Source organism: Rhinolophus sinicus, linkage group LG09, assembly GCF_036562045.2.
Source record: "Rhinolophus sinicus isolate RSC01 linkage group LG09, ASM3656204v1, whole genome shotgun sequence".
Classification (NCBI taxonomy): domain Eukaryota; kingdom Metazoa; phylum Chordata; class Mammalia; order Chiroptera; family Rhinolophidae; genus Rhinolophus; species Rhinolophus sinicus.
The window spans coordinates 56,667,712-57,244,427 of NC_133758.1; the positions used below are offsets into that span (position 1 = coordinate 56,667,712).

The 576,716-nt window shown below is 45.2% G+C and overlaps 1 protein-coding gene, 1 long non-coding RNA gene and 1 pseudogene across 10 annotated transcripts; 2 read left to right on the forward strand and 1 right to left on the reverse strand.

Moving 5' to 3' along the window:
• The first annotated feature begins 12,584 nt into the window (after window positions 1–12,584).
• Window positions 12,585–445,901, forward strand: PLXNA1 (plexin A1). 6 transcript variants are annotated; one of them, XM_074340466.1, is made up of 37 exons: window positions 12,585–12,760; window positions 58,577–58,697; window positions 62,336–62,405; window positions 64,308–64,452; window positions 230,419–230,502; window positions 316,354–316,424; window positions 390,084–391,347; window positions 393,305–393,487; window positions 404,980–405,120; window positions 406,038–406,138; window positions 406,444–406,567; window positions 406,654–406,807; window positions 407,176–407,275; window positions 408,693–408,807; window positions 412,058–412,258; window positions 413,500–413,596; window positions 413,673–413,866; window positions 413,987–414,138; window positions 414,218–414,338; window positions 414,660–414,796; window positions 416,078–416,245; window positions 416,806–416,899; window positions 417,084–417,323; window positions 417,424–417,567; window positions 417,890–418,124; window positions 420,766–420,908; window positions 422,238–422,494; window positions 422,847–422,913; window positions 436,358–436,504; window positions 436,597–436,756; window positions 437,628–437,731; window positions 438,049–438,145; window positions 438,514–438,704; window positions 438,817–438,986; window positions 440,279–440,491; window positions 440,576–440,726; window positions 442,467–445,901. In XM_074340466.1, the coding sequence occupies exons 1-37, from the start codon at window positions 12,674–12,676 to the stop codon at window positions 442,560–442,562; spliced, it is 6,339 nt and encodes a 2,112-aa protein (XP_074196567.1). In that variant the 5' UTR covers window positions 12,585–12,673; the 3' UTR covers window positions 442,563–445,901. The 6 variants fall into 6 exon arrangements, with proteins under 6 accessions (XP_074196567.1, XP_074196568.1, XP_074196569.1 ...); XM_074340467.1 differs by lacking the exons at window positions 58,577–58,697; window positions 62,336–62,405; window positions 64,308–64,452; XM_019713038.2 differs by lacking the exons at window positions 12,585–12,760; window positions 58,577–58,697; window positions 62,336–62,405; window positions 64,308–64,452; window positions 230,419–230,502 and adding an exon at window positions 314,014–314,298.
• On the forward strand, window positions 169,301–169,489 carry LOC109439162 (cytochrome c oxidase subunit 7C, mitochondrial; annotated as a pseudogene).
• LOC109435280 (uncharacterized) lies at window positions 340,761–384,438 on the reverse strand. 4 transcript variants are annotated; one of them, XR_012498835.1, is made up of 4 exons: window positions 383,612–384,438; window positions 383,244–383,375; window positions 374,673–374,767; window positions 340,761–344,345 (listed from the first exon to the last, which is right to left on the reverse strand). It is a non-coding gene; the product is annotated as an uncharacterized LOC109435280 (long non-coding RNA). The 4 variants fall into 4 exon arrangements; XR_002135949.2 differs by lacking the exon at window positions 340,761–344,345 and having other exon boundaries at window positions 374,111–374,767; window positions 383,612–384,418; XR_002135946.2 differs by lacking the exons at window positions 340,761–344,345; window positions 374,673–374,767 and adding an exon at window positions 381,969–382,192 and having other exon boundaries at window positions 383,240–383,375; window positions 383,612–384,414.
• Window positions 445,902–576,716: the final 130,815 nt, after the last annotated feature.

A 576,716-nucleotide genomic window follows, 5' to 3' on the forward strand; every position in this document is an offset into this window, starting at 1 on the left:
ATCAGCATGGTGGGGAGGAGGGCTCTGGTGGTGAGTGATATGTCCAGTGGATTGAGGAGGGTTCAGCCCCCAGTGCACCCGAAGTGTGGTATGTCCTGCCACACCAAGTGGTGGTCCCTTCTGGCTCCCAGATTATGGCTGTGTGCTGTAGACAGGTTGGTCCCTTCCTGACCAGAGTCGACATCCCTGGGAATAATAGCAATAATACTACATCAGGTTGTTTGAGGATTGAACCAGACCACATCCAAACACGCCTATCTTCTTCCCTGTCTCTGTCAGAAAGACTCAGGCAATGGTCTCTCTGGTCAGGTAGCCTGCTCCTTGGAGATCAATGGGGGTGAGAGGGGAGCTCAAGACAGTTCAGCCTTGTTAGAAAGAGTGGAGAAAACCTCATTAATGCTTCTTATCCTTTGGCGTTCCTATTATCATGACAACTGCAACGATCATCAGGAGTACAGTAGGAGGCCCAGCCTAACTTATGTTTGTAGTCCACACACAAAATAAATCAGATAACCTCCAATTCCTAAGCCTGGCTCACAGGCCTTCCTCGGGCCCCATGGTCACCTGGCCCTCCCCCATGCTCTGCTAGGCATGTCCCTTCTCCATCATCTGGAGGCCTATGTTTCTGAGACCCTTCCTCATGCTCCTTGGGGACCCCGGGTCCTCTGTGGTCCAAGCCCCCCTGCAGTGTCAACACCCTCATGAGATGTGTCTGCAACTCACCTTGTCACTCAGCAAACATGGATCTTCCTGTTGTGTTCTAGTCTCTAACATGTCTTGGCTGTGGAGTTTAATTTCAGGAGTTTGTACTCAAATTTTGGGGAACAGACACAGAAGCAAACAAGCAGAAAACTGTGCTTGCCACAAGGTGGCTTATGGGGAGGAGCTTTGGGAGGCCTGTCTTGAAGCTCTGTTTGCAATGCAAACATAAGGTTTCTACTTAGGGGGTATTTTGTTCAGCTTAGAAGATTATAGGAGGGAGGGTTAAGCATCCTAAGCTACACTTTGGTGTGGCCCCTGCTGTATGCAGGACTCAGGCAATGGCCTTAAATGCAAGGAAACTCTGCAGCCCTCATTCTAGTCATTCTGCAGGCTGTTCAGAGCTCATGGGGACCCATGTGTCGACCCCTCCCTTCCTTGGCTAATAGATGCAAAAGACTACAAAACCATTTTGCCAAGTAGGCAACTAGGATTACCACTGAGCTTTCAAAGTGATCATGTCAGTTTGTAGCTCCCATTACAGTGTAATGTTATTTCCTTAAAGTTTGGGTGCACATTTTAATGAATTCATAAAATTCAAACTGTAAGTCCCATGGTGGGGAGGGGACTGCAATGCTATAACTTTGAATTTGAGCTGAGGGGTGGAAGGAATCTCATGTGGGGCTGGGAGCTGGGGGCAGCTCCTTCCAGGAGAGTGCTGGGACGGTTTCCCCATCAGGGCTTGGAGCCTGGGCTAGCAGGATGACAAGCCCACCTAGCCAGCAGCTCTTCTTTCCCTCCCCCACACCCACACCCACACCCCTCTTGTGAGCCAGATAACCAGGCTGCCTTCATCCCAGCTCCAAAGTCCCACACTCAAGGGCCCAGCAGGCCATGTTCTTCGTGGGTGAGGGGCAAGACCAGTTGAGGCCCTAGAAAGGGTTTCAATTTCTGAGTTGTTTGGACCAGGGTTCAAATCCTGTTTTTGCTACCTTCCAGCTGTGTGACCTTAGGCAAGTCACAGCCCTTATCTGAACCTCAGTTTCCTCATCTGTAAATGGAGATAATTCAACTTGGTATTTTGGGATGACAAATAATGACTACTGATGGAGTGTTTCCTCTTTACCAGGTATTGTCCTAGGCCCATTATGTGCATTAACTCGTGCAATCCCACATCAACTCTATAGGTAAGTGCTGTTCTTATTCCTGTTTTACAGATGGGGAAACTGAGGTGCAGAGAGCTGAAGTAACTTCTTGGAGATCACACAGAAGGCACAGCTGGGATTGAAATGCAAGTCATCTGGCCCCAGAGCATTTACCCTTATTCATTCATTTTCTTGTCTCTCTAAACATGGAGCAACTCTTACATAGTACGGGAGCCCACATTCAGCCATTAGATTATTCATTCAGTCAGTCACTCAACGATTTCCAGAGTACCATACCTACTCTGTCCCTGGCCGGTGCTAAATGCGAGGAATTCAGTGATGAATGAACCAGATGCTGTCCCTCTTCTCTGAAGTTCTATCTTAGGAACTCTGTGTGTGTGTGCATTATGGGTAAGATCGGTTGGAGAGCAACCATAAACAAGTAGCAACAAAAATCCAGAAAGTGATCTTTTTTTTTCCCCTACAAGTGAGGAAGATAAAACGTTAGTGTGAGGTGTGAAGGGGTGGGGAGGTGACATCTGAGCCGAGACCGGGTGATGAGGAGTGGTTCCCTGGGAAGAGCAGGAGGGAAGCAGCAGGAGCAGGTCCAGGTCAGCTGGTCCCTGAAGCCTCTTGCAGCTTTGGTCTGGAGCCAGCTGCTTGCCCAGCACTTGCAAACTCTGGCAGCGCTCAAGGCCACTCAGGAGCACCCCGACTCTATGAGCCTCTGCAGGGCTGTAGTTGCCCATGCTCAACCTTTGCTGGGTGTGCTGGAGAGCCTTAGGGCTTCAATTAGACACTGCCTAGGAGCAGGACTAAAGCCATTCCCTCAAACAGACTGGGAAACCCAGCTTCCACTTAAGTCTGGGTCTCTCTCTCTCTCTCTCTCTCTCTCTCTCTCTCTCTCTCTCTCTCTCTCTCATAATTGGGAAACAATCTCTTAGCCACTTCCATGAGAATTCTGTGGCCTACTTGGCTTTGTTGAGACAACTTCTCTCTCTTCCCACGAAGTCCTTGGCGATCCGTGTTCCCCGCCTCTCCTACTTCCAGCCCTCCCTGCTCAGAACTGTGACAAGGGGGTGAACTTCCTGCTGTGCAGCTGCTGGGATGTAGAGAATCCCGGCTCCAGGGAACCCTCTCCTGCCAGTCTCTGGCTGCCATTCATAGGGCTGAGCAGTTAAATCCATGATAGAAGGTGAAGCTGGAAACTTGGAGAAGCAGAAAAGCAAATTGAGGTTGAGGAAGCTGATCCTGATTTGCTGCTTTAGCCACCTGTGCTTTTCAGCAGATTCATTCCATCTGGAGGCTTTGTTTCATACCAAGAGCTGGCTGGAGTTTGGGAGAGTACCAGTAGGTGGGGACCTGAGCGCAGGCCTGCAACAATGGATGGAGCAGCTTCATTGTCTGGGTTTGCTCTCTCCCATTCCGAGGTAGACACACACACACACACACACACACACACACACACACACACTCATTTATAGTGATGCCCCACACAGCACACACCCTGTGCAGCACACCTGCACTTCACATATGGAAGCGCTGTGACAGTCCATTACTCGCAGAAGACAGAGGGCTGCTGAAATGGGGGACTTTATTTTAATAAAGGGACTATTTACCTCAGTGTGGGTAGGGCTGGTTTTGTTAGGCCTGCAAGCCAGGGAATGATCTTGCTGGTCTAAAGCAGTCCTGGCCGTCCCACCTCACTTTGCCAGGGCCTGGCCTGGTGTGAGTGTGTGTGTGTGTGTGTGTGTGTGTGTGAGAGAGAGAGTGTGTGTGTGTGTCTGTGTTTGTGTATGAGATGACTGGCCAGTGCGATTCCAGGAGATTGCCAGTAGCTTCTGGGAAAGACTTCCTTTGTGCTGAGAGAGAGCCCTTTGTGTAACCTCCTTCTTCCAGCTCAGCAGACTGTGGTGGGCAGACACAGTGCTGGAGCTAAGGCTAACATTCAGATATCATGAGGGGAGACGTCACCAACAGGCTGGGCAGAAAGATGGGAAGAACCCTGATTCTTGGTGGACCCAGACTCTTACCACTAAGTCTATCACATGGAGAATTGCATGCTTCATGCAGGCAGGTAGACCTCAAAGAGTGAAGAGGAGGGAGCCACCAAGTGTCACATGCCAAATTCCTATATGAAATTTTATCCATCATAGGAATGCCAAAAGTGTTATGCTAACGGATCTCTCCATGTGGAAACACAAGACTGGAAAAGGGAGGTTACCATGACCAATGATGTCTTCTAGGGGCCAGGCAGCGAAGAGGGTAGGTGTGTCTGATATGTATCTCCCACAAGTTCAGATGGCAGTGAAGATCAATCAAATAGTGATTTTCGCATTCTGACCAGGTTGTATTTTAGGGATGGCCCTCATTAGCAACTATCTCCAGGGCTACTCCAAAGACCGACCTCCACTCTGAGGTCTGAGACAGCTTCCCAAAATGCAGCTTGGACTAGATCCCTCCCCAGCCCCAACCAAAATCAAGATTTCTCCACTGTCCACAGTCTCAGGGGTCAAGCTACATATTTAGCAATAAAGGCCTCCATCCTCATGATCCAACTAAACTCTCCAGAGTTTTCCCCATCGCACCTCATTATCCTAGTACTCTGGACCTGACACTTCCTTCCCTAGGTCCACCGTTAGCCAACCATTCCATAAGAAAAGTGTTCTAAATGCTGGTTCAAAAATGAATTTGGGGGTGGTCTACCTAGTCTGTTTGGAGCAAAACCCAAACACTTTTGTACGAAACTAATCTTGTTGAAAAGCACTGATAACTGAGGCAAACTTTTTATTGAATATTACAGAGATTAAAGAAAGAATTCTATTACATACCACAGAACAACTTCTATTCATCTGCCACTTTAAACCACAACCTCTTTCCCCAAATTTCATATTCCTACCAGGTTTCTTTTCTCTTTCCTGTACTCCAAAAGTTACTCTCCTTCAACCAAGCTGGCTCTGCCCCTACCCTTCCATCTCCCTCCACCTCTCAAAACCCATTCAGCTTGCAATCTACTCAAGAAAAGCCCCAATAGCTAGCCTGAACAGTCTGAGCAGCACGACTGCTCCTAAATCCAGCTGCTTCTCCTTCTTCAGGCTTATACAAGTGGATACAAGGGACTCAAATCATGGTTGTCATACAGAGAAGGAGCCTGAGGTCCAGAAAGGTGAAGGGAAAGCTAGGAAATGCTCCCCCACCACAGGGACACTGCTCCTTCAATTACTCCTCCCAGTGGCTGCTGGACCTAGGGCTAACCAATCTTCCAGAAAGCGTCACCTGTAGGCCTGCACGTGAGCATTCTTTACTACATCTCCCTTCTAATCAGGACTCCATACCTCACCAGTGGTTTCCAAACTTTAGCTCAGCGCACAGTGAAATGAAAAAAATAAGGGCAAGTGAAGAACAGCAAAAATAAGTATCACTGAGTGACAATTTTAGCACCCAGGAAACACCTTCTTAAGGAGGAAGATCCATGGAATATAGGTATTGTATGCCGGAAGACGTGTATGCTGTTATTACGACACATTTATTCACAAAATGAATTGTGATTTTTGCCTCAGTGTGATACTTCAGCTTCTGAAATTTATCAGTTATTATCAGCATATTTTTCTTATATGGACCTGCTCAGAAAACAATAAGGGATCAATGACTTGTTCATTCATAAATTGTGCATGATAGTTCCAGTGCTTAGATATCAGTTCCCTCCTTCCTTCTACTCAGTGAAGACTGCTCTTTCCAGCCCTTGCATTGGGTGAGGCCATGTGACTGAATGGCCAATGGAAGTGAATGGAAGTGAGGGGTCACTGAGGCATGGAAAAGTTGGGGTTCAGTTCTCTAGTCCAAGGCCCACTCTTTCCATGTTGAGCTGACCGAGGAAGCCACCTATTCCAGATGGTGCTGTCAAAACATGGTGGAGCGTCTGGTAGTCAGGATTGTCAAGACCTGCCCATCCACATTTTGCCTGAGTGAGTAATAAAACATTATGGTGTTAACCCACCAAAATATTTAAAACTTTTATTGAGGTATAATTTACATATCATAAAATACCTAGGTGTTAAGTGTATAGCTTGCTGAATATTCATAAATGTACATGTCATGTAGCCACTACCCCAAGTTTTATTTTCTTGTCATTTTTCATCCCCCTTCCAAGAAAACAATGTTTTGTAGTTTTCAGAGTAAAATTCTTGCACTTCTCTGGTTAGCTATTCCTAAGTGTTCTACTTTTCTTGATGCTATTGCGAAGGGAATTGTTTTCTTAATTTCATTTTTTAAGAGTTCTTTTTCCCCACTTCTTCGGCCTAACCCCCCCTCCCCCCACCCACTCTCATTCAAGCCGTTGTTTCTCAGTCTGGTTGTATAGGACACAGCTCCCTGGCTCGTGCTGGTATCATGAAACTTGCACTCCCCCCTGGCTGAGGCAGTTGGTAGCCGGTCATGGGTCAGCTGCTCACAGCATCTCATGGCAGGTCTCTCACTGGCTGCTCGCTGCTCACGATAGCTGCCAGCCACTCACGATGGCCACCGGCCACTCACGATGGCCACTGGCCACTCATGGCAACACCTGGTAGCCCACAGCAGCGCACCACAGCCCACGGCCACTCACACTGGCTGCCGGCCACTCACGTTGGCTGCTGGCCACTCACGCTGGCCAGCAGCAGCACACAGCAGCCCATGGCAGCACACAGCAGCCTGCGGCAGCCAACGGCAACTCATGCCCACCTCTGGCTGCTTATGGCAGCCCAGCTCCAGGGAGAGCCATTGTTCATAATCTTAGCTGTAGAGAGCACAGCCCATGTGGGAATTGAACTGGCAACCTCGGTGGCAGTGGTGTTAGGAGCACGGCGCTCCAACCACTTGAGCCACCAGGCTGGCACTAATTTCATTTTTTGATTGTTCATTGTGAGTGTATAGAAATAGAACAGAGTTTTGTATATTAATCTTATATTCAGCAACCTTGCTGAACTAGCATATTACCTCTGTTTATTGAGTGTGTTTGTGTGTGTGTGTGTGTGTGTGTGTGTGAATTCCATAGGATTTTTTTATATACAAGACTATGTCATCTGCAAATAATTTTTTCTTCTTCCTTTCTAATCTGGATGACTTTTATTTCATTTTCTTGTCTAATTTCCCTGGCTATAACCTCCAGTGCGATGTGGAATAAAAGTGGTCAAAGCAGACATTCTGATCTTTTTCCCGATTTTCTAGGGAAAGCTTCCTTTTGTCTTTTAACATGGCCAAGCAATTTACTTTTCTTATTTTCTACTTTACCAGCCCTTCTCTTCCTCTTATCTGCTTATTAAGAACCCAACTTAAGAAAACCCACCTCACCCAACTCCATCTCCAACCCACCCTATACTGGTTGCCAAAGTATTATTTACAAAAACAAAATCTTTTGATAATAATAGCTATACCTGAAGGAGTTCACTAAGTGTCTAGTTCTGGGCAAGCACTCCATGTAATGTCAGCACTACTCTTATATCCATCAGAAAACTGAGGTACAAAGATAATCAAGGGAAAAGCTCTAGAAAGAGACAGAGCTCAGCCTGTATCATTCTCGCCTTGCCACATATCACTGCTCTCTTCAGCTCAGCTGTTCTCCAGGTACCACACTGCTCAAAAGCTTGCTTGGCCGGAGCTAGGTCACATGGTCACTTCCAGCGGCAAGGGGACAAGGAAGTCTGGGGAGGGAAGTATTTTTTTCCCCAAGTGCAGAATATTATTTCTCTCCTACTTATCATTCTGAAAAGTTTTCAAAACCACAGAAAGAGTGAAAGAATAATATAATGGACTCCAATATATATTTCACATAGATTCACCTATTGTTGACTTTTATTTTCTGAACCATTTGAGTGCAAGTTGCAGACAGACACTATGACACTCCACTCCCAAATACATCAGCATGCATCTCTCAAGAACAGGAAAATTAACATTAACTTAATAATATCATCTAGAACACTATTCCATATGTAAAACTTTCCCAATTTCCCTGTACCTTTTTATAGCTTTGTTGTTGTTGCTGTTGTCATTTTAATCCAGGATCTAATCAAGATTCACTGTTGCATTTCATTGTTATGCTTTTTTCATCTCTTTCAAACTACCTTTTTATTTTGTTTTTCATAACATTGGACTTTTGGAAGAGTCCAGGACATTCTGGATTTGTCTGATTATTTCCTCATGGTAAGATTCAGGTCATACATTTTTGACAATACTCCACAAGAGATGTGCTCCTTATTGCATCCCACCTGGAGGGACATCATGTCAGGTTGTCCTATTCTACGTGATGCTAAATTTGGCCATTTGGTTAAGGCAGTGACTGCCAGGTCTTTTCATTGTAATACAGTTTTACCTTTGTAGTTACTAAGAAATCTGTAGTGAGACTTGGAGGTTGGGTGAATAGCCTATTCCCCAACCACCTTTTACCCCAGGGCCTTAGTATTCATTGATGATTTTTGCCAGATTCAGTTAATACACTGAGGGTTGCAAAATGGCAATTTTTAAACCTCACATTGATTTACAGGCATTCTTTTGTAAAGAAGAGTTTATCCCTTTTCTTCCAGTCTCTCTCTCTCTCTCTCTCTCTCTCTCTCTCTCTCTCTCTCTCCCCCCCCCCCAATACATGGACCACTGGATTTAAAAAAATTAAATGCTATAAGCTCAAATTGTTATAATGCTCAAATTGTCCCAAATTTGATCAGTGGGAGCATAAGAGGCAAACTTTTCTAGCCAGGCACATTGTTGCACCAAAGAAAATTCTGTTGTGAGGTATTCTGTCGTAAGGAAGGATAAATGGTTATTGGGCATCAGCTAGTGAGCCTGTCACACTTTATTTCCTCAAAGCCTCAGTTTCCTGGGCCTTAGAGTGGAGTAATAACTCTCTCAGGATGATTTCCAGGACTAAATGAATTGGTCATGGATTAAACTGCATGAAAAGCCTGTGTGCCTGTGTCATAGAGCCTGACACAAAGAAGGTGCTAAAAAATATGAGTTTACCTTCTTCTTCTTCCCCATGCCATTGCCTTTATTCAAATCCTTATTCTATTTTGCATTTATGTCAAATTATCTTCATCTGTTTGCAGCTAGGTTTTCTTGTCTGTGAGATAGGGATACAGAACTTGTTGTGTTGTCATGAGGCTTAGCCATGCTGCTGTCAATGTAACTGCCACTCTAAGTTTTGTGGAATTCCAATTTTCTCCCAGAATTTTGTAGATGGGCAGATGATGGTGGAAGAGGGGGAGAAGGAGGGAGATACCACACAGGGTTTCATGGTCAACTGTGGCTCTGACTCTTGTTTTGCTGAATTAGTTTTGTGTTAATTATTTTATTATCTGACACAGCAGTAAAAGCCATAATTTTCTTCAAGTTTTACAACCCTCTTCCACATTTATAGAAGATGTTTGTGTGTTCAGGAGGCCTTGAAAAGTATGGGGAGTGTCATGCGGGGTATCAGGACCCGCTCCCCGCACAAGAACGCAGGATATGGTGAGACCAAAAAGGAACACCCATGGAGCCATAGATAGGGTAGTCATACCACTATAGTTTCACTGGCAGCTGGGTTGGAGACACAGGAAGCAGGAGCTACACGATCTGCAATCCGTTGTCCACTTCTCTGCCAAACAACCAACCCCTTAGTGTAGCCATGGCAGTTATATCAGTGACTAATTGGCTAACTGGTTACAGCTGATGGTCAACTAGTTATAGTTGGTGGCCATCTACTACCCAAGCCAGCACCTTTCCACGTGAGGCTGAGAGCCTGGAAATTGCTCTCCTGGCTTTGTCTCTATAGGGAGCATGTAGTAGGTGCTGAAAGTGCCTATGGGGACAGAGCCCCAGAGAACAGTTTTCAGGCTCTCGGCCTCACATGGGGGAGTGCTGGCTCGGGTGGTGGATGGCCATCAGCTGCGGCTTAGCCAATTGGCCACTGATATAACTGCCATGGCTGCGCTGGTTGGGGAGTCGGTCAGTAGGCAGGCAGAAAAGCAGACAGCAGATTGCAGGTCATGTGGCTCCAGCCTCCAGTGAGACTATAGTGCCACCAGTGAGACTATAGTGGTATGAGTCCCCTATCTATGGCTCCGTGGGTGTTCCTTTTTGGCCTAGCCATATCCTGCATTCTTATGTGGGGAGCAGGACTACAGACCCCGCAAGCCACCTTGCATGACAAATGGCGCAGCAAACAGGGTTCCCCGCATGACAGGGCCCCATCCAGATTTTTTGCTAGCATGTGAAGCCATCCCCCAGCTGCTGTGGGTATGGGATGTTGGCAACTCACAGATGCCCCCGTCACTGGGGAATTGTCTTGGGCTGCCAATGACTGGCTGATGTGGGCACAGAAGGCCAGTCCCCTTGCCTCACAGTGGAACTATTTCTGGCTGTAATTTGTGCTCCAGAGCCCCCTATAAGATCAGGCTGAAGGCAGTCTCCAGCTTTGACCACATCCTTACTTAACTTTTTCCCATTTTATCCTGTTTTCTCACTTCTTTTTTCCTGAGGCACTGCCCCCCTAAACTACTTGCCCCAGAATCCCCTACTTAGGCTCTGCTTATAGGGAAGTAATGGAGGACAGAAGGGAAGGAGGTAGATTTGCAAATCAAAGTATTTTGAATAAAATTAGCATATGTCCTTGTTCATAAAAACCCTCTAGCTGGTCCACTTCTGGAATGTTCACTGGCTTCTTCATCCAAGCTGTTCTCATCTGAGAGCATTTCACTGATCTCTGTCATTCATTCACTCTTTCCGCTTCATCCCTTCCTTTACAGGTTGCCAAGTGGAGCTCCAAATTACTCTTGCTATTTCATGTAGCAATCCAGTGCTCCCCAGTTCCAGATTCGAAACTCAGCTCCATTTAGCAACTCAGACAAACAAGAGGAGGCTTTATTCAAGGTCACTTTGGCTGTGAATAGTGTGGGGATAGAGCCCCAGAGAGCAGCTTCCAGGCTCTCGGCCTCATGGGGAAATGTGCTGGCTCCGGTAGTAGTGGCCATCAGCTGTGACTAGTTGGCCATCAGCTGTTACTGGTTAGCCTTTAGCCACTGATATAACTGCCATGGCTATGTTAGTTGGTTGGTTGGCAGAGAAGCAGAAGGCAGATTGCAGATCCTGTGGCTCCTGTTTCCTGTGTCTCCAACCTAGCCGCCAGCAAGAATGTAGTGGTATGAACCCCCTATCCACGGCTCCACTGGTGTACCTTTTTGGCCTCTCCATAGCCTGCATTCTTGTGTGGGGAGTGGGACCAGAGACCCCCAGGACAAATGGCAATCATTTGTGTTCTTCTATTATACATGTAATCCTGTGTGGGATTACATAAACACAGTGCTTTGCACACTGCCCTTAATGCATAGTATGTATGCTTCTTCGACAATGTCTCCTAAATGCTTAGGACCATTCACTGTCCTCCCAAGAATAAAACTCTGACCATGGACTATAAGAACTTTACATGATTTGGGCCTTCCTACTCCGACCTCCTTGCCTCTGGCTCTCCTTTGCTCTCTTCTCTCTTTCCATCCAGCTGGCTGGATCCTCTTTCTTTTTTGAATGTGGCAACATCATTGTCATGCAGGGTGTCATGCGGGGTCTCAGCTCCCGCTCTTCACATAAGAATGCAGGGTATGGTCAGGCCAAAAAGTAACACCCACGGAGCAATAGATAGGGGAGTCATACCACTATATTCTCACTGGCGCTGAGTTGGAGATACAAAAGCAAATATCCGCCAGTACCCCAATAAGATGTCTTCCTGCACCCCAGTCTCTCTGGTGGCTGGGTGAGACACACGAAGTAGGAGTGACACGATTTGCAATCTGCCATCCACTTTTCTGCCTGCTAACCAACCAACCAACCAACCAACCAACCAACCAACCAACACAGCGCGGCAGTTACATCAGTGGCTGATCGGCTAACTGCTTACAGCTGATGGCCAACCAGTTACAGCTGATGGCCTTCTACTACCTGCGCCTACCCGCGCCGGCACCTTTCCACATGAGCTGAGAGCCTGGAAACAGCTCTCTGGGACTCTGTACCCACAGCCTTTCTGCCTCAGGGCTTTTGTATTGGTTGGTCCCCAGCATAGTTCTTCCTCTATCTTCTCCTGGCTAACTCCTACTAGTCCTTAGGTTTCAATTCAAATGCTTCTTCCTCAGAGAAGTTTCTCTGGCCTCTCAAATTAAAGGAGGTGACCTCCTATTAATTTCTCTCATGGCACTCATCACACTGGTTCCCAAGTTTATTTACATGCTTGCTTGTGTTTTCATTTGTTTCCAGCATTATATCTAAACATCATGAAGGCAGGGCATGTCTTGTTAGTCATTGTATTCCCCATGGCTAGGTCCATGCCTTCCGGGTGCTTAGCGAGTACAGCTCAATAGTAGTTTGCTGAAAGAACCCAGCCCAGAATCATCTCAACTTTGCCTTCACATGGTTGGCTCAGCCCCCTCGATGTCCTCCTGACCTCAGAACATCACCCTTGGCTCAGCTTCAAGGGTGATCTTTCCAAAAGCGAGCACTGACCATCTCTTCCCTGCTTTTTGGCCTGCCATTCCAGGCTTCCTGCGCGTATGCACTCGCTGCTTCACTTTCAACACGTTTTCCACGACTTCCACACCACGCCTCCCCGCGCACTCCCTCTTTGCAGGGTAGCCTGGGCTTGCGAGACTACAGCCCCCACAATGCCCCGCGGGACCATGCCACCTGACTGATTGAGTATCCAGCGGCGACCAATAAAACGTGGTTTTGTTGGGTTGTGCCTCTGCAGCCCGAGTCCCGGAAGCCACAGCTTGGCGTCAGCCTCGTTGCTGTGGAGCCGAGTCGCGTGGACTCCTCCCCGCCTGCTTCCTGCGATGGGGAGCATTGAGAGCAGCGAGAGCCGCAGGGTGTCCTTCGGAATGGACGAAGAGGAGCGGGTCCGGGTGCTGCAGGGCATCCGGGTGAGCGTGCCGCAGGCGGGCGCTAGGAGCGAGCGTGGTCGGGGCCGGGCGGGCTTGGAGGGTGCTCGAGGGCGCGGATGCTGCGGTCCGGCCTAAGGGGAGGTGCAGGCCAAGAGCGGGCTGGCGCGTGGTTTTCATTGAGACCTCCCTAATTCTTGGTGGAGTGCGTCTCTCTGCCCAGTAAATGAGGGAGGTGAGGCTCGAGAAATGCCCGGCGTTTCCGGTGCAGAGAGTGGCCACCTTCAGGTTTCACCACTACACTGGCATCAGGGGAGAAAGAGTGGAGAGCGGGAGAGGTAGGGAGGCCACATTCTAGCCCCAGTTGACTTGTTACCTGAATTTGTTCCCCCTCACCCCAGTGCGCGCGTCTTGTTATATATCCATGAGATGCTTCCAATCCTGGACAACTGCAACAGCTTCTTAACCTGGGGCTCTCCACTTTTCAACACTGCAGCCAAAGGGGCACTTTATAAGTTGTGAATCAAATCATATACCCTTCCCCTTACTTAAAAACCTAAGCAAGGATTTTAATGGATACCTAGCACATTTAAGATGAAGGAGAACCACCTTTCCTTGTTTGCAAAGCTGTGCTGTTGACCTATCTGTTCACCTCTCATGCCAGTTCCCTCACCTCCCGCTCCCCGTCCCCCTTGCCCCCCCCCTTTCATTGGCCTCAGGACCTCCTAGTCCCAGCAAGATGTTGGCTTGCTCCAATCACAGGACCTCATTTACTGTTTTCTCTTCCCCAGCTTTTCTTGTATCTGGCTCTGACCATTCTTGTTTTATTTCAAATGTCATCTGAGTATACTTCCTTGACCACTTTATCTGAATTATCTTCCCACCCACACTGTCACACATTTACTTTTTTTCACAGTGCTCATCACCATTTGACACTTGTATTGATAATTTACTTGTTTATTATGTTTCTTGCTACAGGGTAAGTTCTTTGAGGCTGAGGCTCTTGTTTGATTTGAGACTCTCCCCTCAGAACATAGAAGAATAATAAAAGCAGTTAACATTTGATGCTTAATGGGGCCATGGGGTACCCTTGATAGATATTCTCTCATTTAATTTTCAACAGCCCTGAGAGACGTAGAATTTTATTTGCCCATTTTATAGATTAAGGACAACTGAGGCATTGACAGATGAAGTAACTTATTCCAAGTTCAACTAAGTGACAAGTGGTAGAGCTGGTATTGAAGTAGGCAACTCCAGGGCCTGTTCATTGAATGCTACACTTCCTCCTATACATTTTCCTGCACATAGTAGGTGCATTGTAAATAATTGAGTGATGAAATGGATGGACGCACCGCAGTAAGAGTCCAAGTTTAAATGGAATCCAAAGCTGGGTGTAGGTGAATTAATTAGGGAGGTGGCTCAGAAAAAGACATCAAGAGGTCTAACTTCTGGATGGATGCTCATTAGCTATGTGACCTTGGGTGAACAACATACCTTTTGAGCCCCAATCACATTTTAAAAAGATGGGGGTGAGTGATAATACTGTGTACTGCCTGGGATAAGATGAAGATGTGTGTGGAAGTACAGAGAAAGTACAGAGTGCTTTATAATAGAGTGAAGGTCTCTATTCTTCACTTGGCACAGTACTTAGCACAGTACCTAGCACATTGCTAGGTGTTATCTAGTGCTGACTTTATTCATGCAATGACAAAAAGGGGAGGAGACGGCTGATATTGGAAGGTTGAGAATTAGAATTTAGAAAGATACCCTTGACTCTGTTTGGGTGCTTTCCCACCTTTGTCACCTGGTATCCTGCTTTTGGGAATGTTGCAAAATTAGGTCAGTGGGAGCCTTCTAAGGTTCAGGGTTTTCCTTTAAGTTGACAGAGGAGCATCATCTTTTTGGGTATTATCAGACAGTCACATTTTATTTCTAGTTCTCTCAATTCTGCAAAGTATAAATTCTCTTTAAAAATGGAGAATCAGGCTTAGAGAGGTTAAGGAATGTGTTACCTGAGTAACTTCTGGGACTTTAATCCAGATCTTTTTTTTTTTTTTTTTAATTTTATTGGGTAACAGTGTATTTTTTTCCAGGCTCCAAGTCAAGTCATTGTCCTTTAGTCTAGTAGTGGAGGTTGCAGCTCATCTCCAAGTCCAGTCGCTGTTTTCAATCTAGTTGGGGGGGGGCGCAGCCCACCATCCCATGCAGGAATGGAACCAGCAACCTTGTTGTTAAGAGCACGTGCTCTAACCAATTGAGCCATCTGGCCACCCACCTGCAGCTTAGCGGCAGCTCAGCGGCAGCTCAGCTCAAGTTGTCTTCAATCTAGTTGTGGAGAGCGCAGCTCACTGGCCCATGTGGGAATCGAACTGGCAACCTTGTTAAGGGCACGTGCTCTAACCAACTGAACTAACGGGCTGCCCCCTAACCGAGATCTTTTGGGTGCAAAAAACAGCCTTTTCTCACTACTCCAGGTCCCTCCCCACCACTGATATGCAAGATAGCATGAAAATTCTGTGACAAAGCTTCTACCAGTCGGGAGTGCTGGTGTCCCAGTTAGTTCTACCAGACGTTATTAAAATGAAAGGGAGCTTTGGTGACTGGTTGACTGCTGGGCAAACTCATTAGAGAAAATAAATGACTTGTCCTGAGGCATACTATGGGGTGCATGTCCCCATGCTATGAGAGCCCCTTTGTCCCTCCTTCTCTCCCTCCCTTGCTCCTTCCTTCCCCTTGTATGCCAGGTTTAATAGAGGGAGATTAGAGAAAAAGAAGTGACAGCAATGAAGTGTTTTGGTGTAGAAACTTTTTTGTTAGCAGTTACTTGAGGGTTGGGGAGTCCACCTTGTCTTTAGGCGGATGAATAAAAATCAGTAGAAAAGATCATTGAATGAACAAAATGAGAAGTGAATTTAATAGAAAGGAGATGCTAAAAAAGAATATCTGCCCCAGCTCCTTCAGAGAAAATTAAATATTCTTAAAGAACACTTGTGTTTAATCCCCTACGCCTGGTCCTGGAAAGTACTCTAGTTCCCTTAAAATTAAATGCTAGGGCCTTACTAGTTTGCACACTTATTTGCATAAATTTACATACTGAAGTCAAGCCCTAATTCCATGGAAGCTAAAAAAAATTTAATTAATGCAAAATTCTGCACTTATACTCAACTCTAGTTTTCAGAGCAAGCATGTGTGAAATACATAAAGATTCCATTTTAACTAGTATGTTTAACCTCATCCTCCAATAAGAGAAAGCACACACGGCAATAATGTCCTGTATATGAGGTCGGACAATTAAGTTCACAAACTCATCCTAGAAAAAGTGCTATATACCTCATCGCTGAATATCACTACAGTCACCTTCGAAGTACTCCCCTTGGGAAGCTGTGCACCGACTCCAGTGCCTAGTCCACCCTTCAAAACAATTTTGGAACTCTTTACTGGATTGGCCAGCAGAGCTCTCATTGTATTAATCTTAATGTCCTGAATGTCATCCAAATGCCTTCCTTTTAATATTTCCTTTATCTTCGTGTAAAGAAAGAAGTCACTGGGGGCCAGATCAGGTGAGTAGGGAGGGTGTTCCACTACAGTTGTTTCCTGGCTAAAAACTCCCTTATAGACAGTGCTGTGTGAGCTGGTGCATTGTTACAATGCAAGAGCCATGAATTGTTGGTGAAAAGTTCAGGTTGTCTAACTTTTTCATGTAGCCTTTTCAGCACTTCCAAATAGTAAACTTGTTCAGTTTGTTAAGTTGGTACAAATTCATAATGAATAATCCTTCTGATATCAAAAAAGAGTAGCAACATCGTTGCAACGAGTTCGTGAACTTAATTGTCAGACTTGTATATCTGCATTACCTCTTCTCTGCCCCATGTGAGCAGCTGTCTTTGGTGATTCAGATGAAGATGGTTGTTCTTCAGCATTCAGACTCCTTACTGTGTCCATCCTTTTCCCTTCCAACCACGGCTCTTCCCTGGTGGTTTCCCCAGCATGCTGCTTCAGGTGTGCTCCTAGGCTCATTACACCCTCCTGGCTATATCACCTTTACCATCATTTATTGTTCTTGTGAGGCAAGTCTGGGCCACTGCCGAAGGGAAGACCAAGGAAGATGCAGTAAGACACTCAAGAAACCATCCCCAAACATGCCAGTACCACCGAAGCCACATGCTGAGCACCTAACCCATAGCTACTGTTTATTCATCACCTCTGCAAATACTTACTGTGAATGTGTTACTGGCCAGGCATGGGGCCTGGCCTTGCAGAGATGATAAGGGATAAAGCACAAGGTCCCTGCCTTCGTGGAGACCTCAGCCCAGGAGCAAGGACAGGACAAAAGAAACAAAAAAAGGGAAGGGAATAAAAGAACTACAGGGCTGTGAACGAAACACAAAGTGTCCATAGAGTAATGGGGCTACCTGCTTAAGGGATGATGGTCGGCTAATGCCGCTCTGTGGAAGTGAATTTGAAGATGTTCCTGAGACAGCCAGGAGAAGTGTGCCATATTTACCCTTTGCTGAGTGTTTTAAGAGCACAATCTCAAATATCCCCCATGTGCTAACCTTGTGAGATATCATCATGCCCATTTCAGAGGAGAGGAAACAGGTTCAAGTAGGTAAAGTAACCCAAGGTTACAGCGAGTTACTGGTAGAGCTGGAAGCTCAGATATTCCAAGTCCATAGCTTATGCGCTTGGCAGCCACATGGGCTAGGATACTGGAGAAAGTAGGCTAGGTGATGAGACCAGACCTGTGATGAGCACTGAATGCCAGGCAAGACTGTTTACATGTTACCCTGGACGCAACACTGCAGTTGTTTAATCAGGAGTGGAGCTTTGTAAAGACTGTATCTGATGATAGTGATTTTTCTTTTTTTGAATTAAAGTTTATTGGGGTGATAATTATTAGTAAAGTTACATAGATTTCAGGTGTACAATTCTGTATTACATCATCTGTATATCACATTGTGTGTTCACCACCCAGAGTCAGTCTCCTTCCATCATCATATATCTGATCACCTTTACCCTCATTTACCAACCCCCTCCCTTACCCTCTGGTAATCACTAAACTATTGTCTGTGTCTATGAGTTTTGTTTCTTCATTTGTTTGTCTTGTTCTTTGTTCTCAGTTTTATATACCACATATCAGTGAAAACATGGTTCTCAACTTTTTGTTTGACTTATTTCACTCAGCATTATAATCTCAAGATCCGTCCATGTTGCAAATGGTACTATTTCGTCTTTTCTTATGGCAGAATAGTATTCCATTGTGTATATATAGCACAACTTCTTTATCCATTCATCTATCAAAGGACACTTTGGTTGTTTCCATGTCTTGGCCACCGTAAATAAAGCTGCAATGAACATTGGAGCACATATGTCTTTATGGGTAAATGTTTTCAAATTTTTTGGGTAGAAACCCAAGAGAGGGATTGCTGGGTCATATGGTAATTCTATTCGTAATTTTTTGAGGAACCTCCACACTGCCTTCCATAGCGGCTGCACCAGTCTGCATTCCCACCAACAGTGCATGAGGTTTCCCTTTGCTCCACAGCCTCTCCAACACTTGTTACTATTTGTCTTGCTGATGATAGCCATTCTGACTGGGGTGAGGTGATATCTCATTGTGGTTTTGATTTGCATTTCTCTGATGATTAGTGATGTTGAGCATTTTTCATATGTCTATTGGCCATTTGTATGTCCTCTTTAGAGATAAATGTCTCCTCAGGTCTTCTGCCCATTTTTTAATTGGACTGTTTGTTTTGTTGTTGTTGTATGAGTTCCTTATATATTTTGGCTATTAGCCGCTTATCGGAGACATTGTTTGCAAAAATCTCCCATTCAGTTGGTTGCCTCTTTATTTTGTTGATGGTTTCTTTTGCTGTGCAGAAGCTTTTTAGTTTGATAGGGTCCCATTCATTTATTTCAGCTTTTACTTCCATTGCCTTTGGAGTCAAATTCATAAAATGCTCTTTGAACCCCCCCAGGGTCCATACATTTAGTACCTATGTTTTCTTCTATGCAGTTTATTGTCTCATGTCTTGTGTTTAGGTCCTTGATCCATTTTGAGTTAATTTTGGTACATGGTGACAGATAGCAGTCTAGTTTCATTCTTTGGCCCGTGGCTTTCCAATTCTCCCAGCACCATTTATTGAAGAGGCTGTCTTTTCTTCATTATATGTTTTTGGCATTTTCGTCAAAAATCATCTGTCCATATTTATGTGGATTTATTTCTGGGTTCTCAATTCTATTGCATTGTTCTGTGTGTCTTTTTTTCTGCCGATACCATGCTGTTTGATTATTGTTGCCCTGTAGTACAAGCTGAAGTCAGGGAGTGTGATACCTCCAGCATTGTTCTTTTTTCTTAAGATTGCTTTGGCTATTCAGGGTCTTTTGTGGTTCCAAACAATCTGATGATTTTTTGTTTTATTTCTTTAAAAAATGACATTGCGATTTTGATGGGGATTGGATTAAATCTGTATATTGCTTTCGGCAATATGGCCATTTTAATTATGTTGATTCTTCCAATCCATGAACATGGAACCTTTCTATTTCTTTGTGTCTTCAATTTCTTTTAAAAATGTCTTACAGTTTTCAGCATATAGATCTTTCACATCCTTGGTTAAGTTTATGCTTAGGTATTTTATTCTTTGTGTTGCAATTACCAAAGGATTGTGTTTATAATTTCTTTTTCTGAGATTTTATTGTTAGTATTTAGGAATGCAGTGGACTTTTTTACAATGATTTTGTAGCCAGCAACTTTACTATATTAGTTCATTGTTTCTAATAGCTTTTTGGTAGAGTCTCTAGGGTTTTCTACATACAGCACCATGTCATCTGAAAAACAAAACAAAACAAGAAAACGTGACAATTTAACTTCTTCATTCCCAATTAGGATGCCTTTTATTTCTTTCTCTTGCCTGATTGCTCTGGCTAGGACTTTCAATACTGTGTTGAAAAGCAGAGGTGATAGGGGACAGCCCTCTTGTGTTCCTGAATGTAGAACAAAGGGCTTCAGTTTTTCACCATTAATTATGATAATTAGATGAGGGTTTGTTATATGTGGTCTGTAGTATGTTAAGGTATTTTCCTTCTATACCTATTTTATTAAATGTTTTAATCATAAATGATGTTGTATCTTGTCAAACGCTTTTTCTGCACCTATTCATATAATCATATTATTTTTGTCCTTTATTTTGTTTATGTGGTATGTCACATTGATTGATTTGGGTATGTTGAATTATCCTTGTGCCCCTGGGATGAACCCCACTTGGTTGTGGTGTATAATCTTTTTAATGCATTGTTGTATTCGATTTGCTAGAATTTTGTTTAGGATTTTTGCATCTGTATTCATCAGAGATATTGTTCTGTAATTTTCTTTTTTTGTTATCTTTACCAGGTTTTGGCATCAGGGTAATGTTGGCCTCATAAAATAAGTCAACAAGGAATATTGTGTCTTCTTTAATATTTTTTTGGAAGCGTTTGAGTAGGATAGGTATTAGATTCCCTTTGAATGTTTGGTAGAATTCACTAGTGAAGCCATCTGGTCCTGGACTTTTGCTTTTGGGAAGGAATCAGGTTACTGATTCAATATCCTTGCTGGTGATGGGTCTATTTAGATTTTCCAGTTCTTTGTGATTTAGCCTAGGGAGGCTATATGTTTCTAAGAACTTGTCCATTTCTTCTAGGTTATTGAATTTGGTGACATATAGTCCTTCATAGTATTCTTGGATGATCCTTTGTATTTCTGTGGCATCTGTGATAACTTCCCCTCTTTCATTTCTAATTTTGTTTATTTGTATCTTTTTTGTTTTCATCTTAGTGAGTCTAGCCAAGTGTTTGTCAATTTTATTAATCTTTTCAAAGAACCAGCTCTTTGTCGCATTAGTTTTTTCTATTGTCTTTTTGTTCTGTATTTCATTTAGTTCTGTTCTGATTTTTATTATTTGCTTCCTTTTGCTGACTTTGGGTTTAATTTGTTCTTTTTCTAGTTCTTTAAGGTGTAACATGAGGTTATTTATCTGGGATTTTTCTTGTTTCTGGAGACAGGCCTGTAATGATATAAATTTCCCTTTAAAATTACTTTTGCTGTATCCCCAAAATTTTGGTAGGATGTATTTTCATTTTCATTTGTTTCTGTGTATCTTTTGATATCTCCTCTTATTTCTTCTTTGACCCAGTTGTTCTTTAAAAGTATGTTGTTTAATCTCTACATATATGTTGTTTTTTCATTCTTTCTTTTTGCAGTTGATATCCAAATTTACAGCCTTGCAATAGAGAGTATGCTGGAGATGATTTCAATCTTCTTAAATTTGTTGAGGCTAGTTCTATGTCCCAATATATGGTCTCTACTTGAGAATGTACCATGTACACCAGAAAAGAATGTGTAGTCTGATGTTCTCGGGTGAATTGCTCTATAAATGTCAATTATGTCCATTTCATTTAATATGTCATTTAGTGCTGATATTTATACATTTTCAGTTTGGATGATCTATCCATAGCTCGATGTGTTTAGGTTCCCTGTATAATTGTGTTTTCTCCATTTAGTTCTGTTACTACTGCTTGGTATGTTTTGATGCTTCCTGGGTTGGTGGCATAAATATTAATGACTGTTATGTATCTTTTTTTATCATTATGAAATGTCCATCTGTGTCTCTTGTTACCTTTTTCATCCTGAAGTCTGTTTCATCTGATGTCAGTATAGCTACACCTGATTTTCTCTGGATACCATTTGATTGGAGTGTCAATTTCCACCCTTTCACTTTGAGTCTATATTTGTCCTTGTAGGTGAGATGTGTCTCTTGGAGGCAGCATATGGTTGGGTTTAGTTCTTTGGTCCAATCTGATACGCTGTGCCTTTTTTTTTGTGAGATCAGTCCATTTACATTTAGGGTCATTATTGATATGTGAGGATTTCCTATCATTCTATTTTTGGTTTTCTGGTAAGACTGTGTCTCCATTGTTTCTTTGCCTTTTTGTTGCTGTTTATTATTTCAGTGTGGTGGTATTCTATCATTTTTTCCTCTTTTTCTTTCATTATGCTATATATTTCAGTTCTTGGTTTTTTGGGTTTTCTTGAGTGGTTACCATTAAGTTTATGTAAAAGAAGTTTCATATTTCGAGTATTCCATTTTCTTTAGCATGCTAATTTTCTCCACTCCCGTATTCTGGTTCAGGACTTTATTCTCCCCCTTTTTATGTTTTTGTTGTCACATATTATCCCTATTTATGCTGCTCGAATACCCTCGTTCAGTATTTCTTGTAGTGCATGTTGTGCTTAGAAGATCCCGTCAGCTTCTATATGTCTGGAAAGGTCTTTATTCCTCCCTCCCATCTAAAGGATATCTTTGCTGGATATATTATTGTTGGCTCCTAATGTCTCTCAATAGTTTGAATATTTGATCCCACTCCCTCCTGGCTTGTTGAGTTTCTGTTGAAAAAAATCTGCTGATAACCTAATGGGCTTTCCTTTGTAGTCGTCTTTTCCCTGGCTGCCCTGAGGATTCTTTCTTTGTCATTAATTTTTTACAACTTCAGTACAATGTGCCTTGGAGAAGGCCTTTTGAGGTTGAGGTAATTAGGTGTTCTATGTGTTTCCTGGATTCGAGCATCCAGTTCTTTCCACAAGTTTGGGAAGTTCTCGTTGACTATTGTTTGAATATACTCTCTGTTCCCTTCTCCCTTTCTTTTCCTTCTGTATCCCCATTATTCTTATATTGCTCTTTCTGATGGAGTCAGAAAGTTCTTGTAGAGTTCTTTCATCTCTTTGAGCTCTCAAGTCTCTTTCTTCTTCCATTTGTGTAATTTGCAGGTTTCTATCCTTGATGTCACTGATTGTTCCTCCATCTGGTCAACTCTACTACCTAAGCTGGCTATTTTATTCTTCATTTCTTTTATTTAGTTCTTAATCTCCAGTTATTTTATTTGGTTCTTTTTAAAAAATTTCAGTCTCTTTGGTAAAATGTTCATTTTATTCTTTGATTGTGTTTCTGAGTTCATTAAACTGCCTGTCTGTTTTCTCGCATTTCATTGAGTTTTTTCAGAATTGCAATCTTGAATTCTCTGTCATTTAAGTCACATATTTATATGTCTTTAAGTTTATTTTCTGGATATTTTTCATTTTCTTTCCGAGCTGCCTTGTTACCTTTGTTATACATGGCAATTAATCACTTATTATTTCTCTTCCTAGGCATCTACAGGAGTGGGTTCTGCAACAGGTTTGTAGCAAGAGGTGTTTTTTTTTTTTTTGCTTTCCAGTAGGTGTTGGTAGAAGACTCTATTTTCTTTCCAACTGCAGCCTTTACTTCTCTCTCATGCTCTAGTGTTACATTTTCTCTGCACTGTTCCGGCTTCTCACACAATGGTGGGATTCCTTGGAAGGTGGGCTTCTCCTCTGTGAGCAGGTTGCCTCTGTCTCAGGGCACCACCTCCGTTGGGGGATGATGGAAGCTTCTGAAGTTCTGAAGCTCTTTCTTTAGATGATTTCAGTTGCGCGTCTTTTAGTCTTGACTATCTCCTGTGTCGGGAGTCCTTTTTTGAATTACAGTTGTTCAATTTGTTGTAATTTCAAGAGGAGATTTCAAGAAGCTCACTTCATGCTGCCATTTCTATGATGTTATCTTTGAGAAGTCTTTTTTTTAAAACAACTTTATTGAGGTGTATTTTACACATATAATTCACCCAATTTCAATGACTTTTTAGCAAATTTACAGTTGTTAGCAACTCTCATCACAGTTGGGTTTCAGAACGTTTGCAAGACCTAAAAAGATCCTTTGTGCCTATTTGTAGTCACTCTGTACTCCCGGCCTTGGTCACCACCACGAATCCTTCTGCCTCCATATGTTTACCTTTTCTGGATACTTCAGGTAAATGTACTCATGTATCTTTTACATCTGGCTTCTTTCACCTAGCATAATGTTTTTGGTGATGGTTCATTGATGTTGTAGCATGTATCAGTAGTTGTTTGTTTTGTTTTGTTTTTTTTATTGCTGCTCAGTATCTCATTGTATGGAATACTGCATTTTGTTTATCCAGTTACCAGTTGATAGACATTTGAATTGTTTCCAGTTCTCGACTATGAGGAATGATGCTGCTGTGAACATTTGTATATGCATATTTTAGTGGGCATATGTTTTCATTTCTCTTGGATCTATACCTAAGAGTAGAATTGCTGGGTCATATTGTTCATGAATTTGGCGAGTTCAGTTTAACTTTTTAAGAAACTGCTAAACTATTTTCTAAAGTGGCTGTGCCATTTTATGTCATTTCCACCAGCAATATATGAGGGTTCCAATTTCTCCATATCCTCAGGAACACTTCTTGTTTGTCTTTAATTATACCAATTCTAGTGGGTGTGAAATGGTTTATCATTGTGGTTTGAATTTTCATTTCCCTAATAACTAATCATATTAGACATCTTTCCATGGGCTTACTTGCCATCTGTTTGTTCTCTTTGGTGAAATGTGTATTCACATCTTTTGCCCACTCTTAATTGGGTTTTGTCTTTTTATGATTGAGTTACAGGATTTCCTTATGCTGACAAAGCCTTTTTCATATTATGATTTACAAATGTTTTCTCCCAATGCATGATTTGTCTTTTCATACTCTTTGGGTGTCTTTGAATTGCCGACATTTGTAATTTTTATGAAGTTTAATAATTTTCTTTTATTGATTGAACTTTTGGTTTCATATCCTGTAAATCTCTGCCTAAGCTAAGGTTATGGAAATTCTCTCCTATGTTTTCTTCTAAGAGTTTTATAGTTTTGGCTTTTATATTTAGATCTATGATCTGTTTTCAGTTAAATTTTGTGTATGTTGTGAGGTAAGGTTCTAAATCAGAGGTTGGCAAAGTTTTTCTGTAAATGACCAGATAATAAATACTTTGGCTTTGCTGACCACAAGGTGTGTATCATTATTACTCAACTCTGCCATTGTAGGGTGAAAGCAGCCATAGGCAATATGTAAATGAATGGGTGTGGTTATATTCCAATAAAACTGCAAAAATCAAGTGTTGGGTTGGGTTTACCTCCAGCAGTAGAGTTTGTTGAACCCTGATTTAAATCCATCTTTTTGGGGAGACTTTTGGTCAGTTGGCACCATAGGTAAATGTTGTGCTCACCTTCTCCCACGACCACATCAAAATTTCAGTTAAATTATGGAACAACCACCCTTGAGAACCTGAAGACTAGGTGAATAGAATGCCTATAACTAAGGATATAAAGAAGTCAAGACTGGTAGGAGGGGTGGATATAGAATGGGCTGGTCCCACCCACATAAAAAATTAAAAATGTGAATAAGGAAATACCACGAAGAAAAAAAATCTCAGGCAAAAGCATCATAGCAGTGGATCTAACAACACTAAAGTTAAAAGGCAAAATTAGGAATTTCATGTGCAGTTGCAATAGTAAATTAAGGGACACACACCCCCACACACATAGCCACACACACACACCCATATACACACAAAAGAAGAACCGAAAAATAATGACAAAAACATAAACATGGAGGGTGTTATTAAAAATCGTAGTGATTTTAGAATGTGTTTGAACTTAAGTGACCAAGAACTTAAAATAGACTGCTATAAATGTAGCTTGGTATATATGAAACATGTGGTAACTGCAAGGAAAAAAATCTACAAGAAATACACAAGAAAGAAAAAGGAATCCAAACCGAACACTACAGAAAGTCATCAATATTCAAGAGAAGAGAGTAAGATAAGAAAGGAACAGAGAAGTACAAAAACAACCAGAAAACAATGAAATGGCAATAACTACTACCAATCAATAATCATTTTAAATGTAAATGATTCAATGCTCCAATCAAAAGTCAAATGGTTACAGAAGTGATACACACGCGCGCATGCACAGTGGAATATTACTTGGGCATGAAAAAGAATGAAATCTTACCATTTGTGACAACATGGATGGACTTAGTGGGTATTTTGTAAGTGAAATAAGAGAGAGACAAATACGATATGATTTCAGTTTTATGTGGAATCAAAAACAAACAAACAAAAGTAAACACATAGATAAAGAGAACAAATTGATGATTGCAGATGGAAGGCGGGTTGGAGGCCTGGGGTGAAAAGGTGAAGGGATTAAGGATTACAAATTGGCAGTTACAAAATAGTCATGGGAATATAAAGTACAGCTTAGGGAATACAGTCAATAATATCATAATAACTACATATGGTGTCAGATAGGTTCAAGACTTATTGTGGGGCTCACTTTGTAAGTTATATAAATGTCTAACTATGCTGTACATTTGAAACTAACAATATTGAATGTCAACTGTAATTGAAAAATTAAATAAATCCTTTTTTTTTTTGCATGAAATATCTAATTTTTCTAAACTCCATTTGTTGAAAAGACTGTCTTTTCCCTATTTAATTACCTTGGGACTTTTGTGAACATCAGTTGACCATAAACATAGGGATTTACTCCTGGACTCTCAATTCTATTGAGAGTTCCATAGATCTATATTCTTTGTAGTAATTTTCAAAATTGGGAAGTACAAACTGTCAAATTTTGTTCTTTTACTTCAGGATTGCTTTGGCTGTTCTGAATCCTTTGCACTTCCTTACACATTTTAGGATCAATTTGTCAACTTCTGTACAAAAGCATATTGGGATTTTGATGGGGTTTGTGTTGAATGTATATATTACTTTGGGAGAATTGTCATTTTAACAATATGGGATCTTTCAATAAGTGAATATGAAATCTCTCTTCATTTATTTAGATCTTTTAAATTTCTTTCTCAGCAGTGTTTGGTACTTTCAGTGTACAAGTCTTGCATTTCTTTTCTTAAATTTATTCTAAGTATTTTGCTCTTTTTGATGCTCTTGTGAATGGAATTGTTTTCTTAATCTTATTTTTGGATTCTTTATTGCTAGTATTTAGAAATACAATTTATTTTTGTATATTGATCTTGTGTTCTGCAACCATGCTGAACACATTCTAGTAAGATTTTTTTTTTTTTAATTCCTTTGGATTTTATATAGGTAGGGTCATGTTGTCTCCAAATAAAGACAATGTTACTTCTTCCTTTCTAATTTGAATGGCTCCTCCTCCCCCTTTTTTGTTGCCTTATTGCATTGTCTAGAACCTCCAGTATAATATTGAACAGAAGTGCTGCAAGTGAGTATCTTTGCCTTGTTCCTCTACTTAGGGAGAAAACATTCAGTCTTCCACCATTAGGTACATTAATTGTAGGTTTTTTTGTAGTTGCTCTTTATCATTTTGATGATTTGTAATATTCTCAGTCACCCCCTCCTCTCTGTCCTTAGATCCTGTTTTTTTTTTTTTGTAAGCTCCTGTAGGGTAAAGACTGTCTTATTTATTATAGTGGCTGGCTCATTGGTAAATGTATAGTGATCGCACGTTTGTATTAATGAATTGATGACCCTTTTTTCTCACTTAAGATCTGGTGGCAGCTGTGCATGAGATTCCTACTCTTCTACTTATAATTCCAAGGCTTTAATATAAACTTGTTCAATTTGCATGCAGCAGACTTCCTTTGCCATCTTGCTGTTGCCTAATGATAAGCTTCTTGAATGTCTCAGCATGACTGTTATTGCTCCTTATCACATTGTTTTACATTTCATCATTTGTTGACTGCGTAAAGGCAGTGTAGTGAACAAAAGATCACAGAAGACCTGGCCTTGAGCCCTGACACTTAGAATGATAAATTTCTCTTATGTGCAAGATGGTGGTACAATGCAGGATCTTCATATGCCTGTTACCTAGGTCCCTCAAAGGGGTTGGGTCACAAATCCTCTCCATTCTGCCCGAGATTTAATGTTGTGACTATTTGGGTAATCACCGTTGATGGGGCCACAACAGAAAATGCCATCTTGGAAAGCCAGGAAATGGATGGACAAGTTTTCTACAGCTTTCCAGTGAACAGTGTCTAGATCTGGATGTCAAATCCAGCAAACATTGCTCGAGTACACACGTATGCCAGCCCTGGGCTGCTTTCCCAAGTGTTATGTATTATCTTTGTGTTCCCAAACATCAGAAGACAAAGTAGAGCTGAATCCGTGGGGTAGCAGAGCACTTTTGGTCCCTCCACCTTCAGTTGCTGAGGAGTGGAGAATCATTTTAAATACAGAATGGCACAGAGGCCTGGACGCAGTACTTTCTCTTCCTTTCACTGGCTAAATTCCTCTTCATCTTCAGGACCAATTCATGTGTTAACCTCTGAAGGATGCCTTTTGTGATATCACTGCCCACCTCTTGATGGTCACCATCCTGGGTCCTGCAGACTCTGTGCTCCCCACCCTCTGTGTGCTTACTGCTCTGGGCAGAGATGACCTCTTCCTCACTTAACTCCTTTACTGCCCCATGAGCAGGAGCCACCTCTGTTCACCTCTCTGCCCCAGCACCTAGTCCATAGCTGGACACAAGTCAGCAAAATACTTGTTGGACAGAATTTTAAGCCACTGGCTTGGTTGTTTTGCTCCAAACCGTGAGTCCAGAACTTTGTGGTAGTAATTGATTTGAATTAATTGCCAACAATTAAAAAATTAGAGCCTTTACATTGTGGGGGCAGAGCCCCAGAAAGTAGTTTCCAGGCTCTCGGCCTCACATAGAAAGGTGTTGGCTCAGGTAGTAAATGGCCAACTGTGATTGCATGGCCATCAGCTGTGGCTAGTTGGCCGTCAGCTGTAACCAGTGAGCCATTGGCCACTAATATAACTGCTGTGGCTATGCTAGCGGAGAGAGGAGAGGAAGATGGGGGCTAGCAAGAAGATGGTGGCTGGGCTGGCAAGTGTGGATGGCGGTTTGCGGACAGTGTGGATCCAGCCTCCAGTGAGAGTATAGTGCCGCCAGAGAGAATATAGTGGTATGACTCCCCTACCTATGGCTCCGTGGGTGTTCCTTTTTGGCCTCACCATATCCTGCGTTCTTGTATGGGGAGCGGGAGCAGAGACCCTGCCGGACGCCCTGCACGACAAATGGCGCAGCGAGCAGGGTCCCCTGCATAACAAATGGCGCAGCGAGCAGGGTCCCCCGCATGACAAATGGCGCAGCGAGCAGGGTACGGTGCTGGCCAAAGCTCTCCGAAGTGCGGTGGAGCAGTTTCTGCGTGAGTCTGAGGAAGACCAGGAGGAGCAGCTGCCGGAGAGCTGGACCCCCGTGGAGGGGTGGGAGGACGTGGACGGTTCTCCCACCAGCACAGGAAAAGCCATGCAGCTGCTGGAGAGATGGAGCCCCGTGGAGAGGTGGAAAGATGTGGACGGTTCCCCAACCAGCACAGGCCGGAGAAAGCGAAGGTCGTTGCAGCCCTGTGGGCCGGGGAAGTTCCTGCTCAGGCAGCCCGGATGCAGGACTTATAGTCCCAGGAGGTAACGCTTGCTGAGTCCTCCGTGGGAGATGAGGGTGAGGTCAAGGTCGTCCCTCACCCCAGGACAGCCCTGGTGAATGACTATGGACTATGGGGAATTGCCTTCCATCCCTAATTTAATGGACCGCTTGACTGTTTGTTTGGGAACTGTTGTTAGTGGAACTGGGGGATATTTGCTTTTGTCTCTTGACTGGCCGCCATTGAGAATATGTAAGCACCTTGATTGTGAGTCGCTGTTGTTCCAGCAGGGTACCCTGAGAGGCACAGAGAGAGTGGCAGTGCCCTGAGAGCCCTGGCTGAGTCCAGGAAGTCTGGCTGAGCCCTGAAGATACCCTGGCTGTGCCCAGGAAGTCGGGCTGTTCCCAGAGAGAGTGGCAGTGCCCTGAGAGCCCTGGCTGAGTCCAGGAAGTCTGGCTGAGCCCTGAAGATACCCTGGCTGTGCCCAGGAAGTCGGGCTGTTCCCAGAGAGAGTGGCAGTGCCCTGAGGGCCCTGGCTGTGTCCAGGAAGTGTGGCTGTGCCCACAGAGAGTGGCAGTGCCCTGAGAAATCCTAGCTGTGCCCGGGGAAACTAGTGGTACCCTAAGAAGTCCAGGAAGTCTGGCCGTGCCCAGAAGTACTGGTGGTGCCCTGAGAAACCCTGGCTGTGTCCGGGAAGACAGGTGGTACCCTAAGAAGTCCAGGAAGTCTGGCTGTGCCCAGAAGTACTGGTGGTGCCCTGAGAAACCCTGGCTGTGCCCAGAGAGCCTGGCTATGTCCAGGATATTGCATTCACCCCCAGGCTCCTCGCACAGGTCCCCTCGCGGAAGGCGCTTGTCGCGTAGATTGTGAGGCGAGAGCCTGTAGGGGTGGAGTGTGGGGGCAGAGCCCCAGAAAGTAGTTTCCAGGCTCTCGGCCTCACATAGAAAGGTGTTGGCTCAGGTAGTAAATGGCCAACTGTGATTGCATGGCCATCAGCTGTGGCTAGTTGGCCGTCAGCTGTAACCAGTGAGCCATTGGCCACTAATATAACTGCTGTGGCTATGCTAGCGGAGAGAGGAGAGGAAGATGGGGGCTAGCAAGAAGATGGTGGCTGGGCTGGCAAGTGTGGATGGCGGTTTGCGGACAGTGTGGATCCAGCCTCCAGTGAGAGTATAGTGCCGCCAGAGAGAATATAGTGGTATGACTCCCCTACCTATGGCTCCGTGGGTGTTCCTTTTTGGCCTCACCATATCCTGCGTTCTTGTATGGGGAGCGGGAGCAGAGACCCCGCCGGACGCCCTGCACGACAAATGGCGCAGCGAGCAGGGTCCCCTGCATGACATACATAAATTTAGTTTTTAGCTTTTTTGGGAAGAAAATCGAAAGTCTGGTCCACATTTCCACATGGCGAAACTCCCATATGGAGTTACGAGGTAGCTGCCTTCTTTGGGGGGGCATATGCTCTCACTACTGTCCTCACTACATTGTCCTTGCACTTTTTTCCCTACCAGGCTGTGGGGACAGAGCCCCAGAGAGCAGTTTCCAGGCTCTCGGCCTCACATAGAAAAGTGCTGGCTCAGGTAGTAAATGACCATCAACTGTGATTGGATGGCCATCAGCTGTGGCTAGTTGGCTGTCAGCTGTAACCAGTGAGCCATTGACCACTAATATAACTGCCATGGCTACGCTAGCAGAAAAAATGGGGGCTAGCAAGAAGATGGTGGCTGAGCTAGCAAGCGCGGGTTGCAGAGAGGCGGATGCCGCCAGCGAGAATATAGTGGTATGACTCCCCCATCTATGGCTCCGTGGGTGTTCCTTTTTGGCCTCACAATGTCCTGTGTTCTTACGTGGGGAGCGGGACCAGAGACCCCGCCTGTCACCCTGCACGACACAGGCCCATTTTGTATTTCTCCCACTTGCCTGACCCCTGTGTGCATTTGTGTTTGCCACACCTGGTGTTGGAGGTCTCCAAGAGTTCTTCTTGGCCTGACATTCTGGGATTTGAATCTGTGGTGAACAGCTGGTGGATCCAATTTCAGCTCATCAAAAACTGAAGGACTAGTGAACAAAATCTCCAAGGCAACAAGCCTGATGCAAGGAGAAGAATTTTTTTAGGCTCATAGGATTGGGCAGCACCTCTATGGGGATTGGGTTGTCCGGGCACCTGGAGCCACTGACAGACCTGACTCCCTGCAAGCTCCTTCTGGAAACTGCCCTGGTGCTCAGCCTAATGGGAGAGCAGTGAGCTACATACAATTGATCTTATGGTACCTGGTGAGTCCTCAGAAAACAATGCCCTGAGTGGCTGCAGCTGTGGTCATGCAGGCCTGGCTTGCTGCTTCTCTGCACCACACCTTTTCCATCCTTGCATGAGGAGGAGGACACGTCTTTTGCCCACGAGTGAGCTGATGCCATGGACTCATTTGGTGAACGTCAGAGCATTTATTAATGCAAAACAATGCTTGGGAAGCGGCCTCCACATGGCTACTTCTCAACTGTGTATAGATTAGTAACATATTATGACTAAAAAGTGCTAATTTTCATGTTGACATTCTCCTTATTTAGGCTGTTTTAAACAGTAGGCTGTTTCAGGAGTACATACATGCTCCCCCTTACCACCCCTACCCTGGGGCTCATTGAAGCACCATACATAAATGGGGGGAAATATGACTTGCACATATTTTTCTTTTTCTTGAATTGGCTCTTTTATGAACATGGTTACTTGTCACCTCAGAGTGGCTCTGTGTTACTGCCTTCACTTGTGTAAGTATCACTCTTGGTGCCCAGGCTTTGGATGGGAGGCTTGGCTCTGCATTTTGGACTTTCTGTAATCTTGGGTGCATTGTTCCACTTCCCCGACTCCAATTTCTTTAAAATGGGAGTGCACCTAGCCTGGGGTCTGGCATGTGGAGCTTGCTCAATGAATATTAGGTACTGACTGGTTTATCTTTAAGTAAGCCCCTGCCATCTCGCTCAAGTTGAGTACGTCTGCCGCAGCTCTGAGCTTTGTCGCCCCCTTCTGGAGTGTCGCAATATTACATCCTCTGGTGTACCCCTCAGCAGCTTGATGCCAGGGATTCCCTAATTTCTTTCTCCACATGCAGCTGCTTACAGTTTCCTATGTAATCTTTTTGCCTGTGGAACAGAGCTGCTCGAATGGACAGAGATCCTGCATACATACTTAGAGAACCGTTCTTGGCTCAGTGTTGACACCTCCGTCTTCAGTTGGCCAGGCTTGGGCCTTGCTCTCATCTTTCCCTCGTTTATTCCTCTTAAGACTTTTTCTTGCAAAATGCATCTTATTTGTAAATGCCAACTGTTCATAATTTCTCACGAATCCTTTCAGGCTTTTCTAAGCCTCCATATAAAAGCATACTCTCCCTGTTTATAGTACAAATGAGATCATACTGTATATACCTCTCTGTAAATTGCTTCTTTCACTTGCTCTGTGCATCAGGTGAGCTGCCAGGTCTTCAGTCATTTCTCTTCCGTGGTGTCTCTTGCATCCATCATCTCCCCTCATTCCTGCGGCAATTACACTTCAGTTCTCTTACTCCTGATGTGCACTGTTGTGGCAGCAACCCTGCCTCCAGCCCTGCACGACCTCAGCCCCTCTTCCTGCTTTCCCTGACTAGTTTGCGCAAGACAAAGATCTGGCTGAGTTCCTGTTCAGAAACCGTTGACGGCTCCCAGTTGACGGCAGAATAAGTTACAGCCTCCTTACCTTGTCATTCAAGGCCCTTACCGAGGGGAACCACCAGCCCTCCACATCTGATTTTCTTCATGGATCTGTGCTCTGTCAGGCTGAACCTCGGACTTCTCTGAGTGCTCTCCCTCTGTACCTTTGGACCTGCCGTTCCCCTCTGCTCTTATCCCTTTCTTGCAGTCATCTCTTTAGGCCCAACTCAGGTCACATCCTTTCCAGCTGGAACTTACGGTTCTTTTATTAGAACTTCTGGGCATGTTAGTTGAGCTGCTCATACCTGACAGCCTAGCAGCTTGTGTTCTCTGTGAGTTTGTCTTACCCATCCTATTGGAACATAAGCTCTTTGAGTGTAAAGCTCTTAGCTCTTACATCTTTACATGCTGCATGGCATGGGTGTGGTGGTATGGACTTGGGCCTTTAATAAATATTTATTTAGTTCCTGTATTTAACAAATATTTGAGCATCTCCAGTGTGCTGGATACTTTCTAGGCACTGAAGATAACAGCAAGAGCAAAACAATACTTGCTCCCATAGAGTTTATATTCCGGTGGAAGTCACAATAAGCAAGTGCTGTGAAGCAAAATGGAACAGAGGAAGGGAGAGAAAGAGTGATGGCAGGGTCTTGACTTAGGGTCATCTATGAAATGCAGGAAGTGGTTTTTGTGTCCAAGCCTACTTATGACACAACTGGTATTCCCTGGCTTCTCTTAGCAAACCTGACTCCTCTGCCTTTCGTTGCTTTAGCCTTTGCAGTAGTTGTCCCTTCTAGGTGCCCCTCCTGCCTGTAAGTGCTGCTTTGCAAGTACATCTCCCCTTGCTCTTTTCCCTGGAGTCAGCATCCTTTTGCCCCACATCAGACAGTGGTTGAGGAGTCAGACAGCCTGGCATGTAGTCTATGATCTTTTATCCTTTCTGTGCCTTGGTTTCTTTAACTGGAAGGTGGATGTTGCATTGTGAGGATTAATGTGGTGGTCTGTGCATCGTGAGTGCTGAGTGTATATAACTAGTGTATTAGTAGGGTGTTTCAGCTTGTAGTTATTATAACTCTGACCTTCTCTATTATACTGGGTCAGCGGGACATTACTCACTCCTATCATAGGTCTTCCGTTCAGTACTGGATGATACCCACTTGTGGTTTTTTTTTTTTTTTTTTTAAAGCTTTTTATTGAGGAAGGGGAAGAGGACTTTATTAGGGGAACAGTGTGTGTTTCCAGGACTTTCTATTTATTTATTTATTTATTTATTTATTTATTTATTTATTTTTATTGGGGAACAGTGGTGTGTTTTTCTCAGGACTCTTATCAGCTCCATCAAGGTCAAGTTGTTGTCCTTTCAATCTTAGTTGTGGAGGGCGCAGCTCAGCTCCAGGTCCAGTTGCCATTGTTAGTTGCAGGGGGTGCAGCCCACCATCCCTTGTGGGAATCGAACCGGCAACCTTGTGGTTGAGAGCATGCATTCCAACCAACTGAGCCATCTGGCCACCTAGGAGCTCAGCGGCAGCTCATTGACTTCATTCTAGTTGTGGAGGGCGCAGCTCGCTGGCCCATGTGGGAATCGAACTGGCAGCCCCGTTGCCCAGAGCCTGCGCTCTAACCAACTGAGCCACTCGTCTGCCCCCCCCCACCCCACTTGTGTTTTTTATGGCAGCACTCTTTTCCCCCAGCCTTTTAGACATGGGGTGGCCATATGACTTACTTTTAGACCTATATGGTTTAATAAGGAAACCTCTATCCCCTCTTTGAGAACTTGCCTCTAAAGTCAGTTGCTTCTGTGTGAGGGAAGCATTTGGTTGCAGTCATGGAGGAAGTGGGGTCTGGGTTCCCAGCTGCATTTGTTAGGAGGGAAGTGGTGAAGTCTTTGCATGTGTGTGACTTTGATTGAGTTTGTGGCCTGCCCACCAGTGACCAGTGGCACTCATGGGCTAGGGCTGTGGGCTAGAGAGGGGAGGAGAAGAGAGTCTTCTTGGGCTCCATGTTGTCACTGGAGACCTGTGGAGGTGTCAGCCAAGTGCGCCATGATGGTGGCAGGGAAAGGCCCCTATTTTTGGGTGCCATGTTACTACACGCTGATGGCAGGAGGTCAGAACTGGAGGGCACTTTAAAAACAATCTTCCCAATTTAATTTTGGACAGATTATTCACGTAGAACACTAAGAACAGTACTCAAATTATAGTATGTATTGAATGCTACCTGTTGTTGTTACAGTAATCCCCCTTATCCATGGTTTTGTGTTCCTTGGTTTCAGTTGCCCACGGTTAACCGTGGCCCGAAAATGTTAAATGGAAAACTCCAGAAATAAACAATTCCTAAGTTTTAAATTGCACACTGTTCTGAGTAGTGTGATGAAATCTCATGCTCTTCCACCCAGGATGTGAATGATCTCTTTGTCCATTGTGTCTATGCTGTACATACAGTACGATAAGATAATTTGAGAGAGAGACCACATTCACATACCTTTTATTACAGTATATTGTTATAATTGTTCTATTTTATTATTATTGTTATTAATTTCTTACTGTGCCTAATTTATAGTTGAAACTTTATCATAGGCATGTACGTATAGGAAAAACATATATAGGGTTCAGTACTATCCATGGCTTCAGGCATCCACTGGGGGTCTTGGCATGTATCCCCTGCAGATAAGGGGGGGACTACTGTATTATTGATTAGTTTATATATTTTTATGTAGCCAGTGTGTTGTGCCTGGTATGGATTATAATTAGTATTTGTATAGTGCTTTGCTGTTTCACATAATAACTAATATTGGTTTTCTGTAGATTGCTTCATTTAATCCTTACAACAGCCCTACAGTTTATACTATTACTTATTTCTATCTCACAGAAGACATGGACTTAGAGATAAGAAGTCTCTTACCCAAGGGCATACAGCTAGTAAACAGCTTAGTTGGGATTCAAACTCAGGCCTCTCTGACCCCAAAGCACTTAATTCCTGAGCTGTATCACAGGGGTCCCCATTTCATAGGTGAGAAAGGTAATGCTCAGAGAAGCTAAAGAACTGGGTCAAGGCCACACAGCTGGAACATAGATAGTGCTCCTCTTTCCTTGCACTGCTCTGGATTTGACCCTCCATATTCTGACCACATAGGGCGGTGTCTGCTCAGCTCTGATGGCACAATGACCATTGGACCTCTGGCACTGAGTTCCCAGGCCTATCTGGCTCGGGAGGCCTCCATTCTCGTTCTGTTGGTACAGGGAGCATTGCCCAGATGGTGTTTATTCTCACACGACTACTGGTGTATGTATATTTGTTGATTAAAAATACTTGCTGTATTTTGTAGCAACATTAAAGATGTTACAAATCTCTTACTGCCAAAAAGAAGCCTGCCAATGTTTTCCTTAACCCCTCACTCACCAAGTAGTGTGGTTCAGATCATGCCACATGGGCTGGGACCAGGAAATCAGAGCCTGTGACGTGTGTGTAGAACCCCACCAGAGCTGTCTTTATCCTTGGATCTTCTTTCTTTCGTCTCCCAAGGTGTACGGTCTTGCTTTTGCCTGCCTCTGTGGCCTGATCATCTGGTCCCATTCTCCTTCTCATACACTGGCCTTCTGTCAGACCCTTGGATACTTTAGTTCTTTAGTTCTTCTCCAAGACTCTGACTTATCCTCTCCTCTGCTTGGAACGAGATCATTTTCTCTTGGACCTCAAGATGTAAACATGGAGGTGGGAGTCTTAACGTCAGTGTCATCTCCTCTAACAGTTCTTCCCCAGCACCTGCACTACACCCACATGCTCCCAATATTGTATTCTTTTCTAGCACTTACACTTCACTGATTTTTAAGGTACATGTTTTAACATCTCTGAAATAGGGGTGTCATATTATAGGTGGAATGTTAATTTCATTGGTGTTTTCTGTCTTTTTTCAATTTATATAAAGATAATGGTATGATTTATAACTATTTTAGATAGTCAGGTTGGATGAAATAGGATTTGTGAAATTGTTTGCTTGTTTATTGTCTCTAAGTGAGAAACAATAAACAAGTAAACCTTTAGAATATAAGCTTCATGAAAGCAGGGTCCATATCTCTTTCAATGAAACTGCTGTTTCATTGCTGTTTCTACTTTCTAGAACATTGCTACCACACAGTGGGTGCTTAATAAGCAAATACTTGCTGAGGGAAAATGGGTTGAAGTTATGGTGTCCTTGGCCAGTCTATTTCCTCTGGTCCCCAAGTGGCTGCACTACTAGGACATCCTCTTTATGTGTGCCAGCACCCACTCTTGTCATGTGGCTCTTTACCACAGCGTGCATTGGGACATCACCAGCTGTGACTGTCTGATTCATGCAGATTCATGCACATCGTACATCATTGATCACCCACACCTACATGGATTCTGGGACCATTCAGTGCTCTCCTCCTTCCGGACACATACCTCAGAGGACGGGTGCATGTCACAGAGTCCACTCAGAGATGTGGGGAAGAAGGGAGCAATGCCCCATGGTGTGCTGGTAAATGTTTAGCAACTGGCTTTCTTCCTCAGTAAGGGCCCTGATTTATAGCATTTGTTGACTTCGGTGGCTTTTTAAGCCAAGTCTCTGATATGATATGTATATATTTGATCTTTAATTTATGCTATGCTGTAGAACACTTACTGTAGTCAATTGTATTTGAATTAAAAAAATTATTAGGTTTCAAAAACAATGGTCGTCACCAATTTCAAGCTGCTGTCATGAAGTTAACCAGCTTGCAAATTCCTGAAAATTTAAAAATTAGCTCTTGTGGGACAATTCCAGCACATCGTTGGGACACCCAAATCTTCTTTCCATGCAAATTCACTCTTGAGTGCCAGCTCCATGTCCCTGTGTGCCTGGAAGAACATTCTGCCTCAGCCTTGTTACCACCTTATACCCAATCACATGTCCCACCAGGACCCCCTGTGCCAGTAATTTGAGGAAGAAGCAGGCACTTGGCTGTGCTGTGGAGTTTTCTCTTGACTTTCCAATACATTGATTCATTACAGGTCTTAGTTGCTATGTCTGTAAAAAAGGAGTGAGCCAGTGAACTTTAAGGGCTCTTTCCCTTTTATAATCTGGGGTTTTATATCTACAATCATACTAATTTGTAACTCTCTCAAAATGGTCTCTCTCTTCTTGATTTCCTTTTTTCTGTCATTCTCACTCTAGTTCTTCCACTGACTTGAGATCAGAACTCTTTTTTCTTTTTTAACTCTGTTCTCTCCTTTTTTCCGCACTGCCAAGGCAGCATCAGACAAAGCTTGTTATTCCATGTCACTGCTGCTGCTGCAGGCCATTGTCACTTCATGACCCAGGGCATGCTTCCCACTCTATTGTGCTCCCTGTGACACTGCTGATTCACCTTCCAAAAACACCGCTTAGGTTCTTTCCTGGCTCAGAAACTTTCATCAGTTCCCACGTTTGTTTGAGCCCTCTGCCTGACTTCGAAGCTCCTTTCAGTACCAGCTCCATCCAAGTCCACCTTTCCAAGCCACACCTTCCAAAATGAGTTTAGGGCTGTTGACACAGTGGTCTCTCTATGTGCCTCTTTTTCCCATGCCCAGCACAGCGCTGTGCGAGATTACTGCACCCCCCTGCCCACCCCACAGGCGTACCTTCTATAGGACATCTTGCTTTTGCTGAGTGATATCCTGTTTGGATTGCTCATTTTTGTCTTTGATTCTCTCTCTCTCTCTCACATATTTATTGAGATGTGATTCTTATACCATATAATTCACCCATTTAAAGTACAATTCAATGGATTTTAGAATAGTCACAGATATGAGTATATACAAACATCATCACGATCATTTTTAGAACATTTTTATCATCCCACCCCCAAATCCTTTTACCCTTTAGTTATCATTCCCTGGTCTCTCCATTTCCCCAAGTCCAAGGCAGCCACAAATTCCTTTTGTTGTTGTCTGTGGAGATTTGCTTATTCTGGACATCTCAAAAAGTAGAATCATACAGTGTATGGCCTTTTTTGTCTGGCTTATTTCACTTAGTTTAATAGTTACAGGATAATCCATTTTGTAGCATGTGTCAGTACTTCATTTTCTTTATGGTCAAATAATATTCCATTGTATAGATATATCACATTTTATTTATCCATTCATTAGTTGATGAACATTTGGGTTGTTTCCACTTATGGGCTATTATGAAAAATGCTGATAGTAACATTCATGTACAAATTTTGTATGGATATATATTTTCTTTTTTTCCTTCTCTTAATATGATTCTTTGTTTTCTTTTATTAGTTTCAGGTATACAAAATAATATAGTGTTTAGACATTTATATACCTCACAAAGTGATAACCCCAGTAAGTCTATTACCCATCTGACACTGTACATAGTTATTACAATATTATTGACTATATTCCCTATGTTGTACTTTATATCCCTGCCCCGACCAGCGGGGCATTCAACAGGGACCGAAGGGAGACACCCTGAAAAGAGAAAATAGGAGGCGCGAAGAAATGGAGGCAAGACAAAGTTCTGATCAAGCCTCAAATTTTTTATTGCAGCTACAAGATTATATGGGTTAGGGTAAACTGGGCGGGGAGTGAATGAGGAAGGAGAGAGCGGAATGAGGAAGGAGCTTTACTTATCAGAGACGTGACCTTTTAAGGGCAAACTGACGGTTCCAGGAATTAGGTCATGTGCTGCCGGATAGCATAGTTTCTCTGAGTCAGGCTCCTACATCTCCTCTCTCTTTATCTTTTTAAGAGAGTGAGCCTTAACCAAGACAGGAACTCAGGGGTCTCAGACGGCCCGAGTAACGCGCAAGGCGTAGCTTCTGGTGTCTTTTTTGGACCAGGGGTGAGGCAATTGTTTTGACTTAGGCACCAACCCCTATGTAGTCTGGACATGAGTTCAGGGAGAGCTGAAATTGGGTCAATCGGGACCCTCCCTTGCAGTACCCAGTCGCTGCAGCCGTCTGGTGCTCAAGCCCTTTAGATCGGGCCGACACGTTTTCAGCCACCGTGTCTGCTATATGTTTATATAGCTGGAGCCTGTTTGTAACTGGTTGTAATCACCTTCTGGATGGTCCATCGTGGCCAGGCGTTGATAATGAATATGGATAGGTTTGGCCAGAATGTTATCTATTTGTTGTTTGATGAATCCTGTCAGTTTATTAAATGCCCAAGGTCCGAGGGAGACAAGTAGGAGTAATCCTAGAATGGGGCCAAGGATGGGGAGGAGGACAGGCAAGAGACCATTAAAACTGGTTAGAAAGGGGTTGTCAAGAAGTTGTTTTTTGCGTTGAAGAAGATCTTCTTGGAGTCTCTTGACCTTGTCTCGCACTATGCCGGATTTGTTGGCATAGAAGCAGCATCGTTCCTGTAAAGCTAAACAGATCCCCCCTTGTTCCGCTGTTAGAAGATCAAGCCCTCGTCTGTTTTGGAGTACTACTTCTGCTAAGGAATCGACCTGGTCTTGAAGGTCATTAATAGTATCTGATAGTGTGGTAACATCATCAATAAGTTGGAGAGAGAGCCGTTGATAAGTGTCTACGGACACTCCTACCCCGGCAGCACCTGTGGCCATAGCGGCGGTTATACCTAGTCCTGCCATAAGGGGAATGAACGCGAGGGCCCGTTTCTGTCGTCCAGGGAAAAGATCAAGGGCTGGTATAGGAAGTGACTGATCTCCGGGTAGAATATCTATATCTGGTAAGAGAAAAGCCAGCGCACAGAGGCCAGTCCAATTGGTGGGGAGGGCCGTGAAGGCCAGGCCGTTGCCGCAGATGAAAACATGATTAGGAGCGGGGCAGGTAGGAGCAGTGGAATTAACAATAGCCAGCCAAAATGCAAGAAGTTACCAGGAGTAGATATCCAACGAGAATGGTTGGGTGTAACATCTGTGGAAAAAAAGGAAATATCTCAGGGATTAAGTCCCTGGTGGTGGTGGATTAGTGATAGGGGGGTTAATGGGTTTGACCAGACGAGCGGGTAGCCAACGGGGATTATTTTCCTGGGTATCATATATGCAGGCAGATCCTCGTGCCCAGATGAGAACTGGGTCGGGCCCGTTCCATTTTGCCGTGAGGGGATCTCTCCACATGACCTTGGCGTATTGATGTTTTGTTTTTTGACGCCAAAGGCGGTCTGCAGCGGAGTTACCCTGGTCATCTAGTTGTAGAAAATTGAGGACGAACAGGGCGTGATTTAGAATATTACGAGGAGAACCTTTAGTGGGGTAGGAAGTGGATGTTTTGAGTTTATTTAAGGTGTTTTTTAAGGTTTGATGAGCTCGTTCAACAATTCCTTGTCCCTGGGGATTGTACGGGATACCAGTGACATGTTGAATCTGAAATTGGCATAAAACTGTTTAAAGGCCTGGGAAGTGTACCCAGGGCCATTATCAGTTTTTATCTTTTGGGGCTTTCCGAGTACAGTTAGACACTGGAGGACATGGGCAATAACATTTTTTGTAGCTTCTCCTGTATGGAGGCTGGAGAAGATAAACCCACTGTAAGTATCGATGGTGACATGAGCATATTTGAGGGACTCGAACTCTGGGATATAGGTAACATCCATTTGCCAGATTTCATTGGCGAGAATTTCCCGAGGATTGACCCCTAAGTGGGGTGTTGGGAGAAGGGTAACACATCCAGGGCAGCTCTTGACTATTTCCCTGGCCTGATCCCTAGTAATTTTGAACATGAGGCGGAGTGTGCGGGCATTTAAATGATGGAGGGCGTGACACTGTTGAGCTTTGGTTAGGGGGTCGGTGAGAACGGGGAGGACGAGTCTGGTGCCGGCGTCTGCAAGGGCGTTACCCTGAGTCAGTGGGCCAGGAAGGTCGGAATGGGCCCGTAAATGGCCGACAAAGAAGGGGTGATGTTTTGAGGTAATGAGCCGTTGAAGACGGCAGAAAAGAGGGACTGCGTTACTGGAGGGTTTGATGTAGGGTACAGTTTCTAGAAGGGGAAGGGAGAAGGCGATATAAGCACTATCTGTATATAGGTTGAATGGAGTATCTGGGAGTTGGATAAAAACCTGTAGGATAGCAAACAGTTCAACTAGCTGTGCAGATTGATAGGGTGAGGGGACTGTAAAGGTGTGGCCATTGATAACATAGGCAGCCTGACCGTTGGAGGAGCCGTCAGTGAAGACTAAGGCAGCCGCTAATAGGGGCTTGGCACTGGTAATTTTTGGAAAAATAAATGGGTGAACTCGTGTAAATTGGAGCAACCTATTGGCAGGATAGTGGTTGTCTATAGTACCCGGAAAGGAAGAAAGTACTACTGTCCAGTTATCGTTTTGCATGAGCCAATTAATTTGATTTTTAGTATAAGGGAGGATGATCCGGTTAGGGTCCTTCCCAAAATGTAGTCGACTTTTTTCTCTCCCTATTTGGATGATGTTGGCTGTTAATGTGGGATAGGGAGTAAGAACCTTGGCGGGCGAGGAGGGTAAATGAATCCACAATAGGGGGGCCTCTTGCCATAGTACCGCCGTTGGAGAGTGAGGGGTGGCACATATGATAAGAGAAAAGGGTTGGTGGTAAGATATATGTTTAATCTGTTGTTGTTCAATGGCTAATTGTGTTATTTGAAGGGACTGGTGAACTTCCGGAGTAAGCGAACGCAGAAAGAGAGGATTAGGATCTCCCTGTAAGATATCAAATAATGGTTTTAACTGTCCTGTAGTGAGCCTGAGATATGGCCGGAGCCAGTTAATGTCCCCCAAGAATTTTTGAAAATCATTGAGCATACGGAGATGGGATGTTTTTAGCACAATCTTTTGAGTGGTAATAAGTTTGGAATTGAGCTCGAAGCCAAGATAATAGTAGGGATCTTGTATTTGAATCTTGTTAGGAGCGATTTGGAGACCAAATTGGGCAAGATTTTTGGTAAGTTCCAGGCAGCATTGGAGAGCCTTTTTGGAGGATGGCCCGGCCAAAAGGATATCGTCCATGTAATGGACGATGTAAATAGAGGGCCACTGGGTGCGAAGAGGGTCAACTGCTTGGGCCACAAATTTTTGGCATAGTGTAGGGCTATTGGCCATGCCTTGTGGAAGGACCTTCCATTGATAGCGAGGCATGGGTCCTTTGAAATTAATGACTGGGAGACTAAAGGCAAATCTCTCTTTGTCTTGGGGATGGAGGGGAATGGTGAAAAAGCAGTCTTTTAGATCAATAATAATTTTGGCGTGATTGGCTGGTATGGCAACAGGGGAGGGGAGGCCAGGTTGAAGGGCCCCCATGGCAAACATAGTTTTATTAATTTCACGGAGGTCTTGGAGAAGTCTCCAGGCTCCACTCTTTTTTTTAATAACAAATATAGGAGTGTTCCACGGGGAGGTGGTAGGCTCAAGATGGCCGGCCGCCAGTTGTTCCTGCACTAACTGTGTGGCGGCTGTGAGTTTTTCTGAATTAAGTGGCCATTGGTCTACCCATACAGGCTCATCCGATTTCCATCTTATTTTGTCTGCATGGGGTACAGGGAAGTCAATGGCCGCTAGGAGAAATTTTGGTCGGGATGTCCCAGACCTGTCCGATTATTGTTGGTTATAACAGTTATGGGATGTTTGATGCCTTGTCCCGACTTTCCAAGCCCCTGTCCTGGGACAAAGCCTTGGTTGAGCATTTGTTGTGTGACTACTTCATTGGGGCTACACATGATAAGCTTTAACTGGGAAAGTATATCGCGTCCCCAGAGGTTAACGGGCAGCCCTGGGATGATATAAGGTTGGACGTGGCTGGTATTACCTTCACTGTCTGTCCAAGTGAGAAGTTTTGTACTCTGTCTAGGGTTAGTAGACTGACCGATGCCCTTTAGATGGGTGGAGGCAACAGTGGTAGGCCACGAGGCAGGCCAGAAGTGAGAGGGGATGACCGTAGCGTCAGCCCCAGTGTCAATGAGTCCTTCAAAGGGTTTATTGTCTAATTTTAGGGTGAGTAGGGGTCTGTCAGGGGTAATTTGTTGTATCCAGTAGGTATCCGAGGCCCCAAAGGCAGAGTGTAGTCTGGGGTGAGGGAGGTTAGACTTAGTGGAGGAATCTAAGGGAAGTAAAATAAGTTGAGCTATTCTTTGGCCTTGTTGAATAGTAACCGACCCGTTAGGCACTGAGGCCAGGAGAGTAATGATCCCGTGTAATCTTGGTCAATTACTCCCGGGATAATATTAATCCCGCTAGAGCTGAACTACATGCCAAGGACTAACCCGAAGGTATTGGGTGGTAGAGGCCCATGGGCATTGGTAGGGAGGAGTTGTATGCCTTGATCAGGGGTTAATAATGTTGGGGTGGGGGACAAGAGGTCCAATCCTGCACTGCCTGGGGTGGCTCTGCAAAGGGAGGTAATGGAGACTGGGACTGAGGAACAAACCGTATTGCCCCTGGTTTGTTCTGGGGACTTGGGGCCAGGGGCTGGCCCCGTTGGGGGTTTCCCTACCTGGGGGGAATTGGGTTACCCATAGCATCTACCTTGGAGTGACAGTCTCTAGCCCAATGTTTGCCGTGTTTACAGCGAGGACAGATAGTGGAAGGTGGCTGACGGGGCTGTTTGTCTATAGGGCATTCCCGGACAAAATGACCAGGCTGTTTACAATTGTAACAGGATTTTTGATTGTCCTGTGTGAAGCTTTTTAGTGCGGCTCCAATGGCTAGACCGATGGCGTGAGACGCCCCGACACCAGAACAAAGTTTAATATAGTCTGAGAGGGAGCCATTGCGATGGGGGCGGATGGCGTTTTGGCATGTGGCATTGGCATTTTCAAATGCAAGATGTTTAATAAAGGCGCTATCTGACTCTTCTTTTCCAGTTAAACGCTCGGCAGCCTCAGTTAGGCGGCTGATGAAATTGCAATAGGATTCGTCAGGCCCTTGATGGATTTTGGCCAAGGAGGTGCTGGCGGGCCCTTTGGGTGGGAGTTTACGCCAGGCCTTGAGGCCGGCATTTTGGACCTGAGCTAACAAGCCTGGGGGGAAGGCGGCCTGAGTCTCATTGGTGTTATAGGGCGGTCGGCCGAGAAGGCGATCTCTAGTCCAGGAGCGGGAGGACTGGCTCTGAGTATTTCGTTCAGCCATTTTTCGTGCGTTCTCCGCATACTCTGTGCGCCATAAAACAAAATCACCGCCAGACAGGGCGGCGTGAGCTAAAGTGAACCAATCATTTGGCGTTAGCCAACGGTCGGTGAGGCTTTCCAGCAAGGCTACCGTGAAGGGAGCCACAGGGCCATAAGCGTGGACCGCAGCCTTTAAGTCTTTTAAATACTTAATGTTTAAAGGGCGGTAGCGCTGTCTGTCTCTTAGGGGCCCCGCCTCTTCCTCTGAGGGGGGGTTATCCTGTTCCTCAGCTTCATTATCGGACTCCTCCGCGGTATCCTCCTCTTGGGGGTCCTCAGGGGCCTGAGTGTCGGGACCTACCTCTGCAGCCTGTCTGCGAGTGACCGGAAAGGCGAGGACAGGTTTTTGTTTAGGAGCTCGTTTTAGGGGTAGACGGGGGGAAAAGGGCAGCCCAGAGAGTACAGCGAGTTCAGCCTCAAGGGCACGGAGTTCTTTGAGAAGACTAATGTGTTGGCGTTTTTCCTGGAGGGCCTCTCGAAGAGAGGCAATCTGTTGTGTTAGGGAAGCGGCTGTTTGAGTAGGGGGATTGGAGTGAGGAATAGTAGAAGGGGGACCGTGGACGATGGGAGCGAGGAATGGAGGGTGTTGAGGGATGATATAAGGAGGTGGCCGGAAGGGTGGAGGAGACGATACAGAGGGGTCCTCCTGATGGTAATGAGCGGCCGCATCCTCAAGGGTAGCCTGGTCCTCGGGAGGGAGGGTTGTGTCCGAATCTTGGGGAAGGTTTTTAAGGCAGGGATAAAGTCTTAATGAGGGATGACTAGGGGGTTTAGCCGAATTTTGGGTAGGGCCTTCCTCGAGACAGGGCTTGGGCTTAGTGTCAGTAATAGGGATATCTATAGACACGGAGTCATTTTCAGACGGGGGACGGGACGATTCCTTTAAGAGGCTTTCCCCCTTTTTAATAACTTCTATAACATCCGGGTCATGGGAGTGAACCCTGAGGACGTCATTTATGAGATTCCAGTAAGTAAAAGTAGAAACGGGGACCTTTTCAGGCCCAAAGGCTTTATAAAAGTCTTGGAACGCATCGCCGACGCGCTTCCAAATTCTAATATCAATCGTTCCTTCTTGGGGGAACCAGGGGCAAATATCTGTCAGAAACTCGAAAAAATCACGGAGATCCTTTTTTCTAGACTTAATTCCTCGCACCTTGAGGGAACTCTTTAACCCAGAAATGAACAGTTCATGAGAACTTAATGTCTGACCCATGGTCCCCTTTTCGGCCCTTCAATCAACAAGCGAAACAGTCAGATGTCCGTCTGGCCGTGCCCCTCGCGGGACTAAATCTGTCTTGGCTAAGGCGCTTCGGTATAAGTCCCCGAACTGGTGGACCGGAGTCCAGTCGCCGTTATGCCGTATGACAGTACCGGAACCGCAGATTAGGGCCCAAGCAAGCTCCGTGACGAGAAGTCGTGGAACTATCACTCATTCACACATTCATTCGACCGAGGGGTAATATTAAATCTAAAATCATCCCAAAACATCTATTTTCGTATGTCTGCTTACCTCTATTAGATCAGGCTCGCGGATTGGCTTGTATCCGTGGAGATCAGGAAACGAGTCAGGCTCACACGGTAAAATCGCGCGGAGACTCAGCAACGCGTCCCGCCGGACTTAAGGCAGACAGTTTTTCAAGGGGCCTGGGATCTTCGGGCCCCACGTTGGGCGCCAGAAATGCCCCGACCAGCGGGGCATTCAACAGGGACCGAAGGGAGACACCCTGAAAAGAGAAAATAGGAGGCGCGAAGAAATGGAGGCAAGACAAAGTTCTGATCAAGCCTCAAATTTTTTATTGCAGCTACAAGATTATATGGGTTAGGGTAAACTGGGCAGGGAGTGAATGAGGAAGGAGAGAGCGGAATGAGGAAGGAGCTTTACTTATCAGAGACGTGACCTTTTAAGGGCAAACTGACGGTTCCAGGAATTAGGTCATGTGCTGCCGGATAGCATAGTTTCTCTGAGTCAGGCTCCTACATATCCCTGTGACTATTTTTTTAAATTATAGTTGACATTCAGTATTATTTTATATTACTTTCATGTGTACTGTGTAGTGGTTAGACATTTATATATTTTATGAAGTGATCCTCCCAATAAATCTAGTACCCACCTGACACTATACATAGTTTTTACAATACTCATATTATTGACTATATTCCCCATACTGTCCTTTATATTCCCATGACTGTTTTGTAACTACCAATTTGTACTTCTTAATCCCTTGACATTTCACACATGACCCTCTAACCCTACTTATATCTAGTAACCTTGAATTTATTTTCTGTATCTATGAGTCTGTTTCTGTTATTATTATTTTTCTTTTAAGTTTATTGGGATGATAATTGTTAGTAAAATTACATTAATTTCAGGTATACAATTCTGTATTACATCCTCTGTAAATCACATTGTGTGTTCACCACCCAGAATCAGTTCCCCTTCCATCACCATATATTTAATCCCTTTTACCCTCATCTATCACCCCCTTCCCCCCTTCCCCTCTGGTAACCACTAAAGTATTGTCTGTGTCTATGAGTTTTTGTTTCTCATTTGTTTGTCTTGTTCCTTTGTTGTTTTTGGTTTATACACCACATGTCAGTGAAATCATATGGCTCTCCTTATTTCAATTAGCATTATAATCTCAACATCCATCCATGTTGTCAGAAATGGTCCTATTTCATCTTTTCTCACCACCGAATAGTAGTCCATTGTGTGTATATACCACAACTTCTTTATCCATTCATCTATCGAAGGACATTTTGGTTGTTTCTGTGTCTTAGCCACCATAAATAAAGCTGCAATGAACATTGGAGCACACGTGTCTTTATGGATAAATATTTTCAGATTTTTTGGGTAGATACCCAGGAGAGGGATTGCTGCGTCCTGTTTCTGTTTTGTTTGATCATTTATTTTGTTTTTTAGATTCCACATATAATTGAAATCACATGTATTTGTCTTTCTCAGTTGGACTTATTTTATTTAGCATAATACCCTCTAAGTCCATCCATGTTGTCGCAAATGGTAAGAGTTCATTCTTTTTTATGGCAGAGTAATTAATGCTCCTTTGTATAAATGTACAATTTCTTTATCCAATTGTCTGTTGATGGGCATTTTGGTTATTTCCGCATCTTGGCTATTGTAAATAGCGCTGCAATGAACATAGAGGTGCATATGTCTTTTTGAATTAATGTTTTGGATTCCTTTGGATAAATATGCAGTAGAATTGCTGGGCCATAAAGTAATTCTATGTTTAATTTTTTGAGGAACCTCCATACTGTTTTCAGTAGTGGCTGCACCAATTTGTAATCCCATCAACAGTACACGAGGGTTCCCTTTTCTCTACATCCTTGCCAACAGTTATTGTTTGTTGATTTATTTATACTGGACTTTTTGACAGGTGTAAAGTGATTATGGTTTTTATTTGCATTTCTCTGATGATTAGTGATGTTGAGCATCTTTTCATATGTCTATTGGCCATCTGTATGTCCTCTTTGGAGAAATATCTTTTCAGGTCCTCTGCTCATTTTTTAATTGAATTGTTTGTTTGGTTTTGAGTTGCATGAGGTTTTTTTATGAATTTTTTGTATTAACCTCTTATCAGATGTATCATTGGCAAATGTCTTCTGCCATTCAGTAGGATGTCTTTTTGTTTTGTCAATGGTTTCCTTTACTGTGCAAAAACTTTTTATTTTGATGTTGTCCCATTTGTTTATTTTTCTTTTGTTTCCCTTGCCTAAGGAGATATATCTGTAAGCATATTACTAAAGAAACATATCTGAGAGTTTCTTTGTTAAGTTTTCTTCTAGGAGTTTTATGGTTTCTTACATTTAAGCCTTTAATCCATTTTTATTTTCTTCTTCTATATGGTCTGAGAAGGTCCAGTTTTATTTTTTTGCGTGTATTTGTCTAGTTTTTCCAGCACCATTTAATGAATAGACTGTCTTTACCTCGATGTATATTCTTGCTTCCTGTGTCATAGACTAAATGACCATAGAAGCATGGATTTATTTCTGGGCTCTCTATTTTGTTCCACTGACCTATTTGTCTGTTTTTATGCCAATACCATGCTGTTTTGATTACTGTCGCATTGTAGTATAGTTCAATATCAGGTAGTGTGATACCTTTAGCTTTGTTCTTCTTTCTCAAGATTGCTATGGCTGGTCAGGATCTTTTGTGGTTCCATATAAATTTTAGGATTATTCTAGTTCTCTGAAAAATGCCATTGGTATTTTTGTAGGGATTGCGTTGAATCTATATATTGCTTTGGGTAGTATGGACATTTTAACTACATTAATTCTTGTTATCCATGAGCATGGTATATGTTTCCATTGATTTGTATCTTCTTTAATTTGTCTCTTCAATGTCATAATTTCTGAGTACAGGTCTTTTACTTCCTTTGTTAAATTTATTCCTAAGGTATTTTATTTTTTTGATGCAATTGTAAATGGGATTGTTTTCTTGTTTCTGTTTCTGATAGTTTGTTATTGGTGTATAAAAATGAAACTGATTTCTGATTATTAATTTTGTATCCTGCTACTTTACTAAATTCGTTTATCAGTTCTAATAGCTTTTTTGGTGGGATCTTTGGGGTTCTCTATGTATTGTATCATGTTCTCTGCAAATAATGAGTTTCATTTTTTCCTTTCTAATTTGGATGCCTTTGATTCCTTATTCTTGTCTGATTGCTGTTGCTAGGACTCCCAGTACCATGTTGAGTAAAAGTGGTGAAAACGGACGTCCTTGTCTTGTTCCTGATCTTAAGGAAGATATTTTTAGCTTTTCCTCTTTGAGTATGATGTTAGCTGTGGGTTTGTCATATATGGCCTTCATTATGTTGAGATAAATTCCCTCTATTCCCACTTTGCTGAGTTTTTATTATAAATGGATGCTGGATTCTGTCAGTCACTTTTTCTGCATCTATTGATATGATCATATGATTTTTATCTTTCATTTCATGTCTCATGTTAATTAATTTGTAGATATTGAATCAACCTTTCATACCAGGAATAAATCCCCCTTGATTGTGGTGTATGATCCTATTAATATATTGCTGAGTTTGGATTGCTAATATTTTGTTGAGGATTTTTGCATCTGCGTTTATCAGGGATATTGTCCCATAGTTTTTCTTTTGTAATGTCTTTATCTGATTTTGGAATCAGGGTAATGGTAGCCTTGTAGAGTGAGCTTGGGAGCTTTCCCTCCTTTCCCTCCTCTTCAATTTTTTGGGAATAGTTTGAAAAGAATTAATTCTTCGAGTGTTTGGTAAAAGTCACCTGTGAAGCCACCTAGTCCAGGACTTTTGTTTGTTGGTACCTTATTGATTACTGATTTGATTTCATTAGTAGTTATCAGTCTTTTCAGACTTTCTGTTTCTTCTTGATTCAGCCTTGGAAGATTATATGCTTCTAGGAATTGATCCATTTCTTCCAGATTGTCCAATTTGTTGGTGTGTAATTGCTCATAGTATTTTCTTAAATGATTTGTATTCTGTGGTATCAGTTGTCGCTTCTTCATTTCTCATTTTATTTATTTGGGTCCTTTCCTTTTCTGTTTCCTTGATGAGTCTGGCTAAATATTTATCAAGTTTGTTTATCTTTTCAAAGAAGCAGCTCTTGGTTTCATTGATCTTTTGTATTGTGCTTTTTTTTTAAGCCTCTATTTCATTTATTTCCATTCTGATCTTTATTATTTCCTTCCTTCTACTTACTTTGGGCTTTCTTTGATTTTTTTTTTTTTTTTTTTTTACAGTTCCCTAAGGTGTGAAGTTAGATTGTTTATTTGAGATTTTTCTTGTTTCTGGAGATAGGCCTGCATTGCTATGAATTTCCCTCTTATGACTACTTTGGCTGTGTCCCATAGATTTGGGGTCTTTGTGTTTTCATTTTAATTTATTTCAAGGTATCTTTTGATTTCTTCCTTGATCTCATTGTTAACCCATTCATTCATTGTTTAGTAGCATGTTATTAAGCCTCCCTGTGTTTGTGTGTTTTTCAGTGTTTTTTTGGTAAGTGATTTCTAGTTTCATATCATTGTGTTCATAGAAGACACTTGATATGATTTCTGTCTTCTTAAATTTACTGAGATTTGTTTTTTGGCCTAACATGTGGACTATTTTGGCAAATTTTCCATGTGCACCTCACAAGAATGTATATTCTGCTGGTTTGGGGTGAAATGCTCTGAAAATATCAATTAAGGCATCAGGTCTAATGTGTCATTTAAACAGCAGTTCCCCTTTTGGCTTTCAGTCTGCAAGATCTGTCCATTGTTGTCAGTGGGGTGTTAAAGCCCCCTACTGTGATTGTGTTCCTGTGATCTCTCTTTATGTCAGTCAATGTTTGTTGTATATATTTAGGTGCTTCTATTTTGGGTGCATAGGCGCTTACTAGGGTTATATCCTCTTGTTGGATCGATCCCTTTATTGTTATGTAATGTCCTTCTTTGTTTTTTATTACAATCTTCATTTTAAAGTCTGTTTTTGTCTGATATAAGTATTTCTACTACAGCTTTATTTTTTGTTTCCAATTGTGTGAATTATCTTTTTCTATCCCTTTACTTTCAGTGTATATGTTTCTTTTGATCTGTAGTGGGTTTCTTGTAGACAGTATATGAGGTCGGACGATTAAGTTGCAGCAATACTGCTAACCATTTTTGATATCAGAGGGATTATTAATTATGAATTTGTACCAACTGGACAAACACTTAACCAAGTTTACTATTTTGAAGGGTTGAAAAGGCTGTGTGAAAAAGTTAGACGACCTGAACTTTTCACCAGTAATTCATGGCTCTTGCATCACGTCAATGCACTAGCCCACATGGCACCGTCTTTGAGGGAGTTTTTAGCCAGTAAACAAATAACTGTATTGGAACACCCTCCCTATTCACCTGATCTATCCACCAATGACTTCTTTCTTTAGCCAAAGATAAAGGAAATATTGAAAGGAAGACATTTTGATGACATTAAGGACATCAAACGTAATACAATGACAGCTCTGATGGCCATTCCAGAAAGAGTTCCAAAATTGCTTTGAAGGGTAGACTAAGCGCTGGCATTGGTGCATAGCTTCCCAAAGGGAGTACTTCAAAGGTGACCATAGTGATATTCAGAAATGAGGTTTGTAGCACTTTTTCTAGGATGAGTTCGCGAACTTAATTGTCAGACCTTGTATGTATGGGTCTTATTTTCTTATCCATTCAGCTGCCTTATGTCTTTAAAATTTTTATCGTTTTAAGATTTTGATTAAAATATAGCTAACATACAATATTACATTAGTTTCAGGTGTACACAATAGTTATTCAACATTTATATACATAAAGAAGTGATCACCATAATAAGTACAGTACCAGCTATCACAATATTATTGACTACATTCTCTATGCTGCACATTATATCCACATGACTTGCTTGTTTTATACCTGGAAACTTGGAAACTTGAACCTCTTATTCTCCACTGTTTTTCCCCATTTAAAAATTTTTTTAATTACAGTTGACATTCAGTATTATTTTATATTAATCTTAGATGTATGGCATAGTGATTAGACATTTATATAATTTAAGAAGTTACCCCCCGACTACCATAGTACGCACTTGGCACTGTACACAGTTATTACCATATTATTGACTATTCTCTTTGCTTTACATCCCCATGAGTATTTTGTAACTACTGATTTGTACTTCTTAATCCCTTTACCTTTTTCACCCTGCCTCCTTAACCTCCTCCCATCTATTACTCTGATAGAGCTATTAGCCATCTGACATGATACATAGTTATTACAACATTATTAACTGTCTTCCTTATGCTATACCCTACATCCCCATGACTACTTTGTAATAACAAATTTGTGCTTCTTAATCCCTTCCCCTTTTTATCCTCCACTAACTCCTTTCCATCTGGCAACCATCAAAATGTTCTCTGTATCTATGAGTGTTTCTGCTTTGTTTGTTTGTTTATTTTGTTCTTCAGATTCCATATATAAGTGAAATTACATTGCATCTCTTTGTCTCTTTCTGACATAGTCCACGGAGCACAACACTGTTCAGGTCTAACAGTGCCACCACAGATAGCGAGAACCCATTATCTTCCCTGGCCAAACAACATTCCATTGTACACATACTTGTATATGTACCACCTACTCTTTATCTACTTATCCATTGATAGACATGCAGGCTGCCTCCCCATCTTGGCCATTGTAAACAGTGCTGACATATTGATGCACATGTCCCATTGAAGTAGTGTTTTGGTTTTCTTCGGATAAACACCCTGAAGTGGGATTACTGGGTCCTACCCGTCTCTTGTTATAGCCTTTGTTTTAAGTCTGTTTTGTGTGGTATAAATATTACTATGCCAGCTTTTGTTTTTTTTTGGTTTTGTTTCCATTTTCGTGAAATATCTTTTCCCCATACCTTTACTTTCAGGCTGTGTGTGTCTTTTGATCTGAAGTAAGTCTTTAGTAGGCAGTGTATGTAAGGGTCTTATTTTCTTATCCATTCAGCCACCTTATGTCTTTTGATTGGAGCATTTAGTCCATTTATATTGAAAGTAATTGTTGATAGATATGTAGTTAGTGCCATTTTATTAATATTTTTGATTTTTTTTTTTTTTTTTTTGTCTTGAGGAAGTCCCTCTAAGATTCCTTATAATTCTGGTTTGGTGTTGATGAACTTCTTTAGCTTTTTCTTGTCTGGGAAACTCTTTATCTGTCCTTTGATTATAAATGATAGCTTTGCTGGGTAGAATAATCTTAGTTGTAGGTCCTTGCTTTTCATCACTTTGATTGTTTCCTACTACTGCCTTTTGGCCTGCAAAGTTTCAGTTGAGAAATCAGCTGATAGTCTTATGGGAGCTCTCTTGTAGGAAACTAGCTGCTTTTCTCTTGCTGCTTTTAAATTTTTTTTCTTTGTCTTTAACCTTTGCCATTTTAATTACGTGTCTTGGTGTGGGCCTCTTTGGGTTCATCTTGTTTGGAACTCTCTGTGCTTCCTAGGCTTGTGTATCTATTTCCTTTGCAGGTTAGGGAAGTTTCCTGTCATTATTTTTTCAAATAAGTTTTCAATTCCTTGCTCTCTCTCTTCTCCTTCTGGTACCTCTATGATGTGAATGAATGTTAGTATGCTTGGTGTTGTGCCAGAAGTCCCTTAAACTATCTGCATTGTTTCTTTTTTTTTTTTTGATTCTTTTTTCGTTTTGCTGTTCTTTGGGAGTTTTCTGCTACCTTATCTTCTAAATCGCTGACGTGATCCTCTGCTTCCTCTAATCTGTTGATTCCCTCTAATGTATTCTTCATTTCAATTATTGTATTCTTTATTGCTGGCTGGTTCTTCATTTCAATTATTGTATTCTTTATTGCTGGCTGGTTCTTTTTATGCTTTTCTATCTCCATTTTAAGTTTCCTATCTCTCTGTTGAAGTTCTCCCTGAGATCATTGAACATCCTTATAACCAGTGTTTTTTTTTTTTTTTTTTTAATTTTATTTTATTAAATTTATTGGGGTGACAATTGTTAGTAAAATTACATAGATTTCAGGTGTACAATTCTGTATTACATCATCTATAAATCCCATTGTGTGTTCACCACCCAGAGTCAGTTCTCCTTCCATCACCATATATTCGATCCCCCTTACCCTCCTCTCCCACCCCCCACCCCCCTTACCCTCTGGCAACCACTAAACTATTGTCTGTGTCTATGAGTTTCTGTTTCTCATTTGTTTGTCTTGTTCTTTTGTTGTTTTTGGTTTATATATCACATATCAGTGAAATCACATGGTTCTCTGCTTTTTCTGTCTGACTTATTTCGCTCAGCATTACTCTCTCAAGATCCATCCATGTTGTCACAAATGTTCCTATATCATCTTTTCTTACCGCTGAATAGTATTCCATTGTGTATATATACCACAACTTCTTTATCCATTCATCTATCAAAGGACATTTTGGTTGTTTCCATGTCTTGGCCACTGTAAACAAAGCTGCAATGAACATTGGAGCACACGTGTCTTTATCTCTAAATGTTTTCAGATTTTTTGGGTAGATACCCAGGAGAGGAATTGCTGGGTCATATGGCAATTCTATTCGTAATTTTTTGAGGAACCTCCACACTGCCTTCCATAACGGCTGCACCAGTCTGCATTCCCACCAACAGTGTATGAGGGTTCCTTTTTCTCCACAGCCTCTCCAACATTTGTTACTATTTGTCTTGATGATAGCCATTCTGACTGGGGTGAGGTGATATCTCATTGTGGTTTTGATTTGCATTTCTCTGATGATTAGTGATGTTGAGCATTTTTTCATATGTCTATTTGCCATTTGTATGTCCTCTTTATAACCAGTGTTTTGAACTTTGCATCTAGTAGGTTGTTTATCTCCATTTTGTTTTTCTGGAGCTTTGTTCTATTCTTTCATTTGAGACATGTTTCTTTGTCTCCCCATTTTAGCTGCCTCCCTATGTTTGTTTCTATGTGTTAGGTAAAGGTGCTATGTCACTCCGTCTTCGTAGAGTGGCTTTATGAAGTAGGTGTGCTGTGGGGCTCAGTTACAGTCTTCCTGGTTACCTGAGTCGAGTACTCCAGGTGTGTCCTTTCTATGGGCTGTGAGTGCTTTCCCGTTGCAGTTGAGCCTTGGTTGCTGTTTGCACATCAAGGGGAGGGAATTGGTTCTCAGGCTGATTGGTTGTGAGGACTGGCTGTGACTACAGTGGAGGAGCTGTTGTGCAGTGACTGATCCTACGGAGCTGGAGTCACTTTAACAGGGCACTGGTGCCTCTCTAGTCTGCCCTTTGCATGTGTCATCCTCGGAGTCAGCCGGTGATTCTGTGGCGGGGTCTGAGGCTGACCACCGGGTGTGCCAGTCCCGGGGCCTCCTCCGAGGGGCCCCAGAGCAGGCCAAGTTTAGTCTCAGCCTGTGCCCTGCCAGGGCCACCTGGCATGGGCCACAGCAATCTGCAGTGGTCACTGCCGTGCCTGCTTGGAGATGCCTTGAGAGGCCAATCCTCAACCGAGGCTGCTGTCACTTGTGCCGGGCTTAGGGTTGCTCAGCCAGCAGTATGGGACATGCTGAAGCCAGATGCAGCTTATTTGGGTTTTGTGAACCTTTGAGAGATTTTAGGAAAGTCCACAGCATGAGCCAAGGCAGGCTGTTTATATGTAAAAGCCACTGGAAGTGGCTTGGCTGGGCCTGAAAGTTGGGTGTGCAGGGTCTCAGGGAAACAGGGCAAAGGAACGGGTGTTAGCAAGTTTGATGGAGACTCAGATATGGCTCCCGTCTGAGTTTCACTTTGGGAGTAGGGAGGGTTTAACAAAGAAACAATGGCTTCCGGCAGCTTCTATGTTTGGGAGAAAACTGCACCTCCAGCCCTCACCCTGAAGTTAGACAATTCACTTTCTCCTCTTATGTCCCTGGCACCTTTCCAGTTGCTGCCCCTGTGCTGGAGTTCAGAGCGAGTGAGTCTGTCAGCGAGTAAGTCTTTGGGCGGGTCCTTTAAGAGGAATGCCTGGGACTCCAGCCGCCCTCCATCTCACTCAGTCACAGTCTCCACTGGTTTTCACAGCCAGAAATTATGGAGACCTCTCTCCCTGGTACTTGTCCTATGTCATTAATTACCTGTTGATTTACACCGATCTTAAATACTAGAGGGACACAGTTATTATAAGTTTAGTTGCTAAAAAATGTTCATGGTAAAAAAGTAAAATGCAGAAGTGCCAAGACTGAAAGTCCTGCCCCAGCTGCTCCTGCCCCAACTTGCAGGACTTAACTTTTGTGTTTGTAGCCTTGTAGCTTCCACCTCTGAACAGATACATATATTTGTGTGTATGCATATATGTGAAAATTCAAATGCATATTCACATTTGTGAATGTACGTATGTGTATATTGACGTATTTATATTTGTATGTCTGCATTTTTATAATTGTGTATCTCTTTTTACAAAATTGAGATATGACTTTACAAATCAGCAATGTAAGAGGTCCGACAACTAAGTTTGCAAACTTGTTACAACAATATTGTTAACCTTTTTTGATATCAGAGGGATTATTCATTATGAATTTGTACCAACTGGACAAACAGGTAACCAAGTTTACTGTTTGGAAGTGCTGAAAAGGCTGCGTGAAAAAGTTAGATGAAAACAACCTGAACTTTTTGCCAACAATTCATGGCTCTTGCATCACGACAGTGCACCAGCTCACACGGCACTGTCTGTGAGGGAGTTTTAGCCAGTAAACAAACAACTGTATTGAAACACCCTTCCTACTAACCTGATCTTGCCCCCAATGACTCCTTTCTTTATCCGAAGATAAAGGAAATATTGAAAGGAAGACATTTGGATGACATTCAGGACATCAAGGGTAATATGATGACAGCTTTGATGGCCATTCCAGAAAAAGAGTTCCAAAATTGTTTTGAAGGGTGGACTAGGCGCTGGTGTCAGTGCATAGCTTCCCAAGGGGAGTACTTCGAAGGTGACTGTAGTGATATTCAGTAATGAGGTATGTAGCACTGTTTCTAGGATGAGTTCGCGAACTTAATTGTTAGACCTCGTATCTCATACATCCTTCCATGACAGTTACATGTCTTACCTCATTCTTTCTTAATGGTTCCACAATATTTCATTGGAGGTATATACCATCATTTCTTTAACCAGTTTCCTATTGTTGCGTATTTATGTTTTTTTTGTTTTGTTTTGTTTTTTTTGTTTTGTTTTTGCTATTCCAATGCTGTTATGTACATGTGGGAGCACTTTTCTCAACTACGTCCTGGAAGTGGAGTTTTGGATCATGGCTTTTGTCTTAAAGTCATTTTTAACATTTTCCCCTTAACTGTGCTTTATGATGCCTTGCACATATTAGGCACTTAATGAATATTTATTGAAATGAACACTTAAGGGTTTTCATTCTGGATTTATCCCTAGCTTGGTATTTCATTTCAGTAAACTGTTTTATGATACCCTCATGCCTATTTCACTTCCTCTAAAAGGAATGAAAGTTTTAGTTATCTAGTCTTCGCTAAAGGGAACTAAGGTGAAATGAGTGAAGCAGTGTTGTGATTGTCTGCTATATGTGTGATACTGGGGGGTATACAGAGGTGAGTAAGAGGAAGCCTCCGCCATCAAAGTATTTACAAACCATCAGGATGAGGCAGGTAGGATGTGTGGTACATCCCTAAGAGGCACACATGTGTTCTAATGGGAGCATTAAGGAAGGGGAGAAATGCTACCTAACTTGGGTGCTAATGTGTTTCCCCGAAAATAAGACCTAACCAGAAAATAAGCCCTAGCATGATTTTTCGGGAGGACATCCCCTGAACATAAGCCCTAATGTGTTTTTTGGAGCAAAACTTAATATGAGACCCGGTCTTATTTTTGGGGGAACACGATATCAGGGAATATCCACAGAAGAGGGGACACTGAGATACCCTTAAAGGAAAGGTAAGATTTGGACAGGTGGAGGTGTACCAAGGGAAGGGGGCTGCTGGTGGTTGTTGGTGGAGGAGCAGCATAATGAATTCAGAGAGGGTGAGGAAAATGAGAACTCAAGTTCCACTGGTTGCAGGGTGAGTGCAGGGCGCAGCCATAGATGAAGTTGGAGAGCCAGCAGGGGACCTGCTGTGCTTGGCCCAGATTCCAGGCGGGTTTGATACTAACCTGGTAGGCACTGGACCATCACAAGAGGCTTTTGAGTGAAGTTATATTGTTGGAGTTGGTCTTGAAGAAACGGTGTCAATGGTCAATCTGAGGCATTGATAAAGGAGTCTTTATTTCCAGAGATTTCTGTGATATAAATTTTTGCCTGTTTCTTGTCCCATCCCTCACTTTTTCCCTTAGCTGTCTGAAAATGTGGTTAACCGCATGAAGGATTCCAGCCAGCCTTCCAAAGTGGGCCAGCTGACTTTTCCTCCTGCTCCTGCACCTTCTGCATTTGGCACCTCTAAAGGCCTGGAGAAAGGTATGCGGGTTGCAGTGATGCTGTGGAGAGCGGAAATAGAGTGTCCAAGGAATGACAAATCATGTTCCTATCAAAACATGCTACTGTGGCTCCCGTTTGTTTCTGGGTGATGTAAGCAACTCTTTTCTGATAATTGCTGTTCAGGAGAGTGTGGCTTCTGTGCATGACAGACTCTGTCTAGTATAATGAGAGCAGCACAAGTTAGTCAGAGCTTCTGTGATTGGGGCCAGACTGTTTTCCCTTACTGTTTCAGCTTCTCTGTATGTAAAAAATGAGGTGCAAGGGCTTGGTTTGACAACTCCGGTAAGAAGTTGCTTTTAAGGATCTGTAAGTGAAGCATAACCATTACGTTGGTATGGCTCAAAGAATGATAGGGATTTACGTAAAATGAGCCAATCGGGGGGAATTGAGTCAATGCCTTTGGCTTCAAACTCAGCACCTCGTACCTAGCCATCAGGTCCTGGTCCTGGCCTGGCTCCTGGATAGTTCACTCTGGGCTTCTAGTAGGGCCTGTTACCCTGCACCTCCCAAGAGTTCCTCTTCTTGTACCCATGCTGGGCTCAAAGCTGATTTATTCCCTACTTTTTTGTGCCCATTGCAAATGAAGAAATTTGTCCTTTTCTCTAATAACTACTTTCAGCAAACACAAAGGAACAAAAAAGTTTAAGAAAGGAGGAGTAAGGTACAAAAACATTAGAATATTACAAACTAGAAAAGTCTTGTGGCAACTGCTCTTCTACTCATTGAGTACATGTTTATGAGAATCTGGGTCATAACTATCACCTGTAACTTAATATATATTTTTTTCACTGATTGACTGAAGGAGCCACGGCACTGTGAAGTGTAAACTCTGTCTCACAGTGGATAACCGTTCACTGTATTGTGAGTGGCCTCGCATTAGAGTTGTCTTCTCTGCCGATCTTTCCTATTAGGTGATAAGCTCGAAGGCAGGAGCTATATCCTGTCCACTCAGTATTTACTGAAAGCTTGCCAGGGATCAGGATGAGTGCTTCGTGCTGGGATTCAGCGACAGGTAGACTCGGATGCCTCTCTTATGGCACACACAGCTCTAGTTAAGGAGCCAGATGTATAACCCTGTAGATTACATGTATCATGTGATGTTGCAACAGTAGAAGCATGCCCAAGATCCAAGGTAGCACAGAGGAGAGAGTGACTTATTATTTTAGGGTAAGGCTCCCTAAACTGGACTTCTGAACTGGATTTTGAAAGAGTAGTGGTAGATGGACAGTTTAGGCATGGTGAACAGCATCAGCAAAGGTCTAGAGGTGGCACAACCTGTCTTATTTGGGGACCTTGAAACGGTTTGGTATCTCTGGAGTACAAAGTAGAAGGAACGGGGAGGTGTTAGAGCCATGCTCAGGGGCCAGGTCCTGGAGACCTCCACACAGTGGCCAGAGAGCCGCTGGCTTTGTCCTCATGGCCAGGGTGGCAGCCACGCCTTCAACACCTCTCCCCTTGTATTGTCTGCATCAGGGCTTCCTGAGTGTTAGAGCAAATCAGTAGCTGGATTTGGACTCATCCTGAGATATTTTTGAATATCTGTCAGTGAAGGGGCTGAGTGAGGGTCTCAAAACCCACATAAGATATCCCCCGTCCTTTATCAGAAGGGCTAGCTCCCATGCTCTCTAGCCGACTGATCAGTTGAAGTGAGTCTAACTTAACCTAATGCACTTTAATAAACAGCATTAATTGTTGAGAGGGAGAAGTGGTGAAAACAAAAATTGCCAAATTATATCATACACACATCAGTTTTAGCTTTGGAAGATAAAAGAAACACTTGTTTCAATTTTGGTAAGTTTTGCAGTTTAAGAAGCAAGAGTAGTGGCTCATTTGCCATTTGGTTTTAGTTTTAACAGAGTATTTTGTTGTTTAAATGATGAATGACTTTTCAGTTTCTGAATGCTGAAGAATAGCATAAATGGACTGTCATGAAGTTGACTAATTTTAAATATTTTTGCTTTTAAAATCAGTGTTTGCTTTTATTTTAGGGATGGAACAAATTAGAAAAAGAAGTTGAAATTAGATCCTTATGTTACACCGTACCTCAAAAAAATATCAAAGGAAGTAAAAGATTTAAATGTAAGAATTGAAGCCATAAAAGTATAAGGGTACATAAAATACAATAAGTAGACTTTCTAAGCGCTACATTAATTGAAGAAACCTTAAATTCTGAAGAAAAGTGGGTAATATAACTATAAGAAATTAGAGACAATTCAGAAAAAATAAATGAAACATGAATGATAAACTAGGGAAATACGACACAGCAGTATTAGTAGTCTTCATATATAAAGAGCTTTTAAAGATTCTTAATAGAAAATGTACACAAATGAACATAAATATGTGATGCGATTCTCAACTTTGCTAATGATTAAAGATACATATATTAAATAATGAGCATTACCAAGGAGGCAGAGAAGTGGGCAGGCTTGTACATGGAAGGTAAGAGTGTGGATTAGTGCCATTTTCTCTACAATGTATAGATATATTATTTCTGTAGTGATAAAAAGCAAAATTGTATAAAAAGCAAAAATAATAGGATAAATTATACCTCAATAAAGCTGTCATAAGTAAATAGGAACAGGGAGACTTAATGTCAAAATAAGATTGGGCAGCACTATACGATTTTTTACTCCCAGTGGAGAACCTAGCATGTTACTGTGGAGCATTTAGGTGTGCCCTCCTTGCAGGCCACAGCATCGCCATGCCCATCCCTCTGTGAGAGGGCATCTGGGAGTGCAAATCATAGGATAATTACTTTTGGAAATGACTCCCTGAAAGGTTGAGTGTTTCAACCTCTGAAATTCAGCATGCTTTAAAAAGGCCTTGGGAGTGAAATGGCAAATCCTCATATATTCTTTCACAAAGCCTGGTTCTTCTATAATATTTTGTGCGTCTTAGTCGCTGCCTCTTTAGAAACCTGTGATGGAGGTGTACAACATTTGGCCAAGGCCACAGAAAAGTGTTGAACTTTGGCTGAGAGAGTTTGGGAAGGATAAAAGATGGGGAAGGAGGAGAACAGAACCAAGTGGTGGAGAGAGTACAGTGAATTGGATTTGCCCAGAAAGTTCATGACCATCAAAAGGTAGACATACTGTAACAACTTAAAGGATCCAATAATACTAGAGGTGATACAGGTTAAATGATACATAGAATATCATTAATATGAGGTATTTGCCCCATTCAGGATTATAAATCTGTAGAATGAGGTACTGAGGGAAACAAGATTTAAGGAGCCTCCTCTCCCGTCCCCTCCCCTATGCCGAAACCCAGACCCCAGAGACTGTCTTTCAGCATGAAGCAGTGCAGTGGTCCCTCAGTTCTTCCTGGCCTGTGTTTAGGAGATGACCTAAATTTCAAGTAATTGTAGGGTGAGTAGGGATGGATTTGGAACACTGTACTCAAATGGCTCTGCCTGCTGCCAGCCCCAGGCAGTAAGTGGTCCCAGTGGGTGCAGAATAAGGGAGTGGAAGGCCTTCAGGCTGTCCCTCCTCAGACTGGCTAGATCAAGGATCTGTTCTTTGTCCATCCCTGAGGGTGCACTCCTGAGCCCCTTTCCTAGATGCCTTCGCTTATCCTGGGGTGCTGCTGACAGGACTTTTCTTTTCATCCCTTTGCAGACTGTAAACTGCCCAGGTCAGAGTATGGTGGTAGCCGGCAGCCCTCAGGGGTGGAGGAGGATCTCAAGAGGTGAGCAAGAGTGCCCACTCACCCCTGGCTCTGCACTCCAGCTGAACGCTCTTTCCTCAGTGGGTACCTTTCCCTGGCCTGAAGGCCCGAGAATGTCTCACATATTTTTTCTTATTTAGATTGCCTGTCAACTTAAGTATAGGTGGTACTGGTCTCAGTTAAAAGATGAAGAAACACCAAACGGGGTGTGTGCGGGAGTTTATTGCTCATGTTCTTAAAAATTCACTTGAAAAAGCCAGGACTAAATAGTTGAGTGTCTGGATCTTCTGTGCCTGTGTGTGCGTGCAGGCATTCTTTTAGAGATATGAAGGAAAAAGGAGCCTTCATAATTCTAACTGTAGTAGGCGAGATGGACTGGCTCCAGGATGTTGGTGACTTCCCATCAGCACAGGCCACAGCACCAGAGAGCCAGCCACACCACCAAAATGGGACTTGTTTATCCTGCCCTGCATCTTGTAGAACCATGCTTAAGGCACGGACGCCATCCTGGAGTACAGGTTTGCATCCTCATTCTGCCACTTTCTGGTAATGTGTCCCTGGACAATCACTGTATCTCCCTAGGCCTCTGAGAAGGGCCTAAGTCGAATACCTCTTTTATTGGAATATTGTCGTGCTGAAACGTGTTAATGCACAGAAAGCATGCACAGTGCCTGGCACACAGAGTTCCCAGTGAGTGCTAACAGTAGTTGTTATTGATCAGCTTCTTTAAACCCTTGAGAACACTGGCCTCTGTGGCAAAGGACCCAATGAGTTTATTCAGGGGGTGCCGTGTTAGCCACAGTTGGTTTGCTACTTCCAGTAGGTCAGCCATGTGGATCTATTTCCATAGTCATGAATTAAGTCCCACATCTGAAAATCTAACCTCCTTAATCCTAAGAGGCCTCTCTAAGAATAACAAACTTGAACCCTTTTTTTTGGTACTTTTAAACCGTTGAAAAATGTTCAAGTAATACATACTAACGAAAGACTTAGAAAATATATGAAGTGAAAAAAAATCATCATTTCATGAAAACCACTGTTAGTATTTTGGAGTTTCTGTCAAATATCTCTTTCCCCTAGTTTAGGATTATTTTTTCAAAGTCATATAATTTTATATTTTGCTGTTTTCACTTAATATTATAATTATTTTTCATTTGTTATACCTGCTTTATAAACGTTTTTATTGCTAAAAGTATTATTTATTGGTTCTCAATTTTAGATCCAACCTATAGACAAATTATATAATGAATGTATTTTCTAATTATGATATAATATATACCATTGTGTGATTATACCAGATTTTCTTTAACTTGACCGTGATTGTTGTACATTTCAGTCATTTGCAGTTTTTTTAGCCCTATTATAAATAATACTGCTAAGAGTATCTTAGTACTAATAACTTTTTTCTCTTTAGGGTTATTTTATCGGGGAGAAAGCCCAGAAATAGGTCAAAAGTTAACACACTTAGAATGAAGAGTTACATGTTCAGAACAAAGGGCTGATGTTATCTAAAACCTTCAGGCCCTTAAGAGTAGGTAGGGAAGGCGGGCTTCCCACTCACTTACCCATTTTGAAGGAATGGCTAGTGCACGGTCGAACCCCTGCTCCCAGAATCTCTCATTTGGCTATGGCTACATGTTTCCTCACCTGGTGGTCAGCTCTCCTTCTGTTCCTAATCTGTATTGTCATGGCTGAGAAAGTGTCACTGTATCTTTTTGCCTGGGGGATTGTCACTGTTGCCTGACCTAGGGGTTGGATGAAGTGTGGGCTTTCACAGTATTCTCTCTGGCCAGCCTCAGAATTCCATTGGCCCACAGATCCCAGTTCCCTGGTCAGCTGAAGTGAGTGCACAAACTTCTGCTTGGCTACCTTCTGCCAATCATTCCATCTGTACATGCTTCTCCCATCCCTTTCCTGGCACAGGTATAAACAGGAAAAGGCCACAGTCCAGGATGAGCTGTTCCAGGCCGTGATGAGGGAAAGAGAGGCAGCCATGAAGCATCTGAGTGCATCTCTGCATCCGGGGGAGGGCAGCATTGACCAGGAGAAGCGGAAGTCAGTCCTGCTGGTGAGTGCAGATCTTCCTGAGCTGGCCTTTCGTGCTCTCACAGCACAGGGAAGCAGAGGTCAGGCCTGGGACCTGATCTTTCTGAAGCCCGGGTCTCTGTCTGCCCACCCAATGTCCTCCGAATAACCTCTGTAGAAAGGGTGTCTTTCTAGGGACCAGGAACTTGGGTTCTTCTAACCCTGGATCTGACACTGATATGCTTCGCTGTTTCTGGCTTGTGTTTTAATTCCCTGGGACCTCAGGTCTGTCCCACGTAGGGCTGGATCATTTGATGGCCTGGTCCTGCTCTGAAACTTGACAATTGTAAGTGCTGCTGTGGTATGTGTGCCAGGAGGATGTGAAAGGAGAGGACTGGGGCTTGGAGCCATGCAGTAAATGAGATGGAGAGCATCATTTGTAGAGTTAGGCAGCTTGGTGTAAATCCTGGCTCCCTAGATGCTGCCGTGGGCAAGTCCTCCAGCATCTATGAGCTTTGGTGCAGGATTAGGATGTTTGCATACAGTGCTGTCCAACGGATCAGAGGAGGTAATAAGCAACTGCAGGGATTGCGTGCCATGCCAGATCATGAAAGTGCCACAGGCTGTGTTTCACAACACGAGAACTCTAAAAGTGCCCCAGGCTTGACTAATTCAGCAGCTCACTGGTGTCTTCATGGACCCCAGTTCTTCTTCCACTCCGCAATCCTCAGCATGCCAGTGCATCCTCAGGCCAGTTGTCCCCACAGCTAAGTGGTGGCTGATACGCCCTCCAGGTCTTGTGCAGACAGGACAACTCTCAGCAAAAGAAGAAAGGTTGTGTTTGTTCTGTCAGCAAGGAGAACTTTCCCGGAAGCCTCCAGCAGAAGTCCTGTTAAATCACATTGGCTTAAATTGCACCATGTGTCCATGGCTAAATCACTTGTTGGTAGAGGGAACAGAGATGGCACCACTGACTGGAGCTAGGGTTCTTTTCTTGTCACATTTGAGAGGTGTGTGTATGGGGGTGGGCATCCAGACAGAATTAGGACTGACAGTAATTAATAATTCTCCCAATTCCAGTGTATGGGGGTTTCCCCTTACACATCCAAGGAATTCTTCAATAGTAGCTGGATGTCCTATAATTCAACTGAGTTCTGACACTGTGATTGATGTCAGAAACATCCAAACTTGTAGAGATATTTAATGAGTTTATTTGAGCCAAACTGACGACAATTGCTGGAAAACAAAATCTCAATGAATTAAGAAAATGCTCTGGAGTGTGGCAGTTTTGCAGCTTATCTTATACACTGGAATCAAAGGAGGAGATGCAAAGAGGGTTACATGAAATCCATTGGTGGTAGGTTAAGGGGGTGGGAGAAAGCAAAGTGGGAAATCTCTGGGATTGGATAAAAAGTAAAACAGAAAGATATACACTTCTTTTACACTGGTGGGTAGAAGATAGTTAACATTTACAGCACATAGAGGTGGTATTCTGGGAACAAGAAAACAGTGAGGGGTTCTGTGTTCTCACTCTGGTTTGGTGGGTTGTGCCCTGAGGGGTCCAGAAAACGGATTACTCTGACACTCTAAGGGTTATCTTAGATGTAAAAAGACAGTAGACAGTCTCACTTAAGGTAAAGATTGACCTTTGTCAAGGAAGCTACAGGTCCAGGATGTGACTACCGGCCATGACCCGCTTTTAATTAGGAATTTTTATGTTCAGACCACCCTATGTGGTTAATTTCGGTCTCTGAGTTTGTAGGGCCTGTCATGCTGGCCTCCCCCGAGCTTGTCAGGTTTAGCATGTGGTCCCTTTTTGTGCCACACTTTCTACCTGGAGATAACATCAGATTCCACAGGTTAAGGGCTTAGTCCCACAAAACCTCCTTCCCTCAGATGCCAATTGAAATCTAGTGCTTCTAACTGACTGACTATAAATCAGAAATTCCCATGACCCCATCCTTAGGTTTGACTAATTTGCTGATTAGAGCAAATTAGAAACATGTTACTAGACTACTGGTTGTTTTAAAGGATGTAAATCAGGAACAGCCAGATAGATGGAGGAGATGCATAGGGCAGGATATGGGGAAAGGGCGCAGAGTTTCCATGCTCTCTCCAAACATGTCACCCTAAATCTCCATGTGTACACCAACCCAGAAGCTCTCCAAACCGGCTCCTTTTGGGACTTTATGGGGCTTCATTACATAGGCATGATTGATTAAATCATTGGCCAATGATGATTGAACTTAACCTCCAGCCCAGTCTCCCCTCCTTGGAGGTGGTAGTGGGGATGTGGGACTGAAAGCTTCAACCCTCTAATCACATGGTTGGCTTCACTAGCCCCCAGCCCCAATCCTTGGGTGCTTTCCAAAAGTTACCTAGTTAACATAACAAAAGATACCTTTATTACGCTCATCACTTAGGAAATTCCAAGGGTTTTAGGAGCTCTGTGCCAGTAATAGTGGAAGAAGACCAAACTTTTACTTCTTATAAATTGTGATATTCTGGGAAGAAGGGGGGTGGGGTGGGGAAGGAACGGCTATAGCAGCATATAATAACATCTGCTTCAGGGGCCATGGGCTTTGAGACCAGGAGCAGCCTTGCCCTGCTTCAGGTGGGTGGCTCGGGTGCACTGTGCTCCATAGAAGGAAATTGGAGACAATATGAGATCACTATTCAGGACTGTATCTTCTCGGGAGGGAAAGGCCTCTGCATAGATGTTCAAAGCATGCAGTAAGCACATAAGAAATGCTGATTGAAATAGGCCCTCTGGGAAATAACGAACAATATAGGATCCTTGCTCTTGGGAAATTTAAAAATTCCCCACGTCTAGTGGGGAAGACAGACTTACACCAAAAACTTTGAAAAAGCCCAAATTGGTTATATTAAGTGTGAAATGGAAGTAAAGATAATATGCTTGGGAATGCAAAGGCAGTGGTGTCAACTGCTGGTGGAAGAGATAGCATTTGACCTTGTCAATGAAAGAATGTCCAGCCTAAGAAAGTCATAAAAGTTTATTTGACCCAAACTGATGACAAATGCTGGGAGACAAAATCGAAATGGATTGAAAAAAATGGTTTGGAGAATGTCAGTTTTGCAGTTTATTTTATACATTAGAATCAAAGGAGGAAGGTTACATGAAATCCTGGTGGTAGATTAAGGGGGTGGGAGAAAGCAAAGTGGGAAAATCTCTGGGATTGGATAAAAAGTAAAACGGAGAGACACACACTTCTTTTCATTGGTGGATACAGGATAGTTAACGTTTACAGCACATAGAGGTTGTATTCTGGGAACAAGCTAACAGTGAGGGGTTCTGTGGTCTCGTGTTCTGGTGCATGGGTGAGCCCTGAGGGGTCTGGGAAAGGAGATTACTCTTACATTTCTGTGGATGGAAAAGGGGCCACATGTGAAACCTGGCAAGCTCAGGAGACTGAAAATAACCACATAGGATGGTGTGAACATAAAAATTCCTAACTAAGGTGGGCCATGGCGGAAATCACATCCTTGGCCTGTAGCTTCCTTGACGAAGGTCATTCTTTACCTTAAGTGAGCCTGTCTGTTGTCTTTTTGCATCTAAGATAACATACCCTTGGAATGTCAGAGTAATCCCTTTTTCCTGACCCCTCAGGGGGCACAACCCATCACACCAGAGCAGGAAACCACAAAATCCCTCATTGTTATCTTGTTCCCCAAATACCGTCTCGTCTCTACCTCGTGCTGTAAAATGCTATTAACTCTCCTGTACCCACTAATGTGGAAGAAGTGTGTGTCTCTCCAGTTTGCTTTTTATCCAATCCCAGAGATTTCCCCGCTTTGCTTTCTCCCAACCCCTTAATCTACAACCAATAGATTTCATGTAACCTTCCTCCTTTGATTCTAATGTATGAAATAAGTTGAAAACGGCCATTTTCTGGACCATTTTCTCAATCCGTTGAGACTTTGCTTCCTGGCAATTGTCCTCAGTTTGGCTCAAATAAACTCTTATAAGCTTTCTCTTAGGCTGGATATTTTTTTGTTGACATTTCAAAGGTATGTTATCCTAGATGCAAAAAAAAACAATAGACAGGCTCACTTAAGGTAAGATAGACCTTTGTCAAGGAAGTTGCAGGCCTATCACATGACTACTGGCCATGACCCGCTTTAGGAATTTTTATGTTCAGACCATCCTATGTGGTTACTTTTGGTCTCTGAGTTTATAAGGCCTGCCATGCTGGCCTCCCCTGAGCTTGTTGACTTTAGTATGTGCCCTCTTTTTTGTCTGTAACCTTAGCCTTGAGCGATGTGGAGCCCCAAGGCTGAGGGATAGCTGGGCTGAGACAGGTATGTGTCAGGGAGGTGATGGGACACAGTGAGAGAAGAAGTGAGCAAGGTGTGAAGGGAGAGTAGAAAAGGCCTTGACACCTTGAGGAGTTAATACACAATGTAGCCCACAGCGACTCTGAAACCACAGAGGATTTCCAGAAGTTCATAAGGGTGGAAATAATGTGATTTGACTTGTGGTTTTAGAACCGTGTGGCATCCTGGTGAAGAATCAGTTGATGCAGAGAAACTGGGGTGAGAACATGGTTTTTGAGGGCCTTGTAGTTAGTCTCTGAGGTACAGGCAGGTTTTTATCACCCCTCTGCAGGCAGCAGGACAACCAAGTCAAAAGGACCCTGGTCCTGGAGATGAAGGGTTAATTAACATTGTTGTGGCATGGAATAAACCTCTGGTCATTCACAAAAGGTGAAAGCATTCACAGACTTTATAAAGGAAGTTTTTATTAAAGTTAGGAAGAGAGAAAATGGCAGTGTCCAAAGATGACGGCTGCCTCGGGTAGTAAGGACAGAAACACTGGCAGGGGGTGGAGTGAGGGGGGGGGGGTCGCTGGGGCAGGGTCCAGAGTCTGAGAGTGGACAGCTGCACCTAACTTCAGGTTAGTTTTCTCTCATATAGGAAAGGGGGAGATTTGAGGACTGACATCCATTCTGGGACTTGTTCTGGTTGAAGATGATGTTATGTCCGGACTCCGGACTCGGGCCTAGTGGCCTGGGACTTTAATGTGTCACCAGTAAAAACTGCAAGAAGTTGTAAATTGGATTCCAGTGTCCGGGCGCCTGAGGATTAAGAAATTGCTCTTTCCCAGGTTAGGAAGTTGCTAATTAATGAGGTATGGGTTTACTTGAGAAAGGGAACAAACAGAGTTCTTCAGTCAATCAATGAGTGAGGGGAGAAACAGAGAAAACAGATGAATATCAGGATGGATCGAACTGCAAACTAAGTCTAATACAGGTGGCTAGATAGCAAGCTATGCAGTGAGTTAAACTGCAAACTAGCTAAGTTTAACTGTGTGTGTTTTTTCTTTTAATTTTTTATTGAGGAACAGTGTGTTTCTTCAGGGCCCATTGGCTCCAAGTCGTCCTTCAATGTAGTTGTGGAGGGCTCAGCTCAGCTCCAAGTCAGTTGCCGTTTTCAACCTTTAGTTGCAGGGGGCGCAGCCCACCATTCCATGCGGGAATTGAACCGGAAGCCTTGCTGTTGAGAGCTCGTGTTCTAACCAACTGAGCCATCCGGCAGGCCCTCTGGAACCTCAGCAGCTCATTGTCTTCAATCTAGTTGTCTTCAATCTAGTTGTGGAGGGCCCAGCTCACTGGCCCATGTGGGAATCGAACCGGCAACCCTGTTGTTCAGAGCTCGCGCTTTAACGAACTGAGCCATCTGGCTGCCCTTAGCTGCGTTATTGATTCCTTGAATTTCACCCTTACAAATATAGCATGAGGAAAAAAAATTGGCCACCTGCGATATTCATCTAGCATGGAAAATTTCAGCTTCCAGGCGTGGTATCTCTTTATTTTCACCTGGAATGTATTGATTACAGTAGAAAGGGATTCACAGCTTCCCATCTCCACCAGCAAAGGAGAGGAGGGCCAGGCCCTGCCTTCTCAGGACTGTCCCTGGAAGAGAAGCTTTACAAGTGGGAAGGGAGTTAAATGACCTTCAGTACAGGTATGTAGGTTTTTTTAAAATGAAGGTTAACTTTAGAATACAGGAGGTAGAGCCTTACTTGATTTCTCCCTGCCCCCAAAATCTTTGGGTTGATAACGAATGCCCGTGTGAACCAGAGTTCCTAGGGAATAGTGAAGCAAGTGACTTCCTTCATTTTGAAGATGTTTAGTAAGTGCTTTTATGGGAGTTCCCATTTTTGGACTGTTTAGCATCCATTTCTTTATGCAGTTGGTGCCCCTGCTTCCTTTTGGGAACTTACCTGTTTCCTGTTGTTGTGTCATCTTGCCGGGATTGCAATTCTAATGCCCAACTTCCTTTATGGAAGCTAGATCTCTTCTCTCCTCCTGCCACGGTACAGGGAGGATCTAGGCACAGTGCCCAAAGGCAGCCAGTCAGACCCTCTCTCCAGGGACTTTCAGTTTTGTGTGAGTGGGGAAACCAGTGTGGGGTTGTTCATTGCATGGCTGACTACAACTGTCAACCTGTGAGGCTGCCATTGGTTTTTGTCCGGTCTTCCTGCCTTTTGGAGGATTGGATCATCTGCTGGTAACCTGACGTCAACTTTCCTTTGCTTCAGTGAGCTGCAGTTGGTTTCTGTTGCTTGGTGCTGTAGCAGATGCAGAGAGCCATGTAAGCCTGGTTTTGAAGGCTTACAATCACATGCAGTTCTCAGTGTCCACAGAAGAGAAGGGAAGCGAGTCCCAGGCCCTGTTCTGTAAGTCAATATGGGCATGAAGCACTCAACTACCATGTTTCCCCAAAAATAAGACCTAGCTGGACAGTCAGCTCTAATGCGTCTTTTGGAACAAAAATTAATATAAAATCTGGTCTTATAGAAGACCAGGTCTTACATTATTTTATATAAGACCCAGTATTATAGTATAGTATAGTATAGTATTGTATAGTATATAAGACCTGGTTTTATATGATAGTAAAATAAGACCAGGTCTTTTATTAATTTTTACTCCAAAAGACACGTTAGAGCTGATTGTCTGGCTAGGTCTTATTTTCGGGGAACCCTGGTAGAAGCTGAGCAATGCCATAGCCATCACTTCCACTGGGATTGGTGTGGTTGGCATGTACTTTTAGTGGAGATAATTGTAAAACTGTACTTTGGAGGATTTAAATAAGAGGAGAAAGATGGAGAGAAGAACCTGAACAGAAGTGTGGAAAATTTTCTCTCCTCATCGTGTCTTTCAGATGCAAAGATTCACAGCACATCCTCCTAGCGAAGGGGCCACATTGTGCCCTGAGGCTGACCTGGCATAGTTGCTGGCTCAATGAGCTGGCTGCCCAGTTGTCCTTGGTGTCCCCTCTGACCGGTGTCCTCTAGCGCTGTACCCTTGAACCTGTAGTTTTGTCTGGAGGATTTCCTTTCCAGTGTGTTAAGTGCAGTTTGACATTTAATGTGCATTTCTGCCCTGTCTCTGCCTCTGACTTTCACAATATTGATTTTCTAATCCTTTTCTGCATGTGGGAATGATTCAGCTCATTATTGGGAAAAGTTCATAAGACTAATGACAACGAAAGGTAATGATTTTTATAACCTACTCCTGATGACAGAAGTGTTATCATTTCCCATCTAGTGCAGCAGCGATGAACTGTTTTTGAGTGTGTTTCTGCATGGATCCTGCCACTTGCTGACTGATAGAGCCCCAGTTATAATTAGGGTGAAGGCACTGAGTGTCGATGGAGCCTATGTGAGGTGTGCTTCCCTCTGAATTAGGGGAGGAAGTTTGGAGTTCAAATCAAACAATCTAGAGAGAAATAAGAAAGAACAGAGTGGTTTCTTGGGCTGAGTCTTCTGATAGGCAGAGCCTTAAAAATCCAATGGATGAAGTAATAAAGGCCTGGCAGTAGCTTTACCTTAAGGGAGAATGAGATTTATGACTTTGCCTGATGGATTTCTGACATATGTTATTAGGTATATGAGATGGCATTATACCTGATAGAAAGTAAAAACTTGCATTTCTTTTCTTTTTTGGTGAGCCATTCTTTTATTATTATTATTGCTATTATTATTATATATTATATAATATATAATATAAATACATATGTTAATATCTGTATGTGTACATATATATGTACATGTATAAACGGATATTCTCTGTCCCTGTTATATGTTAGATACTGGCTTAGTTTCTTTTTTTTCCCCTGGGTTAGTTTCTTGATAAATGGAAATAAATAATGGAAATAAATAGATAAAGCCCTGTCCTTGTGAAAATCTGTTCATTAGGAGAGTTAAGTGTTCTCAAAAGTGACCATACAGTGTTATAGTATCATATCAAAGGGACAGGAAGGTACTAAAGGAAGAAGAAGTTGGCAACAATGGTCTCTTCCTGACGTGGTGGGAAAGTCTTCTAAGAGGAGGTTACATGTGAGCTAGATTTTGAAGACTGAAGAGAAGTTTACCGAGTGAGGAAGAGTGAGAAAGTATGGTACAGATGAAGGATACTGCAGGAGCATAGACCAGTGGTTGGGAGAGGACAAGCCATTTGGTTGGAGTCTAGGGGAGTGGTGGGTGTGGCAGCCAGAAAAAGTCAGTTTAGGCCTGGGCCTGGAACAAAATTCTGAAAGACTGACAGGGATCTTCAGGGGAATGTATCCTTCATCCTCAAAAGAGACGCTTAAGAAGAGACAGCCTCTACTGAATGTCAAACACTGGAAAAAGTCCTAAGTGGCAGATGAAAATATTGGGACTAACTCCTAGAGGACAGTAACTGAGTGCCTCTCTGGATGTGCCAGTCTTACCTAAGGACGAGCTCCGGAAGAGTGACTGTCCTGACCCACTCTCCAGTTTGCAGGGGAATTTTGATCTATCGTTGGATTCGTCTCATTACCCAGATGCTCTAAGAAGCTGGCATCTTAGCTATTTAAACTCCATAATCAGAATTTTAAGAAAATGTCAGATTCAAGAGTTTTTGAATGGCAATTTTCTGAAATCATGAGTGAGATGGAAGATTTATTTTGGTTTCACTACAGCTATAGCCTTTTTTCCTAATTCTCCCCTCTTACATCTTTGTAAATCTTGTTCCTTGGATTATAAGCTCCTCAAGGATAGGAACTATACCCTTTCTCTAGGTGAGATCACTTTGGTCTTCTCTGTACTGTTCAGCAAATTATAGATGCATAGCTGATGGGTATGGAATGGCAGATCTGAAGTGGGTCAGGGTGTGGGGGTGGTGTCTCCTGCTTCAGAGACTTTGCACAGAGTCCTTTATCGGCTCTTTGAGGCCTCATTGCAGTGCCCCATTGCAAACAGGTGGAAGCAAGTACCCATTTTAACCTTGCCAAGAATGTTCAGCAACTCACAGATCTAACCTTTTCAAACAATAAAACAAAGCAAAACAAAACAAAACAAAACAAAACAAAACAAAAGCCTTTCAGTGTAATGATATCTTGGAGTCAACTAGAAAGAAGTTTATGCGACTCCTAGTCAGAGACTTAGAGACTTTGGGTTTAATTTGTATGGAACAAGGCAGAGAGTGGGACTTTGGTGACTCAGGCCTGGGGTCAGTACTGTACTGGACATGCAGCAGAGAAGGCCTGATACTTGGGGCAGTATGGCATAGATGTTTGTTTCGGAATGTTAGTGGCCTGGGGATTCTGGTGGCCTTGTCTTTATGCTTCCTGCAGTTTGAGATACAGATAGAGAAGCTGAATTCCCATGGAGAGGGCTGCAAACTTAGAAGGCTGGTAAAAGGCATGTTCTGGAAAAAAACCACAACAAAAAAAATGAGAGCGTGAAATCCATAGCTCCTTTCTTTGCTTCCTTAAGTCTTGCTGGGTTTTTTCCTAGATTAGATCAGGGGTTGACAAACTTTCTCTGTAAATATTTTAGGTTTTGCAGGCCACATATGATCTCTGTTGTTATTGTTTTTAAGCTCTAAAAAATGTACAAATGTAAAAACCATTCTTAGCTCAGAGGCCATACCAAAAGAGGCTGTAGGCTGGACCCGACTGGTGGGCTGTAGTTTGCTGACCCCTGACTAGACAGTGTAGCTCTGGAGATTTAAATTGTTTTAAGTCTCTGAGGAACCAGATGCTTCACGGATGCTTCACGGAGCTGTGGGGCAGGGGCACTGACAGTGGTCCCAATTCCTCAGTGGTTAGCATTCCTGTGAGAAGTTTCATGACGTGGAGGTATCTGACAGACTCAGTCTTCTGTTCTGTAAAATGAGTGTGTTTTTTTTTCTGGAGATATCCCAGTGGACTCTTTGGAAAGAATCATTAACTTCCACTTTAACTCCCAATTCTTTTCACATTTGGCATTTTTTATACTTTCCATTTTTCTGCTGAAATTTATACAGATTGTTCAGCTTTTCCTGTGGATCCTCTAAATACATTTATCATAATTATTCTAAAATCTCTATCTGATAATTCTAACATCTGGGTCATCTCTGGGTTTGGTTCAATAGGCTATTTCCTCTCTTGATAATAGGTAGGGTTTCTGGGCGGGAATTCCCGCCCGTTCTCAGGAATCTTTTTTGCTTTCCCGTTCCTGAATCCCGAGATATAAACTTTTCTGTTCTCCATGATGAATTGTTTCCACAAAGTGATGGCCAATACTACCAACCATCTGGGTTCAAGGAGCCAATTTCCCCCTATTTCCCAACCAACTTTTCTTGCGATTTGGGAACAGAAAAGTGAAAAAAATTCCCGAGAAGGGGTAGGAGTTCCTGCCCCAGAAACCCTAATAATTTTCTCGCAGCTTTATGAGCCTTATAATTTTTGATTGACACTGGAAATCATGTGCAGAAGAATAGTAGAGACTGAGGTAAATAGTGTTTATGCCTCAAAATGGCCACTCTTCTTCTTTTTTTTTAAATCAAAGTTTATTGGGGTGACAATTCACTCTTCTTCTTTTGACAGGCCATTAATATGGGAGGATGAGTCAATCTGGTCTCATCCTTGTAGTTGAGCAAGGTGTGGGCGCTGTTGTTGCTTTGGCGTCAGATCCTGTGAAGGTGGGACCAAAACCTTCTGTTTAGCAGGTTTAGGATCTGAGCACTGCATGGTTTATCTGTGCTTTCCTGCTTTCCCATCAGACTTTGGGAGGACAGACTTACCGATCCAAGGGTGCTTCCTTGCACCTCCTCCAGCTGTAGGCAGCTGCTATGTGGTGCTTGGTGTAGGGCCTTGAGTACCATGGGGCTTCTCTCCATCTCCTGCGTGCTTCTCAGGTGTCAGCAGGCCCTGTGTACCCGTGCCTTGGGGGTGTGCATGGAGGGTACTTATTCAGTTCTGTCCCACACCCAAGTCTTTTAAATAATATAATTAAGGAATAAGATTCTCTAACCAATACCAAATTTATTTCACTCTTCCCTTTTATCACCATCACTTTGAAGCACCCTTTACACCCCAAGGAAAATGAAAAGGGCAAAGTAATATGACTGATCTCACTCCCTTTCTGAATGTCCAAGCCCATGTGGCTACTGATACATAGGGTCAGTCCTTCCACAGGACAGGTGGGGTTTTCCAGAGCCAGGTATAAAGGGATATACCACACAGCTGACCATCTCCATGCTCCATTCGCAGCCACATTTGCTCAAAGAGCAAGGTTGTATGCGTTTTGTGATTTTAGAGGTAGAATAATTAGTTGGAAGGGGCACTGTGAGGCCACCAGGGTTCCTACTTTCTTTATTAAGTCAAAGTTAAAATAATCTGGCCTCGTGGGTATATGATGTGACAGTTTTTGAAGAAAATAAAACTACAGGTAGGCTTGCATGGAAACTGGTTCAACCGCATTTTTAGCTTACACACCAAAAAAAGAACTTTGGTTTTATTTCTCATAGATTTTATACAAACTGGGGGTGTAGGGAGGGTGTAAGAATCAGACGTGGCATCCAGTCATGGGCTGAGTCTGACACTAAGTTTAGGATGGCCTAGTGTGTGAAGACGAGATTGTGATGATCGCCTCTTGGGTACTTGTGAGGATGGACCAGGGCAGCAGGTAACCTAAGTGCTGGCACCCAGGTGCTTGAGGAAGTGGCCACATTGTTCTGGGAGATGAAGCAGACGCGTAGTGCTGCATCCATACACCTGTCACTGGGATCCCTTCACTCTACTGCGTTGTTTCCTTCTCTGGAATGTCGGGGTAGACAGGGTTTCACATTATTGGGAATGTTATAATTTATTCTTCTCTCCACCTCCACTTGTGGATTTAGGACACAAAGTCGATGTGAACTGATTCATAGAGTAAATCAGCCATATCGGCTTTTGACCAGTTGTCTGGAAATAGAGGCAAGGTCTCAAAGAAGCACTTTCCTTATGGCAGGTGCCTGGGCCTTTCCCAATGTGTGGTACGGGTGTCAGATGAGGGTCCTGTGGTAGCTTTGCTGCTGCTGTCTTACCTGCTTCATTTTGGTCTTTGTTTCTGCTCAGCTTCTTAACCTGCTGTGCGTCAGGATCACTTGAAAATTTGGTAAAAATACACACAATTGGATTTCATGCTGGAAACAAGTGGATTAGATTCTTTGTCACCGTGACCCTGGAATCTGTGTTTTTAACAGCCCCCATGTGATGCTGGTCCAGCAGGCTCAGAGCTGGCTCCTGGGCTGACAGTGGGAGCCAGTGACCCCAGAGGGCCTCATTACTGTCTGCACTGCTGAGCGATGTGGAGGGTTCCCCCTGATTCTGTGACTCCCTGTAGTCCTCAAGGGCAGGGATTGTGCTGTTTGAAACGTTCACCAGGTGACCAGTGGCCCTGACCCTGACACAGCTCGCTGACCACCTGGATGCCCTTGTGTAACTTCTCAGCCTCAAAGGAAAGCAGGAGCTCTTTTCTTTGCTGAGGATAGCTAGGGAAGAGAATCAGCTGTTTGCTAGTACCACACCCTGGAGGGGTCCCCATGAGTTGGGTTCAGCATTTTAGGGGGTTGGGGATCAGAAAATGTTACCAGAGCCCAGGTGTTGATGGCTGGGAGCATGGGGGATGCCAAGTGGCACTCATCAGACTTCTAACAATAACCTGGCTTTTGTGAGAACGCAGACTTTCGGTTCCTTGTAGCAGCAGCTCCTGTAACGCTGGAGGCACGTAGCAGGAACAGAAAGAAACCTTTTCAAGGTATGTAGGATTCAGCACCGGTCCAAGCATGGGAGGACTGCTGCGATCTAGTTGCTTCTTTGGTCACAGGAACGTGCTCCCAGGCGGACCCAGCAGACCTGAGGATTGCACTCCCACATTGCCCCTGAAAATCATGTTAAGTTCTTGTTTTCTGTGTACCTCATTAGGTGCATTGTGATGGTTTTCTTGGGGTGGAATATTCCTGCTTTTTCCTCAGCTGTTTTATGTATATGTTTTATGCACCACCAGGAAGATGGTGGTCACCCTGATAGTGAGGAGGAGGACTAGGGTATGGGGCTGTGTGGTGGGATGGGGTTGCGAGGGGCCCAGGGTTCTTCTGGACAGGGTTACTAGGGTGGTGCCAGTGGAGCAAGGAGAAGGTGAATATCGGTCTCCAGCTGTTTGAATCCTTGTAGGAAGTGGAAAGCTTGTGCACTCCTCTTTAAAGAAATCTATTGATCTGTGGACTTCTCAGATTAAAATGCAGAGATTTCAGGATCTGGCTGATCTGGAATGGCCCTGAGGTGGGAAGGGAGAGCCCAACACTTTGGGGTAGTGCAAGATGTGCATTTAGTACTCTTTTAGTTAGGCTGGAATTCCAAGTGGGTGTCACAGCCTGCGTTGATTAGGATTTGTGCAGCTTCCTCCCTTTCGCTGCCTCACAGATCTGCCAATGCCTTTTATTTTCCCTTCGCGGGCTCTGGTGCTAGTTTCAGGTGACCTCTGCTGTGTGCTGACAGAAGCTGGAAATTCTCATTAGCTGCTAACTTTGTTAGGCAAATGGCTGACTGCGGTTCCAGTCCTGGTGTCATTGCTTCTAATTAGCAGATCTCATGTCTAGGACAATGTCTGTGAGCACCGGGGATGAGCTGAAGAGGCTGCCAGCTGGGGCTGGAGTCTGAAGAGAACTGTGAGAGAAGATTTCCTCTTAAGCCTCTTGAGGGACTCAGTTGCTGACCTCAGGCAGGCTCCTTGGCCTCTGTGTGCCTGACGGGGTCCCAAGGGATCTGAGCTGCAAACTTCCTTGCAAAAACCCACCAGCAGACAGGGGTGACCTGAGCCAGCTGACAGAGGCATTGAAGTAGCAGGTGGCACCTTACTGACCTACTGCTTTGTTCCTTGTAAGAAGCCCAGGACCTGGCTGGGAGTTTGGGAATTTTGTGTTTTAAACAGGTCTTGTACAGTTGTAAGTAAGCCTAAAATTGTAGGGCAAGCTGACGTCAGAACTGGGGCCATCCCTCATAGCTGGAATCAGATGTTGTGTGTGCTGGCAGTCTGGCCTCTTGAGAGAATGCAGACCATCCAAGGCAGCACCTGCTGTTTGTGTCTGCTCAGTCCCCATTCCACTCCTCTTGTTCGGGATGGCATTGCCCACCACCCCTGCCACTCTCTCCATACCTGTGGATCAACTCGGGCTGATCCTGTAGCCCTGAATGATCTGAGCAGCAGTACATTTTCCTTTTCTGTCCTGCTTGAGTGAAATTGGGCTGGTGCCCTCCAACTTCCATGTGTGTCTCTAGGATGTTAGCAGGGCTGGGGGCATGGCGTCATGGTTTGTTTTCAGTCTATTTGTGTGGTTTATTCACATACTCCTAAGGGAACTACTACTCTGCCTTTTCCTTTTTGTGAAAATTTTTTTAAATTTGTCAGTTAATCAGACTGTGTTTGTCCTCTTGGGTAGATGACATTGTTGGCTGCTGGCACTATAAAGAATTGAAAAGGGGTTATTTGGCTGGCAAGCCCCAATAAGTGGGATAGAAGAGTCTCAGTTTTTTTCCTTTTACCTCTGTGTCTGCTCAGTGGCTGAGCCAGGTCCTCATCTTCCATGTCTGGGCACCAAGATGAGTGCTCTCAGATAGAGCAACATGTGTGGCAATCGGGAGCAGTGTGGGCTGTGACAGCAGCCCAGGTGGCACTGGCTGATACAGTTGGGGTTATTAATCTCATGAACAAGAGTTCCGGGACAGATAGCCCAGGTAGGTGTTGTAGCTCAGTGAATCAGAGGGATTCACTGTTGTTCTCCTTCTGACCTGCCATCCTCAGTGTGGCTCTCCTCAGGGCTGCAGGGTGGCTCCTATGCCTCCAGGCATCACGTCAGTTTTCTAGTCCGGAAGAAGGAAGGGCCAAAAGCCGTTTCCTAGTGAAGTTTTGTTGTTTTATGTGGAGGGACGCATTCCGCAGGGACTCTAATTAGCAGAACTGTGTCACGGCTGCTTCTGGCTGAAATAATGAATAATTTTAGCTGGGCACTTGACTGTTCCCCCAAATAATCAAGGTTATGTTATTAACGAAGAAGGCACTGGATGTGGTCAGATGACAAGCAGCACTTCTGTAGCATGGCAGCATAGAAGGAGCCCTGCTTTGGGACCTGTTAGACCTAAGCTCAGATTCACCAAGTGCTGTCTCTGTGACCCTGGACACATTACTTAACCTATGCGAACCTCAGTTTTCTCACGTGTCAAGTGGCAAACACCGAATTGTTAGAATGCCTCAATGACTTGATGTAAGCAGAGTATCCAGCGTATTGTCTGGCAGATGGAAGGCAGCCAGTCTATTCTTTGCATTATGCCAACTCTCTCAATATAGGGGAAGAGAAGCTGAATAGGTGACTAATCTGTGTCCAAAGGATAGAAGAGGGGACTGGTTTTTCACCATGGTGGAGAAGGGACATGACACAGAGGGGCAGTGTGGTGACAGTTACTGGTGCTGAGTCCCAGCCCTCCTCCACCTGAGCCTGTGTCATTATCAGCAGCATGTGCACACATCTTTCTCTACCTTGTGTTCCTTTATCCTGAAGCAGACCTTCCAAATCCCCCTGGGCATTCTCTTCTGACTCCCAAGGTTAATTTGATCTGGGAGAGGAATGCCACTGATCTAGTGCCTGTGCTGTCCTGGTCTGTGTCTCCTAGGGGCCCAGATTGTTTTCGTGAGCCCTGGGCTCTTGTGAGGCTGAGGGGAGAGCCCTCTCACACTCATTCTTAGTGGAGTCAGGGCACTCCCTCTTTTGGCAGCAACTCCTCTCTCCTTGCCTTGCCGAGTCCAGCAGGATTTCTCTGGAGAATTCTGATGCTCTGCTTTTTGCTGGGACTGGGGTGGGGGTGGGGGGTGGGGAGAGGCTAAGGGGTGTACTCAGCATAGTAGCTGTGTGTGCAAGGCCTTTGTTTGATGCACGCCAAGCAGCAGTGCTCTGATGCCACTGGGACTAGCTGCATTGGGAAAGCATCTTCCTGGAGCTCCTTGCCCCACCCCTACTCACCCCCACTCTCACTTTACTGTCGCCCAGCTGCAGGGCAGTCACCCATTCTCCTGTTATTTGTGCGGACTCGGCCCTCTCTCGTACCCTTCCCTAAAACACAGCCCCTATTGATTTTTTCTCTTCATGTGTAGCTGTTAGTTTTACCCCCAGCCCTAGCGCTCTGCCCCGCCGTGGCCCCCACTCCTCTCTGCACCTCCACCCTTGCTGGCCACTGTAGTAGGTGTGCGAGTGTGCACAGGGTAGGCTCAGCTGAAGAGCCTTTATTCTTGAGTCTCTCCTGAGTGTCAGACAATGTCGAACATGGGCCCATTCTCTGGTTGACTGGTTGTACACGTGTTGGCACCTTATCTTCATGCTGACACACACTGGACATTAATAGAAATACATCACCAGGGCACATGTGTGGAATTTCAAGTATCCGCAGGGCTGTTGCTTTAGATAGCCTATTGTGTGCTTAACCTCTTCCGAAGAGGTTTTTGATGAGAAATGAGTAAGACTGTTAACTCTAGGAAACTGGATATGTGGCAGGTTTCCTTTCTTCCGTTTTTTTCTCTCTTTTCCCCTTCTTGATTCTCTGCAGTGCTTCTGTAATCTTCGCTCCTGAAGGGTGGGCTTTGCCGCCTCAGGGTTTCTTATTTAATCCACTACTGCTTGAGCAGTGCTCTTCTGGCACTGACAAGGGGACCTGGCTGGCCTTGGTGGGGGTGTGGCTGTGGGGTAACAAGGTGGCCCAGGGGGACCAGGAGAACCTTTACCTCAGTCTTGGTTGTCTGGCCCCGAGTTTCTTATCCTGGTCCGAACTCAAGGGGAAGTCCCTTTATGACTGAATAGCACTGCTGGGACCACTGGCTTCTCTTCTGAGGCACTCTAAGCTTTGGAGCCATATCCTTTTTTCCTCCTCATCTCACCTCCTATTCCTTCTCAGGAGCTGCTAGTGATGCCTCCATTTTTCTGACTGGGGTTTAAAACTCAGGAGAAGAATGAGTCAGAAGATCTGGGTCTTGATGTGGTTAAGAGTGGTCCTATAGGTGCTGAAAGAAAGACGTGTTTGCCGCTCTCTACTGCTTACATCGTGCCATACCTTCATGCATCTTCTGTTTGCTCAGTTGTAAAGTGGAGGTAATAATGCACGTAGGTCATCAGCTTCGTATGGGTCTAAATGAGAATGTTTTAGCATCTAGGAAAATGTCTGCACTGTAGTAGATCCTCAACAGAAATCATTAAATATTTTCTTAGTGAGGCCTAAAACTGAAAAGTGTTCCTTGCCATCAATTTCTGGCTCATGTTTCTTAGTCTTCCTTCTAGTATGACTATTGTTCTGTTGGTACATCTTAAATCAGAATCCTTCCTCACTTCCCCTGAACCCATTCTTGGCTTTCTTCCTGATCCTTATCTTCACTGCCTTTGTGTCTCCTGTCCCCCCAGGTACCTCCTTGCCTTGCAGGAACTGTACTGACAGCTGTCACCCTCCTTCCCTTCTTCCTGTGTCCTTCCTCCACGCCCACTTTGCCAGATTTCAACCATGGGTAAATCCCATCGTCTGCTTTCTCTGATCCTGAGCCTGCGCTCCTGAGGGCCACAGGAAGAAGTTACACACTGGGAGGTCACGGGTCTGCCTTCCTCCCTGCTGCTGGCTTACCCCTCTTGTCACTTTTCCAGCCAGCTCCTGTGGCATTCCCTACTGTATCCATTCCATGCCCTCTCTACATTCACTTCTTTAGCTTCAACTCAGCTTTCTATGCCCGTGCCTTGCCCATCCTCCTTCCTCATCTTCTTAAAAGGTGCCTTATCTACTGGTGGCTTGGATAGAGCCCCTCCTGTGCTCTTGGAGCTTGCACTCTTTCCTTCCCACTCCCCACGATTAGCTTCTCCCTGTCTGAAACCAGTGCCCCTTTCCAGCAGTTTCTTTAGTTGCAGGCTGGATCTTTCCTTTCCTTCATCATAGTATCTTGAAATCATAGTGGTAAAATCATAATCTCGCTTCTCAAACTCATTACAATTTTGCCTTCGCTTCCATTAATACTTGGTTCTCAGAAACCACCACCTTCTTCTTTCCAACAAATCTGACGACTTTTCTTCTTCACGTTTCCTCCATGGGGTATTTAACACTAAGGAGCTACCCTGTCTTTAACCTCTCACTTTTGTTAACCTCTGTGCCTCCTTTTCTGCATGCTCTATCCATCTATTCAACATATGTTTACTGAGGGGTGTGATTGCTGCTACTGAGTCTGGTGCACAGAAGTGATGTGTCCCAGCCCTGCTGGAGTCCATGGTCCAGTTGGAGAGATAGACATTAAGCACTTCATTGAATTACAAACTGAGATAAGTATGATGCCGTTAAAGAACGACGCTGTTTAGAGAGAGAGAAACAGGAGGTAAGCAAAGGCTCCTCTGACAAACAGACATTTGAGCCAAGACCTAGAGGAAGAGTGGGAATTAAATAAAGAATGACAAGGAGGACCCTGTGGTCAGAGGGAAGAGCATGGTCAAGAGCCTTGGGGTAGGAGGGAGCTCAGTGAGTGAGAGGAACTGCAGGCAATGAATGTGTGAATAAAGGGCAGGGGCTGATCATGGAGGGACTTGTAGGCATGGTGGGAAATTTCGGTAAGATGCAGGAAGGAGCCTCTGAACGGTTTTCACAAAGGTTTTAGACAGTAGCTTAGAGTGGATGAGCACAGAGGCAGGGAGATCAACGGGAAGCCACCCAGCAGTCCAGCAGTCCTGGTGAGAGGTCATGGTGACCCAGACAAAGAACAGTGACTAAGTGGCTGGGAAGAACTGCACAGAGAAAGAATGGACAGGTGTGGGTTTGTAGGGTGAGGAGGAAGGAAGGAAATGTTGTGCATGATTCTTGGATTTCTGGCTGGAGCCAAATGCCCTTTGCTGACAAGAGGATGCCTAAGGGAATGAGCCCTCTCTGCTCTCTTGGCCTCTACCCACTTCCAAATGGGTTTGCTGTCCATACATGGTCCTAGTATCAGTTAGGGCAGAGACTGAACAAAGAGCCCCCAGATACATCTATTTCTCTTTCATGTAACAGTGTAGAGGTGGGTGGGTAGTCCAGGGTAGGTGGGGGCTCTGCTAGCCTTAGCACCTATGGGTCCAATTCTTATGGTTCCCAGCCTGTGGGAAAGGGAAGGGCTCAAGTGGGCGCATATTCACTCAGTTATTTAAGGGCAAGACCTAGATGCTGTTTCTGGCCATAGCTTATTGCCAGAAGGCAGTCATATACCTAGCTAGAGGTTGCCTAGGAAATATAATCTAGCTGGGTGCCCTACCAAAACACTATTATACTGGAGGAAGGGAAGAATGGATGTTGGGGGATGATTGGAAATCTGTCACTATTGTCTGTTGCCTCCTTTTCTCCCCTCAAAGACTACCCCTACATCTACCTTTGGCTTGACCTCTGTTCGGGGCTTTGCGTTTCTAGGTGCTACTTGGACATGTCCCTCCCGATGCCTTCAGGTACCTCCAACTGAGAGTGTCCAAAACAGAACTTTGTCTTTTCCCTAAATGTGTGCTTCAGTCATTTACAAACTATAATTGCTCAGTTCTCCACTTTCAGCAGTAAAGGGCCCTAGAGAAAGGTCATATACTGTTGGCTCCACCTATTCATGGGAGGTGGTTCTGAGTAGCAAGGGGGCATGTTCCCACAGAGTTGAGTTGTCTTTGACTTTTCCTTTCTAGTAGTCAGCAAGCCTAGGCATCTGGCCTTGGGGCCTTCCACTGAGACCTCAGACAGGTGTCTCTGTTATTTTGAAGATGATGTGTCAGGATGCTGAATGTGGCAAGGCACATGGCTCTTCCCCGGCCATCTGTCCACAGTTGGGCTGTGGCCAGACGTCACAGAGGGACTATGTTTTCCAGCAGATCAGGTGAACTGAGACAGAAGTGCTCCAGGGCTGGGGATTCCCTCCTGGAAGTTGGCTCAGGCGGGGGGAGGGGGAGGGGGGGAGGAGGGGGAGGGGAGGAGGGGGAGGGGGAGGAGGAGGAGGAGGAGGAGGAGGAGGAGGAGGAGGAGGAGGAGGAGGAGGAGGACTGAGGTCGGGTCCAAAGTGGCCTGGCCACAGGTGCCAGAGGCTCGTTGGAGGGTCTGGCCCTGGTTGAGCATGGCCACCTCTGGAATGTGAAGCCCCTGGGTCAGCTCCCCCAGCTTCCTTCCAAGTCCTCCCCTGAGTGAGCAGACCCACCCAGCTTTAATGCTCATTCCCTTTGCAATGAGCCTTAACTTCCGGAATCTCAGTTAAAGACAACCCATTAGCACTGCCCCATCTGTCACCATAAACGGAAAGTTTTTCTAACAGGTGGGCAGGCAGTTCTCTCATGCTAATGAGGAACCCATGAAATTCCTCCAGGGACTGGCGGCACTGTCAGAAGCCCAGTCTTGCCTTCCATCGGGGGAAGATGCAGCTGACTGAAGACCTGTGGGTAGTGCTCTGTGCTGACCCCAGCACGGCCCTCTTGACCTCTAGAGGCTCTGGAAGCATGGGAGAGAGATTGCACAGAGGAGGGTGTTTTTATCTTTCTTGCCTTCTGGTTTTCCCTAGAGTCCTCACCAGTACTGGAGGAAGGGAATGTGTTTTTTATCTTTTGTGTGGTCTGTCAGGGCCTCTGGTGGCTTCTGTTTTCCTCCTGGCCTCTGATAGCATTTCTTTGACCACAGTTGCTTTTGCTCCCTAAGAAGAATTTGCTTGCATTGCCCTAACTTGATTGTCACTGTCCCTCTAGAGTAGAAGGGTTCAGAGTAGACCTGAAGTAGGCCAGAAAAGACATGGGGTTTTAGAATTTTAGGGTATAGATTTAAAATTTTTTGTATGTCCAGCAGCTGGAATTGGAGGCAGTGGCATAGCCTGGACGCAGGGTCCAGATTGACCAAGATGAAATGCTGCTCCCTAGCTATATTCCTTGGTAATGTCTCTTTACCTGTCAGTTGTTCCTTCTGTTAAACAGGGATGATGGTTGTGCCTGTTTCTTACATTTCCGTGAGGACTTCTCGCGATAATGTACTTAAAGTGGTTAGGGGAGTGGTTGGCACGCAGGAGAACTCAGTAACCATCCTCATGGTCATTCAGTTGAAGGGAGGGGCTACACAAGTCCCATTTGTCTGTGCAATCTGTTGTTTACCAGGCCCTCACCCCAAGGCCCCTTACCCTGCTCAACTCTCATTTGATGGCACATAAAGGATTTTCTGTTCTAAGGACTTCAAATCGGGTTTTGGACCAGAATCTTAAGGTAAATTCCAGAGCTCAGACCTTGTGTTTTTTGGGGCAAGGAGGTCGTCGTGCTGCTGTGTACCTGCCCATTGCATTTCCTGTGCTCACTTGGGGCAGGCTCTGGGGCAGATGCTGCTTGTCTGGGTTTGGGAATGGTGGGGAAGAAGGCCTGGCTCGGAGAAGAGCCCAGCTGACTCCTTCCTACATTTCATCCTGTCAGTAGTCCCCGGGAACTGTGTGGTAACAATTTTGGTTGTTGCTACAGCCAGAAGACCATTGTGCTTTGTGAATGAAGTCTGAGGCCGCGTTGTCCTGGAGCCTCTTCCTGCCCTGCGTGTTGGGCCCTCTAGGTGGCAGTCCTGGGCCAGCTGTTGGCTGGGAGGACGTGAGAGCTGGGAACAAGCCTGGGAACAAGCCTGCGGCAGGCCAGGAGGGGAGACCCCCAGCTCCTGGTGTGCTCCATTTGAGGGGCCAGACCTCACTGAGAAGGCTGGAAAGGCTGATTATCCTGGGCTGGATTTCCCACTGCCCCCTTTACCTTTTGTTGAGAGACCTCAGGTTTTGCCTTTTTCTGTTTCCTGAGGCCTGCCTTCACTGTGGCTCCCCTGGGAGCTGGTGCAGATTACCTGATGGGGCTCCCAGTGGGGAGGCATCCTGCTCTCCAGCCCCTTCAGTGGATTGCCTGAGGGTGTGTGTGTGTGTGTGTGTGTGTGTGTGTGTGTTAGGGGTGGAGGTGGGTAAGCTCCACTCTTCTGTTTCTCATCCAGGAAGTTGCTGATGGCCTGGCTTGGGTACAGAAAATGTAGAGGAGGAACAGTTAGGATTAGATGAGGAATGAGAAATGTTGGGGTTTTATGACAGGCTGGGCTGGGCTGGGGTGAGCTGGGACATTCACTCCTCAACCACAGGTTACTTTCTTCCCAAAGCTGGTAAGTCCCGTTGCTTCTCCTTGACAAATACCTGAGGTTAAGGCCAAATTAAGAGCCGAGCCTGTGGTCTTCCCTGCCTGGCACATGGGAGGAAAGACAGGACGATCCCTTCCATAAGTGCTTCTCGAGGGAGCTGGTAGCCTGCTGCGTGCCATTTCCTTGTTCCCTTTTGCAAAACAGGCAGATTCTGACTTTGCTCTGGGTGGATGGATGCCATGGTTTTGGCAGCCAAAGAGATTTTTCAAGGCCTGGAGACGAGACATGGAGAAATCAGCTAACATAGTGGTGACTTGAACTTCCCATGGTGAGTAGCTGTTGGGTTTAAGGAACCTCAAGTTGGCATCCAAATGTGGACTTTCTTGCTTGTTTCTCCTGAGAAGCCAAGGTCCTGGCAGCAGGAGCCCTGCTGTCCTCCTGCCCTCGTGGAGGCAGAGGAGGAGCGGTGTCCAGAGACTCATGGCCTGGTGCAAGTTATCCTCTGACATTCTGGTGAGTGTGCTACAGCCCACCCACACGCTTGCTGGTAGCTCCGGAGCCCCGTGGCAGAGAGCATTGGCCCACCCCAGCAGGGGTGCTTCCTGGGTAAACACTGGACAGTCTTGTGGAAACAGCTTCTAGGAGAGTTGCTGAGTTGTTTCAGCCTTATCAGGCCCTTGGTATTTGTTGTGCGGGGCGGCCTGCGGGGTCTCAGCTCCCGCTCCCCACATAAGAACATGGTGAGGCCGAAAACGAACATCCACGAAGCCATAGATAGGGGAGTCACACCACTGTAGTCTCGCTGGTGGCTGGGTTGGAGACACAGGAAACAGGAGCCACACTGTTTGTAACCCTCACTGCGCCGCTTGCAGGCTTAGCCACCATCTTCTTGCTTGCCCTCATTTGCTGCTAGCGTAGCCACAGCAGTTATATTAGTGGCCAATGGCTCACTGGTTACAGCTGACAACCAACTAGCCACAGCTGATGGCCATGCAATCACAGTTGATGGCCATTTACTACCTGAGCCAGCACCTTTCCATGTGAGGCTGAGAGCCTGGAAACTGCACTCCTGGCTCTGTCCCCACAGTATTTTACCCAGATAGATCTCAACCTGTTCCTGCCTCTTTTTACTGCCTTCATTTTCTCCCTGCTACCACCACCTCCCCCATCTTCTTTCTGGCCTACAGATGCACAGCCCAGAGCCTTCACAGGCTGCCTTTCTACAGTGGGAGAAGAACGGGCCCACGGCCTTTATTCTTATACTCTGTGGGCTATGACACTCCAGCGTGAGTCTCTGGGTGGCAATGAGCACACACATGCCATGCCCCACGGGAAGCTGGTGCCATCCAAGGAGCTCACTAGGGGCTGCTTTCCCTGAGAGGTTGGGGAGGACAGGGATTGCCCATCTGGAGCTTTTGTTGGGAAAATACTGCTTTGAAGATGGTATACAAATTCCCGGTGGAGTGGGAGGTCCTATTAGAATTATCCACGTGCTTCTTTAAACAGTTCACAGCAGCACAGAAATCCCTGTGGCCTTGGTCTTTAATGTCTGGTTTACAGATAGATAAGAAAGTTACCTATTCTGTTAGTCCATTAAGTAGCAGATAGAGCTCTAGTTCTTCTACTCGTAGTCTGAACTGTCCTGAGTGGGAGGTAGTGAGTAGTAGAAAGAAGAAAAAAAATTTCATCTTTGTTTCTTTGTGGGGACAGAGCCCCAGAAAGTAGTTTACAGGCTCTCGGCCTCACGTGGAGGAGCGCTGGCTCGGGTAGTAGATGGCCGTCAGCTGTGGCTGATTGGCCGTCAGCTGTGGCCAGTTAGCCAATTAGCCGCTAATATAACTGCTGCGGCTACGAAGGAGAGCCAAGGAGAGTGGAGGAGAGTGAAAGAGAGTCGTCGGTGGGTTGCAGACAAAACGGACAGCAGGTCGCACGTCCAGTGAACCCAGCCTCCAGTGAGACCGTAGTGGTATGACTCCCCTACCTATGGCTCCGTGGGTGTTCCTTTTTGGCCTCACCATATCCTGCGTTATGTGGGGAGCGGGACCAGAGACCCTGCAGGCCTCCCCGCACGACAAATGGCGCAGCGAGCAGGGTCTCCCGCACGACAAATGGCGCAGCGAGCAGGGTATGGTACCGGCCAAAACTCACCAAAGGATGGTTGAGCAGTTTATGCGTACAAAAGTCGAGCTTCGGGAGGCCCGCAAAGAGCTACGCCGGGAGCGGGAGGCACGGTCTGCCTGGGAGACTCGAGCCTCCAGATGGCACAGCTTCCTCTTGGCCATGGAGGGCGTTGTCCTCCTTTTCTTGATCTGCTTCGGCTGTTGGGTCCGAGGATTGTGGATATTATACACGGAGGCCTCCACCCACTCAGACACCTGGCACGGTGAGCAAGATTCCGACCAGGTAGGAATGGAGTCTGACTCTGGGCAGGAGGATGTATGGCCCCCACACAGTGTGTGGTGTCCGGTGGCCACTGTTCTCAAGGGTTGGACCCCCAAGGAGGGGTGGGAGGACATGGACGGCTCTCCGGCCAGCGTGGAGAGGGCCCTGCAGGCTCTGGCTGAGCAGTTGCCAGAGGAGGAGAAGGCTACAGCCGGCCGTGTGGGCTGGATGTTCCTCAAGGCCTTGAGTCTCAACACGGAAAATGTGCTTAATGAAGTGGCCCGGGTGCCTGACCAGGTGTCCCGGTTGGAAGCGCTGGAAGCCCGGGTCTGCCTGTTAGAACAGGGGCCCCACAGTGGAGACTCTGAGGCAGAGGCAGAGGAAGCAAGTGGAGACTCTGAGGCAGAGGCAGAGGAAGCAAGTGGAGACAATGTAGCTCTCAACCCCCAAGTCCGGCCAATCTTGAAGCAAAGGGTAAAACGTGAGCAACCTTTGGGCCCCGGGGGCGTTGCTGCCGGCAACCCAGCTGTGACTGAGTTCACTACCTACACCCCTTACACTCCCACTGAGTTGCAGGAGCTGGGGAGGCGGTACACACAACGCCCTGGAGAGCCAGTCTCGGCTTGGCTGTTACGTTTATGGGATGAGGGAGCAGACAGCATTCTCTGCTCCCCAGGCGAGATGGAAAAGCTAGCCTTCGTGACAGTGCATCCATCCCTGCGACAAAGGTTACAAAACTGCCGTAGGTTGGCCAACAACCAGGGCAACCATTCTCTAATGGCATGGCTCACGGCTGCGGTACGCACCGTATGGGAACAGGCTGGCGAGCTGCCAGACACTGTGAGTCAATGGCAGTCATATACGGAACTTACGCAAATAATCCGTGAAATGGGTATGAGACATGCTATTTTTAACCTCAACATGCAGGGCCCAGATGACGAGCTTTTCACTGCCAGCATGAGAGATCTGGTTTTGGATACTGCACCTGCGAGTGCTTTTGGATCCTTGGTTGCCGTTCTTACACCGTATGTAGGGCGACGGATCCATGAAGTTACAACTGCCATAGCCACCCTAGGGGATGTTGAAAGCCGGAGGCGAAGGAAGTTAAGACAGGAGGTCCGCACAGTTGAGACCTGGAAGCCCAAACCAAAGGTAAAGGGGCGAGGTTGCGGGCCTCAGAGAGTAACACGCGCACAGATGTGGTGTGATCTCGTGGCAGCAGGGGTCGATAGGAAGAAAATAGACCAGCAACCCAACGCACTCCTGCTTGAACTTTGGAAACAGTTGCGTCCGGAAGAACAATTCCGGAGAAGCATAAAGGAGGAGTCTGGGAAAGCGCGACCCGTGTCCCTCCAGGACTTCATGCAGCCGCTTGAGGCCGACTCCTTTCAGCTTGATTAGGGGTGGGGCCAAGGTACCCAGTCAGAGGGGACGAGCAGGGACCGGAGGCCCCATGTGGAACTGTCCATACATTGGTCCCCTTCGAATGTACAGAGGGTTTTGGCTCTAGTTGACACTGGTGCTGACTGCAGTCTCGTTTACGGGAACCCAGAACTGTTCCCTGGACCAGCAATCTGCATTGATGGCTACGGGGGAAAAACTGTGACTGTGAAAGCCATTTCCTTACCACTGGGTATAGGAAGGCTCCCTCCTCATACCTACAAGGTTTATGTCTCCCCCGTTCCGGAATATATTCTAGGGGTGGACGTGCTACATGGCCTCAGCTTACAGACGTCGGTAGGAGAGTTCCGTCTCCGGATCCGGGTGGTGAAAGCGGTGACACGCGGGCATGCTCACCACCCTCCTCAAGCGTTGCCACAGCCGTGGCGCGTGGTTACAGTGCGACAGTATCGCCTGCCAGGAGGACAGGAGGAGATCGGTCGTACAATATTGGAATTGGAGAAGGCACATATTGTGAGGCCAACGCACAGTCCCTTTAACTCCCCAGTATGGCCTGTCAAGAAGCCAGATGGGACCTGGCGAATGACTGTGGACTATAGGGAGTTAAATAAGGTGACGCCACCCTTGCACGCTGCAGTGCCTTCAATTCATGATTTAATGGATCGTCTGACTGTCCGCCTGGGGACATATCACTATGTAGTGGACTTGGCCAATGCTTTTTTCTCCATTGACATTGCACCCGAGTGTCAAGAGCAGTTTGCTTTTACGTGGGATGGGCGTCAGTGGACTTTTCAAGTCCTTCCGCAAGGATACTTGCACAGCCCCACTATCTGCCACGGGCTTGTGGCCCAGGATTTGGCACAGTGGGATCACCCATCCTCTGTGGCCTTGTTCCATTATGTTGATGACATTCTGTTAACCTCAGATTCTCTTTCTGATTTAGAGCAAGCAGCTCCCTCTCTTCTCCACCACCTGAAGTCACGCGGCTGGGCGGTGAATGAGGAAAAGGTCCAAGGCCCTGGTTTATCCGTCAAGTTTTTGGGTGTTGTGTGGTCGGGTAAGACAAAGGTTATACCTGAGGCAATCATTGACAAAATACAAGCCTTTCCCCGGCCGACCAAGGTCTCCCAACTGCAGACGTATTTAGGTCTGCTAGGATATTGGCGGGCATTTGTACCCCATTTAGCACAAATGGCAAGGCCCTTGTACAATATGATAAAAAAGGGGGCCTCATGGGATTGGACAGAGGCTATAGAGCAAGACTTCATTGCCACAAAACGGGCAGTGCAGCAGGCACAGGCTCTGCAAGTAGTGGACCCCGGCCGCCCATTTGAACTTGATGTTCATGTAACCCAAGAGGGGTATGGATGGGGCCTCTGGCAACAGCAGGAGCGTCTCCGGTTGCCAGTGGGATTTTGGTCCCAATTATGGAAAAGAGCGGAGGTCCGCTACTCTCTAATAGAGAAACAGCTGGCTGCTGTGTATGTAGCCCTAGTGGCCACAGAAGCCATCACAGGAACGGCACGCGTATTGGTTCGAACAACCTATCCTGTCCAGGGGTGGGTCCGTACATGGACCCAGGGACCCAAAACGGGGGTGGCACAGACCACCACCCTCGCCAAGTGGGGTGCCTACTTGGAGCAACGTAGCACCCTTAGTTCAAGCCCTTTGAGCACAGAGCTACAACAGGTCCTGGGGCCTGTGGAGCTTGTAGCCCAGGCTGAGCCAAGTGCTCTGCCTAGAGGGGAGGACTTGGAGCCCTCGCCCTACAAAGAAGGACAGTCCCCAGTACCTGAGGATGCCTGGTTTACCGATGGTTCTAGCCGAGGGGCTGCAGCTGTTTGGACGGCTATTGGTGTGCAGCCCAAAACAGACACCATTTGGTTTGATACTGGGACGGGCCAGAGTAGCCAGTGGGCTGAATTACGGGCTGTGTGGATGGTGATCAGCCACGAGCCTGGGCCCCTAGTTATTTGCACTGACAGCTGGGCGGTGTTCCGGGGCCTAACGTTGTGGCTTCCTACATGGAAACACCAAAACTGGTTGGTGGGACACCGTCCACTGTGGGGTCAAGCCATGTGGCAGGACCTCTGGGACCTAGGGCAGAGAAAGGAGGTGACCTTAATGCATGTCACAGGTCACTCCCCCTTAGTGTCCCCAGGTAATGATGAAGCAGATGCCCTAGCACGGGTACGATGGTTAGAGCGGGCTCCTGCCACTGATGTGGCCCATTGGCTGCATAGGAAATTACAGCACGCTGGAAGCCGAACCATGTGGCAGGTGAGCAGACGCTGGGGCCTGCCTTTGAAATGGCAGGAGATAGCAGATGCCTGCTATGACTGTGCCGTCTGTGCCCAGGACAGCCCCCAAAGGCGGAGGCTCCCCTGGGAGACACAGCAGATTACGTGAGGGAGGGTGCCCTCCTCGCTGGCAAGTGGATTACATTGGACCCCTGCCTAAGGCCCGCAATGCGATATATGCATTTACAGCAGTGGACACTGCTACGGGGTTGATGTTTGCTTGGCCCTGTCCCCGGCTGCGGATCAGCGGCATACAGTGGTCGCCCTTACACGGCTGTGCGCCCTCTATGGGCGCCCCAAGTCATTGAAAGTGACAGGGGTACCCATTTTACGGGGCAAGAAGTGCAGCGCTGGGCTGCCAGGATGGACATGCAATGGTTGTTTCACACCCCGTACAATCCGCAAGCAGCTGGCATGATTGAACGTTATAATGGTCTTTTGAAGCAAGGTCTCCGGGTGTCAAAACACCCTCCCACGATGCGTGACTGGGCCTCGCGTCTATGGGACGTCCTGAGAGTCCTGAATGAGAGACCACGGAAGGGAGGGCCCGCGCCAGTAGAAGCTCTGCTACATCGAACGGCCGCTCCCATTCAATTACAAGTTACCACCAGTGAGACTCTGTTAAAGCCAGGCTACGGCAGAAATGGGAACATTTTGCTGCCAGCACCCACATGCTTGAAAGCAGGGGAACGGCAGCAATGGACTTGGCCCTGGCAGGTCAAAAGCCCCCACTGTCGGTGGTTGGGTCTGATAGCCCCATGGGGGGCCGGTTTGACTCATGATTTGCAAGTGACGCCAGGGGTGGTGGCTGAGTGGCCACCTCAAGTGACTGTAGTATACAGAGGTCCCGATACCGGGATGATTTTGCGAGGAAACTATGTGCTCTCACTATGGCCTATTATGGGGTCCCCTGTTCTGTTACATGTTGAAACTATGCAAGGGACCCCAAGCACTGCCATAAAGGTCTGGTACCACAAACCGGGAAAGGTGCCAGTGGCAGCAACCCTCCTTTCCCAGGACAAGAAGCTGGCATGTATCCTCCCAGATGGAAGGGATTTGCCATTGTTGGTTCCTAAGACTACCGTTTCTTTTCGTCCGTAGGTGTCAGTAGGCTAATATGGCACAGGGACCCTCGCGGAAGACGCTTGTCACCTAGATTGTGAGGCGAGAACCTGTAGGGGTGGAGTGTGGGGACAGAGCCCCGGAAAGTAGTTTACAGGCTCTCGGCCTCACGTGGAGGAGCGCTGGCTCGGGTAGTAGATGGCCGTCAGCTGTGGCTGATTGGCCGTCAACTGTAGCCAGTTAGCCAATTAGCCGCTAATGTAACTGCTGCAGCTACGGAGGAGAGTGGAGGAGAGTGAAAGAGAGTTGTCGGTGGGTTGCAGACAAAACGGACAGCAGGTCGCACGTCCAGTGAACCCAGCCTCCAGTGAGACCGTAGTGGTATGACTCCCCTACCTATGGCTCCGTGGGTGTTCCTTTTTGGCCTCACCATATCCTGCGTTATGTGGGGAGCGGGACCAGAGACCCTGCAGGCCTCCCCGCACGACATTCTTAAACAATTCGTGTCGTGCGGGGAGGCCTGCAGGGTCTCTGGTCCCACTCCCCACATAAGAACGCAGGACATGGTGAGGCCAAAAAGGAACACCCACGGAGCCATAGATGGGGGAGTCATACCACCATATTCTCGCTGGTAGCTGGGTTGGAGAAACAGGAAACAGGAGCCATACAATTCTCAACCCTCATTGCTCTGCTTGCCGGGTCAGCCACCATCTTCTTGCTAGCCCCCAGTTTCTGCTAGCGTAGCCACGGCAGTTACATTAGTGGCCAATGGCTCACTGGTTACAGCTGACGGCCAACTAGCCACAGCTGATGGCCATGCAATCACAGTTGATGGCTATTTACTACCTGAGCCAGCACCTGTCTATGTGAGGCCGAGAGCCTGGAAACTACTTTCTGGGGCTCTGCCCCCACAATTTGTATGGCCTTTGTTAAGTGTCTCTGGGCATCAGTTTCTCCATGTGTAAAATGGGGATAGTGATACCTACTTTACAGGGTTGTTGCGAGGACAGAGTATAAATGTACTGAAAATGCTTGCCTCAGTGCTTCACACAAAAAGGAACCATTTTGGAGATTTGGAGATGTTGCCAGCACCTGGCTTCTGGTCAGCACATCCTTTCCTCCAGCTCCTAAGCTATATACTCAGCCCATAGGGAATGTTCAAACCTCCCTGTGCACATCTGTGCCAGGACACCCAGTGTCACCCCCCTTGGCTGAGCTCTTTTTAAGGTGCTGGCCATTGGCAGAGGAGGGAGCTAAGGAAAGGACTCCAGTCTGTCTAGGACCATTCTTCCTGACATTTCCTTTGCAAAGCAGGCTGCTTTGAGCAGCTCATCTGCTAAAGTGAAAATCCTGCGTGCTCACTCTAATTGGTTTTCAGGAGAGATTGATTTTTGCTTGTGTAACAGCTGCTAGGAACCCTGCTCTCTCTCTCTCTCTCTCTCTCTCTCCTTGGGGATCACCAGATGAATTTTGTTTTAGGCACCACAGTCCATCCTCCACATTTTCTAGAAGGATGTGTTTAGGAGCCCTGGAAATGCAGGTAGCCACTTTCAGCCTTTTGGCCTTGGAGGCTGTCCCTTTGGAAGGGTGCACAATAAAGCTGGAAGTAGACAAAGAGATGCCACAGGACGAAATGAGGCTGCTGTCAGTCTTCCTGTGCTGACATCTTTCCAGTGGAGGTAATGAGTGGTCATATTCTAAAATCCTGGGGAAAGGGAGACTTCAGAGAGAACCAGAGCACCTCAAGTATATGAAGAATGATAACCCAGAAAAGAGTAAGCCAGCTAGCTGTTCTGGTTCTAGGAGGAGCAGAAGAAGGCACACCAGGCATAAATGGTACCAGGAGAGAATATGAGGAGGGGAGAGGATTAAAAGAAATTAGAGTTGAGTAAACCACTTCTCTCTCTGCAGGATCCGTCCTGGCTGGCATGTAGCAGAACTGTCTTCAGTAGGGAAGGAGATGTGCAATTATAGATGATCAGAGCTGGGAACGTGCTCTGAGCTTGTCTTGCTCAGCCCTGTCACTGTACAGGGGAACTGAGGCCCAGATGAGAGTAGGTGGCCTGTTCAAGGATCTGAGCTAGTGCCCATGTCTGAAAGTTCCTGGGCATCTGTCTTGGGCTCCGGTTGATGGCATTGGCTGGAGGGTCGTCTGTGAGGCTTTGTTGAACAGCATGGTATCAGGAAGTGTCTTTTACACAGTTCCTTAAAAATCTGGTGGTTTCACTAAGCTCCCCAGGGATTCTGCAATATATCTGTATTTGAATCACTGTAGCTCTTTTTTGGCAGCCTGATTTAGGCCTGACAGGTAGGCACAACTATCTCATGAAATGCAGATATATTTGTGTGGCTTGGGGGAGAAATGGAACATTCCATTAGTCTAAAAAAAGGAATACCGGTCATTTATTTGTAAACTCAATATATTAAAACTTGTTGTCATTAAATATATAAAATGGGAACATAGTGTTATTTGTGCCTTATTATTGTGAGATGCTCAGGTGTCCAAGGTGCTGTAGTGTGACTGTGTACATGTTATGCCCACGACTGTGTGTGTGGACACAGACACTCCTGAAGCCTGGTCCTGGGGTAGGTGCTTTGCACACAATTTCTCAGTTACTCTCACAATGACCCTGCTAGGTAGGGACAGTCTCAGCCTGCTTTACAGATGATTGAGGCTCAGGGAATTTCTGTCACTTACCCAAAGCCCTGCAACAGAGCTGGATGTGCACCCAAGTCGTAGTAGCTGGTCTCTAGGTATTGATGCTAGACAGCCAGATGAAAATTGCAGCTGCAACACAGGGGCAGGCCTCTAGGCTTGTGCTGTAGGCAGAGCTTTAGGCTGTGGCCAAGATTCTCAGCCACCTTGTGCCTTATCTCCATCCCCCCTACTCCTCACCTGTCCCCCCCCCCCCCACATTACAATCTGGGGCGGAGGGAGATGGAGAGAGGAGATAGAGATTGCAGAAGCCTCCTGGGTGTTTCTTTTAAATATGCCCACTATTAAGAATTGACGTTTTTGTGAAAGGAGAAGGATGAACATTATAAAAACCCTTCTCCAGAAGGACTGCTGGGAAGCCCTAGTCTGCTGGACAACCTGGCACCCTGAGTGAGGCAGCATCTGCTTTAACCTCTTCCTGACTCTAACTGGGCCTGGGAGGGGTCTCCATTCTGATTCGTATGCCGTAGGTCAGTGGGAGAAAGGAATTTGTGTCTCACCAGTTGTTTTCAGGATTGCATCCTTTTTGTAAACCGTATCCCTCCACTCTGTCACATGCATACCATAGGCTGCAAGGCCTCAGTTCCTCATCTGTAATACCCAGTAGCCTCACAGGATATGAGGACTAAAGGAGAACTTACTCATTTACCTGTTCACTCAACAGGTATTTGTTGAGAGCATGAGTACACCATTTTCTGTTCTTGGCACTGGGATACGACATGAACAGAACAAATTCTTATCCTGTGTGCTTATACCATATTTCCCCGAAAGTAAGACCTAGCCGGACAATTAGCTCTAATGTGTCTTTTGGGGCAAAAATTAGTATGAGACCTGGTATTATTATATTATATTATATTATATTATATTATATTATATTATATTATATTATATTATATTATATTATATTATATTATATTATTATATTATAGACCCAGTCTTATAGTAAAATAAGACTGGGTCTTATATTAATTTTTGCTCCAAAAGACGCATTAGAGCTGATTGTCCCAGATGGCTAGGTCTTATTTTTGGGGAAACACGGTATTTTAGTTTTAGTTTTACACGGTATGTATGTAAGTACAGGGAGACACACAGTAAACAAATAGATAATAAGTGAAATGGTACTATCATGAAGAAAAATAAAGTTTGTTTTAAGAAGGATGGCGAGTGAAGGGTAGGTGTGTTTCTTTACTGAGGTGAAATTAACATGTTACTGTGTTGACGCTGGCATTTTATACATTCACATTTTTGTGCAACCGTTATCTCTACCTAATTACGAAACATTTTCGTCATCCCCAAAGGGGCTACATGTAAAAAGGTGACACTTATGTAGAAAGGTGTGCTCATATAGAGAGGTGATGTTTGAGCAGAGATGTGAAAAAAGTGAGGAAATGACCCATGAGAATATATAGGGCAGGAGCTTCCCAGGTAGAGGGAACAGCAAGGAGTGAGACCTTGAGGTAGAGAGTTGCTTGGGCAATATTGAGGACTAACAAGGAGATCAGAGGCTGCTCAGTGTGAGTGGATGAGAACTGTGGGAGGTGAGGTGGGAGGGCCTGTGGAGGCCACAGCAGTCAGATCCAGGTACTAAGGGGTGACTTGAGGGGCTGGAGAGCCTCAGCGGCATACTGGGCATGCTGCAGGTACTCACTAGGGGCGCATCCTTCCTGTCTACCTTCCTGGTTCTCCACAAATCATAACTTCATGGTTTAATCTTAGTCTGGTTATCTGCATGTATCTTGTTAATGAAGGCAAGAATCATGTTACATGTGTTTGGTTTGTCACCTTTTACATCTGTAAATTGACTAGTGGTATTACAAATTTCTACCTCTTCTGTTTGTTTCTGCTTGGAAAAAAATATTTCAAAAATCAAACAAATATTTATGTGTTCCTTCATAAAATTGCAGGTTTTACTTGGGGACATTGCCTCAAGAAAAAAAGATATAACCTATACGAGAAGGTCCAAGGAAAGATACATGTAAAATTAGTAATGCAAGGATGAGGTGGTAGTAGGGAGCAGGTAAAAGGGAAGTTGGAATGAATTATTCTGGAAAGACACTCTAAAAGATAAAAGGCTTTTTGCACCTTATAAGGCCAGGGCAGTGTTGTTTACCGTGTATTGTAGCTTTTTGAGAAAATAGAGAGTGAACACAGACTCCTTTACCAAACAGAAACCAGAGCCAGGAAGTATTTCTTGAGATCGAATAGGAAATGCTACTTTTATGCAGCACAGAGATACCTCAGGGGGTAAACACCATGAGGTGGCATAGGCTAGAAATCGGAGACAGTTTTAAGTAAGGTTTACATCAGAAGTTACACACGTAAATGCCTTCCATGTCCAAGCAGGCCACAGAAGCAAGTGATAATTGGCAATGGAAGGCAACAGAGAGTGGTGAGGACTAGGTCACTGTGGGGCTCACATGGCCCCTTTACAGGGCAGGCTGCTGCTTGGCTGGAGTGTGGACCCAGCGGTGCCCAGCTGGAGATATGGGGTCTTATGGGAATTTTTAAATGTCAGCAGCTATTCAGGCTTAAACAAAAACAAACAAACAAACAAACAAAAAGAAGAGGAGAGAGTTGGAGGATAAAGAAGAAACTGTTTGGTACAAACAAAACAAATCTAAAGGCTAAATATGGTCCAAAAGCCCACTGAGTTCCAAACTCCAGTTCAGATGAACCTACCCACAGGTCCTTTGGGGAAATGCAGGTTGTTGCTAAGTTTTTGAGTTGGAATTCAGGACTGAGTGAGCTCTCCCGCAAACCCTCTGTGGCCCAGTTGATAACCTTAAGTTTGTCATCTGTAAAACAGGCCACCACCAGCTGTTCCATGTCCATGGGGAGCTTTAAAATCTTGATTAAAAGGCCCCAGCTAAATAGAAAAGACTCCCTTGGCGAATTGACAGTCTTCCCATGGCCATCAGTGCCCATCAGCAGGTGTCTCCCCCAATGTCCCCTCCATCCTGTAGCTGTCTTCTATTTTTAGCTTTTCTGTAACTCCGTTAACCAAATCCACCTCCTCATGCCACTTGTCTGTATGTTTAATTCTATAAGTGGCATTACAAATCACAGTGGTGTTGAACTACATCTCATTTCTCAGAGCAAATCAAAGCATGTTACACTGTGTCTTGTTGACCATCCTTGTCTGAAAGTAGGCACAACAGAGGATGATTGCTTTCTTCTTGTGAGTAAATGAGTTGGGAAAATGGAGGTCTCCATGAAGAGGGTCTCATGGGATGGATGTGGGATTGCTTTAAGCAGTTGGCCTTTTTCTTTTACCTCAAGATGTGGGTTTTGTATCTCTATTAAGCCAGTTCATTGCTGACTCATTTTTAGCAATTGACTTTAATTCTCAAGCCACTACTCAAGTTTGTATTTAAGCAAGGAGGTATGTGCAATTTTTGAAATGTTGGAGGAAGACGCATGGGCCTGCAAGAATCTCCCCTAGTTGCTGCCCTGTAGGAAGGACTGCTTTGCAACTGCCCATAAACTCTCCTTCTGTTAGGCTAGTGACTGAGTGCATTCTTCCAGAAAGTCTTTCCTTCTGTCTAAAACCTGCATCACATAAGTAATTTAAGCTCCTTCTCTTTTGATCTTCAATAAAGAATAAGTGGTGAGCACCCTTCCTGAGTAAACCTTCACTTTTGTGCTTCTGATTCCAGTGTCTTCTTACATGCCCTATTGGATTTTTCATTCCCAGCTCACCAACATGGTGAGGTCTTTCTGTCCTCTGTAGTCCAACTCTGCTGACCCTCCAACATCCCTGTCCTGTCTCTCAACGTCTTTCTACAAATGGCTTGAAGCTCTGATTGTCTGCTCATTTGTGGAGTTTTATAATCTGGTGGTCAACCTTATTGCTCTTCTGCAATGATTTTCTCAGATACCAAATGATTCACCTTGCCTGCCAAATCCTGAGTGTTCTCCAGGTCCCACTTTACCAATGTTACTATTGTTGAGTCATTTGAGTTACTTGCAGGTATTGTCATTTCATCCTTAAATTACTTTAGCTCATATCTCATCTGCTAAGAATAAGAACATTTCTGCCCAACTGCAGTAAAACAATCATGCTCTAGATGTAATATAGTCAGTTTTCCTGGGTGTCCTAATCATGTCCTTGATAGCTGTCTTAAAAATCTAGGATTCAATTATGGATCATGCATTGCATGTACATGTTGTATCCTTCCAGTGTCCTTTAATCTAGTAGAACAGTAACCCAGGCATTGTATGGTCATATGACATTGATATCACTGAAGAGTCCATTGTTGAAGACTTTTGTAAAATGTCCCTGAACTTGTATATATCTGATCATTTCCTCATGATTGCATTCAGATTAATCATTTTGGTCAATATGATTACATAAGTTCTCTTGTGTTCTCAGTGTATTATACCTCTCAGGAGGTACATGATGTCACCTTGTCTCATTATTGGTAATGTTAAACTTGATTACTTGGTAGAGTGGTGTATACCAGATTTCTGTATTTTAAAGAAACGTTCCCCCATTGAAATTAATAAGTAGTCTGTAGGGTAATGTTTTAAGACTGTGTGGACAACCCTGTTTCCAAATAGTCTTTAATCCAATGATTGTTAAAAAATTTATTCATAACATTCTTTACGTTTAAAAATCATTCTTTTACTAGGTGTGATAAAAAAAAATACAGTGAATTTTTAAAAAACATTTATTTTAGTAAAAAACTGATTGCCATTAATCCCTCTCAAAATACGACCCCTTGGTGACATCATAAAAATGGCGGCGTGAGGTGAGTCTCTTGAAATGTCCTCTGCAATTTACAACAAATTGAATAACTATAACTCCACAAAGGATTCCCCACATAGCAGACAAACAAGAGTAAGAGATGCACTACTGAAATCACCTAAAGGTGGGCAAATTGCGGGGGCGGGGAGGGGAGAGGAGGGAAGGGAGAAGTGCGGAGACGAGCCCGAGCGGGAGCAGGATGCAGATCAGCTCGGTGCTCTTAGCTCGCTGCATTGAACTACTGCAGCTGTGGGAGAGGAAAGAACTCTGACTGCTAGGGCTCCACTTATGTCCCACAGGGCTGAGGGCACAGCATATAACACAGCTGAACCCAATGCTCATGGTAGAGACCTCGGAGCAAAGACTGAGAAGAAGGCTGAAAACGGTGGTTTAAACCCTCACTGCCGAGCAGAGAACGGAAGCCTTAGGCACTGAGACTAGCCGCCCCCCTCTCTACCCTCCAGAGCTCGCCCCACCCCCACCTGCCCAGTGCTAGAAGCGGAATAGTAGCAGTGTCAGATCAAAAGAGAGAACTGTGGTCCACAGACATGGACTTGTAGTCCAACTAGCCCTGGCAAAGGGGAGGGAGCCGAGGAAGCAGGACTGGCTGTAGTGGCTGTTGCTGCCATTGCTCTGGGCCACCGCTCACAACGCACCCTGCTCCTGTCTGGGCTGATCCATACAATAGTAAACAAAGCTGCTGAAACACACAGGCTATGAATCTGGTGCAGGAATAGATTCGGAACTTCAAAAGCTCTCCGCATACCCACCGGGACACTGTGCCCTGTGATCCAGGCGAACTATTAACAGAGGAGAAGCCCGTCTCCCAGGGAATCCCCCCATTCTGTGAGAACCTGGAATAGTGCACAGAAAACATAGCGCTACCATGTGAGAGAGAAAAAAAAGGCTGCAGTCAGAGAGAAAATAAAACATTCTACCAACAAGTACTGGAAAACAAAAGAAAGACCTCTTCCTATTAACCTGTTGCAGAAGACTCTCCTGTAGATGTCTAGGAAGAGAATAATAAATCAGTAATTGCCATGAATAACCAAGGCAACAAGATAGCTCAGAAAGAATGTGAAAAGTCTCCAGAAAGGGAATTTAAAGATACAGAAATATGTGACTTAAATGACAGAGAATTCAAGATTGCAGTTCTGAAAAAACTCAACGAGATGCAAGAAAACACAGAAAGGCAGTTTAATGAACTCAGAAACACAATCAAAGAACAACATGAGCATTTTATGAAAGAGATTGAAATTTTAAAAAAGAACCAAATAGAATTTCTGGAGATTAAGAACTCAATAGAAGAAATTAAAAAATGAAATAGCCAGCTTAGGTAGTAGAGTTGACCAGAGGGAGGAAAGAATCAGTGACATCGAAGATAGAAACCTGGAAATGACACAGACAGAAGAAGAAAGAGACTTGAGACTTAAAAGAAATGAAAGAATTCTACAAGAACTTTCTGACTCCATCAGAAAGAGCAATATAAGAATAATGGGCAGACAAGAAGAAGAGAGAGAAAGGAACAGAGAATATATTCAAAAAAATTGTCGATGAGAACTTCCCAAACTTGTGGCCAGAACTGGATCCTCAAATCAAAGAAGCAAATAGAACACCTAATTACCTCAATCCCAACAGGCCTTCTCCAAGGCACATTGTATTGAAGCTGTCTAAAATCAACGACAAAGAAAGAATCCTCAAGGCAGCCAGGTAAAAGAAGATGGTAACCTACAAAGGAAAGCCCATTAGATTATCATCAGATTTTTCAGCAGAAACTCTACAAGCCACGAGGGAGTGGAATCAAATATTCAAACTATTGAAAGAGAAATTATGAGCCAAGAATAATACACCCAGCAAAGATATCCTTTAGATATGAAGGAGGAATAAAGACCTTTCCAGACATACAGAAGCTGATGGAATTTTCTAATACACGACCTGCACTACAAAAAATACTAAAGGAGGCTATTCGACCACCATCAACGGGGACAATTTGTAGCAACCAAAACATAAAAAGGTGGAGAGTAAAGGCCTGAACCAGAATATAGGAATGGAGAAAGTAAGTGTGCTGAAGAAAATGGAATACTCTAAATATCAAACTTTCTTTTACATAAACTTAAGGGTAACCACTCAAAAAAAAAATCGACAACTGAAATATATACTGGAATAAAAGAAGAAACAGAGGGAAACATCATAGAATACCACCACACAGAAATAATAGACAACAACAAAAAGGAAAAGAAACAATGGAGACACAGCCTTACCAGAAAACTAAAGATAGAATGACAGGAAATCCTCACATATCAATAATCACCCTAAATGTAAATGGACTGAACTCACCAATGAAAAGGCACAGAGTAGCAGATTGGATCAAAAAGTAAACCCAAGATATGTTGTCTCCAAGAGACACATCTCAGTTACAAGGACAAGCATAGACTCAAAGTGGAAGGGTGGAAATTGACACTCCAAGCAAATGGTATCCAGAGAAAATCAGGTGTAGCCACAATGATATCAGATGAAACAGAGTTCAAGGTGAAAAAGATAACAAGAGACAAAGATGGACATTTCATAATGGTGAAGGGGACTGTACAACAAGAAGACATAACAGTCATCAATATTTATGCCCCAATCAGGGAGCACCAAAATATACCAAGCAACTACTAACAGAAATAAAGGGAGAAATTGACCAAAACACAATTATACTAGGCGACTTAAATACATCATTGACAGCTAGGGATAGATCTTCCAAACAGAAAATAAATAACAAAATAGCAGCCCTAAATGACACATTAGATGAAATGGACATAATTGACATATATAGAGCACTTCATCCTAAAACATCAGACTATACATTCTTTTCTAGTGTACATGGAACATTCTCAAGGGTAGACCATATATTGGGACAAAAAATCAGCCTTAGCAAATTTAAGAAGATTTAAATCGTACCAAGCATATTCTCTGATCACAAGGCTTTGAAATTGGATATCAACTGCAAAAAGAAAGCAGGGAAAAACACAAATACAGGAAGATTAAACAGCATACTTTTAAAGAACGACGGGGTCAAAGAAGAAATTAGAGGAGAGATCAAAAGATACATAGAAACAAATGACAATGAAAATACATCGTACCAAAATTTTTGGGATGCAGCGAAAGCAGTTTTAAGAGGGAAATTTATATCATTAGACGCCTATCTCAAGAAACAAGAAAAATCCCAAATAAATAGCCTCATGTTACACCTTAAAGAACTAGAAAAAGAAGAACAAGTGAAACCCAAGGTCAGCAGAAGAAAGGAAATAACAAAAGTTAGAGCAGAACTAAATGAAATAGAGAACAAAAAGACAATAGAAAAAATTAATGTGACAAAGAGCTGGTTCTTTGAAAAGATTAACAAAATTGACAAACCCTTGGCTAGACTCACTAAGATAAAAAGAGAGAAGACACTAATTAACAAAATCAGAAATGAAAAGCGGAAGTTATCACGGACACCACAGAAATACAAGGGATTATCCAAGAATACTATGAAGGACTATATGCCACCAAATTCAATAACCTAGACGAAATGGACAAGTTCTTGGAAACATATAGCCTTCCTAGGCTGAACCATGAAGAACTGGAAAATCTAAACAGACCGATCACCAATAACGGAATTGAATCAGTCATCCAAAACCTTCCCAAAAGCAAAAGTCTGGGACCAGAGGGCTTCACTAGTGAATTCTACCAAACCTTCAAAGAGGATCGAATACCAATCCTGCTCAAACTCTTCCAAAAAATTGAAGAAACAGTACTCCCTAACTCATTTTATGAGGCCAACATTACCCTGATACGAAAACCTGGTAAGGACAACCCAAAGAAAGAAACCTACAGACCAGTATCTCTGATGAATGCAGATGCAAAAATCCTAAATAAAATTCTAGCAACTCGAATACAACAATGCATTAAAAAAATTATTCATCACGACCAAATGGGGTTCATCCGCGGGCACAAGGATGGTTCAACATTTGCAAATCCATAAGTGTGATACATCGCATAAACAAAATAAAGGATAAAAATCATATAGTTATATCTATTGATGCAGAAAAAGCATTTGACAAGATACAGCATCCATTTATGATTAAAACACTTAATAAAAGAGGTATAGAAGGAAAATACCTTAACATAATAAAGGCCATATATGACAAGCTCTCTGCTATTCTCATAATTAATGGTGAAAAACTGAAGCCCTTAGCTCTACGTTCAGGAACACGACAGGGCTGTCCCCTATCACCTCTGCTTTTCAACATAGTGTTGGAAGTCCTTGCCAGAGCAATCAGGCAAGAGAAAGAAATAAAAGGCATCCAAATTGGGAATGAAGAAGTTAAATTATCACTCTTTGCAGATGACATGGTGCTATATATAGAAAACCCTAAAGACTCCACCAAAAAGCTATTAGAAACAATCAACGAATACAGTAAAGTTGCTGGCTACAAAATCAACGTACAAAAGTCCATTGCTTTCCTATATACTAACAATGAAATCTCAGAAAAAGAAATAACAAAAAACAATTCGTTTTGCAATTGCAGCAAAAAGAATAAAATACCTAGGAATAAACTTAACCAGGGATGTGAAGGACCTATATGCTGAAAACTATAAGACATTTTTGAAAGAATTTGAAGAAGACACAAAGAAATGGAAAGTCATTCCGTGCTCATGGATTGGAAGAATCAACATAGTTCAGTTAGCCATATTACCCAAAGCAATATACAGATTGAATGCAATCCCCATGAAAATTCCAATGGCATTTTTTAAAGAAATAGAACAAAAAATCATCAGATTTGTTTGGAACTACAAAAGACCCCGAATAGCCAAAGCCATCTTAAGAATAAAGAACAATACTGGAGGTATCACACTCCCTGACTTTAGCTTGTACTACAGGGCTACAATAATCAATACAGCATGGTATTGGCAGAAAAACAGACACATAGAGCAATGGAATAGAATTGAGAACCGAGAAGTAAAAGCACATAAATATGGACAGATAATTTTTGACAAAGAAACTAAAAACATGCAATGGAGGAAAGACAGCCTCTTTAATAAATGGTGCTGGGAGAATTGCAAAACCCCATGCAAAAGAATGAAACTGGACTTCTCTCTGTTACCATGTACCAAAATTAATTCAAAATGGATCAAAGACCTAAGCCAAATGGATCAAAGCTGTGAAACAATAAACTGCATAGAAGAAAACATAGGTACTAAACTTATGGACCTTCAGTTCAAAAAGCATTTTATGAATTTGACTCCAAAGGCAAGGGAAGTAAAAGCTAAAATAAACGAATGGGGCTAAATCAAACTTAAAAGGTTCTGCACAGCAAAAGAAACCATCGACAAAATAAAGAGTCAACCAACTGAATGGGAGAAGATTTTTGCAAAGAGTGCCTTGGATAAGGGGCTACTATCCAAAATATGCAAGGAACTCATATGTCTTAAGAACAAAAGAACCAAACAACTAAATTGAAAAATTGGTGGGGGACCTGAAGAGACATTTCTCCAAAGAGTCCATACAGATGGCAAATAGACATATGAAAAAATGCTCAACATCACTAATCATCAGAGAAATGCAAATAAAAACCACAATGAGGTATCACCTGACCCAAGTCAGAGTGGCTATCGTCATGTAGACAAATAGTAACAAGTGTTGGAGAGGCTGTGGAGAAAAAGGAACCCTCATACACCTTGGTGGGAATGCAGACTGGTGCAGGCATTATGGAAGGCAGTGTGGAGGTTCTTCAAAAAATTACAAATAGAATTACCATATGACCCAGCAATCCCTCTCCTGGGTATCTACCCAAAAATTCTGAAAACATTTATCCCTAAAGACTAGTGTGCTCCAGTGTTCATTGCAGCGTTATTTTCGTTGGCCAAGACAGGGAAACAACCAAAGTGTCCTTCAATAGATGAATGAATAAAGAAGTTGTGGTATATATACACAATGGAATACTATTTGGCAGTAAGAAAAGGTGAAATAGTACCATTTGTGACAACATGGATGCATTTTGAGATTATAATGCTAAGCGAAATGAGTCAGACAGAAAAAATAGAGAACCATATGATTTCAGCTATGTGGTATGTAAACCAAAAACAACAAAAGTACAAGACAAACAACTGAAAGAAGAAAGATTCATAGACATAGACAATATTTTAGGGATTAACAGAGGGTAAGTGGAGAGGCGGGAGTAGGGTTCTAGAAGAGGGTAAACGGGGTCTAATATATGGTGTTGGAAAGAGAACTGACTCTGGGTGGTGAACACACAATGTGAGATATAGATATTGTATTACAGAATTGTACACCTGAAATCTATGTAACCTTACTAACAGTTGTTGCCCCAATAAACTTTAAAGAAAAAAAATGCTCCCCCTTGCTTCAAACAGACTTATGCCATCATCCTTGCCACTTTCTGAAGCAGTCCTGGAAAGACTGTTTCGTGAGTGTCCTTAGTTGTACTGTTGTGGCTGCCTTCATGTCCTGAATCATTTTGACTTTGGGGAAGATTCAGAAGTCGACAGGTGCCAGATCCGGTGAATAAGGTAGATGAAGATACACCATAATGTTTTTGTTTGACAGAAATTGCTGTATACAGAAGTGGTGTTTGACACGGAATGTTGTCATGATGGAAGATGATTTATGGAACACTTTAAAACACACCTTTTGTCAACCATAGCTCACACCCGACTGCACTGAAGTTGAAACATTTCACAGACTGTTAGTAAGGTTCCACGTTCCGTTTCCCATATTGAATATCCCTGCCTTTCCGTTGGATGGTGGCAGCAGCATTCCCCATATTTTGTGATCACAGCAGAAAGGCTCAGCGTCACACATCGCTTCTGTTATGGCAATTTCTGTAAAATAAAAAGATTATGGTGTGTTCTCATGCACCTTATTCGTTGGATCTAACACCATGCAATTTCTGGCTCTCCTCAAAATCAAAATGACCTTGAATCAATTCAGGACATGAGGAAGCCACAACAGCACAACAAGAGACACTCTTGAAGGAGGACTTCCAGGAGGCCTTCAGAAAGTGGGAAGAATGATGGGATAAGTGTGTTCGAAGTCAGGGGTAGTCTTTTGAGGGGGGATTAATGGCAATGTGTCTTTTATTGTAATAGTTTTTTTTTTTAATTTAAACATTCACCATGTGTTTTGATCACACCTCGTATTGTGGTGAAATATATATAGCAAAAATTTACGATTTTAACCCTTTTTAAGCATGCTGTTCAGTGGCATTGAGTATATTCTTGTTGTGCAAATAGTACCTCCATCCATCTCCAGAATTTTTCATCTTCTCCAGCCATTAAACACTAATTTCCCGTCCTCCCCTCCCACAGCCCCTGGCAACCACTATTCTACTTTCTGTCTCCATGAATTTGAGTCCTCTGGGGACTTCATAAGTGGAATCATACAGTATTTGTACTTATGTGAATGGCTTATTGTATTTGAATAATGTCTTTAAGGTTCATCATGTTGTAGCTTATATCAGAATTCTGTTCTTTTTTAAGGTAAATAATATTTCGCTGTATATAAAGACCACATTTTGTTTATCCTTCATTTGTTGGTGGACACTGGATTGCTTCTACCTTTTTGCTACTGCAAATAATGCTGCTGCTGTGTCTTTACTATAACATAAGACTGGGTCTAATATAATAATTGGCCTTATATTAATTTTTGCTTCAAAAGACGCATTAGAGCTGATGGTCCGACTAGGTTTTATTTTCGGGGAACCAGGGTATGAGCATGGGTGTGCACATGTCTCTTCCATACTCTACTTTCAATTTTTTGTGTGTATATAGCCAGGAGTGGAATTGCTGGATCATATGGTAGTTCTATTTTTTATATTTTAAGGAACTGCCATACTGTTTATCATACTATTTTGCTGCTGCACCATTTTACATTCTTACCAGCAATGTATGTGTTCCAGTTTCTCCACTTCCTTGCCAACATTTATTTTTTTCCGTTTTTTTTTTTTCATATAGCCAGCTTAGTAGGTGTGAAGTGGCATCTTATTAGGTCTCGATTTATATTTTTCTAATAGCTAATGTGTTTCTTCGGCATTTACATATGTTGTATGGAAAAAGGTCTATTTAGATCCTTTGGCCATTTAAAAAATTGGATTATTTGTCTTTTTGTTATTCAATTGTGCGAGTGCTTTATATATTCAAGATAGAAGTGCCTTATCAGATGTATGACTTGCAAATATTTTCTTCCATTTTGTATGTTGTCTTACCACTTTTTTGATGTCATTTGATGCAGAAAGTTTTTAATTTTGATGAAGGCCAACTTATCTGTTTTTTTTGTTGTTGTTTGTGCTTTTAGTATCATATCTAAGAATCTATTTCCAATTAAAAGGTCATGAAGCCCTATGTTTTGTTCTAAGAATTTTGTCGTTTTAGCTCTCATATTTAGAACCTTGATCCATTTTGAGTTACTTTTTAAAGTGTGGTCTAAGGGGTCCAGCTTCATCCTTTTGCATATAGACATCCATCTGTTGAAGAGATCTTTCCCCATTGAATGGTTTTAGAATCCTTGTCCAAAGTTAACTCATACATATATGGGTTTATTTCTGGATTCTCAAGTATATTCCATTGGTTTGTAATTATCTTTATGCCAATACCACACTGTTTTGATTACTGTAGCTTTGTAGTAAGTTTTAAAATCATGAAATATGAATCTTTCAACTTTGTTCTTCTTTTTAAAGATTATTTCGGTTAGTCGGCTCTCTTTGCAGTTCCATTTGAATTTGAGGATCAGTTTTTCCATTAGCAGAAAAAAAAGATGTTTGAATTTTGATAGGGGTTGTGTAGAATCTGTAGGTTTCCTTTAATAGTTATTAGTTTCCTAAGGCTGACTCACAAAGTACTATAAGCTGGGATGGCTTAAAAAGGCAGAAATCAAGGTGTTGTAAGGGCCATGCTCTATCTGAAAGATCTAGGGAACAATCTGTTCCATACCTTTCTCTTCCCTTCTGTTGTTTGCTGGAAATCCTTGGTGTTCCTTGGCTTGCAGCTGCATAACTTCAATCTCTGCCTTTATCTTCACGTGGCATTCTTCCCTCTGTATCTGTCTCTATGTTTCTCTTTCCCTCTTCTTGCAAGGATGCCAATTATCCTGGATTTAGGACCCCCCCCCCCCCCCCCCCCAATTCACTATGACTTCATCTAACTAATTACATCTGCAAAGACCCTGTTTCCAAGTAAGGCCACATTCTGAAGTTCTGGTGGACATGAATTTTAGGAGGATGCTATTAAACTTAATACTGTTAATATTGGCATCTTAAATATTAATTCTTCCTATCAATGAACATGAAGTGCTTTTCCATTTTTGAGGTCTTTTTCCTTTCTCTTTGCAATATTTTGTAGTTTTCAGTGAACAGGTCTTTCATATCCTTGTTAAATTTATTCCTAGTTATTTTATTGTTTCAGATGTAAATGAAATTGTTTTCTTAAAATTTTTTTGGATTGTTTATTGCTGGTGTGTAAAAATGCAACTTATATTTGAGTGTTGATCTTGTACCCTGCCTTTTCTAAATTCATTTATTAATTCTAATAGCTTTCCTGTGGTGTCTTTGGGACTTTCTATGTATAACGTCATGTCATCAGCAAATACAGTTTTACTCTTTTCTTTCTTTTTCCATTTTGGATTCCCCCTATTTTTTATTCTTTTTATTCTTATTTTTTAAAAATTTTTTATTGGGGACAGTGTGTTTTTCCAAGACCCATCAGCTCCAAGTCAAGTCGTTTTCAATCTAGTTGTGGAGTCGTTGTTTTCAGTCTAGTTGTGGAGGGAGCAGCTCCTGGCCCATGTGGGAATCTAACCGGCGACCTGGGTATTATGAGCACTGCCCTCTAACCACCTGAGCCAACTGGCCACCCTTATTTCTTATTCTTACCTGGCTAGAACTTCCACTTCAATTTTGAAGAACAGTGGTAAAAGTGGGCACCCTTGGGCGGCCCGGTGGCTCAGGCAGTTAGAGCTCCATGCTCCTAACTCCGAAGGCTGCCGGTTTGATTCCCACATGGGCCAGTGGGCTCTCAACCACAAGGTTGTCAGTTCAATACCTCGACTCCCGCAAGGCATGGTGGGCAGTGCCCCCTGCAACTAAGATTGAACACGGCACCTTGAGCTGAGCTGCCTCCGGGATGGCTCAGTTGGTTGGAACGCAGGCTGTCAACCACAAGGTTGCCAGTTCAATTCCTTGACTCCCGCAAGGGATGGTGGGCTGTGCCCCCTGCAACTAGCAACGGCAACTTGACCTGGAGCTGAGCTGCACCCTCCACAACTAAGATGGAAAGGACAACAACTTGACTTGGAAAAAAAAAAAAGTCCTGGAAGTACACACTGTTCCCCAATAAAGTCCTGTTCCCCTTCCCCCAATAAAAATAAATAAATAAATAAATAAATAAATAAATAAATAAATAAAAATAAAGTGTTAAAAAAAAAAAGTGGGCACCCTTTTTCTTTCTGATCTTAAGGGTAAAGCTTTCAGTCTCACCATTTACCAAGATGTTACTTGTGGGTTTTTTACATACGGTGTTTATCATGATGAGGAAGTGTCCTTCTATTCCTAGTTTCCTGAGAGTTTTTATTATAAAAAGGGGGTAGATTTTGTCAATGCCTTTTCTGCATCCATTGAGATGATTATGAGTTTTTTTCCTTCATTCTATTAATGTGATATATTATATTGATTGATTTTCTCATATTGAAAAAGCATGTCTTCCTGGTTTAAATCTATTTGGTCGTGGTGTATAATCCTGGTGTATGATAATTGGGTTTGCTTTGCTAGTATTTTGTTGAGGATTCTGCCTCTATATTCATAAGAGATACTGGCTTTGGTGTCAGGGTCATGCTGGTCTCATAGAATGAGATAATAAGTATTTCCTCTTCTTCACTTTATTTATTTATTAAGATTGTTTTAATTTTATTAAAAAAATTTTTTTTTTATTGGGGAAGGGGAACAGGACTTTATCACGGAGTGGTGTGTACTTCCAGGACTTTTTCTAAGCCAAGTAGTTGTCCTTTCAATCTTAGTTGTGGAGGGCTCTGTTCAGCTCCAGGTCCAGTTGCCAGTTGTTAGTTGCAGGGGGCGCAGCTCACCATCCCTTGCAGGAATCGGACCAGCAACTTTGTGATTGAGAGCCTGCACTTCAACCAACTGAGCTATTCGGGAGCTCAGAGGCAGCTCAGCTCAAGGTGCCGTATTCAATCTTAGTTGCAGGGGGTGGTGCCCACCATCCCTTGCGGGAGTCGAGGAATCGAACCGGCAGCCTTGTGTTTGAGAGCGCACTGGCCCATGTGGGAATCCAATCGGCAGCCTTTGGAGTTAGGAGCATGGAGCTTTAACCACCTGAGCCACCAGGCCAGCTCCCTTTTCTTCACTTTTTTGGAAGAGTTTGAGAAAAATTAGTGATAATTCTTTAAATGTTTGGTGGAGTTCATCAGAGAAGCCATCTGTTCCTGGACTTTTTTTTTGCTTGGGAGGTTTTTTGATTACTGACTCAATCTCCTTACTTGTGATAGGTCTTTTGAGATTTTCTATTTATCTTTGAGTCAGTTTAAGCAATTTATATTTTTCTAGAAACTTGTCTATTTCTTCTAGGTTATCAAATTTGTTGGTATACAATTATTTATAGTGCTTTCTTTTTTAATCCTTTTTATTTTTGTAGTCAGTTTCCACTTTCTCATTTTAGTTATTTGTGTCTACTTTCTTTAATCTTTGTTAGTCTAGCTAAAGGTTTGTCAATTTTGTTCATCTCAAAGAACCAACTTTTGGTGTAATTGATTATCTGTTACTTTTCTGTTATCTATTTTGTTTACCTCCACTTCTATTCTTTACTATTTCCTTCCTTTTCCTAGCTTTGGGCTTAGTTTGCTCTTTTACTTCTAGTTCCTTAAGATGTAAACGTAAGTTATTGATTTGGGATCTTTCTTTGTTTTGTTTTATTTTAAATTTATTTTTTAAATTTATTGGGGTGACAATTGTTAGTAAAATTACATAGATTTCAGGTGTACAATTCTGTATTACATCATCTATAAATCCCATTGTGTGTTCACCACCCAGAGTCAGTTCTCCTTCCATCACCATATATTTGATCCCCCTCACCCTCATCTCCCACCCCCCACCCCCCTTACCCTCTGGTAACCACTAAACTATTGTCTGTGTCTATGAATTTCTGTTTTTAATGTAAGTATTTATGTTATAAATTTTTCCCTGAACACTACTTTCACTGCATTCCATAATTTTTGGTATGTTGTGTTTTCATTTTCATTCATATCAAAGTATTTTCTAATTTTCCTTCTGTTTTCTTCTTTGACCAATTGGTTAACAGTATGTTGTTTAATTTCCACATATTTGTACATTTTTCATTTTTCCTTTTCTTACTGATTTCTAGCTTTATTGCAGTTGGAGAAAATACTCTCTATGATTTCAGTCTTTTAAAATTTGTTGAGACTTGTTTTGTGGCCTACCATATGTTCTGTGGTGGACTGTTCTATGTAGTAAGTTAGGTGTAATTAGTTTATAGTGTTTTCTGCCCCCCCACCTTTAAATTGATATGCTATCTAAGTGTTCTATTCATTATTGAGAGTGAAGTGTTGAAATCTCCAAATATTATTGTAGATCTGTGTATTTCTTTTATTCTGTCAATGTTTACTTCATATACTTTGGTACTCTGTTGTTTGATGCATATATATTTATAATTGCTATATGTTCTTGATAAATTGACCCTTTTATCAATATATCCTTCATTGTTTTTTACTGAAAGTCTGTTTATTATTGATATTGTTGTAACCATCAAGCGCTTGCTTTTGCATGTAATATCTTTTTCTCATTCTTTCAGTTTCAACCTGTGTGTCTTTGGATTTAAGTAATTCTCATAGATAGCACATACTTACACCATGTTTTTCATCTATTCTGCCAGTCTTTGCCTTTTGATTGAAGTGTATATTTAAAGTAAGTACTGAGAAAGAAGAACTTCATTCTGCCATTTTGCTATATGTCTTCTGTATGATTTGTACTGTTTTTGACTCCCATTTCTTCCATTACTCCCTTCTTTTATATTTAGTTGATATTTTAAGTGGTGAACCAATTTGATTCCCTTCTCATTTCTTTTTGTGTATATTCTTTAGATATTTTCTTTGTGATTACCATGGAGAGTACATTTAACATTTTAAATTTTAAAAACATAATTGAACGATACCAACTTAACTTAAATAGCTTATAAAACTGAGCTCCTAATTCATAGAGATGGAACATATAATAGAGGTTACCAGGGCCTGGGAGAGAGGAAGAGGAGGAATTATTGTTTAATCAATTGAGAGCTTTTTTGGGGGGTGATAAAGAGGTTCCGGAAATTGATAGGGTGATGATTGTACATTTTGAATGTACTTAATGCCACTGAAATTGTACACTTAACACTGGTAAAATTGTAAATTTTACCATCATAAAAAAGTTAAGAAAAACTCTACTTCTATACAGATTTGTCCCTCTCTTTGTTATTTTTTTCACAAATTATATTTTTATATATGGGTGCCTAATAACAGACTTATAATTATTTTTATACAATTGTCTTTTAAATCATGTAGGAAATAAAAAATGGAATTACAAACTAAAATACAATAATACTGGATTCGTTTTTTACCTATTTATTTACCTTTACTGGGGATCTTTATTTCTTTATACAGTTTTAAGTTACTCTCTAGTGTCCCTTCATTTCAATCTGAAGGACTCCCTGTAGCATTTCTTGTAGGGCTAGTCTAATGATGATGCACTTTGTTTCATCATCAGGCTTTGTTTATCTAGGAATGTCTTAATTTCTCCTTAATTTTTGAGGGACAGTTTTGCTGGATGTAGAATTCTTGGTTGAATTTTTTTTCTTTTGCTATTTTAAATGTGTCTTCCCATTGTGTCCTAGCCTCTGTTGTTTCTGATGAGAAATCAGCTGTTAGTCTTTTTGAGGACCCCTTGTATATAACAAGTCACTTCTCTCTTGCTGCTTTCAAGATTGTTTCTTTGTCTGTTGCTTCAGTATTTTGATTATAATGTCTTGGTGTGAATATATTTGAATTAATCCTACTTGAAGGTTGTTGAGCTTTTTAGATTTGTAGATTCATGTCATTCATCAAATTTGGGTAGTTTTAGCCGGTATTTTTTTCAGATATTCTTTCTACCCTTTTCTCTGTGCCTTCTTCTACTGGGACTCCCATAATGCATATGTTAGTGTTCCACAAGCTCTTCAGGTTGTTCACTTTTCTTCCTCCTTTTCTCTTTCTGCTACTCAGACTCAATACTTTCAATTGTTCTATCTTTACAGTCTTTGAGTCTTTCTTCTGTGTGGTCATACCTGCTATTGGACCCTTCTAGTGAATTTTCATTTCAGCTACAGAATTTTTGGTTGGTTCTTTTTATAGTTTTTATAGCTGTATTTATATTCTCATTTTGTTTATGTATAATTTTCCTGGGTTCTTTTTATAGTTTTTATAGCTGTATTTATATTCTCATTTTTTTTATGTATAATTTTCCTGATTTCCTTTGTTATATGCCCATGTTTTCCTTTATTTCTTTGAACATCTTTAAATAATTTTTGACTAGTAAGTCTGATGTCTGGGCTTTCTTGGGGGTTGTTTCTGTCAATTAAGTTTGTTCCATTGAGTAGGCTATACTTTCCTCTTTCTTTGTATGCCTTTTGATTATTTTTGTTGTTGAACACTGGATATTTGAATATGATAATATCATAACTCTGGAAGTCAGATTCTTTCTCTTTCCAAGGTTTGCATATTTTTTCCCCGATTTTTGAAGGCCATAGTAATCCATCTGTTTAATGACTTTTCCAAACTATTTTTGCAAAGAATATTCCTTTTTATGTGTAGTCACTGAAATCTCTATTCCTTTAGCTTGTGTTCAGCTAATGTTTTGAGAGAAATGTCCTTTAATGCAAGGGCGTAAAAGAAAAAAAGATAAAAAGAAAAACAAAACAAAATATGAGCACTTTTCTAGTCTTTGAAGATTGGCTGTTTGCTGGGGAATCCTGTCAACCGTTAGCTAGGCTCGTCTTGAACATAGAAATCAGCCCAAGGTGAAAGGTTAAGGGCTTCTGAAATCTTTTATGAGCATGTGTCTTGCCCTTGGCCTGTGTGTGACTTTCTATATTTTCCTGTATATGGATACTTTTAAATATCCTACTGGTTCAAATAATCTCCCCCAACTTTTCTTCGCAGGTGGTCTGTTGTCTGCCTGAACTGTAATCTTTTACCCCAGCATCACCTGCCCCCTTTCCAGCCAGAGTTCTGAATTAGGCAAAACGGGGCTGTGCCTTGCATCACTTCTTGAGGCAGCCCCAGACAGGTTAGAACAAACATACACAATAATTTACAAATAATATCTGCCAGGGACCAGGGACCCGGGTCCCATATTGGAAATGTGGGCTGCTACTGGGCCATGAAAGGAGTAGGGCAAGGGCAAATAGTAAGAATGCCCCAAAGCTTTCCTACTGTTTTCAGGTTGCTTTTTTCTTGATTCAGCATTTGCTTTGTTGCTATAAACCTTTGGCTGTTTTTCAGAGTTCTGACAAAGTTGGTTCTGACAGTTTCTGCTTGTTTTTCAATGTTTCTGTGGGAAGATGAGACCCTTGAGCTGCTTACTTCACCATTTTCCTCAATTGATGATTCTTTATGCTGGTCATTGCAAAATGGTCCTTTTTGAATTTCCATAATTTCTTATACATTTATTAGGCATTCTTCTATTTAACTAAAAAGAGCATTATTTTCTGTCTCTCCCATTTGTTTGTTTATTTAATTAGTATCGATATGAATGTAGATATTTGAAAATCTTATTATTTTACTTTAGTTTTTAAAAAGATTTTTATTAAAATATAGCTAACATACAACATTGTATTAGTTTCAGGTGTACATCGTTATTCAACAGTACCCAACTAGCACTATACATATTTATTAATATATTATTGATTATATTCCCTATGCTTTACTTTATATCCCCATGATAATTTTGTAACTACCAATTTGTATTTCTTAATCCCTTCACTTTTTTCACCCTGCCCCAACCCTCCTTCCATCTATCACCCTGATAGATCTATTACCCATATGACATCATATGTAGTTATTACAATATTATTGACTATATTCCTCATGCTATGCCCTACATCTCCATGACTACTGAGTAACAACCAGTTTGTACTTCGTAATACCTTCCCCTTTTTCACACACCCCCAATCCTCCTCCCCTCTGGCAACCATCAAAATGTTCTCTGTATCTATGAGTTTGTTCCTGTTTTATTTGTTTGTTTATTTGGAGTAAAGTTCCATTGTGTATATGTACTACCTCTTCTTTATCCATTCATCCATTCAGGGACATCCAAGTTGGCTTCATGTTTTGGCTATTGTAAATAATGCTGCAGTGAACATATGGATGCCCAAGGCCCCTCGTAGTAGCGTTTTGGTTTTCTTTGGATAAATATTCAGAACTGGGATTACTAAGTGGTCCTTCTTTGTCTCTTGTTATAGTTTTTGTTTTAAAGTCTATTTTGTCTGTTATAAGTATTGCTACTGCAGTTTTTTTTGTTCGTTTGTTTGTTTCCATTTTCATGAAATATCTTTTCCCATCTCTTTACTTTCAGTCTATGTGTATATCTTTCAATCTGAAATGAATCTCTTCTAGGCAGCATATGTCAGGGTCTTTTTTTCTTACCTGTTCAGCGCCCCCTATCTTTTGATTGCAGCATTTAATTCATTTACATTGAAGGTAATTATTGATAGGTCTGTAGTTGTTGCCATTTTATTATTCATAGTTTCTATTTTTCTCATCTTAAAGAAATCCTTCTAACATTCCTTGTAATGTTGGTTGGTGGTGATGCACTCCTTTAGCTTTTTTTTGTCTGGGAAGCTCTTTATATTTCCTTCAATTTTAAATGGTTGTTTTGTTGGGTACAGTAGTCTTAGTTGTAGGTCCTTAGTTTACGTCACTTTGAATATTTTGTGCCAGTCCTTCTGGCTTGCAAAGTTTCTGTTGAGAAATCAGCTGATAGTCTTATGGGAGTTTCCTTTTAGGTAACTTACTGCTTTTCTGTTGCTGCTTTTAAGATTCTCTCCTTGTCTTTAAGCTTTGGCATTTTAATTATATGTATTTTGGTGTGGGCCTCTCTGGGTTCATCTTGTTTGGGACTTTGTGCACTTCCTGGGCTTGTATATCTATTTCCTTCACAAGGTTAGGGAAGTTTTCCATCATTATTTCTTCAAATAGATTTCCAATTCACTGTTCTGTCTCTCTTCGCCTTCTGGTACCCTCTATAATGCGAATATTGGTACACATGTTGTTGGCCTAGAGGTCTCTTAAACTATTCTCATTTTTTTAATTCTTTTTTCTTTTTGCTGTTCTGATTAGGTGTTTTCTGCTACCTTATCTTCTAAATCACTGATTTGATCCTCTGCTTCATTGATTCTATCATTGATTCCCTGTAATGTGTTCTTCATTTCCATTACTGTATTGTTTATTTCTGATTTTTTTTTTTTTTTTTTATGTTTCCTATCTCCATTTTTGTTTCCTGTCTCTTTGTTGAAGTTCTCCCTGAGCTCATTGAGCATCCTTATAACCAGTGTTTGGAACTCTTCATCTGGTGGATTGCTTGTCTCCATTTTGTTTAGTTCTTTTTCTGGAGCTTTCTTCTGTTCTTTTATTTGGGACATGTTTCTTTGTCTCCCCATTTTGGCTGCCTCCCTGTATTTGTTTTTGTATATTAGGTAGGGCTGCTATGTCTTCCAGTCTTATTTGAGTGGCCTTATGTAGTAGGTGTGCTGTGGGACTCAGTGGCACAGCCTTCCTGGTCACCTGAGCCGTGCACTCCAGGTGTGTCCCTCGTGTGGATTTTGTGTGTGGACTCTTCTTATAGTCTTGGTTGCTGTTTGCATGTCAGTGGAGGAATTGACCCTTGGACTCATTGGTTGTGAGGACTGGCTGTGACTACAGTGGAGGTGTTGTGGCACAGGGTCTGACCCTACAGAGCAGGATCTGCCTCAGCAGGGGTCTAGTGCCTTGCCCAATCTGCCCCTCGGGTGTGTCGTCCTTGGAGGCGGCTTGGTGATGCCCCAGCATCACCAAGCTGACCACTGGGCATGCTAGCCCCAGGGCCACCTGGGAGGGCACCTGCTGCAGGTCAAGTCCATCTAGAGCCAGTGTTCCACCTGAGGTCATGTGGCAGGAGCCACAAAGCAATCTGTAGATGGCTACCACCTGCGCCGTGCTTGGAGGTGCCTCAAGAGGCAAGCCGCAAACCAAGGCCAGCTGCCACTAGTGCCGGGCTTAGGGCTGCTCAGCCAGAGGTACAGGACATGCTCAAGCCAGATACGCTTGTCTGTGTTCTGTGAATCTTTGAGGGACCCTAGGAAAGTCTGCCACATGAGCTAAGGCAGGCTGTTTTAGGAAAAAGCCACTGGACACTGCTTGGGTGTGCCCAAAAGTTGAGTGGGGTGGGGTCTCAGAATCACCAGGGCATGTCGAATGGTTAGCTAGCTTGATGGAGACTCTCATATGACGGCTGCCAGCGTCTGCATGCTGAGAACGGGGAGGGCTCAACAAAGAACCAATGGCTTCTGCCAACTTCTCCGGTCGGGAGAAAGCTGCCTCTTCACCCCTCATCCTGGAGCCAGATAACTCAGTCTCCCCAGCCCCCTTTCCCTTCCCTGTATGTCTCTGTTGCCTCTCCAGCTACTGCCCGAGCGCTGGAGCTCAGAACCAGTGATTCTGTTAGAGAATAAGTCAGTGTGCGGTTCCTTTAAGAGGAATGCCTGGAACTCCATCTGCCCTCTACTTCACTCAGCCACAATCTCTGCTGGTTTTCACCACCAGAAATTATGGGGACTTCTCTTCCCGGCACTGAAACCCCAGGCTGGGGAGGGCTGGGACCCCTAGCTCCTCAGGGCGCGATCTCTGCAGCCGAGATTCTCTCCCAGTTTTCAATGGTCACACATGGGTGTGGGACCAGCCTGTTTTGTGTGTCTGCCACTCCTACCAGTCTTGAAGTCTTGAGGTGGCTTCTTCTGCATGTCCTTAGTTGTAGGGCTTTGGTTCAGGAGGTTTTAAGTGATTTTCAGTGATGGTTGTTTTGTAGTTTGTTTATAATTTTGACGTGGTCGTGAGAAGAGGGAAGCACAGCGTTTACCTACTGCACCGTCTTTTCCAGAACTCACCTTGAACATCTTATTATTTTAAATAATTTTAGTGAGGTATAATTTATATGCAATAAAGTGTTCAGGTTAACGACCTTGGCAATTGCAACATGAAACAACCATATAACCATCACTTCAATCAAGTTATAGAACATATCCTTCTCCCAAGCTCCTTTGCAATGGCTTTTTTGTTTTTAACTTTTATTTTGAAATAATTATAGATTCACAGAAAGTTGCAAAGATAGTAGAGACATGCCCCATGCACCCATCATGAGTTTCCCCCAAAAGTTATGTCTTGCGTAACTGTAGTATAATATCAAAATATCAGTACAATGTGCAGGTATAGTTTTGTGTCATTGTATCACATGTATGCATTCCTGGAACCAGGAGTTCAGGCTCCCCACTAGGCCTCTTGGGACATCATCCTGCTTGAGGGAATGGGATCCTTGTTACTGTTTCCTAAGTGGTCTCCACTGACACTGCAGGAGGGAGAGGCCTCACTGTTGCTGGATGGTAGTCAAGGATCTGCCTTCTCACCTGTTATTCTCTGATAGCACCCCAGCAGGGAAGGTGGCAGGGCATCTTGTCACAGATTGGTGAGGGTAGATGTCAGGCTCCCTTGTGGCGGTGGGCTGCAGGTTCTTTTTTTTTTTTTTTTTTTTTAAGTGGTGTTAGTCTGTAGTGGGGTAATTATCTAAAAGTTTCTAGCTTTCCCAGCTGCTTCTTTCCTGATTCTTTGGCTAGAAATAGACTTTTCTGGGGGCATTTCATCTACTCCCGTTGACATCCTCTGGAGCCCCCAGTCCAGGTTATGTGCGGCAAAAATAAATCTTAGGAAATTCCCTGCCATGTCATTCTTTGGGTCCCAAGGTCCCTAGCCAGACTGCGTCCTTCTTTCTCTCCACCTTGCCGGATCGTCTTCTGTTTGTTTAGTGTATGTAATGTCCAGAAACTTTAGCTGTATTTCCAGGAGGAATAGGAAGAAGCGTATTTGTTCCTGCAGTGTCTTATTTTTTTAAGATTCAAATTTTAAAGATTTTTGACACACAGTGTCAGACTTCTCTTTTACCAATAGGGTACATGTGGTCAGCACTGTGTATTATTGGCCTTTTTAATCTTTGTTGATCTGATAGGCAGAAATTGATGTCTCATAGTATTAATTTTTGTTTCTTTGATTTCAAGTGGAGGTTGAATATTTTTCATGGTTATCAGCATAAGTTTTTCTTTTCTTGTGAATTACGTCTTCATGTTCTCTGAGAGAGAATTGAAAATTGAAAGACAGTGGTAATTTGCTGCTGTATTAGTTATGGTCCATCCAGGAGACAGAAAGCACAGCAATTATTTGAACAGAGAATTTAATATCAAGAATCGATAACTAGGTATAAGGGAATTGAAAGGGTAAGATGGGAACACTGAGGTATTAGGGAGGTAGCATCTGCAGAAAGCAGCTCCTACCTCTAGGGCTGGGGGATCAAAGGGAAGAGGTCGCAGTTATTAAAACTCAGGCAGTGAGGAAGCGCCACATGGAAACTCAGAGTTTTGGGGAGGGGTACTGCTGGATTGTGGCATTTGTCCTGAGTGGTAGGATATGTGATGAAGTCTGTTCTGTGGGTTTTGGAAAAAACTGGAATCAGCTGGGACAGGGAGGCACTGTGCTTCTGGTGAAGGAGCATTGCTTGAGTGATGCTCTTCAAAACAGGAGGGAGAGAGGAACCACAGGGGAAGAAGGAGCAAGTTTTTTTCTCCTCCTCCATCTTTGCAGTTTCCTTCTGGTGCCCCCTAATGGAGAGATTCTTATGCCCACGTGTGATTTGCAGTACAGAGTCCAAGGCTCAACATCCCAGAGCTCAGTGTGGAAGGGTGGGCTGGGACCTGAGATACAAGAATTCAGTGACTAGCATGGCTACTATTCCCCTAATGGGTGCTTGCCTGTGCTGAGTGTGGGCTAGAAGACATGAATCTGCTGTACCCCACTTGTCTTGATTCTTCTGTACCTTCCATAGTTTGGACATATTGCCATAGTATGACTTTAGCGGTATCATACTATGAGTATCATACTATGAGTATGATTTTAGCGTTAAATTTGTTGTATACTACATGGCCCTTAATTATATTTTGCATACGTATACTGTACTATGTGCTATGTGTGTACTACATATGTGCTGTCACATAGATTCGGGTATAAAAATATATATGTATACTTCATAGGGAATATAAGAGTTTTTCAAGGATAATTTTAATTACATCTGGTTGTCCCTTTACTTTAGAACCTATCTCCTCTTTGCCTCTCAATTCACTAAGATGGTACTTCAGTTTATATTCCTGTCAAACCAGGGACACCCTGTGGTGAGAGCTTGTAGACACACATCTTGCCTCATCTTTACCTGTTTGTTCATCCTATTTGGATAGATTTTAAAATTTTAAGGACTGAATTGTATTTGTCTTATTCCCAGGGCCTGAGGGCACTTCCTCAGTAGATTTTTAAATTAATATTGATAACAACAGCAGCAACAATATTTCCTTTACATATAATTATTTATTTAATTCTCAAATAACTTTGTAAGTAGTTATCATTACCATATTTCAATTCTAGGTAAACATCTTTTTTATATTTTATTTATTTATTTATTTATTTATTTAAAAAACTTTTTAAATTGGGGAATATTGGGGAACAGTGTGTTTCTCCAGGACCCATCAGCTCCCAAGTCATTGTCCTTCAATCTAGTTGTGGAGGGCGCAGCTCAGCTCCAAGTCCAGTCGCCATTTTCAGTCTTAGTTGCAGGTGGCGCAGCCCACTATCCCATGTGGGAATTGAACCAGCAACCTTGTTGTTGAGAGCTTGTGCTCTAACCATCTGAGCTATCCAGCTGCCCCCTGGCAGCTCAGCGGCAGCTCGTTTTCTTCAATCTAGTTGTGGAGGGTGCAGCTCACTGGCCCATATGGGAATTGAACCAGCAACCCAATTGTTAAGAGCTCTCACTCTAACCAACTGAGCCATCCAGCTGTCCTCTTTTTTGCATTTTAATATCTCTGAATTGGAGTGCATTTTGTAATCAGTGACATGTTATTAGGTTGGTGCAAATGTAATTGAGGTTTAAAAGGTTAAAAATAATTGCAAAAACTGCAATTACTTTTGCACCAACCTAATGTGATTCATTTTTTTTCATGGTGGTAAATGAATAATGGTTCACCTCACAGTCCCTGGTGTTTTGGATTCAATTAAATTTGGTGTCATTCCCATTTTATAGCTCAGGAAACTGGAGCATAAAGGGGTTAAGTATCCTGCTCCAGGCCGCCCTGCTAGAAAGCAGCAGAGCTGGATTGACAAGCTTTGCCTCCAGTCTCTGGTCCAGCTCTTCCTCTTTGGCTCCCTTCCTTTCTGAGCCTCTGCAGAGAATGGCCTCTACAACATCCAACCTGTCTCGGTCTCGTCCAGCCTCCAACTCTAGCTCCTGCCATGTCAGCCTTTCTCTTTACATGTTACCCTGATGATAAGCTGCCATTTCTTCTTTCCTCCTTTGAACCCCATAACATTTAGCATTTCCTTATGATATTTATTTCACCTGATCATCTATGTCTTTTTTTTCATGGAGTTTAATTTCCCAAGATATCCAGACTCTAAGTCATCTTGTAAGGTAAAAACCATTCGTGATCAAAATTACCCATGTACACCCTTTAGGAGGGAAAACTGGGTTAGTTTTGGGTCCAGTGCACTCAGTTTTTCTACCACACTAGGCAAATCACTGTTTCTTAACTCAGCACCAGATAAAACAGTTGGCTTGTATTTTGTAACTGTGTTGTAGGAAAAATACTAATCTTCAACACTAGGCTTGTACTTGTGAGTATAATGAGACATTCACACTGTAAAGGGTACATAGGAACTGAGGTGGACTGTGCTCTCACAGTATGTCTTCTGCTTACACACGGCCACCCCACAGCCTACTTTCCATTGCAGGGCTCAGCCCGTGTGGCCAGATGTGGCAGCCCTGCAACAGGCTCATTGAGTTCCTTTCTAAGGCATTTGTTTATTGAGAAGAATGGCAGTCTGTCTTCATTTTCAAATTTAAAAAATTTGGGTTGAACACCTTTATTGAGATATAATTCACATACCATACAATTCTCTCTTTTAAAGTGCCCAATTCAATGGTTTTTATTATGTTCGTAGAGTTGTGCAAGTATCACCAGAATAAATTGTAGAACATTTCGTTACTGCCAAAAGAAACTCTCTGCCCAATTGCAGTCACTCTCTGTTTCCCATAATCCTCCCAGCCCTGGGTAGCCACTAATCTATGTTCTATCTCTATGGGTTTGCCTGTTTTAGACATGTCATATAAGTGGAATCATATGTTATGATCGTTGTGACTGGCTTATTTAGTATAATGTTTTCAAGATTCATCTAAGCTATGGCATGTATCAGTACTTCATTCCTTTTTATTGCTGAAGTAACATTCTATTTACGATCATACCACATTTTATGTACCCATTAGTTAGTTGATGTACATTTGGGTTGTTTCCACTTTTTAGAAATTATGAGTAACGATGCTGTGAATAGTTGTGTACAAGTTCTTCTGTGGATGTATGTTTTCATTTCTCTTGAATATATAACTAGGACTGGAATTGCTGGGTCATATGATAATTCTGTGTTTAACCTATTTGAGAAATGGCCAGATTGTTTTCCAGAGCAACTGCCTGTACCATTTTATATTTCACCAGCAGTGTATAAGGGTTCCAGTTTTTCACATCATCACCACTAGTTGTGTCATTTTGAGTATAGCCATCCTAGTAGATGTGAAGTGGTATCACATTGTGGTTTTGATTTGCACTTTTTCTCTTTTTTTTTTTTTTTATTGGTTTCAGGTGTATAAAACAATGTAATAGACATTTCATTCCTCATAAAGTGGTAACACCCCTGCCCCAATCTATTTCCCCTCTGACATTATATATGTCTATTAAAATTCGATTAACTCTATTCCCTATACTGTACTCCATATCCTGTGACTACATATATATTAAATTATAGTTGACATACAATGTTATTCAGCTTCAGCTTCAGGTGTACAGTGCAGTGGTCAGGCATCTACACTGTCTAGTAAGTGGTCTCCCTAATAAGACATGTGACCATCTGACACCCTAAAGAATATTTCCAACATTATTGATTAGATTCCCCAAACTGTCTTTCATATCCCTGTGGCAATATTGTAGGTACCAGTTTGTGCTGACTAATCCCCTCCCCTTCTCCCTCATGCCCAACCCCCTCCCATCTAGCAAACATCAGTTTTTCCTCTATATTCGAGACTATTTCTGATTAATTTGCTCATTTATTCAGTTCTTTAGATTCCACATATAAGTGAGATCATATGGTATTTGTCTTTCTTAGACTGACTTATTTCACTTAGTATAATGTTCTCTGGTTGCATACATATTGTTGCAAATGGTAAGATTTCATTCTTCTTTATAGCCGAGTAATACTCCATTGTATAAATGTACCACAGTTTCTTAATCCACTCGTATACTGATGGGCGTTTTGGTTGTTTCCAAGTCTTGGCTATTGTGAATAGAGCTGCAATAAACATAGACGTGCATATATTTTTTCAAATTAGCATCCTGGATTTCTCTGGATCGATACCTAAGAGTGGAATTACTGGATCATAAGGTCGTTCCATTTCCAGTTTTTCTAGATACCTCCATACTGATTTCCATAGTGGCTGCACCAATCTGCAATCCCACCAGCAGTGCATGAGGGATCCCTTTTTCTACCTCCTCACCAGCACTTTTTGTTTGTTGATTTATTGATGATAGCCATTCTGACTGGCATGAGGTGGTATCTCATTGTGATTTTTATTTGCATTTCCCTAATGATTAGTGAAGTTGAGCATTTTTTTATTTGTCTGTTTGCCATCTGTATGTCCTCTTTATACAAATGTCTCTTTATGTCCTCTGCCCATTGTTTAATTGGGTTGTTTGTTTTTTTGGTGTTGAGTTGAAGGAGTGTTTTATAAATTTTGGATGTTAACCCTTTATCAGATGTATTATTGACAAATATCTTCTGCCGTTCAGTAGGCTGCCTTTTTGTTTTGTTGATGGTTTCCTTTGCTGTGAAAAAACTTTTTAGTTTGATATAATTCCATATGTTAATTTTTCCTTTTATGTCCCTTGCCCGAGGGGATATATCAGTAAAAATATTACTCAGGGTAGTGTCTGCAAATTTACTCCTTATATTTTCTTCTATGAGTTTTATGGTTTTGGGTCTTACATTTCAGTCTTTAATCCATTTTGAATATGTTCTCGTACATGGTGTAAGGAAGTGGACCAGTTTCCTTTTTTTTGCATGTGTCAATCCAGTTTTCCTAGCACCATTTATTAAATAGACTGTCTTTACCCCAATGTAAATTCTTGTTTCCATTGTCATAGATTAACTGACTATATATGAGTGGATTTATTTCTGGGCTCTCTATTCTGTTCCATTGATCTATCTGTCTGTTTTTATGCCAGTACCATGCTGTTTTGATTACTATAGCTTTGTAGTATGATTTGATGTCAGGTAGCATGGTAACCCCCCCCCCCCCCACACACACACACACTTTGTTCTTATTTCTCAAGGTTACAGTTGGCTATTCAGGGTCTTTTATGATTCCATGTCAATTTTAGTATTATATGTTCTATTTTTGAGGAAAATGTCATTGGTCGTTTGATAGGAATTGCCCTGAATCTATATATTGCCTTAGGTAGTATTGACATTTTAACTATATTAATTCTTACTATCCATGAACATGGCTGGTGTTTCCATTTATTTGCATCTTCTTTGATTTCTCTCTTCAGTGTCTTATAATGTTCTGAGTACAGGTCTTTTACTTCTTTGGTTAAATTTATTCCTAAGTATTTTATTGTTTTCAAATAAATTGTAAATGGGATTGTTTTCTTGATTTCTCCTTCTGATAGTTTATTATTGGTGTATACAAATGCAACTGATTTCTGAATATTCATTTTGTATCCTGCTACTTTACTAAATTAATTTATCAGTTCTAATGGTTTTTCGGTGGAATCTTTGGGGTTCTCCGTATATAGTATCATGTCATCTGCATATAATGACAATTTTACTTCCTCCTTACCAATATGGATGCCTTTTATTTCTTTTTCTTGTCTGATTGCTGTGGCTAGAACTTCCAGAACTATGTTGAATAAAAGCAGTGAGATTGGGCAACCTTGTCTTGTTGCTCATCTTAAGGTGAAAGGTTTTAGCCTTTCCCTGTTGAGTAAGATGTTAGCTGTGGGTTTCTCATATCTGGCCTTTATTATGTTGAGATATGATCCCTGTATTCGCACTTTGCTAAGAGTTTTTTTTTTTTTATCATAAATGGCTGCTGGATTTTGTCAAATGCTTTTTCTGCATCTATTGCATCCACCTGTGAAGCATCTATTGATATGACCATATGATTTTTATTTTTCATTTTTTTAAGGTGGTGTATCACGTTAATTGATTTGCAGATATTGAACCAACCTTGCATACCAGGAATGAATCCCAGTTGATTGTGGTGTATGATGCTTTTAATGTATGCTGAATCTGGTTTGCTAGTATTTTGGTGAGGATTTTTGCATCTATGATCATTAGGGATATCGGCCTGTAGTTTTCTTTTTTTGTAGTGTCTTTGTGTGGTTTTGGGATCAGAGTAATAATGGCCTTGTAAAATATTCTTGGGAGCCTACTCTCGTTCTGGATTCTTTGGAATATTTTGAGGAGAATAGATGTTAATTCTTTTTTGAATGTTTTGTACAATTCACCTGTGAAGCCATCTGGTTCAGGACTTTTGTTTGTTGGGAGTTTGTTGATTACCGATTCAATTTCTTTGGTAGTAATCAGTCTTTTCAGAGTTTTTGTTTCTTCTTAATTCAGTCTTGGAAGATTGCGTACTTGTAGATATTTATCCATTTCTTACAGATTGTCTATTTTGTTGGCATATAGTTGCTTGTAGTATTTCCTTAAAATTTTCTGTATTTCTGTGGTATCTGTTGTCACTTCTCTGCTTTTGTTTCTGATTTTATTAACTGGGTCCTCTGTCTCTTTTTCTTGGTGAGTCTGGCTAACGGTTTGTTGATTTTGTTTATCTTTCAAAAAACCAGCTCTTGGTTTCATTGATCTTTTGTAATTTTTCTTGGTCTCTTTTTCATTTATTTCTGCTCTGATCTTTATTATTTCCTTCCTTGTACTCCCTTTGGGCTTATTTTGCTGTACTTTTTCCAGTTTCCTTAGGTATAAAGATAGACTGTTGATTTGAGATTTTTTCTTGTTTCTTTAGGTAGGCTTGCATTGCTATGAATTTCCCTCTTAGGACCCTTTTGGCCACACCCCATAGATTTTGGGTCGTTGTGTTTTCATTTGTCTCAAGGTATCTTTTGATTTCTTCCTTGATCTCATTGTTAGCCCACTCGCTATTTAGTAACATGTTATTCACCCTCCACGTATTTGTGTGTTTTCCAGATTTCTTCTTATAATTGATTTCTAGTTTCATAGCACTGTGGTCAGAAAAGATGCTTGATATGATTTCAGTTTTCTTAAATTTATTGAGACTTGTTTTGTCACCTAGCATGTGGTCTGTCTTGGAAAATGTTCCTTGTGAGCTTGAGAAGAATGCGTATTCTGCTGCTTTGGGATGAAATGCTCTAAAAATATCGATTAAATCCAACTGTTCTAAAGTGTCATTTAAGGTCACAGTTTCCGTGTTGGTTTTCTGTCTGGAGGATCTGTCCTTTGGTGACAACAGGATTTTGAAGTCTTCTACTACAATAGTGCTTCTGTTGAGCTTTGTCTTTATGTTGTTCATAATCTGTTTTATATATTTAGGAGCTTCTATGTTGGGTGCATAGATGTTTACTATGGTTATGTTCTCTTGTTGAATGGATCTCTTTATTATTATGTAGTGGCCTTCTTTGTCTTTTATTGTAGTCTTCATTTTAAAGACTATTTTGTCCAACATTAGTATTGCTACTCCAGTTTTTTTCTTTCCATTTGCATAAAATATCTTATTCCATCCCTTTACTTTCAATCTGTATGTGTCTTTTGGTCTGACATAATTTCTTGTGAACAGCATATGCGTGGGTCCTGTTTTTTTATCCACTCAGCCACTCTGTGTCTTTTGATTGGAGCGTTTAGCCCATTCACATTTAAACTGATTATTGATAGGTACATATTTATTGCCATTTTATTCATATTTCTAGTCTTCCTCTGTTAGTTTGTTTTCCCCTTCTGTTTAGAAAAGCCCTTTTAACATTTCCTGCAGTGCTGGCTTGGTGGTAATGAATTCCTTTATCCTTTAGCTTATTTTTTTCTGGGAAGCTCTTTATCTCTCCTTCAATTTTAAATGATAGCCTTGCTGGGTAGAGCAATCTTGGTTGTAGGCCTTGTTTTTCATTACTTTGAATATTTCCTGCCACTCCCTTCTGGCCTGCAATGTTTCTGTAGAAAAGTCAGCTGATAGTCTTATAGGAGTTCCCTTGTATGTAACCTGCTGTCTTTCTCTTGATGCTTTTTGGATTCTGTCTTTGTCTTTAACCTTTGCCATTTTTATTCTGATGTGTCTTGGTGTGGGCCTATTTGGGTTCATCTTGTTTGGAGCTCTATGTGCTTCCTGTGCTTGTATGTCGATTTCCTTCACCAGGTTAGGGAAGTTTTCGGTCAGTTTTTCTTCAAATATGTTCTTGAGCCCTTGCTCCTTCTCTTCTCCTTCTGGTATTCCTACGATGTGAATATTGTTGTGCTTGATGTTGTCACACAGGTTTCTTAAACTACTTTCATTGTTTTTTTATTGTTTTTCCTTTTTGTTGTTCCACCTGGGTGATTTATGCTAACTTGTCTTCTAAGTCGCTGATCCGACCTTTTGCTTCATCTCATCTACTGGTGATTCCTTCGAGTGTGTTCTTCATTTCAATTATTGTATTCTTTAATTGTAACTGGTTATTTTTTATGATTTCTGTATCCTTCTTTATGTTTGCTATTTATTTGTTGAGATTCTGACTAAATTCCTTAAATGTTCTTGTCATCAGTGTTCTAAACTCTGTCTCTGATAGTTTGGATGACTCTGTTTCATTATGTTCTATTTCTAGAGGTTTCTTCTGATCTTTTATTTGTGACATGCATTCTTTGTTTCCTCACTCTGGCTGTTGCTTTGTCATTGTTTCGATGTATTAGGTAGATCACCTGTGTCTTTCAGTCTTTGCTGGGTGGTCTTACGTAGTAGATGTCCTTTATATTCAGGTTGCACAGTCTCCATAGTCTCTTGTGCAATGTATTCCAGAGGTGTTGCTGTTGAAGTTGATCTTTAATCGCTTTTGGCTTGTCAGAGGGTGGGATTGACCCTCAGGCTGATTAACTGGGAGAATTAGCTCTGCTTACAGAGTATGAGCTGCTGTGTGGAGGTTGACCCCTCAGAGGAGGCTCAGCCCTGTGGGCTCTTTTGCCTGTAGAGAATTTCCTTTGAGAGTGCCACTTACAGGTTTAACCAGGTAGTGCTCTGGTTTGGTCTGACGCTGGCCTCTGGGTGTATTGTTTCTGGTATCTCTTGGGCGGGGCTCCCACTCAGGGCCATTTCAGCCATCTTTTACAGACCCGTGGCTACCTGGTAGGTGCCTCAAAGCTGTATGCTGTTGGCTGCTGTCCTTGCTGGGCCTGGAGCCATGTGGCAGTGGCCTCTCTGATCTGAGGCTGACTGCCACCAATATTGGACCTGAGGCAGTTTAACAAAAAGGCCAAGGCCCCCCTAGGCCTGTTGTTACCTGTTAGTTGCCCGTACAGGTCCACTGTTGAAAGAGGCTCCTTAGAAGCGTGTGTCTGGCTTGTTGACCCAGTAGGATACCCTCGGTAATGCCCACTAGCTGGGCCGGATGGAGTTCAATTGAATCACGAAATGAGACCGGTGGTTTTTAAAACGTTAATGCAGATTCAGATCCTATGCCAATACCTGGCCTGTGTCCCCCTTGCACAGTGTCCTGAGGGCACTGTAGCTAGCCTCCACCTCAGGCTGGGAAATTCCTGAGGGCTGCCTCTTAGTGGCTGTGGTGCACTGAACAACACCAAGATGTCCCCCGGGCTCTGCTGTTGTAAAAAGCCTTTTCCATAGTTTGAGGGGTAGGCCCCCACCTGAAGTTGGGTGAGGTGGTATTACAGGGGGCTAAGGGCTGTTGTGCGTGGTTTCTACAAATTTTACTCCTGGACCAGTGCTGGGCCCACACCCACTTCGCAAAACAAAAACAAAGCAAGGCAACCCAACACCACCATAAAAGAAATACACCCCCACAAAAACACAAGAAACAACGATCAGACAGGAGAAACAAAAATATATAAAAGAAACAAAAACAGCAGAACAAGACAGAAAAATAATAACCAAAGCAATAACAAGAGAAACAAACCCGAGAAACACAACAAAAAGAAAACAGATGAAAGAAAAAGGAACAAAAAGACGAAAGAGAATTAAAAAAAAGGATAAAATAGAAAAAGGAAAAAACAGCAATAATGATAAATAATGAAGAAAATAAAGGACAATTAAAAGGATTTAAAAAAGGAAAGGGGGAACAAAAAACAGAAAAAGAAAAAGGCTCTCTGCCCACTTTAATCTGCAGGCCACTGGCTCAGCAACAGCTTCTGGGCAATTCAGCACTAGCTGTGTGGAGGGCGAGGTCCCAGTGTGGCGTGCTCTAGCCTCCCTCTCAGGCTCGCTGGCGTCCCTCTCATGCTCACAGGCTCCTGTGAGCTGCCCACAGTTAGCTACTGTGGGCTCTGGGGCCGTGGTCACTACCAAAAATCCCACAGGTTGCTGCGGGTTGTCCACTACTGCAAAAACCTTCGTTTTCTGTGGAGATGGGGCTGGGCACCAGGGGCCCAGGGACCTCCTGGCAATGCAGCTCTAGGTGGGTGGGGCAGGCCCCCAGGGCATCACGGGGTGTTGTCAGTGGCCCCCACAAAGTCAGAGCAGTGCCCGCTCCTGCACAGGCTACCAACCCGCACAAACAGGCTACCAACGCCTTGGCCAGATCGTGCCACTGTGAGCTCCCGGCCCAGCACTCTCAAGAAAACTCTCAGTCTCTGCCTGCCTCAGTCAGCAGCCTGTGGAGCAGGAGAGCACCCAGCAGTCAGGTGCATCCCTGGCAACACTGTACAAGCAGTGTGTAGATCGGGGACCCAAGGCAGCACGCACGCGCAGATGTCCACACCTGCGCCGATTGCACCAGACCAATGCAGTCCCAAATCTGACCCTCTGTAGGAGGGCCTAACCCTGAAAAAATGGCACCCTCCTGTAATCCACTCCTGTGCAAGCTCCACACAGGGGGAACAATGGTCTCAAAACCTCCAGCTCCTGTGCCAAAGGTGCTCAGTTAGGTCCTTCCCTGCAGGCTCCTGGGCAACCCCCTCCCTGTGGTGCCCCTCCCTCCACCAGGACCCAGTGAGTGCTTGCCAGTGATCGAGCCTGTGTGCCGGCTCCACAGGAGGGTGACTGGGCCTCTAGTCGCCCTCCGCCCCACCGAGTTGAGCAAAGAGAATCCTCACTGATTTGTACAGCCAGCTATCATGGAACTCCCCTTCCCGGCAGAGCAACTCTGGGCTGTGGAGCCCGGCATAGGGCCGGAGGGTCTCTCCCCCAACAGGGTAAGCCTCTGCCACTGAGGTGTCCGTCCCGGCATTTGCTCTCTCTGTGGGCTTGGAGTCAGCCTGCCTCAAGTCTCCACCCCTCCTACCAGTCTCGACATGGCCTCTTCTTTAAATTCTTAATTTAGCAGTTCTGTTCAGCTAATATTCAGATGAATCCGAGGTTGAATGTTGTATAAATTATTTGTAATTTTGGTGTGATGTGGAAGGCAGTTGGCCCAGTGCCCGCCTATTCCGTCATCTTAGTTCCTCCCCTGCATTTTCCTAATGATTAATGCTGTTGAGTACCTCTTCATGGACTTATTGACCATTTGTGTATCTTCTTTGAAGAAATGTCTATTCAGATTCTTTGTCCATTTTTAAGTGGGTTATTTTCATTATTGAATTATAGCAGTTCTTTGTATATTCTAGATAGTAATCCCTTATGAGATATGTGATTTGCAAAATTTTTCTTCTATAGGTATTTTTTACTTACTTGATGGTGTTCTTCGAAGCACAAAAATTTTAAATTTTGATGAAGTCCAATTTATCATTTTTTTCTTTGTTCTTTTGTTTTTGACATCACATCTTAAAAGGCCTTGCCTAACCCAAGGTCCTGAATATTTACACATATGTTTCTTCTAAGAGTTTTATAGGTTTAGCTCTTTTATTTAGGCCTGTGATCTACTTGGAGTTCATTTTTACATATAGTATGAGGAAAGGGCCTACCCAATTCTCTCTAGACAAAAGTCTGGATATCTGGTTGTCCCAGTATTATTTGTGAAAAGACTATTCTTTCCCCATTGAATATTCTTGGTATCTTATTGAAAATAAAGGTATTATTATTATTATTATTATTATTATTATTTTTGGTGGACATGCATAGTTGATTTCATAATAAATGTGGGTATAAGCACTTCTACTGTACATCTATCTTATCTGTCCCACTAGGTTTTAAACTCCTTAGGGCAAGAAAAAGTCATGTCTTATTTATCTTTAATTCCGTTCAGCATCCAGCTTAGTGTCTAATGTATACTAGGCTTCTGAGTAAATTGGAATGAGCAATAGAGGCCTGATCAATAGGAGTATGAAAAAGTATTTCTCCTGATTGATTCTCAAGTGTGTCCCAGAACCTGCTAGTGAGCTCACATCACAAATGCTGTAATAAGTGAATCATACAGGGGTTACTGAAAAGGATTTCCTTTTCAATTTTAACTTCTGATTTTTAAAAACAAAGTCTCAATATGATGCTTTTATGTTTGTATTGAGTCCTCACACCAGCGTCCCTCACAGTCCTGGGGCATCCAGTCCTCACACCAGGGTCTCATGAATGAAGGGGCAAGTCATGGATCTGTCTCTTCAATCAGACAGGACTGTTATCCAGCAACTTACACACATCTCTTTGGCCGGAACTGGAATGTATGACCATCTCAGACCAATCAATGTAGGCTGAGAGTACCATGGTTGGTTTAGGTTGGTTACAGCTTTACCCTAAGGCTGGCAGAAGGGCCTGCCTTTCCTGAGATCGGAGACTTTCACCTCCCCTAAACTAGGGAATGACAGCCTTGTGGGCATGACCACAGGTAGCCAGTGCACAGTGTCTGCTTCAGGACTTTATAGGGATGCCAGTGAAAGAGGCTAAGGCAGATGTCCTTGCTCAGAGAAGTTTTAGGCTAACAAGGCCATTTCTGAGCTCAAGAACTAGAAACAGTAACTGATTTGACCTGGGGCAGTGGTAGAACTAGATCCCTGAGGTTTTCTTCCTGTAGAGGTTCTTCCCTGGGGGAAGTGCATCCTTTGGGACAACTCTTTGTTCTAATCTTCCTATTGGAAGAAACCAGAAATGCCTCTGCTTGCCTTCTGGCTTGTGCCTGGATCCTTGGGAGTCTGATCGGGCCGCTGGGTATCAGCCAAGGAGTCAGAAGTGGAGGGGGTGACTTGAGTAGACAGATGACGCTGGCCCTGAGAAGATGCTGGCCTAACTTGTTTTCAGAGCCTGGCGTCGGCATTCCTGTTCCTATGCTGAGAGCCCAGTCTTTCCACACTCAGCCCCTCCTGCTTCTCTTGCTCTTTTCCCCTTTCCACCGTCTCTCTCTCAACATCTTTTTTCCCATTCTCTCCTTTCTAGCCTTGTGGAGCTGAAAGGTAGAGGCCCAAGGTCCTTTTCTTTTCTTGCAGTGTACCACGTTAGGAAGCCCTGTTGTTTTTGACAGCAACAAAGGGGAGGGGGCACTGTTCAGAAGGTGGAGACTTGGAGGGGGTTGGGAGAATGTCACAAGAGGAATGAGAAACAGATGTAGAGATTCCCGTGGCTGAGCCTAGTCAGAGGAGTTGCAAGGAGACGGGGGGCCAGAGAAGGCTGAAATTATGTGGTTATACTCATTTGTGTGTTTAATCCTTTTGTGGCCTTACTGGTGTTTGTGAAGCAAGTGGCTCCCATCAAGGCAGCGAATAACAAGCCGATAATTAATTACCCTTTTTAATTTGTAATTATGTCACTTACCAGAACCCGTGAACATTAATTCTCGATTTATAGAGTGAGTAATTGAATAATGAAGGAGCTGACTGTTTGTTGTGCTCTGTTCTTGCCCTTGCATTTCTGTAATGCCAGGCCCTTCTGTCTCTCTTAGTCTTTGGATGATGCTCACTTTCCTGATGATTTTAGTGCCTGTTCTGGCCTTCTGACAGTGGGCTGTCTGGCATTACTTTTCATTGACAGTGGGTGAGGCCCAGGCTGATGTCACATGCTCTAGAGAGAAGGTAGAACAGCCATTTCTGACTCCAGTCTGATGCTGCTTTTTATTAAGTTCTCTTCCGGCAACAAAAGTGTGCTCTGGCTAACTGAAGCAAAAGAACATGAGTTTATTGGAAATATATTGGAAGGATATTGGGAAGCTCACAAAGGCCAAGGGAAAGCTGAAGATTTAGAAGGCCTTGAAAAACATGGAGCTAGAACCAAGGTCCAGGTGGGGGCACTTAGTCCTTGCAGAACACGAGTAGCAAGGAACTCAGCTCCAGAGTTTCTAGTCTGTCACTTTACACTGGATTGATTCAAATTTTTGAGCCAGTCACACCCTTGGCAGTGGAGTGTGGGTCACTTTAACTGTGCCCACTTTGAGAGAGGGAATAGTGCCTCTCCCCTCATTATTCTGCTCTTTCTTAAATTAGGAATGTTTGGTGGGCACCCTTTACAAGCCCTGTCCTCAACTGCTGGATGTTCACCTCTCCTCTTCTGTCACAGAAATAAGTGTGCCCCCTGTGGGGAGGGAGTCTACAGGGAGGAAACATCAGCACCACCTGGGGCCACAGGTCTGCATTAGCAAGGCCTTGGCCTTTCGTTCTTATGAATGCCATTCTGCACTTTCTTTTTTCTGAATTTGCATTCTTATTTGCTGCCCTTGGGGCCCAGGAAACCACATTCTTCAGATGGGTACTCCTGGGTGTTCCATTAACATCATTTTGTGAATGGCACTGGGAACTCTTGAGCAGATTCGTTGTCATTTTGGGCGAGCAGTGTAAGAAAGACCTTGTATTTTAAGAAACCCTGTGGATGTCCTTATGCTGGATGTGCACCCCTGGATACCTCTGCCCCTCAAAACAGTCATATACCCTGCTTGGTATGATTTTTCCAGTTGTGAGGATGCGTGATGTGGAGCCACATACACCTTTTTCATCAGCACCTGTCATTTGTAAGCTAGTGGGCTGTGTGAGGGGTGCAGACTGTGGCCATGGTCAGGCATGCTGGCCTCCAGTGAAGGTCGGGGGCTTCTGGTTCATACTGTGATCAAATCGTGATCTTGGCCTCATTGTTAAAGAACTGAGTCAGAAAGAGGCAAATAATCTAGTCCTTTTCAGAAAGGATAACGGGGCACTCTTATGAGTAGGGGAGTGCTATAGACTGAATGTTTGTGTCCTCCCCAAAATTCGTATGTTGAAACCTAATCCCCAACGTGGTTATATTTGGAGGTGGGGCCTTAGGATTAGATAGGCTGAAGCCTATGAATGGGATTAGTGGGTCCTTATAAAAAGGACCTCAGAGAGCTCCCTTGCCCCTTCTGGCATGTGTGAAAAGTGCTATGTATGAACCAGGAAGTGGGCCCTGACCAGACACCAAATCAGCCAGGGCCTTGACTTGATCTGAGACTTTGATATTTATTTATTTCAGAAATAAATTTCTGTTGTTTAAAAGCTCCCTAGTCTATGGTATTTTTGTTTTAGTAGCCTGAACAGACTAATACAGGGAGAGTCTAAATGAACTTTTCTTTGGATCTTCGATAGGCTCATTTTTCTCTTGATCTCCCTTGGGAGCTACCATGCCTTGTACAAAAAGAGTCTTGGAAACTGCCTGCAGGTTTTGTGATCACTAGTGGATGTCCTAGCCAAAAATAGGATGGGTAAGGATCCATTTAACAGCCCCTGGCCTTGTGGTTTTCTTCTCATCAGTGATTCCCATCTTCAGTTGACATAAACCCAGCTCAGATTGGACCTCATCTGGATTATTCTCCTTTCAGTATCTTGAACTATAACGTTCTTCCTGACCACAGATCCACCATGTGTTTTGCTCTTCTTGTTTTCTCTTTCTTTTTGGATTTTCTCTTTGCTTTCATTGAATTGTCAAAAGTTCCCTGTTCTCGCAATTCATAAATCTCTCCTGGTTTTATTTGTCTTCTCTCGTGGGCATGTCAAGGTTCACCTCTCCTCTCTCTAGTACTAATTAAAAGTCTGCCTTCAAATTGCAGTGCTGCTGGATAAAACTCAGGAGCTGATGTGTCGATTGTCGGCCCAACATCAGCGTCACTGCACGACCTTCTCTGATTCCCCATTTTATCTGCCCAGAGCAGCTTTTTCACAGCTCTTCCCAGCTAGGTACCCCTCATTCTCAGCAAACACCTCTTTGTCTCGCAGCTCACTGAACTCATCAAATTTGAACTCCCACCACTTCTCCCTTTCATATTAGTATTTCTGACACTTTACTCAGTATGGCCCTCGAACCTGTGATTTTACTTTATTTTATTTTATTTTACTATTTGTTTCAGGTGTACAAAACAGGATAATAATTAGACATTTACACACCTCACAAAGTAATAACCCCAGGTCTACTATCCATCTGACACTGTACATAGTAGTTACAATACCATTGACTATATTCCCTATGCTGTACTTCACATTCTGTGACCATATGTATATATTTAGTTATAGTTGACATTCAATATTATTTTATATTAGGTTCAGGTGTACAGCATAGTAGTTAGGCATTTATATAATATATGAAGTGGATTTCTTTGGATAAATACCCAGCAGTGGAATTGCTGGGTTGTAAGGTAGTACTATTTTTAATTTTTTGAGGAATCTCCATACTGTTTTCCATAAATGCTGCACTAATGTGCAATTCCACCAACAGTGAGTGAATGAGGGTTCTCTTTTCTCCACATCCTCGTCAACACTTACTGTTTGTTGATTTATTGATGATAGCCATTCTGACAGGAATGAGGTGGTATCTCATTGTGGTTTTTATTTGCATTTCTCTAATGATTAGTGATGTTGACCATCTTTTCATATGTCTGTTAGCAATCTGTATGTCCTTTTTAGAGAAATGTCTCTTCAGGTCCTCTGTCCAGTTTTTAATTGGATTGTTTGCTTTTCTGGTGTTGAGTAGTATGAGAGTTTTATAAATTTTGGATATTAACCCCCTATCAGATGTATTATTGGCAAATACCTTCTCCCACTCAGTAGGATGTCTTTTTAGTTTGATGATGGTTCTCTTTGCTGTGAAAAAAACTTTTTAGTTTTGATGTAGTCCCATCTGTTTATTTTTTCTTTTGTGTCCTTGCTCGAGGGGATATAGCAGTAAAAATATTACTAAGGGTAATGTCTGCGAGTTTACTTCCTATATTTTCTGCTGGGAATTTTATGGTTTTGGGTCTTACACTTAAGTCTTTAATCCCTTTTGAGTTTATGCTTGCATATGGCATAAGAAGGTGGTCCAGTTTCATTTTTTTTTTTGCATGTAGCTTTCCAGTTTTCCCAGCACCAGTTATTAAATAGACTTTCTTTATCCCAGTGTAAATTTTTGCTTCCCTTGTTATAGATTAAATGAGCATATAGGCATGGGTTTATTTCTGAGCTCTCTATTGTGTTCCATTGATCTATGTGTCTGTTTCTATGCCAACATCATGCTGTTTTGATTACTATAGCCTTGTAATATAATTTGGTATCGGATAGCATGACACCTTCAGCTTTGTTCTTCTTTTTCAAGATTGCTGTGGCTATTCAGGGGCTTTTATGGTTCCATATAAATTTTAGGGTTTTGTGTTCTAGTTCTGTGAAAAATTTCATTGGTATTTCCGTAGGGATTGCATTAAATCTATATAGGGTAGGAAGTATAGACATTTTAACTACATTAATTCTTCTTATCCATGAGCATGGTATATGTTTCCATTTATTTGTATCTTGTCTAATTTCCCTCTTGAATGCCTCATAATTTTTTGAGTATAGGTCTTTTACTTCCTTGGTTAAATTTATTCCTAAACATTTTATTTTTTTGATGCAATTATAAATGGGATTGTTTTCTTAATTTCTGTTTCTGATAGTTCGTTATTGGTGTACAAAAATGAAACTGATTTCTGAATATTAATTTTGTATCCTGCTACTTTACCTAACTCATTTATCAGTTCTAATAGTTATTATTATTTTTTTTTTGGTAGAATCTTTGGGGTTCTCTCTGTATAGTATCATGTCATCTACAAATAATAACAGTTTTACTTCTTCCTTTCCCATTTGGATGCCTTTTCTTTCTTGTCTGATTACTGTGGCTGGAACTTCAGTGCTATGTTGAATAAAAGTGGTGGTAGTGGACATCGCTGTCTTGTTCCTGATCTTAAGGACAATGCTTTCAGCTTTTCTCCATTGAGTAAGATATTAGCTGTGGATTTATCATATATGGCCTTTGTTATGTTGAGATATATTCCCTCTGTTCCCACTTTGTTGAGAGTTTCTTCCCCCCCCCCCTCCTCACCCCCCAACTCCGGTTCAAGCCATTTTTTCTCAGTCTAGTTGTGTAGGACACAGCTCCCTGGCCCATGCTGGTGTTATGAGCCTTGTGCCCCTCCCCCCCCCCCCCCCGGCTGAGGCAGTTGGTCACCAGTCATCTGTCAGCCGCTCACAGCAGCTCTCGCTGGCTGCCGGCCACTCACGCTGCCCACCGGCTGCTCATGGCAGCACACGGTAGCCCACGGTAGCCCACGGCAGCACACAGCAGCCCACAGCCACTCACGCTGGCTGCTGGCCACTGGCTGCTCCTGGAAGCACACAGTAACCCACGGCAGCTCACTCCGACCTCCGGCTGCTCACGGCAGCCCAGCTCCAGGGAGAGCCATTATTCACAATCTTAGCTGTAGAGGGCGCAGCTCACTGGCCCATGTGGGACTCGAACCAGCGACGTTGGCGTTAGGAGCACTGTGCTCCAACCACCTAAGCCACCGGGCTGGCTCCTGTTGAGAGTTTTTATCATAACTGGGTGCTGGACTTTGTCAGATGCTTTTTCTACATCTATTGATATGAACGTATGACTTTCATTTTTCATTTTGTTTATGTGTTGTGTCACGTTAACTGATTTGCAGGTATGGAAACAACCTTGCACACTAGGAATGAATCCCACTTGATTGTGATGTATGATCTTTTTAATATATTGCTGAATTTGGTTTGCTAATATTTTGGTGAGGATTTTTGCATCTATGTTCATTAGGGATATTGGCTGATAGTTTTCTTTTTTTATAATGTCTGTCTGCTTTTGGAATCATGGAAATGATGATCTCATAAAATGAGCTTGGGAGCCTTCCTTCCACTTGTACTTTTTGGAATAGTTTGAAGAGAATAGGTGTTAATTCTTTTTTTGAATGTTTGGTAAAATTCAGTTGTGAAGCCATCTGGTTCAGAACTTTTGTTTCTTGGGAAATTGTTGATAACTGATTCGATTTTGTTAGTTGTACTTGCTCTATTCAGATTTTCTGTTCCTTCTTAATTCAGCCTGAGAAGTTTCTAGGAATTTATCCATTTCATCCACATAGTCCAATTTGTTGGTGTATAGTTGAGTTGCTCATAGCATTTTCTTAATTTTTTTTTTTTTTTTTGGATTTCTGTGGGATCCGTTGTCACTTCCCCTCTTTCATTTCTGATTTTATTTATTTGGGTCCTCTCTCTTTTTTTCTTGATGAGTGTGGTAAATGTTTTCCAATTTTGTTAATCTATTAAAAAAAACAAAAACAGCTCTTGGTTTCATTGATTTTTGGTGTGGTTTTTTGTTTGTTTGTTTGTTTTGGCCTCTATTTTATTTATTTCTGCACGGTTCTTTATTATTTCCTTCATTTTACTCACTTTTTGCTTTTTCTTTTCCTGTTGTTTTTCCAGATTTCTTAGGTGCAAAGTTAGACTGTTTATTTGAGATTTTTTCTTGTTTCTTTTGGTAGGCTTGCTTGCATTGCTATGAATTTCCCTCTTAGGACTGGTTTTGGTATGTCCCAAAGATTTTTGGTGTTTGTGTATTCATTTTGTTTGTCTCAAGGTATCTTTTGATTTCTTTCTTGATATCATTGTTGACCCATTCATTACTTGGTAGCATGTCATTTAGCCTCCATGTATTTGTGTGTTTTCAGTTTTTTTCTTGTAGTTGATTTCTGGTTTCATGCCATTGTGATTAGAGAAGGCACTTGTTATGATTTCAGTTTTCTTAAATTTATTGAGTCTTGTTTTGTCGCCTAACATGTGGTGTATCTTGGAAAATGTTCTATGTGCACTTGAAAAGAATGCATATTTTGTTACTTGGGGGTGAAATACTCCACAAATGTCATTAAATCCATCTGGTCTAATGGATTTAAGGCCAGTGTCATTTAAGGCCACGTTTTCATGCTGCTTTTTTGTGTAGAAGATGTGTTTGTTGGTGTCAGTGGGTGTTGAAGTCCCCTAGTATGATTGTGTTACTGTTGATCTCTGTCTTTATGTCAGTCAATGGTTGTTTTTTATATTTAGGTGCTCCTATGTTGGGTGCATAAATGTTTATTAGTTATGTCCTCTTGTTGGGTTGATCCCTTTATTATGCAATGCTCTTTCTTTTGTCTCTTATTATAGTCTTTGTTTTAAACTCGATTTTGTCTGATATAAGTATTGCTAACCCAGCGTTTTTCTCATTTTCATTTGTGTGAAATATTTTTTTTCCATCCCTTTACTTTGAGTCTGTGTGTGTCTCTCAATCTGAAGTTGGTCTCTTGTAGACAGCATATGCAGGGATCTTGTTTTCTTATCCATTCATCTACCCTGTATCTGTTGATTGGAGCATTTAAATCATTTATATGTAAAGTGATTGATAGGTACGTAGTCATTGCCATTTTATCATTCATACTTTGGTCTTCATTTGTTTGTTTTCTCTTTGTTTTACTTAAAGAAGTCCTTTTAACATTTCTTATAATACTGGCTTGATGGTAATGAATTCTTTTAGCTTTTTCTTTTCTGGGAAGCTCTTTATCTCTCCTTAATTTTGAAATGATAGCCTTGCTATCATTAGCCTTGGGTAGAGTGGTCTTGATTGTAGGCACTTGTTTTTCATCACTTTGAATATTTCCTGCCACTCTTCTGGCCTGCAAAGTTTCTGTTGAGAAATCAGCTGATAGTCTTATGGGTAAGTAACTACCAAATTTCCCTGAAAATAAGACCAGGTCTTATATTAATTTTTGCTCCAAAAGACGCATTAGGGCTTATGTTCAGGGGATGTCATCCTGAAAAATCATGCTAGGGCTTATTTTTCGATTAGGTCTTATTTTCGGTGAAATATGGTAGTTGTCTTTTTCTTGCTGCTTTTAGGATTCTCTCTGTGTCTTTAATCTTTGGCAATTTAATTATAATGTGTATAATGTGTCTTAGTGTGGGCCTGTTTGGGTTCATCTTGTTTGGGAGTCTTTGTGCTTCATCGGCTTGTATGTCTATTTCCTTTGCCAGGTTAGGGAAGTTTTCAGTCATTACTTCTTCGTATAGATTATCGATCCTTTGTTCCCTCTCTTCTTCTTCTGGTGCTCCTTTGATATGAATGTTGTTATGCTTGATGTTGTCCCACAGGTCCCTTAAGCTATCTTTTTTGTTGTTGTTCTTTAAATTCTTTTTTCTTTTTGCTGTTCTGATTGGGTGTTTTCTGCTACCTTGTCTTCTAAATCACTCATCCCATCCTCTGCTTTACATAATCTACTGTTGATTCCTTCTAGTGTATTTTTAATTTCTGTTACTACATTCTTTATTTCTGACTTTTTTTTTTTTAGTTTATATGTCCTTCTTAATGCTTACTGTCTCTTTGTTGACATTCTCACTAGGTTCCTTAAGCATTCTTATAACCAGGGTTTTAAACTGTGTCTCTGGCAGGTTGATTGCCTCAATTTTGGTTAGTTTTATTGTTGGAGGTTTCTCCTGTTCTCTTATTTGGGACATGTTTCTTTGTTTCCTCATTTTGTCTGCCTCTCTGTGTTTGCTTCTATGTATTAGGTAGATTTTCTATGTCTCTCAGTCTTTGCTGGGTGACTGTATTTAGTTCTGTGTGGTTCAATGGTGCAATCTCCCTCGTCCCCTGTGGGTGTATTTCATGAGTGTCCTTTGTGTGTACGTGTTTATATTGTGTTATAGTTGAGCCTAGATTGTTTTTGGCGCGTTAGTGGGTGGATTGAATCCCAGGCTGATTGACGGTGAGGGCTGGCTTTGCCCACAGTGCATGAGCTTCTGTGTGGGGGCTGACTCCTCCAATTGGGGTCACCTCTGTGGGTTCTTGTGCCTGTCCATCCTTTGGGTGTGCCACTTATGGAGCTAACCAGGTGTGGTCTGAAGCCAGTCTCTCGGTGTGTTGTCTCTGGTGTCTCTTGGGGGTGGCTCCCGTGCAGACCAATTTCAGCCTTGCCTGTGACCAGCCCAGGGCTACCCAGTAGGAGCTACTCAGCTATATGTGGGTTGATTGGTGCCTGTGTTGGACCTGGAGGCATGTGGAGGTAGTCTTGCTGTGTAATGAGGCTGGCTGCCACCAGTATTGGGCCTGGGGCAGCTTAGCAAAAGGCTCAGGGCCCTTTGTGTTTGTTGTCACCTGCCGGCTGCCCGTATATCTCAGATGTTGAGAGAGTCTGTTTAGGTGCACAGGCCAGGCTGGTTGACCTGGTGTTGAGTGTGCCCTGGCAATGCAGCCCTAGGCAGCTGGGGCTTGGTTCTAGGGACTTATGGGGTATGGGCTGTGGTGTTTACAAAGTTAATGCAGTTTTGGTTCTTGCACTGGTGCCAGGCCTGTGACTACTTTGCAAAAATACCCTGAAAAACACTGTGGTAAGCCACCCTTCCCTCTGTCTTGTAAATCCCTGATAGCTGCTCAAGAGTGGCTGTGGCACAGGTTTTGGGTCATTGACCAGCATCAAAAGTTGTCTACTCCACCTTTCAAAGCAGTTCTGAAACTCTTTCTGGAATGCCCAACAGAGCTGTTGTTGTATTACCTTGATGTCCTGAATGTCATCAAAATGTCTGCCTTTCAATATTTCTTTTATCTTTGGGTAAATAAAGAAGTCAGTGGGGGCCAGATCTGGTGAGTGGGGAGGGTGTTCCAATACAGGTATTTGTTTCCTGGCTAAAAACTCCCTCACAGACAGTGCTCTGTGAACTGGTGCATTGTCATGATGTAGGAGCTGTGAATTGTTGGCGAAAAGTTCAGGTTGTTTTCGTCTAACTTTTTCACGCAGCCTTTTCAGCACTTCCAAATAGTAAACTTGGTTAGCTGTCCAGTTGGTACAAATTCATAATGAATAATCCCTCTGATATCAAAAAAAGGTTAGCAACATCATTGCAACAAGTTCATGAACTCAATTGTCACATCTCGTATACACACATATACACGCACATACACATATGTATTTTTTTTCATGTAATCATCACCACAATCAAGAATGCAGAACTGTTTAATCAACCTTAAAGAAACTGCCCTCCTTTAACCCTAGCCTAGCAATCTTTTGTCTTATATCTGTGAGCATAATTTTGTCATTTGAGAATGTTATGTAAGTAGAATCATACAGTATGTTATGTTACCTTTTGAGATTGGCTTTGAGATCCATCCAAGTTGTTGTGTACGTCAATAATTGGTCCTTTTTATTGCTGAGTAGTGTCCCATCGTATGGGTATACCAGTTTGCTTACCCATTCACCTCTTTGAAAGACATTTCTACACGGTAAATACACAGGAGTGGAATTTTTAGGTCCTTTGGTGAGTATATGTTTAACTTTGTAAGACAAACTGTTTTCCAGAGTGGCTATACCATTTTACATTCCTACCTGCAATGTGTGACTAATTCAGTTTCTCTATATCCTTGTCACACTTGGTATTGTCAATATTTGAAATAATTTAAATAATTTAAAAAGAAGAGTGTCCGTATATAAAATAATTAGGTATTCTAATAGATATGTTGTGGTATCTTTTTGCGGCTTTACCTTCCCCAGTGGCTAATGGTGTTGTGTGTTCTTTCATGTGCTCATTTAGCCTTCATATATCCTCTTTGGTAAAGTGTCTGTTTAAGTCTTTTGTCCATTTTCCAATTGGATTTTTTTTTTTTTTTTTTTACCATTCAGTTTACAGAGTCCTTTATGTGTTCTGAATACAGCTCCTTTATCAGATATGTAATTTGCAAATATTTTCTCACATTCTGTGTCTCATCTTTTCATTCTCTCACCAGTATCTTTGCAGAAAATTAAGTTTTAACTTCAATAAAGTCCAATTTATCAGTTTTTTTTTTCTTTTATGGATCATGTTTTTGATATCTGTTTAAGAACTCTTTTCCTAATCTTTGGTCTGGTCATGAAGATTTTTCTCCTGTTTTCTTTTAAAAGTTTTATAGTTTTATGTTTTTAGATATATATCATATTTTGAGTTCATTTTTGTCTAAGGTATGAGGTTTAGTTTGTTTCACTTTGTTCTAACATTGTTGAAAAGATTGTCCTTTCTCCATTGATTCACTTTTGACCCTTAATCAGAGGTCTGTTGACCGAATTTGTCTGGATCTGTTTATTGATTCTATTCTGTTATCTGTGGGTTTTTTGTTGTTGTTTTTTTTCTATTCTGCCAATACTACACTCTCTTGATTACTTTAGCTTTATGGTACGTGTTAAAATTGAGTACTGTGATTCCCTCAGCATACTCTTTTTCAAAATTGTTTTTGCTTTCTTTTTTTTTGGCCTTTCCATAGAAATTTTAGAGTTAGTTTTTCTACAGCTGGAAAAAGTTCTGAGATTTTGATAGGAATTATGTTAAACTCATAGATCATTTTGGCAAGAGTTGAGATCTTTACAATGGTAGGTCTTCCAACTCATGAACACGGTATGTTTTTCCGTGTGTTTAAATCTTCTTTGATGTGTTTTATCAGTGTTTTAAAGTTTTCAGCATACACATTCTGTGCATGGTTGTTAGATTTCTATGTAAGTATTTCAGGTGGATTTTTTTTTGCTTATTTTTATGGGGTTTGTTTTGTTTGTTTGTTTTTGGTGAGGAGGTGTTATTGGTATTACATTTTAAATTTTGGTTTCCAGTTGTTCTTTGCTAGTATATAGAAACAAGATTGATTTTTATGTGATGGCCTTGTATCCTATGACCTTGCTAACCTAGGAGTTGTTTTGTAGATTCCTTAGGTTTTTCTGCTTAGTCATGTCATCTACAAATCAGGTTAGATTTTTGTTTCTTCTTTTTCCAATCTGTATGCTTTTTCTTTTTCTTTTCCTTTTCTTTTTCTTTTTTTTTTTTGCCTTATTTTATTGATTATGACTTTCACTATTATAATGAATAGAGGTGGTGAGAGTGGTAAACATCCTTTTCTTGTTCCTGATTTTTTTTGGGAAAACATTTAGTTCTTCACCATTTACTGTGTTGTTAGCTGAGGATTTTTGTAAGTGCTCTTTATTAGGTTGAGGAAGTTCCCTTTTATTCCTAGTTTGCTGAGACTTTTTGATGAATAAGTATTGAATTTTGTCAAATGCTTTTCCTTCAATTGATTTGATCATGTGGTTTTCTTCTTTAAATTTTTATTTTGGTGGTTTACATTGATTTTTGTGACCACTGAACCAGCATTGCATTTCTAGAATAAATCCCACTTGGTCATGGTGTGTGTGTGTTTAAGTGTATATATACACACATATATGCTAAATACAGTATGCTAATGTTTTTTGAGGATTTTTACATCTATTTTAAGTCATTAATCTTTGGTTTGTAGCTTTCTTTTTTCTTTTTGTCTTTATCTGGTTTTGGTATGAGGGGTAATGCTAACTTCTTAAAATGAGATAGGAAGTTTGGCTTTTACTTTCTGGAAGAGAATTTGTAGAATTAGTAGTATTTCTTTTTTTACAGTGCTTGGAAGAATGTGATAATGAAACCATTGAGGCCTGGAGATTCTTTTTTGAAAGGTTAATTATCAATCAGTTCTATAATAGTTACTGGACTTTTCAGATTATTTATCTCATCTCAGATGAATTTTGATTGTTTATAGTTTTTGAAGAATTGGTCCATTTCATCTAAGTTGTTGAATTTATGTATAGAGTTGTTTATAGTATTCGCTTATCCTCTAAATGCCCATGGGGTCTGTAGTGATATCCCCTCTTTCATTCTTGATATTGGTAATTTGTTGTTCTCTTTTTTCTTTTGTCAGTTTTACTACAAGTTTATCAGTTTTATCGATCTTTTCAAACAAACAGCTTTTCACTTAATGGTTTTTCTGATTTTGAATTCATTGATTTCTGCTTTTATCTATTTTCTTCTGCTTTCTTTGAGTTGATTTTGTCTTCTTTTTCTAGTTCCTTGAAATGAGATCCTAGATTATTGATTTGAAACCATTCTTCTATATGTAATGTAAGCTTTTAGTGGTGTCTTAATTATATCATCCCCAAACTTAATGGATTAAAACGCTTATTATCCCACAGTTTTTGTGGGTCAGGAGTCTTGGTGTATCTAAACTGGATCCTATGCTTCAGAATGTCTCATAAGGCTGCAGTCAAGGTGTTGGTTAGGGCTATAGACATGACAAGGCTGGAGAAGGAGGATCCACTTCTAAGCTCACTCATGCAGGATTCAGTTTCTTGGTGTCTGTTAATCAAAGGCTTCCCTCAGTTTCTTGGCATGTGGGCCTCTTCATTAGGGTAGTTCACAACATGCAGCTTTGTTCAGTAGAGATAGCAAGAGAGAAAACCCAGAAAGTGTGAATGCTAGTAAAATGTAAGTCACCATCTTTTATAACCTAATTAAGAAGGTGACATTTCATTACTTTTGTTGTATACGCTTCATTAGAAGCAAGTCACTCAGTCCAGCCTATCACACATTGTGTAAGTTTCCCTCTGAGCTCTACTTTAGTGGCAAACCAAGGTTTTTAAAAATTATGGTAAAAAAATATGTGCCATATTAACCATTTTTCTGTACAATTAATTGGCATTAAGTACATTCACCATGTTGTGCAACCATCCCCACTATCCATTGCCAGACCTTTTTTATCATCCCAAATAAAACTCTGTACCCATTAAATAATTAATTCCTATTCTCCTCTTACCCCAGCCCCCTGTGACCTCTATGCTACTTTCTGTCCTATGAATGTTTATATTCTAGGTATCTCGTGTAATTGAAACATGCAGTATTTATTCTTTTTTATCTGACTTATTTCACCAAGCGTAGTGTTTTCAAGGTTTATCCATGTTGTAGCCTGTATCAGAATTTACTTCCTTTTTAAGACTGAATAACATTCCATTGTATATATACATCACATTTTGTTTATCCATCCCCCTGTTGATTGAAATTTGGGTTATTTCTGTCTTTTGGTTATTGTGAATAATGCTGTTATGAACATAAGTATACAAGTATCTATTTGAGTCCCTGCTTTCAATTCTTTTGAGTATATACTTAGAAGTGGAATTGCTGGATCTATGATAGTCTAGTCTTGTGATTAAGCTTTTGAGAAACCAGCAAACTGTTTTCCACAGTGGTTATACCATTGTATATTCCCCCCAGCAATACACAAGGGTTTCAGTATCTCTATGCATTCCATAGATTTTGATACGTTGTTATTTTATTTTCATTTGGTTCAGTAAATTTAATTTCTAATTTAATACTTTATGGTCAGAACACATATTTTCCATGATTTCAATTAATTTGAATTTGTTAAGGTATATTTTATGATCTAAGCCAGAGGTGTCCAAATTGCAGCCCGCAGGCCAACTGCAGCCCGCGATCCATTGTTAATTGGCCCGCAGCAAATTCCAAAAATATATTTAGTTTACTTAAATAAATCAAGAGAGGCAATATGTACTTCACCTCGAGTGAGTGGCCCGGCTGTTTGTGTATTTTACAGCATACTGCCCTTGGTGAAAACAGTTGAAAAAAGTTTGGACACCCCTGATCTAAGCAATAGCCCGTCTTGATGAATGCTCCATGTATGCTTGAAACTAATGTTTCTTTTTTTGTTAGGTGAAGTTTTCTATAAAAGTTAACTAACTCCTGTTCATTTATGGTGGTGTCTATTCTTCTGTATTCTTGCTCATTTTCTGTCTAGTGGTTCTATGAATTCCTGAGAGTTATTTTGAAGTTTTTAGCTATAATTCTAGAATTGCCTATTTCTATTTTTAGTTCTATTATATCTGCTTTCCTGTACTTTGGGCTCTGGTGTTTGGTTCATACACATTTAGGATTGTTATGCTTTCTTAATAAATTGACCCCTGTATCACTATGTTATAATATCCCATATACTTTTAGTACGGTAATGTTCTTTGTTCTGAAATCTACTTTGTTTGATATTAATGTAGCCTGTCCACCTTTATTTTGATTAGTATTTGCATGATATGCCTTTCTCATACCTTAACTTTTAATCTGCCCACATAAACTTCTATGCTGGCATATGGTTGGGTCATGTTTAAAAATCCATTCTAACAGTATCTTCTTTAAGTATGTTTAGATCATTTAAATTTAATGTAATTAATGATATATTAGGATTTAAGTTTGCCATTTTATTATTTGTTTTCTGCTTGTTTCCACTGTGTTTTGTTCCTATGTTTCTCCTTTCCTGCCTTCCCGTAGGTTACTTGAAGACTGTAGTATTTCATTTTAATTTAAAGAATTTTTCAAAGTATATATATTTGCTTTGTTCTTTAGTGGTTGCTCTGTGGATTATAATATGCCTTCTTAACTTACCACAGTCTACTAATATTAACATTTTACCACTTCAAGTGGACTGTAGAAACCATACCACCATTTATGTTCTTTTAATGTCAAACATAATTTTTAAAACTCAAGAGAAGCATAGTCTATTTCCTTACCTTTTCCGTTATTCTTCATTCCTGATATTCCAAGTTTGTTTATTTTTTCCTACCTCCTTTCTTCCTTTTTTCCTTCTTGCCTCCCTACCTGCTTTTCTTGCTTTCTTTTAAAATTATTGCCCTTCTCTGTGAAGAACTTCCTTTAACAATTAGAACAGATGTGCTGGGCATGGATTAACTTTTCTTCACTAAGTCTTTATTTCTCCTTCATTCTGGAAAGATGTTTTCACCGGATACAGGCTGCTGCATTAACAGTTCTTTTCTTTTAGCACTTGAAAAATGTTGTGCCACTTCTTTCTGGCCTCCGTAGTTGCTGTCGAGAAAGCCTTTGTTATTTGAATCATTCTTTTGTAGGCAATATTTCATTTCTCTCTGGCTACTTTCAAGATTTTTTTCTTTTTCTTTAGTCTTAAAAAATTTGATTATGATTTGTCTGGGAGTAGATTTCTTTGGGTTTATCCTTTTGGAGTTCACTCAGCTCCTTGAATCTGTAGGGTTTTCTTTGGCCAACTTTGGGAAGTTTTAAGCCATTATTTTTGAAATACTTTTTCTGTATCATACTTTTTCTCCTTTGTTTTTTGGACTCTAATGGTTCTTTGTGTTTTGTGTGATTCCCCCCCAGTTTTTTGTTTTAACCATATTTTTAAAATTATATTTTTATATGTATATATGAATTATTTATACAAATTTACATAATCCATTATAGAATTACTACCATTTTATCCCCCCTGTTTCTTATTAGGTTCATTACTTATGTTGCTGGAGCGCTTCCTCAAGTAATTCAGAAAATATTAAGATATTATAACTTTATTCTTTCATGTTTTTCATTTAGTTTATAAAACTTTTAGGGCTTCTAGAAAAGCCTTAAGAAAGCTTCTAGGGTAAGTGATTTTAGCTCAGTACTTTGAAACTGTTTCTACTCTGTCTTCTGGAATTACCAATGAGATCTTACAGTTCTTTATTTTTTCTACGATTGTACTTTTCACAACGAACCTTAGATTATCGTGTTCACTTTTAGTTTTCCCATTACAATGTCATGAACCAGGGGCATTGTCCTATTAATCTGCGTAAATCTAGTCCTTAGCACAGTGCTCAGTAAGTGAGACATCGGCAAGTGTTTGTTACATTGGGTAGAAATGTAGAAAACAGGTATATCAGAGGAGTCACATCAACTGATACATTTGGTTCTCTAGTTTTGGTTATTATTGATATTATTTTTGACTGAAAAATATTCTTCTAGGCATTTTTTTTTTTTTTTGCCCTTTGAAAACAAATTTTATTTATTTATTTATTTATTTATTTATTTATTTTTATTAAATTTATTGGGGTGACAATTGTTAGTAAAATTACATAGATTTCAGGTGTACAATTTTCTATTACATCATCTATAAATCCCATTGTGTGTTCATCACCCAGAGTCAGTTCTCCTTCCATCACCATATATTCGATCCCCCTTACCCTCATCTCCCACCCCCCACCCCCGCCCCCTTACCCTCTGGCAACCACTAAACTATTGTCTGTGTCTATGAGTTTCTGTTTCTCATTTGTTTGTCTTGTTCTTTTGTTGTTTTTGGTTTATATACCACATATCAGTGAAATCACATGGTTCTCTGCTTTTTCTGTCTGACTTGTTTCGCTCAGCATTACTCTCTCAAGATCCATCCATGTTGTCACAAATGTTCCTATATCATCTTTTCTTACTGGCGAATAGTATTCCATTGTGTATATATACCACAACTTCTTTATCCATTCATCTATCGAAGGACATTTTGGTTGTTTCCATGTCTTGGCCACCGTAAACAAAGCTGCAATGAACATTGGAGCACACGTGTCTTTATCTCTAAATGTTTTCAGATTTTTGGGTAGATACCCAGGAGAGGGATTGCTGGGTCATATGGCAATTCTATTCGTAATTCTTTGAGGAACCTCCACACTGCCTTCCATAACGGCTGCACCAGTCTGCATTCCCACCAACAGTGTATGAGGGTTCCTTTTCTCCACAGCCTCTCCAACATTTGTTACTATTTGTCTTGTTGATGATAGCCATTCTGACTGGGGTGAGGTGATATCTCATTGTGGTTTTGATTTGCATTTCTCTGATGATTAGTGATGTTGAGCATTTTTTCATATGTCTATTTGCCATTTGTATGTCCTCTTTGGAGAAATGTCTCTTCAAGTCCTCTGCCCATTTTTCAATTGGGTTGTTTGTTTTTTTGTTGTTGAGTTGCATGAGTTCCTTGTATATTCTGGATACTAGCCCCTTATCGGAGGCACTGTTTGCAAAAATCTTCTCCCATTCAGTTGGTGGCCTCTTTATTTTGTCAATGGTTTCTTTTGCTGTGCAGAAGCTTTTAAGTTTCATATAGTCCCATTCGTTTATTTTAGCTTTTACTTCCATTGCCTTTGGAGTCAAGTTCATAAAATGCTCTTTGAACCCAAGGTCCATAAGTTTAGTACCTATGTTTTCTTCTATGCAGTTTATTGTGTCAGGTCTTATGCTTAAGTCTTTGATCCATTTTGAATTAACTTTGGTACATGGTGACAGATAGCAGTCCAGTTTCATTCTTTTGCACGTGGCTATCCAATTCTCCCAGCACCATTTATTGAAGAGGCTGTCTTTGCTCCATTGTATTGTTTTAGCTTCATTGTCAAAAATTATCTGTCCATATTTATGTGGTTTTATTTCTGGGTTCTCAATTCTATTCTATTGGTCCATGTGTCTGTTTTTCTGCCAATACCATGCTGTTTTGATTATTGTAGCCCTGTAGTACAAGCCAAAGTCAGGAAGTGTGATACCTCCATTATTGTTCTTTTTTCTTAAGATTGCTTTGGCTATTCGGGGTCTTTTGTGGTTCCAAATAAATCTGATGATTTTTGTTCTATTTCTTTAAAATATGCCATTGGGATTTTGATGGGGATTGCATTGAATCTGTATATTGCTTTGGGTAATATGGCCATTTTAACTATGTTGATTCTTCCAATCCATGAGCACGGAATGTCTTTCCATTTCTTTGTGTCTTCTTCAATTTCTTTCAAAAATGTCTTATAGTTTTCAGCATATAGGTCTTTCACATCCTTGGTTAAGTTTATTCCTAGGTATTTTATTCTTTTTGCTGCAATTGCAAAAGGAATTGTTTTTTGTATTTCTTTTTCTGAGATTTCATTGTTAGTATATAGGAAGGCAACGGACTTTTGTGCGTTGATTTTGTAGCCGGCAACTTTACTGTATTTGTTGATTGTTTCTAATAGCTTTTTGGTGGAGTCTTTAGGGTTTTATATATATAGCATCATGTCATCTGCAAAGAGTGATAATTTAACTTCTTCATTCCCAATTTGGATGCCTTTTATTTCTTTCTCTTGCCTGATTGCTCTGGCAAGGACTTCCAACACTATGTTGAAAAGCAGAGGTGATAGGGGACATCCCTGTCGTGTTTCTGAACTTAGAGCAAAGGGCTTCAGTTTTTCTCCATTAATTATGAGATTAGCAGAGGGCTTGTCATATATGGCCTTTATTATGTTAAGGTATTTTCCTTCTATACCCATTTTATTAAGTGTTTTAATCATAAATGGATGTTGTATCTTGTCAAATGCTTTTTCTGCATCAATTGATATAATCATATGATTTTTGTCCTTTATTTTGTTTATGTGATGTATCACATTGATGGATTTATGATGTTGAACCATCCTTGTGCCCTGGGATGAACCCCACTTGGTCGTGATGAATAATCTTTTTAATGCATTGTTGTATTCGATTTGCTAGAATTTTATTTAGGATTTTTGCATCGGTATTCATCAGAGATATTGGTCTGTAGTTTTCTCTTTTTGTGCTGTCCTTACCAGGTTTTGGTATCAGGGTAATGTTGGCCTCATAAAATGAGTTAGGGAGTACTGTCTCTTCTTCAATTTTTTGGAAGAGTTTGTGCAGAATTGGTATTAGATCCTCTTTGAAGGTTTGGTAGAATTCACTAGTGAAGCCATCTGGTCCCGGACTTTTGCTTTTGGGAAGGTTTTGGATGACTGATTCAATTTAACTTTGGTGATCGGTCTGTTTAGATTTTCCAGTTCTTCATGGTTCAGCCTCGGAAGGCTATATGTTTCTAAGAACTTGTCCATTTCTTCTAGGTTGTTGAATTTGGTGGCATATAGTCCTTCATAGTATTCTTGGATGATCCTTTGTATTTCTGTGGTGTCCGTGATAACTTCCCTTTTACGTTTCTGATTTTGTTAATCAGTGTCTTCTCTCTTTTATCTTAGTAAGTCTAGCCAAGGGTTTGTCAATTTTGTTAATCTTTTCAAAGAACCAGCTCTTTGTCACATTAATTTTTTCTATTGTCTTTTTGTTCTCTATTTCATTTAGTTCTGCTCTAATTTTTGTTATTTCCTTTCTTCTGCTGACCTTGGGTTTTACTTGTTCTTCTTTTTCTAGTTCTTTAAGGTGTAACATGAGGTTATTTATTTGGGAGTTTTCTTGTTTCTTGAGATAGGCCTGTAATGAGATAAATTTCCCTCTTAAAACTGCTTTCGCTGCATCCCAAAAATTTTGGTAGGATGTATTTTCATTGTCATTTGTTTCTATGTATCTTTTGATCTCTCCTCTAATTTCTTCTTTGACCCAGTCCTTCTTTAAAAGTATGTTGTTTAATCTCCATGTATTTGTGTTTTTCCCAGCTTTCTTTTTACAGTTGATATCCAATTTCAAAGCCTTGTGATCAGAGAATATGCATGGTATGATTTCAATCTTCTTAAATTTGTTGAGACTGATTTTATGTCCCAATATATGGTCTATCCTTGAGAATGTTCCATGTACACTAGAAAAGAATGTATAGTCTGATGTTTTAGGATGAAGTGCTCTATAAATGTCAATTATGTCCATTTCATCTAATGTGTCATTTAGGGCTACTATTTCGTTATTTATTTTCTGTTTGGATGATCTATCCATAGCTGTCAATGATGTATTTAAGTCCCCTAGTATAATTGTGTTTTGGTCAATTTCTCCCTTTAGTTCTGTTAGTAGTTGCTTGGTGTATTTCGGTGCTCCCTGATTGGGGGCATAAATATTGATGACTGTTATGTCTTCTTGTTGTACAGTCCCTTCACCATTATGAAATGTCCATCTTTGTCTCTTGTTATCTTTTTCACCTTGAAGTCTGTTTCATCTGATATCATTATGGCTACACCTGATTTTCTCTGGGTACCATTTGCTTGGAGTGTCAATTTCCACCCTTTCACTTTGAGTCTATGCTTGTCCTTGTAGCTGAGATGTGTCTCTTGGAGACAGCATATGGTTGGGTTTAGTTTTTTGATCCAATCTGCTACTCTGTGCCTTTTTATTGGTGAGTTCAGTCCATTTACATTTAGGGTGATTATTGATATGTGAGGATTTCCTGTCATTCTATCTTTAGTTTTCTGGTAAGGCTGTGTCTCCATTGTTTCTTTGCCTTTTTGTTGTTGTCTATTATTTCTGTGTGGTGGTATTCTATGATGTTTACCTCTGTTTCTTCTTTTATTTCAGTATATATTTCAGTTCTGGATTTTTTTTGAGTGGTTACCCTTAAGTTTATGTAAAAGAAAGTTTGATATTTAGAGTATTCCATTTTCTTCAGCACGCTTACTTTCTCCATTCCCATATTCCGGTTCAGGCCTTTACTCTCCCCCTTTTTGAGTTTTGGTTGCCACAAATTGTCCCTGTTGATGGTGGTCGAATAGCCTCCTTTAGTATTTCTTGTAGTGCAGGTCGTGTATTAGAAAATTCCCTCAGCTTCTGTATGTCTGGAAAGGTCTTTATTCCTCCTTCATATCTAAAGGATATCTTTGCTGGATATATTATTCTTGGCTCATGGTTTCTCTCTTTCAATAGTTTGAATATTTGGTTCCACTCCTTCCTGGCTTGTAGAGTTTCTGCTGAAAAATCTGATGATAATCTAATGGGCTTTCCTTTGTAAGTTACCGTCTTCTTTTCCCTGGCTGCCTTGAGGATTCTTTCTTTGTCGTTGATTTTAGACAGCTTCAATACAATGTGCCTTGGAGAAGGCCTGTTGGGATTGAGGTAACTAGGTGTTCTATTTGCTTCTTGGATTCGAGGGTCCAGTTCTGTCCACAAATTTGGGAAGTTCTCATCGACAATTTGTTTGAATATATTCTCTGTTCCTTCTCTCTTTCTTCTCCTTCTGGTATGCCCATTATTCTTATATTGCTCTTTCTGATGGAGTCAGAAAGTTCTTGTAGAGTTCTTTCATTTCTTTTAAGTCTCAAGTCTCTTTCTTCTTCTATCTGTGTCATTTCCAGGTTTCTATCTTCGATGTCACTGATTCTTTCCTCCATCTGGTCAACTCTACTACCTAAGCTGGTTATTTCATTCTTAATTTCTTCTATTGAGTTCTTAATCTCCAGAAATTCTATTTGGTTCTTTTTTAAAATTTCAATCTCTTTCGTAAAATGCTCATGCTGTTCTTTAATTGAGTTTCTGTGTTCATTTAAGTGCCTATCTGTGTTTTCTTGTATCTCGTTGAGTTTTTTCAGAACTGCAATCTTGAATTCTCTGTCATTTAAGTCACATATTTCTGTATCTTTAAGTGCCTTTTCTGGAGACTTTTCACTTTCTTTCTGAGCTATCTTGTTGCCTTCGTTATTCATGGCGATTACTGGTTTACTATTTCTCTTCCTAGACATCTACAGGAGTGGCTTCTGGAACAAGTTGATAGGAAGAGGTCTTTCTTTTGTTTTCCAGTACTTGTTGGTAGAATGTTTTACTTTTTCTCCGACTGCAGGCTTTTTTCTTCCTCTCTCACAAGGTAGTGCTATGTTTTCTCTGCACTATTCCAGCTTCTCACACACTGGGGGGATTCCCTGGGAGACGGGCTTCTCCTCTGTTAGTAGTTCATCTAGGTCACAGGGCGCAGTGTCCAGGTGGGTATGCGGAGAGCTTTTGATGTTCCAAAGCTCTTCTAGCTCCTGATTCAGAGCCCGTATGTTTCAGCAGTTCTGTTTACTCCTGCAGGGATCCACCCAGATAGGTGGGGCCAGGGGCGGGGTGAGTTGTGAGAGGTGGCCCAGAGCAATGGCGGCAACCGCCACCACAGCCGGTCCTGCCTCCACAGCTCTCTCCCCTTTGCCGGAACTAGTTGGGCTGTGAATTTGTGTCTGTGGGCCACAGTTCTCAAATATAGCAAATTTTCTGTTGTTTTGATCTGACACTGCTACTGTTTCGCTTCTAGCACCTGGCAGGTGGTTGCGGGGCGAGCTCTGGGAGGGGAGGGAGGGGGCAGCTAGTCTCAGTGCCTAAGGCTCCGTTCTCTGCTCGGCAGTGCGGGTTTAAACCACCGTTTTCAGCCTTTTTCCCTCAGTCTTTTCTCCGAGGTCTCTGCCGTGAGCGTTGGGTTCAGCCGTGTTATATGCTGTCCTCTCAGCCCTGTGGGCCATAAGCGGAGCCCTAGCAGTCCGAGTTCTTCCCTCTCCCGCAGCTGCGGTAGTTTCGGGAAGCAGCGAGCTCGGCGCACTGAGCCAGGTCTGCGTCCTGAGCCCGTGCGGCTCCATCTCCGGGCTTCTCCCTTTCCTCCTCCCTCCACTCGCGCGCATCTCCCACCTGTAGGTGATTTCAGTCGGTAGTGGGCCTCTTCGTCTTGCCTGTCTGCTGTGCAGGGAGTCCTTTGTGGAGTTTTTGTTGTTCGATTCTTTGTAAATTCCAGGGGAGCTTTACAGAGGCTCACCTCATTCCGTCATTTTTCCGGAAGTTGAATATTTATTTTTTTAATGGGAGGAAATACTCAGGAGCTGAGTCTGAAGAAAAATCCTTCTAGGCATTTTTAACAACAGAGAGGTGTGCCTGTCCTGAGGGGCTGAGGGCTGCAGCATGGCAAAGGTAGGGAGAGTAGTTTCACTCTGCAAGCGTGTCTGAGCTTGTTTCTAGGCTGGTCACCACAGCGCATCTCTGCTGTGTTTCCTGCCCACCAGGGCTCACAGTTCGGTAAGGACATGTAACTGAATTACTGAAATACAGGGGGACCTGGTATAAATCATAGTTCTGTCTTTTATAAGGTATATTCTGTAAAACTGGGTATGATTCTATTTTTACTTCAGTTTTTTTCTTGCATAAAATGAATTTAGCAATCCCCATATCACTGTCATTGAAAGCATTAAATAAGAACACATGTAAAACACTTGATATGCATTCACACATTCAGTGAATCTTCATTCCTTTTCAACTCTTATTTTAGGAAGCTGGAGAATTTACCTCTCTGGCTGATTTAAGAATTGCACATATCAAATTTGTCCATCCCCTTAGAATGTTTTCTAGAGTAATGTAACGCAGAGGCAGAATATAATGGTAAATACTTAAAAATTCTACTCAATTCCAGAATTTTAGTATTTTAAGATTTAATTTTGGTTTGGCTTTTAGGAAAGGAAAACTGTTTTTCAAGCAGAGATTCTAGGTTTTTTGGTTTGGTGTCATCATATTATGTAGGTGACACAACTTGGGTCCCTTGAAGGTTAAATAATGGTACTCAGCCTTACACAGTGAGTAACAAAACCAGTATAAGAGCTCTCAAGCTTTTGACTATCAGGCCATGTGTCCATTAGACCTTATTGCTCTTCTCCTGACCTGTGAGTCTCTTCTCCTCCTTCCAGAGAGATTGTACTTTAGGGAAGTTAAGATGGTTTAATTATCCTCTGTTTCTTGCTCAGAGAACATGTGTATATGTGTGTGTATGTGGTTTGTGTGGGAGAAAGACTGTAAGCAAGAGATGAGATGAGAGCCTAGGTAATACCTCACAGTAGATTTGAATGGTAACTGTGGTTTTGTGCAGGGACAGAAGGGTCACTAGCTCATATTTCTGGTTGTTGTATACAGGTGGCACTCTCACTTGCCACTGAAGTGAATCTTCTTTATTCCACCTCAGATTGCATGCTCACCACTGCTCTACCCTCTCACCTTCTTGCGGCAGTTGCCCACACATTTCTAACAAAATGTTAGAAACTTTATTCGGATTTTTCAGAGAGAAATTTTCCTCTTAGGAGAACCATACTCCTCTGACAACTATGGAATGTCTCTAGTAAAGGTGGTGTGTCTGGAGTCAATACACTCCAGGGAAGCCTCTGTCAGAATCGTGCTCCTGGGGTTAGGATTCTGTGTTTTATATGAGGAACGGTAATATCAGAATACTGCTGCCTTCAGTTGCCCCTACAGAGGGCTTCTCTGTCGGTGTGGACTTTCTTGCACATGTACTTGGGAGGTCTTTGATTTCGGCCCTCTCTGAGCCTCTCAGTTTGGCTGAAGTGGAACATGCTACCTTTTCCTCATCTCCTCAGCTCTCTCAGTGGTCCTGAGAATCAGGAGGAGGTGGCAGCACACAGGGCCCGAAGCCCAAGGTTGTGACTCTGCCAGGGAAGCTCTGGGAAAGCTGCCCTTCCAGTGACTTTTCTCCCCTTGCCTTTTCCCCATTCCTTGCCAAGTCCTTTTCCAGAGGCTCAGACGGATGAGCTGTATCTGGTCCCTGTACACCTGGTGATGGGAGAGAGAGGACTGGTGTGCCAGCGTCTTGGCCTCTACCCCTGAGACTCTGCAGGGTGCAGAGGAGAGGAGGCCTCTGAGACCTTCAGGCTCATGGACAGAGACGGCTCTCCACATGGACACATGGAAAAATTCTGTGTTTTAGAATTCTATCATGTTCCTATTTCTTCTGCCATGAATGCTAAGGAGAGATGATGAAGATGACCATGATGATGAGGAGAGGATGAGGGTTGGCACAGTCAGGGACGGAAAGGTTGTTCACAGCACAGGAATAAATGGACCTGTGGTAAATCTCCCATATTTGACATTTAGTTTCCCAGGAAGTTGGTGTTTCCCTAAAATACTGAAAGCACTGAGTCTCTGGTTTGAGCTTAGGGAATCTCCCAAATTTGTCTGCTTCTAGTTTGTTGTTCTCATGTATTTGTGGCTAGAAAATGTGGTGTACCATGTGACATCAGGGACTTTTGATCACCTACCTTAGGACCTTTTTTTTGTAAATGTATTCTTTAAAACACACCAGGAACACCTGCTTTAAAAGGTAATATATGTTCATTAAAAACTTCCTAAAATCCCTGAAAGTGTTTAAAACAAAAAATTAAAGTCTCCCCTTCCCCCATGTCACTGCAGATTCACTATGGAGAAGGGACCAATGGGAATCATTGTGGACTCTTCTGAACACATATGCTCCACCAAAGGTTCTAGCCTGGTGCAGGGTGCCCGAGCTCAGCAGGCCAGTCTACCTCTCCCTTCAGTGCTGGGTTTGCGAAGCATTCTCTGGTGTGGTATGGTTGCCTTGGGAAGGAAAACGGAAAAAAATGACAGGGCAACTCTATCATCTTTGTCAAGCAAGAATGTTGCTTTTTTTAATCCTCAAGCCTTGTGCTGTGTGCTGCTAATGTGTATTTAATAAGATGTCTCTCTCTCTGTTTTACAATGTCTGTAATTTTTGCTTCACAGTTTGAAGTGCAGCATTATAATGGAGGGGCAGGAGGAGGGAAAACTAAACGGCATGCTGGAATTCCATAAGGAGATTATCTTGTCACAGTGATGAGGTACAGGGGGTTCACCTTGCCTGCTGTGCCAAGGTATCTGAGGAGACACTGATAGACACTGAACTGTATTTCCAAAGATGAGTCGTTAATGTCTCTAAGCCAGAGTTTCCATTACTTCATTTCAAATGCACCTTCACAGTGTTGGTTCTTGAGTAGCTTTTCTTCTCTGATCATCTACGAGCTCTGACAATTAAGTTCGCGAATTCATCCTAGACAAATGCTACGTACCTCATTGCTGAATATCACTAAGGTCACCTTCGACGTACTCCCCTTGGGAAGCTATGCACCAATGCCAGCGCCTGGCCCACCCATCAAAGCAATTCTGGAACTCTTTCTGGAATGGCCATCAGCGCTGTCATATTACCCTTGATGTCCTGAATGTCATCCAAATGTCTGCCTCTCAGTATTTCCTTTATCTACTGGTAAAGAAGGAAGTCATTGGAGGCCAGATCAGGTGAGTAGAGAGGGTGTTCCAATACAGTTATTTGTTTACTGGCTAAAACTCCCTCACAGACAGTGTACCATGTGAGCTGGTGCATTGTCGTGATTCAAGAGCTATGAATTGTTGGCGAAAAGTTGAGGTTGTCTAACTTTTTCATGCAGCCTTTCAGCACTTCCAAATAGTAAACTTGGTTAACTATTGGTTTGTCCAGTTGGTACAAATTCATAATGAATAATCCCTCTGATATCAAAACAGGTTAGCAACATCGTTTTGACTCTTAATTTGGACTGACAGACTTTTTTTGGTCATGGAGAATTGGCTGACTTCCATTGGCACTTTGACACTCTTTCAGGGTTGTATCGGTACACCCATGTTTCATCACCAGTGATAACATGGCCCAAAACATCGTCTTGCCTCGCCAAAAGGTCTTGGCAAACTTCGACTCTCCTTTGCTTTTGTTCCTCAGGGAGCTCCTTTGGGATCATTTTTGCACACACCTTTGTCATGCCAAGATGTTCAGTTAAGATTTTCCTAACTGTTTATTAATGTTTCCTTGGTCTGCTATGCTTCTCACAGTCAGCTGATAATTTTGACACATAATTCGATGAATTTTTGCAAAGTTTTTGTCAGTTCTGCGCCTTATTGGCCACCTTGACTTCTCTTCATCAGAGACATGTTCTCTCCCCTCAGAAAAACATTTAATCCATTTGTACATTGCCATTTTCTTCATGGCATTATCTCCATAAACTTGGACTAATATATCCCTGATTTCACTTCCGTTCTTGCTAAGTTGAACAAGAAATTTAATGTTTGTTCGTGGCTCTCATTTAAGCTCAGACATTCTTGCGATGGCATACAAAAACACACAACAATGATGATTGCCAATCAGCAAGATAACTGCCACAGGTTGACACGAACACAGCTGTGAGACACTGATATCCCAAGGTTATGAAACCTTACTGAGCTGTTTGTGAAGTGCTGCCAATGTAAGCTCATGATGGCCAAGTTCGCGAACGCAATTGTCAGACATCGTATTTAGAGATAAAAGGGGAAAGACATAAGCTTGTTAAAGCATTGCCATTCTTAAAACAAAAAGTAGTTCTGGTAAAGAGTTTGGGTTCTGTTTAGGTCTGTGTTGTCAGTCTGCTTCTCTTGCTTTGAGGATTAGCTACAATTTGATCTAGACACTAAATTCGTCCTTTTTAATGGATACCTTCTGTTCTTTTTTTCCCAGCTGGTTTTTCCTTTATAGCACGAGGCATTTACAAAGGCGTGAATGTTCTCTCTCTGTTTCCTGAAAAGTGTTGAGCTCTGCCCAGCCCCTTCTGCCAGACTGTGTGCTCCCAAATATCATGTTTCCCCAAAAATAAGACCTACCCCGAAAATAAGCCCCACTTAAGATCGTCAGCCAGATGACACATTTAGTACCTTATGGCAATGTTCCAGAAGAAGATGACATGACTGTATTTGAATAAATGTAGATTGTTGTACATGAAAAAATAAGACACCCCCTGAAAATACACCCGACTGCATCTTTTGTAGCTAAAATTAATGTAAGACCTGGTCCTATTTTCGGGAAACACGGTGTAGGTGCTGGGTCTGAGTCACAGTCACTTTTTTGTCCTCCCAGTGTCCAGCACATGGTCTCCTGGACTCTTATGGTTAGGGAAGACCTCTGACATTCATAGATAACAGCTGCCCAGTCACTGCAAGCAGATATTTGTTGAATTTCACAGGAATTCAAGCTGGTCTGTGTGGTCTGTGTTACTGTATACTTGGTGTGGTGTGAGCTTCAGTGCCTGATTTATCCAGACTAAAAGCCGTGGAGTTTCTGAGCATTTCGAGTTATTTTATGCTTTTGATAGTTGCTCTCATCTCCTGGAATGTTCCAGTGTATGCTTTTCCCAGGTCAACAGGAAAAGTTTCAAGGTCGGCCCAGATTACCCTCCTTCTGGCAGCCTGGCTGATCCCCCCCGGGCTGGTTTCTGCTGTCACTGTGCTCCACATTTTACTTTCCTGCTTCTCTCTCATTACCTAGAATACAAATTCCTTGAAGGTGGAGTCCGTGATTGATTGAGTCATCTCTGAATCTCAAGCTTCCAACCAGGAACTTGGTGGGGACTAAAAAAAAGGTACAGAATGACTGAAGGAATCTTGTCTCTGGCTGCGCTTAGCAGAGACTGGGTACTGTGAACTATAAACTGTGTTTGCAAGGCAGAAAGTTTACCGGATCCCAACTGAAGGGACAGACAGGGTCTGGAGATGCCTGGACAAACTGCATCACCTTTGTCCTAAAATGTGTTTATTTCTTTGTAGTTTGGTCACATTTATTGTGTCAACTGGACAAAATAATTCTCCAGGTAGTCCACCAAAAGAGGGTTTATTCGGGAAAGAAAAAGAAACAAAACAACCACAGCAGTGTGAGGATACACACCTCTGGCCACACACCTCCAGCCAGCTGCCCATATGCAAAAATGTGACCTCTTCCCAAGATGGCCCCCTATATAAATAAATCCCTCTCCTGGAAGTTGGAACCATAAAGTTTTAACAGGACGTCAGGACTAGAGAGTAACAGAGAGCCCAGCTCCGCTCATAGACCTCCCAGGTAGTCATCTTAAGATGCCAGTTCACTTTTATCAATTGTCATAATATTCCTGGGATAAAATGTGTATCTGTGTTACTTTAGAAAACGGAAGCAAAGTGTGGAGAAATGACTGTTCAAAGTGGTCTTCGTAGCAGGACCAGGGCTGGGAAAACCAGCTTGTTATGACTCCTGGATCAGAGATTCATGCAGCTGGTGTCACCCTACATTCCTGATGCCTCTCCTGTGCCCCATTGACAGCTACAGTCTACTGGTGGATGCCCCACCCTGAGCCATGTAACCTTTGCCTTTCCTGGGTTGGGGGTTGCAGGGAGAAAGTCAGACAACAGAACAGCAAAAAGAAGAAACATTTAAAATTTCACAGTCGAGAGAAAGAAGACTGGTGACCTCCTGGTTCATACTTTATATGCTCTTCTGTAAATGTGTTTCCATGTCACAAAAACTTGTGGGGATTTTTATGTCATTAAATATAGATCTGCATCATTTTAAAAGGCTGCATAATATTTCATGATATGTGTAGTTTTTTAAGCACTTTCCTATTATAATACATTTAATTTATTTCCCATTTTCAATGTTAAAATCAGCACTGTAACATATATGTCTACATGTTGGCTTCTTTTGTCCATATTTCTTTTAGGTTAAATTCCTAAAAATGGCATTGCTTAGTCAAATCATATGCACATTTAAAATTATGATATATATTTTTAGATTCTCTAAGAAACATCTCCAGATAAATATTTTACTGTATATATATATATATATATATATATATATATATATATATATATACACAGTATATACATATATAAGTTTTCTAGTAAGTTTGTGGTTTTATTGTTAACTTACAACTCTTCGGTTTATTTGAAATGTATTTTAGTGTATGGAATAAAGTAGGTAGCCAACTTTTTTGTCGTCAAATTGATTAGTGGTTGTCTCTATATCATTTATTAATTAAGACATTCTTAGTCAATTGATCCATTGATTTGACATAACTTTCTTTTCATAAATTAATTTCCCATGTTTAGTTCAGGTTGTTCTGTTTCTTGTTATTCTGACTCTATCCACATAACCTATCATATATCTTGTACCTGTAATATATTCATGCTACAATGCTTCAATTTCTAAAATTTAATTTATTTTTTAAGTAAAACAGTTACATGATTGAAAATTTAAACTGTAGAAAGATAGACAATGAAACCTCTCCCCCCATCCTTTAACCCACCCACTCAGTTCCCGCCCTCCTCCATAAGGAACCACTATTACTAGTTTTTGTGAAGATTTTTTTAAATGCACATTCAAGCAAAAATGAAAATTTATTTCATTTTTACCCTTTTTACACATATGATGACATTCTGTACATACTATTCTGTACTTTTTCTTTTTTAACTTAACATTGTCTTGGAGACCTAAACTGTTTAAATTATCTGATAAGATAAAGTCTGTCCCATTGTTTTCTAAATTTTCCTCATTGTTCTTGCACATTTATTTATTTTGTTAAAGTTTAGAATTAGTTTTTCAAGTTGAAAAAACCCTATTATTTGTACTTTAATTTGGGGAAGATTGACATCTTTGTAGTATGGAATCCCTTAAATGTTTTTTTTGACAGAACTACTTACATGCAGACCTCTCTTTCTCATATTGATTTGTGTTCATTCACCAACAGATTACCTCCTGTGTTTCCTGTGTGCTGGGAGGAAGCTGTCAACATGACAGACGTGGTTTTGCCCTCCTAAAGCTTTCATGTTGGGGAAGAATTTGATAAGTAATCAGACAATTGCAGTACATTATAAATGTTATGGATAAGGAAAGCACAGAGTATATACTGGAGAAACATAGAACTCAGGAATCTTTTCTTTGTTTTATATGGAGGGGTTGTGAGTAGGGAAAGAGGTGGAGGAATTGTCAGGAAAGAGATCCAGAATTCATTTATGTCTGAACAGAGACCTTAAGATTGAGAAGGAGTTTGCCTGGTGGAAATGAAAAAATGGAGCAGAGAAAAATTTCAGGCCAGAGGGAACAACTTATACACAGACCTGAAAATGAGAAAGAATTCTCCCTGTGTGTGTGTCTGTCTCTAAGTCCAAAATTTCTCCATTTTGTAAGGATACCAGTCATATTGGATTGGGGTCTTTCCTAATGACCTCATAGCAATTTAATTAGCTCTGGACAGACTGTCTCTCCAAATAAGGTCACATTTTGAGTTATGGGGTTAGGACTCCCACACATGAAATTTTGGGGGACACAGTTCAGCCCATAACAGTTGGGGAGTGACAGTGATCTGACTTGCATTTTAAACTGACAATATTGAAGAATGGTTTGGATGGAAGGAGTGACTACTAGAGGGCATGGAAACAAGGAAACTGGCTGTGACTTCAATGAGAGATAAGGGCCTGAACTGGAGAAATGGCAGTAGACTTGCAAAGGAAGAGATGATGAAAGAGATAGCAAGGAAACAGAATTATAGAACTCGGTGATTATAAGTCTGTGAGAATTATAAAGTGCCGGTTATAAATGGGATATTGAACACAACCGTTTACCTTGTCTCCTTCCCCAAGTCCAATTGAAATGAGAATAAAAGCACTGGAATAGGATGGTGGCAGCAAATTGTGATAGCTGGAAAAAAGGTTCATGATTGGTAGATAATTGACTAAGCAGAGGAGAGACAGCTAGAGCTCAAGCCTGTAGCACAGAAACAGCTGGGCCACATCAGGGAGCCCCAGAGAGCTCCACAATCAGAGGGATCAGACATCTCTGAAAGTGAGGTGTAGGGGGTGGGGTAGAAAAAGTCTGTGTGAGCAGTAGTCAGATCCCTACTTGTGCAGTGTGGTAATTGCACCTTTTTCATACCTGCAGAAGACCCATGGATTATTCTCCAGGTTATAACCTGGTGAGATTAAAGTGGAAGGACTCTGGGTGTAGAGAAAGCAGGCATCACTGAGAATGGTACATCATGTTCAAGACCAGGTGAGACCCTTCATACCTGCTTGACTCCAAGAGCACAGGCATATCCCTCCCAGACAGGAGATTAAGCCATTCCTTTCTGGGATGTTGAAGAGTCCAAGTGAAAAGCTGGTTCAACACTGAAAGTTGGAAGTTTTTCAGTAAAATATTCTGAACCAGGTTACCCTTCCAATTGACAAATTGCTCCCATAGAAATAAAACTTGCAGCAGTTTGTTATTGCTTCATTCTTAAATATGAAGGGACGATCCCATCAAGAGATCATCAGATATTTGATAACGTTCTCTGACATGACCAAAATATAAACCAACATAAAAGACTAAACATTCAGCCTCTATAGTCCAAAACAAACAAACAACCAAACAAAGAAAAAGGGAACACAGGAAACAGTGCAGGGGAGCAGAAGAAAACCATTTTTACAGTTTAAAATTATCCTTAGATTAGAGGAGATGTTGTATTCATAAAATAAGAACAGGAGCTATTAAAAATAACATTTTAGGAAAAGAGAGCTCTTAGAAATGAAAAATATGATAACAGGAATGAAAAATTCAGTTGAGGGGCTCGAAAATATCCTTGAGACATTCTCCCAGAAATTAGAACAAAAAGACCGATGAAAACTATGAGAGAAACATTAGGAACATCAGAGACTTCGTTTAGGAGGTCAAACACCCAAATAATAGCAGTACCAGAAAGAAAACTGAAGAAATTATCAATGAAATGATTTCAGAAAGTTTTCTAGAACTGAGGAACAAGGGCTTCCAGATTTAGAGGGCCCCTTAGCTTTTGAGAATTGTTCTATACCAGGCTACATCTTCATGAAGTTTTAGAACATAAACAAAACCGATCCTACAGGTTTCTAGAGAGAAGAACATATTATCTATCTATTGCTGCATAGCAAATTACTCCAAAACAAAGTGGCTTAGAACAGGGAGAGGCAAATGTTTTCTTAAAGTACGTATTTTAGTCTTGTGTGCCATATAGTTTACTCAGCTCTGCCACTGCAGTACAAAAGCAGGCATGGATTATACCTAAATGAGTGGTTATGACTGTTCCAATAAAACTTTATTTGCAAAAGCACATGGCCCCTCCAGGGCTGTAGTTTGCCAATCCTGGCTTAGAACAATATTTATGTAGCATGGTTTCTGTGCCTTAGCAGGGTCATTTGGCTCTGGGTCTCTCACAAGGCTGCTACTGAGGTGTTGGTTAGGGCTACAATCCAACCAAGCTTGACTAGGGTGGATCTGCTTCCTCGCTTATTCATGTGGCTGTTTGCAGGGTTCAGTTCCTGTGCACCATTGCATGGAGGGCCTCAGTTCCTTGCCACTAGGTTCTCTCTATAAGCAGCTTGGTTCATCAGAGTGAACATGAATAAGACAGAAGCCACAGTCTTTTGTAACCTTGGAAGTGACATCGCATCAGTTTTACCATACTCTCTTTGTTAGTAGCAAGTCACTAGGTCTAGCCCACGTTCAAGGGGAGGGAATTGCCATTAGAAGGGTGCAAACACCGGGAGATGGGGATCACTGGGGCCACCTTAGAAGGCTATATAACTCAACAGAAAAAGAGAAGAGGTTATGTACAAAGGGTTAAGAATCAGTGTCTTCATACAACAGCAACACTGGAAGCTACAAGACAGTGGAACAATGTCTTTACGATTCCTAAAAGGAATAAACATTTAATTCCAGAGAAAACCAAGTTATACAAGAATGGCACTATAACAGCTCATCTATGAATAATATTTACACAGTCCTGTAAATACTAAATATTGATCTATACAAATGTTATGATCAAACCTATTGGGATAATGGGGCAAGGGAAGATATATATAGAGTTAATGTGTAAGGGAGCGCAATCCGCATCTTTCGTAGCAGTAAGTCAGTAGATGGCAGAATTAGAAACGTGGAGGCAGATACTTGAAGAAACAGCTAAAATAATCTCAGTTGCCTCTGGGAAAATGAGAAGTGAGACAGACATAAATAGACTTATGTATTATTTGATGTTAATAGAAATGAACTTTAAAAAGAAAGATCTACTCTTTTGGTCCTTGCACGTAGGGGAACAAGGTTGTGAAAAAAGAAGGACTTGGTGTGATACCACGATTTCCTCTGTTTTCGGTCTCTGTGCCTTTCCCAAGCCTCCCAACAGCGCTATGATGGGACAGAACATCTGGAGATTTATAACCTCTGGGGTCCATAGTAGCCACGATGAGGAGGGCCCAGGGAAGAATTTGATATTTTCTGTGGAAAAAAAGAGGTGGTTGCTAGAGATGACTCTGTACTTTGGAGCTGGATTTGCTGCACCTTACTTTACAGTAAGACACAAACTGCCTAAGAAATAAGGATGTTTTAGTTAACGCATGAACAGACATGAAGAGGAGCATTTTAAGAGGTACAGTCACGATGAAACGTGCTTCAAACTGTTGAACTCAACATACTAGATATGTTTGTAAATAAATTTATGGCATGAAAAAAAGAGAGAGGCGATCTAAATGCAGTGTTGTATCCGGGATTGGATTTTGGAGAACAGGAGGACAATAGTGGAAAAATGTAAAATCTGAATAGTCTTGAGTTTAATTAATAGTAAAGTTAGCCTCTTAATTGGGATAAAAGTGTCATGGTAATGTAAGATGTTAGCATCAGGGGAAAGGGGCATTCGCCTGGAGAATGCAGGAACTCATCTTTTTTTTTTTTTTTTAATTTATTTCGGTGACAATTGTTAGTAAAATTACATAGATTTCAGGTGTACTATTCTGTATTACATCATCTATAAATCCCATTGTGTGTTCACCACCCAGAGTCAGTTCTCCTTCCATCACCATATATTTGATCCCCCTTACCCTCACCCCCCCCTTACCCTCTGGTAACCACTAAACTATTGTCTGTGTCTATGAGTCTTTGTTTCTCATTTGTTTGTCTTGTTCTTTTGTTGGTTTTGGTTTATATACCACATATCAGTGAAATCACATGGTTCTCTACTTTTTCTGTCTGACTTATTTCGCTTAGCATCATACTCTCAAGATCCACCCATGTTGTCACAAATGATCCTATATCATCTTTTCTTACCGCCGAATAGTATTCCATTGTGTATATGTACCACAACTTCTTTATCCATTCATCTATCAAAGGACATTTTGGTTTTTCCATGTCTTGGCCACCATAAACAAAGCTGCAATGAACATTGGAGAACACTTGTCTTTATGTATAAATGTTTTCAGATTTTTTGGGTAGATATCCAGTAGAGGGATTGCTGGGTCATATGACAATTCTATTCGTAATTTTTTGAGGAACCTCCACACTGCCTTCCATAACGGCTGCACCAGTCTGCATTCCCACCAATAGTGTATGAGGGTTCCTTTTTCTCCACAGCCTCTCCAACACTTGTTACCATTTGTCGTGTTGATGACAGCCATTCTGACTAGGGTGAGGTGATATCTCATTGTAGTTTTTATTTGCATTTCTCTGATGATTAGTGATGTTGAGCATTTTTTCCCATGTCTATTTGCCATTTCTGTGTCCTCTTTGGAGAAATGTCTCTTCAGGTCGTCTGCCCATTATTCAACTGGGTTGTTTGTTTTTTGTTGTTGAGTTGCATGAGTTCCTTGTACATTTTGGATATTAGCCCCTTATCGGAGGCACTGTTTGCAAAAATCTTCTCCCATTCAGTTGGTGGCCTCTTTATTTTCTCGATGGTTTCTTTTGTTGTGCAGAAGCTTTTAAGTTTCATATAGTCCCATTCGTTTATTTTAGCTTTTACTTCCATTGCCTTTGGAGTCAAGTTCATAAAATGCTCTTTGAACCCAAGGTCCATAAGTTTAGTACCTATGTTTTCTTCTATGCAGTTTATTGTGTCAGGTCTTATGCTTAAGTCTTTGATCCATTTTGAATTAATTTTGGTACATGGTGACAGAGAGCAGTCCAGTTTCATTCTTTTCCACCTGGCTATCCAATTCTCCAGCACCCTTTATTGAAGAGGCTGTCTTTTCTCCATTGTGTGTTTTTTTACTTCTTTGTCAAAAATTAACTGTCCGTATTTATGTGGTTTAATTTCTGGGTTCTCACTTCTATTCCATTGGTCTATGTGTCTGTTTTTCTGCCAAAACCATGCTGTTTTGATTATTGTAGCTCTATAGTACAAGCTAAAGACTGGGAGTGTGATACCTCCAGTATCGTTCTTTTTTCTTAAGATTGCTTTGGCTGTTCGGGGTCTTTGTGGATCCAAACAATCTGATGATTTTTTGTTCTATTTCTCTAAAAAATGCCATTGGGATTTTGATGGGGATTGCATCAAATCTATATATTGCTTTCGGTAATATGGCCATTTTAACTATGTTGATTCTTCCACTCCATGAGCACAGAATGTCTTTCCATTTCTTTGTGTCTTCTTCAACTTCTTATAAAAATGTCTTGTAATTTTCAGCATATAGGTCTTTCACATCCTTGGTTAAGTTTATTCCTAGGTATTTTATTCTTTTTGCTGCAATTGCAAAAGGAATTGTTTTTTGTATTTCTTTTTCTGAGATTTCATTGTTAGTAAATAGGAATGCAATGGACTTTTGTACGTTGATTTTGTAGCCAGCAACTTTACTGTATTCGTTGATTGTTTCTAATAGCTTTTTGGTGGAGTCTTTAGGGATTTCTATATATAGCATCATCTCATCTGCAAAGAGTGACGATTTAACTTCTTCATTCCCAATTTGGATGCCTTTTATTACTTTCTCTTGCCTGATTGCTCTGGCAAGGACTTCCAATACTACGTTGAAAAGCAGAGGTGATAGGGGACAGCCCTGTCGTGTTCCTGAACATAGAGGAAAGTGCTTCAGTTTTTCACCATTAATTATGAGATTAGCTGAGGGCTTGTCATATATGGCCTTTATTATGTTAAGGTATTTTCCTTCTATACCTATTTTGTTAAGTATTTTAATAATAAATGGATGTTGTATCTTGTCAAATGCTTTTTCTGCATCAATTGATATAATCATATGATATTTGTCCTTCATTTTGTTTATGTGATGTATCACATTGATGGATTTGCGTGTGTTGAACCATCCTTGTGCCCTGGGGATGAACCCCAATTGGTCGTGATGAATAATCTTTTTAGTGCATTGTTGTATTCGATTTGCTAGAATTTTGTTTAGGATTTTTGCTTGTGTGTTCATCAGAGATATTGGTCTGTAGTTTTCTTTTTTGTGTTGTCCTTACCAGGTTTTGGTATCAGGGTAATGTTGGCCTCATAAAATGAGTTAGGGAGTACTGTCTCTTCTTCAATTTTTTGGAAGAGTTTGAGCAGGATTGGTATTAGATCCTCTTTGAAGGTTTGGTAGAATTCACTAGTGAAGCCATCTGGTCCCGGACTTTTGCTTTTGGGAAGGTTTTGGATGACTGATTCAATTTTTACTGGTGATCGGTCTGTTTAGATTTTCCAGTTCTTCATGGTTCAGCCTTGGAAGGCTATATGTTTCTAAGAACTTGTCCATTTCTTCTAGGTTATTGAATTTGGTGGCATATAGTACTTCATAGTATTCTTGGATGATCCCTTGTATTTCTGTGGTGTCCGTGATAACTTCCGCTTTTCATTTCTGATTTTGTTAATTAGCGTCTTCTCTCTTTTTATCTTAGTGAGTCTAGCCAAGGTTTTGTCAATTTTGTTAATCTTTTCAAGGAACCAGCTCTTGGTCACACTGATTTTTCTATTCTTTTTGTTCTCTATTTCATTTAGTTCTGCTCTGACTTTTGTTATTTCCTTTCTTCTGCTGACCTTGGGTTTCACTTGTTCTTCTTTTTCTAGTTCTTTAAGGTGTGACATGAGGCTATTTATTTGGGATTTTTCTTGTTTCTTGAGATAGGCGTCTAATGATATAAATTTCCCTCTTAAAACTGCTTTCACTTCATCCCAAAAATTTTGGTAGGATGTATTTTCATTGTCATTTGTTTCTATGTATCTTTTGATCTCTCCTCTAATTTCTTCTTTGACCCAGTCGTTCTTTAAAAGTATGTTGTTTAATCTCCATGTATTTGTGTTTTTTCTTGCTTTCTTTTTGCAGTTGATATCCAATTTCAAAGCCTTGTGATCAGAGAATATGCTTGGTATGATTTCAATCTTCTTAAATTTGCTGAGGCTGATTTTATGTCCCAATATATGGTCTATCCTTGAGAATGTTCCATGTACACTAGAAAAGAATGTATAGTCTGATGTTTTAGGATGAAGTGCTCTATATATGTCAATTATGTCCATTTCATCTAATGTGTCATTTAGGGCTGCTATTTTGTTATTTATTTTCTGTTTGGATGATCTATCCATAGCTGTCAATGATGTATTTAAGTCCCCTAGTATAATTGTGTTTTGGTCAATTTCTCCCTTTAGTTCTGTTAGTAGTTGCTTGGTATATTTCGGTGCTCCCTGATTGGGGGCATAAATATTGATGACTGTTATGTCTTCTTGTTGTATAGTCCCCTTTACCGTTATGAAATGTCCATCTTTGTCTCTTATTACCTTTTTCACCCTGAAGTCTGTTTCATCTGATATCAGTGTGGCTACACCTGATTTTCTCTGGATACCATTTGCTTGGAGTGTCAATTTTCACCCTTCACTTTGAGTCTGTGCTTGTTCTTGTAGCTGAGATGTGTCTCTTGGAGACAGCATTTGGTTGGGTTTAGTGTTTTATCCAGTCTGCTACTCTGTGCCTTTTTATTGGTGAGTTTACATTTAGGGTGATTATTGATATGTGAGGATTTCCTTTCATTTTATCTTTAGTTTTCTGGTAAGGCTGTGTCTCCATTGTTTTTTTGCTTTTTTTTATTGTCTGTTATTTCTGTGTGGTAGTATTCTATGATGTTTTCCTCTGTTTCTTCTTTTATTACAGTATATATTTCAGTTCTGGTTTTTTTTTTTTTTGAGTGGTTATCCTTAAGTTTATGTAAAAGAAAGTTTGATATTTAGAATATTCCATTGTCTTCAGCGCACTTACTTTCTCCATTCCCACATTCCGATTCAGGCTTTACTCTCCCCCTTTTAATGTTTTGGTTGCCACAAATTGTCCCTGTTGATGGTGGTCGAATAGCCTCCTTTAGTATTTTTTCTAGTGCAGGTCGTGTATTAGAAAATCCCCTCAGGTTCTGTATGTCTGGAAAGGTCTTTATTCCTCTTTCATATCTAAAGTATATCTTTGCTGAACATATTATTCTTGGCTCATAATTTCTCTCCTTCAATAGTTTGAATATTTGGTTCCACTCCCTCATGGCTTGTAGAGTTTCTGCTGAGAAATCTGATGATAATCTAATGGGCTTTCCTTTGTAGGTTACCATCTTCTTTTCTCTGGCTGCCTTGAGGATTCTTTCTTTTTCGTTGATTTGAGACAGCTTCAATACAATGTGCCTTGGAGAAGGCCTGTTGGGATTGAGGTAACTAGGTGTTCTATTTGCTTCTTGGATTCGAGGATCCAGTTCTGTCCACAAATTTGGGAACTTCTCATCGACAATTTGTTTGAATATATTCTCTGTTCCCTTCTCTCTCTCTTCTCCTTCTTGTCTGCCCATTATTCTTATATTGCTCTTTCTGATGGAGTCTGAAAGTTCTTGTAGAGTTATTTCATTTCTTTTAAGTCTCAAGTCTCTTTCTTCTTCCATCTGTGTCAAGTCCACAATTCCATCTTCAGTGTCACTGCTTCTTTCCTCCATCTGGTCAACTCTACTACCTAAGCTGGTTATTTCATTCTTAATTTCTTCTATTGAGTTCTTAATCTGCAGAAATTCTATTTGGTTCTTTTTTAAAATTTCAATCTCTTTCGTAAAATGCTAATGTTGTTCTTTGATTGTGTTTCTGAGTTCATTAAACTGCCTTTCTGTGTTTTCTTGCATTTCGTTGAGTTTTTTCAGAACTGCAATCTTGAATTCTCTGTCATTTAAGTCACATATTTCCATATCTTTAAGTTCCTTTTCTGGAGACTTTTCACTTTCTTTCTGAGCTGTCTTGTTGCCTTGGTTATTCATGGCAATTGCTGATTTATTATTTCTCTTCCTAGACATCTACAGGAGTGGCTTCTGCAACAGGTTGATAGGAAGAGGTCTTTCTTTTGTTTTCCAGTACTTGTTGGTAGAATGTTTTATTTTCTCTCCGACTGCAGCCTTTTTTTCTCTCTCACATGGTAGTGCTATGTTTTCTCTGCACTATTCCAGCTTCTCACAGAATGTGGGGATTCCCTGGGAGATGGGCTTCTCCTCTGTTAATAGTTCGCCTGGATCACAGGGTGCAGTGTCCGTTTGGGTATGTGGAGAGCGTTTGAAGTTCCAAAGGTCTTCCTGCACCAGATTCAAAGCCTGTGAGTTTCAGCAGTTCTGTTTACTCCTGCAGAGATCTGCCCAGATAGGTGGGGCCAGGGGCGGGGTGAGTTGCTAGAGGTGGCCCAGAACAATGGCAGCGACCACCACCACAGCGAATCCTGCTTCCACAGCTCCCTTCCCTTTGCCAGAACTAGTTGTGCTGCAAATCTGTCTGTCGTCGACAGTTCTCGGAACAGCAAATATTCTGTTCTTTTGATCTGTTACTGCTACTGTTCTGTTTCTAGCACCGGGCAGGTGGGGGTGGGGCGAGCTCTGGGAGAGTAAGGAGGGGGCGGCTAGTCTCATTGCCTAAGGCTTCCGTTCTGTGCTTGGCAGTCAGGGCTTAAAGTACCGTTTTTAGCCCTCTTCCCTCAGTCTTTTCTCCGAGGTCTCTGCTGTGAGCGTTGGGTTCAGCCGTGTTATATGGTGCCCCCTCAGCCCTGTGGGCCATAAGCAGAGCCCTAGCAGTCCGAGTTCTTCCCTCTCCCGCAGCTGCGGTAGCTCCGGGATGCAGCGAGCTCAGAGCACTTAGCCAGGTCTGCGTCCTGCGCCCCCGCGGCTCTGTCTCTGCACTACTCCCTTCCCTCCTCTCCCGCTTGCACGAGAGTTATAGTTGTTCCATTTGTTGTAAATTCCTGTGGAGATTTACAGAGTCTCACCTCATGCCGCCATTCTGATGATAGGAACCCCTGTTTTATCTTTTACACCTTTGGTAAATCTAAAGTATTCCAAATTAGAAAGCTTATTGCAAGGAAAAAGAAAAAGACAAAATGAAGAAGGCTCAGTGTTGATGCTCTCAGGCTACAGAGTGGATGATGGGTACTTCCTGAGCTATGGACATAAGAAGAGGAGCAGGCTTTATGGGTAGGTGGGGTGGGGGAAGAGGACAGGCACAGTTGTAGACACTTCAGAGAAGTCTGTGTATGCAAGTACATCTACTGTCCTGTAGGCAGGACCTCCAGATTAGAGACCGTGAGTGAGAGTCACCAGTCCATGGGTCATTGATTGGGAACAGATGGGATGTATCTATGGAATATGTGTGAGAGAGAAAAGAAAAGGACTTGGGACAGAGCTCTAATGAATACCAAAATAATTGGTGGAAAAGTGCTGTTTTTTTTACAGTTTGTGTTTCAATTCTAATTGTAGTTCTTTGTGTTTATTCACTGATTTTTATGAGAACAGTTACTGAACTTCTATATAATATTACAATTCTAATCAAGAGCTAACAAACCTCAAAGCCTGTGGAAGCCATGCAGAATTAATTGGGTGGAACTGACCTTGTATTTAGGTAATAGGGCATGGTGTAGACTATGGCAATCTGAAGTGTGCTGGTTCTGCTCGGGGGTGAGGGAGGGGGAGAAACTCCATCTCCAGCTCCTGTTGATTGTTGGTAGGTAGGAATGTGGGTGTAATAGTGGCACTTTTTGTATTTTTCTAAATCAGAAATAATAGAGGTTTATGTGAAATCTTCCAATTTTTAAGTGTTGGCAATTAGTTATTTTTAATCTTTGCTAACCAAATAGAACATATCAGTTGACAGAAAGTGGCTTGCAGGCTACTTGTCTGTGACCTCTATTCAAATTCTTTCCTGTGTGTGTGTGTGTGGCCACTTTTGTGTTCGTTCCCCTGCCTGAAAACCTTTATATATTTAATGTATAGTACCCTAGCAGACTGGCAATGAGGTGTTTGTTGAGGCTGTTGACAAATATGGACCTAGGACATATTCCTACATAGTCCTGTTTATTAAATCCCTGTGCCTCAGAAGCACTGGCTTACTGATGTGAACTGAATGCCGTCTGCCAGACATTTAGCTTCTTGCTTAAAGAGAATTTATCTCATTGTTTTCCTTTGTCATTGGTGACCATGCCATAGGGGACAGGGTCTAATTTCCTGCCAAAGTGAGATAATGTGACCCTAAGACCTGTGGGCCTATTTTTCTAGCCTAGAAGATTACTCTATCTAGGCAGGACTAGCTCTTCATACAGCCGTGCCAGAACATGGCCTATATTTTCCTTTTGGGTATTTGCAAATGAATTTTGTGTTTTTATTTCCATGCCCATACTGCTGGTGGTAGTCAGGGAAGAACATAGATTTAGTATTGGAAGAAAAAAAATCAAAACCCTGTAATGAAGTTGGTGGACCTGCAGTTTTCCAGTCTCGTATCCTGTATCCTGGAAGTTCTTTGTAAATGCACACATCACAGTGGCTCTTCACCAGGTGATTCAGGCACATTCTCAGTCCTCCATGAAGTCTTAGAAATACCAGATTTCCTGGAATGGATTTGGCCACTTTCCTGAGAGCTCCAAATGCAAATTTGGAGATAAAGATCTGGTTTCTTTCCCTTCCTTTCTCTATGTGGCCCGATTGAAGTCTTTAGTCCACATGTGACTTTGAATTTGGAGAAAAAAAAACATTACAAGTATTTTTCACATGATCAGTTATTAACCTCATTTTAAAAATTGGCAAGATCATCTTTTTCTGGCTTCTAATGTATCTAAAGAATGTTTTCCTGTTTATGTTATGCCTTTAGAGTTGCATCTCATTTCTTGCTTAAATTTTATGATACTACTTTTTGTGGATGACTCTTTCTTTATTTGCCTATTTATTGGAAACTTGGTATCTTTTTTTTTTAAGTATAGATGGTATACAATATGCTAGCTTCAGGTGCATAGTATAGTGATTCCACATTTATATACCTTATGATGTGATCACCACACTAAGTCAGTCTAGTAACCATCTGTCACCCTGCAAAGTTATTGCCTGCCATTTTTATACGTACCTTTGAATGACCCAGTATATTTTATCTCCTCATCCTGGAAGTGTCCTGTTGGAGGTGCTGGTGTCTGTGGCTTCTCTTCCTCCAGGCAGTCTTGGAATCTACCATTATTATATGTACATAATGCTTGCTTTATATATTATAAATCTGATTAAGTTTGTAAAAATGAAACTTTTTAAGTACTAGTATGAATCTTTTTTTAGGGAGTCAGCATAGTGTTGTAGAAGGATATGGGATTTAGAATCAGAAATTAGATCAGATATTTCGTGTGAAATTTCTTACCTCTAACAAGCAGTGGGTCAATAAATCTTAAAATTAAAAATTGTTTTGATGTTTTGAATTCACATCCCATTTTGCCTTTTGCTGGTTAAGTGATCTTGGACAAGTGAGGTCACTTCTCTGAACCTTGGCATTCTCATCCTGTTGATAGGGATGCTGTCACTGTCTATTGACCATATTTGACTATTATTAGGATTAAATGCGGTTGTGGGTAAGTTAGTTCAGAATTAATGTCAGTAAATTACGTTGCTGCTGTTATTTTAAAATATGCTAGGGCAGTTTGCTGTTTGAAGAAAACATAGGAATATGAATGATTACCTTACTTAAATGAGTTTTCCTAAAGTTGCAGCTACCTCTGCACTGTAATCCTCAGTGAGAGGAAGAACTGTAAGAAATGTAACTCTGGCACTATTGAGTGCTTTTACCCACATTAGCTCCTTGAATCATAACAAACACGTATTGAGAAAGGCCTTAGTTTTATTTTTGCAAATTAAGATAGGGAGACCATATTGCCAGGACTGCCTGGCTGGAGAGCCCACTCTCCTGTCCTGTACAGGGTAGCCTGGACATCCGTCAATTGGCCTGGCACATGCTGGATCCAGGGCCCACCCTCGCCTGCTTCTTTCCTGACTAGTCAGGGTTCCAGGCCGTTGTGTCAGTCTTAGACACAGAGCTGGTCTAGTTGGGGCCAGGAGGGTTTCTGCCCAGAGTGAACCTCAAAGCATTAGTTAGTTGCAGGACACTAGCTGCAGCTTGAGGGAGCTGCCAGGAAGCTGTTCTAGATTTTTAGAATTCTCATCCAGATGAGAAAGAGTCCAAGTCCAAATCAGTATTTGTGGGGATAAAGGATGGAGTTCCCCCAAAGGGATTGTTTTGAATCCAGCATTACACTTAGCTAACTTTGTTAGGCTTATTGCACCAAGAATATTGATGTGTGGCTTTTCTTGATTTTATATTTCTGGATCTAGACACAATTTTCAAGGGTGGGCTATTGACCTGAAATCATATGTGGTAAGAAAGAAATATAGATAGGAAAGATCTCTCTGTTGAGGAAAGACATAGGTTTGTTTTAAAAGGGTTGGAAGCGGCTCTTTGTCACCTTAAGGGAATTTGTCTCTTTCTTCTGAAGCACAGGCAGAAAGCAGTTTATGAATCTCACCCAAACTAGGGACGGCTTCAGTTTGGTGCATGATGAGCCTTGGAGAAAACATAGAAACAAATTAGTATCCTAAGCCCTTTTGTTGCAGGGTTATGTTTTCAGCAGGCCTTGTTTTATTTTTTACCTTGTCCTTAAATCTTGGTGCTCCCCAGGGTTATATCTTTTTTTTTTTTGAATAGATGTCTCTTTGGGTGACTTCCTACTTTCCCATGGTTTCAGTTGTCCTCAATGCTAGAGACTCCTAATTCTGTGCACGTCCAGGTCAGATTTCTCTGTCTCATTTTCCTAGTCTGCTCTTGTCCTGGTGTTCTTTAGGTAGGTTAACAACAAGCTGGAAACCTGGTTAGCACTTTCTGACTCCTCCCTCTCTCTCACCTGGTTTCAGTTACAAGTCTTATTTGCTTAATCTTAAGTTTTCCCTCTTATGTCAATCCTCCTTTCTTCCCACAACCACTCTTAATAGTCTTGGCCCTAGCTGCTGCTCTGTAGGCTGTTGGTCCCTATCTGACCTCTCTGTCAGTAGTCCTTGTTCCCTGGGGATCCATCCTCCATTCTGACCCCAGAATTATCCATCAGAAAATCATGCCTGATGATGCTACACCTTTGGTCAAAACCATGCAAGGATTCCCTTCATTTCTGTTACCAAGTCCCAGCCCTATAGCCTAGCAGTCAAGGAGCTTAGCTCTGCCTCTTGTTGGCCTCATCCCAGCTTTTCCCCAACGAAGAGGCCTGCACCCCTACTGGAGACGCAGAACTTCTCACCATTTACAAAAGACTGCAATTCTATCCCTCTGTGCTTTGCTTGTAATGTACCTTCTGCTTCGAAGGTGCTTTTCCCGGTCCTCTGCCTGGGGAAAAGATATCTGCTACATCAAGCTCAAGTGTCCTCTTCTCTCTGAGTGCCCTTCTGATTCTTCCCCCTCTTTCTCTTCCTCCTCTGCCTCTTTTTCCTCTTCCTTTAGAGCACTGTTTCCACCTGTAGGCCAGGATGTGCTTGAGGACTATTGTTATTTGTATTATTTTCTCCAGCAACAGTGTAAACTGTGTGCTTGAAGCAGATTTGTCTAGAGGATGACGAGAGCCTAGCACAGAGCCAGACACACAGGCTTTGTCGTATTGGACATGACTAAACAAACAACCAATGTCCAGGTGGTTGTATGGACTGTGGAGCCATTGCTTGGCTCTGTTGGGGTGACCACCTGGATTTCTCACAGCTCACATTTTCTTTGTAGTACTGTGTTTCCCCGAAAATAAGACCTAGCCAGATAATCAGCTCTAATGCATCTTTTGGAGCAAAAATTAATATAAGACCCAGTCTTACTTCACTATCATATAAAACTGGGTATAATATAATATAATATAACATATAATATAATTCCTGGTCTTATTTTACTATAACATAAGGTCGAGTATAATATAATATAATATAATATAATATAATATAATATAATACTGGGTCTTATATTAATTTTTGTTCCAAAAGACACATTAGAGCTGATTGTCCGGCTAGGTCTTATTTTTGGGGAAACAGGGTAGATGTGCCCAGTGATGGACTTTTCCAGCCAGCCAGTTATCATTGGCAAAGGAAGCTTGTTTCCCTTCTGGAACCATCTGTCTTCTAGAATCTCGGGACTCCTTAAGATGCTGGGTGTGGGCCTGAGGGGTTAGGACAGAGGAGGTTCCTGTCAGCTTGTTCATGAGCTCTATCCTGTAAACAGATTCACCAGTGATGGAGCACAAATGGAATCTTGCATATGCACCAGGGAACGTGTTATTTAAAGGAATCCTGCTGGGGGAAGCTCCTATACCTCATACAATCATCTACCACTCTCTCTGGGTGGATTATGGTGAGTGAACTCAGGGCCTGTGCCTCATGTGCAATGTTCTTGCCTGTCTGTTGTAATGACTGGAAGCCAGAAGGCAGCAGAGCACTACAGAAAAGAGAAATGCAGTTTTGTTGTTTCTTTGTAATTGAATACCTTGGGGTTTTGTCAGATAGATGGTCCTCTTTTTTTTTTTTTTAGGTGAGAAGCTTTCCTGGTAAATGCCAGAAAGCCACTTCTAGAGCGTTGATAGTTACCCAAAAAAGGCCCTGGCTATCTCTCCCTGTCAGCTGACTGTGTATTTACACATCTGTAATGTCATATAGAGAAGGCCTAGTGTCTGCGAGTCTGCTTTGGGAACACTCCAGGTGCATGATCTTCCCTGCAGGGCCCTGGCACCAGGGTCAGTCAGATGCTATCCAGCTTACTTGTTCATAGTGCTGCTGTCATTCTCTCTGCTGAACCCCGTGCAGTTCCCAACTTTGTAGGTGGCAGGCAAGGCTGCATCCGAGCCTTCTTCCCTTCCATGAACTTCCTGCCTCAGCTGGCTCGCATTCCTCTCTCTTCTGTGCCCTGTCTGCACTATCTTTGGGGGTCTGGGAATCTGCTGTCAGCCCAGGTGCCAGCACCCCATTTTCTACTTGAAATGCATTCTCTCCAGGTCTCGGTTGAATGCCATCAAGGGGTCATAGAATGTGCTAGTTCAGTCACATAAACCTGGGCTGGAATCCTGACTTGGCCGCTGTCCAGCTCTGGCTTTGGGCATTTCACCTCCTCCCTCAAAGCCTCTCCCCTGTAGAAGGTGCCTGGTGCCTGTCAAGATGACTGAGATGACCTGTGCAGCAACGTTGGCAGTGGGAGGTTTTCATGAATGTCTTCCTGCTCTCTTTCTTTTATGTAGCTCTCTTGCCTCATCTTCCTAACTGTAAGGAATCTTTTCCATCTCTGAGTTCTTATGCATTTCGTAGCCCTAGTGGTAGAACTTGATACTTCCCACCTTTATTGTAATTATTATGGATGAGCTTCTCATCTTTCTCAGATGCTTTGGCAGTGGTTAACTCTCTCCCACAAAGCCTAGCCCAGCCCCTCGCTGGGGTTTCAGGTTCTGTACATGCTTGCTGAGTGTGTTCCATCAAGTTCTAACTCAGCCTCCCAGAGGTGACCGGATCCCCTTGGAGACAGCCAGCCTGCCTTTCATTATGTTTATTACCTGTACTGGCTTGGAGTCTATATTAAAATGTATTTTTTTAAGAGGAAATAAATGAAGGCAAATGAAGCAATAGCTTATCCATGTGGGCCCAATGTTCTCTAATATAGATCACCATGGCAACATGGTGGACTTCGCATTTCACCAGTTAAGAAGATGAACTCTTCTGCCCACAGATGCTAAGCGGATTGGCCACCATTACCCAATGCTCCCTGTAGAGGTCTCTTCCTGAAAGGCAGTGAACCGCATTACCAGGAACCTTTCCTTGCCAGGGGTAAAACAGACAGCCTCCCTAGTTCTTTGCATCTCCCATGTCTCCCTATCTTCTGATTCCATTCTCTGTGACAACCTGGTCCTTCCTGCTACAGGCCTTAATGGCATTGCCAGTTGGTCTAAAAAGGCCTGAGATGAGCTGCTGACAGGGGTGTCTGCCAGTGGGGCTGTGGTCTGCATACCTGCTGTGTCTCCTCCCAGCCCCATGGGGAGGTGTGAAGATGGATTTTTCAAGTTTGATTTAGCAGGTCAGCTTGAAGTTCCTAGTATGATATGGGCAGCTCTGTTGTATCCTTCACCTGCCTCCATTTCCACTGGCTGCCCCCACCCAGTGCAGTTTATGGGTGGCAGACTCCAGCCTCCCTTTCTGCAAAACCAGGCTATCCTCTGAGCCTCTGCCGCAGTGTGTCATAATGGAAAGGTGGGTTACAAGCTCCAATGTCGGGCATTTTTTTCCAGGAAAATAAACAAAAAATGTATATTTATATATTTTTTTCCTGGTAATGGAATACATTGAGATCAGGTGCAGGTATAGTGTACCTGAACTCTTGACAGCTGGCCAGGAGGGCGTGGCTGCATTCTTTGAGCCCATCAGTCTCAGAATGGTGTACAGTCTTGGGCCTATTCCTGAGCAGCTTAACTTCCTTGCCCACTATCTAATAGCAAAGGGTACCTCGCCTGCTAGGCTTTTCAATACTGCATGAAGTCAGTTTCAGCTTTGGTGAAAGTTGGCAAGACTAGAAGATTCTTAGTAGAGAAAAAGACATGTTTACTCCTTGGGTCCCTCCCATACAGAGGCTATGCATGTAGCTCAACTGCTCCTATCCCCCAGCATCAGGCAGTGACTGTCATAGAGACATAGAAGCCGCTGGCCACATGTTTCCAGTCTATAATACTTAGCCCTTGCCATCTCTGAGTTCTTATATGTGTAAGAGTTCTTAAATATTCTGAATGTAAGTCCCACATGAGAGAAATGATTTGCCAGTATTTTCACCCATTCTGTGGGTGTCTATTCTCTTTCTTGATGATGTCCTTTGAAACACAAAAGTTTAAAAATTTTTTTAAATTTTATTATTTTTTAATTTTAATTTTTTAAAATTTATTTTTAATTTTTAATTTAATTTTTTTTAAAATTTATTGTCACATCTAAGAATCCATTGCCAAATAATTGTTAGTAAAATTACACAGATTTCAGGTGTACAATTCTGTATTACATCATCTATAAATCCCATTGTGTGTTCACCACCCAGAGTCAGTTCTCCTTCCATTACCATATATTTGATCCCCCTTACCCTCATCTCCCACCCCCCACCCCGCTTACCCTCTGGTAACCACTAAACTATTGTCTGTGTCTATGAGTTTTTGTTTCTCATTTGTTTGTCTTGTTCTTTTGTTGTTTTTGGTTTATATACCACATATCAGTGAAATCACATGGTTCTCTGCTTTTTCTGTCTGACTTATTTCGCTCAGTATTACACTCTCAAGATCCACCCATGTTGTCACAAATGTTCCTATATCATCTTTTCTTACTGCCGAATAGTATTCCATTGTGTATATATACCACAACTTCTTTATCCATTCATCTATCGAAGGACATTTTGGTTGTTTCCATGTCTTGGCCACCGTAAACAAAGCTGCAATGAACATTGGAGCACACGTGTCTTTATCTCTAAATGTTTTCAGATTTTTTGGGTAGATACCCAGGAGAGGGATTGCTGGGTCATATGGTAATTCTATTCGTAATTTTTTGAGGAACCTCCACACTGCCTTCCATAATGGCTGTACCAGTCTGCATTCCCACCAACAGTGTATGAGGGTTCCTTTTTCTCCACAGCCTCTCCAACACTTGTTACTATTTGTCTTGTTGATGATAGCCATTCTGACTGTGGTGAGGTGATATCTCATTGTGGTTTTTATTTGCATTTCTCTGATGATTAGTGATGTTGAGCATTTTTTCATATCTATTTGCCATTTGTTTGTCCTCTTTGGAGAAATGTCTCTTCAGGTCGTCTGCCCATTTTTCAATTGGGTTGTTTGTTTTTTTCTTGTTGAGTTGCATGAGTTCCTCGTATATTCTGGATATTAGCCCCTTATCGGAGGCACTGTTTGCAAAAATCTTCTCCCATTCAGTTGGTGGTCTCTTTATTTTGTCGATGGTTTCTTTTGCTGCACAGAAGCTTTTAAGTTTCATATAGTCCCATTCGTTTATTTTAGCTTTTACTTCCATTGCCTTTGGAGTCAAATTCATAAAATGCTCTTTGAACCCAAGGTCCATAAGTTTAGTACCTATGTTTTCTTTTATGCAGTTTATTGTGTCAGGTCTTATGCTTAAGTCTTTGATCCATTTTGAGTTAATTTTGGTACATGGTGACAAATAGCAGAAAAGTTTAAAATTTTCATGAAGTTCAATTTGTCTGTTTTTTCTTAGGTTACATGTGCTTTTGGTGTTACATCTAAGAATCCATTGCCATATTCAAAGTAACTAAGATTGATCCCTGTGTTTTCTTCTAAGAGTTTTGTAGTTTTAGCTCTGAAATTTAGGTCTTTGATCCATTTTGAGTTAGTTTTGTACATGTTGTGAGGTACGAGTCCAGCTTCTTTCTTTTGCACATGGACATCCGCTTATACTAGCATCATCTGTTGTAAAGACTGTTCTTCTCCCACTGTATGGACTTGACACCCTTGTCGAAATCAGTTGACTATAAGTACAAAAGTTTTTTTCTAGACTCGGAATTCCATTCCATTAATTTATATGTCTGTCCTTACGTCAGTACCACACTGTCTTGATTACTGAGCTTTGTAATAAGTTTCGAAATTAAGAGGTGTGAATCCTGTAGTTTTCTTCTTTTTCCTGACTATGGTTACTATTTGGGGTCCTGTGAAATTCTATATGATTTTAGGATGTATTTTTCTATTTCTGCAAAAGAAAAACGCGGCTATGATTTTGATAGCGATTGTACTGATATTATATTTCAATTAAAAAAATATTTCTCATTTAGGGCTCTGATCCACTGTGAATTAATTTTGTATAAGGTATCAGGTAGCAATATCCATTTATTAAAAAGACAATTCTTTCCTCACTGGATTTCAGGAGGACCTTGGTCATTAATTAGTTGACTATATACACAGAGGATGTTTCTGGAATCTATTTAGTTCAGTTGGTCTGTTTCTTTCCTTGTGCCAACAATACATTTTATTAATTATTGTATCTTTATAGTAGGTCTGATTATCTCACATATTAGTCCTCCGGTTTTATGAGTTTCAAGATGATCGTGGCTTTTCTAAGTCCTTTGCATTTCTCTATCAATTTTAGAATGAGTTTGTCAGTTTAACATCTATAGATTAATTTGGAGAGAATTGACATGTTAACATTCTTAAGTTTTCCAGCCTCTCTACCTCTTCCTCTCTCTTCCATCCCGCCTTGATTTCTCTCTCCCTCTCTCTCTGTCTCTCTGTCTCTCTCTCTCTCTACACACACACACACACACACACACACACGTTTAGGCCTTCTCAGCAATGTTTCATAGATTTCTATGCAGTGATCTTAGATCTTTTTGGTTGCATTTATTCCTAGGTGTTTTATATTTTTGGATATTAAGGGAAATGGCACTGCTTTTCATTTCATTGATTTTTAAAAATTTATTTATTGCTACTATATATAGAAATGCTACTAATTTTGCTATGTTGTGTAATTTCCTTATGTTTTTCTACATACACAGTCTGGTCATTTCAGTGTCATGGCAATTTTACTTTTTGCTTTCCAATCTGAAGATTGGGATTAAAAAAAAAATTCATTTATTTTTTTGCCTTGCTGCACTGCCTGGACCTCCAATACAATTCAGAATAGAAGTTATTATATTGGGTGTTCTTCTCTTAATTGTAGCCTTAGGGGAAGATGATCAATATTTCACCACTAATTATGATATTAGCTGTAGGTTTCTTTTTGTTTGCTTTGTTTTTAACATTTTTTTATTAGTTTCAGGTGCACAAGACAATGTAATAGTTAGACATCATTTATATCCCTCACACAGTGACAACCAATCCACTACCCCTCTGACATCACACACAGCCATTACATTTCCACTGTCTACTCCTAATGCTGTACTCGGCTTCTTGTAAATATATATATTATATATATGAACACATATATATGTATATATATAAAATTGTAGTTGACATTCATTATTCTTCAGCTTCAGGTGTCCAGTGCAGTGATCAGGCATCTACATCTTCCCTGAGGTGGTCTCCCTAATGAGACAAGTGTCCATCAGATACCCTACAAAATCTCTACATTATTGATTACATTCCCGAAATTGACTTTCAGAACCCCGTGTCCATCTTGTGGTTACCAACTGTGCTTTCTAATCCCCTCACCTTCCCCCGTATCCCCACTCCCCACTCCCATCTAGCAACGCTCAGTTTTTCCTCTATGTCTCTGAGACTGTTTCTGATTAGTTCATTCATTTATTCTTTTCTTTAGATTCCACATATAAGTGAGATCATATGGCATTTGTCTTTCTCTGACTTGTTTAACTTAACATAACGTTTTCTAGGTCCATCCATATTGTTGCAAATGGTAAGATTTCATTCTTCTTTATGACTGCGTAATACTCCATTGTATAAATGTACTATAGTTTCTTAATCCAGTCGTCTACCGATGGGCGTTTTGGTTGTTTTCATCTCTTGCCTGTTGTGTATAGTGCTGCAGTAAACATTGAGGTGCATAAATTTTTTTGAATTAGAGTTTTGGATTTCTCCGGATAGATACCTAGGAGTGGAATTGCTGGGTCTTAAGGTAGTTCCATTTTCAGATTTTTGAGATACCTCCCTACTGTTTCCCATAGCGGTGACACCAGTCTGCAATCCCACCAACAGTGCACAAAGGTTCCCTTTTCTCCACATCCGCGCCAGCACTTGTTGTTTGTTGATCTATTGATGACAGCCGTTTTTACTGGGGTGAGGTGGTATCTCATTGCGGTTTTTATTTACATTTCCCTAATGATTAGTGAGGTTGAGCATTTTTTCGTTTTCATTTCATGTCTGTTTGCCATCTGTATGTCCTTTTAAGAAAAATGTCTCTTCATGTCCTCTGCCCATTTTTTAATTGGATTGTTTGTTTTTTTGGAGTTGAGTTGAGTGAGTTTTTTATAAATTTGTGATATTCACCCCTTATCGGATGTATCATTGGCAAATATCTTCTCCCATTCAGTAGGATCCCTTTTTGTTTTATTGATGGTGTCCTTTGCTGTGAAAAACTTTTTAGTTTGATGTAATCCCACATGTTTATTTTTTCTCTTACTTCCCTTGCCCGAGGGGACATATCAGTAAAAATCTTCTCCGGGTAATGTCTGCAAACTTTCTTCCTATATTTTCTTCTAGGAATTTCATGGTTTCAGAGCTTACATTTAAGTCTTTAATCCATTTTGAATTTATTTTTGTACATGGTATAAGGAGGTGGTCCAGCTTCATTTTTTTGCATGTGTCTGTCCAGGTTTCCCAGCACCATTTATTGAATAGACTGTCTTTACCCCACTGTAAATTCTTGCTTCCATTGTCATAGGTTAAATGACCATATAGACATGGATTTATTTCTGGGCTCTGTATTCTGTTGCATTGATCTATGTGTCTGTTTTTATGCCAGTACCATGCTGTTTTGATTACTGTAGCCTTGTAATATAATTTGATGTTAAGTATCGTTATACCTCCCACTTTGTTCTTATTTCTCAAGATTGCCGAGGCTATCCGGGTTCTTTTACGGTTCCATATAAATTTTAGGATTACCTGTTCTATTTCTGTGCAAAATGTCCTTGTTAGTTTGATAACAATTGCGTTGAATCTGTATATTGCATTAGGCAGTATGGACATTTGAACTAGATTAATTCTTTCTGTGCATGAGCATGGTATGTATTTCCAACTATTTGTATCTTGTTTAATTTCTCTCTTCAGTGTCTTATAATTTTCTGAGTACAGATGTTTGACTTCTTTGGTTAAATTTATTCCCAGGTATTTTATAGACTTTGAAGCAATTGTAAATGGGGTAGTTTTCTTAATTTCTCCGTCTGATGTTTTATTATTGGTATATACAAATGCAACTGATTGCTGAATATTAATTTGTTATCCTGCTACTTTACTAAATTCATTTATCAGTTCTAATAGTTTTTTGGTGGAGTCTTTAGGGTTCTCTATATATAGTATCATGTCATCTGCATATAATGACAATTTTACTTCCTCCTTACCAATTTGGATGCCTTTTGTTTCTTTTTCTTGTTTGATTGCTGTGGCTACAACTTCCAGCACTATGTTGAATAGAAGTGGAGAAAGTGGGCAACCTTGCCTCGTTCCTGATGTTAAGGGGAATGGTTTTAGCTTTTCTCCATTGAGTGTGATGTTAGCTGTGGGTTTATCCTATATGGCCTTTGTTATGTTGAGATATGATCCCTCTATTCCCAATTTCTGAAGACTTTTATCATAAATGGATGATGGATTTTGTCATATGCTTTTTCTGCATCTATTGATATGATCATATGATTTTTATTTTTCATTTTGTTAATGTGGTGTATCATATTAATTGATTTGCAGATATTGAACCACCCTTGCATACCAGGAATGAATCCCACTTGATCATGGTGTATGATCTTTTTAATGTATTGCTGAATTCTGTTCACAAATATTTTGTTGAGGATTTTGGCATGTATTTTCATTAGATATATCGGCCTGTAGTTTTCTTTTTTTGTAGTGTCTTTGTCTGATTTTGGGATCAGGGTGATAGTGGCTTCATTAAAAAGTGTTTGGGAGTCTTCCCTCTTTCTGGATTTTTTGGAATAGCTTGAGGAGAATTAGTGATAATTCATTTTTCAATGTTTTGTGAAATTAACCTGTAAAGCTCTCTGGTCCAGGGCTTTTGTTTGTTGGGAGTTTGTTGATTACTGATTCAATTTCTCCGGTGGTAATCAGTCTATTCAGGTTTTCTGTTTCTTCTTGAGTTAGCCTTTGAAGGTTGTATGCTTCTAGAAAATTGTCCATCTCTTCCAGATTGTCAAATTTGTTGGCATATAGTTGCTTATAGTAATTTCTTAAAAAATTTTTTGTATTTCTGTGGTGTCTGTTGTCACTTCTCCTCTTTCATTTCTGATTTTATTAATGTGTTATCTCTCTTTTTTTTGATGAGTCTGGCTAAAGGTTTGTTGATTTTGTTTATCTTATCTAAAAACCAACTCTTGGATTCATTGATCTCTTGTATTGTTTTTCTGGTTTCTATTTCATTTATTTCCACTCTGATATTTATTATCTCCTTCCTTGTACTCCCTTTGGACTTATTTTGCTGTGTTTTTTTATTTTTCCCCAGATCCCTCAAGTGTGAAGATAAACTATTGACTAGTGATTTTTCTTTTTTCTTTAGGTAGGCCTGCAGTGCTATGAATTTCCCTCTTAGGACTGTTTTTGCTGCATCCCATAGATTTTGGGTCGTTGTGTTTTCATTTTCGTTTGTCTTGAGATATCTTGATTTCTTCCTTGATCTCATTGTTTACCCATTCATTATTTAGTATCATGTTACTCAGCCTGCGTATATTTGTGTGTCTTCCAGTTTTTTTCCTGTAGTTGATTTCTAATTTCATAGCAGTGTGGTCAGAGAAGACACTTGGTATGATTTTAATTTTCTTAAATTTATCAAGACTTGTTTTGTGGCCTAACATGTGGTCTATCTTGGAAAATGTTCCACGTGCGCTTGAGAAGAAAGTGTATTTCTCAGCTTTGGGGTGAAATGCTCTGAAAATATCGATTAAATCCAAGTGGTCCAATGTGTCATTTAAGGCCATTGTTTCCATGTTGATTTTCTGTCTGGAAGACCTGTCCCTTGTTGTCAGAGGTGTGTTGAAGTCCTCTACTATGATAGTGTTACTGTTGATCTCTGTCTTTATGTTATTGAATATCTGTTTTAATGTTTAGGTGCTTTTTATATTGGGTGCATAGATGTTTAGTAGGGTTATGTCCTCTTGTCGGATCAATCCCTTTATTATTATATAGCGCCCATCTTTGTCTTTTAATATGTTCTTCATTTTAAAATGTATTTTGTCAGAAATAAGTATTGGAACTCCAGATTTTTTCTCATTTCCATTTGCATGAAATATCTTACTCCAACCGTTCACTTTCAGCCTGTGTGTGTCTTTTGATCTGAGGTGAGTCTCTTGTATACAGCATATACAGGGTCTTGTTTTCTTATCCATTCAGCCACCCTATGTCTTTTGATTGGACCATTTAATCCATTTACATTTAAAGTGATTACTGATAGGTACACAGTTATTTTTTAAATTTGTAGTTAGATTGTTTTCATCTTTCTTCTGTTTACAGAAGCCCTTTTAATATTTCCTGCAATGCTGGCTTGGTGGTAATAAATTCCTTTAGCTTATTCTTTTCTGGGAAGCTCTTTATCTCTCCTTCAATTTTAAATGATAGCCTTGCTGGATAAAGCAATCTAGGTTGTAGGCCTTTGTTTTCCATCACTTTGAGTATCTCCTGCCACTCCCTCCTGGCCTGCAATGTTTCTGTAGAAAAGTCGTTTGATAGTCTTATAGGAGTTCCCTTGTATGTAACCCTCTGTCTTTCTCTTGCTGCTTTTAGGATTCTCTCTTTGTCTTTAACCTTTGCCATTTTAACTATAATGTGTTTTGGTGTGGTCCTGTTTGGGTATATCCTGGTTGGAACTCTCTGCATTTTCTGGCCTTGTATGTCTGTTTCTTTCACCAGGTCAGGGAAGTTTTCGGACATTATTACTTCAAAAATGTTCTCGATCTCTTGCTTCCTTTCTTCACCTTCTGGTATTCCTATGATGAACGTGTTGTTGCACTTGATGTTTCCCAAAGGTCTCTTAAACCATCTTCTTTGTTTTTCATTCTGTTTTCTTTTTGTTGTTCCACTTGGGTGATCTCTGCTAACTTGTCTTCTAAGTCGCTGATTCGATCCTCTGCTTCATCTAGCCTGCTGGTAATTTTTTCAAGTGTGTTCTTTATTTCAGTTATTGTATTCTCTAGTCATAACTGGTTGTTCAGTTTGATTTCTGTATCCTTCTTTGTGTCGTCACTAAGCTCCCTAAACATTATTATCAGTGTTCTGAACTCTGTCTTTGATAGTTTGGTTACCTCTATTTCTTTTGGTTCCAATTGTGGAGGTTTCTTCTGCTCTTTTATTTGGGACATGTTTCTTTATTTCCCCATTCTGGCTGACTCTCTGTGTTTGCTATGATGTATTAGGTAGGTCCCCTAGGGTTCTTGGTTTTTGTTGGGTTATCTTAATGTAGTATGTATCCTTTATATTTGAGTTGCACCACTTCGTTCCTTTCCTGTTCATGTGCTCCAAAGGTGACTCTTGTGTTGTGTGTATTGTCCTGTTGAAGTTGATCTTTAATTGCTTTTCGGTTGTCAGTAGGTAGGATCGACTCCTAGGCTGATTAGTTGTGAGACTTGGTCTGCCCGCAGTGGATGATCTGCATTGTGATTGTTGACCGTTCAAATGAGGCTTGGGCCCTGTGGGCTCTTGTGCTTGTAGAACATTCACTCTGGGTGTGTCACTTGTAGGTCGAACCTGGTAGTACTCTGGTTTGGTCTGGAGTTGGCCTCTGGGTGTGTTGAATCTTGTGCCTTTTGGGGTGGGTCCTGGTATAGGGCAATTTCAGAACAAAGGAAATCACCAAGCACAACAACAACAAAGAAAAAAACAAATACTCTCACATGTAAAAACAACCAATAACCCACACTCAACATAGGCAGAAACATCAAAAATACAAAAAGAAAACAAACCAAAACAGCAGCACCAGTCTTGGCTTAAGCCCACCAAGTAATCTCCAGGTTGTTCTCTGTGGTACCAGAGTCCTCTGCTTATTGTGCAGGCAGAGTCTGTCACCTGGTGCTCAGAGTGACCCTGAGACTGCAGTTCTTGATTAGTGGGGCTATGGGGTCTGGATGGTAGTTTTTACAAAGTCAGTGTAGTTTCTGCTCTTGCCTGCACATATTCACAATGAGAGTAATACAACTAGCCCTGTGCCCAGCTCTCCTGAGTCTTAGGGTACTTCTTCCGTGTGTGTGTGTGTGTGTGTGTGTGTGTGTGTGTGTGTGGAGGGTGGGAGGTTTCTGAGTTGCTGAAAGCCCCGAGCTGTGTCTGCTGCCTGCTGCTGACCCCTGGGAGTGTCTCTGCAGTTGTAATTTCCCTGCCCTAGGCAGCCCAGAAAAGGTGGGGGCTGGGGATGGAGGAGTCTTCTCTCTCCCAGCCCAGCCATGTCACACTCTCCCCAGCCTCTTCCCTGGGACAGAGCTACAAAAGGGGGCTTCCCAGATCCTGAGCACTATGGCTCCTCCGTAATCTGACACTGCTCCTCAGTTCAGGGGCCACTTCAGACTCTGGAAGGGTACGATATAATGGGGAGAGTGGGTGGAGGGGCCCAGGTATGGTGTTTATTTCCTTTGTCCGACCTAGGGCCCAGCTCGTGGTCTCAGTTGAGGTTACTGCCTCGAATGGTGGATTTGCTGCTCTCTTGGCAGTAGAGATCAACTGTGGGATGCAGGGAAGTAGCCCACCGTCTAGCTCTTTTTGTCTCTGTTATGCACTGGGACGCCCTGCGTATCTGCAGCTGTGGATGCGGGCTGTGTGTCCACCCTGCTCCCTTCCCTCTTCCCCTGCTCGCTCAATTTGCCCACCTTTAAGTAATCCTCGTACGAGTCCCTTAGCTGTTCTGCATGATGAGCAGAGAGTCCTTTGATGGGTTATAGATGTTCAATTTGTGGTAGGTTCTGGAGGAGAACTCAAGTAGTCTGCTTCTCTGCCGCCGTTCCTATGGCATCACCTTAGCTGTAGGTTTTTATAGATGTTCTTTGTCAGATTTCTTTGGCTAAGTTGCTAAGTGTTCATGATGAGTGTTTTTAGAATTTTATCAAATACTTTTCTGAATCTATTGATGACCCTGTGTTTTTCCTGTTTATTCCACTACTGTGGTAAATTATAATTGATTGTTTTAAAGTCAAGATCATTGGGTGTAATTTACATACAGCAAAATTTATCCTTTTTGTGTACAATTCAGTGAGTTTACGCAAATGAATACCATTATACTAGACTCTACCCAAGTGTGTTATAAATTGCATTCTCATAATGGTGACCCGAAGGAGGCATCCTCATAACCTGAGTTTAGGCAGGGAAACTGAGATTGAGAGAGGTAGCTTGTCCGTCCACTTCCGCCCTGAGGCTTAATTGTTGCAAAAGAGGTAGGAGGAGATCCAGTGACTATAATGGTAGGGGAAGCTGAGAATTCTTGCTGGTCCATGGAAGGACACCTAGACTTGAGGAATCAGGAAAGGCTTCCCAGAGGGATTGAGACCTAGACTTGAAGAATAAGTAGGGGTTAACAAGTAGAAGATGTAGATGGGGGGCAGAGGGAGGCAGTAACGAACTAGGAAGAGTAGAGTATGTGCGAGGAGATGAGAGAGAATGAGAAGGACGGGATGAGACTTGGGGGTAAGCAGGAACCACATCATTTGGGCATTGAAAGCCATTTTAAGGAGACTGAGGCTTTATTCTGTGGACATTTTGAATCTGTTGAAAGCTTTTATGCAAGGAAATAACATGATCAGATTTGTGTTTTGATGACATGATTCTTGCTGCAGTATGAGGAATTTTGCAGAGTAAAGCAAGGCTGGAGGAACGAAAAACACTTTCTGGCTGCTGTAGTAATCCAGCAGGCAGATAGTGTGGCCTGAGCCAGAACGATGAATGGGAAGTAGTTGGAAAATGGCTCAGGAAATGTTTAGTAGGAAAAACCAGTAGCATTTTATGATTGATTGGAAGGGGAGTGGAAAGCAAAGATAAGAACCTCAAAGGAAAATGAAGTTGCTCTGGTTGGAATAGCACTGGAGGGCTCCCCTGACTACTTCTATTGTGCTGCAGCAGCTCCTTGTGTGCCTCCCAGGGAACCTGGTTGGAAAAACACCAACCTTAATCTGTGGCTTGGTGAGGGGCTTCATCCTTTTTAACCCGTCCTTGTGTATGGACAGTGAGGACTAAGCTTCCCCACTAGCTTCTAGAATGTCACACTCATCAGAGATCTCTGCCACTCCTCAGCCTCGTCTTTTTCAGTCTCTCCTGCTGGGTCCTTCTCTCCATCCTACTAAATGTTGGGCCCCCTGACATCCTCAGCCTCTTCTCTTTTCAGTCTTTGTGGTTTCCCAGGAAATGTCTTCTCCTCCCTGGGTTTCAGTTGTCCCTGTAAGCTCAGACTGCCCCTCAGCTCCAGCTTGCATAGTAGGTGGTCTATTTGACGACATCTTATAGGCTCGCGGGTCTCTGAAACTCAGAAGTCGGCTTATTCTCTGCAACCCCTTCCCGCTCCCCTCTTGGCTGGGATTGAAAGCTTGCTCTTCCTTTACTGTCTAGGCTCAATTAACAGTTTTATATTTATTATATTTATTTATATTTATTTTCTTGCTCAAAGCCCCTTCTTCCCTAACTTTGCACCTACAACCGTACCTGGCACATAATAAGCCCTATAAATTATTGTTAATGACTACCTTGTGGCTTTAATGTGTAGCCCAGTGCCTGACACTTGGTGGGCACTCAGTAAATATTAATGGTGATAATAACAACTTCACCTATTGAAGGCCTACTGTGTGCATCTCACTGTACTTGATATACTTGGCTCAGAGATGGAGGAAAGAAAATGGAACCTCTGCAAAGAGTGTTTAAGGTTCTACTCTAGAACCTGGGAATGGAGGAAGGGAATGGACAGTTATTGAGCACCTGCCATGTGCCAGGTGTCCATCATCATCACCTCACTGAACCCGTGCAGTAACACTGATCCACCCAGGAAAATCGAGGCTCAGATAGGTTACATAACTTGCCTGAGATCAGACATTTGGTAGCCTAGGCTAGATTTGAACTCACTCTTACACTCTGCGTATCTGATGATTGAGAGGCTAAATGAATGAACAGTTAACTATTTATCTGCCATTCTCATTAGCTAAACTGTGAGCTGGAGAGCAAGGAGTGTGGTTTATGCTTTAGTGTCTGGCACAGAGTACATGCTTAAGAAATGGTGATGGAATAATCAGCAGGAGAAGGTGAGTAAAGTGCTGAACTAGGAATTGGGTCTGCATTCCCCCTTCCTGTACCCTTATGAGTCATTCATGAAGTCTGTTGCCTCCTTTCTTCCTTTATCAAGTCTGTTAAAGAGGGAGAACACCTCTTGCCTCCAGCCCCTAATATATAGGAGGTTAGTAATTATATAATTTGGCAAATCTTTGTGAACACTCAGCAAAGTAGCATGTGAACTCGGGGCCTCCTGTCTAGTGTGCTGGGCTAAGCTCAGAGCCCTGCACCCCTTGGGCAGCAACAGTAGCATCTGGGCTGGGCAGGAACTGCAGTACGGTCCATGTCTGCTGGCTGGCATGAAGACCCACCAGTTCTCAAAGCGGACTGGGCAGCCAGGACAGGGGAGTAGCTCCAGGGACTGGCCCAGAGGCAGGACATCTTTCTTCTTCTCTCTTGGAGCTTGAGCTCTCCTTCAGTGGAGAACACTCGCGTCTCTAGGAAGGATTGCTGTTCTTCATCTCAGAACCTCTTGGTGACCCATTGCCCCAGGAGAATTTTTATTGTTGCTGACTTTCTCCTTGTCATTTTTTGGCCACACCAAGAGCTTAGGGCCTGACCACCTCTCTGGTGGCCTCAGCTCTTGGGTCCCTGTTGGGGCTAAGGGAAAGAGACTGGCCTGAGGTTTGGGTACAGGTTCCTACTGTGTTGGCACAATCTGTGACCATGGTGCCAGCTTCTCGTGTCTTTCCTCCTATAAAAGTTGCTTGTCCCTTTCCACTAGCTGCAGTGCTGTTCTCTGTGTACTTGCCATTTTTCCTAACCTGGGGTGCCCAAGCCCTTGGTATCAATTGGGAATCTTTGGTTGGACCATAGAAACCAGCTTCAGCTTACTTTAAATAAAAGTGTGTGTTAGAAGGATACTGGTGGCTCCCAAAACTGGTGGTCAGCTGGAGAATCAGGCCTGGATGGAGGCTGCTCTGGAGTCTGGGAAGCAGGGACTCCTGTGTAGCAGGCCCGTCCTGTTAGAAAGGATAGGACACCACCTATTTTAACCTCTGGTGCTTCTGCTCAATATTGTTCTCACTGGAGTCACACATGATCTTTGGCAAAAAGAGGGAAAGTTCTGCTGGGGAGGGGAATGGATGTCGGCAGTCAGAAGTATGTAAATGTCTGTTCCAGCCCCTCTAGTCCAAGTCCTGCCTGCCTGTCCACAGAGGCTCTGCACAAAGCCCTCCTCAGTGACCCCACCCTTTGTGTCTCCTCTGAGCTCCATAGGCCTGTACTTGTACCACTCACCGATAGCCTCTCTTGCACCCCAGATATTGACTATCATGTTCTCCTTTTTTCTTGATCAGTCTAACTAGGAATTTATCAATTTTGCTGATCTTTTAAAAAAACCAACTTTTGACTTAGTTTATTTTTCTCTAATATTTGCTTTCTATTTCATTGATCTCCATTCCTATTTTTATTATTTCTTTTACTTTGGGTTTAATTAGGTACTTTTTGTTTGTTTTTTCAGCTTCTTAAAGTGGAACTATAGATCACGGATTTTGCGCACCTTCTTTTCTAATATAGGTGTTTAAAGCTGTCGAGTGCCCTGTAATGACCATTTTCACTGCATACGACAAGTTTTGTCCTATGTGTATGCATTTCGGGGGCCACCCAGAAATTTGGGCAGAGTTTATATGTAGATTTGGGGCTACCCTTTCTGGGGTATTCCTCCTCACTTTCCAGAGGTTGTAGTAGCCCCAAACTATTTGATTTCTAGGCTCCCAGTGTGGCACCATATGGGACCTGTTCTTAGATAAAACCCATTAAAAAACAGCAGACTCTCCCAGTACCACTTCCTCCTTCCACATGTCGACTCTCCTTGAACTCCTGGCTGTGTTTGCTCATTCTCCAAATTATATTTTGTCTAGAATTTATCATTTGTTTTCTGCAGGACAATTGGGCCGATAGGAGCAAATATGACTTCTGTCATGTGAGAAGTGGATCTCTTCCTGTTTTTACTGTTTGGCATTGTACCACCTTGTGTCACAAAGATGCATTGATCTCTAAATACATTGTGAGGACTGGAAGGAGGCCTGTAGATGTTGCACCTCTTTGCAGCCTCTGGTCCCCTCCGAGGGTCTAACCCAGTGAAGTACTACAGGCATTTTTAGCCACGTTTTCCATCGCATGGCTTCTGCTGCTCCCTGTCTGCTAAAGATCCCCACATCCCTGTCTCCAGTTTTGGCCTTTGTGGACCTACAAACCCAGCTGTCTCCTGGGTTCCTCTCACTGGAGACCACTGTACAGGCAGCATGTTTATAATCACATTTGCGATCCTCCTCACCCCGCTGCTCTTCCTGTGTCCCCACTCACTTTTCTTTGAGATAGAGACATTCTTCTTCATCCTTTAATCTCTGTTCATGGCCACTGTTTTGGTTTCTGGCCTCATCATCTCTTGTTTAAACCATATGTTGGTCACATGGTTTTTTTACCCTTGTCTGCCCTCCCATTTGCAATCTACTTTTAACACTGCCATGAGACTGACCTTAGGAAGAGACAATTTTGAGTATTAATGTCCCTCTTAAAATTCTTCAGTGCCTCTCCATTACCTCGATCCTTTTATCATTGCACTTGGGTTCCTTGGGGCTCTGATCCCACCTGCTTCTTTTCTGGCCCCATTCCTGGGCACTCCTCATTCTCTCTGCAATGCAGCTGAGTGGCACCACTGCTGCTCATAGGACAGCTCTTTCACTTGCCTGGGCCTGCTCATGTGCTGCATGCTGTGTGTACTTGGCCCACTTCTCTGCTGCATGGACTCTCAATCTTGAGCTAAAGTGTTGCCTTCTAAGGCAGAGTCGGGTGATCTCTCTCTTCTGTGATAATACTTTAAATGCTATGTTGTGATTAGCTGTTTGTTTGCCCATCACTTAAGTGATGGGCAATACGTTGTCTGATTGATCTCAGTGCCACTAATACCTCGTGTAGAGCAGGGCCCATTTTAGTCAACTGAGGACTCCTGGGGCCGTTCGGCAGCCTACCCTGGGTTGTATCCAGTACTGTGGGAGATGTGCACAGTTAGTGTTGGGCTCAGCAGATGTTCTCTGTGTCCAACGAGCTGAGAAGCTGTTTCATGTTCAGTAGGTGGACTTCAGACTCATGCTAAATCTTCACGAGAAAGATGAAATTCTTACCTGTCCTTAGGACGTGAAAAAGTAAGCCATCTTTACTCCCCCTCTCCTACCATTAAAAAGGAGAAGAATGTGTTTGGCTTAATGTCCAGATGGGAAAATGCTATTGATCTTAGCTGAGCAAGTAACATGCTTGCTGAGGACTGTGAGGGACTCACTTTTGGATGTCAGAGCTGTCACTGTTTGGGGCCCTTCCTGCAGAAAGAGACAGAAAATATGATAAACATTTTTCAAAGGTATATAAAAATATGTGGCCAATAGGTATTAATTAAGGAAGAGAAAAAAGGACTTATGATTATTGAGATCTTACGATGTGCCTGGAGTTTTTCACCTATGATTTTGTTAGTCTTTACCATAGTTCAGCTAGAGAAACTGAGGCACTGAGAGACTTGCTGACTTTCTCAGGGCCCTACACATTGTAAGGGTTGGAGTTGGGATTCCAAAACAGGTCTCTGGCTCAAAGTATCTAATGACATATCCAGTGTGTCTAATGGCTCATCATAGGCACTTGAATGAATGTCTTCTATCTCTTCCTCTCTCCAAACACATGCTACCTTTTCTTGTTCCGTGTTAGTTAACCTTATCTTCCAACAGAAAGAGACCACACTTAAATGTCAGGGTCGTGTTGTTTCAGCAATGGCAGAGCCCCTGTGCACAGGCCCTCGGCACTGTCTCCAGCGTGTTCACATAGAGCTTAGTACTAGTTATCTAGTAGCTGCTTTCGAGTATTTGTGGAATCCAAGATGAAAGCAAGACCCTTCCTACAGTGTGTGCTGCTGAAACATCTAGGACTTGGAGCTGTGAAGTCTTCAGGGCCTGCCTTACAAATGAGGAGCTGAAGTCTTTCTTGCCTTTGCCAAGATGAGGACACAGGATGCCTAGAGAGTCTTTTGGCTCTTCGAATTGCTGCTGTCCTTGTATTTCAGAGTGCTTCATGTGTTCTTTCTCCTGTGGGCCATACTTGGGAACGGGACTCATGTAGTGCATCCTGGTGACCTGACCCAGTGAGGGGGTGCTGGTGTGGGACCAGAATTGACCAGAGCCAGCTGAACTAGGGCCACCAAAATGCTCCTAGGAGGGGCAAAGGACCATGCAAGGGGAGGCTTCACCCCAGCCAAGGTCTTGATATTGAAAGAGTGGTGGACAATACTCACATTAGCATTTTGCTTTCCTAGTCATTACTGTGGGTCCAGCAGTTTGCAGATCCAGCCCTTATACTGTGCTGGGTGCTTCTCCAGGGCTTAAAAATTGAGTGGGACAGACAAGGCACACAGTGACACAGTTCCCATAGGGATGTAACCAGGGGTTTAATGGGAAGTAATCAGTCCCCTGCATGTGTGCATGCACAGATACATACATGCACATGCACACACGTCTGTACACACTTACACATATACCTTCCAGCTCTAAACATTAAATTCTATACTCACTCCTAGGACTTGCTAGTTAAGGAGTCACATGAGGAAGTCAGTTTCTTCCTGGAGTTGGAGCACACACACTACATGTTATGTTTGGGTCTGCCCCCCAGCAGGACACCCGGCTTCCTTCCTTGGCCCAGTTACAGAAACCTTCAAGCTCTTCCCAGAAACCCAATACCTCTCCTAAACATCGAAGATTTGCCATTATTAAAGATGTACAGAGGCTTCCGGGAACTCACCCTGGGCTGTAGCAGAGGGATGGTGGCTCAACAGCCAACAAAGACCCAGAGGGAGAGACTGAATTATGTGGCTTAGAGCGAGGGCTGGAGGGACAGCCACTATTGTCCCTGTGTTGAGTCTTCCTCCCATGCAGCTAGCAGGCCATCTTTCCTGTGTTGTGCCATCCCCTCACATGTCCAAATCAGAATTTGCATTAGCCTGGTGAATTCCACTTGCTGTATCCTGGGGACTCCCTGGGACCACCCAACTCACGTACCACCTGAGGCTTTTTCAGTGGCATGCAGCTGGCATTGGCCTGTGTTGCACTCCTTCTTGGACAATTCTTGGGTGTCTGCAGGTGCCAGGCAAGCAGCAGCTGACCTCAGTGTGCTCTATACCTTTTTTCTGAGTGGCCCCAGGCTCAGCACTGGCACCAAATATAAATCTGCATTAACCTGGTGAATACCACTTGTTCCACCTTGTGACTCCCTGAGATCCTGACTCACCAAACTCATGTACTGACAAGGATATTAAAGCAATTGAGCCTTATGTGCAGCTAGCAGGTAGGAAGGCCTAGAGGTGTCCTAGGCCTTTTGCTGAGCTGCTCCAGGCCCAGTACTGGTGATAGCAGCCTCAGTTGCAGAGTGGCCTCCCCCAAGCACCTCCAGATTCAGCACAGGCAGCGACCAAGTTTGGATTGCTTTGTAGTTCCTACCAGGTAGCCCTGGGCCAGTCACAGGCAGTGGCTGACCTTGGCTTGCACAGGAGCCCCCGCCCCCAAAGGCCCCAGAACTAACACCTGGTAGCTGGCTTCAGACCACAACAGAGCACCACTCGATTAGCCCCACAAGCAGCACACCCAAAGGGTGGTCTGGGCAGGCACCAGAGCCCACTGAGGTGAATTTCAGTCCATGGGGTCATCCCCTGCACATCAGCTCTTAGACTGTGCTCGTGGCCATCCTCACAGCCAATCAGCTGAGGGTCAGTCTTACCCACTGATGTCCCAACAGAAATCAAGACTCAACAACAGGAGGGCACACACAACCCACACAAGGGACACTCTTGGAGCACCTAGCTCAGGTGATCAGGGAGACCACAACACTGAGCCCCACAGGACACCTTCTATTTAAGGCTATTCTGCCAAGACTGGGAGATGTAGATCTACCTAATATATAAAAATAAACACAAAGAGGTAGTGAAAATGAGGAAACAAAGAAATATTTCTCAAATGAAAGAACAGGAGAAAACTGAAGAAAAAGGACTAAATGAAATGGAGGCAAGCAATCTGTCAGATACAGAGTCCAAAACACTGGTTTTAAGGATGCTCAAGGAACTTAATGAGAACTTCAACAAAGAGATAGTGAGTGTAAAAAAGGACATAGAAACCATAAAAAAAGAAAACCTAGTCAGAAGGAATCAACAGCAAATTAGATGGAGCAGAGTATCAAATCAGCAATTTGGAAGACGAGGTAACATAAAACACCCAATCCGAACAGCAAAAAGAAAAAAGAATAAAAAACGTCTACTTTAAGGGACCTCTGATACAACATCAATTGTAACATTTGCATCATTTGGGGTACCTGAAGAAAAAGAGAGAGAGCAAGGGATCGAGAACATATTGGAAGAAATAATGACTGAAAATGTCCCTAACATGGTGAAGGAAGTAGATATGCAAGTTCAGGAAGCACAGAGAGTCCCAAACAAAATGAACCCAAAGAGGCCTACACCAAGACACATCATAATTAAAATGCCAAAGGTTAAAGACAAAGAGAGAATCTTAAGAGCAGCAAATTAAATTAAGCAGTTAGTTACCTACATGAGAACTCCCATAAGATTGACAGCTGGTTTCTCAACACAAACTTTATAGGCCAGAAGGGATTGCCATGAAATATTCAAAGTGATGAAAAGTCATTACCTACAACCAAGATTACTCCACCCAGCAAGGCTATCATTTAAAATTGAAGGAGAGATAAAGAGCTTCCCAGACAAGAAAAAGCTAAGGAGTTCATCACCACTGAACCAGTATTACAAAAAACGTTAAAGGGATTTCTTTAAGAAGAAGAGAGAAAAAATAGCAAATATGAATAATAAAATGGCAATAACTACATATCTATACGTAATCACTTTAAATGTAAATGGATCAAATACTCCAATTGAAAGACATAGGGTAGCTGAATGGATAAGAAAATAACACCCATATGCTGCCTACAAGAGACCCACTTTAGATTGAAAGACACGCACAGAAAATAAAGAAATAAAAAAAAGAATATTTCATACAGATGGAAATAAACAAAAAGGTGGAGTAGCAATACTTATTTCAGACAAAACAGACTGTAAATCAAAGGCTATAATAAGAGACAAGGAAGTATATTTCATAATGATAAAGGGATCAATTGAAGAGTATATAACCCTTGTAAACATTTATGCACCCGAAATAGTAGAACATAAATATATAAAACAAATATTGACTGACATAAAGGAAGAGATTGACAGTAATACAGTCATAGTAGGGATGTTTAACACCCCGTAGACATCAATGGATAGATCTTTCAAACAGGAAATCAACAAAGAAACAGAAGGCTTAAATGACACAATAGAGCAGATGGATTTAGTTAATATTTTTAGAGCATTTCACCCCAAAGCAGTAGAGTTTACAGTCTTTTCAAGTGCACCTGGATCATTTTTCAAGATGGATTACATGTTAGGCCACAAAACATGTCTCAATAAATTTAAGAAGATTGAAATCATGTCATATGCCTTCTCTGATTACAGTGGTATGGAACTAGAAATCAGTTACAAAACTGGGAAAAAATAACAGAAAAACACTTGACAACGTAATGTGCTACTAAACAATGAATGGGTTAACAATGAGATCAAGGAAGAAATCAAAAGATACCTAGGGACAAATGAAAATGAAAATACAATGACTCAAAATCTGTGTGACACAGTGAAAGCAGTCCTAAGAGGGAAATTTATAGCAATACAAGCCTACTTCAAAATATAAGAAAAATATCTAATAAACAATCTAACCTTACACTTAAAGGAATGAGAAAAATAACAGCAACCAAAGTACAAAGTGAGTAGAAGGAAGGTGATAATAAAGATCATAATGGAAATAAATGAAATAGTGTCTAAACACAATACACAGGATCAGTGAAACCAAGAGCTGCTTCTTTGAAAACATACAGAAAATTCATAAGCCTTTAACCAGACTCATCAAGAGAAAAAGAGAGAGGACCCATATAAATAAAATCAGAAGTGAAAGAAGAAAAGTGACAACTGACATCACAGAAATACAAGGGTTATAAGAAAGTACTATGGGGAAGTATATGCCAACAAATTGGACAATCTGAATCAATTCATAGAAACATCTTCCAAGACTAAATCAAGAAGAAACAGAAAATCTTAACTGAACTCTTAGTACTAACTCAAATGAATCAGTAATCAAAACACGCCCAATGAACAAAAGTCATGGACCGGATGGCTTCACAGATGAATTTTACCTAACATTCAAAGAAGAATTAACTCCTATTCTTCTCAAACTATTCCAAAAAATTTTAGAGGAGGAAAGGCTTCTAAGCTGATTCTAGGATGCCATCATTATCGTGATTCAAAGACACTGCAAAAAGAGAAAATTATAGGCCGATATCCCTGATGAACTTAGATACAAAAGTCCTCAACAAAATATTAGCAAAACAAACTCAGGAAATCATTAAAAACATCATATACCATTATCGAATGGGATCTTATACCTGAGATGCAAGATACTCGTTCAGTATCTGAAAATTAATTAATGTGATAGATACACCACTTAAACAAAAAAAAAGATAAAAATTATATGGTCACATCAATAGATGTAGAAGAAGCATTTGACACAATCTAGCATCCATTTATTATAAAAATTTTCAACAAAATGGGAATAGAGGGAACTTATGTCAACATAATAAAGGCCATATATGACAATCCCACAACATCTACTCAAAAGGGAAAGCTAAAAGCATTGTTCTTAAGATCAAGAACAAGACAAGGATGTCCACTTTCACCACTTTTATTCAACATAGTACTGGAAGGAATCCCACAAGAAAAAGTAATAAAAGACATCCAAATTGGAAAGTAAAAAGTAAAACTGTCATTATTTGCAGATGACATGATGCTATATAGAGAGAACCATAAAAGACCCCTGTAGAAACTATTAGAACTGATGAATGAATTTAGTAAGGATACAAAATTAATATTCAGAAATCAATTTTATTCTTATACATCAATAATGAACTATCAGTAAGAGGTATTAAGAAAGAAATGCCATTTACAATTGCATCAAAAATATGTAAAATAGAATACCTAGAAATACATTTTACCAAAGAGGTTATAAAGACCTATACTTGGAAAATTATAAGACATTGAAGAAAGAAATTGAAGAAGATCAAATAAATGGAAGCATATACTATGCTCATGGATAGGAAGAATTAACATCATTAAAATGTCGACACTACCCAAAGCAATCTACTCATATCGATTCAATGTAATACCTATCAAAATACAAATGGTAGTTTTCACAGGACTAAAACAAATTATCCTAAAATTTATATAGAACCACGAAAGACCCTGAGTAGGATTACATCATAGAAATGGTGGCATAAGGTAAGCCTCTTGAAATCTCCCCTGGAGATTTGTACAACAAATTGAACAGCTATAATTCCACAAAGGACTCCCTGCACAGCAGACAGGCAAGACTAAGAGAAGCGCAACTGAAATCATCTAAAATTGGGCAAATTAGGCGAGGCGGGGAGGAAGGTAGGGGAAGTGCGGAGATGGAGCTCCAGGCTCCCTGCATTCCCAAGCTACCGCAGTCACAGGAGACTGAACAATTCGGACTGCTAACGTTCTCCTAATAACCCACAGTCCCGCCTGAGGGATCAGCATATAACATGGCCAAACCCCAACGCTCACGGAAAAGACCTTGGAGCAAAGACTGAGGGAACAAGGATGAAAACGGCGGTTTAAGCCCTTACTGCCAAGCAGGAGATGGAAGGCTTAAGCACAGAGCCTAGCTGATTCCTCCCTACCCTCCCAGAGCTCGGCCTACCCCACCCTCCTAGTGCTAGAAACTGAATGGTAGCATGTCAGATCAATAGAACAGAATATTTGCGGTTCTGAGAACTGAGGCCCACAGCCAGGGACTCATGGCCTAACTAGTTCCAGCGAAGGAGAGACAGCCTTGTGTGCAGGATTTGCTGTGCTGGTGGTCACGGCCATTGCTCAGAGCCACCTCTCACAACCCACCCCGGCCCTGCCCACACCTATCTGGGTGGATCCCTGCAGATGTAAACAGACTGTTGAAGCACACAGTCCCTAAAACTGGTACAGGAAGAGCTTTGGAACGTCAGAAGCTCTCCACATCTCCCCACGGAGTCAGTGCCCTGAGATCCAGGTGACTTAATCACAGAGAAGAAGCCCACCTTCGAGGAAACCCCCACCCCCATTGTGTGAGAAGCCAGAACAGTGCAGAGAAAATATATCACTACAACGTGAGAGAGAATAAAATTCTGCAGTGGGAGGGAAAATAAAATAATCCACCAACACCTACTAAAAAGCAAAAGATAGACCTCTTCCTATCAACCTGTTGCAAAACCCACTTCTGTAGATGCCTAGGAAGACACATAGTAATTCATTAATTTCAATGAATAACTGAGGTAACAAGGTAGCTCAGAAAAAAAAAGAAATGTCTCCCAAAAATGAACTTAAAGACATGGAAATATCTGACTTAAATGACAGAGAATTCAGGATTGCAGTTCTTAGAAGACTCAACAAGATGCAAGAAAACACAGGCAGTTTAATGAACTCAGAAACAAATAACAAAATGAACATTTTATCAAAGAGAATAAAATTTTAATAAAGAACCAAATAGAATTTCAGGAGATTAAGAACTCAATTAAAAAAAAGAAGAAGAATGAAATAGCCAGCTTCGGTAATAGAGCTCACCAAATAGAAGAAAGAATCAGTGACAGCGAAGATAGAAATCTGGAAACGACAGCGATGGAAGAAGAGAGAGACTTGAGACTTAAAAGAAATGAAAGAACTCTAGAAGAATTTTCTGACTCCATCAGAAAGAGCAATAAAACAGTAATGGGTATACCAGAAGGAGAAGAAAGAGAGAAGGGAACAGAGAGCATATTTAAACAAATAGTTGATGAGAACTTCCCAAACTTGTGGAAAGAACTGGATTCTCGAATCCAAGAAGCAAATAGAACACCTGATTACCTCAATTCCAACAGGCCTTCTCTAAGGCACATTGTACTGAAGTGGCCAAAAATTAGTGAGAAACAAAGAATCCTCAAGGCAGCCAGGGAAAAGAAGACGGTAACCTACAAAGGAAAGCCCATTAGATTGTCGTCATATTCTTTATCAGAAACTCTACAAGCCAGGAGGGAGTAGAATCAAATATTCAAAATATGAAAGAGGAATTATGAGCCAAGAATAATATATCAAGGAAAGATACCCTTTAGCTATAAAGGAGGAATGAAGATCTTTCCAGACATACAGAAGCTGAGGGAATTTTCTAACACATGACCTGCGCTATAAGAAATACTGAAGGAGGCTGTTCGACCTGAAACAAAAAAAACAACAGAATACAAAATTATGAGTCGCATTATGAACAGACAGACAGAAACAGGAAATGGCAACCCTATACCAAATAGGACACTATACACTTAAATATAACATATAGGGTAAAGAATGAAAAAACACTTAAAAAAAAATGGAAAAGGATAACTTGCTTCTGGAGCACAAAAATTAACTCACAGCATAAACAGGGATAATTTGTGACAACAAAAACATAAAAGGGGAGATAGTAAAGTTCTGAACCAGCAAAAGGGAATGGAGAAAGAAGGCATGCTGAAGAAAATGAGATACTCTAAACATGAAACTTTCTTATACATAAACTTAATGGTAACCACTCAAAAACAAAAACCCAGAACTGAAATACATAACATTAAAAAAAAAAAAAAGAAACAGAGGGAAAAATCATAGAATATCACCACACTGAAATAACCGGAAAAAAATAAAGGGGAAAGAAACAACGGAGACACAGCCTTACCAGAAAACCAAAGATAGAATGATAGGAAATCCTCACATATCAATAATCACCCTAAATGCAAATGGACGGAACTCACCAATAAAAAGGCACAGAGTAGCAGAGTGGATCGAAAAACTAAACCCAAACATGTGCTGCCTCAAAGAGATGCATCGCAACTATAGGGACAAATACTGACTCAACGTGAAAGGGTAGAAATTGATACTCCAAGCAAATGGTATTCAGAGAAATGCAGATGTAGCTATATTGATATCAGATGAAACAGACATCAGAATAAGGAAGGTAACAAGGGACAAAGATGGACATTTCATAATGATAAAGGGGCCTATACAAAAAGAAGACATAATAGTCATCAATATTTATGCCCCTGTTGAGGGAGCAGAAAAATATACAAAGCAGCTGCTAACAGAACTAAAGGGAGAAATTGACCAAAACACAATTATGCTAGGGGACTTAAATACATCATTGACAGCTATGGATAGATCATCCAAACAGAAAATAAGTAAATAGCAGTCCTAATGACACATTAGATGAAATGGACATAATGGACATTTATAGAGCACTTCATCCTAGAACATCAGACTATACATTTTTTTCTAGTATACATTGAACATTCTCAAGGATACACCACATATTGGACATAAAACTAGACTTAGCAAATTTAAGAAGATTGAAATCATACCAAGCATATTCTCTGATCACAAAGCTTTGAAATTGGATATCAACTGCAAAAAGAAAGCAGGAAAAAACACAAATACATGGAGAGTAAACATAGTTTTAAAGAGTGACTCGGTCAAAGAAGAAATTAGAGGAGAGATCAAAATATATATAGGAACAAATGAGACTAAAAGTACATCGTACAAAAATCTTTGCAATGTAGCAAAAACAGTAATAAGAGGGAAATTTATATCATTACAGGCCTATCTCAAGAAAGAAGAAAAATCCCTGATGAACAACCTCACATTACACCTTAAAGAACTAGAAAAAGAAGAACAAATCAAACCCAAAGTCAGCAGAAGGAAGGAAATAATAAAAAACAGAGGAAAAAAAAACAATAGACTAAAACAAATGCAACAAAGAGCTGGTTCTTTGAAAAGATTAATGAAATTGACAAACCCTTGGCTAGACTCATTAAGATAAAAAAAAAAAGACAGAAATCAAATCAGAAATGAAAGTGGAGAATTACCACAGATGCCACAGAAATACAAAGGATTATCCAAGAGTACTATGAGGGACTATATACCACCAAATTCAATAACCTAGAAGAAATGGACATGTTCTTGGAAACATATAGCCTTCTTAGACTTAATCACATAGAATTGGAAAATCTAAATAGATTGATCAACAGTAAGGAGATTGAATCAGTCATCTGGAAACTTCCAAAAGCACAAGTCCAGGAACAGATGACTTCACTAATAAATTCCACCAAACATGCAAAGAGGATCTAATACCTCTCTTACTCAAAGTCTTCCAAAAAATTGAAGAAGAGACCAATACTCCTTAACTCATTATATGAGGCCAAAATTACACTGATACCAAAACCTGGTAAGGTTAACACAAAAAACGTAAATTACAGACCACTATCTCTGATGAATGGAGATGGAAAAATCCTAAACAAAATTCTAGCAAATCAAATGCAACAATGCATTAAAAAGATTATACATCAGGACGAAGTGGGGTTCATCCCAGGGGCATAAGGATGATTCAACATATGCAAATTAATCAATTTGATACATCATAGAAACAAAATAAAGGACAAAAATAATAGGATTATATCAATAGATGCAGAAAAGGTGTTTGACAAGATACAACATACATTTATGATTAAAACACTTAATAAGATGGGTATAGAAGGAAAATACCTCAACATAATAAAGGGCATATATGATAAACTCTCAGCTAATATCATAATTAACAGTGAAAAAGTGAAGGCCTTTGCTCTATGTTCAGGAACACAACAGGGCTTTTCCCTATCACCTCTGCTTTTCAACATAGTATTGGAAGTCCTCGCCAGAGCAATCAGGCAAGAGAAAGAAGTAAATGGCATCCAAATTGGGAATGTATAAATTGTTGCTTTGGGGAGAAGACATGATGCTATATATAGAAAACCTTAAAGACTCCACCAAATAGCTAAACAAATACAGTTATGTTACTGGCTACAAAATCTATATGCAAAAATCCATTGCATTCCTATATGCTAACAATGAAATCTCAGAAAGAGAAAGAAAAGTAAAAACAACAAAACAATTCCTTTTGCAATTGCAACAAGAAGAATAAAATACCTAGGAATGAACTTAACCAAGGATGTAAAAGACCTGTACACTGAAAACTATGAGACGTTTTTAAAAGAAATTGAAGAAGACACAAAGAAATAGAAAGACATTCTGTGTTCATGTATTGAAAATATCGACATAGCTGAAATAGCCATATTACCCAAAGCAATATACAGATTTAATGCAATCCCCATCAAAATCCCAATCGCATTTTTTAAAGAAATAAAACAAGAAATCGTCAGATTTGTATGGAACCACAAAAGACCCGAATACCCAAAGGAATCCCAAGAAAAAAGAACAATGCCGGAGGTATCACACTCCCTGACTTTAGCTTGTACTGCAGGGCAACAATAATCAAAAAAGCATGGTATTGGCAGAAAAATAGACATGCAGACCAATGGAACAGAATAGAGAACCCAGAAATAAACCCACATAAATATGGACAGATAATTTTCGACAAAGAAGCCAAAAACATACAATGGAGAAAAAATTAAGAATAGAATTACGATATAACCCAGCAATCCCTCTCCTGGGTATCTACCCAAAAAATATGAAAACATGTATCCATAAAGGTATATGCGCTCGTATGTTCGTTGCACCTTTATTTACTGTGGCCAAGACATTGAAACAACCAAAGTGTCCTTCGATAGATGATTGGATAGAGAAGATGTGATATATTAATATATATATACAATGGAATACTACTTTGCCTTAAGAAAAGATGAAATATTGCCATTTGTGACAGCATGGATGAACTTTGAGATTATTATGCTAAATGGAATAAGTCAGAAAAAGTGAAGAACCATATGTTTTCACTGTTATGTGGTCAATAAAACTGAAAACAACAAAGGAACAAGACAAAGAAATGAGGAAACAAAAACTTATAGACACAGACAATAGTGTAGTGGTTACCAGACGATAAAGAGGGAGGGCAGTAATAAATGAGTGTGAAAGGGATCAAATATATGGTGATGGAAGGAGAACTGACTCTGGGTCGTGAACACACAATGTGATATATAGATGATGTAGTATTACAGAACTGTACACCTGAAAGCTATCTAAGTTTACTAACCATTGTCACCCCAATAGCCTTTCATTAAAAGAAGACCCTGCATAGCCACAGCAATGTTGAAAAATATGAACAAAGTTGGAGGTATCATGCTACTTTATACTACTAGGCTACAGGAATCGTAACAGCATGGTATTGGCATAAAAACAGACATATAGATCAATGGAACAGAATAGAGAGACCAGAAATAAACCTATCTGTATGGTCAATTAATCTATGAGAAAGGAGGCAAGAATGTACAATGGGTTGAAGAGAGTCTTTTCAATAAATGGTGTTTGGAAAACTGGGCAGATGTATACAAAATAATGAAAATGGATCACTTTATTACTCCATGTACTAGAATAAACTCAAAATGGATTGAAGATTTAAATGTAAGACCTGAGGTCATAAAACTCCTAGCTAGAAGGAAACGTAGGCAGTAAAGTCTTTGACATTGCTCTGAGTAATTTTTTTCAGTCTATTTCCTTAGGCAAGGGAAACAAAAGAAATAATAAACAAATGGGACTACATCAAATTAAAATGTTTTTGCACAGCAAAGGAAACCATCAACAAAACGGAAAGATAACCTACTAAATGGGAGAAGAAATTCGCCAATGACATTTGATAAGCATTAATATCCAAAATTTATAAAGAACTCACACAACTTAATACCAAAGAAACCAAACAATCTAACTGAAAAATGTGCACAGGACCTGAATAGACATTTCTCCAAAGAGGACATACCGATGACCAATATTATATGAAAATATACTCATCAGTAATCAGAGAAATGCAAAGTAAAACCACAATGAGATATAACCTTATACCTGTCAAAAGGGATATCATCAATAAATCAACAAACATTAAGTATTGGCAAGGATGTGGAGAAAATCGGACCCTCATGTACTATTGGTGTGATTGCAAATTGGTGCTGCCACTGTGGAAAAGAGTATGGACATTTCTCAAAAAATTGAAAGTAGAACTACCTTTGACCCAGCAATTCTACTTCTGGGTATTTATCTGAAGAAATCTAAAATGTTAATTTGAAAAGATGTATGCACCCTTTGTTCATTGCAGCGATATTTACAATAGCTGAGATATGGAAGCAACCCAAGTGTTCATTAGTAGACAATTGGATAAAGAAAATGTGGTACATATATACAATGGGATATTACTCAGTTGTAAAAAAGAATGAAATGTTACCATTTGCTACAACTGATTGACCTAAAGGATATTATGCTAAGTGAAATAAGTTAGAGAAAGACAAATACCGTATCATCTCAGTTAAATGAACAAATAAACAGAAACAGACTCATAAATATAGGGAGAGGTGTTGGGCAGCTGGGTGAAATAAAAAGATATGCATAAACATGATAATTCTGAAAACAGTTTCTAAACAATGTTTTTAACAGCAGCAGTTTTGGTAGAATAATTTTATACAGAGCCTTGCCTGTAATATTTTGTAATAGAGACCTATTGAGAATCAGTGTGGTGAGGCACAAAGAATGTGGGACTCATCATGTTACAAGCCAGGGTTCAAACCCCAACTCTGCCATCTAATAGCTCTGTGAGTTTGACTAACGGGTCCTCGCCCTGCATCCGCATCCAGCATGCATTTCACTATGAGAGTGGCAATAATAATGATGGGATATTTGTTGGAGAATAAATGTATAACCTCACCAGAAGATTCTTGAAGAGTACAGCATTGTTATTTGTGGTCTAACTTATAAGTACAAATACACTTCAACATACGTTTGTTCAGTGTGTGCCTATCAGGTCCCAGGCTAGACAAAGAGAAGTGAGTCACGGCTTCTTTCATAAAGCTCCTATATTTGCAGGGGGGATGGAAAGCTATAGATCAATTAGTATAGCAATAATTTGAATAATCATAAAATGTATTTAAGTTCAATGGGAATACAGATGGGAGAAATAGTTCTTTTGGGATGGAGAGAGATGAAAAAAGTATGTCAGTCAGGATCCAAACTGCAACCATGGAAACCAGCGCTGGCTTTCATAAGCAAAGAGGGAATTCATAGAAGGGCTGCAGGGGCTCACTGATGGATGTGAGGCTGGAGTGGCAGGCTTAGGGAATGGCCTGGAAGCAAGGAAGCGTCAGGCAGGCCTAGGTTCTGAAGCCCTACCAGTCGGGTCCTTATTGTACTTCTGTTCCTGTGCTATCGATGTGGTCTCCATCAGTCCCTCCATTCTGTGTCATTTACTCAGCATTCAGATTCATGGGACAGTGACTGTCTGAGTCCCAGCCAGGTATCCGCCCCTATGAGAATGTACATATCTGCTCCCTTTACCCCAAGGCTCCAATGTGGGATTTTTAGAACGTGCTGAAGGAAGGGTTGGTTTTGGGCTAGAACAGTGAAAGAACAATAGAGCATGTGTGTGGGATCTTTAAGAATATGCCAGGCTGGCAGGCAGTGTATAGAAAAAGAGGAATTTCTGGCAAAGAACAGTAGGAGCCAAAAGCAAATGCCATGGAAACTGTTGTGTCTGTGGAAGAGGGAGGGTGGCAGTGTGAAATGGGCAGTATTTTCTAGGTGTGTGAGACAAGGTTTAAGAAAAGTATTACTTTAGTTTCTCATGTCCATTATCCCCAGAGGTAGTGTAGGCAGGGATTATCAATGGACCCAAAGAGTTGGAGCAGACATTTGAGTGGCTCCCAGGACCTCGAAGGCCATGAGGATGACTGCTGCCATCTTTTGCATCTTGGCCTCTAGGCAATGTCATGGGAGCTTACCTGGAGCCCAGTAAGTAGGTCATAGGTGCCGGTGGTGGATGTAGGTCAATGCTGCATAGAGGCCCTGATCCATCCCTGTGGTAGGTGTGAAGCATAGCCAACCTGCCTGCTGACACAGCTATAGGCTCCGGGTGCGACCTGGGCCCCAGGCCACTTGCTCCCAGGTAGTTGCGGGCTGCTGCTCTGACTCCTTCACCTCATGGCATTCTATAACATGCCTCTATCTCATTAGCCACCTGGCTATCAGGTTTGAGATTCACATCAGGTTGGGAAGAATTGCTGTGGAAGCTTTTAGGGTACGTGAGAGCGTCACACTCACCCTTGGCTGGCTCTGCTCAGTTTGTGTCTTTCCCTCTGACCTGGAGCTGGGGCTGTAGATGGGGCTTAGTTCTCTGCTAGGAGACAAGTTCAGTCGCAGGTCATGTTTAAGTGGCGTCTCTGAACTCTTAATTGTTTGTAGCTGCAGTGAGAAGCAGCAGGAGGCTCAGTGGAATCCTGGCTCTTTGCTCCCTCCCCCACTGTCTTTTCAGCCTGCCGATTTCAATACGCTGGTAAGCTTGCTTTGTCCCACTCTTGCTTATTTCAAGTGTCGTGTTGTTACCCTGCCCAGGAAGACAGCCCCTGCCTCACTCACAGGCAGGGATTGTGTTCTCCATCATTACTCTTTAAAAGGTGTTCAGCTAGAAAATTGCATATTATTTCCTCTGTAAGGGTTTCTCCTTGCTGCCTTTGTGTAGCTTACAGCTGTCATAACCACAGTTGATATTTCATGTGCCTGCGTTTGCAAGTGCATGGTACGGGAAGATAATCAGGCCATCCTCTTGGGCAGCAGCCTTCCAGTTTGGCTTTTATGAACTGGATTTAAAAAAGAAAAAAATAAATAAATCAGATCATATCACTCTCCTGCTTAAAACTCTCCAGTGGTTTCCCACTGCTCATAGAGAGTGTTACAGTCCTTGGCTTGGCCTGCCAGGCCCGGCACAGTCAGCCTCTGCCTGGCTTTCTTGCCATCTCTCCTGCCTCTCCCTCTCCTCCTATCTGTTTGTTGTAGTGTTTGTTCTGTTCTCCTCGTGCCTTGAAACATGTTACACTTGTTCCCATGTAAGGGTCTTCACATTTGTGTCCTCTCTGCTGCTGCTATTTCACTCGTTTGTTCCAGCTTCCTGGGATCTTTGTGGGCCCTCCTTTGTGGGTCATTTGGATCCCAGCTCAGATGTCACCTCCTCAGAGGGCCTTTGTGTAGTCACCTGCTGTAGTCACCCACTTGGTCCTCACACTACCTGTCTGGGTTGTCACTCTGTTCTCGTTACGCCTCCTGTCCAATATCTTTTTCACTCATTAGTTTGTATTCATCTATCCATTCCCTCGTTCATCGCAGTATCCCTCACTTCAATAATAGTCTGACTACATACATGAGCATCCAGGATATTTTGTGACTGAATGAACAAAAGAGTGAAATAGTAGCAGCAGGGACATTTGTACAGGGAGAGGCAAAGGCTGTAGCAGGGATTGTGAAGATGCCAAGGCGGGAGAGGGCATCTGCAGGACGGGCCCACTAATACCACGCAGTGAGCTCTGCTCCAGGGAGCCCTGCTCTCACAGAGGACAGCTGCATCAGGGCGTGGCCACTGGAGTCAACTTCCTCTCCACAGGTAGCACTTTTTATCCACATTTGGTTAATGCTCCATTTTCTAATTTTTCATATGCAAGTCAAATGGGTTTTGTGTAAAAATTATGGTTTTGTGAATGCTGGTGACTGATTCAATTAAAAACCAAACCAAACCCAAGCCACCTAACAGACCAAACAAAAGAGGACCATATAGTTCATGGTCCACTAGCTTGACTTTTCTTCGTTCCTGACTCATTCTTTCGTCTATTCAGCATATGCTTAGTGACCCTCTCCCTGAGTTCAGAGCTTCAGATATGGAGATGAAAGATCCCTGTCTTTAGGGGGTTCAGGGTCAATGGGAGGGACAGAGAAGTAGCCTATTACAATACTGAATGATAGAACTATGACAGAGGAGGGTACCTAGCCAACCTGCTTTTCCACAGGAGATGGGGCTGTCACTTGGGGCTCTCACCATGTAGGAGGTCCCATGTGATTCATTGTTACTCTGTGCTAATCTGGGGTTCCTCCTGCCCACACTGCCTCTGCCACCCTACCACTAAAGGGGATTGGGCATCCGAGTGGATATGTTTAATTTCCAACCCTTATCATTCCTGTGCCTTAGAACTCCATTAGGAACTACAGAGGTGATATCTTGGCTTCTTAAGATCGTCTTGCTTGCAAAATTGCACTGGGTAGGACTTTATTACTCTGGGTGATGAGATCTATTACTTTAAAATTTTAGCTCTACCATGTACTGATTGTATGGCTCTGGGTAACTTAATTACTCTGTGCCTCATTTTTCTTGCCTTTTAAATGGGTTAATACTAGTTCTCTGCCCCATTGGGCTGTTCTGTAAATTAGAGGAGCACTTAGGTAATTAGTTATTAACTGTTAATAAATGGTCAGTGTTGCTTTTATTGACTTGTCCCTGTTTGTGTCACAAAACTGTTGATTCTTGTTTCCTTTATAACCAAGATTGTGCTTTTTTTGCCCAGTATCTAGGTGTTGCTCCTCATTACTCAATGCACATTTTCTAAGAGTCACTGATGCCTCACAGAAATCTTTGATAAGAGAAAGGAAGGCTGCAGAGAACATGTATCAAATGTATCAGAGTTAACCAGCACTGAGCATTTTCCATTGTCTCCTTCTCTGTGGTCTTGTTCTCTTCTTACTTGGGCTATGGGGGGACAGCAGGCCTCTGCTGCTTTGAAGGCACTCTGTCCTGTTATCCCTCACACCTGAAGCCTCCGTTTTCTTGTCCTGTGGACGTGGGCACCGTGTCCACACTACGGATGGGTGTCTCAGCTCTGCAGCCCCTGGGTGGAACCTGGGAAGGAAGCATCATGAGCAGACACAAGTCTTCAGAATGGGAACATTTTCATTTTCGTTTCCCTGATAATAAAAGGAAATGGGGGCTGCATAGAGAGCCTATGATATTTCAGCAGATGGTCTTGTAATAGAATGTTTCTTCAAAGATTTCTGTGAGGCATCAGTGACTCTTAGAAAATGTGCATCGAGTAGTGAGGAATAAAAACGTGGCCTTGAGCACTCCCTCTCCGCAGCACATTCTTGAGTTGCCCTCTTTGCACTGTAGGTGGTTTTGGAAATTTAGGAAGGTAATCCTAGAGAAGTGGCCTCTCCTGATTTCTCCATGGATTCTAAGGAGCTGGGACTTGGTCTTGGAGTCAACAGTCCCACACAGCTCTGACCCTCCCCACTCTTACCTGGACAGGACCCATTTGATAGTCAGTGAAGGAATGCCTGAAGTTCTGCATTCCTGTGATAAGCTGCAACCTACCTCGTGAACTGCGCTGACCCCGTGGAACAGTGTGCACCTGTCTAAGCTGGGCAAGACAGGGCTGGATTCTTTGGGGATAAGTCTCCTTTAGGTCCACAGCAGACACACCCAGGCACTCCCAGGACCCTTACATCAGGGCAACATAGCAGCAAACTCTTGTGGCAACCCTATGAGGAAACCTAGGTTCAGAGAAACCAAGCATCCACTGTCTTGTGGCAAATATTGTTAGAGCCAGAATCTGAAGCCAAGCTCTCAGCTGTCACAGTGTACTGTCTTCTTAATGATTAGCATCTCTCTTCCCCCCAAATCAACTTCCCAATAACATTATTCATTTTGTTCTTTGAGAAAATATTTCTTGTGTGATCCTGGGGATAAGGCAGCAAACACAACCATGCCCCTGACCTCCAGGAACTTATAGTCTAGAAGGGGTACAGGCTGGTAAACAGACCAGCAAACACACAATTTGTTGTTTTGGAATGCATCTCTGTATGTACACAAGTTCATACACAGTGCAAGCTGGTATCTGGCAATACTCAGCAGTTTATGTGAGCATATTCATGTGCTAAATACCACGTTCACTGTGTGAATATATGTAGCTATGTACAGATGACACATGGAAGTACAGGTGCTCTGTCATCTGTCTTCACAATCCAGGTGGATATTGTTTCCCATTTTCAGGCCAGGAACCTGGGGTAGTCATTGTGTTTCCCTGCCTCCATCCTTGCATTTATTAGGCAATCTTCTGTGGGACGCTTTTTTCCCACCCCCACCAGCCTCTTTTCAGGTCCTCGCCATCTTCTCTAACCTGGTTTACTGCATTGGCCTTCTAACTGGTCTCCCAACCTCAAGTCTTTTTTTTTTTTTCTTAACATTTTGATAACTTTATTTCAGTATAATTGGTTTCCTTTGTAATCCTATGTATTCTTTAACATCTTTATTGATATATAATTCATATACCATAAAACTACCCATTTAACTTTTTCACCAAGGTGAAAGGATTAAGAAATACAAATTTGTAGTTACAAAATAGTCATGGGGATGTAAAGTACAGCATAGGAAAAATAGTCAATAATATTGCAACAACTGTGTATAGTGTCGGGTGGGTGCTGCACTTTTAAAAAAATCACCCATTTAAAGTATACAATTCAGTGATTTGTAGTATATTCACTGCATTGTGCATTCATCACCACAATCTAAGCTTAGAACATTTTCATCATCCCAAAAAGAAACCTGGTACCCCTAGTAGTCAGTCCACATTCTCCCCTCCCCCAGCCCTTGGAAACCACTACTCTGCTTTTTAATCTCTATGGATTATTTTATATTCTGGATATTTTATGTAAGTGGAATCATATAATATGTGGCCTTTTGTGTCTGACTTCTTTCATTTAGCATGTTTTCAAGGTTCATCCATGTTGTAGCGTGTATCAGTGCTTCAGTAATTTTTATGTTTGAATATATTCCATTGTGTGGATATATTACATTTTTTTACCCATTTGGACATTTAGAGGGTGGGTATGGGGAAAATGAGGAATGACTGCTAAGGGACACAGAGTGTCTTTTTGGGGTGATGAAAATATTCTGGAATTAGATGGTGGTGATGGTTACACAACCTAATGCATATACTAAAAACCACTGAAGTGTAGATTTTAAAAGGGTGTGTTTATGGTATATGAACACTGATACTTGCCTATATGAGAGGAAAGTTGATGTAGCATCTCAGAGCATCATGGTATCAGTTAAAGGGCAGAGATTATCTCAGATAATCTCAAGGTTATATTTGTCTTTGAGATTTTTCTTTTTACCTTAAAAATCTGCTATCCATTATGGTTATGAATTCGGTATATTTTCTGGTTGAATGTTTATCAATAACCCTTTTAATATCATGGTAATCATTCTTGGCTCCCATTTATTTTTTAAAAACTACAGTGTACCAGATACTGCATTCAATGCTTTATGTGCATAATCTCATTTAACTTCACAACCTCATGAAATATAGGTAGTATTAATCTCCCCATTATACAGATTAGGAAACTGAAGCTTATAGAAATTCTGACTGGACCAAGGTCACTAGAAAACTGGCAGACCTAGTATTCAAATCTAGTTTTTTTTCTAACTCTAAAGCCTGCTCTGTTAAACTACTACTCTATCATCTTTTAAAATTAGAATACATTGTTATTAATGTAAAGGAAGAGTTGTGTGAACATAATTTAGACTCATCATAGATCTTGCGGGGTCTTTGAGATGTCATTATAACCATCATTTATCTTTCTGTACGTATGATCTAGTGCCTTGCTACTTAAAGTGACCTTACCTAGCAGCTTGTTAGAAATGAGTAATCTTTGGTCCATCCCAGACCTATAATTCAGAATCCGTATTTTATCAAAATCCCAGATGATTCAAATGTGCTTTAAACATTTGAGAAGTACTGTTATAATACATGATTTTAGAGGCATCCAGTTTGATGATCAAGCAGTAATTTTACATTATCAAACCATAGTTCAGGTCCTAAAATATTGTGAGGTTGGTGAACTGGGAGTTGGGAAACCTGTGTTCATAGCTCTACATCTGCGTGATCTTGTACAAGTCACTTAATCTGAGTCAGACTTTATTCATATGTGAAATGAGGATTCTTTTTATTTGTCCCATTCCTTAAAAATAAAGGACTTAAGGCCATTAACTTACCTCTCAGATACCTCATTAGCTATGTTACATATATTTTTAATGTAGAACTTTCATTCTTCTAATTTTGAAATTTCTAGTATTATTTTCTCATAGCCTGTGAGTTATTTAGGAAGGCATATTACCAAGCCCGTTTTTAATCATCTTTTTAATTATTGATTTGTAATTTAATTATGTTTTCATCAGAGAAGTTTTCTATGATATTGATACATTGAAATTTGTTTGTTTATTTTTGTAAGTGTAATCTAAAAGAATGATTGATTTTTGCAAATGTCCCACTTAACTCAAAAAAGAATGTAAATGCTCCTTTTGGCAGTAGAGATTCTAGAAATATGTTTATTATATCAATCTTGTAGATTTCATTATTCAAATCTTATAAATCATTATTAACTTTTTTCCTACAATCTTAGGAGATAAGCGTTCAGTATTTCACCAATAATTATGATATCTATAGGTTTTCTGTCCATGGTCTTCATCAAGTTAAGGAAATTTCCTTCCATTACTGGTTTACTGGAAGTGTTTTGTTTTGTTTTTTTCAGAAATGCTTGTTGTAATTTGTCATGCTTTTCCTGCATCTATTTGAAAGGATCATATAATTTTCCTCCTTTCATTTGTTAATGTGATGAGTATGTTGATTGATAGTTGTATGTTAAAGCACCTTAGACTCCTGACATTTGATCCTGGGGTGTTATCTGGTTTACGTATTGATAGAATTGATTTGCTGATTTTTTAAAAGGATTTTTAGATCTTCTCTTTTCTTTGAGTGATATGGGTTTGCACATTTCTTGTAATGCCAGTGTCATGTTTGCTATTATAATAGACTCATAAAATGAGTTGGAAAGTGTTCCCTCCTCTATTTGCTGAAAGCGTTTGCATAGAAATGGTATGATTTCTTCCTTACATAATTGATAGACTTAATCAGTGAAGGCGTATGGACAGTGAAATTCTTTAGGGTAAGGTTTTTTTGTTTTGCTTGCTTTGGATTGTTTTGTAAATCAAGGAAAATTATATATTCTTAAAACATTGTAGGTATACAGTTTGTATGTTTCTATTATAGCATTCATCATATTGTATTTATTGGTTATTTTGTCAAACTTCTTGGATCTGTGGATTTATACTTTTTAACACATATAGGAACTTTTCATTCATGGTTTTTCAAATATTCAAATACTTTCCCACTACCATCTCCCTTCCCCAGGAATCCAGTTACATATGTATTACCAGTTGGTAATTATTCCACAGGTCACTGAGGTAGCATTCACATTTTCAGCCTTTCATTTCAAATATTTTACTTTTCAGCTCTCAAAATTCTACTTGGTTCTTTGTGGTAGTTACCATTTATCTCATTATGTTCACATTTTTCTTTAAATCCTTGAACATATTTATAATAGCTATTTTAAAGTTCTCATCTGCTAATTCCATCTTCTCTGTCATTTCCAAGTCTCTTTAAGGACTAATTTTCCTCCTGGTTAGGAATCATGGACTATTTAGTAATATGTTTAATTTCTGAACATTTGAGGATTTTTCTAGGTGTTCTACTGTTATCAATTTCTAATTTAATGCTTTTATGGTCATAGAAGATAGTTACTTGGTTTCATTTGTTTCATCTCTTGTAAGCCAGGATATAGACTATCTCATGACTATTCCATGTTCTCTTAGGAAGAATGTGTATTCTGCAGTTGTTAGATGTAGTATTCTGGAAATGTCAGTTAAGTCATGTTGGATGAAAATATTTTTCATATCTTCCATATCCTTGTTGATTTTTTTGTTTTTTGTCTAGTAGCTCAGTCAATATTTTGAGAGAGAGAGGTTAAAGTTTTCAAGTAAGATTGTGGATTTGTTTAAATTCTTTAGTTTGTCAAATTTGCTTTATGTATTTGGGAATTTTGTTATTAGGTACATACACATATAGAATTGTTATTTCTTATTGAATAATTGTCTCTTTTATGATTATGAACTGCCCCTCTTTATATCTGGTAATTTTTTTTTGAATTATCCTTTATCTAATTTTAATATATCTATGCCAGTTTTCTTACACTTAGTGTTCACACAATATATCTTTTTCCTTTTTAAAAAACCTGTTTGTCTTTATATTTAAAATGTATTTCTTATCAATAATATATAGTTAGAGTTTTGCCTTGTCATTGGGGGTATGGTAGGCAGAATAATTGCCTCCCCAAAGATGTCCACATCCTAATCCCCAGAACTTGTGAATATGTTCTTCTACATGGTAAAAGGTGCTTTGCAGATGTGACTAAGTTAAGGTTATGTAATGGAGATATTATTCTCTATTATCCAAGAGGGTCCAATGTAATCTCAAGGGTCCTTATTAGGGAAAGACGGAGATGGAATGACAGAGGAGAAGTGATGATAGTAACAGAGGTCTGGGTGATGTGGGGCCATGAGCCAAGAAATGCAGGCAGCCTCTAGAAGCTGAAACAAGTAAGGGAATAGGTTAGATTCTTCTCTAGAGCATCCAGAAGGATACAGCCCCGCCAACATCATGATTTTTGCCAAATAAGATCTATTTGAGACTTTTGACCTCTACAACTATTAAGAGAATAAATTTGTGTTGTTGTAAGCCATTAAGTTTTCGGTAATTTCTTAAAACAGCAATAGGACACTAATACAGGGGGTTAAGTCTGTTTATATTTAATGTCATTATTGATGTGATTGGATTTAAATTTATTATCTTGATATTTATGAGGTATGATAAAAAAATACAGTGAATGCTGCTGCTGAGTGCCATCCAACAGAAAGGCAGGGATCTTCAATATGGGAAGTGGTGTGTCAAACCTTAGTAACAGTGTATGACAAGTTTCAACTTGTTTGGTGCAGTCAGTCTGGTGTGAGCTACAGTTGAGAGAAGGTGTGTTTTAAAGTGTGCTGTAAATCATCCTCCATCATGATAATGTTCTGTGTCACACATCACTTGTGGTATATGGCAATTTCTGTCAAATAAAAACATTACAGTGTGTCCTCATCCCCCTAATTCACCAGATCTGGCATCATGCGACTTCTGGCTCTTCCCCAAAGTAAAAATGACCATGAAAGGTAAACGTTTTGAATTGATTCAGGACATCAAGGCAGCCACGAAAGCGCAACTAAAGACACTTATAAAAGAGGGCTTCAGAAAGTGGCAATAACGATGGGATAAGTGTTTTTGAAGTGAGGGGGAGTGTTTTGAGAGGGATTAATGGCAATGTATCTTTTACTGTAGAGTTTTTTTTATTTTATTTAAACATTCACCCTATTGTTTGATCACACCTTGTAATTTCTGTTTGTTCCGTCTGTTTTTTGTTTCTCTGTTGCTACTTTCTTGTAGGTTTTTTGGGGGGTAGGGGGTTGAGATGAATCAATATATTTTAGAATTCTATTTTATCTCCTCCATTGACTTTTAATTTCTACGTTTTTTGTCATTTTTTTTAGTGGTTGCTCTAGAAATTACTTTTTAAAAAACTTACAACAGTCTGTTTCAAAAAAATCCCATTACTTCAAGAATTATTTAAGAACTTTACAAAAGCATCCAGCTTGGGAATTTTCTGAACTTCTCAGATCTGTTATTCTTTGTCTTTAGTTAATTTTGGAAAATTCTTATCCTTTATCTCTTCATCCTTTTGTCCCATTTTTCTCTTCTTCAACTAAATGTATGCTGTATCTTTTTTTTATTATTCCCTCCATTTATTTATTTATTTATTTATTGGGGTGACAATTGTTAGTAAAATTACATATATTTCAGGTGTACAATTCTGTATTACATCATCTATAAATCCCATGGTGTGTTCACCACCCAGAGTCAGTTCTCCTTCCATCACCATATATTTGATCCCCCTTACCCTCATCTCTCACTCCCCCCACCCCCCTTACCCTCTGGTAAAGATGTTATAGGAACATTTGTGACAACATGGATGGATCTTGAGAGTGTAATGCTAAGTGAAATAAGTCAGACAGAAAAAGCAGAGAACCATATGATTTCACTGATATGGGGTATATAAACCAAAAACAACAAAAGAATAAGACAAACAAATGAGAAACAAAAACTCAGACACAGACAATAGTTTAGTGCTATATCTTTTAATATTGTCCTATAGATATTGGGTGCCCTGTTCTATTTTATTTTTCATGCTTTGTTTCTTTGTGTTTCAATTTAAATAATTTCTAATGATTTGTTTTCAAGTTGATTCTTTCCTCTGCTCTGTCCGGTCTGCTAATAAACCCATGATTTCATGTCATACCATGTTAGAAATTTATTTCTAGCATTTCTGTTTGATTCTATTTTATAGTTTTAGGTGGTGTCAGTGAAAATGGCAGAATAAGAACCTCTGAAAAGCCTCTCCCATAAAAGCAATGAAAATGGTCAGAATCTATTTTTTTCAGAACTCTGAACATTACTAAGCAGTAATCTGAAAAACCATCAGCCTCAATCATTGTAAATAAAGACCAGCAGCCTGGCAATCACTGGACAGGGCAGAAAAGGACTTGAGTTACTCAAAGCCCCATTCCTAGAGAGCTGCCAGTATTTTTCCTATCTGCTGGTTCTGTGGAAGACCCCACTTGAAAGGCTGTCTTTATTTGACATGAGTCAGACGTTGTCCATTGGAAACAGCCTTTTCCCAGGGGTCTTTTTTCAGAATAATCAGAGGCAATTGCTGAGCATCACAGCTGCCTGAGGAGGTGGGTAACAGTTCAGGCAAACAAGAGGGTAACCCAAAAGCTTAAAAAGAAGAGCTAGAGAATGAGATGTCTATAGAAAGCTTTGAAAAGCTCTGACATATTCCTGGGAATCTAGAATGCTACATATATGTGTAGGGATGTGTGCAAGGAGATGTCAAAGAGATCCAAGCTAGGCATGTCATAAACCGTAAGGCCAAAGTCAAAGAGGGAATTTTGAAAGCAGCAAGAGAAAAGTAACTTACCACATAAAAGGGACCCTCAATAAAATCAACAGCTGATTTTTTATCATAAATAATGGGGGCCAGATAGTGTCCATTTCCCTGTGGAAATTCTCCATCTCTTTACACATGGTATCTACCATTTTTTACTAGATTCTTTAACACATTAATCAGAATTATTTTAAAGTCCCTATGTGTTAATTCTAACATCTGTGCATTGCTACATCTGGTTCTAGTATTTTTTTTTTTTAGGGTAGGTCATTACTTTTTTGTTCTTGTATGTGTGTTTTAAAATCTTAGTTTGAGTGCTCAACCTTTTGTGTAAACAAAATAGTAGACATTACAGTCTGTATTTACCAGTGAAGGGTTTTCTTTTGTTCTGTAAGGCCACTAGTATGGGGGATTGAGTCTCCTTTAAGTAGAATATAGTTGGATTTTCTTTTTCTTTCTTTTATCCAAAGTGATAATCTTTTTACTTTTAAGAGTGAGATTAATTGATTCACATTTTGTATTAGTTGCCTGTTGCTAAATAACAGATTATAACATTCAGTGGTTTAAAACAATAAGTGTGTATTTTCTCACAGTTTCTGTAGGTCAGGGTTGTCGGTCTAGCTTGGCTACCCTTGTGGTGCTGTCTGGCCATGGTCTTATGTAAGGACTCAGCTCAGGGAGGCTCCACTTCCATGTTTCCTCATGTGGCAGGATTTAGTTCATTACTGGCTCAGTTCCTTACCATACAGGTGTCTCCATCAATGTGAGCAAGCAAGAGAGAGCGAGGGATAGAGTGTGAGCAAGACAGAAATCACTGTCTTTGGCAATTAGAAAGTGACATCCTATCACTTTTGCCATATTCTATGCCTCAGAAGTTAGTCACTAGGCGCAGCCCATATTCAAGGGGGGCGGGGCATTGCACCATAGCATGGATATCAGGAGGATCAATGGGGTCCATCTTACCTGGCCCTGCACTTGGCCTACTACATATTTATTATGTAACTGATATACTAATTCCTATCATTTGAATTGTTTTCTGTTTACACCCTCTCCTCCTCCTCCCCTCGTTTTCCTCCAACCTCCCCATCTTGCTCCTTATCTCTTGCTCTCTCCCACCTCATCTTCATCTTAATCCTCCCCACACTCCCCTTCCTCTAACTTGCCTTCTGCTCTAACATCTGTCCTCCTCCTCCTTCCCCTCTTCTCCTTCCCTTCTCTTCTTCCTCCGCTTTCTCTTCCTCTGCTATCTCTGCCATGCTATTCTTCTGAAATAACAGTCAAGAATGACAGACTCCTCTTTCATACTTTTTGTCTTTGTGTTTCATTGCAGCATTCTGGCTGTACTATATTAGTGTGCTAATTGCTCTCTTACTGCCCTCAGCTTAGGGTTTGTCCTGTCCATTTTATTTTTCACTTTGAAGAAATCTAAATTTATAACATTTACCTGGTTTGGGGTTTGCCTGTTCCAAGTTCATAATTTCTTCTTTTTTAATCAGAAGTCATTCACATATCTTTAGAACACCTAAAATATATATTTCAAAGATCTTTTATCAGTTGGAAATTTTAACACTGGCTGAATATTTGATGATGTTAAAAATATTATTATTATTTTGGTATGCAATGGTAATATCATTCTGTTTAGGAAAATAAAAGTCCATATCTTTTAGACAAATACATTGAAGTAGGTACAGATGAAATGATCTGCTGTAAGAAATTTGGGGGTAGGGAGAAGGTGTGGAGTATAGGTAAAACAAGATTTCCTTTAGTTTGTAATTTTTGGAGCTTAGTGATGGCTATCTGGGGTTTTATTATATTATCCTGTATTGTGTTTAAATTTTTGCATAATAAATTTTTTTTAAAATTTTTGGTTATAATGTCTCATAAAATAAATTTAATCTAGAGTGTACTCATATTCCAATTGCTGATTTTATTGGTAGTCCTGCTAAGCATTACATTTCTGCACATATTTGGGATTAGTGTGTAGGCTTGTTTTGAGTAGAAATTTTGATATTTGCTTTGTTTTGCTTCGCTTTGTTTTTTCCTTCATTTCTTTTCTCCATGTGCAGCATTTTTGTGGTTGCCTACACCTGCACCCAAGTGCAGGGCCAGGTGTGATTGTGGCCTTTGGAGGCCTTTTTCCACAGTGGTCCTGGTGGTGCTGTAGAGCAGGGACCTGAGCCAGGGGTGCTTGGTTCATTTGTTCCGGCTGCGTCCATGGCCTCTGGGCTGAACCTAGGTTCAAGCAAACTGAAAAGCATGCCCTACATGGGAGTCTTGAGGAATTTTTTCATCAGCTTCCTATTCTAGGAGAGCTCTAGGCTCTGGGTGACAAACCTGGCTCCATCCCCCCGCCTCTGTGGAGCAGGGTTTGTTCCAGTTGCCTCTTTTGGCTTCAGCCTCACCTACTGCTTTGCATTTCTATTTTGTTGGACATTTTATCTTATTTTTGAACCTGGCCATGTCTTTTTGGTGTTGTGTTCTTATTTCTTATCTGCCCTTGCTATGTGTTTGGAGCAGAGTAGATGCATCCAAGTGTGAACTCACTGTGCTCTCTTGACTGGAGGAACTCCTTGGCAAAATCACTAAAGATTCCTTTCAATCCCCAATTCAAAGACTGTAATCCTCTGAGAAGATCTTCGTAATGGTAACATTTTACCTTTGTATTGGAGACAACATACTTTATTCAGTGTTTTTCCCCCAGAAGATTGTTTTGGAAATCTCCTTAGAGAAAATAGCAACCTGCTACCCCACAAGTTATTCTGTCTGTGGTCTCTCCAGCACATACCTCTTCTGAAATTATCTGATTTATCTGCTCATACATTTGTCTCTCCCACTGGGATCTACGCTCCATGGGAGCAGAAACTCTCTCTCTTTTCTCTTTTGTGTCTCCAGCCCCTTTACGATAGTATCTGGCACATGATAGACAATTACTGAATCAGTCACTGAAACCTGTCTCTTCCTCCCTGATTTCATGGTCATATTGAGAGATTCCTGCTGCATGGCCTGTTGTGAGTGCTGGGAAGCAGATACTGGACTGCAGCAGCTATGTAGAGTGACCAGTGTTGTCTGATGCCCGCTTTCATTCAAAAAATCAAATCATCAAGTGCCTGCAGGTGTTTGTATCTCATTCATTGTATCAGCCCAGCGTCTGATCGCACCAGGGATAGTTAATGGTTAAGTGCTGGCTGCTGAGAATCCAGCACAGGTTAGCCGTGCTCTCCTTCCTGGGATACGCCTCAGCATCGTGCTTTGAAGAATCCTGTGAGAGATCCCCAGCATTCAGTCTCACTGTTTGTATTTAGCTTTTTTGAAGTGTTGGCATTCCACAGGCTTACCAGAAGCCTTCTTGGCATTTTTAGATATTCTACAGCTGCCTCAGGAGCCAAGTTACTACTCCTTTCTCCATTCTACAGGTAAGGAGAAAATATACATGAAAAGGCTAGCAGCTTGCTCGAACTTATATGCCACTCAGTGGTCGAGCTGGTATTAGAACTTGATTCTCAGGTGGTCAGCCTATTGCCAAGCCCTTGTTGGCCTGGCGTTTTCCTGGGATCAGTGTGGTCCTCTAAACCCAAGCATTTCCTCAGGCATGTCGTGTGATCGGCTCCTCATTACCCCTCACTCCCACCCCCGTTGGGGTTTCAGAAAGAGTTCATGCCAAGGGCGGTAGCATTGTCAAGGAAATAAACGTTCAAAAATACGGATTCTTGTTCTACGTGGTGTTTTCGAACAGTTCAAACCCATGGCTGGTACCGTAGTGTCATTTGAAGGAAGAACCACAGAACTCAAGAGTCACACTGACTTAGGTTCATGGTCCACCTCAGTCATTGAGGTGGGGTCATGAGAATTAAGTGACACAATGTCATGCAGGGAGGCCTGCGGGGCCTCTGGTCCTGCTCCCCACATAAGAACGCAGGGTATGGTGAGGCCAAAAAGGAACACCCACGGAGCCATAGGTAGGGGAGTCATACCACTATAGTCTCACTGATGGCTGGGTTGGAGACAGAGGAAGCAGGAGCCACACAATCTGCTACCCACCGTCCATTTGTCTCTGCCAACCAACCTCACTTGCTAGCTGCAATCCGCCGTGCTAACTGTAATCCGCACTTGCTAACTCAGCCACCATCTTCTTGCTAGCTCCCATTTTCTGCTAGTGTAGCCTCAGCAGTTATATTAGTGGCCAGTGGCTCACTGCTTACAGCTGACGGCCAACTAGCCACAGCTGATGGCCATCCAATCACAGTTGATGGCCATTTACTACCTGAGCCAGCACCTTTCCACGTGAGGCCGAGAGCCTGGAAACTGGACTCCTGGCTCTGTCCCCACACACAAGGAGCACTCTCAGCCCTTAGCAGAGGGCAGACGGCGAGCCGATGGCATTATTTCTGGTATAAGCACCAAGCCGTTCTCCAGTTCTAAGCCTCTGTTTTGCCGTAATGCAGCTGTTCCTTCGGTGACCACTGTGATGGCCTGCAGTGTCCATGCCCTTGTCTGTGGGTTTTTTCTTAACCTCTGCACAGTCCTGTGAGACACTTCCATTCCATGTATGTATTACACGTGAGTTAGGAAATTATTTGAGGTCACCCAGCTAGTTAAGGGTGGGGTTGATTCAGCCCCAGGTCTGCTGGTCCCACACTGCGTGTCCTGGTTCACCAAGACTCTCCGCATATGTGTGGTGGTGAGAGAGGGTCCTGGCTGTGTGTGCCAGCACTTCTGCTTGTTCCCCATCAGGTGGGTAAGGCAGCAGCTGTCCCCTCTAGCTCTAGGATTCTGCGGTTCTGATGCTGCTCACCTTTCAGATCCCTGACACCTGAGGCAGGGAGTTTGCCTCACCAGAAGAAGGGCATTTTGGCATCCCTGCCTTTTACAGCTTAGTGTGTGTCAGTGGCTTGGTGTGGTGCCATGTGTGAGGACCCCATGGCCAGAGAATAGCTCTGGCCCTTCTGGACCGTGTGGCCTCAAGGCAGTGCAGCTCCTCGGCGAGGCCCTGCATGTGCTGAGATCCAAACCCCTGCCCCTCCCGTGTAGCTGTGAGCTTTGGGATGGTCACTCAGCCCTTCTGTTTCTTCATCTATAACAAGGGATCACAATCCTGCCTACGTTTTGGAGAAATTGTGAAGGTCAAATGAAAGAACCAGTGGGAACCACTTGGACCAGTACTTGGCACATAGAGAGCATTCAGTAAATGTTAGTGCTTGTCATCTGCGAAATGGCTGTAGCGATGACCTATCTAGACGGCTTGTGGTGAAAGTTAAACACAAGATATGTAAGCGATCTGGCATAGAATCGGTTTTTCATTATCACTATTCTTCTCATTATTAATGTCGCTGTGAGCAGAAATCATCATGGGTTTCTCCCTGCAGCCCCAGCCCAGCTCCACTGTTTCTGGTTAACATGGGCTTTGTTCTCTTCCAACTAGGCCAGGGAGCTGGAGAGCCAAGAGGCAGAGCTGAGACACCGTGACATCTTCTATAAAGAACAACTGGAGCACATTGAGAAGAAGGTAAGGCTGGGGCTTGGCTGCCTTTTGGGGAGCCAGGTCCTAAAGACACCATTGAAGAGAGAGGAGCCCACAGGCTTCAGTGCCCATTCGCCCCAAAAGCCAGTCACCCTGTGGACACACCCTCCTGTACTCCACAGGAAGCACCATATCCCCAATCTTTCAATGAGTTGCAATCACAGAGATAATTGCTTTTTAATTGGCCCGCTTTTTGTTGAATGTGGCTGGCTCTGTTATTGTTCAATTTTAGAAAAATATCATTTCACCACAGGGCGGTGCTGAGACCCAGTATACCTTTCTTACTTTTATAGTTAAGCTGCATTGGATAAAAATAATAATAGTGTGAAGTCTTGATATACAAATATATTAAAGTTGTATTATTGATTTTCTCCTGGAAGTCAGGGAGATCAAAGTGCACCAGGCTACACACACTACTTTTCTAAGGATAAGTCTTTGAAATGAATGAGACTCAGAGACACATCATCTTTCCATTTTCTTAAGCCAACAACAATTCTTGAAAATTCATTTGTTAACTTGCCTACTTTTGTAGGAGGGTTAATTTGTTGATCATGACAGATTTCTCAAAGAAACGACTTAAAACGTGGGAGGGGACGTTTGGGAGGGTAAAAAAAAATTGTTTTCCCTCCTGCCTGAGACAGCATGCCAAGCAACCCAAGCCATCAGTTTATTGCAGGCAAATCTTCAAGAATCGTTTGTCACGGTTTAGAGCTTTGAAATTGACAGTTTGCTTGAGGGGCTTGATTTTCATAGGGGTTTTCTCCTGTGGCATGCCACACCAGAGCCTGGCAGAAACGTGGATTTCTAGATTTCTAGGCAGTGGGGACAGGAGGGAGGTTCCTCCCTGCTCCATGGACACCCTCTCCTGTCCACCCTCTTTGGGGTGTTTATGGGATGGCCAGAACTGTGATGTGAACAAGAAGTACGTACTGATGGTGACAGCCTGTGGTCCCAGGGTTGGCAGGGTACCCCGAGCTGCCTACAGAGGTGGCCCTTAACAAGCAAATATTTCCTGGAACAGCCTCCTGCCCAGGTGTAACTATAGCTGTAATGACAAAAATTGTGATTTGAGATCCCGGAAAAGGGTGAAAAAATTCCACCAGCCATAGCTCTAATTATCACAATTGCCCATATGTTCATCAGCACAGATTTTTTTTTTAATTATCTGTGCAATTTTGTGGTCTCCTGCTGGGCTCCTCTTGCATTTTCTTCCCTGCATTTGGCTCCTAGAAGCATGTGTGCATGTGTCTGTTTGGGGTGGAAGGGAAGTAGCCTCACAGCATTTTTTCTTACCTAAAATCTGTTTTCCCCTTGTCACTTTCCTCTCTCATCTCTACTCTAGTTCTCCTCCTTAAAACCAGTTATCTGCTTTGCTGTAGGAAAGGACAGTGTCTCGGATGAGCCCTTCTTTCTCATCTGGTCTTCCCCACTCATCATAAAGTGAAGTCCAAACTCCTTGTGTGTGAAGATGGAGGCTTTTTGTTTTGAATGAGGTTTACCTACATGATTGTGAACAGTTACTGAATGCTTCCTAAAGGAGGTGCAAGAGACCTCCTTTCTGACTCTTAAACACTAGCATTTTGCTGGTGATAATACAAAGAAGGAAGGTATCTCCAACATCCCAATAACTGGAGATTGGTGAGGGAGGTGGGGAGTGGAGGGAAGCTGGAGAAAGGGGATCAAGGAAGTGCAATCAGAGCCTTAATTGTATCAGTTTTGAAAAAAGTTTTCCATTTTCTCTGTGGATAATTTTATTCCTGTAATGGCTGGGAGGATGGAAACACAGAATCTAACAATCTCTTTTATTAGCTGTTGCTTTTATATAATTCTGCTTTCATTTGTTGAATACTCTCAGACCTTGACATTTCAGCTTCTGTACACATAGCTTCAGGGCCTTCCAATCATCAAGCTCCTTTCCTTTTTTTTGTTTCCATTTCCTTTTAAGTTTAGAAATTGATGGTGGAAAACTGTTCAGGGGGAAACTTGTAACAGATGCTGAATCATCCTCGACTACGCCACATAGGTGGATGTTTGGTCACAGGTGAAAGAAGTTTGGAATAGGGGCGGCACTGGCCTAGGCTCTAGGAGGAGCCTCTGTGCGTCCGCTGGCCTCCCGACTGGAACCCTGCTGTCCTTTCACCTAGAGAACACTAGCCTGGAGTGCTGGCCCATTGTGCTTGCCAGGTAGGCAAAGCCCACACAGAATTCAGACTCATTTTCGAGGGGGAGGAGACTTCTTGACCCTTTTGTGCTGCAGTATTTATTCCCTAGATGATTATTCTTGAGAGTGGAAATCATATTTTGTAGGGCTCCTGTGCTTTGTAATCTTTTTGAGTAGTGTTTTCTGTTTCACCACAGAGAGCAGTGAGCTGCTGGGGGCACAGGGGCCTTGTGAGGGTCTTATGGCACCTGGAAGCACATCCCAGACATGGTATTCACACACACAAGCTATGAATCTGAGGGCAGCACTGGTTAACGATAGATCTGGGCCTGCATGCAGCTCTGTATCACTGCGCTCTGCAGCCCTTACACCTCCTCACATCTCAGTTTCTTGATCTGTAAAGTGGAGACAACTCCTGCCTTCTTCAGGGAGTTGATGGGGGCATTAGACATGGTAACATCTGCAAAAGTATTTGCAGATGCTAGGTGCCCAGTGAGTACTGGCTCCACTCTCGAGTGTACAGTGGTATTGGGGATTCTGTTTCAAGTCATAATGCCTCAGGTTTGGGTTTAATGGATGTGTGTGCGTGCACACACACATGTATATGTGCTGAGATGGGTTTTGTCTTCAAGGATGGCCCATTCTCCAGGATGGGCTTTTCTCAGATGACTGCAATGGCACCCACTGGTCATTTAGTATACACGGGTAGAAGAGGGCTCTGTGAAAAGCATTGTGGGACCATGTGCTGCACATACTGGGTGTTGCTCACATGCCTGAGAGTATTAGAGAACAAGGCCATTTCCATTTCCATATGTTGGGCATACAGCCCAGGAGGGTAAAGCTCTCTACTACCTGTGAACCTCTTGCCATCTTAACTGGTCTCCCAGAGCCTTTGCTCAGCTGCCACTTTGTGATTTTCTCTAGGAAACCAAAGAGCTAGGAGTGAGCTCCATCCACACCACACCTGGATTCAGCTATCATGGGGCTAAGGGTGACTTATGCCCCTTCAGAACCAGCACGTTTATTGTCTTCGAGAAGAAACATTGGTGCTGAATGTCTCTGAACTAGACCTTGACAGCTATTAAGCTGACCACTCGCCAGCCTTCAGCTATGGGGCCAAATAGGGTGGGGGGATAAGTGAACTTTGGAGTCTAGCAGACCTCAGTGCTAGTTCTGCCTCAATAATTTAGCAGCCTGTGACTCTGAGCAAGTTGTTTAAAATCCATAGCTTCAGTTTCCTTATCTTTGAAACTGGAATTTTAAGACTAACCTGCCAGTTATTTGGGGGATGAGTGGTCATTTGTGTAAAAGTAACTGAGATAGAAGTATTCAGTTCTCTCTCATACTGTTTCCATCCTCTTTCCCCTTCTTTAATAAATGCATAGCTGTGGGGGTGGAGCCCCAGAGAGTAGTTTCCAGGCTCTCGGCCTCACATAGACAGGTGCTGGCTCAGGTAGTAAATGGCCAACTGTGATTGCATGGCCAGCAGCTGTGGCTAGTTGAGCGTCAGCTGTAACCAGTGAGCCATTGGCCACTAATATAACTGCTGTGGCTATGCTAGCAGGGGGAGAGAAGGAGGAGAGAGGGAGGAAGAATGGGGGCTAGCAAGAAGATGGCGGCTGGGCTGGCAAGCGTGGATGGCGGTTTGCGGACAGTGTGGATCCAGCCTCCAGTGAGAGTATAGTGCCGCCAGAGAGAATATAGTGGTATGACTCCCCTACCTATGGCTCCGTGGGTGTTCCTTTTGGCCTCACCATATCCTGCGTTCTTGTATGGGGAGTGGGAGCAGAGACCCCGCAGGCCGTCCCGCACGACAAATGGCGCAGCGAGCAGGGTATGGTGCCGGCCAAAGCTCTCCGAAGGACAGTGGAGCAGTCTGTGTGTATGAACACTCAGTCTCAGGAAGACCAGGAGGAGCAGCTGCCGGAGAGCTGGACCCCCGTGGAGGGGTGGGAGGACGTGGACGGTTCTCCCACCAGCACAGGAAAAGCCATGCAGCTGCTGCCGAGATGGAGCCCCGTGGAGAGGTGGAAAGATGTGGACGGTTCCCCAACCAGCACAGGCCGGAGAAGTTCCTGCTCAGGCAGCCCGGATGCAGGACTTATAGTCCCAGGAGGTAACGCTTGCTGAGTCCTCCATGGGAGATGAGGGTGAGGTCCAGGTCGTCCCTCACCCCCAGGACAGCCCTGGCGAATGACTATGGACTATGGGGAATTGCCTTCCATCCCTAATTTAATGGACCGCTTGACTGTTTGTTTGGGAACTGTTGTTAGTGGAACTGGGGGATATTTGCTTTTGTCTCTTGACTGGCCGCCATTGAGAATATGTAAGCACCTTGATTGTGAGTCGCTGTTGTTCCAGCAGGGTACCCTGAGAGGCACAGAGAGAGTGGCAGTGCCTTGAGAGCCCTGGCTGAGTCCAGGAAGTCTGGCTGAGCCCTGAAGATACCCTGGCTGTGCCCAGGAAGTCGGGCTATTCCCAGAGAGAGTGGCAGTGCCCTGAGAGCCCTGGCTGAGTCCAGGAAGTCTGGCTGAGCCCTGAAGATACCCTGGCTGTGCCCAGGAAGTCGGGCTGTTCCCAGAGAGAGTGGCAGTGCCCTGAGAGCCCTGGCTGTGTCCAGGAAGTGTGGCTGTGCCCACAGAGAGTGGCAGTGCCCTGAGAGCCCTGGCTGTGTCCAGGAAGTGTGGCTGTGCCCACAGAGGGTGGCAGTGCCCTGAGAGCCCTGGCTGTGTCCAGGAAGTGTGGCTGTGCCCAGAGAGAGTGGTAGTGCCCTGAGAAACCCTGGCTGTGTCCGGGAAGACAGGTGGTACCCTAAGAAGTCCAGGAAGTCTGGCTGTGCCCAGGAGTACTGGTGGTGCCCTGAGAAACCCTGGCTGTGTCCGGGAAGACAGGTGGTACCCTAAGAAGTCCAGGAAGTCTGGCAGTGCCCAGGAGTACTGGTGGTGCCCTGAGAAACCCTGGCTGTGTCCGGGAAGACAGGTGGTACCCTAAGAAGTCCAGGAAGTCTGGCTGTGCCCAGGAGTACTGGTGGTGCCCTGAGAAACCCTGGCTGTGTCCGGGAAGACAGGTGGTACCCTAAGAAGTCCAGGAAGTCTGGCAGTGCCCAGGAGTACTGGTGGTGCCCTGAGAAACCCTGGCTGTGTCCGGGAAGACAGGTGGTACCCTAAGAAGTCCAGGAAGTCTGGCTGTGCCCAGGAGTACTGGTGGTGCCCTGAGAAACCCTGGCTGTGTCCGGGAAGACAGGTGGTACCCTAAGAAGTCCAGGAAGTCTGGCCGTGCCCAGAAGCACTGGTGGTGCCCTGAGAAACCCTGGCTGTGCCCAGAGAGCCTGGCTGTGTCCAGGATATTGCATTCACCCCCAGGCTCCTCGCACAGGTCCCCTCGCGGAAGACGCTTGTCGCGTAGATTGTGAGGCGAGAGCCTGTAGGGGTGGAGTGTGGGGGCGGAGCCCCAGAGAGTAGTTTCCAGGCTCTCGGCCTCACATAGACAGGTGCTGGCTCAGGTAGTAAATGGCCAACTGTGATTGCATGGCCAGCAGCTGTGGCTAGTTGAGCGTCAGCTGTAACCAGTGAGCCATTGGCCACTAATATAACTGCTGTGGCTATGCTAGCAGGGGGAGAGAAGGAGGAGAGAGGGAGGAAGAATGGGGGCTAGCAAGAAGATGGCGGCTGGGCTGGCAAGCGTGGATGGCGGTTTGCGGACAGTGTGGATCCAGCCTCCAGTGAGAGTATAGTGCCGCCAGAGAGAATATAGTGGTATGACTCCCCTACCTATGGCTCCGTGGGTGTTCCTTTTTGGCCTCACCATATCCTGCGTTCTTGTATGGGGAGCGGGAGCAGAGACCCCGCAGGCCGTCCCGCAGGACAAATGGCGCAGCGAGCAGGGTCTCCCGCACGACAATAGCCATTCATTAATTCTGCATTTATTTAATTCTGCTAAATGCCCAGAGATGGTTCAGACAATTGTGGTTCCTGTCTCACAAAACTCACAATCCACTTTGGGAGGGGGAAGATGTAGAGGACCCCCTTTGGGAGGGTGCCTGAGAGCCAGCTGCCTGTGACCAGAAGACCTGCTAGTTCTGTAAAAGTGGTCACATTTTTTCCAAACTCAGCACCTGCAAAGTGGTGAGGTCATTTTGGGGGTCTAGTTTCAAAGACTGAGGCAGGAAGAAAGTTGGAAATATGTGTGTTCTTCCTGGATTTGGGCCTCTTTCCCCCAGAATGTAGATCTTGTTTCCTGACCATCAGTGTGCACGCCCTCCCTGCATTGACATGTGAGCAGTCAGCCGTCCTCCTGTTTTTCTCTCTGCTTCTCCTCTGGCTTTCCTTTCCTAAGGAGTGACTGTCATGGGATCCTGCCAGGCCTGTAGCCTTCTCAGTGACGGCACTAAATAGCTCCCTGCCTGGTGTCCCTGGGAGTGTTAGTCCAAGCCTATCAGGAAAACAGGAGCTGCTCTAGAGTTCAGAGGAAGAGGAATTCAATACAGGGAATTCCACTTCACACGAGAAGATGGCCCAGTCGTCAGGAACATGTGAAAGGGGCCCAGCCTCACATACATTGGGTAAATGCAGTGTCGTGTGGAGACCCTGCTCGCTGCGCCATTTGTTGTGCCAGGGTGCCAGGCAGGGTCTCAGCTCCCGCTCCCCACATAAGAACGCAGGACATGGTGAGGCCAAAAAGGAACACCCACGGAGCCATAAGTAGGGGAGTCATATCACTATATTCTCGCCAGTGGCATCCACCTCTCTGCAATCCACTCTTGCTAGCTCAGCCACCATCTTCTCGCTAGCCCCCATTTTCTGCTAGCGTAGCCACAAGCAGTTATATTAGTGGCCAATGGCTCACTGGTTACAGCTGACGGCCAACTAGCCACAGCTGATGGCCATCCAATCACAGTTGATGGCCATTTACTACCTGAGCACCTTTCCATGTGAGGCCAAGAGCCTGGAAACTGCTTTCTGGGGCTCTGTCCCCACATGCAGTCACAGCCACAAGGCCATCCATACTCAGTGGAATGTCTGACATGGGAACGATGGATACCACCAAGTGCTGGTGAGGCTATGGTTTAACCCAAGCTCTTAGACACTGCTGGCTGGGATGTAAATTGGCAGGGCCACCTTGGAAAATTTATCCATTATCTATTGAAACTGAATGTAGGCATACCCTATGATCTGGCAATGGTTACTCAACACCAGTGTGCCCCTTGGTTCACCAAAAGAAACATGGTAGGATGGTCATCACTGCATCACTTGTAATAGCCCCAAACTGTCAACAGTAGGATAGATACATCATGGTAGTCATCACAGTGGAGGGTCAAACAGGAACAAGAAAGAATAAGCTGCAGTCATAGGCAGCAGTGTGGGTAACTCTCGCCAACACAATGCTTAGCAAAGGGGCCAGACTGAGAAGAGTATGTGTACATTGGATGGGTCTATCTAGATGATGTTCAAAAAGAGCAGAACTAATCCATAGTGTCAGCAAGTGGAATAATATTACCTTTGGGAGGAGTAGTGGCACCAAGGGACCATGTAGGGGGCTTGTGGGGTGGGTTAAGCTTCCCTTGACCTAGGTGCTAGTTACACAGGTGTGTTCAGTGGTGAGGATTCATCAAGCTGTGCTTAGAGGGTTTTACACTTTTCTGCCAGTGTGTTATACCTAATAGAAAGTTGGATGCAGCTGAGAAAAGCAGGCCTGCCTTCAGGCACCAGCAGAATCGCCTGCCACTCTCTTCTGTACACCTCTAGGCCCTGTGTCCCGGTTTTGTTACTCGCCACACTGTCTTCTGGCTGCTGGCATCTGTGGCTTTCTCCTCTCCCAGACTGTGAAGGTCTGGGATCTCAGAGTCCTCACTGGTCTGATTCATCAGGGTGATTCATCACCAAAGGCTGGGGATGCTGTGTCTGGTATACAATAGGTGCCCAATAAATGTTTGCAAGAATAATGAGAGGAAAGTGTGTGCATAAGCAGGAAACAGTGACACAGTGGAGTTTCTGGGAGGATAAGAGGGAAGCTCTTGCCAAGAAGCCTTTTTGGTGGAAGCTGTGTTTGGAGAATGAGCAGGACATGGAGAAGGTGGGGCTTCTAGATGGAGACCTCAGGTGCTCCATGTGACAGTTGGCAGTGGGTGGTGAAGCTGTAAAAATAGGTTGGGGTCAGATTGTAAGGGACCTTGGATGACTGGCTGACAAGTGTGACCTTTGAGACAATGTTGGGAGTTCTTGAAGGGCTATAAGCTGAAGAGAGATTAGAGCTTGAATGTCCAGAAGGATAATTAAGAGAAAGAGAAAAATTCAAGTGAGCCACCACACTTGGGGAAGGTTACCTGTTTAATTCTAAACATGCACATATGAGATAGAGATGACCAGCAGATGATTGATTGAGAAGTGTCAGACACCGAGTTCTGTGTCCTACAGGATGATAGTCACTGCGATTTTTATGGGCATATGCTGTGTGCCAGGCTCTTCTACATAAGTTATCACTAATCTTTGCAGCAACCCTGCAAGGTGGATTATATTACACATTTAACACGTTGCGTACGGCGGGGTTTAAATCCCTCATACCCCTCTGTTCCGGCAGGTTTTTAAAAGAAACTATTTTAAAATGCACTCTTCTCTTTAAAGCGTAAATGCTTCTATGTCATTTATTATTTTTCTATAAATAATAGATTCTACAAATAAATTATTCTATAAATAATTATTCTACAAATAATTCAATAAAATATGCAAAGTAAAAAGAGTCAACAGTAAAAACAAGAATTCTCGTTATCCGTCCTTAACGCATGGCTCAGAAGAAACGAAGATTCTCGTGATCCGTACGCAACGTGTTAACAAATGAAGAAACGGGATTAGTTGAAACGAGCTGGCAGAGGCCATGCAGCTTCTGGATGAAGTCAGAGGTCCAAAGTCTCCACTCTTTCCCCCACACCATGCTGCCTTCCTAATCAGTCAGGAAGAAAAGCTTCAGGAAAACATGGTTGACAGTGTCAAGGCTGCCGTTCAGAGAGGACTAGGACTGAGAAGAGGCCTCTTAATTGCTTTGAAGGACATGTGCGTTACATTGAGGGAGCCTTTTCAGACCGCAGTGGAGAACGGAAGCTGGGTTATGCATAGGGTTTTTTGGGTCTGCAGTGAATGAGGGAAGTGGAGGAAACAGGTGTAGACCACTCTCAAGAAATCTCATTAATCAAAGAGAGAAATTGGTGGTTTAAATGCGAGTCACTTGAGCCCATGTATGGGAGGAGGAGAATTCATAAGGTGTCTCTGAGGGTGGTCTGGTGGAAGCCAGTCCAAAGGTGGTAGGAAGGCATATAATGGGAAGGGCTGGCTTTACCTGGGAGGAATGTTCTCAGAGGAGTCACACTCTGGCTTGGGAGGTGGAGTGAATTTGCAGCCGTGTAGTGAGTGAGTGGCGTGTCTTGTTAGAACTGCTGACCGCCAACTGCTGTGAGTGGCCAGCAGACATTTTTCCTGAGCGTGGGGAGGCTTGCTTTGTGTCAGTCCCAAAGCCAGTACGAGAGAGTCAGAGAGGGGCTGGCCATTTAGGATGCGAGACGGAGACAAGGCTAGTATTCCCAGCCTCCAGAGAGAAGCTTCCAGAGCAGTGGAATTCAGAGGAGGGAGCAGATAAGTGACCTGAAAACACTACAGCAAGTAATTGGCCCAAGTGGGGAAGGAGCCTACCGCCCGATCATTGTGGGAGCAGTTCTTTACCTGCTAAGTTGGTAAAGGTCTGAGCCCAAAGGACTTCTGAAGATGAGACCAGAAGGTCTTCACCAGGTGAGCTAAAGAAAGATATTTGTACACTAGTTACCCCACTGGTACCACTTTTTGGTAATGGTACCAGCATAAAAATGACCATTTTGTGTGGTCTCAACTGTGTACTGAAAGTGAAAGAGCATATTGCTTACAGATTTAGAATGGCCTTTCTTAGCAAGAATGGGCTTTTTATGCCTGTGCTAGTGGGACCCAGAGCCTTTGATAAGGGTGATCAGTGAGACAGGAGGAAACAAAGAAATTGAGAACCATTGCTCCAATTCAATTATTTTCACAGATAAGAAAACAGACCCAAAAGCAGCTAAGTGGTTATTCACTTGGTAAGCTGGGTTTTTAGATCTAGAGGGACCTGAGTTTGAACTACAACTTTACCACCTACTGGCTTTATAGGAATAATCAAGTCACTTAAGCCTTGGGAGTCTTTGTCTTTATAAGGGACAGTAATAATTACATTTTCAAGATGAAAAAGGGCATAACATAGAACCTAGTCTATTGTAATATATCATAGTATAAATGGTAGCTGCCATTACTATTACCAGCCAGATTATACAATATAACTGCTGTTGCTCTCATTGTCCCCAGGGGTAAGTAACACAACTGGTTAATAGTATATCCAGGATTCTAGTTCCTTATTGTTCTATTAATTTTATAGTTTTTCCACTGTAAGGTAGGAGCAGTGGTTAATTATAGGCCCTAGAGTTAGCTGCTTTTAAATCTTGGCTTCTACCACCACCGCCACTACCACTTCTACCTCTACGACCATCACCTCACCTCCAATTCCTCCGCTTCCACCTCCACTATCACCTCCATCACTATCACCTCTACCTCCATCTCATTACCTCAATTACTACATCATCCCACCTTCCCTGCTTCTATTCTGTGTATGGCTTCTGGTGTGTTTGCTAAAGATCTGTTTCTTTACCTCATGGTCTCATGTCATACTTTGCAGAAATCCTCTAGTGTATCTCACAATAACCTCTGTGATGAGGAGGGAGCAGAGACTACAGCCTTTGTTGCACATTTGGAGAGGCTGTGTTTCTTCTGTGGCCAGGCTTTTCTGGGATAGATGTTTGAGCCAGGGACCCCACTGAACTGGTAGCATACACAGTTGCTACACACAGTACCTAAGTTATGTCACAGGTTTTATGGCAGTGGGGGTGGGAAGTAGGGGAGGAGTGTTTATCACAAATGAAAGTGAGGACGCTCAGAGAGGTTAAGGAATGGTGTAAGGTTTCACAGCCATTAAACTTCGGATCTTAGACTTAGTTCTTTCTGAAGCCACATCTTTAAAATAGGAATAATAGTATGTGTTTTGTAGGTTGGTTTTAGTTTTAAGAATTAAATGGATAAAATGGTGTTAACAAACTCTCCTTCTCTGTCCCCAAACCTGGTTTTATTGGTGCTCAATAGCTAACATTTGCTGAGTGCTCCCTACTTGCAAAGCACTGGCCAAGCATTCTTACCTGAATTGCCTCCTTTGACCTTCACAAGAAACCAGTGATCTAGGTGATAAAATGACAAGTGCCCTTGTCTGAGTTCTTGCTGTTAAAGTGCCAGGTGTGTTCTAAACACAGTCATTACATCCTCAAAACGATCTTATAGGGTGAGAACTGTTACCATCCCCACTTTACAGATAAAGAAACAGGCTTTGAAATAGGTGGCAGTTGTTGTGTGAATGATTTGGGATCATAGGGAGCAGAGTTTGCTGCCCATCAGCCCTGGCAGGCCAAGTTTAGGGGATCAGTTGTTCATCAGCCACTCAGAGTGTTATTTGAATCTCTATTAAAATAATCTACAGTGGAATTTACTTAGAATAGTTCAATAGTAAAATGAAACTCTCTGTTCCTATCCGCCAGACTTAATTTTGCCCCATTTTCTCATATCTGTTCTCTTTTTCCTTCTTTGTTCGTTGCTTAAGTACTTTACGGTAAATCCTAGTGACCATAACCTTTCACCTATGTACTTCAATATGTATCTCTAAAAAGTATGGATATTTTCTTACATAACTACAATATTGTTATCTTACCTCAGAGAATTAACAATGATTTCCCTGATTTTCTAAAAAATATCTTTTTCTAGGGTTTTTGTCTGTTCGTTTGTTTCTAATGTAAGTCTATCCACCAGAGTCACCATGTTGCTGTTATTAGGCTGTTAAGTCTCTTGTCACCCAAAACACTCCCAACCCCCCCTTTTTAGGCCAACGACTTATTGCAAAAACTCCTTAGGTTCTTATTGCTATTTTTCTCTTTTATTGTATTGAACCTGGTCCAGAAAAGTAAAGGTAAATGCTGCAGGGAAAGCCAACTGTGTTAAGAGAAGGGAAATGATTATGCAAGGCCAGGGGCAGGTCGCAGTAGTGAGGTGGCTGTTCATGCCAGTCTGTCGTTAGTGGTGCCAGGGTCCTTTTAAGCACAAGCTCAATCACTATCTCCTCTTGAAGTGGTCTCTGCACCACCCCTCGCAGCGGCTGCATTAACATGCAGTGGTTCCTGCTCCAGGGTCATTGTCTGTTGGTTTTCTTCCAGCATATTAAGTCTTCTAAATAGGTACTTACAGGTTGAAGAGCCAGAAGTGCCTGTCTGTCATGTATCCTATCCACCTATCCCTGCTGGAAAAGACCCAGTTAAACAAATAATTTTAATTAAGTGGGTACTCCATGACTTTTCCCTTTCCTTTCCTTCTCAGCTCTTCTCTTCCCAGCCTTGATCAGCTTGATTTGACTGGGTGAATTCTAAAAGGGCCTTTCCTTCACCCCTTGGCAACAGTGGTGGTGAGATGCTGAGAAGGGATCCGAAATTACCCTTTAGCCTCTCTTTGCTGGTATTCCGCCACCCTACTGCACTGGTAACCAAGTCCCGTCCAGGTCATTGAACTTAAGACTCTTGATCTTCTTTTGTCTTAACCTTCATGATGGTGGTACCTCGCTTAATCTCTCTCTTAAATGGTAGCTATCACCTGCGCCCTAGTGTTGTTTTGGCCAGATCCTCCACCTGTGATCTGGCTGGCATCCACTTGTTGCAGGAGGAAGCTTCCTAGAGTCCGACAGCGACTCCCTGCTGCATTCAGGAGAAAGCTGGGATTCCTTAGCCTGGCCTTGCCTATGTGTCCTGCCCTTCTCCAGCCACACTTGGCATACTGTCCAGCCACACAGCCTCTCCTTGGACACTAGGAATATTCTGGAGGCCTTCTCTGACCATTTCCCACTGTCCACCTTCACCAGGCTGCCATATAACCTAACTCACTGTTTTGTCTCCAGCGTGAGATCAGGTCCTGGTAGACGCCTGACATGGTGACTCAACAGCTAGGAAAGATGACAGCATGAGCAGCCAGTGGCAGGGTGGGGCTGCGGTGCATGCAAGTAGATGGAGCTGGTTCTCTGCATGTAACTGCGTGTTGCTTGGTGCCAGTAGTGGAGCCAGGACCTCTCTGCCCTAAAAACTGTATTGACACTGGGCATCATGGGAATTACCCAGTAGTCTGCTTGGAGCTTAATGGGATAGTATTGTCTTTTCAAAAAACTGCTAATAACTTATTTCTTAGATAACACATGTTTACAGTAGAAAAAAAATTGCAGATAAGCCCCAGGAATAAAATGAAATTTGCCAAATCAGCCTCCCACCTAAAGAGGTAACCATTGTTAACAGCTTGGTGGACACTGCCCAGACCTGTTTCTGTTATAGTAATAATGGTCATGGTGTAATATTTGCAAAAATGGATTATAACCATTCATGTCATTTGGTAACCTTTTAAAAACTCAATCTATTATGGACTTTCTTTTTATATCAAATCAATTTCTATACTTAATTGTATACTATACCTTCTTATGACTGTGCCACAACTTACTCTACCAGTTTCCTGTCATTGCACTGTTAAGTTGCTTTATGCTTTTCCTATTAAAAAAAAGTGAGAGGGGTTCCTTTGACCACCTTTATTGCTGCCTGAGCTCAATTATTAGAAAAAATATTTAGAATTTGCAATTACTGGGCCATAGATTGTGTCTATCCTTCAGGCTTGTGCTCACACCTTGCTAGATTGCCATTCAATAAGGTTTGTAACAGTTCACACTTCCAGCACCGGGCTCCCTTCCTTTTATCAACATTGGCTATTTTCCTTTTCATTTTTTTAAATTAATTATAAATGTAATGCATGTTTGCAAGAAGTTGAAGCACTATGAAAGCATGCAGAGTGTGGCCTGGACTCTCTAGAAGGAACACTGGTAGGTTTGCTCTCATCCATCGCCACAAATACCAGCGTTATTTGTGTGAAGAGCACAGATGTGGTTTGTTTTTCACAGATGGGGTCATAGTTCATTATTTCCTAATTTGCTTCCTGCACTAACTGTACTTCTGCAACAACTTTGCACATCAGTTCTCTGCACATCAGATCTACTGGTTTTTTTGTTTTTTTAATGACTGCATGATGAGGATTACCATTATTTACTTAACCATTTTCCTGTTAATGGACATGTAGGATTATTCTCAGTCTTTTATGATTCATTTTGACAGATACATCCAAATTTCTCTTCAGAAATATGTACCCACAATGAGGGTTAGTGAGTTCTTCCCACATATCTGTGCCATCACAGCCTTTTATCAACCTTAAAATTTTTGCCTTTCTTCAGCTATTAATATGGCTGAGCATCTTTTCATAAGTTTATTGGCATCTTGTATTTCCTCTTGAGAACTGCCTCTTCATGTCATTTACCCATTTTCCTATTAGGTTGTTTTGTGTGTTTTTTTAATTGATTTATAGGACTTCTTTGTATAATAAGGGTATTAACTGCTAATTGTTGTATTTATGATAAATGTCTTCCTGTTCTGCTTGTTACAACGTTGTAGATACAGTTTTTGGCATTTCGATATTTAAAATTTGTATTTTATGACAAGCATAAAAGCTCCCTCTTCCCCCATTCATTTATTTTTGTTTGTCAATTTGATGGGCAAAATATGGTCTTTTAAATTTGTACTTTTTATTACCAATTGAGTGATAGTGTTCATTGCTTTCTGAGGCCCTGTTTATCCACTCTAATCACTGTCAGAATCTCTTTTCTGAAGGGACTGTGACCTGCTGCAGGATGTTTTCCTGTTGTCTCCCCAGCTGGTGATTGTTTAGCCATTGACTGGACTAATTTCGCCACAGTTTGGATAAGCATGGAATTTGACTCCATACCTGAATCTGCCTCCTTACCTGAGTTCTGACTAACTGTGTGATCTTAGGCAAATTAGTTAACTTCTGATCCTAGGTTTCATGTTCTTCGGGGAATAATAACAGTAACCTCATTGGACTAAATAAAGGACTGAATGAGATAACATGTCAACATACCTGTCACCATGTGTGCAGATGTGTGGTTGTGTTCCTTTCTCCTGAGGTCGTCCGTCTTTGTAATGGACAACTGCACTGTTGTGACAGAGCCCCATAGGACAAGACTGTGTGGTGCATCAGAGAGGTGAAGACTAACCCCACCCCCTCCCCTTTCTTTCCCAGTTAAACTGTTATCCCCAGTTCTTTCGGGTATTCCTCACAGGACATAATCTGACAGTTCTCCTTTTGGTAGATTTAAGTTTGTCCCTGTCTCCACAGGCCCTTGGAACTGAAGCCAGAGGGCAGGTTTGATTGGATGGGACAGGACAGGGCTGTGCCATTGCTGTCCTTGATGGCCCTTCTGTGGGGACATTTTTCCCTGGCAGGGCGGCTAAGCTGCCTTTGGCTGTGTTTGGCAGCTTCGCTGCACTTATGTTTAGGCCCCTTGGTTGCCTGTGTGTACACTGCCAGGAAGCCACATTCGCTCTGTTGTACATGCGTGTAGGCAGGGTTTCTGGATCCAAACACAGGACCTTAATCAGACCCCTATTAATTCTCATCTCATTGGAATGGACAGGGCTATTCAGCTTTTCCAGTTGTTTGGAGTCTTATTCATCCAAAATATTTGGTCTCCCTCTGAGCTTCGAGTCACCTGCACATTTGATTACATGCTGCCTCTCCCTCCTCCAGTCATTGATAATGATGCTGAGCAGGAAGGAGGATGCTACACGCTATGGTCAAGCCATTAGTCCTCACTCTCGAGCCTTCCCAGAATGGGAGCACTATTCCTGCTCCCTTTTGCTGTTCGATCCACGCAGATGAACTGTCACTATGCAGTATGCCCATCACTTTAGGCAGTGTCCCCAGTTGCTCTAAGGAGTGTCCCATCTCTCTAGATGGTATCCCCCCATCACTCTAGGGAGTATCCCCATTGCTCTAGGCAGTGTGCACATCGCTCTTGGTGGTGTGTCCCATCACTCTAGGCAGTATTCCCATCACTCTATGCAGTGTCCCCATTGCTCTAGGAAGTGTCCCCATTGTTTTAGCCGATATCCCCATCACTCTAGGTGGCATTCCCTTCATTCTAGGAGGTTTTCCCCTTTAGGAAGTGTTCCCCCATCATTTTATGACAAAAGTAGGGAGGTGTGTCTCCCTGACTGTTTTCTATCTGCCTGGACTGTGTTCGTAAGTACTTAGACTATAGAATCCTGTCAGGGATCCGTGTCTGGGTCACCATTTTCTCTGCATTCTTGAGATTGCCAGCAACGAGCCATTCTGTAAGTTAATTCAGAACTGAAATGTGATTCATCTGGATCAGGACATTTGAATTCATTTAGTGTGACTGGATGTTCTCTCACAACCTCTCCCTCAACTTGCATTTCAGTTCCCTCATATCAGTGTTTGATTCACCCTTTTCAGTCTGAAGATTGTTCTCCTTGATAGAAAATGGGAGTTCTTTCTCTTCATCAGCTGTTAACACCTTTCACCCTGATATGGGCCTATCCTTTCTTTTTCCTATCGCTCCGAATCCAATTTTAAAGGCCCCTTTTTGTCCTGAGAGTTTTCTGAATGGCTCAGCTTGCCTGAGCCTCAGCTCCCTGACCCTGTTTTGTAGGCCTAGGCCACACTCCTTAGTTCCTGGCTGGTTCCGTTCCCTCCTGCCCTCTGTTAGATGTGGTCCTTCTGTGAAAGCCCTCCACCACCCCCGGAGACTGTCTAAGTCAAGGATTCTCAGAGGTCTCACTCTCAGATGCACAGGGCAGGTATCATCTCTGTATCTTTGAATCATGACACTCCCTCCGGATGAGCCCTGAGGAATGAGCAGGGCCCTGTCGTCAACTTCAGGTGCATTGAGGCTGAGAACGACTCACCGTCCTTTCCCCTTATTAAGATCATTCGTGATTGTATTCCTGAGAAATGTGTGTTTGAAGACTCTTATCACTCTTAAGCTGTCCTCTCATTATAGAGCAGTGGTTCTCAACAGGGATGATTTTTGCCCTCCAGAGGATGGTTGGTGACATCTGGAGACATACTGGCGGTTGGGGGAAGATGCTGTTGGCATCTAGTTGGTAGAAGTATGCAGGATGCTGCTAAACATCCTGCCGTGCCCAGGATGGCCCCACAACATGGAATCATCCCTCGCAAAATGCCAATAGTGCCAAGGTTGAGAGACCCCACTGTAGAGTAATGTAGGCCTCATTGTCACTGAGGTGCCTGTTCACAAGTACAGGTTTCCTTTGGAGAGTCCTGGTCCAGGTGGGGCCCACAGTTGGCATCTGAACCAGCACAGAGGTGATTCTAACCATTTGAGAAACACGGTTTTAGAATCTTGGGTAAGAGCCTAGAATTCTTTGGGCTCTTTCTTCCCTGTGAGGAGGGCCCCAGGCACTCCCAGGTTTAGACCTACCCTCTCCTGAGTTGTCAGGAACTCTGAGGTCAAGTGGGCTTTTTCCTTCAGGTCGACTTAGTCCCAGCACCTTGTTTCTTTGGAGATCCCAGGTTTTCATCCCTATTTTCTAAAACCTGGCAACCAAGTGAGACATCCCTCAGGTGAGGATGCTCCTCTGTCACCACTACCCCATCCCTGGGTGGTGATCTGCTAGGGGCAGGATGCTGGTCATTTTGTACTCGGGCCTCACCTCACTCCCTTTGGCCTAAAGCTAAGTGTGCTTCAGCGTGTTTGAGCTCTCAGGTTGGGCATGTATTTTCCTGATAGGGGGCTACTGTGTCTCTACCGTCTAGTCAGGACTGTCGGAGGAGTCATCATCCTAGGGCAGCTTTTATTGCTGCTTACTCGGACACAGCTGGTTATAAGTAGCACAGTCATACGAGCACTTGTATGCTCATGTATCTCCACTGGCTATTTCCCATCATAATGAACATCATGGTTTGCAAAGCATTTTAGGATATTCAGAGCCTTGATGGAGGTTACATAGCCTTGCCATCTTCTCTAGAAGAGAAACTGCTGGAACTGGTCCAGGGCCACAACACTGCTTGCTCTTCCTATGTTGCCTGAATAAGACCTGGTGATTGTTCAAGTGCATTATGTACAAGATTTGTCTTTATTCCCCTCTCTCTCCTGAAGCCCTCTCCCTGCCTCAACTCATTTGTTCTTTCAAGTTCAGTATTCACTGCATGCCTCCCTGACACAGTAGAGGTGTTGGCACAGTGAGCGCTGAGGAGGAAAGACATTATTGTCTGAGCTCAGAGAGACGTCAAGTGCCCTCAATCCCTGTCCTCCCCTAGTGCTATTGATTCAGAGTGCAGGATGCCAGTTGTTGAGGGCTGGTTCAGGCTGGTCAACCAAAGGAACTAATCCACATGCCAGGTCTGGCTGGAGCGTGGCGATGAGTCCTTCTGGTTGTCCAGGCCTTTTTGCTGTCTTTTGCTGCCCCTGCAGCCACCATTGCTGAACAGAAGAGCCGTGGCCTTGCTGCTCTTTATACCAGCTTTTGGGTGACCACCTGTGGCTGCCATTTGTCAAGTGTCTAAAAACCAGGCACTTGCCCTGAGGCTATATCTGCTATCACATAGGTCTCGTAAGGTGGATGCATTCATTCCCATTGGACAGGTGAGGACTTGGGACCTCAGGAACTACAAGAAGCTTGTGCAAAGCCACCAGCCTCATAACTGGTGGAAGTGGGATTTATATCCAGGGCTGGCCAATTTCACAATCTTTAGTTCAAGCTGTGATATGTTTGTCTTGTAAAGAGCAGGCAGATATGCATCAGAAATGGAAATGGCAGCAGCCCTACAGAAGCATCTATGTTGCCCTGCCTGTTTTGTGTCCAAACTGTGTCCTCTCCATATAGTCTAATGCCATGTCCTACACTTGTGAAGTGCTTGTCTGAGGAGCTCCTCACTGCTCTGGACTGTCCCTCTCAAGGCAGCCTGTGGCTTGCATGAACACTTGTTGTAGGTATAGTGTTTACCTACAGCTTTGTTCCTGCTCTCATGTTCAGTGAAAGTGTTCACAGTAAAGTCTAACCCAGAAGAAGCCTTAGGAACAAGAGTGTGTCATTAATTCCGGAGGAAAAAGTCACAGAGTTGAGAGTCAAGGAGCTTGTGCCTGTGCCAGTGGGCCTGGCCAGTGCTGGGGGTGCAAGAGCTGTACGAGGTCACCCATGGAGGCAGTTCTATGTGAAGGGCTCACCATTACCTCAGACTGCCATCTTCCCCTGGAAATGTGCAGTTCATGGCTCCACTTGTCCCCTACAGTGGAAAACTCAAGGTCCGCTGGGCTCTTTTCTCTCCTTGTGCCTATTATTTCCTACGTTGAGGTCATTCCCACACACCTGAAATAGTTCAAAACTGTCTCCTTCTCTCCATCCTCACTACCCCGTCACCTGTTCCCTGGACGAGAGCAGTCATCTTTAATGGTCTCCTTGACTTTAGCTGCAGTCCCGATAGTCCTGGCTCCTCATTGCCACAAACTAATCCTGCCGGTCCCATGCTCACACACATGGTCCCTGTCCTTACTGCCTTAACTTCATGGTCCTGGGCACTCAGCCTCTGCCTGCCACTGCTCACGGTCCCCACAGCCCCACCTCACACTCTCCCACCAACAGAACTGGCCTGCGTCTGCTTTGTGGTGCACTTAGTGCTCCTTGCTTAGGCTTTGTCTGAAATGTGCTTCCCCCACCCCGTCCTGTATTTCACCTGGTCAGGTTTGCATCCTCAGCTGAGCCATTTCTTGGTCCATGAAGCTTCTCTGGATTCTTCTGGCAGAGCTCAGTGTTTCCTAGGCCCTGTGTTGGCCATTGCATCCTGACATTGGTCAGTCTCTTGCCCTACTTTGAACTCCAGGTCAGGAAGTGATACTTACATCACAACACCAGAGGTCCAGAATCCAGAGCAGGGGGGAAAAAAAATAGAGGGAGGAGAAGGTACTCTGTGGAATGGTACCCCACCCCCATCACAGATTCTGCGGGAGCCTGAAGGCCCAGTGTGCCAGCCCCTACAGGCTCCATTCAGGCTCCTGCCTGCTCATCAGTTTCAACTCAGGCCCCTCACTGGACATCAGCTCAAGGTCAGGCACACAGCTCACACTGCATCTAAAAGCCACATCAGAGACTTCCCTTGGACATTCAGAACACCAGCAGTGATGCAGGGTAAGAGCTTTGAATGAAGTGGGTCCTAGTTTTATAGTATTTAATTAAAGACCTCCAGGGCTTCTGGTTAGGGCTCTTCATGGCATCATACTTTATGCAGTTTTAAATAAACAAAAAATCAGTTTAGAGGTGTTTCAGTACTCTTAGAATCCTGCAATCCCAGATTTTAAAGTCAAGCACAGACAGGTTAGGTTATTTACCCAAGTTAAATGGCCCATGAAAGGGATTCTAAAAAACAGTGCTCTATGTTTTATTTGAAATGCTTTAAAATAGAAAGAATTCGTGTACTATTACAGATTCTGTCTAAAGAATATCACCATGAACACGTGTAGGATCCTGTGCTTTCTGCTGTTCTCCCAAGAGGAGTATAGGTTATTCTGTTGTCTTTTGTTAAAATGGTCAGACTCGCCAAATATTTTGGATATGCTAGTGGCATCTGATGGGAAAAGTAGTTATCAATAAAATAAATAGAATGTATGGCAGAATCTGCTGTTTCACTCCTGCGTGTTGGTTATTAGCTGGTGACTTTGCCTAATCTAGACTAATGTACTCACAGGATACTTAACTCTGTGCCGGTCACTGGGTGGCTCATATAGCCTGCTACTTTGTAGATACACACTAAATGCTTGTTGTACAATTTATGAGCAAATGAAAGAGCTCCTAGATAACTTGGAGGGAAACCTGCTTTCTAAGCATGTTGTCACCAACCCCAGTATCCAGCAATGGACATGACTGGAATTGTATGTATGGGAAGGAGGAGAGGGGTGCTTGGAAAGGGGCCTGGTGAGTTCAAATGATACAAAAGCAGCAGCAAGGTATTTAGCAGTAAAGCAAATGTGAAGATTTCTGAGCTTTGTGAGAAGAAACGGATCTAAATTGCCAAGACTCCAGGGATGTTTGCCCGCACATGGGAACTGTGTATGAGGTAACAGATTAGCCTGCCAGAACTGTGACAGTGTTGTGTTGTCATTTTTGTTATTTGTATTTTGTGACATTTGAAAAAGTGTGAAGTATGATTGTTAACATTTTATGTTTTGTCAGCAGTGTTTTATTGAAAATATATCATTTTCCTCATAAATACGTGATCTTAAAAAGATAGGCAGCACTTATGTGGTATTAATTATGTCCTATGACACACCCCCTTCACACACACACCGTATACTGGAATGTACTTCATTGGAAAATGGGATTCATTTCATAGAAATTCACTTTAAAGCAAACTAACAGAATACATGTATTCCATTAGAGCAAACACCCTTTTTTCTTTTAGGTTGACTCTCAAATATGTTAATGGTTGAAGGAAGAATAAGAATTATGAGGAAAGACAGTAAAAAACTGGATCAATAAAGTTTAAAGAAAGAAAGGAGATGAATGACTCAATAGATTGAGGAATATGAACAGAATGGAAGGAACAGGTTTAAATGGGATCAGAGAGGCACTGAAGGGGTTTGATAAGAGAAACATCCAGAGTATAAAGATTTTAAGTCACTGGGCTATGAATGATCAGCTGCTGACTGAGATCCTAATCATGCCTCTGCTGAAATAAGAAAAAAAGATAGAAATGTGTGAATCTACTTCATTTTCAAAAAGAAACTCAGGAACGATAAACTAGAAGCGAATGAGATTGCTATCTACAGGGGGTGCGTGGAAATTGGCTGGGAAGACAGGGAAGGGAATGGGACATCTCTGAGTATTTTTTGTATATAGTTTGACTTTTGAACCATGGTAATGTGTTGCATATTTAAAAATTAAATTAGCAAAGATGGGTTTAAAAACTAATACAAACAAGTTAATGATCCTAGCTATATATTAAATAGATAGCGTCCCACACAGAACAAACAATATTAATTTAGGTGGACTTCTAGTTTGGGAAAGATGGCTAGATTCATCTTTTCCTGTTTATTCCCACTAAGTACAACTATGAACCTTGAAAAGAAGTTCAGAGGCAACCATAGGAGATCTCTAAAAGGTAGGAAGAGGAAAGGAGACTGGCTAGGGCCCCTACAACTGGAGGACTAACACAGCCTGATGCCTCATGAGCCCCAACCCAATAACAACCCAGTGCCATTATCTTGAGCCTCCAACCTTTGTGGCAGTCAACGCCCAGATAGGCTTATTGCTCCACCAGATTGAGAGGGAGTCCTGCCAGCCATACTGGATAGGCCCAGTGGCAACAGCAAGGAAAAGAAAGTGGGAACCCCACTAACAAGTGGCCCCATGAAGCACTCTTCATTCCTGCAGGCCAGGGACTCCCTTCCTCCACCCAGAAACCCCCAAGTGGCTCAATAGCACCAACAGGGGATTGTGCTACAAGTGGTCCAACTGGGAGCACTCTTTGTCCAGTCAGTCAGAGACTCCTCTCCCTATCTAGAGACCCCAGGTGGCTAGGAAGAACTGTCCTGGGAAGTGCTCTTTGTCCTGTGGACCAGAGAGTCCTTTCTCCTACCTAGAGACACCAGCAGGGGACTAGCTGGGGACATCCTGCCACAGGTTGCTGGGGCAGTGCTCTTTGTGTCCTGTAAGTCAGAGACTTCCTTCCCCCACGTGGAGACACTGGGAGGCCTGACACTGGTAGGAAGGATCCCCCCACAATAAGTGGCTGGCAAGGAAGCACTCTTTGTCCCCACAACCTAGGGAAGCACTTTCTGCCCCCACAGGCAACCCCAGCAGGGATCAGCAAAAACTCAAGTGGCCTCAGATGAACCAAGCAGACCAAAACAGTGCAATAAAGGCTCTTACTGAAGAAGCTGAGCAAATCCCAAAGAAGATAAACCCAAAGAAATCCACACCTAGATTCATGATAATGAAACTTCTGAAAACCAAGGACAAAAAATGTTTGAACACAGAGAAAAATCAACATATTAGTTAAAAAAGTAACACCAATTTGAGTGACAGTGGAATTTCCTTTAAAACCGTTGCGGCATGAAGGAAATGGCATCTTTTACAGGTGCTGAAAGAAAAAAATCTGTTAGCCACGAATTCTATACCCAGCAAAACTATCCTTTAAGGAATGAAGTGGAAATAATACATTCTCAGATTACAGAAAAGTGTGAGAATTTGTTGCTAGCCAATCTATGCTTTAAAAATGGCAAAAGTAAGTTCTCTAAACAGAAAGAAAATAATATAAGTAACAATCTTGGAACATGAAAAAGTAAGAGAGAACAATGGAAAAAGCAAAAAATATGGATAAATACAATATATTATCCTTATGTGTTTTTAAAATCATATTTGATGGTTGGAACAAAAAATATGACACTGTCTGATGTGAGGGAAATGTATGTAGGAAAAATGCTCAAAGCAAAGGTTTTAAAAAGTGGAGAGAAATAAAGAACCTAAGGGGAAGAAGTAGGGTTTCCATATTTTATGTAGTAAAATGTTGAAACTAGTAGATTGTGGTAAGTTACCTATGTATATTGTAATGTTCAGAGCAACCACTAAGGAAATTATATAAAGCAATATACTAAAAACCTCTCTTAATAAATCAACATGGAATCCTATGAAATGTTTAAATAACTCACAGGAAAAAAGGTAAGAAAAGAGAAAAATGGAGAACAAACAGAAACATTATAAAATGGTAGACTTTAGCTACAACATGTCATTAATTACCTTAAAGGTAAATAGCCTAAATATACTAATTAAAAGGCAGAGATTGTCAGAGTAGATTATACACACACATACACACGCACACACACACTCCTATGCTGTCTATAAGAAACTCAGTTCAAATACAGTGACTTAGATTGAACGTAAAAGGATGGAAATAAGATACATCATGTAAACATTGAACGAAAAAACGTAAGAGTGGCTATATTATATCAGGTAAAGTACTTCAAAGCAAACAAAATTACCAGACACAAAGGATATTATATGATGATAAAAGGATCAATCCAGCAGGAAGACATAGCAATCCTAAATGTGTATACACCAAAGAATAGAATCCTAAAATTTATGAAGCAAAAACTGATAGGGCTATAGGAGAAATACACAAATCTAAAATAATAGTTGGGGATGTCAACACCCCTTTCTCAGCAGCTGACATAGTGCTAGTTGGAAAATCATCAAGGATATAGGAGCTCTAAATGACACACCCAACCAACGGGATATAACTGACATATAAAGAATACTCCAACAATAGCAGAATATATATTTTTTCAAGCACCTGTGGAACCAAGGTAGATTATATCCTGGGTCATAAAACAAATCTTAACCAATTTAAAAGAATTGAAATCAACATATTAAAATATGTGGGATACAGCTCACATATTAAAATATGTGGGATACAGCAGGTTTGAAAGGGAAATTTATAGCAGTAAATGCTTACATTAGTAAAGAGGAAAAGTTTCAAATTAAAGTTTCTACCTCAAGAAACTAGGGAAAAAAATAAAAAACAAAGTAAACCCCGAGCAAGCAAAGCAGCAGGAAGGAAATAATAAAGTTAAGAACAGAAATCAATGTAATTGAAACAGGAAACAATAGAGAGAATTAATGAAACAAAAAGCTGGTTCTTGGAAAAAATTAATAAAATTAATAAACCTCTAGCAAGACAAAGGTAAAAAGAGAGAAGACATAAATCACCAATATCAGCAGTGAAACTCGTTAAATCCCTGCAGAATCCACAGCCATTAGAAGAGAATAAGGTAATACTATGAAAAACTTTATGCTCATAACTTTGACAACATAAAAAAATGGACCAATTCCTTGAAAACCACAAACTACTAAATCTCAAACAAGATGAAATTAATAATCTGAATAGTCCTGTAACTGCTAAAGAAATTGACTTCATGATTTTAAAACTCCAGAAAAATAAATTCCAGGCCCAAATGTTTCTCTGGAGATTTCTACAAAACAGTTAAAGAATGATTAAAACCAATTTTACACAATCTCTTCCAGAAAATAGAAGATCAGGGTAAACTATCCTACTTATTTTATGAGGCATGGATTACCATGACAGACAAATAGTATTACCAAACCAGACAGAGACAAACGGAAACTACAGACCAGTATCTCTCACGAACTTAGAAACAAATGTCCTCAACAAAATATTTGCAAACCAAATCCAGCAACGTATAAAAAGAATTATACATCACGTGTATATAAACCATATGCATATAAAGTGGGGTTTATTCCAAATATGCAAGGTTGGGTCAGTGTTTGAAAATCAATCAATGAAATCCACCATATCAACAAGCTAATGACAAAAAGATGTCATTTTAACTGATATAGAAAAGTACTGGACAGACACCAGCACCCATTCATGATAAAAATTCAGAATATTAGGAATAGAAGGAAACTACCTTGATTTGTTAAAGAGTGTTTGCCAAAAAATGTACAGCTAACATCGTATGTAATGATGAAATACTGAATACATTCCCATGACATTAGGAACAATGCAAGGATATCTGCTTTCATTACTTTTATTTAGCACAGTGCTGGAGTTAAGCCACTAGTAAGACACTAAGCACTGCAGTAATACCAGAAAAAGAAATGAAAGGCATATGAATTAGAAAGGAAGAAATACAACTGTCCCTATTTGCATATGATGTGGTAACCAACAGAAAAGTCTGATGAATTCTAAACAAACAAACAAGCAAAAAAACAAGACCACCTCCTAGAACTAGTAAATTAGTTTAGCAAGGTCACAAGACATGAGATCAACATACAAAAATCAATTGTATTACATATTGTTGTATACTAACAGCTTTGGAAACTGTAACTAAAACCACCAAAAGCATGATAAATGAAAGGAAGAATTGATACAATGAATCCCATCAAAATTAAAAGCTTTTGTTCTGTGCAAGACCCTGTGAACAGGATGAAAAGAGAAGCTACCAATTAGGAGAAAATATTTGCAAACCACTTATCAACCAAAGGACTAGTATCTAGAATATGTAGACAACTCTTAAAACTCACCGGTGGACAAAGTAAATTAATTAAGACAAACAATCCAATTTAAAAAATTAACTAAGGGGATATATAGATCGTGAATAAGCACATGAAAAGACATTTAACATCATTGGCCATTAGAGATATGCAAATTAAACCTACAATAAGGTATCACTACATATCAAGATAACTCAAATAAAAAAATAGTGACAACTCCAAATGCTGGTGAGGATGTAGAGAAACTAGGTCACTTATACATTGCTTGTGGGAATGTAAAATAGTACAACTACTCTAGAAATAGTTTGGCAATTTCTTATAAAACTAAACATACAGTTGCCATATAACCAATTATACTCTGGCATTTATCCCAAAGAAGCAAAGACTTACATTTACACAAAATGAACGTTCATAGCAGCTTTATTCATGATAGCCAAAAACTAGAAACAACCCAAATATTCAAGAAGTCAATCATAAACAAAGGTGGTACATCCATTTATAGAGTACTGCTTGATAATAAAAAGGAATGAGCTACTGATACAAAGATGAATCTTAGATGAATCTCCAGAGAATTAATGTTAAGTAAAAAGAGCCCACTCCAACTAGTTAAATATTGTTAAGATTTTACTTCTATAACATTCTTGAAATGACAGTGTTATAGTGATGGAGAGCAGTTTAGTGGTTGGCAGGGTTCAGAGAAGTGGGAAATTGGAAGGTGAGTATGGTTATAAAGGAGCACCAGGTGTCCTTGGCGTGGTGGCATTTTTCTATATTTTGATAGTGATAGTGATTACATGAATATATACATCTGATAGAATTGCATAGAACTAAATATGCACAAATGAGTGCATGTAAAACTGGTGAAATCTGAGCAAGACTAGTGGACTATATATATCGGTGTCAGTTTCCTGTTGTGATATTGTCCTATAGTGATGCAAGGTGTTATCATGGGGGGATACTGGGTGAAGGATACATGAGATCCTCTGTATTATTTGTTACTACTGCCTGTAAATCTGCAATTGTCTCAAAATAAAACATTTAATTACAAGTGAACCTAGGTAACTTTTGAACAAAGTACTCTACATTCTCAAAGGCATATATTCTAAGGAAGAAAAGAAATCTTGAACTTCACTTAGTAGGTTTGCTTTCAGTAGTAGAAATGGTGTGGCAATTTCAGACTATTTTATTTATATTATGGGATTAAACAAGTGAGTATTGATGTTGTAAGGAACTAGAGTTCTCGCTGGAAGAGAATGAAGGTATAGATTCGGAATGGAGGAAGAAGAGACGGAGTCCTGTGGTGTTGATTTGTAATATGAGGAATCAATACAAACTCATGGTTTTTAAGAAATACATTTTTCCTAGCTCTGTTCACTGAAAGAACATAAAAAATAAAGACACCTTAGTAACCGTGAGTACTCCTGTTACCTAGATCTTGGTTACTAACTACCGTTCCTAATTGAAAGGAATCAGTACTCCTTGGAAACTTGCCAGTTCCAAGAATGGATTAGGAAATTGACAAGGTGATCATGAAACATCTTATTTTGTGAAAAAGTAAGGAAGTGTTCAAAAATGATGAGGGTAGGTGAGTCTACATGGGACAGAGGAGCTGCCTTGAACGAGGTCCCTGGCCAATTTTGGAATACCTTGTTTGAGCAACAAAATGAATAATGTCAGAAATGGATTATAACATATTACATTAAACAAAAATAATCTAAGCCCATACTGATATAAAAGTATATAGAAACAAAAGGAAGATAAGGAAAGGAAAACTGTCTTTACAAAAGAGTGACAACTAATAAATATATGAAGAATGATGATCATTTTTTTGCCACAATTGTAATAATAATTAATTTAGGCAAAAAACCATGGATACAAGACTGTTGGGAAATAGGTTAATCACATGGTCTTACAGCACCACCCTTCAGATTACTTATTAATGATGGAGGAGAAAGGATATGGTTGCAGTTATATATTTTTGCATAAATCACCTCAAAACTTAGTGCCATCAAACAACCATTTGATCACAATTATGGGTACTGTGAGTCCATAGTTCAGATAAGGCACAGGAACAGCTTATCTCTGCTGTTCATAATGTCTTCGGCCTTGTCTGGGAACACGTGAAGGCTGGGCGTTACTTCATGTCTGGAGGTTGGGACCACCTAGAACTTTCACTTTTGAGGTCTGACAATTAAGTTCGCGAACTCATCCTAGAAAATGTGCTACATACCTCACTGCTGAATATCACTATGGTCACCTTTGAAGTATTCCCCTTGGGAAGATATGCACCAACGCCAGCACCTAGTCCACCCTTCAAAGCAGTTTTGGAACTTTTTTTCTGGAATGGCCATCAGAGCTGTTGTTGTATTACCATTGAGGTCCTGAATGTCATCAAAATGTCTTCCTTTTAATATTTCCTTTATCTTCAGGTAAAAAAAGAAGTCATTGGGGGCCAGATCAGGTGAGTAGGGAGGATGTTCCAATACAGTTATTTGTTTACTAGTTAAAAATTCCCTCACAGACAGTTCCGTGTGAGCTGGTGCATTGTCGCGATGCAAGAGCCATGAATTGTTGGAGAAATGTTCAGGCCGTCTGACTTTTTCATGCAGTCTTTTCAGCACTTCCAAATAGTAAACTTGGTTAACTGTTTGTCCAGGTGGTACAAATTCATAATGAATAATCTGTCTGATATCAAAAAAGGTTAGCAACATCATTGCAACAAGTTCGCGTACTTAATTGTCAGACATTGGGACCTAAGTTGAACTGTTGGCCAAAACATTTACAAATGGTTCTCAGTGTGGGCTGTTTTAGGTTTCCTCATAGCATAGCAGCTGGATCGCAAGAGAGCAAGGTAGAAGTGCAAGGAATTTTATGATCTAGCCTCCCAACTCACATAATGAATGTCACTTTTATCATATGCCATTGGGAGAAGTGTCACATAACATTATAAACAGAGCATGTGTGACGGGAGACATTGCCGTGATTATCTCTAAAAAATATCTGCCATATTTTATGAAGGAGAAGTCTAGTGGTCTGCACCTTAATTTCTTATCCCCATTAATGGGACACTCTGAGAAGGATGCTACATCGCTTATGTCATTTCTCTATCAAAATTTTTAACCTGAATCTAATCAGGAAATAATCATTCAAATCCAAATTGAGGGATATTCTCCAAAATAGTTCTTCTGGACACTTCAAAAATATCAGTATCCTGAAAGGCCAAAGAAAGGTGGGAATAGTTTAAATTAAAGGAAAATAGAGCCATGTCAACAAAATACAATGTGTGATCCTTGACTGAGCCCTGAATTAGGGGATATTCTTGGAACAATTGGGGAAAATGAAATGTAGATTTTATATTAGTATTCTATTAATGCGAAATGTCCTGAGTGTGGTCATTGTTTTGTGTTTATGTAGGAGAATATAGGAGTATTCTCGTTCTTAGGAGATACAGCTGAAGTATTTAGGGGTGAAGTTTCATGATAACTTCAACTAACTCTCAAATAGCTTCAGCCCGGGAGAGAAAGAGAGAGAGAGAGAGAGAGAGAGAGAGAGAGAGAGAGAGAGAGAAGTGGCAGGACCCAAGCCAGTGATGAATCTAGAGGAAGCACATGGGCATTTATCATATTAGTTTCCAACTTGTGTTGGTAGGAAATTTTTCAAAATATAAATATAGGACTGCACCCAAACTCTGCCCCTATGTAGCAGAAATAAGATTTCTAGGAGGATGAAAGGAGACAAAAGGATATTTAAAAGAAGAGAAAGAAAAAGCAGCTGTCAGCACTGCTCCTTGGTCAAGGAAACATTGCCCACGTGTGACAGTGTACTAGGTGTGATGCACATGGAGTCAGAAGAAAAAGCCAGTGTGGCCATTGGCAGACCCCCTTTCCAGGAAGGAAATTATTAGGAAGGAACAGCCAAGTTGCACAATCCCCTGTGTTTATAGAGACAGAGACTAGAGTGGATGGTAGCCAGGAGAGGCAGGGCAGTGAAGACGTGTCTGGAGGTGGCTCTGCAGAAGCAGGCCCCTCCCTGACCCTTACCTGCTCCAGGAGGCAGGCCACAGCCAGATCTGCAGTGGTGGCCAGACCACTCAGAGAACTAGACACACAACACCGTGCTCTCGCTCAGAATAGAGTAGAAACTGCATGTGCTAGTCAGCTCGAGCTGCCATAGCGAAGTACCACAGGCTGTGTGGCTTCAAGAATAGAAGTTTACTTCTCCCAGTTTTGGAGGCTGGAAGTCCAAGACCAAGGTTCCACTCAGTTTGGTTCCTGGTGAGAGCTTTCTTTGTGGCTTGTGGACAGCCACTTTCTTGTGTCCTCACATGGTGTGATGGTTAATTTTAGGTCCACTTACTTGGGCTAAGGGATGCCCAGATAGCTGGTGAAACATTATTCCTGGGTGTGTCTGTGAAGGTGTTTCCAGAAAAAATTAGCATTTGAATTGGTGGACTCAGTAAAGAAGATGGCCTTCCTCAATTAGGCTGGACATTATCCAACCCTTTGAGATCTTCAATAGAAGAAAAAGGCGGAAGAAGGACAAATTTGTTCTCTGCCTGAGCTGAGATATCCATCTTCTGCTCTCAGACATTGGCATTCAGTTCTCCAACCTTCAAACTCAAACTGGATTACACTACCCGCTTTCCTGGTTCTCTAGCTTGCAGATGGCAGATCATGGGACTTCTCAGCCACCATAACTGCATGAGCCAATGCTTCCACACACTGCTGCACTACACTGTCTCTATCTCTGTCTGTCTCTATCTCTTGCTCTGTCTTCTGTTTCTCTAGAGAACCCTGACTGATACTCAGGTCTTTTTCTAGGTGCGTGCACAGAGAGAGAGTACCAAACTCTCTGGTGTCTCTTATAAGGACACTAATTCTATTGGATCAGAACTCCACTCTTATGACCTCATTTAATGTAATTACTTCCTGAAAGGACCTGTCTCCAAATACAGCCACATTGGGGGTTAGAGATTTCGTCATATGAATGGGGGTGGGGTGGGGTGTGAGACAAACATTCAGTCCATAACTCCACACAAAGTCAAAGTTCCCCTGCTGAGATTCCCATCTTCCAAGCCCCCTACTCTACCCCTTGCACCATATTGACTCGCAGAGTTTTAAAATATAAAGGTGCATTATCTCCTGCTAGCTTAATATCTGAGAGGATAATACTAAGGAATCTAGGGGATGATAAGGATCTAACCAAAACCTATTCATTCACACTATTTTGGGGACAAATTCCAGGCCTAGAGAGCTCAGTCACATAAGGATGAGTTAAAAAGGAGAGCTTAAAGCCCCCCAGGAGGCATATAAAAAAATGATACAATGGTAAAGGAGAGAAACACAGTACTGAAGGTAATAGCAGACTTTTTTTTTTTTTTTTTTTAGGTTTTAAAGTTTTACTGGTAGAAACTGTACTCAAGGAAATTAAAAGAAGCCATGGACAAGAAATAAGGAGGTGGGGAGAAAGAAGGGAAATGATCCCCAGTGGCTGATAGATGTGGAAGACGACAGTTTAGAACTAGCATACAGAGAATTGGTTCTTGGGATTCCTAAAGAACCTCCAGAACAAATGGACACAGCAACAATCAAATATATCATAGAAAGAAATCTGCCCGGGTCGGAGAGATACTTAAATTGGCAGCGCCCATGTTTGTAGACTGTGACCTGTGGAACAGGGCCTTTTTCTCGATAGGAAGTTAATGGCAGTGGAGTCTGTGTGTGGGGCCTTCCTACTCTGGGTCCTGTTTGCACTCTCCAGCTGTCCTGACTGGTCTCCCAGGCTCAGTCTGCACAGAGGTGCCTGAGTCTGCAATGCCCCAGGCAGTTCCCACTTCCTTGCCCCAGATGGGAACTGTCTTCTGGCCCACACACCATTCGCTTCCTGCTTCTCTTGGTGCCCTCATGTTTCCCAACATTCTGAGCAGTTCGCCTCTTAACCTGCCCTCAGGATCCTGCACTGGGCACTCTGAGTGCAGCTTCTCCTGGCCACCTACTCCCACCCCCAGCCCTGCATCGAGCTGGGCCTGGTGCACACTGTTAGGCCTGAATGACACAGGTTATTTGAGGGTGAGCATTTGTGCATTTATTAACTTATCTTCTTTCTCGTCTTATTCTTCAAAAGAGCTAAGGTCCCCAAATAAGTGTTTATTGAATGAAAAGAGGAAAATAAATGGGTTTTGGCCATAGCCTGAAAGACATGAGTGCATCGTCTCTGTGGTAGTGGGGTACTGGCGCCCAAAGATGTCCATTTTGTAATCCCTCAAATCTATGAATATGTTGTCTTAGGTGGCACAGGGAAATTACGTTTGCAGATGGAATTATCCTGGGTTAATTATCCTGGGTGCGTCCAGTGTAATCACAAGAGTCCTAAAAATGGGGGGGGCGGGGGGGGCGGGGCAAGAGAGCCCTTTCCCTTTGCTATCCAGGGGAGGGCTCAGAGGCACATACGCCCATCCCACATTTCTGGCCAACCTGTTCCATGGGGTGCTGTGCCCTCCCATCCTGCCCTACCCCTTAAAAGGCCGCCCTTTTAGTCCCCCCTCAGGGCTACTGTGCTGAAAAGGGAAAGTTCTCACCTGGAATAACTTTAGCTACCTCTTACAGAGAACTACGTTTTGGCAATGTTATGAGCTCAGGGGACAGGTATGCTGGGTGAAAGTGGTGTTTGGCTTACCCCCCTCATACTCTGCTCATAGCTACTCCTTGCCCTACTCCTGCTGGCTTGAGTTTACTGACCAAGCAGCAAGCCTCAGAGTGAGGCTGCGTCAGCTGAGGCCCTCCGACTCCAGAACACCCAGGCATATATATCTGCTGCCTCACTGCCTGAATTGGCCTTGCTGATGGGCCCCTAGGGACTCCCAGAGGTGAGGGAGGCCTGGTTATTTCTGGCCTGGGTTAGGAAGTAGATCCGCCTCTAGGCAGAGAGCCAGTGCCGCAGTCCTGACAAAAGTACCTTGCTTGCAGTGGCAGGGCGCCTGAGAAAGTGCTAAGTGGCCTGGCCAGGGCTTACCAAGGCAAAGCTGTGTGTTGATCACACTAGGAATTTATTTTCCTTTTATCCATGCCATCCACCTTCCCTCGTATTATGTGCTATACTGGGTGCTGGGGGTTTCAGTCACAATGTTGACTAAGATTCAGACCCTGCCTGCTCTGACTGGCCACTCAGTCTGATGGGGGACCTGGACGTATTACTCAGTGACACAGCAAGGTTGAAAAGTGCTCTGAGAGAAGTCCAGGGACAGAGGCACCAAACAGCCTGGGGTAATCCAGGAAGGCCTCCTGTAGGAGATGTTTGACATACCTGCCAATCTATATTTCTCTCTGTCTCTCTCTCTCTCTCTCTCTCTCTCTCTCTCTCTCTCTCTCTCTCTTTCCTTATTTTTTATTTAAGTATATATTCAAGAACGTTCATATAAATAAGAGCAGATGTTTTATCATGAACATCTTTCCTTGGTAATGTATAATTATCTAATTCACTTTTTGAAAATCTGCATAGTATTTCATTCTTTGGATATACCATAATTGATTTAACGGCTCCCCTACTCATAGTTACTAGTTTTTTCCTATTGTAAATAATGCTGTAGTAAAATCCTTTAATATACATCTCTCTAAACTTATCTATTTCCTTTTGACAAGAGATATTCATTAAAAATGCTGATACAAATTTTTGCCATATTGCCCCCTGGATAGGTTCCATCAATTCTCAACGTCCCCGCACTATGTCAAAGGATGCAGAGCAGTCCTTCTTGCTTTGCCTGATAGGCAGAATGTATCTTGTGTCCTATTTGCATGTTTTGAATTAATGTTAAGGCTGAGAGTCTGTTCCTGAGTTTATTGGTCATTTATATGTGAGATATGCAGATTATGAAGGCTGCAAAGCAGAGCTGGGGAGGCCTGGTGGCAGGTACTCCAGGAGCAAGGAACAGCCCATGCAGAAGTGGAGAGGTGTGGATGGCATGGCATCTTCTGGAAGGTGGTGTGGATTATGTCTAACTGTGGGATGCCTGAGGGAAGCAGTGGACATACGGCGAGACTGAAGGGCTCTGAGTCTGACTTAGGAGTTGGGACTTTAATCCTGAATGGTGTGGGGAGCCATTGGGGGATTATGAAACACTTTGTTTGGTGTTTCTCCTGCGTCTCACATCCCCAGGTGTCCCTCTTACCTTCAGTTAGGCTGCCAGCCCACTCCTTCAGCCACTCTGAGCTCTAAGTTCAAGCGTGGAGATGCCTGCCATACAGAGCTGTTGTCAGGAAGGAATCAGAACATGCTGTGAAAGTGTTTCGTCAGGAGTGAAGTGCCGAGGAGATTCTGGTTGTAGAGCTAACAGACAGTCTTGGCCCTCCACCATGGAGGTCCTTTCTTTGTGAACTATGATCCTGCCTCAACTCTTTAATTCATTGTTTCAGTACTTAGAACTTAATTTCTTTAACAAATTAATTGTTGGTAATAATAATTATCATGATAGCTGCAATTCATGTAACACCTGCTATTGCCAAGCCCTATAGTAGACACACATCAGAAAGTGTCTTCTTTCTCCTCACAGCACTCTGTAAGGAAATGATGTTCCCTTCATTTTATATAAGAGCAGTTGAACCTTTCTAAGGCAATATCACATGTGTAGGGTTTCTGGAAGAGCCAGGACCGGATCTAATCATCCTGGCCACTGGCTCCCAGGAGGTGTTCCCACTCCTTGTGCAGATGGCTCGCTGACTCCCAAAAACTGATGCAGTGTGCTGCATTGGTGTGTGCTGCTCGTGGGCACCGATGAGCGTTTACATTTTTAAAAATTCATTTTATTTATTTAATTTACTGTTGATCTTCTAAATCGCTCAGAATCTTTCAGTCCAGTGTACCAGCTAGCCATGGCTGTCACCTGTGGTCCTCAGGCTCTCGGTTCCTTTCTTCTTTGACCACGTTAGAGAATTGTCACCCAGTCTAGAAGCACCTGTGGGCTGTGAATTTCTAACACATTTATGAGGTTGCTTATTCACTATCTCTACATATGTTGGGCTCTATTTACAGATATGAAAATAGAACCTTTTAAAAAATACTTTTTTGAAGCCCCCAAACATTAGGCTTATGTTAAAATCTGTATAGATTTCCTCAGTACTTGTGACATTTCCTGTTTGCATTTGCACAGCTTGGAGAGCAAATATACACTGATGGTTACAGATTTATTTTCTCTTCTGCTCTCATTTATGGAGTTCATATCTTAGCTCATCTAGATATTTGTTTTTTAGAAGGATCAAAATACTTATTTGTATCTGTTACTTTTAGTATCAAGTTTTCAAAATCATTCTTTGATAGAAAAGAGGAGGCCTGGGTGAAATACAACTGGAGTTGAGTCCTAACTCGCTCAACTTTGCACCTCTGAACCTCAGGTTCTTTGTCTGTGGAATGGCCTGAACTATATGAGGTGTGATAAAAAAAATACGGTGAATGTTTAAATTTTTAAAAAATTATTACAGTTAAAGACACATTGCCTTGAATCCCCCTCAGAATATTGCCCCTCGCTTCAACATACTCAATCCCATCGTTCTTGCCACTTTCTGAAGCAGTCCTGGAAGTCCTCTTTCGTGAGTGTCTTTAGTTACACTGTTGTGGCTGCCTCGATGTCCTGAATTCATTCAAAACGTTTTTCTTTCATAGTCATTTTGACTTTGGGGAAGAGCCAGAAGTCACAGGGTGCCAGATCTGGTGAATAAGATGGATGAGGACACACTGTAGTGTTTTTATTTGACAGAAATTGCCGTACCAGAAGCGATGTGTGACACAGAGTGTTGTCACGAGGGAGGATGAGGTAAAGACATGAAAGAGGACTTCCAGAACTGCTTCAGAGAGTGGCAAGAATGGTGGGATAAGTGTGTTTGAAGTGAGGGGGAGCATTTTGAGGGGAATTAATGACAATGTGTCTTTTACTGTAATACATTTTTTTTTAATTTAAACATTTGCTGTATTTTTTTATCGCACCTTATATAAAAGCTCTTTGGGGTTGGCATACAGTAGGTGCTCATAATAGGCAAATTCCCTCCCCTACAGATTAGGTAGGAAAAAAGGAAATCCTTTCCCAAAAGTCTTTTACAATCTTTAGTAAACATTTAGCAAGAACCTTTTAGGTACTTAATATTGAATTGAGTTAATTAGTAAGTTTTGCAATAAAGGAATTATTTTTAACTTAGGTAATAATTTATATACGACTTACACACTGAGCTATATTATCGCCACAAAGTCAGATATCCACCAACATTTTTAAACTATTCTAAAATTAGAAGTTGGAATCCATAGGCATTGACAAACCATGAAGAAAATTCATCTGTGTGAAGTAAAGCAGAAACAAAAATAGGTTTGATGTTTTCACTGAGAATTGACGATAGGAATTGAACTTGTTTCAAATTATTTTTGGTAGCAAAGAGGGTCAATGCAAGCGGTGGGTGCAGAAATAGATGATTGGAAAGTTTGTTCTAGCAGTTTTTCTCTTTTTTAAAGTCCTCTTTCCTCTTCTGATTTTCTTTTTAAATGAAAGTCTCAAACACAAAATATCAAACGCTAGGAAACTTAATACAAAGAATCATTTTTTGGTGTCACACTACAGTTCCAAATTTTGAAATATAAAAGCCAGATTTTTAAGAAATTGGTGTTCTTTGGGGAGCATGACTCTGGCCCATAGCACCCACATGGTGTATTTAGTTATGGGTGGGCTGTATGTCTGCATTTTCTGACTTCTCTAGGTTCAGTTTGTGGGCTAGAGGAGTTGCTTGGTGAGCACCGCTGACTTTGACCTCAGTTACTTTACACCCCTGGCGTCATGGAACTGGTACACGGAAAGTCAGTGCTGGTACATGTTCTCAGGCGCAGCTCCATGCCCACCTCCCCAGAGTGATGCTCTGAGTAGAAATAGAGGCCTGGCGGTTAGGCAGCCAGGGTGTGCATGGCCAGTTAGTTGGTCCTTCTTATTTTTTTTTAAGGTTTTTTTTTTTTTTAATTGAATTTATTGGGGTTATATTGGTTAATAAAATTATATAGGTTTCAAGTGTACAATTCTGTAATACATCATCTATATGTTGCATTGTGTGTTCACCACCCACAGTCAGTTCTTCTGTTGCCATATGTTTGATCCGCTTTTCCCTCTTCTACCCTCCCTCCCCACTTACCCTCTGGTAACCACTAAACTGTTGTCTGTTTCTATGAGTTTGTTTGTGTTTTCGTCTTGTTTGTTTGTTGCTTTCAGTTTTATATCCCACATATGAGTGAAATCATGTGGTTCTAGACTTTTTCTGTCTGACTTATTTCACTTAGCATGGTAATTTCAAAATCCATCCAGATTGTCGCATAGTTGGTCCTTCTAATTCTAGTCATTGTGGGTTCCTGGTGCAGTCTTGAGTTTTGAACACTTTGTTTCAAGGCATGGAGACTCCAGCTCCACTGAGAAAAGGTTCTTTAATCAGAGTTGTGACTTCAGGTACTGGGAACACTGAGATTTCCCTCTCCATGTTTTGAATCCTGTCTTAGCCTCACTCCCTCATTCATCCAGCTTCCTCCACCTCTTGACAGACAGAACTGATTGCCCCTTTATACTAAGACCCCTAGGATCTGCACATTGGTCTGGACTCCTTTGTGCAGGCACACAGCTTTGCCTCTGTTATAAAAGGCTGCTCACACCATCATGTTGGACTTTCAGACAAGTGAACTTATGGGTAGTCTTTTGGAGATACCTGTCAGGTTCTATTCTCAAAAACAGGGAAAATGCCACCCATCCAGTTTGGTAGACATATTGTATTATGCTTTGGGACTGTTCAGATATTTTGCCTCTTCTAAAATCTGCCTTTAACTACACTCTAGTAGTTTTTTCTGGATGTGAAATGCGCATCCTCAGTGCATCCTCGTATGGAGACTCACTGGTCAGTCCGCAAATGATAAGCACATCAAGCCCATGCCTGTGCTGCACAGACAGATGGGCTAGATGGTCTTGGGCTTAGCAACTTGCTCTTGGATAGCTTCTTTGGAGGCACAGGAAAGGTGTATGTGGTCCTGTTTGCCTCCCAACACCCCAACCTCGTCTGAGCGGTACAGTTTCTCACCTTTGTTAGGAACTGTTTACCTGACATACTCTTGGCACAAGCTGCAGAAGCTGCAGTGTTCACGCTGCCCCACCCCAGGCTCAAGAGTCTGGGAGGACTGTGCAAATCACCTGTGTTCAGCAGCCTTTACGGTGCCAGGCGCAGGGCCAGGTGCTGAGAAGAGGGGGGCCAGTGAGCAGCGATAATAAGACCCATGTCCTGTCCTCCAGTTTACATCGTGGGGAGAAAACGAACAGATGCTTGCAACAGCATGTGACAAGGGCAGCCACAGTCAGTAGGAGGTCGAGTAGCACAGAGGAGGCTGTGTCTGAAACCCTTCCTGAAGAAGGTGGCAGCTGAGCTCCCCTGGAAGATTCAGTGAATCAGACATGTAGCCATTTAGAAATGAACATTTATTGGACACCTATGCTACACTGAGAAGGGTATTGAGAAGAGAAGTGGGGATCCTCCCAGGAGCACTGAGTCTTATAGGTGACATGAGGTGAGGTGGAGGATATGATAGAAACCCAGGAGGGGCAGGTGAAGGCATAGGGGTTACTTTCTCCTTAGGGGGTCACAACAGAAGATGGTGCTTGAGCCTGATCTGGAGGCATGTTTTGGTCCTGGCTAGAAGGTGGAGCTGAGGCAGAGGAGTCAGTGTGTCAAGCCCAGGGCAGACAGAGCAGTGTGGAGGTGTGAGGTGGCTTGGCATGTTTGAGATGGTGAGCATGGGGACTGGAGCAGAAGGCAAGCAGAGGCCATGAAAGTGAGATAGGCAGGGCTAGTGGTTGCAAGCAGCTCGGGTAGACTGGCTAACATAACAAGAAGGGGGTGGCTGAAAGACCATCTGGGCTCCCAGGAGGGGCAGGAAAATGGGGAGCGAGGCTTGGGCATGTTGGAGTACCAGGCTGGCCCCAAATCAGGAAGCAGCTATGAAGAGGGAGGTGCCAGTAGAGAAGGGGTTGCCAGCTGCTCTCCGACTATGTGCCCATTGCTCAAGTTTCCGAGTGAGAGAAGGGGAAGTAAGTATCCTTGCCTGGGTTATGCAGGTCCCTTATTAAAATACCCTCAAGACCACATCCAATGGGAATAGATAGTTCTAGTACAGAGTTCAAGGTGGAGTTGATATGGAAATGAATGCTGGGCAGTCAGAGCCCCAGTCTGTACCCACAGTATTAACTGAGAATCCATGGCAAGGGCCAGCCCCCCACCCTCTGATGTTTAGCCTCACTTTCCCTGCTGCACTGAATGTCTCTAGGATCTGAGATTCTTGATACACTGGGAATAGAGAGCTGGCCCACCTGCCTCAGAGAGTGGTTCAAGAATATCCAGACAATGGGTAGGAATGGTGGCAGCGAGGCAGACTTCTTGAGTTCTCCTCTGGAACTTACCACAGTTGAAAATCTATAATCCATCAAAGGACTCTCTGCTCATCACATAGAACAGCTAAGAGACTTGTACGAGGATTACTTGAAGGTGGGCAAATTGGGCGAGCAGGGGAAATGGGAAGGGAGCAGAGTGGAGTGGAGACATGGCCCACAGACTTGACTGTGGAGACACAGGGGTTCCCAGGACGGAACAGAGACCACAAAAGCCAGGAGGTGGGCTCTTTCCCTGCTTCCTACAGCTGATCTCTCCCACCAAGAGCAGCATATCCAGCATTTGAGGCAGTAATCTCAACTGAGACCTCCAGCTGGGCCCTAGGTCAGACAAAGAACTTAAACTCCATACCTGGGCCCCTCCCCCCACTCTCCCAATCCTACCCCTGCCCTTCCAGAGACTTAAACTGGCCCCTGAACTGAGGAGTAGTGTCAGATTACAGAGGAGCCATAGCACTCAGGATTTGGGAAGACCTGGGGTGCAGCCCAGTTCTGACCCAGGAAAGCGACTGGGAAGAGTGTGATTACTGCTGGGGTGGGAGAGAGAAGACTCTTTTACCCCCAACCCCCACATTTTCTGGCCTGCGGGAAGAGTGTGACACTGCTGGGCTGGGAGAGAGAAGACTCCTCCATCCCCAGCCCCCACCCTTTAATTACAACTGCAGAGACACTCCCAGGGATCCACAGTAGGCTGCAGACACAGCTCTGGGCTTTCAGCAGCTCAGAAATCTCCCGCTCGCCCCACACACACACACACACACACACACACACACACACACACACGGAAGAAGTGCCCTAGACCAGGGCAAAAGGCTGGTTGTGTTACTCTCAGTGCGCATATGTCCAGACAAGAGCAGAAACTACACGGACTTTCTAAAAACTACTATCCAGACCCCACAGCCCCATGCATCTAAATCTGCAGTCCCAAGGTCACTCTGGCACCAGGTGACCGGCTCTGCCTGCACAATAGGCAGAGGACTCTTTAGTACAGCAGAGGACAACCTGGAGATTACTTGGTGGGTTTAAGCCAAGACTGGCGCTGCTTTTATTGTTTTGCTTTGTTTTCATATCGTTGATATTTTTGCCTGTGTTGAGTGTGGGTTATCGGTTGTTTTTACATGTGAATGTATTTGGTTTTTTCTTTGTTGTTGTTGTTGTGCTTGGTGATTTGCTTTGTTCTGAAATTGCCCTACACCAGGGCCCAGCTTAAGAGGCAGAAGATTCAACACACCCAGAGGCCAACTCCAGACCAAACCAGAGTACTACCGGGTTTGAACTACAAGTGACACACCCAGAGGGAATTCTCTACAGGCACAAGAGCCCATAGAGGCCAAACCTCATTTAAGCGGTCAACCCTCATGCAGCAGAACATCCTGCTGTGGGCAGAGCCAAGTCTCACAACTAGTCAGCCTAGGAGTCAATCCCACCTACTCACAAGCGAAAAGCAATTAAAGATCAACTTTAACAGGACAATATACACAACACAAGAGTCACCTTTGGAGCACATGCACGGGAGAAGAAGGAAGTGGTGCAACTCAAATATAAAGGACACATATTACATAACATAACCCAGCAAAAACTAAGAACCCTAGGGAATCTACCTAATACAACGAAGCAAACACAGAGAGTCAACAGAATGGGGAAACAAAGAAACATATCCAAAATAAAAAAACAGAAGAAACCTCCACAATTGGAACCAAATGAAATAGAGGTAACCAAACTATCAGAGACAGGTTCAGAACACTGATGATAAGAATGTTTAACGAGCTTAGTGACAACATAAAGAAGGTAGAGAAATCATAATGAACAAGCAGTTAGAACTAAAGAATACAATAACTGAAATAAAGAACCTACTTGAAGGAATTACCAGCGGGTTAGATGAAGCAGAGGATCGAATCAGCTACTTAGAAGACAAGGTAGCAGAGATCACTTAAACGGAACAACAAATAGAAAAAAGAGTAAAAAATAATGGCAATGGTTTAAGAGACCTCTGGGATAACATCAAGCGCAACAACATGCACATCATAGGAATACCAGAAGGTGAAGAGAGGAAGCAAGGGATTCAGAGCATATTTGAAGTAATAATGTCCGAAAACTTACCTAACCTGATGAAGGAAACAAACATACAAGACCAGGAGGTGCAGAGAGTTCCAACCAGGATAAACCCAAACAGGTCCACACCAAGGCACATTATAGTTAAAATGGCAAAGGTTAGAGACAAAGAGAGAATCCTAAAAGCAGCAAGAGAAAGACAGAGGGTTACATACAAGGGAACTCCCATAAGACTATCAAATGACTTTTCTACAGAAACATTGAAGGCCAGGAGGGAGTGGCAGGAGATACTCAAAGTGATGGAAAACAAAGGCCTACAACCTAGATTGCTTTATCCAGCAAGGCTATCATTTAAAGTTGATGGAGAGATAAAGAGCTTCCCAGAAAAGAATAAGCTAAAGGAATTTATTACCACCAAGCCAGCATTGCAAGAAATACTAAAAGGACTTCTGTAAACAGAAGAAAGATGAAAACAATCTAACTACAAATTTAAAAATGGCAATAACTATGTACCTATCAATAATCACTTTAAATGTAAATGGATTAAATGCTCCAATCAAGAGACATAGGGTGGCTGAGTGCATAAGAAAGCAAGACCTTTGCAAATGCTGTATACAAGAGACTCACCTCAGATTAAAAGACACACACAGGCTGAAAGTGAAGAATTGGAGTATGATATTTCAGGCAAATGGAAATGAGAAAAACGTTGGCATTGCAATACTTATATCTGGCAAAATAGATTTTAAAATGAAGAGTATGTTAAAAGACAAAGATGGGCACTCTATAATAATAAAGGGACTGATCTGACAAGAAGACATAACCCTAGTAAACATCTATGCACCCAACATAGGAGCACCTAAATATATAAAACAGATACTGACTGACATAAAGACAGAGATTGACAGGAACACTATCACAGTAGGAGACTTCAACACACCTCTGACAACAAAGGACAGGTCTTCCAGACAGAAAATCAATATGGAAACAATGGCCTTAAATGACACATTGGACCATTTGGATTTAATCGATGTTTTCAGAGCATTTCATCCCAAAGCTGCGAAATACACTTTCTTCTCAAGCGCACGTGGAACATTTTCCAAGGTAGACCACATGTTAGGCCACAAAACAAGTCTTGATAAATTTTAAAAATTGAAATCATACCAGTTGTCTTTTCTGACCACAGTGCAATGAAATTAGAAATGAACTACAGGAAAAAAACTGGAAGACACACCAATTCATGGAGGCTGAATAACATGTTACTAAATAATGAATGGGTCAACCAGGAGATCAAGGAAGAAATCAAAAGATATCTCGAGACAAACAAAAATGAAAACATGATGACCCAAAATCTATGGGATGCAGTGAAAGCAGTCGTAAGAGGGAAAGTCATAGTATTACAGGCCTACCTAAAGACACAAGAAAAATCACTAGTCAACAGTTTATCTTCACACTTAGGGGATCTGGAAAAAGAACAGCGAAATAAGCCCAAAGGGAGTACAAGGAAGGAAATAATAAAGATCAGAGTTGAAATAAATGAAATAGAAACCAGAAAAACAATACAAGAGATCAATGATTCCAAGAGTTGGTTTTTAGATAAGACAAACAAAATCAACAAACCTTTAGCCAGACTCATCAAAAAAAAGAGAGATAACACATTAATAAAATCAGACATGAATGACGAGAAGTGACTACAGACACCACAGAAGTACAAAAAATTTTTTAAAAATTACTATAAGCAACTATATGCCAACAAAGTTGACAATCTGGAAGAAATGGACAATTTTCTAGAAGCATACAACCTTCAAAGGCTAACTCAAGAAGAAACAGAAAGCCTGAATAGACTGACTAGCACCGGAGAAATTGAATCAGTAATCAACAAGCTCCCGACAAACAAAGGTCCCATCTGGACCAGATGGCTTTACAGGTTAATTTTACAAAACATCACTAATTCTCCTCAAGCTAATCCAAAAAATCCAGAAGGAGGGAAGACTCCCAAACACTTTTTATGAGGCCACTATCACCCTGATCACAAAAATCAGACAAAAACACTACAAAAGAAAGAAAATTAGAGGCCGATATCTCTAATGAACATAGATGGAAAAATCCTCAACAAAATATTAACAAACAGAATTCAGCAATACATTAAAAAGATCATACACCGTGATCAAATGGGATTCATTCCTGGTATGCAAGAGTGGTTCAACATCCGCAAATCCATTAATGTGATACACCATATTAACAAAACGAAAAATAAAAGTCATATGATCATATCAATAGATACAGAGAAAGCATTTGACAAAATTCAGCAGCCTTTTATGATAAAAACCCTTAAGAAAGTGGGACTAGAGGGATCATATCTCACCATAGTAAAGGCCATGTATGATAAACCCAAAGCTAACATCACACTCAATGGGGAAAAGCTAAAACCATTCCCTTTAAGGTGAGGAACAAGCAAGGTTGCCCACTTTCTCCACTTCTATTCAACATAGTGCTGGAAGTTCTAGCCACAGGAATCAGACAAGAAAAAGAAGCAAAAGGCATCCAAATTGGTAAGGAGGAAGTGAAATTGTCATTATATGCAGATGACATGATACTATATATAGAGAACCCTAAAGACTCCACCAAGAAACTATTAGAGCTGATAGATGAATTTAGTAAAGTAGCAGGATACAAAATTAATATTCAGAAATCAGTTGCATTTGTATATACCAATAATAAAATATCAGAAGGAGAAATTAAGAAAACAATCCCATTTACAATTGCTTCAAAGACTATAAAATACCTGGGAATAAATTTAACCAAAGAAGTAAAACATCTGTACTCAGAAAATTATAAGACAGTGAAGAGAGAAATTAAAGAAGATACAAATAGTTGGAAACACATACCATGTTCATGGATAGGAAGAATTAATATAGTTGAAATGTCATACTGCCTAAGGCAATATACATATTCAAGGCAATTTTTATCAAACTACCAACGACATTTTTCACAGAAATAGAACATACAATCCTAAAATTTATATGGGACCATAAAAGACCCCGGATAGCCTCAACAACCTTGAGAAATAAGAACAAAGTGGGACGTACAATGATACCTGACATCAAATTATACTACAAGGCTACAGTAATCAAAACAGCATGGTACTGGCATCAAAACAGACACATAGATCAATGGAACACAATAGAGAGTCCAGAAATAAATCCATGCCTATATGGCCATTTAATCTACGACAATGGAAACAAGAATGTACAGTGGGGTAAAGACAGTCTATTCAATAAATGGTGCTGGGAAACCTGGACAGACACATGCAAAAAAATGAAGCTGTACCACCTCCTTACACCATATACAAGAATAAATTCAAAATGGATTAAAGACTTAAATGTAAGATCTGAAACCATAAAATTCCTAGAAGAAAATATAGGAAGAAAGTTTACAGACATTACCCGGAGTAAGATTTTTACTGATATATCACCTCGGGCAAGAGAAGTAAGAGAAAAAATAAACATGTGGGATTACCTCAAACTAAAAAGTTTTTTCACAGCAAAGGAAACCATCAATAAAACAAAAAGGGATCCTACTGAATGGGAGAAGATATTTGCCAATGATATAGCCAATAAGGGGTTAATATCCCAAATTTATAAAAGGTTTGCTCAACTCAAAAAAACAAAGAATCCAATTAAAAATGGGCAGAGGACATGAAGAGACATTTTTCTAAAAACGACATACAGATGTCAAACAGACATATGATAAAATGCTCAACCTCACTAATCATTAGAGGAATGCAAATGAAAACCACAATGAGATACCACCTCACCCCAGTCAAAATGGCTATCATCAATAAATCAACAAACAACAAGTACTGGCGAGGATGTGGAGAAAAGGGAACCTGCATGCACTGTTGGTGGGATTACAGATTGGTGCAGCCACTATGGAAAACAGTATGGAGTTATCTCAAAAATCTGAAAATGGAACTACCTTATGACCCAGCAATTCCACTCGTAGGTATCTATCTGGAAAAATCCAAACCTGATTCAAAAAAATTTATGCACAGGTATGTTTATTGCAGCACTACACGCAATAGCCAAGACACGGAAACAATTGAAATGCCCATCGGTAGACGACTGGTTAAGAAACTGTGGTACATTTATACAATGGAGTATTACGCAGCCATAAAGAAGAAAGAAATCTTAACATTTGAAACAACATGGATGGACCTAGAGAACGTTATGTAAGTGAAAGAAGTCAGACAGAGAAAGACAAATACCATATGATCGTACTTATATGTGGAATCTAAAGAAAAGAATAAATGAATGAACTAATCAGAAAAAAAAAAGATATCCATACAGTACTTCTCAAACTTTTTGTTTTGGGACCCCTTTGCACTCATAAAAATTATTGAGGACCCTAAAGAGCTTTTGTTTATGTGGGTGATAACTGTCTATATTGACCATATTAAAAATTGGAGCAGAATATTTTTAAAATAGTTTATTTATGCATTTAAAAATAACAGTAATAAACTGACCACGTTAATATATGTAACATTTTTAATGAAAAAAATTATTTGTTTTCAAAAGAAAAAATATATAGTTTAGTGAAAAGAGGGGCATTGTTTTAAAATTTTGCTAATCTCAATATCTGGTTAAATAGAAACAGCTGGGTTCTCATGTCCACCTCTGAACTCAGTCTGTTGTGATGTACTATTTGGTTGAAGCACAGATATGTAGTTGCCAAAGGACGGTTCTTTGGAACCCCCAAAGCATCTTGGTGACCCCTACTCAGAGGTAACTGAGATAATCTTTTAGACCGTGGGGTGCTGTTTGCTCCCGAGACAGGCAGTTTCCCCCCCAACGTCCTGGGCTGTTACCAGGCTGAGTTTCCTCTTATGTCCTCTCAGGGGAGCTTGGTGGTGTATAAGACCCCCTTCTACCTGCCCTTGCACCACTTTCATTTGCATTCTGGTTCTGTTTCTCCTGGCTCTTCTTTCCCACTGTCTGCCTGCTCTCACCCTCTTCTTCCCAGGAAGCACCCTGTCACAGGATGCAGCCTTCCTCCTGTGGGTGCTGGTCCTTAGTGCTCCCACACTTCTTGGAAGCCACCACTTCCCTCCCAGCGGCATCCCAGCCTCTCTTCTCATCAGCCCTGCAGTTTCCTTTGGACTTCAATTGGTTGCTCTTTTGCCTAACAGGCTACTGACTAGAACTGGTCTAAGGAATTGTTCTTGTTTCTTCTAATAGCATGAGGAAGATTTGTCTTTCCCAACGTTTGATGAAAACCCTGTCTGGAGTCTCTCAGTTTTGAATCTGCTGTGGATTTGAGCTTTGTACTCATTCCCAATCATAATGGTAAAGGGAAGCCCGTCCACATGACAATCAGCCAGATATAGCTGTTCTAGGTGTTTTAGAATAGCATCTAGCAATGCTCCTCAGGCAGCCAGTTTACCCTTCTGAGCATCATTTATTTGTTCTTCAAACCATAGAGAGGAGCTTAATAATTCCTGCCTTAACACATTGTTATACGGGCTAACAACCCAACACACAGTAATTGCCTATCAAGGGTAGCTTTCATTGTTATCATCATTTTCTTTCTTCCATTGAGGGATCTCTTGGTTTCTTGCATAGAGTGCCATTATTTCTGTTAGTCACTGTGGATAGAACACTCAGTGTTCTAGTGATGTCCCATTGTCAGAAGATTTAGGTTGGTTCCTATACAAGATACTTCAGCTTAGTACTGCTGTCCTTGTGTGAAGGCCCAAAGCAAATGGCTCCCAGAAAAATCTAGCAAGTTCCCCAGTGTCCAGGGATGGGTTACGGCCTAAAACCCAGGCCTTGTAATGCTCTCATTCCCAGTGGCCCTGTGTTCTGGATTGCGAATGACTCAAGACTGACCAAATCACCAGTGAGTCCACATGGCCCTGGCTTGCCAGGGGCCTCCTGGAAACACTGTGCACTGGGCCACTGTGGACCAACCACAGTGCAGTGCGTGATGGCCACTCAGCCAGGGCAGTTTTGGAGCTGAATGAGAATCACGAACACAGAATAGCATGAACCTGGTCACAAACTGCTAGTTGTCAACTCATTATTCATTCTTTCTTTCTTCTCTGATGTTAGAACTCCAGTTTTATTTGGGGTGGCAAAGACCCCTGCTAACATCTACTGCCTAGCCTCTCTGCAGCTGAGGGTGGCCTTCATTCTTGTGACTTCATTCTAACCCAGCACACTTGAGTGAGGGATATGAGTAGTCATGGAGAAGCCTTCCCTCAGCTGGAGTCTTCCCGTCCTGCCTCTCTCTGGATACTGAAGTGAGGTGACCCTGATGACAGAGCCTACGTAGGATGCTAAAGCAGACAGGTAGAGGGAGCTGGAGCCCCTCCAGGCTGTGGGGTCATCACCAACACCTGGGTTTTATGAGAGGGAAAGGCTTTCCATGTGGTTAGAGCCACGATTACTGTAGGCTTTCTGTCATCCATAGCCAAATCTCAACCTAATTGATCAAGAGCCCTTTGAAACATACTGTTATCTAACATTGGAGCTAAGGCACAGTTAAGCATTCCCCTTCTGTTGTACCTAATTGTATTGATCCATTTAACCATTCCTCACTCAGCAGATACTGAGTTACTTTTTGTACCAGGTACTACGCCAATGGCTGCATTCTAATTAATATTGATGATATTAATCAGAAATTTCCATACCATGCCCCACCCCTCTGCATGCTGGGTTCTGAGGAGCTGTGTCTTTCATGTGGGACAGGACTTCCTGGAGGCCACAAGCCACGTGGTAGGGGCAGAACCCAGCAGAGAGAGGAGGGTGCCCATGGGTTCCTTGGGGCTGAATTAGAGATGCAGCCTTCCCATTGCCGTAATACTGGGAGAGCTCACCAACACTGGTGGGGCCTGGAGATGTAGGAGTGACACCTGAGGGAGATGTGTGTTGGGGTTGGGGGGTGGTCTCAGGACCCCAGTGCTCAGTCGTCCTTGGGCTCTGCTGCTTCCATCAACCCCCATTTTAGAGGGGTCAGGACCGCTAGGCAGGGTTGGGGAGAAGTAGAGTTACTCTGGGAAACACTGTGTGGGACTGGACATTTTAGGTGCCCAAGAGAGATAGTGTACTACAAGTTATCAGGAATATCCGTGGGTTGCCTTTGTTTGCACCCAGTGGAGACCACCCTCCTCTACTGTGTACATGTAAAGGGACAATAGAGAGAGAAATAGATGTGCTTTGGATGTATGTCCCAGGAGTTGTGCTTACTATGTCCACCTCGGGCCAGTGGACATAGTAAGCACATAGTAAGGCGGTGCTCTTTCCCCAGGGAGATGCCTTAAGCACAGGACCTGAGCCAGAGTAGGCCCTATGTGTGTGGAAGTGACATGGATCAGCTGGGACTTCTGCTCTGGGAAGGAAGTGACACATTAGCCCCATGTCACTGTGCAGTGCCTGGCCATGGGGAGATGAAAGCATTTGCCCAGGGAGAGGTGGTTAGCTCTGCTCTACTCTCCAGGTCTACTCAGTACCAGGATATGGTGACAACGGACATAGGCTCTACGACTTGCAAGGGGCTGGCAGCCTGGTGGAGATGAGGGATAGGACAGGGAACTAGCACCTAGCATGGAGGGGTGTACATACCATGGTGGAGGCAATAAAAGCCCCAAGTGACTGATTGGCTGTGCTGAGCCATAGAGACTTCTTGATGGAGGTGGTGTCAGAAGTGGCTGTAAGACAGATCTAGGAATTAGCCCAGTTAAGGCACAGTGGCCTGAAGCAGCTCCAGTGGGCAGAAGGGGAGAGGGCCCCAAATCAAGGTTGTGAGGGCACTGAAGGGTGCAGGCTTCAGCTGGAGGTCATTTGAGGGCAGGGCTGGGGTATCTGAAAGGTCACTGTGCCACCTGTTGGGGTGTCACTGAGAAGGGGCTGGGCTGGAAGCAGCAGGTCCACATGGCCCGCTTCCATTCCCTTCAGAGGATGAGGTGTGGCCAGGTCCAGACACTAGTCACCCCCACAGCTGTCTGTGGCCTTAAAGGGCCACCTGCTTTGGGCCTTGGTGATTCAGGAACCTGTTGCCCCTTTGTACCCGTGCCTGTCAGTGCTCGTCGGCCATAGCCATGGCTCCGTCAGAGTCATGCAGCCTGGGCCCAGCTGCCTCTCCATGTGGTGGGCACACACAGCGGTCACACTCACGAGCCTCCTCAAGACACTTAGGTATTCCTGCACACTATCGCTGAATTCTTTCCCTTTGCCTTTCTATTCCTCCTTCCTGCAGCTTCTCCAGAGCTGAGGGACGCCATGAGTGTCAGGAACATCATTAATAGGAAGGAGCCTGTTGCCACAACAACCCCAGTGAATGGGGGATGCCTAGTCTGCAGTCTCTTAATAGATCCACAGAAAGCACTTCATGCGGGGAGGCTGGCTCAGGTTTGCAGATGTGCTGGTAACATGGGTGGAGAGACCAGCAAAGGGGCTGGATTGGCAGCCCTGGATTGACCAGGCAAGGTGACAGCGTGGGTAGGCTCACTGTCAAGCCCATAAGCTCTTCACAGCTTCCAGTTTGCCTGCAGCCTGCATAGCCCATGTGGAGAGGGCAAGTCAGAGGGACTTTGCAGTGACCCCAGAGGTGCTTAGCTCATAATTGGGGCTTCCCTGGATCATGTGCCAGCTGCTTAGAAAATGGGTGGGTTTTCTGTGACAGAAAGAAGCCCAGCTGCAGCAGGGAACCAGTTGTCAGCAATGGAGAAATAATAAATAGTTGAGCAAAGGCTCGAAGCTGGACAGTGTCCCAGGCATGCACTCATGCACTCGCCCTCCACCAGCAGCAGGGCAGAGTCAGCTCTGGCTCCCCTTCTTGACTACCATGATCCTCTGGGGTTGTGAGAGGCTGCAGTGTCCCACCTATGGCAGGTCCTCCAGGGGCAGCAGAGTGGGGAGGGGAGGCTGGGTGTGTCCTTCCCCTACCTCATACAAAGATGTGCCCCTGCGTTTCTGTAATGTGCTGGGCTTCTGAGCAAGAGTCCATTTGAGCAATATGTCTTCCCTCTAGGTTTGAAAGCTACTGGGCTAGACATTCTGTAAGAACCCTTCTAGATCAACATTATAAGGTTTTGTGATTACTTGTATAATTTAGTAAATCAATCACTCTCAGCACCTTGATTTTTCCAGATGTAATTCTGAGCAGTGGCTTTTTGTAATTCTCAGCCAGACTTTTTCTCTATCCCTAACTCATTCCAGGGCTATGACCTTTCCCCATGAGGACACTTGTCTCACTTTGGATGGGATCCAGAGGGAGCTGGGAGAGGATTAGGGAGATGGGAAGGCCTTGAATTTCTTGGTGAAGCAGGAGGGGAATGGCTTTGGGGGACCTATAGATGGGATTTTGATTTAGTCATGGGGGAGGAATGGATGGGATTAATTTATCTAGCAGCTCCTATTTCCCAGCCACAGTTCTGGATGCTGGGGAGTTTGCAACAAACCAGGCAGTGCTCAGTTTTCCAGGAAACATTTCAGATCCTGATGAATGTTTTGAGGACGATAAGGAGGTAGGTTTTAGGAAGGGCCTGGGGGTATTTAATTAGCTTGTTCTGTGGGATTTTCCCTAAGAAAATGACATCTGAGTTGAGAACTGAATGAGAAAGTGGCAGTCATAGAAAGGTCTAGGGGAACAGATCTGGATCAGAGTTCTGGAAAGGTCTTTGAGCAAAAGAAAGCGAATTGAAAGGCCCTAAGGTGGAAATGAACTTGCATGTCCACAGGGCAGAGAGAGGTCAGTGTAGCCAGAGCCAAGTGGGGGTGTAGGGGGCTGGTGAAATCAGCCAGGAGGAGGAATCTGGCTCTGTAGGCCTCAGTAGAAAGCAGATGAGAAAGCAGTCTGATGTCATTCTGAAATGACTGGAATGCTTTCAGAAGATGTGACTGCACTTTGGGAAGATGGCGATCGCCACTGAGGAGTATAAACTAGTAGGACAAGTGTGGAAGTGGGAAGAGCCACCAGGAGGCTCTTGCTTATCCAAGTACGTGACGATGGTGGCTGGGACCAGTGTGGAGGGAATGTGGTGGTGAGGGGTAATTGGACTGGAAATGTGTTCAAGGTTAGACATACTGACGGATTTGAAGGGTTAAATTAGAGAGAAGAGTGGGGCCAAGGACGGCTTTTGGCTCTTGTCCTGGACTAATGTGTGTATGAGAAGAGATGGAAGGCTTGGGGATGGCGGAGTAGAAGTTAGAGCTAGCCCTGTTCCAGAGCATCCATTAAAGCTTTAGCCCCCAGCCACTCAGAGTTCTCAGGGTGGCCATGAGTCCTGGGGCAAAGAAAGCAAAGCCCTTGGGCATTTTGGAAACATCTATGCTTATAGCTATACTAGAGCACCCCTGAGAAACATCCTGTGGCTTAGACACTGCTGGGACCTGGGTCCAGACTGGCGTCAGCTAATACGTCTTGAAGCCTGCATGGTTTCCTGCTTTCCTCACGTAGGCACACAGCCTCTTCTCTGAGCCATACACGAGGGGGCATTCTCTACCATTGTCACAACTCATCCCCTCCCTGGAGTCTTGCCATCAAATCATCTCAGTGCCAGCCTGGGCAAGCTCACCACTGGGTCGTTTTTGCACAGGTCTGGAAGTCTCTATCATGATGAGCTGGCCATTCTTCAATTGAGGTGCAATGTCCCAAAGAAACTGCTAAACCTATACAAAAGCCATGAAAACTTCATAGCCAATCTGAGATTCTGATCCACAGAAGTCACCCAGCCCAACTTCTGACTGTCCAGAACATTTTGCCACAACATACCTGTGGGGGCAGAGCCCCAGAAAGTAGTTTCCAGGCTCTCGGCCTCACATAGACAGGTGCCTGGCTCAGGTAGTAAATGGCCATCAACTGTGATTGGATGGCCATCAGCTGTGGCTAGTTGGCCGTCAGCTGTAACCAGTGAGCCATTGGCCACTAATATAACTGCTGTGGCTACGCTAGAAGAGAGAAGAGAAGAATGGGGGCTAGCAAGAAGATGGCGGCTGGGCTGGCAAGCGTGGATGGCGGTTTGCGGACAGTGTGGATCCAGCCTCCATTGAGAGTATAGTGCCGCCAGAGAGAATATAGTGGTATGACTCCCCTACCTATGGCTCCGTGGGTGTTCCTTTTTGGCCTCACCATATCCTGCGTTCTTGTGTGGGGAGCGGGAGCAGAGACCCCGCAGGCCGCCCCGCACGACACATGGCGCAGCGAGCAGGGTCTCCCGCATGACAATACCTGTCGTGCAGGGCGGCCTGCGGGGTCTCTGCTCCCGCTCCCCATACAAGAACGCAGGATATGGTGAGGCCAAAAAGGAACACCCACGGAGCCATAGGTAGGGGAGTCATACCACTATAGTCTCACTGGAGGCTGGGTTCACTGGACGTGCGACCTGCTGTCCGTTTTCTGCCAACCGACCGATGACTCTTCTCCACTCTCCTCGGCTCTCCTCTGTAGCCGCAGCCGTTATATTAGTGGCCAATGGCTCAATGGCTACAGCTGACGGCCAATCAGCCACAGCTGATGGCCATCTACTACCCGAGCCAGCACCCCTCCACGTGAGGCCGAGAGCCTGTAAACTACTTTCTGGGGCTCTGCCCCCACAATACCCAACAAATGGCCGCTGATCTTTCCCACCATAGTGTGCTCACAACTTCAGAATGTAGCTCATTTCTTTGCTCCAGAGCTCCGATAGTTTGAACTTCTCTATGTTGGGCATCCTTGGAAATTCTACTAAGCAGTCCTGGGTCTGCCCTCTGGAGGCATAGGTCTGTCCCTGTCCACATGCAGCCTCTGAGAGTGAAGGTGGCTGTGGGGACAGAGTCCCAGAGAGCACTTTCCAGGCTCTCGGCCTCACATGGAAAGGTGCTGGCTTGGTTATTGGATGGCCATCAGCTGTGATCAGTTGCCCATCCGCTGTGGCTGGGTGGCCATCAGCTGTTGCTGGTTAGCCATTAGCCATTAATATAACTGCCATGGCTACGCTAGGGGCTTGGTTCCTTGGCAGAGAAGCCAACGGGGATTGCGCTTCGTGTGGAGCCTGCTTCCTGTGTCTCCAACCCAGCCGCCAGCGAGACTATAGTGGTATGAACTCCCATCCATGTCTCTGGTGATGTTCCTTTTTGGCCTTCACCATATCCTGCATTCTTGTGCGGGGAGCAGGAGCTGAGACCCCACATGACAGTGGCCTTCATGCCCCTTCTCCAGACTCCAGCCCCTTATTCTCATTTTCATATGAGAAGAGAATTCTAGAAACCTCATGATCCTGGTTACCACCCTCCTCAGGAGACATCATAGTTTGTTCCTCTCAGATTTGAGGCCTGAAAAGCAACCCCGTTCCTCCACTGTAATGCAGAGTGTCCATTCCTTGACCCTGGCACTTCGTTTTCCATTTGTCTGTCTCAGGTGAAAGTACTACTGATTGGGAGAGATTTTCCTTTTCTTGAAAGCTCTTATTGCCTGAAAGTCTCTTCAGCTGATTTGTTTTTAATTGAGTGATCTCTAAGCTTTGACTCAAGCAGTTCAGAATCATTTGGATTCCTGGGTAAAGGAGGTTTTTCTCTCCGCTCTCGGTCATTGAGGTGTCTCATCACCCTGATTTGCTCATTCGTATTCTCTGCCTTGTGTATCCCTGTGGGAACTGACAGTGCTCTGGCCTACCTTGAACGAGGGCAGAGCAGATACTGAGCATGCCTAATAGTTCCCATTTATTGCTTAGGAGTTGCTATAATGGCCATTGATCCAGTGAGACCAGGTTCTTTGTTACTATTACAAAAAATAGTATCATGCCAGTGCAATGATAGCGCAGCTCCAGATGGGAGCGTTGAGTCCATAGAGAACACTGCCCAGGGAAGGACCCTCCAGAGCCAGCAGGGGATAGCTGTCTGGGAGTACACCCTGAGCTCCCCTAAGAGGAGCTGATTTAAAGGTTTTGCGGGGCTGAGGGCCCACCGGACTCCATTTCAGCAGAGGGAAGAAGCAGTGACTATCCCAGACATCCTGTACAGCTCTACTGGAAGGATGCTATTCCAAAATAGGTACCTTAAAGCTATGTGAAAAGTGATCCACTCTGGGGGAGGGGTGCACTGGATATCCTGGTACCTGCACATACAGAGGAAACAGTGACTGGCAAAGGAGGAGGCAGCTGGCTCACAAATGGCTCTGCCCTGTGGTACCACCGTCACTGCTGAGGCAGCTGAGAACGCACTGCCCAGAAGGAACCATTGGGTGTTCAGGAGGCTGAGCCTGGAAGGATCTTGATAGACTAGTGACCAGACAAGGATTTTTGTTTGCTGTTTTGCAAGATGCATATGGTAGGGCTGCACAGCCAGGCAACACAGACACTAAAGCTGTCATTCCAGCAAGAGCCAAGATCTGGAGGCGATGCTGAGACATGTGGAACAATAGGTGCTTTCCGCTCCTTTATTGAATTTTAAAAGCCATGTGTGCACATGATAAAACATGTAAGACAATGTAACATTGAACACCACTTTTCTATCTGCCCCTTAACCCACTTGCCAGAGAGTAGTCACTGGTAACACTTCCTTGTGTATCCTTTCAAAAAAAATTTAATGCATATTCAAATATATATTTTACCCAAATGGAATCATAGTATATTGTTCTACAGCTTGTTTTTTTTACTTTAATAACATATCTTGGACTTCTTTCTCTGTTGGCATATATAAACCTTTCTCATTGTTGTTAACAACTGCATAGCTAAAAATCATAGATTCTTCAAGTTGGAAAGAACCTTCCAATCAATGTGATCTAATTGCCTCATTTTGCTAGAACCTAGAGAGGTGAGGTGACCTGCCGGAGGGCACAGTGAGTTAGTGAGAGGGAAGGACACGCAGCTCCCCTGAGAGCTGTTTGGAAGGGAGAACTTCCTTCTGGGCTGGACATCAGGGATGAGATAGGAATGGCCACTGCTGGTGGGCTGCGTTTCATCACATCATCATCTGTGTCCATCACTCTGTGCTGTTAGCAGCAGGAGGAAGGGCGGGAGGACAAACCTTTTAGCTGGGGAGAGGAAGTGATACATCTTCTGCATAATCTGAAGTCTAGTTCACAAAATACTAGAGTGGAAATATCACCTGGGCCAGCAGAAATGTGTGTTCAGGTGTTGGTGAGAAGTCCTATCTTCATCAATAGAACAGACCACCCATCGTTGGGAGAGCAAAGGGTTTTCCTAGAAGTCCCCAGATCTTGAGTGTGTTTTTTGTTCTTCTTGTTAGGCACTAAAGCAGAGCTTGGTGGTGGGGCTGTGACTCCTATGGGCCCCACACTTGTTCCTTTGCTATATTTTACCACCCAATCCCCACTACTGCCTGAGGCCACTGGCATCCTGCCTTATGGAGGTGAGGGATGAGTAACAGCCTTCTGAGGGAACTGCAGGCTGCAATTGTGTGGGCAGACTGCCCACTCTGAAGATGGGACCTCTTACCTCTGAGGTGCCTGAGAGCTGGTATTTGTATATTGATGAGCTTCCTGGTGCAGCTCAGAGCCAGGAGGGCCACTGGAGATCTACTAGGCCAGCTTCTCCCACCCCGGGCTGTGTGTCCCCCAGGGCTGCCCATTCCCGTGCCAGGGTGTGGGAGATGAGGCTACAGATTGGAAAGGGCACATCTTCCTGGAGCATCAATTTTATATGAAGCTTCAGGGAGAGAAATGCTATTTTTATATTAAAGCAAACACTGATATTATGGAATAGCCTGAAAAGTTCAAGTTACTTTTTAAGATAAAACAGGCCATTTCAAAGCAGTTTTACCCCTTTTTGCCTGAGGCAACTTCAGGCTTCACCCCCTGGGCCCTAGAGGGCATGTGTTCTCTCTCCTCTGCTGTTTGGGACTTTGTTGAGAAGTATTTTAGTTAGAAAGGATAGATTTTCTTAATAAAATGAAAGTTTATCTTAAGGATATGCACAGCTAGAACCAGAAAGTTGGCAGGGCCCTACGCACCTTCTGTGGGTGCTTCCCTCTGTGTTTACTGCCTCCTGACAGCTCCACAAACCCTGCATTGTGTTTTTCCTGGTCTCTCAGAGTTCTCCCGTGGGTTTGGTTTGCCTTGGCCCTGAGCCACCCTAATGACTTCCTCTTGAGTTACCTCTACGTCATTCCCTGCTTATCCCCCCCAAAGAAAGCTAATTGGTCCAGCTCGTCTACTCACACCTGCCAGGCTGAGGATTGTCTGCCATTTGGTCATACCAGCTAGAGTGAGGGGTTCAGTGCCATTTGGTACAAAACCTGTTTCCTTAAACCACTGCTTCTGGAGGGGCAGAAGGGCCAGTTGAGCCTAATAGGGGATATGAACCAGTTAGTGGGTTATGGTTCTAATCCAGCCAGTTTATGGCAGAGAGAAGAATTGCAGACCCTAGAAAGGGTGACAGTTGGTGAGTGTGATAGACACCTCCCTCCTTCCCTGGTTGGTCCTCTCCATCACATGAAATTTCTTTCCTAGTGAGAAACTCTTGGGCAATTGTTTCACTTCCTAGTATCCATCCAGGTGAATAAATTGTCCCTATCAACCAAGCCAGGTCTGAAAGAGCACCTTCCTACTGACGTGGTCCAGGCTACCATTTAAGATTGTCATCTCACCAGAAGTTTGGTCAGTACAGGCCCCCTGCATGGACACATAATTGAGAATGGGATGGGAGCCAAAAGAGGGCCAGGGGAACAGAGCATCTCATGGGAGGGAGAGTGGTAATCACACTCACCAAAGTCTCGCTGCTGTGCTATTGCAGCACAGCTGTCGTCTCTGTTCAGTAAGGAGAGGCTCACAGTTCTTCAGGAGCCATTAACCTGTGTGCATCTCTAAGCACAATGACCAGGGGAACACCCTTCACAGGAATGTCACGGGATCAGCAGATAGCAAGTTTGAACTATTGGCCTCCTCTTGGATGAATATAATGATGCTGCTGAGGGATAAAGTGCTGCAGACGGGGCACCCTCTTCTAACTAGGGCATCCCCAACACCAGAGCAGCCTGCCTATTCACCTGATTTGGTCCTGTTCATATTCTTTATTGGCCTTTTACTGCAGGACACTTAACTGTGCAGTCTGACGGAGGCGTGGGCAGTTAATGGTCTGGGGAGTCAGACAGTCCTGAGTTTAAATCTTGCCTCTACTACTCACTGGCTCTGTGACTTTGGACACTTTCTTCATTTCTAAATCTGTTTTCTCATCTGTAAAGAGGAGACTAAGTTCCCAGGGATTTCTAGCTGGTAGAATTTGATGAGATCGTTGTAGTTGGTGTTCAAAACCAATGGCTATTCTGACCTTTTACTCTGTCCCTGTAGGGCCTTTGACGTACCATCTGCTCTGCCTGAAATGTCCTCCCTTCCCTTCCCCCAGCTGACCAGTGTCTTAGGCTCAGCTTAGGTGCTCCAGGACAGAAGCCTTCCGAAGTGGGCGGTCCTGGTGTTTCTGTGGAGTAGGAATGTGGTCTTGGATGTCTTGACCTACACAACCCTCAGTCTCTTTGTGGGATAGAGAACACAGAATCTATGTTACAGGACAGCAATAAGGACCGCATTGACATGTGGCACACATCCTCAAGAGCCTTTCTCTCAAGAATTCTGCTTTGTTAGTTTTGCAGTGACTGCCTTTCCTAAGGTTCCCACAGGCTCTGTAAGTTATGGATGGGAAGCCTGGGGCAGTAGGGCCCCGCCCAGATCAGCCTAGCCTCCCAGTCAACAGCCCAGCTAACACTCCCCTCGACTGTCCGTCTGGGAATGGGCGGGTCCCTGTTCTTCCTCAGCAGAAGGGAAACTTTAAACCATGTCACAATTTGGTTTATTTTGATGTTGGCTTATTGCTCTGGGATTGCAGTTTCTCTCAACTGGAAATTGACCTGTGAACAGATGTGACCACTTAGTTCTGAGCACCTGAGGTGTTCTGGGCACTGCTAGGCATGTCTTCTCAGTTCAATCCTCAGCACCCCACCCACAGCGAGGTACGTGGTTTCACCATCTCTACTCGCCAATGTAGCAGGTACAGCTGAGGGAGGCCGGACACTCGCATGTGGTCACATAAGCAGCAAGTGTGGATTGAAGGTGCTGCCCAGGGCCCTCCTACTGCACAGCCGGTGGTTTCAGCTCCAAGGGAGCCCCGTTTGCTTGGCTGTGAGGGCACTGAAGTGCGACCTCCTCCAATGCTCTCAACACCTCCTCACCCCATGGTGCCACCCTCTGCACTGGCCCATTTGCACAGTGCCTATCAGGTACTTCTGGAACTTCTCATCCTCTACCTGTTATTCACCTGTGCAGTGTGTCTCCCCTGTTAGCATATCAGGTGCTTGACAGTAGAGATGGAATCTTAACCACGTGGTTTTTTAAAATTCTCAGAGATGCAGTTGTGTAATTATGAGCACATAAATGGTCTATATATTAGCTGGAGCCCATGTGCACATTCATGCTCCTCTTGAAAGTTCAGAACAGAAAGGCATGTCTTGAAACCTACAGCAGACCTTAGCGGAGGTGCAGGACCAATGCACGGGTGCTGTGACAGTGGCACCGCAGAGCTCTGGAGCCCTCACCCACAGGAAGAGGAGACTCATCTTACCAAGATGTGATCTTACCATGGTCACCCAGACTGGCCTGGCCACTCAGGATAGGTTCCCCCCTGTTTAGAGATAGGAAGATTATTTCACAGTGAGAATGACCATAGAAGTTGGAGTAGCTGCTCATCCCCTCATCCCTGCCAAGGTTTGGAAAGCATTTTGACCCCTGGGAACATTGCTCCTGGTAATGTTGCCATGAACCCAGAAGACAACGTGGAGTTTATGGGGGTTGCATCATTCTCAGCTCTCTTCCACATGTTTCATACCATGGTGCCCTTCAGGCACATGGGCTCAGGCTGATGGAGTTCATGTTTGAACCCTTTAGTGACTGTCCAGCGGGCAGATTCTGAGGCTGTGGAAGGATGCCTGTGTGCTCAGGTCCAGCCCCTTGACCTGGCCTGACCCTGTGCCGCATGCTGTGGGGGGTGGGGGGGCACCCTCTCTTATCCCTGACTGTGGGGACAGAGCCCCAGAAAGTAGTTTACAGGCTCTCGGCCTCACGTGGAGGGGTGCTGGCTCGGGTGGTGGATGGCCGTCGGCTGTGGCTGATTGGCCATCGGCTGTGGCCGGTTAGCCAATTGGCCGCTGGTATAACTGCTGCGGCTGCAGAGGAGAGCCAAGGACTGCCGAGGATTGCCGAGGACTGCCGAGGAGAGCAGAAGAGAATAGAGGAACAGAGTCGAGGAGAGTGGAAGAGAGTAGAGGAACAGAGTCGAGGAGAGTGGAGGAGAGTCGTCGGTCAGTCGGTTGGCGGAAAGGCGGACAGCAGGTTGCGCGTCCGGTGGGTCCAGCCTCTAGTGAGACCATAGTGGTATGACTCCCCTACCTATGGCTCCGTGGGTGTTCCTTTTTGGCCTCACCATATCCTGCGTTCTTGTGTGGGGAGCGGGAGCAGAGACCCTGCAGGCCGCTCCGCACGACAAATGGCGCAGCGAGCAGGGTCTCCTGTACGACACTAACACAGAGTAAGCACCTTACAGCTTCTCCCTAGGCTCCCACAGTCTGTCACTCTTTTGCAGGATGGTTATTTTCTCATGTAGTCAGTCCCTTTTGTAAAAAGAAGCCACATCAACAAGGACTGTCAGTTGCAAGGGGCAAAGAAAATAAAAAAAGAATGCAATCCGAATGCTTATATTTAAAAATGAGACTGGGGGGAGGGAGGGAGACATTGGCTCACACAATCAAAATTCCCAGGATAGATCTGGCTTTAGGTGTTTTTAGGTTTAGATGTTTAGAGGGGCACCCTCTAAGCTCCACTTCCTCAGATGGGCTCCATTCTCAGGTTCCACAGAGTGGCCTTTGGCAGCTTCAGGATCATGTCATTGCAGCACCCAACAAGAGTGGAAAGAGAAATTTCCTGATGGAACTGCTTGACCTTGATCACCCAGAGTGAGAGCATGCATGGTCTTCCCATACCCACACACTATGGCCGAGCTGATGGACACCCTTCTTGTCTTAGCCCCGGTCACGAACAATGACCTGAAGTCCTTGGCTGAGTGGGAGAGGCTACAGTTACTTTATGACTCAGAGGAGACAGAGAGAGTGAGTAGAGGCTGTGTGGCAAAAGCAACAGCTGCCTGCTACACTGGCTGACCACTATTAGAGGATTTTGACCTTCTGCCTCCACCAGGATGTTAACATACTCATGTTGTGGTCACTACCACTGATCAAAACCGATCATATAACACCCCATCCAGTTCTCAGAAACAAGGCCAGTGTATTTTCTCTCCCAGTAGATTCTAGAACTACTTGTTCCTAGTGGATGCAATTACTTTGCTTAATATAAGATTCTCTTCCACACATCAGCACCAGTCCCAGAGATGGAGACAGGCTGAGTATAACCGTGATAGGGCCTGTATCCAGCTAAAAGCAGTAGTCCCAACTCTACTTGCTGACGGTTTTATCTCTCAGAAATCTAAGGAAGAAATGAAAGAAAACATTCTGAGCCAACAAGTATTAGAGAAGCAGAAGAAACCTGGGAACCTTGGGAAGCTTGAGGCCCAGTGCCAAAGGAAAACCCCAGGCTTTCAGGGAAGTAGCAAGATAGAGGCGCAGAGGTATTGTAGACTGACAACAGCCAACAGAACTGTGGGGACAGAGCCAGGAGTGCAGTTTCCAGACTCTCGCCCTCATGTAGAAAGGTGCTCACTCGGGTAGTAAATGGCCATCAACTGTGATTGGATGGCCATCAGCTGTGGCTAGTTGGCTGTCAGCTGTAACCAGTGAGCCATTGGCCACTATTATAACTTCCGTGGCTATGCTAGCAGCAAATGGGGGCTAGCAAGAAGATGGTGGCTGAACTAGCAAAAGTGGATTGCAGTTAGCACGACGGGTTGCAGCTAGCAAGTGGGGATGGTTGGTTGGCAGAAAAGCAGACGGCAAGTAGCAGATCGTGTGGCGCCTCCTTCCTGTGTCTCCAACCCAGCTGCCAGCAAGACTATAGGAGACTATCTATTGCTCCGTGGGTGTTCCTTTTTAGCCTCACCATGTTCCTGCATTCTTATGTGAGGAATGGGATCAGAAACCCCACATGAGTCCCTGCATGACAGGACCCTGGTTCTTCATAGGGAAGAAGGAATTTTCTAAATTGTGCCCTGAAAGCTGGCTGACCTCCCTGGTAAACTTTTCACTAGACTGACATAGTTATAGCTTGTGAATGCTCTGCTCACACCTGTGTGGGCTTCTTTGACTACCTGCTTTTAAAGAGTTCCATGTTTCACTCAGCAAATTCTTTTTGGCTATCTGTTGTGAGCATAGTCCTTGTTCTCTGGAAGCTCCTAGTTTAGTAGGAGGAGAAAAACTGCAAGTACCCCTGTGGGGGCAGAGTCCCAGAGAGGAGTTTCCAGGCTCTTGGCCTCATGTGGAAAAGGTGCTGGCTCGGTTATTAGATGGTGTCGTGCGGGAGTCCCTACTCACTGCGCCGTTTTTTGTGGGAGGCAGCCTGCAGGGTCTCTGGTCCCGCTCCCCACATAAGAACACAGGATATGGCTAGGCCCAAAAGGAACACCCACGGAGCCGTAGATAGGGGAGTCATACCACTATAGTCTCACTGGAGGCACCCTAGTCTTACTGAAGGCTGGATCCACACAACTTGCAACCTGCTGTCCACTTCTCTGCCTGCCAACCCACCGACTGACCAACCAGTGGAGCTGCGGCTGTTATATCAGTGGCTAATTGGTTACAGCTGATGGCCAACTAGCCACAGCTGACAGCCATCTACTACTCGAGCCAGCACCTTTCCACATGAGGCCGAGAGCCTGGAAACTGCTCTCTGGGACTTTGGCCCCACACTCCACCCCTACAGGGTCTCGCCCCATAATCTACATGACAAGCATCTTCCGTGAGGGTCCCTGTGTGAGGAACCTAGAGGTGAATGCAGTTATCCTGGACACAGCCAGGCTCTCTGGACACAGCCTGGGTTTCTCAGGGCACCACCAGTTCTTCTGAGCACAGCTTCTTAGGGTGCCACCAGTCTCCTCCTGCCCTCCTGGCAGGCAGTGTTGTCACACTGTAACCACGCACCAGGGCTGTGGCAACACTTGAGGAGGGTGGTGAGCATGCCCGCGTGTCACCGCTTTCACCACCCGGATCCGGAGACGGAACTCTCCTACTGACGTCTGTAGGCTGAGGCCATGTAGCACATTCACCCCTAGAATATACTCCGGAACGGGGGAGACATAAACCTTGTAGGTATGAGGGGGAAGCCTTCCTATACCCAGTGGTAAGGAAACGGCTTTCACAGTCACAGTTTTTCCCCCGTAGCCATCAGTGCAGATTGCTGGTCCAGGGAACAGTTCTGGGTTCCCATAGACAAGACTGCAGTCTGCGCCAGTGTCCACTAGGGCCAAAACCCTCTGCACATTAGAAGGGGACCAATGTATGGATAGGGTCCCTGCTAGTCCCCTCTGATTGGGTACCTTGGCCCTACCCCTAATCAAGCTGAAAGGAGTCGGCCTCAAGCGGCTGCATGAAGTCCTGGAGGGACACGGGTTGCGCTTTCCCAGACTTCTCCTGAATTGCTGTTCTGGATGCAACTGTTTCCAAAGTTCCAACAAGTGTGCATTGGGTTGTCGGTCCATTTTTTCCCGATGGAACCCCTGCTGTCATGAGATCACGCCACATCTGTGCACGTGTTACTCTCTGAGGTCCGCAAACTCGCCCTTTTACTTTTGGTTGGGCTTCCAGGTCTCGACTGCTAGGACCTCCTGTCTTAACTTCCTTTGCCTCTGGCTTTCAACATCCCCTAGGGTAGCCATGGCAATCATAACTTCATGAATCCGCTGCCCCACATAGGGCATAAGAATGGCAACCAAGGATCCAAAAGCACTCACAGGTGCAGTATCCAAAACCAGATCTCTCACGCTGGCTGTAAAAAGCTCGTCATCCAGCCCCCACATATTAGGGTTGAAAATAGCATGTCTCATACCCATTTCATGGATGATTTGAGTAAGTTCCGTATATGACTGCCATTGACTGACAGTGTCTGGCAGCTCGCCAGCCTGTCCCCATACTGTGCGTACCGCAGCAGTGAGCCACTGCATTAGAGAGTGGTTGCCCTGGTCTTGGACCAACCTATGGCAATTCTGTAACCTTTGTCACAGATGCACTGTCACGAAGGCTAGCTTTTCCATCTCGCCTGGGGAGCAGAGAATGTTGTCTGCTCCCTCATCCCATAAACGTAATAGCCAAGCCGAGACTTGCTCTCCAGGGCGCTGTCTGTACCGCCTCCCCAGCTCCTGCAACTCAGTGGGAGTGTAAGGGGTGTAGGTCGTGAACTCAGTCACAGCTGGGTTGCCTGCAGCAACGCCCCCAGGGCCCAAAAGTTGCTCACGTTTTACCCTTTGCTTCAAGATTGGCCGGGCTTGGGGGTTGGGAGCTACATTGTCTCCACTCGCTTCCTCCGCCTCTGCTTCAGAGTCTCCACCTTGGGGCCCCTCTTCTAACAGGCGGACCCGAGCTTCCAGCGCTTCCAACCGGGACATCTGGTCTGGCACCTGATCTCTTTCATTAGGCGCATTTTCTGTGTTGAGACTCAAGGCCATGAGGAACATCCAGCCCACCCAGCCGGCTGTAGCCTTTGCTTCCTCCAGCAACCGCTCAGCCAAAACCTGCAGGGCCCCCTTCATTCTGGCCGGAGAGCCATCCATGTCCTCCCACCCCTTCTTGGGGGTCCAACTCCTGAGAACAGTGGCCACCGGGCACCACATACTGTGTGGGGGCCACCTTTCCTCCTGCCCAGGGTCAGACTCCATTCCTACCTGGCCAGAATCTAGCTTGCTGTGCCAGGTGTCTGAGTGGGTGGAGGCATCGGTGTAAGATATCCGCAACCCTTGGAGCCTACAGCAGCAACCCACCGAAAAGCCGGTGATGCCTGCTATGGCCAACAGGGCGGCATGCCATCTGGAGGATCGAGAGGACCACCAATTCACCGAGGGGTCACGTCTCTCCCAGGCAGACTGTACTCCCCATCTCTGGCACTGCTCCTCATGGGCTTCCCGAGACTGAGTTTTCACACGCACAAACTGCTCTACCATCCCTCGGAGATCTTTGGCCGGCACCATACCCTGCTCGCTGCGCCATTTGTTGTGCGAGGCGGCCTGCGGGGTCTCTGGTCCCGCTCCCCACATAAGAACGCAGAATATGGCTAGGCCAAAAAGGAACACCCACAGAGCCATAGATAGGGGTGTCATACCACTATACTCCCACTGGAGGCACTATAGTCTCACTCGAGGCTGGACCCACACGACCTGCAACCTGCTGTCCGCTTTCCTGCCTGCCAACCCACCGACTGACAAACCAGTGCAGCTGCGGCAGTTATATCAGTGACTAATTGGTTACAGCTGATGGCCAACTAGCCACAGCTGACGGCCATCTACTGCCTGAGCCAGCACCTTTCCACGTGAGGCCGAGAGCCTGGAAACTGCTCTCTGGGACTCTGTCCCCACAGATGGCCATCAGTTGTAATCAGATGGCCATCCGCTGTTACTAGTTAGCCATTAGCCACTAACATAACTGCTGTGGCTACGCAAGTCGGGTTAGGAAGTGGAGTTGGTTGGCAGAAAAGCAGACGGTGGTTTGCGGATCGTGTAGCTCCTGCTTCCTGTATCTCCAACGCAGCCACCAATGAGACTATAGTGGTATGAACCCCCCTATACATGGCTCTGTTGGTGTCCCTTTTTGGCTTCACCATATTCTGTGTTCTTATGCGGGGAGTGTGACCAGAGACCACACATGACAACCCCCTATGACAGCTCACTATCACCTCTCCCTGAAACTCAGCAGTAGCCTCCTAAAGTGGTCTTCTCTTCTGCATTGCCCCTTCTGCCCCAGCAGCTTTGTAATACACGTGTGTCATCTTCTGCTTCAGAGTCTCCCATGGCTTCCATCACAGGGAGAGAAGCCCTGGGCTCTGCCTTGGCATGTCCTCTGCTGTCCTCCCTGCCTCTGCTGCCTGCCTTCAAACATGCCTCCGCCTCACCTGGTCCATTGTACTTGCTCTTTCCTCACCTTTCCACACTAGTTTTCCACACCTTCTGTCTTTTTCTTTCTTTCTTTCTTTTTTCCTTCCTCCCTTCCTTCCTTCCTTCCTTTCTTTTTTTAAATATTTTTTTTGTTGTAGTTGACATTCAATATTATATTAGTTTCAGATGTACAACATAATGATTGGACATTTGTATAACTTACAAAGTGCTCAACCCGATAAATCTACTACCCTTCTGACACCACACACAATTATTACAATATTATTGACTGTATTTCTTATGCTACATTTTACATCCCTATAACTATTTTGTAACTACCAATTTGTACTTCTTAATCCCTTCCCCCTCTTCATCCATGACCTAACCCCCCTCCCATCTCAAAATATTCTCTGTATCTATGAATTTCTTTCTGTTTTGTTTGTTCATTTATTTGTTTGTTAGATTCCACATATAAGTGAAATCATACGACATTTTTCTTTCTCTGACTTATTCCACTCAGTGTAATAGCCTCTAGATCCATTCTAGTTGTTTCAGATAGCAAGATTTCATTCATTTTTTTTATATGGCTGAGTAATATTCCATTATATGTCTGTACAACTTATTTATCCATTGATCCATTGATGGACACCCAGGTTGCCCCATGTCTTGACCATTGTAAGTAATGCTGCAATGACTATATGGATGCACATGTTCCTTTGAAGTAGTGTTTTGGGTTTCTTCAGATAAATACCAAGAAGTGGGATTACTGGGCCCATCTTTTCTCTTGTTATAGCCTTTATTTTAAGATCTATTTTGTTTGGTATAAGTATTACTACCCCAGCTTTTTTTCCCTCCACTGTCTTGACCAGAAATCACACCTTCTTTCTTTCTTTGTTCATCTTTTCCTTTTCCTTTGTTCTTTTTCATTTTTTCTCTCTCTTACCTTTTGTGTTTTTTTTCCATTTAAGCCTCAACTACAATTTACGAGGTCTGCCAATTAAGTTCACAAACTTGTTGCAACAATGTTGCTAACCTTTTTTGATATCAGAGGGATTATTCGTAATGAATTTGTCCCAACTGGACAAACAGCTAACCACATTTACTATTTGAAAGTGCTTAAAAGGTTACATGAAAAAGTTAGACGACCTGAACTTTTCGCCAGCAATTCATGACTCTTGCATCATGACAATGCACCAGCTCACACGGCACTGTCTATGAGGGAGTTTTTAGCCAGTAAACAAATACCTGTGTTGGCACACCCTCCCTACTCATCTGATCTGGCCCCCAATGTCTTCTTTCTTTACCCGAAAATACAGGAAATATTGAAAGAAAGACATTTTGATGATATTCAGGACATCAAGGGTAATATGACAACAACTCTGATGGCCATTCCAGAAAAAGAGTTCCAAAATTGCTTTGAAGGGTAGACTAGGTGCTGGCATTGGTGCATAGCTTCCCAAGGGGAGTACTTCAAAGGTGACCGTAGTGATATTCAGCAATGAGGTATGTATCACTTTTTCTAGGATGAGTTCACGAACATAATTGTCTGACCTCGTAACTCGTCAGAGAGGATTTCTGGTGCCTTCCCTTTTAATATCCATTCTACTCTCCTGGTCAATTTTCTCTGTGTACACAGGAGTTACCTCGTTTATTTTCTTGTCTGTCTCCACACTGGCCTGTAAGCTCCTCAAGAGTGTGACTGTGCCTATTCTGTTTGTTTCATGCTCCAGTATGACCTCATTGTAACTGATTCCATCTGCAACAGCCCTATTTCCAAGTAAGGTCACATTCTGAGATACTGGTGGGGAAGGGATAGGACTTGAATATATGAATTGGGGGGACACAGTTCAACTCATAGCACACAGCATCTGTGGGGGTTCTGTATATCACTACCGTGGTTATGAGGCCTATAGCTATGTTCAAACAACCCTAAGTCTACATATAGCCCAGGTATGAGATTTTGGGGAATTGAGGCCTTCCCAGGAATCTGGTGCCCCTTGTTTTGCCTTGTGACTCATTTGTGCTCTTTTTAATGGTGTTTTCCTGTTTCTTTCTGCTCAATTCTGTCCATTTTCCTCTTGTACTCAACTAGTTCACTTCACATTTTCTCCAAGCTATACTCCCACCCTCCAGTCAAATCCACCCTTGGTCCAATTATCAGCCATCTGAGTAGCCTCCTGAGTGGGTTCTTCAGGAAGTCTGTGCCAGGCCCCTTAAGTGACATGTACAGCACATGTTAGAAAAACCAAAAAGGGTCAGCTCACTAGGACTGGAAGATTCTAGACATCATCATCTCCAAGGAAATGAATTTGGAATCAGAGCTGATCAGATGAATTAGAGGGACCTCCAGAGAGGTAGCAAGGGCTGTTGTCCAAGCTGGGTAATGGTGGGAATGGCACTCAGCTTCATGGAACTTCTGTGGAGCACAGTTGCTACAGGTGGACTCAAGAGACTGGAAAGCAGACTGAGGAGGGCTTCGCCACCACGCCAGGTGCTCAGGCTGTCTTAGAAGGTGCCAAGAGTTGGGAAATGTTGTTAGCAGAGGAGTAACAAGACTAAGTGACTGCTATAGGATTTAGCGGGTATGTGGAATAAATTTGGAGCTGGGGAGTAAAGATACATGGCTATCATGATTGTCTTGGGAAAAGACAAGAAAGACCTGAAATTGCATTTGGGAGGGAGGATGGAGAGGAGAAAGGGATCTGCTGCGTTTCTGAGACAGAACAACAGAAATTGGTAACTCTCAGTGTAATGACGGAATAAAGAGGTGATATTCTGAAAGTTCTGACTAGAATAACTAAGTTAAAAGGAAACAGGGGAAACTCGTATAACTCAACAACAGGAAGACAAACAACCCAGTTAAAAATGGGTGAAGGACTTGAATAGACATTGCTCCATAGAAGACACACAAATGGCCAACCGGCACAGGAAAAGATGTTCAATGTCATTAGACATTAGGGAAATACAAATCAAAACAACAATGAGACATCACTTCACACCCATTAAGATGCCTATAATTTAAAAAAAAAAGAAAAAGGAAAATAAGTATTGGCGATGATGTGGAGAAATTGAAACCCTTGTGCATTGTTGGTGGGAATGTTCAGCCAGTGTGGAAAGCAGTTCAGTGGTTCCTCAAAAAGTTAAACACAGAATTACCATGTGATCTAGTAATCCCACTCATAGGTATATACCCAAATGAATTGAGACCAGGGACTGAAATAAATGCATGTACTATATATATACTATATACATGTTCATAGATGTGGTGGTTGTGCAATATTGTGATTGTATTGAATGCTGTTGAAATGTTCACTTGAAAATAGTTAACTTTATATTATGTGAATTTTACCTCAATAAATGATTTTAAAACAATAGGAAATATGGCACATGAGAGGAGGAAAGAGCACGTTGGAGGTGCACGTGTTGAGGACCTGTGGGGCAGGCATTTGGATGTGCTGACAGGGTTTTGGGCATCACCAATGCTCAGGTTATACTGTAAGGGTCTCACATTGACATCATTTCCTTTGGGGACATGAAAAATGGTAGATTATGGAAGTAGCTTGGATTTACTGTAACTGCACTATTGCATAACATTTGCTGTGGGGCTGATGATATCTTTTGGGTCAGGTGGCTAAATGTTAAGATGAGCAAGTTGCTTTGTGATAAGTTTAATATTAGAAAGATGCTAAGAAACAGGTCAACATCAACGCAGATAACTCTCCTCACTCCTGTCTCAGTCAACATTTTTATCAGTGATTTAAACACATAGAAAGTCCACTCATCAAATTTTCAAATTACCTAAAGCTTAGATGGCTAGTGAATGTGTTGAATGACTATCAAAGACATTTGCTCTTTGAGGTTGCCCAGAATCCACTTTTCCTTCCTTTGGGTGTCAGTGTTTGGATTTTCGTTTGGATACCTTTTTTTCCTGTCCATGTAGCCCATGCATTTCTGAATGAAGTGAACCCAGTGCCAATTCTGATGTGTTCCCTGATTGGCTTAAATTGATCTTCATATTCCATCCTCCTGGCCTTAGTGTTTGATTCAGACTATATGACCCAATGTAAGTCCAAAGGACAGAAGAGAAGTTTGGGGACCTTGGAGAACAATGATGCTTTGGGCTTCAGAGAGCACAGTCTTTTCTTGCTTTACCTGTTCACTTTTCCTGTTGGCAAGAGTGCCCTTCCATCACATATTGGAAGGGATGCTCTATTTTCCTACTGTATAACAATGAAGCGTGGGGACCCCAGAAACTGCTCGCAGCCATCTTGCAGCCACTAGGAGAACCAGGCGTAAGATGCAACTGACCTAAAGAAGGCAGAAAGGGGAGGTAGAAATAATCAAGTTTTTGGTGACTTTGTTCAGCCACTTGATTGTAACCGGAAGCACCATTGGACTTCACAGTTTTGTGAGTCAATAATTCCCTTTCATTGTTCAGACCACTTTAAGTCTAATTTTCTACTACTTGGCAACCAACAATGAGTGTCCTGGCTGTCACAGTGATGAATCAGTCTCCAGAGATCTCACTAGATCATATTTATTAAATTGAATGTTTGTTAAATTGTTATATTGCAATTTGGTGGATATAAATGTTGGACTTTTTTACTTGGTTCCAGAAAACTTATGCACAGGTACTTTATGGCAAAATGAAGAAACAAGGTCTGGGAGTTTCCACTGACATTAAGCTCCATGTGATATGCAGTTAGAAAGACCTGGTTTTTTTTTTTTTTTTTTTTTTTTTTTTTTTTTAGATTTTTTTTTTTAATTAAATTTATTGGGGTGACAATTGTTAGTAAAATTACATAGATTTCAGGTGTACAATTCTGTATTACATCATCTATAAATCCCATTGTGTGTTCACCACCCAGAGTCAGTTCTCCTTCCATCACCATATATTCGATCCCCCTTACCCTCATCTCCCACCCCCACCCACCGCCCCCGTTACCCTCTGGCAACCACTAAACTATTGTCTGTGTCTATGAGTTTCTGTTTCTCATTTGTTTGTCTTGTTCTTTTGTTGTTTTTGGTTTATATACCACATATCAGTGAAATCACATGGTTCTCTGCTTTTTCTGTCTGACTTGTTTCGCTCAGCATTACTCTCTCAAGATCCATCCATGTTGTCACAAATGTTCCTATATCATCTTTTCTTACTGCCGAATAGTATTCCATTGTGTATATATACCACAACTTTTTTATCCATTCATCTATCGAAGGACATTTTGGTTGTTTCCATGTCTTGGCCACTGTAAACAAAGCTGCAATGAACATTGGAGCACACGTGTCTTTATCTCTAAATGTTTTCAGATTTTTTGGGTAGATACCCAGAAGAGGGATTGCTGGGTCATATGGCAATTCTATTCGTAATTCTTTGAGAAACCTCCACACTGCCTTCCATAACGGCTGCACCAGTCTGCATTCCCACCAACAGTGTATGAGGGTTCCTTTTTCTCCACAGCCTCTCCAACATTTGTTATTGTTTGTCTTGTTGATGATAGCCATTCTGACTGGGGTGAGGTGATATCTCATTGTGGTTTTGATTTGCATTTCTCTGATGATTAGTGATGTTGAGCATTTTTTCATATGTCTATTTGCCATTTGTATGTCCTCTTTGGAGAAATGTCTCTTCAAGTCCTCTGCCCATTTTTCAATTGGGTTGTTTGTCTTTTTGTTGTTGAGTTGCATGAGTTCCTTGTATATTCTGGATACTAGCCCCTTATCGGAGGCACTGTTTGCAAAAATCTTCTCCCATTCAGTTGGTGGCCTCTTTATTTTGTCAATGGTTTCTTTTGCTGTGCAGAAGCTTTTAAGTTTCATATAGTCCCATTTGTTTATTTTAGCTTTTACTTCCATTGCCTTTGGAGTCAAGTTCATAAAATGCTCTTTGAACCCAAGGTCCATAAGTTTAGTACCTATGTTTTCTTCTATGCAGTTTATTGTGTCAGGTCTTATGCTTAAGTCTTTGATCCATTTTGAATTAACTTTGGTACATGGTGACAAATAGCAGTCCAGTTTCATTCTTTTGCACGTGGCTATCCAATTCTCCCAGCACCATTTATTGAAGAGGCTGTCTTTGCTCCATTGTATGTTTTTAGCTTCTTTGTCAAAAATTATCTGTCCATATTTATGTGGTTTTATTTCTGGGTTCTCAATTCTATTCCATTGGTGAAAGACCTGGTTTTAATTCCCAGTCTTTTCACTTACCACCCCTGTGACCTTTGCAAAAGAGATATTGTTTGTAAGTTACCCAGCACAGCACTTGACTCAGAGTGGGTGCTGATAGAGCTTAACAGTGGCAGAGTGGTCATGATGTACGCATACTAGCTTAACCTGTAAGGGAATGTATGACAGAAGACCCGGAGTAGTGGGCTTCATCTATAAACTCTGCTATTTTCTCTCAGACTCTCTTGGATTTGTCCTCCTCTGTCCATCCAAAGCAAGTGATGCCAGCTGAGCCTCAGAATTCCCAGAATCGTCCTCAGTTTCACACATCCTGACTGGACCAAATTAGGTCACTCACCAGTCCTGTGGCCAGGTTAATGGGATGCATTGGTTGGCCTGACTTCAGTCACACACTACCACCCCCAGATCTGGGGTTGTGGTCTGCCTCCCTAGAACCACATGGATTCCTCAAGAAAATTGGGAGCGGTTTGGGGAGGGACAGAATGAATGCTAAAGAAGCCAACATCAGGAATTGCCTCAGATGGCATCATCCTGAAAGCTAATGCAATCTGACCATGTTCCTGCAGGTCTAATCTGTATGAGGGAGGAGGCAGTTGTCTTCCTAGCCAGGCTGCATCTTGGATTGATACTCCATTCTGAACATAGATCAACTAAGGCTCTTTCCAAAGAGTGCCAGCAGGATGTCAGGAGCATTTGAACCCATGCCATGTGAGGAAGGACATCATGATAACTGGAGGATCAAGTTCTTCTATGAAACCTCCTGAGGGAAGTCGTACCAGTAATCGCTGTCATTTCTGAGTGCTATTGCATTGCCAGGCATCGTATAAGTTCTCCTCCTGCATTGTCTCCTTTTTCCCGACAGCAGTCCTTTGAGGGAAGCACCAGACCTATTACATAGTTCTTACTGCCCTCATTTGATAGATGAGGACACCAAGGACCAGCGTGGTTAAATAACCTTCCGAAAGACACACAACTAGTAAGTAGAAAAGCTAGCGTTTAATCTCAAGTCTCCAGGTCAGGTTTCTCTGACCTTAGCTGCACATGAGAATCCTATGGGGGACCTTCTTTAAAATACCAATGCCTGGGTGCTGCCGCAGACCAATCATTGGACTCTCCAGGGTGGGTGTCGTGTCATGCGGGGGTCTCTGGTCCCGCTCCCTGCATAAGAACGCAGGATATGGTGAGGCCAAAAAGGAACACCCACGGAGCCATAGATAGGGCAGTCATACCACTATATTCTCGCTGTTGGCTGGGTTGGAAACACAGGAAGCAGGATCCACACGATCCCCAGCCTGCCATCCACTTCTCTGCCAACCGACCCCACTTGCTAACATCCGCCATCCACTTCTCTGCCAACCAACCAACAACCAACAAGCTCCCAGGTGATGCTGATTCTGCTGGTGCATGAGCCTTCCTTTGATTAGCGAGGTCTCAGACTGGCTAGGTGGAGGTTAAATTGATAGATGGCCTTCAGTTTCATGGGAGGACCAGATTCTATCAGCAGGGTGCCCAGATTTGTAGCTGCCTGCCTGGGGGAGCTTCCCTCGTGCAGGTCCTCTGAGAGGGGCTAAGGCCTGCTTTCAGGAGTGTGTGGCTGGCCTCCGTCACAGAGGGCTGAGAGTCCTCATGCTGAGAATCGCTGAGTGCAGTGCTGCGCTGGGAGCCTGCCTCTGCAGTTCATCTGGATGCAGAAGTTCACAGATCAGCGTAAAGATGGGAAACATCTGGTTCTGCCTCTGTGGCCTAAATGCACACCACTTGGAGGTCGGATGCAGCTAGGCCCCGAGATGGCCTTTACCACACTCCCCTGTCATACCCACTCCCGTGTTCCTCAACCACAGAATTCCCAACTTCAGGGGTTCCACAGCTTTGGGGTTGTCCTTAAGATTTTTACTCTGCTACTCTTTGATGCAGAGAATCAGCAATTCACAGTATCAAGGTTCTGTATAATTTACTCAGGATCAGATCATCGGTAACTTGCAGAACTGGAATTAAAATTCATGTCTTTTGATTTTTTTTATTCCTTTTTATTTTCTATTGTGCTCTGAATTTTGTTTTCAAACTATTTAGATAGTCATTTAGCCAAATAGGTTTCTGCAAATGTGAAAAAAACAAAAAGAAAGAAAAACCCAAAAACGACTAACCAGCAGCACCAAGGCATGGCTGGCTGCCCAGCTTTTTGTTAGAACAGTTATGCTGCCCGGCGGACGGCCCTGCCTCCTTGCACACCCTGCCCGTGGAATGACTACAGTGGTAGATTACCTTGTCAGTCCTGTTTACTGCAAGCACACCATTGAATTCCCTCCCTGCCTGCCCTCACATGGCTCCTGTCCATCTAAGTTAAATACTTCTCTGTACTTAGCAGCCGTTTAAAGCTCCTTACCTTCCTTTCTACTTAAGTGCTCACTCCATGGCCGCAGTCTGGTTCCGGGGTTTCCCATCCTGGTCTATAGTCCCCAAGTCTGTGTAGTGTGAAATTTACCTTCCACATACCACAGATATTTAAAAAAAAAAAAAATTTCTTTACACATCACTTTAATCTTTTTGCCATTAACTGTTTATCTTATTTCTTCAGTGAAGTTTTTCTTGAATAATCCCACTCATCTGAATTCATTTTTTCTGGTCCCCTCCTATACACTGACACAAAGCCTTCCTGTTAGACCCTCATGCAGGAGCTGACCCTGTACCTCTGACCAGCCCCTTCTCTTGCAGATCACTCAGCTTGTTTGTGAGGAACCATCCAATTCTGTCAGCCCTCCACAGTCTTGACAAATTCCTATGGGTGTGGGTCCTTGTGGGGCACGTTCTTCAGTTCTCTCCAGCTAGGGCACCCAGTAAATTACCAAGGTACTCCAAAGGGTGGGTCTTCTCACCCAGACACAGCTAAGCAACGAAAAATTGCTCTTGGGTGAAGATCAACACTCACCCAGAGGTCTGTTGGCTAATGTTTAGTATTCAGTGTAATCAAAATTCAGTATAAATAAAAAATTTTAAAAACCTGTGCAGTTATTACTAATTAACACAGCTTTATATTTATCTAGTCCTTTACAATGTAAAAAGTGTGTGTGTGTGTGTGTGTGTGTGTGTACTTATATGTAGATGCCCAAGGCTCTATTCTCCCTGCTCCCAAGCACACACAGCAACACACACACCTCAGAAGCTACTGAAATGCTAGGAGACTCAGGCAAACCCACAGAAAAGGCGTGATCCAGAAAACCCAGCTCTGAGCTTTAAACTCTTCATCGTGGCACAGCAGACAAAGGGCATGTCACGGGAGAGCACCTGCTTCTCCTCTAACTTTTCACTAATGCAAATGCTATAGAGGGGTCTTATTTAAAGCCACTGCCACAGTGCAATGAGTCTCAATCAGGGCACTGGGAAGGGAATTATTAATTTGCCTGGGAGGTGGGAGAAGAATGACACTACCCAGCAGAGGGAACGATGTTGTTGGGTCTCAAACCATGAATCAGAGTTTCTCGGATGGACAAGGACATTTCTCAGATTGACAGAAGAAACAATACAGAGAACATGATGGAGGCCTGGAAAACAATGAGTTGCGGCAGGTGAAGTGCAGATCCTACCAAGGGCTGTGTCAAGGTCATTTATTAGAGAGGGCAATCTTAAAGGGAGAGTTTTAGACACCGCTCTGTGGACGGTGGGGGACCAGCATGGCATGTGAATATGTCCTCATAATAGTTCACTCATAAGGGAATAAAGATTGAATAAAAGTAGCGACAACTGGGGAGAAAAGAAAGCCCTTGAGAGTAAAGAAGGAGGCAGAGTAACCCACATTTGGTTGCCAGCTTGATATGGGGCCCCAAGAGTGATAATTGACAGGTTGCCCACCATGCAGGAGTTGGACTGGAAGTGGTGGTATGCCATAATGCAGAGAGCAGACAGGTAACGAGAAAGCCAGAAGACGAGAAGAGGTCTGGAGGCAGCATGTCTGATAAAGAAGGAATGCGACTGGGATCAGATCCCCCCGCAGTGGGGGTCTGATGAGGTCCAAAGGGAATTTCAGTATTCAGCTAAGACTTAGTAGATACTGTAGCAAAAGCTGTGGAATTCATAGCCTGGACTCCAGCTACTCCCCTGAGCTCCTCATTTGTATCACCACAGTCTTCTTGACTTTCCCACTGGTGATGACCCAGACATGTCCCACTCAGCAGGGGCAAGACTGACGTACGCTGATGGTGCAGAGCGTGTTTGTCACCCCTCAGTAATGCACTGCCATCTCTCCTGCGGTAGCCTTCAGGTGGCCTGGCTACTTCCACTCTCCTTCCAGTAGACTTTTATTACATAGTGGCTGTGATCCTTCCAGAATGGATATTAGATCATAGCACCCCCGATCAAACCCACCAGTGGCTTCTTGCCAACCCTAAAACAGGTGCTGTGTGAGCATGGTCAGGCCCTTGTATCCTTTCACCACCTCTGTTCTTTTCATCTTAACATCTTTTCATCTTCCTTCCATGCTCCTCTTGAGTTTCCAAGAACACGCCAACTAGTCTTACCTCAGGACCTTTTCCCAAATCGTATTTCCCTCTTCACATTGTTCAGATCTCTACACTAAGTCACCCCAGCCGAGAGGCCTTCCTGGATCAACCTATTTAAAATTGTCCCACCCCCACTTGTTGCTCTTCATCCCCTAACCCACTGTGTTTTTTGTGGCATTTATTACTGAGCAGAATTGTTTTCTTGTTTTTCCATATCCCGACTGTTAGTTCTGTGAAGGCAAGGACCATCTTTTGTTTACTGCTATGCCCCCTAATTGTGGAGCAAGGTTTGGTAAACAGTAGGTGCTCAATAATATTTGTTGGATGAAAGGAAGAAATAAATGAACCTTGACATGCTGGGCAATGTGCTAAGAATGCTTGTACCTGTTATTCATTGCATGCTAAGAACATCCCTGAAAGATAAGCAGACACACTCCCTGTGGGGCCAATGAAGAAACAAGCCCAGGGAGAGTGTCATCATTCCATGTCACCATGGAGTCCTGGAACCCAGGAACTCAGATGGATGGTGGCCTCTCTGAGAGTGAAGGGTCATGGGCGTGGGCACAGGCACACTTGTTACTGGAGGAAATGTGCGCATGTTCGTGCTCAGCAGCAACCTCTGTCACCTCTGAAGTCAAGACATGGTTACCTACTAACCATAAGAATTCAGGGATGGGTAACAGGTACGGTCAGGATAGCGATCAAGGAGAATGGACAAGGGAGCTTGCCCAGAATCTCAAGAATATAAGTTGTGTGGAAGGTTCATCTGAGGTTGGAGTCCTGACTTTGTGGTGATTGCAGTCACGACAGATCTCTGATCTCTCTGGAATCTCATAGGCCCAGGAGCAGAAGGTGTTTTGGAGCTTGATGTGACAATGCAGTCAGTACCCAAAAGGGTGAGGAGCTCAAGGGTCTTAGAATGTAATGGGAGGCATTGGACTGGACCCAAACTGAATAGAAGGGAAGCAGAGTTAAGAAAGGGCTGAAAAGGGAGCTAGGAAGGGACTATGACCTGGACGCTCAGTGGCATGAGGAGCAGAAGGCAGGAAGGATATGTGAGAAGGGGAAAGGGGTAACTGGGGTGGTCAGGGGGACTTGGAGGAGTGACCTTCTCAGGTAGGGCAGTCCTGGAGGATCCCAGCGGAGCCATCCTGGGGGGTGAGGGAGGATCCCAGCGGGGCCATCCTGGGGGGTGAGGGAGGATCCCAGCGGGGCCATCCTGGGGGGTGAGGGAGGATCCCAGCGGGGCCATCCTGGGGGATGAGGGAGGATCCCAGCGGGGCTATCCTGGGGGATGAGGGAGGATCCCAGTGGAGCCATCCTAGGGGATGAGGGAGGATCCCAGCAGGGCCATCCTGGGGGATGAGGGAGGATCCCAGCGGAGCCATCATGGGGGATGAGGGAGGATCCCAGGGGGGCCATCCTGGGGGATGAGGGAGGATCCCAGCGGAGCCATCATGGGGGATGAGGGAGGATCCCAGCGGAGCCATCCTGGGGGATGAGGGAGGATCCCAGCGGGGCCATCATGGGGGATGAGGGAGGATCCCAGCGGGGCCATCATGGGGGATGAGGGAGGATCTCCATCTTGGAGAGTGGGAGGCCCTGGGTGTGGCTGTAGGAGAGTTGGATGATGGGCCTGGGATGAGGAGAGTGTGGAAGGGAGAAGCCCTGGTATTGGAGGGATCCCAGACGGACTTTGCTGAGGGCAGGTTTGGGGTGAAGGTGAAGACTGTCATCTGTGTACCCCCATACTGGGTAAGTGCCAGAGCAAGTCTGGAAAAAGGGGTCCTCTCTCCATATGAGCAGAGCAGGGCATAACTGACTAGCTTTATTTTTAGGCATTTTTTAGTAGTAACAATGGCTGAAAGAACAGTGTAAAGGGAAGGGTGCAAGAGCAGAGAAGGAGAAAGAAGTTGTTTTGAAACGTAGGTCATTATCAGCTAAGTGTAGGGGGAAGGTGTCAGTGCCAGGAGGAGGGTGACAGACATAGAGGACATACCGAATTCATAAGCAGCCAAGAAACAAACAGCTGTTTAGCCTCTTGATCAAACTGAATTTCCATTTGTTCACTGATTGTGTAGCTGACTACAAGGTCTGACAATTAAGTTTGGGAATTTGCCACCGTGCACTTACCTTGGAAGCACTGTACAAACAGTTCGGTAAGGTTTCATAACCTTGATATTTCAGTATCTCACAGCTTTGTTCTTGTCGATGTGTGGTGGTGTCTTGCTGAGTGGCGTTCATTATTGTTGTTGCGTGTTCTTGTGTGCCATTGCGAGAATGTCTGAGCTTGAATTAGAGCAATGAACAAACATTAAACTTCTTGTTAAACTTGGCAAGAATGGAAATGAAATCAGGGACATGTTAGTCCAAGTTTATGGGGATAACATCATGAAGAAAACAGCAGTGTACAAATGGATTAAATGTTTTCCTGAAGGGAGAGAACACGTCACTGATGAAGCGAGGTCAGGGTGGCCAGTAAGGAGCAGAACTGACAAAAACATTGCAAAAATTCATCAAATAGTTCGTTAAAATCATCGACTGACTATAAGAAGCATAGCAGACCAAGGAAACACCGACAGAGAAACAGGAAAATCTTAACTGAAATTCTTGGCATGACAAAGGTGTGTGCAAAAAGGATCCTGAAGGAGCTCACCGATGAACAAAAGCAAAGGAGAGTCAAAGTTTGCTAAGACCTTTTGGAGAGGCAAGACGATGTTTTGGGCTGTGTTATCACTGGTGATGAAACACGGGTGTATCAATATGACCCTGAAACAAAGCATCAAAGTGCATAATGGAAGTCAGCCAATTCACGACCAAAAAAGTTCCATCAGTCCAAATCAAGAATCAAAACAATGTTGCTAACCTTTTTTGGTATCAGAGGCATTATTCCTTATGAATTTGTACCAACTGGACAAGTAGTTAACCAAGTTTACTATTTGGTAGTGCAGAAAAGGCAGTGTGAAAAGGTTGGATGAAAACTACCTGAACTTTTCTCCAACAATTCATGGCTCTTGCATCATGACAATGCACCAGCTCACACAGCACTGTCTATGAGGGAGTTTTTAGCCAGTAAACAAATAACTGTATTGGAACACCCTCCCTACTCACCTGACCTGGCCCCCAGTGACTTCTTTCTTTACCCAAAGATAAAGGAAATATGGAAAGGATGACATTCAGGCCATCAAGTGTAATACAAAGATAGCTCTGATGGCCATTCCAGAAAAAAAGTTCCAAAATTGCTTTGAAAGGTAGACTAGGCGCTGGCATCGGTGCATAGCTTCCCAAGAGGAGTACTTCAAAGGTGACCGTAGTGATATTCAGCAGTAACACTTTATCTAGGATGAGTTCACGAACTTAATTGGCAGACCTCGTACATGTCATGCGATTTTTAAAAATTTGTATTGACTATTTGGACTTTTTACAAAGGACTTATGTTCATTTCTTTTTTGTGTTTTTATTATTTTCAAGTCAGAGATTCTCCAAATCCTAATACATTAATTTTTCTTTTGTTTTTTGCTCCCCTTAAATTGAGTGTTCCTGGGAGCTTTGGGGAGCTTTGATCATTTGGCTGGTGAAATCTACATCTACACCGGCTCGGTGTGTTGATAGCACATGGGTTTAGGGTTCTCCTGTCCTCACTCTGTTCTTCTCAGATTCTGGGGTTTCCTTGTGTCCTTCCCCAACTGCACTGATTTGCTGAGAATCCTCCCCTGCGCTGGTTTCTGAGGCTTCACAGTTTTCTACATGTGTCCTGTCCATGTGGCCTTTCGTTTGTGATTTTTCTTCGTGGAGGACAGCTGGGCACAGAGGGAGGCCAGGGCACCGTGTGGGCATGTGGGAGGCTGACAGACCTGTTCTGGGGTCCTGCCTCTTTCCCTTGAGGTCTGGGCAGACCCTTTGCTTGGCTGAGCCCTGGTCTTCATCTGGCAGAGGTGTAGACATTCCTACCTTGAAGCATTGCTCTGGGCAGGAAGGGGCTAGCCTGTTTGATGGTCACTGCCACAGTACCTGGCTTGGTGGACTGTGGAACTTTGTGAGCAATACACGTATGTGCCCCATTTGATTGTATAGTGCTTGTGGCCATGGAACAGAACCAGTGAATGTAGCTCTTAAATTCTTCCAAAGCAATGCTCTCACTTCGGGGGAAAGTGTCCAAGTTCCTGATTCTCACTTAACCCCAGAGGCCCCCTCTCCCCCCGGCCCTTGGTCTCCTCTGAGCCCTGTTCACACCCTGAGTTCCCAGCTTGGCTCCACCCAGTTTGCCAGCTTCCCTCACAGAGCTGTGTCCACACCAGGCTCTGTCCTCGACACCCATGGAGTGGAATGGCCGCCCAGCAAACCTCAGTCAACTAAGCAAATGACCATGTCCTTGTCGTGTTTTTGGATGTTTTGTAGTGGTTCTGACCCCTACTTCCATTTACTTGACAGCTTTTTTCTTGTGGGCTAACTATGTGTCAGGCACTGTTAGAGACTCTGGGGATAGGTCAGCAAGCAAGACAAGTGAAAAGCCCTCCCTTTGTGGCGTTTCCGTCTTCAAGGAACCATCCTCATTCTTTCAGCACGCCCAGGTCTCTCTTCCAAATAGACTCCTTGGTTAATATTCATTCGGGTGTTAAGTTTTTAAAACATGTATTAAGTTTACTCTGTGCCAGGACTGCTCTCAGCATTTTGTACACATTATCTCATTGGCATCTATACCACTTCCAACAAAACTGTTTGGAGGCTAATTAGTGTTCTCATTTTACAGACGAGAAGCCAAGGAGACAGACACCCAGTCTGGATTCTGGCCCGTGTTTACACACTCATGGGAGCTGGGTCCTGACTCAGGTTCAGCCCCTCTAACTCCAGGTGCCATACCTGTCCTCACTGCCCCAGGCAGCCTCTCGTTTGATCCTGGAATGCACCTTAATCCTTAATTCTGTCTTCCTGCTGGACAGAAATGCATCGTAGATTCTTCTTCTCCCCCGACATCCAGTGCAGGTATGTGTCTGTCAGGGCTTTCAAGCTCCCAAGTTGCTCCCCTGCAGGCTGTCAGAATGAGCCTGGTTGCCTTCCTGTCTGAGACCACCCATGCCGGCTCCACAAATGGTACTAGTGAGTTATGCTGTCCCCCCACCCCACCCCACCCCACTCATGTGTCATGGCTCCACAGTGGGGGCAGCAGGACCATTTTCGTGGCGGGCCACTACTGTATCCTTGTCCTCCCTTTCTGAGCCTTTTCACCACATTTCCCCTCACCTTCGTACTCTCTTTTGATCTCGAAAATCCAGGCCCTTGGAGAAATCAGACAGTGTAAAATATGGAAACTGCTTGGGAAGTAATTGAAGAAACACTGTGACTTTTGAAACCCATAGAGATAGCACACCTTCTTGCTCGCGTTATTTAATTTTTAATAGCAGATTTAATTAATGGAGATCAGGTCTTCTGGTTTCAGATGTGCATACAGAGTAGCTTAGCGGAGGAGAAAGAGGGGTGGCCATTTATAGGGCAGAGGAAAAGACTCCAAAATCAGGAATCAGAAGAGTCTAATGGGAAAGAAAAATCCCCCAGAAATAACAGTTCATGATCCGCAGGTGCTAATTACTATGTGTGGATTCAAAGCGTGCATTTCAGAGAGATTTCCCAGTGACTTGTACATGGGTAACATGTGTAGTCCAGGGTAACAGGACTCCTTTGCAGGCACAGGCGGTGTCTCCAGGCACTGTGGGAGTGTGCTGTAGGGACCCAGGCACTCTGCTGGTACTGCGCTCCACCATCTACACAGCTGCCAGAATGATCTTTCCAAAGTACAAATCGACCCTGCCACTCCCTTGCTTGAAAAAATAAAACCTTTGTCCCCACCCCCCACCCCCGTCGTTGCCTACAGGATGAGGTCCAGGCTTTCAGCCTGCAGTTGAGACCCTCCTCCTCTCCACTGGGTCCAGGCTGACTTTCTATGCAGCCCCTTCCCTCACCCTTGCACCTGGTGTGACTATAGCATCTACAAGGGATGCCTCATGCTCCCTCATGCTGCTGCCTCTGTATATAGGACCCCCCCTCATTACTGGATCATCTCTCTTCATCCTGTAAGACTCAGTTTATTAAAGTGGATGTACCCTTTGACCCAAGAATTTGACTTCTAGAATGTACCTTCAGATACACTTACTTGAGTACAAAGGTATATATGTCATGATGTGCCTTTCAGCATCGTTTGTAATAGTGGAAGATGGGCCGCAACCTAATGTCTGTGGTGGGGGAACTGCTAAGATGAGCTGTGGGCTGCCAAGTCCTACAACGGGTTGCTATTCAGCAAGTAAAATGTATGAGACCTCTGAGAAGTAAATGAAGAAATAAAGAGTGGGTGGCTGCACAGGTGAGCTCATTTAGGTGTGCACAGCAGAGGAGGGGAGAGTGCTGGGGTCCAGTCTGGCGAGAGGCTTACTGGTCCCCTAGTACCTATCTTCTGTCCTTTCTGCTTTTGCCTTTTTAAACCATGTGTAAGTATTGCTTTTTCAAAAACATCATTTAATGTAAAAAAAATTTTTAGACCTTGGTCAGTTTCTAAGAAGCCAATCTGAGAGTCTCTGCCAGGCTGCCCTTTCTGCCCCCCACAACACCTGGGACAACTGGTCAAATGTCCCATTGTAATTGGGATGTTGCGTTGTCTGAGACCCCTGTGAGGCCCGGAAGCAGGCACACTCGTTTTGGAATCTCCTGGTACTCAGTGGATTCCCAATATAAACGTTGGTCGCCCCCAGTCTTTCTAGAAGTCCCTTGATGGTGGTATAGTCCAGGAGTGTGTGGAGTGCCCTGCCACTCCTGGCAGGGGGCCCTGGGTGCACTCCAGCAGTCACAGGAAGTCTTGCTGGATGGGGGAAGCCAGCTCAGCACTCCCAAGGTTGGACCAGGACCTTCATGTGCCAGGGGAGCAGCGGTGGGGTACTCTGCAGGACCCATTTGGTCCCGGGGTCTGCTCGAGCAGATCGATGGCAGAGTGGGTGGGTTGTGACAGGAAGGGGACTTCCTTTGAGTCATTCTGTGAGACAATAGAGGAAGCTGCAGTGGGGTAATCACAACCACTTCTTGGCCTGTGGGCACTTCCTGTGACAAATCTAGCTGACCACATGTTGTCTGAGCTCATGGTCAACTCAACCGCTTACAGAGTTCACCCTAGCCAGGCTGTGTGCCTGGAGATAGAGGCTCAGAGCAAAGGCACTGAGCTACCTGTCAGCCCACAGCACGCTGGGCTCATCTGGGACAGGGATACTCCCTTGGAAAGGGACATTGATAGGTGGTGGGGCCTGGAAGACAGCGACCTGACACTTCTCCAAAGAGTAGAAGGCCTGCACCATGAGGCTGTCTTGTGGGAAGGGGAACAGACCAACGTCACTCAGGGATGCTCAGGTAAGGCACCTTAGCTTCAGAAAGTTCCATGTGCAGTGACAGTGGCTACAGTGGGTAGGGTGTGTACCATGAGCCAGGCACTACCGGGGACTGACTCAGCCACCTTGTGAAGGAGGGAGTACTCTCTTCCAGCTAGGAAACAAGGTTCAAGGAAGTAAGTGACACAAAGGACACAGCCAGCATGTGCCAGAGCAAAAGTTAAAATGTGGGTGTCTGGACTGTCAGGGCCCATGAATGGGAGGTACAAACTGAGTCTCAGAGATCCCCATCAGGGTGTCACAGAAGAGCTTCTGCTCAGAGCTGAGGGAAGGACCTGATGTGACTTGAGTCTCTCCTTACTCCCTCGCCCAGGGTAGTCAGTGTCGGTTGAATGTCAGACTGGTTGAGGCAAAATCATGATCTCTTGGACGGCTCCAGGAGACACACTATGCAACTGGAGTGAGGACATACCTGTGGGAGCCAGAGCAGCCTGGCTGTGAGGGGAGGAGAACCCCTGTTTATTTCGTGCCTGTTGTGTGTTAGGAGCCTTCTCCTTGCCCAGCCGCATGCCTGATGGCCATCAGAGGCAGGTATCAGCTATCACTCTGCGGACAGTTCAGAGGTGAGAACGTGAGCCAGGGAGAAGCAGCGTGACCTGCCCAGGCTCATTCAGCAGCTGGGGGTAGAAGGCCTGGCTTTGGCCTCACCCTAGCACCTCCCAGAGCAGAATTTCTGCACCTATGGTTCCTGTCCCAGGTGTGTTGCGTCAGGCACACCCTTCCATGTGCACCTCCCATTGGCTTCTCCCTGAGATCGTGGTACAGAGATGAAGGTAAGGGCTTGGTCCAGGACCAGACTCTACCTTTGATGTCCTGTAGGCCCTTGGGAAGGTGCTTCCTGCCCCACCTTAGTTACCTTCCCTGCAGACAGGTGATGGGGCAAGGTATTTTCCCTACCTGGCTGTAATCTGGGCTCCTGTCACCTTTCCTGTCTATCTAAGGAGGGTTCATTCCCCTCGGGCAAGGCTGTCCGTGTGCGTGGCATCTGCTGCTGTCTTGTTACCCTCCCGGGGGAGGACTGACTGCCAGCTTTGTGTTGGGCTGTCCTCTGGGTGGTTTTATTCTTGGGAATGCTTCCTGTAAGAAGTCATTCTGCCTGGTCGTGAGCCTCACGGCACTCTACTTGGAGTGTGGTGGCAGGTAGACCTAGCAGATGTGGTTCTATTGGTTTCAGGAAACAAGTAGAGAGCCCTGGGTTCTGGGCCTGTGTGGCATGCAGCAACGCACCTCTGAGGCACAGAAAAGTGGAGTGACTTACCCAGAGCCACACTGTGGTGGCCATTGGGGTTCCACCCAGCTCTACCTTGTTGCAAGCCCGGCTGTTCCCCACACCAGCCTGGCTCTGTACTTGCACATTCATTAGGTAAGCTCAGGAAGGACAGAAATGCATGCCTTTGGAACTGCCTTGCAAGGCTCGGGATGGATGGTGCCATGCCGAGAAGCGTTTTGGCCTTGGCAGGCAGCAGGGCACATGCCCAGCTCAGGATCACTGCCACTTGCTGGGTGACCTTGGGCAAGTCACTTCATCTCTCTGGGCAGCAGAGTCCACCTATAAAATAAGGGTTGGACCAGATCCAGACACCACAAACTTTTTCTTTAAAGATGATAGACATCTTAAGCTCTGTGGGCCATACAGTCTCCGTTGCAACAACTCAGCTTGGCCGTTGCAGCACAGAAGCAGCCATAGACAATGCGTAAACAAATCCTGAGTATGGACATATTCCAATAAAACTTTATTTATAAAACCAGGTGGTAGGCTGGGTTTTGCTCATGGGTGGTGGGTTGCCAACCCCTGCACTGGAAGATCCATGTGTGCTTCCATCCTTTTCTCCTCTAGGATTCTGTAGCTACAATTGGTCCAGGGTGGAAGCTAGACCCAAGCTGTCGATCAATCACCAGTTTGCTTTGATGCTGACCAAGAAATTAGCATCTGTCTATTTTTAACACAGTTGCATCCCGTGAGGGGACCAGAGGGAAACTTCAGTGTTTGTAACCGGTTCTTTTTTTCTCTTTGCAGAATGCTGAGATGTATAAACTGTCTTCACAGCAATTCCATGAGGCAGCTTCAAAAATGGAGGGCACGATAAAGTAAGAATTTGTTTATTATTTGTAGACTTAGCCTGTATTTGTAAAAATTCCTGCACATGGATTGAAACCTGCAACCACCTGCCTAATTTCAAATTTCTCAAATATCACAGAGGACCATCTGTTACTCAGTTCTCTCACCTGGATCTGAGGCAGCCATTGGTCATTTGTAATTGGCCACATTAGCACTACTTCTCCCCTAGCAACCTTGCAAGTGGGAGTGGAGCTTTTTAGACAGGCAGGGTTGTTTCAGGATAGGTGTCCTGCCAGGCCAGGTGCTAGCTGTCAAACCCCCAGGGAAGTCTATTGGCTCCCCCATTTGCAGAGGTGGTTTTGCTATTGGCCCCCCATTTGCAGAGGTGGTTTTCAGAGGGGTCTGTTCTCTGTGGGCACCCCCACATGCCTGGCCCTGTGCCACAAGCTCTTGCATGATGATACTCAGTGGGGCCCCCGCTTTATTCCCAGAATGGCTGGGGCTCAGGGACATTGATGGCTCACTCAGTTGCACAGTGCTGAGCTCAGCATTCTGTCCTCCATCTGTCGTGCTCCTGCACTGTCAGGGGAGGCCTCAGAGCCAGGATATCAAGGGCAGGAAGTACATGCTATGTGTCCAATACAGATTCAGGGTACAGGTCATTGGAAGATCTGAGGGGTTCCTGTGGGGAAGGGAGAGCCAGGCCTGTGCTCTGGGTCCTTTGCGTGAAGATGGTCTCTGTGGGCCTGGTAGACCTACATAAAGTAACTGGGGGCTCCAACCGACTCCCTCTTCCTCCCTCACGGGCCTCTCCCTCCCAAGGGTGAGTTGGGCTGACTCTCAGGCAAACCAGTCACAGTGCAGAGTGATGACGGTTTGGGTCTGGCACCACGAGAAGGAAGCAGGAGGTTTGGGTGGCTAGGAGGGGACACACTGCTTGTGAATATAGCCGCTGATGAAAACTGTGTGAAGAGCCAGGAGGGGCAGGGACCGACGTGACGTGCATTACAGGCTCATTAGATGGGACACCTGAAGCTGGAGGGAAATAACACTGGATTGTGGTAGAACTGACTAAAGTGTTGGTTTGGGGAAAAGAAAACAATTACCTTGAGAGTTCAAGTCCTGGAGCAACAGTAGGAGACTTGAAGAAAGAACTTTCCAGCAGGCGGACAGAAATGAGGAGCGGTCTCACACCTGCCCTTTGGGTTCCCACAGGGCCTGGGTGTGAGTGAGCTCCATGAGCTCTGTGGACCCTGAGGTATGGGATGTCCCAGCTGCCCTTGTAGGGTGTATGCGCTGCCCCACATGCAGACTCTCCTGCCCTCACAGAGGAGGGCCCACCAGCTGAGAAATACTCAGAACCACAATCAGTAAGAGAAAGGGGGTGGGAAGCAATCACACCCCAGAGGTGGGTGGGTAACAACCGTCCTAGTAATGTGACCCTGGAAAAGGACAAAATCAGGTTGTGGCCCCTCACCGTGGCCCACCCCCTGGAGTGTCTGTGGGGCAGCCATGCCAGATCCACAGCCCTCTCCTCCTTCACTTGGATCATGGGACCACCTGTTTAGTGGAAGAAGCTCTGGGGAGAAGCCAGGAAACTTTACTGTCCGTGACCATGGCATTTTGTCACCTGCCATGTGGCCCACCATCCTGACAGTGTGGACTCCTGGCCTCCTGGTCCCCTGGCATAGTGAATTTGACTTGACTGTCATACCCGTTCTCATCCTTATATCCTCTGAAGGCAAAGGGGAAATGGCATATGAGTATATTTTTAATCTGAGTGAAGTGAAGAGTTGTTTGCAAAATCCCTTGATAATGATTTACTAAGCATGTTACTAAATGCTCTGCAGGCACTTCAACTATATGCTCTCATCTACTCTTGTTGGTTCCATTTCACAGATGAAGAACTGAGGCTAGAGAGGCATCCGCGGTCAAACGTGGTTACCTGTCAAGGTGGGGTCAGGCTTAGCTGAGACTGCTTGGGAGTCACTGTTCTTCACTATTTGTCTTTACATCTTCTCTGTCCCTTGAAGGCCCCCTCTGAACATAAGGTGGGCTGTAGAATGGAGCTAAGAGCCTGCCTGGGCTTTAGAATCCTGAGGACCTGGAATTATATCTCAGCCATGCTTCTAACTGGCTCTGTGCCCTTGGTCAAGTCACTTCACCGCTCTGATTTCCTCATCTATAATACAAAACAGAAGAATAACCCCTTTAAAGCTTGGAGTGAGATACCACATAGAAAGTAGACCTATGATGCCAACATTGTCATTGGTATAGTGTGTCTGTTACTAATAATGGCAGTTAGTTGAATTACTGTCACAGCACTTAGCTTGGCATAGCATGGAACAAATATAATAAATAAATTGCATATATGAAAAAAAAAAATTCTGTCTTTTCCCAAACATAGTAAACAGGAAGCAGTGTAGAGTTAGAAATTATTGTACTTAAATGTTGGGGGTGGGGGCAGAATGCTTGATTGGGAAATTTCTTGGATTACCAAATGATTATAAATTGCATTAAAATGCTGCAGAAGTAAGTGCCAGCTGCTGATAGCAGTAATATTGGAGTTCTCTTCCAAGACAGTGAGCATCTTTTAACAGTTTTAAGCAAACTGAATGGTTACTTACATGGTTAATTAGATGTCTGTGTATTCATACATTTATTCATCTAACACACGTGTATAGAATGCCTACTAGTTGCCAGGCACCATGCTATGTGCTGGTGATATGATAACAAGATAGCTTCAGTTCCTACCAGCAAGGAGCTTACATTACAATATTTGGGGAATGACAAATAATATTTTTAAATTAATTGCACAAAAATCAATTGCCCAAACAATGACTGATTACAGTAATGAGCTGTGAAAGACGGACCAAGTTTGAATTTAAAAGCCCATGTCTAAGACCTCTAACTCAGATTTGGAAGTTGTGAAGGCTTCTCCAAGGAAATGACATTTAAACTGACTTCTGCAAGATGAAAAGTTGGCCACAGGAAGGAAGGTGAAAGAATATTTCAAACAGAAGAATTAGCCTGTGCAGGAAGTAATTTACCATATTCAAGAAATTGAAAGGCCAGTGTAACTGGAGAGGAATGAATGAGAAGAGAGATGAGCATGAAACTAGAAGAAGTTCACAGAAGCCAGACCAAGCAGAAATTTGTAGCTATGTTACAGATTTTACTTGTATTCTAAGAACAATGAGATATCATTTCAGCTTTCTTTCTTACCTAATATATTCATTTAAAGTGTTAGTTTCTCTATAAACACAGTTTTAGCTACACCCTACACGTTTTGATACATTGTATTTTCATTATAATTTGGTTCAAAAATTTTCTAATTTCATTCTGATTTCTTCTTTGACTCATAGGTTATTTTAAAATGTATTACCTAATTTCCAAACATTTGGCAATTTTCTAGTTACCTTTTTAATAATTTATTTCTAGTTTAACTCTGTGATTAGGGGTACTCCAAATCCTCTAAAAACTTTGAAACTTGCTTTCTGACCCAGTTTTGATAAATCTTCCATGTGCCCTTAAAAAGAATATGTATTCTGTCAATGGGTATAGTATTCTGTTCTTGTCAATTAGGTTAAGGTGGTCATGACATATTCAAATTTTCTGTATCATTACTGATTGATGGATTTATGGTTTCTTTCTGAGATCACTTTCCTTCTGACTAAAGAACTCATTTAGTATTTCTTTCAGTGCAACTTTGCTGGTTATAAATTCTATTTTTAATTGTCTGAAAATATCTTTATTTTGAAGAATATAGCAATCCTTTCTTTCGGCTTTTTGAAGGTAACTTTACATTCTCATTTGATATCTGTTTTTCCCTAGAGAAGTCAGCTGTTGATACTTGGTTTTCGAACGTCTCCGTTGACGAATATTCCGGTTTATGAATGCCGTAAATTTTATGCATTTATGGTATCATTAGATAATAAAATTCATGCTAAACTTGCAGTTTTAGGGGTTGGGGTTGATTTTAAAGGTCTAGATCGGATTAATCCATTTTGTATTACTTTCTATGGGGAAACCATGCCTCGGTTTTCAAACGTTTCAGAACTCGGTCTTCTGGAACGGATTACGTTAAAAAACCGAGGTACCACTGTATTATTATTATTCCTTTGTAGTAATTTCATTTTTCCTCTGATTTTCAGATTTTCTCTCTCTTTTTTATTTTATGTCTTTTTTTTTTTTTTTTTTTTTTTTTTTTATAGCAGTTTGACTATGGTGTGCCTAGGTGTAAAATTTCCCTGTGTTTTTTTTCTTGCATGGGGTTCATGGCTTAGGGTTTGGTGTTCTTTTGTTAGGTTTAGAAATTTCTCAGCCGTTATCTATTCAAATAAAACTCTGCCCTATTTTGTCTTTGCTCCTCTCTGGAATTTCAGTTACATGTATTACTGTATCTCACATATCTCTATACCTTTTTCTTTCTGTTTTTATCACTTTTTTTTTTTTCCATCTTCATGCAATAGCCTGAGTTTTTTTCTATTGTCTTTTCATTTTACTAATCCTCTTTTTAAGGTGTCAAGTCTGTCTTAAACCTACTTACTGAATTCTGAATTTCAATTATTGCATTTTTTTCAATTCTAGAAATTCCATTTGCCCTTTTTTATATTATTATTATTCTCAGTCTCTGGTGAGATTCTGGTTTTTGCCATCTATTTTCTTTAACATATTAATTATAGTTATTTTGAAGTCATCTGAAGGTCTGTTTCTGTTGCCTATTTTTTTTCTCTTCGTCCAGTTTCTTTGTGTGCCTGGTAATTCTTGATCGAATGTCACATGTTGTACAGATAAAGTACAGTGGCTCTGGAGTATACTATCGTCCCTAGAGGTGCTTGAACTCCTGAGTGAAGGTAGATGGCCTTAAACCCATGAGGGAATGAGCTAAATGGAGGCTAGCCTGCAGTTTTGGTAGAGCTTAGGCTACTTCTGATTTACTCCTGTTCTTAGGGTATGACTTTCCAGGGCTCTTCTTTCTTGGTGAGTTCTAAACCTCTATTTTTGCTTCCTTAGCTCTCTGAGACTTCTGAAAATTTTACTCTGCCTTTCAGTGGCTTTTTACTTAGCTCTTAGCCTCTTGCATTGAGTAGCTCAAGAATCTGACAAATACTTTAAAAGAGGAATGTAAGCATTGGCTCACTAGTTTTCAGTTCCCTTCTCTCCAGAATCCCGGTCCCTGAATCCCTAGCTGCCTTGGCAGCCTCAAGCTCCAAAGGAATGTTGTCTTTCTACAGTCCTATGAGATTGCCAAAAGTTCTGCTGGTTTTTCTGCCTTTTAACTGAAGCTATTTCCCTACTCTCAGCCTTCCGTCCTGCACCAAACACTGGCAAAAACTCTAAGAGGTTAAGTGGCTCTGGGAATTAATGTTCACCTCTACAGTTCCATTCTTTTCATAATCTTGGCCCTCAAGTCCTACTTTGTCTTGGTCCTTAGATACCTTCAACAAAATTTTTTATTCCAACTTTTAAAAAATGTTTTTCAGAGGAGAGCATAGTTCTTCCACAAGCTACTCCACTGTAGCTGGGAGCAAAAGTACTGACTTAGTTTTTGAGGAATGATTTGCAAAGCACAATATGACCATGCCAGGTAGAAGAAACACTAAATACTAAAGCAGAGTCAATTAAACGCTGGTTGCATTAGCAGCATTGGACACCAATGGCATGGGTGACTCCCCTAACTTTTGGGGGGCCAACCAAGCTTTTCTGAGGCCTGCCAAACCCAGCATATATGCAGGGCTTCAGAGGATGCCTGCCTGAGTTCTCTCGATGGAGAACTCATGACTGAAGAGGAGTGTTGACCCACATTCACAGTTTGGGGACTCTTATTTGGGAAGAATCCTATTATTGGGGTAGAAATGAATAGCCAAAGTATATATCCACATGCACACCCACATACACACTCCTCTACCTCGCAACAGCAAAGAAGATAGAATTGTTCAGAGTTTTTAAAGGAAGAATTTAAGACTCCAGGGAGCATCCTGCATTTATTGTGTCACATCTATTTTTTATGACAACCTTCAGTCCTCTTCCCATGGGATTCATTCTTGGCTTCTCCCTGTCAGGAAATTTGTACGGTCCTCTCCTGGTCCCACAAAGAGCCAGCCCTCAAAGAGGTTAAAACAATTGAGTTGAAGGAAGAAAGATATTAACTGTTTCCTGAAACTGAATCATTGTGTTCCAAGGACTTTGATCTGAAGGGGTCTGGTTAATGTGGACACGGCCAACTGGAACGTGGGAGACCTGAGCTGCTGCTATATGCTTTCACCCTCACTTGCAAGTGAGGCTTTTAAAATAAACTGTGGGGAGGGTTTGGACCCACCCAAAACAATAAATTATTCTCAGGGCCTTGAGCTTCCCTAATTTGCACCTATTTAGTGAGCTAATGACAGATTGATTAAAACACTGGTCATTATTTGAACACCCAATAAGGTGACAATTTAAACATTCTTTAATCCACATAACATTCAAATTATTCTAAATTAAAAAGATATTTCTATCTCTCACGTCTCTATTTTACCTCGCCTTTTAAAAGGAGCATTTTCTATTCAGAAATTTACCAAAGTATGTGGTTTAAACTGGTGCATGTGGCTCTTTGAGAGGTTAACAAATCAAGTATCATTTAATCATTCATTTAACAAATCAAAATTCAGTTAATACATTTCTTTAAAAAAAAAATCTGTTGTTTTCCATTACCAGTGCAGCTGTTATGCTAGGCACATACACAGTACCCAGGATCTCCTGGTCCCAAAAAGCTTATGTGGCAGATGCCATTTTGGTCCCACTTTGCAGATGTGGAACCTCTCAGGCTTGGTTTCCTAATCTATAAAACAGCGGTAATGATGGTGCCTATTTCTGTCACATTCTTATGAAGACTAAATGCGAAAATCCATAGAACATAGCCCGGTGGTAGCAGAGTGGGATTTGAACCAAGTCTGCCTAAGCTTGCTCTTTCCTACTGCATCGGAGTGCTTACCCTCTTTCAGGAATTTTAGCTGCTTGCTGATTGGCTGATTGACTTTCCTGAAACTGTACTACAGTGGCACCTCGGTTTTCAAATGTAATCCACGAGTTCTGAAACGTTCGAAAACAGCCAACAGCTAGGCCTCAGGATCTTGCACTCAACGGAAGCCGTGTGATATGTTCAACTTCTGAGTCGTGTTCGAAAACCAAAACATTTACTTCCAGGTTTACAGCGTTCATGAACCAAAATGTTCGTCAACGGAGACGTTCGAAAACTGAGGTACCACTGTATTTCCTTACACTTCAGCCCACAAGTGTGTTTGCGTGTGTGTGTGTGTGTGTGTGTGTGTGTGTGTGTGTGTCCAAACGGCAGGGCCCTTTGCAAGCATTTACTTCCATACCAGTGCTGGCAGAGTTCTGCCACTTTTGTAGCAAGAGAGACAAAGTTGCCTGGAGAGAGAGTGGATCAACAGAGATAGTGTTTCTGTAGCATGTGGGAATAGAAAGTCCATACAGAAGATTTGGGATGACAGCACTCCCTAAGGCCAAAGCCCTGTGGCTGAATGAGTGCGGACTGCCAGTAGAGAGCCTCAGTGCCTTTGTCTGGGAGAGGAGATGGCTGGCTTCTTGCCTGTGCCCCCATCCTGTGCCACTGGCAGACAATCACCAGTGGATCCCAGCCATCTCCCGCTGAACCTGGACCTGGCCTCAGGACTCCTCAGTGCAGCATCCCAGCAGCTGGTATCAACGCTTCAGAATTGGCATCCAAGGTGAAACCTATTTGCCATCCCTGGACCCAGTGAGTTCCAAAGGTCGTTTTCATATATGAGATGGTACTTGGTTCCTGATTTCAGAATGCAGAATTTACCGACTTGTTTATCTTCGCACATCCTATATTCTGTCTAGAATGCCCTCTCTCTTTTTTCCTTACAGAGTATGCTCACTTTTCAAAATCCAACGTAAGCATCTTTTCTGCTAACTGTTTGTCTTATCCAGAGATCAATCCAGTATCTTATTTTTTCTCTGTGTCCCCACTGTCCAGCTCAGGACTTAGCGAGCATGCGTTGGACAAGCCGATGAGTTGATGCCATTGTATGGACATTTGGGGTGGGGCTGATAAACAAATAGTGGACTATTTAAGCATCTTCTCTATGGAGACTTCTGCAATGTGCACAGAGCCCCACATGGGGAGACGTTGAGGTTAAACAGGTGAATGCAGATCCCGGAGGCGCTGCTGATGTCTGGCCTATGTCAGATGGCTGACTGCTCTGAGACACACTTCCCTGCTTCAGAAGCTTGTTTTGAGTGCATCAGGAAACAATTTGTTAAGCACATAGTAAGCACTCAGTAAACAATAGTTATTATTATATAAAAACTCACATTCCAGTCAGAAAGAAATTAGAATGCAGTAACCAAAAGAGGGTATAGTCCTAGGTATGTAGAGTGATTCAATAACTGTCTGAATTCGGAGACATGAGGGAAGGGGAGACCCCAGGAACCCACAGCTCTCCTTTGGGGGATGGGCCCTAGAGAGACCCTTCATGTGTGCACAAGCAGCCACAAACAAGGAGGCATTGTGGCCCTGGTTCCAAGTGTGAGAAATCGGAAACAGCCTCACTACCTGTGAATAGGGCAGTGGATAAGCACAATCCATCTGACTCTGGAATAGCAAACTGCAATTAAAAACAATGAGCTGGAGCTCTGTATGCTGGCATGGGAAGATGCCTGAGACGTCTTAATGGATACAAATGCAAGTTGTAGTTCACTGTTTGTATGTAAACTGGACGCACATGCACTGACCTGCTGTGTGTTCTGTAGGAGGTACATGTACTATTTGTGGACATATAGAAGAAAGTCTGAAAGAACACACTCCAAACAGAACACAATAGTTACCTCTGGGCAGTGCCAGGGCATTCAGGATTATAAAAAGGGTCAAAAGGGACTGTAGTTTTATCTGATATGTTTCTGATTTTGTAAAGAATATATTCATATGTGTAGCTTGTGTAATTAAAAATTAATAAGAGTATAAAGACAATTATAACAGAAGGAACGATGATGATTTTGGAGAGGGGATTTCATAGTAAAGTTGGGAAACAGATCTCCAAGCTGACAGTGTTCACACAGAGGTCAGAGCTGGTCCTGGAACTGTGTTTCTGGTTGCATGAGTGTGAGTATTGTGTGACTGTGGGTGTGCACACATACATGGGTGAGTACATGAAAATGCATGTGAGTGTGTACATGTGAATGTAAGTGTGGGAGAGTGTATGTCCGTGTGCATGTGTGTGTAGATGTGTGTGAATGTACACACATGAGTGTGAGAGGGTTGTATATGTCTGTGCATATACATGTGTGAGTATGTGTAAGGGCATGTCTATATGACCGTGTGTGTGTGTGTGCACATGTGTGTGTCTTGCTTTCTGGTTGAGACTTGGCCTCTAACTTGCCCTGGTGCCGTTTCCTTGAACTTCTCTTTCATCAAAGAATGAGAATGTTAGACTAAACCTGTGGTTTTTAAATGTCCTAGCTATGGCTCTCGTGTTCAGAAGAAATCTGATATGACTGTGAACACATCAGGCATAGAGAAGCTGTGATTCTTGGTGAAGCCAGAATGGACATTTTGAGGTTCTTGGGTCAGAAGCCCAGCTCCTAGAAGGCTGGAGGTCTGGAGACAGGTGGGCCTTTTCCTTCCAGCACCACCCTCCCCCCACCTCTGCCCTGCCACCTGCCTTTGTTCAGGCCTAGCCCACTCACACAGGATCCTGCTGGTGCTGCCGGCCACGTGTGGGCTGATGTGGCGTTTTACATAGTAGTAGGGAGGCCCTGAGTGATGAACCCTGAGGCAGGCAGTGTAGATTTTTGCTTGCAGATATACTCAAAGCTTCCATCTGCAATGAAGTTGAAACATTGTTGAGCAAAGGAAACAGGAATTAGCCAGTGGTTTTCTGTTCTGTATTCTGTATGTGTCATCATAAATCAAGTGCTGGGTGCCTGGTGCTTCCTGTGGTGCTGTGCAGGCAGGCAGCAGAGAGCTTGGTAGGCTGAAGGGTTGAGAAGGGAAATGCCTTCTGGGAGGGAGAGAGTTGGCCAGAGCACGTAACTGTATTCCTCTGAGAAATCTGCCTGGTAGTAGGACTAGAGCCTTGCATTGCAGCTTGAAAATTTAAGTTAGATCTAGAGAAGGACTTCCTGACTTGCAATGAGGGATTATAATTTGGTAACTGAGGGAAGGAAGCTATACAGCCTTTATCGACCTCTGGAGCTGTTTAAGGAAAAGTAAGTGTTACTCTGTACTCAGAATGTGTGTTATATGCCAGCCCTCTTCGCCATCTCATCACAAACAACAGAAGGGCTATTTCCTCTGCGTCAACATGAGCGTTCTGTCTCAGCCTCCCCTGGCTGGCAGGCAGCTGGCCACCAGATTCCTCATAGCAAGTTTCCTGGTGGTTTGCTCTTGGCCGCTGCTTAGGGCAGGGAGGTCGTACTTCTAGTGACTCATTCCCAAAGCACCTGCTCTGGCACCATGGGCCATCATCCATAGAGGAGAGTCAGGGAGTGCCTTGTTGTATTTGTACATAACCTTAATTGCCCTTAATGTCTTTTATAATCAGTTCTCTTTAAAGAGAGGATCAAATGACGGTGATCTGGAACCTCTCCTGAGGCCCGTACCAGACACCACATGTGCACGATGGGTAAGACATGGGCTTTGCCTCCACTGGAGAGTAGACACACTCCAGGCTGCCCTGCTTACAACCTGCTCACCTCCCAGGACAGCACCCTCTCCCTCTGGTCTTGTCTCAAGTGTGTCTCGCTGCCCACCCTAAGTGCTTTTTTTGTGCCCCTTAGAACCTGGGGACCCTAGGGGACCCCTGGAGTGCCACTTGTAGTACCATTTGGCACCCTGTGTTCAAGTATCACATTGTACTGGACCAAAGCCTTTTTGGGGGCGGAACCTTCTTTTAGTCATCTTTTTATCCCCAACACCCAGTACATGTTCAATGAATGGAAACCCACCATAACATGTGGTAATTGCTACAGCAGTGTATGAATAAAGCACGCCCCGAGCAGAGGTGATTAGCTCTGCCTGCGTGCACTGGGGCTTCAGAGATGAATTCACCTTTGTGCTGGGTCCAGGCTGGCTCTGCTATCGGGGGTCACTGTGTGCAGAGACTCGGGGTGAGGCCTTTCTTTGTGGAGTGTTAGAGGAAGATAGGGCACCTGCACTGGGGGAGAAGCAGATATCTGAGGGGATAGGGATGGGGCTCCGATGTGGCTGAAAGAGTAGGCCGGTTCTGGTTGCAAAGGGCCTTGTATGCATATGAAAGAATTTGGAATTCATCCCACAGGCAATGGCAAGCCATAGAAAAGCTTTGAAGCAGAAAATTGATGTGATCAAATTTGTGTTTTAGAAAGATAACTGGTGGCATTTGGGAGGTGAAATGGTAATGGTGTTGGGTGGGAGGCAAGACACCTATTTAGGACCTGCTGCAGACCTGCAAGGCGGGAGGACCCACCATCCAGCAGCCACATTCTGAGGGCCTCTGTGCAGGCACATGCCAGGGTGCAGCGGGAGCCAGGCAGAGAGGGCTCCTGTGCTCAGGGCAGAGAGACAGACAAGTGGTCAGCAGTGAAAATAAGGTGATTAGACAACATGCTGTGAGGAAGGTAAAACAGGATAATGTATTGAGTATTACTGGGACTTCTAGATGGAGGGCCTGTCTCTGACACTGGAGCAGAACTGAGTGATGAGAAGGGGCCATGCAGATACCCGGGCATGGGCTCTGTCAATTACTGGGCAGTTGGGTGCCAGGCGGGGAGGCACTGTCCACCGGCAGGGGGGTGGGTGGGTAGGTAGGTAAGGAGTGGGGAGGCAGGGAGGCTCCTGACTGAGGTTGGGATGAACATGAACTCGCAGAGCCTCGGGCAGATGAGGGGCTCCCCATCTGCTGGTGGGGAAGTGGGCTCAGCAATGGTCTATTGGGTTTGAAGTGCCTGGAACCAATGTCCCTGGGCTGATGGCTGTCCCCAACTGGGTTTCTGATGAGGGTAGCTGTAGGCTCCAGGGAAGGGCAGCCTCAAGGGCAGCTAGCCTCCATCCAGTGCTTTCTTACTGCTCAGGTATCCATGACTCAGGAAACTGGGCTTAGAGATGACAATTGGTTAATCCCATCCCCTCAACAAAGATGAAACTGGCATTTCATTCCAAGCTCTTTTAACAGACTCGCTTTGGGAATAAAGCCAGTGTCCCCAAGGCCCAGCTGGGGCTCTTTTCTTTTGTGCCACTTTTGTTACGTTTAGATCAGCTTCTGGGGACTAAATGTTATTCCAGCAGAAGAATTTGTTTGTTATATCACTAAAGAGGTTACTGCTTAGCACCATCATCATTAGATTTGTTTTTCCAAGTACTGTTGCCTCCCCTGTCCCGCTTCCTAAGAGAAAGCTTTGCTCAGGTTTCTTAATGGTTATTTCTGCTGTGGGAAGGAGCAGCCTGGTTAGAGGCAGGGCCTTTCTGTCTAACTTGTGATGGGCCCTGGCATGGTAGCACTGCCTGGCTGAGGGCCCACCCTGTGATATGGCGTGAAGGAACACATATGCACACTCGCTCTTCCTGACAAGGGGGTCAGGAAATCGTCAGGTGGTAAAAAGGTAGCAGAGCTAAAGAAGTCCCCTCAGATCTGATCATGGCTGACCAGACTACTCATCCCTCTGCAACTGACAAGGGCTCTGGGCTCTGTTGACCTCCCAAAAGACTGCAAGCCAGGGCGAAGGCCAGATACTGTGTGCTGGTAGCCAGTTCTTCCAGGACCAGGTAGCACTCTGTAAAAGCATATTCATTTCAACAGACCTTGAAGTTTAGTGGAGGCAGGTATCTCAGGTGGTTATGTTTCAAGATCCTGACAGTCTCCAGATCATAGGAAGAAAGTCCATGGTGGGAATGATGTAGGGTCTGAATGGTTGGGGTCCCTACCCTGCTGTCAAAGAGCTGTCTGTCTGCATGTACCAGTAGGAGGGCCTGCCCTGAAGGCTTCACCTTCCACAAAGTGGTGTGCGTTGTATGGGTGGGCCTCATGGGACCCTTGGCACTTGACTCATGCCCACCCCAAGGCTGTAGATCCAAGCCAGAGTGGACCCTGAGAGAATCTTGTGGCTGTTGGCTGCTGGTTTTATTGTAAAGGAAAAGGTTTTTGTTCCTGGTATAGTGAGATCCAAGAGAGTCAAGATCCACAATTCTATTCTTTTTCCCCATAAAGTCCAGTCTCTGTGGGAAGTTGAGGTTATCTACACTAGGCTATCAGTCCCATCATTGCTCCCCCTACACACACACGCACAAATAATACGAAGGTTTGAGTCACTCTACCTGGTGGCATCCCTGAAACTACAGGGCCCAGGCCCTTGGTGTCATCTAATCCAATCCCAGATACAGGCAGGGTCCTTCCTCACCAAGCCGTCCATTCCATCTCTGAACAGCCCTGACTATGAGAAGCACTCTCCAATGGAGCTCGGGCTTCTCTTGGGAACTTCTGAGCTCTGCCCTTGGGACTTTCTAGAGTACAGTAAAGATGCCTCTACACACCAGCCAGACAGATATTTGAAGGGAACTTTTGTGTCCCCCTGCCCTTTCCTTCTCCTTAAGCTTTATCCTTCCAGTACTAATACCCAATTGCTGAAACCACCCAAGAGGCGGCACATACCAGGCTTCCAGTCTCTACCTCCTCTCCCTGTGTTCCCTGCCAGCAACAGGCTCTGGGACCCGGAGCAAGCTGACCAGGCAGAATGCAGTGCACCGTCACCTCCCTTGTCTAGAGACTGGGCTCTGTTGGCAGAGCGCTAACTGGGCTACAGCACTGTATTAGCTTGGTTGTGCACCATCTTATTAGTGGGACCCCACTGACCCTTTACAAAAGCTTCTGCAAATTTATCTCCATGCACAGCTACTAAGTGCTCTGTTTGAACTTGGATTCAGGACCTTGCATTTATCTCCAATAAACTTCATTTTGGATAGATTAATCCCAGCCTGCAGACTGATTATTTGGATATATAGATTCTGTCAATCAGCATATTCACCGTCCCTCCCAACTTCATCTTCTATAAACTTGCTAATTGTAACTTCTCCTCTTCAATGAAATCATTGACAAAAACTTCAAGTTGCACAAGGCTGAAGACAGAACGCTAATAGAGACCTTCAAAGCTGACCTCCTCTGCTTTGTCCAGTGATACAACCAGTTTCTAACATACTTTCTAGCACATCCAGCCCATGTTGTTCATCCTTTTCTACCAGCTTGGACCATGAAGGTAGAGTCTTGGGCTGGCAGGCCATTGCATGGCCCTGGTCTCCTAGCCAGGATACCTGTTACAGAGAAGAGGAGAGTGTGGAATGACATGTTTCCAGTGGGCTCACCTGTTCCTACTGTTCACCGTTTTCTTTTCTAAGCACTTTGAAACCAGCCTCTTCGCTATTCCATTCTAGAAGCTTATCTGGGCTCTGCCTGCATTTTAGGGAATGCACCCTTTTGAAAACCATGAAATTGAAGACTATTCCTTCCCAGTATTCCAGTGTTGCTCATTCTCAGGGATTCTGTAAAGCTCACTGAGAATAGCTCAGTGTTCTCAGGTGCAGGCACTGAGAGGCGCTTGGTCCTCTCTGCTTGCCTTTTCATCCTTGAAGGCCTGTACTTTTTGGCTAGCATCTGTTCCATCTTCTGGGAGGTGGTCGGGTACAATGGAAAGACATAGGCTTTTAAGCAGAGAAACCTGAGTTAAATCCTGATCGTGCTTCTCCCTTGTTGCATGAAACTTGGCCAGGAAGTCCTCTTTCTGAGCCACAGTCCTCTCCTCTGTAATGGGTGACCATCCAGAGCTCACAGGGCTGGTGTAAGGGCTGAGGAAGCAAGCCTCTGGCTGTGCTTTCCCTCTGCAGTTCCCAGCTCCATTTCCTTTGGAAGCAAAACAGAAATCAACTCAGAGTGCACCTCCTCCCGCCTGTTCCTGCCCCCCCAAGCCCCGCAGCTTGATGTGTCTAGAATGAGGACTTCCTGTCCACTGCACCCCTACTAGTGCCGATAGTCTCATCTGCCAGACCAGGCTGCCTGTCCTCAGGAAGCCCTGGTGTGCAGTCTCCATCCTTGCTACGTGGGGCAGGTCTCCATGGAGCAGGGCACAGGGAAACAAGGATTTGCTTCCTACTGCCTACACCCAGCACCCAAGGTCTTGTGTGGCCTTGTCCCTATGGGACCAGAACCCCTCTGTCCTCCCTTCCCAGGGAGAAGTCAGGCTCTGGATCCCTCTTGAAGTCAACCCTGGGATTTCCCAGTTGCTAGGGGTAGTAATTGCCCTTTTTGCTTAAACTAGTTTAATTGGGGTTTTGCATATAGAAGTGAAAAATCTAGATGTACCTTTCATTTTCATTCTGGACTCAGCTAATGGACCCTCAGGACCTGCTTATTGAGTTGGCCTGGTGTTTCCGAGCTGTCCCCCAGCCTTGTCTGCCTCCCTCTGGTCTTGGTTAGGTTGGTAGGTGGAGGCCTGCTAGAAGGACTGGTCCCAGGAACACGTGTGCCTCCCTGTGTGGCCCTTATGGCCGACTCAGGGTGTACTGTCCCTGGAGGGGCAGGTGAACTTTGACTTCAAGCTCTGTCAGCCTAGGGACCCTTTCCTCTGGCCGGACCCCCTCAGCGTTTACGAGGTCGGACACAAGTTCGTGACCTTGTTGCAGCAATGTTGCTAAACTTTTTTGATGTCAGAGAGATTGCTCATTATGAATTTGTACCAACTGGACAAACAGTTAACCAAGTTTACTATTTGCAAGTGCTGAAAAGGCTGCGTGAAACAGTTAGACGACCTGAACTTTTCACCAACAATTCATGGCTCTTGCATCACGACAATGCACCAGCTCACATGGCACTGTCTGTGAGGGAGTTTTTAGCCAGTAAACAAATAACTGTATTGGAACACCCTCCCTACTTACCTGATCTGGCCCCCAATGACTTCTTCTTTACCCGAAGATAAAGGAAATATTGAAAGAAAGACATTTGGATGACATTTAGCACATCAAGGGTAATACAATGACAACTCTGATGGCCATTCAGAAATCGTTCCAAAATTGCTTTGAAGGGTGGACTACGCACTGGCGTTGGTGCATAGCTTCCCAAGGGGAGTACTTCGAAGGTGACCATAGTAATATTGAGCAGTGAGGTGTGTAGCACTTTTTCTGGAATGAGTTCGCACACTTAATTGTCTGACCTTATATCTTTTCTTAATGGCCCCAACCCCATGCCCTCTCCCCTCCCCCCCGCAGATATTCCCCTTCAGAACTCTCAGAACTCTGCTTCTCAGTAGTCTGCTCCAAGTAGAAAGGGATTGAAGTCCATACCAACTTACAGTCCCCTGGTGTTGCTCATGGTGCACTGACACCTACCTGGGACAGGGGGACACTCTTACCCCATATTTATAGTGAGGGATCTGAGACCCAGACTGCTAACCTGCCTGAGTACACATGACTGAGGTTGTTGGTTCAGGAAATGGCAGGGCCAGAATTCAGGGCCTGGCCTTTCGTATTCACAGCCCTGGTGTGTTAGTGTCATCCTGCAGCCACCAGGAACTCAGGATCGCTAAAGTGCATGTTTATCGGATGTCAGAGGCTCTGGAGAGATGTTCTGTGTTGTTGTTCAGAGGAGAGAGTTGCTTCAGGGCCTTCGCTATACCCTGTCCAGAGGGCCCTCAAAAGTCTTGATGACATAGTGTTGTGCAGATGTGCCAGTGCCCATACGCTGTAATCTGGAGGTACATCAGAAGCCTATGGAATGTGGAGTACAGGGCTCTACCCCAAATAGGGACCATGGAATCTGCATTATTTTAAACAAGCTCCCAAGTGTTTGTTATGAGCCCTGCAGTTCATATCAGCTGCCAGAGTGCATATATTCCAGCCAACAAATTAATCACTTTCCCAGAAAAGCCCCCAGGGAACGCCAGTAAATCCATCCCAGCTTCTTAATAGCTCCAGTGGCCCTAGAGGCTGGAGGGGGCTGCTTCCTTCTCTTCAATTGCAGAGTCCTCTCCTGGCCTTGACCCCTCCCCAGATCAGGCCTGAGAGAAGGTCCTTCTCGGGCTTGAGTCAAGAGAGCCTACAGTGACTGGAGGCCCTGTGGGAGGGACACTGTCCCCGTGCACCATGAGGCCTCTGGGCCTGGCACAGGCTCTTCAGGTGGGTGCAGATCTTCCTGTGCACCCCATGGCTGGGTGACGCCAGGCTGCCACAAGTGTGCATGCACGGGAACCTGGTGTGGAAAGGTGCACAGAGCCACTTTGGTCATGATGAGCCACCCATCTGGGAATTGATTAGCAGTCACCTTGTGCAGCCACCATCACTAGACTCTGTCCTCTGGGGTCGGGGGGACCATGTCCCCCTGTTTGAGGAGTCACCTTTCACCACCTCTGAAAGGAGTGCCAACCTAGTGGGATGGGGTCAGCATCTGGGTGACTGCTGAGGGAGTGGGGTCTCAGGCCTGGGGAATGTCGGGAGAGCAGGATGACACCTGCGGTGCAGCCTCCTTCTGTACTTCTGCTATGGTAGCCCTTAGTTTCCTTGGGCCTCTCCAGTGGCTTTTGTTCGGGGTATACCCTGTGCTCAGCAGGACCAAGGTGGAAGGGATCAGGAAACTTTGGGTGGCAAATTAAATTTTATTCTGGTGGTGACAACAATTAAGAAGAGTTAGTTCTGGGCTTCTAGTAAAAATGACGGAGTAGGTAAATGCTGTGCTTGCCTCCTCCCATGACCACATCAAAATTACAACTAAACTACAGAAAAACCATCAATGAGAATTGCCTGAAGTCTAGCTGAACAGACGTCCTACAACTAAGAACATACAGAATAAGGCACCTTGAGACTGGTAGGAGGGGCAGAGATACAGAACAGGCTGCATCCACATGTGGCGGTAAAAAATCGGGAGGGTACCTCAGCTACAGAAGTCTCCCGGAGGAGCAAGGGATCCCAGCCCCATACCAGGCTCTCCAGCCGATGATTCCAGTGCCAGGGAGACAAGTCTCCATAACTTCTGGCTGTGAAAATCACCAGAGATTGTGGCTGAGTGAGATGAGGGTGGCTGGAGTCCCAGACATTCCTCTTAAAGGTCCCATGCACGGACTTAATCACTGATGGACTCACATGCTCTGAGTTCCAGTGCTAGGGCAGCTGCTCAAAAGGCACCAGGGACATACTGGGAGGAATGATAGTGTCTGGTTTCAGGGCGAGAACTACAGGGGCAGCTGTTTCCCAGACAGAAGTGCTGGCCGAAGCTGCTATTCCTTTGTTGAGCCCACCTGCAACCCAGCGTGCACACGCAGGCATGCACCATATCTGAGTCTCCATCAAACTGGCTAACACTGTTCACCCCACCCTGATTATTCCCTGAGACCCTGCACCACCCACTTAGGGGGCTGCCCAAGCCACTTCCAGTGGCTTCTCCATACAAATGGCCCATTTTGGCTCGTGCTGCAGACTTTCCTAAAATCTCTCAAAGGTTCACAAACCCTAAACAAGCAGCATCTGGCTTCAACATGCTCCGTACCTCTTGCTAAGCGCCCCAAGCCCAGCACTAGCAGCAGCCAGCCTAAGTTTGCATCTTAGCCTCTCCCAGGCACCCCCAAGCCCAGAGTAGGTGGTGGCTGTCTGTGGATTGCTTTGTGGCTCATGCCAGGTGGCCCCAGGCAGGGCACAAGCTTGAGGCTAAACTTGGCCTGTGGCGGGGCTGCTCACAAGATGGCCCGAGGCTGGCATGCCCTGTGACTGGCTTCTGACCCAACTGGAGCACCACCTGACTGCCTCCACAGATGACACACCAAAAGGGTAGACTGAGCAAGCACCAGAGACCTGCTATAGGAAATCTTGCTCTGTAGAGTCAGCTCCTGCACAACAGCTCCTGCACTGTAGTCACAGCCAGTCCTCACAACCAATTAGCCCGAGAGTCAATCCCTCCTATTGATGTGCAAACAGCAGCTAAGGCTCAATTACACAGGAGGGCACACACAACCTGCACAAGGGACACACCTGGACACCCAGCTCAGGTGACCAGGAAGATGGTGTCACTGGGCTCCACAGGAAACCTAACTATGTGAGGTCACTCTACCAAGACTGGGAGATGTAGCAACTCTACCTAATACATAGAAGCAAATACAGGGAGGCAGCCAAAATGAGGAGACAAAGAAACATGTCCCAAATGAAAGAACAGGACAAAACTGCAGAAAAAGTCCTAAACAAACTGGAGACAAACAAGGTACCAGATGCAGAGTTCAAAACGCTGGTTAAAGGATGCTCAATGAACTTAGGGTAAGAGTAGATGATCCCAGTGAGAACTTCAACAAAGATATAGGAAACATAAAAATTGAGATAGAAAATATAAAAATGAACCAGTCAGAAATGAAGAATACAATAACGGAAATGAAGAATACATTAGAAGGAATCATGAGTAGACTAGATGAAGCAGAGGATCAAATCAGCTATTTAGAAGATAAGGTATCAGAATATACCCAATCAGAACAGCAAAAGGAAAAATAAATCCAAAAAATTAGGATAGTTTAAGGGGCCTCTGGGACAACAGTATGAGTACCAATATTCATATCATTGGGGTACCAAAAATAGAAGAGACGGAGCAAGGAATTGAAAACCTATTTGAAAAAATAATGACAGAAAACTTCCCTAATCTGGTGAAGGAAATAGGCATACAAGCCCAGGAAGCACAGAAGAGTCCCAAACAAGGTGAACCCAAAGAGTCCCACACCAAGACACATCATAATTAAAATGCCAAAGGTTAAAGACAGATAATCTTTTTTTAATTAATTTTATTGGGGAATATTGGGGAACAGTGTGTTTCTCTAGGGTGCATCAGCTCCAATCATTGTCCTTCAATCTAGTTGTGGAGGGCGCAGCTCAGCTGCAAGTTAAGTCGCCGTTTTCCTTCTTACCGTGTTTCCCCGAAAATAAGACATAGCCAGATCATCAGCTCTAATGCGTCTTTTGGAGCAAAAATTAATGTAAAACCCAGTCTTATTTTACTATAATATAAGACAGGGTCTTTATAACATATAATTATAAGACAGGGTCTTTATAATATACAATACAATTACAATACAATTACAATACAATTACAATACAATTACAATACAATTACAATACAATATAATACAATACAATACAATACAACACAACAATACAACACAATACAATACAACACAACACAACACAACAATACAACACAATACAACACAATACAACACAACACAACACAACACAACACAACACAATACAATACAAATGTAATACTGGGTCTTATGTGAATTTTTGCTCCAAAAGACACATTAGAGCTGATGGTCCGGCTAGGTCTTATTTTCAGGGAAACACGGTAGTTACAGGGGCCATAGCCCACCATCCCATGCAGGAATTGAACCGGCAACTTTGTTGTTGAGAGCTTGTGCTCTAACCAACAGAGCCATCTGGCTGCCCCTCTGACAGCTCAGCGGCAGCTCATTGTCTTCAATGTAGTTGTGGAGGGCACAGCTCACTGGTCCATGTGGGAATTGAACCGGGAACCCTGTTATTCAGAGCTCGTGTTCTAATCAACTGAGCCATTGGCCACCCCTAGAGAGAGAATCTTAAAAGCAGCAAGAGAAAAGTAGTTAGTTACCTACAAGGGAGCTCCCATAAGACTGTCAGTTGATTTCTAAACAGAAACTTTCAGGCAGAAATGATTGGCACAAAATATTCAGTGATGAAAAGCAAGGACCTACAACCAAGATTACTCCACCCAGCAAAGCTATCATTTAGAATTGAAGGAGAGATAAAGAGCTTCCCAGACAAGAAAAAGCTGAAGGAGTTTATCGCCACCAATCCAGTATTATAAGAAATGTTAAAGAAAATTCTTTAGGAAGAAAAAGAAAAAAAAAATCAAAAGTATGAATAATAAAATTGCAATAACTACATATCTATCAACAATTACTTTAAAAGTAAATGCATTAAGTACTTTAGTCAAAACACATAGGGTGGCTGAATGGATGAAAAAACAATACCCTTACATATGCTGCCTACAAGAGTCTCACTTCAAATTGAAAGACACACAGACTGAAAGTAAAGGAATGGAAAGATATTTCATGAAAACGAAAAAAAAAAAAAACCGAAAAACTGGATCACAGTGCTACTGCCAGACAAAATAGAATTTAAAACAAAGGCTATAACAAGAGACAAAGAAGGGCCCAGTAATCCCACTTCTGGGTATTTATCCAACGAAATTCAAAACACTAATTAAAAAAGACACGTGCATCCATATGTTCATTGCAGCATTATTTACCATAGCCAAGATATGGAAGCAACCTAAATATCTATCAGTAAATGAATGGATACAGAAGAAGTGGTACATATATACAATGGAATATTACTCTGCCATAAAAAAAGAATGAAATCTTGCCATATAAACAACACGGATGGACCTAGAGGGTATTATGCTAAGTGAAATAAGTGAGACTGACAAAGACAAATACCATATGATTTCACTTGTATGTGGAATCTAAAAAATAAAATAAATGAACAAACAAAACTCATAGATACAGAGAACATTTTGATGATTGTCAGATGCGTGGGGATTTGGGGGAATGGGTAAAAAAGGAAAAGGATTAAGTACAGATTGGTAGTTAAAAAAATATTCATGGGTATATAAAGTATAGCATAGGGTATAGTCAATGATAGTGTAATAATTATGTATGGTGTCAGATGGGTATTAGACTTAATTGGGTGATTGAAAGTCACATAAACATCTAATCACTATGTTGTACACCTTAAACTAATATAATGTTGTATGTGAACTGTAATTGAAAAATTAAAAAAATTATTAAAAATCAGAATAAACCAAAAATGTTAGGAATTATTGTAATAAGGAATTTTTGTAACTGATCAAAAGTGAAATTGCTACTATTGTATGTTTTCTATATACCCTTGCCCAGACAAAACAAATAAACAGAACAAGAAATCTCACTGGCTGCCATGAAGGCCCAGATGCTCACATGTAGAACTTCTGTGCTCAACGAATTAAGGCAGTGAAATAGAATGTGGGCTATGGTGTGACTAGCCCATAGCAATGCCACTCATCCTGTTGCCAGGGACAATTTGTGTTTTTCCAAAGCTGCAGGACTATATATATCTGACTAGAGACATTTAAATGAAGTGATTGCTTGGCTGAGGTGTCCCTAAGTCCGTCTGTCACACAAAATCCCCAACTCACAACTTTTGCCAAAATTTGATGAGGATAAAGCATAAATATGGCACAAATAATGCTTAAGTCATCTGATCTATCATAGGATTTTATATGTGGAATTTTTTAAATATTAAGTAGTTGGAAAGAGTTAGTAAAAAAAACAAGAAGAAGAATTAATTCTTCCAGGTCCCACATTTGTCAGTTTTAAAAATTCACTAAATCCTAGACACTGGTTTAGCCCATCCATAAAATAAACCCTAAGAATAATACTGTTTATTCACAATTCATGCTTTTTAAAACTTATGTAAGGAGCAAATAAAATTACCTTTAAAAAACTTTGGTGTTTTAATTGCTCTTTAACACACAAGTCATGTAAATTGCAGCATCAAAATACCCCCTCTTTTTACACACACACATTCACACACCCTATCGCACACCCTCACATGAACTCACTCACATAAATGCTAACATACTCACACACTTATTCATGCACTCACACCCACTTACCTAGCCCCTAACCAGATCGCTACATTGCATGTTGGGATTCCGAAGCTATTCCCTTGTCAGTGACATCAGCTGTGACTGTTTCCCTAGGCTCAAAGTCTGAGAGAAATTGGGTTGAACCCACAGAAATCAGACCAGTGGGCTACAAACATGGAAATATGCCTGCATCTGTATGTATACATATTTGTTCGCTGCTAAAGGGATTTGTTAGTAGCCAAAGATGGGGTTCCTACCAGAAAATTCCTTAAGGTGCTTATGTTTGCTTTCATGTTGTCAAAGATGACTCTGGCTTTCTAGGTTCTTTCTTTGAATTTCACAGGGACAGATGAATTAATTGCCTTCCAGAATTTTCTATGATGACAATTATCAGTACTGCCTGGGAGTTTTACTTAAGCTAACAAATGATTACCCTTTCCATTAGTTCTACAAACAGCGCCTTAATTAGTGAATTGGCTAATAGCAGTCACCCCTGGGGTCATTAGCCCTGACAGTGCTGGCACGGCTCTGAGCACAGTGTCACTGTCGTGAAGCATGCTGTCAAGCTCTGTTGGGAGCCTTTGTAGTATTGCTCCCCGCTTTTTATCTTTTACATTATCTCCTTGGGTCAGGTAAACTAATGCCTACCTCAAATGGGTATGAGTTTCTAAATGTAGATTAGAAACATGGGTTTTGTTGTTGTTTTTTAATAAAAGGGGACTAAAGAAGTGGTCACATCGATCCTACATGAGAAATTATTTGTTATGACACGTGGTTCCATGTTTTAAAGACACATCTAATCAGATTTAGGGATCATTTTGGAAAGAGTGTGTATCTTGCCTTGTGCTCTGGGATTCACATATGACTATAAATGACCTCTGTGTCTAGGGCTATGCAGAACACTCTGCCAGTGCCATTGGCTGGATCTTAGTTTCCTGTAAGCAAAATGACAGTGGTAGCATGAAGCAGAGGGGGTCAGTGTGTCTGAGGTGTGGCATCCCTCCCTCTGTGCCTCTTCCCACTTTTGAGAGCCTCCATCCCTCCAGAGAGTGGGCATCAAGGCCCAGCAGTCTATGTCCATCCTGACTGCTAGGGTGATCTTGAACTCGGAATACTCCCAGGGCATGCAGCCTCACCTGACCTACCCGCCTTGCAATGACTAGTCCTTGAGTCCCAGACCTACACAATGACTAGTTTTCGAGTGTCAGGGTCACACAATGACTAGTCCTCGAATTCCAGGCTTACATGACAACTAATCCTCAAGTGCCAGCCTCACTCAATGACTAGTCCATGAGTCCCAGGCTCACACCATCGGGTCCTCTCATCCCAATCTCCCACAATGACTAATCCTTGAATCCCAGGCTCACTCAATGACTGGTCTGTGACCCGTCTCACAGAATGACTAGTCTATAAGACCCAGGCTGAAGTTCCAGAGACAAGGACAACACTGCATGGGTGAAGCACAAAATAATGAGCCTAGTCTAGGTGCTGTGGAGAGTGTAGGGTGGTAACAATTGTGACAAAAGGCTCTTTGCATTCAGGTTTTATTACTGTACAGATTCTTGCTACATCAGCTCAAAACCATGTGCAGCTTAGTCTAAAATGCCTATATAAACAAAGGCCAAAAGTCTGGTGAAGATATAAAGGGCCAGAGGGTAAGGGGGGTGGGGGGTGGGGGGTGGGAGATGAGGGTAAGGGGGATCGAATATATGGTGATGAAAGGAGAACTGACTCTGGGTGATGAACACACAATGGGATTTATAGATGATGTAATACAGAATTGTGCACCTGAAATCTATGTAACTACTAACAATTGTCGCCCCAATAAATTAAAAAAAAAAAAAAAGATATAAAGGGACAAATAGGATGTTCATAATACAAAGCCTGCAGCTAGTCATGAATTTAAAAATTTATGACACTTTCCATAGGGTAAAAATGAGTAATGAAGCTGCATTTATTAATATTTGTTCAAAAGTATCAGAAATGCATCTTGAGAAATTAAAAATTATGAAAAGGTGATTATGCAGCAAAGCAAATCTCTAACATGGATTAATTGAATTGTTTAGGAGGTAAAATGCTTGTGTCAACATGTATTTCAAAAGAGGGAAGAACAGTGCTGGGTTGGGTGGGAGAGCTGCATTTCTGCTTTTGCTTGGGGCTGATGTGGCAGAAAGTTGCTGGATCATGGCCCCAAAATCCACATAGATGGAAGGCCGTGGCCCCTCCTATACAGTGTATGTATGCACTTGACCTATGTAAAATGGATTATACAAGGCATTCCCAGACCAAACAGTTACCTGCATCTGGGAATCCAGCTAGTGTCCTGTGGCTCCCACAACGCTGGATCATCCTTTCCTTTCCCCTCTGGTTGCAGAACCCCGAGAGAATTCCCAGCGGCCCCACAGCCAGGCAAACCTGGGTTCAGATCCTCCTCCTATGACTGCCTAGTTCTGAGTCCCTTGACAAATGGTTCATCTGCTCTAAATCTATTTCTTCATCTGTGTAGAGGGGTGATGATACTGTCCTTGCAGGCTGTAGGGGGCAATAATATGAGATGATGTTTATAGAACACCTAGTATAGAGCTTAGCACAAAACAAGGCCCCCAAAATTGTTAGTCCTAGACTGTCTAGATATTGTCATCGCTTGCCACGTGGAGCTATTACATTGGATTTCAAAGACCTAGCACAAAAAACGTAAAATTTTTCACCGTGTTGCTTACATGTTGAAATGATAATATTTAGTTAAATAAAATACATTATAAAAATTAATTTCACCCATTTCTTTTTACTTTTTTAACATGGATACTAGAAAATTTTAAATTACATATATGGCCCACATTCTATCACTGTCGGACGTCACTGTTGGTCCCTGTCTTCCCTTATCCCTTGCCTGCCTCCCTCCCTTATTAGTGTCCGCACCACCTTCTAGGTGTCCAGCTTGTTAGATGCCATCCTTGTGCCTTTTGCCTCCCCAAGCAGCCTCTTCTTCATCTGCAAGGCAGCTTTGCATGGACAGGTATTACCCCACTGGGCAGTTACATAAACTGAGGAATTTGAGCCAGGTCATGTAGGTAGAGAACTGTGGAACCAATGATCTTGCAGAACACCCTTTCCTTTCCCCATTTTAAACATGAGGAAACCAGGGACGGCCCAATGGCTCAGTTGGTTAGAGCACAAGTTCTGAACAACAGGGTTGCTGGTTTGATTCCCACATGGGCCAGTGAGCTGTGCCCTCCACAACTAGATGGAAGACAATGAGCTGCCGGAGGGACGGCCGGATGGCTCAGGTGGTTAGAGCGCAAGCTCTCAACAACAGGGTTGCTGGTTCGATTCCCGCATGGGATGGTGGACTGTTCCCCCTGCAACTGAAGATTAAAAATAGTGACTGGACTTGGAGCTAAGTTGTGCCCTCCACAACTAGATTGAAAGACAACGACTTGGAGCTGATGGGCGCTGGAGAAACACACTGTTCCCCAATATTCCCAATTAAAACAACAACAATAACACCAAAAACACATGAGGAAGCCATAAGTGAAATGGAGTGCTTTTGCCAAGGTCAGAAGCCAGCTAGTAGTTGAGTAGGGACCAACCTAAGTCTTCCAGCTCCTGTCCACTGGGATTTCCCCTACACCATATGGCCTCGGTTTTATTGGCTGAAGTATAGTAGGGTATAAGGTGGCACTGAGCACAGTGTCCATGTGGATTTGGAGAGACTGAGCTTCTAAGCAGCACAGAGGAACAGCCCGAACAATGCAACGGGTAGCAGGTTTGAATGAGAGATGGAACTACACGTGGCGTGACCCTCAGGACCAATCTGCAGCTTGTCGAGGAGAAGTGGGGAAAGATGGTGCGTTCTAGTCCTGGTTCTGGGACTGCATGGGCTTTGAAGTCTGATCTGGACGCCCTCAGGCAAACATTACCTGCTATATAGTTCAGGGTCTTCATTTGTGTGAAGATTGAATTTCACTCTGCAGGCTCAGTATGTGGTAGCGGTCCTACCCTGCCACGTCCCTTTAAAGGTTCTGAATCTACATGGATTTTGCTGTGAATCACTTTTCTCTCCTCACAGCGCTGAGGCTCCGTATGCTTTGCATCCTCAGGTATCACCAACGGGCATATTGGTAAGAATGTGAGCAGAATATGGGCAGAAAGGCTTGAAAGGGAGTGGAGGTCATGGGTAGGGAGGTAGTTCTGCAGGGTTCTTTCAGTCTCTTGCTGAGGGAGCTGGAATTGCCATAAGCTCTGGGACCCAGACCCAGATGAGCATCCCAAAGTCTAGAAGCCTAAGTGTTTTCTTTCTGAGCCACAGGACTGAGAAAATGAGGGATTCCAAGCTGTACATAGAGTCCAGGCTGCAAATTATCTTGCTATGCAGACCAGCAGCAAGTCATGACCCCGAGAACCCAGAGAAGCAGCTCTTCTTATCCGGGTCACTGTATCCTCACTCTCCTGGTTTGTAAAAGTGCAGGCTGAGACAGAATCCATTTCCATCAGGGGAAATTGGCAAGGGTCCATTAGCTTGTGACTGTTGGCCTGGGAGCGAGAGAGATGATGACCCTCTTCATGTCCAGCATTGCAGGGAAGGGACTACAGTCACCAGCCTGAGAGCAAAGCCACCTGAGTTTCAGAACCAGACCCACTGCATGCCAGCATTTTGACACTGGGCAAGTTCGACCATGTCCCTGCATCTGTTTCCTCAGCTGTGAAGTGGGGATAAGAGAATGAGCCAGTGAGCTGGCATTTAGGTCACACGAGAGTGTAGATATAAAGGAGGAGTCAGAGGGCCTGGTGCATAGTGAGAACTCGATCAACACAGTTCGTCTTGTTTATCACTGCTGTCAGCTCTGCTAGAATCCAACAGCCAGTTCAGACTTACAAGTTGCAATTTTTTGTGCCGTGAGCCATATTAAAAGACCCATGCCAATAAGGTTTTAAATGAAATGCCTCTCGTAATAAGAGAAAATCCCAGTACCCAGGATGCCCCAGTGCTTAGGCAGGAGAGCTCATCTTCCTCCGAGACCATCAGTTGGTAACCACAACCAGGTACAGAAGTGAAGGTCAGCCCTGCTGGCTGGTCTGCAGCTCCTCAGGGACCCCTTCCCTTGGCATGCCTGCATGTTAGACCCTGCTGGTGTCTCTCCCAAAGCTCCGTTTGTATGCCCCCAGGGACAAGGCCCTCACTGCCTCCCAGCTCAAGGTATCAAGAAGCTGTCTGGTTGCCCTGGTTCTTCCTGCAGAGCCTCTTGTTCTTCCTTGGTGCTCCTGCAGATATTCCTATGGACAGAAGAGGAAGACAGGTGGTAGGGCACTTGTGTTTATCAGACCTTTGCTATGGTCCGGCACCATAGGCGTTCTGAATATATCATCTCGTTTGTTATCCCTATTCTGTAGGCAATTACCCAAGGTGATGGAACTAATGAGCAGGAGAGTCAGACTGCAACCCATGCCAGCTGCTTCCAGAATCTGCCCCTCAGAGGGAGGCGTGGCTAGGGAACACAGCTGGAACTAGATGGTGGAATTTTGAGTGCCAGGGGTTTAGTCTTTATTTTGATGCCTTGGGAAGCTATCAGAAGTGCCTGAGCTTTGAAATGACATGATCAGATGTATGTTCAGGAAGATGACTCTAGAAGTAGTGTATTAAGTCTGTTAAGTCAAACTCTCGCATCCTATCCTTGTGCAGTTGATTATTAAACCTGTGAGCAGGAAATTAAGCTTGTCTCTACCCGATTTCATGTTGATTTCAGCCTGTTGTTCCAGCCTTTCTCTCAGTCAATCTGTGTTTCTGCGTGTGCACATGATGTGCTGGGGAAGGGAGTATACACGCCAGGAGAAAGGAAGGAGAATGCCTTGAAATGGCTTCCTGCCATTCGGCCACTGGCTTGTGACAACTGTGACTTGTGACAATGTAGAAAGCATGAATTTTATCTTTCACATACCTGGGCAGTGATGGAACAAGATGGATGCCAAAATAACATGACTGATCTTTTAACAAATATGCCAGAATTTACACTTATTCCATTGACACTATCTATAAGGAAATTGATTTGGAATTTCTTTTTAGAATTTCAGAGATAAGGACACCATTTATTTGTTCCTTTTGATTCAACAAATATTTGTCTCCTACAATGTGCAAATACACCTTTACTCTGCATCTCATGCCCATCTGTCTCCATCCTCTATAATTATTATCTACCAGTGTGTGTACATAATATATAATAACACTGTTAGAAATTAACGTTTAAAGTACTGTGCTTAGTACTTTAGATCTACAATGTATAGATTTGGTGTTTGATTTACTGTAGCATCTTCAAATAACCACTAATAAAAAATTCATATGAGTATAATCTTTACAGTTTTTCAAAATGAAAAATAGTTTTGTATTCTGATTTGAAAAATGATACATATGTAAATATTATTTAAAAATGAAATGATTCAGAAAAATATAAAGTTAAAAGAATCCAGAATCTCTTTATGCTAATTAATGTTTTGGTGACATCACTCTGCTCACAAAAGTACAGATTCACAATTGCACACAAGTGGGATCATGAGTTCATGGGAAACACATTTCAGTATCTTCTATTTCCCCTCATTCACATGCCATGAAGAACCTCTTTCCGTATCAGTAAATGTAGATTTACATATTTATTTTTAATTAGCATATTATTCTTCTGTATGGTTATAGCAGAATTTATGAAACCAATCCCTTATTGATGGATCCTTGGTGTTTTTCCATTTTCTTACCAATATCATGAACTCTGCAACAAACAGCCTTATCTGTCTTTGTGCACTTATGTGTTTAAATCCTTCTAGAGGGTATTATTGTGTCAAAGGATACACATACACACACACACACACACACACACAATGTATATTATATAATCTATATTACATAATCTATATTATTGATGTATATTATATATAATATGTATAATATATATACATACATATGTATTTATATACTTAACATTTTACCAACTGACCCTCCAGAACAATAGAGGTTCAGTACCAATTTTCACTCCAAAAAATAATGCTAGAGGGTATCCGTTTCCCCCAGTTCCCCAAGCACAGGGTTATAACAACATTTCTAAAAAATATCTTTGCCAATCTCAAAAACAAAAACAAATAAAACCTCTCACTTTTAAAACTCCTTACTTCCTCAGTCAGGTATTAGTGAGCTTAAGCCCTTTCATATGTTATTGGCCATTTGTATTCTTTTGTGAATTCCTTACTTGTGGCCTTTGCCCTTACTATTATTCCCTTTTAAAAGGTCTTTGTATAATGATATTATTAATCTTGTGTCATTTTTTGTTGTGACTTTTTCTAGTTAATTTTTTGTTTAATTGTTGCCCTTTGGAAGTTGATTTGGGGATAGTATCAGAAATTATTTTTGGGGCCGGCCTGGTGGTTCAGGCGGTTGGAGCGCTATGCACCTAAAACCGAAGCCTGCCAGTTCGATTCCCACATAGGCCAGTGAGCTGCGCCTTGTACAGCTATGATTGTGAACAATAGCTCTCCCTGGAGCTGGGCTGCCGTGAGCAGCCGGAGGTTGGTGTAGGCTGCCACGGGCTGCTGTGTGCTACCGTGGGTGGCCAGTGGCCAGTGTGAGTAGCCGGCAGCCATCGTGAGTGGCTGGCAGCCGGCGAGAGCTGCGGTGAGCTGCTGTGATTGGCCAACTGACGACTGGCGACCGACTGCCTCAGCATGGGGAGCGCAAGGCTCATAATACCAGCATGGGCCAGGGAGCTGTGTCCTACACAACTAGACTGAGAAACAATGGCTTGAACTGGAGTGGGCAGGGGAAGCGGAAGAAAGGTGGGGGGATGTATTTTTGTTGTTCACTGTCTTGTTTGTGGCTTATATTACAAGGGCCTTCCCTCCCCGAGTACTCATATTTTTAGGACTAGTACCTCTATGGTTTTATTCGCTGCCATTAAATCGTTGCTCGAAAGGACCTTGCTGTGATTTATTTAGGTATAAAATGTGAAGTACAGATTCACCTTTCTTTTTTTTTTTTTTCCAAACGAAGAGTCTTTGTTGCATTAGTAATGACATAAAATTCCACCCAATCATGTGTTAAATTCCTCAGGTCTATTTCTAGACTTTTTTCAGGGCCAATCCTTCATGTTTTAAATATGTTTAAAACATGCAGCTGTGGTGAGCTCTTTTTTGGGATAAGTGCCTCCTTTAGAATACATTCAGTTCTCTCAAATCACCATCCTTACTATGTTTGTTTTATTTTGAAATATTAACGAACCCATAGAAAGGTTACAAGAATAATACACTGAATTCCTGCTTCTCCTTAATTCAGACTCCCTAATTGTTTACAGAGTTTTTGCATTATCACCATTTCTTTCTACATAAAAATACTTTCTTTTTCTGACATGGTGATCTGTCACCCCTAAGAATTCTAGTCCATCTCATACCTCCCAAGGACATGTCCTCCATATCACACACATCCCCTCCAATCAGGAAACCCACATTCACTCAGCCACAGACCACAAGCACATTTCACCTGCTCTCCAGCATCGTCTCTTTCCTTTCTTGTCCAGGATCCTGCCCAGGAGTTTGTGCTACACTTACTTGTCATGCGTCATCATTCTCATTCAATATGGAACACTTTCTTAGTCTTTCCCTGTCTCTCGTGATCTGTACAGTCTTAAAGAGTGCAGACCTTTTTTTCGTAGGGTGACCCCATCCTGGGTCTTCCCATTGTTTCCTCATGACCAGACTCAAGCTGAGCGTTGTTGGCAGGAAGACCCCAAACTGATACTATGCCCTTCATCGTGCATCGCATCCTACCACTAGTGATGCTAACCTTGACCTGGTCACGTTGGCATCTGCCTGGTGTCTCTACTACAAAGTCTGCATTTTCCTTCTGTATCTGATTAGTGTTTTGTGCGGGGATACAGGATGCCAACATCCTGTTCCTCATCAACCTCCACCTGTCAACTTTCGCTTCCAGGGATGACTCTCACCTGAATCAGCCACCATAATAATAGTTTCAAATGTTGATTATTTATTTCCATTGTTTCTTCTATATTTATGAATTGACATTCTACTAAAGGAGTTTTCCCTTCTCCTCCATTTAGTTAGGTATTTGTTTATGTTAGTAAAGAGTCAAGGATTCACAATTATTTATTGGGTTGTAATTACACTCATTTATTTTGATGTTTAAAATGTCCTCATTCCATGTTGTCTGTGTATATAAAGCTCACACTGATACCTCCAATGCTAATACCTTGGGTTCTTTATAGCCTTCTCCCTGTTTAGGGATCCCTTCTCAGAGAGCAAGAGGCCTCACTTCTAGTATACTCAAAATATGCCTATTTGCTCAACCTCTGTACCTTTGTGTTCAGTATAACCAACCGCTCCATGTTCTGGCTGCCTTTCTACCCACCACTTTTTTTTTTTTTTTTTAAATTGGGGAATATTAGGGAACAGGGTGTTTTTCCAGGGCCCGTCAGCTCCAAGTCATTGTCATTCAGTCTAGTTGTGGAGGGCGCAGCTCAACTCCAAGTCCAGTCACCATTTTCTTCTTTTTTTTTTTTTTTTAATTAAATTTATTGGGGTGACAATTGTTAGTAAAATTACATAGATTTCAGGTGTCACCATTTTCAATCTTAGTTGCAGGGGGCGCAGCATCCCATGCGGGATTTAACCGGCAACCTTGTTGTTGAGAGCTCTCACTCTAACCAACTGAGCCATCCGGCCGCCCGTCTGCCCGCCACTTTTGCATCCCCACCTACTGCCCTAGCTGCAGGCACACCACTGCCGCTGCCCCTCACCACTCACTTCTTCGAGCTTCTCGTCCTTGGAGGGAAAGCAAAGTGGAAGGAAAGGCATCCAACCTTTGTGTTTTGAAAACAGCTCTAGTCCTTTAGTGAATTCAGGTTGACAGGCATTAGGAAATGAAGGCATAGCTTCCTTCCTTCACTGCATAGCTGCAGAGTGTAACCACGTCTCCCCACCTTGCTGGTTTGTACTTCCTTGCCTTGGATTGATTAGGTTGTTAGGGGTTTTGCTGGACTCCAGTGACCCATAGCTGACTCTGTGATCATGCTGTGGGAAACCAATTCTGGTTCAAAGCCAAGATGTGACATTAGAGGATGAGACCAATTTTTCTGGGTGCTTTCTACACAGAGGACACTGCTACCCTTCTTGCCCTTGGTAACATTTGAGGTACAGGGAAATGCGACACCCTTGAGGATCCCCTTTGCCTCCTCGGGTGTCATTGCCAGTGGACAGGGAGTTGGGGCCATCCTCCTTCCCCTCTCCCACATAATCAATCAGGCCCAATGTCTAGGAGCTCCCACTCAAAATGCCAGGGTTGGCCAAAGAAAGCTTCCCCCTCCCACCCAACATGATTTTCTGTGCTGTCTGGTTTCTGAATGTACTGGGGGAGACCATAGTGTGAGGTGAAGAACTCATGCGGAGCCACCCCCCATATTAATCTGTTTATTCATTGTGACTCTGTGTAAGATTTCGGCTGATAAAACATTTTTACAACTTAAAAGGCAGTGAGGAAAAGCTCTATGTGAGGATGGCTGAAGGAGGAGATAAAGTTCAGAATTACCATTTCTCTTGGGTTCCAATGGGGCCCTTCTGGTGGGGTTGTGGTTGTGGGCAGAGCTTCCAGAAGAGCCTGAGTTTGCCTTCAGCTAGGGACAGATGGGAGGAGTTCCCCAGGTGAGGCTGCTCCGGTGGTGGCAGGAGAGAGGCTGTAGCCTGTACAGGGTGGACACGAGGGCGAGCAGGAAGAGGAGTGGAAGGCTCCGGCCAGGTGTTTGGGGTGGAGGGGTTGGTGACAGTATGGAGCCCAGCAGCATGTTGAAGGTAGCTCACCAAGCATGAAGGACTCAGGGCTTTAGTTTGGGTTTCACTAGGCGGAGGGAATACAGGAAGCCAGAGGTGGGAAAGAGTTGGCCCGACTTGAGGGGCACTTGCAGGGAAGTCTTCCAAAGAGGAGCAGGTGTGGCTTTGACCCAGGCCTACTTATATAACCAATAAGGTGCTTCTGTCTGAGGCTCACCTGACTGATCTGGGTTCATTTCTGGTCTCCCGGTCCCTGTGTCACATGTAGGAGACAGCGGTATCACCAGAGCACACACCACTGCAGACTCTTTTTTGCACTTGACTGACAGGCTGGAGGGGCAATGTCAGCATTCCTATTCCTAGGCTTAGGGTCTTAGCACATCACCTGCAGCCACTTCATTCTACTGGTGGCTGTGGACCGGTGGGGGTCCATGTGTGGCCCAGCCTGGTCCTGATGGCAACTCCTTGGTTTGTTCATTCGCAATCAGTGTTGAGTACTTAGCTGCTATGAAGGTGTCTTGGGCCGTGTGGGTCCCACCCATGGGGCTGAGTGCATGTCGCAGAAGCAGCAAGTGCCTCCCTTAAGGGCCTTCCCCCAGGGTTGGGGGATGGAAGGCTGTAAAGGGAATTACAAAGCACAGCTGGGTGGGGTGCTGTGGCCAGGCTGAACGTGAGGAAGGCTGGCAACAAGAAAGTGAACTCTGACTGGCAGCAGGCAAGATGAGGAGGAAGCTGAAAAGCAGAGCACAGCATGGCCCAAGACAGACACACTCTTCCAAGGGGTTTGAGGTGGATGGCCCAGGCCAGCCTGCCAGGTTACAAAGGCACCGAGCCAGATGTATAGCAGGTCAGGAGGATATGGACTCTGCTTTGAGAAGCTATGAGTGAGACCCAAAAACTCTTCATTAGTGATGCCCTGATTACCTCAACTGATTTGTAGAATATCTGCTTCATCTTCAATGTTAGGTGAGGACCCGTGGAAACGGAATAAACTGTGATCTTGCCTTCAAGGCACTCCTGGGCTAACGGGAGATGGCTCTGCACAGGTCTGGCCATAGGTTCTCGGTGCCATCCTGGGTGGTGGTCAGTGCCAGCATCCTTGCAGGTCAGCAGGGCTGCAGAGCAGAGGCCACATTGGATTAGAAGGATGCTGACGGCATGCTCACATAGGGCCACAGTTTACATGGGCGCCCGTGAGACAGCAGAAAATGTATTGTGGTCTGCTGGGGGAGGAGCGCCTTGACCAGCATCCCTGCAGAAGTGGCACTAGTGGAGAGCCTTGAGGGGGTGGGAAGGAAGGAAAGAAGGGTGGGAGCCAAGGTGTAGACTGGGAAAACTTGAGGCATGTCTAGAGGATAGCCCACAGCGCATCCTCTCGCCACCTATTTATTTAGCACCTTCTGTGTGCAACACTGGCCAAAGCTGGGAATAAATGAGCAATGAGTTTACAGGCCAGAGAACTAACACAAGTGTGGGCCATGACAGCTTTGCATACTGTAGATCACATGAGCAAGCTCTTGGCAGGCATAGCTGCAGGCATGGATGAATACACAGTAGGCCTTCAGCTAGGGTTTCTGTATACTGCCATTTCCAGCACAAGAACACCTTGGTCTTCCTTAGGGTCTGGGGAGCTTTGCAGCAGAGGGGATGGAGCTGTGCCATGAAGGCAGGTCCATCTGCTAGGCATCCTGACAGCCAGGGGCTTGCTGACCAGGGGCATGGGAGCAGAAGGAGTCATGTGAGTTGGGACCCTGAGGACCAAAAGAGCCAGTGTGTTCAGGAGGCAACAGCAGTTCCCATGTTAGAGCAGAGACAATGGCTAGAGGGCAGCAAGAACCCATGCAGGGCAGTAGGGCAAATTGTGAAGGGCTTTGAGCACCAGATAAAGGGCACTGGATTGTTAGTCACATTGAGGGCAGAGTGGCCGTTTGGCCAGAGGGAATGGGGAGACTCTAGGGAACCAGTGTGGAGTCCAGGACAAGTAGTGGGGAGTCTGAATTAGAACAGAAGACATAGGAAAGTGAGAACAGGTACCTAAGAGATGTGGGAGCCAGAGTAAGTGGGCTCTAGTTTATAGCTCCACATTTATTTGTGTGATGTTTCAGCTTCGCTGTATCAGAGGCTGCATGAGGGTGGGGATGGGACCTGGCTTTGTTCCCTGTGTTCCCCACAGTGTCCCTCATGGTGCTTGGCTCATAGAAACCATTCACATGTTGGCATGTGCATAGATGGACAGGTGAACAGTGGGAACAACAAACTCATATGATGGCAAAAACTGTAACAAAGAGTCGGGGGACTGGAGTGAAGCCAGATGGGCACCTGAGAGGGGCCAGCAGCTGATGGATAACAGGATGTAGTGGAAAAGGGTTATACCTCTTAGGCCCAGAGAAGAAGAGGTTTGCCTCATTCATCGTGGAGTCGGAAAAATAGCAGGCACTTGGTATATTCTGGGCAGAAAGGGTTTAATACAGGATCCAGGCCTTCCCCAGCACTGGGAGAGACCCAAAGGTCAGGTAGCTGCTGCGAAAGGTCAGGGGGCATACATGGAAGATCTCAGTATGGGGGTTCTCAAGAGCTCCTGGAAAACCTGTTAGAATTTTCCAGAAGCTCTGAGAAGTTCAACTCAGGTGTCTCCACCTCCATGGGTGAAGTGGGTGGTTTCAAGACTGACTAGGAACTGCTGCAGGTCCCCTGCCCGGCTGCATCCACAATTGCAGACAAATGGCTTCTCCTTCTCCCCTCTCTTCCAAATCGGTGTGTTTTCTCTCATTGGCAGACTCTAACTCAGAGCTGTCCTGAAAGGGGCTCAGGTCTCGGGACTAGGACAAGGCTGCAACTTGTCTGAGGTCTGCGGTGGGGACTCCAGTCAAATCTCTCTTCATTAGACTGACGGTCTTTTTACTTATATGCATCCATTGACTTGAGCAAATTGCCCTGTGGCTCAGTCCCAGGGACACCTTGGCAAGGCGGCTACCACCAGAGATTTCTACTTCCTCTTTCAGTGGCTGACTCCATTGGGCTCTGTGGTCAGCGGCACTGCCTGATGCCTCCTGTGAGCTCAGGAGCCCATCTCCATAGCAGCATCCCCGACCTCAGTCTTGGTCAGTGAAGAAAATCCACCACAGACCTTCCGAGGACACTGGCTGCCCCTCAGCACTGTGGCCCTCGATGCCTTGGGGACAGATTCCCAGGGGTGAGTGAGCAGACCACCCATCGTAAGTCCTAGGCCCTGGATTCCTTCCTCTGCACACACCTGTGAGGGTGCAGCATTACAGCCTCTGCCAGCTGCCCCAGCTGACCAACATATGAATCCAGAGCCGCTGCTCAGTATGTCACATAAGCAAACAACCTGCCTCCAGTCGCATTCTTCCCTCCCAGACTCCACCTCACATAACCCCCTGCAGTTCTCTTGTGTGCATGTATTTTCTCCTGTGTCAGACGGTGTTATCTCTCTGGGGAGAGGGCAGTTGTGGGTCTGGAAGCAAGGAGGCGGGGGGTGTCTTGTTGTGACTCAGTGCTCCCTGGAAGGTGACTTTCCCAGGCTCTCGAGGCAGGAGGAGGCTGATTTCCGCTTCAGTCTGTGGCATTAAGAGGGCCCTGGTTGCTTGGTTGCCACAGTGAGGAGCTAGCCCTGCTGCCTCTGTGCATTATGGACATGGGCAAGTCCCTGAGGGCAGGGCTGAGGCTTTGTCTCTTGAGGGTCTGGCACACTCTAGGCCAACTCAGTAAATACTTGTCACTTGCATGAGGGAGTGCTCTTTCGTTACCTGAGGCAGCACAATGGAGTTGCTAGGCCTGCACCGTGGTGTTCCCCATGGAAAGGCTTTGTGGGAAGATGGAGGTACAAAGCTGGTCAGGCCTTGGTTCTAAGAGCCTTGCCTGTGGGGCTGCAGCACGGAGCTGGAAAGGCAGGCCCAGCCCTTTGGCCATCCTTCCACAGGAAGCCCTGGGCCAGGGCACCCGCATCATCCTGCTTAGAGAAGGCCCTCCACCTGGTGTTGGCCAAGACGTGGGCTGGAGGGCAGACTAGAGGGAGGGCAGTAAAGCAGTTAGGAACGGCCTGAAGTTGACGTGGGGAGAGATGGTGAGGACTCAGAGAGAAGGGGTAGGGAAAGAAGTGTCTTCCCCCAGACTGGCGTCCTGGAGGCCCTCCATGCAGCCACTGATGCTGGCTCCCTCCTCTGCTGAGGGCAATTGCTAGGGGAAGCGGTGTCCTGGAAGCCTACAGCAACCCCAAAGAGAACATGGCTGGGATCCCCCATTCCAGGGCTCTGGCCACTGAGGGACGGCAATGTGGGCCTCTCGGCAGAAACTGCCAGAAAGCTCTTCCAGCCCAGGTGGTCTCAGTGTGGTGCCCTTCAGACAACAGACAACACTGTGTGTGACCCTGCTGTTTCCTTCCTCATCACAGAAGCCCAGAAGGTGCCTACCCATGTCCATCCTACACATCTAGTGAATTGGGAGGGGTTCTTAAGGGAAAATGGGCATCTTCTGTTGTTTTTTCTACAAAAGAACAAAGCCAGGAATGGCCCTTCCCCATTCTGTGTGCATGCATGAAAGAGAGAGAGGGAGGGAGGGAGGGAGGGAGGGAGGGAGGGAGGGAGGGAGGGAGAGAGAGAGAGAGAGAGAGAGAGGGAGGAAGTGATACAGGGCAGAATGCTGTCACAGACAGCCTCTCCTTCACTGACTAAGGGGCAGCCAGTGACCAATTTGTGTTTTGTATCCTCTTGGGAGTAGAGCTGTCTCTCAGCTCTCAGCTTCTCAGCAGAAAGGTCCTCTTGCCAGATCTAGGCTCTGAGAATAGCTGCCTCCCGCCTGAGGGATGGGGGCAGCTGGAGACCGGCATCAAGCAACCCACAGTGATCCCCACGTGGCATGTGATTGATGGCGGGATCTTTGGGTTTCAGTTACCCAGGCTGGATGGCACATCATCAATAGCAGCCAGTTAACCAAGTCCTTAGTAACCAGCTGGTCTCATCAGCACCTCAGCCTTTGCCATGGGTTAAAGCAGAAACCTCTTGTGAATAGCTAGATTGGAGCTGACGAAGATGAATGTCTAATTCACTTGGAATCTCCTTAGTGTTGCCTGTAATGAAAAGCCTGCTCCATATACTCACCTCCTGCCAATGTTTCTCTGAAATTAAATATCAGGAGGACATATAATAGCCCAATTCCATACCAGACCAATGTTATCAGATTGTTGTCAACAGTGATAATACAAGAAGGAGAAGTGGATGTGATTTCATTTATTAAATAAGAGAGCACACTGAGGATTTGGGGCTGCACATGTGAGGACACTGCATGCACTCAGGCAGAAGACCCTTTCCCAGCGAGCTGAGGCCTGAGATGCTGTCCCCACCCTGCCCAGTCTGGCTGCACTGGTGGGACACTTCGCTCCCTTTCCTTTTCTTTCCCACCTTTCCAGTTGACACTGCTGTTTGTTCTCAGCCTCACATGGCTGCTTGTTCATCATGTCCTTTCCTTAGTCTTCATCCTGTAGACCCCAGCCTGCCAAACCTCTCTTACTATCCTCCCCCACTCCTCACTTTGAGTCGGCAAACTTCTGGCTCCATACGGGAGCCCTGCCTACCATGTGATTTGGGGCAAATGTCGTTTTTGTTTTGTTTCTTTCTTGGTTGTTTCTTTTTTGGAATATTTTGGAATTTTCCAAAGGTAGATTGGAGCTGAAATGGACCATGTGGAGAACAAGGGCCGTGGACCCAAACACCTGGCTTTTATCCTGGCTCCATCTTACTTCTGTGTGGCCTTGGGCAAGTCATTCTCTCTGAGAATAGTCTCCCTATGTACAGAAAGGGACAGAAAGGCCCCACTTACAGGGTTGTTGTGGATATGCTTAGGACCTAGCACACAGTAGACTCTGACAGGTATTGATTCTCAGAATGATCAGGACCACAGGCCTGCCCAGATGTAATCTCAGACAAGACTGGGTTTTCGATCTATACGCTTTACTGAGACATAAGCATGCCCCATGTCATCTCCCCTCCCATAGCCTGCTCCTCACTCAGATCTCTCTCTCCAGGGAAAGTTTCCCAGGAACACAGGGAACAGTTCTACAAAGCTGGTTTTGAATTATAGCTCCCCCGCTTGCCAGTTAGGTGAAGAACGGCAAGTCAGAGGAACCCAATTTTTCTCTAGAGCAATTCAAGGAACCCAATTCTTCTCCCACAGGAACGGAAGAAATCAGACACTGCAGACCACAGAGCCTGGCACTTGTTGGATACTCGTTAAAGAGTAGCTGCTGTGGCCAACGAGCCCTATGTCATAGAAGTGAACATGTTACTACCTGTTAGAAGGTGACTAGTGATTCGTCTGCCTCCCACCAAATCCCACCCATCTGGAACTCCCAACTCAGCCTCTGGAGACCAGGTCAGATCCCTTTCCTGTGTGGCTGACTGCATACTTTTCCTAGGGCTGCTGTGACAAAGAACCCAAATTGGGCACCTTTGCACAACCGGAGCAGCTTTCTCTGAAGGCTGGAGGGAGATTCTGTTCTGTGTCTTTCTCCAGGTTTCTGGTATTGCTGGCAGGCCTTAGCATTCCTTGGCTTGTAGGCGCATCACTCCTGTCTCTGCCTCAGATATCACTTGGCCTTCTTCCTGTGTCTGTGTCTCTATGTCTCTCCTCTTCTTATAAGGACTAAATCGTATTGGATTAGGAGCCCTCCCTACCCCAAATGACCTCATTCTAATTAATTATGCCTGCAATGACCCTGTTTCCAATTAAGGTCACATCCTGAGATTCCCAGAAGGACATGATTTTGGAGGGAGACTCTCCAACCCACTGACCTTTGTATGTGCAAATAATTCTCAGGAGCCCTTGCCCCCACAACCTCACCATGTTGTCTTCTCTAGACAACCTTTTTTGACGGCAAGTGATAGACACCCAGTCCCAGCCAACATAAGCCAAAGACTGAGTGTATTTAGCTTGCACTACAGGAAAGCAAAATACAGTTCCTAGCTGCAAATTGAGAAGTTCAGATGGCCTAGGAGGTGTTTTCCTCTTGGCCATGTCCGTGGCTTTTGGAAGCCCAGTTTTAGGCGTGGTTTTAGCCCTATACCTTTCATTGGGCCGGTGAGGCTGTGGAACTGGACTGTGCTCGATCATGTGGATCAGGGCAGAACCCTGTGGAAGCGACAAAGGGCACATCCGCTTCATCGGGTGGTCGTGCCCTAGTGCATAATGCTTCCTAAAGTTGAGTTCCTTCCTCCTGACACCCCTGCATGGCAGGGTCTGAGGAATGGTCACGGGGGCACTCCCTTCAGGGCACACCCAGTCACATGCTTTCTCCACGCAGCTCCAAGCCCTGTGTGGAGACAGACACACGTGTGTCAGAATCCAGTGGTGTGCATGCCAGTGAGGGCACACTGAGGAGGGTCCTGCAGTCAGGGAAGACGACTCAAAGCTTTGCCCTGTGAGTGGCAGAGTGAGACCAGAGAGGAGGAACTGATGCAGACAGGAGGAGCCCCTTGGTCCCCCGGCCATGTTCTGGGTGCTTCGGCATGGTGTAGCTGTACCTGGGGAGAAGTGGGAGTGAGGTCAAGAGGCCAGGGGGCCACCAAAGGCCTGACACAACACCCTCACCCAGCTTCTGAGGTGCTGGGGACACAACCTGTCCTCTTAGGGCATTCGGGCTAGTGGCACAGTGACTTCAACCACACAGCTAAACGGATGACAAATGGCAGTCACAGGATGTGTGGGGGCCACTCAAGGGCCATGGAACTATAGTGGGGCAGCGAGTCTGAAGTAAGGCTTAGACCTGATTGCTGGCTTTGTTTGTTGGATGGTGAGCATGAGCAAGCTGTTGGCTCTCTCTAAGCCACTGTTGCTTCATTTAAGATAAACTAAAGAAGAGTGTAGTTCCCACCTTATAGGCTAATGCTTAGCACAGGGTCCAGTGAGCTGTAATCGCCCAAGAAATGGGTTTTTAAACTGACTTGGTATTTTAGAAACCTGTAGCCTGCTTTATGTTCTAGAAAAACCACTGATTGCAGTGGAGAGGATGAGCTGGAGGTAAGGAAGAATTTAAGTGGCTGTTGTAATAACAATAGGGACAAGGGGATGGACTGGGCACTTCTGGGAGATAAAACCTGGGACAGCTTTGTTATGGCATGCAGGTAGAAGTGGGCCATGGGGGAAGTGGGCTAAGAGGGGGCAAGAAGCAGAAGTTGTTTGGGTTTGAAACAGTTTTAGACTTTTTGGAAAGGTGAGTGTGTTTTCAGTGGAAAAAGTAGAATGGAGAAGGTCTAAGTGAGAAAGGCCAGTAGAAGAGACCATCAGGTGCAGGGGTGAGAAGGAATCATTGACTGGCCCTGCAGAAGGACCCCTTCTCTAGGCAGAGGCAGGGATATGTGAAGCTAGGGATACCAAGGGTCTTCTGTACCCTCAGGGCACTGATGGCTCAAGAGGGGCACAAGGAGATAGACCCTGACACTGCAGGGAGTGACCTGGGGGAAGGAAGTTGGGAGGGCAAGGGAAAGGCCATGGTGGGGGCTCCAGGAGAGCTGGGCCTCAGAAGGTCTGAGCACTAGAGGCGAGAGGAGGACTTCCTAGAAGGATCATCTTGGCCAGTTGGAAAGCCTATAGGAGTCTGCTCTGGGACCCACCCAGAACTGGAAGAAGGGAGGAGCAGAGGAGGCAGATGACAGACAGGTATGGCCTCTATAAACCTGAGCCAGAGGCCCCAAGGGAGCATCTGTGGGGGATAGAAGGCCCCTGGGGATGGAGGATGGTTGGAGGCAGGGACAGCAGTGAGGGGCATCTAGAGGCACCCAGGGAAGGGTACATTAGGTCACCATAAATGGAGAGGATGAGTTTCTGAGCTGTTTGGGAGTTGGAATGGATACAGCTTCAGTTTTTACTTTCATCGGAGAGAGAGAGGGCTGATGTAGTAAGAAGGTAAGAGAATGGAGGTGAGGGGAAAACATCTACAATGAAGACAGGAAGAGACATGTAGAAAGACTCCAGGTGGTGATGCTACTCTCCAAGATAGGAACTAGGGAGGGGAAAGTGGGTCCTTGGTGATAGATGCTGGATTCCTTTGAGAACATAGTGTGTCAGTGTAACATGGGAAGCTTGGATGGAAGTCTCCAGCGGCCTTGAGCTCCAGAGGGTGAATTGTGGAAATGGGCCGAGGGCTTGGCAGTTGGTTGAGGAGAAGTTCAAGGGTTGGCAGGAATAATTGATAAGCTATCCCAAGGGTCTGTGCAGCAAAGAAAAGGAGCAAAGGGCCTTTGTATCCCAAAGGGGTGGGGCACAGTGTAGCAGCCTAGAAATGGAAGGGTGCCCAATGTGTGGTGCCTGGTGGTGAGAGCGACCCCTGCTTCTCAGATCAGGAACTGGGCTTTGGTCCAAGGGCAGCTCTTTACCTCTGTCCTCAGGGGCCTGACCACATGTGATGCTGTAGCACAAGGAAGAGGCATGTGTTTTTATTCATGGCTAATACTTTGTCTTTTTCTGATGTTCTTATCACTACTCTCATCACGAAACATGTTATTACTGCCAAAGAGGTAGAACTCTGGTTCACGGGCAGTATGGCTGGCAAGAGGGGTGCACAATACTGCATGCCCAGAGGTCATCATGGTATTGGCGCAGCCTGTCAGCCTTTTTGTGGCCCTCATTCCCCAACATCTGTGTCATGCCCCTGGTGACTGGTCTGCCACAGGGCCTGTTGTCTGAATGGACAGAGCAATGCTTGGAGTCAGGTGGTCTCTGCTCACCTGTGCCCGCCTGTGGCCATCACGCCCAGGTTCAGGGCTGTTGGTGAGGCAGGATGTGGATGCCCTTTGTGTAGGCAGAGCAGCATTCAGCCCATTTCCTGAGTATCCCTGACACTGCCAGACCAGAGGCCTCACTGGTGATGAGTCCGGAGCAGCTCTGCATGGTAGGACTCTTCTCACCATCTGACCCTTGACCACAAAATGAAAGTGGCAAAATCAGAGCCTTGCCCCAGGTTTGTCAGACCCCAAAATCTGTGTTCTCCCTGCTGGCCCACACAGCGCCATGCTCAGTGATCTGCTGACTCCTTGGAGAAGGGATGCCATGATTGGCACCTTAAAATTCCTGGGGAAGGAGGCTCCAACGAGGCCTTGGCAAGCTCTGAACTGGGACTGGAATGACATGGAAGGTTAGGTTATAGGGAGAGGGACATGTTCAGATGCAGTCCCACCATCAAGCCCACACCTGGGGTCCCAGCCTCCAAAGCCTCCTTGTCTTAGCTCTGCTCCACCAAGTGCCCCCAGTAACCCCAGCCTCCCTTCCTCAGCTCTCCTCCCTGCTCACCCTACCCCCGCCCTGCCGTCATGTCCCACATTGGCCGCTAGCTTGTTAGTGAGAATGGCCTTCACAATATACACTGTCATACACGTTCCTGTCTGGTCTTTATCTGCCTCAGGGCAGGCAGTGTCCCCAGGGTGCAGATGACGAAAATAAGGGCCAGAGAGGTAAGTGACATCCTAAGCGATGCATGTAAGGCCTTCTGATTTGGGAGCTATTAACCACTTCAAAGCCACAAAGACCATTAAGTATTGATCATGGTAGTAGACGCCCCCAGACAGGGGGACAGGACTTATCTCAGTCCCTGGAAAGTTCACAGCACGCTATAGATACATTTTTTTTGAAGAGCAGTTGTTCACAAGACTGAATGTTTTTAAAAATTCGAGCAGTTTCTTATGCAGTATAAACAAGGTTACCAGGGCCTGATGGAACTGTGCTTGGATAGAATGCAACTGCTTTCTTGAGTAGTTTGACTTCAGTCTTAGCCCTGCCCTGCTTCAGAGAAATCCTTTTATTTGGCAATCTGTGCTCTCCCTGTCCTCTCTCATTCAGAGCCGTTTTGCAGGCAAATGGGTGAAATTTCTTCCAGTTGACATTTGCCTGCCATCCTATCTCTTCATTTGTTCCTGATAAATCCCTGAGGAGAGAATCCGCTGCAGCCCCAGAGGTGGTGCTAGTGTGGAGGGGATGGATTTCACCATGGCCCAGTTTCTCCTGATCTGGGAGCCCACTGGGTGTTTGATGGGGTTTGCCCTGAAAATGCACAGGTGCCCTTGTCCAGGGACCTGGAACCAAAGGAGGAGGGGACAGTGGGAGAAGAACAAGTTATGAAGAGACTGCTCTGCCCATTTACAACCTGCAAAGTGAGGGTCAGTGTCTCTGCGTAGGTTTGGAGAGGGCGAGGCTTCACGGGGTCAGGGCTGTGGCTCCAGGACAACTCAACCACATGGACCCCACCTGTCGTGTTCCAGGACACCGCTCCACATAGACCTGTAAGCCTTGTACAGACCTGCAGCTCAGAAAAGCTCTGCCCTTGCTGAGCCTGGCACTTCCCCACCAAGGAGGCCTGCTGTGCCTGCCAGCTACCAGGCTACTGCCAGGGACAGGCCCTCCTGAGGGTCACCTGGCGGTGGGGTGCTGCTTCAAGGGAGAGCAAAGGAAGGTGCAATAAAACCTGTGCCCTTGGGCACTCCTGCTCCAGGGGCAGTGCCCGGGGAGCAAGAGCAGAGTAGGGCTGGTGTGAAAGACAACAGAAGTGCCAGGAGAGAGCCCACGGAAAGACACGGCCTCACAGGCTGCACCCTGCCAAGGACAGGTCTGAAATGGGAAAGGAGAGGCCTGTGCCTCCCCAAAAGGGAGAACCAGAGATTTAAAAAAGAGAGGGAGGCAGTGGGATGGAGGGCAGAAAGCAAAGATCTATGACTTCACGGCTTTCCCAAGGGAGAACATCAGAACAGTTGGAACTGAAGTGGCAAGCACAGTTGGAGGGAGAACTCGCCTGAGATGGAATCCCATCCAAAGGCTGGCTGTCCTCAAGAAAAATCCATTTCAAAAGGCCCACAAGCGTGTCAAGGTTTCTATGTACAAAAATGGAGAGACATTTTACAAGCAAGCATTGGAGGAATCGGGTGCTCAACCCCCTGTACCCCAGTTGTGATCTGCCCCAGATGACTCTGTAGAACCCAATGAGAGCATCCCCTGAATCTGAGGAACCCATCCATCTCCCTAGAAGAGACACCAGGTGTCTGCCTTAAATAGGAAATCTAACACCTCATCTGTTCTTTGTGGGCAAGAGCCAAAACTGTGACCCCAAGGACAGGAACGGCCTCTTCCCCGTGGTCACATCCTCAGAATCTGATGGAATCCCGTTTCCTGGGAGATCCTGGCCAGCAGAGCTTCCTCGGCCTTCTGTTCCCCTCCTTTCGGGGAATGGGAAGGCTGTTCCTCCTGGCACATCCTTTACCTTACGAGTCTCAAACCTTTGCATTGGTGTGGTGTGGCACTCATCCCTCCTACTTTTTTAGTTTATAAACTCTCATTTTTGTTCAAGCCCTAGGTCTGAGTCTTATTGGTCTTAGCTCTAAACATATTCATTTCACTCCCCTTGTTAGTGATGGTTTTAGGGGTGGGCATATTCCCCAGTTTTGGCCAGTGGGAAAAGGAGAAAGCTGATGTTTGTGAGATAGCAGGTCTGAGATGACAGCCACCATGCAGGGATGGTTCAGGGGAAGGAGGGGGATCCAGGCTGGTGTGGCATCATTGATGGCACAGCAGCACTGGAAGTGCCACCAGCAGACTTAGAGTGAGACAGTAAGTCCTGGGTGTCTTACTTACTTAAGCTGCTGAGTATGGTGTTCCTTGCTGTTCGTAACTGATGAATTCGGTACCTTTGAGTCATCTTAAAAAATGGTGGTGCTGCTCTGTTCCAGCATCTATTGCATGGCTAGATTTTTAAAAAACAGAGATCCTTGGCCGGGACAGTTATTCACCTACAAGTCTCCCGTGTGACGAGCACAGCTGCATAAAACACAGAGTGATCCTTTCATTGCTGAGAACCTTGGGGAGTGGTTTTCTGCATTTGTTTACAACTCCCACTGAATGCCCTGAGCCATGGGTGGTGTTAATTCTGAAAGTCTGCATCAGGTGTTTTGATTCTATCTATGGCTGTGAAGGTTCCTGTGTGGACCTGGCCTGAAAACCAAGTCAGAAAACCAATCTGTGGAAACAGTGCAAGCCAAACCATGTAAAAAAGTATATCCTACCTCCTCCACTTCCTCGGTGTGACCTTAGGCAAGTTACCTAACTTCTCTGTGCCCCAGTGTCCTGATTTGTAACAGGATAATAAATAATCGTGTACTCTGCACAGAGCTGTTAGGAGTAGGTAAGTAGGGTGGGGCCTGGCATAAAGGCAGCATTGTAGCATGAGTGTGTGTGTGTGTAAGAGAAAGAGAGAGAGAGAGAGAGAGAGAGAGAGAGGAGGGAGGGGCAATGGGAGAAGAGGAGGGAGAAGACACACCAAAGAGGAGCCCAAGGACACTGGTGACTGACTTCAGCATAATCTGTTTTCACTTTTTTGTTTTTGTTTCATATTTTGAAAAAGAAAAAATTCAATTTTTGTAGGTTCTAAACCGCCTTTGATAAAGAAAGAAAAAATAATAAAGTACCCCCAAAATACTGCAGTGGTTATCTTTAGGAAGTGAGATTCTGAAGTTTTTTGTTTCAGTATTCCAATTTTTCTGATTGGGCAAGTATTAGTTTTGAAATCAGAAAAACAACTTTGTGTGAGAAAGTAGCTGCGATGTGTATGACGCAATCAGGTGTATATCAGGTGTATACCTTAGGTGGGAATTGCCTGGGATGCTGTAAGCATTGGCACGGGGGTCTTCCGGATGGCTACCTGGGCCCTGTCCTGAGGGCAAGAGCCCAGTCCCGCTTCCTACCGCATCTTCTGCTGTTGACCTCAGCCCCCACAGCACTCTACCCCCTTCCATGCTCTGGATCTCTTTGAGGCAGACCTGGATGCTGACAGCTGGCCAGCGCTGAGCCCACTGCCTGAGCCATGGTGTTGAGTCCCTGCCCACTGGGACCAAGCCCCAGGCCTGCCTGCTCTCTGTCCTGCAGGCCCCGAATGCTGGAGCCCGTGTGCTCAGGGCTGCAGGCCCAGATCCTCCGCTGCTACCGTGACCACCTGCATGAGGTGCTCCTGTGCTCGGACCTGGTCAAGGCTTACCAGCACTGCGTGAGCACTGCCCACAAGGTAAAGACTCTGGTGCTGGGCTGCGGGGGCCATGGGGGGCAGGTACTGTAAGTGCTGACAACATTCTGCCATCTTTGTCTGCTACATCAGACAGGCTAACCTCGAGGCCTCTGCCTTTTGCACACTGAGGGACTCTTAGGCCTTGGATTTCCTCAGTCACCTCCTGGTTCAGATGTCCTGCCCGCTGTTGCTATCAGTGTTCTAAGGGCTAGGAAAAGGGGGACGTTTGGGTGCTGGGCCCCACTAGGCTGGGTCTGGGAGCAGCACTGGATCAAGTCAGGCCCCACCTTCAAGGGGCCAGCCACCCAGTTAAGGGCATACATGTGCCACCTACTTCTTACCTTTTAGCAGTTGGAGATGGGATCATGAAGGAGGGCCCATGGTACAGGGCAGGGGTCACAGAAAATGCAGGGGTAGCCCTATGGGAGGGGAAGAGCCTTGGGGTCCAGAGGTGGAAGAATGGGTGCAGCCTGCCTGAGAGGGTGAGGGGGCTGAGGGGACCTCACCGCCCACCCCACTCCTGTGCTGGTCTGAAGGGGCATGCAGGGCCCAGCTCTTAGTGAATGGGAAGGGGTCACGGTGGGCTCACGTCTCAGGAGCTGCTGCTGTCCTAGACCTCTGAGACTGGCAGCTACCCTTCCCTGAGATGTGGTCCCAAGACCGTGCCCTCCCAGCCAGCTCCTGTTCCCTTCCTCCTACCTCCCCCAATTCCTGTTCCTCTTCTAGATCATTCCATCCCCCTTCCAGGCCCAGCAGTACTCTGCTTCAGGCTGGACCAGGCCCCTCCCAACCCTGCCACAGCACTTTACCACCTAGAGGCGAGTCCTTCACTCTAGGAGCACCTTGACTTGGACTCACCAGAAGGCTGATGTGTTTCTTAAAAGAGCCATGAGATGGGGTCTTCTTCCCATGGAAAAGTCTCTTTTGCCCAAGTAGGAGATAAGGTACTGTGGTACTGGTAGTGGAAAGGCTAAGGTTAGAGGTCAAGAGGCCCTCAGACCTGGTCTGGCAGAGTCTGTCTGCTGCTCAACAGCCTGGCCTCGCCATTCTGTTAGCCAAGTCAAGGCTCTTCCCAGCTCACACCTGCCCTGGGCCAGGTACAGCCCTCATGGAAAGCCGTTTGCTCAACTTCAAGTTAAGTGGAAAAGACACTGCCAACCATCGCTGTAGAACTATAGATGGAAGGTGCTGGGAGCTAAGCCGGCTCACTGGACCACTCCTGGTGGGCCATGGAACAGGCGGCTTTCCCATGTCCCTACGCATCTGCCGAGGTCTTTGTGAAAGCTTGCATAGAACACCTTTCCCGACAGGATCGGTGGCCCCTTCCAAGCCCCTGATCACCACACACCTAACTTTGTTTTACCAAGTGAAAGACGTGCCAAGGGAGCTAAAGCCCCCTTGGCCTTCTCGCAGAGCCTCGACTTTGTCCTCTCTCTCTCCATCCAGGCCCCACATCTGTGGCACTTGTCAGTCCCTCGCCCAACAGAGTACATCTTTAACAAACAAGCTCACCAATGTAGTTTCATTGCACCATATGATCACAAAGGAAGGCAGATTGCATGTAACTCCTGTGTACTCTCTGTTGCTCCAGCATACCCGAGAGAGACTCTGGGGCACTGCCAGGCCTGCCTCCCTCCTTCCATGCCCTCCCACCCTCCCCTCAAGAAAGAATGTTCGACCTGACTCCCAAAGAGCCTCAGAGCCAGACCCTCAGATTGCACCTTGTGTGTGAGGGGCAGCCAGTGCCAGAGAAACTCCGCTGCCACCTCCCAGCCTCCGCCACAGAAGGCTCCCAGCAGAACCAGGGATGGGAATTCAAGGATCCCACATCTCTGTCAGCAGGGACTTGGCACAAGACAGAGGCCCATCTGTCAGGAGTTGTGCAGGAGGCACCTCCCAGAGCCTGGGCAAGCTCTAACCCCTGTGCAGCACCTTCTGAGCCCAGGGACGTGTGCATGTGTTTGGATATGGACAGCAAGCAATAGCCTGAGTATGAGGAAATTCTGAGAACAGAAGAGAGACCTCAGTGGGGGGTGAAGAGAATTGGGCTGAGACCTATCTATCCACAGGGGCAGGGAGGTCTGACGAGCGGAAGGTCCATGTTAGCTGGTCCCTACAGACACATGTTAAGGGGGCACTGGGCGTGGAGGTAAATAGGCCCAGTCCCGCGTCTCAGGACCAGCCACAGAGGACCATTTCCAGTAAATAGTCACACTCCTGGGCAGCCCAAGAGCCTGGGCCCTCCTGGAGCTAAGGCCTGGGTGTGCACGGGGTTCCAGGCAAAAAAGGGCCCTGACTGAACTCTGACCTGTTCTCCTTTGTAGGGTTGAGGAGCAGCCATCATTCTTGGCCCTGGCAGTGACTTAGAGCCCTGAAGAAGGACCAATTATGGGACCATAGCCCACAGACCCCCGAACCACAGCCATTTCCTGCCGGGTGCCCAGGATGCCCCTGTGCTTGGGGCCGCCATGTTCTTAAGAAAGGGAGGATGTGCTACTGTCCAAAAACAAATAAAGCAACTGTCTTTGTTTTCGGTCATTCCCTTGGCTAGCAGGCAATCACTGCTACCTCTTCTGTGTAGCCCTGTGCTGGGCCTGGTGACATAGGCTGATGAGACAGGCTGCACACCTTCTGAGCACCCAGCCTAGCAGCGGAGATGGGTGGGAACCCATAATTCTGCTGCAGCCACAGACGCAGGTATGAGATGAAATGAGGGGAAAGCCGTTCTTTCTAGGGACAGAGCTGGGAGAATAGGCCAGCTTCCTGCCAGAGGCTCTGCCTAAACTCCAATTTGAAAGCTGAGTGGATGACTGATGGGCAAGCCAGACATGGTTAGAGTAGGATTCCAGACACAGACTGTGGACAGCTGGCCATTTGCAGAGAGCACAGTGGGGACCAGGCAGGGAAGAGGGTGGATGCCAGGCCGAGGTACTGGGGGGTCTCTAGCAGGGAGCAGCATGGTCCAATTCCTCTGATGACACACATGCTCCTGGGGAGGATGGGCTCAACTGGTGCAGGACACCTGAGGGCATGATAAATGGGAGGCTGATGGGGTGGGCCAGGGAATAGACTAGGCCGGCTCAGGAGCTAAAATTGGCAAGACTTGGTTTGAGTGGGAGAGGGGAGGATCAAGGATGATTTCTAAATTTCTGGCATGCGTGCTGATAATTCTGTGGACTGAAATGAAGGACACGGGATTGAGAGGGGCAGATCACAGCTGGATTTGAGATGTGCTCTGCTCATTTGGTGTCCAAACACTGGCCGGCTTGTCTTGTCCTTGACTTTGGCCTGACTCTCCAGCTAAGGTGCTTTGAGCACCTCAGGCTGCACTCTCGCCTGGCCGAGCGCTAAGGCAGCAAGAGGAATTTGGGGCGGAGGTTCTGATCTGCTGTTGACCTTGGATTTCCTGCTAAAGTTCATTTGGAGCCCCAAGCCATCTGGAGCTAAGAGCCTGCGATCTTGACTCAGGCTTTGCAACCCAAACATCTCTGCTCATCCCCAGATTCTCACATGCAAAGCTCAAGTGGGGGTTGAGGCTTGGCAGTGCCCAGTTGTCTGGGCAGGTAGCACAAGGCAGTTTTATTCAGCCAGGCTGCATATTGGCTAAAAGGAAAGTAGCTTTGGGAGATGCCCTCTCTAGAAGTTCTGGGTTAGCTTACCAAAACAAACAAGGACACGTTCAGAAAACACGTAGAAGTGAGCAGCCAGGGTAGGTGTCAGGGTGCCCTGGCCTGATCCTCCTCCCAACATTCACCTGGCAGGCCAGGGAGGGGCTGGCCCCCTGTAAGGTCAGCCTGGTGGGGTCACAGGCCACCTGGCTGATAGAACTTAAGTGATATCAGAACCATTGTCCAGCCAGAAACTGCTGATGCCCTTCTTTTCTGCTAACCTCTGAAGCCTCTGGTGTCTGGGGCTTTGTCCAACTTCCAAGTCTCACAGGAAAAACTCTCAAACTCCATCCTCCTACCCAGGAGTCAGTTGGGGGCAGCTGTGCGTGCACACAGGTCTGCATGCACCTGTCTACCTGTGCGTGTGTATATAGGTGCTTTTGTGTGTGTGTGTGTGCTCATATGTACATATGTACTTGTGTTTGTGCACAAACAACCAGCCATGTTTACCACCTACTAATGCTCCTGGCCTCTCTCTACTTGGATACCAGCCTATTTCCCTGACTCCCCTAGAGTCAGAACCAGGTTTCCCTTGCCTGATCTCCATCCCTCCCCTACTGGGGACTTTAAGGTGTACGTGTCCATTGTGTTGGAGTGTCAGTGTGGCAGGGGAATGTGTGCATGTGCTCAGGTACAGACTGCCTATGTGTGTGCATCTGTGCATGGCCTGCCTATGTGTGGACCTGCACCTCTAGTCCTTCCACATGGCCATATCTGATAGGAAGTCAGGCCTGAGAGAGCGTTGCATGGGTGAGGGCTATGTCCAGCGGGGTATGCACCTAGAGGCAGGTATTTCTGGGCTTACGTACCAGCTGCATGACTATAGAAAGGGATTGTTAATTCCTATCCCACCCAGTTGGGGGAATTAAATATGATGATGCTGGCTGTGACATCCAGAGTGCAACCAGGAAACCAGAAAGCACTGATTATTTAAACAGAGGCGATTGAATGCAGAGTTAATCACAAAGGAGATGGAGGGCTGAAACCCCAAATAGGATGGGATGGTAACCCAGAAATTAGTGACAGTGGGAAGCTCCCATCGCCCCAGGGCTAAAGAGACAAAGGAAAGAGGCAGGATTGCCCAGTGGAAGCTGGCACCACAAAGGCCCTGCTCAGGGTAGCTGGAGTCACCAAGGGGACACAGCTACTGTGAAAGGTGCTACCTGTGGGCTCTCCCCTCCTACCTCCCTCCAAACTCCCTTCCATCATGCCTCCCATTGGCTGAAGCTGTCGGGGACTGGAGGGCAAGGCAGCCTGTAGCTGCCCCTTGTGTGAAGGAGTGGTGCAGAGGCCCAGGCCTGAAAGCAGGCTAGCAGGAAGCACTTCAGCATGACCTTCGTGGTGTGCTGGGCAGGCATGTGTGCCTGTGCTCGGGTGGACCTGAGTAGTGGTAGCAGTGGCAGTGTGTACACACATCTGTGTGCACTTCAGCTTGTATTGGCACACGACGGCCAGCTTGCAGGGAATAGTCCCAATCATCAATCAGTCCCATCAGACACTTACCGCATGCCAGGTCCTCTCCTACACCTTTTGTAAATACTAACTCAGTTAGTCTTACATAGCCCTATGGGGTGGTTATTGCTGTTACTGCTCCACTGTACAGATAAGGAAACCATGGCACAGAGAATGGGAGTAACTAGCCTCAGATTGCACAGTGCTTAGTTCTGATGCTGCGTCTCCTGTTGGAAGTGGGATTCTGGCTGCATGCTGGGCCAGGCCCAGGGATATCCAGAGTCTTGGTTCTGCCCTGCTCCAGTGACCCAGCTGAGGGGGCCAATCCTGCACCCTTTCCCCTCGCCCAGCTCCCCAGATGGGGAGTGTGGCCCTTGGCAGAAGAGATGGCTAGAGTTCATTACTTCCAACATCATTACTGACCTGGAGAGGCCCAGTGATGCCAAGGCAGGGTCTGAGCCCTGGGGCATGACCTCCTATGAGGTACCAGTCCTACCCACTGGGAGATAGGGGCCCTGCTTCAGACACTGTGTGCCCGATGCAGACATGGCCTCACATATGCTGAATCATTGCAGGTAGCTGGGGTGGGGGCAAGAGCAGGGCATGGAGGAAATGTCCAATGTGCAATGGACATGGGAGGGAGGAGTGTCATTGTAGATGTGGAGAGGACCCTGCACTCCGGCCACTGCTGGGGGAGGTGACTCACTGTGACCTCTCAGGAGGACAGGTTTGGTGAAATGCATCAAGAGCCTTTTGAAGTATGCAAACTCACAAAGAAAAAACAAAGAAACGACCCCGACCCCCACCCCTCCCACAAATCCATCTGTATGTTGTTTACAAGAGACATCACCTTGGGCCGGCCCGGTGGCTCAAGCGGTTAGAGCTCCATGCTCCTAACTCCAAAGGCTGCCGGTTCGATTCCCACATGGCCCAGTGGGCTCTCAACCACAAGGTTGCCAGTTCAACTCCTCCAGTCCCGCAAGGGATGGTGGGCTCCGCCCCCTGCAACTAAGATTGAACATGGCACCTTGAGCTGAGCTGCTGCTGAGCTCCCAGATGGCTCAGTTGGTTGGAGTGCGTCCTCTCAACCACAAGGTTGCCAGTTCGATTCCTCGACTCCCGCAAGGGATGGTGGGCAGCACCCCCAGCAACTAAAATTGAACATGGCACTTTGAGCTGAGCTGCGCCCTCCACAACTAACACTGAAAGGACAACAACTTGAAGCTGAACGGCACCCTGCACAACTAAGATTGAAAGGACAACTTGACTTGGGGAAAAAAAAAAAGGCCTGGAAGTATACACTGTTCCTCAATAAAGTGCTGTTCCCCTTCCCCAATAAAATCTTTAAAAAAAACAAAAGAGAGAGAGAAACATCACCTTAATGCTGAGGGCACAGGTTGCTTGAGGATAGAAGGATATAAAAAGATATACATGTAAACTCTGGGAAAGCTGGTCATGTTACTATCAGACAAGGTGGAAAAGACAAGGAGTGCTGTGAGCAACAGAGAAGCCGTTTCAAAGAGTAACAGGGACAACTTGCAGGGAGACTTAAAAATCCTTCTACATGTGCACCTGGCACAAGAGCAAAATACATGAAGCAAGACCAACAGAATAGAAAGGAGAAACGGCCAAATCCACAATCGTCATTGCAGCTTTGGGAACATGCATCGTCCGCCCAGTGATGGTGGTTCAATGGCTCAAAGGAAGTCAGAGTACGCAGGTCCTGTGTCCTGGGTGTTCATCCTGGCCCTTGCTCAATCTCTGCAGTGCTCATTCAGCAGCATGACATGGAGAATCAGAGTGCGGTGGACTCAGCTCCAACCCTGAGCTCAGCAGCAGTTTCTGAGCCTCTAAGCCTGTTTTCCTCATTTATAAAAGGGAGATAGTCACAGATGCTGTCTCCTATGGGGTGGTGACAACAGGTGTCCTTCACGTAGTGCTCATGAGGGTGAGTGCAGGAGGCTTGCCAGTCAGATCTCCTTCAGGGCTGGCAGTAGACGGCCCTTGACCCCAAGTTGTCTTCCTCTGGGACGTGCCTTTGCTGAGGAGCCACTTCACCAAAGTCATGCCCCAGGGGGCCAGGGCTACATCCAATTAGTGCTTGATGAGGGGGGTTGGATAAAGGACAGGCTCCTGTGCCCCAACTTGGAGCAACCTCGAAGGACATCCCAACCTGGAAGGGAGTCCCAACCCGAGATCTGGGCAGGGCCTCAGTGAAACTACTTGGCAGCCCAGCTTGTCCCCCACCCTCTGCTCTTTCCCCTTACCAATAACTGTTGACCCCAAGGACACCCCCTAATAAATGTCCTGCAAGCTCATCTCTGCCTCAGACTTGGCTTCTCTGTTATTGTTATTATATCCTTGGCACTATGAAAACTATGGCAACACGTGGTCCATGGTTTATAGTCTAGCAGGACAGCTGACGTTGGAAGCCAGTTGTGATGAGGCCCCTGCAGAGAGGCCCTGGGAGCTGGCTCAGTGTGCCCAGGCTGTGGCGTCATAGAGGGCTTCTCAGAAGAGTTGAGGTTTATGCCGGGACCAGAGGACTTAGCCAAAGTTGGCCAAGTAAAGCGACTGCTTTGTTTATCATAGTGTTTATAATAATGGCAACATCCTGGAAACAACCTAAATGCCCAAGAATAGGGAATGCATTGAATAAAATGTGATACATCCATAAGATAGTTCTATAGGCACTAACAATAGTGACATGGAATATAGTTATTAACATGGAACTCCATGCACTCTATTTTTTTTTTTTTTTTAAGATTTGATTGGGGAAGGGGAACAGGACTTTATTGGGGAACAGTGTGTACTTCCAGGATTTTTTTCTAAGTTGTTGTCCCTTCAGTCTTAGTTGTGGAGGGTGCCCTTCAGCTTCAAGTTGTTGTCCTTTAAGTCTTAGCTGTGGAGGGCGCAGCTCAGCTCCAGGTCCAGTTGCCGTTGCTAGTTGCAGGGTGCGCAGCCCACCATTCTTTGCGGGAGTCGAACCGGCAACCTTGTGTTTGAGAGGACGCGCTCCAACCAACTGAGCCATCCGGGAGGTCAGCGGCAGCTCAGCTCAAGGTGCCGTGTTCAATCTTAGTTGCAGGGGGCGGAGCCCACCATCCCTTGTGGGACTCGAGGAGTTGAACTGGCAACCTTGTGGTTGAGAGCCCACTGGGCCATGTGGGAATCGAACCGGCAGCCTTCGGAGTTAGGAGCATGGAGCTCTAACCGCCTGCGCCACCGGGCCAGCCCCATGCACTCTTATTTTAAGAAAATAAGTAGAATTCTCTGTATGGCCCATTCTTTGGAATGAAAACATATCACCTAGGCATATGGAAAAATACACACACACATAAAAAGTCCAAAGGGTTATACACCAACATCTTATTGTACTTTTCTCTAGGAAACAGGATTATGAGTGTGTTTTGGTGTGTGTGTGTGTGTAATAATGAACTGTATTTTATGTTCTAAAGTGACCTGAACATTTTTATAAACTAGCCCCCAGGCTCAATGCATCCTGAATGCCCTTGGCGGGTGCAGCCCTCCATAGCCTGGGCCCTGGGTCAGGGCGGCCCAGGGTCCTCTCTTCGTGAGGTCTATTGGCCCAGTGGTTGCCCCTTGGCAGAATGTGGATCTCCTCAAATAGAGCTTTTCCCTCCTACTAAGCAGGGGCAGCAAAGTTGGGAGGGGAATGAGGCAGGGCCCAAAGTGTGCCAGGAGGGAGGGCCCTGGAGGCTTAGGTAATTGCAGAGGCAGGAGGCATCTCCTTAGTTATTCATCTTTTGCACGACAAATATTGGCATTGAATGCCTACTATGTGCAGTCATGGTTCTAGAACTGGAGATACAATGTTAAGTAAAACAGAGGGACCCTGCTCTCAGGAGCATGAAGACCATTAAGGGAGACAGACAAGATAAAATTAATGCTATCAGATGTTATGCAGTGGAGTAACACTGGGGGTCCTGGGAGCACTAGGGGTGCCGGTTGCCATTTCCTGTGAGGACAGGACACCTACACCCCCATTCCCTGGGGGTTTCCATTCCCAGACAAGGCAACTGGCAGCATCTCCCTGGCCCGTTAACCAGAGCAGCCAAATCCAAGTTGCTCTTAAGGAAAAACATTTCCACTTCATACCTGATAACCTGCCTCATTAAATTTAATGGGCCGGTTATTCCTGTTAAATAAACATCAACTAATTATGAAAAATATATTAGCTGAAGTTTTGACTGTGGAACAGATAAACCAATTACATGGTTATTCAGCCTCAAAACAGCAATGAAGTGGGGTGCAGACCATGGCAGGTGGGGGTATGGGGGAGAGCTGGTGGAGCACCTGGAATTCAGAGAGTCCCCATCCCTCCACACTTCCTTTCCAGTGCTCAATGGGCCTGAAGAAAGTCAGTGACCTGGAGAGTAGGGCAGCCTGGAACCCAGATGGGCCAACTCAAGCCCCGCCTCAGTCAGGATCCCTTTAGCACAGGTGACAGAACCCTAGTTCAAAGGGACTTAAACAAAAAGAGTGTGTTGGCTCATGTAATTGAAGAGTCCAGAAGGAAGCCTCAGGCATGGCTGGATCTAGGAGCTTAAACAGTGATTGGGACCTGGTCCCTCTCTTTCCATGTCTTAGCTCTGTTCTCTGTGTCACCTTCATTCTTGGGCTCCATGAAGTGCCCCAGTGATTCATGCCTTATAGAGTTTCTCTTTCCCTCTAGTTCCAGCTTGGGGTTTACGGGCAGATAATAAATCATCTATAGCAGACAAAGTAATATCAGGAACGTCTCAGGGGAGGTCAATAAACATATGAAAAAATGCTCCATGTCCTTATGACTCATCAGGGAAATGCTAAACAAAACCACAAGGAAGTACCTTTGCACAGACACCACCGGATGCTGGTGAGCATGAGCAACTTCCAGGGCCCATGCACACTGCTGCTAGGAGTGCAGAATGATTCAACTACTTTGGAAATTGGTTTGGCAGTTTCTTATAAAGTTAAATATCCACCTACAGTCTGATGCAGCAAGTTTACTCCTGGGTCAATATCCAAGAAAATGAATACGCATGGCGTCTAGATGGTACATATAGGAATGTTCATACGGCTTTATTCATAACAGCCCAAACGTCCATGGACAGTAGAATGGGTAGGTTGTCATTTATTCATACAACAAAATACTACCTAGCAAAGTAAAAGAACAAACTAGAACTCTGGTAGTGACAAAGATGAATCTCATATCTCATGGAGAGAAGCCAGATAGAGAGGAGTCACGCTTGTCTTAACTTCCTAACAAATGGCCACAAACCAGTTGCTTGCAACCACACAGCCATGGGTCAGGAGCCCTGACACAGCTGAGCTGGTTCCCTCCTCAGGACTCGTGAGGCTGCAGTCAAGGCGTGGTCAGGCTGGGCTCCTCTCCCAAGTTCCCCTGGCCTTTGGCAGAACTCCTTTCCTTGTGACTGTAGGACGAAGGCCACCCCAGTCCCCAGTACCCGGCCACGTGACTCTCACAGGCCCTCCCTCAATACTTCTTCAAAGCCAGTGAAGTTGTCTGTCATGTGACCATGAGAGGTCCCTCACCTTTGCCCTAGCCTATCTGTTAGAAGCAAGTCATGGGGAGGGTTATACAAAAGTGTGACTTACTGGAGGGCAGTCCTGGAGGATTCCATTTCTATGAAGTTCAAGAGGGACAGAGGGAGGTATCTTGAGGTAGCTCTTGTGGAATGATCTCCAAAGATCTGTTGGTTAAGAGAAAAGAAGAAAAAAAAAGAAGGAGGTTCAGGGTAGGGTGTATAGTTTGTACCATTGAGAAAACAGAGAGGCAAGAATACCCATAGGTGTCTGCATTTGCTTGTAATAGGGTACCATGCCTCTGGGCTGAGGGACCAGTCAGAGGGAGCCTGGCTTCTTTGTGTATCCTTTTGTATACTACTTGGATTTTTCTTTTCTTTTTTTTAATTTGAGCATATATTTTAATAATTAAAAGGACTGTTTTAATTATTTAAAAAAAACACACCAAAAGTCCAGACCTCTTAGAAAGTAAATCGTTCTGGAGGCAGCAGCAGCTGCCACACATTGGGGTTGCCCCACCTGACCCCCCACCTTACGGTATGCCGTGGAGAGGTGAGGGGTTAATCACATGACTCCAATAGGTCCAGTAAGCTGCCAGGATTGTCTTGGCCAACAGGTAGGGAGAACACCTGAGAATGCACACAGAGGAAGGTAGAGCCAAGAAATAGATGCCTGGTGACATTATTGGGCCTTGGATCCAGACATACCTGAAGCAAGATGTCCTTGGACCTTTCAGAGAAGCAAGTCAGTGAAAGTCCATTTGGATGAAGCAAACCTAGATTTTTGTCAAGGCTGGTCCTGTCTATTGTTTATGTCTAGTGTCTACTCTGATGGGCTGTTAAATATTTTAAATATCACCCCTGGTGTTTGTCCCTTGACCAAAAACACCCTGCCTGTCCTGGAGGGGGTTTCCCGTGAGTGGGACTTGAGCCAGGTGGTATGTGTTCAGGTCCCAGCCCCTCACTATCCCTATTTTACTGCCCCCTCCTTGTGGGGCCTGTGCCCGTGCCCTTGGGGCTGGTGCCCAAGATGGTGGGCTACATGGCTGGCCCTGGCCTTACCCAGTAAAGACACCGGAGAAATGGGCTGATCTCATCCACTCCTCATACATTCCTTGCCAGGCGCCCCGTGATACCTCTGCTTCCGACCTGGTGTACATGCAGGCTCAGAAATAGGGACATCTGATGCTGAAGTCCAGCGCCCATAAGCTCAGGGCTGCTCCTGACCAGGTGGGTGAGTGGCTGCTTCAGGGCAGCCTTCCCAGAAAAGGAGGAGCCTGTGCTGGGGCTGGCCAGGAAAGGTCAGCAGGGTGACCTCATGGGAACAGAGGGCTCATGGGGACAGAGGGAACAAGCATCACATGCAGAACTCATGGTAAATTAGGGAAATCACACAGACCCCTATGAGGAAGCATGGAGGAGGCAGAAAGAGGGTGTGGAAGGGCGACCAACACAGCCGGGGCTGCTGCAGAGGTCGGCTCGTGATAATCAGAGGCAAGGACTGCAGGGTGTTCAGCGTGGACCCTGGGCAACGTCACTTTACTTTTTCATGCCTCAGTTTCCTCATCTGTGAAAAGGGGACACCCTCCCCTGCCCAGTGATATTGAGGGTTGAACGAGGTGCCTCAGGGAGGACTCTATGCCTAGGGGGGTGCCCAGTGTTTTCTCTGGTGCTCACAGTGACCCTGGGAGCAGGTGCCATTCGCCTCATGATCCAGAAAAGGCACTGAAAGGAGGGGACATAACTGGAGTGGAGCCCAAGAGGGACTGAACCCCATGTTTCTTCCTCTGAAGACGGTACTCTTTCAAATGGGGCCATTCCCCCCAGGAGAGGGTTTTCCTGGAGGGGTGTCACAGAAGGGAACATGGGTAGTTCAAAAAGACTCCCCAGAAATTCCAACTTCCCTTTTTCATCTCCACTCCCACCCTTGAACCTGCCCACATCCATAGGGCAGGCAGTGCACGACCACAGAGAGGTATGTGTGGCGTGGGCACTGCCAGGAGGTTCTGAAAGAGCTCTTTGGAGATGGATCTGGGATTGAATGGCTGGGAGAGGGCATCTTCCAGCCAACACCTGAGACACTGTGAGGCAGAGACCAGCTTTCCCTGTTGTACCCTCTGAATCCCCCACAAAAACCATGACAGAGAATAAATGGTTGCTGTTTTAAGCCATTCAACGTTAGGGTGATTTGTTATGCAGCAACAGATCGCAACTACATCCCATAAGCCCTTATAGACTGTCTACCTTGTGTAGTCATTAAAAGAAAGATGAGGCCCCTGTCTTCATGAGGCATCCATTCTGAGAGTGATGGATAATAAAACAGCTTAGAAAAAAAAATCAGGGGAATTAGTGCTGTGATGAAATTAAATCAGGGGTTGTGAAGGGTGCATTTTACGTCAAGGAATCAGGAATTTCTCTGAAGAGGTAACATGAGCTCTGAGGCCTGGAGAAAGAGGAGACAAGTTCAGGAGAGTGGGGGGATGGGGCATCCTCAGGATTCCTGCTGCAGCCTCTGCTGTGGTGATGTCCTACTGGCCTGTGAGCTCTGTGAGGGGCCCAGGCAGAACCAGCCATTTGTCCAACCTTCCCCAGCCACAGAGGGCTAGGGGGCCACAAGGGACAAGCTCTGCTCCCAGAGGTAGTGCCAGCAGCAGAGCTGGGCCTGGTGCAAAAGCAGCAGCCAAGGTATTTTTACCTCGAAATAATTACACGTATAATCTATAACGATAGCGTCACAGGATGTTGGAAAGACAATACAGAGAGGTTCCACATATCTTTCCCTAGCCTTCCCCAGTGGTTACATCTTACATAACTGTACTGCACTATGGAAACCAGGGCACTGACATTGATACAATGTGCCTGTCTAGCTCTGTGTCCTTTATCACATGTAGATTCGGGTAACCATCCTGTGATCAAGCCAGAACCCTCCCTCCCTCGTGCTGCCCTTTATAGTCACACTCCCTTCCCCTCGCCATTCCTCACTCCTGGCAAACTCTAATTTGTTCTCCATCTCTACAGTTTTATCATTTGGAAAATGTATATAAATGTAATCATACTATTTGCATTTTCTGTGATTATTGATACAATAGGGTTTAAATCTGCCATTTTATTTTTTGTTCTGTCCCTTTTTTTCTTTCTGTTTTCTTTTTCCTGCCTTCCTGTAGGTTACTTGAACACATTTTAGAATTCCATTTTGGTTTATCTATAGCATTTTGCATGTATCTGCATAGATTTTTATAGTTGCTCCAAGGATTATAGTCTATATATGTACTTAGTACACAGCCTACTGTTTTTAACAGTTTGAGTGATGTGTAGAAATCTTATCTTTCTTTACATCCCTTTACCCTCCCTGTTTATAATATGATTACCTGAGATGTTCCTTCTAACTCTACTGAGACATCAGACAGTGGTGTAATTTTTGCAACCATCCAGTGCAACTTCAAAAGCCTCAGAGAAGTCCATTGTGCTTTCTTCCTTCCTGGCGTCCAGCATCCTTTCTTTTATAATTTTCTTTCTGTTTAGAGAATTTCCTTTAGCCATTCTGTCAGGGTAGTTCTGCTGGTGACAAATTCTCTTCCTTTTCCTTCATGTGAGAATGTCTTGACTCCCCCCCCCCATTCCTGAACGGTATTTTCACTACTTATAGAATTCATGGTTGGCAGTTCTTTTCTTTCAGCATTTAATAATGTCATTCCACTTCCTTCCAGCCACCATGGTTTCTGATGAGAAATCCATGTTATTCAAACGGTTTTCCCTTGCAGGTAAGGAGTCGTGTCTCTGTTGCTGCTTTCAAGGTGTTTTTGTCTTAGGAAGTATTTGGAAGTTTGATGATGATGCGTCTTGCCATGGATATCTTTGGGTTTATACAATTTTTTAATCCATTCGCCTCCTGGAATCTGTGGGTTTATGTCTTTTGCCAAACTTGGCAAGTTTTCAGCCATTATATCTTTGACTACTTTTTCAGTACCACCGTCTTACATCCTTTCCTTCTGGGACTCCTTCAATGGCACAAATGTTAGATCTTCTGTTCGATCCTACAAGCTCCTGAGGTTCTTTTTATCCCCCCCCCCTTTGTGTTTTCCAGGTTGGGTAATTTCTATTGTTCTAGCTTCAAGTTCACTGTTTCTTTTCTCTTTCCCCACTGTTCTGCTGCGGAGACATCTATTGAGCTTATTCTGATTTTTAATTTTTTAAAAAATTCCAAAATATCCATTTGGTTCTTCTTTGTACTTAGATTTTCTTGCTGAGACTTTCCATATTTTCATTTGTTTCAAGCACATTCATAATTGCTCATCAGAGCATTTGTTATGATGGCTACTTTAAAATTCTTGTCAGATAATTCCAACATCGTGTCACCTTGGTGTTGGCATCTGTTGACTGTGTGTTCTCAAAGAGGCTCAGCTTTCCCTGGTGCTTGCTATGAGTGACTTTTGACTGGGTCCTACATATTTGGGGCACTGTGTGCTGAGACTGTGGGTTGCGTCTCACTCTTTGGTTTCAGAGCTTGCCTCCTCTGACCCTGCACAGATGGACAAAGAGGGAGCTGCCCTGTTACTTTGGGGTAGGGAGCAGGTTCAGCTTCCCTACTTCACCCCAGGGATTTTCAGCACAGTGGGAAAACCTGGGCTGCTTCCCTGATCCTTGGGGTTCTGATTCTTGTGATTGTGGGGTGCCAGGGGAGGGGGTGGCTTTTCCAGAGGCCATGGCCCTGGAGACGGCTCCCATCCTTGCGGACATCGTCTGTGACCTGACTGTGAGCCCCAGGGCAACAAGCACCCACTCTGGGCCTTGTGGGGATGATGTGTGCTGTGGGAGCTGCACCAAGCCACAGATTGCAAACTGGAGACCTACTGGCTGGGTTCTTCTCATTGGTGTGTCTTGTTCACTCAATACTAGCCCAAGAGCATGTCCGTGCTTTCCACAATTGCCCTCCAGGTCATCGCCCACTCTAGCCCTCACCAGCTCCTAGATCCAGCCTCTTACTCTTTACATCCATTATCATTTAGCTCTGAAGTCATCTGAGATAGCAGCCCCAGGACAAGGCAATGCTGAGCCCCCCAGTGCTCTTGGAGACTATCTATGGAGTGGTGGGTAGGGAGCTCTGCTACTGTGTCTTCTATACAATGTAGTGCTGACAGTAACCTGGTTGCATCCCCAAGGCCGGGTGAGAGCTGGTGACAGACCTGAGCCTAGACTGGTCACAGCTGGAACAGACAGGGACAGGAAGCCTGAGAAGGGTTCACAGGTGGGAAGGGCTCAAGAAGGCTTTCTGGAAGGGGTGGGAGTGGGAACAGATGGAAGGTGGAGGCGGGGGCACTCCTGGACAAGGGCACAGCATAGGGAAAGACCTGAGGTGCGAAGGCATCTTTGGAGCAAGAATCTCAGCATGCCAAGAACGCTGGGCACAGTGAAGTAGTAGCAGTTAGGTAGGTGGAGTCCTGAATGCTTTGCCTACCCTGCATCCAGGCCTGCTTGTTTTGATAATTGCACCAGGATTTTCAGTGAGGGAACCACTCCCCGATGCTACCCATGGCTCTGGAGAGCTACCCGATCCCAGCCCGTCAACAGTCAGGTTCTATCCCCTGGCCATGGTAACTGGTTCAAGGGGCCAAGGGAAAGAGCCTACACCAGCCCACTTCATGAGGCTCCATTCTGGGAATTTTTCGAGACCTACTGGGAAAGAAGCAGCTGGAGGTGCCAAAGCCACCTGTGGGCGTGAACCGAGGTAGTGGCTCACTATGGCCATGCTGTGCCTGAGACTCAGCCATGCTCACTTGCTGCTAACCTGAGCCACTATAGGCTACTTGGAGCTTAAGACCCGTTGAGTTTCTGTGTCCTGAAACCAACAGCACCTGACTGGTGAGGGCAGGGGTGGCAGGAGAGTGGGCTTGGCAGATGGAGGAGGCCACGGTGGGCCTGGCAGCCTTCTCTTCAGAGTGTCTGCACCTGGGCGAGCTCCTATCCTCCGGGTTTAGAGCCACAGGCCAAAGGCTTGGAGTGTGGGGATGGCTCTGGCCCTGGAACAGATGCCCCAACCCCCTCTGCATCCAGCAGCTAGAGTGGGCTCCTAGAATGTAGAAGTGATTGCAGCTTGACTGTGTCCACAGTGGTAGCCTGTGGGCTGAGGCTGACAGCACCAACCCCACAGGGGTGCGTGAGGAAGAGCCAAGATGACTCACAGTGCTATACACTCGGGGCCGGCCCAAGGCAAGTGCCCACCAAATGTCGAGGACCAGCCAGGGAGTACCTGCTCCGTGCCTTCCCCCAGTGTGTATGCACATGTGCATGTGTGTATGTACTCATATGGGTGCGGAGATGGAGCATTCTGTGTGTTGAAGGAACCGCTGGAGGGTCTGCGCAGGGAGGGTCTCCACACTCTCTCCTCTCTCAGATCCCTCCGGCCACAGTGTGGAGAGCAAGGTGGGGAGGGGCAGGTGGGAGCTGGTAACTAAGGAGGCCTCCACACCTGTGGGGCAGGAGGTGACAGGAGTAAGAGACATGAGAAATGGTTTTGATGTGGAGGCGAGGGGCAGACAGGAGTCAGGGTGACCCTAGCTTTGAGCCCAGTGGCCTGCGATCAGTGGCTGTCCCCCAGGGGGTTTGGGTGCCCAGGACCCCTTGTGCTCCCTCCCCTGTCCTCCTCACCCATCGGTGATGGGGGCCCACTATGGGGAGGGAAGAAGGCACCCTTGAGTCTACTTTCGAGCAAAGCTCTGAGTTACCAAACTGCGGAAGCAGCCCCTGGAGCTGCTCGCATGGCAGGAACACTGGGAGCTACTGAAAGAACCTCCTCTCAAACCTTGATCAAAGCTGTTCCTAGGAATTGTCCTGTGCTATTCAACAACCCCATGCCTTCCTGAACTACTTGGCAACCAGAAGCAAAACCACAGAGGAGACCAGTCAGGAAGGGCCCAAACTGTCCCGTTGACTCATTTACCCCCATCACACACGATGAGGAGCACCAGGGCCACACACCCAGGTGCGAATCCAACTGGACCTCACACCTCTTCATCTGTACTTGGGGCAGGCTCCTTGGAAGGCAGCATCAGGACACACACACAAACACACTAAGGGCAGGTACCCCTGGGTCAGACAAAGCTCCAGAGGGTGGGGACCACCACACTTGGCTCATTGGAGCAAGTTACTTCCCATTTTCTCTTCAACAAAGTGCCTGTCTTCTCCCTGTTCCTACTGGGTTGTTGTCTTTTCCTTATTGATTCTTGTGAGGTCCTTCTATATCCCGGGTATGCATCTTCTGTCAAATATATGTGTGTTGCAAATATCTTTTCCTAAATCTTGGCTTGTCTGGCCACTTCCTCTTTTGTAACTCTTACTGAACTCTGTAATTTTAATGAACAAAAATAACCAGTTTTAAGGTAATCAAATTGATTCTTATTTATTTTTGATGTTTCATTGAAGAAATCTTCCCTAGCCCACAGTCATAAAGCTAATTTGCTCTGTTGTCTTCTAAAAGTCTTGCAGTTTTCCTTATTGTGCTCAGGTCTATGGCCCTCCTGGAACTGATGGTCATGCATGATACTCGAGCATTACATAATCAGATTTCCATCTTGGAAAGAACTTGCCATACATCACCTTTTGGGGAAAGGACAAAGTGACATGATCAGGAGCAGGGGACAAAGTGGGGATAGAGGGAAGTGGTTTAATCTGGTATAACATGTTTTGGGGCATGCAGGGGCCCTGGGGGACACTGAGGTTCTTGGTGGGGCAACTGTAGGATGTGAGCATGTGAGCTTGGCCACCACCCAGAGCCCAGCAGCCCTCCTGAGCCACTCGGGGAGACAGTAGAGATGGGGGGCTGGAACGCAAAGAAGCAGCCCTGGATCTTGGGACTGTTGAACACAGAGTGAGAAGGGTCTTGAGCAGTGCCTGCCTCAGTGGCCCCACAAAGGATAGGTTGGCAAGGAGCAGTCAGAGAGGTGGGGACAGCCCTGGTACCAACACAGGGAGCAGGGAATAGACATTTTCTCAAGCCCACTGTGGTGCTCACACTCACACGTCCTCACTGTACCTCAGTAAGGGGTCTCTGACTCCATCTCGCAGATGAGGAAAGTGGATCTTGGACACAGATGGGACTTGCTGCACATTAACTAGCCACTCCAGAATGCGAAGCTAGGTATGTGGCTCAGACGTTCACGAGGAAGGGAAGGTACTTGGGTCTGGTTCATAGGTGCGCGTGCGTGCGTGCGTGCGTGTGTGTAGTACAGTGGCTGAGTTGAGACCACAGGCTATGGAAATAGACTGTGAGAAGTAGCCTCCCAGCTCTGACACCTACCAGCTAGGGAACTTGGGCAAGCCACTTCACCTCTCCCACCTCAGTTTACCCATCTTTAAAATGTAGCAGAACCCTGTGTAGTGTCAGCGCTAGCTAGATTAGTGCTTATTCAATAAAATAGTAAACAGAACTTTTGAAAGAGAAGCTCACCCTTATTCAGGGACATGCAAATTAAAGCCACAATGATAAATCGGTGCATACTACCAGATAGACAACAACTCCAGAGTGACAGTACCAAATGTAGGTGAGAATGGGGGCTGCCAGGACCCACACTGCTGCTGGGACTGCAAACCCGGCTATCACTAGGGAAAGCTGCTTTGGGGTGCCCATCAAAGCTAAACACTCACCTACCTGATGATTTCGCAGCCCATCAGGTCTAACTGCCTCCAAGAGCCTGCACAAGATGTCCATCACAGCTCACTGCACAGTGGTCCCAAACCAGGGCGCTGGTTCATCAGCAGGAGAAAAGATGACTAGCACCACCTGCTAAGACATGACAAAGAGTAAACAAACTGCCCGTCAGCAACCCGGCCTTGCTGGGCCCACACAGCGCAGAGATCGCGTTTTTTTATGATGCCCCACAATCACAGCAAAGTAGCATGTTCAAATACCCAAAGGAAACCAAGGTAAGGATTAACCCAGAAACTAGGATAGAGGCTGCACGACGGGAGGGAGGGGGCGAGGTGGGAGGGACCCCTTTGCCGGGCCATGTTCCTTACCCTGCAGTGTAGCTGTTTCCTCTTCTGTGGGGATGACAGACAGGTACTCACACAGCAAGAGCTTCTCCGTTCTCTGCTGCTCTCCCCTACCCAGCTCACCCTTCAACCGCGAGGCTCTCTGGTCCTTTCGGTTCTACTAAAGGTGCTCCTGCGCCTCGCCTCACCTTCCACGGGGCCTTCTGTGGGGAGGCGTCCCCACACCCCAACCTTTAGGCGGCTCTGAGAACGCGCAGGCAAGCACCATCACAAATGACTGCTGTATGACCCCCTGCTGGACCATGGGGCCTCGCGCCCTCGGTGGACAGCCCCGGCCGCCGATACCCGCGTCCCGCGGCGCGCCCGGCCTCTGTGCGGGACAGCCTGGATTCACGTCCTGCCACGCCCCACCTCGGGACTCTGAGATGGAAATTTCCTTCTGGGTTGCGTCTGGGTCTGTGAATGCGCAGCTGAGGTTTTGAGGGATGTAGGGTGTTGTGCGGCCCGGCCAGCAGAGGGCGCCGTTTTGCTCAGTAGCGAGGGTATCCATCCCACCTAACAGATGCGATCGCCAAGGCCAAGAGGTGGGGGACCCACACCACAGACCCGCATGACCCAGGGTAGGGTGTTTTCCCTCCTCCGGCCTGTTTACTCTTCCGTGAATGGAGGTTGTGCTCCTAACCCGGGCACACGGAGGCCTCTGGGGACGCAGGCTCAGGACAGCCCGGATGCGGGGGGCTCGCGGGGACGCCCCGCCGCAGACCCCGCGCCCAGCCATTAAAAACAGGCTGCATCACCGTTTGAAGGCGCACGGTGGGCCGGGGCGGGCGTGCGGCGCGGGGCAGAGCGCCCTCTGGAGGCCTCTGCCGGCCCCAGAAAGCCGCGCCTGCCCCGCCCCCCTGCCTCGCCACCCCCCCGCCCCCCCGGCTTCGGGCGGCGCATGCGCGCGGCGAGGCGTTCCGCAGGCGGCGAGATCGAGGCTAGTCCGCAGCCGCGCGGAGCTCGGCTCCCCATTCATGCTGGGCAGCGGCGACGCGGCCACGCAGCGGAGCCCCGGCGCGGCGGCGGCCTCGGCCTGGGCGGCCTGTACGGCTTCGGCGGCCCGGCAGCTGGGCAAGCAGCGGCTGGGCGGGCGGCGGGGCCCGGCGATGGCCGGCGGCAAGGCGCCCCCGGGGGCAGCGGGTGAGTAAGAGCGCAACTTTCCCCGTGGCGCGGAGCGGGACAGGCGGGGGTCTCGGGCCGGGGGCGCGCCGGTGGGAAGCGCCCTCGGTCGAGCCGCCCAGGGTGCGCGGACGTGAGGCCGGGTGGGCAAGGGGTGTACGCAGTGGACTGCGGCGTTCGTGTCCCTGTGTCCCTGCGGCTCCGGCCCGGCTCTCGCGTGTATCCGGGCGCGGCCGCGGCGCCGGTACTGAGCTCGTCGTGTCCTAGCCCGGCGGGGGTCGGACCCAGCCCCAGGCCCCGCGCCGTGGGCCTCCCCGCCGGCCCAGCCCTCCGAGCTCCGCCGGGCAGCGCTCTGGGCGGCGCAGCGGGGCTAGGGCTGGCGCTGCTCTCTCCTCTAAGGCAGGAGAGAAAGTTTGAGGCGGCCCTGCTGGGAGGGCCCTGCGGATACCCAGGCCGAGCCCGGAGGCTGGACCGCGGCTTGGACCTCTGGCCGCTGGTAGGGCTGGGCCGGTCTGGGCAGGCCCGGGCAAGGCCGCGGGAGCCAAAGGAGGGCATGCGGGGCTGCGCCCCTGGTCGGCCCTCAGAGCGCGGGGGTGGAAGTTAGAGCCGCTTCCTCGGGTCCCACGCCCGCCCCTGGCCCCTCTGGCCCGGGGTGCTGGGAAATGGGCGCTAGGTCCGTTCCAGGCCCGCGGGGCCGCGCACCCGAAGTGGGAGGGGGCGGTGCGGGTGCCGCCCGGGAGGCCGCCCAGCTCTCTCGGGCCTCCGAGGCCTCCCCCTCGCAGGGCCTCTCCAGGGTCAGCTTGCTTCCCTCGGAGGCTTCCGATTGCTTCCTGGATAGTCCGTGGCTCGGGCCTGGTGTGTCCCGGAGCTGGGGGCGGCGGGGCTGATTTGGGACTGCCTCCGGGAAGGGGAAGGGGGAGCGGGGCGCCAGGGACGACCCTGGCCTCTGTGAGATCCCAGGTGCAGCCCGGGAAAGGGGGGTGAAAGGGGCTCCAATGACTGCCTAGAGACTGGAGCAGCCCTGGCTGATCTGTGGGGTGCTGCAGCCACGCCCCTTGAAAGAAAGCGGGGTGTGTGTTCAGGGGTGGGATGTGGACCATGCCTCTGCTCCCTGAGCCTGGGGTCCTTCCCCTTCTTCCGTACTGAGGCCGGTTCTCTGGGTTTGGGCAGGGGGGTGGGGCTCAGCCTTTGCTCCTCTGGCCCTTGTGAAGCACGACCCAGGTACCCTCAGCTCCCTACCGGTTTGGGGTATACTGGAGAGACCAGGTGTTGCAAGAGACTGCTAAGACCCTGCCCAGCCCTTGAGGAGCACCCAGTCCCATGCCAGAAGCAGACCAGAATACCAGTGATTCCGCTTCAGGGCCTAGCAAGGGCGTTTCAGGCAGGGGACAGCATGGGTGGAGGTCTGGCAAGCCCGTGTGGCTGAGGTGTGTGCTTGGGGGTGGAGGACAAGAGAGGTGCCATGGACAAAGCAGACACCTCTTTTCTGGCTCGCTGTGGCCCCCAGGTCCTTGCCTGCATGTTTTGATCCCCTAGGAAGGTCCCCTTGTCTAGAGAAGCAAGCTAGAGGAGGAGAGGGCACCACTTCTAGGGAAGATCAAGTGGTGGGCACATTTTTGAGAAGCAGGATTGTAATGCTCCCAGGTGCTGCTCCCCCAGGACTGGTCTGGTGGGAGAGCAGGGCATCTCAGTACCACCTCCCTGGTGCCTGTGTTGGGGGCAGGGGTCTGACACAGGTAGCTCTCTATCCTGGGGGAGAATGCAGCACCACTGGCAGGATGGCAGTGCCTTCTCTGACCCCACTCCCTGCCTGTGCCCTAACCTGTCTGAGCCCCAGAAGGATCCAGGGCCTGAGGCGTGGGGCTTGGGCTCTGCCTCTGTGAACAGGGCTGAGTGAGGGCCTTTGTTTCTCAGGGTGAGGAGGAGTGGTGGCTGGGAGAGGGACGCGGGACCTTGATCTCTCCATGTTCTCCTGTACAGCTGAGCCCATCCTGTCCAGGAATGGTGCCTGCTATGCCAGGCCTGTCTGCCTCTGTCCTGGCCTCTCCCCCTGGCTCACCCCTATTCACACACTTAACACCAGTTCAGCTTCTCACTCCCCAGTCTGGCTCTGACTGGGCCCCAGCAGAGCCTGCTTCTCATGCCGAAGCCAGGAAGCTGCAGTCATTCCCATTGCCCTCTCTGCATTGTCCAGTAGGTTCCACCCCCAGGCCTTTGCTCTTGCTGCTCTGCCACCCAGGATGCCCCCTCCCATGCCAGCTCCCGCTGTGCCTGGTCCTTCTAGAACAGGTGGAAAGGCCCCCTGGGGAGCCTCCTCAGACCACAGTGGCTTGTTCTGTTCCCTCCCAGCCGCAGAGCACTGCATGTGTGGTGCTCTCCTCCTCCAACCCAGCATGGTCCTTCCCAGCACTCAGGCAGGTTTGGAATGAATGCATTTTTTCCTGGGCAGACCAAAGGCACGTGGGAGTCGAGCCCCAGCAGGTCTGTTGGTCATCCAGGTCTCTGTAGGAGCCTGGGATTCTGTCCCTGTCCTGCTGGGACTAGCTGGGTGACCTTGGGTCTATCTGAGCCTTGGGCCCTGTGTCAGTAAGATAGGGGCAGTGACCCAGACGTCTTTGCTGGCCCTTGTGAAATGATGGGCATGAAGGGCCCAACCCTGGGTTCCTGATCCCCTTTTCCTAACTGGCAGCCCCATTCCTCTGGCCGGGCCCTTCCTTTCCAGGATGCCTCTGTTGGGGCAGGGGGAGTGGGCCCAGGGCCAGGCCTGAGTTTGGATGGTGGCTTTTTCAGCTGGGTCCCTCCTGTTTAATATAAAAAGTAGGGCCCCTGATTGCATTAAGACATGTATAATTATCCCTGAGGAGGGGAGAGCCCAGCCCCTGGTAATTGCAGGTCTGCTTTGAACTGATAAACGGTGAGTGATTCATGTTTTCTTTGGAGTTCACATGCACTCAGCTTTCAGTCCAGGCCCCACTGCCACTGTGAGGAGCCTGTTCTCCGCCTACTGGTCTGCCTTGGGCTCCTGAGCTGGGGGCAGGGGGTTGGGGGCTGGCTGCCAGCAGAGGTCCCTGGTGACTGTAGGTTTTGGGGCTATGTCTGGGCAAAGATCCTCATGGAAAGGTAGCTGATAGCCTGCTGGGAGGGTCCCGAAAGGCAGCATAACCTGGTTCTCTTGCTGGTTGAATCCTGGTTAATGCCTCTCTCTTCCTGAGCCTCAGTTTCTGCACCTGAGCAGTGGGTGTGGGCATTCACTGGACAGAGGGTGTGTGGGGAGAGAGGACAAGGTGAGGGAGCTTGGTCTGCCCAGGTGAGGCCTTGCGCTGCCCAGGATTCATTCACTTTTGCATTCATTCACAATCACAAGTATTGGGTCCTGGGGTTGGCTTTGGGGATGCTGTGGCAAACTGCAGAGCCAGGCCTTGCTCTCAGGAAACTGCCATTATAGTGGGGAGGGTGTCTGGAAACAATAAATAACAAAACTATTAGCAAATTTAAATGGGGTGACTGGTTTTGAGGAAGCAGCTGCTGTCTTCAGCTAGGAGGTGAGAGGAGGCAGTTGAGACCAAGCAGGGCTGTTGGGACAGGGGAGGGAAGAGTGCCCCAGCAGAGGGAACAACAAGTCCAAGGGCTCAGGGAAGGGCAGACATGGTGGCCCAGAGATATCTGGTCCTTGTCTGGCAGGCATCTGCCCTGTGGCCAGCTCCCAGCCTGAAATGACCTCAGCTTCCCCACCTATAACATGGGGCTGCCAGTCTTCATTAGGAGCATTGTCTGGGAGCAGAAATATGTGCAGACCCCACTAGCACCTGCCTGCAGTTGGGGCCCAGCATCTCTGGGGTCAGCCTCCAGCCAAGAGTTGGGTAGAGGCCCCAGTGGGATTCCTGCTGATGGCACCTTGTGGGAGTGCCCTGACCTTCTCCATTTTGCCGATGAGAAAGGAGCCATTGTCATCCCCATTTTACAAATGGGGAAACGGAGGCTGGGCAAGAGGGGTGACCTCCCCCTTAGGGCTACATGGCTACAATGACAGAGTTTGGATTTAACTCAGTGCCTTACTGCCAACTTCTGGGCTGTGGGGACACTTTTCCAGAGGAAGGTGGGCCACGGCAGGATTGGGGTGTGTGGCTAGTAACCTCACATACAGTCTGGAAAAGTGGCCCAGGCTGAGACTAGGCTATAGGTAGACATGAGTGGAGGGGACCAAATGCTGTGGTTGTCCAGGTGGCAGAGGGATGGGCAGCTTGGGGGAGATTTAGGGGGTGTTACCTGGGGAGCAAAGGTAAGGGTCATAGACATCCTGGGGCCTGGTATGAGGGTGAATGGTGCTGAGAGTGCAACAGGGGAGGGGAGGAGTGGAAGGTGGAAGTGAGCCTGGGGGCTGGGTGGGTGTAGAGGGATTGGAGATTGGGGAGAGAGGGCCACTACTGAGGGGCAGAGTTCAGAGAGCCCCTACCCCCCGCCCCTTGGAGGAATTCCTCTTTCCTTGGAATTGGATTGAGGGTTTTGGAGGGGAACTGAGAGGCAGTCTACCGGGGAGCCTAGGAGGGGTCAGAGCTCAGGGTGTGGGAGGTGGGGGCGGTAGGGGGACACCAGTTGGCTGGGAGTGGGGATGGTAGGTGGGAGGTGCACACAGCTTGGCTTCTGGATCAGTCCTCAGAGTACAGGGGCTTGAGGTCTGGCAAGAGGCTGGGCCAGGGTCAGCAGGTGAGGGTCCCCAGAGCCGAGGTGACTCAGACTGCCCTCTGCCTGCCCCGAGAAGCACTACCTGTGGCGGGGGGCCTGAGTGTCCTAGTCCGCCATGGCTTGGTGCCTGTGAGGAGGACTGTCCAGAGCATGCAAGGGAGCATGTCTCCCCAGTGCCTTGGGCAGAGGTTGTCACCTGCCCTGGGAGCTTGGAGCTGGGCCGGGCTGTCCTACCCTGTAGGGCACGAGGAGGCCCTGAGTCAGAAGGTGAGGGCTCTTAGTCTAGACCTCAAACCCTTTCCATCCGTCTTCTTGTTCTTGGGTCCATTTCTCTTCTCTGACTGGCCAGCGATGGCAGGCCCAGGTATTCGTGGAGCATGTCTGGTGGCCCAACAGGTGTCCTGTGCTACATGTGGGGGTCACAGGCTTGGTCTTGGTGACCCCTGGTGCACCCCTTGCTGCTTGCAGGGCTTCAGGCCAGGAGATATTCTCTCTGGACCTCTGGCTTCCCTTCCAGGGTTAGATGCTGGCCCTGAAGGTGTAGCGTGGACAGGTCCTCTAGAGAGCTCATGAGATGGCATGTGGTCGTGTCTGCCCTCCCAGGGGTGAGGCCCTCCCACACTCACACCCTCTCCCGCTGTTCACCCTGCAGGGCTGAGGCTCCCCACCCCGTGATGCACGTCCCTGCAGGACCTGAGCGCCTCAGCCGGAGGCCCTGGCCCGCCATGCCGCTGCCACATCTGAGTCCACAGGTGCTCCCGATGCTGCTGCTGCTGCTTGTGCTGGGGGCTGTGCGGGCAGTGGCCGCTGTGCCTAAGGTGGGCAGAGACCCTCAGCCGACCTTCCGCTCCTTTGCCAGCAGCGACTGGGGCCTCACCCACCTGGTAGTTCATGAGCAGACGGGTGAGGTGTACGTAGGTGCAGTGAACCGCATCTACAAGCTGTCGGGGAACCTGACGCTGCTGCGGGCCCATGTGACAGGCCCTGTGGAGGACAACGAGAAGTGCTACCCCCCACCCAGTGTGCAGTCGTGCCCACATGGTCTGGGCAGCACCGACAATGTCAACAAGCTGCTGCTCCTGGACTATGCTGCCAACCGCCTGCTGGCCTGTGGCAGCGCCTCCCAGGGCATCTGCCAGTTCCTGCGACTGGATGACCTCTTCAAGCTGGGTGAGCCCCACCACCGCAAGGAGCACTACCTGTCAAGCGTGCGTGAGGCCGGCAGTATGGCAGGTGTGCTGATCGCTGGGCCACCGGGCCAGGCCCAGGCCAAGCTCTTCGTGGGCACACCCATCGACGGCAAGTCCGAGTACTTCCCCACGCTGTCCAGCCGCCGACTCATGGCCAACGAGGAGGACGCCGACATGTTCAGCTTTGTGTACCAGGATGAGTTCGTGTCTTCACAGCTCAAGATCCCCTCGGACACGCTGTCCAAGTTCCCGGCCTTTGACATCTACTATGTGTACAGCTTTCGCAGCGAACAGTTTGTGTACTACCTCACCCTGCAGCTGGACACACAGCTGACCTCGCCTGATGCCGCCGGCGAGCACTTCTTCACCTCCAAGATTGTGCGTCTGTGTGTAGACGACCCCAAGTTCTACTCATATGTTGAGTTCCCCATTGGCTGCGAGCAGGCGGGGGTGGAATACCGCCTGGTGCAAGATGCCTACCTGAGCCGGCCTGGCCGTGCCCTGGCCCGACAGCTAGGCCTGGCTGATGACGAGGACGTGCTGTTCACTGTGTTTGCCCAGGGCCAGAAGAACCGCGTGAAGCCTCCCAAGGAGTCAGCACTGTGCCTGTTCACACTCAGGGCCATCAAGGAGAAGATCAAGGAGCGCATCCAGTCTTGCTACCGTGGCGAGGGCAAGCTCTCACTGCCCTGGCTGCTCAACAAGGAGCTGGGCTGCATCAACTCGGTGAGTGAGCATTGCGTGCCATGGGGCTGCTCCTGCCCTGCCGGCCTCACGCAGTCAGCAGCCTGGCCCCGTGCGGCCCTGTGTTCCTCTGAAACAGTAACAGCACCACGAAGCATATACCTATACAACACTTGCCCTGTTCCAGGTGCTGCCACTGGTCCATTGTCTCCCACAGGGTTGAGGCTGCCCCCACAGTATTGGCCTTGGAGCCTGCTCCCAGGCCTGTACTGTCCTATTCCTTTAGGAGACGGTATGAGACTGTGTTCACCAGTCCATAAACCCCTGTGGACGTTGGGCGGAACACTCACCACATGCCTGGCACTGTTCCCAGCGCTTGCCAGCCCCATCTAGTCTCCATTTTACAGGTGAGGTCTCTGAGGCTCCGAGAGGTGAGGTGACTTGCCTAGGAACACACAGCCATCCAGTATGAGGCAGAGCTGGAGCCAGACCAGGGTCAGGTGGGCCCAGACACTGACTCCCCCAGTCCCCAGTTGAGAGTCTCTGCTCCCCCTTGTCCTGGGCTCCTGGCTGTGTATCTGCCCTGTCAGCATCTCTGCACTCACCTGGCAGTAGGAGCTGACGACGCCAGCCCTGGCACCGGGATGGCCTGAGCTCACAGGTGCTGAGTGCTCAGTAGCTGGCTAGGCCCCAGTGGGGCCAGCCTAGGGCCAGGCCAGCTGCTTTTCAGGGAGCATCTTCTGCATGTGGCCAGGTGGTAGGAAGCACTGTTTTTCTGTGGATGACCCGAGGCTTTGAAGGGAACTTGTTCAGGGTCACACGTGAAAAAGCCAGGACTTCACATAGGTCAGGGGCTTCTAGAGCCAGGCCTCATCCCTACTGCTGCTACCCACGACTCGCTCCTGGCCCAGGGAAAGCCATCCCCTTTCTGGCCTGTTTTCCCATGTCTATACTGGGAATGACACTGGGCAGCGTGGGATAGCAAGGGCCCCCTCAAGCCCTTCCTGGATGTGCGATGGGTGGCCTTATGATAGAGCCACCCTCCCCATCGAGGCCACAGGTGTACGAGGCAGGTGTAGTGTTCATCATCCCCTTGGCCTTTCAAGGAAGGTGTTTTATCTGTGTTGTACCGATATAGAAACAGGCTTGGAGGGGCAGCGCCTGCTTAGGTCACACTGCACACCCTGTGCCCATGGCCCTTCCACAGGTCTGCCCCTTCCCTGGACATTGTTCCCACTTCTTCGTCACATCCCCTCGACTCCCTTTTCCTCATGGCCCCCCTGGCCACTCCTCACTCTGGAGCCACTCCAGGACCCGAGCCCAACCCCGGCCCTGCCGCCCCACCTAGCCACCCCCTTCTGGTTCACAGCCCTCATTGGTGACCTTGCCCTGCAAACCAGCTGTCCCCTTTCATCCACCTAGAACCTGCCTTGTTCACCCTGCCCTCCCCCTTGTGGTGGAGTACCCCTACCCCCATTCCCTGTCCCCTGGCCTTCTCTAGATTGCTTCTTATACCTCAGTCACCTCCTTAGCTGGGTCCCTCCCTTTGCCTTTTAGGTGTGACCCCTGTTTCCTGTCTTGAACAAACGCTTCCTGTACTCCACAGTCACCAGTGGCTATCCCTCCCTCTGTGCAGCCATCACTGGTGCAGGGGGCCTGGCCCCCTGGTTGGCTGCTTCCCGGCCTTCCCTCAGGCTGCCTCCTTCACTCCACTCCCTATCCCTACCCCTGATTAGGTGTGGGGCCTGTGTGAATTGTGCATGTGAGAAATGGGTCCAATGCTGAGCCTGCCTGGGCCTCGGGCAGACTCAAGGAGCCTTGGTTTCTTCATCTATCGAATGGGTCTAGGAGTCCCTGATCCCCCAGATCTGCCCAAGTGGTGCCCTGGGCCACAGCCCCTCTGTGTGGCCATGTGCTTGTCCCTGAGGATCCCTTCCTCAGGGAGAAGGTGTTCGAGGTAGGCTGAGCAGCCCAGGGTCTCACCTTTCCCCTCCCACAGCCCCTGCAGATCGATGACGACTTCTGCGGGCAGGACTTCAACCAGCCGCTGGGCGGCACAGTTACCATCGAGGGCACACCCCTGTTTGTGGACAAGGAGGATGGTCTGACTGCTGTGGCCGCCTATGACTATAGGGGACGCACCGTTGTATTCACCGGCACGCGAAGTGGCCGCATCCGAAAGGTCAGGCCTAGGGGTGGGGATGGGGTGGTGGGGTGGATAGAGCTGGGAGCAGGAGACGGCGTTGCTCTGTGACTGGGAGGCCAGATCCAGTGTATGAGGAGGCGGGTGCTGTGCCTCCCCTGGGCTAGGCCCCACGACCTTGAGGGCTCTGGTGAGGGGCAGAGCGGGGCTAGGGTACCTCAGTGAGCCCCAGCTGCTGGCCCTGCTCTCCGAGGACACGCAATGACTTGGGAAGGCTGTGTGTGTGTGGTGGGGGCAGGCATGCCTGCCCGGGACCCATCTCTTCTTGGAGATCCAGTGTCTGCTGAGGCAGCACTGCTGCGCAGAAGGGCCCCTCTCTGTGAGGAGGCAGTAAGGCCAAGGGCAGGGCAAGGGTAGTGCCCCCCACCCCCACCCGCCGTTGGCTGGTGTGAGGGGAGTGTGGTGACTGCTGAGTAACAGGGACCAGCTTCAGGGCCATCCCCTGGGCTCCTCAGGGTGAGAGCCGGGGTCCCTGTGTGGCAGAGCCTGTTCTGGTGTTTACAGGTTTCCTTCTCACCAGCAGGTATTGGGCTGAGTGGAGCTGTTGCAGAGCTGGGTTAGGAGGGCTTCCTGGAGGGGTGGGCAGAGGGAGCTGCCTTGGGGGTCAGGCCAACTTAGTGGGTGGGTGGGTGGGGACCAGACCAGAGTAGGGCTGGCCTGCTGTAGAGGAAGTTCCCCAGGCAACTGTAGGGTGAGGGTGCTTGGGAGCCCCAGAGGGTCAGTGCAGGGGTAGGACCTGGTGGATGAAATAACAGCTGTCTTGAGGCCTGGTGCTGACACAGCTCCCTATCATGCACCCAGCAAGGGCCTTGCCTGTTGTCAGCCCCTATTCAGGGCGTGCAGAAGGGGTCTCCCTGTCTCTGAATCATGAGTGCCCTGGGAATCATGTCCCACCACCCACAGGCTCTGTGACCTCTGAGAAGGGACACCTCCCCACCCTCTGAGCCAGGATGTGTGGGATCTGGGCTGAGGTGGCCCTGGGGCACTGGAGGCCCAGCTGCTGACTGAAGGCCACCCTGCGGTGCTGGGGCTTTTGTTCACAGTGACTGTAAGTCTAAGTGCCTTCCCAGTTCCAGGAAGTGGGGGTGGGGGGCAGGCCAGTGCAGATCCTACCATCTTCCATGCACGCACCTTGTGCCCTCAGAACCGATCCTCTCATGTGACCCACCCCCACACCCCCTGGCCCTGGTGTTGGGGTTACTGCCTTTGGCCTGAGTGTAGGGCCCTTTCCCTTCCCTAGGGTGAGACCCCCACCCCATATGTACTCCCTCTTCCTGCGTCAGGGAGGGCACATGGGAATGGGAGAGTGGGGGAGAGGGCCAGTGGAGCCCCTTTGGGTGTGTCCTGCAGGTTGTGCTTGGCAGGGGCCAGAGAAGCTCCGCCTGAGGCAGGTCCATGGGGTAAAGCCTCTTGGAGACATCCCACAGAGCGCCCCTTTTGATGGCTGGTGGGCTGGCATGCATCTGTCTGAGGTGCTGTCTGTGCCCATAGGCCACCCTGCAAGGCTGGGAGAACAGGTTAGGCCAGCCCTGCTTCCTGCTGTCTCCCTGCCTCCTCCTCACTTCTGTGCCCCAGGACCACATCTGGGTGGGGTCTGGGTAGGAGCTTTTGAGTCTAGTTGGTCCTGCTCGCCTGCCTTCCTGCCCAGTCCCACAGAAGGGAAACTGAGGCCCAGCATGTAGACCATGGAGTTGGGCTTGGGCCCATCCATGAGAAAAGACTTCACTGGGCATGAGGAAGCCATAGCCAGAGGTCCCCCTCCTTTCCTCCTGCCTCCCAGGGCCCTGACATGGGTACCAACTCCTCCCATCCCAGAATCCTCTGCTGGGCACCACACACCGCACATGAATGGATGGTTCCCTTTCTGAGTGTGTGGTCAGCCATGCTGGTCTGTGAGTTGGGGAATTCTGTCACTTTGGTTTTGAGGCATGCCCCTGCCTCATTCCTAGACCTGCCACCTGTACCCCTTCTATCTGCATCTACCTGGCTAAGTAGAGGGCATCTCAACAGGCTGTTGCATTGTTGTTATATCTCCTGGCCAATCGTTCACACCCCAGTCTCATACAAATGGCTGAGCATGGCAGGGTCTCAGCTCTCCCCCTCACCAGCTGTGTGTTCTGGAGCTGGCTGTCTAGCCTCTCCGAGCCATGGTTTCCTCAAGTGCGTGAGGAAGGAGAGAGGACGTGCCAGCAGGCCCAAAACCTTAGGACATACAGGGCTCGGAGTGCCTGTGTGGTGATGCCTCATGGAGTCCTCACAGAAACCCTGTCATCCACTTGACAGATGGGGAAACTGAGGCATGCAGGTAGAAGAGGCATGTGCCCAGAGTTACTGGCTCCAGGGTCGTCACTTGGGACCTCAGCCTTCCTCCGTTTTTGTGTGCGTCCCTGGAGGAAAGGAAATGGGGGTCCCTACTTCAATGACCCTCTCCCTATCTGAGTAAGCCTGGGGTCCAGGGCAGCCCCTCCCTCAAAAGCCCCCCACCACCTGCTCCTGCCCTGAGCTGCCAGCCTGCAGGACTCTTTCTTTCCACAGCCCAGGACACCAGCCAGAAGCTGCCTGGTACCAGGCTCAGCTCCAGCTCCCAGGGCTCAGCTCTCTTGCCCTGTCTGCCTCCTGATTTCCTAGAACCTGTGTGCCCTCGAGCCTCACATCCCACCCTGGGGCACTTCTGCAGGTGGGGATTTAGAGCAGAGTGGGGTCGGGAAGCAAGGATGCCCCTCTCATCTGCCCTTCGGCCACGGTTCCAGTCCCACTCTGCCCAGCCCAGCTGCGTGACCTTTTCCAGGACCCCACGCTAGGCCTCTAGCCTTCACCCTGCCGGCACATGCCTCCTGGGTTGGGGCCCGGCCTATGGCAGCAGAATTTGGTCTCCCGCCTCATCCCTCCCCGGGGTGGAGGTGGCTGTGGTCCAGGGATTGGGGCGATTGAGTGCCCTCTGCTCAGCCTGGCTCAGTGCTGTGCTGCACCCCTACTTGGCTGCCTGGCTACCTCGTCTCTAGGCCTTAGGAGCACTGGGCCCTTCGTGTCCTGGAGGCTGGCCCAGGTCTAGCTCCACAGTGTGAGTGCTGTGGGCACTGCCTCTTTGCCTTCTGCCCTGTCCTCACCCCATGCTGGGATCTGGGCCCAGGGGACACCCTGCACACCGCCAACCTAGAGGTAGTGCCTGCTGTGCTTGACACACCCCACCTTCCCTAGTTCTGGTCCTTCCTGGGCTTTAAGAAACCACACTGAGGAGCTCCAGGTTTGTGGTTGGCCCTGGACCAGTCTCCTCCAAACGTTGTATCAAATTGTAGCCAATTAATTTAAGACCTGCCAACTTCAGCTGCCAAGGGCTGGCTGGTGGTGCCCCCGATTCCCCTGCTCTTCCGCAAAGGCCTTGCCCGCCACCTGCTCCCCCCCACATAGGCAGCCCATCCTCCTGGGCTGACGTGCCCCTCAGAGCCCCAGCTCTGCATGTAGCTCCCCAACTCTCCCATGGCCTCCAGGAGTCCCCATGGTCAGCCCCTGGTTCGAGTCCTCCGCAGTCAGCGCAGGTGTCTGCAGCGAGCAGGGGCTCCTGCCAGTGGGTGCTCACCCTGCCCCTGCCCAGCTCAGTGACTATGACCCTCCCTTTCTGCAACGCAAAGGTGGGGACAGGGCTAACCCTTCAGGGGTCTTGGGTGAGATGGATACAGAGGCTGCAGTAGGTCAGGGGACTGGGGCACATAGGGCCCTGCCTGTCCTGGTGGCTGTGCCAGGCGGGAACAGGAGCCCTGTCTGCCTGAGCATCTGGTTTTTCAAGAGAACCTGGAAATCCATACTTTGTGTGAGATCTCTTGATTGTTAAGCCCTGGCAACTAATTCACATTTTTAGAAAGTGTTGTGGGCCAACCCAAGCTTGCTATGTACTACCAGTTGGTGGCCTGGAGATCTGGGTCATGGCATCATGGCCCCCCAGGGTACCGGGCCTTGGAATGGGGCCCAAGGGACAGCTGTCCAGCTGGGCGCTGGCGCTGGACCTCCCGGGTCCTCGGTTTCCTTCCCTCCACACTGGGCAGGCCCTGCCTCCTGGGGGGTTGTTGGGAGGCCCATGGGTGAATTGATATTCCTTCCTCTGCAGCGAACCCTGTACAGAGGAGAGACTGAGGGCTGTGGCTGCAATGCTCGAGCCCAGAGCCCTGGTCAGGTCGGCTGGGATGCTGTCCCTGTGCTCGCGACCCCACAGTATCTGGAGCTGCTTTTCTCCTCGCCCTCAGGCATCATTTTGCCTGCGGTTGCTGATCGCCTGCTGTGTGCTGCTCTGGGCCTGGGCTGCGGGGACAGGGGCACCTCTTACTCTCCAGAGGTCCTCATGTATCTAGAAGATTCCCTCTAATTGCATCTTCCCACTCCCTCAGCACCACCTACCCCCCCAACAAGATTCTGAAATTCAGAGATCCTGAAAGTCAAGTGGCGCTGCTTGAAATTGTGGAGCAATTGTCGGCAAGTCTCTGCAGCTGTGGCAGCCAATGCAGGCTTCTTGACAGGGTCCCTGTGCCAGGTCCTCTTTGCCCTGGACCAAAAGCTTGCTTGGTACATCTGCCCCACAAAGCCTAGGTCTGTGCAGGAGGTATGTGGGGGAGCCCTGTGCGGCTAGAGGCAGGGGGATAGGGGTGCTGGTCCCAGGAGAGACACCAGGCAAGACTGGGCCCTGGGCACCCCCACCTGTCAGCCTGATGCCTGCGGCCCCGTGGTTCTACATCTGGTGTGTCTGGGGGACGGTGTTGATTTCTAGCAACTTGTCCTCGAGAAGCCTACAGAGGCTCCGAGGGGCAGCCAGTACTGTTGGCTTCTGTGGGCCTGTAGGCTTTCTCAGCATGTTGAAACGTGCGCTCTAAGCACATGGACCCTGCTGCCTATAATGCGGGGTGGAGGTGGGGGTGGGGCAGAGAGGTGCCAGGGGTCCTGTGCGTGGCTACTCTGTGACTGAGGTCCTCTTCTGAAGGGTGATGTACTGCAGGATAGTACACAGCCATGGGCGGGCAGCCTGCAAAGTCACAGGACAGCACCACAGGCCCCTTTGAGGCTCCCAGTCACTCCCCTTCCCCAAGGGTCACTTCACTGGCTGACTTCAGTCCTCCCTACAGCTGTGTTGCTGATTTGTGGACTTGTGGCTTGGCCCACACAAGCACATCTTCTTTTGTCTTCTGTTCTGTTTTTGAGACTTGGTCCTGCTGTGTGGGCAGCCAGGGCTGGTTCTGTGTCATGGTAGTGGCATATATTCTATATATACATGCGTGGTGTCCTTCCACTCTGGGTGGGCATGGTGTGTTCCATGTGGGTCTGTGACAGCAGTGCTGCTGCATGAGTTTCTGTGTGCAGCTCAGCGCTGCATTTCTGTTGTCTTTTCATCCTGAGTCTCCAGGTGTTTCTGGGACTAGGAGGTGATGTGTGGCAGTGCCTGGCAGGGTGATCGGTCAGCATGAAGCCGTACACATGGCAGGTTACTGGTCCTGGTGGCACTCATCCCTCTGGGGGCTTGTTGGTAGGGAGTCAAGGGGTCCTGATCGCCTGCTTCCTGTCTTAGCTGCTGTGTCTGTGGACCCCGTGGGTGCACTGCGCCTGCCCACTAAGGGCAGTCATCTCTGAAATCTTTGGATAGCATTGCATGGTGCCCTGTGCACATCTGTGTGTCCTGCTCTTTCTGGTTCTCCTGGGCATGGCCAGAACGTCACAGGGACCTCTTGTTCACCCTGAGGGCCTGTCTAGTGCCGTCCCAGGCCCTTGTCCCAGCATCCACGCCACATGAGCATTGCCTCTGCTTCCCACCGGATGGTGGCTAGTGGAGCTGCCCACAGACAAGCACGGAGGGCCCTGCCCCAGGCCCTGCACTCCAGGCCCTCCTCCCTATGGGGTCCAGCTAATCAGGCCTCAGTCCTAGCAGGGGCCCCTGGGCACCTTTGATAAGAATGACATTTGCCGGTGCAGGCCGGCAGTGGCCACCTGTGCTCAGTTCCTAGCATGCCCAGGCCCATGGCAAGCCTGGTGGAGGCAGCTTCATGAGGGCCCAAGGTTACTGCCCACAATGTGCAGTTCGCCTCCCACTCAGCAGATAGGGCCTTGCCCTCCAGGATCTGTCCTTTTGGGGGTCAGGGTGTGGGAACCCCTGGCAGCACAGCAAGATGGATACAGAGGCTGGAAAAGCCCAGGGGACTGGAGTCTGCCTGGAAGGGTGTTACAGAGGGAGGGAACAGCATGGCCAAAGCTCAAGGGTGCATGCTGGGAACTGAGGAGGGCCTGAGGAAGGAGAGTCATCAGGTGGTGCCTCTGGCACCCCCTTATTTTGCATGTGATGGGCAATTCACTGCTAACCCTGCAGTGGTCAGCGTAATGGGGGTAGGGACATGTCCCGCAAGATTCTGAGAGAGGCTTTGGAGGGCTGGCCTGGGTGGGGGCAGGGAACCACAGGACTGTGGTGGCTTTGAGAAAGTGGAAGGGGCTTGCATCTCCCTGCTCATGCTGGGGACCCAGTGGGTGGGAGTAGTGAGGGTGATGTCGGTCTGTGAGGGCCCAGCTGTGAGGCACTGGAATCACGGATGACAGCGTGGGCAGTGGACAGCTTTGGGGTTTGAGATAAGAACGTCAGGCTGGATGGTCACTGCTGCTTACCACAGCATTAGTGGTTGCACCGGGTGCTAGTTAAATCTCAGGCTACAGTAGGCAGCTTGGCCACTTCCTGGCTGAGGACAGCCAGTGAGGTGTGATGGAAAACCATGCAGTGTACACTACCTCATGGCCCAGCTTGGTGCAGTCTCTACAGCAGTGGGAAGATGCTTCAGGGAAGCTGTGCGCCTCTGCCCCACTGCAGCGTTGAGCCTTCGGAGCCCAATCTCCAGGCAGCTTCCAGCAAGCTGGCCTCCCCAACTTTTGGCACCTTGAGCTTCTCTGAATTTGTAGTTAGTACTATGAGGTGGTTGTCTGTCGGCAGATGAGACCGAGGGTCACGGAGGACCACTGCTTGTGTTGGTTGCCCCTATTGTTCTCTGTGTGTTGAGGGTTGGAGTGGGAAAGACAAGATTGCTGGAACCCTCCCCCCCACACCTTGCCAGGTGTGTCTGGCCCAATTACAGCCATCCGGCCTCCTGCAAATCATGTTTTAATTATCCAATTACTGCCAAAAGGAAATTGCTGATTGCTTTTCCAGTATCAAATTCTTCCTGGCCTTTCTGAGAACCATTTCAGGAAGGGGCCTGGAACCTGACCCCAGCCAGATGAGGGGAGAATCCTGTGGCAGCCCATGAGGGGGTAAGGAGGGGTCTGGGAACAGGCTTGACAGCCTCACCTACGGGAGGAGGGGAGAGCCTGTGAGATCCCAGCCCTGTCAGTGGCCAGCTCGCTGGCTGCTTCCCCATCCTTTGCCTGTCCTCCCCACGGTCCTGTCCTACTCCTCCCACCTCCACCCCCATCTGGAGACCAGGAATCGGCTCAGTCAATGAAACTCCACTTCACAGTTGGGGACATGAGGGTTGCCATCTTGAGGTGGACACGGCAGGGAACTCTCTCCCCTCCTATTCCTGGCCAAGTTGGGCAGCCCCCTGCCTCCAGGCGGCTAGCGCGCGTGCCGGCCTTGGCAAGCAACTTGGATAGCCCAGACATCCTCCCTGGTGCCCCCGCCTGCCCTCAGCCTGGAGAATGGACCCTTTGTTAGCTCTGGGCTGGATGGACAGCTGACCCGGCTGAGCAGTCAGCTGCCTGCCTACAGCAGTTGGCCAGGGTTGTGCAGTGATGGGCGTGGGGGCAGCTGTCTGGGCCAGCCTGGGGTCTCCAGAGCCAGGGGCCACCCACCTGCTGTTAGCCATTTCCCCTTGGCCCTGGGCAGAACTCCCTCTGCAGGTCCTGGGGGTGAAGGGGTGAACCTGCTGCCTGGCCCATCTGGGGAGGGCAGGTGATGCCCCATGGTGGTGGTGTTAGGTGCCTGGCCCATTGGTGTTAGGTGCCAGCACCTTACCTGGCCCCGGTTCCAGGAGGCTGCCAGGGCCTGGTCCCTCCTTGGGGGTGCTGACAGCTCTTGTGCCTTGGCTCGGAATCCAAAGGACTCCCCAGTACAGAGGGACGAGGAAGACTGGGGGAGAAGTGGATCGGGCTGGAGAGCCTGGGCAGAAGCTAGGTGGTTGTGTCCATGGCCCTCTGGGTGGGTAGGTACCCAGGCCTGGAGCGGCCTGGGAGGCATGCCCAGAGAGGCTAAATAGCTCCACTGAAGCCACCTGTGTGGAGGTAGGGTTTCCTTCTCAGCAGGAATGGGGAATGGTACCATGGCAGAAGGACCTCTGTGGGCAGGGCTGGGTTTGGGCCCTGAGGTTTTCTGTGGTGGGAGATGGTAGGGAGGGCAGTTGCAGCCAGTCGTGGAAGATTCTGGTGGTTTGGGGGAAAAGGTTTGCCAAGCACAGAGATGACAGTTGGAGGTGAGGGGGAATACCAGGGGACTCCAGAAGTCTCCTGTGTGCTCTACAGGCCCAACTGCCCCAGGATGGGTCCCCCCAGGTGGTTGGCCCTAGAGTGGACAGCTGTGGGGCTGCCAGCGGCATGTGTCCTGAGGTCCCACTAGTTACCTGGCCCTGTGCCTGCCTTGCACTCCCATTCTCCCTGGAATGCCCTCCTGTTGGCATGCTGAATCCCTCCTCCCACTTTTGAGGCAGACTCTGTGTCCCCAGGTGCAGCTGGCAGTCCAGAGCCCTTGTGAGCCTCAGTTTACCTGTCTGTGCTGCACAAGCGCTATGGCCTGGAAACTGTCCAGGATGTAGCAAGCATGTCCCCGGGACTGGTTATTCCCGGCCAGACCCTCCAAATGTCACGTGTGCACGCAGGGGCCCTGCTAAGCCTGGACCATGGCTACTCAGTTCACGACGTGGGGCCTGTCACCCATGTCACATGTACCCTCTGGTCTATGGGCTGTGCCTCCCAATGCCCCCCTTGCTCTGTGCTCTTCAGAAATGCCCTATTTCCCTGGGGCCTGCCTGTGTGTGTTTAAGGGCTGGGGGCATTCCAGTGTGGGGCAGGTGGGTGGACAGATGGGTGCTTGGTAGATGGACAGCTGGATGTGCAAGCTCCCTGTTGCAGCTGTTGGGTGCCACCTGTCGGCATGCTGCTGGCCTGGGGGTGGGGGCATTCTGGTTCCCAGGCATGGCCTGCCTCCCTTCTCCCACCTTCCCCAGGACCCCAGGGAGGAGGCCCACTCTCTGTTTGCCCCCCTGCCATGCCTCAGAGCTGGTGTGCCGCCTGGATGTGACCTTCCCTGCAACATTTCCCTTCTACCCTGTTGGGTGGAGGTCACCCCTTCATGTGACATCCATGCCTCAGCCTGTGAGAGGGGAGGAGCATGCAGGCCTGGCCAGGTGCGGGGGCAGGACTGGCACCATGTGGCCCCTGGTGGTCAGGGTGGGAGAGGCTGCGGCCCCTCAAGTGTCCCTATTTAGCAGATACCTCGAGAGTGTCCTCTGTCAAGGCCCTAGAGGTAGGCGTTCTGTGGTGAAAGAGACCAGGCGGGGGTGTTGGGGGAAGGGCCGTAGGCCTGGCACTAGGTGGCATGGGGTCAGGCCTTGGCTTCTGACTAGAGGCAGAACTAGAGGCTACTACTAGAGGCATCTTTCAGGGATGGGGGCAGGGGAGAGCTAGATCTTGGGGAGAAATCCAAAGGCCCGATTCCGGTCATTTGGGTTGAGACTGGGTCTGGAGCTCTGGGTCTCCACTGGAGCCCTGCCCTGTCCTTCTGTCTCCTGTTCTCTGGCTGCTGTCCAGGCTGGCCTTGCCAGACCTATGTGACTGGCTGCTGGGGGTTGGTGATTGCTGTGGGGCCTGGCTACCTTGTGTTTCCCTGTTTGGCACACTGGCGTGGTCCTCATTTAATTCTCAGAAAAGCTTTGGTGTGGGGAGGGCTGTCATTCCCATTTGACAGGTAGGGAAACTGAGGCAGAGAGAGGTTCAGCATCCTGCCAGGGACACACAGCTGAGGGGTGTCTGAGCCAGGGCTTGGGCCCAGGCAGTGTGGATCCAGAGACTCCTGGCTGCCTGGGCTCTCCCCTGTGGCTGATGTCCCTCCTGGGTCCGGTGGGCTCAAGGAGCTGACCCCAGGCTTCCTGTGAGCAGCCGCCTGCCTGCAGGCTGCCCATCCAAGCAGGTCAGAAGGTTTGTGGGAGTCAGCTAGGCAGGATGGGGTTCTGTCCAGTTCCCATCCAGTTCTCATCCACAGGGGCTCGGAGGCTGGGGGTCCCTCACCTGGTACCCTGCTCTCAGATGCCGGGCTGGACCTATTTGGGCAGCGACAGGCACAACCTAGGGCTGCTACCCCTGTCCAGCACTAGGCTCTGCTCTTCTGGGTCTGGTTTGACTTAAGCCTGATTGCCTGGCAGGGAGGCAGCTGAGCGGATATGGGGGTGGCCCCGAGCTCTCAGGAATGCGGCCCTCCCTCTCTCTCATTGCCAGCAGCCTCTGGCCTAGAGACACAGCACCCCATCCTGGCTGGCGACCCTTGTCCAGCCCCTGTTGGAGCTGGTCCGAGTCAGGAGCCAGGGGCTTTCGCCTGCCCCACAGCCCACCCCAGTCAATCAGGCCCAATCTGTCCCTTCTGTGTGGTGCAAAGCAGGGGTACTGGGCTGAGCCCTGGCCCAGACCCCTCCCCACCCCCCAGGTAGGGGTGGAAAGGTGGGCTGGCCTTCAGGCTATAGCCAGAGCAGGGAGGGGCCTGAGCAGGGCCTGCTGCCCTGTGCCCTGGGAGCCTGCCCAGACTGGCTGAGCTGCCCCAGGAGTCCCATCTCTGGAAAGCCCCCTGGGTCTCTGTTAATTAAATACATTTGTTTGGTAAAAGTAACTGAAAATACTTGTACCATTGCAAGCTTTGGAGAAGAGCTGGCTAATTAACGCCCAGTTGGTATCTGGAATATATTTCCATGCTGATGAGACGCCATCCCTTCTCTTGGGGTGTACCCCAACTCCAGGATGCCCTGGGGCTCCTCCCCTCACACTCCCGCGCCGTGGGCTCCCCACCTTGCCGGCTCCTGGGGTCTTACTTCTCAGGTGCTTTGAAACTCCCACGCTCCCTTCAGGCCCCTGCTGCCTCTTCCCCTCCCCCACAAATATCCCATCCTCTGGGAGGCCCAGCCTGGCCCAGGGAAGCACTTGCAGGGATGCCTGCCACCTTTGCATTGGGTATGACTGCACAGCTCGGTGGTGGGTGAGGGGTGTGGGGCTGTGGTTGTCTCCAGCCCCCAGAGACCCACCCCCCCACTCCTGGGCTGTGGCTTCTGTTGACTGATGAAGGGGCGAGGCTAGGGCCAGCCTACCGGTATGCTGTTAGTCCTGCGTAGGCTGCTTGGGGTGGGGTGGGTGCCATGGCGTTATTTTTGTAGGGCTTTGGGGGTTGTTGGGGGAGGGGCTCCAGACCCTCACCTTACATGGGCATAGAGCTGAGGCACAAAGGCATCAGCACAGCTTCACTCAGGCCTTCACTGCCACAGATCCTGGTGGACCTGGCCAACCCCGGTGGCCGGCCAGCCCTGGCCTATGAGAGTGTGATGGCCCAAGAGGGCAGCCCCATACTGCGTGACCTGGTCCTCAGCCCTGACCGCCAATATCTCTACGCCATGACGGAAAAGCAGGTGGGTGCTGCATTGCCAGATGTGTGTGGGTGGGCCTTCCCTGGGGAGCTGGGCGTGGCCGCCATGGGCCCACACTGTCCTTGCTGACTCTAGGTTCTCTTAGGCCAGATTTAGAAGTCCCGCCCATGCCTGAATGACTTCATGTCCACTAGAGAATGAGACATGTTGAATGAGAATGTTATCAGGATACTGGTGTCATTGCAGGGTTTGGGGCATGCATTTGGGGCTCTGAGTTCTCAGACTGTGGCCTGACCCAGCGCTCGCCTCATCTGTGTGGTGGGAACCTCTGTGCGGCCTATGACTGGCCTGGCCCAGCTCTTCAAGGCCCTGTGCTTGTGTTCCTGGCTTGACCTGCTGGTAGCCAGCCTCTGTTCTGCTCGACCTGGTGACCCCATGGCAGTTGGGAGCAGGGATGGGAGGGAGGACAGGTGGGAAAGACCTTCCTTCCCTCTTAGGTAGCTCTTGCTTCTCCTCTGCCCCTTCTGGATATTGGGTTCTTCCACCTCTCTGGGGACCTCAGAGCCAAGCAGGCGGTGTTGAGGTGAGCGGGGCCTGACCTGCCTCTGCTTAGGATTGGGACCGATGAGCCATGGCTCTGTCAGGAAGCTTGGAGTCCAGACAGATGGGAAAGTAACTCTGGCTGGACCAGTTGGTCCGTCTCTGGGTGGCTAACATGCACAGGCTTGCTTGCTCCCTGGCTGCTGCCACCCTGGCTTCCCAAAGGAGAGGCCTCACTCGGCCAAGGCAGTGTCACCCAGGACTGGCTTTTGCACAGACCAAGCAGGAGGAAGTCCCGAGATGGGGGCATCCCTAGTGTGTGGGGCCGGGGGCCACACAGTGGTGCCAGGGAGGTGAGGCTGGAAGGGTCCCTGGGATGGGCCTTGTGGGGGCTTGACGCTGAGTCCCCTTCCTGCTAGGTGATGCGAGTGCCGGTAGAGAGCTGTGTGCAGTACACCTCGTGTGAGCTATGCCTGGGCTCTCGGGACCCCCACTGTGGCTGGTGTGTCCTGCACAGCATGTGAGTCCAGGTGGGGGAAGGGGCGGGCAGGAGGTCTCTGCTCCACGCAGCCTTGCTGTGCACCTCAGGTGGTCACAGCTCCGCTCTAAGCTCATCTGAGCCTCCCATGGGCAGGGCGCCCTGCGTTTGGTGGTTTCCTGTGACCTGCTGAGTGACGACCAGCCCAGGCCCACCCCAGTAAAAATGGGGTATACTGAAGCTGGTGGGCTTCCCCGAGTGCAGGGGTTGGCCCTGCTAAGCAGGGGCTAGGGGCTGGGTAGCTCGGGCTCCATGCCTGCGCCCAGCCCAGTCCCCACTGCCCGTAGCTGCTCGCGTCAGGATGCCTGTGAGAGGGCAGAGGAGCCTCAGCGCTTCGCCTCAGACCTGCTGCAGTGTGTGCAGCTGACTGTGCAGCCTCGCAATGTCTCTGTCACCGTGTCCCAGGTCCCGGTGAGTGTGGCCACCCAATATGGGTGGGGGACGGGGTGGGGTGACGAGACCCTGCTCACCCACACCTCTTGCTTTGGTTGCCATAGCTTGTACTGCAGGCCTGGAACGTGCCTGATCTCTCGGTCGGAGTCAACTGCTCCTTTGAGGACTTCACTGAGTCCGAGAGCGTCCTGGAGGATGGTCGCATCCACTGCCACTCGCCCTCTGCTGGGGAGGTGGCGCCCATCACTCAGGGCCAGGGTGAGCGCATGACGATTGGGCCTGGGCAGCACAGGGGCCTCCTGCTGGGGAGGTGGGCTGCCATTGGGGACAGAGAATGAATGGATGTCACCTGGTGACTGAGGAGGATGGCAGGGTTAGGAGAGGATGCCTGCATTAAGGCAGTATAGACAGAAGTTAGGGACCACAGTTGCAAAGATGCGGGGGGCCCACCCAGTGTACTCGGGTCCGCAAGCCGGAGGGGCTGGGGTGCGACTAGGACCTGTGCATTTGGTCTTTGGGAGGGTCCTTGGCAAGGTCTTTTCCTGTTCGGGGATTGCCCTATGTGGGGATCTTGGATTAGGTGACATCGAATGGCCCTGGTGACTTGGGCCTGCACTGCCCTGCAGGAGACCAGCGGGTGGTAAAGCTATACCTGAAGTCTAAGGAAACGGGCAAGAAGTTTGCATCTGTGGACTTCGTCTTCTACAACTGCAGCGTTCACCAGTCGTGAGTGTCCCTAGCCTCTTGCACTGACTTCTGGTGGGGCAGGGCACAGTGCAGCATGGCCTGGTGGTTAGGGCCACAGAGGTGATACCTGCTGTGAGAGCAGCTGGCCAGACAGAGGGGCCAGATGAGCCTGAAGCTGGAGCTGTGGTCAGAGCAGGTGGGGTGGGTTGCGAGTGACATGCACCGATTCACACCTGAAGAGTCTTGCCATCCGCCTCAGGTGTGGAATGGCCTGTGGGCACCAGAGTGAAGCAGGGAACTTGGTGGGAGGCTGCTGAATCGTCTAGATGGGAAATGGTGTGCCATGGGACAGGGCACTCGGTCCCTGATGTTTGGGGACAGCTAGGGGTCTGGGTCTAGGTCCTCTGTTTCATGCCACCCCAGGTGTGGCTGGGGCTTGGGGGTGTGGAGAGACTAGGGCACGGAGAGCCAGGGTGGGAACTCTTCCTGGTACTGCTCGTCTTGACTCTGAGCAGCAGGAAGAACGGGAGAGGCTGAGGACCTCCTGTGCATCCTGCCATGGGCCGGGGGCACGGGGCTCAGGGGTACCCTCAGCCTCATCCCTGACCTGGAGGGGCCCCAGCTTGGAAGGGCCAGCATGGTGTGTAGGGGCAGTGGTGTTCAGCCTCAGCCATACCTGCCTTTGTTCATGTGGCCTGGGTGTTTTTATTACCAGGGTACAACCTCTGTGTCTTAGGCAGATCTTTGGGCAGGGGCTACACTCCAGAGCTAGAGGGGATTGGGTCTCAAGAGAAGCCGGGTAGCTGGTGGGTTGGGAGGTTCTCGAGACTAGCCAGTAGCATCTGCCTCAGTGCCCGCTGTACGAGGCTGCGGGCCCCCGAGCACCACAAGTACCCTGTCCAGGCCTTGGGGACATTTCGGAATAAATGGGACAAGTTTCTCCTAGGTGAAGCGTGTGTTTGGTTGGGGTCATGGATATCTCTCATGTCTCAGTCCAGCTCTATGGAAGCTGCTAGCCACTGAAATTTAAATCTAAGTTAAGACAAGGTGGAATTTAAAATGCAATTCCTTAGTTCCACTAACACATTTCCAGTGCTAATTGTCATGTGTGTCCTAGTGTAGCCAGTGGTCACCGTAGGGGATGGTGTAGGCTTTACACATGTCCATCATTAGTAAAGTTCTGTCGGCTAGCTCTGGCGTGGACTGTCTGTCACGTGATCGAGGGTCTGGGGAAAGAGCAGTGAAGAGGGAGGAGAGCACGGGGCAGTTCAGCAGGTGAGAGCAGCTGACACAGAAGTCCTCTGAGCAGGTGGTGGATCAGGCAGTGCAAAGGCTGTGGGGTGGCCCTGTGAGTAACCGCTGCAAAAGCAGCGAGGAGGCAGTGTGGTGTGGCCTGCGTGGCAGCTGTGGGAGGCGCAGGATGCCTAGCCTCATTGCCCCACTTCTCTCCCTGCAGCTGCCTGTCATGTGTCAATGGCTCCTTCCCCTGTCACTGGTGCAAATACCGCCACGTGTGCACAGACAACGCTGCTGACTGTGCCTTCCTAGAGGGCCGTGTCAACATATCCGAGGTAAGGCCGTCTGGGGGACTCAGGGCTTCGGAATTGCAGTAGAACTGGGTATGCCCCCCAGGTGGGCCTGGGAGAGCTCCCGTAGATGGCTGGGATGCCAACCACGAAGTCTGTGGGTTGGGGATGTCCTTCAGGGCTGTCTTTGCCTGAGGTCAGCCAGTGGCATTTGTTGGTGGTCATTGGCTCGCTTTTGTGATCCTCGGGGGAGGCAGAGAAGCCTCAGGCACACCCATCTCTGGGCCTCTGCTTGGGGGCTGCAGACCAATGGGCTCCCTTGGGGGACGATGTGGGGAGCGCACTGTCCACCTAGGGCTGTGGGAGCCTGGAGTGTGAGATGTCTGGCTGGATAGGCCTGGTGCCCTGAGTCCATGTAGATAAAGGAACATGTCAGCTTAACCTGCAGGGAAGCTGGTCAATTCCTGGAGCCATCTGAGGTCCTGTGTGGTAACTGATAATAATTAGATAGTAATTATTTGGAGCCTGGGCAAGCCACTGATTTTATTTAGCAGCAGTAGGGCTGCTACTCCTGGAACCTGGACTCTCAGAACCAGGATGGGTCAATCCAGGACCTGCCAGGTAGAGAGGAAACAGGCAGGGGTCCCCATGTCCATCCTGCAGGTACAGAGCTGGGACTTGGAGCCAGGGCCCTTTCCTTTGCAGTGACACCATGCCTGTTGGTGGGACAGTCAGGACTAGAGTGTGTGGGTCCCCCAGCTGTGGGGCACTTGGGGGCTATAGTTGGTCTGGACTTGCATGGACAGGCCTGGGGCAGAGGAAGTACAGGGCTCCCGCCATGCAGTGGGCCCCTCCTCACAGAGTCTCCCTGGCCACCCCGCCATCACCCTCTGGACTTTTGTTTCACATCATGACAGGAAACAGCAGTGTGGTGCAGGCTGAGAGCCCTCAGGGACCATGGACATCTGGGGATGACAGTGTCTGTGAGAGCGAGTGGTTGAGAGCCGCGGGTATAGGGGGTGGGCATGGGCTTCCCTGCAAGTGTGCTCTGTGTGAGGAGTTGGGTCAAGGTGTCCTGGGGGTGGACAGAGGCCCTTGGGCAGTAGGAAGCTGGTGGGACTGACTGATCCCAGTGGGTTAGTGACCCTGGGGTTTTGGGGAGCTCAGAAGGGCTGATGTGTGTGGGCCATGACGGCCAGGGGAAGTGGGGCAGCAAGTACGGACCCCTCCTGAGGAGTTTGCCTGTGCAGGGTTGGGCTGGGGGTGATCATGGCGTCCACAGAGGGTTATTAGGGGATGGACTCATTCTGCAGATATTTCCTCTTAAGCTGTTGTCTTAGGTTTAATGGGGATGTTTCTGAGGAGTGTAACATATCCAGACTTCAGGGGTAACATTGTTTGGAAGGATGTGGGCTCCCAGCCCAGGAGCCCCCTTCCTGTCTCTGGTTCTGGTTTCTTATCTGGAGCCACCCCTCACTCAGGAGCAGTCTCACTACGCAGTGTCTTGGTTCCCTACCCCACGGGAAGGCGTTCCCAAGAACCCCATTCCTTGCTCCTTCTCTGCTCTCACATTTGCCTGGGTTGCTTGAGGTGGGAGCCACTAGAGCATGTTAGGAAAGGGCACTGAGGGGGCAGCTGGTGCTGGGTGGATGCCCTGGCAGAGGTCCCACGTGGAGTGCCCTGAATTCACTCTAAGATAGCCCAAACCTAGCAGCTAGGACTTTCTGTTAGGAATTCTGGATCCGGCCTCTCGGGAATGAGAGGGGTGGCTGGCATTTCCATAGGAGGGTCATGTTCCTTCCCTCCTGGCAACCTCCTTACTGGAAGGGACTAGCCCTGGTCATGGTGTCCCTACAAGTGGAATAGAGGGGCAGTTTTCTAAATTCTTACTTGATCTGTGTAAGCAGAAGAGTTGTAGGTCAAGTGAATAAAAGTCTATGTGGAATCATATAAACAGTTGTGACCCCTCACTCACTTCCCAGACGTGAGCCAGTTTGCAGACCCAAAGCCCCTTGAATGCGGGGAGGTGCATCCTGTCAAGGGGGAGCCCAGTGTACTCAGCCACACTGTTCGTCTTTTTCCCAGCTCAGCCTGATCTTAGGCCACTCACAGGGCCTGAAAGGAATGTCAAGAGCCTTGAGCTGACCCCTCTTTGTGGCTGGGGTCCCCAGGTGCTGAGGCCCAGCCACAAAGCGACTAGCTGGAGGGGCACAGATCCTACACCAAGACTGACAGTGGTGCTGGCTCCCCGAGCAACTGAGATAGTGTGTGCAGACGGGAGGTGTGTGGTGGGGAACAGTGAGACCAGCCCTGGTGGCGGGGACAACCCTGGGCTGCTGGGGGCCCAGGAGGGGCAGCAAGGTCTGGAGAGGCAGCAGGAGGGTGCCTGGGCTTGAGGGCTGGGCTGAGCACCCCTTCAAAGTGGCCAGGGGAGTGCCAGCGTAGGTGAGGGCCCCGGAGTGCAGGGCCAGTGGCCCTCCATATACGTCACCATCACTTGCCTCTCCCTGGTGGAGACGAGGGCACCCTGCAGACCCAGGGTAAGTGGTTAGCATGCCTGGCCATACCCTGCTGGCTCTGCTTCCCCAGTGCCCCCCAAGGGGCCATATCCAAGTCCAGGCCCCCTCCTCAGGCCCCAAAACCGCCACAGAGCCAATGCTGGGCCCTGGCCCACACTGTGTTGGGAACTGTTGTAGGCCTTGGGGATTCCAGCCTGTTTTCAGCATCTCTATTTAAAGCCCAACTCAGTGGCGTGCCCGTGGGGCTGTTTCCTCACGCGGCTGCTGCCAGTGTGCTGCAAGGGAGCTCGGCTGTTGCATCAGTTATTGTTGTCAAAATGCTGGCCCTGGGGGCCTCGACTGTTTTTCTGCCTGGCTCTGGCTATTTTTACATGCTCTCCGGGCCCCCAGCTGAGCTTGCAGCCCCAACGCCTCATTCTTGGCTGCTTCCGTCTCAAGGGCCTTTGCAGCTGTGGGCCAGATGGGGCCCTTTGGTGGCTAAACAGGGGGTCTTAGAACACTAGGCAGGGTACACTAGGCCCAGAGGAGAGAGGGTCTGCCCTGGGGCACAGAACTCAGCCATACAGCTTGGTGGAGCACAGAACTGAGGCTTCCTGCCTCTGGCTCAGCTGGCTATTTCTGTGGTCCTCAGTCTGCCAGTGTGTAAAGTGGGAACAGTGGTGCTTTTCCCCCAGATGCACAGGCTATGCACACAGACTGCAGTCTGGGCTCTAGTGGGGTATACCTTGCTCACTGGCCTCCAAGTCTGGGCTCAGCCGAAGCCTTGTCACCCCCAGGACTGCCCGCAGATCCTACCCTCCACCCAGATCTATGTGCCAGTGGGAGTGGTGAAGCCCATCACCCTGGCTGCCCGGAACCTGCCACAGCCACAGTCGGGCCAGCGTGGGTACGAGTGCCTCTTCCACATCCCAGGAAGCCCAACCCGTGTCACCGCGCTGCGCTTCAATAGCTCCAGCCTACAGTGCCAGAACTCCTCGGTAAGGCAGGCTGGAGCCAGCAGGGGGCTTCTGGGGATCCCTTCTGTTGGACTGGGCTGGTCACCCTCACAGCCTTAGAAACTGGTTTCTGCTCATGAGCACAGTCAGCCGTTCAGCTACACTTCAGGCTCCCCAGGTGAGTGCCATGCCCCTCGGGTGTGCCTGAGTGTGCAGGTGGGGCCCTGCCAAGAGCCACCCAGACCTTTGGAAAGAGGATATCTTGGACATGGGAGTGGGCAATTTAGATGTGTCAGGATACACATGTGGCTTTGTGTGGGGTCTTTGGGGCGTGGTCCTCAGCATGGGGGAAACACCCATATGCTGTCATCACCTAGTACTTCCAAGAGGGCCAAGGTCAGGGCAACAGCGCCCAAGCACCCAGCTCCTTATATCCCCTGTGGCCAGACAGAAACTTCACAGCTGCCTGTGCATTTACATACTATCAGGTGGGTGGGTGTTGCCCGAGTGCCAAGAAGCAGCCATGTTGGAGCCTCAGATCTAATAGGATGACATTTTCAGAGCTTTTTATCATGTTCAGTGGATTTAGTGATGGTAATCTTTGCAGAGCCAAAACCTTCCCTGGTGGGTAGAGGGAGGTGTGCTGAGTTGGCAGTCCTGAGGCTCTCTCTGACTCTCTGTGACTGCTGGCAGGCCTTGGTTTCCCCATCTGTTCAGGGAGAATGTAATCAGGAGAGCAGTGGGTTTCCTGGGGTGGCTGAGTCTCACCTGACAGTGCTTTTTGCCAGACTATGCCTAGCGCACAGGAGTCACACAGCTCGCACCGCAGCAGTCACAGCATAGGGATTGCTGAGCTCATTTGGCAAAGAAACAGGTTCACAGAGCATTCCTGATTACCCATTCAGGGGGCCTAGCTGGGAAGTCCTGGTTTCCTGCTGGAGCTGACTAAAGGGGAAAGTGGGGAAGTCACCCTGGAGGATATACCTCATGTGGCTGCTGGGGACAGGCTTGGCTGGAGAGTGTGTGCCGTGGCCACTGGGAAGGAAGACCTTGGGGTGGGGACGCAGGGAGAGCTGGGCACGGCGGGAGAGGCTTAGTCACCTAGATTGGTTGGTGGGCAGGCGGTTCTGTGGGGTATCCAGCTTCAGATTGGAAATGCCAGTCTGGACAGGCAAAGCCCCCAGACCCTGCCCCGCCAAGTCCCAGAGGGGGCCAGGAGGGGCATGCAAGCCCTGATCTGCCCCATGGGGCTGTGGCCTGACCACCCTCTCTGCTGCCCATAGTACTTCTATGAGGGCAATGACATCAGCGACCTGCCTGTGAACCTGTCAGTGGTGTGGAACAACTACTTTGTCATCGATAACCCTCAGAACATCCAGGGTGAGTCGGGTGGGGCAACCCCCAGGGGCGGGGCCATGGGCAGGCCCAGCTGACTGTGTCCCCCCGGCCCCCACAGCCCACCTCTACAAGTGCCCAGCCCTGCGGGAGAGCTGCGGCCTCTGCCTCAAAGCTGACCCTCGCTTTGAGTGTGGCTGGTGTGTGGCCGAGCGCCGCTGTTCCCTGCGTCCCCACTGCCTGGATGACTCACCTACCGCCTGGATGCATGCTCACCATGGTGGTAGCCGCTGTGCAGACCCCAAGATTCTCAAGGTAGATGGACCTCCTGGGCCACCAGGGTTGGGGGTGGCTCTGACTGCCCAGCTGCCTCCTGTGTGCATCCCTCCTGGCCCAGGATGGCCCTCACCGGCCTGAGCCTGTGCCTCCCCACAGCTGTCCCCCGAGACGGGCCCTCGGCAGGGAGGCACGCGGCTCACCATCATGGGTGAGAACCTGGGCCTGCGCTTCGAGGACGTGCAGCTGGGCGTGCGTGTAGGCAAGGTGCTGTGCAGCCCCATGGAGAGCGAGTACATCAGCGCTGAGCAGTGAGTGCCTCCCGTGTGGGCAGGGGAGGCCCTGAGGCCCACTGGAGCCAGAGCTCACAGGCTCCCTGGTTCCCCGCAGGATCGTGTGTGAGATTGGCGACGCCAGCACTGTGCGGGCCCATGATGCCCTGGTGGAGGTGTGCGTGCGGGACTGCTCCCCCCGCTTCCGGGCCCTGTCGCCCAAGCGCTTCACCTTTGTGGTAAGCCCCACCCCACCCAGCCCAGGGCTCTCCTGAGTGGCCTGAGGGGCTGTGAGCCCTTTCTCTGCAGGGGCTGGCCTGGCCCAAAGGCCAGCTCACGTGAGGGGCTCCTTGTTTTCCTATATACCTCCTTGTGCAGCAACACCTCTGCTCCCTCCTCGTCTCTGGGGCTTGACTCCAGGTTCCCCTGTGCTCCTTGCCTATGGGCTGTGTCCAAGAGCCAATGAGCACAGAGCCTGGGCGTCGCTGGAGATACAAACAGGCCTCTGGCCCAGGGGGTAGGTCTTTCCTGGGACTCCAACAAGTTCCTTCTTTTCATAGACTCCAACCTTTTACCGTGTGAGCCCTGCCCGGGGACCTCTTTCAGGGGGCACCTGGATTGGCATCGAAGGCAGCCACCTGAATGCAGGCAGTGATGTGGCTGTGTCTATCGGTGGCCGGCCTTGCTCCTTCTCCTGGTAAGGGGTGTGGACAGGGAGTGAGGGGCCAGGCATAGCCAACCACCTTTCCCTGGTGGTGGTTGGTTCAGATGGCTGCATGTCCCTTCCCGTTGCCTGGGAAACAAGGGGAGTGTGGAGAGCCTGGCCAGGGTGATCGCTATAGAAACCAGCGGCAGAGAAGGTTACCATTGAGACAGGCTACCTTACAGTGGGAAAGGCAGGCAGGCAGAGCTGGCAGGTGGGCAGGGCCTGGGTCCAACGATCAGGCACAACTTCCCTGTCCTGGGGTGGGAGGATTCCTTGGAAACATAATAAGTATTTTAAAAAAAATTTTTAAGAGTGAAAAAAGAAATCTTAGAAGCCCCGAGGCTTGAAGTGGATAATTCTAGATTAGGGATGATAATGGAGCGGCCCTTTAAATATTTTCCTGTAGTAATTACCCGTCATCAGACAAATTATTGGTGTTTGTAGCCTTGCTGTGCTCGCTGGCCTGGTGGCAGCGGGGCCTCCCAGCTGTGCTGAAGGACCTGAGGGGACAGGAACCCAGGTGTAGGCAGTGACTGGCTGGCTGCCCAGTGTGGGGGTGACCCAGTCCCTCCACCCTGACTAGCTCATTTTGTTTACAGCCTACACCCGGACTTAGCCTGAGTTTCACATCAGGGGACAGCGTAGAGGGGAAGCGTGTGCATCACTAAGTGTAGCTAGAGTTGGCACTAAGCGTGGCACACCAGCTCTCCCAGCATCAGAAGCACAGACTAAGTGGAGACAGCGCTGCAGCAGGTGGGAAGGTCAGAGTCCCAAAGGCTCTTTCCCGCCGGCCATCCTGGGCAACTGACTGGGCTGCTGCAAGGCTGCGCTGAGATCCCTGTAAGCCCCCTTACCACCCAACAGAATTGCTCATGGTGCCCACCCAGGCTGAGCTCGAGCAAATCTGGGTATGCGCAGGCTTGCTGGCTGGGTCACCTGGAGAGTGAGTGGGACAGGCAGGATCCACCCCTCAACTGATGGGTCAGTCAGACAAGCCCTCGAACACCAAGCAGGAGAGAGTGAAAGGAGAGGGTCAGGCTGGGGTCCAAGGTGGGCAGACACGCACCTGGCCCCTCAGAGGAACTGACGAGAGAGTGGCCGTAACCTTCATTAGTCACTTGGAGGCAGGTTCTGGTTTTACAGGTGGGCTGGTGAGGCCTTGGGAGTAACTTGCCCAAACCACCTGTTTGTGATGGAGCCTAGACACACTTAGCCCAGCTGGGAGGTGAGCTCTAGCACTCAGGTCCTGACTGTCACCCTGGGCCCCTCCAGGAGGAATTCCCGGGAGATCCGGTGTCTCACACCCCCTGGGCAGAACCCTGGCAGCGCCCCCATTGTCATCAACATCAACCGTGCCCAGCTTACCAACCCTGAGGTGAAGTACAACTACACTGAGGACCCCACCATCCTGAAGATCGACCCTGAGTGGAGCATCAACAGGTAGGGCTGCCCCGGCCCGCCCTGAGCCCCGGTGCCCCCCTGTGCCGTGTGAGGCCACTCAAGACACCCAGCTTACGCACTGGGCTCTCCTCTCCTTTCTTGTGCGGTCCCACCACCAAATTTTTTGTTTGTTTGTTTGGAGGAACCAGTGGAATTTCTGATGGAGTTTCCTTACCATGGTGGTGCCTGATTCAGGGCTGGGCAGAATGTGGCCAAACTCTACCTATGCTGCCCTGGTCTGTTTCTGGGGGTGGGAACAGAAACAGCAAAGTTTAAGACTGTGGTCACTGCTGGGCTGTGGGCAGCAACAAAAATCCCTCTAATCTCTGTGGTGCTGTACTCTTAAAAAATGAGCAAAGATAAGATGTCCCAGCCACAGCTCTCAGGATGATGGACCGCTGTCCACTCTGAGGTGTGGCTGCTGCAATCGGAGTTCTGATGCCGAGAGGTTGTAACCTGCTTACATCTTCCGGGAAGCCAGGTGGCATTTCTGGCCCTACCTGTTTGTGCTGGGCCAGGGCAGAGCTTCACCCCATGACCCCCACCCTCTCATCTTCTAGTGGAGGGACCTTCCTGACAGTCACGGGCACCAATCTGGCCACCGTCCGAGAACCCCGCATCCGGGCCAAGTATGGAGGTGTCGAGAGGGAGAACGTGAGTCCTCCATTGCCCGTGCGTCTCTCTGCCCAGTGCAGCTCAAGCTACCATAGCTGCAGTGGAGGCCCCGGGGAAGGAATCCAGCCCGGGTTGCCCTGCATGCATGCATGGCTGTAGCCCCTCAGGTGGCCTGTCTCTACGAGAGGAACAGCCAACCTAGTGTCCTTGTACCTGTCCCCAGAGCTGCCTGGTATACAACGACACCACCATGGTGTGCCGGGCCCCTTCGGTGGACAACCCCACGCGCAGCCCACCCGAGCTGGGGGAGCGGCCCGACGAGCTGGGCTTTGTCATGGATGATGTGCGTGCTCTGCTAGTGCTCAATGCCTCCTCCTTCCTCTACTTCCCCGACCCCGTGCTGGAGCCACTCAGCCCCACTGGCCTCCTGGAGCTGAAGCCTAGCTCCCCACTCATCCTCAAGGTGGGCCTTAGGTAGCGGGTGGGGGTACAGGTATGGGGTGGCAGGGGTGGGGTGCGAGCAGGGGCCAGTGGGGCACTCTGGTTCACCCCCACTCCCACAGGGCCGGAACCTCCTGCCACCAGCGCCTGGCAACTCGAGGCTTAACTACACAGTGCTCATCGGCTCCACTCCCTGCGCCCTGACCGTGTCAGAGACACAGCTACTCTGCGAGTCACCCAACCTTACAGGGCGGCACAAAGTCACGGTACGTCCCTGGCCAGGCAATTGTGCTGTGGCCTGTGGGTCCCTGCTGCCTTTGACCTACTACCGGCTCTACCCAGGGCCTCCAGACGGGTCTCTGGCCCAAAGGGAGCTCAGCTCCAGTGCAAGCCCCATGTTTGTCCTCACCGAGCCCTTGTGCCCCTTGGTGGGACTGATACCTACCCTGGGTCCCCAGCATCCCCATACCCCGCTGAGCATGCTGGGCCAGGGGCAGGTACTATGGGGTCTCTGTGGCTGTGGGGCCAAGGAGCTCTGAGTGGGCATTGTGCCACCTGAGCAGTCTGCACCCCCCACCCCCTCCCCAGGTTCGGGCCGGTGGCTTCGAGTTCTCGCCAGGCATGCTGCAGGTATACTCAGACAGCCTGCTGACCCTGCCTGCCATCGTGGGCATTGGTGGGGGTGGCGGCCTCCTGCTACTGGTCATCGTGGCCGTGCTCATTGCCTACAAGCGCAAGTCGCGTGATGCTGACCGCACCCTCAAGCGGCTCCAGCTCCAGATGGACAACCTGGAGTCCCGAGTGGCCCTCGAGTGCAAGGAAGGTCTGTCGGGGCTGTGGGCATGGGGGACATGGGGGGTTCTAAGGATGCAAGGCTCGGCTCGCTGAGGTTGCTGCTACCTCAGAGCCAGTCCCTGTCCTGACTGCCAGCTCCACTCGGTTTACACTATTCCCGATGGCCTTGTTATATTGGGCTTGGTCCCAGGGAGGTAGGGCAGGGGCCTGACTGGAGCCGGGGGCCGGTACAGCTTCTGTGGGGTGCTGCTTATGACACAGACTCTTTAGCCAGAGAGCCTTCATCTGTGCCCCAGCTTGGCTATAGATCCTTGGACAGACATGGAACCATTTTGTGCCTGAGTTTCTCATCTGTAGGAGGGGCACAGTGCTTGTGCCCACTTCAGGGGGCTCGTGAGTGGCATCCAGATGATGGCCTGTGCAGAGCCTGCTGGGTAGTGCATTGTGTATACACATGCTAGTGTGGTGGTGGCTCCATGCCTGCCGCTGGGCAGCGTGCTGAGGAGTGGGGCCTTCCTCTATCCCTCAGTACAGTCGGACCCGGGCTGGGCTAGTCTTTGTTCTTGAGGAGCTCTGTCTAAGGGACTCATCTTCCTAAGATGGGGCATGTGTCTGTCATGATCCTGGGCTGTGAGTGGCAGAAATCAGCTCAGACTGGCTTCTGCAAGGAAAGTGCCAGGTGCACTTGCTTCCAGAATGGAAGCTCTATTAGCTCCATCTTCAGGAATCCCTTCATCTTGGGGCTCCTCGTTCCCTGGGATGATAAGATGGCTACAGTGGGCAAGCTCAGCTTCCCCACTGCGCCTAACTCTGGCCAATCCCTGATGTCACACCTGGTCACATGTCCCCGCAAGCCTGTGCCCCTTAAGTCCCTGACAAAGAGACCCCAAGGGCAGGTTGAGGGTCTCCAGAGAGTGGGGTGGGTTCTGGCAGGCAGGAGCCATAGACATCAGAAATGGGTGATCAGTGGGCTAGGTGGTCAGTGGGAAGAGTCAGGGTGTCAGAGCACATCCCTTGGGCTACTTCCACCCCAAACTGGAACAGTGGGGGTGACCCCAGGGGTTGCCCATCTCTGCCTGATGTTTCATAGGGAAGCTAGAGTGACCGAGGTCCTGGCTTGTCCCTGGCAGAGCTGAGGGCACTGCTGTTGGTTGGGTATGTGGGACCGTGTGCTGGCAGCAGGGAGGTGGGCACTGGGGCCACGGCTGTGGGCTGTGGACTGTACAGTGGCTACTTAAGGGTCAGTTCAGCTCCCATGCATGCGCCTGTGGCCTCTAGGCAGCTGACAGCAGCCTTGGCCCACAATGGCCGGCTTCCCTGGCTGGGTATGAGATGGCTGGCTCCTTATGTCTAGGTCCCCAGTGTCGGGCCAGCCTGGGGTAATTCCCACCCATGCATGGTCCTGGGTTCTCTGTGTACCTCTTGGAGCCTCATCTGAGGAGTCTGGGGCTTTACAATGGGTAAATGAAGCAGCACCAATGATAATTGACAGTTATGGGATATTTGTGAGGTGCCAGGCACAACCTCGAGCATTTTGCGGATATTGACTAGTGAACGCTTGCAGCTCTAGAAGGCAGACACCAACAGTATTGTTTTTGAATGAGGAAAGGGAGCTAAGTGGCAGAGTGGGATTTGAACCACTTGTGCCTGTAACAGGCCTGACTTTAGGTTGTTAACTTTACTAGAACCAGGGTGTCCATTTCTCTAGTACCCTGCCTGACCCAGGAGCCCCCCTCAGTCCCAGACAAACCCGCCTGCCCATTGGGCAGTCCTAATGGGATGCAGGAAGTTGTGCGGGGGCTAGGATGGGAGTTCTGCAGGTTGGGGCCTCCATTAGGGTCATTAGGGTGAAGACAACTGTCCACTGACGTGGGTGTGCACAAACCTTTGATCTGCCTGCACGTATGCGGGTGCAGCAGCTGGCGGGCACCCCAGGGCAGCCAGGTGGAGATAACCAGACTCCCAGCAGTCATGCCCAAGAGATGAAGGCCCTCCTCTCAAATCTGCCAGCCATCTCCATGGGCCCACCAAGCACTCCTCTGGCTCCTGATCAGACAGCACATCCTTTGGGCTGCTGCACAGTTGATATCTCATAGTTCTGGAATGTTCCATCATGGCCTGCCCCTGCCTGTCTTTGTTTCTGAAAGAGGCAGAGCTGCTGGGGATGGGTGGGCAGTGTAGAGCTGGCCTGAGCTGTGCATGTGGGGTAGTCAGTGTAGAGGGCTGGGGAACTTGGGCAGAGCCCACAGCCTCTGGATCCCTGGACCACTCCCTCCCAGGGCCTCCCACCCCTAGCCACACCCCTTCTATTCCCACGAGGCTGTCTAAGGGAGCCAGGGCTGGCAGCAGGCTCCCCCAGGTGGCAGAAGAGCCGCACCCAGAGTTACTCTACTCCCAAATGCCAGTGTGAGGCACAGGGGCCCTTTTCAGCCTGGACCTGGTCCCTGCCCCTCCTCTGCACTTGTCTTGGCTAATCCTGTGACAACTCACAGACAGAGGGGTTTTTATCCCTGTGTTGGGACTAGTTCAACTGAGACACAAGTAGGTACAGTAGTTTCCTTAAAGTCACCCAACCAGTGAACAGCAGAGCCAGGGTTTGAGCCCAGCCCTGAGTTGTGGGGCCTGGAGGCCAGTGTGGCACCTGCCTTGTATACCTTGTCTGGCCACAGCCTTTGCAGAGCTGCAGACCGACATTCACGAGCTGACCAGCGACTTGGATGGTGCCGGCATCCCCTTCCTCGACTACAGGACGTACGCCATGAGGGTGCTGTTCCCTGGGATTGAGGACCACCCTGTGCTCAAGGAGATGGAGGTGGGCTGCTGGCCTGGGCTGACCCCACATCTGCCCTCAGGGCTCCTTCTGGCTGCTTATGTTTTGTGGGGCTCTTTAGTCCACCTCGTATTCCCTGCAGCTCACCTGGCTTGTCTCCTGGGTGGTTCTCAGTGCTAAGCTTTACCAAGCAGGGGCCTGGGCCATGCATGCTGGGAGGTATGGGTGCCCAGCTGAGCTTTTTGTGGCTGTTTGGGGCAGGAACACATGGCTGACACATCATTGAGGCCCTTAGAGAGCTGGGCTGTTCTCCGCAGACATTGGCAGCACCCAGGCTTATTGGCACAAGCCAGCCAGAGGGAAGAGGGCCGGCCCCCATGTCCTCCAGGGTTCCCCACGGCAGGCCAGGAGCCCAGGTCCCAGCTAGGAATAGCCAGGGATTCTGTAAATCGCTGTCATGCTCTCTGGCCAAAGGTGTTCCGTCTTCTGCCCCCCACGCATGTTGGAGGCCTGCTTGCCCAAGTGGTTCCATTTGTGCAATGTTCCCTCTCGAGCTGAACCTGAAAGGGCATTCCTGTCACTCTGGTTTTGGCCCAGGGCATTCACTGGGATTGCTGCCGTGTTGGGGGCTCCACGTCCTCCTCCTGTCAGGTCTCTCTCCTGATGTTACTATCTGCTGTGTTGGTCTAGCAGCTCTCTTAGTTGGCTCTGTTCTGCCTGGGATCTGTCACTTGTCTATCTGGGCTGAGATCCAGGTGTCACTTGTGGCCTCTGGCACTCCCTTGTAGGGAACCTCCTGCCCTGACAAGCCTCGATACAGGTAAGGAAGAGAGCAGGGATCCTGGAGTCAGCCATGCCTGCATTCCACCTCATTTTCCCACCTCCATGCCATGTGGCCCTGCTGGACTTTGCGCATCCTTTTCTGTGAAATGGAAAGGGTGGTTTTTGTGTTGGTGGTTGTGGTAAGGGCAAAGTGAAACCATGAGTATGCACTCTTGGTGCCCAGCAGATGGGGTGTTGAGCTGCTAGAGCCAGGCTGCAGGAGGTGCCAGTCCTACAGCCAGCCTCAGAGAGGGTGTCAGGAGCAAGCCCTTATTTTGCACCCCTCACTGAAGCGGGTACACCTGGGTGTTTGCCTGCAGTGGGCTTCTCGGGCAGTTGCCAGGCTACATCGCTTCTGCTGAGGACAGATGAGGCCCAGACACCTGTCAGGGTGACCTGTCACCTATCTTTGAAGCCTGTTCTCTGGCCGTTCACTGCCCACGTACCCCTGGTCTGGACAACCCCTCAGCCGGAAGATCTCCACCCCCGCTGCTCATGACTATGCTGGGTGCCCCGATGTGGGTCTGAGCAGGCTCTTGTCCTCCCCAGGTGCAGGCTAATGTGGAGAAATCACTAACACTGTTCGGGCAGCTGCTGACCAAGAAGCACTTCCTGCTGACCTTCATCCGCACACTGGAGGCCCAGCGTAGCTTCTCCATGCGCGACCGAGGGAATGTAGCCTCGCTCATCATGACAGCCCTGCAAGGCGAGATGGAGTATGCCACCGGTGTGCTCAAGCAGCTGCTGTCCGACCTCATTGAAAAGAACCTAGAGAGCAAGAACCACCCCAAGCTGCTGCTACGGCGGTAAGCATCTTCTACCTGTAGACACCAGAGGCCCCGCTGGGTTTCTGCTCCAGAGGTGCTGCTGTTTGGGTTCTGGAGGAAGACTCAGCTTCCTCTGATCAGAGATTGGTAGTGGTGCCTGGGTGTGCTGGGCAGGGGGCTCACTCTGGGACATGCCTTATCTAGGGCCATCAGTGCTGGGCCTTAGTCATGCTCAGCCCTGAGGTGGGCAACCCCCTAGCCACTGAACACCCATGGGTACATTTTAAGGCCTGACCTTTAGTGCTGCAAGAAGGGGGAGGTTGTGGGGGTGGTCATGGTGGGTGGGGCTGGCAGTGGGAGTTTTGTCACCCCTGCACATGTCTATCTCCAGGACTGAGTCGGTGGCAGAGAAGATGCTGACCAATTGGTTCACCTTCCTTTTGTACAAATTCCTCAAGGTAGGTAGGCTTGAGAGGAGAGAACATCAAGGAGGGTGTCGGGGCAGATGGACGGCTACGAGAGAAACAGGAAACCAGGAATGGATGGACCCGTGGTGGCTCAAGACTGGGGCCTCAGCATGGACTCCCCCATGACGTGCACCCATTGGCCCCTTTCCTGCCTCTGCATGAGGCTTTCCAGGCCTCAGAGCAGGAGTGGATGCCCCAGTCCTGAAATGAGCTATCTCAGGCCCCATGGTCAGTGTTCAGCTGAGCTGGAGTTTGGATACAAGTCCAGGTCTCTGTACTGTGCCCGTGGTGTGGAGCTAAGGATGGAGGGGGACACCCAGACGGGGACATGTGTGTGTCCAGCACCCAGCACTGGGCTAGCCTGGGGAGGCATTTTGGAGCTCCTGTTGGCCCTTGTTGTGGGGAGGGGTTGCACATCGAAGTCCCTGCTCAAGCTGGGGGAAGCACCTCATCCCCAGAAGATGGGCCCTGGAGATGTGTGGCTGTCCTCAGTGGAGTAGAGGGAAGGGGATGGAAACTGCAACATCAGCCTAGACGTGGGTCCAGGTGGATCCTGTTTGAGCCATATGTAATAGTTGGACTGGTCACCTACACTTAGAAAGTGAGAGATCATTCAGACCCAGATACGTGGTTTCCCTTGAAATCTGAAGGCTTGGCAGACATTCTCTCAAGGTGAAGGCAGTGGGGCGCCAAGACCTCTGACTTCTATAGATGCTGTGGACACACAGGATGATGGACATGGAGCCTAGTGGCCGAGGGTGGGTCTGAATCACCCCATGATTGCTTCTTAGCTACGGACCTCCGTTCCCCGTGTCCTTACTAAATCAGGAACACCCACAGGGCCTTCAGCGCTCCACTTAGAGTGCTGCTGGGCCCAGGCTGCCATGGCTCAGAGATGCCCAGAGCAGTGGCCCCGCCTGTCTGCGAAGAGAGGTAAATGGGAATCAGGACATGTGAGAAAGAGGCAAATGTTAAGGATGGGGTGGGGGAGGTTTGAACAATGGCGTGAAGGAAGGGCAGGAGTTAAGCCAGCCCTGAGGTGGGCGTGAGGTCCAATGTGGGGCGGGGGAGGCGGACTGGGATGGGGCTCATCTGGGGCAGGGGGGCTGCCACAGGAGGTGGTATGACAGTCCCAGAATCCAGACCCGTGGAGAGTGTCTAGTGATACTGGAGTTCTCTTTATGCAGAGCTGGGAGCCAGTAACATAACGTTAGGCCTTTCCTGTAAACTTCTGTGAGACTGTGTGATGTATTACATGTTTTTTTTTTTTTTTTTATTAGTTTCAGGTGCTCAAGACAAAGCACTACTTATACGTTTATTATTTATATCCCTAACACTGTGTGAACCCCCTGCCCCATCCACTATCCCTCTGACATCGCACAGAGCCATTACATTTCCACTGTCTCTATTCCTAATGCTGTACTCCGCTTCTTGTAAGTATACACACACACACACACACACACACACACACACACACACACACACACACACACACTTGTAGTTGGCATTCATTATTCTTCAGTTTCAGCTTCAGGTGATCAGGCATCTATATCATCCCTGAGGTGGTCTCCCTAATGATACAAGTGTCCACCGGATACCCTACAAAATCTTTACAACATTATTGATTACATTCCCCAAATTAATTTTCAAAACCCCGTGGCCATCTTGTCGTTACTGATTGTTTTCTAATCCCCTCACCTTCCCCCTTATCCCCACCCACCCTCCCATCTAGCAACCCTCAGTTTCTCCCCTATGTCTCCAAAACTGTTTCTGATCAGTTCATTCACTTAATCTTTTCTTTAGATTCCACATATAAGTGAGATCATATGGTATTTGTCTTTCTCTATCTGACTTATTTCACTTAACATAATGTTCTCTAGTTCCATCCATGTTGTTGCAAATGGTGAGATTTCTTTCTTCTTTATGGCCACGTAGTACTCCATTGTATAAATGTACCACAGTTTCTTAATCCAGTCATCTACCGATGGGCATTTCGGTTGTTTCCATGTCTTGGCTATTGTGTATAGTGCTGCAATAAACATAGGAGTGCATAAAGTTTTTTGAATTAGAGTCTTGGATTTCTGCGGATAGATACCTAGGAGTGGAATTGCTGGATCATAAGGTAGTTCCATTTTCAGATTTTTGAGATACCTCCATACTGTTTTCCATAGTGGCTGCACCAATCTGCAATCCCACCAACAGTGCACAAGGGTTCCCTTTTCTCCACATCCTCGCCATCACTTGTTGTATGTTGATTTATTGTTGATAGCCATCTTGACTGGGGTGAGGTGGTATCTCATTGTGGTTTTCATTTGCATTTCTCTGATGGTTAGTGAGGTTGAGCATTTTTTCATATGTCTGTTTGCCATCTGTATGTCCTTTTTAGAAAAATGTCTCTTCATGTCCTCTGTCCATTTTTTAATTGGGTTGTTTGGTTTTTTTGGAGTTGAGTTGAATGAGTTTTTTATAAATTTGTGACATTAACCCCTTATCACATTGGCAAATATCTTTTCCCATTCAGTAGGATCCCTTTTTGTTTTATTGATAGTTTCCTTTGCTGTAAAAAAACTTTTTAGTTTGATGTAATCCCACATGTTTGTTTTTTGTCTTACTTCTCTTGCCCAGGGGGATATATCAGTAAAAATCTTACTCTGGGTAATGTCTGTGAAGTTTCTTCCTATATTTTTTTCTAGGAATTTTATGGTTTCAGATGTTACATTTAAGTCTTTAAGCCATTTTGAATTTATTTTTGTATATGGTGTAAGGAGGTGATCCAGCTTCATTTTTTTGCATGTGTCTGTCCAGGTTTCCCAGCACTATTTATTGAATAGACTGTCTTTACCCCACTGTACATTCTTGCTTCCATTATCGTAGATTAAATGGCCATATAGGCATGGATTTATTTCTGAGCTTTCTATCCTGTTCCATTGATCTATGTGTCTGTTTTTATGCCAGTACCATGCTGTTTTGATTACTATAACCTTGTAGTACAATTTGATGTCAGGTTTCGTTATACCTCCCACTTTGTTCTTATTTCTCAAGATTGCTGAGGCTATCCGGGGTCTTTTATGGTCCCATATAAATTTTAGGATTATATGTTCTATTTCTGTGAAAAACGTCGTTGGTAGTTTGATAGGAATTGCATTGAATATGTATATTGCCTTAGGCAGTATGGACATTTTAACTATATTAATTCTTCCTATCCATGAACATGGTATGTGTTTCCATCTAGTTGTATCTTCTTTCATTTCTTTCTTCAGTGTCTTATAATTTTCTGCCTACAGATCTTTTACTTCTTTGGTTAAATTTATTCCCAGGTATTTTATAGTCTTTGGAGCAATTGTAAAGGAGATTTTTTTAAAATTTCTCCTTCTGATGTTTTATTATTGGTATATACAAATGCAACTGATTTCTGAATATTAATTTTGTATCCTGCTACTTTACTAAATTCATCTATCAGCTCTAATAGTTTCTTGGTGGAGTCTTTAGGGTTCTCTATATATAGTATCATATCATCTGCGTATAATGACAATTTTACTTCCTCCTTACTGATTTGGATGTCATTTCTTTTTCTTGTCTGATTGCTGTGGCTAGAACTTCCAGCACTATTTTGAATAGAAGTGGAAAAAGTGGGCAACCTTGCCTTGTTCCTGATCTTAAGGGGAATGGTTTTAGCTTTTCCCCAATTGAGTATGATGTTAGCTGTGGATTTGTCATATATGGCCTTTATTATGTTGAGATATGATCCCTCTAGTCCCACTTTCTTAAGAGTTTTTAATCATAAATGGCTGCTGGATTTTATCAAATGCTTTTTCTGCATATATTGATATGATCATGTGATTTTTATTTTTCATTTTGTTAGTGTGGTGTATCACATTATTTAATTTGCGTATGTTGAACCACCCTTGCATACCAGGGATGAATCACACTTGATCATGGTGTACGATCTTTTTAATGTATTGCTGAATTTTGTTCGCTAATATTTTGTTGAGGATTTTTGCATCTGTGTTCATTAGAGATATCGGCCTGTAGTTTTCTTTTTTTCTGGTGTCTTTGTCTGATTTTGGGATCAGGGTGATAGTGGCTTCATAAAAGGTGTTTGGGAACCTTTCCTCCTAATGGATTTTTTGGAAGAGCTTGAGGAGAATAGGTGATAATTCTTTTTTGAACGTTTTGTGAAATTCACCTGTAAAGCTGTCTGGTCCAGGGCTTTTGTTTGTTGGGAGATTGTTGATTACTGATTCAGTTTCCCTGATGGTAATCAGTCCAGTCAGGTTTTCTGTTTCTTCTTGAGTTAGCCTTGGAAGGTTGTATGCTTCTAGAAAATTGTCCATTTCTTCCAGGTTTGTCAAATTTGTTGGCATACAGTTGCTCATAGTAATTTCTTAAATTTTTTTGTATTTCTGTGGTGTCTGTTGTGACTTCTCCTCTTTCATATCTGATTTTATTAATTTGGGTCCTCTCTTTTTTTTAATGAGTCTGGCTAAAGGTTTGTCGATTTTGTTTATCTTCTCTAAGAACCAACTCTTGGATTCATTGATCTTTTGTATTGTTTTTCTGGTTTCTATTTCATTTATTTCCGCTCTGATCTTTATTATCTCCTTCCTTGTACTCCCTTTGGGCTTATTTTGCTGTTCATTTTCCAGATCCCGTAAGTGTGAAGATAAACTGTTGATTAGTGATGTTTCTTGTTTCTTTAAGTAGGCCTGCAATGCTGTGACTTTCCCTCTTAGGACTGCTTTCGCGGCATCACAGAGATTTTAGGTCGTCATGTTTTCATTTTCGTTTGTCTCAAGATATCTTTTTTTTTTTTTAATAAATTTTTTTTTTTATTAGTTTCAGGTGCACAAGACAAAGCAAAACTTAGACGTTTATCATTTACAGCCCTCACACTGCCCCCATCCACTATCCCTCTGTACGTTCCCCAAATTAATTTTCAAAACTCCGTGGCCATCTTGTGGTTACTATTTTCTAAACCTCTCATCTTCCCCTTATTCCCACACCCCCGCCCCTCTAGCAACCCTCTGTTTTTCCTCCATGTTTCCAAAACTGTTTCTGATTAGTTCATTCACTTATTCTTTTCTTTAGATTCCGCATATAAGTGAGATCATATGGTATTTGTCTTTCTCTGTCTGACTTATTTCGAGATATCTTTTGATTTCTTCCTTGATCTCCTGGTTGACCCATTCATTATTTAATAACATGTTATTCAGCCTCCATGAATCGGTGTGTCTTCCAATTCTTTTCCTGTAGTTGATTTCTAATTTCATAGCACTGTGGTCAGATAAGATAATTGGTATGATTTCAATATTCTTAAATTTATCAAGACTTGTTTTGTGGCCTAACATGTGGTCTATCTTGGAAAATGTTCCATATGCGCTTGAGAAGAACGTGTGTTCAGCAGCTTTGGGGTAAAATGCTCTGAAAACATCGATTAAATCCAAGTGGTCCAATGTATCATTTAAGGCTGTTGTTTCCATATTGATTTTCTGTCTGGAAGACCTGTCCATTGTTGTTAGAGGTGTGTTGAAGTCCCCTACTATGATAGTGTTACTGTTGATCTCTGTCTTTATGTCCGCCAATATCTGTTTTATATATTTAGGTGCTCCTATGTTGGGTGCATACATGTTTATTAGGGTTATGTCCTCTTGTCGGATCGATCCCTTTATTATTGTAGAGTACCCATCATTGTCTTTTAATATGTTCTTCATTTTAAAGTCTGTTTTGTCAGATATAAGTATTGCAACTCCAGCTTTTTTCTCATTTCCATTTGCATGAAATATCTTACTCCAACCCTTCACTTTCAGCCTGTGTGTGTCTTTTGATCTGAGGTGAGTCTCTTGTATACAGCATATACAAGGGTCTTGCTTTCTTATCCACTCAGCCACCCTATGTCTCTTGATTGGAGCATTTAATCCATTTACATTTAAAGTGATTATTGATAGGTACATAGTTATTGCCATTTTTAAATTTGTAGTTAGATTGTTTTCATCTTTCTTCTATTTACAGAAGTCCTTTTAGTATTTCTTGCAATGCTGGCTTGGTGGTAATAAATTCCTTTAGCTTATTCTTTTCTGGGAAGCTCTTTATCTCTCCATCAACTTTAAATGATAGCCTTGCTGGATAAAGCAATCTAGGTTGTAGGCCTTTGTTTTCCATCACTTTGAGTATCTCCTGCCACTCCCTCCTGGCCTTCAATGTTTCTGTAGAAAAGTCATTTGATAGTCTTATGGGAGTTCCCTTGTATGTAACCCTCTGTCTTTCTCTTGCTGCTTTTAGGATTCTCTCTTTGTCTTTAACCTTTGCCATTTTAACTATAATGTGTCTTGGTGTGGACCTGTTTGGGTTTATCCTGGTTGGAACTCTCTGCACTTCCTGGGCTTGTATGTTGGTTTCCTTCATCAGGTTAGGGAAGTTTTCAGACATTATTACTTCAAATATGCTCTCAATCCCTTGCTTCCTCTCTTCACCTTCTGGTATTCCTGTGATGTACATGTTTTTGCGCTTGATGTTATCCCAGAGGTCTCTTACACCATCTTCATTGTTTTTTATTCTTTTTTCTTTCTGTTGTTCTGTTTGAGTGATCTCTGCTAACTTGTCTTCTAAGTCGCTGATTCGATCCTCTGCTTCATCTAACCGGCTGGTAATTCCTTCAAGTGAGTTCTTTATTTGGGTAATTGTGTTCTTTAGTTCTAACTGGTTGTTCGTTATGATTTCTACATCCTTCTTGATGTTGTCTCTAAGCTCCTTAAACATTCTTATCATCAGTGTTCTGAACTCTGTCTCTGATAGGTTGGTTACCTCTGTTTCATTTGGTTCCATTTCTGGAGGTTTCTTCTGTTCTTTTATTTGGGACATGTTTCTTTGTTTCCCATTCTGGCTGACTCTCTGTGTTTGCTTCGATGTATTAGGTAGGTCCCCTAGGGTTCTTAGTTCTTGCTGGGTTATCTTATGTACTATGTGACCTTTATATTTGACTTGCACCACTTCTTTCTTCTCCTCTCCGTGTGCTCCAAAGGTGACTCTTGTGTATATTGTCCTGTTAAAGTTGACCTTTAATTGCTTTTAGCTTGTGAGTAGGTGGGGTTAACTCCTAGGCTGACTAGTTGTGAGACTTGGCTCTGCCCACCGCAGGGTGTTCTGCTGCGTGAGGGTTGACCACTTAAATGTGGTTTGGCCTCTATGGGCTCTTGTGCCTGTAGAGAATTCTGTCTGGGTGTGTCACTTGTAGGTCAAACCCGGTAGTACTCTGGTTTGGTCTGGAGTTGGCCTCTGGGTGTGTTGAATCTTGTGCCTCTTAAGCCGGGTCCTGGTGTAGGGCAGTTTCAGAACAAAGCAAATCACCAAGCTCAAGAACAACAACAAAGAAAAAACCAAATACATTCACAAGTAAAAACAGCCGACAACCCCACACTTAACACAGGCAAAGATATCAAAGATATAAAGACAAAACAAAACAAAACAAAAAAGCAGCACCAGTCTTGCCTTAAGCCCACCAAGTAATCTCCAGGTTGTCCTCTGCTGTACCAAAGAGTCCTCTGTGTATTGTGCAGGCAGAGCCGGTCACCTGGTGCCCAGAGTGACGCTGGGACTGCAGATTTAGATGGCATGGGGCTGAGGGGTCTGGGTGGTAGTTTCTACAAAGTCAGTGCAGTTTCTGGTCTTGCCTGCACATATGCACACTGAGAGTAGCACCACCAGCCCTGTGCCCAGTTCTCCTGAGTCTTAGGGCACTTCTTCCCGTGTGTGTGTGTGTGTGTGTGTGTGTGTGTGTGTGTGTGTGTGTGTATGTATGTGGAGGGCGGGAGATTTCTCAGCTGCTGAAAGCCCAGAGCTGTGTCTGCTGCCTACTGCTGATCCCTGGGAGTGTCTCCGCAGTTGTAATTGCCCCGCCCTAGGCAGGCCAGAAAGGGTGGGGGCTGGGGATGGAGGCGTCTTCTCTCTCCCAGCCCAGCCGTGTCAAACTCTTTCCACAGGCCAGAGAAGGTGGTGGCTGGAGGTGGAGGAGTCTCTTCTAGCCCAGCAAAAATCACACTTTTCCCAGCCTCTTCTCTGGGTCAGAACTACACGCTGGTCTTCCCAGAGCCTGAGCAATACAGCTCCTCTGTAATCTGACATTACTCCCCAGTTCAGGAGCCAGTTTAAGTCTCTGGATGGGTGGGGTATAATTGGAAGAGTCAGGGGAGGGGCCCAGGTATGGAGTTTGTGTCCAACCTAGGGCCCAGGTGGACGTCTCAGCTGAGGTTATTACCTCAAATGCTAGATATGCTGCCCCTTCAGCGGGAGAGATCAGCTGTGGGACACAGGGAAAGAGCCCACCTTCTGGCTTTTGTGTTCTCTGTTCCGTCCTGGGATCCCATGTTTCTCTGCAGCTGCGGATGCCCGCAGCGTTTCCACAGCCGCAGATGCGGACGTGTTTCCACTCTGCTCCCTTCCCTCTTCCCCTGCTCGCCCAATTTGCCCACCTTCAAGTAATCCTCGTAGGAGTCTCTTAGCTGTTCTGTGTGATGAGCAGAGAGTCCTTTGATGGGTTATAGATGTCCCGTTTGTGATAAGATCCGGAGGAGAACTGAAAGAGTGCACCCCGCTGCCGCCATTCCTATGACGTATCTCTATTACATGCTTTTTAAATTGTGCTCTGGAAGCCAGGAGAAGCAAGATTTAGAGAACATGAACCACTGGGTCTAAGCTGTCTTAGCTGTAACAACCCGTCTGTTCCCGAGTTTCCACAGGCAGAGAAAGGGGACTCAGCTTGACAAACCCATTGTGAGAAGCTGGGTTGCGTTGTGGGCTGTGTAATGGCAGGTGGTGGGGCAGGTTGCAGGAAGCAGGGCAAGCATGGCCTATGCAGGATGTCGCAGGCAGAGTGTCTGAGTGGGTGCTGCCATCCGGGAGCTATGCTTTGGGCTCTTTGGCAGGGGCTGCTTCATAGAGGGACAGGTGGGGTAGAGGACAGAGGGAGAGAGAAGCCAGCCCTGGCCAAGGGAGCAGGAAGGAGGGAGACGAGGAGGAGAAGGCAGAGTGTTGGGAGTCCTGGGTGGAGCTGACCACTGGCCCACCCTCGTTGTCCCCAGTTGGGGTCCCATGGAAGGAGCTGAGTGGGGCCAAGGTGTGCTTTGATTTGCTTGGAGCACTCCCCTACTCCCAAATCTTGTTTGTCCCTTCACCATACAGATGAGGAAATATGCTGGGCAGGAGGAACTGGCCCAGGGCCGTGCATTGGAGGTAGCCATGCTGGCTCTGCCTGCCCACACCCACTGCATGAGGGAGGGGTGCCCGACACTGGCCTGGGCTGTTCCCATCCACATTAGCTGCCCACTGACTTCTTTGTGCCACAGACTTTAATGTATATAGTTTGTCCTCATATCTGTGTGTTCCACATCCATGGATTCAACCAACTGCGGGTCAAAAATAATTCAGAAAAAAAAATTTTACGTTGTTGTTGACAAGTACTACTATGTACTTAGGCCTACGGTGGTAGTGTCTGTGCTGAACAGGTACAGACTTCAATATAGTGTATCAATTATTTATACTTTATTAGGTATTACAGGTAATTTAGAGATGATTTAAAATAAATGGGAGGATGTGTGTAGGTTATTAAATGCAAATACTACGCCGTTTTATATAAGGGACTTGAGCACGGGGTTAGGGGAGGCTGAAACCAATCACCGTAGACACCAAGGAACAACTGCTCTGTATTACATTTCGTCCCAGTTTTCTTAAGAAATAATTGACATACATCATTGTATAAGTTTAAGGTATACAGCATGATGGTTTGATTTACTTATGTTGTGAAATGATTACCACAAAAGGTGTAGTTAACATACACCATTTCATATAGATACCAAAAAAAAAAGAAAAGAAAAATTTCTCCTTGCAATAGCACAACTTTTTATTCGTTGGTCAATGTTTTGGCTAGATAGACTTTGTTTTTTAGAACAGTTTTAGGTTCACAGAAAAATCGAGCAAAAGGTACAGAGATTTCCCATAGATTTCATGTTCTTACAGCCTCTCCATTATTGGATCCCCCACCAGACTGGTGCATTGGTTACAGTCGATGAACCCAGGTTGACATAACCTTATCCCCCAAAGTCCATAGCTTACATGAGGTTCATTCTTGGTGTGGGTTTGGACAAATGTGTAATGACATGGGCCGACCATTATAGTATCATAGAGTAGTTTCACTGCCCTGAAAATTCTCTGTGCTCTACCTAATCATTCCTCCTTCCTAACCCCTGGCAACCACGATGATATTTTATTGTTTCCACAGTTCTGCCTTTTCCAGAATGTCCTATAGTTGGAATCATACAGTATGGAGCCTTTTCAGATTGACTTCTTTCACTTACGAGCATTTCAGGTTGCTCCACGTCTTTTCATGGTTTGGTAGCTCATTTCTTCTTAGAGTGTCACGAATTGTTTTTAAACAACCCAAAACCCTTTAATTCCTTGCTGTCTTTAGAAACAACAACAACAAAAATTTAACTAGAAGTGCTCATTGTAGCACACCTAAACAACACAGAAGTGAGTGTAAAGGACTGAGGCAACAACCATCAGTGTTTTGATGTGTGTGCCCTCCCAGGCTGGTTTCTGACCTGAAGTAAGTATAAATACAGATGCTTTCGATATTAAGAAGAAATCCCACTGTTGTACCTTTTCTTCATTACAGGGCTTTTTTTCCTTTGTAGTATCATACATTTTGCACTGCACCGTGCTTCTCCCGCCTCGGGCAAAAGTGTTGTGACCATCTTTGCAGGTCAGGACATAGGCAGTTGTCTCATTCTTGTTAATAGCTGATAATGTTCCCTAATGTGGTTGTTGCACATTTGATTGACTGTTGCACTGCTGATGGGTGTTAGGAGAGCTTGAATTCTTTTCCCTCCACGACCAGCACTGCAGCCAGCATGCTGATCCAGAGAACTTTGCTTGCCATGTTAATGCTTCTGGAGTTCCAGAAAAGTGATTGTAGATGATCAGGCACGTGCACTCTTTATTGGAATATATGTTGCCAAGTTGTCCTGAAAAAATAGTTGAACCAATTCAGTGTTTGAGAACCTTACTTACCCAGGCCTTGGGTAACACCTGCTTTTTCATCTTTGCAAGCTTGATAATTTGCCAGTGAATTGACAGCTTATTGCTTTAGTTGCCATTTCTTTAGCAAGTTGAGCATCTTTTCATTTGTTTGATAGGCCATTTTTATTTTTTCTTTGAATGTTTTGTTTTATCCTTTGCCTGCATTTTAAAAGGGTTATTTCTTTTCAGTAGATTTATAGAGGTTTTTTTTTTTTTTTTGAAAATACAAATTTTTCCTGTTTACTAGCTCCTGTGTTATGCTAAGAAATGATTTTTGTGTACAGTGTGAGGTAGGGATCTCACTTGATTTTTTTGCCCCCTGAAGTGGAGAAGCACTTGTCCTAACACGATGTATAGAACAACTTATGTTATTTTTTTTACTTGAAAATTCATTTGCAGTTTCTGCACATTCAGAGCTGTGGCTGGGAGGCATCTGAGGGCATCCTTTTCCCCCTCAACTGTGCAGGAAACTGAGACCCAAAGAGGACAGGACTAGGTGAGGTCTTTGGGTTCTGGGCCTTCCCGTCTCCCTGACCTCTTAGCGCTTTCATTCCTGCTTTGCCCCATCTGGGCAGGCTTTACAAGAGTGGTTGGAGCTGGCACTGGGGGACCTGCCACCTGGGCCAGGAGTAGATGTCCCACTCAGCCTGCGCTTTCTCTGAGGACACTTGGCATTTAAGTTGCAGGTGCTTTAGAGGTAGATGGATCTGGGTTAGCATCCTGGCTTCTCCTTATTCCCTGTGTAACCCTGGGCCAATCTCTTCCCTCTGACTTTCAGAGATGCTCCTTTCTCCTCTGCAAGGTGCAAGCTGGGGAGTCCTAAGGCAGGTATTTGGTCTTGTCCCCGACTGCTCGCCTCAGATGGGGTTTGGAGGAAGAGAGGCGGCTATGAATTGCACTGCATCCCAATCCACACCCCATTCTTGCTTCCTTTCCAGGTGACTTAATGAAGCCAAGTTTGCAAATGAAACATAATTTCAGAGACAGACATGTTGCTGGAGAGTCTTAGGCTATCTTTTTAATTATCACAGATGCTGACAAATTGCCTAGAGCATCTGGTTATGGGACAGAGCTGCTGTTTGTATTCCCAGTTGGGGTGGGGGCGGGGAGAGGCCAGCATGCTGCCTGCTTGGAGCACACTTACTCTTGAACTCCATCAGGTGGCCAAGGCGACAAAGGGCCCTGTGCCCGTGCTCAGGTAGGGCCTCGCCCGTGCAGGGGACACATCAAGCCTGACCCCTTGAGGCTTGGAGCCTGCAGTCAGGGGCAACCCTGGGGCAGACAGGATCAGCGAGTTCTGGCGTCAGCTTTCTTCACTTTGCTGTAAGGACATGAGCCTCTTCAACCACTCTTTTCACTCACAGCGTTGTTGTCCAGCAGTGTCTGGAGCCCCACATGTGCACAGGCTCTGTGCTCGGCATTGGGGTGTAATGTGGGTAAGCCAGCCATGCCCTGGCCCTCAGGCATCTTCTCCAGCGGGGATACAGCAGCAAAGAGAGTGACAGGAGAGAGAGCCAGGGATTGCAGCAGGGCCCTGGTGGCAATGAGTGCCAGCAACTTTGGCCTGGTCATCAGGGAGAGCCTTTCTGAGAAGGGACATTGGGTGGAATCCAGAAGGGCCAGTGACCTGAGGGAGAGATTTCCAGCTGTGGGGACAGCAGGTGCCAAGTTCCGAGGTGGGACACTAGGTGGCTGCAGTGTGGGGTGGTGGAGGGCAGGGGCAGAGCAGACCTTCACTGAGTGCCCAGGAACTGCCCCACAGGGCCTTGGCTCTGACTCCCAGGCACCTTGGTGCTGCTGAGCTGCCCTGGATGGTGCATCTGCACCTCTGCCTGCAGGGGTGGGGGTCCCAGCTGGGTGGGCCCCTGGTGACCAACAGATCAAGGTCACGCTTAGTGTTCTGAGGCATAGGGTCCTCCTTTGCCTCTGTCTGTGGGGAGTTCATCCAGAGTGCAGTGCTGGTACCTTGGTCAGGCTCCGGTGACTGGGGTGCTGGGGCATCAGCTGGGGACTGGGGCAGTGGACCCATTAAGGCCTGAGCTGGGGAGACTTCCTTGATATAAACCCCACTTGGCCACATCGTGTTCTTCTCCAACATGCTCCTAGCCCTCCTTGCTAAGGTCCCATTGGGATTTTCACATCAACATTCATAGGAGCAGCAGATCTGTTTCTTAACTTGCACAGTCTTTGTGAGCTCTGGAACCAGAGTTCTACTTACCGCCTTAAAAGAATTTGGAAATGTTGCTCATTTTTCCTAGTGGGAATGGTGCAGAGGCACTGGGAGGGTGGGGGCAGATGGGCAGGGGTGGAAGCCCCTGTGGGTCCTGGCTGCAGCCTGATGCCTGTCCACCTGCCACCACCGCAGGAGTGCGCGGGGGAGCCGCTCTTCATGCTGTACTGCGCCATCAAGCAGCAGATGGAGAAGGGGCCCATTGATGCCATCACTGGCGAGGCCCGCTACTCCCTGAGCGAGGACAAGCTCATCCGGCAGCAGATCGACTATAAGACACTGGTGAGTGCGGCCCAACGCCTGCCCTGCCCCCACACTCCCGTGCACCTGCCCCCTGAAAGGTGGGGGCTGATGCTGCTCCCCTCCCATCCCAGACCCTGAACTGTGTGAACCCTGAGAATGAGAATGCACCTGAGGTGCCGGTGAAAGGTCTCAACTGCGACACAGTGACACAGGTCAAGGAGAAGCTGCTGGACGCTGTGTATAAGGGTGTGCCCTACTCCCAGCGGCCCAAGGCAGGGGACATGGACCTGGGTGAGTGCTCGTCGGCAGCGTGGCTGTGCTGGGGTTCTGGGCAGTGGGCCTGCCAAGGTGGGCAGCCTGAGGAGATGGGCAGTGCCAGAGGGCATGTCTAGGTAATGGGCTTAGCTGGAGAAGTCCCAGCAGGGCCTCCTGTGCCAGGTCAGGCACTGGGCGCGGGTGGAGGACACTAGAGGCCATGGGGTGGGGGGCAACTGAGGAGGGCTTAAGAGAAAGGATGTGATCCCAGCTGGGCTCTGGATGTGGGCTGGCCAGGATGGAGGCAGGTGGGCTGGCGGAGAGAATCTGGGAATATGCTTAGCGGGCTGCCTTGTCCAGGGGAGAGGCAGGAATTGGGGTTCTCACTCTAGGTGGAGGGTGGGCATTAGAGCTGGGGGGTGGCGCTGTGGCTCATGAGCCAGACAGGTGGGAGTACCCACAGAGCTATGGAGTGCCAGAGGAGGCAGGGCAGGTCTGGGGCTGGGGAAGTCCCATGGTAGGTGTGGCTGGAGAGGTGGAGGGGGCACCATGAAGGCTCAAATGCCAGGCTGAAGAGTTGGAAGAGCTTCTTAGAACTAGAAGGCAGGGTATTGTGGGGATGGGCCTGCCCAGGGTGAGGCATTTGCAGCAGCAGGGCACAGGGCTTACCTACAGGGGCATGTGCTTCCTGCTGTGAGCCAGAATGGGAGCTGCTTGGAGGGAGGGAGGGAGAAGGGGAGGGAGAGCCTCGTCCTTTCGTTATCCTGCTGTTCAAGGCCCTGCACTAAGTGCTCCTAGGATGCCCGTGCTCCTTGGAGGTAAGAGGCAAAACCAGTGAAGGAGGGGGCAGCGGAGGCACCTGCCTTCTGCCTATGGCCCCACCCCTCAGAGTTCCCCTCCCCCTCAGAGTGGCGCCAGGGCCGCATGGCACGCATCATCCTACAGGACGAGGACGTCACCACTAAGATTGACAATGACTGGAAGAGGCTGAACACGCTGGCTCACTATCAGGTGACCCCAGACCTCCCACTCTCTGACCACAGCTCGGCCTCTTTTCTTAGGGCTCCAGGACAGTGCAGAGCTGGTGCCCAGGCCCCTGGCTGTGGGTAGTGGCAAATGTCTAGGAGAAAAGGGGATGGGTCACATGTGTGACCTTCCTGGGCCCCACACTGGGTCCATCTGGTTGTCCCAGTAGCCCTGGAGGTGCCCTAGAGGGAAACCAGGCTGAGTGGTGAGGTAACTGGCCTTCAGGCACAGCACTAGGAAGGGCTGGGGTGTCACCGGGGCTCCTGATGATGGATCATGTGTCTCCTGCCCTCTGCCCACAGGTGACGGACGGATCCTCAGTGGCACTGGTGCCCAAGCAGACCTCCGCCTACAATATCTCCAACTCGTCTACCTTCACCAAGTCCCTTAGCAGATACGGTAAGGGACCAGGTGGGGGCAACGGGAAAGGTGCACTGGCTTCGACAGGACGCCTGCCCTGGGCCCCTCTGCAGCAGTGCCGTGCAAAGGCTGGGAAGGGCCACATCAAGGACCATCACTTGGACACTTGGCCCTTCCCTCAATTTGGAGACTGCACCTTTTCCCCTACAGTGCACACCCACACATAGCATGTTACCTTCTGTCCCCTACAACCCAGGGAGGTGGGGTTGAGGACCCCAGTTTTCAGATGTGGAAACTGAGGCTCAGACAGGGGAGCTGCTGGCCCAGGCCGCCACCCAGCCAGGGCCAGGATGGGGTGTGGGTGCTGGGTGCAGTGGGCCTGCCAGCTGATGGCCCAGTACCCGCAGAGAGTATGCTGCGTACAGCCAGCAGCCCTGACAGCCTGCGCTCGCGCACGCCCATGATCACGCCCGACCTGGAGAGCGGCACCAAGCTGTGGCACCTGGTGAAGAACCACGACCACCTAGACCAGCGCGAGGGCGACCGTGGCAGCAAGATGGTCTCGGAGATCTACCTGACACGGCTGCTGGCCACCAAGGTAGGCATGGGTGGCAGGGACAGTGGGGCAGTATAGCCAGCTGCCCAGGTCACCTCGCAGGTGAAGGGCTGCCGGTGGTGCCCTGGAGCTCTGTGCCCTCTCCCGCCTACAGGGCACACTGCAGAAGTTTGTGGACGACCTGTTTGAGACCATTTTCAGCACAGCGCACCGGGGTTCAGCTCTGCCTCTGGCCATCAAGTACATGTTTGACTTCCTGGACGAGCAGGCCGACCAGCACCAAATACACGACTCAGACGTGCGCCACACCTGGAAGAGCAACTGGTACCTGCAGGGTGGGGTGCTGCATGGGGCCAGGCGGGGCACTAGGGCACAGCCAGGCAAGGTGGCGGCTCAGCTACTGCAGGACGCCTGTCCTCCAGGGGACAGGCTGGCCTGGGTGAACGGTCTCCCTGCTGTGCTCAGCCCCTCTGCATGTGGGTCTTCCCGACTCACCCATCTGGGGGGTGTCCACCACCTCCTGAGCTCCAGGTCTGGGTATGGCCTCTGCTCCAACTGGGAAGACTCCTTTTGGTGGGGGAGCTGAGTATATGCACCCCTGCATGCATATGTGTGTTCACCGTGTGTGTCCCTGGGTGTGCACAACTGTGTGCAGGTGTGAGTGTGGTCTCTGTGAGAAACAGGCTTGGCGGGCCAGGCCTGTGCCAGCCATTGGCCGTGATGAGGCTGACAGTGGTAGTGACAGCAAATACTTCGGGACTCTCACCCCCCGAGGTGGCCAGCACCCCACCGCCCAGCAGCCACTGTCCAGTCAGGGTTTTGTCTCCTTGAGCCTCACCATGTACCCCAGTAGCATTTGGCCCTTCCTCAAAGAAACTCCTGTGCCTCTGGCCTCTTCCTTCCTGGTCCCCTGGTAGTCTCACCCCTCCCAGCATGCTGGCCTCTAAATGCTGCCACTTCTCAAACCTGGATGCAGCTAGGGAGAGCTAGTGGACAGGCCTCTAGCTCTTCCTGGGCTGCCTATGGGCCTTGAGGGGGCTCCACAGGGCACCAGGGGAGGCAGCATCGTCTAGGTCAGCACCATGTAGGAGAATTCTTTGCATTGCCAGAATGTTCTATATCTGTGCTGTCTAGAGTGGTGGCTGCTGGCGCGCACTTAACACGTGACTACTTCAACTGAGAATCTGAGTTTTTAACTTCATTTATTTACTGTCGTTTTCAATACTACATGTGGCTCATGGCTGTTGGATGGCTCGGTTGACGGCTGTCTTAGAGGTGGCATTTTGGGCAGAGAGGTCAACTGTCGGTCGGGATGTATGTTCCCTGGAGCCCTTCCTGGGCAGAAGCAGGGGTGCGAACGTGTGTGAGTGCATCTGCACGTGTGACCGTGTGGAGGGACTGCCCTCCCGGAGTGTGTGTGGCAGGACACAGCCCTCACTTACTGCGAGTCCCTACTCCTCTCTGGGCCTCAGTTCCCCCATCTCCATGGAAATCCATGTCCACTGTGAAGGTCAGAGGCAGGCAGGCTGTGAGGCCACTGGCTGGCCCCTTCCCCCTGCTGCAGGAAGGGGTGCTGGGGCCCTCTCTGACTGCGCACCTGGCCTGCCTGCCTGCAGCCTGCCCCTGCGCTTCTGGGTGAACGTGATCAAGAACCCGCAGTTCGTGTTCGACATCCACAAGAGCAGCATCACGGACGCCTGCCTGTCGGTGGTGGCCCAGACCTTCATGGACTCCTGCTCTACGTCTGAGCACAAGCTGGGCAAGGACTCGCCCTCCAACAAGCTGCTCTATGCCAAGGACATCCCCAACTATAAGAGCTGGGTGGAGAGGTGAGGCGCGCGTGGAGGGGTGGGCACAGGCCAAGAGCCAGGACCCCGCTCATATCAAGAGCCTGGCCTGCTGTCTGCCTGCAGGTACTATGCCGACATAGCCAAGATGCCCGCCATCAGTGACCAGGACATGAGTGCATACCTAGCCGAGCAGTCACGGCTGCACCTGAGCCAATTCAACAGCATGAGCGCCTTGCATGAGATCTACTCCTACATCACCAAGTACAAGGATGAGGTGAACATGCACGCCTGCCGCGCTCAAAGCCTCCTGTTCCACACTGCCCGGCTCAGCCCTATGCCAGGCCTGGCTGAGCAGGGCTTCCTCCCAGGGGCCCGTACTCCACTCTGTGTACTCCTCCCTGGGCCTCTGGTCTGGCCAGGCACCTGCCTTCTCCACTCTGCATGCCCCCTGGCCACATTGCTTACTGGGGCAGGGATTTAGTGCTGTGTGACTGCCTGCCAGGTTTAGCAGGGTCGGGCTGGGCTGCAGCAGGTCAGAGAGCATGCTTCCAGTTGGTGTGGGAGGCATGGGGTGTACCCTGGTGGGGGAGCATATGGTAGTGGTTTTCCAAGGTGGATGTGGGCTGCTGAGTGCCTGCTCCCTGAGGGACCATTATGCGATTGATCAGCCTGGCAGGACGTCTCCCGGGTGGGGTACCAGACCCTTCTTCCTCTTTTAGTATCTTTTCTGCTGACCTGGAGTGAGACCTCGGGAGGCCTGCTTGCCATCTGCTTGCACAGAGCTGGGGCTCCCCGAGATGTCTGAGGAAGGAGGACTGACTATGGACTGAGGTGGACAGGGCACGCAGGGCCAGAGAGGCAGGATGGGTGTGGGCACAGCAATTGCCCAGGCCCTGAGCCCAGAGTGAGCCTGGCTGCAGGACCGTGGAGGCCACGAGGCTAAAGGCTAAATCAGAGCTGTGCCAGGTGGAGAAAGCGAGGCTGAGGCAAGGGGCCTGTCACTAGGTGTGCAGGCCTTGGGGAACTTGGGCTTTCCACCAAGTGAGACGGCGCATCCAGGTTTAGAGCCAGAGCGGTGATCTGACTGCTGGATGTCCAGGGTGAGCGGGAGGCAGGAATCATCTAGGTGCTGTGGCCGTGGTGATGGGCCATGGGTGGGAGGGGCCAGGACTTGCTTTCCAACTGGCTATGGGGTATGACTCCAGACTTGAGGCCAAGTGAGCGACAGGTGGTGGGGAAAGATATTCAGCTGAGACTGGAGGAGACTATGAGGCTCTGAAGGTGAGTCCAGAGCAGGATGGGGATGGGCCGAGCTCCGGGACTGAGAGGCAGATGGGGCAGGGGCTGGGTGTCAGGAAGCAGGGCTGGGCAGGTGTCCCTTGGCTGAGAAGGACAAGCAGCAGATCTTCAGTAACCTGGTGATACTGCTTGTGGGTTGGCAACCAACGCTTGCTAGAGGTTCTCTGAGGGGCTCCCCTGTACGGGGGCACAGAGAAGCCAGGGCAGTGGGGTGGAGGGAGATGGCAGCATAGCCATGTGCCGGGGAGCTGATGCGCCAGTGGGAATCAGGAGTACGTGCTCTGGGTGCTCCTGCTTCCCAGGGGGCTGGAAGTAGCAGGCTGAGTTGCAGTGTAGAGGGGGCTTCCAGGGGATGGCAACATGTCCTAGCCAGGCCCTGCTCCCATTGACAAATGGAGAACTGCACCAAGGAGACAGAAAGGATTGGCTATGACCAGAGCCCTGTTTGGGGCTGGTATTTTGGGGGTTGAGGTTAGGAATAGTGATCAGGGAAACTCATTGGTCACACCGGGGTCCTGCAGGTCTAGGCTGAAAACCCAGGTCCCTCAGCTGAGAATGGAAGGAATGGAATTGGGCATCTGCTTGAGAGTCCCTGCCAGCCATGGCCAGCCACATCGTATGCCCCCTGTGTACAACCCTCCAAGCTTCCAAGTACTGGTCTCACATGAGCGGCAGCCCTGGCCAGGCCCACTAATGCCCACACCCGCTTCCACAGATCCTGACGGCCCTGGAGAAGGATGAGCAGGCTCGGCGGCAGCGGCTCCGAAGCAAGCTGGAGCAGGTGGTGGACACAATGGCCCTGAGCAGCTGAGCCACCGGGTCACTGCCCAGCAGGAGATGAGTGAGAGGGCCTGCAAGGGAGGCCTCCGATCAGCAGCCGAAGCTGGGAGGGCCTGGGAAGCAGCCTTCCCCATCTGTGCAGAGTGCCTGTGTGCTCGGGGCAGGCGTGCAGGCCAGCATCCTCCCGGCCCTCCCCTCCCCCTTCCACCTGGCAGGGGGTCCTAGTTCTAACTGGTGTGGGTGAGACAGTGCCTACAGCACCCTCTGCGCCCAGAGCTGCTGGCTCCAGGGCTAGCGGAGCCCAGGTGCAGCTGAGGCCTTCTCGAGGAACTTGGGTGACTGCTGAAGAAAACCTGAGGGTAAGGCCAAGCTCTCCGGGAGCAGGGACCCGGTCTGGTTGTCTCAAGGCCAGAAGGGCCAGGACAAGGGGCTGGGAGGGGTCAGCCTCCCCAGCTTCCCAGGTAGACACCGAGGGCCAGGGCTTGGCTGGCAGCCTGGAGGAGGCTGAATACCAGGTCCAGCCAAATTGAGCCCGAGTCAGTGTGGGCTGTTGCTGCCTGCCTGCCACGTCTGGCACCCTCATGCTCTCTGCTGCGCCATCACCACCATCCTCCGATTCACCGCGTGCTGTCTGCGGCGGAGGCAGGAGTACCACGTCCACCTTGCCCAGAGAGAGGCCCCCAGCTCCCTCCTATGGAAGGGCTGCAGGAAGGCAGTGTTCACAGCTCCCAAGTGACTTCCAGAAGGACTCAGCAACTCCCTTTGTGTCCTCAGGGCTGTGCCTCTGGGAGCCACTGGGGCCTGGGGCTCCGGAGCGGTCATGAGCGCACATTCCCATTATTTATTCTCCACTGCATCCTCTTGGGGCAAGCTCTCCAGCATGGAGCTTATGGGAGCAGCCCTGAATATCCTCTTCTCGCTCTGTCTTCCCCTGCTCTCCACATCCACCTTCCAGCAGCTTCCAGTCTGGCATCTCAGCAGCATTCTGGCGCCTCAAGCACAGTGGGACATCAGGAGGCTGTTCTTGTTTTTTTTTTTAGGGGGAAGAAAGAAATCCTGCTGCACTTAGTTGGGCATCCAGTACCATGGCAGGGCCCCTTGGGCCATAGTTGCTGGCATGGCTAAGCAGGACAGAGTGACCAGAGGGCCTGGTGGTTGGCTCTGTCCACCCTGCTCTCAGTGAGCAAGAGAGAACAAATTTTTAATTAAAAACCTGTACATTATTTTATACACACACAGACACACACACACACACACATTTTATATCTATATATATATACATATATGTATGTATGTATATGTATATGTATATATGGCTCTAGCCTCAGTCTCCAGCCCCAGTGGGGTCCTGTACAGTTGACTGGAGGAGGAGAAATTTTACAGTTTGAAGTAAGTGGGAAAGCAATACCAAGTGGCCATGAAGCAGGCGGCCAGTTTCCCCTACCCGAGCACCCCAGGCCTGCGCCCCTCATCCTGTGGTTTGTCCTGTTTTTGTTTTGATGTAAAAATGAGAGAACCTCTCTCAGGCCCCCCAAGAGCTTCTGGGGCAAGAGGCTGTGGATTCCTGCATGACTGTGCTAGCTTTTAGTCTGACTTGATCTTTTTAAAACTGCAAGTGTTGGATACTAGAGGTTGTTAGACCCCATTTTTATGTTTTTTAATTAATCAGTCACTTGTGAAAGCAGACAAGCGGACCCCCTCTTCAAGTTCACATTTTTGACGGTACTAAAGATTCCCATGGACTTTAAGGGATAGCTAACTGTGGCCAGCCTTGCGCCCACGAGCTTCCTACCTTGGGGTCCCCCCTCCTAAGCAGTGTGAGCCAGACTGCACACCTTGGAGATCAGGTTAAGTGAGGTCTGATCCCTCGCATTGGGGAGCGGCATGAAATCCAACAACTCCTGACTCGGGAAGCTCCTGGAACTGAGCAGGGCTCGGGCCTCCCACTGCTGTGGGTGACCAGCTGGAGCTCGTGCAGCCCCCTGGCCCCAGCACAGCTGCGTGGGTTCATCCCTGGGCTGATGTGGGGGGCCAGAGCTGAGGCTGGTCACTCTAGAGAGCAGGTCATACTTTTGGTTGCCACTGCTTTGGCCTGGATTCCCATTTGTGGGTGCACCCTTGCCTCATATCGGATGCCATCTGGCCATGTGTGGGTGCAGACCTCAGTTTCCCCTAAAGTCTTCCATGGATGTTGGCTTCTAATTGAAGCCCCATTCTTCCAGTTCCACACAGGTCACTTTGGGGCTCCTCCGCTCCTACACTGCCCTCTTTCGGAACCTAGTCGCAACCCCCATTCCTAAGGCCTCCCATCCCACAGAGAGCCGGCCCCCATGCTCAGCTCAAGAGGCTGAATGTGGTGAGGGAGGAGGAGGGGTGTTGCCGGCCCTGCAGGGTGTGCGGCCCACTCCACAGCACACACCTGGCGCAAGCACTTTAGCAATATCTGTTTACATGGGAGCTGATTGAGCTGATTCTAAGCCTGCCGTCTCCTCATTGCAGCAGGTCCCGCACCTTCTTCCTGCCAGGTTGTGCAGTTGGGCTCCAAGTTTTTCTTGTCACTAGTTCACACAGCCCTCCCAGCTCTGGCACTCCAGGCACCCCACCATCACCCCCCAGGCATTATCCTGCCAGGAGTTCTGACCTCAAATTCCGGCACTGGCCTAGGGGATTGTGGGAGCCTGGCAGGAGCCTGAGGTTGGAGCCCCGCTCTGTGCAATGAGGGTGGGTGCAACTGTCCCAAAGGCCCCTCTGCAGTCTCAGGCCTGGGCCACGGCACTGGGTGCTGTGCAGGGGCACCCATCCTGGGTACTGCTGCTATGGCCTGCCCTACTCTGGGCCGCCCCTGGCACCCTTTCCCCCACACGTCTCAGGAGTGCCCAGGTGGCTCATGCCTTGGTCTGGGAGCCGGGCCTCTTGATATACCTCGAGCTTGCCCTGCACTCCCTGACCCAGGGCAGAGGGGCTGGGAGAACCTTGAGACCGAGGGTCCCTAATGTCTTGCTCACTCTTCCTGGTCTGACCTTGCTGAGAGCCTCTGCCCTGGTTTTTCTCCCAGTTCTGGATGTGATGGCTCATGTCGTTGGTGCTACACAAGCTAGAATAGATAAATTTAGAGAGATATTTTTAAGACAAAGCCCACAATTAGCTGTCTTTTAATGCCACAGGGCCCCCACCCAAAAGAAGAGCAATCGCTCGGCCGGCCTGAGCCACCCTTCACCATTGCCTCTCGCAGGAGCAGTGTGGCTGATGGGCGCTCAGCTGCAGACTGTGTAAATACACGGCTATTTCCTATTTTACTGTTCTTCAGATTTAGTACTTGTAAATAATACACACACATTAAGGAGAGATTAAACATTTTTGCTAAAGCTCACGGCTCTGGACTTTCCTTGCTGGGCGGTGGTCTGGGGTGGGAGACTGCAAGCCCATCCCAAGCTCAGAGCAGCGTCTCCTGGGCCCTGCTGGGCCCCCTGCCCACAGGGTGCGCCAGACCCTGAGTGCTGATGGCTTCAGCAGGATGCACAGCAGCAGCCCAGAGTGAGCGCAGGTGCCAATTCTTGGCCTCCAGTGTTTTAGCAGCCCCAGTGGTGTGATGCCTGGGCCAGGATCATACTGCTGCTGCGTGCCGGGAGTCTGCAGGTGTCCTGGACCTCGGAGGCACTTTGAAACCATCTGCTGAGCTTGAAAACACCAGGACCTGAGCCCCTCGGGGTCCAGTTGTCCCTAGGGTGGCCCGGGTACTATATAGCCAATAAGCTCTGGGGACCTGAGCCGTAGTCCTGGGACCCTGCCTCGAACAGCAAGGGCTTAGAGCTGCACATCTCAGCCTTTCTTGGCCAGGAGCACTCTTGTGGGGACTTTGCAGTGGAGGAACCCAGTTTAGGAAATACTGGTTTTTTGGCACAGACCCTGCTGCTGCATTCCATGAAAATTTTGACACTTTCCTAATGGAGAAGGTGTTGGTGCCGCCTCTGCTGGCTCTGGGCCAGTTTCCTCCACAGCGCAACAGAGATGGTCTGTCCTGCCCCAGAGGGTGGGCGCGGGGTCAGATGTGATTGTTTGGATGAAGCAGGCTTGTGTCTTGACAAGACAGGTATGACGCCAAACAGTGTATCTGCCTGCTCTGTACCTGATCTCTAGGCTACCGCCAGGCAGTGACAATGACGGAGGCTGATTGTCCACTTGAGTTCAGCCACTTGTCAGAGCTCAGCCAGTGAAAACTGGGGTGGACCTCACAGTGACATCACCAACATACAGACAGGATGCTGAAGGACACACAGGTGTTGCCAAAGGCCGCACAGTGGTAAGGGACAGAGCTGGACTGAAAGCCGGCCGAAGCATGTCAGGAGGGAGGTTCCCAGAGAGTGCCGGCAGCACTCCGGCTTCCCGTGATATCTCTCCATTCTGCAGCCTCTGACAGCAGGCCATGAATCATAATACCTCCTGCTCCAACATGGGCCTGTCCTGAGAGACGAGGCTGCAGGCATCATGCTCAGCGCCAGGCTCAATTACTAAAAGGAAAGTGTAATCACTATGAAATTGCATCAGAAACAAATTTAGCAATGCTGTCCCATTTGGGGTGTGACATGGCCTGTTCTCACAGCTTGGTCCCCTCTAGCTTTCCAGCTCAATCAGTCCTGCCTCGATTCCCCTTGTTAGACTGCCCAGGGCTCCAGCCCCACCAGCCTGAAATCGGGCAATCGTCTCTGAGCCGCAATCAGCACTCACTGTGCAGTGATCAAGCATTAATTATACAGTCAGTAGTGCGGGAAGGAGGCAGGCGACTGATTGCAGGCTCAGCGGCTCATCGAGGGTATTAAAACCATCAGCTATTAATACCAGGGCTGGCCAGCTGCTCCAAGCAGGGCATTTGGATGGGGGTGTCTGTGTGGAAGAGGAGTGAAGCTGGCCTGTGATCTAGCACATTTGGCTGAGCCCTTTCTTTGTGCCAGCACTGTTAAACCCTGGTGATGGAGCTGCAGACGACAGTGCATGGACTTCGTGAGTAGGGATAAAATAGTAGGCCAGGCTAAATAAACACTAAGCTAACTGCATCGGGGGTACGTGTGAAGAGGACACAATGGCAGCCAGGTCGACAAGGAGGGCCGTCAGGAGAGGGGCAGTGGCGTGGAGATCGAGGCATAAGGAGGAGCGGGCATGGTGGTGTTGGGAAGTGTTCCCTGAGGCAAGGACGAAAGGGGCATGCTGAGTGGGCAGTGTGTGAGGAGGAGAGACCCAGGGTGTGGGCCTCAGGCCTGAACAGGAGCAAGCAGGCTTTTCTGAGCTCCTTGGGAAGCAAGGAGGGCGATATCTGATTTGCATCTAGGTGCTGTGGGCCAGAGACCAGAGGAGGCCAGAGACCACTTGGGAGGCTCCTGCAGACCCAGGGACCTTGGCTCCACTGCACCCCTTTGGGGCCTTCCTGGAGACCCAACAGCATGTCAGACTGTGTTGCTCTGTGGGCACGTGTGGCCTTTCTGAAAGTGGGCTGGGTGAGCGTGTGTGACTTGTTTTGATCTATCATTGGGTTGTCAGTGAAAGTGGCTTAGATCACACCTGGGCTGGGTATGTAGTCCTAGAGTGATGATGTGGACAGCAGAGCTTCCAGCCTGTCTGCGTTGGGCATGGAGCACAGAACAAAGCTTAGTGGTGCCATGGACATTTGGAGAATTGCTTTTGCAGCACAACCCAGGTGATACTGATACAAGCTGGTAGCATTGTCAGTACAGAGGAGGACCTGGGGACAAAGAGAGGTGAGATCCATCACTCGCCCACAGACTCACTGTCAATGCTGGAGCCAGGATTGTCTACCAGCTCACTTGGGGTCTTATTATTTAGTTTGACAAACTGACTTTCCAGCATCATTGCTGCATCCAGCTGAAAGCGACCTGAGAAATACCTGAGCCTACATTCTTTGCTGCATGCCCCTTTCCATTATAAATGACAGAAACTTAAACTGGTTTGAGCAATGAAAAGAACTGGTTGGCTCATATAATAGAAAATTCCAAGTGTGCATCTACCTCCAGGCATGGCTGGATCCAGGGACTCCATGAGGTCATGAGGAATCTGTCTTTCTCCTTCTCTGTCATTTGCATGGGCTTCATTCTCAGGCAGGTTGTTCCCAAATGCAGGCTAATGATGGCTGCCAGCAGCTTGAGGCTTACCAGGTGGGCAACCATGGTGGAAGGAGAGTGCCTTTGGTCAGCACGTGTCTGGATAGGGATTTCATGGGCTAACTTTATGTCATATATCTCTATTTGAACCAGTTATTCTGGCCCATGAGTAGCTCTCATTGGCTAGACCCAGTTCACATGCCCAGTGAGAGGAGGGGTTAGCCCATTTGCACCTTCAGGGTTTTACAAATTGTATTGAACTAAGAAGTCTCATGCAGTTTGTACATTCTGCCTGCGTCTGCAGATGGATCGATTGTCAGTGCCTGGGGCATCCCTGTGATGATCCAATCTCTTCCTGGGAGCCATAATTAATTGCTGACTGCCTACTTTAAGCACTGATAATGCCTGAATCCTATTCACCACCCAGCTTTTGCTGCCTGTGTGACTTGCACAGAGAGATCTGGCCTGAAGCTCTCCACAATACCAGTGAGGCCTGCCAGGTGACGGAGTGGTAGCCAAGGGAATGACGGTGGGGCTGGGGGTGGTGCCACATCTCTGGCCACAAGACGTGATCGACCTCACCCACAAATTGGACTTCAGTGCATTCGGATCCCTAACCTAGAAGGGTTTTTCACAAGAGGACTGGAGTGGGGAACCCCAAGGCTGGGGATGGGTGTGGGGCGGCCTACTGTAGCCCGAGTGATATCTGTCCTCCTCCACTTCATCAACCCTCATCCACCAACCCTCCACCCAACTCACTCACCCATCCACCCAACCGCTGACACACCGCTGTTCCCCCATCCTACCCACCTGCCAGTCTACCCCACTGTCACCACTCGTTGCCATCCACCCACTTCAACTACCAATTCACTGCTCCTCCTTTCCAGCCTCCTAATCGTTCATCCACAGATCCGTCTGGGTTGGGTTGAGGCACGGTCCTGAAGGATCCTGAACGCCACATAAAGAATTTGAGCTTACAAGTATTGGTAAGGATGTGGAGAAATTGGAACTGCTGTGTACTGTTGGGAGTGTAAAATGGTGCAGCCACTGTGGGAAACAGAATGGTGATTCCTCAAAAAGTTAAACATAGAATTACCACATAATCCAGCAATTCCACTTCTGAGTATAAACCCAAAAGAATAGAAAGCAGGGTCTCAAAGAGAACTTTGCACATGCATATTCAGAGTAGCATTCTTTACAATAAGCAGAAGGTGTGAGCACCCCAACTGTCCATCGGTGAATGAATGGATAAGCAAAGTGTAGTCTATACATACAGTGGAATATTATTCAGCCTTAAAAAGGAAGGAAATTCTGACACATGTTACAACATGGATGAAACCTGAGAACATTATGAAATAAACCGGTCGCAAAAAGATAAATACGGTATGATCCGTATATATGAGGTCCTTAGAGTAGTCAAAGTTGTAGAGACAGAAAGTAGAATAGAGGTCACCAGACTGGGGAGAGAGAATGGGAAGTTAGTGTTTAAGGGGAAGAGAGCTTTGGTTTGGGAAGATGAAAACATTCTGGAAATGGATGGTGGTGATGGTTGCACAACATGAATGTACTTAATGCCACTGAACTAGCTGTGTACTTAAAAATAGTTGAGATGGTCAATTTTATGTTATGTATATTTCACACATTTTAAAATAGTAATTAAAATATTTTAAGAGTCTGAGCTTTATTGTGTGGACAAGAGGGCCACAGAATATTCTGGAGCAGGATCACTCAGCTCTTTCCTTTCGCCTTGGTGGTCTCATCCACACTTCAGTTGTAAGGATTTGGTGGCCCCACACCTCTGGCTGGATTCCCGGCTTTGGTTCCACCTCCTGCAGGTTGAACACCTGACCTCCTGCAGAAAGATCCTTTGGGCGCCCCATCCACCATCCCCCTGCCAGGCCCAGGCACAAAGTAAGAGGTTGGACGCTATGACCCATCCGGGGATGGTCTGCTTTCAAGCCCTTGCTGGGCCTGGGGCTCCAGCCTCTGTCTCTCACCTGGTGGCTCTCTGGTGAAACTTCCTCAAGCCCAGCTTGCAAAGGCACCTCTCTCTTCTCTCTTCATGAAACTTGTTATTTTTTTAATGGAAAAGACATTTTAAAAAAGTAGCTGCCATGTCATCACACTAATAAAATTGATATATTTGTGTATCAAATTTTCTCAGTTGCCCACAAACTGCATCTTTGCAGATTGTTTGTTTGATGAGAACCAAGGAGCTGCCTTGTCACACTGTTTTCCATCTCCTTCCTCTGCGTCTACAAATCCCCTTCTGTTTTAAAGCCATTTCTGCTCAGAGAAGCAGGTCGTTTGTCCTTAAGACTGATACAGTGTGGGTGTGAGGTGGCACTGACTCAATCCTTTGCCCCATGTGGCTGGAATACTGGATCTAGAAGCTTGGCTGGATTCCGTCTTCATTCTCCAGGGAACAGGCCTTCTGCTTCCCGGAGCACTTGGCCAGGAGCCCAGACTCCACCCTGCCCTCTCCTGTCACAAGCCCGGTGTCCTACTGCTTCTGTGGGTCCCTCGTCTCACCTCTTTTGCTCCCTGGGTCCTTCCATCTACCTCGAATTTTCCTCTAAATACATTCTCCCATTTTTCAGTTGAAGAAATTATTTAACAGGGAAACTTTATAGCACTATCATAAGTGGGGGACCAGTATCGCTTGTCATAAATCAAAGGCGACTGCAAAAGTAATACAATAAAAGTAAAAATGATATTTATGTTTTAGTAACAAGTGGTTGCCTACACAAAGTCCTTCTGTCTTATAAAGTCACCAAGTGCCAACCAGGCCTGGAGAGACACCCAGAACCCAGATGTGGCTCTCAGACCCTCCTCTGTGCCCCTGACTGAGACTGTACACAGCTTCCTGGTCCCTTGCCAGCAGCCCTGGCAGGAGGTTGGGGTGGGAGGAGAGGAGGGTCCCTGCAATCCCCCAGAGTGAGTGTCCCCCAGCACTTGTACCACCTGGCAGCCCAGGTCTGAACTGGTGATGTCACCTCTGCCTGCCGCTCCTTCACTTGGGTGATCACGGCTCCTGCCCCCTCTGCTTTGCCCCTGGTGTGAAGTTCTCTCTGGGACACTGCTCCTTTTGTGACCAACCGCTGCCTGGGAGAGTCCTCAGTTTCAGCTAATGTCAGGTCTAAAGCACTCACATACCACCCAGAGTGCCTGCCTACATATTTCAGATGCCTGGCATCAGCGGACCTGCCAGGGTGGTCCTGTCCCCATGTTTGTCTCTGTTCCTGCCCTGCCTGGCTCAGTTGCCCCAGTTAGTGCTTTTTGTAGTACTTTTCATTCCTTTTTCTGCTGGCTTCCTGCCATCTCACAGGGAAGCTCCAAGGGCCCTTGCCCCATGCCTACCCGGCCAATGTGTGTCAGAGCAACTGCTCTATCTCCCTGTGGGCCGGGTCTCTCTGACAACAGCACAGCACAGGTGTGAGATTCCTGCCATTCTTTGCATATTTGCAGGGCCTGAAAGGACAGAGGGGAGGACGCAGAAATAGTTTTCAGTCCAAGAAAGGGAGCCAGAAAGGCCTCTTTTCTCTTGCTGAAACAAATTACTTAAAAATACTTTTCAAGACACAGATTTATCTTTAAGTGAGCAGTCTGCAAAAGGGGATGGAACATCCATGGCTTGGAACCCTGGGTCTCATACTTACCATGTTTTCCTGAAAATAAGACCTAGCCAGACCATCAGCTCGAATGTGTCTTTAATGAGCAAAAATTAATATAAGACCCAGTCTTACTTTAATATAAGACTGGGTCTTATATAATATAATACGATATAAGACCGGTCTTATATTAATTTTTGCTCCAAAAGAAGCATTAGAGCTGATAGTCTGGCTAGGTCTTATTTTTGGGGAAACACGGTAGTATTGTGTGATGGAGCAAGCCTCTGTCTCTTCCTCAGCCTCAGTTTCTTCATCTGTAAAATGGAAGAACAATTCTAACAGCCCCTGTCAGGGTTGATGGCAGAATTGTATGATAATGTTTATGTGAAAGAGTAACAAAGCTTATGTTTGAGATACTTGCAGGTATGTTTTCATACCCTGTAAATCGTATTATCCTGGAGAATGGATACTACCCAGAGCAAAGGAATTCTATCACTTCTGGCTGAAGTGCCCACTTCCTGTGAGGCAACGCACAGGAGTGAAGGGGGATTTCTAAACCTCTTAAGTTGCCTCACACGCCAGAAGCAGTTTCAAGATGCAAAGAACGCTCAGTTACCCTTTGCACAGTGGGCAGGGTTGGGATCCAGAAATTCAGGAGTCAGGAATCAGGCTGAGGAAGCTCCTGGGCTGAGGGTGGGGGAGCAGAGTGGTATCCAGATTCCAGACAGAGGAAAAGCACATGTCATAAAGCCAAGGCATTCAGTAAGGACTGAGGCTGAGCAGCAGAGGTGTATGGAGTCAGGGCTGTTGCCCACACTACCCCAGGAGAACCGTGCACTCTGTAGTCTATGCCAGGGGCCTCCTCTAGAGTTGTGCCGGGCACAACTGGCATAGCTGTACAAGGTGGCCCTGAGTGGGTGAGACACTTCCACTGGAGGCTAACAGAGGAACAGATCTCCCCTTCCCTAGTGTCAGGAAGCTTTGCCTTAGACCCTAGCGTCCTCTTAGGAAGAAGGAAGAAAAAGGAGAAAGCACCCTCTTAGGAAGTTGAATTATGACCTAGACATAACATTTTTCCAACAGAGATGGTGTTAAAACACAAGAGATAGTTTAAATAGCACTAGATTGAGATGTTTTTATTTTATTTATTAATTTAGTTTTGGCGGGGGTGGGGGATGTGGGAAGGGAATGGGACTTTATTGGGGAACAGTGTGTACTTCCAAGATTTTTTCCAAGTCAAGTTGTCCTTTCAATTGTAGTTGTGGAGGGCACAGTTAAGCTCCAGGTCCAGTTGCCGTTGTTAGTTGCCGTTGTTAGTTGCAGGGGGCGCAGCCCACCATCCCTTGCAGAAGTCGAGTCGTTGAACCAGCAACCTTGTGGTTGAGAGCCCACTGGCCCATGTGGGAATCGAACCAGCAGCCTTCAGCGTTAGGAGCACAAAGCTCCAACTGCCTGAGCCACCAGGCCGGCCCCTAGATTGAGGTGTTTTTAAAGTTTAAGGTTTTGTTCCTGTTTCCCAGTAGGGCAGAAGCTTGGGAGCAAGATTAGATAAGTCACAGACAATTAAGAAGCTACATTAACAAAAATACCTGAGCAGAGCTGTGTGCATTTTTTCAATCCTAGAGACTAGGCTGGACTCCAGTGCAGAGTGGAGGCTGCCTGCCAACCTCCAGTCCTTGGTCCTGGGGAACTGCTCCTCCTTCCCATTCAGGGCAGCTAACCACTCCCCCTGATTGACACATGACCCCAATCAGAACACCCCTTCCTCCTGTCAGGCTCAGCACATCACCTGAAAGTGTTGAAAAGAGAGAACACTCCTTTACAATTGGTGAGTTTGTAAACCATGAGCTCCTGGCGGCCACTTCAGGAGCCTGCCTAAGAGTGCAGCCAGCTCAGGGGAATGCAGAACCAAGAGATGATAAAGAGAAGAGAAAGAGGTAGAGAGGGGGAGAGAGAGAAATAAAGGGAAGAGCAGGAGGGCTAGAGGAGATGGGGAGAGAGGAAGAAGTCAGTGGGGAGAGGGGTGAGGGAGATTAAACTCCCGGATCCAGCTTTGCCTAAAGACAAGATCTATTCTGGCCTTTAATTACATTAGATAACCAATTCCCTTTTTTCCTGGTTTTGCTCAAATCAATCTGTCAAGTGCTACTTTAAGAGGGCAAACCTGCACTGTTGCAGTGTGGTAGCCACTATCATATGTGGCTACTGAGAACTTTAAACATGGCTAATCTGAATTTGATATGCTGTGACTGTAAAATACACACTCAGAGTAGAATGTCTCTTTAAAATTATTTATATTGATTACATGTTGAAATGATAATATATTGGATAGATAGGGTTAAATGTGTTATTAAATTTAATTTTACTTGTTCCTTTTAACTTTTAAAAATATGGGTACTAGAAAATTTTAAATTGCAGTTCTGGCTCACATTATGTTTTTTTGACAGAGCAGGACTAGACAAATTTTCTAGGAATAAAAGAACATGGTTTTTTATTGTGTGCGTGTGTGTGTGCACGCGCAGGTGTGTATGTAGGTGTGTGTATTGGTGTGTGTGTGTGTGTGTGTGTGTGTGTAGGTGTCTGTTTTAATATCAACTGCTTCTGGGGAGAATGATTTCTGCTAACAAGGGGACTTTTTTGTTTTCTGAATGTGTGATTGATCTGGGCATGCAAGTTTGGGATGAGAACTGGGGAAGAGAAGAAATGTTCTGCTTTTTGTTTTCTATACAGCTTTATTGAGCTGTAATTCACGTACCATACAATTCACACATTGAGAGTGTACAATTCAGTGCTTTATAGTATATTCACACAGTTGTACAACCTGTACTGCAGTAAATTTTAGAACATTTTCATCACCCCTCACCCTTTAGCTTCCATCTCCCCGTTTCCTCTTTGCCCCACCCCCCAGCACCGCTAATCTACTCTCTGTCTCCATAGATTTGCCTATTCTGGACATTTTCTATTAATGGAATCACACAATACGTGGCCTTTTGTGCCTGGCTACTTACCCTTAGCAAAACATTTTCAAGGTTCTTCCATGTTGTAGCATTAGTAAGTATTTCATTCCTCTTTATGGCTGAATAATACTCCATTGTATTGTTAACCTAACTGTAAGAGGCTGAAGTGAGAGGCAACCAGCGTTTATTAGAGATCAAAAGCATAGGCATTCGGGAAGCACTGATTCAGGCAGGGGTGTAACAGTGCTCTAATTAGGCGACAAAGGCAGTGGGTATTTATGAGAAAGGGAAGGGGAACAATTACGTCAATAGAAGGAAGGCATTTCTATTGGTGCAGGTAACATAACATAGTGATGTTAATTCTAAAGAATTAAAACTTTGTTCAGTCCAGCAGTCATATTACCTGTTGTTATTTTGGGGATTTTGCCCTATTTTAAAGTTCCAAAGTGACCTCATTTATATTATTTTATTACAGTATGGATAGATCACATACATACTATTTATCCATTCACCAGCTGAAGAGCATTTGAGTTGTTTCTACTCTGGTTATTATGAATAATGCTGCTGTGAACATTCATGTACAAGTTTTTGTGTGGATGTACGTATGTTTTCATTTCTCTTGCGTAGCTACTTAGGGATGGAGTTGTTGGGTCATACGGTAACTCTTTATTTGGTAGTTGGAGGACTCACCGGACTGCCTTTCATAGCAGCTGCACCATTTTACATTCTCACCAGACAAGTATGAGGGTTCCATTTTCTCCACATCCCTCCCAACACTAGTTGTTATCTGCCTTTTAGATTACAACTATCCTAACGAATGTGAAGTAGTATCTCATGGTGGTTTTGATTTGCGTTTCCCTGATGGCTCCTGATGCTGAGCATCTTGTCATGTGCTTACTGGCTACTTGTTGGCTATATGTCTTCGGAGAAACATCTATTCAGATCCTTTGCCCATTTTAAAATTGGGTTATATGTCTTTTCATTATTAAATTGTAAGAGTTCTCTGTGTATTCTAGATACAAGTCCATTATTAGACGTATGATTTGCGAAAATTTTTCTCCCATTCTGTGGATTGTTTTTTGTTTGTTTGTTTGTTTTTTACTTTCTTGCCGCTTTTTAAAAATACTCAGCTTTTGATAAGAGAAGAGAAATATGATGTTAGGTTCAAGGGTGTGGGTTGGAATCCAGGAAAGACAGTTTGGAGCTGTCAGGCAGGGTGGTGCCTGGGAAAGATAGAGGAAAAGGAACTCTGAAAAACAGAAGTACTGAGTACTTGGAATTGGTTCTTTGGTGATAAACTTGCTATTTCATTTTTAAATTTTTAAAATTGTAATAAAATACACGTAACAAAATTTACCTTCATAATCATTTTTAAGTTCAGTGATGTTTCGTACATTCACATCATTCACATCGTTGTGTAGTTATCACCACCGTCCAGCTCCACAACTTTTTCATCTTCCCAAACTGAAACTCTGCACCCATTAAACACTAACTCCCCATTCACCCTCCCCCAGCCCCTGGCAACCACCATTCTACTTTCTGTCTCTATAAATTTAACTACTCCAGGGCTCTCATGTAAATGGAATCATACAGTATTTGTCCTTTTGTGTCTGGCTTATTTCACTCAAGCATGATGTCCTCAGGTTCATCCCTGTTGTAGCAGGTGTCAGAATTTCCTTCTTCTTTAAGGCAGAATAATATCCCATTGCCTGTATGGACCACATTTTATTTATCCACTCACCTGTCGATGGACAGTTGGTTTGTTTCTACCTCTTGTCTATTGTGATTTGCAAATATTTTCACCCATTCTATGAGTTACCTGTTTTCTCTGTTGATAGTAACCTTTGATGCACAAAAGTTTTTAATTTTCATGAGGTCTAATGTCTATTTTTTTCTTTTGTTGCCTGTACAACAGAGAACATCTGTCTTTTCCTTCTGAAATTACCTTTATTTCATTTCATCCTCTTTTTTGAAAAATAGTTTTACCAGATACACAAATCTATTGAGTAATTTTTCTCTCAGCACTTTGAAGATATTAATCCATTGTTTTATGCCCTCCATTATTACTCTTAAGAGTTGGCCATCGGTTTAATTGTCTTTCCTTGAAGGTGATTTTCTTTTTTACTGGCTATTTTTAGGATCTGCTTTTAATCTTTGGTGTTATGATCCAATGTCTTCTGCTCTTACATCACAGTTGTAGCAGGATGTTCTGGATATCACACTCCCAGTGGGGGCCACTTAGAGGACTCGTGCAGAGGCCATTTCTCGGCCTTTCCAGTGATTGTGCAAAGACTTCGTCCCCACTGTTCAACACCTTTCTCTTGAAATCACTGGAATGGTTCCTGGTTTATGCAACATGCCCTCATGGGTACAGGGACCCTCACCCTTTGACCACACTACCGTGAGCTGCATTTTTGCCCTTTGTCTGAGTCCAATAAGCTCTAACCCCAATGCTTCTGATGGAGGTCTCGGCGGGTATAGCTCATGCTTCCCCTGGGGGTGGGGGAAAGCCTGTATCTTATGTTGTGTTTCCAGTTTTTGCCTTCTCTTGCTCCTACTAACTTACCACCCCCTCATGAAGCATTGTTGGGGAGGCAGTGGGGCTCCCTGTGGGCCCCCCTTGGAGCCCGACCATCCAGTAGACCACAGTTATTTCTGTGGGTGATTTGAAGCGGGGCATAGGATGTTGTCAAGAAGTGTTACAGCTCCAGCCCCAGCCTCTGACAGTTCCTTACACAGGAACTCCTAGCTGGCCTTTCTCAAAATCTGGAGGTCTTTTCTCCTGGCTCTGATTTACCTGTAGAAATCCAGTCCTCTCTCTGTAGCCCAGGATCCCAGAGCTGATATTAGGGGCATCTGTCCAGAGCTGCTATGACCACCAGCAGGTTAGAGGTCAGTGTGTTTCTCAGCTAACTACTCACTAGTTGGGACTGTCCCCTTCTGCCTCCACCCACAGAGGTCATCAGATAGCTGGAGATTCTGCTTGGACATCAACGGGAAGGACATGAAGCCCTGGCCCCTCCCCCGTGGCAAGTAATCCTGGATTAGGACACAGCCGCACAGCTGCAGAGCCACTCCACCCAGGGTGAGTTTCCAGCACTCCTGATAAAGGCCCATTTAATCTCTCAGATGAGGGCCCTTGAAGGCTGATAGGCCGTCACTCTTGACTTTTGAATTCCTGCCAATTGAAATACTTCCCATAGCAACTGACTCTCAAAATGTCTCTCACCCTGAGGCTGGATTGGAGTCAGGAGAAGAAACCTCCCAGCAGCTCTAGGCAGGTGGGTTTAGCAGATACTTTGAGAAGCGCCAGCATGAGTAATGGATGGTCTGTTGCCCTGGTGTGGGGTCTCCAGGTTATGACCACTGGATTCTAGAAACTCAATACACATCAAAGTCTAGTAATTCCGAGGTTTGTTAGTCTGAATTCTCCATCCATCTTCTCAGGTGCCACATTTTCAGTGAGACTTCCAACCACCCTATTCAAAATGGCCATTTCCGCTGAGCTGTCTCCAGCTCTCTGTTCTTGCTGTATTTTTCTCCCACGCACGTATCACCATCATTTTACTTGTCTTGTTTATTGCTCAGTGAGGGCAGGGATTTTGCCTGTGTCGGTCCCTGCTGTATCTTAGAACAGTGCCAGGCACACAGCAAGCCATCAGGAAATATCTATCGAATGGATGAATGAGTGGTGAATGGCTGCCTGGTCTTTGCATGTGCATGGCCCACATTTTTATGTGGCCATTCTTGCCTGTCTTCAGCCAGGTGCATAGGCACCATTTCCCCTGCAGGTGTACAGAGCTGTAGCCCATTCCAAGACAAGATTAGGTGTTTCCACAGCCTGTTCCCAGGTCTCTGCAGGAGCCTATAATTTGTTATGATAGATGACTTCTCCCCTCGCAAAGCAGAGCCTCTGTGCCTCCGCACCTTAGGACCACTGCTTGCCCATGATGATGGCTCCCAATTCTGACTTGTCTACAGAGTTCTGAGTCCAAATTCTCCCTGTGCTGCCCCCTCCCCACACCATGTAGAAGTCACCGTGGGCTCAGGGTTGGGGGATTCCAAGGCTGCCAGGGTAGATGGATTGCAACAGCGTCTCTGATCCTTACTTCTCCCGTTACACACTGTGCTGCCCCTTCCAGGAGGATTCAGGGTCCATTTCTCTACCCCTGGAATCTGGGCTGCCCTGTAACTCAACTTGACTCATAAAATGTGGCCTAAGTATTGGCCAGTTCTGAGTCTGGGCCTCAAGAGGCCTCGTAGCAGTCCCTTTCTCTTGCATCATAGGAACAAACCTGAGCCAACTGGCTGGAGGATAAGAGGCCATGTGGAAGACAGGCCAGCTGCTCTGACCAAGACCAGCTGACCCCAAACATGCTTGTGATTTTAAGCCACAGAGTTTGGAGTGGTTTGTTAAGCAGGGGTTTGCCAGGTAAAATGCAAGACACCCAGTTAAATCTGGATTTCAGAGAGTTTCCTATTGCTTATCTGAAATCCAGATTTAACTGGGTGTCCTGTGTTTTTATTTGCTAAATTTGGCAACCTAGTTAAGCAGCAGTGTTATGTGCTGAATTGTGTCCCCTCAAATTCACATGTTAATATCCTAATCCCCAGTACCTCAGAATGTGACTGAATTTGGAGATAAGGCCATTAAAGATCATTAAAATAAAATGAGGTCATACGGCTGGGCCTTAATCCAAAGGACTGGTGCTCTTATAAGAAGAGGAGATTACGACACACACACACACACACACACACACACACACACACACACACGGAGGAACATGTGAGGATACAGGGAGAAGATGGTCGTCTACACACCAAGGAGAGAGGCTTGGAAGGAACCAGCCCTGCCGACACCCTGATCTCAGACATCCGGCCTCCAGAACTGTGAGAAAATAAATGTCTATTGTTTAAGCCACCCAGTCTGTGATCTTTGTTACAGCAGCCCGAGCAGATGACACAACTGTGGTGGGCTGCCTTCTTTGGGGTGGGGGATGCTTAGCATGTCTTTCCACTTGGGGGTGAGCTGCCTCTGCTGTACCCCCAAGGACACCAGCCCCTGGCATATGAATTGGGCTGGGGTGTGGAGCTAAGATATCTGCACTTAGTTCTCAGTCTTTACCAGCAAACAGAGCTATGCAGCTAATTCCCTGCTGGTAAATGAGGAGGCCCTATTCTGTTTGTGGTTGGCAGATTATCTAACAACATATCTATATTTGAGCTACAAGCTTGCTTTCCAAGAGGAGCATGGGCCCCTCTGTCAGGTGGGAGCAGATGAGTGACTCCCCAGGACATGGCCCCAGCATTCCAACCCAGGTTGCTATATCTGTGGAAGATGTCTGGAGTCTGAAGTGTCCTTGAGTGTTCCAAGTTCCCTGTGTGCCCTGGAGGATGTTGACATAAGAAACATCCAAACCTGTAGATAATTTGTATGAGTTTATTTGAGCTAAACTGACAACAATTGCTGGGAAGCAAAATCTCAATGGATTGAGAAAATGCTGCAGAGTGTGGCAGTTTTGCACCTTATTTTTACATTAGAACCAAAGGAGGAGGTACAAGGAAGGTTACATTCAATCCACTGGTAGTAGATTAAGGGGAGGGAGAAAGCAAAGTGGGGAAATCTCTGGAATTGGATAAAAAACAAAATGGAGAGGCACACACTTCTTTTACATTGGTGTGCACAAAATAGGAAACATTTACAGCACATAGAGGTGGTATTGGGGGAACACGATAACAGTGAGGGGTTCTGTGGTCTCGTGCTCTTGTGCATGGGTGAGCCCTGAGGGGTCTGGGAAAGGAGATTACTCTAGCATTTCAAAGGTATGTTATCCAAGATGCAAAAAGACAACAGACAGGCTCACTTAAGGTAAAGACTGACTTTTGTCAAGGAAGCTACAGGCCTAGGACGCGACTACCTGCCATGACCCGCTTTAGGAATTTTTATGTTCAGACCATCCTATGTGGTTACTTTCAGTCTCTGAGTTTGTAAGGCCCAACATGCAGGCCTCCTCTGAGCTTGTCAGGTTTAGTATGTGACCGCTTTTTTGTCCACAAGGATATCTTAAGGCCAAGGGCCTGGTTCTCCTCAGGCCTGAGCTGTGGCTGGAGTGTTGCTCTCTTTTCTTGACCACAAGGGTGTGATCTTCTTGCTACTGTCCCACCTATCTAGCTAGCAGGTGGAGTCTTGCAGGTTTTCTGTTTCAGAATTCAAAACTGAGGATCTTGTTCCCAGCCCTCTTTGCAGCCAAGACCTTACAGGTGACCTGTGTCCACAGTTTGTTGTGATCAGACCCTCTGGACCAAAGCCCCTTGCTCAACAGGGTCAGGGACTGTGCAAGGGTGACGCCTGCTGCTCTGTGCCACCCTGTCTACTCCTCGCCACCGTGGCTTTGTGGTGCGATTTTGGCTGTGGTGCTGATGTGGCTTTTCCTCCTATTTCCCCTTTCTCCTGTTGTCTAGGCCTCCTAGAGAGCCTGCCAGCGAGCCCTAACCGTCAATACTGAAGTTTATGTTGCTTGCAAGCAAGAACTCTGATGGTTTCAAGGTCCTCAAGTCTGTCAGACGCTGAAGTCAAGCTGACGAGATGCTTGGCCAGCTTGGCCCTTGGTCACTTAGGACAACCATTCCCTGCAGTTGAATGAGCTAGGGTCGGGAGTGGGGAGGATCTGTGTATACTCCCAGATGGAAAAACTGTGCCCACCACCCCCCGCCCTCACTGCCCCACAGGCAGCATGCTAGCACTGTGTGATGACTTCCTCTGCTTCCCACTCCAGTGACCCAGCACCCGGGACTACTTTTTCCTGCCCTTCCAAGGCCCCTGACAATAAGCTCATTATCCAAACACGCTGCAACTGCAGTCCCATTTTCCCACAGCCACTCTTTCCATACTTACCTGGCGCTCCAGAGACGTGCTAAAATCTTCCAGCAAACAAAACATGTCTGACTAGGCAAGAAACCAGTTTCCTTACCTTACTTCACTTGAAATACCTGGTGATGTGCTGTCTTTGAGTCTAGTGCTGAGCAGCCCTGCTCCCCCTGGCAGCCAGCTGGCCCCCATCAATGCAGGAGGCCCGGGCTTGTCCCTTGTGCACAGGGTGATTCTCCCAGGTTTCTTATGTTCCCTCAGAGCCAGGGCTTGTAAACTTGGAGGCTTGTATATTATGCCATTTCTTTTCTCTCTCTCTCTTTCTTTCTTTCTTTCTTTCTTTCTTTCTTTCTTTCTTTCTTTCTTTCTTTCTTTCTTTCTTTCTTTCTTTCTTTGTTTTTTTTTAAATTTATTGGGGTGACAATTGTTAGTAAAATTACATAGATTTCAGGTGTACAATTCTGTATTACATCATCTATAAATCCCATTGTGTGTTCACCACCCAGAGTCAGTTCTCCTTCCATCACCATATATTTGATTCCCCTTACCTTCATCTCCCTCCCCCCACCCCCCTTACCCTCTGGTAACCACTAAACTATTGTCTGCGTCTATGAGTTTCTGTTTCTCATTTGTTTGTCTTGTTCTTTTGTTGTTTTTGGTTTATATACCACATATCAGTGAAATCACATGGTTCTCTGCTTTATCTGTCAGACTTATTTCGCTTAGCATTATACTCTCAAGATCCATCCATGTTTTCACAAATGGTCCTATTTCATCTTTTCTAGCCACCGAATAGTATTCCATGGTATATATATACCACAACTTCTTTGTCCATTCATCTATCGAAGGACATTTTGGTTGTTACCATGTCTTGGCCACCGTAAATAAAGTTGCAATGAACATTGGAGCACACGTGTCTTTATCTCTGAATGTTTTCAGATTTTTTGGGTAGATACCCAGGAGAGGGATTTCTGGGTCATATGGCAATTCTATTCGTAATTTTTTGAGGAACCTCCACACTGCCTTCCATAACGGCTGCACCAGTCTGCATTCCCACCAACTGTGTAGGAGGGTTCCTTTTGCTCCACAGCCTCTCCAACACTTGTTACTATTTGTCTTGTTGATGATAGCCATTCTGACTGGGGTGAGGTGATATCTCATTGTGGTTTTGATTTGCATTTCTCTGATGATTAGTGATGTTGAGCATTTTTTCATATGTCTATTTGCCGTTTGTATCTCCAATTTGGAAAAATGTCTCTTCAGGTACTTTGCCCATTTTTAATTCGGTTGTTTGTTTATTCATTGCTGAGTTTCATGAGCTCCTTGTATATTTTGGATACTAGCCCCTTATCGGAGGCACTGTTTGCAAAAATCTTCTCCCATTCAGTTGGTGGCCTCTTTATTTTGTCAATGGTTTCTTTTGCTGTGCAGAAGCTTTTAAGTTTCATATAGTCCCATTCATTTATTTTAGCTTTTACTTCCATTGCCTTTGGAGTCAAGTTCATAAAATGCTCTTTGAACCCAAGGTCCATAAGTTTAGTACCTATGTTTTCTTCTATGCAGTTTATTGTGTCAGGTCTTATGCTTAAGTCTTTGATCCATTTTGAATTAACTTTGGTACATGGTGACAAATAGCAGTCCAGTTTCATTCTTTTGCACGTGGCTATCCAATTCTCCCAGCACCATTTATTGAAGAGGCTGTCTTTGCTCCATTGTATGTTTTTAGCTTCTTTGTCAAAAATTATCTGTCCATATTTATGTGGTTTTATTTCTGGGTTCTCAATTCTATTCCATTGGTCTATGTGTCTGTTTTTCTGCCAATACCATGCTGTTTTGATTATTGTAGCCCTGTAGTACAAGCCAAAGTCAGGAAGTGTGATACCTCCATTATTGTTCTTTTTCTTAAGATTGCTTTGGCTATTCGGGTCTTTTGTGGTTCCAAACAAATCTGATGATTTTTGTTCTATTTCTTTAAAATATGCCATTGATTTTGATGGGGATTGCATTAAATCTGTATATTGCTTTTGGTAATATGGCCGTTTTAACTATGTTGATTCTTCCAATCCATGAGCACGGAATGTCTTTCCATTTCTTTGTGTCTTCTTCAATTTCTTTCAAAATGTCTTATAGTTTTCAGCATATAGATCTTTCACATCCTTGGTTAAGTTTATTGCTACGTATTTTATTCTTTTTGCTGCAATTGCAAAAGGAATTGTATCTTTTTTTATTTCTTTTTCTGAGATTTTATTGTTAATATATGTAGTGGACTTTTGTACATTTATTTTGTAGCCGGCAACTTTACTGTATTCGTTGATTGTTTCTAATAGCTTTTTGGTGGAGTCTCTAGGGTTTTCTCTATACAGCATCATGTCATCTGCAAAGAGTGACAATTTAACTTCTTCATTCCCAATTTGTATGTCGTTTATTTCTTTCTCTTGCCTCATTGCTCAGGCGAGGACTTCCAACACTATGTTGAAAAGCAGAGGTGATAGTGGACAGCCTGTCGTTTTCCTGAACGTAGAGCAAAGGGCTTCAGACTTTCACGGTTAATTATGAGATTAGCAGAGGGCTTGTCATATATGGCCTTTGTTATGTTAAGGTATTTTCCTTCTATACCTATTTTGTTAAGTGTTTTAATCATAAATGGATGTTGTATCTTGTCAAATGCTTTTTCTGCATCAATTGATATAATCATATGATTTTTGTCCTTTATTTTGTTTATGTGATTTACCACATTGATGGATTTGCGTGTGTTGAACCATCCTTGTGCCCCGGGGATGAACCCCACTTGGTCGTGATGAATAATCTTTTTAATGCATTGTTGTATTCAATTTGCTAGAATTTTATTTAGGATTTTTGCATCTGTATTCATCAGAGATATTGGTCTGTAGTTTTCTTTATTTGTGTTGTCCTTACCAGGTTTTGGTATCAGGGTAATGTTAGCCTCATGAAATGAGTTAGGGAGTACTGTCTCTTCTTCAATTTTTTGGAAGAGTTTGTGCAGAATTGGTATTAGATCCTCTGTGAAGGTTTGGTAGAATTCTCAGGTGAAGCCATCTGGTCCCGGACTTTTGCTTTTGGGAAGGTTTTGGAAGACTGATTCAATTTCGTTACTGGTGATCGGTCTGTTTAGATTTTCCAGTTCTTCATGGTTCAGCCTTGGAAGAGTATATGTTTCTAAGAACTTGTCCGTTTCTTCTAGGTTATTGAATTTGGTGGCATATAGTCCTTCATAGTATTCTTGGATGATCCTTTGTATTTCTGTGGTGTCCGTGATAACTTCCCCTTTTTCATTTCTGATTTTGTTAATCAGTGTCTTCTCTCTTTTTATCTTAGTAAGTCTAGCCAAGGGTTTGTCAATTTTGTTAATCTTTTCAAAGAACCAGCTCTTTGTCACATTAATTTTTTCTATTGTCTTTTTGTTCTCTATTTCATTTAGTTCTGCTCTAATTTTTGTTATTTCCTTTCTTCTGCTGACCTTGGGTTTTACTTGTTCTTCTTTTTCTAGTTCTTTAAGGTGTAACATGAGGTTATTTATTTGGGAGTTTTCTTGTTTCTTGAGATAGGCCTGTAATGAGATAAATTTCCTCTTAAAACTGCTTTCGCTGCATCCCAAAATTTTGGTAGGATGTATTTTCATTGTCATTTGTTTCTATGTATCTTTTGATCTCTCCTCTAATTTCTTCTTTGACCCAGTCCTTCTTTAAAAGTATGTTGTTTAATCTCCATGTATTTGTGTTTTTCCGCTTTCTTTTTACAGTTGATATCCAATTTCAAAGCCTTGTGATCAGAGAATATGCATGGTATGATTTCAATCTTCTTAAATTTGTTGAGACTGATTTTATGTCCCAATATATGGTCTATCCTTGAGAATGTTCCATGTACACTAGAAAAGAATGTATAGTCTGATGTTTTAGGATGAAGTGCTCTATAAATGTCAATTATGTCCATTTCATCTAATGTGTCATTTAGGGCTACTATTTCGTTATTTATTTTCTGTTTGGATGATCTATCCATAGCTGTCAATGATGTATTTAAGTCCCCTAGTATAATTGTGTTTTGGTCAATTTCTCCCTTTAGTTCTGTTAGTAGTTGCTTGGTATATTTCGGTGCTCCCTGATTGGGGGCATAAATATTGATGACTGTTATGTCTTCTTGTTGTACAGTCCCCTTCACCATTATGAAATGTCCATCTTTGTCTCTTGTTATCTTTTTCACCTTGAAGTCTGTTTCATCTGATATCATTATGGCTACACCTGATTTTCTCTGGGTACCATTTGCTTGGAGTGTCAATTTCCACCCTTTCACTTTGAGTCTATGCTTGTCCTTGTAGCTGAGATGTGTCTCTTGGAGACAGCATATGGTTGGGTTTAGTTTTTTGATCCAATCTGCTACTCTGTGCCTTTTTATTGGTGAGTTCAGTCCATTTACATTTAGGGTGATTATTGATATGTGAGGATTTCCTGTCATTCTATCTTTAGTTTTCTGGTAAGGCTGTGTCTCCATTGTTTCTTTGCCTTTTTGTTGTTGTCTATTATTTCTGTGTGGTGGTATTCTATGATGTTTCCTCTGTTTCTTCTTTTATTTCAGTATATATTTCAGTTCTGGTTTTTTTTTGAGTGGTTACCCTTAAGTTTATGTAAAAGAAAGTTTGATATTTAGAGTATTCCATTTTCTCCAGCATGCTTACTTTCTCCATTCCCATATTCGCGTTCAGGCCTTTACTCCTCCCCTTTTTGAGTTTTGGTTGCCACAAATTGTCCCTGTTGATGGTGGTCGAATAGCCTCCTTTAGTATTTCTTGTAGTGCAGGTCGTGTATTAGAAAATTGCCTCAGCTTCTGTATGTCTGGAAAGGTCTTTATTCCTCCTTCATATCTAAAGGATATCTTTGCTGGATATATTATTCTTGGCTCATGATTTCTCTCTTTCAATAGTTTGAATATTTGGTTCCACTCCCTCCTGGCTTGTAGAGTTTCTGCTGAAAAATCTGATGATAATCTAATGGGCTTTCCTTTGTAAGTTACCATCTTCTTTTCCCTGGCTGCCTTGAGGATTCTTTCTTTGTCGTTGATTTTAGACAGCTTCAATACAATGTGCCTTGGAGAAGGCCTGTTGGGATCGAGGTAACTAGGTGTTCTATTTGCTTCTTGGATTCGAGGGGTCCAGTTCTGTCCACAAATTTGGGAAGTTCTCATCGACAATTTGTTTGAATATATTCTCTGTTCCCTTTTCTCTTTCTTCTCCTTCTGGTATGCCCATTATTCTTATATTGCTCTTTCTGATGGAGTCAGAAAGTTCTTGTAGAGTTCTTTCATTTCTTTTAAGTCTCAAGTCTCTTTCTTCTTCCATTTGTGTCATTTCCAGGTTTCTATCTTCGATGTCACTGATTCTTTCCTTCATCTGGTCAACTGTACTACCTAAGCTGGTTATTTCATTCTGAATTTCTTAAGAAATTCTATTTGGTTCTTTTTTAAGATTTCAATCTCTTTCGTAAAATACTCATGCTGTTCTTTGGTTGAGTTTCTGAGTTCATTTAACTGCCTATCTGTGTTTTCTTGTATCTCGTTGAGTTTTTTCCGAACTGCAATCTTGAATTCTCTGTCATTTAAGTCACATATTTCTGTATCTTTAAGAGCCTTCTCTGGAGATTTTTCACTTTCTTTCTGAGCTATCTTGTTGCTTTGGTTATTCATGGCGATTACTGGTTTACTATTTCTTTTCCTAGACATCTACAGGAGTGGCTTCTGCAACAGGTTTATAGGAAGTGGTCTTTCTTTTGTTTTCCAGTACTTGTTGGTAGAATGTTTTATTATTTCTCCAACTGCAACTTATTTTTCTTCTCCCACACGGTAGTGCTATGTTTTCTCTGCACTATTCCAGCTTCTCACACAATGGGGGGATTCCCTGGGGGACGGGCTTCTCCTCTGTTAATAGTTCATCTAGGTCACAGGGCGCAGTGTCGGTGGGTATGCGGAGAGCTTTTGATGTTCCAAAGCTCTTCCAGCTCCTGATTCAGAGCCCGTATTTTTTCAGCAGTTCTGTTTACTCCTGCAGGGATCCGCCCAGATAGGTGGGGTCAGGGGCGGGGTGAGTAGTGAGAGGTGGCCCAGAGCAATGGCGGCAACCACCACCACAGCCAGTCCTGCTTTCACAGCTCCCTCCCCTTTGCTGGAATTAGTTGGGCTGTGAATTAGTGTCTGTGGACCACATTTCTCAGAACAGCAAATTTTCTGTTGGTTTGATCTGACACTGCTACTGTTCTGCTTCTAGCATGGGGCAGGTGGGGGCGGGGCGAGCTCTGGGAGGGGAAGGAGGGGGCGGCTAGTCTCAGTGCCTAAGGCTCCGTTCTCTGCTCGGCAGTGCGGGCTTAAACCACCGTTTTCAGCCTTTTTCCCTCAGTCTTTTTTCTGAGGTCTCTGCCGTGAGTGTTGGGTTCAGCCGTGTTATATGCTGCCCCCTCAGCCCTGTGGGCCATAAGCGGAGCCCTAGCAGTCCGAGTTCTTCCCTTTCCCGCAGCTGCGGTAGTTCCGGGAAGCAGCGAGCTCGGAGCACTGAGATAGGTCTGTGTCCTGCCCCCGCGTAGCTCCGTCTCTGCACTTCTCCCTTCCCTCCTCCCCACCCCCACCCCGCTGGTGCAATTCACCCACCTGTAGGTGAGTTCAGTCGGTAGTGGGCCTCTTCTTCTTGCCTGTCTGCTGTGCAGGGAGTCCTTTGTGGAGTTTTTGTTGTTCGATTCTTTGTAAATTCCAGGGGAGCTTTACAGAGGCTCACCTCACGCCGCCAGTTTTCCAGACCACTCAGTTCTGGATTTTTTTTTCAGTGGTTACCCTTAAGTTTATGTAAAAGCAAGTTTGATATTACAGTATTCCATTTTCTTCAGCACGCTTACTTTCTCCATACCCATACTCCAGTTCAGGCTTTTACTCTCCCCCATTTTATGTTTTGGTTGCCACAAATTGTCCCTGTTGATGGTGGCTGAATATCCTCCTTTAGTATTTCATGTAGTGCAGGTCGTGTATTAGAAAATTCCCTCAGCTTCTTTATGTCTGGAAAAGTCTTTATTCCTCCTTCATATCTAAAGGATATCTTTGCTGGATGTATTATTCTTGGCTCATAATTTCTCTCTTTCAATAGTTTGAATATTTGGTTCACTCCCTCGTGGCTTGTAGTGTTTCTGCTGAGAAATCTGATGATAATCTAATGGGCTTTCCTTTGTAGGTTACTGTCTTCTTTTCCCTGGCTACCTTGAGGATTCTTTCTTTGTTGTTGATTTTTGACAGCTTCTATACAATGTGCCTTGGTGAAGGCATGTTGGGGTTGAGGTAATTACGTGTTCTATTTGGTTTTTGGATTCGAGGATCCAGTTCTTTCCACAAGTTTGGGAAGTTCTCATTGACAATTTGTTTGAATAATTCTCTGTTCCCTTCTCTCTTTCTTCTCCTTCTGGTATGCCCATTATTCTTATATTGCTCTTTCTGATGGAGTCAGAAAGTTCTTGTAGAGTTCTTTCATTTCTTTTAAGTCTCAAGTCTCTTTCTTCTTCCATCCATGTCATTTCCAGGTTTCTATCTTCGGTGTCACTGATTCTTTCCTCCATCTGGTCAACTCCACTACCTAAGCTGGTTATTTCATTCTTCATTTCTTCTATTGAGTTCTTAATCTCCAGAAATTCTATTTGGTCCTTTTTTCAAATTTCAATCTCTTTGGTACAATGTTCATCTTATTCTTTGATTGTGTTTTTGAGTTCATTAAGGTGCCTTTCTGTGTTTTCTTTCATCTCGTTGAGTTTTTTCAGAACTGCAATCTTGATTTCTCTGTCATTTAAGTCATATATTTCCATATCTTCAAGTTCCTTTTCTGGAGACTTTTCACTTTCTTTCTGAGCTGTCTTGTTGTCTTGGTTATTCATCGCAGTTAATGATTTATTATTTCTCTTTCTAGACATCTACAGCTGTGGGTTCTGCAACAGGTTGATTGGAAGAAGTCTTTCTTTTGTTTTCCAGTACGTGTTGGTAGACTGTTTTAGTTTCTCTCCAACTGCAGCCTTTTATTCTCTGTCACACTGCACTGTTGTTTTCTCTGCACTATTCCAGCTTGTCACACAATAGGGGGATTCCCTGGAAGGTGGGCTTCTCCTCTGTTAACAGTTCACCTGGGTCACAAGGCACCACATCCCTGTGGGGATGCAGAAAGCTTTTGTAGTTCCAAAGCTCTTCCTACACCAGATTCAGAGCCCGTGTGTTTCAACAGCTCTGTTTACTCCTGCAGGGATCCGCCCAGATAGGTGGGGTCAGGGGCGTGGTGGGTTGTGAGAAGTGGCCCCGAGCAATGGCGGTGACCACCACCATAGTGGGTCCTGCTTCCACAGCTCCCTCCCCTTTGCGGGAACTAGTTGGGCTGTGAATCTGTGTCTGTGGACCATAGTTCTCAGAACTACAAATATTCTGTTCTTTTGATCTGACACTGCTACTGTTCCACTTCTCGCACTGGGCAGGTGGGGGCAGGGTGTGGTCTAGGTGGGTTGGGAGGGGGTGGCTAGTCTCAGTTCCTAAGGCTTCCGTTCTCTGTGGCAGTGAGGGCCTAAACCACTGTTTTCAGCCTTCTTCCCTCAGTCTTTGCTCTGCGGTCTCTGCCATGAGTGTTGGCTTCAGCCATGTTATATGCTATCCCCTCAGACCTATGGGCTATAAGCAGAGCCCTAGCAGTGAGAGTTCTTTCCTCTCCTGCAGCTATGGTAGTTCCGGGATGCAGTGAGCTTGGAGCACTGAGCTAGGTATGCGTCCTGTGCCCACTTGGCCTTGTCTCCGAACTTCTCCCTTTCCTACTCCCCTGCTCTCGCAATTTGCCCACCTTTACGTGAATTCAGTAGTGAGACTCTTCGTCTTGCCTGTCTGCTGTGCAGGGAGTCCTTTGTGGAGTTATAGTTTTTCAATTTGTTGTAAATTCCAGGGGAGATTTCTAGAGGCTCACCTCATGCCGCTATTTTGATGACGTCTCTCTATGTCATTACATAAGTGCTTCTGACTTTGGTACACTCAGTTACAGATTAATGACGGAGTGTTTGTCCTAAGACCTTTGTAAGAGGCCCCAGCCCTATAGCTCCACTAGGCCCACTTCCCTGTCACAGGACCCATACCCCAGGCAGGGCCTGGTCTGTAACTTCCTCTTCTGCCCCTTAGGTGGTGGGCCTCATGATAGGCGGGTGTGCCCCATGAGACCTGGCAGTAGTGTTCTCCTTGCCTATGTGATGACATTGTATTGCAATATTGGCCAGAAACTGTTCCCTAGCACTGACCAACTACATCAACCTGTGTTCCCAGTTTCAGGCAAATAGAAACAAACTCTGATTTCAACAAAACCAGAATTTACTGAGATGCTATGGGGCACTTCACAGGACCTCCAGGAATCTACAGGACAAAGTTGTTCTGCAAGGCCAGGAACATTGCTGTCATCACTGCCGCTGCACTGGATCGGAACTTGTACTGTCCTCACCATTGTCACAGCACTCTAGGTCCTCCTGCCCTTACCATGGTCTCTGCTTATTTGTGCCCATTCAAGTTGGGGTTGGTGTCTTCTGCTTGTGGAGCAAAATCCTTGCTCTTCAAGTGCCAACTAAGGGCCAGCAAATGGCATCACTAGGATCTTGTTAAAGTTCCAAATCTTAGGCCTCCCCAGAGGACTGGGAGAGAATATTCATTTGGCAAGAGTCCCAGATAGTTCATATTAATTATGTATTACTACATGGCAAAATGGCTTAGCTAGATGTTGGCCAAGGCTGTGGTCATCTGAGGGCTTGACTGGGGCTGGAGGGTCCACTTTCAAGGGAGCCACTCACTGTCTGGCAAGTAAATGCTGGTGTGGTAGGAGGTGGGAATTCCTCTTTATGGGGCTTCTCCACTCCATGGGACTGCTTGAGTGTCCTTACAACATGGTGGCTAGCTGCCCCAAAGCAAGTGATCCAAGAGAAAGCCAGGAAAAGACCCCAGTGCCTGCTATGGCCTAGTCGTAAAAGTTCTGCATGTGATTTCAGACTTGGGAGGGACTTCCAGGGGTGGGGATGCTGGGGTCATCTTGGAGGCTCCCAATCATACCTGTTACAGCTGGAGAAGCTCTGGCTTTGCCATGAGCTCAGCACTAATGCATGGGGTTGGGAAGGAAAGCCTTTTGGAGGGCTCTGCTCACAGAGAGTGCACACATGCAGAACAGCCAAAAAGAACGATCAGGATTTTTTTGTTCATTGTCTAACCTCTTTAGTGGGATTGTGATTTATAATAAGAAATATATGTATATTTGTTCTTCGTCCCAGTACCTGGCACAGAGCTCCTAAAACCCTTGGAATATCCTAAGTAGTGAGAGTGATAAGGATGTCTTTGCTCAGTGGCTGTTAAAAAAAATCAAATACATTGAACTTGGTTATCAGAATCATAGGAGGTATTTAACTCAATTTTTTCATTGCATCTTATTTATTAATATAAATATTTAAGGCTATGAATTTTCCCCTGGAGAGCATTAGTTCTAATGTAGTGTTTTATTATTTCTGGATATTCCAAAGTTGGGTTTTGATTTCTTCTTTGATCCAAATATTACTTAAGAGAAAGCTTTAAAATTTCCAGGCAACGGGCCTTTAGGTTAGTTTTATCTAGTTATTGAATTGTGAGTAGACGTTTTTCTGTACTTATTTTTTAACATAATAAAATGTGTATAGCTTAAAAATTCAGATGTAGCATTCTCAAGCTTAAAACAAAAATCTTATCCCCTGTCCTACCCAAGTCCACTCCCTTGAGGCAATTATTTTAAAGTTTTTTAGATGCTTTTTCTGTTATATGTCATCATCTGTCTCAGTAATAAAACTGTACTACTAATTCTAGGCATTTAAATATTAGACATTATCTGCTGAATTACATCGTTATACGATCAGGATGTATAGCTTTTGTATATCCCACTCCACACTCACTTCTCATCTGCCTGTTCTACTTTTGTAGTTATTTCACAGTTTTTGGTTAAATCAATGTCCAGTGTTTTTATTGCTCTGGTGGTCTAATATTGTTCATAGCTGAGTCACATAGTATACTATGATCACATTTTTTTGTTATGCAGCTTTCCCCTTGGAATTGTCCCATTTTTAATATGGTGCGATAATAAAGATTCAAATATATTAGTAATCCACCAATTTTAATTTTTCTTGATGATATCCCCGTAGAGCCTGGCTGTTTAACCTGACGGTTGCTGTGGACTCAGGTCTCCTGTTCATCACCCAGGAGGCCCTTTTGTATCAGTCCTAGGTTCCATCCTCAGGGTGTTGGGTCCTGATGCCTCCTTCTTCCCTAGCTTGTGCCCACATGTAGACTGAGTGCATTCTCCAGTAAGTTCTTTCCTAAGTGTGCATGCAAGAGGCAAAATTTTTGAGACCCTATGTGTCCAAAAATATTATATTTTATATTTAAACTTTAAAACATGTATTTTACACTTATACTTGATAACATGTGTCTGGATATTGAATTCTATGTAGGAGTATGTTTTTTTCAGCATTCAGAGCCACTGCATCAATGTCTTCTAGCTTCCGGGGTTGCTGTGGAGAAACTGGACACCTCTGGAAAACTGGTCCTTTGTATGTGAGCTCTTTTGGTCCATCAGAGATGTTTATGGTGTCTCCCCTCTGCTTTCAGTGTTCTGAAGCTTTATGGTAATGTGCCTCAGTGTGTGTCTTTTTTCATTCATTGGGCCTTAATGAGGCTTGTCACTGTGAAAACTAATGTTATTCAGTTCTGTAATATTCTCTGTTAATGTTTTTGGATAATTTTCTCTCCTTAGTTTTCTGTGTTCTTCCTGAATTCCTATTATTCAGACATTGGCCATCCTAGATTGACGCTCTGATTTTATTATGGTTTCTTCCCTCCTGTCATTTTATTTTACTTTCTGAAAGATCTCCTCAACTTTGTCTTTCAGTCATCCTATTGAATTTTTAAGTTTGTGCTCCCACATATTTAATTTCTAAGCGCTCCATTGAAATTGTTCTCTGCATTTTCTTTGTTAGAGCATCTTGTATTTCTTTTACAGATCTTCCCTTGTCTCTCTGAAGATATTTGTTTTAGTTTTTCTTTGAAGTTTTTCTCTGTTGCCTACGTCAGAAGCCCACTGAGACCCTCTGTTTTACTCCTTATTTTCCACATTAAAGGATTTTTCCGGGTGGTCCTTGCCTGTCTATTCATATTTAAAGAGAGACACTAAAGGCTGATGAAACACATGACGAGTATTTGTAAAAGCTGAAACTGGAAATTATCCAGATGCCCATCAATGGTAGAATGGATAAAACAGTATATTCTCACAATGGGACACTATGCACGTAAGAATGAACAATCCATACACATGTTTGTACAGGCAACTCTCACAAACATGATGTTCAACAAAAGCAGCCAGACATGAAACGGTACACACGCATGATTCCATTTACATAATGCATAAAAACAGGCAAAATGAATCTATGCTGCCAGAAGTCAAGAGAGTAGTCATCTTTGAAAAGGGGTGAGAGCTGGTAAGGGCAGTTGGGGCTTCTGGGATGCTGGTATATTCTATTTCTTGATGTGGGTACTGATGGAACAGGTGTGTTCAGTTAGTGAAAATTCATCCAGCTGGACACTTATGGTGAGTGCACATCACCATACATTGATTATATGTTACTACAGTTAAAAACATAAAAATGACCCGACTTTAGTCAAGATGGTAGTGTAGGTAAATATTGTGCTCACCTCCTTCCCAAGACCATATCAAATTAAAACTAAGTTACAGAACAACCATAATTGAGAACCACCTGAAGACTAGCTGAACAGAATGCCTATAACTAAGGATACAAAGACAAAGCCACACCGACACTTGTTGGAGGGGTAGAAACATGAAACAAGCAGGCCCCACACCCATGGTTAAGAAATGGGAGAAAAAATTTGGCAGCAGAGATCTCCCCTGAAGAGCAAGGGGTCGCAGCCCCACAGTAGGCTCCCCAGCCCAGGGTTCAAGGGCTGGGAAGAGAAATCCTTACAACTTCTGGCTGTGAAAAATAGTGGGAATTGTGGCTGAGTGGAACAGAGGGCTGCTGGAGACCTAGGCAACGCAGGTTTTAAAGAGACTGCACACAGAATCACTTTCTCATGAACTCACTCCCTCTGAGCTCAGTGCTAAGGCAGCAGCTAGGAAAGGAGCAGGCCAGAATTTCTTCTAGCAGCGTTTGCACACAAATGACCTGTTTTGGCTCATGCTGTGAACTTTTCTAAACTCTCAAAGGTTCACAAACGCTAAACAAAAACATTTGACCTCAGCATGCCCTGTACCTCTTGGTAAGTGGCACCAAGCCCAGCACTAATATCACCCAGACTTGGTTCACAGCTCAGTCCCCCCAGGTGCATCCAAGCCCAGAAAAAGTGGCAACTATCTGCAGATCAATTTGTAGCTCCCATTAATGTGCCAACAGCAATCAAGACTCAACTACCACAGGAGGGCACACACAACCCACACAAGGGACACACCTGGACACCCAACTCAGGTGACCAGGAAGACTGTGTCACTGGGCTCCACAGGACACCTACTACATAAGGCCACTCTGCCAAGACCAGGAGATGTAGCAACTCTACCTGATACATAGAAGCAAACAGAGGGAGGCAGCCAAAATGAGGAGACAAAGAAACATGTCCCAAATAAAAGAACAGGACAAAACTGCAGAAAAAGTCCTAAACAAAATGGAGACAAACAACCTACCAGATGCAGAGTTCAAAATGCTGGTTAAAGGATGCTCAATGAACTTAGGGGAAGAGTAGATGAACTCAGTGAGAACGTCAACAAAGTTATAGGAAACATAAAAATTGAGATAGAAAACACAAAAAGGAACCAGTCAGAAATGAATACAATAACTGAAATGAGGACTACAATAGAGGAAATCAACAGTAGATTAGATAAAGCAGAGGACTGAATCAACAATTTGGAAAACAGTGTAGCAGAAAACACCCAATCGGAACAGCAAAAAGAAAAAAGTTCCCAGGAAAAAAATGAGGGTAGTTTAAGGAGACTTTGGGACAACATCAAGCTTACCAGTATCTGCATCATAGGGGTACCAGAAGGAGAAGAGACAGAGCAAGGAATTGAAAACCTGCAAAAAACCACTATATTTGCAGAAATAGTGACAGAAAACTTCCCTAATCTGGCAAAGGAAATAGACATATAAGCCCAGGAAGCACAGAGAGTACCAAACAAGATGAACCTAAAGAGGCCCACAGCAAGACACGTCATAATTAAAATGCCAATGGTTAAAGTTAAAGAAAGAATCTTAAAAGCAGCAAGAGAAAAGCAGTTAGTTACCGACAAGAGAGCTTGCATTAGACTGTCAGCTGATTTCTCAACAGAAAATTTTGCAGGCCAGAGGGATTGGCATGAAATATTCAAAGTGATGAAAAGCAAGGGCCTATAATCAAGATTACTCTATCCAGCAAAGGTATAATTTAGAATGAAGGAAAGATAAAGAGCTTCCCAGCCCAGAAAACGCTAAAGGAGTTTATCAACATCAAACCAGTATTACAAGAAATGTTAAATGGACTTCTTTAAGTGGAAGAAAAAGAAGAAAAGATAAAAATATGAATAATAAAATGGCAATAATTACATACCTATCAATAACTAAATGTAAATGGAATAAATGCTTCAATCAATAGAATGGATAAGAAAACAAGACCCATACATATTCTACCTACAAGAGACCTACAGATCCAAAGACAAACACATACTTAAAGTAAAGGGATGCTTAAAGATATTTCCTGCAAATGGAAATGAAAAAAAAAAAAGTTGGGCTATCAATATTTATATTGGACAAAATAGACTTTAAAACGAAGGCTATAACAAGAGACAAAGAAGAACCTATCAATTCTACTTCTGGGTGTTTCTCTGAAGAAACCCAAAACACTAATTCAAAAAGGCATATGCACCCCTATGTTCATTGCAGCATTATTAACAATAGCCAAGATATGGATGCAACCTACGTGTCCATCAATAGATGGACGGATACAGAAGAAGTGGTACATATATGCAATGGAATATTACTCAGCCTTAAAAAAGAATGAAATCTTGCCATCTGCAATAACATGGATGGACCTAGAGGGCATCATGCTACGGAAATAAGTCAGACAAAGAAAGACAAATACCGTATGATTTCACTTATATGTGGAATCTAAAAAACAAAATAAATGAACAAATAAAAGAGAAACAAACTCAGAGATGCAGAGAATAGTTTGGTGATTGCCAGATGAGATGGGCTGAGGGATGAGTGAAAAAGGAAAAGGGATTAAGAGGTAAAATTTGCCAGTTACAAAAACCATCATGGGGATGTGAAGTACAACATTGGGACTATAGTCAATAATATTGCAATAACTATGTATGGTGTTATTTGCAAAAGTCTTATGGAGTGATCACTTCGTAAGTTATATGAATGTCTAATCACTATGTTGCATACCCAAAACTAATATAATATTGCATGTCAACTGTAATTGAAAAAAACATAAAAATGAAACTACGTGTGTTGGGTGCGGGACTTGTTGACAGGCAGTGTTCCTGGTGGTGACTCCAGAGGGCCAAGCTGTTCCTCTGGAGAGATGGCTTCCATTCCTCCTAAGGAGCCATTCCTTAAGTGCACTGGCATCTCATGACTGTGCAGAATTTCTCATGCTCCCCACTTTTTCAGTAAGGAGACTTACTTTTGCCCCAGGAGAGCTGATCTCCCTTAGCCTAGAGAGCCTGTGGTTCACCTTCTGCAGAGTAAATCTTCCACCTCTTTTGGGATGGGGAGAGAGACTTCCCTAGCTGCTCAGGTGTGGTAGAGCGGCAATGGGATCCAAGTGGCCAGATCCTCTTTCCAAGGCATCTGGTGTCTCCAATTCTGCAACCTTTCTAGAACTCTGTGCATGAGTTGGCTTGATTCTGCTTTGCTTCCCCACTTCTGGCATCCAAACAAATTTTATTTCCTTGCAATTTCTGTTTTGTCTTCCTGGGCTCCCTATTAGTAAGTGAGAGACAACCTGGACTAATTGTCTGAGACTTTTTCCTCTCATATTTTCTAGCTCCCTTTCCTTTTGCTCTACTTTGTAGTAGATTTTTCAACTTTATGTTCCAATCCTCGTGTAGATTTTTAAAAAACTATCATAGTTTACATTTTTAATTAAACTTTTTATTTTTGAGATAATTATACTTATATGCAGTTATAGTAAATAATAGAGATTCATGTACAATTTACCAAGTTTCCCCCAATGGTAACCTCTTGCAAAACTATAGCATAATCTCACAACCAAGATATCGATATCAATACAGCTCAGCTGCATAACATTCCTGTCATCACGGGGGTTCCTTTCCTTGTACTAGCCTTTTATAGCCACACCCACTTTTCTTTCTCCCCCACTTTATCCCTTATCCCTTGCAATCTCTAATATGTTCTCCATTTCCATAATTTTGTCATTTTAAAAGTAAATATGAATGGAATCATACAGTACGTAACCTTTGTGATTGGCTTTTTTCCATTCGGCATAATTCCCTGAAGAATCATCTGAGTTATGTGTATCAACAGCCTGTTCATTTATGGCAGAGGAGGATTCCATGGTATGAATGGACCACGTTTGTTTAACCATTCACCTGCTGAAGGACATCTGGGTCATTTCAGTTTTTGACTGTTATGACTAAAGCTACCATAATATTCATATACAGATTGTTGTTGGAATGTAAGTTTTCATTTCTTTGTGATAAAGGCACAAGACTACAATTGTTGGGTTGTATTACCATACATGTTTCATTTTTATAAAAAAACTGCCAAACTGTTTTCCAGAGAAGTTCTACCATTTTACATTCCTACCAGCAATGTATGAGCAATTCGATTTCTTTACATCCTCACCAGCATTTGGTTTTACCACTATTTTAAATTTTAGCCTTTTTTTAAACTTTTTTAAAACAATTTATTTTAAGTGTGTTTTCCCAGGACCCATTGGCTCCAAGTCAAGTAGGTGTTTCAATCTTGGTGTGCAGGGCGCAGGAGCAACCTTGTTGTTAAGAGCACTGCGCTCTAACCAACTGAGCCATTCTGATAGGTGTATAGTATATCTTCTTGTTTTAACTTGCATTCCCTAATGGCTAATGATGTTGAACATCTTTTTATACTTTTGTTTGCTATCTGTATATCTTCCTCAGTGAAGTGTTAGTTCTTTTGCCCATTTTTTAATTGTTGGATTGTTTGCTTTTTTTACTGCTAAGTTTTGGGAGTTCTTTATATATCCTTTGTCGGCTGAGTATGTGGTTCTTCCCAGTCTGTAGCTGGTTTTTTCATGCTGTTAATAGGATCTTTTGTGAGCAAAAGTTTTAAATTCAGATGAATTCCAATTTATTAGTTTTTCCTTTTATGGGTCATGCTTTTGGTACCAAGTCTAAGAACTCTTTGCCTAGCCCTAGATCCTCAGATTTTCTTCTGTTTTTTTTTTTTCCCCTAAAAAATTTATATTTAAATCCATGATCCATTTTGAGTTAATTTTTATATAACATGTAAGGTTGAGGTTCATTTTTTTGCAGCTGTGATTTAAAAAATTAATCATTTGACTTTCTTTTCAGAACAGTTCTATATTTACAAAAAAATGAGTCAATTGTATAGAAAGTTCCCATATAGTACCTCTCTCCCTCACATAATTTTTCCTATTATAAACATCTTGCATTAGTGTGGTATACTCGTTAAAATTAATAAACTAATATTACTACATTATTGTTAACTAAAGTCTATAGTTCACACTTAGTGTTGTGCAGTTCTGTGGGTTTTGACAATGCCTACTATCATGTATCCACCATTACAGTGTCATATGGAATGGTTTCAATGCCTTAAAAATGCCCTGTGCTTTAGCAACCACTGATCTCTTTACTGTCTCTTACTGTGTTTCCCCCAAAATAAGACCTAGCTGGACAATCATCTCTAATGCGTCTTTTGGAGCAGAAATTAATATAAGTCCCAGTATTATATTATATTATATTATATTATATTATATTATATTATATTATATTATATTATATTATATTATATTATATTATATTATATTAAGACCTGGCCTTATATTATAGTAAAATAAGACCAGGTCTTATATTAATTTTTGCTCCAAAAGATGCGTTAGAGCTGATTGTCCAGTTAGGTCTTATTTTCGGGGAAACACAGTGATTTTGCCTTTTCCAGAATGTCACAGAGTTGGGATCAAATGGTATGTAGCATTTTCATATTGGCATCTTTCGATTAGCAATATGCACTTAGGGTTTCTTTTTGTGTGTGGCTTGATACCACATTTCTTTTTTCTTTTCTTTTTTTAAACTTTTAAAAATCCAGTATATTCTAGGCCAGTATTTTATTTTTAATTAAAAAAATATTTCAATTAGAGTTGACATTCAATATTACATTAGTTTTAGATGTGCAGCATAGTGGTTAGACATTTATATAACTTATGAAATTATCTGGGGGAATCAATTTCTTTTTTATCACTGAGTAATAATCTATTGTATGGATGTTCCACATTTGTTTATCCGTGCACCTATTGACAGGTATCTTGAATGCTTCCAATTTTTGGCAGATATGAATAAAGCTAATATAAAAATTGAAGTAGTTTGGACATAAGTTTTCAATTCAGTTGAGTACATACCTGGCAGCATGATTGCTAGATAACCACCAGTCTTCAGAAAAGGGTGTATCATTTTATATCCTCACCAGCAATGAATGAGAGTGCCTGCTGTTTTGCATCCCCACCAGCATTTAGTATTATTGTTTTTAAACTGAGCGTACTGTTCTTGTTTTATGGGTGCAGCATTCCTCTTATCTCTATAAGAATACTAATTAGCATTTTTGGAAAGTTTCCTTCTGTTTCTTACCTTATCTTTGGTTTTTCAATGCTTATTTTCTATGCTTATTTTGTGCTCCATCTTTTGTGTTTGGGCTTTCTGCATAAGTCTGGTCAACCTCCTTTTCTATTCATAATCAAGAGCTAATTGGATGCTATGTATGTGCTCATGGGCTGGGCTTTTGGATTGGTGGGCCTATTTTTTATTTAATTGCAAGCAAGAGCAGCTGTTTTATTGGAGGACTGCCAAATAAATGTCTGGAGAAGAATTTTTTGGTTTTTCTACTTGGAGGAGGAGGAGGAATGGGCAGCCTCCTTCATGCTGGTGTTGTATGTGGGGTAGAGAAAGAGGGTTGGGGGAAGTGTTGACTATATCCAAACTTCCAAGAATTCACTCTGCATTTAACCCCAGTTCTCATCCTGTGTCCTCGCGTCTCTCTCATTTCTCCCATTCAATACATCAACAGAATAAGTCTGCAATATTGTGCTTGGGGGTGGGTTGGCATCTGCCAGGGTGTTGGGGGCATGGGAAAGGTAAGGGATTGGCTGTGATGCATGAAGACTTTTAATCTGTTCCGCTGTGTTCTCCTTGGCTCCTCATCCCTTTTGTCATTGGTGCTGTCAAGTCTCAAGCCTCTTGGGGCTTCTGCAGGGAAAATGGGCTCACTTCTTTTTTTTTTTTTTTTTTTTTTAACTTTCTTGTAAATTAGTTTTTTTTTTGTTTTTTTTTTTATTTAATTAGTTTCAGGTGCACAAGACAAAGCAAAACTTAGACATTCATCATCTATATCCCCCACACCGCGTGAAACCCCTCCCCCCATCCACCATCCCCCCGTACGTTCCCAAAACCTCTCACCTTCCCCTTATCCCCACCCCCCCACCCCTCTAGCAACCCTCTGTTTTTCCTCCATGTTTCCAAAACTGTTTCTGATTAGTTCATTCACTTATTCTTTTCTTTAGATTCCGCATATAAGTGAGATCATATGGTATTTGTCTTTCTCTTTCTGACTTATTTCACTTAACATAATGTTCTCTAGGTCCATCCATGTTGTTGCAAATGGTAAGATTTCTTTCTTCTTTATGGCTGCGTAATACTCCATTGTATAAATGTACCACAGTTTCTTAATCCAGTCATCTACTGATGGGCATTTCGGTTGTTTCCAGGTCTTGGCTATTGTATATAGTGCTGCAATAAACATAGGAGTGCATAAAGATTTTTGAATTGGAGTTTTGGATTTCTCCGGATAGATACCTAGGAGTGGGATTGCTGGATCATAAGGTAGTTCCATTTTCAGATTTTTGAGATATCTCCAAACTGTTTTCCATAGTGGCTGCACCAATCTGCATTCCCACCAACAGTGCACCAGCGTTCCCTTTTCTCCGCATCCACGCCAGCACTTGTTGTTTGTTGATTTATTGATGATAGCCATCCTGACTGGGGTGAGGTGGTATCTCATTGTGGTTTTTATTTGCATTTCTCTAATGGTTAGTGAGGTTGAACATTTCTTCATATGTCTGTTTGCCATCTGTGTGTCCTTTTTAGAAAAATGTCTCTTCATGTCCTCTGCCCATTTTTTAATTGGGTTGTTTTTTTTTTTGAAGTTGAGCTGAGTGAGTTTTTTTATAAATTTGTGATATTAACCCCTTATCAGATATATCATTGGCAAATATCTTTTCCCAATCAGTAGGATCCCTTTTTGTTTTATTGATGGTTTCCTTTGCTGTGAAAAAGCTTTTTAGTTTGATGTAATCCCACATGTTTATTTTTTCTCTTACTTCCCTCGCGCGAGGGGATATATCAGTAAAAATCTTACTCCGGGTAATGTCTGTGAAGTTTCTTCCTATATTTTCTTCTAGGAATTTTATGGTTTCAGATCTTACATTTAAATCTTTAAGCCATTTTGAATTTATTTTTGTATGTGGTGTAAGGAGGTGATCCAGCTTCATCTTTTTGCATGTGTCTGTCCAAGTTTCCCAGCACCATTTATTGAATAGACTGTCTTTACCCCACCGTACATTCTTGCTTCCATTGTCATAGATTAAGTGGCCATATAGGCATGGATTTATTTCTGGACTCTCTATTCTGTTCCATTGATCTATGGGTCTGTTTTTATGCCAGTACCATGCTGTTTTGATTACTGTAGCCTTGTAGTATAATTTGAAGTCAGGTATTGTTATACCTCCCACTTTGTTCTTATTTCTCAAGATTGTTGAAGATATCCGGGGTCTTTTGTTATCCCATATAAATTTTAGGATTATATGTTCTATTTCTGTGAAAAATGTCGTTGGTAGTTTGATAGGAATTGCGTTGAATATATATATTGCCTTAGGCAGTATGGACATTTTAACTATATTAATTCTTCCTATCCATGAACATGGTATGTGTATGCATCTAGGAAATTGTCCATTTCTTCCAGGTTGTCAAATTTGTTGGCATACAGTTGCTCATAGTAATTTCTTAGGATTTTTGTATCTCTGCGGTGTCTGTTGTCACTTCTCCTCTTTCATTACTGATTTTATTAATTTGGGTCCTCTCTCTCTTTTTTTAATGAGTCTGGCTAAAGGTTTGTCAATTTTGTTTATCTTCTCTAAGAACCAACTCTTGGATTCATTGATCTTTTGTATTGTTTTTCTGGTTTCTATTTCATTTATTTCCGCTCTGATCTTTATTATCTCCTTCCTTGTACTCCTTTGGGCTTATTTTGTTGTTCTTTTTCCAGATCCCTTAAGTGTGAAGATAAACTGTTGATTAGTGATGTTTCTTGTTTCTTTAGGTAGGCCTGCAGTGCTATGAACTTCCCTCTTAGGACTGCTTTCGCGGCATCCCATAGATTTTGGGTCGTTGTATTTTCATTTTCGTTTGTCTCGAGATATCTTTTGATTTCTTCCTTGATCTCCTGTTTGACCCATTCATTGTTTAGTAACATATTATTCAGCCTCCATGAATTTGTGTGTCTTCCAGTCTTTTTCCTGTAGTTCATTTCTAATTTCATAGCACTGTGGTCAGAGAAGACAATTGGTATGATTTCAATTTTCTTAAATTTATCCAGACTTGCTTTGTGGCCTAACATATGGTCTATCTTGGAGAATGTTCCATGTGCTTGAGAAGAACGTGTATTCTGCAGCATTGGGGTGGAATGCTCTGAAAATATCGGTTAAATCCAAGTGGTCCAATGTGTCATTTAAGGCTGTTGTTTCCGTATTGATTTTCTGTCTGGAAGACCTGTCCCTTGTTGTCAGAGGTGTGTTGAAGTCCCCTACTATGATAGTGTTACTGTTGATCTCCATCTTTATGTCAGTCAATATCTGTTTTATATATTTAGGTGCTCCTATGTTGGGTGCATAGATGTTTACTAGGGTTATATCCTCTTGTCGAATTGATCCCTTTATTATTATATAGTGTCCATCTTTGTCTTTTAATATTTTCTTCATTTTAAAGTCTATTTTGTCAGAGATAAGTATTGCAACTCCAGCTTTTTCTCATTTCCATTTGCATGGAATATCTTACTCCAACCCTTCACTTTTAGCCTGTGTGTGTCTTTTGATCTGAGGTGAGTCTCTTGTATACAGCATATACAAGGGTCTTGCTTTCTTATCCATTCAGCCACCCTATGTCTCTTGATTGGAGCATTTAAACCATTTACATTTAAAGTGATTATTGATAAGTACATAGTTATTGCCATTTTTAAATTTGTGGATAAATTGTTTTCGTCTTTCTTCTATTTACAGAAGTCCTTTTAGTATTTCTTGCAATGCTGGCTTGGTGGTAATGAATTCCTTTAGCTTATTCTTTTCTGGGAAGCTCTTTATCTGCCCGTCAATTTTAAATGATAGCCTTGCTGGATAAAGCAACCTAGGTTGTAGGCCTTTGTTTTCCATCACTTTGAGTATCTCCTGCCACTCCCTCCTGGCCTTCAATGTTTCTGCAGAAAAGTCATTTGATAGTCTTATGGGAGTTCCTTGTATGTAACCCTCTGTCTTTCTCTTGCTGCTTTTAGGATTCTCTCTTTGTCTTTAATCTTTGCCATTTTAGCTATAATGTGTCTTGGAGTGGACCTGTTTGGGTTTATCCTGGTTGGAACTCTCTGCACTTCCTGGACTTGTATGTTGGTTTCCTTCATCAGGTTAGGGAAATTTTCAGACATTATTACTTCAAATATGTTCTCAATCCCTTGTTTCTTCTCTTCACCTTCTGGTATTCCTATGATGCGCATGTTGTTGCGCTTGATGTTATCCATAGGTCTCTTAAACCATCTTCATTGTTTTTATTCTTTTTCTTTCTGTTGTTCTGTTTGGGTGATCTCTGCTAACTTGTCTTCTAAGTCGCTGATTCGATCCTCTGCTTCATCTAACCTGCTGTTAATTCCTTCAAGTGAGTTCTTTATTTCGGTAACTGTGTTCTTTAGTTCTAACTGGTTGTTCGTTATGATTTCTACATCCTTCTTGATGTCCTCTCTAAGTTCCTTAAACATTCTTATCATCAGTATTCTGAACTCTGTCTCTGACAGTTTGGTTACCTCTGCTTCATTTAGTTCCATTTCTGAAGGTTTCTTCTGTTCTTTTATTTGGGATATGTTTCTTTGTTTCCTCATTCTGGCTGACTCTCTGTGTTTGCTTCGATGTATTAGGTAGATGCCCTGGAGTTCTTAGTTCTTGCTGGATTAGTATATAATAAATGTCCTTTATATTTGACTTGCACTACTTCGTTCTTCTCCCCTGCGTGTGCTCTAAAAGTGACTCTTGTGTTGTGTATATTGTCCTGTTAAAGAAGATCCTTAATTGCTTTTTGCTTGTGAGTAGGTGGAGTTAACTCCTAGGCTGACTAGTTGTGAGACTTGGCTTTGCCCACGCAGGGTATTCTGCTGCGTGAGGATTGACCGCTTAGATGTGGTTTGCCCTTTGGCCTCTATGTGCCTGTAAAGAATCCCCTCTGAGTGTGTCACTTGTAGGTCAAACCCGGTAGTACTCTGGCTTGGTCTGGAGTTGGCCGCTGGGTATGTTGAATCTTGTGCCTCTTAAGCTGGGCACTGGTAGGGCAATTACAGAACAAAGCAAATCACCAAGCACAACAATAACAACAAGGAAAAAGTCAAATACATTCACATGTAAAAAAACAATCGACATCCCCCACTCGACACAGGCAAAGATGTCAGAAATATAAAGACAAATCAAAACAGAACAAAAAAAAAACAGCGCCAGTTGTGGCTTAAGCCCACCAAGTAATCTCCAGGTTGTTCTCTGCTATAGCACAAAGTCCCCACTCGACACAGGCAAAGATGTCAAAAATATAAAGACAAATCAAAACAGAACAAAACAAACAAACAAACAAAAAACAAACAAACAAACAAAAACCACAGCACCAGTTGTGGCTTAAGCCCACCAAGTAATCTCCAGGTTGTTCTCTGCTATAGCATAGAGTCCCCACTCGACACAGGCAAAGATGTCAAAAATATAAAGACAAATCAAAACAGAACAAAAACAAACAAACAAAAAACAAACAAACAAAAAACAAACAAACAAACAAACAAAAAACACAGCGCCAGTTGTGGCTTAAGCCCACCAAGTAATCTCCAGGTTGTTCTCTGCTGTAGCACAGAGTCCTCACTCAACACAGGCAAAGATGTCAAAAATATAAAGACAAATCAACCCAGAACAAAAAAACAAACATACACAAAACAAACAAACAAAATACTAACAAACAAACTACAAACACTGCGCCAGTTGTGGCTTAAGCCCACCAAGTAATCTCCAAGTTGTTCTCTGCTGTAGCCAAACAAAAAAGAAACAAACAAACAAACAAAAGAAGCAGCGCCAGTTGTGGCTTAAGCCCACCAAGTAATCTCCAAGTTGTTCTCTGCTGTAGCACAGAATCCCCACCCGACACAGGCAAAGATGTCAAAAATATAAAGACAAATCAACACAGAACAAAAAAAACCAAACAAACAAAAAACAAACAAACAAACAAAAAACACAGCGCCAGTTGTGGCTTAAGCCCACCAAGTAATCTCCAAGTTGTTCTCTGCTGTAGCACAGAATCCCCACTCGACACAGGCAAAGATGTCAAAAATATAAAGACAAATCAACACAGAACAAAAAACAAACAAACAAACAAAAACAAACAAACAAACAAAAAACACAGCGCCAGTTGTGGCTTAAGCCCACCAAGTAATATCCAAGTTGTTCTCTGCTGTAGCACAGAATCCCCACTCGACACAGGCAAAGATGTCAAAAATATAAAGACAAATCAAAACAGAAAAAAAAAAAAAAAAAAAGACAGCGCCAGTTGTGGCTTAAGCCCACCAAGTAATCCCCTGCGTATTGTGCAGGTAGAGCCGGTCACCTGATGCCCAGAGTGACTCTGAGGCTGCAGCTTTAGATGCGTGGGGCTGAGGGGTCTGGACAGTAGGTTTTACAAAGTCAGTGCAGTTTCTGCCCTTGCCGGCACATATGCACACCGAGAATAGCACCACCAGCCCTGTGTCCAGCTCTCCTGAGTCTTAGGGCACCTCTTCCCTGTGTGTGTGTGTGGCCGGCAGGGAATTCCTCAGCTGCTGAAAGCTGAGTGCTGTATCTGCCACTTACTGCTGATCCCTGGGAGTGCCTCCGCTGATGTAATTGCCCCGCCCTAGGCAGGCCAGAAAGGGTGGGGGCTGGGGATGGAAAGAGGGTCTTCTCTTTCCCAGCCCAGCTGTGTCACACCCCACCCACAGGCCAGAAACGGTGGTATCTGGGGTGGATGAGTCTTCTGTCTCCTAGTCCAGGGCAGACCACACTCTTCTCAGCCTCTTCCCTGGACCAAAGCCAGCGGCCAGTCTTCCCTTAGCCCAAACCCCAAGGCTCCTCTGTAATCTGACACTGCTCTTAGATCAGGAGCCAGTTTAAGTCTCTGGAAGGGTGGGGGTAGGATTGGAAGAGCGGGGGGAGGGGTCCAGGTATGGAGTTTAATAGCCTCAAATGCTAGATATCCTCCCTCTGCGGGGGGGAGAGGTCTGCTGTGGGACGCAAAGTAGAGTCCGCCACCTGGCTTTTGTGTTCTCTCTTTTGTCCTGGGAACCCCTGCGTCTCTGCAGCTGGGGATATGTTTGCCCCGCTCTAGGCTGGCTAGAAAGGGTGGGGGCTGGGGATGGAAGGAGGGGTCTTCTCTTTCCCAGTCCCGCTGTCTTAACACTCTTCCCGCAGGCCAGAAAAGGTGGTGGCTGGGGGCGGAAGATTCCCAGCTCCTAGCCTCCTCCCTGGGCCAGAGCCGCCCGCCTGTCCTCCCGGAGCCCGGGCTCCAAGGCGCCTCTGTAATCTGCCGCTGCTCCTTAGTGCAGGGGCTAGATCAAGTCTCTAGGAAGGCGGGGGTAGGGTCGGAAGAGCGGGGGAAGGTGCCCAGGCACGGAGTCTGTGTTCCTTGTCCGGCCCAAGGACCAACTAAGGTTATTAGCTGAAGTTAATGCTGGATATGCTGCCCCTGCAGCGGGAGAGGTCCGCTGTGGGACGCAGGGCTAAACGCCCACCTCGTGGCTTCCGGGCTCTCCTCCGTCCTGGGATAACCTGCGTATCTGTAGCCGTGGGTGTGGGCTGGAATTTCACAGGCACAGGTGCGGAGCAGATTTCCACAACCCAAGGGTGGGGGCCGAATTTCTACAGCCACAGGTGTGGACCGCGATTCCAACCCGCGTCCCCACCGCCGCCGCAGGTGCGGCGTGTCTCCGCTCCGCTCCCTTCCTTCTTTCCCTGCTCGTCCAATTTTTCCCCACCTGCAAGAAATCCCTGCGCGAGTCTCTTCGCTGTTCTGCGTGATGAGCAGAGAGTCCTTTGATGGGTTATAAGCTTCCCGTTTCTGATTAGATCCGACGGAGAACTCAAAAAGTGCGCCCCGCTGCCGCCATTCCTCTGGGCTCACTTCTTATCAGCATCTCTCTTGGCTTGCCCTCGAGATTGAGACTTTTCCAACCTGTTAAGTCAGGTGTCCTTTCTTATTTTCCAAAAGAGAAAATCTCTATCTACTGACATTCCCTCTTATGTTTCCTATGCATTTGTGGATTTAAGTTTTTAAAACATGTTTAATTCCTTCAGTATAACCTTGAGTTTTGAAAGCAGAAATCAATCCATCATCTTTAACCAAACTTTCTCAACTATTTTATAAATATAATAGTAGTAGATAGATAAATATTTTAAACATTACAGAAGTATGTGAAGTTAAAGAAAAAGTGACATTTTCTTACCATCTTGTGCCACATTTCCATTTCCCAGATGAAATGAGGAATTAACTGTTATGAATGTATCCTTTGAGATGTTTTCCTATGTGCATAGATAATTATAGAGTGAGAATACATACCTGTGTGAACACATTCCCACACACAAAAATGTGATCATATTACTTGGGCAGACATAGAGATGTACCCCTCAGATTCCCCTTCTAAAAAGGGCTCACTGCCCCACTGTGAGGAGTGTGGGTGGCTGACATTTGGCTGTGAGTTCTGTTGGGGTTCAGGTTCTAAGGCAAGATCATAGTTTTCTTGGAGCAGCTCCAGCAAGTTGTCAGGAAGATGGCAACCTGCTCATTTCTGCCCAACATGGCTCCTCCAATGACCATCTTTACTCTGGAACACCTGTTGGGTGGCAAGACTGTGGGGTCTGCATGGAGACTGAGGAATCCCCCACCCAATCCTTCTTTCTTGCTCTTCCTTTCCTAGGTGGTCCTCCCAAGAGACCGTTGCATTGTCCTGACACAGCATCTGCTACCTGTAGGATCCTACTGACATACTATCATTCAGAACAATGGGATAAATGTGTCTGAAGAGAGGCGGAGTGTTTTAAGGGGTATCAATGGCAATGTGTCTTTATTGTAATAATTTTTTTTAAAAAAATTTAAACATTCACTGTAGTTTTTGATCACACCTTGTACATGCCTACAGGTTACCATCGAGGCTTGTGGATCACATCAGATGCCCGAAGCACATGGCTTGTTAAATAAATTATTATAAAATCACACAGCAAGAAGCAAGGGACAGAGATGGGATGTGACACAGGATAGGTGCAGGGGCTGGAGGCCCATACTCCCTCCATCCTGGTATGCAATATCCCTAGGTCCAGGCTCTTGCCCCTAATGGTGCATTGTAAGGACCAGTGTTGAGGTGAGTCAGGGGTCCGACAGACGGAAGGTGCCTGGGGTGAAGGAGACTAGCTTGCTCTGCTGGCAGCCCAAGAGCAAGTAATCTTGGCCAAGAGCTGTCACATTCAAACTAGCCAATTAGCAGCTCGCCAAGATACAGCTATGGGTTTCATCTGGAAGAAAACAAGAGGGTCCCAAATGAAGGTCACCAGTGAGTGACCAATTTAAGACCTCACAAAAATGAAGTGGTTCATACATTTAATGTATCATGAATATTTGGTGTTGCATATTTAGTGTGTCATGAATACTTAGTGTCTACTTGGTCTTTCCGTCCCTTTTTTTCTGTGGTCAGCACACATGTGCTGTGTTCTCTGACATGTCTCATGGGTCACTAACTTACTTATCTATGTTTCACTCTTGAATTTCACCTGTGCCATTTGTTTTCTTTCTTTCTCTAGCAGAGTTGAGGTTTTCAAACAGTATAGAAATGCACATTACAGTAATTTTTCTTCCAAATTGTTTTATAAAATTATGTAACATAGCACACACATCAGAATGTATATAAAATGTATGTATACAAGTATATTTATAACAAAACAAATAACTGTGTACCCCAGCTCATGCTACCAAAAGTGACATTGATAATCCTTAAGAAGCCCTGTGAGTCCCCATCCCCCAAAGTAACTCTCTCTTCTGGAATGTGTGCTGAATGTTTATTGGCTTTTATTGATAGTTTCATTCCTAAGCAATATACTGTTTCATTTGTCCAGTTTTGAATTTATATAAATGGACTAATCTTTGTGCATTTTCTGTGATTTGCCTCTCTTGCTCAACACTAGGGTTTTGAGATTGATGGTATTGATGTGTAGCTGGTGTTCTTTTCGGGAGATCACACCAGGCAGTCCTGGGAAGGCCTCCCTTGTTTGCACTGCTGCAGTGCTCTGCTGGATGAGAGGACCACGACTCGCAGAGCCGTGGACATGTGGCCACTTTCACTTTGGGGTTACTTGAACAAGGCTGCTGTGAAATTCCTGAACAACCCCTGGTGCTCAGGGGTTTATTCCCAGGAGAGCAATTGCTGATGGTCAGTGTTACATGTTTGACTTTCCATATAACAGCAGACCTTCTCCCAAGGAACTGCAGCAGTCACTCTCCCACTGGCATGGCAGCACCAACATTCCACCACATTGTCACCAATACTTGCTTTTGTCCAGTTTCTATTTGTTACCCATTTGGTAGATATGAAATGAGCCTCATTGTAGGTTTAACTTGACTTTCTAATGTTACTAAATAAGTTTTGTTAGCCATTTAGATTTTTTTTTGTGTGTAAAATGCCTACTCATAACTTTTTGCCCACTTTTCTATTACACTGCTTCTTTATTGACTATTGGAGTCCTTTATATATTTTGGATATTAATCCTTTGTAAACATGAAACATGTTACAAATACCTTCTTGTAGTTTGTGACTGGTGATTTCACGCTTTTAGTGGAATTTTGGTGAACAGAAATTCTTCATTTTAATATAATTGACTTTGTCTTTTCCTTTTTTCTGTTTGTTGAAGGGAACCTTCTTAACCCTAAAGCCTATAAAGATATTCTCCCATAGAGTCTCCTGGAAGTTTTCCATTTAAGCCTTTGATTGACTGGAGTTGGGTTGTGTATAAGGTGTCAGGCAGAGATCTATCTTTATTCATGACTTTCATATAGCTTACCAGTGATCAGATACTGTTGTCTGACTAGGCCATCCATTTCTGTGTGACCTGCAAGATCACCTTGGCTATAAACGAAGCTTCCATAGACATGTGGGTCTGTTTCCAGGTCTCTTCTATTCTCAGTGAACAACTTTCTTCCTACATTCTGGGGTCTGTTGGACAGAATTCTCCATGGGGAATCTTGGTGTGTGTGTGGGGGGTGTCTCCGCTCTTGCAGCCAAAGGCAAATAGCAGCGTTGAAGCTTCTCGGACCCCAGTGCAACCAGGGCTGGGAGTACGATGTGAAGGTCATTGTGAGTGAGGGCCCTGCACTTCAACCAGGGGGTACAGGGAAGTGATGAGTGCTTTTTACTCAGGAAACGTAGCTGGGCAGATGGAGCATGAGTCTTACAGATCTCACACCAGCTGTTCTGTGGTATATAGTTTAGAGAGGGTTGCAGTGACAGCAGGGACCAGTCAGGGTGCTGCCTCACAAGTGTAGACGTATGCAGACTGGGCCAGTGTACTGACTCCTCCTCAGGGAGTTTATCTCTCCCGAAGGCGTTTCCTGTGGTTCTTTCTACAGAAGCCCTTATTATGTTGTGTTACGGGCTTATCTGCTTCCCTGGCTGGCTCCTTCAGGCAAGGCACATGTTGTGCCTCAGGGCCCTTGCATTTGCTATTCCCCAGATGCCTGCACTGTGTGTTTTGCTCTGTCACCCCCTTCTGGTCTCTACTCAAAGCTCTCTCTTCTAGTGAGAACTTTCGTCACCACTCTGTTTAAAATTATAACCCCTTGTTCCCTGATCACGCCCTCTCTCCCTTTGCAGCTTTAATTATTTTCATTGAACTCTCACCATGTGACATACTATATATAATTACTCGTTTATTTTGTTCATTGTTTCTTCCTCCCTCCAATATAACCATGCCCAGTGCCTGACACATGGTAGGTGCTCAGTAGCAATTCATTGAATGAGTTAATGGATAAGTGACAGAGTGAAGGATCTCTGTGACCCCAGGGCCCTGCAGAGGGCCAGGCACAAAGCAGCGCTGATTGAGTGTTGAATGAAAAACATTCATGGTAGGACCAAACTGGTTTCTTCATACAATTGAGGAAAACCCTCTCAGAGCTCCTTCTTTATGCTACCATAGCATTTGAGGGTCCAGAAGTGTGCATGTCCTTGATCCAAGCATTTTGGGTTCCTTGCATCCTTTCAAGGAAGACAGCTCAGATGTGCTTCCAGTTTGACAGATAAGAACCTGACATCCAGAGGGGTAATATGACATGGTAAAGGTCACACAGCTGATTGTTGGACCAACCAGACTCTCCAACACCCAGCCACCTGGACAGACAGAGATTGCCCATATGTAGTCCTGTGCTCAGCACCCACAAACTCACGTTCTCTCATCCCTATTATGAAGCAACCACAAAGTTTTTTAATATCTCTTGCTGAAGAGTTGTTGCTTGGCAATGGTTACTAGGTAAAATTCATAATGAATGAAGAGTTCAGGGCTCTTGATTAGAAGCCCTCAGGAATGCTGATGCATCTGCAGACTGTGGTGGATAGAATTTTGAGATGGCTTCAAGATTCCTGTCCCCAGGTCACACAGTCTGGATAATCTCCTTCCCTGGAGAATGGGCAGGGACTATGAATATGATGTGATAGCTGCTCCCTTAATTAGTTTACGTCAGATAGCAAAGAGATATATGGGGAAGTCACTTCTGTGATCATGTTGTATTTTATTAGACACTCTCTGTTCTTCATAGCAACCTGGAGAGAAGTTCACCTGCTGGCTGTTAAGAAGTGAGCTGCCATGTTGTTAGGAAGCCACATGGTGAGGACCTGAAAGTGACCTCTAGAATCTGACAGGGGTCTCCATGGACAGTCAGCAAACAAACGGGCATCTCAATCCTACAATGGCAAGGAATGAAATCCTGCCAACAACCAGTGAGCTTGAAGGGGGACCTTACCTGAGATGAGACTGCAGCCCCAGCCAACGCCTTGATTTCAGCCTAGGCAGACCCCAAGCAGAGGACTAGTCAACCTATGCCCAGACACCTGACCCACAGGTACTGTGAGATAGTAAATGGGTGTTGTTTTAAGTCTCTACATTTATGGTAATTTGTCATGCAGCATAGAGAACTAATAAACAGACCATGGAGGGTTACGAATCAGCTTTTAGGAATGACCTTGGCTCTTAAGTTGGCTGCTGGAAACAAGAGGAAGAAGAAGGAAGGAAACTAGAAGGATTGTGCAATGACCCTGTGCCGTGTGTTAAGAACAAGCTCTCAGAGTCTCCCTGCAAGGTGGAGATTCTGATCCCCATTCACAGGTGGAAAAATGAGGCTCAGAGAGGTTGGAACTTGCCCAAAGTCCCACAAGCAGGAAAAGCAAGGCTGGAACCTGAACTAGAGAAATCCTAACTACCTATGGGTGTGTGCCTGTTTGGAGGTGTATCTGCATAGAAGTGCTCACAGTGTGTGGGCAAGGTGATGAAACTGGCAGATAGAGACCGAGAGGGGCCCATTGGAAGGCTAGTAAAACAAAGTTTCCAGAACATTTCAGCTCAGTCTTCCTCAGTGGATGCTTTCTGAAGTGGGTATTGCATCTCCTTGATTCGCATTAGGGAGAGGGATTTTCAGCTTTCCTATTGGTCTCTCTGGCATTTAGAAATCCAGCTAGGCCCTAGGTGTCTTAGGCATAAGCTTCTTGTGACAGATAAACCTTGGGCTGGGCAGTGTGGGAGCCAACTGATATGTTTGCTCAGCTTCCATTCCTTTTCCTGAAGATTTCCATTTGAGGATTTATCCTCGCCATTTGCATTTAGTGTGGTCCTCAATCAATATCCCACCAGAGTAGATTTGTGACAAAGCTAGGCTGATAAAATTTTTTGGTATTGGAATCTTGCTCAAAGGGTCACAAATATTAAGTAGGAACATTTATGCTTCACTCTTGTGGTATCCTGGGGGAGGACCTTCTCTAGGGTTACACCCAGGACTTCCTGCCACACCCATTCTTTTTCTCACCCCCTGGAGGATATAAAGGCCCTTGACTGGTGGATGTCAGCCAGTGGTCTGCTTTTCTTGATAGGGTACAGCTAATTTGTTCCAGGCTACCCTAGTGGACCATCTGCCTTTTTTCTTCCCTCATTGTCCCAAAAGGGAGAAAGGTATCATTTCTGGGTGGTTAGGTCCAGGCTTTCTCCAGGTGGCTGGTGTCCCAAGTCCTAGACTGAGAAAAGGGGTTTGAGATAAAGAATGTTAGAAGAAAAACAAAACATGTTTGCCACCATGTTCATTCATCTCAAACTGACATTCTGAACTCTATCCTGCTGCCCTTGCCTAAGGTGGGGGGAAAGAACACTGTTTATGGGCCCCCCTTAATTCCAACATGGCCTGGAAGTGTTTGTTGCTGATTCATCCTGAATTGTCCCACTTACAGACCCCTAGAGCTGACCTGGGTCTGGGCTTTCCTGAGATCTGCACTTGTCTGCTTTTCTTTGATTCTGTGAATAGCCTATTAGCCTTCCATAAATTGCCATTTCTCCCAAATTTGCAACCAAAGAACTGCCAGTATAGGCAGTGTCTTCACTTCAGATCATTGGACCTCTCCTCCCCCAGCACAATGAAATGGTTAATGACTGTCCTGCCCTCTTGGGATACTGCTGATGGGAAGCAGATTTGGAACCAGGCCCCTTGAGTTTGTTCCTGCTCTATTCTGTCTCAAAGTGAGATGTTGGATAAATCCTGTCCCTTGGGATAAATCAAGTGTTGCATCAGAGGATCCAGCTGCTGGGAGGATGTCTGGTTGCAAGAGGACTGCATTGCTCTCCTGGATCTATGCACCAGCTCTGGGGGCCTGCCCACTCATTGGTCCCTTACAGAAATAGCAAGTATGATGACAAATGCTTGAATGACACTTACTGTATGCCCTACTGCTCTGAGTTGGGCCTGTCACTGTCCTGTTTACAGAAGAGAAAGCTGAGGCACAGAGGAGTTAAGCACACACAGGGAATGGTGGAGCCAAGACCCAACAGCCTGGCTGCCCAGACCTTGCCCTGTACACCACCATGCTGGGCTTCTGCTCCTCCTGTCAGTACTCCTTGCTCTTGTGGCCCAATGTCCCTGTCCCCTGCCTCTACATCATGACCTTGGCCCTCTCACCCTCTTGGGGATGCATTTTACACTCAGGTTCTGCAGGAGATGGGCTCTCATAGGTCCAGGCATGTCCACTATGGAGCTCCCCCTCCACCTCCCTGCCCTGCAGCCCCAGCTCACCTCAGAGGCTGCTTCGGTGCCTGTCTTTGGCCCAAACATTGTGGCTTGAGCAGCAGGGTTAGGAATTAGGAAGGAATGAGACTGTTTTGTTCAGAAAAGAGCTGTGGGTGTGGTAGCTCTCTGAGCCTCAAAGATGTCTCTCCAATGTTCTCTCTGTGTGTAACTGTGAGAACTTATTGAGAGAATGAGCTCGCTTTTAAGTTCACCAATGTTTTCTAAGGGCAGTGTGTTTTTATTCCCAAACCATAGAACACTTTATAAACTGTGAAGTGCTTTGTAAACTATAAAGAGTTGTATTCAGTTGATGCACCCACTGCTGACTGTTCACTCACCAGCTGTTTCCTTCTTTCCTTGCCAATGGAAGAACTTCAGTATCATTTAGGTAGAAATGTGCCTAGTTCAAGTGCAGACTGGCAGGTGGTAGAAGCTGGTCCTGGACGTCGGAGCCCCTTTGACAGTGACTGTCCTATGAGTATGTGCAAAATCATCTCTGGAGCTGGGCTGGGGTGTGGGGTTTGGCTGTTGGGTTCCCAGTGCTGCAATCTGAGCCCCAAAGATGAGGTGGGGAAGGCCCACATTGATCAAGTTTCCTCCTGGCTTTTCTGAAGGGGTTTTACTCACATATGTCTGTAGGATCTTTATGTTGTTTATTCCAGATTGGGTTGGACTTTTATTCACTACTACTAAAAATTCTCATCAATTCTAAAGATGGTGACCCCCCTGCTTCCCCTTGGGCCTCCTGCTCCAGGTAAGCTGGGGTTGCCCATGAAGGACCTTGACAATTTCTGGGCTTTCAGACAGGGGTTCCTTGAAAACTGTTTGGATGACTTCAGTTGTAGCCATTTTCTTTGATATGCTACTTTAAAACAAACTTTAATTACAAAATAATAAATGTATACATATAGACTACTCAAACAATAAAGAAATATATAGAATCAAACATGGAACTGCAACCCACTCTCCCTTCCTATAGATAACCAATGTTCGTAATTTGGTGTGACTCTCTCCTATCTTTTTCAATGCGTGTGCATGCACGTGCACACACACACGCACACACACAATTTGTTTTCATCATCAGTCATACCAAGGAAATATTCTACAATTTGCTTTAACTGCATATCTTGGACATCTCCCCACATTAGAGCAGACGGGCTGGCCTTATTCTTTTAAATGGCTGCAACTTTCTCCTTTGGAAACATGTGGAATTTAGGTTCCCCCATCTTTCTATTCTATTGTCCCAAATACCTTAAAAATAAAACCCGGGGATGATTCACTTTAAGAAAATCTTGCTCTGACCCTTTGAAGGAAGATCCACCCCCAGGTCAGGGCACAGGGAGAGGCCAGGCCAGGGTCTCCTGTGAGCTTGGGTCCTTTCCCACAAGGGTGTTAGGAACTCGGCATACGTGTTTCCCCGCCTTATGGCTGTGTCCAAATGATGAGCTGACAAGCTTGAGCTTGAGGTCAGCTGCTCCTGTATGCACTTGGAGGCTTCTTATTCCGGAAAACCATAGGGACCTCTTCCTAGAGAGAGGGGTCATGGGCCTGGGGCGGGAGACCTGGGGTCTCAGGGAAGATCCTGCAGGTGAAGCTTACTGAGGTGAAAGAGGCCGCTTTCTAACCGGTGTTGGCAACTCCCACAGCCACCAACCCCACAGTCTGCACTTCCTGTCTGCCATTGTGAAAGGCAGTGTGAGGCATAAGCATATAAGAAAAAGCGCAGATGCAAATTAAAGGGAAGCTAGGGGAAATTAAAATAAAGAATTAATTTGCATTTTTCTGATGGTTAGTGAGGTTGAGCATTTTTTCATATGTCTGTTTGCCATCTGTATGTCCTTTTTAGAAAAATGTCTCTTCATGTCCTCTGCCCATTTTTTAATTGGGTTGTTTGTTTTTTGGAGTTGAGTTGAGTGAGTTTTTTATAAATTGGTGATATTAACCCCTTATCAGATATATCATTGGCAAATATCTTTTCCCATTCAGTAGGATCCCTTTTTGTTTTATTAATGGTTTCCTTTGCTGTGAAAAAACTTTTTAGTTTGATGTAATCCCACATGTTTATTTTTTCTCTTACTTGCCTTGCGCAATGGGATATATCAGTAAAAATCTTACTCTGGGTAATGTCTGTGAAGTTTCTCCCTATATTTTCTTCTAGGAATTTTATGGTTTCAGATGAGATACCACCTCACCCCTGTCAAAATGGCTATCATTAATAAATCAACAAACAAGTGCTGGCGTGGATGTGGAGAAAAGGGAATCCTTGGGCACTGCTGGTGGGATTGCAGATTGGTGCAGCCACTATGGAAAACAGTATGGAGGTATCTCAAAAATCTGAAAATGGAACTACCTTATGATCCAGCAATTCTACTCCTAGGTATCTATCCGGAGAAAGCCAAAACTCTAATTCAAAAATCTTTATGCACCCCTATGTTTATTGCAGCACTATACACGATAGCCAAGACATGGAAACAACTGAAATGCCCATCGGTAGATGACTGGATTAAGAAACTGTGGTACATTTATACAATGGAGTATTACGTAGCCATAAAGAAGAAAGAAATCTCACCATTTGCAACAACATGGATGGAACTAGAGAACATTATGTTAAGTGAAATAAGTCAGACAGAGAAAGACAAATACCATATGATCTCACTTATATGCGGAATCTAAAGAAAAGAATAAGTGAATGAACTAATCAGAAACAGTTTTGGAGACATAGAGGAAAAACTGCGGGTTGCTAGATGGGAGGGGGGGTGGGGATAAGGGGGAAGGTGAGGGGATTAGAAAACAGTCAGTAACCACAAGATGGCCACGGGGTTTTGAAAATTAATTTGGGGAATGTAATCTATAATGTTGTAAAGATTTTGTAGGGTATCCGGTGGACACTTGTCCCATTTTGGAGACCACCTCAGGGAAGATGTAGATGCCTGATCACTGCACTGTACACCTGAAGCTGAACAATAATGAATGCCAACTATAATTGTGTATATATATGTATATACTTACAGGAAGCAGAGTACAGCATTAGGAATAGACACAATGGAAATCTAATGGCTGTGTGTGATGTCAGGGGGATAGTGGATGGGGGTAGGTGGGTTCACACAGTGTGAGGGATATAAATGATAAACGTCTAAGTATTACTTTGTCTTGTACACCTGAAACTAATAAAAAAATAAAAAGAAAGAAAGAAAGAATTAAGCATAACAGTAAAAGAATGGATATGGTTATAATGTATGACATAGATTTTGAAACAAAAGCTTTTTAAAAATCTAAAAAAGATGAGAACTTTAGAATGTGAGAAAATAGTAAAATAAGAAATATGAAAGTGAGATTTATGATAAAGAGATAAAAGGCAAGAAACCCAGGACATGCCAAGCACAAGGCTGGAACACAAAGGAACAAAGATTAAATACTAGGATAAAGTTAATATCCACAAAATAACTTTTTAAGTAGATAAAATTGTAGATTGAAATTGAGAACTAAGGGCTAAGAAGTCAAGAGTGAAATGAATATAAAAACTGAAGTGAAAATACTATGAAAGAATGAAACTTTGTCACCTCCAAATAACATGAGGCATCGTCAGAGTAAATAAAACCAGGAAGGAAAGATAAAAGATGATAAATTAAGTAAGAATGGAAAAGGATCAATTCAAATAATATCTGTCAAAAAAGTGACAAAGATAATGAGCTAAAAAGTTGTGAGTAAATGCCAATTTCTTCTTCCTAAAGCCCAGATCGCCTCAGGGGAAATTTTCAGAAACAATCAAAGCCCTCTACTCCTTACCCACATGCCAGATGCGCCCTGAGACAGGTCTCTCCCAGTCCTTGCTCAGAGGCTGGTCTTCACCTTGACTCTGAGCGCTTGGCCCCACCTCTGCTGAGTGCTGCCTTGCAGGCCTCTCTAGCCATCTCATCATCTCTGCAACTCTGCATCTGCCTCCCTTCAAGTGTGGACCCTATGGAACTCCCCAAACTATAGCCACCCAGCTATCCCAGTTATCAGACAATGGATGGATGGACAGATGGATGGTAGACAGTGCAGGAGCCAGAGGCTCTCATACTTGAACCTGCAGCAGAGTCACCTGGAGGTGTGTTGAGCCCATGTCCCTGCTAGACTGCATGGTGCAGCTCTAACACCACAAGGTGACAGACAGTGCTACCTGGGATCACACTTCAAGTGTATTAGAGGGTTGCTACTTAGGAAAGGATGCCTTAAAACTGGCTTCCAGCTGAGACAGCTCCCAATTCTCTCCTTGACTGTGTCATGCTGTGGGCCCCTCATCCCCCCCATGGAGTCCCTTCAGCTAAGCAAGGACTGCCACTTGCGCTCCTCTGCCTCAGTATGTAAAGGGAGCTAGTTAGAGTGGACAGTAATGGCCCCACATTGAAGCCAGAAGCCGACCCTTCTCCAGAAGTGACCACAGATTGACCTTTGTTGACTCAATAGACCCAACAAATTGCTTCCTCAAATAAAAGAACATTGTTTCCCAAAGATCCCTTCTGCTTCCCCTCCTATAAAGGAGCCTGCCCTCCAGGAGCTTACAGTACAGCTGGAAGGAGAGACAGACGGGGCCTCACTCAGCTGGGAGGACTTGGCCCGTCCAGGTTTCATTGATGTACAACTTCAACCACTTTATTATACTCACAGATTAGGATTTGGATTAGGATTTGGAAAGGACACAGCAGGAAATGGCTGGTTTGTGTTCCAGACCACAGCTTGGGAGACTGGGAGGCTGGGGTGGCTGGATTGGTGTTGGGTTCATTCACTCACGTGTCTGGGGCCAGCTTTGGGAGGACCGTCAATTGGAGTGTGTGTCACCTCTGGGCCACTTGGACTTCCTCACAGTATGACAGCCTCAGCTGGTGGGATTTCTTTGGAGTCTCAAAGTTAGTGTTCTAGGGAAGGTGGTGCAGGCAGCATGACTGTCTGACCTACCTCAGTAGTCAGCAGGGGCCAGGCCATTTGGTGTAGGGCAAGGGGGAGCCTCAGAGGTTTCAGGCAGAGAAGTGACATGATCTGAAGCAAAAAATATAATTGTAAAAAAGTGGCCATGGGAGACAGTTTTGAGGTCCTTTCAGTTGACCAGAGCAGAAGATGGTGGCAGGGACCTGCAGTGTGGTAGTTGTGCAGAGTGGGGTAATAAGCAGAGTCAAGAGAGATGAGCTGAACCAACAAGAGTCAGGCTGAAATGGGTGTGGGGTACAGAGGGTGTGGTTCCGTGATGCCCAGAAGTGACTGGGTGGGCAGGGTGCAGTCATAACTGAGACACTGCCACCACTTGTGGGCAGGGCACGGAGTGGGGGTGGTGGCTAATACTCCTTGCTCTTCCAGCAGACATAGGTACCCTAGACAGCCAGAATCCCCAGGGGTTCCTGAGCATCCCCATTGAGCCTGAGTCCCTCTGAGTGGTCTCCGAGCATGGTGATTGGTATAGACGGGCCAGGTTTCAATCTGGCTCCATTCTTCACTAACTGAGAGATCTTGGGCAAATCACCTGGGTTCTTTGGACCTTGATTTTTTCACCTGTAAAAAGTGGTAAGTTGTGAACCTTACAGGTTGTGACGATTAGTCAGTGCTGTCACTCAGCAAGTAGTCAAAAAGGTACTTTGTTCAGTGGGGTTGGATGGTCTCCTTTGCTGGCCAGCTTGGGCTCAATGGCCCTCAGCAAGAGGTGGAGAAGGGAAGGCCCAGAGAAGCAGACAGGGAAGATGGCAAGCAGCAGAGTGCTCTCAGGCGGGGGTGCGGTTCTGCCCTCCATTCACGGCATAGTGCCTTCCCATGACAGCAGGAGCTGCCCACGCTTTTCAGCTGATGGGGGGCACAGTGACCCCGCGCTTCATGAAGAGGATGATGCAGGTGATGTTCAGGCTCCTCCCACCACCTTGGCCCTCGCTTCTGCAGGTGGCCAGAGCCTGTCCAGCTCCTGTGCACACAGGTGGGAAGTGCATGTGGACAGACTCAATATGTGCTCCAGACATCTTCAGGGTCCCAAACAGGACTGGGCCTAGCTGCTGGTCACCACTGGTAACGCACACTTTGGACAGCCTTCTCTTCCCTGGATTATCTTTCCACTGTCCTTCCAGCTTGGCTCCCATGCAAACGACTCCCACTGTACCTTTGTCTAAATCTGAGAGAACCCAACCAGAGACAGAGGGTCTGGATGAGTGTGAGGGGGCAGATCCCGGCCACCCTGCCCCTACTCTGCCTGTGTGGCCTCACAGGCTCACTGGTGCAGAGAGGCGCACATGCAGCCAGGGCTGCCCAGGTGATAGGAAGCCTGTGCCCAGGCCCCACGGTGTTCCAGAGAAGAGAAGAGGAGTGTCCAGCACAGGGCCCCTCATCAAGCTAAGAGGGAGATGGAGAAAGGGCTGCAGTAAAAAGAGAAAAGACATGGAGATGGAAAGAAAGAAAGCTGCTACTCAGCTCCCGACCTGTCCTGTGCATCTCAGGGGTCAGGCCGCCCCATAGTCAGCCTCAATAGGTGGCGTAGTTGTCTCCCCCAGATGGAGAGATGGGGTCACTGCCAGGAAGTGTCAGAACCTGGCTCTGTGAGTCTCGCAGGACATAAGTAACCAGGAACTGGCCCTCTGCTTGCCTACTGTCCATATTATGGGCTAGTGTAGGGAAGTGGGGCTAGGCCTTGCTCTTGACCACTTTGGGATGAAGGCCAGTGGACCAAGGATGTGTGTGGGGTCCTCTGGTCTACCTTGGCTGATTTGGCTCCTACTGCATTCCTACACCCATGCCCAGGCATTACATGGAGGCCTCCAGGGCTCTTCCCTCTTCGTGCCAGACTCCTCCTCCCTGCCTCCTCCTGAAAGATGCATGAAGTGTGAAAGTTTCATCAAAGCTGCTGGCTTCCTGGGCCCACAGGCAGAAGACTGCAGTGCTGGGAGCCCCAGGGGCCTCAGGTTGTTGTGCTGCTTGGTCAGCACTGGATGCTACTCTGCCCAAGTGCAGGACTCAGGGTGAGGAATTGCCCAGGTGGAGGAAATCAGAGTGCCCCTGGCATGCATGCACCAAGGGGGTGGCGAGGCATTGATCCTCCAAGAGAGGGGCAGTTTAGGGCCCAGCAGGAGTAGGGTAGAGTGGAGGACAGGGCAGTGTTCCTAGTGTTCCTGTGACCGTGATTTCCTTGTCGCTGAACCAGCACACGTTCACTCACTCATTTGCTGCAGCATTTACTATATTGTTGTTATTTTAAAAAACAGATAATGCATTTACATGGTTTAAAAATAAGTACGGACAAGTTGGGTGTTTTCTGCTTCTTTGTTGCCATATGCAATGTGGTGTGGATACCTGGCCCAGATGTCATTTTGTATGTGGACAGGTCCTTTGGTAGGGTAAAATTCCAGAAGTGGATTGCTGGCAAATCGAAGAGCAGAAGCATGGATAATTTTGCTGGGATTGCCAAATTCCCCTCACAGCGGTTGTTCTGTGAGTCTTTCCAACAGCGGTGCAAGTAGTGTTTGCTTCCTATATTCTCACAAATAGAGCAAGTTGTAAATACTTGGAGTTTTGCCAATCGGATAGGGGAAAGCACATATGGAAAAACACAAAGAAGCTGCTTTTCTTTATCATCTCCAAGTGACCAGACTATAATAAGTTTGTTTGAACTGTGTTTGCAGGTATACGGATTGGTGTGTGTGTGTGTGTGTGTGTGTGTGTGTGTGTGTGCATGTGCACACGCCTGCATGCATCTGTGTGCACATGCATCTGTGTGTCTTATTCAAAGCATCCTTGCTCTGGATCTGTGGAGCTCGTCATTGAGGAGAAGGTAGCTTAATCTGAACACATAGACCAGTGCCTTCTGGGGGAGGGAAAAATGCTCTCAGCCCTGCTCTGGAGATCTAAGTTAGGGAGACCTGTCTGGTGGGTCTGCATGACAAGGGGCCAGCTCAGAGCAGGCAGCAAGGAAAGCAATGACTGAAAGTTGAGAGCTGTGTGGAAGATGTCTGGGAACAATGAAGGTTGGCAGAAAGCATGTTGAAGTGGGGTGCTCTGAAACACGCCATGCCCTTGGAGGCAAAAGGCAGCCTACTGCAGCAGTGCAGAGAGCTGGGCTAGCCATGGAGGTGTGCCAGTGTGATGCTCTAAACATAGTGACTTCAACAATAGCATTTACTATTTCTATAGAGTAAAGGTTTGCAAGCTAAGCTGGCTGGTGTGGGTTGTGCTGGTCTGGTCTGGGCTGGGCTGAGCTTAGCTGGTCTGGTCTGGGCTGCTATGGATTGTACTGGGTTGGTGTGAGCTGGGCTGGCTGGTTTGGGCTGAGCTCGTCTGGTCTGGTCTGGGTTGGTCTGGGCTGAGTTGGCTTAAGCATCATTGGTCAACTACTGGGTCCGCTGAGCTTCCTGGTCTAGGACAGCCTCTGTTGATATGACTGGGCTATGTTCTCACACTATGAAAGGCCTGTGAGAACTGAGACAACTCAGGGATCACTTTGGCACATCAGCTTGCTAATGGGATAGTGGACAAAAGTACCCATGCTATTTAACTTTTCTCGCTCCCATTTTTTTCCTCACTTAGAGGAATTCAACTGTAAGTTAAATACATACATGATGTGTCTTCACAAAGTTTTAAAGGAGCATAGGTGAAAGAGAACAACCAATTCTATGTGGAGAGGCAGGGAAGCCTTCTCAAAGAAGTTACATTTGGGTAACTTCTTGAAGGATGAGGCAGGAGTGGAGCAGAAAGGGAAGGGGAGGCCATTGTGGGCCATTATTCCCCAAAGCTCACTTTGTAGAACACTTGCTCCATGGGGTGCTAGTAAATGTTATGGGAAAAGAAGAGGATCAGATAGTTTGAGAAATGTTGGTTAAGTAACATTTAACAGTCTCCTTCCCTTGCAGGATTTCTCAGAGCCTTTCATCTGGTGCTTCCCGTTCTTCAGTGGCTGGCCCAGGCTTGTTCTCAGGCAGAGGCGGGCTCTGAGAGAGAGAGATGTAGGCTTGGCACTGGCACAATGTCATGCCCACAGAACCCTACTGGCCAAAACAAGTCACAGGGCAGGCCATAGTCATGGGGTGGGGAAACGGACTTCACCTCTTGACAGAAGAGCTGTGGTCACATAGTCCACGGTATGGACACAAGGAGGGGGAGTCCCGTGGTCAGCTTTGCGATCCATCTTCACAGCAGGACGAGTGCGCAGGCCATCTGTGCAAAGCTGCCCACCAACACTCAGCACACAGCCCATACCATGGGGGCTAGGACACGATAAGAAGGATGTGGCTGTTGCCTCTGGAGTGTACAGTCGTGGGGATTAAGGGAGGACACTAATGAAGACCTAGCAGTGGGAAATGACAGAAGGATTCCCGTGGAGAGGATTGGGCTAGGATTTGAAGGGTGTGTAGTTCACCTGTGGGCAGTAGGAGCCGGGCAGGGGCTCCTGACTTCTGGTCCCCCGTCCTGGGCCTGGAGGCAGAAGGCAGAGAAAACCTAGCCCAGAGCAGAGGAAGGAGGGAGCCAGTGGTGCTGCAGGCTCTCAGTAGTTTATGGTCATGAATGGGCTGCCCCACCCAGGCAGCCCAAGGATTAAAGACTTTGTTGGGATTACCACTGCCAATCAAGTTCAGGTGCATTTTTAAGAGCTTAATTTGCAGCTCTAGGTTTCAAATAAAATCAAGTCCAGTCGATTAAACTCATTACAGCGGGTGGACTGGCTGGCATTTGTGCTGCCATCAGATTCGCAGAATTAATTAGGGGCCTGTTATCCTTTGTCGGGATTAGCAGAACCAGCCCAGAGGCCCACGGTTTCTGCTAAAAGACAGGCTTGCAGGCTTTTCAGTGGGCCCCGAGACAGAGATCTGAGCGGCTTTTGCAAAGCAGGAAGCACCACATCTTTGATCCCGTGTTGTGTAGGCCTGGGAGCCCAAAGGTGGGACATAGTCAGGCTCCAGGGCACAGTGATTCTGGGGGCGGCTAGCAGGGCCCTTGGAGTCACATGTATCCGAACACCATCCCCAACCTCTTCTTCTCCATTTCATAATAACCTAGGAGGAAGGGCCTATGGAGCGGACAGTTGTTGACTCCTTTGCCTTTCAAAAATGCCCCCAATCCCAACTGGTGGGTGCAAGGCTTCATCACCTTGTCAACCAGGCCATGTGACCAAGCTGTCCTCCAAGAGCATCTTTATCCCTGTGGGGGGAGGGTGTTCACTGGTCTCTGAGTGGACATGTGAGTCATGAAGAGCCAGTCAAAGACACATGGGGCCTGATATAGCCCAGGGTAAAAACAGGGAACCTGGAATTGCCAGGATCTGCAGGCACTGCATGAAGTGCAGGCCATCCTGAGGAGGACGGAGACACAGAGAAAGATGAGTTTTTAACGACAATGGGTGAACACTTGGCTCTAGCCACACCTGAAGATTCTCCTTGGACTTTTCAGTTGCATGAGCCAGTCTATTCTTCCTTTTTTGCTTAAATTAATTGGAACTGGGTCTCTCCCACTTGCAACCAAAAGAGTCCTGATTAACCAGCCTAGATCTCAGGTCTTCTACCCTCCAGAGCATGGGAGCTGGGAAGGAGTTTAGAGGTTTTTTTTCTTCTATTCCCTCCCATTTTGTATATGGGAAAACTGAAGTGACTGGCCTAAGGTTCGTGAGAATGTTAATGGTATTCTCCGGATGCCTAATGTCAGCTTCCCTGGGAGAGAACCCAGAGAGATGTTAAGATAAGAGTTCATGGGGGAGAAAAAGCAGGCAGAATGCCCTGGGATGCCACCTACACTGGTTCATTTGTTCCTAATAGCACTCACCCAGCCCAGGACTATGGCTGGCATCTCCAAGCCTGGTGCTGTGTATTGAGCCCTCATCCAGGTTCTGTTTCTAGTGCTCTTTCTTCATCCCAGGGAATGGCACAGCAGAGTAGCTAATAGAGTGGACTCTGGGCCAGACTACTTGGGTTCAAATCCCTCCCCAGGCAGTCACTAGCTGTGTGAACTTGGGCTAGTCTTTTAACTTCCCTTATTTATATGATGGGGTTACCATGTTTCCCCGAAAATAAGACTTAGCTGGACAATCAGCTCTAATGCGTCATTTGGAACAAAAATTAATATAAGACCTGGTCTTATTTTACTTACAATATACTATGATATAAGACCCGGTCTTATTTTACTTACAATATACTATAATGTAAGACCCGGTCCTATTTTACTATAATATAAGACCAGGTCTTATATAATCTAATGTAAAATAAGACTGGGTCTTATATTAATTTTTGTTCCAAAAGACATTAGAGCTGATTGTCCAACTAGGTCTTATTTTCGGGGAAACATGGTAATGGCAGGTAATGCAGGTAAAGCACAGAGCTTCATGAGTGCTGCCTCCCTTTTGGCTGCACCCACCCCTGTCTGTACCGCCTAACTATCTCTGCTTCTGCTCTTGCCCTACCACCAGTCAATTCTCAGCACAGCAGTGATATTTCACATGTTATAAGTTAAATCATGTCATTTTCATGCTTTAAAGCTTCCAAAGAAGCTTAGGATACAGACCAAAGGCCTTGTTATGTCCTATATTCTGGCAAATACAATGAGTAATTTGTAATGTGTTATCCCAGCCTCGTGGAGTAACACAATAACCATTTTATTACTATCATTTGTTCTGTGCATCAGGACTTTGGGAAAGACCTGAGGAACAGCCTATTTCTGCTCTGCCAGGTCTGGATTCAGCTGGGACTGTTGACTGGAATGCCTACATGTAGTTTCTCTGTGTGGCTTGGGCTCCCTGACAGAATGACATTGGGTGCTGAGAGAAAGCTTCTGGAGAGCAAGATGTGGGAAAAGGTCATAGCTCACGGCCTTTCCTGACCTGGCCCTGGAAGTCACATAATAAAGTACTTTTACTATGTCCTGTTGGTTAAAAAAGGCACTGACATGTTCAGTGACAAGAGAAGGAAACATAGATGGAGAAGTGGCTGTGTCCCACTGCAGAAGCGTATATGAGATGGGAGACACTGGTGTGACCATCTCTGGAAAATACTAGGCTGTCCAGTACAAACAGTCTGGCCAGGACCCACACAACTGAGGGAGCTACCTCATGCTCTCCCTCACTTATTTCCAGGTAACTACCGTGTTTCCCCAAAAATAAAACAGGGTCTTATATTAATTTTTGCTCCATTAGGGCTTATTTTCAGGGGATGTCTTATTTTTTCATGTACAACAATCTACATTTATTCAAATACAGTCATGTCATCTTCTGGAACATCATCATAATGTACTAAATGCGTCCATCTGGCTCATATCTTAACTGGGGCTTATTTTAGGGGTAGGTCTTATTTTCGAGGTACCTTCTTTCCATCTCAAACATGCTGAATATACTCTGCTGCAGGGCTTTTGCACTTGCTGTTTTTGCTGTCTCCGTGTGGCTTGCTCCTTCTACTCCTGAAGAACTCAGCTCAAATGTTACTCCCTCCGGGTGTCCTTCTCTGACCATCAATCTAATCACTGTTCCCCTCCAAGAATGAAAAGCACCATTCAATAGAAAGATCATGCGATCTGAGACTTCCAGTCAAAATGGCGGAGTAGATAACCGCTGTGCTCTCCTCCTTCTACAAACACATCGAAATTACAATTAAACTATAGAACAACCATCTAGAGAACTGCCTGAAGTCTAGTTGAAAAGAAGTTTCATAACTAAGGATATACAGATGAAGCTGTGTTGAGACTGGTAGGAGGGGCTGAAATGAGGAACAGGCTGGTCCCACACACCTATGTGGTGGTTAAAAATCGTGAGGAATATTTCAGCCCTCGAGGTCCTGCCTGAGAAGTAAGGGTCCCAGGCCCACACCTGGTGTCCTAGCCCAGAGAAGTCTCCATAACTTATGTTTGTGAAAACCAGAGAGATTTGTGGCTCAGTGAGACAGAGGGCTGCTGGAGACCTAGGAATTTCTCTTAAAGGGTGCACACACAGACTTACTCACTGAAGGACTCACTGGCTCTGAGCTCAGCACTGAGGCAGCAGCTCCAAAGGTGTCAGGGACATACAGGGAGGAACTGAATTGTCTGGCTCCACAGAAAGGGCTGGAGGTGCAGCTTTCTTTCAGACAGAAGTGCTGGCAGAAACAATTTCTCCTTTGCTGAGCCCTCCCTCAACCGAGCCTACCGGTGCAGGCAGGCACCATACTGAGTTTCCATCAGTCTGGCTAACATCACTCATCCCCACCCTGGTGATTCCCTGAGACTTGGCTCCACTCAGTTTGTGGGTCATCAAAAGCCACTGTTAGTGGCTTCTCCATATGAACACCTGGTCTCTGCTTGCACGGTGACTTTTCTAAAATCTCTGAAAGGTTCACAAACCCAAAACAAGCAATATCTGGCCTTGGCATGCCCTGTACCTTTTGCTAAGCCCAGTACTAATGGCAGCCAGACTTGGTTTGCAGCTTAGCCTCTCCCAGATGTATCCAAGCCCAGAACAAGTGAAAACCATCTGAAGATCACTTTGTACCTCCTATAAGGTGGCCCCAGGCTGGGCACACACAGCGGCTAACCTTGGGCCACACTGGAGTCCCTCTCAAGAGGCCCCAGAACCAACACAACCAGTGGCCAGCTTTATACAACACCAGAACACCATGCAGTCACAGCCACAAATTACATACCCAAAGGGCAGACCTGACAGGCACCAGAGCCTTGTTAAAATAAATGCTGCTCTGTGTGGTCAGCTCCTGCACAATAGCTTCTCCACTGTAGTCACAGCCAGTCCTCACAGCCAATCAGTCTGAGGTTCAATCCCTCCCACTGAGGTACCAACAGCAATAAGGCTCAACTACCACAGGAGGGCACACACAACCCACACAAGGGACACACCTGCCACCCAACTCAGGTGACCAGGAAGACTGTGTCACTGGGCTCCACAGGACACCTACTACATAAGGCCACTCTGCCAAGACCAGGAGATGTAGCAACTCTACCTAATACATAGAAGCAAACAGAGGGAGGCAGCCAAAATGAGGAGACAAAGAAACATGTCCCAAATAAAAGAACAGGACAAAACTGCAGAAAAAGTCCTAAACAAAATGGAGACAAACAACCTACCAGATGCAGAGTTCAAAATGCTGGTTAAAGGATGCTCAATGAACTTAGGGGAAGAGTAGATGAACTCAGTGAGAACGTCAACAAAGTTACAGGAAATATAAAAATTGAGATAGAAAACACAACAAGGAACCAGTCAGAAATGAAGAATACATTAGAAGGAATTATCAGTAGATTAGATGAAGCAGAGGATCAAATGAGCTCTTTAGAAGATAAGGTATCAGAATCCACCCAATCAGAACAGCAAAAAGAAAGATGAATCCAAAAAATGAGGATAGTTTAAGAGGCCTCTAGGACAACATTATGAGTACCAATATTCATATCATTGGGGGACCAAAAAGAGAAGAGAGAAATCAAGGAATTGAAAACCTATTTGCAGAAATAATGACAGAAAACTTCCCTAACCTGGTGAAGAAATATAAGTTCAGGAAGCACAGAGAGTCAGGAAGCACAGAGAGTCCTAAACAAGATGAACCCCAAAAGACCCACACCATGGCAAATGTTAAAGACAAAGAAAGAATCTTAAAAATAGCAAGAGAAAAGCAGTTATTGGTTTATATACCACATATCAGTGAAATCACATGGTTCTCTGCTTTTTCTGTCTGACTTATTTCGCTCAGCATTACTCTCTCAATAAACCAAAAACAACAAAAGAACAAGACAAACAAATGAGAAACAGAAACTCATAGACACAGACAATAGTTTAGTGGTTGCCAGAGGGTAAGGGGGGTGGGGGGTGGGGGGTGGGAGATGAGGGTAAGGGGGATCGAATATATGGTGATGGAAGGAGAACTGACTCTGGGTGATGAACACACAATGGGATTTATAGAATTTAATAAAATAAAATTAAAAAAAAAAGAAAAGCAGTTAGTTACCTACAAGGGAGCTCACATTAGACTTCCAGCTGATTTCTCAACAGAAAATTTTGCAGGCCAGAAGGGATTGGCACAAAATACTCAAAGTGATGAAAAGCAAGAACCTACAACAAAGATTACTCGACCCAGAAAGGCTATCATTTAGAATGAAGGAAAGATAAAGAGCTTCCCAGATAAGAAAAAGCTAAAGGACTTCGTCAACATCAAGCCAGTATTACAAGAAATGTTAAAGGGACTTCTTGAATAATAATAAGAAGAGATAAAAATATAAATAATAGAATGGCAATAACTACATACATATCAATAATTACTTTAAATGCTCTAATCAAAAGAATGGATAAGAAAACAAGACTCATACATGATCTGCCAAAAAGAGACCCGCTTCAGATCCAAAGACGAACACATACTGAAAGTAAAGGGATGCTTAAAGATATTTCATGCAAATGGAAACAAAAAACTGGGGTATCAATACTTATATCGGACAAAATAGACTTTAAAACAAAGGCTATAACAAGAGACAAATAAGGACCCAGCAATTTCACTTCTGGGCATTTATCTGAAGAAACCTAAAACACCAATTCAAAAAGACACATACACACCTATGTCCACTGCAGCATTATTGACAATAGATAAGATATGGAAGCAACCTAAGTGTCCATCAATAAACAAATGGATAATGAAGAGGCGATACATATATACAATGGAATATGACTCAGCCGTAAAAAAGAATGAAATCTTCCCATTTGCAACAAAATGGATGGACCTAGAGGGTATCATGCTAAGGAACTAAGTCAGATTAAGAAAGACAAATACCATATGATTTCACATATGTGGAATCTAAACAACAAAATAAATGAATAAAAGAGAAACAAACTCATAGATACAGAGTGTATTTTGGTGATTGCCAGATGAGATGGGTTGGGGGATGAGTAAAAAAAGGAAAGGGCTTAAGCTGGGCAAGTTTATAGAAACAGTCACAGGATGCAAAGTATAGCTGAAGGAATATAGTCAATAGTATTGCGATACTTACTATGCATGTTGTCAGGCGGGTACTAGACTTATCAGGGTGATCACGTCATAAGTTACATAAATGTCTAATCACTATGTTGTACACCTGAAACTCATATATTATTGTATATCAACTGTAATTGAAAAATAAAAAAAATTATTAAAAAAAAGATCATGTAAGCCACATATGTAACAGCTTATAGTGACCACATTAAAAAAGAAATTAATGTATACACTTACATATATATATATTATTTATTTATATTTATTGTTAATACATTTTATTTTATTTTTTTGAATTGTAATGAGTTGATTTTTTAAAATTTATTGGAGTGACAATTGTTAGTAAAATTACATAGATTTCAGGTGTACAATTCTGTATTACATCATCTATAAATCCCATTGTGTGTTCACCACCCAGAGTCAGTTCTCCTTCCATCACCATATATTTGATCCCCCTTACCCTCATCTCCCACCCCCAAACCCCTGACCCTCTGGTAACCACTAAACTGTTGTCTGTGTCTATGAGTTTCAGTTTCTCATTTGTTTGTCTTGTTCTTTTGTTGTTTTTGGTTTATATACCACATATCAGTGAAATCACATGGTTCTCTGCTTTTTCTGTCTGACTTATTTCGCTTAGCATCATACTCTCAAGATCCATCCACGTTGTCACAAATGTTCCTATATCATCTTTTCTTACTGCCGAATAGTATTCCATTGCGTATATATACCACAACTTCTTTATCCATTCATCTATTGAAGGACATTTTGGTTGCTTCCATGTCTTGGCCACTGTAAACAAAACTGCAATGAACATTGGAGCACACGTGTCTTTATGTATAAATGTTTTCAGATTTTTTGGGTAGATTCTACCCAGGAGAGGGATTGCTGGGTCAGATGTTAATTCTGTTTGTAATTTTTTGAGGAACCTCCACACTGCCTTCCATAACGGCTGGACCACTCTGCATTCCCACCAACAGTGTATGAGAGTTCCATTTTCTCCACAGCCTCTCCAACACTTGTTACTATTTGTCTTGTTGATGATAGCCATTCTGACTGGGGTGAGGTGATATCAAATTGTGGTTTTGATTTGCATTTCTCTGATGATTAGGGATGTTGAATATTTTTTCATATATCTATTTGCCATTTGTATGTCCTCTTTGGAGAAATGTCTCTCCAGGTCCACTGCCCATTTTTCAATTGGGTTGTTTGTTTTTGTGTTGTTGAGTTGCATGAGTTCCTTGTATATTTTGGATATTAGCCCCTTATCAGAGGCACTGTTTGCAAAAATCTTCTCCCATTCAGTTGGTTGCCTCTTTATTTTGTCGATGGTTTCTTTTGCTGTGCAGAAGCTTTTAAGTTTCATATAGTCCCATTCGTTTATTTTAGCTTTTACTTCCATTGCCTTTGGAGTCAAATTCATAAAATGCTCTTTGAACCCAAGGTCCATAAGTTTAGTACCTATGTTTTCTTCTATGCAGTTTATTGTGTCAGGTCTTATGCTTAAGTCTTTGATCCATTTTGAATTAATTTTGGTACATGGTGACAGATAGCAGTCCAGTTTCATTCTTTTGCAGGTGGCTATCCAATTCTCCCAGCACCATTTATTGAAGAGGCTGTCTTTCCTCCATTGTATGTTTTCAGCTTCTTTGTCAAAAATTATCTGTCCATATTTATGTGGTTTTATTTCTGGGTTCTCAATTCTATTCCATTGGTCTATGTGTCTGTTTTTGTGCCAATACCATGCTGTTTTGATTATTGTAGCCCTGTAGTACAAGCTAAAGTCAGGAGTGTGATACCTCCAGTATTGTTCTTTTTCTTAAGATTGCTTTGGCTATTTGGGGTCTTTTGTGGTTCCAAACAAATCTGATGAGTTTTTTTCTGTTTCTTTAAAAATGCCATTGTGATTTTGATGGGGAATGCCTTAAATCTTTATACTGCTTTGGGTAATATGGCCATTTTTATCTATGTTGATTCTTCCAATCCATGAGCACTGAACGTCTTTCCATTTCCTTGTCTCTTCTTCAATTTCTTTGAAAAATGTCTTATAGTTTTCAGCACATAAGTCCTTCACATCCTTGGTGAAGTTTATTCTTAGGTATTTTATTTTTTTTGCTGCAATTGCAAAAGGAATTGTTTTTTGTATTTCTTTTTCTGAGATTTCATTATTAGTATATAGGAATGCAATGGACTTTTGTACTTGATTTTGTAGCCAGCAACTTTACTGTATTCGTTGATTGTTTCTAATAGCTTTTTGGTGGAGTCTTTAGGGTTTTCTATATATAGCATCATGTCATCTGCAAAGAGGGATAATTTAACTTCTTCATTCCCAATTTGGATGCCGTTTATTTCTTTCTCTTGCCTGATTGCTCTGGCAAGGACTTCCAACACTATGTTGAAAGGTAGAGGTGATAGGGGACAGCCCTGTCGTGTTCCTGAACGTAGAGCAAAGGGCTTCAGATTTTCAGCATTAATTATGAGATTACCTGTGGGCTTGTCATATATGGCCCTTATTATGTTAAGGTATTTTCTTTCTCTATCTATTTTATTAAGTGTTTTAATCATAAATGGATGTTGTATCTTGTCAAATGCTTTTTCTGCGTCAATTGATATAATCATATGATTTTTGTCCTTTATTTTGTTTATGTGATGTATCACATTGATGGATTTGCGGTTGTTGAACCATTCTTGTGCCCCGGGGATGAACCCCACTTGGTCGTGATGAATAATCTTTTTAATGCATTGTTGTATTTGATTTGCTAGAATTTTGTTAGGAGTTTTGCACCTGTATTCATCAGAGATATTGGTCTGTAGTTTTCTTTTTTTGTGCTGTCCTTACCAGGTTTTGGTATCAGGGTAATGTTGGCCTCATAAAATGAGTTAGGGAGTACTGTCTCTTCTTCAATTTTTGGAAGAGTTTGAGCAGGATTGGTATTAGATCCTCTTTGAAGGTTTGGTAGAATTCACTAGTGAAGCCATCTGGTCCTGGACTTTTGCTTTTGGGAAGGTTTTGGATGACTGATTCAATTTCATTACTGGTGATCGGTCTGTTTAGATTTTCCAGTTCTTCATGGTTCAGCCTTGGAAGGCTATATGTTTCTAAGAACTTGTCCATTTCTTCTAGGTTATTGAATTTGGTGGCATATAGTCCTTCATAGTATTCTTGGATGATCCTTTGTATTTCTGTGGTGTCCGTGATAACTTCCCCTTTTTCATTTCTGATTTTGTTAATTAGTGTCTTCTCTCTTTTTATATTAGGGAGTCTAGCCAAGGGTTTGGCAACTTTGTTAATCTTTTCAAAGAACCAGCTCTTAGTCACATTAATTTTTTCTATTGTCTTCTTGTTCTCTGTTTAATTTAGTTCTGCTCTGGCTTTTGTTATTTTCTATTTTTCTGCTGACCTTGTGTTTCGCTTGTTCTTTTTCTAGTTCTTTAAGGTGTAACATGAGGCTATTTATTTGGGAGTTTTCTTGTTTCTTGTGATAGGCCTGTAATGAGATAAATTTCCCTCTTAAAACTGCTTTCGCTGCATCCCAAAAATTTTGGTAGGATGTATTTTCATTGTCATTTGTTTCTATGTATCTTTTGATCTCTCCTCTAATTTCTTCTTTGACCCAGTCATTCTTTAAAAGTATGTTGTTTAATCTCCATGTATTTGTGTTTTTTCCTGCTTTCTTTTTGCCGTTGGTATTCAATTTCAAAGCCTTGTGATCAGAGAATATGCTTGGTATGATTTCAATCTTCTTATATTTGCTGAGGTTTATTTTATGTCCCAATATATGGTCTATCTTTGAGAATGTTCCATGTACACTAGAAAAGAATGTATAGTCTGATGTTCTAGGATGAAGTCCTCTATAAATGTCAATTATGTCCATTTCATCTAATGTGTCATTTAAGGCTGCTATTTCGTTATATTTTCTGTTTGGATGATCTATCCATAGCTGTCAATGATGCATTTAAGTACCCTAGTATAATTGTGTTTTGGTCAATTTCTCCCTTTAGTTCTGTTAGTAGTTTCTTGGTATATTTCGGTGCTCCCTTATTGGGGGCATAAATATTGATGACTGTTATGTCTTCTTGTTGTATAGTCCCCTTTACCATTATGAAATGTCCATCTTTGTCTCTTGTTATCTTTTTCACTCTGAAGTCTGTTTCATCTGATATCATTGTGGCTACACCTGATTTTCTCTGGGTACCATTTGCTTGGAGTGTCAATTTCCACCCTTTCACTTTGAGTCTATGCTTGTCCTTGTAAGTAAGATGTGTCTCTTGGAGACAGCATATGGTTGGGTTTAGTTTTTTGATCCAATCTGCTACTCTGTGCCTTTTTATTGGTGAGTTCAGTCCATTTACATTTAGGGTGATTATTGATATGTGAGGATTTCCTGTCATTCTATCTTTAGTTTTCTGGTAAGGCTGTGTCTCCATTGTTTCTTTGCCTTTTTGTTGTTGTCTATTATTTCTGTGTGGTGGTATTCTATGATGTTTCCCTCTGTTTCTTCTTTTATTACAGTATATATTTCAGTTCTGTATTTTTTTTGAGTGGTTACCCTTAAGTTTATGTAAAAGAAAGTTTGATATTTAGAGTATTCCATTTTCTTCAGCACGCTTACTTTCTCCATTCCCATATTCCGGTTCAGGCTTTTACTCTCCGCCTTTTTATGTTTTGGTTGCCACAAATTGTCCCTGTTGATGGTGGTCGAATAGCCTCCTTTAGTATTTCTTGTAGTTTAGGTCGTGTATTAGAAAATTCCCTCAGCTTCTGTATGTCTGGAAAGGTCTTTATTCCTCCTTCATATCTAAAGGATATCTTTGCTGAATATATTATTCTTGGCTCATGATTTCTCTCTTTCAATGGTTTGAATATTTGGTTCCACTCCCTCCTGGCTTGTAAAGTTTCTGCTGAAAAATCTGATGATAATCTAATGGGCTTTCCTTTGTAAGTTACCGTTTTCTTTTCCCTTACTGCCTTGAGGATTCTTTCTTTGTCGTTGATTTTAGACAGCTTCAATACAATGTGCCTTGGAGAAGGCCTGTTGGGATTGAGGTAACTAGGTGTTCTATTTGCTTCTTGGATTCGAGGTTCCAGTTCTGTCCACAAGTTTGGGAAGTTCTCATCGACAATTTGTTTGAATATACTCTCTGTTCCCTTCTCTCTTTCTTCTCCTTCTGGTATGCCCATTATTCTTATATTGCTCTTTCTGATGGAGTCAGAAAGTTCTTGTAGAATTCTTTCATTTAAGTCTCAAATCTCTTTCTTCTTCCATCTGTGTAATTCCCAGGTTTCTATCTTCGATGTCACTGATTCTTTCCTCCTTCTGGTCAACTCTACTACCTAAGCTGGTTATTTCATTCTTAATTTCTTCTATTGAGTCTTAATCTCCAGGAATTCTATTTGGTTCTTTTTCAAAATTCCATCTTTTTATAAAATGCTCATGTTGTTCTTTGATTGTGTTTCTGAGTTCATTAAACTGCCTTTCTGTGTTTTCTTGCATCTCGTTGAGTTTTTTCAGAACTGCAATCTTGAATTCTCTGTCATTTAAGTCACATATTTCCATATCTTCAAGTTCCTTTTCTGGAGACTTTTCACTTTCTTTCTGAGCTGTTTTGTTGCCTTGGTTATTTATGGCAATTACTGATTTTTTTGTTTCTCTTCCTAGACATCTACAGGAATGGCTTCTACAACAGGTTGATAGGAAGAGGTCTATGTTTTGTTTTCCAGTACTTATTGGTAGAATGTTTTATTTTCTCTCCGACTGCAGCCTTTTTTTTCTCTCTCACACGGTAGTGCTGTGTTTTCTCTGCACTATTCCAGCTTCTCCCACAATGGGGTGATTCCCTGGAGACGGGCTTCTCCTCTGTCACAGGGCGCAGTGTTTGTGTGGGTATGTGGAGAGCTTTTGAAGTGCCAAAGGTCTTCCTTCACCAGATTCAGAGCCCGTATGTTTCAGCAGTTCTGTTTACTCCTGCAGGGATCCACCCAGATAGGTGGGGCCAGGGGCAGGGTGAGTAGTGAGAGGTGGCCCAGAGCAATGGCGGCGACCACCACCACAGCCGGTCCTGCTTCCACAGCTCCGGGAGTTGCCAGAACTAGTTGTGCTCGAATCTGTGTCTGCAGTCCACAGTTCTGAGAACAGCAAGTATTCTGTTCTTTTGATCTGACACTAGTATTGTTCTGCTTCTAGCACCGGGCAGGTGGGGGCGGAGCGAGCTCTAGGAGGGTAGGGAGGGGCGGCTAGTCTCAGTGTCTAAGGCTTCCATTCTTTTTTGGCAGTGAGGGCTTCAACCACCGTTTTCAGGCTTTTTCCCTTAGTCTTTTCTCCGAGGTCTCTGCCGTGAGCGTTGGGTTCAGCCATGTTATATGCTGCCCCCTCAGCCCTGTGGGCCATAAGCGGAGCCCTAGCAGTCCGAGTTCTTCCCTCTCCCACAGCTGCAGTAGTTCTGGGATTCAGCGAGCTCAGAGCACTGAGCTAGGTCTGAATCCTGTGCCCACGCGGCTCCGTCTTCGCACTTCTCCCTTCCCTCCTCCCCAGCTCGTGCAATTCCCTCACCTTAAGGTGAAATCAGTAGTGGGCCTCTTTTTCTTGTCTGTCTGCTGTGCAGGGAGTCCTTTGTGGAGTTATTGTTGTTCGATTAGTTGTAAATTCCAGGGGAGTTTTACAGAGGCTCACCTCACGCAGCTATTTTGATGACGACTCTAATACATTTTATTTAACTTAATATGTTAAAAATATTGTCATTCAATGTGATCAATAAAGAAATATGAGTGAGATAGTCTTACACTCATTTTAGTGTACTAAGTCTTAGATATCTGGTATATATCTTATTACTATGCACATGTCAATTCAGAAGCTAAATTTTCATTGGCAGTACTTGATATGCACACAAGTTTGATAAAACGTTCTATTGAAAGAGTATATTTACAAACACAAGTTGTCCCAAGTGTCTTTACTGATTTGAGCATCAGTTTTAAAATTTAAATTACTTAAAATTCAATAAAATGAAAACCCCAGATCCTTAGTTTCACTGGCCATACATATCACAAGTGCTCAATAGTCCTGCTGTTAAGATATAGGACATTTCCATCCTGGCAGAGAATTCTACTGGACTGGACTGTTCTAGAACATTACCTGTGTTCTTGTCCACATGGCATACATCACCATCTGCATAGATCTGCCCCTGCTTGTGCATTTGCTTATCTTCTTCTGTTTCCTCTGACCTCTATGACCTAGGAGGTCTGATCCCACCCAGAGAACTGTGCCTGGCCCACACAGAAAATAAATAAATAAGTGAAAATGAAATACATGCCCTAGATTACATGTTCTCAATGTATCCTCAGTACAGCTTTATGACTCTCACAGAGGAGAAGGCTCAGAGAGGCACAGCTACCTCCCAGGATAGGTTCAGGCTGGCATGTCTGACACAGAACCAAGCTCTGTCTCCTCCAGGCCACATGGCTTCACAGATGAAGAGGGCATGGCCCCTGCCCTTGGGGAACTTATGACCCATCAGGGTAGATGGATATGAACAGGATGGAGAAAATGCTGCAATGAGTGTGGACAAAGTGTTGAGACATGTAGTCCATTCAAATACCAGGAGATATGAGCTGTTGCATTAGGCAGAACTCCTTTGGTTCCAGGGATAGTAGAGAAAGTAAACTTATTCAAATTGGCCCAAGAAGAAGAAGCATTTATGAGCTCCCAAGGCTCTAGTTGTGGCTGAGCCAAGCGCATCAGGGATGTCAGCAGGCTTCTCTCCAGCTCTCCTCCACACTGGTTCTTCCCTTAGGAGGCTCTCCCCATGCATGACAACTCCAAGCTGTGGCTTCTCTTCAGTCACTCCAGCAACAAAAGAGAAAGAGAGATTTTTTTTTTCCTTTTAAAAGACAGCTGCCACTGAAGTCCCACAATTGTGCTTCATTTGGCTCAGATGGGGTCACATGTCCATCGCTGAGTGAATGACTCTAGTCAAGGAAATGTAATTTTGGTCCCATGGCCACTGTGGAACTAGGGATGAAGGTGGCTCCAAAGAAACAACACACCTGAGAGTTTGGGGTCCCCACAGATATTTGGGGTGGTTAGTATACATGCCAAGCAGGCAAAGACCAGACGCCCACTGGAAACAAGGGCAGGAAGAAGAGATGCCCCCAGGAGGAGGAGGAAGACGCGAGGGGCATTTTGGGAAGACGGAACAGTGGAAGCAAAGGCAGGGTGTCCTGGGGGCAGGAGGACGGTGATTGAGACCCCCATGGATCATGGGCACGAAACACTCTGTAAACTGTAAAATCCTCCTGCAACCTGAAGTTAGGGTGTCCCCTGAGGGTCATCCCTCTCTGCCAGGCACCCACCTGGCCTGCTTCAGTTTGAGTCAGTGAGAAGACGTGATCTACTGCTGCAGTGACTGGCTCAGAGGCGGATAGTCAGAGATGGGAAAGACTTTCTCCATGGGTGTTGTTGGAGACCGTGGCCTGGGGCTGTCGGTGACTATCTTGTATGTTATGGTAAGGAGCTGGCATGAAGGATGAGGAGGCCTGAGAGGAAGAGTAAGATGGGCAGAGGGGTGGGGTGCTGAGGATGCTGGTGAGGATGCCAGAAATCCGGGCCCCCTTGTATCTCCTCCCCTAGACACATGAACCATAGCAGAGGAGTCTGGGTGTGATCTCATGCCCAGTTCACCTGGCTTAGCCTGGACCATTGCCCAGCTTCTTGGGCTACTATGTGAACATGACCACACCTGTTATGTGCTCAGAATCGCTAATACCCAGTCCCTTCTCTCTGCAGGCAGCTTCCCACAGAGCCTGTCCCCAAGTCTCTCTCCCACATTCCACCTGCTCCCTCCTGGGAAGCAAAGATGAAAACCCTCCGCACATGATTATTATGGTGTGTGTGTGTGTGTGTGTGTGTGTGTGTGTGTGTGTGTATTGTCCAATTTGATTCGACATCTCCCTCACAAGTTAGTCCATGGTACAGTCTTAGCACACCCTCAGCACTGAGTCTGGCTTAACTACAACCTTGACCAGAGTCCCTGCGTGGATACCCCTACCCCTTTAAGCATGTTTTTTCTGATGGTTCATGCCATCCTCCCTGAAACCCTGAGGGCCAGTGTGACCAATGTCCCCGACAAGGACATCCAGCTCACAGAGGTGCAGCCACTTGCTCAACTTCACCTGGGAAGAGTCTGGGCATGGAGGCCACCCCTGAGCTGCTCTGCCCTGGAGCTGGGGTCACTCACTACTACCTATGGAGCAGCCTTTCCTTGCGGCCCTCCCTGCTCTTTTCCCTAGGGAAAGCTCTCTCTTGGGTCCTTTCCTCTCTGCTAATAAATAGGTCTGGAAATTCTCTTCCAATTGTTTCCTTAGCAACTGGCCCACAGGCAGCCCAGAGTTAGCCTGCTCTCTTATCCAAAACTCAGCTCCTCAAAGGCCCTGCCAGCACCAGACTGAGGGCTGTGGGGTCCTTAGCCATCATTTGGTCAAGTGGGCAATGCTATCTCAACTTCCCATGGAGCCCAGGGCTGTGTGTCGATGTGCAGAGGGAATCTGGGCCCAAAGGCTGGGGGTATGTGGGAAGATGCTGACTGGACTTGACTATCTGTTGTGGATCAGGGCATGGAGATGCTTCAGTACGTAACCACCATTGACCAGGGCACTGGGCAATCAGAACAGTCAATTTTACCCCTGATGTAGAGGAGAAAACAGACTCAGGTTGGCTAGTGGCTGGACACACAGGGAGTATTGATGAGCTGTGATGAAAACACTGCTTTATGTGAGCATAAAACCCAGGTCTGCCCAAAACAGCATGAGTGGGCCCCAGAGGGTCCCTGGGGAGTCTGGCATCAACAGTCCCCACCCTGACTCAGAACAGTTCTCGGGACCACTCTAACTCCAGGCCCTGAGCAGCTTGATGTGCCCCTCTGCCCACTCCTGCTTCCTCCCTCCTGCAGGCCTGGGTCAGGGCCCTCCTGAGGAGCCTGCTGTGTGCTCTGTGGGGGCACCTCTGATAACTGGCCACACCTCTGGTAACTCCTAGGAATCCGAAGTGACTTTCCCATTATCTCCTGTTTTTCCTGACTTCTCAACCTGCACATTCCCATTGGGGTGCCACAGCACTTCCTGACTGCGTCCTTCTCCTCACATATGCCCCAGGACCTGGAGTACATGCTGCGCGTGGGCCATGGTCCCACTGGAGCTCCAGGGCAGGGACTCCCATAGAGTGTAGGTTGGCCCAAGTGGGGCTCCTCAGAGAGCCTGGCCCCCACATCTCTCTGGCCTCCCGCCTTAGTGGTGGGTAATGCTCTCCTGGTTGGTGACTCTGGTTGCCATCTCCTTGCTGGTGAGGGTTTGGGACAGGTATGGGCCCATTTCTGAGGCCTAGTAAAGTTTGCTGGGGGCTTTGGGAAAGGTCTCAGGGAAGACAGAGTCCCTGTGTATCCAGTCTTTCCTCCTGCCTGGGTTGGAGAGGCTGCTGCTGCAGACCCTGAAAGCAAACAGGGGTGGTCCCTGAGGTTTTCCCATTGGGGTCTGGTGTTCCTTCAAACTGAAGCCTTGAAGTTGGGGGAAATTATCTTCCTTGCAGCTCAAGCCTATTTGAGTCAGGTGTCCATTGCTTGCAGCCCTGACTGGGCTGGACCTAGCCTTTCAAAACCCCAGACCCCTGACCTGCTCAGCTAGACAGAGGGCTATCCTCACAGGTCTCCACCTCCAGCTTCTCAGGCACTGCCTGATGCTTGCAGACCTTGGCCTGGCTTCCTGGGCTTGTGTGAGTGACTCCTCCCCCTTCCTCCCATCTCTCCCCACCCCCAGAAGGCAGTACTTGCTAAAACTCTCTCTCTCTCTCTCTCTCTCTCTCTCTCTCTCTCTCTCTCTCTCTCCCCCTTTCCCTCCCCCCAACATTAAGTGTTTTCCTTCTTGCACAACAACCGGGAAACTGAGGACAGGGTGGTGAGATACCTGTCCAAGGTCACCTGGCTGGCTGCTGTGTGCAGAGTGGAGATTTGAACCCAGGCTATGTGGCCTTGTAGGTCTTACTGTACACCACCAGTCTCCAGCCCCTAAGGACCACTTGTAGGCAGCTCCCGGTACCCTGAGTGGCACAGGGGTGACTGGGAACTAGGAAGGCAGCTCCACCCAGCAGAAGGGCCCTGTTCAGACTAACGGAGTTCTGGGACCCCCACTACAGCTGGATGCATGTTGTGGCCAGCAGCTGGAGGCTGGCCCCTTTATGGGCCCCTTCCGCAGGGTAATGGCTGGTTTTAGCCTCAGGTTTGCACTGTCCTGGCATCAGCTGATGGTGTCACTTCCCCAGGAGCATGAAAGACTGGTGTGGGGGTTCCTGCTGGCTCAATGCCAAATATTGCAGTCTTTCTCCCATTGGCTTAAACCATCTAGCAGAGGGGACATCTGCCGATCTGGCCTGCTCAGCCTCCACTCTGTCTTCTGGAAGAGTTCCTAACTTTACTTTGGAGAGCGACCTTCTCATGTCATTGTGTGGGCTCAGGTAGAACACCTGTCCCTTCCCCTGTCAGTGCATGAGCTCAGGCAGGGTGACTCTAGGCACGAATGCATAGTTCAGGGCAGGCATCAGCACAGCTATCCCTCTGACTACTGTAGCTGGTTCATGGATGATAACATGACCCAAGCCAATCTCTCTTCTCTGAGACTCTCTCTTAGATTTCTGGGGAATTCCCTTTCACTGGTTCACGTGGTCCTAATATGTAGCCCGGGGCTCTGACAGCATCTTGACCCTTGAGGGAAGAGTCTCCTTGCCCTCCCTAAAGTGAGGACAAACTGTGTGAGAAAAGAGAGCAGCATTCTTGGTGTTATTCTGGCTCCCTGGGTCGACCATGCCTGAACTCTGGGTCATATGAGCCAATCTGTTCTCATTGTCCTAAGGAGGCTTGAGCTGGGATCCTGTCACTGGCAACCAAGAAGTCCAACTGAGGCACAGGTAAGAGACATTCCTACGACTGTGTCTGCTTCCTGACTTCTCTGTGTCAATCTAGGGTGAGAGCAGGGGCAACTGCTTAGGCCATGTAGCACGTCCACCCCTAGAATATACTCCGGAACAGGGGAGACATAAACCTTGTAGGTATGATGGGGAAGCCATCCTATACCCAGTGGTAAGGAAATGGCTTTCACAGTCACAGTTTTCCCCCCGTAGCCATCAATGCAGATTGCTGGTCCAGGGAACAGTTCTGGGTTCCCATAAACGAGACTGCAGTCGGTGCCAGTGTCAACCAGAGCCCAAACCCTCTGCACATTAGAAGGGGACCAATGTATGGACAGTTCCACGTGGGGCCTCCGGTCCCTGCTCATCCTCTCTGACCGGGTACCTTGGCCCCACCCCTAATCAAGCTGAAAGGAGTCGGCCTCAAGCGGCTGCATGAAGTCCTGGAGGGACACGGGTCGCGCTTTGCCAGACTCCTCCTTTATGCTTCTCTGGAATTGTTGTTCCGGACGCAACTGTTTCCAAAATTCCAGCAGGAGTGCATTGGGTTGTCGGTCTATTTTCTTCCTATCGACCCCTGCTGCCACAAGATCACGCCACATCTGTGCGAGTGTTACTCTCTGAGGCCCGCGACCTCGCCCCTTTACCTTTGGTTTGGGCTTCCAGGTCTCAACTGCGCGGACCTCCTGTCTTAACTTCCTTCGCCTCCGGCTTTCAACATCCCCTAGGGTGCCCATGGCAGTTGTAACTTCATGGATCCGTTGCCCTACATACGGTGTAAGAATAACAACCTAGGATCCAAAAGCACTCGCAGGTGCAGTGTCCAAAACCAGATCTCTCCTGCTGGCAGTAAAAAGCTCGCCCTGCATGTTGAGGTTAAAAATAGCATGTCTCATACCCATTTCACGGATTATTTGCGTAAGTTCTGTATATGACTGCCATTGACTCACAGTGTCTGGCAGCTCGCCAGCCTGTCCCCATACTGTGCGTACCACAGCAGTGAGCCACTGCATTAGAGAATGGTTGCCGTGGTTGTTGGCCAATCTATGGCAGTTTTGTAACTTTTGTCGCAGGGACGGATGCGCTGTCACGAAGGCTAGCTTTTCCATCTCACCTGGGGAGCAGAGAATGTTGTCTGCTCCCTCATCCCATAAACGTAATAGCCAAGCCGAGACTTGCTCTCCAGGGCGCTGTCTGTACCGCCTCCCCAGCTCCTGCAACTCAGTGGGAGTGTAAGGGGTGTAGGTCGTGAGCTCAGTCACAGCTGGGTTGCCGGCAGCAACGCCCCTGGGGCCCAAAGGTTGCTCATGTTTTACCCTTTGCTTCAAGATTGGCCGGGTTTGGGGGTTGGGAACTACATTGTCTCCACTCGCTTCTTCCGCCTCTGCCTCAGAGTAACCCCTATTCTAACAGGCGGACCCGGGCTTCCAGCGCTTCCAACCGGGACACCTGGTCAGGCACCCGGGCCACTTCATTAAGCTCATTTTCCATGTTGAGACTCAAGGCCGTGAGGAACATCCAGCCCACGCAGCCGGCTGTAGCCTTCTCCTCCTCCGGCAACCGCTCAGCCAGAGCCTGCAGGGCCCTCTCCACGCTGGCTGAAGAGCCATCCACATCCTCCCACCCCTCCTTGGGGGTCCAACTCCTGAGAACAGTGGCCACCGGACACCATACACTGTGTGGGGGCCACACGTCCTCCTGCCCAGAGTCAGACGCCATTCCTACCTGGTCGGAATCTTGCTCACCGTGCCAGGTGTCTGAGTGGGTGGTGGCCTTGGTGTATAATGTCCACAATCCTCGGAACCTATAGCTGAAGCAGATCAAGAAAAGGAGGACAACGCCCTCCATGGCCAAGAGGGAGCTGTGCCATCTGGAGGCTCGAGTCTCCCAGGTAGACCGTGCTTCCCGCTCCCGGCGTAACTCCTCGCGGGCCTCCCGAAGCTGAACTTTTGTACGCATAAACTGTTCGACCATCCTTCGGTAGGTTTCGGCCGGTACCATACCCTGCTTGCTGCGCCATTTGTCGTGCAGGGAGGCCTGCGGGGTCTCTGGTCCCGCTCCCCACACAAGAACACAGGATATGGTGAGGCCAAAAAGGAACACCCACGGAGCCATAGGTAGGGGAGTTATACCACTATGGTCTCACTGGAGGCTGGGTTCACCGGATGTGCGGCCTGCTGGGTTCTCCTCCACTCTCCTCGACTCTGCTCCTCTACTCTCCTCGGCTCTCCTCTGTAGCCGCAGCAGTTATATTAGTGGCTAATTGGCTAACTGGCTACAGCTGACGGCCAATCAGCCACAGCTGACGGCCATCTACTACCCGAGCCAGCACCCCTCCACGTGAGGCTGAGAGCCTGTAAACTACTTCCTGGGGCTCTGTCCCCACACCAACTGACTGCCAACCTGTGCTGGTCCCCTCAGGAGTCCCTGCATGAGATGGATACCTGTGCCTCGTGTCCTTCCCCTGCACACACTCAAGATCACCTCTGGAGATGGAGCAGCTGGGGCTTGAAGACCCACACGTCCAGTCCCGAGCCTGGGAGAGCAGACTCATGAGGAATAGCATTTAGGGGCGAAGGCCCTGGAGTTGGGAATTTGAATCCTGGCTCTGTCCTGCCCCACTGCATTATTTAGCCTCTCTGTGCCTCGGGTTCCTCACCTGGCTGAGTAGGGTGAAGCGACTCCGGGGCTGCTGGGACCACTCTGGCTCTGGACTGCGTCTTGTCCTAGCAGCTGTGGCAGATCTGGGTCCTGGGTTGGAGGTCAACCCTGACACCCGGTGATGCTGTGCAGCAGGTGGAAGGAAGCCTGTATACTGGGAGCCCCAGAAAAGGAAGATTCCTGCTGCCTTTCCGTCCCCACCCCAAACATGTGTGTACACACATACATGCACGTGCTTCCCTTCCAGGTGTGGTCAAGGACACAGCCTGAGAGTGTCCAAGCCAGCAAACCAGGCAGCTGGGATGTTCATCAGAGAGCCCATAAGTGCCCTGACTTTCCTGTTTGTGGCTCAAGGGCAAGCCTAAGTATCAAAGTTGTTTGGACCCTGGTCCCCCAGTCTCGGCAGATTGCCCTGCTGCCCCTTCCAGTGGTGGGATGCAGGGATGAAGGCCCCGTTCACCCTTACAGCCAGGTCTTCATGGCCACCACTGCCAAATTAATGCCACAAGAAACACTGATACTTCACATTCAATTAGTCAAGGTTAAAGCCCGACGCTACCCAATGCATACAGGTATACGAGTACACAGAGGACAATCACCACTTTGCTGGTAGGCATGTAGATTGGCTCACCTTTCTCAGTGTTAATTTGGTAAATGGATCAACACCTTAAAAATGTTCACACTTTTTGACCCAGAAATTCCACATCTGGGGATGAATCATAAGGCAATAATTTCCCAATACCAAAAAAAGGCTGTATGTCCATTATGTTAGCACTGGCTCATTCTTGCTCTTGAGAGATGATTGCTACATATTCAGGAAAAGTTGCCAGCCAGCTATTAAATTGTTAGTAGCTTGACATGGCTGTGGTGGGAGTATTTACACCACAGAAAATGGCAAGTCCTATAAGTCAGAGCCTCTTATTTCTTCTGGAGAGCTAATTTAGTAGCAACCCACTGGCTCATTGGATGCAATATCCCACAATCCTACGACAAATGGGATGTATCTTTCTGTATCGGTGAGGAACAATCTCCAGCATATCAGTTAAGTGAATAAAGCAAGCTGTGTGCTGTCACTTGTGGGGAAAATGGAGGGAGTCTTGTCATATACGTGTTTGTCTCCGTGTGGAAGCATAAACCTTGGGTACTGGTAGTACTTTGGAGGCTTAGGAAGTGGGGATCAAAGACAGGAAAGACACTGTCTTCTGTATACCCTGTTGTAGTCTTTGAAGTGTGTACCATATTCAAATTTTTTAATTTAAAAGAGAACAAAAAATCTCTTAAAAATTATATTCATCTTGGTGCTGTTAATGAGAGTGAAAAGAAGAAACAGCACAGTTGTCCAATAAAAAGGGATTGTTGAGGTCAAGCTCATGTGGTGGAACACTATGCAGTCTTTCCAAAGGTATGCTCACAAATTATTTATTATGACAGGGAGACTGCTAACGAGTGTTTACTTGAAAAAAAAAAAGCAGATTACGTAATTATATATCCAGTATTATTTTGACTATAAAAACAAACAAAAAAGGAAATAGGTGGGAAATATTCCAAACCAGGGACAGTATGTTTCTAGCTGGTGTTATTTTAGGCAATTAAATTTTTCTTCTTTAGTTTTTCCTCTATGCTTTTCAAATTTGCTGTGCTGACTATGAATTACTTTTATAATCCCTCCCCATATCTTTATTTTGTTAAAGGAGCTTAAGCCAGGCAAATTTCATGCCACAGAATCCAGGTCGGTCTCACCATCCTTGCCACTGGGCTAGGACCTTCCAAAACCCTGACGGCATCAAATCTGTGGTTTCTGCATCCTTCCAATTACTTTTCCCTATGCTGACCCTGGTGGTGGCCCTGGCTCCAACTCTCTCCTCTTAACTTGCATCCCAGGTGTGGGCTGCTTCTCCAGCCCCACTCAGCCCAACTCTGTGCCCTGGGGTCTGGAGCTACAGAGAAGGGAAGATGACACACTTCCCTCCCTGTGAGGTTGCCATGACGGTTAAACACAATGATGTGTGTGCCACAGACTTGAGTGATAAATGAGACATTTTAAAAAGTCAAATTGAATCTGGCTTAGGAGAGGTGGGTAGGAAATTCTATTTCAGTCATTCTGGGGGTTCCCCATCCCTGATGTCATGGGAATCCCAGGAGGAGGGGGAGGGTCTCATGGGTAGCCCAGGCTCTGCAGTGGGTTATCTGCTGCTTCTCTGTGCCCAAGCCTGTGGGCTCCTTTCAGACAGCATCTCTGATGGGTGCTGGGATAGTAATTCCCCAGGTGCACTCACACACACACCACACACACAAAACGCTGTCAGTCTGAGTTGCCCAGCTGATCCTTCTGGCTCCTTAGAGCTGCTTGTTAAATATTTAAGAAAAGTTGTCAGGAACCAAGTCTTTGGGAGCTGGGGTTCAAGCATGGCTTCATCAAAGTCATTGTGTGCCTCTGAACAAATGATTTAAACTTTTTGTGCCTTAGTTTATTCATCTGTGAAATGGGGTTATTAATAGCACTTATCCCATTAAGGGAGACTCCTACCTCAGAGCCATGTCAATCCTCAACTGTGAGCACTACAGCTGTGTGATGGGTGCAACACAGCCACCTGAGCCTGTCCCCTGACCTGCGATGTGCCCTGTACCCCACCAGGGTCCCAGTGCCTGGCTCACTCTCTGAGTCCTCCTTCTCCTGGATGGTCATCTTCCCTGAGACCCAGACTATGACCTGATGACTGGAACCTATCTGTCCTCTGACATTTTGTTTGTCTCTAATTTGGTGCTAACATTTTGACATCTGAACATTTCATATAAAAATTCTGATTTCTGGCTTCCCTGAATCATAGGAGCCACCTGGCTGGGTTTGGCACTTGGGACGCTGGCTAGAGTCGAGGAAGGAAGGTTTTGTGGGCATGGGATCATAGGTTGGGCCTCGCTCCTGGCACCTCAGGCCTTTTGAGTCCCTCACCTTGACTGGGCTTTGGACAACAGAGGCCTCCTGACACTTCTGGGAGCTGTAGGAGGCCCAGAGTGGAGGAGAGGGAGGCACAGACAATGCAAATTGTCCTCATTTTCTGACCTGGTCCCTGATGAAGCTATCCTGCCCCACTCAGCCTGGTAGGTCCAAGAAATGGATGGTTGCTTTGCTCCTGCCTTCTCTGAGGACAGCAAGGTGCTGAGGAAAGGGTGGCTTCTAAGCTCACTCCCTACCACCCACTCGGTATTTTGTTTGTCCTCCCAAGTCCCAGGTGTAGACATATGCTGAACAGGAGCAGTGACATCACAGAGCTGTTGCTGCTGTGACTACCCTGGTGCCAAACCTCTAGCCACTGACCTCCAGGTAATAGGGGCAGATGATGGAAGTCCTGGTGACTACCCAGCTCGGGGGACATGCTCCCTTGCATGGTACGCATTAGCCTGGTGGGCAGCTGGCCAGAAGCTAGAGCTCTGAGTGCCCTACAGATGCCCCAAGTTGCCACCTCTTCTCACCTGCCTTACTCCTGGCCCAGAGGTGACCAGAGAAGACGCCCAACTCCCTTGAGCTCATTTCCCCAGTCCTCTGCCTGCCAGCACCCTTTGTCCATAGCTCCCTTGGTCTCTTGTAGCCCAACATCCTGCCTCCTTTCTTCCACACTCCCTCCACACATCCACACATATTGTCACCATTCTTTGCATTGTTGTGGCATCCTTCACATTGATTAATGACATGCGGGAATCCCCCAAGTTTCTGTCTCGCTCTGAAGTCTTCATTGTGCCTCAGGAGGTCCTACAATCTATACTTATGATGTGGCTTAGCTTCTACCAAGGCTTGCAGGCAATGTCTGACTCCAATGTCTGACTCCAATATCCCCTGGGTCCTCTGACTTATTCTCCCTGTTGCCTGCTCTGTCTGTGCCAAGCTCTAGGCTGGCCTAGGGATGCAGAGGTGGACACAAGTTTCCATCCTTGCCTTCAAGGAAATCCTGGGTTGGTGGGGTGGGTGAGGGAGTCACAAGTGTACAAAACCTATTAGAACCCAGAGTGAGAGGAGGTTCTGCTGTGATCTGACCCAGCCTGCAAGCCAATAAGGCTCCCTGGAGCAGGGGACTCGTAGGCTGGGTCTTGAAAGATGTGCTTTGCAGGCGAAGGGGTGAGGTCTAGGCAGCAGGAATAACAGTTGTGGAGGTCGAGGAAAGAGGAAGAGAGAGGAAGGGGCTGGTGTGGTGAAGGTACAAAGAGGGTCACGGCTGGGCAGGGCCACACCCATTGGCAGCTCTTCTTTCAAGTGCACTGATGGTGTCACCAGAGGCCAAGGTTAGCCGGGCTAGGACCAGGGCTACCATGTCAGCCTTAGTGACTTTGGGCACGTCACAGCCCTCCAAGAGCGTCAGTTTCTTCATCTGTGAAACAGGGTCTGAGAAAGCTTGGGGTGGGGACTGTCCACGCATGAACTCCTGCAGGAGCTCCCAGAAGACTTTTGTTGAATGCCACAGCAGGCTGATTTTGTCCCTATCCCTACAGTGGGGGATAGCTCAGTGTCTTCTTGGTGAGGTACTGCTTGCAGAGATCCCCAGCAGGTCTGCCCACCTTGCCCCCCACCCCAAAGAGGAAGAAATATGCAAATAGTTTTTCTGTCCCATTTTATCCCTCTCCCTAGGGTGGGTCACTATCACTGGAACAAGCTCAGAAGGGCAGGGCAGGGCCCCCCAGAACTCATGTCCTCTCTTCCCAAGCAGCTTTAGTGTCTGCTTAGGGACAATAAATACTCCTGTTTACTACTACTGTTGTTGTATAACAAACCACTCATCCTGTCCTGCTCCCGGGTGCTGTAGATCTGGAATTCAGGCAGGCACACAGGCACAGCTTATCTATAGTGTTCCATGATGTCCAGCCTTCATTGGGAAGTTTGAACCTGGGGGTGAATCATCTGGAGGCTTCTTCACTCACACATCTGAGGGAAGGAGAACGGAAGACTGGGCTGCCTGAGGGGCCTCTTCATGTAGCCTGGGATCCCTCACAGCATGGCACATGGTGGTCTCAAGACAGATTCTTATGATAAGCCTCAAGGCTTCAAAAGCAAGTGCTCCAAGCCTTTTCAGACCTGAACTCAGAGGTCGTGCGGTGTCACCTTTCCTGCTCTCTATCCTTTGAGTCAGTCCCAAGCCCATCCGCAGCCCACTGCTTATTGGACTCAGTGCTACAGAATCTGCAGACAGGTCTGAGTGACACTTTGTATAAACCAGACATTGTGTGGTTTCTAGGATGTTTGGCAGAACTTCCTGCCCAGCTGTTCCTCAGATGGGTATCTAACATTCCATTTGGTGCTTCATTTGTTTTGCTTGACTGTTTGATCCCTGTTAAAAACATAATTTCCCAATAAAAATCTCACCTTCAGCCCTCTTAGTCATGACAACCTCAGACCCTCCCTGTGATAGATCTAGCTCCCACCATCCTTAGGACAAAAACCCAGCTCTCAGCCTGGGATTCAAGCCCATTCACCTCTCCAGCACTTTCTTCCTCCTTCTCCACTCCTCACACTGTGCCCTCTCTACCACCATACCTTTGCCCTCACTGGTTTCTTCTCTTGATGACACTGTCTGTTTCTCTGCCTGAGACACCTCTCCTGAGACCTAGCATCCCTCAGGCAGATCCTTTCTAAACACCCCTCCACCTTCTGCTCATACCTGTCTTTGTCTCTGTCAACTACTGACCCCAAAGTGGGTGCTCCCTGGGGACAGACTGCCTGGTACTTGAGCCAGAATAATTTGTAAGCACCCACTGGGTATTTGGGTACTTGGTACTGGGGACTTGGTACTAGAGGGGCTATACAGTGTGCAAGTCCAACAAAACCCTGTCCTGATTGGCTCACATTCAAGTCTGGGGGGACAGAGTGGAAGTCAGAAAACCCATGTGTATGGTTTTGTGCTTCAGAGATGGGCTCTGAGGCCAGTTGTACCTGGTTCAAGTTTCAGCTCCAGCATCAACAGTTGTAGCAGTCAGCTACTGCTGCAGTAATGCTGCATAACAAGGCACCCCAAACTCAGCACCTACATTAAACACTTACTCTCACCCGGCACATTGGCTGGGAGGCTTTGTAAGCTGAGTTCAGGTCTTCTCCACCAAGCACTTCTCCTGAACCAGCAGCTCCCTGAAGCATGTTCTCATGGCAGATTTGTTTGTTCCCAGAGGAGCAAGCAGAAGCATCCTGATTTTTAATCGCACAGTTTCACCTCTGTCCATGTTCCACTGGCTGTGGAGGTCACACAGGGAAGTTCATCCTCTTTGGGGTGGGAGATATCTTATTAAACTCATGGAGGTGGGGTAGGGGTGGAACTTCACTGAACAAAATCTAACCCACACTGCCAGCTGGGTGACCTCAGGCACTTCCTAACCTGCCTGTGTCTCAGTTTCCGTATGTAGAAAGTGGGGTATTAAATTAAATTAATTGAAAGTATGCCACTGCTTAACATTTACCCCCAAATTTAGTGCTTAGAATAATAACCATCTGTCATCTACCATGTTTTCTGTTGTCAGGAAGTCAGACAGGGCAGAGTGAAGATGACTTGTCTCTGCTCCTGACATCTGGGGCCTTGGCTGGGAGACTTGAGGGCTGGGGGGTGGGAGGTGGGCTGCAACCATCTCAAGGCCCAACACTGGTTGGTGCTGGTCTAGCTGGGGCTTTCAGCTAGAAAACCTACATACCACTTCTCCATAGGCCGTGGGCCTCCTTATGACAGGATGGCTGGGTTCCCAAGGTGAGGAGAGAAAAGGAAATTGAGAACACTAGGTGAAAGCACGGTATAAGCCATATTGCCTTTTAGGACCTAGCTCTGGAAGACACACAGAGTCACTCCTGTTGCACTCTATTGTTTGATTGTAGGCAGTTGCATGTCAATGTCGTATTGTAAGGTGGGCTGTATTACTGTGACCATCTTTGGAAGACACGATCTGCTATAATAATGTCACCTTCCTCATAAGGTCATTGTGAGGAGTTAATTATTAGATGATCCTTATAAAGAACTTATACCAGTGCCCGATATGCAGTAAGTGACTAATAGATATTTGCTATTATTAGAGAGTGCTGGAAGAATCGGTACCTGGCACTGTGAGACTTATTAAAGGAGACCTTATTTAGTTTTGAGGCAGGATGGTCAAGTAAGATTTTCTTAAGAGGGTGACATTCCAGCAGAGATGTGAGGAAAACTGTCAGGGGAAAGAGTTCCAGGTGGAGGAAATGGCATTTGCAAAGGCCCTAAGGCCAATACGTGTTTATATAGAATGAACCTGAAAAGAAATCTATTCTTTTATTTATATATATATACATATATATATATATATATAAATTTATTGGGGTGACAATTGTTAGTAAAATTACATAGATTTCAGGTGTACAATTCTGTATTACATCATCTATAAATCCCATTGTGTGTTCACCACCCAGAGTCAGTTCTCCTTCCATCACCAAATATTTGATCCCCCTTACCCTCATCTCCCACTCCCCACCCCCCTTACCCTCTGGTAACCACTAAACTAAGGGTTAGTTTTCTCAGAATTAAATTAAGAAATGAAGTTTTCTCTCATTTGGGTGGGAGGGGACTAGACCATGTTTTCTGAGGCAGCAGTGGCCTAAAGCCAGCCAGGCAATCTGGTGGGGGGAGCAGTGAGTGAAGTCACAGTGGCCCTGCTCCCTCAGGGATAAGGGGGCAGTGAGAGGAGGATAAGGCTCTCTCAGCTCAGCTTCTGACCCAAGGAGCCTGCACAGCACTGCAGTGACCACCCAGCCTGAACATCCGAGGTCAAGGAGTTCGTGCTCCCTCCCCCCAACTTCACAGGCGCTAGACCCTCTTGGCCTTCCCATCAGAGGAGCCCTCTCTCTGGGACAGCTGCTCCGCACCCCACATCCGAGGTCAGCTCTTAGCTTCAGCTCTGGGTTAGGGTATAGAGGGAAGGCCCCATTTATGAAGGCTGAGGTCTGACCTCTGCCAGGTCCCTGCACTTCCTCTCTCCCCTGCCACCCCAGAAATGGCCAGCTGAGTTCTCTGGCAGAGGTTGACCCTTCCACTGTCTTGGCAGTTAGTGCGCAACAGCCCAGCTCCCCACGAATGGGAGTGGCTGACACTGAGCTGCCCTGTCCTTGTCCCTCACGCTGCTGCCAACTCAGCGGGAGGGACTGCTAGCTCCTGGTGCTGCTGTGCAGCTCCCTCCTTGTCGCAAAGAACCTTGAGAGACAGCAGGAGGGACATTTAATTGCAGGCTGCCTGGGAGCCTCTGGGCACTGACCCCCTCCCTGGCTCGACATGCTTTAATTAAAAACAAAGACCACTGAGAGGAACCTGTCCAGCCTGCCTGCCTCCTCCTGGTGAGCAGAGCTGGGCTGGCACGGCTGGCTGCCAAGGATGGCTAGCTGACCTTCATTCAGTGTGTGGGTGTGGGAGATTTGCAGCAGTGGACAGAGGGTGGCAGCACTCAGGGACTGGTTTGGGACATGGTTGCTGGCTTGTTTTCTGATCATCGACTGCAAAGAGCCAAAGGAGAGCCCTGAAGTTGCTCTTTCTGGAAAACCCACCTCCTTGTGGATGATCCACCTTCTTATCACTGTTGGCACACTTGTGAGGCATACTAGTCATGCTGTGGCCAAAATGATGCCAGAGGCAGCACCAGTGGAGAGACCCCTGGTCCTTCCTAAAGCAAGGGTTAGCAGAGAGAGGAGGTTGAGATCAGACTCTGAGCTTATGACATCCTAACTGTGAGCTTGGGCAAGTCAGCCAACCTCCCTGAGTGTGGTTCCTCACCTATGCAGCAGGGAGGACCACAGTAGCCTCTTGGAGGACTGACAGAGCTAGAACAGTGCCACGTGTGGTAGACCCAGTTGATGTCTTCATCCTACCTCTGCGTGGAGCCAGTGCTGGGATGCACTGCCCCACACACATACACACTGACTGTTTACCTGCTCAAGTGCCTGTGTCTCTCTACTCCTCTGCCTGAGGTACCTCTTCTATGCCAGATGGGCTTTGCAGCCTGGGGGCAGGGCAACCTGGAAGTTTATGGATTCTGTGTCTCCAGGAAGAGCCCTCAATCAATGAAGGACAGGGACTTCCCTATCCTGCAGCCCCACAGTGGGCAATTATTTTTATTTTTATTATTATTATATTTTATTTTATCTTGTATAGTTCTTTTTGTCCTTAGGTTTATCTTAATAAAGATATACCGCCTAATTACTGTTTTTCTTTCAAAATTTTTTAATTGTGGTGAAATATACAAAAAATTACCATCTTAACCATTTTTAAGTTCAGTAGTTTAAGTACATTCACATTGTTGTTTAACCGTCACCATCATCCACCACCAGAACTCTCTTCACCTTGCAAAACTGAAACTCTGCCCCCATTAAACACTAACTTCCCATTTCCCTTCCCCTAACCCCTGGTAATCACCATTCTACTTTCTGTTTCTATGAGTTTGACTTCTCTAGGTACTTCATATAAGTGGAATCAAACAGTACTTGTCCTTTTGTGACTGGTTTATTCCACTTGGCATAATGTCCTCAAGATTCATTCATGTTGTAGCATGTGTCAGAATTTTTTTTCCTTTTTAAGACCGAATAATATACCACTGTACATATAGACCACATTTTATTTATCCATTCATCCCTCCATGGACACTTGGCTTTAATGAATAATGCTACTTTTGGCTGTTGTGAATAATGTTGCTGTGAACATCAGTATACAAATATGTGAGCCCTAGCTTTCAATTCTTTTGGGTATGTACTCAAAGTAGAATTGCTGGATCACATGGTAATTCTAAGCTCAACCTTTTTATGAACACCATACTTGTTTTCACAGCAGCTGCATCACTTTACATTCCCATCAATAGTGCACAAGGGTCCCCATTTCTCCACATCCTCACCAACACTTCTTATTTCCTCCGTCTCTCCCTCTCTTCTTCCTTTCTCATATCATATCTAAGAATCCATTTCCAAATTCAATGTTGTGAAGATTTCCCCCATGTTTTCTTCCAAGAGTTTTATAGTTTTCACTCATATATTTAGGTCTTTGATACAATTTGAGTTAACTTTTCATATGGTATAATGTAAGGATCCAACTTTATTCATTTGCATGTGGATATCCAATTCTCAGCATTGTTGGTTGAGAAGACTGCCTTTTCCATGTGGAATGGTCTTAGAACCTTTGTCGAAGATCATTTGACCGTGTACATGAGGGGTTACCCAATGGCAGGCAATTCTGTAGCATGTTCTCCAACTACTCTCACTTTGACTCAGGGTAACTCCCAGATTCACTTCTTTCTCTATTTTGCTGTTATATGAGTTAGTGGCCTGGTTATCTATTACTATATAAAAAACTATCTCCAAACTTAGTGTCTTAAAAGAATGATCATATTATTATGACTCAGTATTTCGTAGGCCAGGAAGTGGGACAGGCACAGTTGAGAAATTCTTGTTTCACAAGTATGGACAGAAGTCACTCCGTCGGTATACAGTTCATGGAGGGGCTGCTCTAGAGGGTTCAAGATGGTTTCCCTCTGAGTGTGGTGCCTCAGCAGGTGAGGCTGGAAAGCTGTTCTCACCTGTGTCTCTTAACAGCAGTCTCCTTGTGGCCCACTGGTGTGACTTGCACTTCCTTACAACTCCTTAGGTGGCAGTCAGGGCTCCTGAGAGGTGAGGCAGAGGCCCCAGTGCTTGCAAAGGTTAGTCTTAGAACTGGTATCTTCTGCTGGTTCAGTGGGTCAGGGGGCCATCAAGACTCAAAGGGGCAGGAATCACACTCCACTTCTAATGGAAGGAAGAGCAAAGGCTCTGTGGCCATTCAAAACCTGCCACAAAAGCAATCACCCACATGTCATAGACATACCCTATTTAAGATTTCAGCATATTGTCTTCACATTTTTACAAAACCACATTGTAATCACACCTTCTGCTTTTTTAACTTACCAGTTCATTTCGAGCATTTTTTTCGGTCACACAAATTTCCTCACACATTCGGTTTTTGATCTTTGTACCACACTATTTGTAACCCCGCCCCCCCCCCCCCCAGCCAGACATTTAGGTTTCTCTCTCTGTTTTTTAAACAATGTAGATAACATTGCATCTTTATACAGAACTCTTTGCTTCCTTTTCTCTCTGTGGTAGATATTCCTATAATGAACCTAGACATACTTAGACTGAATCAATCTGACCTGCTTCTCCCATCACACTCCCGTCCTGAGTGTCTGGCACACTTTTTTCTCCTCTGGCCTCACCTTATTGTCTGGGTTTACTATGCTTCATGCTGTCCTCCTGTGATTTTGCTCTCCCTGAGCTGTTCCCTGTGTGTGTACTTCTGTTGGCCCCTGCATTGGGAACTTCCTTCAATGATGCATTTTATAATGTCCTGCCTTCTTGGTGTTGAAAGCATCCACTGGGGCCAATGTCCTGGGGCTTTCACCCCAGTCTGTGCCATTGCAGCTAAGGAGGCTGGCAGTTTGGAATTCCCACTTGGGAAACTGGATTTATACTCTGGGAAGCTGATGGCAGATGAATGAATGAATGACAGTGAATGAATAGTGATAGTGAATGTGGACAGAGTGTTCAAAAGATTTGGAGCAGCCACCAGTGACAGGTGTCCACCACCCATGGCAATGCCATTCCTCATTGCCAATAATGTGTAAGGGTCAACAAGGAAGAGGTTATGGCAAGTGAGGCTTTGATAGGGGAAGTCATTTGCTTAAGGTCACACAGCTACCAGGAACAGAGATCCAAATTCAGGTCTGTCCACCTATACACTCCACGATTTGGTGGAAGCTTGGGAATATGAGGGAGGCAGAACCGTAGGTATATAGTCTGAGCCACCAAAGGACAGAAGGCACGAGGGGAGAAGCCATAAGCATGTTGTGCCCTCGGCCACCCAGACCCTGTACTCAGCCTAGGAGCAGAGATGAAGAAAGAAATGCCAGCTCACTGGCCTTCCAGCCAGCAACCACCGGGGGTCAGACCTCCTTCATGGGGGTATCAGACTGCAGAGCACTCACCAGATCTGGCCTGCTTCCTCTTTTGCTCAAAAAAGTTTTATTGGAACATGCTATGCCCCTTCACCCAGGTGTTTTTTATGGCTGCTTTTATGTAACAACTGCAATTCAGTAGTTGTGACAGGACTCAGGGGCAGCCAGTAGCAGAGAAGGGCAGGATGGCAGGTGACCGAACTGATGTAGGGCTGGTCCGAGCAGATGAAGGGAGGTAGCATTACTTCGCAGGCAGCGCCAAGTGCAGGGCCAAGCATGTTCAACCCAGGTGGCAGATGACCATTTTAGCCAGGGCCCTAACTGGCAGCTGAGGGTAATGGAAGGTGGGGGCTTGTGGAGACCTGAAGAATGTTCAGTGCTATCTCTTGAGAGTGAGCTGTGGGTCCACTTTAGTTCCATGTTGGACTGTGGGTACATAGAGACACCCAGATATACCCAGACTGTGCTGAGGAAGGCAGACAATTAAGCAGATAACTCATGAAGGTTTCCTAGAGAGAATAACCCCTGAGACGTATTAAAAGACACTCTGGGGAGAGCAGCTGGCTGAACAACAGTCCCATAGGGTCTCAGTAACACTGCAGGCCCGAGGATGAAGGGTGGAGGTGTGGTACTTAAGGGAGACTCCAGCCTTTCAGGGTCAGGCCTGTGCGAGCCTGAGACGAGACGACAAGGCTGTCTCTGCTCCACAATTCCCGCACCTGCCAGGGGCCCGGGGTCGCCTGGGCAGGCCTGAGATGGGCAGATGGGCAGACCATGTTGACTGAGCCCGCCTCCGCTGAGACCCCAGTACCCCCACAGAGGAAGGGCAGCGCTTTCGTGTGGGTTATTTGGTTGTTGTTTTGCTCCTTAAGCTTTATAGTGTATAGAGAATGAACAAAATAACCAGTAACTTGTAACTTTTTAAATCAGTGGCATATTGATAATAATAATAATAATAATAATGATGACATTGTATATTGAAGCAACTTAATGTGGGTTTTGCCTTATTTTACATTTTTGCCTCTGGCAAACTCTTTAGTTATACATAAAGGAGAAAAAAGGAGAAGAATGTGTCCTTCTTCATATCCCTTTCATTCAGCCAAGGCTACATAGAGTATCTCAGTGCTGTCTTAAGTACACTCCTTAAATTCTCATCTTTTCATCTTTAACCATTTGTCAGAGCTTATTTTTAATAATCAGAGTGTATTTAAAATAATATTGCACCAGGAATTCTCCTCTTCCAATTTCTCAAACTCTCTCATCATAATTGGAAGTCCCCGGTATGTCAGAACCCAGGGCTGAGAATCCTCGGGCGGGGCTGAGAATTGCTGAACTGCGTGCCATCTGCTTCTGTTTAGGGCTCTCTGGTACAGAGGTTTTATAAATAAGCAGATTTTAAATGTGTGTATTTAATTATTTCTCCCCAAAGTCATCTCATTCTTAGAGACGTTTTTGAGAAGGATGACTCACCCCAGAAACTACGTGGACGACACCTATCATTCTATAGATGGGGAAACTGAGGGCCAGAGAAGACAAGTGACTTGATCAGAGCTGGGCGCTGGGGAGGCAGAAAGGAAGAAATGAATATGGTAGTTGCAGAGTGAAGGATGGCCCTGCAAGAGATGGAATCAGGGAGGCTTTGCCTCTTAGGAGAGCAAGAGGTCCACACTGGAAGCTGGAGGCAGGAGGAGCAGCCAACGGTGAAGATGCCATGTCCTCTTCCAAAGTCGCCAAAACAAGCCTTGGACTCACTCTCGCTCCTCCTGCCCTTCACTCACCAACACACCGTCCCTCCTCAGACCTTGGATTTCCTACTTGCCAAATGAAATCACAAATTCCGTTGTACTGGGGCTCAGTGGGGTAACAGCTTGGTGCTTAATGTGTGAGTGCTGCACCCAGCCACCAACACACACACTCGCACGCGCCCGCACTCACACAAGGGGTTTCATTCAGGACTTACAAACTCAAATGCCTTCAGAGGTCAGTAGGCAACACTGATGAGGGAAGTAGGGAGGGGAGAGACTATAGACAACGGTGGAGACTGGGCAACCTGGAGAGTACTGCCTAACTAAATGGGAAACCAGTGCTTACTGCCAGGCAACCAATGCCATGTAAGAATGCTACTCCAGAGGGAATAAATCTTTAGATTTTTGGAAAGAAATTGGTAATTCCAATTTTTAAACAAAGACTTCACTTTTTTTTCCTTAATTTTATTTTATTAAATTTATTGGGGTGACAATTGTTAGTAAAATTACATAGATTTCAGGTGTACAATTCTGTATTACATCATCTATAAATCCCATTGTGTGTTCACCACCCAGAGTCAGTTCTCCTTCCAGCACCATATATTTGATCCCCCTTTACCCTCATCTCCCACCCCCCACCCCCTTTACCCTCTGGTAATCACTAAACTATTTTCTGTGTCTATGAGTTTCAGTTTCTATTTTGTTTGTCTTGTTCTTTTGTTGTTTTTGGTTTATATACCACATATCAGTGAAATCACATGGTTCTCTGCTTTTCCTGTCTGACTTATTTCGCTCAGCATTACACTCTCAAGATCCATCCATGTTGTCACAAATGTTCCTATATCATCTTTTCTTACTGCCAAATAGTATTCCATTGTGTATATATACCACAACTTCTTTATCCATTCATCTATCGAAGGACATTTTGGTTGTTTCCATGTCTTGGCCACCGTAAACAAAGCTGCAATGAACATTGGAGCACACGTGTCTTTATGTATAAATGTTTTCAGATTTTTTGGGTAGATACCCAGGAGAGGGATTGCTGGGTCATATGGTAATTCTATTTGTAATTTTTTGAGGAACCTCCACACTGCCTTCCATAACGGCTGCACCAGTCTGCATTCCCACCAACAGTGTATGAGGGTTCCTTTTTCTCCACAGCCTCTCCAACACTTGTTACTATTTCTCTTGTTGATGACAGACATTCTGACTGGGGTGAGGTGATATCTCATTGTGGTTTTGATTTGCATTTCTCTGATGATTAGTGATGTTGAGCATTTTTTCATATGTCTATTTGTCATTTGTGTGTCCTCTTTGGAGAAATGTCTCTCCAGGTCCTCTGCCCATTTTTCATTCAATTGGGTTGTTTGTTTTTTTGTTGTTGAGTTGCATGAGTTCCTTGTATATTTTTGATACTAGCCTCTTCTCGGAGGCATTGTTTGCAAAAATCTTCTACCATTGAGTTGGTTGCCTCTTTATTTTGTCGATGGTTTCTTTTGCTGTGCAGAAGCTTTTAAGTTTCATATAGCCCCATTCGTTTATTTTAGCTTTTACTTCCATTGACTTTCGAGTCAAATTCATACAATGCTCTTTGAACCCAAGGTCCATAAGTTTAGTACCTATGTTTTCTTCTATGCAGTTTATTGTGTCAGGTCTTACGCTTAAGTCTTTGATCAATTTTGAATTAATTTTGGTACATGGTGACAAATAGCAGTCCAGTTTCATTCTTTTGCACGTGGTTATCGAAATCTCCCTGCACCATTCATTGAAGAAGCTGTCTTTCCTCCATTGTATGTTTTTAGCTTCTTTGTCAAAAATTGTCTGTCCATATTTATGTGGTTTTATTTCTGGGTTCTCAAGTCTATTCCATTGGTCTATGTGTCTGTTTTTCTGCCAATACCATGCTGTTTTGATTATTGTAGCCCTGTAGTACAAGCCAAAGTCAGGAAGTGTGATACCTCCATTATTGTTCTTTTTTCTTAAGATTGCTATGGGTATTTAGGGTCTTTTGTGGTTCCAAACAAATCTGATGATTTTTTGTTCTGTTTCTTTAAAAAATGCCTTTGGGATTTTGATGGGGATTGCATTAAATCTGTATATTGCTTTGGGTAATATGGCCATTTTAACTATGTTGATTCTTCCAATCCATGAGCACGGAATGTCTTTCCATTTCCTTGTCTCTTCTTCAATTTCTTTCAAAAATGTCTTATAGTTATCAGCATATAGGTCTTTCACATCCTTGGTTAAGTTTATTCTTAGGTATTTTATTCTTTTTGCTGCAATTGTAAAAGGAATTGTTTTTTGTATTTCGTTTTCTGAGATTTCATTGTTAGTATAGGAAGGCAATGGACTTTTGTGTGTTGATTTTGTAGCCAGTAACATTACTGTATTCGTTGATTGTTTCTAATAGCTTTTTGGTGGAGTCCTTAGGGTTTTCTATATATATATAGCATCATGTCATCTGCAAGAGTGATAATTTAACTTCTTCATTCCCAATTAGGATGCCTTTTATTTCTTTCTCTTCCCTGATTGCTCTGGCAAGGACTTCCAACACTATGTTGAAAAGCAGAGGTGATAGGGGAAAGCCCTGTCGTGTTCCTGAATGTAGAGCAAAGGGCTTCAGTTTTTCACCATTAATTATGAGATTACCTGTGGGCTTGTCATATATGGCCTTTATTATGTTAAGTTATTTTCCTTCTATTCCTATTTTATTAAGTGTTTTAATCATAAATGGATGTTGTATCTTGTCAAATGGTTTTTCTGCATCAGTTGATATAATCATATGATTTTTGTCCTTATTTTGTTTATGTGATGTATCACATTGATGGATTTGCGGATGCTGAACCATTCTTGTGCTCCGGGGATGTACCTCACTTGGTCGTGATGAATAATCTTTTTAATGCATTGTTGTATTCGATTTGCTAGAATTTTTTTTTAGGATTTTTGCATCTGTATTCATCAGAGATATTTGTCTGTCGTGTTCTTTTTTTGTGCTGTCCTTACCAGGTTTTGCTATCAGGGTAATGTTGGCCTCATAAAATGAGTTAGGGAGTACTGTCTCTTCTTCAATTTTTTGGAAGAATTTGAGCAGGATTGGTATTAGATCCTCTTTGAAGGTTTGGTAGAATTCACTAGTGAAGCCATCTGGTCCCGGACTTTTGCTTTTGGGAAGGTTTTGGATGACTGATTCAATTTCGTTACTGGTGATCGGTCTGTTTAGATTTTCCAGTTCTTCATGGTTCAGCCTTGGAAGGCTATATGTTTCTAAGAACTTGTCCATTTCTTCTAGGTTATTGAATTTGGTGGCATATAGTCCTTCATAGTATTCTTGGATGATCCTTTGTATTTCTGTGGTGTCCGTGATAACTTCCCCTTTTTCATTTCTGATTTTGTTAATCAGTGTCTTCTCTCTTTTTATCTTAGTAAGTCTAGCCAAGGGTTTGTCAATTTTGTTAATCTTTTCAAAGAACCAGCTCTTTGTCACATTAATTTTTTCTATTGTCTTTTTGTTCTCTATTTCATTTAGTTCTGCTCTAATTTTTGTTATTTCCTTTCTTCTGCTGACCTTGGGTTTCACTTGTTCTTCTTTTTCTAGTTCTTTAAGGTGTAACATGAGGTTATTTATTTGGGATTTTTCTTGTTTCTTGAGATAGGCCTGTAATGATGTAAATTTCCGTCTTAAAATTGCTTTTGCTGCATCCCAAAAATTTTGGTAGGGTGTATTTTCATTGTAATTTGCTTCTATGTGTCTTTTGATCTCTCCTTTAATTTCTTCTTTGACCCACTCGTTCCTTAAAAGTATGTTATTTAATCTCCATGCATTTGTGTTTTCTCCTGCTTTCTTTTTGCAGTTGATATCCAATTTCAAAGCCTTGTGATCAGAGAATATACTTGGTATGATTTAAATCTTCTTAAATTTCCTGAGGCTGATTTTATGTCCCAATATATGGTCTATCCTTGAGAATGTTCCATGTACACTAGAAAAGAATGTGTAGTCTGATGTTTTAGGATGAAGTACTCTATATATGTCAATTATGTGCATTTCATCTAATGTGTCATTTAAGGCTGCTATTTCGTTATTTATTTTCTGTTGGATGATCTATCCATAGCTGTCAATGATGTATTTAAGTCCCCAAGGATAATTTTTTGGGGTCAATTTCTCCCTTTAGTTCTGTTAGTAGTTGCTTGGTATATTTTGGTGTTCCCTGACTGAGGGCATAAATATTGATTACTGTTATGTCTTCTTGTTGTATAGTACCCTTTACCATTATGAAATGTCCATCTTTGTCTCTTGTTATCTTTTTCACCTTGAAGTCTGTTTCATCTGATATCATTATGGCTACACCTGATTTTCTCTGGGTACCATTTGCTTGGAGTGTCAATTTCCACCCTTTCACTTTGAGTCTATGCTTGTCCTTGTAGCTGAGATGTGTCTCTTGGAGACAGCATATGGTTGGGTTTAGTTTTTTGATCCAATCTGCTACTCTGTGCCTTTTTATTGGTGAGTTCAGTCCATTTACATTTAGGGTGATTATTGATATGTGAGGATTTCCTGTCATTCTATCTTTAGTTTTCTGGTAAGGCTGTGTCTCCATTGTTTCTTTGCCTTTTTGTTGTTGTCTATTATTTCTGTGTGGTGGTATTCTATGATGTTTCCCTCTGTTTCTTCTTTTATTACAGTATATATTTCAGTTCTGTATTTTTTTTGAGTGGTTACCCTTAAGTTTATGTAAAAGAAAGTTTGATATTTAGAGTATTCCATTTTCTTCAGCATGCTTTCTTCCTCCATTCCCATATTTCGGGTCAGGCCTTTACTCTCCCCCTTTTTATGTTTTGTTTGCCACAAATTGTCTCTGTGGATGGTGGTCGAATAGCCTCCTTTAGTATTTCTTCTAGTTCAAGTCGTGTATTAGAGAATTCCCTCAGCTTCTGTATGTCTGGAAAGGTCTTTATTCCTCCTTCGTATCTAAAGGACATCTTTGCTGGATATATTATTCTTGGCTCATAATTTCTCTCTTTCAATAGTTTGAATATTTGGTTCCACTCCCTCCTGGCTTGTAAAGTTTCTGCTGAAAAATCTGATGATAATCTAATGGGCTTTCCTTTGTAAGTTACCATCTTCTCTTCCCTGGCTGCCTTGAGGATTCTTTCTTTGTCGTTGATTTCAGACAGCTTGAATACAATGTGCCTTGGAGAAGGCCTGTTGCGATTGAGGTAATTAGGTCTTCTATTTGCTTCTTGGATTCGAGGGTCCAGTTCTGTCCATAAGTTTGGGAAGTTCTCGTTCACAATTTGTTTGAATATATTCTCTGTTCCCTTGTCTCTTTCTTCTCCTTCTGGTATGCCCATTATTCTTATATTGCTCTTTCTGATGGAGTCAGAAAGTTCTTGTAGAGTTCTTTCATTTAAGTCTCAAATCTCTTTCTTCTTCCATCTGTGTAATTCCCAGGTTTCTATCTTCGATGTCACTGATTCTTTCCTCCTTCTGGTCAACTCTACTACCTGAGCTGGTTATTTCATTCTTAATTTCTTCTATTGAGTCGTAATCTCCAGGAATTCTATTTGGTTCTTTTTCAAAATTTCAATCTTTTTGTAAAATGCTCATGCTGTTCTTTGATTGTGTTTCTAAGTTCATTTAACTGCCCATCTGTCTTTTCTTGTATCTGGTTGAGTTTTTCAGAACTGTAATCTTGAATTCGCTGTCATTTAAGTCACGTATTTCTGTATCTTTAAGTGGCTTTTCTGGAGACTTTTCACTTTCTTTCTGAGCTATCTTGTTGCCTTGGTTATTCATGGCAATTACTGATTTACTATTGCTCTTCCTAGACATCTACAGGAGTGGCTTCTGCAACAGGTTGATAGGAAGAGGTCTTTCATTTGTTTTCCAGTACTTGTTGGTAGAATGTTTTATTTTTTCTCCGACTGCAGCCTATTTTGCCTGTCCCACACGGCAGTGCTATGTTTTCTCTGCACTACTCTAGCTTCTCAAACAATGGGGGGATTCCCTGGGAGATGCGCTTCTCCTCTGTTAATAGTTCATCTAGGTCACAGGTCGCAGTGTCCCGGTGAGTATGCGGAGAGCTTTTGATGTTCCAAAGCTCGTCCAACTCCAGATTCAGAGCCCGTATGTTTCAGCAGTTCTGTTTACTCCTGCAGGGATCTGCCCAGATAGGTGGGGCCAGGGGTGGGGTGATTTGTGAGAGGCGACCCAGAGCAATGGCAGCGACCACCACCACAGCCTGTCCTGCTTCCACAGCTCCCTCCCCTTTGCCGGAACTAGTTGGGCTGTGAACTTGTGTCTGTGGTCCACAGTTCTCAGAACAGCAAATATTCTATTCTTTTGATCTGACACTGCCACTGTTCCACTTCTAGGGGGGTGGGGAGCAAACTTTGGGAGGGTAGGGAGGGGCAGCTAGTCTGAGTGCCTAAGGCTTCCGTTCTCTGCTCGGCAGTGAGGGCTTAAACCACCGTTTTCAGCCTTCTTACCTCAGTCTTTTCTCTGAGGTCTCTGCTGTGAGCGTTGGGTTCAGCCGTGTTATATGCTGTCCCCCTCAGCCCTGTATGCCATAAGAGGAGCCCTAGCAGTCCGAGTTCTTCCCTCTGCTGCAGCTGCAGTAGTTCTGGGAAGGTGGGAGCTCGGATCACTGAGCTAGGTTTTTGTCCTGCGCCCCGCGGCTCAGTCTCCGCACTTCTCCCTTTCATCCTCCCCTGCTCGCGCGATTCGCCCACCTGTAGGTGACTTCGGTGGTGGACTTCTCCGTCTTTCCTGTCTCCTGTGCAGGGAGTTTTTTGTGGAATTATTGTTGTTCGATTCGTTGTAAATTGCAGGGGAGCTTTACAGAGGCTCACCTCATGCTGCCATTTTTAGTTCGCTGTCCTCTGCTTTTCAACATAGTGTTGGAAGTCCTTGCCAGAGCAATCAGGCAAGAGAAAGAAATAAACGGCATCCAAATTGGGAATGAAGAAGTTATATTATCCCTCTTTGCAGATGACATGATGCTATATACAGAAAACCCTTAAGACTCCACCAAAAAGCTATTAGAAACAATCAACGAATACAGTAAAGTCGCTAGGTACATAATCAACGTACAAAAGTCCACTGCTTTCCTATATACTAACAATGAAATCTCAGAAAAAGAAATACATAAAACAATTCCTTTTGCAATTTCAGAAAAAAAGAATAAAATACCTAGGAATAAACTTAACCAAGGATGTGAAAGACCTATATGCTGAAAACTATAAGACAATTTTGAAAGAAATTGAAGAAGACACAAAGAAATGGAAAGATATCCCGTGCTCATGGATTGGAAGAATCAACATAGTTAAAATGGCCATATTACCCCAAGCAATATACAGATTTAATGCAAGCCCCATCAAAATTCCAATGGCATTTTTTAAAGAAATAGAACAAAAAATCATCAGATTTGTTTGGAACCACAAAAGACCCCGAATAGCCAAAGCAATCTTAAGAAAAAAGAACAATACTGGAGGTATCATACTCCCTGACTTTAGCTTCTACTACAGGGCTACAATAATCAAAACAGCATGGTATTGGCAGAAAAACAGACACATAGACCAATGGAATAGAATTGAGAACCCAGAAATAAAACCACATAAATATGGACAGATAATTTTTGACAAAGAAGCTAAAAACATACAATGGAGCAAAGACAGCCTCTTCAATAAATGGTGCTGGGAGAATTGGATAGCCACGTGCAAAAGAATGAAACTGGACTGCTATTTGTCACCATGTACCAAAGTTAATTCAAAATGGATCAAAGACTGAAGCATAAAACCTGACACAATAAACTGCACAGAAGAAAACATAGGTACTAAACTTATGGACCTTGGGTTCAAAGAGCATTTTATGAATTTGACTCGAAAGTCAATGGAAGTAAAAGCTAAAATAAACGAATGGGGCTATATGAAACTTAAAAGTTTCTGCACAGAAAAGAAACCATCGACAAAATAAAGAGGCAACCAACTGAACGGGAGAAGGTTTTTGCAAACAGTGTCTCCGGTAAGGAGCTAACATCAAGAATATACAAGGAACTCATGCAACTCAACAACAAAAAAACAAACAACCCAATTGAAAAATGGGCAGAGGACCTGAAGAGACAGTTCTCCAAAGAGGACATACAAATGGCAAATAGACATATGAAAAAATGCTCAACATCACTAATCATCAGAGAAATGCAAAGAAAAACCACAATGAGATATCACCTCACCACAGTCAGAATGTCTGTCATCAACAACAGAAATAGTAACAAGTGTTGGAGAGGCTGTGGAGAAAAAGGAACCCTCATACACTGTTGGTGGGAATGCAGACTGGTGCAGCCGTTATGGAAGGCAGTGTGGAGGTTTCTCAAAAAATTACAAATAGAATTGCCATATGACCCAGCAAATCCCTCTCCTGGGTATGTACCCAAAAAATCTGAAAACTTTTATACATAAAGACATATGTGCTCCAATGTTGACTGCAGCTTTGTTTACGGTGGCCAAGACATGGAAACAACCAAAATGTCCTCGATAGATGAATGGGTAAAGAAGTTGTGGTATATCTACACAATGGAATAGTATTTGGTGGTAAGAAAAGATGATATAGGAACATTTGTGACAACGTGGATGGATCTTGAGAGTGTAATGCTGAGCGAAATAAGTCAGACAGGAAAAGCAGAGAACCACGTGATTTCACTGATATGTGGTATATAAACCAAAAACAACAAAAGAACAAGACAAACAAATGAGAAACTGAAACTCATAGACACAGACAACAGTTTAGTGGTTACCAGAGGGTAAGGGGTTTGGAGGGTGGGAGATGAGGGTAAGGGGGATCATATATATGGTGATAGAAGGAGAACTGACTCTGGGTGGTGAACACACAATGGGATTTATAGATGATGTAATACAGAATTGTACACCTGAAATCTATGTAATTTTACTAACAATTGTTACCCCAATAAATTTAAAAAAAAGAAAAAGAACCCAGGCTCTTCTTTCTTCTTCCTTTCTTCTCTGTTGTCGTCCTTCTTTCTCCACTGTGACCTGGTCCCTAGAAACCTGCTCCCAGGTGGCTGACAACCAACTCCTGCGTGGAGTTCCTGGGCTGCATAGAAATAATAGCTATGGGTTGGGGTCCCAGGTAACTCTCCTTTTTTATAAGTGATCTGGGAAGACTGGCGCATCTTAAGGACTGCATAGATTGATTCAGATATTCTAGAATTTCAAGTTTCAGGAGTATGGTCCAGGCCAACCACTTTGGAATGTTATCAATCAGATAAATTTTGTGGCAAGTGACAGAAACTGAATTCAGAACTACTTAAGAAGAGAGTTATTTTTCATTGTTCTGAGTTACTTCAAGTTCAAGGGTGGATCTTGTCAGGCTGTAGGCTGCAAAAATGCTCAGTGCTCAAGGAGGTTGATCATTTGTCTCCTCCCACAGCTCAGCTCTGTTCATTTTCTCCCAGGCACAGCAGAGTTGGCCTTCAGCTGCTCTAGGTTCACAGCAAAGCAGGAGGAGAGCTTCTTCTACACAACTGATTGAGAAGCATTCTTGTGGGGTGAGTTTGGGTCTTGTCCCTATCCTCAAACCAGTCACAGACCAAGAGGACAGAAAGAACTGAGGCTCACCTGCACCTGAGCCACCGGCTACATCTGGGGAAGGGGTTTCTCCAAGGGCAATGGGGGCTGGTGGTGAGGAAGGGGGAAGGATGCTGGGCAGGTGAAAATAACAGATGTTCTCTCTGGGGCTTCTAGACACCTCAAAGTCCTCCTGGTTTGGTCCTGTGTTATATGCATTCTGGCTCAGGTGGAATGGAGGAAGGACAGGGCACCGTGTATAGATAAGAAGATAAGTCAAGAGAAGAAGAACACTCCAGCAGATGTTGGTGAGGGCTTCCTGTGTGGGAGAAAGGGCTGCAAGGGAGCTGGGGAACCAGACTGCTCATCTGACTGTGTCTCCTGCCTCCAGCGTGTCCCCTCAGGCTCACCCTCTTAAGGAATTCCTGGAAAACATATACCTGACCTTCTGCTTAAATCCCACTGGGGGCTGTCTGTCATTACCTGCCTCCAGGTAAAAGTGAAGCCCTTGATGTCCTTGCTTGTTAACCCTCTCCATGAGAGATTTCCTTCAGTGGTGCATGTCTCCATGGGTCCTTCTTCTCTTTCCACCTGGAAAAGAGCAAGGACCTTGCAGTCAAACCCACCCAGCTCCCACCATTACTTACCTGGTCATGCCTGCACAGAGCAAGCAAGTCATGAAAGTGGTCCTAGGTTCCAGGTGAGGCTCTAAGCACTTTATATCAGCTCTCCAGGGTAAGTGCTATTGATAGTCCCACTTCTTAGATGAGGAGCAGGTCACGTAGTCAGGAAGAAGTGGAACCAGGATGTGGACCCAGGTGGGCTGGCCCCAGAGTTCATGCTTGGAATTGCACCTCTGTGACTACTCCATGCAATCATGACAGACTGGCGACTCAGGGCCTCTCCTCCCCAAGCCTCAGCTTTCTCAGTTGTACAAGGCACAGTGCAGCCAGGTCCCAGCTCTGTAGCTGGGACTCAGTCACGTCCAGGTTAGTCCTGGTTGATGGGCTCCAATGGACTGAGTTCACTCCTTAATCTCACAATGACTAAGCATCTACTGTGTGTTAGCATCTGTTCTAGGTGTAGGAAACAGAGTAGTGAGTAATATAGATGAGGGCTCTGCCCTCAGAGTGCTGGCATCCTGGACAAACAACTAAATAAGCAAGAAGACATCCAATCTGAGAAGGGTGCATGCTAGGATGGCTGGTGATGGAGGCCTCTGGGGAGTTGACATTTAGGCCAAGACTTGAAAGGCAAGAAGGAGCTACTGGGTGGGGTTTTAAGGGGAGGGTGTTCCAGGCAGTGTCAGTGTGAGGCCAGACTGCCAGGGGAGGGCATGGAGGATGCAAGGCGTTAAGCATGGGGGTGACAGGTCCCATGAGGATTTTGAAAAGATCTCTGTGGGCTTTGTCCAGCACCAGCCCTGTGACTTTGGGTGTGTCTTCCCCCACTGGTCTTCAGTTACTGTATGTGTTCAGTGGGGGCAGGAACCCTGTATTCTGTTAGGCTCTTAACTGTAGTGGAGTTTGGACTTGTGGCTGAGCGGGCTGTCCCAAGTGTTCTGTCTTTACTCAGTTCCATTTGGCTGCCAAAGCTAGCAAAAAGCCATCCTTCTACCTTGTCCCTTCTCTGTGGGGGTGGTCCCCAACCCCTCCTCCTTGCACTGAAGTGGACACTGCTGCACTGAGCCTGGACCAGCTGAGGGCCCTTGAAAGGTCTTTCCTCCCCCAGGCTCAGAGAACAATTGGTGGGGACACACACATCTGGAGCCACACCATGAAAAGCCACAATTCTGTCTTATTGTTGTTAGTTTTAAGAGCTAGGAAAGGGCCCATTTGTCCACTTTCAGTAGGAAAAACAGCCAGCCCAGACTTTTCAGCTGTCAGTGTAGTGACAGGAGAAATATACTTTTCCTTCTTATGGCCAATTCTGGCTGAGAGATGTGGGTTATGGGGGGAGATGGCCTAGGGAGTGGGGAGGCTGAGAGAGGCTCAGAGAGCCTGCATACAGAGAAGGTGATGCTCAGACACACACTGTGTGCCTGAAAAATCATTTTATGTTCAAAAACAATACCTGAATACTGCCAAATCAAGCAACAGAGAAATTTTAGAATAAAAGATGAAAGTCCTCTTATCCCTCCCTTTGCCATTTTGTACTCCTCTCCCTGAGTTACCAGGTTTTTTTGAAGATCTGCTTTTGTCCTGAGCTTTTAAAAGAATGTACATACATAAGCATATATAATCATAGTTTAAAAAATAAATGGAATCACATTGTATTATTATTTTATAACTTGATTTTTTTTTCAGTTGACAATATGCTTCTGAGGTGCTGCTAAATCTCAATGTGTCCTTATCACGGTCTTTTAAGAATAGGCTATAATTTTCTAACAATTCCCTAATCAATGAACAAATAATTTCTAATTACTTCTTTTGAGTAAAAAATATGTTTCTTTGTGTATGTGTGTGTTTGTGTGTTTGTGTGTGTGTGTGTGTGTGTGTGTGTGCACGCTCAGTACCTCCTCTTCTCTTGTAATAAAATAGGAGCCCTTTCTTGGGAGCCACTGCTGTTGCATCCCATCGGGTTCTGTAGGCCCCTGGCCCTGGTCTTAGAGGTGGTGGGCCTGTGACTTGGACGTGACCCCACTTCCATGTGGGCTCTGGGAGGGTCTTGGGCTCAAGCTGAGCCAATCAGAGTCCTTCTGAAACCTTACCCTTGCATGTGGAAGTGAAGTCACTGCCTGTAAGAGAGCCCCAGGGCTCCAACAGGACTTCCCCCTACCCTCACCCCATCCCCCTTATTCTCTCCCCTCTATCTTCGACCCCATGTCTGAAGAAGGGACCAAGGAGAGTGGTCAGAGAGAGAGCCTGTGCTTCTTGGTCTCAGCATCTGCTCCAGGCCAGCTCCTCTTTGCCCTCCCAGTTATGGCAGCCCATACATTCCCTTTCCTCCATAGGCCAGCTTAGGGTGGGTTCTGCACTTAAGAGTACTCAGTGCCTACTATGTACCCAGTACTATTTTAGGGTAGAAATGACAGACAGAGTCTGCTCTCATGGAACTTTCTATCAGAGGTGGAGAAAGCAATCTGCAGGTTCACAAATGGGTCATCAAGTCACCTTCAGGTAATGGATGTGGTTTCCTGGGATAAGGTCCCAACTGAAGGTACCACTCTGGGAGAATAAATTGCTGTTGGGACTGGCCGTAGGGGGAGTGATGGCTACAAGAGTTCTGCAGTTGACTGGCTGCTTCTGACTGCACATGGAGGTTCATAGAAAGAAAATGACAAGATCAGAGCTTTAAAATATCAGCTTGGTCGAGACATGGTCAAAGTGTTAGAGGGCTTCTAAAATGTCCTTTAAAAAATCTCTTTTCCTTTGTAGCTACAGGGCTGATGCAGCCAAAAATAAGACGACACATTTGATCATAGGATTGCAGAATTACAACATAAATTGAATTAACAGCCATGACACATCTGTTACATAAATGTTGGGGCATTGATTGGAAAGGAGAGGAACCCTGAGAATTGGAACAGGGACATCTTTTCTGAAAACAGCTTCTTCTCCCTCTCTGAGGAAAATAATTATTTCCTTTCTCGAAAACCCTGTAATGACCCCACATGAGCCAATTTCCTTGCAACAGTGTGCCAATTCTCCTCAAGAATTACTCCTGTGCCTCTGGTAGCCTTCAGAGCCCAGTATACTCCAGGAAACAAGTTTGAGATTTGACCCAGGAGAAGACAGTTTATGGCTTCATGGGGATTCTCCTATGACAAGTTAACAAAGGCAGGGAAAACGCAGCCACGATTTACAGATACTTCTGCATGACATGGTGGCACTCACAGAGCTGGAGCACTGTAGCACAACATAGAACCTGTGTGTCCATGCTGATTGGCCAGAGAGATGGCCAAAGGTATGGATCTATACTTATACATGGACAGTGGCTAGTGCTTTGGGGCTTGGGAAGAATAAGATTGTAGGACTGGAGACAAAGAGATGGGAGGAAGAGGTATGTGGGCATGGAGTGAAAATATTTATGTCCCATGTGACTGCTCACCTAATGAATTCACTGCGGAAGGGGTTCTGGACCATCAGGTGGTCACAATGACTTGTTTTGTGAATGTCAGCCAACCCCTTTCTGCAGACTCTAGTTGTTTCTCCTTGAGACCATATACACGGAAGCTATACTGGGGCCCAATAGCATGGACTTCCTCTCACTGAGGCTAATTTGGATTCTGCTACCACTAAATGTTCCACTTATCAGCAGCAAAGACCAATGCTGAGACCTCGATGTGGCACCATTCTCTAGCTAGCCACCTGCTGCAGACTGGTTACATTGAACCCTATCTCTCATCATCCTCCTTAAAATAGAACCTTGTCCTGGACATGGGTTTGCCTTCTCTGCCTGCAAGGCTTCTGCCAATAACACTATCTGCAGACATAAAAATGCTTTATTCACCATCATGGTGTCATAAACAACATTTCTTTTGGCCAAGGGACTTCTTTTTATGCAAAATATACATAGCAGTGGGCTCACACCTACAGATTTACTGGTCAATATCTAGATCATCACCCAGTATCAGCTGATGTTATAAACTGAGCATTAACAAACTTTCTCTGTAAAGGGCAAGATAGTAAATATTTTAGACTTTATGAGCCACACAGTCTCTGTCGCAATTACTCAGCTGTGCCTTTGTAATATGAAAGCAGCCAGTGACAACGTGGAAATGAATGGGTGTGTTAATAAAACTTTATTTACAAAAACAGACACTAGGCCAGATTTGACCTATGGGCCATGGTTTGCCAACCCCTGACAGAGACTATTGGAATTTCCTATTAAGGACTGTGCTATGGAACCAACTAGGAGAATACACCTGCAGAGACTTGTGCTACAGGTTCTGGTTTCTGGTTTGAACCAGTGACCAGTGAACAGTGCTGTTTTTCCCATAGCCAGAATCATGGGTCCAGGAATCAAGTGTGGAAATGGGAGTGGCTCCTTTAGGCCTATGGATACATTTGTAAAATGTTTACTTGTCATCCATACTGCACCAGGCACCACCACTTCAGACACCATATTCCCCAAGGGAGAAATGTTTCCGACAGGAGCCAGAGTAGTGGTTCCATCTGACTGGAAGCTGAGACTGCCACCTGGCCATGAGGGGCTGTTCATGCCTCGGGGTCCAGAGGCAAAGAAGAGATTTGTGTCCTGGCTGAGGTGACTGGTCCTATTGATCAAAGGGAAGTAGGTGTGCTTCCACAGGTAAGGAGAGGGAAGGTTATGCTCAGAACCCAGGAGGTTCTCTGGGACCTCTCTTAGTACTTCTATGTCCTGTCATAACAGCCAACAGAAGACTGCAGCAACCCAGTAAGTCAGGGTCACTAAGAACTATGACCCTTCAGGAAGGAAGGTTTAGAGGGCCTGGTCAAAGAAGAAAGTGATAAAAATGAACTCAGGCCTCATGATCAGTTATAACATCAAGGGTAATTACACTACCTTCATTTGCTTATGTATTTATTCACATCTATTTATGAATTATGTCTTTATCCCTTGCTCTTTCACAGTGTTTAACATTCAGCCTCATGTCAAAGAATACCCAGGTTGGATTATGAATAAACTAGAAGGGGATTCATGTGGCCTAAAGATGCCTATGACCCCATCTTGGGGAGAGGGAGAAGGCCTTCATTTGTGCAAGGGATGGTCATAAAAATGATGTTGTTTTTGCATAGAAGTGTGAGTAAGCACAGTGCGTAAAAGGGGATGCTGATGTCTGGAAGGGGATGGCTACTTGACTGTAGGCCATCAGCCTTCAGTGTTGCAAGGGGGCTGGAAGCCTGCAAACTGTCTCCTGGGCCTCTTCTGAGCCGGCTCCTCGCTAGGAAGAAAGACAGCAGCAAGTGGTGGTAACAGCAGTGGTGGTGTGAAGGTGGGGTTGTGGCCTCCAGTTAAGCCCTCATGGTGCTGATTCCTGGGTGCTGGCTCCTCAGTTTCACACCAGGTGGCCCTGTTTTCCATGAAGATGTGCGGTCATGATTCCTGCGGCAATAACGGCAAGTCCTGCAGCAATCTCAGAGGCCCAGCCCCGTGGACCCCATGTACGCTCAGCTTCCCTTTCCCTCCAGCCCTAGAGCAGTAAAACTTCCTCAGTTACCAATGTATGGGTTAACTAACCTTTCCCTTTTTGTAACCGAATCATTTTAATGCTTTCATAACCAATATGCTATCTAAATACTCCTGTTCCTGGTGTGTCTTACTTAGGGTGTTTAAATGTCCTGACGACACAGGCTGTTATAGAGTGCGACAGGGTGAGGAGTCCTTTGTCAGGATGGTCAGGGTAGGCCCCCCTGAAGAGGTGACATTGAAACTGACATCGAACTGATAAGAAAAGGCAAACATGTGAAGGTCTTGCCTCAGGGAGGTTTAGCACAGAGATCTGATGTGCATGTGCAAGTGGGTCTGTAGGAAAGATTCCGAGCAGTGGGACTGCTGGGGCAAAGGAAATGTCTACTTAATATTTTGGTAGATACTGTCAATATGGTCTTTGGAGTGGCATATGAATCCAGCCTCATAAACAAAACATGCACTCTTCCAAATCAATCACATATGTATCTATTTCAAGATATCTTCTACATGCCAAAAGCTGTGCTTGCACTTTGTGTGTGTGTGTGTGTGGGGGGGTGTCGAGGGGAACAGCAGAGAGGAGATGATAGGAGACCACAGAGAAATCAAAGAGATATTCTTTGTCTTTGAGGAGCTCATTTCTTGTCTTGGGGAAGACAAGGCCTATGACTGCCTCTGCTGCTGCCGCTACTTTCTTCCACTGTCTTTCCTAACAAGGACCCAGCTTGTCAGAAGCCTGAGAAACCTAGTTTGCAGGCTTTCAGAGCTCATGCAACATGGAAAGGGGAGGACAAAGAGCAAGAGTGGGGTGATGTGTGCAGGCCTCAGCAGGCCACTCCCCCGCTGACTCCTCAGGACTCATTCTCACATTGTCACTCTGTGACCCAAATGTACACATCCACATAAAACAACAGCAGCAGGTTTCCAATCTCGTATGTTGCATCTATTCCTGCACAAATGAAGGCCCTTTCTCCTCTCCCACAAAAGAGTGAAAACTCAGTCAGGATTCCTGGATGAAAGGGCATCTGAGTTGGGTCTCGAAGGATAAGCAGGACTCCAACAGGCAAAGGAAGGGAACAATGTTTGAAACGGAGGTTAAGGGCACCCTGAGGCACAGCATAGTTTGAAAACCATGGGTCCTAGGCAAAGACAAATACACCCAAGGAATGTTGGTAATCCATCATGGTTGGAGAAAACCAGCCCTCACCCTTGCACCTGGATTGGATCTATGGTGCTGGAATGTCTTCGCAGTCATTATTTTATTTGAACCTCAGAATTTCCTACAGTTTCCCACCACCTTTAGGCTCAAGTTCTGATTCCTGAGTCTTTTGTATCAGATGGTATGTCTTAGGCTGCAAGTGAGAGAACATCAGCTCTCTGTGCTTTAACCAACATGGGAATTTATTGTCTTAGGTGAGAAGAAATCTAGGAGTTGAGCTGGTTTGGGGTTGCTTCATTCAGCAGCCCAGGGTAGCCACGAGGACTCAGGTCTTTCCCTGTCTGTGTTCTGCCTTCCCTCTGGGTGGATATTATATGGTCCCAGATTGACTGCTATAGCTCAGGACATCCTGTCCAGACATAAAAATGACCTGAGGAAGAAGATACTACTTCATATGCATGTGCCTCTTAGTGGAGAGGAAAACTTTTTCAGCAATACCTGCATCCTCACATAAATTATTCAAGTCTTATAGTCAGATTTGGGTCACATGTCCTATCCCAAACCAGTCACTAGCAAGAGAATGGGACATCATGGTTAGGCTAGATTAAGTGGGTGGGGGTGGAATAGATGCAGGAGTTAACCATCTAACCTCAATACCTGCCTTTCAAGGGCTCCCACAGACCTCTCTCGCTGCATTCCCTACCATGCTCCCTCTCTCTCTCTCCCATAGGTTCTCCCTCTGCCTGTGACACCCTTCCCAAACCTAAGGCTCCTGGAAAATCCTATCCCTTCTTCAGGCATCACTTCTTCCAGGTGGTCTTTACCCACCTCTGTGGCTGAGTTAGAAGCTGCCTCTCTATTCTCACAGCCCATTGTTCTTATAGGCACCATTTATTTTGGGCCTACTATGTATCACATACCATGTTAGGGACTGAATGCACATGACAATCGTAGAAGTAGTACCATTTCTCTTTTATAGGCAAGGAAACTGAGGCTCAAAGTCAAAGCATGTATTGCTAACCTGGAGAGCTACGGGGGCGTGTCGGGGAGCTGGCTGTGGAGGTTTTCCGGTCTATGCAGGCTGGGAGGGGTGGTGATTCTGAGAAGTGTCCCTGGATGATAAACCAGAGCCCCTCAAATCTTCTTTGTGGATTGAGGTCAAGTTTCAGATGCCTTCAGCTTCTGGGCTTTTCTGAATATGACCCTTAGCAGAGAAATGGGTAGAGTTGAGGGAATGACTTGTTCTTTAGGTAGTAAAAGAAGAAAAGATTGTTTAAGGCAGGTCTCTCAACCTCAGAACTATTGACATTTGAGGCCAGAATCATTCTTGACTGTACGGACCTTCCTGGGCATTGTAGGATGTTTAGCAGCATCCCTGGCCTTTATTCACTAAATGCCAGCAATACCCCAGTGTGACAACCAGAAGTGCCCCAGACATTGCTGACTCCCCTGGGGGACAATGGCTTCATGAGTGAAAACAGCTGGTGTAAGGAAACAAGTATAAGGATGGGTTATTTCCTCAGGACCAAAATCTTACAAGTAGTTTATGAGATGCAAGGGTATAAATATTTCCTTTAAAATACATTCAATTATAAATTCAATGCATTATAGCTACAGAAAACTTGGAAAATGCAGAAAGGCACAATGGCAAAAAACAACAATAACAAGACTCACCCCATTGCACCCTCCAGAGATAACCATTCTGAATATTTCATTTTATATCTTGTTATTTTTCTATACATATAGATATATTTTTAAACAAAAAGATATTATAGTACATGCATTGTTTTGTAATGTTCAATTTTCATTTAAAGTTGTATGATGACCATCTTTCATAGCAATGAATATAATTCTACAACACAAGTTTTGCTGGCTGATGATTATGACTGAATGATTGTATTCTAATTGACTTAATCCCCTCTCACTCCTTAAAACATTTATTTCTTATTTTTTAAAATTTATTGGGGTGACAATTGTTAGTGAAATTACATATATTTCAGGTGTACAATTATGTATTACATCATCTATAAATCCCATTGTGTGTTCACCACCCAGAGTCAGTTCTCCTTCCATCACCATATATTTGATCCCCCTTACCCTCATCTCCCACCCCCAAACCCCTGACACTCTGGCAACCACTAAACTATTGTCTGTGTCTATGAGCTTTTGTATCTCATTTGTTTGTCTTGTTCTTTTGTTGTTTTTGGTTAACATACCACATATCAGTGAAATCACATGGTTCTCTGCTTTTTCTGTCTGACTTGTTTCGCTCAGCATTACTCTCTCAAGATCCATCCATGTTGTCACAAATGTTCCTATATCATCTTTTCTTACTGCCGATAGTATTCCATTGTGTATATATACCACAACTTCTTTATCCATTCATCTATTGAAGGATTTTTTGGTTATTTCCATGTCTTGGCCACCATAAACAAAGCTGCAATGAACATTGGAGCACACGTATCTTTATGTATAAATGTTTTCAGATTTTTGGGTATATCCAGGAGAGGGATTGCTGGGTCTTATGGTAATTCTATTCGTGATTTTTTTGAGGAACCTCCACACTGCCTTCCATAATGGCTACACCAGTTTGCATTCCCACCAACAGTGTATGAGGGTTCCTTTTTCTCCACAGCCTCTCCAACACTTGTTATTATTTGTCTTGTTGATGATAGCCATTCTGACTGGGGTGAGGTGATACCTCATTGTGGTTTTTATTTGCATTTCTCTGATGATTAGTGATGTTGAGCACTTTTTCATATGTCTATTTGCCATTTGTATGTCCTCTTTTTTATTTAATTTTACTTTATTAAATTTATTGGGGTGACGATTGTTAGTAAAATTACATAGATTTCAGGTGTACAATTCTGTATTACATCGTCTATAAATCCCATTGTGTGTTCATCACCCAGAGTCACTTCTCCTTCCATCACCATATATTCGATCCCCCTTACCCTCATCTCCCACCCCCAACCCCCCATCCCCCTTACCCTCTGGCAACCACCAAACCATTGTCTGTGTCTATGAGTTTCTGTTTCTCATTTGTTTGTCTTGTTCTTTTGTTGCTTTTGGTTTATATACCACATATCAGTGAAAGCACATGGTTCTCTGCTTTTTCTGTCTGACTTATTTCGCTCAGCATTACACTCTCAAGATCCATCCATGTTGTCACAAATGTTCCTGTATCATCTTTTCTTACCGCCGAATAGTATTCCATTGTATATGTATACCATAACTTCTTTATCCATTCATCTATCGAAGGACATTTTGGTTGTTTCCATGTCTTGGCCACCGTAAACAAAGCTGCAATGAACATTGGCACACACGTGTCTTTATGTATAAATGTTTTCAGATTTTTGGGTACATACCCAGGAGAGGGATTGCTGGGTCATATGGTAATTCTATTCGTGATTTTTTGAGGAACCTCCACACTGCCTTCCATAACGGTTGCACCAGTCTGCATTCCCACCAACAGTGTATGAGGGTTCCTTTTTCTCCACAGCCTCTCCAACACTTGTTATTATTTGTCTTGTTGATGATAGCCATTCTGACTTGGGTGAGGTGATATCTCATTGTGGTTTTGATTTGCATTTCTCTGATGATTAGTGATGTTGAGCATTTTTTCATATGTCTATTTGCCATTTGTATGTCCTCTTTGGAGAAATGTCTCTCCAGGTCCTCTGCCCATTTTTCATTCAATTAATTGGGTTGTTTGTTTTTGTGTTGTTGAGTTGCATGAGTTCCTTGTATATTTGGATATTAGCCCCTTATCGGAGGCACTTTTTGCAAAAATCTTCTCCCATTCAGTTGGTTGCCTCTTTATTTTGTTGATGGTTTCTTTTGCTGTGCAGAAGCTTTTAAGTTTCATATAGCCCCATTCGTTTATTTTAGCTTTTACTTCCATTGCCTTTGGAGTCAAATTCATAAAATGCTCTTTGAACCCAAGGTCCATAAGTTTAGTACCTGTGTTTTCTTCTGTACAATTTATTGTGTCAGGTCTTATTCTTAAGTCTTTGATCCATTTTGAATTAATATTGGTACATAGGGACAGACAGCCGTCCGGTTTCATTCTTTTGGACGTGGCTATCCAATTCTCCCAGCACCATTTATTGAAGAGGCTGTCTTTTCTCCATTGTATGTTTTCAGCTTCTTTGTGAAAAATTATCTGTCCATATTTATGTGGTTTTATTTCTGGGTTCTTAAGTCTATTCCATTGGTCTATGTGTCTGTTTTTCTGCCAATATCATGCTGTTTTGATTATTGTAGCTCTGTAGTGCAAGCTAAAGTCAAGGAGCGTGACACCTCCAGTATTGTTCTTTTTCCTAAGATTGCTTTGGCTATTCGGGGTCTTTTGTGGTTCCAAACAAGTCTGATGATTTTTGATTCTATTTCTTTAAAAAATGCCATTGGGATTTTGATGGGGATTGCATTGAATCTGTATATTGCTTGGGGTAATATGGCCATTTTAACTATGTTGATTGTTCCAATCCATTAGCACGGGATATCTTTCCATTTCTTTGTGTCTTCTTCAATTTCTTTCAAAATTGTCTTATAGTTTTCAGCATATAGGTCTTTCACATCCTTGGTTAAGTTTATTACTAGGCATTTTATTCTTTTTGCTGCAATTGTAAAAGCAATTGTTTTTTGTATTTCTTTTTCTGAGATTTCATTGTTAGTATATAGGAAAGCAAAGGCCTTTTGTACGTTGATTTTGTAGCCAGCAACATTACTGTATTCGTTGATTGTTTCTAATAGCTTTTTGGTGGAGTCTTTAGGGTTTTCTATATATAGCATCATGTCATCTGCAAAGAGTGATAATTTAACTTCTTCATTCCCAACTTGGATGCCTTTTATTTCTTTCTCTTGCCTGATTGCTCTGGCAAGGACCTCCAACATTATGTTGAAAAGCAGAGGTGATAGGGGACAGCCCTGTCGTGTTCTTGAACGTAGAGCAAAGGGCTTCAGTTTTTCACCATAATTATGAGATTAGCTGAGGGCTTGTCATATATGGCCTTTATTATGTTAAGGTATTTTCCTTCTATACCTATTTTATTAAGTGTTTTAATCATAAATGGATGTTGTATCTTGTCAAATGCTTTTTCTGCACCAATTGATATAATCATATGGTTTTTGTCCTGTATTTTGTTTATGTGATGTATCACATTGATGGATTTGCGGATGTTGAACCATCCTTGTGCCCAGGGGATGAACCCCACTTGGTCGTGATGAATAATCTTTTTAATGCATTGTTGTATTTGATTTGCTAGAATTTTGTTTAGGATTCTTGCACCTGTATTCATCAGAGACATTGGTCTGTAGTTTTCTTTTTTTGTGCTGTCCTTACCAGGTTTTGGTATCAGGGTAATGTTGGCCTCATAAAATGAGTTAGGGAGTACTGTCTCTTCTTCAATTTTTTGGAAGAGTTTGAGCAGGATTGGTATTAGATCCTCATTGAAGGTTTGGTAGAATTCACTAGTGAAGCCATCTGGTCCCGGACTTTTGCTTTTGGGAAGGTTTTGGATGACTGATTCAATTTCGTTATTGGTGATCGGTCTGTTTAGATTTTCCAGTGCTTTATGGTTCAACCTTGGAAGGCTATATGTTTCTAAGAACTTGTCCGTTTCTTCTAGGTTATTGAATTTGGTGGCATATAGTCCTTCATAGTATTCTTGGATGATCCTTTGTATTTCTGTGGTGTCCGTGATAACTTCCCCTTTTTCATTTCTGATTTTGTTAATTAGTGTCCTCTCTCTTTTTGTCTTAGTAAGTCTAGCCAAGGGTTTGTCAATTTTGTTAATCTTTTCAAAGACCCATCTCTTTATCACATTAATTTTTTCCTATTGTCTTCGTGTTCTCTATTTCATTTAGTTCTGCTCTGATTTTTGTTATTTCCTTTCTTCTGCTGACCTTCGGTTTTGCTTGTTCTTTTTCTAGTTCTTTAAGGTGTGACATGAGGTTATTTATTTGGGATTTTTCTTGTTTCTTGAGATAGGCACGTAATGATGTAAATTTCACTCTTAAAACTGCTTTTGGTGCATCATAAAAATTTTGGTAAGATGTATTTTCATTGTCATTTGTTTCTATGTGTTTTTTGATCTCTCCTCTAATTTCTTCTTTAACCCAGTCGTTCTTTAAAAGTATGCTGTTTAATCCCCATGTATTTGTGTTTTTTTCCCGATTTCTTTTTGCAGTTGATATCCAATTTCAAAGCCTTGTGATCAGAGAATATACTTGGTATGATATCAATCTTCTTAAATTTGCTGAGGCTAATTTAATGTCCCAATATATAGTCTATCCTTGAGAATGTTCCATGTACACTAGAAAAGAATGTATATCTGTTGTTTTAGGATGAAGTGCTCTATATATGTCAATTATGTCCATTTCATCTAATGTGTCATTTAGGGCTGCTATTTCATTATTTATTTTCTGTTTGGATGATCTATCCATAGCTGTCAATGATGTATTTAAGTCCCCTAGAATAATTTTGTTTTGGTCAATTTGTCCCTTTAGTTCTATTAGTAGTTGCTTGTTATACTTCGGTGCTTCCTGATTGGGGGCATAAATATTGATGACTATTATGTTTTCTTGTTCTATAGTCCCCTTTACCATTAGGAAATGTCCATCTTTGTCTCTTTTATCTTTTTTACCTTGAAGTCTGTTTTATCTGATATCATTATGGCTACACCTGATATTCTCTGTATACCATTTGCTTGGAGTGTCAATTTCCACCCTTTCACTTTGAGTCTATGCTTGTCCTTGTAACTGAGATGCGTCTCTTAGAGACAGCATACGGCTGGGTTTTGTTTTTTGATCCAATCTGCCACTCTGTGCCTTTTTATTGGTGAGTTCAGTCCATTTACATTTAGGGTGATTATTGATATGTGAGGAAATCCTGTCATTCTATCTTTAGTTTTCTGGTAAGGCTGTGTCTCCATTGTTTCTTTGCCTTTTGTTGTTGTCTATTATTTCTGTGTGGTGGTATTCTATGATGTTTCCCTCTGTTTCTTCTTTTATTTCAGTATATATTTCAATTCTGGATTCTTTTTGAGTGGCTACCCTTATGTTTATGTAAAAGAAAGTTTGATAATTAGAGTATTCCATTTTCTTCAGCACGCTTACTTTCTCCACTCCATGTTCCGGTTCAGGTCTTTACTCTCCCCCTTTTTGAGTTTTGGTTGCCACAAATTGTCCCTTTTGATGGTGGTCGAATAGCCTCCTTTAGTATTTTTTCTAGTGCAGGTCGTGTATTAGAAAATTCCCTCAGCTTTGTATGTCTGGAAAGGTCTTTATTCCTCCTTCATATCTAAAGGACATCTTTGCTGGATATATTATTCTTGGCTCATAATTTCTCTCTTTCAATAGTTTGAGTATTTGGTTCCACTCTCTCCTGGCTTGTAGAGTTTCTGCTGAAAAATCTGATGATAATCTAATGGGCTTTCCTGTGTAAGTTACTCTCTTCTTTTCCCTGGCTGCCTTAAGGATTCTTTCTTTGTCGTTGATTTTAGACAGCTTCAATACAATGTGTCTTGGAGAAGGCCTGTTGGGATTGAGGTAACTAGGTGTTCTATTTGCTTCTTGGATTCGAGGATCCAGTTCTGTCCACAAGTTTGGGAAGTTCTCATCGACAATTTGTTTGACTATATTCTCTGTTCGCTTCTCTCTTTCTTCTCCTTCTGGTATGCCCATTATTCTTATATTGCTGTTTCAGATGGAGTCAGAAATTTCTTGTAGAGTTCTTTCATTTCTTTTAAGTCTCAAGTCTCTTTCTTCTTTCATCTGTGTCATTTCCAGGTTTCTATTTTTGATGTCAGTGATTCTTTCCTCCGTCTGGGCAACTCTACTACCTAAGCTGGTTATTTCATTTTTTATTTCTTCTATTGAGTTCTTAATCTCCAGAACTTCTATTTGGTTCAGTTTTAAAATTTCAATCTCTTTCGTATAATGCTCATGTTGTTCTTTGATTGTGTTTCTGAGTTCATTAAACTGCCTTTCTGTGCTTTCTTGTATCTTGTTGAGTTTTTTCAGAACTGCAATCTTGAATTCTCTATCATTTAAGTCACATATTTCCATGTCTTTAAGTTCCTTTTCTGGAAACTTTTCACTTTCTTTCTGAGCTGTCTTGTTTACTTGGTTTTTTATGGCAATTAGTGATTTATTGTTTCTCTTGCTAGACATCTACAGGAGTGGCTTCTGCAACAGGTTAATGGGAAGAGATCTTTCTTTTGTTTTCCAGTACTTGTTGGTAGAATGTTTCATTTTTTCTCTGACTGCAGTCTATTTTTCTTCTCCCACTAGGTAGTGCTATGTCTTCTCTGCACTATTCCAGCTTCTCACACAATGGGGGGATTCCCTGGGAGACGGGCTTCTCCTCTGTTAATAATTCACCTGGGTCACAGTGCACAGTGTCCATGTGGGTATTTGGAGAGCTTTTGAAGTTCCAAAGCTCTTCCTGCATCAGATTCAGAGCCCGTATGTTTCAGCAGTTCTGTTTATTCCTGTAGGCATCTGCCCAGATAGGTGGGGCAAGGGCAGGGTGATTTGTGAGAGGTGGCCCAGAGCAATGGCAGTGACCATCACCACAGCCCGTCCTGCTTCCACAGCTCCCTCCCCTTTGCCGGAACTAGTAGGGCTGCGAATCTGAGTCTGTGGTCCACAGTTCTCAGAACAGCAAATATTCTCTTCTTTTGATCTGACGCTGCTGTTCCGCCTCTAGCCCTGGGAAGGTGGGGCAGGGCGAGCTCTGGGAGGGTATGGAGGGGGCGGCTAGGCTCAGTGCCTAAGGCTTCCGTTCTCTGCTCGGCAGTGAGGGCTTAAACCACAGTTTTCAGGCTTCTTCCCTCAGTCTTTTCTCCGAGGTCTCTGCCGTGAGCGTTGGGTTCAGCCGTGTTATATGCTGTCCCCTCAGCCCTGTGGGCCATAAGCAGAGCCCTAGCAGTCCGAGTTCTTCCCTCTCCCGCAGCTGCGGTAGCTCCGGGAAGCAACGAGCTCGGAGCACTGAGCTAGGTCTGCGTCCTGCGCCCACACTGCTCCGTCTCCGCACTTCTCCCTTTCCTCTTCCCCCGCTTGCGAGATTTGCCCACCTGTAGGTGAATTCAGTAGTGGGCCTCTTCATCTTGCCTGTCTGCTGTGCAGGGAGTCCTTTGTGGAGTTATTGTTGTTCGATTAGTTGTAAATTCCAGGGGAGCTTTACAGAGGCTCACTTCACACCGCTATTTTGATCGGTCTTTTTAAAACATTTATTTTTCCATCACCATATATTCGATCCCCCTTACCCTCATCTCCCACCCCCCGCCCCCCGCCCCCCTTACCCTCTGGCAACCACTATACTATTGTCTGTGTCTATGAGTTTCTGTTTCTCATTTTACTAACAATTGTCACCCCAATAAATTTAATAAAATAAAATTAAAAAAACAAAAAACATTTATTTTTATTACACCACTAGTATATGTTTATTGTAGGAAATTTTTAAAGTTAAAATAAACACAATGTAGCAAGTACAAATGATCCACAACCTCACCAGCCATGGCTAATTCGTTTAATATTTTAGTTTACAGCCTTTCTTACTTTTCTTCCAAAAATGGAATTTTTTGGTATGTACTGTTTTGTCACTTGCTTTTTTCACTTAACAATACAATGCTGATGGACATACATGTATAGCACCAGTATTGATGGCTGCATAGAATTTCATTGTATGAAAATAACTGATTTTATATAACCAATGATTGACTATTAGTTGAAATTTAGGTTTGTTATTTTGCCATTAAGAACACACTGAAACAAACAGCTTTTTAGCTAATTATTTTTTTGGACAAATTTCTACCGAAAGAATGGGTGGGTCAAATGTATGCAAAATGGATATGGATATGGAAAATGAAATTGCCCTCTAAAAAGCTATACCACTTTATGCTTTCACCAACATAATATAAATGCCCATATCCTCATATTTTTGTTAAAGTTGAATATAATATTAGTAATAATAAAGTATCAATTTTATCGGTGAAAAATGATAGCTCATTGTTTTAATTTGCATATACTTGAATACTAATGGGACTGAAGATTTTTTTAAATGCCTTTTGGTATTTGTATTTCTTTTATTACAAATTGCTCATTTTTCTTTCTTTTTGCTTTTTTCTTTTTGTATGTTAACATTTCCTTGATTATTTATATGTTAAGGATATGAACACTTTACCTTAATACATGTATTTCAGTGCTTTTCCCAAACTCATCATCTGTTTTTCACTTTGTTTTATTTTTCATTTTGTTTTATCTGTTTAAACATACAGAAGTTTCAGATGTTTATATAGTCAAATTTGTGAATATTTTCTTTAGTGACTTTTAATTTTGGTGTCATGCTTAAGAAAGCATTCTGTACCTCAAGGTTTCTATACTCAGCTATATTTTATGGTTTATTTTTAAAGTAATTTTCTTGTTTTCCCTGTAATTTATTTTCATTAGATGATATTATTGAACAGAACCACCTTTTCTCATGGCCCTGAACGGCGCCCATCTCATGTGAGTACCTGCTGTCTCCCATGCTCCTTTCCACTTCATGGCTCTTCTAGCTCTTTTGTATATTATGGCTTTATAACAACTTTTCACATATAGGAGAGCAAGTATTTCCTCAGTTAACTTCTTTTCAACATTCCCCTGTCCATTTGTGAACTAAATCTTCCAGGTCCATCTTACAATTTTTTTTTTTTTTAAAAATCAAAAAGATAAAAATCTCATTAGTATTTTAAGTTGAAATATATCACACTGAGAGGTCAGTTTTTGTTGGATTAACATAAATACCATATTAAGATCAAATCCCGCCAAACAAGGATAAGGCACATGTCTATTTATTCAAATCTTCCTTGTAATTTTCTGAAAGGTCTTTCTGGAGACTTTTGTAGTTAAACTTTTGTAGGCAAGGGCAGGGTCAAAGGGAATTCACAGGTCGTTGAGAAGTTTGCACAGGCTGGAAGCTCTTGGCACCTCCAGACCTAAAGGGCAAGGGAAGAAAATCCTGTTACCAGAACTCAGGGGACTGGGAGGAAGGGATGCAGCCATTCTAGATGAGGAAGCCCAGAGAAAGGAGGGAAAGGAAGAAACATCCTGACATCTGCAACTCTGTCTGATCTCTTTGTACACATCCGCCTGGCTAGTGTCACTGGGAAGGAGCTGAGCTGACTGTGGTGCATGGGGCCAGCCTCCTAGGCAGATAGTGGGTGGGGTGGGGTGGGCTGGGGGAAATGGAGAGTAACTTGTCTAGGGTTGTTTCCGAGACCATACAAAACCAGAGTGTGCATCAGTCTCTGAAGTTCTCCTGCCTTCTCATTGTGGTGGGAGGATGCCTGCTGCAGCAACAAACACCCCATGCTCACATGACAGCATCCCCACCAGGGTGGGAGAAGGTGGGGGCAAAAGACCTTCCTGCATCACTCTGTCTTAAACTTCTGGGGATGCTCTCCTAGAAACCTCAGCAGACTTCCCCACACAACATTGGCCATCACTGGGCCACATGCCCATCCCTTTGCCCACGTGCCCATCCCTGATGGCCTTAGACAATCACAGTCCATCCTTCTCTGGCTTGTGTCCACCAAAGGGCATCATAAGCTCAGTGATTCTTGGGCCTCATCCTACTTCATCTACCAGCAGAGGGTGAAGTTGATCATGCCTTCTGCTGATTATTATTATTATTATTTTTAAATACATCTGTATTTGTCACAACCTTTAAACCAGAATGAGACCTGAACATGATGCTTCCATTTACAAAACTTGCTCCAGTTACTTTCCAATGCACTTCAGTAGGCAGGCTTATATTAGGTTGGTGCAAAAGTAATTGCGGTTTAAAAAGTTAAAAATAATTGCAAAAACCGCTACTCTAAAGAACAGTTTTCTTTGGAAAACAAGCCCAATGGATTGTTACTCCCATCAAGTTGGTTCAGCTTAATATAGTAATTTCTAGAGGTGGGTACATGTAGTTAATAACTACAAGGGGTGGAAGGGTTAAAAAGGTACTAGGAAATTAAAGTTGTTTTAAGCAATATTCTTTTAAAGATCAGTGCAGCTCAGAACTTCAGTGTCAAAAGATTTGGTATACTAAGGAATCTGCTTCATAGCTAACTTGAGTAATGGGGCAGCCAATAAACTAAGAGTCTTTCTTCACAATCTCCTTTATTCTTCTCTCCTCAGTCTGGTCTTCTTTCAGGTGCAGGACAACCTTTGTTCCATGACCCATAGTTTCCCCTGTGTCAGTCCTGATTGTGAGGTCGAGACATTTGCCTTTTAGGCAGAAATTACCCAGTTGATATCATTGATCATTAATAATTTCTACTGGAATAAAGACATTTTTCTGAGGAAGCTTATTTCAAATTCATCTGATGCTCTGGACAAAATCAGATATGAAAACTTGACAGATCCCAGTAAACTAGACTCTGGGAAAGAACTGCTCATAAACTTTATTACAAACAAACAGGATCGAACACTCACTATTGTAGATACTGGAATTGGAATGACCAAGGCCGATCTGACCAGTAGTCTTGGTGCTATTGCCAAGTCTGGGACCAAAGCATTCATGGAAGCTTTGCAGGCTGGTGCAGATATCTCTGTGATTGGCCAATTTGGTGTCAGCTTTTACTTTGCCTATTTGGTCTTTCTTTTTGTGGAGAAGGAATGTGATAAAGAAGTCAGTGATGATGAGGCTGAAGAAAAGGAAGACAAAGAGGAAGAAAGAAAAGGAAAGGAGTCCGATGACGAACCTGAGATAGAAGATTTAGTTCTGATGAACAAGAAGAAGTAGAGCAGGGTGGTGACAAAAAGGAGGAGGAGAAGAGGTTAAGAGAGAAGCAGCTGCCACACCACTGACCTTGAAAAGAGAAGGAGGGCACTAGCCAAGAAATTCTGGCAGCCTCTAGACGCTATTTTCTAGGCAAGGAAACAGATTCTGTCCTGGAGCCTCCAGAAGGAGCACCATTCTGCTGACTCCTTGACTCCCAGACTTGTGGCCTCCAGAACTATAAGGGAATGCGTTTGTATTGCTTAGGCCTCTAAGTCTGTGGTGGTTTGTTACAGCAGCAAGAGGAAATGAATACAGACAGGCTCAGTGGGAGATGGTAAGTAAGCAAGTGTGGAGTTCCATGGGGGTGCCATTCAGCCCTTCCTAGGAAGTGTTGACAGAGGGAGAGGCCACCATGGGAATCTGTGTAACAGAAAAAAGAAGAGGACTGAGTCAGAGCCCGGGACCCTAAAGTTGGGGTAAGAAACACTAAAGAATCCAGTGAAAGAGGCTGAGAAGAAAGGTTTCTACTACAAACCAAGTGAAGAAAGTGCTTCAAAAAGGAAAGAGTGGATCAACAGAGTGTGATTGGTCCATGCAGTGGAAAGCACTTGGCAATAAATAGGAACTAGCCACTGATACAAGCCACAAATTGGTGAATCTCAGAACCATTACGTGAATGAAAGAAGCCTCACATGAAAGAACACACACAGTATGATTCCACTTTCATAGAGTTTTAGGAAATGCAAAATATCCCCTATGACAGAAAGCAGACCAGCAGTTGTCTGGGACTGTGGTTGGCGGTGTGTGTGTGTGTGTGTGTGTGTGTGTGTGTGTGTGTGTGTGCAGGGAGTGTGAGGAGAATGCAAGCATCTGTAGCTTGATCGTGGTGGTGGTCATGTAGGTAAACACCTTTGTGAAGACTCATTGATTTGCTCACACTAAGTGAGTACCACTTATTTTGTGTAAATCACACCTCAGTGAAGTTGATTTTGAAAACTTGGAGGAGGGTGAGTTGCTTCTGCGTCCAGGTCCTGCACAGCTCTTGCAGTGCTGAAAAAGTGACCGTGGTCATCAAACATAACAATGAGGCAATACACCAGGGAGTCTCCTGCAGCGCCAGTGTGGGGCTCTGCCCGGAGAGCTGAGCTGGGCTGACAGCAGGAAGTGTGTGAGCACCAGGTGCACTGTACATGCTTGTGTGGACGTGCCTGTGAGTAGAAGGGTCTGATCACTGAGTCAATGGTGTGGGAACTTTTTGGAGTGTGTGTCTGAAGTGTGATTTGTATACATGTGGGTGTGTCATATATTTATGAGTGTTGAGTGTGTGTGAGCATATGTGAGTACCTAAGAATGTGTGTCTTTGTGTCTCTGTTTGAGAGTGTGACTGTCTGTGTATGCCTGTGTGCATGTGTGAGATTTGTGTCGACGTGTGTTCATGTGAATTTGACTGTGCTTCCCCATGGACCCATGTGTATCTAGATGTAAGCATGTCTGGGTGTCTTTCTGAGCTTGTGCATGAGTGCTTATTGTCTTGGTGTGTTGAGTGAGCACCTGGGAGAAAGTGTGTGAGTGTGTATCTTTGGGTCTAGATGTCCATGGCTCTCTGTGAACCAGTGTGCAGGAGTATAAGTGTGGTGTTTCCATGAGAACTTGTGTGAGCGAACATGGGTCTGTGTGGCCAGCTCTGTATGTCTCTGGGCATCTGAGCATGTGAGTTATTGCATGTGACTTGCATGTGAGTGGTCATGTCTGTGTGTGCCCTGGGCAGGTGCTCATGTCAGCACTAAGAGTACTGGTGGGTGGGGAGCCCGTGTGCCCATCCTGTATATGGGGCTTTGCCCTGTTCTCCAGACAGGTCTGCTGAATGCGAGAGCCCTTTGTGCTGTTGCTGTCACCCAAATCCTTGTCACCAGGCATAGGACTAGAAAACAGCTAGCACACAGGAACCTGTGAGCCCAGGCCCTCACCTGCCTTCCCTCGGTGCCTCATCCTTTGCTGTCACCATGGACACTGGCTCGAGCTGACTGATCCCATGGAAAAATCCATTAAGCACCTACCTCTCCTAGTCATTTGTTATCAGCTCTGTCCTTGCCGTTGCTGGGCTGACACGTACTCCTCTTCACATAATTGAAGAAAGTTTTCCTATTACCCGCTGTCTGATGGACTGGTCCTGCACGCCGCCTTTGCTCCTTTGCAGTCACACAGTTTCTTTTCCTCCTCCTGAAGCTGACCCAATTTCCACCCTTTGTCATTTTCTCCCAAACTCGGAGTCCTCTTGCTCTGAGCCTCAGCTTCACCAAACCGTTTGGAAAAGTGGTTCTGGGAGGGCCTACGCCCTCTCCTGGGGCAGGGTATGGGCCTGCTGGCCAGCTGTCTTGGGGAAGACCACGGCCCTCTGGGCCATTTCCTGGCTGTGTGTCTGGGTTTTTGTGCAGCCTCTGAACCTGTGAATCCCTTCCTGAGCTTGACAAGCTGTCTTGAGGTTGTACAAGGTGACAAATGGAGAACTCTAGGCATAGTGCCGGCTCTGAGGTGGTCTCCTCTGAGAGGCTTCTGTTCTAACCTTGGCTTCCTGATGAACATTGTCATAAACAAAAGCAGTTTGTCTTTCTTTCTGTGTCTGGCTCCTCCCAGGGAAACTTGGTCTCTTTCTGGCTCCAGAGGATGGCCCGGCGAGAGGCTTTCTTTCTCTGCCAAGGGCCTGAAGTTGGCAGGTCGGTCTCCCCGGCACCCTGCTGAGCCTCCTGGCACGTCCTACCCCACACGTCAGCGTCTGAGCCATTTCCTTCTCTAGGAGGACTCTCTTCTTTGCCTGGGACCCACTGCATTCTGCAAGGTGAGCTTTGCCCAGCCAGCCTTGGCTCACCTCCTTGCAAGAAGCACGGACGGCCTTGTGATGGCTGGGAATGGGTTCTGGTGAGCACTACAGTACCCATGGGGGCCATGAGAGGGGCAGCACCTGCTCAGTGCCTTGGACCTGGAAACCAGGTGAAGCCCCAGTGTGTATAGCTTCGCCCACTGCAGGAGAGCCAAGGGCAAGCCCTCAGATGCCATGATTCCTGATTCAGGCCAATTTGCTGGAAAGAGCTCAGGTCACACCATGATGCCAGTACACCAGTAGGTCCTGGTAGGTGAGACCTCAGGGTACAGGTTGCTACAGATTTGGGGGTTTCACTGATATTTAACTCAGCTTCTCCTTACCTTCTTGACTCCTTATACACTCTGCCTCCTGGACCTTAAGTAGCCTCTGCCACAAGTCCTGCCCTGCGACCTCCACTCCCTGCTTTTTCTCATCCCTGTGCCCCTCACACAGTCAGAACAATGGTCCCAACCCTCAGGGGCCAAAAGCTGCAAGGAGGACCAGCTCTGGCTATGTCCAGTACCACTCACATCCCTCTGGTGCCCCTGAACTTGGTCACTGTGGGATGGAACGTTCTGGGTCTTTCATTCTAGCTTTTCTGTGCTCCAGAACCCAGGACAGCCAGGGCCAATCCGGGAACTAGCCTGCACCCAGGAATGTCCAGCTTTCTCTGAGCAGTGACATCTGCATCCCACTGCTCCCTCCAGTCCAGACACCTCACCTAGGTACCCAGGGCCAGGCATGTGAGGAACCTGTCTCAGTCCTGCAGCTTGCCCCTGGCATCACCATGGTGCTGGCGTAGAGCAGCCTTCAGGTCCTCAGTGGAGACTGGCTGGAGTGGGCAGGGGCCTGTCCCCACTCGCAGGCCACTGTGACACTACTGCAGCCTGCTAAATACCTGAGCCAGACTACAAGGTGTCCGGTGCCAGCCCAACAATGCCTTCAAACCCCCACACCTGGGACATCTGGGCCCCCAAATGCCCTGCACCCACACAGTGGGCTTCCTTTGGGAGCTGCCCCATCATGACCACGTAAGACGGTATATGTCAGCCTCTGATTACAGAGGCTGAGTGGCATCATGCTTCAGCTCGACCAGCTGACTCATCTTGGTACGTAATTCACCTTTCTGCTCTCCAGTTTCATCTATAAAAAGGGATGATAATAATAATAGTTCCTACCTCGCCAGGTTGTTGTGAAATCAGATTATGTGAGTTAATAAATATAAGCCACTTGCAAGAAGAGTGACAGCACATGGTTAAACCTTCAGTCATTGTTCCCTCTGTCCCACACCTCATCCTCTCCAGGTGCCGCCACATGTAACTCCCCTCCATGTTCTCCAGCAACCCCTATTTCTTGACCTAAACTTAGAGGAGAAGGATAAGCTGCTCCGCTGGGTCATGGTCAATCTGTAGATTTGCTTAGCCTCCTATGTAGAGTGGCTTTTATTTTTAAATTTTTATTGAGGTATAAGTTCCATGCAGTAAGGTCACTGATCTTCCACATACATACCAATTTGGGGAAGCCCACCGACATCAAGAGGCCCACCCAGATTGCCTGTATCTCAGGAAGATCCTGGGGAAATGCCTGCCCCATGGAGCCAGCCACTAACTAGCCTGACTGCTCTGCCCAGAGGCGCTCAGATATGGGGACTCTGGCTGCTTTTATTTTTATTTTTTATTTTATTAAATTTATTGGGGTGACAGTTGTTAGTAAAATTACATAGATTTCAGGTGTACAATTCTGTATTACATCATCTATAAATCCCATTGTGTGTTCACCACCCAGAGTCAGTTCTCCTTCCATCACCATATATTTGATCCCCTTTACCCTCATCTCCCATCCCCCACCCCCTTACCCTCTGGCAACCACTAAACTATTGTCTGTGTCTATGAGTTTCTGTTTCTCATTTGTTTGTCTTGTTCTTTTGTTGTTTTTGGTTTATATACCACATATCAGTGAAATCACATGGTTCTCTGCTTTTTCTGTCTGACTTGTTGGCTGCTTTTATTAAACATTGTGTTGTGAGCCCCACTTCTGAAGTCGGTTATCAGTCCTTTGCTCTGTGTTGTTGTTATATAGTATTTCAATGTATGAAGACACTTTGTAGTATATTGAATATTTTTAATTAGTTGACAACAATTCAGCAGATTTCACATAAAAATGTAGTTATCTGACTTGTGTTGAAATATCAGGAACTCGGGCAGCCCTAGGCCCATGTTCCCATGTGATAGTTCAGAGTGACGCTCAGTAGGGCTGCCACCCAACTGAGCCATAGTCCCTACTACACCCTACTGTGGGCCACACCTGGGATGTCTCCCCCAAGTACATCACCAGCCCAGCCTGAGCACCTGAGACCCTGGAAGGCCTGGAAGGGGCCATCTCATCTTCACATCCATCTCCTCTACTGGACTATTGATCAATTAATTAATTGCAGAATTGGCCCCAAATCCTTCCGTTCCATTTGCACATGGACTGTGCAGTTCCTCCCATCCTGTTGGGGTCTGCTTCTCTATCTCTGAATTGGGGGCTTGGTCATGTATCTTGTTTAGCTAATGGGATATTAGCAAATATGATGTTTGGTAGAGGCTGAAAAATCACTGTGTGCTGGAGTTTGCTCTCTCTTGCCACACTCGAACCTGGACTGTCATGGGGACTAACCTGGGCTAACCTGCAGCTGGATGGTAAGAAGGCACATGGAGAATCAAGGCACCAAAGCCAATAGAACTGCCAACTTCCAGATAGGGCTGTAAACCACTCTAGAAGTTCATGAGAACCACACATACTTGGGTGAGTCTGTCAGATCTGGGACCAACTAGCATCAGCTGACCCAGAATGGGATGTTATATAAAAATGGTTATTGTTTTAAGCCATTGAATTTTGGAATGGTTTGTTGTGTAGCAAAAGCTAGCTGATACATTGTATTTGTGCCCTGCAAGCAGGCTGTGCCCCTAATGGGCCCTTGGAGAATTCTCTGCTCCTCTGACAATGCAAGTAGTTCTTCCCTTTTCTGAGCACTGCTCCCATGGGACTCTCCAGGAGCCCTGCCCCCATTTCTGGCTGAAGACCAGCCTATTCCAGGGGACCTGGGCCCTCTGGTTCTGCAGGATAGGCTCTGCTGGCCAGCACTGGACACTCAGGAAAGTACTTGGGAAATGCACCAGTGGGTTCTCTCTGCCACTTCTCTCATATCCCCTGTTGGTACTCAAAAGCCCACCAAGGCTCTTCCCTGGAAGTCCAAATATGAGCCACGCTGAGCATGTCTGCCCCAGCACTGGCCTTAAACACGGAAGCCCACACGCACTCTACACCACCTGGCCTGCTGTGGGCCCATGCTCCCTACCTCAGATGGCTCTGCTGCCAGATGCAGGTGGGCTCCCCAGACCCTCATCTGGGCCCACTGTCTGACTCGAGACCAGGGGATCTTTGCTAAATATTGAGCAAGCCTGTGGTATGAGCACTGCTGAATCAGAACAGACACCATGGGTGTCCAATGACAGCCTGCTCGTGTCCTTAGCTCCTCCACACCACATCATAGCACATACATGTGCATACAGATGCATACATGTACACATCTGCACCCACACACATGCCACACTGGGACCCCTTCAGTTCTATGGGGCCATAGCCACTGTAACTCTCACTCTGCCCAACTGTCCTCCAGGTAGAAAGGGCGTAGAGTGGGAGATTGGACCATCTATAAGACACCATGGGTAATTGGCTATGTTGTCTTTGGCACTTCCTTCCTTTACTGCAACTGGGTGCCTTGGTGCTGCTGGTTTCTGGGCCTCAGTTTCAACAACTCTGCAGTGTATCTTCCAGCTCAAAGTCTTTGTCTCAGTTCAGGGAGCTGGCTGCAGCATCCTAAACTGCAAAAGACTAGAGCTGTGTGCTTGAGTGGCAAGGGTCTCAGAGAGAAGAGACAGTAATGGATAGTGCCTGCACTGCCTGCAGCTCTGGGAAGTGCCAAGGAGAGAAAGATGAGGCCACGCATTGTTCTCACTCATCTAGACCAGCTC

Excerpts from the sequence above, each read along its gene's own strand:
- PLXNA1 (XM_074340466.1), top strand. The coding sequence starts at position 12,674 with ATGGGGAGCATTGAGAGCAGCGAGAGCCGCAGGGTGTCCTTCGGAATG. Across the intron at positions 64,453-230,418 it reads AGCGGAAGTCAGTCCTGCTG|GCCAGGGAGCTGGAGAGCCA; the intron begins GTGAGTGCAGAT and ends TCTTCCAACTAG. Across the intron at positions 414,339-414,659 it reads CCAAGCGCTTCACCTTTGTG|ACTCCAACCTTTTACCGTGT; the intron begins GTAAGCCCCACC and ends TTCTTTTCATAG.